At 45.3% G+C, this 439456-nt stretch overlaps 2 protein-coding genes and 2 non-coding genes across 9 annotated transcripts; 1 reads left to right on the top strand and 3 right to left on the bottom strand.

Annotated features, from left to right (window-relative positions):
• Nucleotides 1–8172: 8172 nt before the first annotated feature.
• Nucleotides 8173–18000, bottom strand: Zar1l (zygote arrest 1 like). The gene is made up of 4 exons (XM_041677763.1): nt 17398–18000; nt 16993–17109; nt 14318–14392; nt 8173–8316 (listed from the first exon to the last, which is right to left on the bottom strand). Exons 1-4 carry the CDS (start codon nt 17998–18000, stop codon nt 8173–8175), a joined length of 939 nt encoding a protein of 312 aa, XP_041533697.1.
• A 6136-nt stretch (nt 18001–24136) lies between these two features.
• Fry (FRY microtubule binding protein) lies at nt 24137–413010 on the bottom strand. 6 transcript variants are annotated; one of them, XM_041677848.1, is made up of 64 exons: nt 412897–413010; nt 322285–322457; nt 221551–221750; nt 196544–196597; nt 183437–183576; nt 177871–177961; nt 177579–177658; nt 177383–177463; nt 168100–168268; nt 163463–163555; nt 163269–163367; nt 161297–161398; nt 155612–155715; nt 155029–155137; nt 153135–153221; nt 148082–148253; nt 146438–146570; nt 142872–142979; nt 133746–134004; nt 130662–130844; nt 128968–129054; nt 126056–126315; nt 124721–124910; nt 124035–124159; nt 121765–121822; nt 120700–120791; nt 120284–120456; nt 118687–118847; nt 116580–116690; nt 114976–115130; nt 113676–113775; nt 113295–113466; nt 105874–106130; nt 104461–104607; nt 102080–102248; nt 100480–100570; nt 96379–96461; nt 93391–93541; nt 92592–92695; nt 90856–91041; nt 89264–89462; nt 87535–87656; nt 85531–85718; nt 84468–84562; nt 82124–82731; nt 80813–80910; nt 79863–80033; nt 75948–76088; nt 73706–73885; nt 71010–71171; nt 67454–67528; nt 63269–63439; nt 60397–60405; nt 56928–57128; nt 56410–56571; nt 53290–53456; nt 51829–52018; nt 47975–48124; nt 46844–46942; nt 45708–45791; nt 33670–33687; nt 31997–32107; nt 27103–27305; nt 24137–25593 (listed from the first exon to the last, which is right to left on the bottom strand). In XM_041677848.1, exons 3-64 carry the CDS (start codon nt 221668–221670, stop codon nt 25335–25337), a joined length of 8919 nt encoding a protein of 2972 aa, XP_041533782.1. In that variant the 5' UTR covers nt 221671–221750; nt 322285–322457; nt 412897–413010; the 3' UTR covers nt 24137–25334. The 6 variants fall into 6 exon arrangements, with proteins under 6 accessions (XP_041533782.1, XP_041533777.1, XP_041533778.1 ...); XM_041677843.1 differs by lacking the exons at nt 322285–322457; nt 412897–413010 and adding an exon at nt 267688–268152; XM_041677844.1 differs by lacking the exons at nt 60397–60405; nt 322285–322457; nt 412897–413010 and adding an exon at nt 267688–268152 and having other exon boundaries at nt 56928–57133; nt 63265–63439.
• On the bottom strand, nt 34429–34529 carry LOC121465223. The gene has a single exon (XR_005976647.1). It is a non-coding gene; the product is annotated as a small nucleolar RNA U13 (small nucleolar RNA).
• LOC121465222 lies at nt 42291–42453 on the top strand. Its single transcript, XR_005976646.1, has one exon. It is a non-coding gene; the product is annotated as a U1 spliceosomal RNA (small nuclear RNA).
• Nucleotides 413011–439456: the final 26446 nt, after the last annotated feature.

Genomic DNA, 439456 nt, shown 5'->3' with positions numbered 1-439456 from the left:
TCTATAGTGAGTTCCAGGACAGCCAGAGCTACACAGAGAGACCCTGTCTCAAAAAGCAAAACAAAAAAATATACTTTAAAAAAAAAAAAGGTGCTTTCCTCTCTGGGGAAGTTGGAGGAGAAAGATGTCTCATGAAGATGGAGCAGTTGGGGTAATGAGAACCGGTAACACACTTCACCTGAAAGATGTTTCCTTATCGCACACTCCTGGCCCTCGCCAGCTTGTGACTATGTTTCTTGTTCTCGGCACAAGGAGCCTCACAGCCACCGCACCTCTGCCATACTCTGTATCTTTGAGGTCAGTTGCTCACCTTGTTTACTACCAAGAATTATAGGATTCGTTTCACTAATTGTTTTCCAGTTATCATTTTCTTTTTTTTATATTTATTTATTTATTATGTATACAATATTCTGTCTGCATATATGCCTGCAGGCCAGAAGAGGGCGCAAGATCTCATTACAGATGGTTGTGAGCCACCATGTGGTTGCTGGGAATTGAACTCAGGACCTTAGGAAGAGCAGGCAATGCTCTTAACGGCTGAGCCATCTTGCCAGCCCTCCAGTTATCATTTTCATCCATATATAATGTGCGCCACATCTTGATGTGAATAAGGAATACTGTGAATAATAAACACAAGTCACAGAGTTAGCATAGCACACCCTCACATAGTTGCCTTCTGTGTATAGGTGTGTGAAGAGAATACCAAATCTATTCTCTAAGCTAATCTTGATCTAGTACAGTTTCGTACGAGGGGGAATCCCTAGGAAAAGGGTGCGTCTACAACGGCTGTTGATTTAAACTCAGTGACTGTGGAGTGTTTGGAATAGTGCAGGTCCAGAACCTAATTAAAATTTCATGCTGTCATTAGTTCCCTAAAGATGTATTCTTTGCCCAAATCTGTGGTGTGGGACCCAAGTACTTTAATCTGCCATGCATGCATCTTTTAGTAGCCATTTGGATAGCCGGAAGTAGAATCATAAAGGGAAGATATGAGTTGCCACTTTAAGAATAATGTCATGTTTTCTTTGTAATATATGTGTAAAAGGCCATTCTTCAAGTTTCTCCCTTGAGCGCAGTGCTGCCGAGTGTTCGATGTGGGCATGTGAATCTGTTGCACATCCAAAGCAGAGTCAGAGTTTATCTATGTAACTTATTCACCGTGTAAATACATTTCAAGTTTTTGTGATGTAATCTTGATAATTCTGTTCAGAATTGCCTTTAGACTAAAAAAAAAAAAGGACAAAATACATGTTGATCATGGATTTCATTTCCAGTTAATTAAAATATTTGCCTTTGACACGCCTTTGGAGTTTTGCATGTGGCTCTGAGGTATACTGTATTCTGTGAGGATTCTGTGAGTGACATACACCGCGCCTGTGCAGCGTATGGCCCCTCAATCCAGACATAAGCACAGCCTTTGGAAGTAGACACCAAAATAAGAAAATGACTTTATTATTTTATTATTATTACTTTATTATTTTACATGTGTGTGCGTCTGAGTATATGTATGCAGTTATGTGTGCCATGTACATGCAGTTGCGTGCAGAAGCCAGAAGAAAACATGGGAGTTACAAGTGATGGAGAGCCCTTGTATGTGGGTGCTAGTAATAAAACCCTGGTCTCCTGGAAGAGCAGCTGGTACTCTTAACTTCTGAGCCATCTCTCCAGCCCCTATCTCATAGTTCTTTGTAAATTTTCAATTCTGTGTGCTATGCATGCATTTGCATGGGAATGCGCACTTGAGTATACATACCTGCGGAAACCAGAGGAGTCCGGTCCCCCTGGAGCTGTACTTCAGGCAGTTGTGAGCCACTTGACACAAGTGTTGTGACTTGAACTCAGGTCCTCTACAAGACCAACATGAGGTCTAACCCCTGAACCATCTCTCCAGACCCAAGACTAGACTATCACTTTCAATCATCTTATTGACCAAAGAGAAAACTCAGAGCTGGGAATGGTAGCTCATGCCTGTGATTCCCACACATAGAAATGATTCAAGGAGCATGGTGCTTCCTTACCTCCCAAATGCCCTTATAGCTACCAGCAAAAAGTTTCTGTTTTCTAAAAGCCCAAGTTTCAGAATCAACTGCCTCTAGCCCCAGTCCCCATGCACCATCCCACAGAACCTTTCCAGGGTTCACCGTCAGCTCCACCTTGGCCAGTGCCTTTAATCCCAGCGCTTGAATAGGGAGGCAGAGGCAGGCGGATCTCTGTGAGTTCGAGGCCAGCCTGGTCTACAGAGCTAGTTCCAGGACAGGCTCCAAAGCCACAGAGAAACTCTGTCTCGGAAAACAAAGTCTATATGTATAAAATAAAATTGAAGACTAAAGGCTGGTCCGAAGGTGGTAGTGAGTTATCTCAGTCAGTTACAGACTGAACTCCTGTTCTACACTTTCCCCCCTTCTCACTACTGCACTTGACTAGTCTTAAAACAAAAGAAAAAAATTGAAGGCTAAAAAAAAAAACATAGGTTAGAAAATTGTCCCAGACACTCCTACCTGTTTGGAAACTCACTCTACTGTAGACCAGGAGGGCCTCTAACACAGAGATCAGCAGTATTGCGGACTTACACTTGGAAAAACACTGAACCACACACACACTCACTCTCTCTCACACAAACAAGATGAGTTCTTCAGTAGCATAACAAGCTATTTGAAGCCAGCCACTTTATAAAGTTTACTTAGTTCACAGTCTGGGAAACTAGGAACCCAAACAATATGTCACCAAGTCTGGCAGTGTCATACCTTTTAATGGGACGCCTGGCATCTCTTTATAGACTCTTCTTCTGAAAGACCCCCATGGGGGGAGACTCTAACTGAAGTCAGGGGACAACATGATCCCCCCTCCCTCAATAACTCACGAGAGACCGTTCTTGCTGCGATCACACAAGGTTTATTGACAGGTACCAGTGCACTGGGGCCGATTCATAACCCACGCAGGGGAGGAGTTCGACCAACAAGTAACTGGGAGAAGGGGTTTTTAAGGGAAAAACCACAGCCCAGTAATCCGAAGGACGTAGGCAAGGGCATTGTAGAAAATTCCAAAAATACCAGTGAAGATCAAAGGGGCAACTCCCTGTTTCTCAAGATTGCAATCTAAATTTACTTCAGCTAGTTCCTGAAACAGAGTCACTGAATCAGCTAATCCTAGAATTCTGATTCTTCCCTCCCTGCTTAGATGTTTGGCTCTATTTTTTCCTGCGGGGGGTGGGGGGGGGCGTCTGGATTTATCCAGGTCTATCACTCCCCCACCAAAGTCACAAGAACCAGTCCTTAGGGCTCCACTCTAATGATCTTGGGCACTTCAGAAAGGTCCATTTCTAGACAACACAGTCGGCTAAGGTTCTTCCCTCTTCTGACAGTTAGTGCAGGATTTACAGAAAGCAGGGCTAGCATGAGTTCAAGGAACAAACAAACTGCAGCTCTCAACTCCTGGCTCTCGCCCTTCTCACACATAAAATTCCATTCAGCCTCTTGTAGCCAAGAGCCGGCAGCATCAAATCCAGTTACTTTCTCCTAAATGGGACATGGGGGGAGAGGGAGATGGAACTAACACAGCATAAACAAACCTTCCCTTCCCTAAAGGAAGGAATGATCTAGTGATGGATAATGAGCTCAAGACAGAAGCAAAGCCAATGGGGCAAACATCTAATCCCAATTCTCCAAGTCACCTTCTCTGTAGTCCTGGTGTCTCTGGCCATCGTGTCCCTGTCCTTCGCAGTATGTATTGCCATGGATGAGGCACTGAGAGTCGCTCTGTCTGGACATTTTGGCTCAGCCTTGCCTCTGTGTGGAGGACTCTCTGTGGTGTCTCCACCTCTGGGATAGATCCAGATGCTACCTGAAGTCTAGAAGGGCTTCTCCATGCTCCAGCTTGTTCGACCCTCGTGGCTGCTAGAGGAGGTGGCGAGCTGATTGTCGCGACTTCCAGAGGCTTGCGCGTCATGCTGCTTGCGGCTTTCTGAGGTTGGTGTTTGAAGACACTGGGATTACTGCTCTTTTTCTGTGGTCTCCAATGTGGCTTCACTCCCACAGCTCCATGAGACATCACCCCATCAGACGAATTCCACAGGGACCCCCGCTTGAAGGCAGCCTTCCTGGCCTCCCAGGGTTTCTTCCTCTTTAGCTGTGCTGAGAACCTCTGGAACTTCCAAGTCTTTATTCTTTCTGCCTGCAACATCTCCAGTACAGAAACTCCAAGGGCTGCACATTCTAGGTGCCACAACTGGGCCCTTGGAAATCAGGTCTGAAGTCAGAAGTCTCTTTAATAGAAAACTAATCCCAATTCAGCTTTGGCTCTCTCCTCTAATTCCTTCAAGGTATCCTTATTTCTGAGACTCAAGGCCAGCCACCCCTGTTGGCCTGGGGAAGTTTTAATCTTCCTGCCTGGGGGCTGTTGTGACCAGCCTGTTCTCTTCATACCCCGTCGGCTCCGTCGGCTCCTCTGGCTGAGTAGCTTTCTTTTAACCCTATAAAAAGCTTTCTTAAAGACCTGTCTTCTTTTTCTCATTAGACTGTAAGCCTTTAAGAGTAGCCAGGCAGCTTCCTGGGTGCTTCTCTGTTTTGAGAGCTCCAGTGATAAGCACCAGATGTGGTCACAATGAAGTTCAGCCTTCCAGGGTGCCTCTGGACAAGGACACAGGGAAGCCAAACTTTTTGCCACAAGGTAACAAGGACGGCCTTTTCTCCACTTACCAAGAGAATTCTTACGTTCTCCAGAAGCCTCATCTGCTTGGCCCTCATTGTCAGAAGCCTCATCTGAAAGGCTGTCCTGGTCAGAAACCTCATCTGCATGACTTTCGCTGTCAGAAACTTCATCTGTATAGCTCTCATCGTCGACATAAACGTCACATGTGTGGCCAACCTCACCTGCGTGGCCAATGTGGGCAGAAGCCTCATCTGCATGGCCTTCGTAGGCAGACACCTCATCTGCAAGGCTGTCCTGGTCGGAAACTTCATCTGCATGGCTCTGGTGGTCAGAAACCTCACTTGCACGTCCTTCGTGGTCGGAAACTTCATCTCCACTGCCCTCCTGGTCCAAAACCTCATCTGCATGGCCTTCGCGGTCAGAAACTTCATCTGCATAGCTCTCGTGGTCGGAAACCTCATCTGCGTGGTCATCACGGTCTCCATTCCCAGCCACGTGCTGGTTCTCTGAGCCTTCAAGCAAACTGTCTGCTGTCCAGCAGTCCCAGCTCACAGCAGCCTGCTGCTCCAAACTCTCCCATTCCCTCCTTTTTAACCAGTTCCAAAAGATCATCCACAGGGCCAGGCACAGAAATAGAAAGAGCCACATTCTTCATAAAAGAAAAAACGGTCTACTTAGCTCTTGTTTCTTGGAGGCTGGAAATCCAGAAGATAAGTTGAAGGTACTGGCTGCTTCTGTTTCTGTCTGAGTCTCCCCAGCCCTAAAAAAGCCTCCAGGATTACATAGGCCCCACCTACCCCAGTGTTTAATCTTGTAGAGGCAGACACACCCAGCCTCTTAATACCATTAACAGAAGATTGAAGGTTAGGGTGTAGTAGTACACACCTTTAACCCCCACCAGGCAGAGGCAGGAGGATCTCTGAGTTCAAGGCCAGCTGGCCTACAGAAGGAGTTCAGGAAGGGCTCTAGAGCTACAGGGAAACCCTGTCTCAAAAAACAAACAAGTTGAGGATTTGGGCCAGCACGTGGTATTGCTGCCAAGCCTTAAAACCTGGGTGTTCAATTCCCCCAGGTCCCACAATGGAAGGAAGAGAGCCAGCTCCCAAAAGTTATTCTCTGATTTCTACATATGTACTGTGGCATACACACATTCAAACACATACACACAAAAAAACACATGTAAAACAATGAAAAGACTAAGGATCATGCTCCTGTCTGAGTTCAGTGGGACAGACATTACACACAGTTACCATAGTTGGGTGGAAATGGATAACTTTCATTTAGACCTATTAGTATTGTTACTCTAGTTTTTGTTTGAGTGTTTTTTTTTCTTTCTTTCTTTTTGAATTTTTTTTTTGTTTTGCTTTGTTTTGTTTTTTTGAGACAGGGTTTCTCTGTGGCTTTCGAGGCTGTCCTTGAACTAGCTCTGTAGACCCGGCTGGTCTCGAACTCACAGAGATCCGCCTGCCTCTGCCTCCCTAGTGCTGGGATTAAAGGCGTGCGCCACCATCGCCTGGCTTGAATTTTTTCAAGACAGGATTTCTCTGTAGCTTTGGAGCTGTCCTGGAACTAGTTCACAGAGATTTACCCGCCTCTGCCTCCCAAGTGCTGGGATTAAAGGCGTGGTGCACCACCAGTGCCTATTGTTTGTTTTCTTTGAGCGAAAGTCTACATTATGCACAACTGACTGACCTGGAACTTAGCCAAGTAGACTAGGTTAGGCAACTCAGAGATCTGTATGCTGGGATCATAGATGGTTTCCTCCATACCTAATTTACTAGTTTTTAATTTCTTACTGGATGTTGTTAATTCATTAGACTTTCTCAGAAATGTGTTCTACATAGAAAAGGACAGTTTTGGGCTGTAGTGGCGCACGCCTTTAATCCAAGCACTTGGAAGGTAGGGGCAGGCAGGGATCTCTTTTAGTTTGAGGCCAGCCTGGTCTACAATTGCTAGCTCCAGGGGCTGGAGAGATGGCTCAGCGGTTAAGAGCATTGCCTGCTCTTCCAAAGGTCCTGAGTTCAATTCCCAGCAGCCACATGGTGGCTCACAACTATCTGTAATGAGGTCTGGTGTTCTCTTCTGGCCTACAGGCATACACAGAGATGGAATATTGTATACATAATAAATGAATAAATATTTAAAAAAAATTGCTAGCTCCAGGACAGCTCCAAAGCTACAGAGAAACCTGTCTTGAAAAAACAGAAGAAGAAGAAGAAGAAGAAGAAGAAGAAGAAGAAGAAGAAGAAGAAGAAGCAGCTTTACGACCTAGCGTGTCTTCTACATCCCACGTGGGCCCTGGAACATGTTAAGTACACACCATCCCCTTAGAACCCTTGCTATTGCTGTTCCCTCTCTCAGGTACCCTCATCTCAAGGTCCCTTTTGTCACATCATCTACTCCTAGTCACTCAGTGGGTTTCCTTGTTTTATCCCTATGCATCATGTAGTACCATCCTAGTTAGAAGGAAAACAGAAACACAGTCTTTACAGTCAGGGAGCAAGGCCTGGTCAGCCCAACTTCAAATCCCAGGTCTTCATGACCTGCCTGCCTCCACCTCTCCCCTCACCTACGAGGTGTTCATGATGTCCTGTCTCAAAAGTAGAGAGGAGGAGGAAAAGCAAACTGCAATCCCAGCAGGAGAGTGAGTTGGTGGCCAGTTGGGGCGAAAGCAGGACTTGTTTATTAAAAAGCCACTCCGGAGCCGGGCACGGTGGTGCAGGCCTTTAATCCCAGCACTACGGGAGGCAGCGAGCATTCCTGTTGACTATAGGACCTAGCTCAAAACAATTCGTTACATATTTAATCTCGGCACTAGGCAGGCAGAGACAGGCAGCTCACTGAGTTTGGGGCCAGCTTGTTCTATATAATGAGTTTCAGGCCAGTTAAACTCTCTGTCCCAAGAAAATTGTTAATCACTTAAAAAAAAATTTTTTTTCTTGTATTTGTTTTGTTTTGAGACGGGGTTTGTGTGTATAGGTCTGGCTGCCTTGGAACTTGCTCTTTAGACCAGGCTGGTTTGACTTTAGAGCTCCGTCTGCTTCTGCCTCCCAAGGGCTGGATTTAAAGGTGTGGGCCACCACGCCTGGCTTTTCTCCTCCTCCTCTTTTTTTTTTTTTTTTTTTTGGTTTTTTCGAGACAGGGTTTCTCTGTGGCTTTGGAGCCTGTCCTGGAACTAGCGCTGTAGACCAGGCTGGTCTCGAACTCACAGAGATCCGCCTGCCTCTGCCTCCCTAGTGCTGGGATTAAAGGCGTGCGCCACCATAGCCTGGCTCTCCTCCTCCTCCTTATCAGTAGCTACCATTTCCTGTATGCTATTGTTTTTACCGAGGAATTACCATTAATATGCTTCTCAAGGTCTATCTAGTTCACATGCATTTATTTTATTCTATTCACATCGTACAACTGTTTCCCAACCTACAACAAGCACAAACACTCTGACTGCTCTCCATTGTCTAGGCAGAGCCAACTTGCACAGAGCACCATGCCCCTGCCAAGTCTACAGACCAGAAACTGGCCCTGCTGTCACAGGATGTATTTAAAGCTGTAAACATTGCTACAGGAGAATTTCTTGTCTTTGCAGCGACCGCAGAGCTCCTGGCGATGTGGCCTCCTGATGTCAATGTGTCTTTTCTTTTGAGGACAGGCACAACAGGATTTGGAGCAGGTCTTTGGGAGGCAAAATTAGGACAGTTAAATGATCAATTAGTGTTCCGAGTGTAGCCCGCCAACCGAAAAGACCCCTTCCCCCCACCCTTCATCCTGTAGCCATGGCTTCCTCCAAGTTCCACAAGAAGCCTCTTTCCAACTTTCACGAAACTGCCTGGTTTTTTTTCCCTTCAAACGCCACCTGAATGATCACTGAAGCTTCTCAAGAGAATATCACCGTGCCAACCAAGACAATAGTAAAATAAGGTGAGGTGGGCTTCTTAGAGTGTCTGTGTGTCATTTTACATATCTATAACCAATAGCGTTAGAGGCAGTGTGCAGGGAATCATTAAATCAAACAGGAGGGCCGTGGCCTGAAGACAGAGGAAGAGCATTAGTGTTTCCCAAGCATAAGTCTTCAGTTTTCTCAACACCAGACAACAGTCACATCCTCCCTCCTCTAGTGGAGGAGCATCCTTTCTTACAAATTAATTCCAAAACGGGGTTCTGCTTGACTGGCATCATTCCAAGTACCTCATGTAGATCCATTCACCGAATTAACCCCCTTCTTGTTTATTTTTTTTTAAGATTTATTCATTATGTATAATGTTCTGCCTGCGTGTATGCCTGCATGACAGAAGGGGGCACCAGATCTCATTACAGATGATTGTGAACCACCATGTATTTGCTGGGAATTGAACTCAGGACCTCTGGAAGAGTAACCAATGTTCTTAACTGCTGAACCATCTCTCTAGCCCCTTATTCCCCCTCTTTAAGAAAGAAAAAGCCGTGCCGGGCGATGGTGGCACACGCCTTTAATCCCAGCACTCGGGAGGCAGAGGCAGGTGGATCTCTGTGAGTTCGAGACCAGCCTGGTCTACAAGAGCTAGTTCCAGAACAGGCTCCAAAGCCACAGAGAAACGCTGTCTCGAAAAACCAGAAAAAAAAAAAAAAGAAAGAAAAAGCCAGACCAAATGAAGTTATTCTAAAGCTAGATTTCTACTTCTTTCTATAGTGGATTAGATAATGCTTATCAAGCCTCCTGACAGTTAGAAAAGCTGAACCTAGAACAGTTGCTTAAAGGCTGTGGAGAGAACAGCCAGCGCATTAATAAGGAGAAAACACAGATATGTCAGTGAACCTAACTTAGGGACTGGTATAAAAAGTAAATAAAAGTTTTAAGATGTGTCTCCTACAAATTGGTTTCTATTTCCCACTATAGAAAAAATTTAAAAGACAATAAGATCTAAGGAGAATGGACAGATGGCTAAGCGATTGAGCCTATGTTACCCTTGTAGAGGACCCAGGTTTGAAGCCCAGTATCAACATGGTGGCTCACCACAGACTGTAACTCTAGTTCTAGGGGATTCCCCGACCTTCTCTGGCCTCAGTTGGCACTGTACACACATAGTTCACATTCATATTGTATACATAATAAATAAATAAATAAATAAATATAAAAAAAAACTAACCCTGCCATCTCAGATCTGAAGATCTGTCTCAAAACAGACCAGCCATGGGTAGAAAACATGCACGGTCAGAAATTACTAGTGTCCATCTGCCTGTGAGAAGTGGGCACAAATCCTAAGCCACAAGTTGGCACTACAGATTGTTATATGCAATGCTAGCACACAATCAAAAATACCTAGGCATAGCCAGATGACAGTGGTGCCTATCTTTATTTTTTAATATTTATTTATTATGTATACAATATTCTGTCTGTATGCCTGCAGGCCAGAAGAAGGCACCAAACCCCATTACAGATGGTTGTGAGCCACCATGTGGTTGCTGGGAATTGAACTCAAGACCTTTGGAAGAGCAGGCAATGCTCTTAACCTCTGAGCCATCTCTCCAGCCCTGGTGTGTGTCTTTAATCCCAGCACTTGGGAGGCAGAGGTGGATCTCGGTAAATTCGAGGGCAGCCTGGTCTACAGAGCGAGTTTCAGCACAGCCAGGGCTACACAGAGAAACCCTGTCTCAAAACACAAACAAAATAAATAAATATGCCTATGAGGAGACAAAACAGCAAGCTTGACACACCAAGAGGAGAGCAACAGCCCCAAGGGAGGTCAAGTTAATAGATTTATCTGACACTAAATTTAAAATAACTATGCTTAAAATGGGAGTCGTGCTACACGCCTTTAATCCCAGCATTTCAGGAGACAGAGGCTGGCAGATCGAATTCCAGGCCAACCAAGACATTGTCTCAAAAAACAATTTTTAAAATGACATGAAAATAACTATCCTTTCCAAATGATGATAGCACACACATTGGGGAGACAGAGGCAGGCAGATTTCTGTGAGTTTGAGGCCAGTCTGCTCTAAGAGTGAATTGCAGGTCAGTCAGGGAAACACAGTAAGCTTTATCTCAAAAAAGAAAGAAAGAGAGAGAGAGAAAGGAAGAAAGAAAGAAAGGAAGAAAGAAAGAAAGGAAGAAAGAAAGAAAGAAAGAAAGAAAGAAAGAAAAGAAAGGACTGGAGAGGTGGCTCAGTGGTTAAGAGCACCGCCTGCTCGTCTAAAGGTCCTGAGTTCAATTCCCAGCAACCACATAGTGGCTCACAACCATCTGTAATAAGATCTGGTGCCCTCTTCTGCCCTGCAGGCATGCATGTAGGCAGAATACTGTATACACAATAAATAAATCTTTAAAAAATAAAATAAAGGGCTGGAGAGATGGCTCAGTGGTTAAGAGCATTGCCTGCTCTTCCAAAGGTCCTGAGTTCAATTCCTGGCAACCACATGGTGGCTCACAACCATCTGGAATGAGGTCTGGTGCCCTCTTCTGTCCTGCAGACATATGCACAGATAGAATATCGTATACATAATAAATAAATAAATAAATAAATAAAATAAAATAATTATCCTTGTTGGGCATGAATTTATAGGTCACACCTATAAGTCCGGGATTTGTGAGCCTAATATATTGGAATGGGTGTTGTTAGACCATGCTGTTCAGCCCACAATTTGAAGGCTCTGAGTTAATCTAAAGCTGTCAGTTTTGCTACTTGCTTTAAAATTTCATCTTGAAACCATTAAGAATTTTTTTCCTTTCTTTCTTTTTTCTTCCTCCCCTCCCCCCAGAGGGTTTCTCTGTGTAGCTTTGCCGGCCCTGGAACTCATGCTGTAGACCAGACTGGTTTCAAACTCACAGAGACCCGCAATCCTCTGCCTGAGATTAAAGGTATATTCTTATGCAATCTGGGTGGCCTACTCAGGGAGGCAAAAGGCTGGTGGATCTCTATGAGTTCAAGGCCAGCCTGGTTTACAGAATGAGTTCCAGGACATCCAGAGATAGAGGAACCCCGCCTCAAAAAACAAAAACAAAACAATACAAAACAAACCAACAAAACAAAACAAAAACAGAGGGCCTGGGTTCTGTTGTCAGTACCAACATGGAGGCTCACAACCAGCCGTAAAACCATAACTCCAGGTCTAGGGAAATTCAATGCCCTCTTCTGACTTCCATGAACTTATACATATACATATAAATACATACATATATATTTAATATATATAAGTATATAAATCTTTTGTTGTTGTTTTTCGAAGGTTTCTCTGTAGCTTTGGAGCTTGTCCTGGAGCTAGCTCTTGTAGACCAGGCTGGCCTCGAATTCATAGAGATCCACCCGCGCCTGGCCTAAATAAATCTTTTTTTAAAAAAAAATAAATAACCGGGCAATGGTAGTGCACGCCTTTAATCCCAGCACTCGGGAGGCAGAGGCAGGCAGATCTACATAAATCAGAGGCCAGCCTGGTCTACAGAGCTAGTTCTAGGATAGTGAAGGCTGTTATACAGAGAAACCCTGTTTCAAAAAACGAAAACTAACTAAATAAATAATTACGAATTCTTATGCAGCCTGATTGAGTGCTCATGCCTTTAATCCTAGCACTCGGAGGGAGAAACAAGAGACTCTCAGAAGAGCTGTAAGCCAGCCTGGTCTACATAGTGAGTCCCAGGGTAGCCAGCAACAGAGACAGACCAGTCCCCATCGTGGGGCTTGGGGGGGGGGGGCTCCAAAAGATTAAAAAAAAAGAATTCTGATGCATCTAATATTTAAATTGTTAAAGTATCTGTTTATTTTATGTGTTTGTATGTGCCTGTGTGAGTTTATATGTACCACATGTGTACAGGAGCATGTGGAGGCCAGAGGCATCAGATCCCTGGAAACTGGAGCTACAGATGGCTGCGAGTTGCCCAATTATGATAGCTAGGAATTGAATCTGGGCCCTCTTCAAGAACAGTAAGCACCCTTACCCACAAGTCAACCTCCTGCCCTATTATCTAACCTGTTAAACCTATTGTCTTCTCATAGGTCTTCAATAATGCAAATCTTCTGAACCAATTTGCATTATTACCAGCCACTATCCCATCAAGACAGGCTAAGTTTAAGTCTTTGACTTCTCTATATAATTTTAATTTATATGATAAAATAAAAAAGTCACTTCAATCAAGGTTCTTGGTCCAACACACACCCATCAATACCAGTAACTTTTTTTTTTTTTTTGATTTTCGAGACAGGGTTTCTCTGTGACTTTTTGGAGTCTGTCCTGGAACTAGCTCTTGTAGACCAAGCTGGCCTTGAACTCTCAGAGATCCGCTTGCCTCTGCCTCCAGAGTGCTGGGATTAAAGGCGTGTGCTACCACCGCCTGGCCTTATCAGCAACTTTTATTTGGATCTTCCTACTCTAAGATCCAAAGAGGAGGAATGTTCTTCTTTCAATTTTTTTCAATTACAGATTATTGATGATTATGATTCTCATTTTCATGGATTTCTTGTAACCATTCTGTCCCAGGTCATTTCATTTTCAAAAACTTAATAACCTTTGAGGTGGTAACCTGACCCACACACAACCCTACACATATACAACCCTACACAAACACACACACACACACACACACACACACACACACACACACACAGGTATTACCACAGCCTTGGGCAAGATCTACCCCCCTCCAGCCCCAGGTGTCAACCCAAGAAGAACATATTGTAAGTGCCTGGTCTACAAGAGCTAGTTCCAGGACAGGCTCCAAAAAAACCACAGAGAAACCCTGTCTCAAAAAACCAAAAAAAAAATAAATAAAAAAAAATAAAAATAAATGGCTGTTTGGATAAAGGTGTAGCTCAGGGGCAGAGCGCTTGCCTAGCTTGCAAAGATGCCTTGAATTCAAACCCTAGTATGCTCTCTTCTCCCTGTAACCTTTAGAAGAAAGATTTGCTTAATTTTATTTATGTGTATGTGTGTGAATCTGTGTGGATGTACACGTATGCCTGCGGGTGCACATAGAGGCCAGAAGAGGGCAGAAGATCTCCTTAATCTGGATTTACAGGCAGTTGTAAAGCTCCTAACGTGGGAGCTGGGAATAAAACTCAGGTCCTCTGGAATAGCAGCCACTGGGCCTTTTAACCACTGGACCTTCTTTCTACCCCAAACCTTCCTGACTCCAAAAAAAAAAAAAAAAAAAAAACTCATCTAAACTCAGAGACTTTCCAAACCTTGAAGATGCCATGACATCCAATCAAGATTTAAGCTATAAATCTGACCCCTGGCAACCTACCACATCTTCCTTGAACTTGACATTGTGGCCTGCAGAATGGGAACATCTTCACAAGGGTTAATTCAGGCCATGGAAACAATGCATGCAAAACGGCCTAGCATTTTGATGGTTAACCATCAAAAGGGAGACGTTCCAAAGATACTGTGCATAAGCACATTACAAAAGGCAGCTTTCTGATTTGTTTTGGTTATTGAGGAAGAGCACCAAGAAGCCCAGACTAGCCCTGAACTTCTGAATCTGCTGTGTTATAGTCATAAGGCTCATGCCTGACACAAGGAAACTTAAAAGACTGGATCTTCCCTCTTTCTCTCCAAAAAAAATTAATGAAATTTATGCTTTTATTCCTTTTCCTATAATAATCTAAGCATCCACCATACAGAAGACCGAGTATCCCCATGCCAAGACCCAGGCCTGTAAGATCCAAACACTTTGTGATGGAGTTGAAGCTTTCTGTACACTTACCTGACACTGGATTGCTTCTACTCGGTAAGGATTAAATTTCCTTTGGCACTTGCAACAGAGTTGTTTGAAATAAACCTAAAGAGAAATTGGCTTGTTTAATACAAGCTGATATATGCACACATTTCCTAGGTCCCTAGATGTTGTGTTTAATTTGCTTATTTTTTTTACTTAAAATTTTGTTTATGAAAGTATATGCAGTACACACAGAGGTCAGAAGAGGACTCCGGATCCCTTAGAACCAGAGTTACAAGTGGTTGTTATCTGCCATGTCGGTGTCTATAAGAGCGGTGAGAGCCTCTAAGTGTTGTGCCACCTCTCCAGCCCCGCCCCCAGCTCTTTTGATACAATGTGTTCCATCACTTTATTATGTTGCTTGTCTTGTATGGAACCTCTACCCTTGAGAGATTTTTGTTGTGGTTGTTGTTGTTTGTTTTGTTTGCCAGCCTGTATGTCTGTGCACCATGAACATGGCCAGAAGAGGCCAGGAGAAGGCTTTAGATCCCTTGGGACTGGAGCTACAGCTAGTTAGGAGTCACGATGTGGGTGCTAGGACTCAAACCCTCTTTTTTTTTAAACCCAGACCTCTGAACCAATGAGCCAATCCTCCAGTCACATACATGAGTTCCTATTTTTTTAATTATTCATTTTTATTTTATGTGCATTGGTGGTTTTTTTTTCTTTAGACAAGGTTTCTCTGTAGCTTTGGTACCTGTCCTGGAACTAGTTCTTGTAGACCAGGCTGGCCTTGAACTCACAGAGATCCACCTGCCTCTGCCTCCCCAGTGCTGGGATTAAAGGCGTGCGCCACCACAGCCCAGCTCATTGTTTTTTTTCCTATATGTCTGCATAAGGGTATTTGCTCCCCTGAGACTGGAGTTACAGACTGATGTGAGCTACCATGTGGGTGCTGGGAATTGAACCCCGGGTCCTCTGGAAGAACAGTCAGTGCTCTTAACCACTGAGCCATATCCCCAGCCCTACATACTTTGAGGTTTTAAGCTCTAAGTTTTATCAGTCACTTACAATTTCCTACACTTGTAAAATTGAGCTAGCATTCCTTTTTCTATAATTCTGATGACTACTCAGCAACATAGAGAGACCATAGTAGGTACTCCACAGAGCACAGCAATTACTGGGTTTGGTCAGTGTGTGGGCCAATTCCTCCTTTTGTCCCAGTCATTTTGTCCTGAAATATATAACTTTCCACTTGCATTTAGAGCCTTATGACTACCCATCAGCGTTGTCTACATTCTAGGCTTTGTGCATTGTCTCCTGAACATTTTCTCCCTGGTTTACTTAGCAATATCTCTGGTTTTCTTTCTTTTTTTTTAAATTTATTTATTTATTACATATATTGTATTCTGCACCAGATCTCATTACAGATGGTTGTGAGTCACCATGTGGTTGCTGGGAATTGAACTCAGGATCTTCGGATGAACAGGCAGTGCTCCTAACCTCTGAGCCATCTCTCTAGCCCCTTGTTTTCTTTTTTTATTGAAAATAAAAAAGATAAAATAAAATCTCAACTGTGTAATCCTGGCTGGCCTGAACTTGCTATGTAGGACCAACCCCGCTTCAAACTTGCAGAGTTGGCATTTTCTCTGCCTCCAAATGCCACCATGCCTGTCCCTTCTGTTACATTAAAGCAGTGGTTCTCAACCTTCCTAATGCTATGACCCTTTGCTACAGTTTCTCATGTTGTGGTGACCCCTAACCATAAATTTCATTATTTTCATTGCTACTTCATAAATTTCTGCTACTGTTACAACTCATAATGTTAATATTTGTGTTTTCTGATGGTCTCAGGCAACCCATAAAGGATTCGACAGCCAAAGGGGTCGCGACCCTCAGGTTGAGAACCACTGCTTTAACGTCTTATTTGGACATCAGGATGCGGTCTGTTTAGACAGGCTAGCCCCCCACTTCTGCGTCATTTCTGCACTGCTTCCAAACCACGGGCGTCATTGAACCTATTACCACACTGCACTTTGGTCTGCACAGCTCATATCAGAAGACATTTATTTGTTGTTTTGAGTTGAGAAAGGAGTTATATTATATAACCCCGGTACAGGAGGAGGAGATTGGTCTTGTTTTCTGAGTTAGGACCTAATGTAGCCCAGACTGGCCTTTAACGTGACCTCTGCCTACCTCTACTTCCCAAGCGCAGAGACTGCAGGCCTGTCTATCACACCCAGCTCCAGAGTCCCCATTTCTCCAGCCTGTTCTTTTCCTAGACACTGGAGAGGTTTTTGGCTTATTCTGTTTTGAGACAGAGTCTCACTATGTAGCTCTGGCTGTCCTGGAACTCACTCTGTAGACCAGGCCTCGAACTCACAGATCCACCTGCAGCTGTCTCTCAAGTGCTGGGACTAAAGCTGTGCCAGCTTGTTTGTTTTTGAGATGTGTGTAAAGATCTTTCTATGTGGCCTGCACTGGTCAGGACCTGATCCTTCCCCTCTCAAGGGCTGCACTTATGAGCTTACGTATTACAGCTCCTGGTAGTATACTTAGTTACTTATTTAGACATTGCCGTTCACACTTAATGGGAGTGTCACCATAAGATTCACCATGACTGCCTGTCAGCAAGGATGCCGAGGTGAAGAAGTGGAAACCGTGTTCTCCCACTAACACCCATGCCTTCCAGGCCTCGGCGCCCCGTCCCCAGGTTTGCTTACTTTATTGGTACCAGAGATGCACCACACGTAAGCACTCTCCCATCTGGTGTTACAATCTGTACAGTGAAAATAGCCGTATTTTGGTTCCAAAAACTGAAAATGAAGAGAAACGGGAGTCTATTACCAACGGGGGTGGGGTAGGGTGGGATCTAGCTCCTCACCTCATAACGGATAACCTAAATGTAAAGTTGACTGCCTGGGCTTCGCTTTCAGCTATTCTTTATGCAGCTCCACTAATTCAGTCAGCTGCCACCTACAAAACTCCACTTTCCTCACCAAAGGAAAGGCAGAAAAGAGACAGACAGACTTACTGCTTTGGAAATGGAAGGAGGAAGGACGGTGCTGGTGAGGGCTTGAGGAGGGAGAAGCTACCGTGCAGTTGGAAGCTGAGCTTCCCAAGTGGACTGTGTCTGTGTTTCCACATACCAGCTTGCTTTTCCTGTCCCCAGACCTGGGGGTGTCTTCCTCCCCGACTTCCTTCAGCTGTGGGAAGCTCTCCTGCTTGTTACCATCTGGCCTCGAAGTAGGTGGCAGCAACTGACTGGCCTCTGCAGGTCCTTTAAGCTCTTGGCTTCCTCTGTCTTCCTCGTCCTTAGGTAGCTGGATCAAGGCTCTCTGGTAAATCTCCGCTGGCTTCCTGAGGCTGCTTCTGTCCGAGAGGAAGCTGCTGTGTAGGGTCTGAGGCCCCAGTGAGCACTGCACCCACCTGTCCACCCGAAGGTTTACCTGTACGCCCACCTCCTTAGTGTTGGCCTTGCATAGACGTAGGCTCAAGCTGGGGTTTATCTGGGTGAGAATGGCCTGAAGCTGAGCCCTCTTGTAAGGGTACATGCAGGACTCAGAGGCATTTGCTGGTACCATAGGCACTGGCCTGGCCAGGAAAACAGGAGGACACACGTTACTCCAGTCTTGCTGTTTACAGGGTCCCCAGAGGCTAGGGTGGTTCAGAGGCTGTGTGACCCCATAACTTTGGTGCAAGCCATAGGGAACTCGGAAGACGTGCTCCATTGGGGGAGTTTCCTCCTGGAGTTTGGGTTCTCGGTTTGCTTTCCGCCCTCACCTGTCTCTTCCTCCTTGTAGATCTGGTTCGGGTCACCCAGGTTTCTTCACTTATTCCAGAGTGAGAGCTGACCCCTTCCCCACCGGCGCGGTTCCCTAATTGAAGAGGGAGCTATACCTGTGACTACTGATTGTTTTGCTACTTTTTCAATTTGCAGGTCTCAATTTTTTTTCCCCCGCAAGGCTGATTTTCATTTCTGTCTTCAGCAGGCTTTAATTAACTATTTCACTCACGTATTCTCTTGGTGACTATTTTGTTGATCTGGTATTGGCTGGTGAGAATGTAAATTAGTACAAGTATTAGGGGGAAACAACAGAGCTGCCTCAGGAATTAAAAATAGGGGGGCCACAAGAGAGACGGCTCAGGGGCTGAAACTGTGGAGTATCCTTGCCAACTTCCATTCCCAGCACCCACTCCACACTGAGGGACTCTCAAACACCTGGAACTCTAGCTCCAGACTACCTGACGCCCTTCTTGGCCTGTAACCTGCACTCACATGCATAGACACACATATACATACATAATTTTAAAAATATATACGCAAAGTTTTTTTTTTTTTGGTTTTTTGAAACAGGGTTTCTCTGTAGCTTTGGAGCCTTTCCTGGATCAAGCTCTGGTAGACCAGGTTGACCTTGAAGTCAGAGAACCCCCATCCCACCCCACCCCCTGAGTGTTGGGATTAAAGGCTTGCCACCACCGCCCAGACCATTCTCTTCTTTATAGAGTTTACCTCTGAGAAAGTCTAATGGATTAACAGCATCCAGTAAGAGATTAAAAACTAGTAAATCAGGTGTGGTGGAAACCACCTTTGGGCCGGGCGGTGGTGGCACACGCCTTTAATCCCAGCACTCTGGAGGCAGATCTGCAGGCAGATCTCTGTGAGTTCAAGTCCAGCCTGGTCTACAAAGGGAGTTCCAGGACAGGCTCCAAAGCTACAGAGAAACCCTGTCTCAAATATCCAAGAGAAAAAAAGAAAAGAAACCACCTTTGATTCCAGTATGTGGATCTCTGAGTTGGCTAACCTAGTGTACTTGGTTAACTTCCAGGTCAGTCAGTTATGCATAATGTAGACCTTCTCTTAAAGAAAACAAATGCAGGGCCTTGGAGGTGCACGCCTTTAATCCCAGCATTTGGGAGGCAGAAGCAGGAAAATCTCTGAGTTAAAGTCCAGCATGGTCTACAAAAGCTAGTTCCGGGACAGCTCGAAAGCTGCAGAGAAACCCTGTCTCAAAAATAAAAAACAAACAAAAAAAAACTAGAGTAACAATATTAATAGGTCTAAATGAAAGTTATCCATTTCCACTCAACTATGGGTAACTGTGTGTAATGTCTGTCCCACTGAACTCAGACAGGAGCATGATCCTTAGTCTTTTCATTGTTTTACATGTATTTTTTTTTTTTTGGTTTTTTCGAGACAGGGTTTCTCTGTGGCTTTTGGAGTCTGTCCTGGAACTAGCTCTGTAGACCAGGCTGGCCTTGAACTCACAGAGATCCGCCTGCCTCCGCCTCCAGAGTGCTGGGATTAAAGGCGTGCGCCACCACTGCCCGGCTTTTTACGTGTATTTTTGTGTGTATATGTGTTTGAATGTGTGTATGCCACAGTACATATGTAGAAATCAGAGAATAACTTTTGGGAGCTGGCTCTCTTCCTTCCATTGTGGGACCTGGGGGAATTGAACACCCAGGTTTTAAGGCTTGGCAGCGATACCACGTGCTGGCCCAAATCCTCAACTTGTTTGTTTTTTGAGACAGGGTTTCCCTGTAGCTCTAGAGCCCTTCCTGAACTCCTTCTGTAGGCCAGCTGGCCTTGAACTCAGAGATCCTCCTGCCTCTGCCTGGTGGGGGTTAAAGGTGTGTACTACTACACCCTAACCTTCAATCTTCTGTTAATGGTATTAAGAGGCTGGGTGTGTCTGCCTCTACAAGATTAAACACTGGGGTAGGTGGGGCCTATGTAATCCTGGAGGCTTTTTTAGGGCTGGGGAGACTCAGACAGAAACAGAAGCAGCCAGTACCTTCAACTTATCTTCTGGATTTCCAGCCTCCAAGAAACAAGAGCTAAGTAGACCGTTTTTTCTTTTATGAAGAATGTGGCTCTTTCTATTTCTGTGCCTGGCCCTGTGGATGATCTTTTGGAACTGGTTAAAAAGGAGGGAATGGGAGAGTTTGGAGCAGCAGGCTGCTGTGAGCTGGGACTGCTGGACAGCAGACAGTTTGCTTGAAGGCTCAGAGAACCAGCACGTGGCTGGGAATGGAGACCGTGATGACCACGCAGATGAGGTTTCCGACCACGAGAGCTATGCAGATGAAGTTTCTGACCGCGAAGGCCATGCAGATGAGGTTTTGGACCAGGAGGGCAGTGGAGATGAAGTTTCCGACCACGAAGGACGTGCAAGTGAGGTTTCTGACCACCAGAGCCATGCAGATGAAGTTTCCGACCAGGACAGCCTTGCAGATGAGGTGTCTGCCTACGAAGGCCATGCAGATGAGGCTTCTGCCCACATTGGCCACGCAGGTGAGGTTGGCCACACATGTGACGTTTATGTCGACGATGAGAGCTATACAGATGAAGTTTCTGACAGCGAAAGTCATGCAGATGAGGTTTCTGACCAGGACAGCCTTTCAGATGAGGCTTCTGACAATGAGGGCCAAGCAGATGAGGCTTCTGGAGAACGTAAGAATTCTCTTGGTAAGTGGAGAAAAGGCCGTCCTTGTTACCTTGTGGCAAAAAGTTTGGCTTCCCTGTGTCCTTGTCCAGAGGCACCCTGGAAGGCTGAACTTCATTGTGACCACATCTGGTGCTTATCACTGGAGCTCTCAAAACAGAGAAGCACCCAGGAAGCTGCCTGGCTACTCTTAAAGGCTTACAGTCTAATGAGAAAAAGAAGACAGGTCTTTAAGAAAGCTTTTTATAGGGTTAAAAGAAAGCTACTCAGCCAGAGGAGCCGACGGAGCCGACGGGGTATGAAGAGAACAGGCTGGTCACAACAGCCCCCAGGCAGGAAGATTAAAACTTCCCCAGGCCAACAGGGGTGGCTGGCCTTGAGTCTCAGAAATAAGGATACCTTGAAGGAATTAGAGGAGAGAGCCAAAGCTGAATTGGGATTAGTTTTCTATTAAAGAGACTTCTGACTTCAGACCTGATTTCCAAGGGCCCAGTTGTGGCACCTAGAATGTGCAGCCCTTGGAGTTTCTGTACTGGAGATGTTGCAGGCAGAAAGAATAAAGACTTGGAAGTTCCAGAGGTTCTCAGCACAGCTAAAGAGGAAGAAACCCTGGGAGGCCAGGAAGGCTGCCTTCAAGCGGGGGTCCCTGTGGAATTCGTCTGATGGGGTGATGTCTCATGGAGCTGTGGGAGTGAAGCCACATTGGAGACCACAGAAAAAGAGCAGTAATCCCAGTGTCTTCAAACACCAACCTCAGAAAGCCGCAAGCAGCATGACGCGCAAGCCTCTGGAAGTCGCGACAATCAGCTCGCCACCTCCTCTAGCAGCCACGAGGGTCGAACAAGCTGGAGCATGGAGAAGCCCTTCTAGACTTCAGGTAGCATCTGGATCTATCCCAGAGGTGGAGACACCACAGAGAGTCGTCCACACAGAGGCAAGGCTGAGCCAAAATGTCCAGACAGAGCGACTCTCAGTGCCTCATCCATGGCAATACATACTGCGAAGGACAGGGACACGATGGCCAGAGACACCAGGACTACAGAGAAGGTGACTTGGAGAATTGGGATTAGATGTTTGCCCCATTGGCTTTGCTTCTGTCTTGAGCTCATTATCCATCACTAGATCATTCCTTCCTTTAGGGAAGGGAAGGTTTGTTTATGCTGTGTTAGTTCCATCTCCCTCTCCCCCCATGTCCCATTTAGGAGAAAGTAACTGGATTTGATGCTGCCGGCTCTTGGCTACAAGAGGCTGAATGGAATTTTATGTGTGAGAAGGGCGAGAGCCAGGAGTTGAGAGCTGCAGTTTGTTTGTTCCTTGAACTCATGCTAGCCCTGCTTTCTGTAAATCCTGCACTAACTGTCAGAAGAGGGAAGAACCTTAGCCGACTGTGTTGTCCAGAAATGGACCTTTCTGAAGTGCCCAAGATCATTAGAGTGGAGCCCTAAGGACTGGTTCTTGTGACTTTGGTGGGGGAGTGATAGACCTGGATAAATCCAGACGCCCCCCCCCCACCCCCCGCAGGAAAAAATAGAGCCAAACATCTAAGCAGGGAGGGAAGAATCAGAATTCTAGGATTAGCTGATTCAGTGACTCTGTTTCAGGAACTAGCTGAAGTAAATTTAGATTGCAATCTTGAGAAACAGGGAGTTGCCCCTTTGATCTTCACTGGTATTTTTGGAATTTTCTACAATGCCCTTGCCTACGTCCTTCGGATTACTGGGCTGTGGTTTTTCCCTTAAAAACCCCTTCTCCCAGTTACTTGTTGGTCGAACTCCTCCCCTGCGTGGGTTATGAATTCGGCCCCAGTGCACTGGTACCTGTCAATAAACCTTGTGTGATCGCAGCAAGAACGGTCTCTCCTGAGTTATTGAGGGAGGGGGGGATCATGTTGTCCCGTGACTTCAGTTAGAGTCTCCCCCCATGGGGGTCTTTCAGAAGAAGAGTCTATAAAGAGATGCCAGGCGTCCCATTAAAAGGTATGACACTGCCAGACTTGGTGACATATTGTTTGGATTCCTAGTTTCCCAGACTGTGAACTAAGTAAACTTTATAAAGTGGCTGGCTTCAAATAGCTTGTTATGCTACTGAAGAACTCATCTTGTTTGTGTGAGAGAGAGTAAGTGTGTGTGTGGTTCAGTGTTTTTCCAAGTGTAAGTCCGCAATACTGCTGATCTCTGAGTTAGAGGCCCTCCTGGTCTACAGTAGAGTGAGTTTCCAAACAGGTAGGAGTGTCTGGGACCATTTTCTAACCTATGTTTTTTTTTTAGCCTTCAATTTTTTTCTTTTGTTTTAAGACTAGTCAAGTGCAGTAGTGAGAAGTGGGGAAAGTGTAGAACAGGAGTTCAGTCTGTAACTGACTGAGATAACTCACTACCACCTTCGGACCAGCCTTTAGTCTTCAATTTTATTTTATACATATAGACTTTTTGTTTTCCGAGACAGTTTCTCTGTGGCTTTGGAGCCTGTCCTGGAACTAGCTCTGTAGACCAGGCTGGTCTCGAACTCACAGAGATTCGCCTGCCTCTGCCTCCCTATTCAAGCGCTGGGATTAAAGGCACTGGCCAAGGTGGAGCTGACGATGAACCCTGGAAAGGTTCTGTGGGATGGTGCATGGGGACTGGGGCTAGAGGCAGTTGATTCTGAAACTTGGGCTTTTAGAAAACAGAAACTTTTTGCTGGTAGCTATAAGGGCATTTGGGAGGTAAGGAAGCACCATGCTCCTTGAATCATTTCTATGTGTGGGAATCACAGGCATGAGCTACCATTCCCAGCTCTGAGTTTTCTCTTTGGTCAATAAGATGATTGAAAGTGATAGTCTAGTCTTGGGTCTGGAGAGATGGTTCAGGGGTTAGACCTCATGTTGGTCTTGTAGAGGACCTGAGTTCAAGTCCCAACACTTGTGTCAAGTGGCTCACAACTGCCTGAAGTACAGCTCCAGGGGGACCGGACTCCTCTGGTTTCCGCAGGTATGTATACTCAAGTGCGCATTCCCATGCAAATGCATGCATAGCACACAGAATTGAAAATTTACAAAGAAGAGATAGGGGCTGGAGAGATGGCTCAGAAGTTAAGAGTACCGGCTGCTCTTCCAGGAGACCAGGGTTTTATTACTAGCACCCACATACAAGGGCTCTCCATCACTTGTAACTCCCATGTTTTCTTCTGGCTTCTGCACGCAACTGCATGTACATGGCACACATAACTGCATACATATACTCAGACGCACACACATGTAAAATAATAAAGTAATAATAATAAAATAATAAAGTCATTTTCTTATTTTGGTGTCTACTTCCAAAGGCTGTGCTTATGTCTGGATTGAGGGGCCATACGCTGCACAGGCGCGGTGTATGTCACTCACAGAATCCTCACAGAATACAGTATACCTCAGAGCCACATGCAAAACTCCAAAGGCGTGTCAAAGGCAAATATTTTAATTAACTGGAAATGAAATCCATGATCAACATGTATTTTGTCCTTTTTTTTTTTTAGTCTAAAGGCAATTCTGAACAGAATTATCAAGATTACATCACAAAAACTTGAAATGTATTTACACGGTGAATAAGTTACATAGATAAACTCTGACTCTGCTTTGGATGTGCAACAGATTCACATGCCCACATCGAACACTCGGCAGCACTGCGCTCAAGGGAGAAACTTGAAGAATGGCCTTTTACACATATATTACAAAGAAAACATGACATTATTCTTAAAGTGGCAACTCATATCTTCCCTTTATGATTCTACTTCCGGCTATCCAAATGGCTACTAAAAGATGCATGCATGACAGATGAAAGGACTTGGGGTTTGTGTGAATAATTTTTTTTCCTACAAAATGGCAAAGTTAATTCAAGTGCACACTCATTCTTCTGTAGTATAAATAATGCTGATTAAAGCAATCCTCTTGTAAAAAACAGCAGAGAGCCTCTAAAAGAATCCATCTGGACTGCCCTGGGGCGGAGAGATCCAGGGTTTGCAGCAACAGTAGCCTAGCAACATAAGAAAGGTATTTCATAGCAGCCTCATTTAGATACAGTGTACATTAAGCTGTAGCCCGTTTACAGTTCCCTTTTCAAGCACACAGGCTGTCAGCTTTTGACCGTCCTAACAGGTTTTGAGTGGCCAGCTTCATTCTGCCTGCCCCCCTTTCCAACCCAATAAAAAAAAAAATCCCACAAAAAGAAGGCCGAAAAATAGGAGAAAGGGAACTAACGGATAAGTCTTAGAATATAAATTTTTTTTTTTCACGTGAAGGAAAACATTGCACTTTTGCCAATCTAAAACCCTTTCTAGAAAGGACAGTATCGTTCAGCGTGGTCAGCTTTGGTAATGCAACAGAAGTCATTCCTTCGGGAGCGGGTTGCATTGGCTTAGTGAATGACAGCCACACAGCAAGATGGGTAGAGAGTCTGTCTCGGGAGGTCCTACGCGGCCTCAGTTTGGACGGTATTGCTACACATTGGAAGTTGGGTAATCTTCTTTAGAAAGAGTCCTACAGGTAACAAAAGGGAGAACACTCTGTCCAAGCCTTGCGAAGGCTGAGAAGACACTGAATGGCATTGCCCCAGCATGGCAGCACTGCAAGCTTGGAAACCATGGGGGACGGGAGGCTCCTGTCAGAGACTAGTGCCGGAAACACTGGAGTCTGGGAGAAAGGCAGTGAGGACCCGGTAGCTCTGGGCCCTGCGGATCATGTCTCGGATCTCCATGTTGAGTTCCATCAGCTTGGTACAGATTTCACTCAGGCTCTGGTTAGATCCCACCAAGGCGTAAGTACCGGTCTGTCCCAGAGTCTGATGACGGAAGTAAATATTCAGTAGTGTCTGGACCTCGTCGTCAGAACTGCTTCCAAAGATGTCATTGGGCCACAGGCTTCTGAGGTGAAGAAAGCACAGCAGAGATTAGAATCAGAGTTGGGAGGGATGAGTCCTGGTTAGCATAAAAAGACACTTCAGCCTTTTCCTGAGATGGTACCCACGCATTCCACGGACTCATCTACAGCACAGAACTCCTTGAGCTCTAGTGTGTTGAGAGTTGTCTCAATATGGCTATAATCGGTTTTAGAATGTTGCTTATTAGTGATAAAAATACCAGAATAGGATGCTCTTTTAAAACTTGTTTTCTATGTATGTATTATTGTATGAATTTATGTGCACCACGTGTGTGCAGTGCTCACAGAGACAGAAATAGGACATCAGATCCCCTGGACCTAGAGTTAGAGGAGGTTGTGAGCGCTATGTGGGTGCTGGGAATGAACCTGGGGCCTCTGGAAGAGCAGGCAGTCTCATAACCATTGAGCTATCCCTCCAGCTCTGAATCTTATGATCTTATTTGCTATAGCCATCTTTGTCTTACCTATGTTCACACAAGCCCTGTGGAGGCCCAAAGAGGCCAAAGGTCAGAGAGTTCGGGACTCCGTTTTTAGTTTGAGATTGTTTTGGTTCTAACTCAAACAAAGGTCCTACCTAATTATAAATCAGAGTTCTGCTCTCTCAAGGCTGTTGTCAACAGGTGTAGCTAGTAGCTCCTGAAATGGGGAGGTAGTTGGTTCCTACCTAAAACAAAAGTCTAAGGATCCAACTCAGTTCCAGTTCCCTTTATGGGAATAACTTGGGATTCCACCCAGGGAGTGGTTTGCCTACAGAGTGTTTGGTCTAGGGCGTGAGTCAGGGCGTGAGTGATGAATGGACCCCATGACTTTCAATTTGTGTGTTAATGTAGTCTTTTTGTTCTTTTGAAATCAGGGTATATAAAGCTGTTGGAAATTAAACACAGACGGATTTTCAGTACTCACTGAAATTTTCTTCTTATACTATCCTTTTTTTTTTTTTTTTTTTGGTTTTTCGAGACGGGGTTTCTCTGTGGCTTTGGAGCCTGTCCTGGCACTAGCTCTTGTAGACCAGGCTGGTCTCGAACTCACAGAGATCAGCCTGCCTCTGCCTCCCGAGTGCTGGGATTAAAGACGTGCGCCACCACCGCCTGGCTCTTCTTATACTATCCTATGTGTTTCTGCGTTTTATCATTTTTGTTCACGTCTTTGTACTCTGTACTATATTTCCAGATTCCCACCCCTCCACTCTGGAAAAAAGGTAATCTTGTCGAGGTTGGCCCCCTGACAAACCCCAAAATGTACATCCAGTTTAGCTTGAAATTATATGGGGGTATATTCTGAAGAGCTTCCCTTTCAGAACCAACGCCAATACTTGTAACATGTAAGGTCTGGGGTTGTGGGTAAGCCTCTTGGCATTGGGAGTATGAAACCTAAGAGGAGCCGGGTAAGGTGTCCAGACATTCCAACCTTGGCCAGGGTGCCCCTAACTACCACGGGGCCAGGATTAAGTTTGTGTTTCCTACAGCCATCCCTGGGAGGAACAAGGGAATCACCTGCACTCCTTGATCTGCCTCAGTGCCTTGCCAAGTTCATTGTTCTTCAGACACTCCAGCATGGACTGGATGGCGGCCTCTGTGGATGTGAAGGTCGGCTCTGACCACGCCCCCTCGCTGGAAAGGGGGTCCGTGGCGATGGCCGCAGTAGCCTCTCTTAGGTTCCTCTTCAGGTCACTCAGTTCTCTGGACATGTTCAGCAGCTGTTTAAAACCAATGCAGCATATTTAGGTGCAGGCTGACATAGTCTCATCAAACAAATTTGGTCATGAGGTCTGGCTAAGCAGAAGTTTAATTCATCTCTGTAAATAAGGGGAGCCGGGTGTGGTGGTACAGGTCTTTCATCCCGGTACTTGGAAGAACGAGGCAGGAAGAACACAGGAGTTTGGGGCCAGCCTGGGCTACCCAGTGAGACCTGGCTTCAAAGCGGACAAAACCAAACAACAACCAACCCCCACTGACCTACATGGTGTGTAAAAAGGAGGGGGTTATTAGAAGCATCAAATCACTCTGTGTCCCGGGGTTGCTGGGGTGCTCTCCTTAGAGAAAGGAGACATCGTTTGAAATGTTTCCCGTTTGGGCTGGGGATGCAGCTCAGTGGAGCGGCTTGCTTGCACACGGTCCAAGGTTCGATCTCAGTACTGGCAGTTCCTTGTTTAACTTGAAAGGACATCATAAGTAAAGAGGTAGGGTGCACCGAGAATGGTCTGGACTCGGGTAGATCCTGCTCCAAACGCCAGGTGCCAGCCCGGCATTGTACATAGTACTGTTTTTGTTTGCTTTTTTGAGACAAGGATCTTAACTGTGTAGTCCTAGCTGTCCTGGAACTCACTATGTTGACCAGAGTGCCCTTGAAGTCAGAGGTTCACCTGACTCTGCCTCCTGAGTACTGGCCCTAAAGGTGTATTTTGCCATGCCCAACCTGTTCTTTTCCTTTTTTTGTTTTCTTTTCTTATCTTTTCTTTTCTTTTGAGACAGGGTTTCTCTATAGTTTTGGAGCCCATCCCGGAAATAGCTCTTGTAGACCAGACTGGCCTTGAAGTCAGAGATCCTCCTGCCTCTGCCTCCCCTCAGTGATGGGATAAAGGCATGCCACCACTACCCAGACTGTTCTTTTCTTTATAGAACATAACTCTGAGAAAGTCTAATGGATTAACAGCATCCAGTAAGAGATTAAAAACTAGTAAATCAGGTATGGTGGAAACCACCTAGTCTACTTGGTTAAGTTCCAGGTCAGTCAGTTATGCATAATGTAGACCTTCTCTCAAAGAAAACAAATGTGAGCTGGGCGGTGGTGGCACACGCCTTTAATCCCAGCACTCGGGAGGCAGAGGCAGGCAGATCTCTGTGAGTTCGAGGCCAGCCTGGTCTACAGAGCTAGTTCCAGGACAGGCTCCAAAGCCACAGAGAAACCCTGTCTCAAAAAAACAAAAAACAAAAAAAAAAAAACAAAAAACCCCTTCTCCCAGTGACTTGGGGGTCGAACCCCTCCCCTGCGTGGGTTATGAGTTTTAGCCCCAGTGCACTGGTACCTGTCAATAAACCTCATTCAGCAAGAACAGTCTCGTGTGTTATTGTGGGGATCGTGTTGTCTTGAGACTTGAGTGAGAGTCTCCCCCCATGGGGGTCTTTTGGGAGAAGTGTCTATATGAAGAGATGCCAGGCGCCCCATTAAAAGGTATGACACTGCCAGACTTGGTGACATATTGTTTGGATTCCTAGTTTCCCAGACTGTGAACCAAATAAACTTTATAAAGTGGCTGGCTTCAAATAGCTTGTTATGCTACTGAAGAACTCGTCTTGTGTGTGTGTGTGATAAGAGTGAGTGTGTGTGTGTTTCAGTGTTTTTCCAAGTGTAAGACCACTATACCTGTGGATCTCTGAGTTAGAGGCCAGCCTGGTCTACAGACTTGAGTTCCCAGACAGCAAGGGCTGTACAGAAAAACTCTGTCTCGAACTCCCCTTCCCCACAAAAAGATATATATTTAGTGAAGTTTGGTACATAAGTACTCAAATATAATTGTCAACATGGACCCTGTTTTGTTTTTGAGACGGGTTCTCAGCATAGCCCTGAGTGTCCTGAATATCACTATGTAGACTAGGCTAGCCTCTACCTGCAGTGCAGAGGTTGTCTTTTTAAAAATTATGTGGGGGCTGGGCGGTGGTGGTGCACACTTTTAATCCCAGCAGAGGCAGGCAGATCTCTTGAGTTCGAGGCCAGCCTGGTCTACAAAAGCTAGGACTGTTCCACAGAGAAACTTTGTCTTGAAAAAAAAAAAACCAAAAACAACAACAACAAAAAATTATTTGAGAATTCTATACAATGTGTTTGTCCTACCAGGATGTTCATGGGGGTGGGGTCACTGGATCATGAGTAGCCTCTCAGGGGCTGACTCCTTGAAGAAAACTGGCTGTTCTCCCAGCAGCCATGAATTGCCAGTGGAGCCTGAGCTCAGCTAGGGGTGGGTCCACGACCACCTCCCCCCTCCATGCTGGGATTTTGTGTGGCTTGATCTTGCCCTGGTGTTTCATGCAGTCACAAGTCTCAAGGTAGTGTCTGCCCTTGTGGGTCAAGATCTAATCCCCTATAGAAGACTGGCTTATGTACTGAGGCATCAGAGTTGTTTTGCCAGTTCTGGAGAGGATTTTCTGGTGGCCTGGAATGGCTGGTCTCTGTGAATAAAGTGCCACGCCAGTCTGGGTGCTAGAGTCATGGCTGAGCCTCTGGTCATCAGCTCCGAGACTCTAGGGGCAAGTTATAGTAACAATTTATATGGGGACTTGGTGTGGCTGAATGGGTATATATGGGCAGGTTATAGTAGCACCTTCTATAGGGGGGCAGGGAGCTGTAGGCCCCTCAGCTGAGGAACGGTTTGTTACCATCAGTGAGTATGGTAACAATGATGGCAGAATTTTATTTATTTATTTATTTATTTTGGTTTTTCGAGACAGGGTTTCTCTGTGGTTTTGGAGCCTGTCCTGGAAGTAGCTCTGTAGACCAGGCTGGCCTCGAACTCACAGAGATCCGCCTGCCTCTGCCTCCCAAGTGCTGGGATTAAAGGCGTGCGCCAACACCGCCCGGCGATGGCAGAATTTTAAAGAGACAGAAGTGACTACTGTCTTCTATAGCAGGGTGCTCTGTAGTAGAGGCTGCCTTTCAAGATGGTGCAGTATAGTCCCAGGGGTCCTGGGATGGGTGGAGCTTTCTCTGGAGTATGGCACCTCTGTGAAACTCTAGGCCTGTGAGGACAGTAGGCTCTCCACAACAAAGACCTGCAGATTTTTTTTGTTTTGTTTTGTTTTCTTGTTTTTTGAGACAGTGTTTCTCTGTAGCTTTGGAGCCTGTCCTGGAACTAGTTCTTGTAGACCAGGCTGGCCTTGAACACACAAAGATCTGCTTGCCACTGCACTGCCAGGTGACCGCAGATGTTGTAAGGGCTAAAGTTAGCCTGTAAGCCCCACTTGCCTAAGGAGTGCCACTCTGAGACCCTGGAGGCTGTTGTTCATATAAGATAACCATCCACATGTTTCCACAGTTTGGATGTGCTTGATCAGACATAGATGAGAGATATGTAGGCAGAAAGAGCATCAGGATGTATGCTTGTTCCTGACTCGACAAAGGCAGGAAGAATGTAACCCTGTGGGTTTGCCTTTAAAAGCTCCTGGCCAGTATTAAATAAAGCTTGCTTTAATTGTCTGACTGAGGACTGACTTCTCTCCTCGCAATCCTCATGTGTAACAAGAAAGCCTTCCTGCCTCTGAGTTGTTGACAGCCTGGGGGTAGAGAGGATGAGTGTTTTTGTCTCTCTCACTTAAGGTTTGTACCCTAGCCTATCCTCAAGGCAGCGTGCTTGTTTGTTTGGGTGTTTGTCTGTTGTTTGAGTCCTCTTATGCATTAGGTACTTCAACTTGATCATCTTGCTACAGTTGCTTTAAAAATATGGACAGTGGAGCATTCGCTGCATTTGCTAATCTTTCCTTCTTTTCAGACATTCATTTATTCTCGCTGCCTGCGCTTACTTCTCTCTCCTACTGCCACTTTGCCGTGTTCATGATAAAGATAGTTCTTGGTGGGGTTTTTTTTTTTTTTGGTTGGTTGTTTTTTTGTTTTTTCGAGACAGGATTTATCTGTGTGGCCCTGGCTGTCCTAGAACTCACTCTGTAGAACAGGCTGGCCTCAGACTCACAAGAGATCCGCCTGGCTCTGCCTCCCGAGTGTCCAGCTCCATTGCTTACCCTGGTCCTGTAAGACTGTTCTGTGGTCACGGTAGCCTTCTACAGAACAGCTCTTGGGATCCAACCTTCCTCACCTTTAGTAAATCAGACGTACGTTCTCTGTGCTTCCCCAGGGCACATGGCCACCTTTTCGCTTCCACTCCTAGGGGAACTGGAGCCCTTTTGGAAGCAGTGTGCTCCATTGATTGTAATTTTTACACTTAGACGCATGAAAGCATCCTGATGCTGACGCAGGGAGCAGAAAACCAACAGACACTGATCCATTTCTTTCTTCCCTTATGATTCTGGCAGGTATGAAAGGCTATGTGCCAAGGAGGAGACACAAGGGCTTCTCACAAAGGATGACCCATCGGTGTGTGGGTGTAACTTAGGGCATGGGGGGGGGACTTGCCCCCAAATGCGGGGCTATCTTACTCTTTTCACCTTAGCTGCTGCCCTGATCCAGAAAACCATTCAGCATGGAAAATGGAAATATTTCTTTTTCACTGGTGCTTGAACAAAGTAAGAATTATATGCAAAAAAGGCGAACCAAACAAAAACAACTAACCCAGTTTGTACCATTTTATAAGCGTGGTGGATGATGGAGGATAAAAACCAAACCAAACCAATAACCAGGACAGCCGGCGGCTTTTCTGTGGAGACGAGATGGAGGACTTACCTCTGGCACGGAGCTGACTTCGTGCACCTGGCCGATGAGCTTGCAGTAGGACTGATAGAGCAGGAGCAGTTGGAAGTGCAGCTTGTACAGCCTCTGGCAGAGCTCCAGTTGCTAGAGAGGGAGGGCGCATGGGAACGGACAGCCATTAGAGCTCGTTCTGTAAAACTGGCGAGAAGCGACACACACACCGGTTCTTTAGGAACATGGGGAACCTTAACTCTGTTTACATTCGGAGCAAAGCAAACCCAGATCCACTCCACAACATCAGCGAGACCGTCGTGGTTAATACAGAATATTGTTTCTCTACAATGGAGTATGACTGGTTGGAATCGGCTAGAGAGAGGATGGAGGGAATCGCAGTTCCGCTGAATTTACCAATGAAATACCTATAAATTGCAGCTGAATTAATTTTTATGAGCATCAAACTGCTTTGAAACAGCCAAGAATCCTTTCTATTAATGACTGGCAGAACACTAACTAGTTCTAGGTGCTAAGTTTGCAAGTTGAATTGCTTACTTGGGAGATGACTGTAGAAGTCTGGGCTGCCACCTAGGGGGCAGCCACCCCTGAAGGCAGAAATACAAGACACACTGTGATGAGAAAGGAACCCCGGTCATCCCATTACCAATATTCACAGCACTCTGAGCGGTGTTCTCTACGTAGCCTATTTAGGTCAACCATGGGCTGGCTTCCACAGTCATGGGATAGCAGAGAATGACAGTCACGGATATGACAGAGGGAAGAGGAGAGCCTCCAGCAGACAGGAGTTCATGACTCACTTGTCTCTGGTGAAAGCGATCTACATCTAGTGTAAACCAGACATGCAAGGGCTGCGCTGTTGGGTTTAGATGAGGCTATGGGAAGGCTGGGTAAGTGGGGCCTTGTGCTGTCTAAAGGATGTTCACCAGGAATTCATCTCAGAACTGAGAGAGTTGAGGAAACTTAAACCACGTTTCCCAAATCAGGGGAAGGAGATAAATGACAAGAACTTTAAATTTTCTGGAGAATACTCTGTTGCTATCACAAATGTCTTTTGATCCTGATTTTTAAGTTATTAAAATTGATGCATATACATAATTTCATGCTAAGACTATGCTGAATGAAGTTTCCCCCGCTCCCCAAACTTTCCTCCTTCTAGGAGAAAACCAATTCTGTCTAGACTTTTTCTTTTTTTAAGTATTGGCAAATAGCTTTAGAGTGGAGAAGTAGTTCACTAATTAACTAATCTGGGACTTAGGTTGTTTCGGTAAAATTCCTTATGATAATTTAAACTTTTTTTAAAAATGGGAACCCTACAAAATCTGGTATGAAATGCAACTGCCAGGATCTTGCAAATTAATAAAAAAAGTGTTTAAAAATAATGTTATCTTCCCAATTTAGGGTGAAATCTAGCCATGAAAACTCTTGACTTTCCTAAATGCCAAATGATGGTATTTATTATTTAAAAATTCCCATGGAGAGAATGAGAATTCATAGCATTGTAGGTTTCTGTTTTGGGGGAAAAGCATCCTGGAAAGCTACCAATAAGCTGCTGCATCTCAATCTATCAAAGAAAAGAAAATTAAACAAAAAGGGAAGACATGCTAAAAGATACAATGGTTAACAGTAAAAATAAGGCTCATTATGGGGTCCATGCCTCGGCAGACAAAGAATATGAAAGAAAGTTAACTTACTGCAAGAGATTCCATTTGCTACGCAGCAAGCATGGCGCAGGAAACAAAGGAAAGGAAAGAAAGGATAGGGTCAGTGTGGCATGCGACAGAAAGCACAGCCCTCCTCCGGGAGCAGAGCTGCCATGGTGTTAGCTTTGCTGGCCCAGACCTGGCTAGCAGTTGCCAGTCTTGTACCCGTGAAACATGCACAGCGGTCTGGTTAAAAAACAAGCTTTAGTGGGTAACATCACTGGAAAACATGGCTTTTAGTCCTTGGGATTCTCTGATTAGTTGATGTAGTTTTTCTCTGAGTCAGCCTGGAAGACTAGAAGTAACCACTTTTTATTTTTTTTATTGATTCTTTTTGCTTTTTGATGATTTGAGTGCACTGATGTGAACAGCAAGTGAACATAAGCTAGGAGGGCAGCTGAGCAATCTGAAGAACTGCCCCCTGTGGCAACTACAGCGTCGCTTAGTTTTCTTTAGTTGGGAAATATAACGTCTATGTGGGTTTGTGCACATGAGTGCTGGTGCCCTCGGGGACCAGAGGCACTGAATTCTCCCAAGAGCTGGAGTTACTTGGGTGCTGGGAACTAAATCCAGACCTTCTGCAAGAGCAGGGATGCTCTCAGCCACTGACATCTCTCCTGCCCTTAGATAGAAAACACGTGATAGATAGGCTGCTAGATGGGGCTAGCTCAAAGGAGTAAACATTGTATCCTCTCAAACAAATATGCAACCTGAGTATTGCCAGGTATTTGATTTTCTATGATAATAAATTTTCACAGGTAATTGCCAATATTGTAACAAGGTCTGCAGGAGGTACATGTCCCACAATGGTGTAAACACCCAACTGTCATGCTTAAGAACCTAAAAAAGACCCTTCTAATTATTTTTATCTGCTAAACAATTCCTAAAAAAAGAAAAATCTAAAACTGGTTATTTACATATTGAAAGTTTACAAAGTGGGCCATGTTCAGCTATAGCTACCATTTCTTTTTTTTAAGATTTATTTACTCTGTATACAGTTTTCTGCCTGTACACCAGAAGAGGACACGAGATCTCATTACAGATGGTTGTGAGCCACCATGTGGTTGCTGGGAATTGAACTCAGGACCTCTGGAAGAGCAGCCAGTGTTCTTACCACTGAGCCATCTCTCCGGCCTGAGCTGCCATTTCTTAAATATCACTGATGACACTGCAACTATAGAGCCAGTTTGTGGAAAATGTTGATAGGTGGTACCACAACTTGAGGACAATGTTTAAAAAATTTAAAAATCAGTTTCAACCAGGCCTCGTGGAGCACACCTATAGTTCCACACTTGCTGGAAACTAGTGTTCAACAGGCCAACCTACCCTAATGGGGAGCTCCACTTGGTAAGGCTGTGGGGTCACTGGCTGTAGATAAGTGTTTGTCTCTGACTGTAATTTTTCTCATGTGCCACTAAAGACAGCAATGGTACTATTCCCTCTGCTTGAGTGTTTATCTTGTGAAAATGTTCCGTCTACTGGGCACAGACATAGCTGTGGATGGTCAGGAAGATGATTTCTGCTTAATATGTATAATTTGTTTTTGTTCTTTCTTTCCTATTTTTGACTTTTCAAGACAGGGTTTCTCTCTATAGCTTTGGAGCTTGTCCTGGCACTCACTCTATAAACCACACTGGCCTCAAACTCACAAAGATCTGCCTCCCAAGTGCTAGGATTAAAGGTGTGTGCCACCATCACCTGGCTAATCTACAATTCTGATCAATAGAATTAATACTAGGATATTTTTCATTACTCAGAGTGACATAAGAAAGTAATAGTATGGGCTGGAGAGAAGGTTCAGCAGTCAAAATAAAAGCACTGGCTGCTCTTCCACAGGTCTTGAGTTCAATTCCCAGCAACACATGGTGGCTTAAAAGCACCCATAATGAGATCTGGTTCCATCTTTAGGCCTGCAAGGACACAGGCAGGAAGAATATATATAATAAATAAACAAATTTTTAAAACAGTTATTCCCAGTCACTAAGACAGCTAATTTTAGACATCAGAACAAATTCAAAGCAAACTGGTTGCCCCTGGAGACAAATACCCGAGGTCAATTTTCCAGGGATTTATTGCTGATTCAAGGTCAGAGCATGAAGCAACTTTAGTAGACATAAGTTTCTCAGCAATGGACCTTTTGCACATATTCCCCAACCTCAAGTTTCAGCTAACCAACTGTTTGTTTAAGTCCTGAATTTCAAGGCCACTTTCTGTCTGGGAAACCTTGACCACTCAGAGCTACGTGATTACTTTACTCACTGCCCGGCCAGTGTGACCTTCCCTAGCCTGAGAGAAACCCTGTGATCAGCATGGTTCTGTTTCTTATTGATTGCTCAAGCAGTGCTGTGACCCTGGTGATGTGGTTCGTATTTGTCCAGAGGTTTTGGCTGTGGGAAGAAGCCGGAATGATGCATGGGGAATCAGGAGATGTGAGAGGAGTGTGTGTGCGTGTGCAGGAAGACATAGCTGAATGTGTGGAAAGGAGCAGGAGACACGAGAGAGGCGGCTGTGTAAAGAAGTGTGAAGGTGTCTAGCTGTGTGGAGAATGGAACTGTGAGGAAGTAGACGGAACTGTGTAGAGAGATGTGTGGCTGTGTAGAAGGTAGATGTAGCTGGGAGAGAAATGGAACTGTGTAGAGAAATTAGCTGGGCAGTGGTGGTGCACACTTTTAATCTCAGTGCTCAGGAGGCCGAGGCTGGTGGATCTCTATTCTGTGAGTTCAAGGCCAGCCTGGTCTACAAAGTGAGTTCTAGGATTGACTCCATAGCTACTGGGAAACCTTGTCTCGAAAAAACCCAATAAGTAAATAAATAAATAAATAGAAAAAAAGAAAGAAAGATATTATTTAAGGTGAAGTAAAGGAAAAGGTTCCATTAGGAACCTTTTGTCTTAGGTTTCCTTCTTTTCTCTCATATAGAAAAGTCTAGTCCTTGCTGCATTTGTGGGTTTTTTTTTTTTCATACTATGAAGGCGACCTTGGAGTAGGATCTCTAAGAGGCTGCCAGTACACAAGATTGAGAGTTTGGGGCCAACCTGGGCTTATAGTGAGACCCTGTCTCAGCCCCTACCACAAACACCAGTTTGATTAATTCCAAGTATGAGTCTATATATTTAAGCACCTACCTTACTCCCTTACTAATCCTTGGCAAGGGAAATTCTTAAAAGGAAAGCCCCACCCCCCCCCCAAGAAATAAAAAACAAAAAATATACTTTTGGGCTGTCAGTTTAATATAGTGTATTTAACACATGGTCCAATGAGTAACAAAACTGTCGATCACTGGGATCTACACATGCTACCGAGGGGGCATTTAGACCCCCCAGCTCTGATTCCTGGTTCCGTTCCCTCATCTGCTGTCAGTATCTCAGGAGAGTGATGTGTGTGGCGACTGTAAACATACTGAGGAGTTGTTTGGATCCTGGTCATGAGTGTCTCTTGGGCTTTGAAAGGGGTTTCCTTAAAGCCTAGGTTGTACATTAGTGACCAAGGCCCTTCAAGTCTCTGGATGTCTACAAGCTTCGTTCTTTGGTACGGACACACAGAGTGCTATCAGATTAGGTACACAGGGCCAGGTCTATTTTTTTATTTTTTACTTTTAGGTTTTTGAGACAGGGTTTCTCTGTGTAGCCCTAGCTGTCTTGAAACTGCTCTGTGGACCAGGTTGGCCTTGAACTCAGAGATCCACCTGCCCACCTGCCTGTGACTAAAGACGTACACAACCACCACCAGGCTACAGGGCCAGTTTTTAAAAATTATTTTAAGCACGTGCACATGCACACACATGCGTATGTGCTTGTGGAGGCCAGAGGCACTGACTGGATGGATCCCTTGAAGCTGGGGTTATAGCCACCTGATATGGGTGCTGAGAGCTGGACTTGGGTCCTTTGCAAGAGCAGCCAGTGCTCTTAACAGGTGAGCCAGCCCTTCAGCACCGTACAGGGCGGCACTGCAGACTCCTGGGAGCTCATCAAAAATAACACCATATTCAGTAAGCACAGAAGCAGGTCAGCGCCGCTGGTGTGGGCTTCCCTTTTGGTGTTATGACATAAGTGCTGGGTTAAAGATGACACAGTCCTAAGCGAAGATCACTGTTGTTTACATTTACAAAACAAGGCCCTATCCAAGGAACTCAGCAGGACAGTCAGTAAAGGCAAATGAGCTTTCTTTGCTGGCTCGGGCTCGGTCCTGAGGAATGTCACCGATTCCTCCCACTCAGCTCTTAGGGCACAAAGGTGTGTTTCTTGGGTGATGGCCAACTATGATAAACTCCAGAACTTAGGTGGGCTAGTGGCAGCTTCCTAGTCGGCTAATGGCTTCCTTGGCTTTTGTCAGCTGGAATTCCTTCCCTAGGCCGTATGGGAACTTCATTTGCATTTAGAGCTTTAAAAAGAACATAACTGCCTTTCTAAGGGACCGTCTTACAGAAAATGATAATGCTTGCTTTAGTTTGGGCTTGGATTTTCTTTATATCCAGGTTAAAAAAAATCCCATTAAAAGTTTTTGCACCGACTGGGCGGTGGTGGCGCACGCCTTTAATCCCAGCACTCGGGAGGCAGAGGCAGGCAGATCTCTGGGAGTTCGAGGCCAGCCTGGTCTACAAGAGCTAGTTCCGGGACAGGCTCAAAGCTACAGAGAAACACCGTCTCGAAAAACAAACAAACAAACAAACAAAAAAAAAGTTTTTGCACCTTTAATCCCAGCTCTTGGGAGGCAGGCCAATCTCTGGTCTACACAATGAGATCCAGGACAACAGCTAGGGTTACACAGAGAAACCCTGTCTCGAAAAAAACCAAAACAAAAACCAACCAACCAACCAAACAGAAGTCTTTGTAAATGTATCTGTGTTTGTATTTGGCAATTTAAGGTTCTTTAGACCATGGCTCTGGGAATGTCACTGCTTTTTGCAGTCCCAAGGAGTTTAGACATTTTCCTAGAGCTTTACTTGGAAAAGTGTTAGCTGAACAGACTGGGTGGGGTGGGTTGAGGCCTGGGGGAGGAGCAGGGCCAAGAATGCAGACACTAAGAACAAATCTTAAACAACCTAGGAGCAGGGCATTTAAAAATTGCACAACAGAATCCGGCCTAGTGGCATATGCCTGCAAGCCCGCCACTTTGGGAGGCTGAGGCAGGAAGATTGCTGAAAGTTTAAGAGTCAGCCTCAGACTTGAGATTTTAGTCCTCCTGCCTCTGGACCCGAGTGAAGGAATTAAAGGCGTGGACAACTATGCCTGGCTTACTATCTCATATCCAACGGCTGAAAGTCACACGTGTGAGCTAAATGGTATGAAGTTTAGGTTCTGTGTAGACGGTAACCTGACACAGATGTTCTTAGAGCATGGAGTGCATGAAACTGAAGCTGGTGGGAACGCCACTCACTCACCTCTTAATACTATTTCTTTGCGATTGGCACAGTGACAACCATCACTCTTCCTTCCTCCCTCCCTCCCTCCCTCCCTCCCTCCCTCTCTCCCTCCTTCCTTCCCTCCCTCCTGTTGTTCTTTTCTTTATGCAGTGCTGGGGACTGAGCTCAAGGCCTTGCACAAGCTAGGCAATTTCTCTGCCAAGCTACAACTTCAGGTGACAGCTGTTATATTTTGTCTGTTGAAAAATATTTTTTTTTGGACCATGTTCATGAATATCTTTCAAAGCTAGAAACCTCAAAGCCTGTGTTACCAGTAACACACCTGACGTATTTACTCTTTTAAAGAAAACAGTAAATAGCTAGAGGGGGCACACGCCTTTAATCCCAGCACTCAGGAGGCAGAGGCAGGTGGATCTCTGTGAGGTCAGCTTGGTCTACAGAGTGAGTTTTTCAAACCCAACCACATCTCAAAAAAGGAAAAAAAAAGAAAGAAAGAAAGAAAGAAAAAGCCCAAACTAAGTAAATCCTAGCTGACACATCTTTACCCAGTATGGAGGAGAAGATTGCTTTTGGAAGAGAGACAGACATTGGAGGCTGAAGTTAAATGGGGTTCAACTGTCTGGAGAGCAGCCTGGTTCAACATTTGACTTGTTCAGTTTATATAAGCTCATGGGGGCAGCCCCCCTCATTCCCATGCTGTACAGGGATAGGGAAAACAGTCCACAAGGTATTTTTTTTTTTTTTTGGTTTTTCGAGACAGGGTTTCTCTGTGGTTTTGGAGCCTGTCCTGGAACTAGCTCTTGTAGACCAGGCTGGTCTCGAACTCACAGAGATCCACCTGCCTCTGCCTCCCGAGTGCTGGGATTAAAGGCGTGCGCCACCACCGCCCGGCTCCACAAGGTATTTTTGCAGCGAGATGAAACAAACATACAGGGGCTGAATGTAAGGCACTGTTCTTGAACCTAGAAACAGAAACATATATTAAATGTGAGTATGTCAACTAAAATAAATTCTAACGAATGAGATATCTGCAGCCCTCTGGGGACCACTTCTGCAGAGCTGGAGAGATAGACAGTCTCACTTGCTCTACAGGGGGGAGGATGAAAATAGAGCCCGGACAGACCAGAGCTGGCTGACTTGGCTTCTTGACCTAAGTTATGTGAACTTCAACCACCAGGGGGAGCTATTTGAAAAAAGAGGGGCCGGCGGGAGTTATTCTTCAATGAGAAGTGCTGATTGCAAGCCTTGAAAAGGTTTCTCTGTTTTCACAGGTGAAAACAACTCCCGAATAGTTGATGCATGTGAACAGAAGTGATTTTGCCGGGCAAAACCAAACTGTCCTGTTTTCTGCGCTGTTTAGCATACGCTGTACCTTACCCTAGGGAATGGTTAATACAAGCACATTAACTGACCTAAGACTCCAAAATTATTACATACATGAGATTAAAAGCATCTTCTCCAGAAAACTGGCTCTTGCCCAAGTTCCCTGGTGACCACTGTGCCCATGAACCAGCAGGAAATCTGAAACTCCAAGCTAATGCTACCTGGGGGCAGACCTGGTTGGTTTTACTGGCAGGTTGAAGGCATCAGATGAGATGCTGCTTTTCGCCAATTTTTTTGAATCCCATAATCAATCATGGCTCCTAGGTATTGACTAGGTATCATCATTTCTGCAGATACACCCCTCCAAAACAAAAAAACAAATCAAAACAAACAAAAACCACCTTACAGATTCCAATTTATGCTAGGAGTCTCTCTCTCTCTCTCTCTCTCTCTCTCTCTCTCTCTCTCTCTCTCTCTCAAACAGGGTTTCTCTGTAGCTTTGGAACCTGTCCTGAAACTAGCTCTTGTAGACCAGTCTGGCCTCGAATTCACAGAGATCCTCCTGCCTCTGCCTCCCGAGTGATATGATTAAAGGCATGTGTCACCACTACCTGGCTTATTTTTGTCTTTGTGTGTGTTTTGCCTCTAAGAGCAGGCTAGAGACAATGAAACATGACATTTACAGCTTGCCACTGAGCTTCTCTCAAATGCACAATGGTAAATTCCTTATCGCAGAGGGATCTCACTGTGCTGGTTAGGGTTTTCTTTCTCTTTTTTCTCTTTTTTTTTTTTTTAGATTTTTGAGACAGGGTTTCTCTGTAGCTTTTGGTTCCTGTCCTGGAACTAGCTTTTCTAGACCAGGCTGGCCTTGAACTCACAGAGATCCACCTGCCTCTGCCTCCCGAGTGCTGGGATTAAACGTGTGTGCTACCACCGCCCGGCAGGGTTTTATTTTTCAACTTGACACAAACCAGAGTCACCTGAGAAGGGGAACCTTCAACTGAGGAATTGCCTACAACGGATTGTCCAGTGGAGACATCTGTAGGGTATCGTCTTGATTGATGTGTGAGGGCCCAGCTAACTGTAGGTGGTGCCATCCATAGGCACGTGGTTGATCCTGGCTTGTAGAAGAAGGCAGGAGAAGCAAGCCAATAAGAAGCATTCTGCCATGTCTCACACTTCAGTTCCTGCTTCCAGTTCCTGCCTCCAGTTCCTGCCTCCTTCAGGTTCCTGCCTTCAGCTCCTGCTTTGGCTTTTCTCAGTGATGTACTACAAGATGTAAGGTGAAATAAACCCTCTTCCCCAAGTTGCTTTTAGTCATGGTGTTCATTATAGCAAGAGAAGCAAATTAGGAGCGATGTAAAGGGTCAGATGAGGTCACATCCACACACTATCTGAAAACCTTACCGCCCACTTGTATTCGTCAAGCCTTTACTGTGTGCCTAGAGTTTCCATACTGAACCGGAGTGACTGAAGATGGACTCCATCCTTTAATCTTTGTTTAGTGAAAGACATGCAGAACTTTAAGACAATTCTGAAGTCATTTCTGATCCCTCTCAGTCTCAGCAGTAATGCTCCCTCTTTTCCCGCTGGGAACCAAGGACCTAACAATTGACCACACATATACTGAAATGTTGGGAACTTTCCATCATCTCCCTGAGTCCTTGTGAATGTTCTCCAAATAGAATTCAGTTATTGAATAGGGGCAAGATAACCCTTAGGTGTTGACTCACTGACTGATGTTCTGACTCAGGCCCTGGGAATGCGGCAAAGTGACCCTCAGATGTTCTCCCTTACCTCATCTGATCTGGCAACCACTCTCCAGCCAATTATTGGTAATAGCCCTTTTGAATAAGCCAATCATACTAGTTAAAGAACAACCCCCAGACAAACCTTCCTTCTGTGGTTTTTCCCTTTAAAAATAGCCTGTACCACCTGGCAGGGGAGATACCATGATCACGAAGGTGGTTTTCCCAGGGCGAGGCTTATCCATTGCACTCCGGATGTGCTGACCCCTGCGATTTCCCCAAATGCGGGAAACTTGACTGCATAATTTGTGGTAGTGGGGGACTGCGTTCGCGCTCTCCCCTAAATAAAAAAAATTAAAAAAAAAATAGCCTGTACCAGACATTCGGGGTCTTTTAGCCTCCCGAATGCTGAAGGACCCTGTCATGACAAAATTAATAAAATCCTCATGCTTTTACATCAGCTGTGACGTGAGAGATGGTCTCTTGGGGTGACTCCTCCTCCTCGGTGATTGGACTCTCGGGTCCAACAGACACAAGGAAAGGGTCGAGGAGAAACAAGCACAACATGATGAGACCATGTACCACACAACCAGTGCAGTTAAGGGAGGTCATGTACACAGTGACTGTCCCTGACATCACAGGCCATACAAGAACCTTCTTAGTGTGCGAGAGTAAACTCTATGATGTTTCTACCAAGGAATTCTCAGGGTGGCCTGTGAGCGTGGAAACGAAGAGAGCAAGACGTGATGGGCGAGGAGGAGCACAAAAGATCCATGGAAATCAAGAACCAGAGGTTTGAAAACGAAGCCTTAGGGAAGGCAGGAGAAGCAAAGTGACGAAGTTTGGATGTTTAGAGAGTAGGGAGAGGTAACCACAATCTCCTATCTGTAGGCCTAGCCAGGGAACTCTGCATTAAAGCATTTTCCCAACTGAGTCTTCAGTACAGGATGGGACAGGATTTGATAACAGAGAGTAAATGCTTAGATAACCATCTTTATACACAACGTACAAGCTACAGGACAAACTGGGCGAGGCCTGTGCTAATCCTAAATTCTAGCTATTTTCTTGCCTGACCTTGGCCAGCAGGCTGAAGTAACAGGAAAATTAAGCCGGATCAGGAGTGGGTCCTCTTAGGTGGTCCTAAAAATGTGAAACTTAGATTTTTTTTTTTTCGGTTTTTCGAGACAGGGTTTCTCTGTAGCTTTGGAGTCTGTCCTGGAATTAGCTCTTGTAGACCAGGCTGGCCTTGAACCCATAGAGATCTACCTGCCTCTGCCTCTCTCCTGAGTGCTGGGATTAAAGGCCTATGCCACCACCGTCCAGCTGGATTTTTTTTTTTTAATATCCAAGTTGGTACTGAAGAGATGACACAGCAGTCAGGCACACTGGCTGTCCTCGCAGAAGACCCAGGTTCAATTCCCAGCACCCACATAACAGCTCACAACTGTTTGTAACTCCAGTTTCATAGATATACATGTAGGCAAAACACCAAAGCACATGTAATAAATTTTTCAAAAGTCCAAGATTAGTGGCATATGCCTCTAATCCCAGCACTCAAGAGGCAGGCAGATTTCTGTTAGTTTAAGGCCACTGGTCAACATAGGAAATTTTACAAAACTCAGGGTTACATAGGGAGATCCTATTGTAAGAAGAAAAGAAAAAAAAATGTGCTTCTGTCCATGCTAAGAGCATAGGGTACCCAGTGAAAATCAGGGCATTCTGATTAACTGAGCAGGACATCACAGGCGCACACACACACACACACACACACACACACACACACACACGCGCACACACGCGCGCGCGCACACACGTTGATGGAATGCTGCTAGGGCACTCTGTCATTCTGAACTTCACATCTGAGTAAGCACTGCTTATGAAGAAGCTACCTTGAAGCACCATTATCACCTAAGTTAAAAGTCTCTTAGAAACAGCAGGGCGGTGGTGGCGCACTCCTTTAATCCCAGCACTCAGGAGGCAGAGGCAGGCGGATCTCTGTGAGTTCAAGGCCAGCCTGGTCCAGGACAGCCAGGGCTACACAGAGAAAGCCTATTTGAAAAACAAAAGCCTGGAAACGTGTTTTCAGAAAGAGTAGAAGCTAGAAACTGCCTGTGATCACCCCATGTAGAGATTTCTCAGCCGTACGGTTGCTATTTTTCTGGTCCTTATTCACTTATCTCGGGGCTTATAGAGGACCAGGGTGGTGGGAAGTGCAGTTCTCAACACTCGGAACTTGCTTGGTGACAATGACCAAATTGGTATTGAATTACTGGTGTTGGGTTGAAAAATTTCACCCAAACCTTATTGGGCTCTTCATACATTAATAAAGCATCTCCTCCCCCCCCCCCACCCAGACAGGGTTTCTCTGTGTAACAGTCCTGGTTGTCCTGGAACTCCCTTTGTAGACCAGGCTGGCCTCAAACCCACAGAGATCCTCCTGCCTCTGCTGGGATTAAAGTCATGTGATACTATGCTTGGCTAAAGCCTGTTTTCTTACACAGGAGGGTGTGTGACAGGAAATGCCTACTCTGATGTAACACCAGGGTGACACTTCCTCCACACAGACTGGGTAGTGGCCTCCTAGTTCCTTGTGCCGAACACAAGGGGCGATGCTTGGTCTGCTTACATCCCTGCTGTTTAATTTGCTGGTTGTTTACCATTGCTGTGAGATGGCCAGGCTCTCACAGCCAGACTTCTGCCAACGTCTGCAGACGCATCTCAAGCTTGCCTTTATATCTGCACCTTGGTCCTACAGCCTCTCTTCAGTTCCTAGAATCCCATGCTCCCTTCTGCCTCGGGACTTTCCACAGCCTTCCACCCTTACCCTCTTCCTCAGTTACCTCTAGTTCATACCTGAGATCTCTTTCTGTCTCACACACCAACAGGAAGCCTTCCCAGAGCCACTGGCTGTAGGTACTCACAGCCCACTTTTTTCTGTTCTTATAGCCACTTACCATAGGCTATGCCCCATGACTGATATCCACCTCCCTGATAACAGCAGGGGGCAGAGACTTGGTCGTAACCCTATGAACCAAAGAGGAGGCCCTTCACACCTAACTGCAAGAATGAATAGCCTTATCTCGCTCTTCTCCCTGATTTCCTTCATAATATAACACGTATGTAATCAGCCGCTGGCGTATGGTACACACTTGGACTATTCTAAATGGGAAAATCCGTTTTACAGTGTTTGGTTAAAAAAACAAAACAAAACAACAGACAAATTTCCTTTACATAGTGAACTTGATGGTTCAGTGAAGAACTGAGCAGTCCAGCAAGGAATGATGACATGTGGTTTTATATTCTGGATTAAGAAGAACAGGCTTATTAGGAAGTGATTAGCATGGTTAAACAGCACCTGGCAAAAAGGTTAATTTTATGCCTCTATTTTTCCAGAAAGGAGAAAACAGAAGTCCCCCAGGCCCGGAACACATGACCATGCATGGGATGGATGCACACCTTCCTCTACTGGGTTCATGTGAACGTGGGTGAGGGCCCCCTTCACCTCTTCCTCTCTCAAGTCCCATGCTGCTTGTGAGGATCAAACCCCATACAGGGCCAGACCACAGGAGAGGCATAGTCTTAACAGACGTTCATTACCTTTTCTTCTGAGTCCCCGGGCTGGCAGGTGATCACGCCATCTCTCGATCCGCCTGCAAACGTTGCCTTACAGTTGGCCAGCCACTGTTGTCAGAAAGAGAGAGACGGGACATGGGTAGATCCACAGATGTCCTGAGAACATTTAAATCATGACGTCTGTTGGGAAACCTTGATCATGTTTCTAACAAGACTAAATACGATACTGCTGGAATGACTTTTAGGAAAGGCTCACATTTGGAAGGTTTAGGATGTTCTGAAATTAAAACCTGCATAGGTTCAGTAATGGCCATTCTAAAATAAAATTTCTGCTGGGTGATGGTGGTGCACACCTTTAATCCCAGCACTTGGGAGGCAGACTCAGGTGGATCTCTGTGAGTTCAAGGCCAGCCTGGTTTATAGAGTGAGTTCCAGGACAGCCAGGACTATTTCACAGAAAAACCCTGTCTCAACAAAAAGAACACACAAACAAACATACAAAAAAATAGAAAAATTCTTTTTTTAAATTAAAAATTCTTTTAGATTTACTTATTTTTATTTTCTGTGTGTGTGTGTTTGCCCCTGGGCAAGGCCTGTGTGTTATCAGGATGCAGGCTAAGTGAGCCACAGAATGCAAGCCAATAAGTAGCATTGCACCGCGGCTTCTGCTTCACCTTGCTTCCGGGTTCCCGCCCTGACTTCCCCTCATGATGGACACAGTAACCTCTAACATCTCCAAATCGAAGTTACTTTTGGTCACGGTCTTTTCTTTACCACAGGCTAGAAACCGAAGTAGGACAGGAGATAAATTCAAATCTTGGATAAAAGAAAATTGTTGTAACGCAAGCATATCAAGGAGCATGCCAAGCATATAAAAAGATGTGCGCTGGTTTCTTGGTGGGGACACTAGGAGATTAAGCTGAAAGCTGAACACCGCTCTTTTGTTGGTTCTATTTGAACTTCTGGGCCTTTTGACCAAGGTCAAATGCATTTGCCTATAACCAGTATTATATGCTGTTCAGGTTATTCACGACACCCCCAGGACCTGCCTCGGCTAGCTGCGCTCAGCTGCAGCTGAAGTACCAGCTATTAAATAGGAATTGCAATCCTCGGCTGGCTGTCCTCAGCTTGAGCTGCCGCGTGTGGGAACACGGGCTTACCGAGAGAGTGGCCTCCTTCCTGTTGTTGTATGTGTCCAGGTATTCTTGCAGTTCCAGCACGCTGAACTTCAGCTTGTCCAGGAGCCCACAGGAAAGGAGCTAAAGACAGGGAACAATTTGCTTTAGAAACGGATGGAAACACGAACAGCAAGGCCCAGCTACACAGACAGAAAAGATGTAGAAGTATGGGAGTAGGTAGCTAGTTTGGCTTCACTTTGGCTACAGCTGGAACCAGATGCTAGTTTGGAATCCAAGCCTTCCATTGGAAACCTACATTAAGATACGACATCCATTTTATGCATGGCTCTATTATCATTATCAGCAATATTTCATGGTTTGTGATGGGAGACAGACCTCCAAAGAGATTTGCAAACTGATTTTGTATTTAGTTTGCATTTAAAGCAATTTAAGATGGAATTATTTTTCATATTGTATTGCTTGCTGAGAGGTCAGTCAGGCTGCTGGAAAGACTGACTTTGTAGAAAGGAAGTTTCAAGGGCATTTCAAGGGGCGCAAGTCTGTAAGCCTGAGGACTTGGGAGGCTGTGTCTGAAAAAGAAAGATTCAAAATTCAGTGTTTAGTTACCCAGCTTGTGTGATGGTTCTGGAAGGGGAGAAACGAAGGTCATGGGTAACCCCTGCCCTCTAAGCACTGGCCAGTGTGGCAAAGTTCTCTCCGTAAAACCATAACCTGATAGTAGAGACTTCCAGGTGACCTCTGTGAGGGTTATACAATCGTATGCACAGTTGGCAAAGTCAGAGTCACTCGGGAGAGGGGCCGAGGACATGGAAGGAACAGAGAGCTAAATTGTGGCTAGTTCTCTGAAATTCCTGGCCTGGGATGGCAATGTTCACTAATTACTCTGCAGACCCAGAGGCCTTCAGGGGGCATGTCACAACCCTACCATTGCTCATGGCCTTGGAGGTATTTTTAAAATGGGCCAATCCAATGACCTGAGTTTGATCCCTGGAACCCAAGGTGGAAGGAGAGAATTAAGTTGTTCTCTGACCTCTGCCCATGAGCATGTGTGCAACCTCATGTGCATGTGTGTGCACCCCTCACACACATGCACTATAATGATAAACCCCACACAAGCATGCTACCCCACCAGGGCAGGGCAAGGACACTCACAGTCTCAGCATCCACGAACAGTGTGGGACATTCAGAGCAGGAGGTGAGCATCTGGGAAGAGCTGACAAATTTGGACCCGATTCCCCTAAGGTTATCTCCAAGGTAACTGGCTGCATCACACGTTAGGAAGCAGAACCTCTTTTGAATATTCTGCAAGGCAGGAGAGGGATCATTAGCAAAGGCCAAGGTCAACTTGTATACTGGAAAACAACTACGATTTTTTTTTGTGTGTGTATGGGACAGAACTTTAAAATAATTTGGGGCTTGGTGGTAGAGACCTATAATCAAGTACTTAGGAGGCAGAGGACCAGAAATTTGAGGCCAACCTGTAGTACATGAGAAAATGTCTCAAAAAATAAATAAAAAAGAAAAGAAAAAGAAAAAAAATGGGGTTCGAGAGATGGCTCAGCAGTAGAGAGCACACATGCCACTCTTGCCCAGAACAAAGTTGGATTCCTAGTACACATGCTGGGAAGTTCACAACCTCTTATAATCCCAGATCCAGGGGAACCAGAGGGAACATTCACCAACAGAATAAAAGTATGTGCGATGAACCCACAGGCCACATCATCCTACATGGAGAAAAACTGAAAGCGGCTCCATTAAAATTGGGAAGGAGACAGAGCTGTCACCTATCCCCACGCCTTTTCAATACCCTGCCTGAAGCACTAGCCAGAGCAACATGACAAAAGAAGATTAAAAGGCCACAACAGAAAAAGAAAAAGTCAAACTATTGCTATTGAAGATGATGTGATAAACCAGGTGGCGGTGGCACACACCTTTAATCCCAGCACGCGGGAGGCAGAGGCAAGTGGATCTCAGTGAGTTAGATAAGAAATCCCCAAAATTCTACCAGAGAACTGGAAATGATCAATACTTTTAGCAAAGAAATCCTAAAAAGACCCCAGCTAGCCAAAGCAATCTTGATCAAAAGAACACCACTATAGGGATCGCCAGTCAAGATTTTGAGCTGCAGTAATAGAAACAGGTAGACCAGTGGGACAGAACAGAAAACCCAAACATGAGTGCATGTAACCACAGACATGTGATATTTGACAGAGAGGTCAAAGATACACACCAGGAAAAGACAACATCTTCAACAAATGCTCCCGGGAAAACTAGATATCCACATGCAGAAGAATGGAATTAGATCCATGTCTACCACACTGCACCAAAAATCAATGCCAAATGGGCCAACAACGTTACTGTCAAACCCGACATGCTGAAAGTTCTAGAAGGAGAAACAGGCAGTAAGCTCCAGGACATGGCTGTAGGAAAGGCCTTTCTGGATAGGACGACATCCGCTCAGGGACTAAGGTCAACAACTGACCAAGGGACCCCACGGAACTAAAATATTCTGTACAGCTAAGGAAACAACTGAGTGAAGGGGAGGCTCACAGAGTGGGAGAGAATCCTTGCCAGCTATACATCTGATAGAGGATTAACATTCAGACGATACAAAGAACTACTCCAAACAAACCAGAGTCACGAAAACAAACGACCCAATTCAAAAAGGGTTAAGGATCGGAATGGACAGTGTTTTGGTTTTTTGAGACAGGGTTTCTCTGTGTAGCCCTGGCTGTCCTGGAACGTCTACAGTACAACTCTATACTGAGGTTCACAGTCCATATGTCTACAACCCCTACAGCCGAGGCTCACAGTCCATATGTCTACAGCACAACCTCTACAATGTGGTTCACAGTTGATTTTTCTACAACATAACCTCTACAGCTGAGGCTCAGAGAACATCAAGGAAAAGGGGTGGGGACACTGTCAGAACCAGAACATCAGGACATCTGCCATAAGATAGTGCCTTCTAGGTATATCAGGAACATTTCAACAATATGGTCACCTATACAAGACCTGCACAAAGACAACACTAATTACCTAACATGCCAATTAAATGGGGAAAATCTTAAAAGGCCCTACCCCTAGACGAAGAGCTATGGGCAATCAAAGGCTGCTGAGCAAGGAGAGATGAGTCTTCTCCAGGGATGGGCTCCTAAATAGGTCATCCAGTCCCAGGTGGTCAGCCCTAAACACATGTCCATACGAGCCATACTTAATGAATGCAGCGGGTTGTATTTTTATATATGTGTATACATGTGTGTATAATTACAGAAGAGGTCATGAAGTTGCGAGGGAGTGGGGGGCATGGGTGGAGTTGAAATAAATACAATACTTGTTGTGGTTTGGATAAGAATGGCCTCATAGGCTCATAGATTTGAATGTTTGGCTACCAGGGAGTGGCACTAATAGGAGGTGTAGTCTTGTTGGAGGAAGTGTGTCACTGGGGGTGGGCTTTGAGGTTTCAAATGCTCAAGCCAGGCCCAGTTTCCCACTCTCTTCCTGCTAACCAAAATGTAGAACTCTCGGTTCCTTCTCCAGCACCATGTCTGCCTACATGCTGCCATGCTTCCCACCATGATGATGATGGACTAAACTCCTGAACTATAAGCCCCAATTAAATGTTTTCCTTTATAAGAGTTGCCGGGGGAGCTGGAGAGATGGCTCAGAGGTTAAGAGCACTGCCTGCTCTTCCAAAGGTCCTGAGTTCAGTTCCCAGCAACCACATGATGGCTCACAACCATCTGTAATGGGGACTGGTGCCCTCTTCTGGGCTGCAGGCATACACACAGACAGAATATTGCATACATAATAAATAAATATTTTTAAAAATAAGAGTTGCCGGGTTGCTGTGTCTCTTCACAGCAATAGAAACTCTAACTAAGGCAGTACTTTTGTATGTAGCTCTCAAAAAGTAATAAAATAAATGTTAAAAAGAAAAAAAATTGTCTCATTCTGTAGTCCCAGGGTAGCCTGGAACTCACTATGTAGCCCAGGTTATCCCCAGTCTTGCAACAACCGGCCTGCCTCTGTGTCCCAAGGACTGGGATTACAAGTTGTGTGCCACCTTGCCTGGTATTAAAAAACATTTTCAACCATTATGAAATATTCAGTGTGTTCTAAGGAAAAGGAGAAGGGTTCAGAGACACCAGAGTAGGCAAGCTAAAGATCCCCTTAATGGTCCTGGTGCCATGTGTGTTGGCTAGTGTTTTGTCAACTTGACACAAGCTCCGGTCATTCGGGAAAGAAGGAACCTCCATCGAGAAAATGCCCCCACCAGACTGACCTGTAGATGAGGATATGGGACATGTTCTTGATTAACTACTGATGAGGGGAGGGCCAGAGCTTTGTGGGTGGTGCCAACCCTGGGCAGGTTGTCCTGGCTTCCATTGAAAGAGCAGGCTGAAGCCGGGCGGTGGCGGCGCATGCCTTTAATCCCAGCACTCGGGAGGCAGAGGCAGGCGGGTCTCTGTGAGTTCGAGGCCAACCTGGTCTACAAAGGGAGTTCCAGGACAGGCTCCAAAGCTACAGAGAAACCCTGTCTCGAAAAACCAAAAAGAATGAGCAGGCTGAGCATTGGACAGGGAGCAAGTCGGTCAACAGTGTTCCTCCACGGTCCTGCTTCAGTGCCTGCCTTGGCTTGCCTCAAGATGGGCTGTCAGCTGCAAGCCAAATTAACTGTTTCCTCCCTAAGGTGCTTTTGGTCATGGTGTTTTATCACAGCAATAGAAACCCTAACCAAGACACCGTGGTTTCTTATCGTTGAGAACACCAACAAAGAAAAAGTGTAGCTTATCCCACTGACACAATCCTTTCATGGCAGCCGACCTGAAACCACTTGAGTCCAACCTCCTCACAAGGGCCAGGCAATAAAGGCTGAGCAGCAGCGGTGGGTGGAGGAACCAGTCTCTAGAGGAGGAGATAGCGACATAGCCTTCGAGGGACATTAACCCCTCCTGGAAGCCACAGCCATTCAGCTGTCCTCAGGATGCTCCCTGAGCCCATACCTTAAACAGAGAGGAGAACACGTGAAATGTGTACACGGCGCAGGAGCCGTCTGAGTCACACATGAGTTGGTTAATGTGGCTGCGCCAGGCCTCCTCGGCGTCATCACAGGCGGCGGGCTGAAAGGCAGCGAGGATGGCCGAGAAGAAGGGCGAGGGAGGCGGGGACACACCCCTGTCACCTTCTCCAAAGCTGGAAAACACAGAAACCACCACATCAAAAAGTGCCAGCTTCTTGTACCCAGCTGTACAAATTCACCACCCGAGAGTCAGCCTGCTGAGGTGGCTGAGTGGGTCCTTTATTCCCTTCAAGGGCCCTCTGGGGAACTGGCTTTCTTTAGGTTAGAAGAAAATAGACTTTATACCTCTGGTATTTCTATAATTCCTCTTTTTGCCTTTTTGCTTGGGGTTGATGGTTTAAGACTATATAGCCTTGGTTGGTCTGAAACTCACTATGTAGACTAGGCTAGCCTTAAACTCACAGAGATTTGTCTGCCTCTGACTCCTGAGTGCTGGGATCAAAGGAGTTCGCCTCCAGGCCTATTTCTTTCATTCCTAATTTTTTTTGCACAGGCCTTTTATCTCTTCTACCCCTCAGCAAGCCATTGCTCTCCCAGGGGACAGGCTTCAGACCCAACATCTGTCCCCAGCTCCCTATGACCATTCTTCTACACTTCGCACTCAGAACCAGTTGAACTGGATGCTGCCAATGTGTTCCTGATGCAGACAGGCAATGAACGCATGTGCGTAAATGCTCAGAATACTCAGGGATGGGGAGGGCATGGCAGGAATGAAAGAAAGAGAATACAGAATGAAGAAGGCAGACTGGAGGAAGGCAAGGGATACACGTGCAAAGCCTGCTCTTTTCAGGGTGTTCCCTAGGCTTTTTCTTTTGGTGGATGGAGTTCCCTGTCTAGCCACAGGCTGTTACTTAGGTGTCATTTTCAGCATCCACAAATGCAAATATAAAATTGTAACTTTGTTCTAAAGCTGATCCAAACAGCATTAGAATCTGTGGGCTCACTGCAGACACCGAATTGATGCCCGGTTCAATGTCTTCATCTATCCCACCTTCTCTTTGTGCTTGTGTATGTTAGTGCTCTCAGAGGTATCAGCTCACTTAAGAGGCATTAATTTAGCTTGTAAAGAGCCCCTTGTCCGTGTCTTTCAACTCTAAAGAAAAAGAATTTGTTCTCAAGCTTTTCATATTTTGCTTATCTTCAAAGCTTCATGTCCCCCGGGCCTTTTTTGGTTTTCATTGCTCTCTGGCCCTATAAATTCCTGCACGGCCATTCTTTCTTGGTCCCATGGGAAGCCCCACATGGATGATTGCCAGGTTCCCTGTTAGAAAATCTCTACAGCATGAGGACCCGTGGCTTTAGACTCAAGCTAGTAAGTAGCTTGACTGCCACGCACTGTGGCATGGCACGCTCTTGCCTCCCATCTCGCCAAGGGCTGCCTTGCCTTGCAAGGGTATACTGGTCCAGACCCTGATTGCCTTTCTCTTCTGCCTCAGTCATGTCCAGGCTGAAGCTGTCACTGCATTCAAAAGCTGCTGGGAGCTCATTGATGGAACTCGAAAGGTCATCTTCCTGCACGGTGGTGTCCTCCTCTTCAGGGGCAGCTTCAGCCTGCAGTGACAAATTTTAAACCCCAACGTCTGAGAATGTGTAGTAGAAAGCTGGATCCACTGAAGCAGAAATTAAATCCTTAGAGGGACGGAAGTGGGGACATTTACTTTCTAGAACTGCATCCAGAAACTCTCTCTGAAGTATCATTTCTCTACTGTCTGCCGTCCGGTCTCTTCCATAATCACCCCTAAGGGACTCGGGAGATTATCACATTTGATCTGTGTTCGTACTGTACTAGTGCTAACTTTGACACGGTCAGAGAAACACCTCCCTTCCCTTGTCCACTTTCCATGTTTACAGATTAGCAACCTCCGCTTTACGTGCAAAATATTTGCTCAATGTCAGGTTGGCCATTAGGGTGAGAGCGGCAAGAGAATCTACCGCCTTTGTATTCATAAACACTCAGCACTCCTAGAAGAGTTGACGTGTATGTGTGTGAATGCCTGGACCTGTCCCTGGCAGGGGGCCTCATAGGACCACTGGAGTTTTCAAAACCACAAAGAAGCCAGCCGCAGTTAAACTTTGATTTTACAGCTTCAGCTTTAGAGACAGGCACATCCAGGCCTATTCTCCAGTAGGAAATCCGTTTTCCAGTGAAGGCCAGAATGTAGAAGCATTGGTGCACGGCACAGCCGGTGCTCAGAGAAGAATCTAGTGTTTGTGGTGGGGTGACAGGCTCTCTCTACAGAAGGCGCTCCACCACTCACCCACATGCCTGCCTTCCTCTTGCTACCCGCTAAGGGCAGTGGCTAAGGTTCGGGAGGGTGGCTGTCACCTCACCAGAGTGCGGTCAATAAACAAGAACAACTAACTGCACTAGGGCAAGTTGATCTTGGATCAGTGGGAGGCAGGGAAGAGATTCAGAAAGTCAACTGGAAAAAGAGGCTGGGCTTGAGCTGAGGTCAGGGAGGAAGCCAGCCGGAGAATGGACTGTTCTGTGAGAGGAAGGAACTGGACCATACATCAGAGAAGACGAGGAAGGAAATACGTGTACGCGCTTCTCTGAGTCATCTTAAAACAAAAACAAAGTCAAGGTGAAGTAGAGACCCTTACCAGGGGTTAACATCTGGCTCTTGGTTTATAGTATTCTGATTTTTTTGTTTGTTTGTTTGTTTTTTGTTTTTCGAGACAGGGTTTCTCTGTGGTTTTGGAGCCTGTCCTGGAACTAGCTCTTGTAGACCAGGCTGACCTTGAACTCACAGAGATCTGCCTGCTCTGCCTCCCAAGTGCTGGGATTAAAGGCGTGTGCCACCACCACCCGGCTATATAGTATTCTGAATTTAGGATTAATGAGAAATTAGCCAGAATGTCAGAGCTAGATTAGACAGACGGGACAGGCTGTGTCTGTGGAGGTGCCGAGTTTTTATGGATGAATCTGGGTTTTCTCTAGCATCCTAAGTATATCAAATACTCCAGAAATTTTGGTCATGAGAAAATAGATGTCTTTAGAAACAAGACTTAATGTTTTTTGATAGAATTGGATTATTTTTCTTAAAAGAAATCAATCAATCAATCAATCTACCTACCTACCTACTTACCTACCTACCAACTAGCATTTAAAAGAAAAATGGAAAAAATGTATTCATGCTGAAAAACAGCATGTGTTCAGTATATCACATATGTTTTATGATGCTTTTCCAAGAAATTCAACTTAAAAGGTTTTAACCTTAGGATTCTAGTATTTTTGACCGTAGAACAAGATTTTTTGGGGTGTGTGTGCATATATTATTTTGTCCCCCAAAAGGGCATTTCTATCTCTAAGAATCCCAATTATAGTCCTGATTCTCACTTTTGAATTGGGGCAATCTTAGAAATATTTTATATTTAAGCTCTAATATTTTTAGATAATTGTACCTAAGTAGTTGCTATTACTTTAAAGCATTCAAGGGTTTCTTGATTTCAGATCTGTTTTTAGTATACTGTAAAATGATATAGAAAGTGTTATAGTTTCCTTTAGCAGTAACACACACACACACACACACACACACACACACACCCCACAGTTTTCTCTTCAAAGTTGCAAAACCATAGCCAAAGTGAAGGTCAGGAATAATTAATCCCCCCCCCACACACACACAAAGTTTCTCTTTGTAGCCCTGGCTGTCTTGGAACTTGCTCTGTAGACCAGGCTGGCCTTGAACTCACAGAGTTCCACCTGCCTCTGCCTCCTGGGGCTGGGACTAAAGACTTGGGCCACTTCTGCCTGGCCAGGAAAGACTGATTCTATTCTAACTGTGATACACTATTTTGACATTTCTAATTATGAAGAAAAAAAATTTATACTAAAGGGCATATGTGCTGTTATAGCATGCAAGTCCATGGTTTTATGGCTAGGACATTTTCTGTGAATTTTGATAAAATAAAAATTTAGATAAAACTTTAAATAAAATAGCCACAAATTTTTTTTGTTTTAAAGCCAACCTTTTAAGACAAGGACATGATATGCACTGGGTAATGTTTCTCCTCGGGGAGTCTAGCTAGGAGAACTGTATTCAGACCTGGCATAATTTTGTGTGGCTGACATTATATATTCCTATTATGTGCCAAGAGGCACGCATTGAATCAATGAGAAAATTGTATAATTGGTTCCTACACAAGAAAAAATTCCCCCCCTCACGCGTGTATACTCCTACACCTCCCTTGGCGTATTGTTTGATAATATGCCATGCCCAGCCACAACCATCTCTCTCCACCAATCAGAAGCCAACTATTTCATTCTATAAAGGCCTCAGGCCTGACCTCTCAATCAAAGGGAAGTAAGTCTGCTCAAGTCCTGGAGCAGAAAACAAAGTGCCAGGACAGGAGCACAGGCCTCAACCACTTCACTGAGATCCCAGGAATGAAGCGGCTCCACTCTGAACTCCCTCCGCTAGGAATTCTTACCTAGGATTTTTTTTTCTTTTCCCCCACACACTCCAGGAAACTACCATAAAAATTTCCCAAATCTCTTCACCTTTGACCCCTCTGAAATCTGCAGGTTATTTATATCAGGCAAAGAAGCCTCGAAGCTTGCCATTCTGGTGTTGAAGGAATGGGGGTCGGCGGGGGTGGAGTCACAGGCGGTGGTGAGCAGTTCTATAGGATTGGCCTCCTCGGAGGGGGAGAGATTCATGATCTGTTTAAAAAGCAAAGGAAAGAAATGTAACACGGAGTTCCCCTCAAAGGAACGCAGACCGTCACTCTCCAGGTGTTGGCTGACAGGTATGATTTTCCCAGATTCTATGTCATTGTTACTGGACCATCAACAGAGCGGTGGGCAACCCAGTATGACTGTGGCCTCATGGTGCCATCTGCCACCTACGGCGAAGAGGTCACTAAGCCCGCACCCAAGAGTCCAGATTTCAGCTCAGCAGCCATAGAAAGTGTATTTAGCTGGAAACAAAACTTGATTTAATTACAACCAAACCAAACCAAACCACACCAAACCACAGGCAAGGCCTCCCTTTCTCCAGTGGGAGCGCCCCTACTTACAAGGTCTGAATGTTCCAGGATCTGGCTGGCCGTGAGGTCCTCCTCCTCTGATGACTCATCCGAGTCCTCATGGTTCATTTTACTCAGACTGGGAGTGCTTCTGGAGAGCTGGCGCTCCTCCAGGATCTGCGCGTCACACTTGTCCAGGCTGTCCAGGGAACGCCTGCGCACTCCCCAGTTGAAGTTATCCATGCTCTCTCCCTGAAATCACAGCACAGGCAGCTCTTCATGCCCCAGCCCCTGGCACGCACGCCTTCCCACAGTCAGTCCGTCCCATAGCAGAAAGGAAAGTGGTCAGCATCAACCCTCACGCTCCCATCTGTTTTGGTACCCAGGCTTCAGTTCACCGCGGGAGGAGACAAAAGGGCAGACCTTGTCTGTCAAAGAGTGTTCTCTCATGGGTAGAGTGGGGGGCTCTTCTCTTTGGTGTGTGTGTGTGTGTATACATACGGTTTTTTATTTTTTTTTTGAAACAGGGTCTCATTGTTTAGTCTTGGATGGGCTGAAACTCACCTTTGTAGACCAGACTTGCCTCAAACTCACAGAGATCCACTTATCTCTTTCTCTCTCCCAAGAGCTGGGATTAAAGATGTCCACCGCTACACCCAGCAGATAAGATATATATATATATATATATATATATATATATATATATATATATCTTTAAAAGTTGATTTTGTTTTTTTTGTTGTTGTTGTTGTTGTTTTTCGAGACAGGGTTTCTCTGTGGTTTTTGGAGCCTGTCCTGGAACTAGCTCTTGTAGACCAGGCTGTAAAAGTTGATTTTGGTAAACCCTAGAAAACTATTGTGTTTTCAAAAATCTGTCCCCAAAAGGGGAGACCATTAATATTACAATACTTGAAAATTAATGTGTACTCTCTTCTCCCACCAGCCCATTTGAAGAGTTTTCAGAAGGAGGAACAAATTTGTTTGAAGCACATTCCAGAATTTCTTGGCTATTAAGTATAAGAGCATTATGTAAACACCCCAGACTGTCTGCCACAGCAGATTCTACAGATAAAATGCAGTGTTAAAGGCTTGTGAGAGCCAGACAATGTTTGGCGGGCCATGCGCTACTTAGAAGCTGCATCTTGGCTTTTGCTTAGAGTTCGTCTGGAAATCATCGCAAGCAGTGAAGTAGTTAAATTTCTTGCTGTTTCTGCTGACTTACCTATCCTAACGTACTGAGAACCAGCCTAGCTCTACGATGGAGTGTCAAAGCCGGGAGCTCTACCTCAGAGCACTCCGCAAACACCAGCTATTAAATAAGTCTGTTTGTTTGGCAAACATAACTTTGTTTTCTTGCAGAAATGAATATAGGATTTGCCTTTTGCTTTTCTCTCAGGACTAGAGGAAGGTCTCTACCCTGATGATAAACACATTTTAGTCTAAATGAGGTCACCTGGGTTAGAACTAGCCTCTTCCGCCCCATAGAGTGGCCACCTGAGATGTGGCTTGACGGCTCCTGAAGCAGAACAGAGCTTCTGACTAGAGGTCAGCGAGCAGCAGGACAACCCGAGAGCTGCCAGTGAGCCTACAGTGTGGCGGGTGGGAGGCCGATTTTCCTACTCTGGTTCAAGTCTCTTGTTCCTGACTCCAGGTAAGGCAGATTTGTCGGTGCCAGAGACCTCGGTGTCATACGGGCCTCCCTGGTGTCACATGTCTCTCCCCAGGGTCACAGACCTCAGTGTTACATGCCTTTCCTGTAACAAACATTGGCCTAGCTTGTCCAAATAGCTTTGGCTATCTGTGAGGGAAAGCAATAGTAAGACTCTTAAACACATTGCTCCAGATACAGACACTACTACTGTCATCTCTCCCTGTTATGGTATTTTTAGGATTCATGAATTATTATTATAATTGTTTTTCTGAGACAGGGTTTCTCTGTGTAGCCCTGGCTGTCCTGGGACTCACTTTGTAGACCAGGTTGGCCTCAAACTCAGAGATCCACCTGCTTCTGCCTCCCAAATGCTGAATTAAAGGCGTGCGCCACCATGCCCAGTTGGATTTATTTGTTGTTATTTTATGTGTATGTTTGCCTGCATGCATGCACATGCACCGTGTGCATGCAGTGCCCAGAGAGGCCAGAGGAGGGCATCAGGTCCCTGAAATTGAAGTTATGGATGGCTCTGAGCTGCTTGGGTGCTGGGAACCAAACCTGATTCTGTATTCATGCTTTTACGCTGTATGGGTTGGGCTTCCCTAATATGAAGTATTCCAAAACCCCAAATTTTTGAGCACCATCATGGAGGCCCCCCCAAGTAGAAAATTCCATGGTATAGATCACAGTCAAAACCCAGGACCCTTAAAAATGCTGTATAAAATTAGCTGTAGGCTATCTTTCCAGCCCCCAGCCCAATTTTCTCAGCATGGCACAGAATACCCTCAGTGAGGGTTGCCCATCCTGTCTCTCCACCAGATGTCCAGTTTGTATCTTATGTCACATACAAAGTTAAAAGCCAAAACCCTGTTTGTTTATAATGCCAGATAATGTATGTAAGAATACAGAGCATGGTTAACTATTTCAAATGGATCATTTGCACATACAGTTATCAAACGTAAACATAACACCCAGAGTTTATGCTGGGGCAGCAGAATATTCACAAATACCCAAGAAATGTCAAAAATGATAGTCCTGAAATTATTTTGAATAAAATTCTGTTAGAATGATTGCTGTTGTTATCATTGGAGTGCTGGGGACGGAAGCAGGACTTTGTGCACGATAAGAAAATGCTCTACTATTGAGCTTTACCCCAACCAAGAAAACAACGGTCATCAAACATATTTCTCCAAATGAAGCTACTTAGAGTGAGTCCTAAAGTGACAGGGTCATGGCTCAGCTTCTTTAAGACAGGTGCCAGGGCGTCCTTACTATTGGCACCGCCCTTTTCTTGAAGGACACTTGGCTTGGATGAAAATCTATCTATTGCCAGACAGAGAGCTAGCTTTGGAGTCTTAGAAAAGGAAGTGAATTCCTTTTTCTTTTTGTTTGTTTGTTTTGTTTTTCGGCAGTGCTGGGGATGGAACCCAGTCCTCATTTGTGCTAAGTAGACAGTCTATAACTCAGACATATCCTTAGTCTGATCTCACTTTCTCCAGAATAGCAGAACTCATCCAGTGTGTAACTGCCCCATCAGGAACAATTGGGTGCCTAGCCATAGACCCTATTCGAAGACTTGTCTCCTCTCAAGGGAAACAACCATGCAACTTCCAGAACCAAGGATAATAAAGCATTTTTGTATTTTAGAATATATTTCCATACGAGAGCAGCCACGGGGGGGGGGGGGGGCGCAACAAAACAAGACGAAACAAAAACCACCTACTATCACACACAGCTAACTAGAAGTCTAGACACAAACAGGCATTCGTGTGCTGGAGGGGATGCGGGGGGGGGGATCACTCACGTTGTTATATAACTATGTAATGATACAATCCACCAGTGCACAAATTAGGGATAGTGGGGTCTTACCTGAAGTTCCTGGGAGGCAGTTTGAACGGACAGAAAAACAAACAGAAGGTCTATTTTAAATGATTGTATAAAGTACTCCAGCATATTTTAGCTTGCACACAACAACTAACAGTGTTAATTAACAACATATTCTTTGGTAGACACAACCTAAAATAAATGAAGGAAAATATGCGCTAACCCCAGTGAGAAAGTCAACGTCAGAGTCAACGTCAGAGTTCCCGTGTGTCTTCCAGGAAGATGGCGAGGCTGAAGTGACCTGAGGCCACTTTTAGAAACAGCTTCCTCCTGACTTCAACGACAATGCTGTTGCCTTTAGCACCTCTTTATTTAGAATGCCTGAATACTCCTTCCTGAGAAAACGGTTAAATGTCCCGGGAGAGATAAGAGAGTCAAGAAAGTGGCACCAGCTGACCACACTCATGAGGCTAAAAGTGTTTGCGCTTGTGGTCAGTCTACCTTGGATGTGAAATCCAAGCGTGGACACAGAGCCCGGGAGATCCTGCGAGCTTCAAGGGCAAAAGCCCTTATGAAGATTTTAGTCAAGTTCCAGAAGCTATTTAATGACAAGGGATAAACACAACAAAAACAGCTTGGGTGTTTGTTTGCTCTTTGTTTTCTGTTTAGGCAACCGTGTTTCGATTGGAGAAGCCAGAACATGCCTGCATTGCTGTCTTATCACCGGTTATTTGCCACTGGCGGGACTGTCCGACTGACTGGTGTAGGGGATGCCAGCCGTGGTCTGACTGTGCTGCACACCCCATACCTGCCAACTGAGTCCTCATGTTGGGTCCACAGGTAGGGCTTTACTATACCCATTGACTTAAGGAGCAGACCTTGAGATGATGCTCAAATGCTTCCATGTCCTGTCCACACCTCAGTGTCTTATTTTAGTTCAGACACTGCAAAACAACCTCGAGGGTTTATTCCTTTAGTACGGAGACTAGGATTCTCTGTGCTGACTAAGGTGACTTTGAACTCCTGGGCTCAAGAGTGCCTTCAGGTACCTGGGACTACAGACATACACCCCCTTTGTTCGGATAAATTTTTCTTATTCTCTCAAGCTCCTTATACACATGTTAATCTTTTAAAATATTTATTTCATTTTATGTGTATGGAGGGTTTTGTCTGCAGGTAAATATGTGCACCATGCCCAGGCAGTGTCTGCAGAGGCCTGAAGAGGGCGTAGGATTCCCCCTGGAACTGGAGTTACAGATGGCTGTATACTGCCAGGTAGGTGCTGGGAACTGAACCTGGGTCCTCTAGAAGAGCAGCTTGTACTATTAACTGCTGAACCATCTCTCCAGCCCCCTAACCTTTTTTTCCTTTTTTTTTCCTTTTTTTCTTTTTTTCCGAGACAGGGTTTTTCTGTAGCTTTGGAGCCTGTCCTGGAACTAGCTCTTGTAGACCAGGCTGACCTTGAACTCACAGAGACCTGTCTATCTCTGCCTCCCAGAGTGATGGATTAAAGGTGTGCACTACCCAGCTTCTTTTGTTTATTAAGACAGGGTGTCACTATGCAGCCCTGGCTGTCTGGCCTTAAACTCACTGAGATCCACCTGCCTCTGCCTCTCCAGTGCTGGGATTAAAGGCGTGTGCCACAACTAGCAGTAACAGCCAGCAGTACTTTTTTTTTTTTTTTTACTGCTTTTGTGGGGGGCAGAGATGGAGATACAGCCCAGGGCCTTGAGCATAGTAGGCAAACACTCTACCAATGGTGCCAACCTCAGCCAGTGCTTTTTAGGTCTGGGTTTGCTCAGTGTGTTATCTAGGGAAATAATAATTACTCTGTGTATCTGCATCTTTCCTGCTGGGACATCTAGGGCAAAATGCGGCCCTGGGAGGTCAACCGAAGACAGCACTTTGGCCTCAACTAGACATAAGTGGGGTTAACCCCTCCTGTAGTCATGTTCTTTCAGGCAGCCACTCAGAATCTTGTTTTCCCCTAAGATTACGGTTAAGTTAGGAGACACCCACCTACTGCAGGCTATAATAAACTTTAACTTGGGGCCTCTTTAGCTGCAAAAGCAGGCGAAAGCCCCTTGGAACCGAGAGTGCATTGCATTCAATAGGAACGGGACCAAGGCAGCATTATGAGACAGAATCTCACTCAATCAGTTGAGTTTTCATTCCCTGGAGGCAAAACCCTGCCCTTCCCAGGGAACAAGCCCTGAGTTGTACAAATGAAGATGATTCTCTTCCTCCTCCTAGACCCACAGATAGCAGAAGAGCATCTCATTACCATGATTGCCATTCCAAACAAGCAGATCTGCACACGCCTGCCAGGACCTGAATTCAGCGGCTCTAGAGGTCTGGAATGTTGACCACCAGCTAACCCAAAGCAGGGAAGAGACAGTAGGTCCCCGTCTCATGTTTTAAAGTTTATCCCAAGCATTAATGCTTTCATCAAACACAGCACAAGAATGCAGGAGCCCTCAGGCTCTGACCTCACGGGGTGGCAAGCTGGCTTTGAAGTACCTACATCACAGGGACTTTACATTTGGAATGAAATGTTTAGCATATTTTTTTTTTTTGCCCGGGTCCCAGTGAACTTGCTTAGAAATGATGCATTCCTGTGATTAAATAAAAAAGTCCCCCTCCCTGGACTACACACGCAGTCTTTGTGTAGTTATTACGACTCAGATCTTTGCCATGTAGAAAGAAGCTGGCAGCTTTACTGCGAGCCCAGACAGGAAGGGTGGGGTAACTTTTGCAAAAGTGAAGCTGCTGTGCTTCGGAGAAGTGGATTCAAAACGGAGTTTACTGCTTCCCAACTAGAGACCTTGCTGTAGAGAGTGGCCAGCAGGGAAAGCGACACTGTTTGGTCGGCCCAGGACAAACTGAGAGGGTGACCACGACAGAGACTACACCGTACCTCCCCGTCCTCCAGTTCCACATCCAGGAAATCGAAGTCCCTGAAGACTCGGAACTGTTGCTCACTGTTGGTATCATCCATGTTCTCCTGCTCCCGGGTGCCGTCCTCCGATGACACCAGGCTGGTCTGGTGCTCCGGCAGGTCCAGGTCCCCACACGAGGAAAAAATCACCTAGGAATCAGAGGAATCCTCTCTTGAGAAACTCACCTTCCTTCGCTTGTTTGTGCAACGAGTGATGGCCATTGGCTCCCGGGAGAACTGTGTCTCCAGTACACACCTAATTCCTTACGTGGGTATTTTTAGAAAGTTCTTTTATTATTTATGTTGGACAGGGGCCTTCGGATTAAACACGCTGCAAACACTCAAGTGCTTACACTACAAAAGCATTCAAGAGTTGACTAGCTATTAAAGTGGACAGTGGGATACTGTGTGTGTAAAACAACTAAGCATGTGTTCACAAACAAACTGGAGCAGCTGAAATTTTCCACTCTTTTTAAGCTTACTGAGGTTAGACATTATCTACCTTCACAATCAAATGTCCATAAATAATATTTTAAGGATGACGTCAAGCTATGTTATTGTAAAATGAACCGCGGGAACAAAGGCTTCAACCCTTCGCGAGACTAACCAGAGACTGGGAAGGGTTAGTAAAGAGAAGCCAAATCCCCAGGCTTGGGTTCCTTTCGTTTAGACATTTTTTTCTTAATTAGTTAACTTTTTGAGACAGGGTCTCACCGTGTGTCCTGGTTGGCCTGGAACTCTCTATGTAGACAAGGGTGACCCTAAATTCAGAGGTGTGTCTGCCTCTGCCTCCCAAGTGCTGGGATAAACAGAGGGTTTGGCTCAGTGGCAGAACATCTGCCTCATATAAAGAGTCTCTGGGTTCAAGCTGCAGCAAAACCATGGGGTGGGGTGGAGAGAGAGAGAGAGACATAAAAACCAAGTGCTGGGATTAAAGGAACGAGCCACCATGCCCAGATACTGAGACATTAACAGATCTTTAAAAAAACGGTTTGTTCTGCCTTTGATTTTTGAGATTAAGGTCTCATTCTGTCTCTCAGGCTGCCATAGAACTCTTCATGTAGCCCAGGCTAGCCTCCAATTCAGGATGGTCCTCTTGCCTCAGTCTCTGGGTTACTAGGCTTACGGGTATAAGTCACCATACCTGGCTTAATAGAACTTTTAAGAACTAATAGACAGCAAAGGGTTTGCTGAATACAGCTATGAAATCAAATCGAAAGCTTTCTTTTGTGAACTGAAATCCCCAGGGGAAAAAATGGGTGTGGGGGAGACATACCTGTGTTGAAGATTCTACAAGAATGAATGATCATGGGGTGGTGGTGGCTCATGCCTTTAATCCCAATACTTGGGAGGTGAATGCAGATGGATTTCTGAGAATTTGAGGCCAGCCTAGTCTACAGAGTGATTTCCAGGACAGCCAGAGCTGTTATGCAGAGAAACCCTGTCTTGAAAAACTAAAATAGAAACCAAAACAGACACAAAAGCAACCACTCCCACCAGAAAGAAAGAATGAGCGAGTAGAACTCCATTATTGTAGAGCTGGAACATTGCTGATCTAAGATCATCTTGGGCGATTTCTAGTCCTCTTGATGACAATCCTTTGCTCACCCTTGGGTCTGACCCAACAGCCATTTGATTAGTAAGTAAAACCTTTGAATTATATTCTTTGTAGGCCACTAGCTTCTGCCAATCGAAGCTAAGGATGTCATCAGGTGACGTCTAGCGGCAGGGGTTCCCCTGCCTCATGTCACCTGCCTGCTGTCTGCAACAGTGCATGTGGTAAACGTCACAGTTTATAAGGAAAGTTCCATGGGTCAACCCGAGTCTGTGTTCCCAGGCCACAGTCACTAAACTGTGCCTCAAGTATCTTATTTTTTGGAGAGTTATTTTCTGTGTTGACATTTGATATAAATATTATATTATTTCCTGGTTCCTTTTAAAGTAGGCAAATTATTAGAATAACAGAAATATAACCAATCTCTCTCCAGGGTATAAAGAGAAAACGAGTGTGGCATGTAGTATTTTTTCCTCTCTAGTGTTGTAAACACAGCTCTGTGTTTTGGACTGTATAGATTAAACATCTCAGTCTAAAAATCTAAAATATTAAAATGTTTTAAATCTGCAGCTCTTATTTATTAATTAATTTACCGAGACAATGTTTCTTGTTTCTCTTTATAGTTCTGAATGTCACTCTGTAGACCAGGCTGGCCTTGAACTCACAGAGATCCTCCTGCCTTTGCCTCCTGAGTGCTGAGATTAAAGGCGTGCGTCACCATGTCTGGTTTAAATCTAAAACTTTTTTTTTTTCTGAGACAGGGTTTTGCTGTAGTTTTAGAGCCTATCCTGGAACTAGCTCTTGTAGACCAGGCTGGCCTCGAACTCAGAGATCCGCCTGCCTCTGCCTCCCGATTGCTGGGATTAAAGGTGTGCGCCATCACCGCCTGGCCAAATATAAAACTTTTAAAGTGATGAAATGCTCCAAATTTTCAAATTTTGGAGAAGTCCAGATTTTGAGGAATGATCACTGGATCAAGTGTCACCCAGTTTGCCAGAATCTGAAATACATTGAAGCCGGGAGCAACCTGGTCCCAAGCATTTCGGATAGGGAATATGTCACCCATTTCCCACAAACTGTATGCAACATGACACACTCGTGTGAGCAGGATCACAAACGAGCATGTTAGAGAAATCAAACAGAGGGCCATGGCATTTTCAACGTGAGTCCGATTTCCTCCATGGAGACACCTTTCCTGGTGTGCGCTGTAATAATTGGAACCTAATACAGGCAGACACTGTCACCAGAAAATCCGAGGGTGTTCAGTGTGAAGTTAGGGGAAAAGTGCTGCCCACAGCATCAGTGAGAAGCAGCCCCCACTGACCGTTGTCCACAGCGGAACCCGAGGCTCTGGTTCCACTTTGCCGTGGGCCACCGTGCCCTGAACAATGCCACCGGAGCAGCTGCAAACTCTCTGATCATGAAGACACACTCCAAGGGTAACTTCAACAGAAGCCCTGTTTAGCTGGTGCGTTCCCAGCGACACGAGCGATCAGGTGACATGCTGGCAAGCTTTCTTGGGCGGCTATTATTTTACCCGCTCATGTGGAGCAGACACAGTCTGGGACATTAAAACACAGCTTCACAGAGAAATCTGCACTGATTCTAAATTACTTAGTCCTCTACTCTATTTCTTCTTAAAGTAAGACTAGCTGGGTGGTGGTGGCGCATGCCTTTAATTCCAGCACTCAGGAGGCAGAGGCAGGTGGATCTTTGTGAGTTTGAGACCAGCCTGGTCTACAAGAGCTAGTTCCAGGGCAGGCTCCAAAGTTACAGAGAAACCCTGTTTCGAAAAAATAAATAAGGATAGACTAAAGATACTGTAAGCTACAAAAATATGCATAGAATCCAGGCCCTGAGGTTTTTAGCATTTTTTTCTAAAAATACGCTCAATAGAAATTTGAATTTTCTATTAATTTCAGAAATCGCCTCTGAGCATTGGTCATCTTTTCATCTGAAAACCTGAAGGCATTTTTTTTTCTAACTATAACACCAGTGAAATTTTATATGGCATCGTTTGATGAATAGTTAGGTTGTTTTTGTTTTTAGTTTTTCGAAACAGGGTTCCTCTGTAGCTTTGGAGCCTGTCCTGGAACTAGCTCTTGTAGTCCAGGCTGGCCTTGAACTCACAGAGATCCACCTGCCTCTGCCTCCCTAGTGCTGGGATTAAAGGCGTGCGCCACCACCGCCGGGCTATAATATTTTTAGTGAACTGCCAATACATTCTTACTTTTATGCTATTTTACGTAAGTAAAATGGTGATATAATATAGTGAGCGTGCAGTGAGCAAAACTATTTTCAAGAGGAATCAGAGGAATTTGCCTGTAGCCATGGAGATGCGATGGACACTATCACATGTGTGGTGATGTAGCCTGGGTGTGTTTACACAAATAAACAGAGGTCTGAACACAACTGACATCAGTTAAACCCTTCCTTGTTTCTGAACTGAGATGACAATTCATGGGGTGCAGAGGAATAACGTGGGCTAAATGTCGATGGTGGCTATCAGACTCGTCATTCACATTAGAATCTTCCAGATCAATGTCAGAACAGACGAAAGGCAAAAGCAATACGATAGCAAGATGACCATGGTACACGATAGAACTTACAGATGGGTTTTTGCTTAGTCCGACTTCTTGGCCACACAGAGAAAGGACGTGAACCAATTTCTCTTTTGTTCTTTTCTGGAAAAACAAAACAAAACAACAAAAAAAATAAAAACACAGGTTTTCATTCTGGGGTCCCATGAGCAAATCTGCCTTAATAGGATAGGTCCTAGCTACAAAGAGTGGACGGTCATGCTGAAAATGTAGTTCCAGGTATTTGAGGTATAAGACACACAGACTTGGCACAGTCAAATAGCAGCAGCATATTCAAATATTTTCTATATGCTGAGTTAACTGTCCTCACTAGAATTACCATTTTTGTGATGAACTGATATGACCAAAGCAGGTTGGGGAGGAAAGGGTTTATGTGGCTTACACTTCTACATCACAGTCCATCACTGAAGGAATCAGGACAGGAACTCAAACAGGGCAGGAACCTGGAGGCAGGAACTGATGCAGAGGTCATGGAGGGGTGCTGCTCACTGCCTTGTTTGCCTGTGGCTTACTCAACCTGCTTTCTTATACACTCCAGGACCACCTACCCACAATGTGCTGGGCCCTCCCCCCATCAATCGCTAATTAAGAAAATGGCCTACAGGTTTGCCTGCAGCCTGATCTTTCAGAGGCATTTTCTCAATCAGGTCCCCGTAGTTTTGATGACTCTAGTGCGTGTTAAGTTGACAGAAAACTATTCAGCAGAGTTATACAAATTGCTATCAGGTCTGGGTAGATGGCCCAGCTGGTAAAGATGCTCACTGTCAAGCCTGGCTCCAGGAGTAAGATGCCCTGAGCCCACATGGTGGAAAGAGAATTGACTCTACAAGTTGTCCTGTTGCCTCCACACATATGGTACGGTTGGCATGTGCTATGGCACATGCACAATCCCTCAAAAATACATGAAGTTAAAAATGGAAAATTATTTTTTTGAGGTGCTAAGGAGTAAGTCCAGGGCTGCAATGCATGCTAGGCAAATGTTCCTAACACAGAGATGCATCCCTAGCTCTCTTTTAAAATTTATTTATTTATTTATTTTTTAAAAATATTTATTTATTTGTTATGTATACAATATTCTGTCTGTGCATATGCCTGCAGGCCACAAGAGGGCACCAGACCCCATTACAGATGGTTGTGAGCCACCATGTGGTTGCTGGGAATTGAACTCAGGACCTTTGGAAGAGCAGGCAATGCTCTTAATCTCTGAGCCATCTCTCCAGCCTCTCTTTTAAAATTTATTTTAAAATTAAAACCATTTTTATTTTATGTGTATGGGTGTTTTGCCTGCATGTGTATATGTGCACCACATGTATGCAGTGCACATGGAGGCCAGAAGAGGGCATCAGTCCCCTGTAACTGGAGTTACTGATGCTTGTGAGTTCGCATCTGAACCTAGGTCCTATACAGGAAACAGTGCTCTTAACTGCTGAGCCATCTCTCCAGCCCTATATTATTAATTTTAAAGTGAGTATTAACTAAAACAAGGCTCTCTCTATATTTGAGCCATATAGAGCAACCCTGTTATCCAGGTGGGTGTGTGTCTACATGACAATCAATTCCTAGGCCCTTCCGTGGCCATCCGTGGGCTCCCTGGACATTGCTTCTTGTATGTTATCACTTTGTTTCCGAAAGGCTTGGCTTCCCTTCCATCAGGAAGAAATCTACTTTGTTACAGATAAGCCTTTTATGGCTCCAATGAGAGAATACTTTTACAGTCTGTAGACTGAAAACATTGTTATTCATAAACCATGGTAAAGTCAGAATTAAATCCTTTTGTTTTTCTTCATAAACCTCCTTTTGAAACCTTTTATGTATGAAGATTCTTCTAGAATCAACTACATTTTCCAAAAAGAAAATGAGGGCTTCAGAATGAAAAGAAATATCATGAACCTAGAGATGTTAATGTAGTCATAAAATAATCTTGCAAATCCCCTTTTATCTGATTTTGGTTTGTTAGATGGAAACTTCTAGAAGCTGCTATTCATGATAAGATCCTCTTCCTCCTTTTTTTTCCTCCTCCATTTTTTTTCTTTGAGACGGGGTCCCTGTATGTAGCCCTAGATGTCCTTGAACTACATGGACCAGGCTGACTTCGAACTCACAGAGATCCACCTGCCTCTGCCTCCCGAGTGCTGGGATTAAAGGCATGTGCTACCACTGTCTGGCTAAGATTTTCTTTCTTTATGGAACTTGGTTCACTGCATCTTTCACCCCAAATTATAGGATTTCTCAATATGGGACCATTTCAAAGCCAGACAGGAGGGCTTTGCTGCTGAAGGGCGGAGATCTCTCAGTTATTTCCCCAAGTCTCATTCTCCAAGTCTGAGATGAACTTAATGGAGCAATAAGGCTCAGGAGTGAACTGTTCTCATCTCCCTGACTATCATGATTTCAGCCATCAGCCATTGCAGTGTGCTGCTAGGCTCTGTGCTGGCCTCCAGGTCTGTAGGTGGCAGCTGTGAGGTGTGCAGACACAGTACTGGGCTTGCCCGGTGTCCACCTAGTCTGCTTCCAACAACTCAGGCTTTCTTTCTATCCTGGGAAGGTCTCCTCTCTGTTCCTTCAAGCACTGTGCAAGAGTTCCTTTTCCTGGGCTGGAGAGATGGCTCAATGGTTAAGAGCACTGGTTGCTTTTGCAGAAAACCTGGATTCAGTTCCCAGCACCCACAAGGCAGCTCCCAACCATCTGGAAGGCAGTTCTGGGGAATCTGGTGCCCTCTTCTGGCTCCCACAGGTGCTGCATGCACATGGTGCACAGACATACAGACACAGGGGAAGCACTCATACACATGGACTAAAGATAAATCAATCTCACAAAAGGCTCCTTTTCCAAAACTACTGTGGATGTCAGAAGAGGGCGAGTCTCCATTCTGAAATCGTCAGAACCCAAAACCCTGAAAATTTGGAGCCACTAGAATTTGCTGTTGCTTCCTATAGAAAGGGTCTCTCTGAGAATGGAGCTAATAGTGGGGCCAGCAGGAGACCAAGGACTTGAGAAGGGAAGGTGGGGCAGTGAGAAGGAGAGAGAGTGTAAGATCTGAATCCTAACATTTGGGATGCAGCTGTCAGCAGTTGGGGGTGCAACTGTGCTTAGAGCCAAGATGGATACTGCTGTCATTTTGATCTTCAATTTTTAATCAAAAGTCTACATGCCAAAGGCTTAGTCAGCAGCCTGCAGTGCCTACTGGGAGATGGTGGACCTTTTAGGAGGGGGAGCTTAGTGGGAGGAAGTTAGATCGCTGGAGGTGAGCTCCTGAAGGGGACAGCAGGTACTGGTATTTTGAGGACTCATTTGGTCATGGGTAGGAGGCGAGGGTCAGGACTACCTCACACATAAGGCTACCACATGAAGGGAAGCTCAGGTTTGTTCCCCAAGCTATAGGAACCAGAACCAATAAGCGAAGAGGCAAGAGTCGATCAGCTAAACCCAACGGGCTGTTCCCGACAGAAGGATTGCCCTTTCAACGCTGTGAGACCCCGTTGCTGGAGGCACCGGAGTCTGCATGGCCACACGATTAGGGGTAGTGGTGAATGGCAGACTTTAGTTCCACATAGGGCGCCGTACCTGAGAATACTGGGGTCTCTTCCAGCTCACAGGAACAAGGACATTGGAGTTGGAGCCTGAGGAGGTGGATGACGCACTCCGGGTGACAGCCATTGCTCTAGGCTTCCCATCCCGTCCAGAGGAGTTCTGTAGTTCATCATACCGTCTCCCGATGATTGGCGTCTGGAGGAAGAACAATGCAGAGGTATGATTATTCCACCCGAAAGCTTCTCCAGTATAAGGACCTGTCAGCTTAGAAGTAATTAAAATCCGATCAACGTGGTTAGAGCCAGATCAGACAGTGAAACTTGGTGTCACACCCAGGCTCATTTCCCTGGTGTTCAAGACACGTTCTGAGCCATTTGCACACCATGAGCACCCTGGTGGTCAGCAAGAAACCAGTGCAATGACTTCACTATACTTTAGATCAATGGTTTTCAACCAGTGAGTCACGACCCCCTCACCAAACCTCTATCTCCAAAAATATTTACATTATGATTCATAACAGTAGCAAAATTATAGTTATGAAATAGCAACTAAGTTAATTTTGTGGCCGGGAGTCAGCACAACATGAGGAGCTGTATTAAAGGGTCCCCGCAATGGAGCAGTCTTTGTACACTGTAAATATGTATTTTCAGTCTTTGTACACTGTAAATATGTATTTTTCTCATGGTTACTAAAAAGCTCATTGGCTAATAGCTAGGCAGGATTTTGGGGGCAGAGAGAGTGCTGGGAGAAGAAGGGTGGAGTCAGAGGAGTGGCCAGCCACAGGCAGAGGAAGCAGGACGTGTACAAAATGAGGCAATACGCAACGAGCCATGCAGCAGCACATAATTGACTGAAATGGGTTAATTTAAGTCCTCAGAGCGAGCTAAAAACAAGCTACTGCCCTAAGCTACCGGCCGAGCATTTGTAATTAATTGTAATAGCAATAGTAATAGTAAGTCTCTCTGCGGTTACTTGGGAATAGCTGCTGGGACTCTGCCCACAGGTTGCAGCATGAGGGAGGCTGAGAATCACTGCTTCAGACTCAAGCCATGAAGACTGAAGCGAACAGAGAGACCAGCTAAGTCAATTCCAGATGTTTGAGCTTGAACGAATCCTTCTCTTCCCCGCTCCTCCCTCCTTCTCACCCCCACCCCAGTCTCTTTTCTCTGGAGCCCTGGTCTGCCTGCCTTGAACTCGTTCCGTTGACCAGGCTGGCTTTGGAACTGTAGCCTGTTTCCCGTGTGCTGAGATTATAGGCTTCTTTCATCAGGCCAAACTTGCAAAAATTTCTTGTAATAGAAGATTAAAGTTCATTTTCCTTCTCTCCAATCTCTAGTCATCCATCTTTACGACCTCTCAAATACGACAATTTTTATCTGAATTATTTCTATTATTTCAGTTATCCAAACGGATGAGGTCATGGCCAAAGTGTTGTGCAATACCTCATAAAGTCCACCTTCTGAGAGTCTGACAGTATATGGTCAGGCAGGGGGCACTTTTTAAATTCTGTCTCCCAGGAGGTCTCACCGACACCAGCTCGAGATCCTTGAACTGGCAGAAAGTGAACAGAACCTTCTGAACCTGGCTACAGTTCTGGAGCAGTTCTGAGCCCTTGGGAGCTGAGGGATGCAACTAACTGCAGAATGCTTTCTTTAGATTTATGGATCAAAACAAACTCAAGTCAAAGGCTTAAAAATGCCCCCTCCCCCGAGAAAAAAGTTAAATACGGCTGTTGAATTAATATTTTTATAAGATTTAGTTATTTTTATTTTATGTGCATTGGCGTTTTGCCTGCATGTATGTCTGTGAAGGTGCCAGATCCCCTGGAACCGTAGTCACAGAGAGGTGTGAGCTGCCATGTGGGTGCTGAGACTTGAACCCAGGTCTTCTGGAAGAGCAGCCAGTGAAAAGAGTGCTCTTAATCGCTCAGCCATCTCTCCAGCCCCCAAAATTTGCTTTTTGTTATATATATATTTTTTTTGAGACATGATTTCTCTGTGTAACCCTGGCTATCCTGGAACTTGCTCTGTAGACCAGGATGGCCTTGAACTCACAGAGATCTGCTTGCCTCTGCCTTCCAAATGCTGGGACTAAAGGTGTGTACCACCACCTCCTGGAATTAATATCTTAATATAATTTTAATACTGAGTATAGAGGTAGATGTCACATCTTGAATGTGGAAGAAATGAAAGTCAATGAAGAAATCTCTCTCTTTCTCTCTCTCCTCTGAGTGATCCATGCAGACGCCTGCACCCAGGGCAGGTGGAGGCCAGAGCAGGACACTGAGTGGGAGGCTGGGCTTTCATCATTTTTTACCTCATTTCCCAGAGACAGGGTTTCTCCCTGAAGTGGAAACTCACCATGTTGTGTAGCCTGCCCTATGAGCTCTGAGTGTCTCCCTTTCTCCACCTGCAGTGTTGGGATCATGGACACACATGGCTATCCCAGGCTTTTTACTTGGGTGCTGGGATTTGAACTCTGGTCCTTGTGTCTGGAGATTGGATGCTTTTACCCACTGAGCCATCTCCAGCCTGTGGTTTCCAGTTTTAGTAATTCCCCATTGAGAGCCCCACACTCACGCACTGTTAAAAGAACAGAACCTAATTTAGGCTTCCGATGTCTTCATTTAAAACAAATGTAAACCTTCCTCTCTCTAGGCAACGGCTTTTATCCGTGGCCACCAGATACCCAGGCTACAGTACACTGAAGGAGTCACAGTAGGTCAGGACCTCTGAGATGTCGAAGTGGAAGTCCAGGGTCTTGCCCGGCAGCTCCTTAGAGGCACTGGTCCACACCCGGTGGAGTTCTATCTTGGAGAGGTCGCTGTGTTGGTAGGAAGGCAGCACCAGGCTGGCCGATCGAGAAACAACCAGCTTCAAGATATTCAATGCTTCCCTCCAATGAATGCTCTGTTGGCAACAAACATCCAAGGGTTAAAAGGAAGCCCACCTTTTGAGAGTCCGTGCTCACTACTGAACCATCTCATGACAATAAACATCCAAGGGTTAAAAGGAAGCCCACCTTTTGAGAGTCCGTGCTCACAACTGAACCATCTCATAACAATAAACATTCAAGGGTTAAAAGGAATCCCACTTTTTGAGAGTCGGTGCTCACTACTGAACCCACGAGAGGCTAGAATTCACTGACTTGAAACATAAAATCTACAGTCAAGAAAAGACAAACACTAGACAAAGAGCATTTGTAAGGGAAGTGAACCATACTGTGGAAATCAGTAAATAACACATAATGACCGTTGTGGCCATATTCCAATCACTTAGAGTTAAAATTGCAGGGTATTATTTTTGCTAAGGAGTCATCTTAAGCTGTTAAAAGAGAAAAACTTCACACTCGTGTTAGACTATGGATTGCTCACAGGCAGGTTTCCCCTAGCCCCAGGGCCCTGCCAACTTGGTCCTGTGGTCTCTCTGGGTCTCGCTGCTGCTCTGGTTTTCACTGGACATCCTGATCTCTTTCCTCATCACATCGCATCCTCATCATCAACTGACACAGGGATGGGGGCGCCCGTCCACCTTTCCGGAACCCTTCTCCTCCCTTCCAATAATTAGGTCCCTGTCTACTCCCCCGGCTTGGAACTCAGCTGAATCCTTTCTGCCTGCTTAGACCGTGTCGATGTTCTTCTTTTAAAAGGATTTATTTATAATTTTCATGTACATAGGTGTGTTTGTGCATACACCTGCGTTATTTTATATGTACCATGTGTGAGAGCCTCTGGAGGCCAGAATAGGGCACTAGACTCCTCTGGAAATGGAGTTACAGGCAGTTACGAGCTATCAGGTAGATGATAGGAACTGAATTTTAGTGTTCTGCAAGAGCAGCCAGTACTCTTAACTCCTGAGCCATCTCTCCCGAGGACACAGTTCTCCTGTGTGTACCCGTGACTGAGCACACACTGAGAACACGGTTCTCCTGTGCTCACCCGTGACTGAGCACACACTGAGAACACAGTTCTCCTGTGCTCACCCGTGACTGAACACACACCGAGAACACAGTTCTCCTGTGCTCACCCGTGACTGAGCACACACTGAAATTCTTAGTAAACAGAAAGTGGTAATAAATACCCCCAGTACAGATTGCATAAGGCCTCATGAACTTTACATTTTCTAAATGCTAACGAGAAAGGAATGGCAGCTGCAGAGAGACGCTGGACAACAGAAAAAAAACTACTGAATTAAATCAGTCTGCATACTTTAAAGATGTGTTGTCCTTCGAATGAAAAACAGGACATGTGTTTCATTGGGAAAGTGGTTTCATTTTTGCTTCCATGGGGGGGGGTGCAGACTATGAACACCATCAAAATTAATAAAGATTTAGCCAATGACTTTTAGGGCAGCAATTCCTAGGGTGTGCTCTTGTCTGCACACAAGACCACTTACGTGCTGGGGGAGAGGGGTTGCTCTCTCCTCTCCTCTCCTCTCCTCTCCTCTCCTCTCCTCTCCTCTCCTCTCCTCTCCTCTCTTCTCCTCTCCCTGCCCCCTCTCTTGTCATCAGAGCGAGCTCCAGGAGTGGTTGGCCCCATCTCCCCTGGGCAGAATGGCTGGACACAACAGTATCTAATCTGTCTACATGAGTCAGTGAGTGTTTATCCCCATTTTATAGCTAAACAAATTCTTGAACCCTTTAACGGACTCTGTGGGTTCACGCACCAATCTTTGAAATAAGATAGCAGCACAGGATCTTCCCCCGACTTCCCAGTCAGGTACGTGTCTGGAATACTCAGACTATGTGCCCATAGAACAGTTCCGGCCCTGAAGCAAGGACTGTGTCAAGGTCTTTTTCCGTCTTTCTTCTAAAAATGCCATTCAGGGTGTGATCAACTAGCGTGCATGTCTGTCTTGGATATAGATGAGTAAGTGTGGGGTTGGATGCCAGATGGCCCTACACCCGAGGGCAAGCCACACGCAAGCCTCTTGGGTCTCTCTTGGGTAGCTCTGGATCTATCCAAACACTCACCTGCACATATTTTTCAATGGTCTTCAGGACTTCCACGTTAAACTGCTTGACAGGAACAACCGACAGGTCCATGTAACTGAGCAGACTGTAGATGACCTGAAGGAGTGGCTGTTGCATGCTGGGAAGGCCTTTCTCCAACAACTGCAGGAGGCAAAGGGCAGCCAGTCAGTTCTACCCTCTTCCCTGGAGAAGTACCCAGGCTTCACCACACCCCTATCGTTGCGATGTGCTTGGGGGGCATGGCAAAGAAAACCCTAGCTTCTTTTAAAAAGAGACCTCACTATTCAGCACTGGCTAGCCTCAAACTCACAGCGATTTACCCGCCTCTGCCTCTTAAGTGCTGGGATTAAAGGCGTGCACCACTACTCCCGGTTAAAATCCTAATTATTGAATAAATGACAGGGAGGGCAATTTGGGGAGGTCTGAAATCATAAACATAAAATTCTAATGGTGAAGAAACAGTGAATAAACCTCAAAAGGAAAACTGTGGGCCACTAAGACATAACTTGTTGGTCACAGAGTTGGCAAAGGTTAGAAATTGAGAATGTTAGGTACTGGTTAGTGAGATGAAGACATGCGTATTTCACAAATCATTCGAGATGCCAACTGGATAATTTAGCAATGGAGATCAAGAAAACTAAAGAGGTCTACAACTTCTTTCTTGTCTTAAGTTTTGTTTTTGAGATACTGTTTCGCTATGTAGTCCAGGTTAGCCCCAACCCTCTATTCTGTCTTCGTCTCCCAAGTGCTGAGTATGCAGGGGAGAGCAGTGGCACCCGGTGAACACTGCCTGTCCATTCAAAGTCCATGGCTTTGGAAACTGGAGTCATACTTCTAGGAACATATTTCAAACCAGAAATAAATACTTTGATCACATATGATTTTGCTATGGCTTTTGTTTTATGGTTAAAAATATCATACCTGAAACAAGAGAACAATCTTATGAGATATGATTCAGTTGGCCTAATGACATTTTTTAAGCAATTTATTTAATTTTATTTTATGTGCACTGGTGTGAGGGTGTCAGATCCCCGGGAACTAGAGTTACAGACAATTATGAGTTGCCATGTGGGTGCTGGACATTGAACCCGGGTCCTCCGGAAGAGCAGCAGCCCGTTCTCTTAACCGCTGAGCCATCTCTCCATCCCCATTTGAGACAGGGTCCTCTGACTGATCTGGAACTCAATATGTAGATCAGGCTAACCTCAAACTCACAGAGATCCACCTGCCTTGGATTCCCAAGTCCTGAGATTAAAGGTAGTGATACCACACTTACCTTACAATGGCATTTTCAAACATGGTAGATGATATTATAGAATATATTATGTAAGCAGAAGACAACATACACACAATTATCTATATAATAGATAAATGCTAAAACAATATTAAGAGTGTTTTTCTACAAATAATATAATTTTAAAATCATTTTTTTCTAAAACAATCTTCCTCCAGATTTTGTCTTGTGTTAAACTCTTTTTATAACAGGTACATTAGCACATATCATGATTTATGTTTATCATGTGATAACAGGGCCGTCTGCAGCATAAACAAATTACAAATTAAGCAACAAAACACAGAAGGCTAAGTGGGGTGTCATCCTCACGTACAAGGGGCACACACACGCAGAAAGTAAATAGGAAGCAAGCAGAGCAGGTTTCGAGGGAAGCTGAGCACAGCAACACACATCTGTGTGTGTGCAAGGCCAAGACCTGAATGAGTGAGAGAAACTGAACAGATGTCAATACACTCCCCAGGGCAGGAAGCCGGTGTGCTGTGGGCTATTGTGTCCACACTGCCACAATCCAGATTGTCGACCGGGGACAGAGCCGGTGATGGGCTGACCGGAATTAGTCATAGAGAAGCCAGTTATTTAGATAGAGAAGATACACAGGCAGGGACTAGAGTCTGGGCTTCCTTTTGGTTCTGAGATGAGGGAAGAGACGCATCTCTTGTGGTGTCTCTGGTCAAAAAACAAGGTCAGCTGGTCTAGCAGGTTTTCAACCCCACATTTGACTTCCAAGTCTTTGCTGGTAAATAGAACAATAGAGACTTAATTTAAGCCTACATATTGTGGCTGCAGGCTGAGTGGCTGGTGGAGCCTTGATTGCGGGGCCACGGGGCACCAGACGATAATTAAAATATCAGCAGATTCATGTGCAGTCGGTAAGTCGACAGAAAAACATCACCAGTGAGTTCATCAGAGCATGCTTTGCTTTGCGGGCAATTTTGAGATAAGGGCTGAATAGAATAAATTATGCATCTATTAAATTGGTTCTTTAAGACTTTTTTTTTTTCTGAGAAAGGGTTTCTCTGTTTAGTTTTGGTGCCTATCCTGGGACTAGCTCTTGTAGACCAGACCGGCCTTGAACTCACAGAGATCCGCCTGCCTCTACCTTCTAAGTGCTGGGATTAAAGGTGTGCACAACCACTGCCTGGCTTTGACTTATTTTCTTATGTCTGAATGTTTTGCATGTATATATGTTTGAATGTATGTATTGCACCATTACATGCCTGGTGCATGTGAGGCCAGGAAAGGGCACCAGATCCCCTGGAACTGGAGTTATAGTTATGGTTATGAGCTGCCATGTGGGTGCTGGGAATTGAACCTGGGTCTTCTGCAAGAGAAGCCAGGGCTCTTAACCACTGAGGCATTTTTCCAGCTCCAGAATCTTTTGCCTTTGGAAGACAGAATACTATTCCATTGTATGTACATACCACATCCAATTTGTACTTTTAAAACTTGTATGATGAATGTTCTAGACAAAATCCCCTGTGAGGTCATCTTACTCATTGCCTTAGAACTGGCGTTGTCTATCCCCTGCTTTTGTAGTGGGGTGTTAGTATTGGTTCTTCTCATACTTCCTGGGTGCTGAGGGAAGGGTACTTTTGCTTGCTGGGAAAGCTAGGACCATGGGATTAGTGGAGGTAACAGGGTGCTATGCATGAGGGCTCTTGAGTGAGCGATGAGTTAGCCAGTGAATACTTGGCCGTTGACAGTCTGGCATGGTTCATACACGGCTGATCCATACTGTAAGTCAAAACCCTGTAGGATCAGTGGTGAGTGTTGGATGGGTAGGACTTCTGTTAGCTTGACATTACAGAGAATCTGAAAAAGGTGATGTTGCAAGCACAACCCGGAACTAGATAATTACATCAAGAAGAATTAGGGCAGCTTGCTCTCTTTTCTTTGGGGAAGACCCTAATGAGAGTTGGGAAGGCATATCCCAGAAGGAAAAGAAACATTGAAAACGCTGAACCAAGTTCACTGTTGTCGGTTGTTTGTTCAGAGAACGACCTGTGCATCAAACACTGGAGGTGCTGCCCAAGCCACCTGTTGCCCCGTGACACGCTATGAATGTCTTACACCCATGGTCTGGAAGTCAGAGTACAGGAGTCAGGTTTGCAAGGAATGTGCTAGAAACACATTCGAATGGCCTGTTTCTAGTTCCACAGACAAAAGGCAATGATAAAGATTTTATTTCAAGATTGTACTTTGTTAATTAGTTTAAAACAATCCACCATGAACATATCTAACCACGCAGTAACTTCTTGATAAGATCTGAGCCCCACCCCCACCTCCTCCACCTCTCAAGTGCTGGGATTACAGGGGTGCACTGCCATGCCAGACTAGGATCAAGCTTCGTATCTCAGCCATGCTCGGATGGGTATAGGTATAGTAAGTAGGGGGGTAAACTTTGGAGGCAGCTGGATCTAGGGTTGAGCCAGAGCTCAACAGTTAACTGAACCAAGCCTCAGCTTCTTTAGAGAATACCCATTCCCTGGTGTGTTGTGAGGATTTCAGATGAATCCGTTAGCATTTGGGATAACACATAATAGACATTCAATGTCAAAGCTTTATAAACATGTGAACCACGGATGCTGAAAGTCAAAGTTATCTTTAGCGTCAGTGCTTACCTCTGCTAGGTAGGTGACCATGTTCAAGGTGATGTCAGTATAGGCCTCATGAAGGTAGCGACAAACCACATTGACCCACGTGGGACAGTCTCTTGTGTAGCTGTGCGTCTTGTAAAGCGTCATAACGTGAGCCAGATTTGAAAGTTTGGGGTTTTTTTCTTCCAGGCAAACCTTTAAAGATAAGCAGACCAATTAGAGCATTCCAACAGACACGAAGGAACATTAGCCAATATTCTAAGTCCTAACAGACCGAAAGTAGACCCATATCAGCTTTGGTAGCCGCAGAAGTGCTTCGCTTAGTAATTAGCCAATACACTTTTCTTCTTGTTTTGCTTTTTAAATTGACTTATTTTGTGTACCTGTATGTGTGTGAGCATGTGAGTGCCAGGGAGGGCCTGTGGAGGTCAGAGATCAGCCTGAGGAAGTCGGCTCTCTCCTTCCACCATGCAGGTTCTGGAGATGGAAGGTGGGCAGGCTTGGCAGCAAGCACCTTTACCTGCTGAGTCATTTCTCCAGCTCCCGTTGGTCACTTTGTCTGTCTTTTTTTCTTTCCTTTCTGTCTCTGTCTCTCTCTTGTCATATCTATCTATCTGTCTGTCTGTCTGTCTGTCTGTCTATCTGTCTGTCTATCTATCTATTTGTTGGAGACAGGGTTTCTGTGTGTAGCCCTGTCTAACCTGGAACTCACTCTCAGAGATCCGCCTGCCCCTGCCTCCCAAGATTAAAGGTGTGCGCCACCACACCCAGCCTGCTTGCTTTTCTTAATAACGAAGCAGGGCAGCAGGGCGAGATGGGGTGGGGGAGGAGCCAGTTTGTAACAGCCACTTAGAGATGTCTGTTATGCAAGGCATCAACTTTTGAGATAACCATTTCCTTCTCCAGTCTGGCCATTCCTGCCTGGCACTGAGTCTTCCTCGCGGACCTGCTGCATGTGGAGTCCTGACGCATACCTGAGCAATTCTTTCCGCTACATCCTTACAGAACTGATTGGGGTTCTCAAAATGCTGGATCAGCTGGGGCAGGAGACACAGGACATTCAGAGGAAATCCTGCATGAGAGAAGATACAATGGCCATGGCTGAGTGTGGTCTGCGGTGACTGGGACAGTTGGAAGGCGTACATAGATTTTATTTTGTCCTAAGGTGATTCAAAACGGGCCCGTTTGTCATTTTTTGAGACAGGGTCTCTCACAGAAACAAGAATGATCTTTAGCTCCAGCGAGGATGACCTTGAAACTTGTGACCCGCCCACCTTCATTTCTTGAGGGCTGGGACTATTGGTGTGTACCACACAGTGCCTGGTTGTGTGAGGGCCTGAATTACACTTGTGATTTCAACATACAGTAATCACCTGTTTGTGAGCAATGGTAACTCAGATTTTACTGACATACAATGAACTGAACTGAAACACTAGTTTAAGACTTTTTAACATATAAAAATATAAGCTGGACGTGGTGGCACACACCTTTAATCCCAGCACTTAAGAGGCAGACACAGGCAGATTTCTGTGAGTTCAAGGCCAGCCTGGTCTATATAGTGAGTTCTAGGCCACCTAGGGCTACAAAGAGACCTTATTTCAAAAAACAAAACAAGACAAAACAAAACGAAAAACCCAACATATTTTACAGCTGGTCATTGTGGAATAACCTATAATCCCAGCACTCAGGAGACAGAGGCAGGCAGATCCCTGAGGTTCAGCCTGGTCTATGTAGAGTTCCAGATCAACCTAGTTAAAGTCTGTCTCAAAAAATAAAAACAACATATTTGAGCCTTAGTCATATAACTGGAAATATTCTTCAAGATAATAAGAATTTCTCATTATGGCTAAGTTAAAATTCAGTTAATGAAATAAATTCTTAATTACTTATGATATTAAAAAGCTGGTGTATTGATTTTACTTAATTCAGAACAATAGAGAACCAATGCATTTTTCAAGAGGACAAAGAAAGGCAAAAGGAAAAAAGAAAACAAACAAAATACCCAAAACAAAATCCAGAAGATTTGGGATTAGGAAAAAAATGTACATGAGCAGGGGACTAAGTTGACAATACTTGCAATTTGACCCAGAAATCACTTACACCATACAAATATGAATATACGTATACACACATAACTATATCTATATAAATTGCTACCCCTTTTGTTTTATATACTATAGAATACTTTTATCTAACACTATAGATACAGACATATAGTAGTATCTTATTTCTCTAAGGCTGAATGCAACCATTAGGGCTACAAGGATGTGCGATACTGGCCTTACCGATGGCTTGCGATGAGTCCACCATGGGTACTTTGGAAACCGGCGTCAGCAAACTGAAGAGCTGCAGGGTCAGATCTGTGGTGGTGAGGGAGGTGAAACCCTTCAGGAGGAGCTGCTGTAACCCCGAGAAGTCTGCCCACTGGAGCTGCCCTTGGAGTTTCTCGAGCTTTTCCCGGGTCTCGGCTTTATCCAGCGGCATGTGTGCCAGCAGCCGGTTCAAGAGCCTTAATGCCATGAGGTATTCAAACTCAAAGTCGGACTCCATCAGGGCCACCGTGACCCAGAAGATGGTGGCCAGCAGGTTGGAGGGATGGTTTACGTGGGATGGGTCTGTGAGACTGTCCTTCAGCGAGGAATTGCTTCTGGTCTTTGAGGAAAGGCCTTGTTGGGTACAAGCTTGGATTCTGTCCAGCGTGGCACTTCGAGGTGGGTCGGAGGACCGGTCAACCACACCAAACTTCTTGGGCACCGAGAAGCTCCTTTGGTGCCGGCTCCGCTCTGCAGTTGTGGTGTTGCCGCTGGGAGTCCCGGGGTTGACGTTCAGCTGGCCAGTGCTCTTCCTGCTTGCCGCCAGTTTAGTGCTGGAGCTCAGATCTGGTGATGAAGAACTAGGTATAAACAGAGGTGAAGTCAGCAGAATGCCAGTAAGTGCCACTGAACAGCTCCTGCTTTTATCTTCCGAAGGACAGCCAAGGAGGAGAGCCATTCCTCAGAGAACAGTGCCTTGGTCTATGACCATATCACCCCAAACTTGGCTTGGTAGCTCAAGAACAATCTCCAAAAACCAACACTAACTTTCATTTATTGAAAGTCTAAAATCCCAGCAATTTAGTGACCTTTCATTTGCGTTCTATCTGAATGTGGGTGGGAAAAATTATAAAATAAGATATACCAACAAGTGCAAAGTTTATCTCCTTTTACTTTAGACAGAAAGTTATCAAGAAGGAAAGTGGTAAGTACACAGGACAGGGGAAAGGTTTCAGCACTTATAAAATTTGACTGCTCCCTCATCCCCCGCTCTGAGACAGGGTCTCACTTTGCAGCCCTGGCTGACTCAGAACTCACTGAGTTGACCAGGCTGGCCTTGAACTTAGAGAGATTTGTCTTTTAACTCTATTCATACTGAAAAAGTCAAACTCTTCAACTGCATTTTGTCGGCCTGCCTGCCTTCCTCCCTCCTCCACACCCTCTCTCTCATAGAGTCTGGCTATTCCTCCTGGGCGGGCCAAAGACACACAATTCTCCTGAGGCTTCATCATCAGTGCTAGGATGACAAGTAGGGGCCTTGGCACTCACCTTTACCTAGTATACTCTTGCAGGTTAGAGATACAGGTTCATACAGACTGATGATTCTAGGGTTAGTAATCACACCAAAGGTATAAAAATGCTCAAGTTAAAAATAATAAAATATTAGCTGGGTGATGATGATGCACACCTTTAATCCCAGCACTCGGGAGGCAGAGGCAGGCTGATCTCTGTGAGTTCGAGGCCAGCCTGGTCTACAAGAGCTAGTTCTAGGACAGGCACCAAAGCTACAGAGAAACCCTGTCTCAAATAACAAAACAAAACAAAACAAAACAGTGAGTTCCACGCTAGTCCAGACTTTCTTCTTTTAAAAATTATGTTTATTTTATACATATGACAGTTTTGCTTGCATGTATGTATGCATACTGCATGCATTCCTGGTGCCTGCAGAGGCTAAAATTATGTGTTATGATCTCCTGGAACTAGAGTTACAGGTGATTAAGAGCTCCCATGTGGGTGTTGGGAACATGTTTTAAAATATGTACATATAATGAAAACATGTATGTTGCAACTACCCTTTTCCTTTTTAATTTATTTTTATTTTTTTAAAAGATTTATTTATTATGTATACAACATTCCTTCCATGTATGCTTGCATGCCAGAAGAGGGTGCCAGATCTCATTATAGATGGCTGTGAGCCACCATGTGGTTGCTGGGAATTGAACTCAGGACCTCTGGAAGAGCAGGCAATGCTCTTAACCGCTGAGCCATCTCTCCAGCCCCATTTCCTTTTTTAAAATCTAAGGAAATTATACAGGGCTGGAAAGATGGCTTGGTGGTTAAGAGTACTTATTGCTCTTGCAGAGACAGGGGTTCTGTTCCCAGGACCTACATAGTGGCTCACAACCACATGTAACTCCCAGGCACTCAGGAAATACATATTTACACACAAAAATAAAAAAAATTCCTAATAAAAGAAGATACTAAATATACTTTTTAGGTTCTAAGTAGATTTCAAAACCTACATCTGTTCTTTGTACTCTGGCCAACATTCAGCACAGTGAGTTTGATAGCCAGATCTCAGTAATCCGAATCTCACCGAGACAACACCGTGAAGAGGTCACTGTTCTTCAGGCAGTCAGACAAGTTCTCCACAGCGGCTTCCAGGGTCAAGAGCGCTTCCATCACATAGCCCTGTGGAGCACACAGAGAGCAGTCAGGGCTGCTAACCGCCTGAGGGGGTGCTCATCTAGCACAAACTCTCTTCCAACCACAACACGATTTCTTAACACTAGACAGTTGTGATGATGTTCATTTACAAAGTCCAAGATCAAACTATAAAGCTTGCTAGGAAAAACAGCATAGAGGTTAGCAGATAACCATAAGGATTTATTTCCTCAAGTCTGACAGACTTAACGAGGGATAAAAACACAACAGGGCAGCATGTGTGTGTGTGTGGGGGGGGGGGCTGAGTCCCCTGCTGAGGGGAAGGGCAGGTCACTAAAATATAGGGGTGACAATATGTGGAAACCTTGGGCAAGGTGAGGTGTAGAGAGAGCGGAGCTTCTGTGAAATTTTACTCAAACTTCCGATGGCTAGAAGGAAGACAGAGAGTATGTCTCATGGGGAAAGGGGTTGGCCTTGGCCTCACAGTTACTCAGTGCTCCTAAGGCTCTGAACTTTACCTACAGAGTACCTCCAGCAGCGAGTCTCTCTCCATCCTGTCTCCAGAGCTCTGCACAGTCCTGGAAGTCATCCATGCAGGGATGGACAGAGCTTGGCCCACATACAATGGGGAGTCCTGCTTGGCTCTGGTAGATTGTATAACTGAGTCCCCAGCAGAGGGCAGAAAGGCCCCAAATAAACAAAGTTATCCTAAACAATATAAACCAACTCATCGCCACCTGCCATGAAGACCACCACTACCACTACCAAACAGACAAATGCGATGAACCACTGAGAGCTTTTCAGATGTTCATATCACAAAATATGATTGCATCTGTTGAATTTGTACAATGTCCCTGGGGTAACTTGGAAACAATAAAGGTTAACTTCTAAAATCAATTTTTGGGTGTGGTTCTGCGGGTTGAAGCCAGCTCCTAGGGACTCCAGCAGAATGCTGTGTCACGGAGGGGTACTTAGGGGGTCACTCCTTTCCATACCTGAATCTCATCACCGTGCTCTCCGATCACCTCTACCAATCTCGACAGGAGGTCAGACAGAGCATGTGCTGACAGGGGCTGCTTGAGGGCCCGGAAGATCTGAAAGGATCGGCCTGCGTAGTGCCTGGAAGAGCTGGCAAGGGCTGTCTGCAATGCAACCTCACTCAAATGCTGCTCCAGATGGAAACCTGCGGCCAGAAGAACAGGGGACAGACAGGTCAGTCTTGGTGATTCGCACCGGCATGCTCAAGTAATGAGGAGAGTTAGAACCAGCTGACCGCAGCCCCCACCCCATACTGATGTTTATTTAAAAAATCAACCATTTTGAGCTGGCAACAGTGCCATGGACCAGATGACCCTGCCTCAGAAACAAACAGGGTGCATTTCTACTCAGGAACAGAGGGTTCACCTAGCATACGCAAGGCCTTGGGCATTGTGAAACTTAAATATAAAGGCCTCATCAGTTAAGAGGACCTGGGTTCGGTTCCCAGCACCTATATAGTGACTCCCAACCATCCAGTTCTGGGGATCTGACGCCCTCTTCTGGCCTCCATGAGCACTGCATGCACATGGTGCACATAAACCTTTCAGGCAGAACAGTCAGACACATAGAATTTAAAAATAAAGGAAACAATATATAAGCAAACAGACAAGTGAACAATAGAACTTCAAGCCATTTCAAAGTAAAAAACAAACTTTGTATGAATCATGGAACTTTCAGGGAGAGGCAGAGGGCTTGAGGCCAGATAGTCCCGGTTTTAAGTCAGAGGATGTGTCTCTGGGAAAGACAGGGTTTTTCTTAGGAGCCCACAACCTTCTCTTTGACTTGTCACCAACAGGCTGTATCTCACTGGGATGTTACAAGAATTAAACAACACAATGTCTGATATACAACCCACATGCACAAATGTATTATTTAACACTCTTTCTTCCTTATCTTTTTTTATTCTATAGTTCTTTTTCTCCCCCCCCCCCCATGTGTATGTTGATGTATACATGTGAACAGGTACACAAGCACCCATGTGGAGGGGGCATGTTGATGCCAGGTGTTCTCCTCAACAGCTCTCTCCTCACTTTTGGAGACAGTGTCTCTCAATGGACCTAGAGTTTGCTTCTTTCAGATATACTGGCTGGCCAGGGAGCTCTGGAGATCTACCTGCCCCGTTCCCCCAGTGCAGGGGTTACAGGTGTGTGCCTGCTGGGCATCCAAGCTCAGATCTTCATGTATTTCAGCAAGTATGCTAACTGAGCTATCTTCAATCCCTGGACTTTTTTAAAAGCTTTCCTTCCTTCCTTCCTTCCTTCCTTCCTTCCTTCCTTCCCTCCCTCTCTCCCTTTCTCCTTCCTCCCTTCCCTCTTGTTGACAAAGGACCTTACACTGTAGCTTAGGTTGGCCTGGAACTCACTGTGTAGTAGGCTGGCCTTGAACTTGAAACAGTTCTCCTGCCTCAGATGCCAGGATTATAGGATAAGCTACTACGCCTGGATTACTTCTTTTTTAAAAAAGAGGTTTTGTTGGAGATACATTTTTTTTAAAGATTTATTTATTAATTATGTATATAGTGTTCTGTCTGTCTGTATGCTTGCTGACCAGAAGAGGGCACTGATCTCATTACAGATGGCTGTGAGCCACCATGTGGTTGCTGGGAATTGAACTCAGGACCTCTGGAAGGGCAGTCAGTGCTCTTTAACCTCTGAGCCATCTCTCCAGCCCCTGGAGATACATTTTTTAAAGTAGAGGAAAGATAGGGATGCATCTAACTAGACTCCGCCTCCTTTCTCCCAGCATTCAGTTTAATTTTCCCCACCTACCTAAGTTCTGCCCTGCTATAGGACCAAAGCAGTTTCTTTATGCATTAATGGTAGTCACAGCATATAGAGGGAAATCCCACATCAGTTGGCTGCAGCTTGGAAATGTATGATGGGTCATGCATGATACTTGTGTAGTGTGCGCCACGAGAGAAGAATGCTGTGAGAGAGATTTGGAGAAACAGGAAGAAGTACCTGATTTGGAATCTTTAAATACAGATACAACATGGCGTAGGAAATTAGAAAGCTGCTCGGCACTCTTTGAGTTCTGATTTTTGGGTGTGATGTCTTCGTGACACCAAAGTGGACCAAATGCCCTAAAACAGAACATATCAATGTTAAACACATGGCTGTCATTTTGTGTTAAAAGACACACTAGAAGGTTCTAACTCCAAAGATAAAATGTAATTCTAAAAAAGACTTTATTATTTTTAATTATGGTTATGTGCCATAACTGCAGTACTCATAGAAGCCAGAAGAGGGCGTTAGATCCTCCGGAGATGGAGTGACAGACCTGATGTTGGTGATGGGATCTAAACCTAATATCCTCTGGAAGAGCAGCGAGTGTTTTAACTGCTGAGCCATCTCTCCAGCCCCATATATATATTTTAAATTTTACTAAATTAACTAGAGGAAGCATATCAAAACTTCTGCACATACTCAAAAATAACTGTTTGTGGGGATTTGCTTTTGATGTTTTTTAAAAGACTAATGATTGTGCTCTAGTATAATATGAGTATGTGGGTGCACATGCCATGGCGCAAATGGGGAGGTCAGAGCACAGTTCTGTGGAGTCTCTTCTTTCTTTTGCCTTCACAGGGGGTCCCAGGGATTGAACTTGTATTGCCAGCCTTTCTGAAAAAGTGCTTTTCCTACTGAGGCATCTTACCAGCATTATTTTAAACTCATTTACAACAGTTAAAATCTCCTATTTTAAGCCAGCAAGATGCTCAGCAGGTAAGGCATGGGCCACCAGGCCAGAGGATCTGCGTTTGATCCCTGGGACCCACACGGTGGGAGGAAAGAACTGATTCTGGCTAATGTCCTCGGACATCATGGCAGGCACCCTCCTGCACCAAGAAGTAAATAAGTGTAAAATGTTCGATTTCAAAAGGCCAGTGCTTGGCATACTGTAGGCCTTATATTTTGTTTGAGGAGTGATGTAAAATGTTAGGAGTTCGCCCAGATGAACGTTTGCTGCTGCTCAGAATCACATCATCAAGGTGTGGGACACTGTGGAGCCAACAGAAAATGGCTTCTATTACCTAAACTTGTGTCTGAATGGTAAGGATGGGATGGGGGAGCTGGAGAGATGCTCAGTGGTTAGAGCACTCGCTGGCTACTCTTCCAGAGGACCTGGATTTCAATTCCCAGCCCCCACAAGGTGGCTCACAACCATCTGTAACTCCAGTTCCGGGGCCTCCAAAGCTCTCCTGTCTCCACAGGCACTGTACATACATTGCGCACATATGTACATATGTAAGTAACACACACACAAACATATAAAGCTACACAATTATCTTTTTTAAAGAATGGGGAGGAGTAGATGAGGTGACTGCTAGCGGACTCTAAGCGGCAGCAGTAACTGTTGACAGCTGGGGGCTGAGCGTGCACGACTTAAGCCCCTAGGGAGGACAGCAGACTCCAGATCACCTGTATGCAGGTTTTCACACACCACTGGCCCTCAGGGCACCTGCAATTCTGAAGCCTTACTGATGAACATGGAGAATCGGAAGACCTGAGAAAACAGGACCATTTCCAGTTTCCCTAGATTCTGACGCCTGACTAAATGGATTCTTCCCCTCTGTGTTTCATGTTCCTTTTGGCTTCCGACTCCGGAGCGGAGGAGCGAATGGTCTCCGAGCGCGTGCCCCGGGGTGGACTGTGGTGAACATCCTCGGGCCTGACTGCCGTCCCCGCTTACCTGGTTGTCAGAAACTCAATGAGCTTGTTGGCTTTCTCGTCTGTTTCAGCGGCTGTGTCCACGTCTTCTACCTCCTGGGTCATCTGTGGGAGGTTCCCACTGCTGCCGCCAAGACTGATGCTGGAGGACGTGGAGCTGGAGCTCAGGCCGGAGTCTGGCACTGGGGACGACTGGTCCTCCCTCAGGAAGTCAAAGCCGCCTGGTGGGAAGAGAAGACAGCAGGAGGATGGGCTAGGGTGCCAGCAAGTCTGAAGTGCGACATTGAAGGGCCTTTGATTTGGGCTGTGGTTATGAGTCCCCAACACCAGTCATGCTTCTTTCCTTCTGGCCTGAGATGCATGGCTGTGCCTGCCGGTGTGTAACGGGGATCATGGGGAGGACATGCTGTCTTCCACACGGGGGTTTGGCTAGATGCTGTGGTAAAGGGGAGGTGCATGTGTGTTGGCATATCCTAGCTAGATCAGCTAACTACAAAAGGCCAAGTAATGGACAATTTAAACATTTAAAATGATTCCTTTGAAAAACACTAGTTACTCAATGGCTGATGGGTAAGTTAGATTTAATGTTTTTGAGTAAATGTGACTATGAGCTTGACTAAGTTAAATGTGTATTTAATATGTGTGTGGGGACATATGTTCATATGAACATATAATATGCACACACATATATTCATTTGGTGTTTGGGATTAGAGCAAGGACCTCATGCATGCTAAGGATATATTTTATCACTGATCTGTACTCTAACCATGTATCAGAATATTTAAATGAGCTATATAGCATGATATCCAAAGAACTATAGCATAAGAAAATACTTTTTTTTTTTTAAGCTGGGCAGTGGTGTTGCACGCCTTTAATTCCAGCACTCAGGAGGCAGAGGCAGGTGGATCTCTGTGAGTTTGAGGCCAGCCTGCTCTACAAGAGCTAGTTCCAGGACAGGGTTCAAAGCTACAGAGAAACCCTGTCTTGAACTGCCCCCCCCAAAAAAAACCAAAGAAAAATAAAAGAAAATACTGGTTTTTTAAAAATAATGTTATTTTTCACTTTATATTTGTTTAACAATGTACATTTCTAGTTATACTGTAATTTGGAAATGTATATATGCAATTATCTTCCTTTTCTCTAGTTTTGAATTTTTGTGTTCCCCTAGATTCTAACAAAGCATAGACAGTCACTCAGTAAAGAGCAAACCCCTTCAGGGGACAAGGAGGGACACCTAGCACACTCGCCATGTCCTGCTCAGGCAGGGGGCAGAGTCACCTTGTGGTTCCAGATTCTCATCCTTCTGTGTTCCAGGCCAGTGCTCTTGAGCGCTGAGCATCGTAAGGTCAGCATATCAAGAGGGACATACTCCCTGGGGGCAGCAGTCAAAGAATTATGAAAAATGCACTTTAAAATGCTCAACCATAAAAAGGCTTTTCAGAGCCATGTTCACACGAAACGGTGTCATTTTATCACTGCGAAAAGCCGGAGGCCAGCACAAGGGAAGTGAGCGGGGCTCCCTGGCCTCCCCCATCCACTTCCCCACTGGTGCTGCAGAAGCTAGCACCATCTCCCTCCCCACGGGTGCTGTGCTCACACCCACTCCTTCTCACCTGTATAGAGATATTCTGGCTGGTAGGCTGGCTGCATGGTTAGCGTCTTGGCTTCCCCCAGCTCTCGGGTCTGCAGGAGGACGGAGGCAATGGTGTGAAAGTTGCTGTTGCAGGAAAGGGCAATGAGGAGGTGAAGGAGCAGCTTTTTGCTGTGCTCAAAGACTTCAGGCCGATAATGGTCCAAACCTGGAACCAAGGGCACAATCTCTTAATGTCAACCAATGCTAACCGCTAAACCCCATGAGATTCAGGGATAGCAAGGACTCTAGAATGCCTGCAGGAATGCCTGTCGGGAGGGAGAACCACCATTAGCGGTCTTTGTTAGTCTTTGGGTTACCAACATAATAAAGTTGGGCTTAGGGAAAATAAGATGCTTTGTGACTTAAATGAAGTGTTTGCTGGAGTAGGAGGGCCTTCTGTGTTATTTTCATTGGTCAAACAAAGAAACTGCTTTGGCCTTTTGATAGGACAGCATCTTAGATAGACGGAGTAGACTGAACAAAATTCTGGGAGAAAGAAAACAGAGTCAGGCAGACGCCATGAAGCTCTGGCCTGAGATGGACGTAGGTTAGACTCTTCCTGGTAAGCCATCACTTCGTGGTGCTACACAGATTATTAGAAATGGTTTAATCAAGATGTGAGAATTAGCCAATAAGAGGCTGGAACTAACGAGACAGGCAGTGTTTAAATGAATACAGTTTCCGTGTAATTATTTTGGGTGTAAAGCTAGCCGGGATGAACTGCAGCAGTTTTCATAATATGTTGACAGTATGCCTTTTCTGACCTCTCCATAGCATTTAATGTGGTTCATAGTCTTTTTGCTTGATGTATTCTCTTTCCTGGATCTGCTATTAAAGTGTCTTTTTTTTTTAAAAAAAAATAAAAACATATATTTGTTAGCTATATTTTGTTTGGAAGTACATGCTGGCTTTGAGCTTGAGATCTTCCATTAGACACAGTGCTGAGATCACAGGTATGTGCCACCACGCCAGGCTTAAAGGATCTACATTCTGTTTCTCTCTTTCCAACATTTAACTGATGTTCTAGATGGTTCTTCTTATACTTTTTGCCCATCGCTTGAACACCTAAAGCTAGGTACTTAGCCTGCTACATTCCCTCTAATTTTTTTTTCCTCTCTCTCTGATTTTTTCGAGACAGGGTTTCTCTGTAGCTTTGGAGCCTGTCCTGGAACTAGCTCTTGTAGACCAGACCGGCCTCGAACTCACAGACATCCACCTGCCTCTGCCTCCCAAGTGTTGGGTTTAAAGGCGTGCACCACCACCGTCTGGTTCTCTCTTTGTTTTGATCAGATTTCATGACTTTCTATTTGTTTCCTCAGCTGAGGATTCCCTAAATAAATTCATACTATGTTGGGTGTCTTTATTTATGTAATGCATTTTTAAGGTATGAACCACCATGTGGTTGCTGGGAATTGAACTCAGAAACTTTGGAAGGACAGCCAGTGCTCTTAACCGCTGAGTCATCTCTCCAGCTCTATTTTGGGTATCTTGAAAGATGCATCATTAACAACACATTTAGATTACAGAAATGTCAGTGTTAAGCTATGACTGATCACTAGGAACAAGGCATATTACAGAGCATAAAGGTACAATGAGAAAGGAGAGGATTGATTTTATAACTGAAGCTAACCTACGTGCCATGAAGAACAGGTCTATGAAAGCCCTCTACGTGTTTATCATCCTGTTGGTGAGAATTCCCTTTAGATCCAGTCTTACCTAAGAAGACAGCGTGAAGTAGCAATGGAAGGTGAAGTGCCCAGTCTTCTCTCACACTGTGATCCACCACCATCTCGGTCATAAAAATCACGGCGATATTGCACCTGACCAACAACATGGAGAAACGAACGCCACTTTTATAAAGGATGTAAGGACTTCAGCAGGCCAAGTCACAGCTAAATGCAACTAAGATTCACTGAAAAGCTACGTAAAGGTACTTATTCAAGAGAGACAGAATTTTAAAAGTTTGTTTATTTTTACTGGATGTTTATAAGTGCCTCATTGTGTGCCATCTGCATGCAGTACCCACAGAGGCCAGAAGAGGGCACTAGGTCCCCCTGAAACCTATGTGATGCTGGGAATGAAACCCAGGCCCTCTGCAAGAGCAGCCAGTGCTGTTATCTCCTGAGCCATTTCTCGGGCTCCCCAGGAACAGCACAGAGCCCACTACAAGAAAAACCAGTTAGGCTTATCACAGAATGGTGAGTCTTCTAGCAACCAGAGCTGAAGAAAAAGGGAGAGATCGAAGAGGATTCCATCCCTTGAAGTGGTGTGCAATCTAACAGGCATCACCGAATTAGTTTCAAGATTACATCAAGGAGAGCTTCAAAGGGTCACAGGCTGATAGTTAACTAAACTCTGCTAATATTCTAGGATCTGGGGATAGTCAGTAAACCCCCCCCCCCGATTTAAAAAGGGCCCTCCTGTAGTGAGGCCAGGCCAAAGTCCCTCATTTCACCGGTAGAGAAATCCTTCCAAAGCCAAGTGCTCATTTCCCTCCATCCCTGCATGCGCTCACCTGTGCAGCGGTCCCCGCGGAGTGATGGTCTCTGGGAGGTAGTCGACCAAGGGGGCCCAGCATCCTCCAGTACATGGCATGGGTAAAGGCTGTGGCTGCTTGGCCTCCGTGATCGTTAGCAACCAGCCCGTGTAGGGAGAGATCGGATCATCTGGAGGACGAGAAAGACACGGTGGCTTTATTTGCAGGGGAAAAAGACTTGTGCTGACCACAGTTGGTGTTTACAGAAAGCATCTTATACATGTATGCTTGCTGGGACAGCAACTCACTAAGCGTGCTGTTATATGAGTTAAACCAGTTGATTCTGTAATTATTTGATTAACTATTACTTGATGATTTATAGTTATTCATAAAAGAGCAAATAAAAATACAGATTAAAAAATGTTCAATCATAATTCCCACGATAGGGAAATGTTCCCAGCCTTCCCCATTACAGAGAAATGCAGTTCTTTAAAAAAAATAATCTAGCTATCTATAATTTTTCTTATTTTGTGTGTATTGGTGTTTCATCTGCATCTATGGCTGTGTGAGGGTGTCAGATTTTGGAGTTATAGACAGGTGTGAGCTGCCATGTGGGTGTTGGGAATTGAACCCGGGTCCTCTGGAAGAGCAGTCAGTGCTCTTGACCACTGAGCCATCTCTCCAGTCCCTGAGATGCAGTTCTTATTTCTACTTAGCTCAGAGCAAGTGCCTGTCCTCTCATCCCACATCCAACTGCCAGGCCCAACAACAACAGTGCTAACATCTCAGGGGACCGACAGGGGCAGGTACATGTCAAGCTCTGTCCTATGTACTTCCATCTTAAGAGTCTAATGGCGGGTATTCTCATACGAGAATATTGACCTCTCAACACAGTCAGAGAGATCTGCCTTCCGAGCACATACCTTGCATCTGGACACTTGTGTCTAGCCTTGTCTCTGTCTGTGCCTAACTTACCCTCCTCTGTCACCATGGCTCCTTATTGTCATCTTGCCTCTGTTCTCACTCTGTGTACACCCCGTGTTCCACAGAGAAGCCAGAGCCATCCCTTGGAAACTTTGCCCATGTGTCTTTCCTTGTTTAACACTCTCCAGAGGTCCCCTTTACACCCAGAAGGAAGCCCACAACCCATACAGTGACCTTAGAAGTCTTTACAAGGCTACCACGTTCCTCTCCTGGCTAACAGCCTCCTCTTTCCTCACTGTTCACTCTGCCTCAGTCATGATGACTTCCTTGCTGGTCTGAGCATCGATAGACAAGACTTGGTCCAGACTCAAGAACTTTGGCTCTACTGTCTCCCCTGATCGGCTCTAGGCTCTCTTCTCAGTGAGGACTCAGTGCTCTGTCACACAAGAGCATAGTCGAAAGCACCACGTGCTTTTATTTTTTAAATTTTGGTTGTTCTGAGAAATCAGAAGAAATGATGTGAGGGTGTTTTTCTGAAACCCACCTGACCACGAGGAGCTGTCACGCTTTGACAGGGGTCACTAGGACGCCTTGAAGATGACAGCAATCAAGTCAGTACCATGCTCACTCTGCCAATCCCTGCAAGGCAGGGCAATGCTCTATCCAAGTGTACAGTCTGCACCCTGAAGGCGGGCAGGGGCAGCCGTCTGAGGAATAGCCTGGCTGAGGTACAGGAGACGGGTCTCACAAGGAGACCGGTGCTGTCACCCCATGTCTGTCACACTCCGGGCCAGGTGTCAGCATACTGCTTAACCTCTGAACCCAAATTTTATTTATTTAAGATTTTTGCATTTATTTTTATTTCATTTTATGTATATTGATGTTTTTCTTGGAACCAGAGTTACAGAGAGTGTGAGCTGTCATGTGGGTGCTGGGAATTGAACCTGGGTCCTCTGTAAAAAGCAGCCAGTGCTCTTAACCACTGAGCCACCTGTCCAGCCCCTATTTATTTTTATTTATATGCATGTGCATGCCTTCCTGAACATAGGTCTTGGCACCACGTGTGTGCAGTTGCCCACAGAGGCCAGAAGAAGACATCAGATCCCCTGGAAGAGGAGTTACAGAGGATTATTAGCTGCTAACACGATGCTGGGAATTGAACCCACTGCTTCTTCTCCAGAGGACCCAGGTTCAATTCCCAGCACCCACATGGCAGTTCACAACAATCTGCAACTCCAGTTCTGGGGAACAGATACCCTCTTCTGCTGGCAATGCCTATAATGTAAACAATTAGACCAACTCTTTAAGAAAGTTCCACAACACAGACTCATGCTACTGGAGTGTCCTTTGTTTCTAGAATTTCTTTGATTCCTAGACAATTTATATTTATATCGACTGTATCTACAGAGGCTGCCGAGGCCTCAAACAGAAGCTATGAGAGCATTAACCTTTCTGGTTTATTCAACTGCCCACGGCTTTAAGAAATTCCTACACAAAACCACCCCTCAGCTTAACAAGGGTTTCTGAGACTATGCCATGGGGCGCTTCAGTTGGCGATCATATCCTAGCCTGGGATTGTAGATGCACAAGACTGTAAATTCACTTCCAACACATTTCCAAAATTCAACGTTTCTTTTCCTTTTTTTTTTTTTTTCGAGAAAGGGTTTCTCTGTAGCTTTGGTTCCTGTCCTGGAACTAGCTCTTGTAGACCAGGCTGGCCTCGAACTCCCAGAGATCCGCCTGCCTCTGCCTCCTGAGTGCTGGGATTAAAGGTGTGCGCCACCACCGCCCGGCTCTTTAAAAAAAAAAGTATTTATTTATTTTTATTAAGTTTGTGTGTGCCCAAGGTGGCCAGAAGAGGGGTTGGATACCCGGGAGCTGGAGTTACAGGCAGTTGTGAGTCACCACGTGGTGCTGGGAACGGAGCACAGGTGCTCTGTGAGAGCAACCTGTGCTCACTGCTGAGCTACCTTTCCAGCCACAGCAATATTTTCGAAGAGCTAACTTCTTACTAGGCTTTCTCCAACTTGGCGCCACCACAGGAAGCGCACAGGACTGGGTAAAGACCTTTCCAGACCTAACCACGAGGCCCCGGGTACTCACTTTTATCCTCATCGTAGGACCCTCCAGAGCTGTTGCTGTATCTTGACTCCAGGCGAGTGTGGGCTCGGATCACATTGCTAAACCTTCAAAAACGAAACACAGCTGTGATATGGCGACATGTCGGAATGTGCTGTTGCCCAAAAGCAGATTCTACAATGTAGTGGCCGGCTTTTTCCTGTGTGTGTGTGTGTGTGTATGTGGCAGGTAGTGGGAGGGAGGGCTTAGTTATAATGTTGCTGCTTTTCTTTTATCTTCCTTCTTCCTCTTCCTCTTTCTTTAGATGGGGTCTCACTGGCCTGGCCTGGAATTCCCCATGTAGACCAGGTTGGCTTTGAACTCACAGGGATCCACCTGCTTCTGCCTCCTGAGTGCTAGGATTGTAGGCCAATGCCACCTGAGTTGGTACGTGTTTCTTACAGGACTATTACAGCCTTTATACCTGAAACATTTCCTTTTTCAGTTGGGAGGGCCAGAGGTCCCCTTCTGCATATCAGCAAAAGCCCAAACCTTGGGAGAATGAGGAAACTTTAGGATAACGTTGTAGTCGGCTGCAAAAGCTAACATCTGTTGTGGAATGAAGGTGAGCATGTGGTTAAATGTCCCTGACAGGAGAGGCTCATCAGGCCGCCAAACCTGCTGAGAGGCTGAGCAAGTAAAGACGTGAAGAATCAGAAACGCACATAGCAGCTACATGAGCAATCTGGGCCTGGGGACCAATTAAAGCTTCCTGCAAAATATTCAGAGAATTTTCAGGAAAGTGATAGTTTGGAGAAAATGTAATCCTATGATTGGAAGGACTTTTCCATCTGCCCCTCTCGCAGATTGTTCAGCTAAGGGAAAAGAGATGGGCTACACTAACGTCCCATGTACTAACGTCACATACACTAATGTCCCATACACTAACGTCCCATGCACTAACGTCACATACACTGACGTCACATACACTAGCATCCCATGCACTAACGTCCCATACACTAATGTCACATACACTGACGTCACATGCACTGACGTCACATGCACCGACGTCACATACACTGACGTCACATACACTGACGTCACATACATTAATGCCACATGCACCGTCTCATTTAATTTGCCTCTCATTTTTGACAGAAGTGTTACTCACTTTACAAATGGGGAAACTGAGACTAAACTACTTGTCTGGTGTCAACCTTAGGGAGGTGACAGTGCAGGGGCACTGTCCATGCCATGATACTTCTGAGTGGGCACCATTTAAGACTGAGTGGTGATGGAGGAGGGTCATCTTTCTATCTGTTGATTTCATTGGTTAAGCAATAAAGAAACTGCTTGGCCCTCATAGGTTAAAACATAGGTGGGTGGAGTAAACAGAACAGAAGGCTGGGAGAAAGAAGCTGAGTCAGGGAGTCGCCATGATTCTCCCACTCCAGGCAGACGCAGGTTAAGATCATTCCTGGTAAGCCAGCTCGTGGCTACAGCAGATTATTAGAAATGGGCTAGTCCAGGTGTGAGAGCTAGCCTAGAAGAGGCTAGATAGAAATGGGCCAAGCGGTGTTTAAAAGAATACAGTTTCCGTGTAATTATTTCTGGTAAAGCTAGCTGTGGGGGTGCCCGGGTGCCCGGGATGCAGCCCACCACTCGTGGTAGCACACACCTTTAATCCCAGCACTTGGGAGGCAGAGGAAGGTGAATCCTTGTGAGTTCGAGGCCAACCTGGTCTACAAGAGCTAGTGCCAGGACAGCTAGGACTGTTATGCAGGGAAACCCTGTCTTGGGAAATCCTGTCTCAACAAAAACCAAAGGGGGAAATGATATAGGTATGAGTAATTTGCATTGGTATGGATTTTAAGGTCAATTTTGTTATATATATATATATATATATATATGTATTTCTGATCTTGATTAAGGTATTGTGATTGTGTAGTTCATTTTTAAAATGTAATGTATAATTAGGAAATATAGGTTGTTGATGGATAATCATAAATAATATTCAAGTTTGTAGTCATGTCACTTAGATTTTCTAGATATATAGAGATATATTTCAGATAGGCATTCTTCATATCTCTCAAAGGCTACAGAATATGGCATTTAAAATATTTTAATAACTTAGGACTTTTCATGACAATGAGACATATCTGCTCCTGGCGGCACCAGTCTACTTCGAGAGGAAGATGGGCATTGAAGAGGATCCTTATGGAGTTTGATAGCCATTTGGGCAAGAAACTGTTCTTGCCTGGACTGTTGCATAAACTGGACAAAGAGAACCCGCAGAGAGAGGACTGCTGAACTTGCCTAAAGGTGAGATGATCTTTCGGGGTTCCTGACTCATGAAAGAGTCTGGGAGACATTCTGCAGGACACAGCAGAAAATGACTGAACTGTCTTTGGAATTTCCTGCTTGATGAAAATGTCTGCTGGATACTATGGGCCTGAAGGCTGAAGATGGATGCCCCAACGGTACAAAAGAACTTTGGGTGATTGTCCAGGCAGCAAGATGTCTTTGTCATTTCTAGAGTTTGAAGTTTCTTATTTCTTGTTTACTTAGGTAGTATTATATCCTTCTGGAGTCTTTGATGGAGTCGAAGAATGAACAGATAGTTATAGTTTTCCTTAGTTATGATAAAAGATAAAATAGATATAAATATTGTAACTGTGATTCTTGCTTAATAACTGTTTTGCTATATGTAATTTTACTATGTTAAGGTTAAAGCCTTTCTTTTTTGTTTAAACAGAAAAAGGGGAAATGATGGAGGAGGGTCATCTTTCTATCTGTTGATTTCATTGGTTAAGCAATAAAGAAACTGCTTGGCCCTCATAGGTTAAAACATAGGTGGGTGGAGTAAACAGAACAGAAGGCTGGGAGAAAGAAGCTGAGTCAGGGAGTCGCCATGATTTTCCCACTCCAGGCAGATGCAGGTTAAGATCATTCCTGGTAAGCCAGCTCGTGGGCTACACAGATTATAAGAAATGGGCTAGTCCAGGTGCGAGAGTTAGCCGAGAAAAGGCTAGATATAATGGGCCAAGTGGTGTTTAAAAGAATACAGTTTTCCGTGTAATTATTTCGGGTAAAGATAGCCGTGCGGGCGGCCGGGTGCTGGGGACGCAGCACGCTGCTCGTATTACTTACAGAGTGGGTGTCTGAGGTGACAAACACCCAAGGGCTCTGACCTGACTGACTATCAGGATATTGCAATGTGCTATTCTCTCTACTCTGAGGCAAGCTAGCCCATAAATATACAGTTATGTGTATGAAAAGAAGTGAGGACCTGAGGACAATAACTCGATTATGTAAGATAATTAGGATGGAGCCTCTATAATTCTGGTGGTTTTATATGAGGAGAGAGAGAAGGAAGGAAAGAGTAAGTAAATGTTCACACATGTTCCTGTTATGATACGATGTAGCCAGTTGGCGCCTATGCCAAAGCCCACACTGTGCTGTTCAGAACACCAGCCCCTACAACTAACCAAACTTCTTTCCTTAGGAGTCAGCCTGCCTCAGGCATTTGCTACAGTAACAAAAGCTGATTGATGCAATGTTCTTGCAGAGAACTTACCTCAAGGCATTTAAGAAACCATGCAGTAATTAGGTTTGAGAGTTCCACATGCCAAATGTCCCCTAATTCCAAATGGTTTGTGCCCACTAGCAGTACAATGCTTAAAAAAAATTCCACAAGGATTCATTTGTTTATTTTATGCAGATGAGTGCTTGTATGTATGCATGTGCATGCAGTACCCGTGAAGGCCAGAAGAGGGCGCTGGATTCCCCGAGACCCAGAGTTACAGATGGTTTGCACTATGATGTGTGTGCTGATGGCAGAATCTGGGTTCTTGAAGAGCAGCTGGTGATTTTAACCACTGAGCCATCTCTCCCGCCTCCAACCAGGGGTTTTTATGATGTCCAAGTGTAAGTGGGACTCAGCCACCAGAACAGTGTCCTCGCTGACTTTGTGAAGGATGTATCTTTAGGGATACATCATACAGGGCTGGAAAGTCAGTCTGTGTTCCTGAGTGTAAAGATGGATTTCAGTTGGTATGCACTTAGGAAACTCCACTAACGTGTGACGCCTTTGCACAGACTCCTGCTGAATGTTAGAACTGACAGTAAGCCAAATACTGCACCGACCTGTCATCAGACTCTTTGAGAATCTTGCTCTCCTCGGGGTCCGGGAAGCTGTCCTGGCCCGCAACTACGGTGTTACTGCTTGAGGTGGTTCCTGCAGAAGGAAAGGAGGCGTCAGAGATGGAGCATTCAGGGGGCAGGTAGTTCAGGAAAGGATTCTCCGTACAACCCCATTCCTGACCGTCTTCTTGTCTTCCATAATCTCAGACATTCTTAGAGACATAAACAACTGTCTCTAAGTCCACAGCACTGAGTTCCAGACATCTGGTTTTCAAACCCAATTCCATCTTCCTCATAAAAACGAGGCTATAACATTCTTAGCAGTCTCTAGCCTCAGGTCATGACCTGAGATAGAGGTGGGTCTCCTGCAGCCACACCAGAATTTCTTCTATCCCTGCCGCTTTAGACAGGGTCTTGCTACACAGCCGAGGCCGACTGTCAATTTATGGCCCACCTTCTTCTGCTTCCCCAACACTGGGGTTACAGGCAGGCACCTCCCTAGCTTGCTCTCTTAGTGTTGCTGGGTCCAGGAATTTTTATAAAAGGAAAACTAAGTAGGATTCTGATTCCTAGGCTAGTGTCTTTCTGAAAAAAAAAAAACAAACCCAAACACCTCCCTATGAAGTAGGAGAAAGAGAGCACAAGAGAGTAGGAGCTGACTGGGCTGAAGACGGGTTCAGGGTGAAGTAAAGGGAAGGGAAGCTTCAGGACAGTGAAGGAAGTAGTATGTGTTTCATGAAACGAACAGATACTAACTGACTGAAGGCTATAAAACACTGTGAGAATCTGTTATTCAGAATTCACAGGATCAGGGACGTTTCTGATTTCAGATATTTTGGATTGTGGGATTTTGGGGTATGTATGATGAAACTGACTTAGTGCCCAGATGCAAATCTAAGCATGAAAGTCAATTCTGTTTTATGTATCCATTGTTACACAGTGGCTAAAGGTAATTTCATATAATGTTTTTAACAATGAGAAAGTTGGGGCAGGAGAAATGACTCAGTAATTAAGAACACCTTCTGATTTTGCAGAGGACCTGGGTTTGGCTCCCAGCACCCACATGGCAGCTCACAACCATCTGCAATTTCAGTCCAGGATCTGATGCCCTCTTCTGGCCTCCAAGGGCACTGCATGCACATGGTGCACATACACATATGCAGACAATATGAGCAAAATAAAAATAAATAAATCTTTAAAAACGAGTAAAGTGTGTACACATTGAGCTTTTATATTGGGTTGTCATGCCAGTACTCAAAAAGTTTCAGAGTTTTGAGCACTTTGGGTTTCGTGGACTATTCTAGGCAACCCTGGGAGAAGCCTAGCAAAGGGAATCCATTAAGGTATGTAGAAAGTTCAGACCTGAGATTCCTCAGTGACTGCAGCATCCTGGTTGGGCTCTATCTAAAATGAAATAAGTTCTGTGGTAGGAATGCCACTGGTTCATGATTATTCTTACCCAGTCAAGTGTTAATCCAATTACAATGTGCTGAGGGTCCACCTCTTAAAGGAATACATTCCCAGGAAAAAGGACAGTGAGACCTGCTCAAACCTGTTGAGTGCACTGCATGACAAGGTGAGTGCCCAGGAGGCCTGCCCTTACCTGAAGCAGCTGCTGAGGCTTTGCTGCTGGCCGTGAAGCGATAGAAAGGAGGATTGTCGCAGTGCTGGACGATGGGGTTCACTGGCTCTGTCTGCTGCAGCTCAAAGAGCAGCTCTTCCATAGTCTGGATGGTGTTGTTCCGGCACAGGTAGATCGCCACCTTCTTAATCTTAGAAGAAGAAGACAAAAGGAAGATGTAGTTCCTGTCAGAGCTTTGGGCTGGAAACTCACTCACCTTGGAACACACTGTCATTGGGCACTGTCAGTCAGACAGCGAACCTTTGCCATCTTTGGATGATCTCAGTGCTGGGGACAAAACCGTACCACACAGGTATGGTGGCATTTCAAATGTATTTAATAAATAAAGACCGCCTGAAGATCTGAGAGGAAAACAGTCCCACTGGTTAGCCCTACAGACCAGATCATGGTAGCACAGACCTTTAATCCCAGGAGCTACAATGACACACACCTTTAATCCTAGTAGCTATCCTAGAAATGGGGTTGTGCATGCCTTTGATCCCAGCCTTAGAGAGGAATATAAGATGGGGTGAGAGCTCTCAGATGCAGTCTCTTTCTGAGATTCCAGGAGGCAGGATGGCCATTTTCAGACTGAGGTTGAGAAAAGAGCCAGTGGCTGACTGTTTTGCTTTTTGGATCTTCAGGCTGAACCCCAATTTTCGACCCTGAGATTTTATTAATTGTGCTTTACACAGGTACCTTCTTCAGTGGCTCAATTAAAAAAATTACTCTTAGGGTAAATTGAGTCAATTAAAGCTAAAAACATTGCAAGATTTTTACTGGAAGCTACTGTATAAGTTACTTATATGTCAAAAATGATTTTCCTGTATCCACTCTGGGAAAATGACAGCTATTTTTTTAAACTGAAAAAATAAAATAATAAAAAAAATAAAACAGTCTCCTTCTATGGTGGTTTGGATGAGAACCATAGTCTCGTATGTTTGAATATTTGATCCCCAGTTGGCAGAACTGTTTAAGAGGGATTAGGAGGTGTGGTCTTGTTGGAGAAGGTGTGTCACAAGGGGTGGGCTTTCAAAAGCCCAAGCCAGGCCCAGCATCTCTTTCCTTTTCTTCCTGCTGCCTATGGATCAGGTTGTAAAGCTCTCAGCTGCTGCTCCAGCGCCATGCCTGCCTGCTTTCTGCCACCACGATCATGGACTAACCTTCTGATACTGTAAGCAAACCCCCAATTAAATGCTTTCTATTGTAAGAGTTGCCCTGGTCATGCTGTCTCTTCACAGTCATAGAACAGTAACCAGGATACCTCCTATCTCCTTTGTCACTAGAAACGGGTTTTCACTGTCTGCGAAGTCTTGGGTTTCCCCTACCCTACCCCCCATTGGATAGGGTTTCTCTGTGTAGTCCTGGCTGTCCTGAAACTATGTAGATCAGGCTGGCCTCAAACTCACAGAGATCTATCTGCCTCTGCCTCCCGAGTGCTGGGATTAAAGGTGTGTGCCACCACCACCCAGCAAAGTCTTAGGGTTTAAAAACAACATATTAATGTGTCATATAAGTGCAAGCCCCAGTGTCTAACCCTGCAATCATATACTGAGGCATACGGCATATGCTCACAAGAACATACAGAGAAGCCAAGTGAGTCTGTGTTAGAAACTGCTGCCATCCTCAAGTAAAAACAGAATATGCCGTAAAGATAGCCTGCTTTGTTTTCTTTCCTATCTATCACCTACTTTTGGAAAGAAAAATCTAGTTGGGGCTGGAGAGATGGCTCATTGTTTAAGACCACTGGCTGCTCCACGAAAGACCAGAGTTCAATTCCCAGCACTGACCTAGTGGCGCACAACCATCTGTGACTCCAGTTCTAGGGGATTGAGTGCCCTCTTCTGGCCTCCATGGGTACTGCATGCATACTGTGCGTGTACACACATGTAGGTAAATTATCATCCATGTAAAATAAAAATAAATAAATCATAAAAAAGAAGAAGAAAAGAAACCCCCAGGTCTGTTGTCTTTTTATTTCATTCCAGTAATGTCAAGATGCAAACCAGAAACATTTTTTTTTGTGTGTTAGTAATGATGTGATCTTTTGCATTCTGCCTCATTCATATTGGTGTTGTTTGTAGAGGAAGCTTTGGTAACTTCAGAAAAATAATCCTCAATTCACCGGTGTCAGTGTCCTGTAATGTAATCCAAGGGGTGACAGGTGCCTCTGACAGTAGCACATGAAGGCTGTGCTATGGAAAGGTAGCAATGCTTTTGTTCATCACCTGGATGAGATCTCAGGGAATGTGCAGGATTTGAAAACCAGACCTCTGTTGTAGTGGGAGCCAAGAGTCTGGGCTACAAATGGCAGGGGGACCCCAGCAGGAAATAGCACTCCTGGATGCTTGGATGTCACTTACATAAGGCAGGAGGACGGTGTCGCTGCTGACCCCACACAGACTGATAAGGAACTGCAGTGTGATCCTCAGGTTGTTGCTCCATTTCTCGTTGTTGGCCAGCGCATTCCAAGCGTTTTCCATTTCTGGTCCTGGGACTTCATCGCCGTACTAACACAAACAAGAGAAAAGGCAGCCCGCGTGAGCGTGGGCAGAACGGAAGTTGGTTTGAAGGTTATGACTGGTTAAAGTCATGAGGAGGGGAAAACGAACATTTGATAGAAAAATGCCATTAATGAGTGGAGAGCAATTCACAATATAGAGATCAGTTATACGAAGTACCTATAGAAGCACTTTTAAAAAAATTATAGGCCAACATGTGATCCCTCTCTCTCTCTCTCTCTCTCTCTCTCTCTCTCTCTCTTTTGCCTCACAATCCTCACATTGTTTAGTTACGGTGCTTGGCATCTGAATCCTGGGCTCTTTGCATAAAATACAAGAGGTCTACACCCCTAGTTCTCATCATAACCATTTTTTTAATTAAAAATTTTTTTGAGACAGCTTTGTGTGTGTGTGTGTGTGTGTGTGTGTGTGTGTGTGTGTGTGTGTGTGTAAAACAGCTCTGGCTGTCCTGTTGACCAGACTAGCCTCGAACCTACAGAGATCTACCTGCCTCTACCTCCCAAGTGCTGGGATAAAAAGTGTGCACCACTACTCCGCTCCCTTTTGTGCTTTTGTCTTTTGTTTTTCAAGACAGGGTTTCTCTGGGCAGTCTTGGCTATCCTAGAACTTGCTCTGCAGATCAGACTGGCCTCGAACTCCTAGAGATTCTCCTACCTCTGCCTCCCGAGTGCTGCGATTAAAGGTGTGCGCCACTGCTTGGCTTCCATAGCCATTTTTCAAATGCACCAAACACATTATTTTCATTTTCTTATTTTTTAAAGTAAATTATGAAGGCTGGGTTTCCCAGCTCCTCTGAGCCCACACCTACCTACTTACATAACCATTACTAACTCAGAAAATTATCAGACCACATGCACACCTAGAAAATAGGAAGAGAATCCAGGTCTTCTGTGAGAGCAGCTGAATCAGAAATGTGTCACAGTGAATACAGTATTATCTTTCTTTATTAAATACTGGGGGAGGGGGGGAAGGAAGTTTATTCTGGCAATATCATGAACATCTTTTTCTTTTTTTTTAAACAGGGTCTCGGTAGCCCAGGCTGGCCTCATCTCACTATGTAGCTGAGGATGGCCTTGACTTCTAGACTCTCCATATCTGGCCCTGTAAATATTTTTAAGTAGAGAGTTTGGTGGCATTCAGTGCACTAGTGCACCCATCTCCTCCACTCAGCTCCCCTGTCCCTTTGTCGGGTTTGAGGCAAAGGTTCTGTGAGGCCCGGGCTTCGCTACTGTGAAACCACACTATTAGCGTTACCTTGGCTGTCATGTACATGAGGTTGTTCAGGACCAGTGAAGTGGCTTCTGGAGAGCCCCAGCCGTTCCCTTTCAGTCCGTGAGAGGCGGTCACTTCTCCTTCCCGGTCCTTGACCTCCTCCTCAGGGCTGCTGGGACTTGACCCTGGGAGGAGGAGTCTGCTGTCCACCAGTTCAATATTGTGTAGCCATGGCAACAGGTAGGTGAGCATGATCTGCCGCCCGTTTGGGTGCGTTGTGGGGAATCGCTGGCTCACCTCTGAAGAGATAGGGCGAAGGAGAGCTACAGGTTAATCTCCAAATCAAGCTCAACAGGGACACCAATTTATTGATTCAACAGCAGTTTGCATTTACTAAAAGGACCACCATATAGCATAGCTATGCAGGACTGCAAAATCACAAAAGTAAGGGCCATCCTTGATGCCCTGTGTACCGGAAAGTGTCTTAGGGGCGGGGTGGGCTCTTGAGCATGGGCAGAGCTGAAGGCCTTGCAAATTCAAACACAGTTCATAGAAAAGAGTGTACAGAATAAGGACCTGGGGGTCAGCGGGCCATGTGGCAAATCTTACTCCTGCCACATAATAGCCGCATGGGCAACTATGTGACTCAGACACTTCAGTGACCTCTTGGTTTGTCCATCTGTTGGTCAGGAAAATAAGAGCAATCCCCTATGCTTGGGTCTCACACTGCACAGCTGTTAGGGATGGAGACACCAGCAGCCTGCAGGGCAGACTCAGCACCCAGCACCAGTCTCCTAGCAGCACCAGCAGCCTGCAGGGCAGACTCAGCACCCAGCACCAGTCTCTCTTAGCAGCATCAGCATCCTGCAGGGCAGACTCAGCGATAAATCCCTTGGCTGTTCCCAATAGAAACTTTAACTGCGTTCCCCCTTTCCCTAAACTCAAAGTCCCAATCAGATGGTGCTAAGCTGTTGGGCTTTTACGTAGGTCAATGCAAATTAAGTAATTTGCAAATAATGCAAATTTAACTAATTTTTCTTTTTAAAACAACGACATTTCTTTTTATTACATTTGTTTCTTTGCTTGATTTATTTTTACGAATATGAATTGTTAGCTTGCACGTATGTATGTGTGTGCATCACATGCATTACTGGTGTCCACACAGCTTACCATAGAGGTTAGAAGAGGGCATTGGATTTGGTCCTCTGCAAGAACAGTCAGTGCTTTTAACCATCTCTCCAGCCCCTCTAATTTCTGCTTACTGTGTGTGTGTAGGGGGTGTCTATGCCATGGTACACAGGTGGGCTGGCTGAAACTGATTCTCTCCCTCTATCACACGGGGCTCAGGAATCAAACTGGCCAGCAGACTCGGGACCTGCACCAGCAGTGCCATCTGGCTGGCCCCCAGAGTATTTAACTTAGAGATCACATATTACAACTCATACGCTCTGGCTAGGATGATAGACACTTGCATCTTACTGCGTCAGAACATCCACTAATCCCACTGGCTGAGTATTCGTTAGAGCAAGCCGCTGAATCTGACAGGATGAAAACGGGCAAGACTTCTCAGGAGTGTGGTGAGCTCTAAATACACGTTTATATGAGCAACAAAAGGGACCCGTGTGTGTGGTCAATATTATATGTATGTATATATTAATATATATGTAATAAGAGGTCATACTAATGTATAAAATTCTCAAAAAAATTTTTTGAAACAAATAAAAAAAAGAGTAAGGTTCCTGAGCTTGGGGAAGGTGCTCTGTGACAAATTATACTGACGAATAACCCAGGGGCAAGAGAGAAAATGACAGGTCACAGAAGGTGACGAGGTGAGGATCTGGTTACAAAAATACAGTTTTATTATAGAAGAGCTGTTTATGCTCCATAGGAAAGACCTGTACGAGACAGAGACAGAGAGAGAGAGAGAGAGAGAGAGAGAGAGAGAGAGAGAGAGAGAGAAGGAGAGAGAAAGGGAGAGAGAGGGAGGTGGGAAAGAGAGGGAGAGAGAAGTAGGTGGGAGAGAGAGGAAGAGAGGGTGGTGGGAGAGAGGTAGGTGGGAGAGAGAGAGGATGAGAGGGAGAGAGAGGAAGGGAGGGAGAGGGAGGTGGGAGGGAGAGAGGGGAAGAGAGAGTGAGAGGGAGAAAGAGGGAGGGAGAGAGAGGGAAGGGGAGAGAGGCGGGACATTAAACAAGCCTATTTTTAAACAATGGCATGAAAACAAATGGACTTTGTAGCAATGACCAGCTTCTAACACGTGACACGAACTCATTTATTGTGTTCATTGCATTCTGTGTGCCGGACATGAGGGCCAAGAAGTGGGGATTCGGCCAGAGGCGTCAGACAGATAGACACCTCGGGTTGTGGAGGTGTTTCTGAAGAGAAAGAACGATGCCACAGATATTGAGTCAACTCTCTGGGAAATACAGAAGTCAAACAAAACGTGAGAGGGTGTTGGGGTGTGTGTGCACATTTTCAGATTCTTCGGGCAGGACCCAAACAACTTGTCCAGCTGCTTCTAAGAGATTAGGTCCCCCGAAGTCTCACCACAGGGTCTGTAACAGCGTGGGCAGTTCAGGAATCCACTAGGTCCTGTTAATGTTTCACTGTCTTTTCCAAACATCATAAATCAAGAGTGGGGATGGCTTAGAGGAATGTGAATTTCATTCTCGGGGCTTTGCTGCCTGTCAGGCAAGATCTATCCCCCTCCCCAGCTGTCAGTTGTCCCCACTTTATCAGCTCCCCTTCTCAGCTAATAAATTGGCTTTAGTCTTGCTCTTCCAAACAAGCTTGGGACTGCGGCTGCTCTCATCCCAGCCAGGCCACCTCCCTCTGGAACCCACAGAGCTGCTCTCCTTGGAGGCTGGGCATCGCCCTCCCCTCGGAACCCTAGGTTTCCATGAAGAAATCTGTCCCCCAGGGAATGGCCTCCATATCCCCGGAACACTGCTCCATTGTCCCTTCCCCGCGTTCAGACTGTGTGGTGCGTGTGGAGGGCTTTTCTTCCCGTCCACGCTCCGACCTTCCATGCCCTGCCTCAACCGTTCTCTTCCTCTCCGTGTGAGGTGGCCTTCTGCGTCCAGGACTATTTCTTCTGTGGAGGCCTGCTCCAGCATCCCAGGCCAGCTCTCCAAGGACGCTTTGCCCTACACTCCTGCTCTCCCTGGGGTGGCCTGTTTGTCCCCTCCATCAGTCTCCCAGGCAGCAAGCACCAGACACTTCACGTGTCTGTGAACCTCTGGCTTCAGCCTCCATATTTCTGCTTTCCCTGGGCTATTAGGTCAGACCCTTACAACACAACCATTTCCTCCTTGAGTTACAGCCACCCTTCCCAGCCAGTCCCTCTCTAGACTGACGTGCTCAAGCACCTTCCACTCTTTCCACAGGCATGATGGCCGTCCCTCTTCCTCTTTAAACACGGCAGGCTTTCTCTCTTCTCTCTCTCTCTTCTCCCTCTCTCCTTTCTATCTTCCTTTCCTTTTTTCTTTCTTTTGTATTTCAAGTTTCTTATTTAATAACACCATGCAACAGAAACTTGACCATCCTGGCTTATTTTCTCATACTGAAACTTAAGAGGACCTCTGACCCTGGAAATAGCTACAGCGCTATGTCAGCTACTACAGCCTCCATTCTGTTGCTCTTAGCTTTTTTTTTTCTTTAAAAGTTTTTAAATTTAAATATATTTTATCATACTCTTCCCCACACCCAAGTCCTTCCAGATCCTCTCCCCCTCCCTATCCACTTTTAAATTCTTTCTCAAAAAACAAACAAACCAAAAAAAAAAAAAAATCCAATACAACAATCCCCCAAACCAAGAAAACAAAATAAAAGCACACCCTCTTCAGCCCCCCAAAACAAAACACCAAACCATAACTAACTAATAAAAGCACACAAATAACCCTGTGGAGTCCACTAGATGTTGCTCAACTACCCCTGAGCATGTATCTGACCTGGAGCGATAGATGTACCCAGTGTATTGGAGAAAACTGATTTCCTCTCTCAGCAGGTACAAGTGACATTCAGTGTTAACCTTTACCCTAGTGGCTAGTTTATATTCATTCATTCATTCATTCATTCATTCATTTTTTTTTAAAAAAAGTAACAAAATAAAATATAATAGTATAAAACAAAATCTGTTACACTGAAGTTGGACAAGACAAACCAACAGAAGGAAAAGAAGCCAAGAGAAGGCACAAGAATCAGAAACCCACTTTGTTGGCACACTCAGGAGTCTCATAACAATAAGGGAATCTAATAGAGGAGAAATTTCCTAAGATATATACATATCTGAAGGCAATATGAAAAATAGCCAAATAATCGGGGGGACAGAGTCCCAGTTGGCCATCTCTTTCACCAAATAAAACTTTCAGTATTGGGATCAGGTTACATCTAATTGAGTTGCTGGCCAAAGGGATTCTATGGTCAACAACCCAGGCTGTTGCCAAGACTACAGGTTGCTCTCCACAAACTGACAGCAGGGTCCCACTGCTGAAGCCAACAGCTGCACAACTCATTGAAGACGGAGATGTAGAGCCAGCACCTACACAGAGCTGCCGCCCCTGCGTTCCAGCATCTTTGGTACAGAGACATACTCTGCACACCAATAAAAGGAAAACAAACACCAAGCAAGCCACAACCCTTTATCCACAACGGTGTCCTGGCTGTAAGATAGGCTAGGACAATGGTGGTACAAAATGTGTAGGAGGGGAGTAACCAACCAATATCCGATTTGCTCTAGGTCCACACTCCATGAGACGGACCCCATCCCCAACACTCTTGGGTTACCAAGAACCTGATACTAGAGAATCCAGAGACCGAGAGTAAAATCAAATAATACTGATCTAAAGAAAGAAAGGGAAAAATCGTACTGATAAAGTAACTCTTAACGATATTCTGATAGCTCATTAATGACATACTCATAGATCAGTGGCTTACTGAACCATCTCGGAGAAGCATTCTCCTTTGGCAAATAGGAACACAGACACACACAGCCAGACATATGCAGAGAGTGAGAGACCTTGGAAGACTCAGCCCTAAATGGGAGGGGTGTCTCCATCAAATACCTCCCCTCAGAGCTCAGGGAACCCTGTAGAGAATGAGGCAGAAAGAGTTAGGAGCCACAGTGGATGGAAGACGCCAGGAAAACAAGGCCCTAGGTGCTTATCTCTTACAAACAAAGCTTGCCTGAAGATCAGAGGGTGGAGCTAGCTACTAGCTAAACATAGAGGTCTGGAGGTATGTACAGAAAGACAGGAAGTGATACGGCTGGGCGGAGAGATGAAGTGATAGGCGGGAGGAAACAGGAACTCTCTCTTTTGGGCTGGGGAGTTGAGTAGGTAAGGTTGCAGAGTTTGACTCCTTCGTCTCTCCGATCTCTCAGCATTTCCCCCTCTATCTGACTCTGGGCTTTTACTATTGAGACCTGTTAGAACTCCGCTACAGCTCTCAACACGAGCAAAGCTCCCATGAACTCACAGAGGCTGAAGCGGCATGTACAGGGCCCGCGCAGTTCTGCATCAGGTCCCCGACTATAGATTGTGGCTTCCAGTGTAGTGATTCTGTGGGATTCGTCAGTGGGTTGCAAAGCCCTAGCAGCTTTCTGAGATGCCAAGTTCCTCACAGGCTTTGAAATGGGTCGTGAGCACATGGCCGTCTCAGTTGTCACTCACACTGCCCTCTGGATAACTTCCCAGTACACAGTGCTGGTCTATTCCTTTACAGCAGAGGTTTTCCACCCTCCTAATACTGTGACCCTTTAATCTCTAAATATTACTTACTTAATTGGTGATGATGTTAGCTATCAAATAGACTTATTATCCTCACGTTGTGGCGATTCCCCAACCATAAAATTACTTCCATTGCTACTTCACAACCTAAACTTTGCTACCGTTATGAATCATAATATAAATATCTGTGTTTTCTGATGATCTTAGGCAACCCATGAAAAGGTCATTCAACCTCCAAAGGGGTCACAACCCCCAGGCTGAGAACCACTGCTCTAAACCAAGTCATGTGCTATCCCCTTCTCTGCGGTTTCCATCACCTGTCTGTCTGCCTGGTAACTTTCTTCACTCCAGCTGCAGCTCAGACATCAGCCTGTCAGGTCAGGCTTTCCCCGTTCTTCTGGTTCAATGAACCAGATACAAGCAATGCACGCGAATGTCCAACAGAGAGCTCAGCACACCTTAGGCACCCGAGAAATGCGAGCCGTTGTGATCACCAATTAATTTTAGGGCAGTTGCGCAGAGACATGTGAGTGGGAGGCGCCACCCAGCTGTGGCTGAAGAACTGCAGGGCAGAGGACAGATCAGGGAAGGGTGGGCAGAGGCAGGGGTGGCTGAGGAGAGATGGGGCTAAGGCACTGGGGGTGCTGTGGAAGGTGAGGTTCATTCTTTTTTTTTTAAATTTTATTTATTTATTATGTATACAACATTCTGCCTCCTTGTAAGCCCACACGCCAGAGGAGGGCACCAGATCTCATCACAGATGGTCGTGAGCCACCATGTGGTTGCTGGGAAACGAGCTCAGGACCTCTGGAAGAGCAGCCAGTGCTCCCACCCTCTGAGCCATCTCTCCAGCCCGGTGAGGTGCATTCTGGGACAGTCTCCCTCCTGGCAAGGTGCCCCATGAACTTTGGTGGGCAGAGCACTTTTTGAGACCCACTTCTCATAAAAGTTATTTGTGACGATGGCTGAGGAGACAAGTTATATATGTGACATCACTATGATAAATATAATAAGTCTATGTGATATCTAACATCATCACCAATTAAGTAAGTAATTTAGAGAGATTTTAAGTGTATTGTCCATATAATAGGATTTCTTTGGGATATACATACATACTATACACATAGACACACACACACATATATATACATACATACACACTATACACACATACACATGGAAAAATGATTATTGACCTAAGAACCTTGAATTTGTCAGGTACATGTTCATACTATACACATAGACACACACACACATATATATACATACATACACACTATACACACATACACATGGAAATATGATTATTGACCTAAGAACCTTGAATTTGTCAGGTACATGTTTATACTTTTGCTTTACCTAATCACTTATTTTTAAACATTTAAAAATATTCTTGAGGGGGTGGAGAGAAGGCTCAGTGTTTACGCACACTGGCTGCTCTTCCAAAGGACTTGGGTTTATGTCCCAGCACCCACAGGGCAGCTCATAACTATTTGTAACTCCAGTCCCAGAGGATCCGATGCCCTCTTCTGGCCTCCATCAGCATGACATTCACATGGTGCACAATCAGGCAAAATACCCACACACAAAATAAAAAGCTTAAAAATATTTCTCAAGTTTGCTTTCTTATGTAACTAGACTTAGTCCTTAGCACTGCTGTCTGCCACTAAAACTGCCACAGACTCCAAAAAAGGAATAGAGACTTGGTGACATACGTCACTGCTGACGGCTGCAGGGTACCTGAGAAAAGGGGAAGAGTGAGCTCAGGGTACATCCGGGCCAGTTCACAGGACAGGAGGGCTAGCGACACACTGTAGAGAGGTGGCAACGGCCCATGCGTTCCATACAGAATACTGCCAGGTCTTTGCTCGGCAACTTTCTTGGAGTGCACAAAAAGCTTTGCTTCAAGGATCTGTGAGGAGGTAAGAGACAAGCTTATTTCAGGAGCATTTGCATTTGACCAGAATTGTTGCCGCCATGACAAGGACAGAGTCAGCTAACTGCTGTGCCAGGAGAGCACCGGGTGGGTGCTTCCTTGCTCTTCACACAGCACACAGAAACAAATGAACACATTCTGAGCTAAGGACGGAACTGTGGCTCAGGGGTGAACATGATACATGCCTGCATGAGCTGCATGGAGACTTCGTAAATCTCTCTGTTGGTGTCAGAGGCCTTGAAGAGAACAAGGTTCAGCAGGGTCACTATGTCGAAGGGATAGTTCCTGGGGAAATAGTAAAACACACGGCATAGCTATAAGACAGCTTGGCTGGTAAGCTGGATAGACCATCTCCTCTCAAAAGTCTAGAGTGGCGCATGCCTTTCATCCCAGAACTTGGGAAGCAGAGGCAGGTGGATCTCTGTGAGTTCGAGGCCAGCCTAGTCTGCAGAGTGAGTTCCAGGACAGCCAGAGCTGTTACACAGAGAAACTCTATCTCAGAAAACAAAACAAAACAAAACAACAACAACAACAAAGTCTAGGGTGGTGCACTGACCTGAGTGTCAGTTGACTGACACTGCCTGTCTTTTTTGGAAAGAATCATGTATTTATGTATTATTCCGTGTATCTGAGTGTTCGTATGTGCATCATATTCACGCAGGTGCCCGAGGAGCTCGGAAGCATGGATCACTTGGAGCCGGAGATGCAGAAGGTTGTGACCTCCATGATGTGGGTGCTGTGTGCTGAACTCTATTGTCTGCAACAGCAGTTCCTGCTCTTAACTCTGGAGGCATCGCTCCAGTCCTTATGTGAAGATTTTTGTGTTCTATAGTCTCTCCACTTTCCTAAATCATAAGCTTTCTCTTAGTAGAGTTTGTATATAAGCCGGGGAGTTTAATCTAGCTATGACATTGTTACACCTATCGTAGGGCCAAACAGCTTCATGAATTCACCTGTTATATAATAAGGACGGTGGTTTTAGAAGCATAATCTTTGGGTTGGGGTGTGCCTCAGTGGTGAAGGGCAGTTTTAGCATGAGACCCGGGGTGCAAATCAGGACATTTTCAAATAAATGTAATATTCAGACCCTTAGGACCCACTCCTCCTTCCCGTGTTCTTTCTGAAGTTTTGAGTAGAGGGGATTTAAACGGTTCTCTTTCCTGACTCTCGGGCTCACAGTTAACACGATCAGGATACTTGTATACGTGCCTTTAATTCCTTCGTGGTATCATCTTTATTCTTTTCAAATTCTAATCTCACGCTTCACTGTGAGACACTGTGAGAACTGTCTCCGGGTCAAACAGAATTAGCAATAGCGTGGAAACTTAGAGCAGGTGGCTTGTCTGTGAAGGACCCAGAAGCCATTCTGGGCTCTCCTAGGATTCACTCTAAAGACTGAATCACCCAACAGGCCGCTGTTCCTCACATCCTGGTGAGCAAGCATCACCACGACTGCCACTAACCACTAATCAGGAGAACTCATACCTGTTTCCACACACAGTTGCTATGGCTTTGAAGCAGCCGGACGCAAGCTGGTAGGAGCCTGTGTAACACCGGTCGATGGCCCAATTAAAAAGGTTTATTTGGTCAGGATTAAGTTCCAGAAGCAAGATGACAACTTCACAGCCAAGCTGATGAACCTGGGGACACGGAACAAATCAGTTCTTCCTAGTTCATAAGAAAATATTCTAGCGAAATACATGTGATGGAATGTAGTTCATATAAGTGGACAGAAAGCAAAGGGAGAGCACTGGCTTGGGTTGAACTTGATACCACATACTCTTCCTTAAGGGGGGTCAATGGAGTGATGCCTACAGGGACACAGATTCCCCCGGACTCTGAGGAGGTAACACAGCCTGCCACGACGGAGGCTCCGTTCCCCTCAGAAAGTAATGCTGCCTGCCTCTTTCTGAAGTCATCCACTCTTGGCAGTTGCGATGAGGTCAAAATGGAAGGGCCTGGCTTCTGTATTTGTTATATCAATAGTGCGAGTATGAAATGCCCCACAGGCTCATGTCTTGAATGCCTGATGCCCAGCTGAGGTCTGTCTTGGCTATGGAGCTTTTAGGAGGTGGGCCTGGCAGGCAGAAGTGTCTCCAGGGGTGGGTCTCTGTCTAGCTCTCTCTGCCTGCTTCCAGGCCAACATCGCATGGACAGTCTTAGTGCTCTACCCCCGCAGGGTCACTCTGATGGCCATGCCCTCCACACTAGGATGGACTATGATCAGTTTTTCCTCCTTTCAATTGTTTCTGTTAGGTATTTTGTCAATGGAACGGAAGTTACTAATGCAATGTTCATTATTATCAAAAATTTCCCCTAGTTAATGTTTTTTCTATTCTTTTTCTGACTTGGTTATTTCTTTTACTATCTTCTTATGATAAACGGGTCACAGTGTATATTTTCCCTCCAATATACACTTATATTTTTAATGCATTTCCTTTTAAGCAAGGCTTTCTGTGCAAATCATATTAACTTAATATTTCCATTATGCTTCACTTAATGATGATTTCCAGTTAGCATTGTTATTTGCTCTACTGGCTATCTGGAAGCATATATATATATTTCTAAAAGATTAACTTTTAATTATACGCATGCACACGTGTGTTTGTGTGTGCATATGTGTATGCATGTGTGTGTCTGTCTGTCTGTATGTTTGTGTGCGTGCATCTGAGGGATGGAGGAGGCCGGAAGAGGGCACTGGAAACCCTGGAGCAGGTGTCCCAGGTGCTGGTGAACTGTCCAGCGTGGGTGGTGGGAACTTGGTTCAGGTCCTCTGCAGGAGCAGCCAGCATGCTCCATTGTCGAGCCTTATCTCTCCAGCTTCCAGGGAAGAATATTTTAATTATATTTAAATACTCATTACTAGTTTAATGATACTGAGAATAAAGGACGTAGTTTGTATTAAAATATGCGGGCTGTTACGAGACTCCACGTTATGATTCAGTTTGTGGTCAGTTTGGGTAAATGACGCTGTCCTTTGGGGCCTGGCACATCACAGCACAGTGCACCTAAGTACATATCTGAACAGGAGTAGCCGTGGGGGAAAGGTAGGGCGGAGAAAAGCAAGGGATTTCTGACTCAATACTTACTCGTAAATCTTGACAAGCCAGGATATTGTCAAGCCACTTATACAGGTAGCCATCCGGGGAGAGGCCGACATTGTCAAAAACAGGGCCGCAGCACAGCACGGCCGACATTGCCTGGAATTAGAAATGGTGGAACCTGGAGCAGCAGTAAAGCTAGGATCCCTCTGACCTTAAAAAACACGATGGGCAAATCTGGGTGCGGCTTTTATTCTATTTTTTTTTTTTTTTTTTTTTTTTGGTTTTTCGAGACAGGGTTTCTCTGTGGCTTTGGAGCCTAACCTGGAACTAGCTTTGTAGACCAGGCTGGTCTCAAACTCACAGAGATCCACCTGCCTCTGCCTCCCGAGTGCTTGGATTAAAGGTGTGCGCCACCATCGCCCAGCTTTATTCTATCTTAGAAACAGTCTCACTAGATAGCTCGGGTTAGGCTTGAACTTGCAACCCTCTTGCCTCAACTGCCTGAACGCTGGGACCACAGGCATGCACCATCATTGCTCGGCTTCGTGGCGGTTCTTTAGTGACAGTTATTCCTCCGGGATTTTGAAAGCATGCTTTAGTAGAGTCAATAAAAATCTCCCCACCAGATTTCAGTTTTAAAAATAAAAGTTAAAAATCTATAGTTTCATGGACATCTACATCGGTGATTATAACGTGTGTTTATAAAGAAAGAATAAAACAAAACGATTATTTTATAATAATTAAAATTAAATTCTTTCAGTTGTTCCAAGTGAGCAAATTCTGCTTATAAGGTAAATCTAGCTGTCTGCATTTTCCATAGCACAAAAATATTTGTGACCCTTGATCAAAAGTTAAATGCAATTAAGAATGTAAACTTTAGGTCTTTCGTGTGTGGAGGGGTGGTAGGGGATGGGGAGAGAGTAAGAAAAGGAGATTTTGACTAACCTGTGCTTGGCAGGTGTAAGTGACCATCAGGGCAACCATTTGAAGGCACCCATGAGTTGCACATAGCATCAACTTATGGTGTAGATGACACCTGACACAGTTACAATGACACCTGGCACAGTTACAATGACACCTGGCACAGTTACAATGACACCTGACACAGTTACAACGACACCTGACAGTTAAACGACACCTGACACAGTTACAACGACACCTGACACAGTTACAATGACACCTGACACAGTTACAACGACACCTGACACAGTTACAATGACACCTGACACAGTTACAACGACACCTGACACAGTTACAATGACACCTGACACAGTTACAACGACACCTGACACAGTTACAATGACACCTGACACAGTTACAAGGATAACTCAGTTACTTCTCTAAAGGCCTTTAGGCTGCTCGACTACAGCGGTTTGAATGAGCAACAACCCTCCGTAGGCTAACAAAATCTAACACTTGATGGAGGGAGGACATCATTCCTCCTAGGTAGGCTTTGACAGTTTACAACCACACTCTGCTTCCTGCTTTCTCTGTGTCCTGTGTGTGTGGGAAAGATTAGCTAGCTCCCTGGAAATAGCAGAAATAAACTCCTTCTCTACGCTGCTTTTGGTCATGGCATTTCATGGCAGTGACGGAAGAGTAACCAGTACAAAGACCACAGTGCTTCAGATGGGAAGTTCTTCACAGTGTGGATGTCTGAGGACAGGTTTAGGTGAAAATGGGATGATGCTATTGGTTGATTATGTCCCCCCTGCCTCGGGGCTAAGTAGGTAAAACTATTCTCACACAGAACAAACACTGGATAAAAGCCATAACTTGACAACATTTTACATTTTGCATTTGTGAGCACACATCTTCAATTATGCAGTTGGAATTACTGAATTTATATTGACACATGTGTCCATATATCCATTTGAATTTTTATATCTATACATATGTCTTGTTGTTTTATATGACTTATTTTAACTTTTTGTTTTGTTTTTCTAGACAGGGTTTCTCTGTGTAACAGTCCTGGCTGTCCTGGAACTGGCTTTGTAGACCAGGATGGCCTCGAACTCACAGAGATCCATCTATCTCTGCCTCCCAAGTGCTGGGACTAAAGGAATGTGCCACCACTGCCTGGCTTATTTTAACTATCGTTAAGGCATGATCGATAGCTTAAAAGAGGAGACCACCGATGGCACAAACCAACCTTTAGGGCGCAATACTGGTATCTCGTTATCTGGTGGTTTCTGTCGCTGTACCGATCCAGAGGCGTGAACATGATGCTGAAGGGGCCGGCCCACTGGCTGAAGAGGATGAAGAGGTGGTGCCTCAGGCTTTGCTGGGGGAAGAGAAATCTTCTATGATGAACTAGAGAGAACAACACAGAACCAGTGTCTATTAGACTGAACAGAATCATAGCACTAGTGAATATTATTCTCCAGTTGTGGGGGAAGGAAAAAATTTCCACTTTCCCTAAGGTTTTTTTTTTTTAAATCTTTCTATTATGTGTATACATGTGTTTCCATGGGCAGGCAGGTGCATGAGTGCAGGTGCCCACAGAGGCCAGAAGAAGGTGCTGGGTCACCTGGAACTGGAGTTACAGGTGGCTGGGAGCTGCCTGATATAGGCACTGGGAGCCAACCTTGGGTCCTCTGCATGAGCAGTACCTGATGCAATCTCTTCATCCCCAAGAACTAGAGTATTCCCGTGAACCCCTTTCTCTGCTTGCGGCTCAGGCTAGAACGTCGCTCACACTCTCCCAGTGAGCTACACCACCAGCCCGTTAGCTCCTGTTTTCTTTATCTACAGAAGCTTGACTTTTTAAATATATTGCAGCACAAGTTTCCTTTCTGTGTATACCCTTCACACCCAGAGTCGGAGGAGAGATAGACACTGTGGCCTGCAGACACTCTGCTTTAGTGGCTCTCAACCTTCCTAATGCTGTGACCCTTTAATATAGTTCCTCAAGTTGTGCTGACCCCAACCACAACATTATTTTCGTTGCTACTTCATGACTGTAATTTTGTTATTATTATGAATTGTAATGTAAATGTCAAATATGCAGGATATCTGATATTTGACACCAAAGGGTCGCGACGCACAGGTTGAGAACCATTGCTCTAACTGATCGTTCCACTTAACTTTTGGGTATATAGAATGAATTTTTGTGACCACTGTTCCCTACTGTTAGGGAGAACATAGTGGAATATAATATATATTATTTCAAAAATATGTACTTCACATTACTGGAGAAGTCAAACTTAAATTGTAGTTTAAGGTCCTTAAATATGAGATGGACCACTACAGTTAATAACAACTTTGATACCAAGCCAATCATCTACTTTGATCCATATGCCTCTATTCGAATAAAAATGTTCCACATAGTCTTTATAAGATGCCCAGTTAAACCAAAAGATTAAAAGGAATTCCATGCTACGGAATTCTAGTTAGTGTGCTGACTGACAGAACGAACTGAAATCAGGTTAGGACAGAGGTCACAGGAGAAAATGAAGCTTGTGGGAAGGTTTCCTCTGAATTCCTTCCTTCGATATGGCATCAGTTCATTTTCAGACCAGGACCAAAACCAAGATCGAAGTGACGCGTACAATACCAAATGTGATTCCGAGGGTTGCTCCCTTGGAGACTCCGCTATGCTGAGGTGACCTGGTCTTGTGTATTTTCAGTGTCAGGATAAATAAAGCCAACTACCTAGCTCTACATGCAGGCCGTCAGGAATCAGGAAGGAGCAGTCATGAAGAACGTGAGTGCATCACCCAGCCCAAAGGCTACACATGGCGGATTACCTGGAACACACTGAATCAAGTTGGCAACCATGGCGCTAAAATGTGCTCGGATGTCTTTAAGAATTTCAACTTCTTTGTCATTTTCAGCTTCTAAGAGCATGCGGGTCAAGTCCACGTACTCCAGGAACAGTGCTCCAAGGGCCAAGGTATCTCGCTCTAAGGCTCCGTTTGTGCTGGAAGGAAGGGGGAGGGAGCCTTTAAACCAGCTGCAACAAAGTAGCAAATGCTTCCTGAAGACAGAACAAATGGTTGGAACTCAAACAGCAGATCTGGTCTCTATGTGCACCGCCAGGGGAGTACGAGAAAAGATAAGGGCACCTTAACAAAATCTTTGTCGAAGTAATATATTTGAAAGGATGAAAAGAAACGGAAAAGGAGGCTTTGGCAAGAGGCGGTCAGTTCAGTCTTACTCTCACCTGTCACTTATTACCCCCGCATCTGCCAGGAGTTCAAATATCCGAAGCAGCTGTAGCCTCAACAAGTCTCTCCGTTCCCGACGTTTCTTGTTCTGCACAGAAAGAGGTAATGCTACTACATTTATTGTCAAGGACAATACAATGCTAACTTTCTAAGTAAGAGGGGTGCATTGTCCCCTCTTCCTAGTCAGTAGAGATAATGCCAGTTATTCCAGGCTATAAGGAAAAGATGGTAAGGAAGGCAGTAAGAATATATGAGGTGGAATTGTTGAGTAGTGTGCCTTGTGTCCAGAGGTGTCCCTGTCTGGAGTGGCTGGAGAGCGCAGGAGACATTGGCAATCTCCACTGAGTCTGCTCAGTGAGTGCATGCTATTTTTCAGGCTGCTAAATTTCTGCTACTTTTTTTTTTTTTTTAAAAAATACTTACTTTTATTTGTTTGAGTGTTTTGCCTATATGTATATGTACCCGGTGTGTGTAGTGCCCATTGAAGCCAGAAGAGGGCACCAGAGACCCTGGACCTGAAGTTATAGATGGTTGTGAGCAACTTAGGTCCTCTGAAAGAGCAGCCAGTGCTCTCAAGGGCCACAATGTGTCTTTAGCCCCAGATTTCTGCTCTTTCTTGTATCATATATTACTATTTTTCAATCTTGGTGCATTGTAAGTTATTTCAGAGATGGATTCATTTGGGGGAAAATAATATTGAGGGATATACCATAAGCTAAATGAGACATAGTATCTTTAGTCATTGATTTCTGGTTTTTGTTGTTATTTTATTTGCTTGTTTTTCGAGACAGGGTTTCTCTGTGTAACAGCCCTGGCTGTCCTGGAACTCACTCTGTAGACCTCAGACTTATAGAGATCCACCTGCTTCTGCCTCCTGAGTACCGGGTTTAAACTCTGAATTACTTAACTATTGAAAATTAGTGAAAATGACAAAATCTAACGTATTAAGGTTCACTGTTAGAGGCAGTGTTTGTATTCTTTAGGGGACACCAAAGGGGACGGATGGTTCACACCACAGTCCCAATGAATCAGGCCTTTGTGACGGGGCTTCTGAACCTTACCTCCGGCCTTCTCTCTAGAGCCTCCTTCATTAATGGATGGAGTTCTTCGACCAGTTCTCTACAGAGGGAAAAGTTTATCGTTGATATAAAACTTGTCGCCAGCATGTCCATTCCAATGTAAGTAGCATCATTATTTCCCTTGACTACCAGCCAGAGCCTCCGGTGATCTCCCTGCCTGATACTCTATGCAGTATCTGCCTGCATTCCAGTGCTGTGCACATGGCTCAGGCAGAACACCCTCTCTGAACAATGAAACAGTACTCCCCAAGTGCTTACTAAATCCAGGCACTTCAGAACAGGCTAGGGGATTGAAAATAAGTAAGATCGAGTCTCTGTCCTTAAAAAAACCTTTCCGTCCAACCAGAAAGAAAGAGAGTCAATATTGAATCACTTTGGGGACACATAATAGATTTAAAACACAAAACCTGTATTTCAGAGCTGATCTTACACTTATGCTATTTGACAGATGCAAATTATAGCAAGAGATAAAGTAGTGCAGTTTTCATTAAAACCTTTCATGTGTAGTGAAAAATGTGTGATTAGTATATATCTTATTACATTTCTCTGTTTGTGTTGTATATGTATTATATGCATACATCTATATACATTGTATGTATTTTATATGTGTATTATATGTATACATATATACGCATTATTCACAAACACAAACATGCATATGTATTTATTTCACCTGCCTTTCCAAATCTCCAATTATTGTTTATACTTGTTATGAATCGTCTTTTTTTGTGCAATTATTTCTGAATTGCTATGTTAAAACAGACATGAGATCTAGTTTGCAGCTAGACAAGTTTGGAAGCTGCATACTCATGGTTACTAAGCACCACCCTCCAGGGAACCAGGAAGGCTGATGAGAATCTACAGCACTCTGTGCTGAGAGGAAAACCTGAGGGTTAGTCTCTGTCACTCAAATCAAGACAGAATTCCAACATCAAAGAGTCCCATTTAATATGTATGATGTTAATAACATTGACACACAACATTAGAGGACGTTATTTCAGTATAGTGATACAGCAACACTAATAGCATGTAATATTAACAATTGTTGATAACATTAACAATCCTTTTCTACTTATCATCTATTTACCAACTGTTTTTCTATATGAATACACACATTTAATATATCCCCTTAGCAAATTATGGGGTAGATTCCACTACATAAAATTGGTTTAAAATTTAAAAAAAAGATTAATTTTGCTCCTTGTATGATTGTTTTGTCTTCAAGTATAGCTGCACAGCAATGCATGAAGTACCCATGGAGGCCAGAAGAGGGTGCTGCGAAGTGACCACAGGTCTCCTGCAAGGGCAGCCAGGGCTCTCAACTAACGCTGAGCTATTGGTCCAGGTGCTCAACTTGCTTTACTAGAGACATACTTCACTTCAGTTGCTGTACTCAGCATGCAGCTGTGCAAACTGAGGCTCACGGAGCTTTCGCAGATGCCCGTGGCTGGCTAGCTGAATGGCAGCAGCTACCTCCAGGAATACTGAGAGAGCGCAAGCTGTGCTCTGGGACTTGGCAGGTCTTTGGGAAAGATCATTGGCTGATTTCAGGAATTGTGAGTTATGCTTTGAAAGCTAACCTGGCTAATTCATAACTGGCTAAGTGCTGGCTACTTGGTAAAATAGTAGTCAGGACTTGCAATGTTTACTTATTGCTCAGGGCGAGATGTTTGGAGAGTCTTCTCTCCTAACTGCTCGGAAGCTTTTGTTTAATGCGTATTCTCTTCATCCTCATCTGTCTTGGCTAAGCACCGGAACTAGTGTGCACTCTCACTTCAGGACGTCTCTCTCAGAAGGTTTGGACACTGCCTCAGATCTCTGACTATAAGATCACAAAGCCAGCTTGATTGAGGTACAAATATGTTTTCTAGAAAGATGGATCATGTGACTCGAGCCTGCCCGGTGAGTCCCACTCATGAGTCACCACTGAGTCTGTTGGAGGAATGGCAGGGATCACACACTACCCTTCTGGTACTGCAGCTTCGCAAAGTCTGGCTAACTGGGGATGGACAAGGAATTAGTTCCACTTATAGTTACCTAAGACACAGCTTTCAACTGAAAGACAATTGGAGAGATAAAATCAAAGCTGCAAGGAAGGCTGCTTCCCTTTAAACCATGGCATGAAGGACACCATGCGCAGCCCATCAGCCCCCAGACACCAGCTTGCATCTGTTACCCCTAAGCTGTGTTAAGAGATAACCATAATCACAGCGACATGTATTATTTAGAAGAACGTACTACGACAGCCATACCTGAAAACAAGGGAATTTGTCCTTCCAAATCCTAAAACAAGGGACTCTGTGATCTCGATGCTCTCCAGCCTCATCAGAGGCACCAGCTGCTTCAGCAGGACACCCACCGACGGCGTGCCGATGGCCTGAAACAAGGCGACTTGAAGTGACAAAGAGAACACGGTAACTGAGTGGTAAGAGTTTCACGTGGCTGAGTCACATCCCAAGGCACTGCCATCATTCCAGGAAAGGCCATTAAAAACCCCATATATTTAATACAGTACAATTGAAATATTTCCTACCTGGGATTCAAGTCCTAAAGAAAAACCTGCCTTTTTCTTTTAAACCATTGAAGTCAACAAAACTATCTTTAACACCATCACTGGATAAAGTTGTGGTTTTGAGGCGTTCAATTAGTGAAGGGGGAAAAAGGGCGCGGGGGATACAAGCCCAACCTTGAGACTCTGATTTATGCAGGGTTCCCTAATGTAAGGTTCCTAATCTTTAATCTTCCATTCTGCACCCACGGGAGAGGAGCAATAAATTATTCACAGAGATGCTTTAATGGAATCTGGAAATGTGTTGGGAGTGAATCCGATTCCATGCTATTCCAGATGGCAGGCACAGTGCGGTTCGCACTGGGAACGCTAGACAAATGAGCTAAAAAAACCCTTACAGAATAATTCCTCTGAAGCCTGTCATGTCACCTTGTTATCGTAGCTCACTGTACCATCGGGGGTCGTTGCCATGATCTCTGGAGTGGACGCTCGTAAGTGACCTGGGCTCATAATACTGGGTTTGGCAACTCCAAAGCAGAGAATGAGGTAATTTCTCCACAAGGTGACATAGTTGTCTCCACTGCCCGCAGTACTGGTTTTCTTGGCATTGATCGGGCTGCTAGAGATACAGAGACAAAAACAAAGGTCAAACTAAATCCCTGTTGGATTTTCATTTATTTTATTTTTAATTTTGTGTGTGTGTATGTACACAAATGTAGGTGCCTATGGAGACCAGAAGAGGGCATTGGATACCTTAGAGATGGAGTTACAGAGGGTTGTGGGCCATTCAATCCCCTTTGTTGGAGAATATTATTTTTCAGGCGTGTGACTTTTGTTTATGTTGCATTTGTTTAGCTCTGTGAAGCTCTGTTACGGTGCCTGCCTAAAACAACTGATGGTCCTAATAAAGTGAAGGACAGCCAATAGCGAGGCGGGAACAAGGATAGGCGGGGCTGGCAGGCAGACAGTATACACAGAAGGAGAAAGGAGAACCAGGAGGAGCAAGAGAACAAGGAGAGGAAAACATCAGGAGCCACCCAACCAGCCATGGAGTAAGAAGGAAAGTAAGATACACAGAAGTAAGAAAGATAAAAGCCCAGAGAGAAAAGGTAGACAGGTTAATTTAAGATAAGAAAAGCTGGCTAGAAACAAGCCAAGCTACAGCCAGGCATTCATAACTAAGAATAAGCCTCTATGTGTCATTTATTGGGAACTGGGTGCAGGCCCCTCAAAAAGCCAAAAGAGTAAAACATCACACGATACCCCTTAATGTGGGTGCTGGAACTGAACTTGGGTTTTCTTCAAGATCAGTGTGTGTAGCTTAACTGCTGAGCCATCTCTCCAGCCCAAATTCTTCATTTCGAAGATGAATTTTTTGGGGGCTCTGTTTGAGATAGGATCTATATAGGCCTATAAGCCTGCCTGTATATAGCCTGGCAGGCCTTGAGCTATGGCAACCCCACGTTAGCCTCTTGAGTGCTAGGATTGTAGGAATATGCTACCAAGCCAGTCCGTCAATATCACTCATTAAATAAAGATCGTTAGGAGGGCGCAACCATCAAGGATGGGCAGGATTATTAAAGGAAAAGAAAAACCAACCCTTGTTCTAGAAAGGGTATGTTGTTTAAATCTCTACTATACTTTAAGGATTCTAGAGTAGGAAATTAAAACAATTGGAGAAGATTATGATAGCCCAACCCCTTACATGAAGTGAAAATAGGAGAGAACCAAGGAGGAAGCAAAGAGAACACACGGCCACCTTACTTTGGGTCTACCAGCGGCATCACGGACTGCAGCCGGGTGAAGGCGTAGGGCCAGGCGTAGCTGAGGGCCGTGGGGCAGTGCTTTGGCAGGTTTTCCTGCCGGAGGAAGCTGAAGAGGCAGAGGACCCAGGGGTCTTTGACGGACTGCGCGAAGATCCAGACGTGGGAGGGGCTCTTCACATCGTAATGGCTGTTAACCAGGACAGCGTTCCATTCCACCAGCCACTGGAGGTCCACATTGTGGGTCAGCGGCAGGGTGGCCTGCGGGCAAAGAGGCAGGTGGTCAAAGATAGACAGACATGACTGTCCTCACCAGGGCTCAGCCTGCCGCTCCTGTTCTTTCCACACACGGTCTTTCCTGACCTCTGATTCCATGGGACACCTCTGGATCTGCAGCACCCATCCTGCACCCATCACGTACGACGCCTGTGTGAATCAACTCTCTGCCAGTCCACGGGCAACAGTAAGTATAAAGTTCAATGATTAGAGTCATTCATTTTTTATTGTTGGTTTTTGAGATGTGGTCTCATGAGGTAGGTCTTGTTGGCCCATAACTTGCTATGTAAATCAGGCTGGCCTCGAGTTCAGAGATAACTGCCTGCCTCTGACTCCCAAGTGCTGGGATTAAAGGCAAATACCACCACACCCAGACCACAGATTTATAATGGTAAGTTTTATTTTTATTTGATGTAATGAATGCTATTCCTGCATGCATGTGTGCACACCACATCTGTGGCTGGTGCCCGTGGAGGCCAGAAGAAGGCAGTGGAGTTCTAGGCCCTGGAGTTACAGACAGTTGTGAGCCAACACACGGGTGCTGAGAATCCAAACTCTGGTCTTCCTGAAGAACAAGTGTTCTCAGCCACTCAGCCACCTCTCTAGTCCCAGATTCACAATTTTAAACTCCTGAAGAACTATTCAAGTGTGGACTCATAAATGTGTTTCGCTCCTGTGATCTGTGTGTGTGGATGTGTTCGTGGTGGTCTTCCTCTGTATTAGAATGAAGCCTTTTGCCTGTGGTTTGGAGAAACAGTGGACACTGTCCCTTTGATGAAAGGTGCTCTCCGGATGGTTTTTGAGATGACATCTGCACTTTTAATCTTTTAACCTATGATATTTTAACCAAGATATTTCAAAAATTTCTTTAAAGGTAAATATATGTATGAATTGATAAGTTCTTACATTTTATTCTCTTAAGTATTCTTATCAATATTTAAGCAATATCAATTTTTAATTTACTTATTTTTATTTTCTCTACATTGTTGTTTTTCCATGGGTGTCAGGTCCCCTGGAACTGAAATTACAGACGGTTGTGAGCTGCCATGTGGGTGCTGGGAATTGAACCCGGTCCTCTGGAAGAGCAGTCAGTGCTCTTAACTACTGAGCCATCTCCGAAGCCATGGCAATAGCGATTTTTTAAATAACACATCTATTGTTCCAAGATAGTGTTTGTTATGCCTTTATAAAGTGGTACATTTCCTCCGTTGGGACCATGAACTCCCCTGGGTAAATGTTATAGATCTGGCCTTCATGACTGGGCTGGTGGAACTGGACCTTTAGAGTCAGAGGGATGAGACCCTGTGAAGTGCCCTGCCTAGGACCCGAGTGCATACTTTCTCCTCCTTCACCTGTGACTAAGCGATTACAACTGATCTCTCCTAACACTGTTTTGGGAATCCCATGAGATAACGGATGTGGAAACACATTGCTGGCGTTCCCTTCTCTTCTGAAGTGCAGGGTGCTGGCCTGGTGACTCCTGCTTAAGATGTGATTCCAGCAAACACAGGAGGAAATCATGGGAATACATGGAATGGTTATCCACAGAAAAGGAGATGTGCATGTGTAAGAACTGCAATGACCATTCCATCTCATGTTCAAATAACTGTCACGTAAGAGGACGTATGCTTCTTTACTCTGCTTGTTCCGGCCTGCAGAGCCTGGCCGGTGGTTTTAGCCATTATCATGATTATTATTGCCAAAAGCTAGCACTTTATGTTCCGAGTCAGGGAAAGCTATGCGAAGCTAACAGAGTCCCTCTGTTATGTGGCAGGCCTCTGTGCTAGGCACGAGCTAGAGCTATGTGCGTTCTCCCGTCACCCCCAGATCCCCCTGCCTTTCGGTGGAGCTGAAATGGATCCAGGTTTGGTTCACTCACTGGAATTTTCTGTTTTGAAATATGGATATCTAAAGCCAGCTTTGATTTTCCTTCTACTCGTTCAGGGTTGAAATGGCCACTATGCATTTCCGATGACGACAGTGCATGTACAGCTGGTGGAGTTCTGCCGGAGCCTGAGCCAGCACGGGGCACAGCGGACCCTTCGTGTGACTCCGGGTGTCCGTGCCTCCCAGCGGTTGTGTTCTGTTTGTGTGGCAATGGGAGGGTGACACTCGATGCCTGTGTGCAATGAACAGGTGTTGTGTCCCTGAGCTAACCCCCTCCCCCCGTCCTTCCTTTCCCTCTTAATATTTTTGAGTTTTAATAACTGTGTAGGTCAAAGCTAGTGAAAATGAAACCATCGTGTAAGCTACCAAGTAATACAGAAGTAGAGTTTGCATACTGAGACTACTGTAGTATAAAACGTTAAACACAAAATTAAACAAAGATTAAATATTAAAGGCAGTAATTGAAGTAAGTTAATTTTCTTTAAGAACCCAAAGTAATTTTTGTTGAAATTGAAGTTTCCAAAAAATATTAACTTGTATTTCTAAGGCTCAAATTTTGTCTGAATTTTATTTTATTTTTATCTTTTTCAGACATGTCCAGTGTAATTATCCGAGAAGCTAATCTTGTCTTCCTAGCTCTCTGTACCTCAGGCTACTGGCTTACACACATGGTTTCTGGCTCTGCTTTAGAGATAGGCTCAGAACTTACATCTGACAACAGATAGCATTTGGGACCACATGTTTACTTACCGAATCTGAAACTGCTACATGAATGAAGCTTTCAAGAATGGAAGAACTTAGCTGGTCCATGACATCAATCATCGGCCTGTCATCATCCTGTGTGAAGGAGGAGTCAGTTACACCCATGGGAAATGCGTCCCTCCCTCCCACCCCACAGCCCAGGACACGGAGCAGAGCAGCCTGCCAGAGAGTGATAAAGGTTTTCCCAGAGAGATGTGAGTGTCAGGAGAGAGAAGGCAGGGACTACAGCCCTGTGGTCCTCAGAATACACAGGCTTTTGGTTTCCAGGGCAAGATAATGAGAGCTCCAGTTTCAAAGACCCGCACATACTTGAGAATCTAAATACCCGTGTTGTATACTAGTCACAGAGACTGGCATTCATGTCTCTGCGATAAGCTTCAGGAACAGAAACCTGCAGGAACATGCCTTGCTGGGACACTAGAATGCTCCTTATTTGGGGTCCCTGGCTCACCAGGATAACTGATAATGGGGGCTGTGACTATAGACAGACCCCCACATCCTGTGCTACCCACAGATTGCGCAGCTCCGCCTCTTATCTTGGGAGGACATGTTTTTCTCATCGTCACCGAAATGAAGCTGTTTGGTTTGGCACCGTGACTTTTTAAAGAAGGTGTATTACTTCTCCTAGTCTATTCTCTAGTGAATACATAGCATCGTCTTAATTAGATGTATGTAGAACACTGAGAAAAATGACCCATAACTTAATTAATCGTAAACTTCTTAGTCCAGTAGGATCATTTAGTAAATTAGAAATGGTCGCTTCAGTCACTGTCAGAATACACAGTTTGCCTCTAGTAGATGAAGGGCATTGTCATGCCCATGAAACCACAACAGTACCAATACAATCGGTACTCCTGTGAGGATGAGGGAAGTCTCACAAGGCCCCACCCCCAGACGCAGAGCTACAGGCAGTTTATGGCTGCTGAGAAGGAATTGGTCTTCTCCATGGACGAGCCTCCAACAGGTTATCTGATCCTAAGTGGTCAGCACTAACACGTGTCTGTATGAGCTACACTAGTAGACTCAGCAGGCTGTATTGATACATAATATATACACAACAATAATAGTCAAGGAAGAGAATGAAATTGACAGGGACATAGAGAATTTGAAGTGGGGAGAGTGCTGTGTGGATATGATGTAAATGCAGTATGAAATGCTCAAAAGAAGCAAAAAAAAAGGAAGGCTTAGTATAGAGGGCTGCAGAGATGGATCAGTAGAGAGGACCAGGGTTCGGTTCCCAGCACCCACAGGGCAACTCACAACTGTCTGCAACCCCTGTTCTAGCAGGCTTAATGACTTCTGGCTTGCAGGGACCCTGCATGCCCATGGCACACACAGATGCAGGGAAAACACTCATACACATAAAATAACAATAAACAAAACCTTAAAAGCAGTTAACAGGATTTTTAAAAAAAATTCAAATTATAGCCTGGGAATGGTGTTGCACGCCTTTCATCCCAGAATTTAGGAGGCTGAGGCAGGTAGGACTCCGTGAGTTCAAGGCCTGCTGGGTTCACAGAGTTCCAGATCCTGTCTCAAAACAAAATAAAGAAAAAAAGCCACTACCCAATTAAAAACCCAACAGTGCAGTCTTGATGTCACGCATGTTGCATAAGGCAGCAGTAATGTGTTATTTCTAGCTGTTGGAAGGAATGGCTAGACTTCCTGAGAACATGCCATACCTCAGGCTGACCCAGGGCAAGGAAGAGGGCTCGGATTTCCTTGAGTATCAACACAGACAGTTTGCGTGTGGCCACCTGGAAGCTGCAGAGCAAGACGAGAGCAAAGCCTTCGACAGCGTGGAGGACACTGCAGTGGGGGCCTCGTTCCGACTGCATCCTGTGGCTGGAGCCATTGGGAATGAGCTGTCGTGCGAGAACACATTCCGAGTTTAGCAGAGTAACAAGGGAGGGAGCACAGCTTTTCTGCAGATTTGGCTTTGCCATATTAGAATACATTTTAACAGCTCAGAGACAGAGCGTGTGAATTGATTATTATTCATGAAATATCCTAATTCCCTTTTTGGTTTTCAGATCAATGGGCGCTTTGCGATAACGCCAGCCATCTGTTGGCTCTGATGAGAAAAGACGGCTCAAAGGCTGTTCAGAGAGAAGAAACGAGTCCTGTTTCTGGCCGCACCATTTGGGATTATGCGATACCTATGTCAAAGGGGTATAATTTGTTTCCACTGAAGTTTGCTATAGACCAAAGACATGACTGAGTTGAACTTTCAAAGATTTTTAGTTTTTACTGACACACACACACACACACACACACACACACACACACGGGAGGTACGGTATATATGTGCACTGGGAAGGCTGAACTTAGAGCATCCTATGTACTAGGCAAGTTCTCTACTCCCAGGCACAGCTCAAACCCAAAGCCGGAGACTTTTCAGAAGGGAATTTAGGTTCTCTTGGGGTGGGGGCGAGTAGTCATTATTGCTTATTTGCATTTATTTTTAAAAACTTTAAAAATATTTTTATTTGATTTTTTTGTTTTGTTTGTTTGTTTGTTTTTGTTTTTCTCGAGACAGGATTTCTCTGTAGCTTTGGAGCCTGTCCTGGAACTAGCTCTTTAGACCAGGCTCGTCTCGAACTCACAGAGATCTGCCTGTCTCTGCCTCCCGAGTGCTGGGATTAAAGGCATATGCCGCCACCTCCCGGCTTTATTAGTTTTTAATTGCACGCATGTGCCTGTGGGATGTATGTGCACCTGAGTGCAGGTTGAGTCCAGAAGAGGGCGTTAGATCCCCTGGAACTGGAATTAGTAGACAATTGTGATCTCCTTGATAGGGTACTGTTCTTGGGTCCTTTGGGAAAACAGCATGTACACTTAACTGCTGAGCTACCTCTCGCTCCCTTTTACCTGCTTTTTGGAACCGGGGTCTCATTATGCAGCTCAGGTTAGCCTAGAATTTACGATCCTCCTACCCCTGCCTCCTGAGTGTTGGGATTAGAGGTGTGAACCATCACATTCATTTCCATTTTCCCTGGGAGAGATCTCACCCAAGCTTTGCGCGTTTACATGACATGTTCAGGAAGTCCCCAAACTGCAGTCACTTAAGCAAAGACCACTAACACCCTGGGGCCCATGCCATTCAGGATTACTGCTCTTCTGGCAGCTGTCTTTTGTGTGCATTGTCACACAGGGACCTGAACGCCACCCTCACTCTTTCTTGGGTGCTGCTGTGCCACCTCGAGTCCACACAGGACTCAGAGTCACTGAGGACGCTGTCCATCCTGAACCAGAGTCATCTGCATGGCCACTGTCAGCTTGCTGTGTGACGCTGAGAATCTGGTCCTCTTCAAGGCCCTTCCCAGACTGCTGAATTCATTTTTACCCTTCATTCTCAAGAAACCCTAAGATGGCATTTTCATCTCTGTGGGTACAGGATGGAGTGACAAGTACGTTGCTAAGGAGGAAAAAAACCCAGCTTGGTAGACAGCCAACTGTGAGATCTACCCTTATCTATCTCGATGCCCACAGCCTGGTAGACAGCTAACCATGGTATCTACCTTCACCTGTCTCGATGCTCATATCTTGGTAGACAGCTAACTGTGAGATCTACCTTCATCTGTCTCGATGCTCATAGCTTGGTAGACAGCTAACTGTGGGATCTACCTTTGTCTGTCTCAATGCCCACAGCCTGGTACACAGCCAACTGTGAGATATATCATCATCTGTCTCGATGCCCCCAGCCTGGCAGACAGCTAACCGTGGGATCTACCCTCGTCTGTCTCGATGCCCACAGCCTGGTAGACAGCTAACCATGGTATCTACCATCATCTGTCTCGATGCCCACAGCCTGGCACACAGCTAACCATGGGATCTACCCTCATCTGTTTCTATGCCCACAGCCTGGTAGACAGCTAACTGTGGTATCTACCATCATGTCTTGACGCCCACAGCCCTGTCCAGTTCTAGCTCTCAATCCTTCAGTCATTTGTCCTTATTTTTAAGGATTTATTACAATTTTCAGTTATGTGTACATATGTGTCCACAAGATTATGGGTGCTCATTTAGGCCAGAGGTGTCAAATTCCCCTGGAGTTGGAATTATAGGAAGTTTCAAGACATCAGACATGGGTACTGGAAATTGAACTTGGCTGCACTGAAAGAGCAGTGTGCACCTCATTCATTCATTCATTCATTCATTCTGTAAACAGTGTTCGGTCTGCACTTAGGCCTGCAGGCCAGAAGAGGGCACCTCCAACCCTGCAGTATGCACTCTTAAACTCTGAGCCATCTCGCCGGTACACTGGCCATTTGTTTTTATAAACAAATGTGTAATCAAAATTCTTTCAGGGGAAAAAAAAACCCACAATTTCTACTCTTTACATACTCCTTGTTGGAGTTAACAAGTCCAACCTAATGACAGATCGTATCCTGAGTTCTTGGTCACAATGTGGCTGGCGGAAGAACTAAGGGTTAGCATCAAAGGCAGGTCAGGTAATACGTAATAGGAAAGAAGAACTCTGAAGGTTCTCTAAACTTACTGTCGTGTGTGTGTGTGTGTGTGTGTGTGTATGTGTATGATAGGGTTTCTTTGTAGCTTTGGAGCCAGCCTGTCCTGGAACTAGCTCTTATAGACCAGGCTGGCCTCGAACTCAGAGATCTGCCTGCCTCTGCCTCCCGAGTGCTGGGATTAAAGGCGTGCGCCACCACCGCACGGCTAAACTTACTGTCTTTGTGTGTGTGTGTGTGTGTGTGTGTGTGTGTTACATAAAAGTGTGCAGTGAGTGGGCTGGCTGGGGGAATCACCTCGGAGTTTCTGATTTTGTTGGCTTGTTCGTAGGTTCTTCCCTGGGTTTGTATGACCAGCTTCCACTGGGTGAGCAACTGCAGAAGCAACTTTAGGGAGGAATCGAGGAGGGTGTGATGCATGTCGTTTACTTCCCGGAGCAGGAAGTTTGTAAAACCGAAGAGGACGTCTTCCCGCCAGTCGCAGAAATCAACCAGCAGCCCCTGAAGAGAGTTCTGCGCGATGTGCCGCAGTTCATCGTCCATGTGGATGGAGAGCCTGGGAAAAGAGAGGGGGGTGAGGGCCGGCTTCTGTTTGCTTCGCGGTGGAAGAAAGAATACACAATTCTCTACTTCCACTTGTGGTTGAAAATGAGTCTCACTTAATTCTTAATAAATGACATAAATGGATACTTTTTTTAAAGTTTAATTTTATATTTACTTAAGAGTTTCAAAACTATCAGTTCCCCTGGAGCCTCCATGAGCAACTCCCAATATTGCCATCTTTAAAAGGCTTTTATTGTTATTATTAGCAGTATTATTTGGGACTGGGTTTCACTGTATAGCACAGGCTAGCTTGGAACTCACCATGAAGACCAGGCAGGCCTAGACTCATAGAGATCTTCCTGTCTCTGCCTCCCGAATGCTGAGATTAAAGGCATGCACCACCATGCCTGGCTTTATTTATTTATTTATTTTTACATTATAATGCACAACTTTAATGAACTAAGAGCAATAATACATCTACTTGGATGGAAATATGCCTGGCTACAGAAAACACTGCACTTGACAGCAGTGACGTGGCTCTGACCTCGCCTCCTCTATCTGTCTTCCAGCACGGCTGACTTAGAGAAAGGCCTTCACCCTGGGTGATCTGCTTCGGCGGTCAGTTGGACATACTGTGTTACTTTTGCGAGGTGCCTTGGTAAAGCCACATGTGTAAAGTTCTCAAGCACCACATCCTTGTACACGGCCTTCTGATCAAGTGTCAAGCTGGCCAGTTCCTGCTCTGTGAAGTACACAGCCATGTCTTCAAAAATCTTAGGCTCTAGTTGTACAGAGATATTTTCCATCATAAATTCTTTTAGTCCTGTAGTTAATATAGGCTCAAAAATTTCAGAACCAAGGTTCAGGCTGCCACCCCCGAGCACGTGGATGACACCACACCAGCTCCTGGATTTATTTTTATTTTGTGTGTATGAGTGTTTTGTCTGCATGTAGCATGTGTGTGTGTGCCTGACACATACAGAGACCGGAGGAGTTACAGATGGTTGTGAGCTGCCTTTGGGTGTCAGGAATTGACTCCAAGTCTTCTGCAAGAGCAACAGGTGTTTCTTAACCACTGAGCCATCTCTCTACAGCCTTTCTCTAAATAGTTTCAAGTTATCTTTGTTGTTTACGGTTTGAACTCACTAGCTCCTTGTTGTTGTTTCAGTTTTTTGAGACAAGGTTTCTCTATGTAGCCCTGGCTGTCCTAGAACTCACTCCACAGTCTAGACTGGCCTCGAACTCACAGAGATCCACCTGCCTCTGTCTCCTGAGTGCCGGGATTAAAGGCATGTGCCACCACCATCTGGCCTTTTTCTCATTTTAGGTTTATGATTTTTATTTATTATATTTATATCTGTTTATTTCTTAAGACATTCAGGATCAGAATCTTCCAAAGATATCAAACCATATTTTAAGGAAGTATAATACTGTAACAATTGGGAATTAGCATTAAATGAAAAAATGTTAATTAATCAGTGGTAAAGATACTGAATTGAATTGTGTCACACATAAAACTCACGTGTTGACATCTGACACCATCCCCCCTTTATAAAGCAAATCTTATTTGAAATTAGGGCCACTGCAGAAATAATTACATAAGGATCGGGTCATATGGGGAGTAGGCTGGGACTCTAATCCAGTAGGACTGGCAATCTCTGCAAGAGGACTTGTGGAGATACACAAATGGCAGGAGAGTACCATGTGAAGGTAGAATAATGGTCATGGTGATGCTTCCACAAGCCAGGCAATGCCAAAGATCACCAGGAAGCCACCAGAGGTGAGGCTGAGAGGCCCCAAGCAAACACGCTTTCCCAGCATTCCCAGGGAAGCAACATTGCCTTCACTTTGGGTTTGAACTTGCAGTCTCCAGACCCGAGAGACTATCAGCTGCTCTTATTTAAACCCCCCAGCTTGTGGCACATCCTTGCAGCGGCTCCAGCAAAGCAACACAGTTCTGGAACCAGGCAGGACCGAGAGCGAGAGCTGTGCCACACTGAGCCCAGAGGAAGCCATGAGTTGTTAATACCTTGAGTTTTCTCAGTGACATTAGTTTAGTCCTCGTCTACCACATGGATGTAAACAACCTGCAATCTGGAATCTGTCTTGACTCCAAGCCCACAGTGCAAGATCACTTTTAAAGTCCCCAGGAGCCCCATGGTGAGGCAGTCTTTGCTATTCTGGGTGACCATGCCTCTTGAAGTGATGTTATTTCCGTATTCCACCCCAAGAGCAGGTCTCGGATACTATGAGTTCAATTGACCCCACCCTCATTTTCCAAGAGCCTCCGGTGCAGTAGCTAAAAGATAACAGAGAGATAAAAAGAAGCAATCTGTGAAGACGTCTGATTTGCCTTGAGGACTTACAGAAAAATTTTTAAGAAACATATCTGTTTGGGGGTTTTAAAAACAGATTCGGGTACATTTAAGACAATAATTAAGACACCAAATAAATTCACCGAGGATAGGCTTAGCCCTGAAACAGACAAAAGGGAACTACCACCACAACATCAGTGGGGCCACCCTCCAGGCGACTGGCACCAGGAGCCGGCAGGGCCTGGCGCTAGTCCAGTGGCTCAGGCAAGCTAGCAAACAAGAGGACGTTTCCCACAGGTATGTGCCAATGCGAGATGCCCCAGGGCTCTCTCTGCAGTGATCTAGAGCAAGTAATTGGCGTGAGTCAGTTACATGGACCCCCAGGGCACATGCTTCTTGCACAAGGATGTAGCTGAACCAATGAAGATGCCTTGAGGGGTGGGTACAGCCCGGACAATGCTGACCTTTGCTTATCAGGTCAGACAAATGACGCCTAGCACCAACCTCCTCACCGGGCAAGTTCCAGATTTTCATCAATTAGCTAAGGGCTTGTAATAATACGTCGGTTATCTGGGTGTGTTTCAAATCGATGAAACATAAGCTGAAGGGAAAAGATCAGTTGGCAGAGACATCCCTGTCTAAATTACACAGGGTTAAGAACAATATTACCAGGCAGAGGCCATAAAGCAGTGGTCTGGCGATACTATCACAGGCTGCAAAGGGAACCCAGCAGGCTGAGGAGCAGGCTGCTGGTCAGCTCCAGTTTACCAGAAGTCATGGCAGTTTTGTCTGGGGGAGCATTGTAGAGACGACCTCTATCTATTTGCTGTGTGCTGAACTACATTTTGGGTCAAGCAGTTAGTGAGGCAACACACAGCCGGAAGCTATTCTTCGCCTGTTGCGCTTTTCACAACCCAGCGTGCTCACAAAGGGAAGTGGAGGAAGTGGTTCATGCACTTCAGATATCACAGGTTACTGCAGTACACAGCCGCACCTCAGATGCATCCACAAATTAATAATAAACACTAGATAGAAGACAGCGGAGCTCAGTCTCAGGAATCTCTGTGAATGTAAGAAGCCAGAAAAGTATGTGTAGGTGCTTTGACTGCATGTATATCTGTGGATATACTATTGTGGCCAGAAGAGGGCGCTGGATCCCCCGGAACTGGAGGTACAGACAGTGGTGAGCTGCCATGTGAACTAGGAACTGAACCCAGGGGACCCAGGTTGCTCTTCCAGGGGACCTGGGTTGCTCAATCGCTGAGCCATCTCTCCAGCCCCAGTTTTAATTTCCTAACATACAGTCTCCTTGTCTAAAATCAGGAATGGGTCTGTACCCAGCTTACCTAGAAACTTACAAAAACTGTATAACATGGAATATATTGTGCAAGAGTGAAGATTCGCTGAAAAGAACTACTGCTGCCGTGAGCTGTGTGTACGCGCTATGCTAAGCCATCTTCATGAACTACCGCTGTCGTGAGCTGTGTGTACGCGCTATGCTAAGCCGTCTTCATGAACTACCGCTGTTGTGAGCTGTGTGTACGCGCTATGCTAAGCCGTCTTCATGAACTACCGCTGCCGTGAGCTGTGTGTACGCGCTATGCTAAACCATCTCCATGAACTACCGCTGTCGTAAGCTGTGTGTATGCGCTATGCTAAGCCGTCTCCATGAACTACCGCTGTCGTGAGCTGTGTACGCCCTATGCTAAGCCGTCTCCATGAACTACCGCTGTCGTGAGCTGTGTGTACGCGCTATGCTAAGCCATCTCCATGAACTACCGCTGTTGTGAGCTGTGTACGCCCTATGCTAAGCCGTCTCCATGAACTACCGCTGTCGTGAGCTGTGTGTATGCGCTATGCTAAGCCGTCTCCATGAACTACCGCTGTCGTGAGCTGTGTGTATGCGCTATGCTAAGCCGTCTCCATGAACTACCGCTGTTGTGAGCTGTGTAAGCGCTATGCTAAGCCGTCTCCATGCGTTATTGAATTCTCACAGCCCTATGAGTTGGTTGTCATATTAATGAAGTCAAATTTTTGAAGGGGGAGCAAATAATGACTATCAAATCTCTAAAACACACATGGAACTGAGAACACGACAGGACATTGGACAGTTAGGGACATTGACTGTATTTTTTGTGGTCTACGGAAGAAGAAGGACACATCTGGGAAGGTGAGTGAGAGAAAAAATTGGGGAGAAGTAAATTCCCACCTTGTATGTGGAGATTCCTTGGGGGCACCCCTCCAGCCAATCCACACAGGGTCTACCCTTGGGGGCACCCTTCCAGCCAATCCACACAGGGTCTACCCTTGGGGGCACCCTTCCAGCCAATCCACGCAGGGTCTACCCTTGGGGGTACCCCTCCAGCCAATCCACCCAAGCTCTACCCTTGGGGGTACCCCTCCAGTCAATCATACAAGCTCCATGAAAGAACAGGAATGTAAGGCAACTTGGGGTTTGACCACGAAGTCAGGACAATCTCCACAGCCTCCAGGAAACCCACTGGGTAAGATTTCTCAGGCCAGCCATTATTCATTGGCTGAACAATACATATGATGTCAGAAATTTGGTAGCTTGGAGAAGGAGGCTAGCCAGCCTCATCCCACACACTACTGTCTGTGGTTTGTGTGTCTGTAGGATTTAGCTGGACCCAGAAGTGCTGGCATGGCGGGTCTGCAGCAATTCACGTGGGACACATCCTTGAAACCCCTTACTGGGAGTTGAACCGGTAAGGGATGGGAGCCTGAATGAACACTGGTCTGGCTTTTCCAATTATGAAGAAACCCTAATTTTCTGGTAAAAATGCACTATTGAGTAAGCGTGAAGAGTCTAGCGCCCTCCTCTGGCCAGACTGTGTATACTGCATCAAGTCAATTCAGCACAACCTTGATAGGACTTCGCGGGGCAGAGTGGTGGAAATCTTTCTGTGTCTACAGAAACACACATTTCTCGTGAGTAGATCACGACACCTTCATCTCTGGACCTCTGGGTGGGGGGCATGTGAAGCACCTCATTTTCCCAGGACACAGAGGACCTGGTGTATAGGTCACAGGCTCTTTATTGCTCTCCGAGAACACCCTCTGACTATTTTATTTTTATAAACTTCCTTTGAAGTTTATATATTTTTTTTTAAAAAAGCCCTTTTAACAAGCTTCCAATAGTCTGGCTATTTTTCTTGAACTTTCAAGAATATTTATTTGTTCTTTTCTCCTCTAAAAAACAGGACTCATGGCTTTGGGCTTTATAAGAATGTACACAATAATAAACAGGACGCTATAAATAGCCCAGACATTCCAACGATGTCTAACAATCCCCTCCCCGCGTGTCTGGCACCACGGTCCACAGATTCCAGCATCACCGGATTAGGCTGTCAAGGTGATTTCAGAGGTTAAGAGCCTTCTTCTACCAGACCCACAGCAAAGCAGAGCCAGGCGCTTTCCCAGAATGCTCCACATTATCTAAAAAGCCTGGCATTTCAAAGGCTTTCATGTAGGCCATTACCAGCCACATCTCTGAAGAAAGCCAACGTCCCTCCCACCCCACACTGATAACTGGCGCTTTCCCACAGACTTCCCTCTGACTAAGCAGCCTGTAGATGTCTCAGCGTTATTTAGCCCTCTCAAAGGTCCTCAGAGGCAAGTAGCATCCTTCTAAAATTACCAGATTTTTACCCACGGAGAAAGGGTATGCTGGGGGTTTAAATAATTTGTCTAGGTCGCACAGGCAGTAAAACAGCAAGCAGGGATACCAAGCTCAAACTTTCGAGAAAATTCTGCCATTTTCCCATTCTTCCCTCCTGTTTCCTTCGTCAGCACCTTGTTCTCTGTTGGTCCACATGGCTAGTGGTAGGGGCCTTGGCTACAGATTTCTTAGAGTCCTTTCCTCACTCTTCTCCTCCCCAAAATCATGGCTTGTTCCTTGTGGATCTCCTCAGAACCAAGAGCTCACCTCAATTCAGGTCCATTTCCCCCCCTTTGCCTCAGCCTCCCTGCTTGCTGGGCTTTAGTAAAGCCGACAGACAGCATTAATTGTCTAAACCTTATACAGTTTTGCAGGGGCTGGGGATTAAACTCAGCCTCGCATGTGTGAGGCAAACTCTTTCTATTGTATTTTCTCCCCAGTCCATGCCATTCTTAAAGTAACTCCTAAGCTTGGGATAGAGAGGAGGAGAATCCATGGCTTGAAGCTTGATCATGCTTGAAGCAACAGGCAGGCTCCGGTGAGTGATGGGAGGTAACACACACACACACACACACACTCACACACACACATACACACACATACTCACACACACACACACACACACATACACACACACACACACACACACGAGCTCGAAGGGAAGTCTTAGGAGAGTAGTTTTAAAAGTCGTGGATCTCCAGTAGCCTTCGCACTCAGCATCGGCCTATGCTAGAGGCACGGAGGAGGGTGTGGAGAGTAGCAGGCAATAAAAGCTCCTGTCTGAAAGCTCGGGGGTCCTCTCTGTCACAGACTGCTAGCTGGAGCCCATTTGTTGATGTCCTCTGGCTCTCATGCAGTAGGTGGCCCGGAAAAAGATGAGTTGTGTGTACCCAAGGTGGCTTCCTTCTCTAACCTGAGAACCCCATCCCATCAGAATCTAAATAAACAAACCGAGGCTCCCATCCCAGGGGATAGAGCATCCTCAGGTTTTTAGGTTCCCCTAGGGGGTTAGGCACTAATATTTTTTCTCTTTCCTAGGCTTTCCTTTTTGCCGCCATTATCAGATTAATGTACCTCAAGTGGCATTTAAATATTCACATTTATGGGGGACTGGAGAGATGGCTTGATGGATTAGAGCCCTGGCTGCTCTTCCAGAGGGCCTGAGTTCAATTCTGAGCAGCACCGTGATTGTGAGGGTATGGAAGTTTGGCCTACATAGGTGATTGTGCACCGCATGGGTGCCTGGTGAGTTCGGATAAGGGCAGCAGAGCCCCTAGAACAGGAGCTATAGACGACTGCGAGATGCCAGGTGGGTGCTGGGAGCTGAGCCGGAGGCCTCTGCTAGGGTACAGTCAGTGCTCTTAACCACAGAGCTGACCTTCCCAATCCAAATGAAACAATTTTCAAGATTACATTTATTGTATATGCATGCATATCATTGTATATGCACGCGTGCACACACACACACACACGTGCATGCTTGCATGGGTACATATATGATCCAGTATATGCCTGGAGGTCAGAGGACAACGGTCAGGGGTCAGTTCTCTCCTTCCACCTGTAGACCCTGAGGACTGAACCCAGGCTGTCTAGCCCCTTCACCTTCTGCACCGTCTTGCTAGTCCCTAAAATGGCTTGTCAATGGTGTTGCCTGATGCTGAAATTCTCTCTCTAGGCGGGCATCTATGTCCTTTCATTATTGGCTTTCCTAGTTCTTTTTTTTCCCTTCATTTTCCCAATCCGGTGATGAATCTTAAATCTCCCTCCCATCCCCCACATCCCAGTGACATGGTTTTGCCTTCTATGTTGGTTTTTTTGATTTTAAATGAAAGACATATGTTGTCAACAGGAGTCTCAGATTATAGAGACGATGACTACAAACTACAATGAGATACTTTCACTCAAAGCAAACAGTTTTTAGGTTTGAGTTGGGCTGTGTAGTAATGTGGAAGATGGGAAGAAAGACAAGCATGATTTTTGGTAGCTTTCAGGATAACTACTGTTAGATTTAAGATTACTGTCTCAGCCGGGCGGTGGTGGCGCACGCCTTTAATCCCAGCACTTGGGAGGCAGAGGCAGGCAGATCTCTGTGAGTTCGAGGCCAACCTGGTGTACAAGAGCTAGTGCCAGGACAGGCTCCAAAGCTACAGAGAAACTCTGTCTCGAAAAACCAAAAAAAAAAAAAAAAAAAAGGCTTACTGTCTCTTTTGACCTTTTGACCTCATCAGAGAGTCTAGGTACCTCAAAATGAAGGCCAGACCCCAGATGAGCTCTCATAGGAGGACACGCCCTTCCCTTTACTTTTCTGAACTCAATCTTTCCGTGAAGTCCTTTTATTCTCTGGCTTCCTTGGTCCACAGTTGGCTCCTCTACCCACTGAACTCAAGGGTCTACTTTATGCTATTCATTTGTGTAGGCCCACGCTCGGGATGCTAGTGACTGTGCAGACGTCCGTATTTATTTTAAACCCCTTGGGCATGGAAATAAAAACAAAACAGACGTCTTAAAGGGTTACAAGTCAAGTCCAGGCCTATAGTCCCAGTTACTCTGGAGGTTGAGGCAGGAAGACTGTAATTCATGACCAGCCTGGTGATTAGTGAGACCGTGTCTCAAATAGAGTAAAAGAGGGAACTGGGGATATGTCTCAGTAACAGAGAGCATACTTAGCACAAGTGGGTCCCTAGGTTCAAGCCCCATTATTAAAACTAAAACAAAACCGAAAACAACTAAGTTCTCTATTCCTGTTCACACATAAGACCTAGGACAACACCTTATTAAGTAAACCTCCACCAGTTGAAAGCAGACTCTTTACTCTGTTTCTTCAGGCAATGACAAAAGAGTAAAATCAATTTTGATTGGCTAAGAGCCGAGATTGTTTTCACCCACCTGGCCAGCAAGTCAATAAGTTCAAGTTTGGACATGCCATCAGGCAGCAGTCGAGGGACGGCAGCGACACAGGTCCTGAAGAGATCGATTTTTGGTTTTCTTTCACCCCTAGAGTTTGAAGACAAAATTGAAGCAAGTCAAAAGATTATGAAAATAAAAAAAATACAAAAAATGGTTAAGAGTGTGAACAAAAAGTAGCATATACTACTGACCTTCTAAGTATAGCCTGGTGCTGGCCCCACGTCTTTATCAAATGTTTATCCCCTCAAAGCTTCATTCAGGTCAATGAATGAGCTTGTAAAAGTCTAGACATGGGGCTGGAGAGATGGCTCAGTTGTTTAGAGCACTGGCTGTCCTTGCAGAGGACCCAGGTTTGATCCCCGGCACCCACGTGGTGGCTCACAACCCTCAGTTCCAGGGGATCTAATGCCCTCTTCTGATCTCAGCAGATACTAAACATGCATGAGGTGCACACATGTACATGCAGGCGAAACATTCACACATGAAATAAAATGAATAAATCTAATTAAAAAACAAAACGAAAACAACAAAATAGTTGAGATGTGATTCCAAGTCACAGATCTTTGGATGTACCGACACCAAGAGCACCTGATCACAAGCTGGCTGCTCAGTAGGATTTCATGGAGATTGGTCCCCATGGATGACTTTCCAACACTTGAATCACAAAAAAGCCCCAGTGGATCAGCAAAGCAATGACTATCACGGCTATATCTAGTATTTGAGTGGGATTTGAATGTGTACCAGTGTGGTAGTTTGAATGTATTTGGTCCCCATAAGCTCATAGGGAGTGGCACCATAAGGAGGTGTGGCCTTGTTGGAAGGAGAGTATCATTGCCGTGGTAGGCTTTGAGGTCTCATATGTGCTCAAGTTATACCCAACGTCCCAGATCACTTCCTGTGGCCTCCAGATCAAGATGTAGAATTCTCAGCTCCTTCTCCAGTGTCCCACTATGATGCTATCGGACTGAACCTCTGAGCTGTAAGTCAGCCTCAATTAAATATTTTCCTTTATAAGAGTTGCTGTGGTCATGGTGTCTCTTCACAGCAAAAGAAACCCTAACTAAGACAAGCAGCAAGACATCTGGAAATTTCTCCCCCTGATGAATTATGCTTCAATTAAGTGTTTTCAAATAAGTCTTTTTCATAATGATACATGCTACAGTTTGCTTTCTGTTCTATGTTAAATATCATGACCAAGAGTGACTTAGAGAGAAAAGTGTTTATTTCATCTTACACTTCAGGCAATAACCCAATACTGAGGGAAGTCAGGGCAAGACCTCAAGGCAGGAACTGAAGCAAAGAGCACAGAGGAATGCCGCTTATTGGCTTGCTCCCTAGGGCCTGCTCAGCTTCCTTTCCTATACAGCACAGGCCCACCTGCCTAGGGGTGGCCCCGCCCACAGTGGGCTGGGCCCTCTTACATCAATTAGCCGGCCAGAAAATGCCCCACAAACATGGTCACAGGACAATCTGATGGAGGCAATGCTTCAAGGGACCGCCCTCATTCCAGGTGACTCTAGTTACTTTCAAGTTGACAAATACTACTCTCGGAGTCTCCCAAGGAACCGGAGCAACAATCTACAGCAACATAGAAAAATTCTGACAATTTGGTCTTCAGAGATAAATATAAACGTGGTGCCAGATTCATGCAACTGTAGAACACAGACTCAGTAATGAAAACACAAAAGGGCACAGACAGATGCAATCACTCTGGAACAGTACCCCAACTGACCTCAGAACAAAAATGCAACAAGCAGAATCAGTTCTCTATGTTTGAATCATCAATGTCAAGTAGCAGACTTACTCCTTGGCATTATCTGCAACGATGCTTCTGTGATAAGAATGCCAATATCTTAAGTATGTTAAGAATGAATACAGGGTAGTGGCAGGAGAGGCTGGAGAGGTGGTCCAGAGCTTAAGAGTGTGTGTTGCTTTTGCAGAGGACCCGAGTTCAATTCCCAGTACCCATATTGGGTGATTACAACTATCTGAAACTTCAGCTCTAGGGGGTTATGATCCCCCTCTTCTGGTCTCAAAAGGCAATGCACTTATATACTCACTGTGTGCACGCACACATGTGTACACACACACACACACACAAAAGATAAAAATAAATGTTAAAAAATGAATACAGGACTGGGATACATCCCAGTAATCAGCATCCTTTCCAAGCATGTGCAAGGTCTGAGGTCCTGCCCTAGCACTGCAAAGAATATACTAAAGAACACAGTAAAGCCAAGCCTTTAAATATTCCCCTCCCAGAAGGAAAATTAAACACGAGTGTGGACAGCCATGGGTTGTTTCCTCTCCTTTCCCAAGGACTTTCTGCATGATCTGCAGGAAGCCTGCAGAGAGGAGGAGCGTCCACTCTGGCTTCCCACCTAGACAGAGATGCCATCACCCGACACCATCAGTAGCTGCTGACACCCTAAGGATAGCTCCACGTTCGTCATCTGCAGCGGACGGGTGTCTATCCAGTATCCCTACCTTGATCACCAGATGTTTTCAACAGCTGGGATCTTTTTCTTACCTATCAGAAGACAGATGACCCCATGCAGCCTAAAGTGTACGGGGAACTCTGCCATCTGTTTTCAACCGGCAAAGCAAGCCTACATTAGAAACCAAATGGACACATGGTTTCTTTTTATTAACATAGGCTTTGGTCTACAGGATTTTATGGGAGCATGTGAATGTCCCCCAAAGGGACATACTTTTGAAAAAGGAAATTTATTAGCAGATGTTAAAAAATTTTATTAGTTATTTTATTTATTTATTTATTTAGGTTTTTTGAGACAGGTTTTCTCTCTGTAGCTCCTACAACTCGTTCTGTAGACCAGGCTGACCTCAGTCTCCCAGAGATCCACCTGCTTCTGCCTCCCAAGTGCTGGGATTAAAGGTGTGAACCACCACTGCCAAACTTTTTCCTTTCCTTTTCTTTTTCTTTTTTTTTTTTAATGTGGCACAAAAGAAATAAGGAATGGGGATTATGTAAAACACTGTGTGCCATGATCAAGTGAATTCCTTGCCTGGGGCAGGGAGAGTGGTGGATCTGCCTCAAACACTACCTCAGACCAGCCGGCTCTTCCCATTACCCTCTTCTAAATGTTTGTGTGGTTCCCTGAAATTCCCCCTTAAACAAAGAAAGAAAAGAAACAAGCTATTTTCCACTCAAAATCTGTCTTAAATTTTTAGTTGAAAAGAAAATTCTTAGCCTTATTTGGGGTTTTCAAGCTGGTTGATTATAAAGAAAGGACTTTACAAAAAGCTGAAGCACCGGTTAAAATAGTTGGCATGGGTTGGAGGGGCACATGTTTTTAGTCCCAGCACTCAGGAGACAGAGGCAGAAGACTATCCAGCCTGGTCTACATAGTGAATTCCAAGTCAGCCAGGGCTACATGGTGAGACTCCGGCTCAAAGAAAGGTACAAGATGCCCTTTTATGGATCAGTAATGAGCTGCAAGCCCCATTTTCTAACTTGCCGGCTTAATGGTACTCAAGATATAACCAAAAGAGGCCAACCTCAGCTTTGAACTGGCGGTACTCACGTGATCATGTCTTCCGGCTCTTTGTTTAGCATCTGGACGTTGGTCAGCATCATGCAACGTCCCACTTCTTTATCAAGGTGTCTCAGGATGTTGCCTACGGCCTTGCGGACTTGAGAGTAATACAAGGACATTCCTGAAACACACGTGTTAATCACACTTTTAACTGCATGTAACAAAGAATCGTATCCTGCTCTACCCAAGTGCCGTAAAATTGCCTCTTCAAGGAGGGTCCTCTGCATCTGGAATTTCCTTAAACCGAAGGGCTGAGGGTGGTTCCATTTCTGCCTGCCTAGCTCGAGTGCACTGCCCAGCACTTTGCCAGTGTTCGCCAAATAACTGTTTCAACTTACTTAACAAGAGTTGTAATGCTTTTTAAATGTTTGCTTACTTTTTATTTTATTTATGTGAGTGCTTTTGTCTGTATGTATATGTCTGCACCACATGACTACATGTGTGTAGTACCTGTGGAGGCCAGAAGAGTACATTGGGTCCTATGGACTATAGTTACAGGCAGTTGTGAGCTGCCATGTGGGTGCTGGGAACCCACCGTGGGTCCCTGGCAAGAGCAGCCAGTGCTCTTAACCAATGAGGCAACTCTCCAGCCCTCCTAATTCTAATACTTCAATGAGAAATGTTCTCCATAAAAGTTAAAGTAACTAATTTTGCTTTTGAATTTTGATTTGCTTCTGATATAACAAGAAAACCCACTAGCATTAGCAATGACATGAATAAATGATAATTCTCATTTGGGGTTAAGAGTTTAACAATTGTATATTGTTGCCCGAAATGCGTGGGCAGATTCATTAGTAAAATAAACAAATTGACTCCACTTACAAACTTTAAGATGAGGGAAATGTAATGCTCCCACTGAGTGTGATATGAGTGTTCCTATAGTTAGACGACAACACGCACACACACACACACACACGCACGCACACACACACACGCACGCACACACACGCACACACACACGCATACACACGCACACACACACGCACGCACGCACACACGCACACACACACACACGCACACGCACACACACGCACACGCACACACACACCACATATCAAACAAAACTGACATCACACTTTAACAAAGTAAGTAGCCTTTCTCATGCATAAAGTCTTTTGAACTCATTGACTATAACAAAACTAATGTTAAAGTGAAAACTTCTGCACATGTTTCTTTTATATCTTTGGAATTTAGGATTCAGGAAGATATACCAGAGAAAAAAAGTTCTCCTGAAGTGTTTGTGGGAATTGGCATCTTACAATACAAATTAGACTGGTGTTACTCAAAAAAAAGGGAGAAATCTTCTTTGAAAAATAATTTAATGAACAAATCATAAATAAGATTGTTGGAAACTTACTGTACAATGTAGTTAAGCAATAACCAATATTAGATGTTTACAAGGACCCAGATGAAAGGCCAACACAAAATGGCAAAATATTTACCAGGAAGTCCTAAGGAGTTTAAAGAGCTCCAGGGTCAGACCCCAGCAGGAATCCGTCACCACAACTGTGTAGGAATGTCTCACCGCTACTTGGCAAAGATTTTGTGTTTTTTTTTTTTTTTTTTTTTTTTCTGAGTTCCTCTCACTTCCAGCAAGGAGCTGAGAGTGTTTTTTCAGGGATCCATACCCACCTATCATTTTGGCTTCCTCTTCTGTGAGCGTCTTACTTAAATATGTTTTCTTTACTCTCAGGGTGTTTCCCGATGGGAGCACAGCTCCTGTGACCGGCATAGGCGGCTCACCGTCCTTCTGTTGTAAACTATCGGCGATCACCAAGAATGCGCGCAAACCGATGTTCATTCTCTGTAAGAGACGCAAGCAAAGACCCCGTCAACTAGAGCAATCCAATAGGATTAGTCATGGGGAAACAGCCAGGAAGATGCTCACCAAATTCCTAGTGCGTCTGTGTGTGGAGGGAGAGCAGCAAAGAGATAGGTCCTCATCCTGGAAGCGGCTGCACTAAGTTAAACTGAGTCCCACAGCTGACTCAATGCTTCACAGAATGGGACACCATAGGTTTTAATCCAAAGACAGTGTGAAGGTACTGAGTTCCAAATATGAACCACAAACTATAATCTCTGATTATTTTACTTATTTTGAGGTGAACCAGTCACTACGTGGCCCTGGATGGCCTGGAATTCATTATGTAGGCCAGGCGGGCCTCAGCTCTCAGAGATCCACCTGCCTCTGCCTCCCACAGCCAGCCACTATCTGTTATTGATCTCTGATTACAAAGGCCAGCAAGTTTGAGAATAAATTTTAGAAACGGAAAGTCATCAAACCTACGGAAACACATGGGGACGTGAACTTGTAAAGTTCAGCTGAACTAACGAGCTTGTTCAAGGCAGTTCGCAGCATCTGCTCTCTGCATCACTGTCAATCAAACAGGATCAAGGCCTTGCTGCTCGAGCTCCCGCCCCAGTACATCTCATCATCATCTTTATCTGAAATTCCCCTGGGGATCCCCTTCATTGACCATCTCCTCACAGGCCTACTGGCCGCTTCTGCCTCTTCTCGGATGAAGAAGCTATTGATTTTGCTCACTTTAGAAGCGCGATGCTTATTTTCAAATTATTGATTACAAGAGTTCTTTGTATAATCTGGAAAGGAGAACCTTGTGGGGAATGTGAAAATATTTTCTCCCTTGCTATGACTCCTACCAGATGCCTTATCAACATGCAAACTTGAAAGCATATACTCAATTTATTGGCTTTCTGTGATTTTTGATTTTTGTGTTCTAGAAAGTTTTGCTCATTAGAGGGTCACAAAAGTTTGCACTTTTTTTTTCCTGGAAGATTTTCAGTGTTGGGTTTATATTTAGGTTGCGCAATCCATTTCGAGCTTTTTTTTTTTTTTCTGCTTACAGTGAAAACTGTGGACTGGAATTCGTCGTTTTGCAAGGCGCACATCCAATTGCCCAGCACCACTTAGTGGAAAGACTTTTACTCAGTGATTGTATTCCCATAATTGGAAATCAGCCAACCATTCATGTGTGGCTCTATCTCTAATCTCCCATCCTCATCGGTCCTTTTTTAAAAATCCACCCCCAGTTTTATACTGATTTTATACTAGGCCTTAAAATCAGGCGATGCTAGTCTTCCGTTTCTGAATTATGTTATTTTAGTAGTTTGATGTCCCATATCAAATTTAATTTTAAGAGAAGCTATAGGGAATATAAGCCAGATTATTATTAAGATGATAACTTAAAACATTTAAGTCAGTTAAGGGTAAGAGAACTCAACAATGGCCAGTCTTTCGTTTTGCTATAGACAGTACTTATCTCTACCTATTTGGATCTTTGCCTTTGTTGAATATTTTTTAGTTTTTGAAATAAAAAAAAATAAGTAGTTTACACATTTTGTCCATTTTATTTCTGGCTACTTTCTTTTCATCAATATTGTAAATTATTTAATTTGTTTATTCATTACTAGGATATATAAACATGTTACTTATTTATCTTGTATCCTGAAATCTTCCTAAAGTCATGCATCAACTCCAAATCATTGGATATTTTCTTTCTTTTTTAAAACAAGTGACATCTTTATTTGTGCTAACATTGTTCTCTTGTTACAGGGTCTCATGTTGCCCAGGCTGGCCTTGAACTCCCTATGTAACTGACTCCTGATCTTCATGCTTCCATCTCTCAGCTGCTGTGGGATCACAGGTGTGTCCAGCCATGCACGGCTTCTTTGCACTGTGTTTGCTCATCAATGAAAAAACTTCTTGTATTTTCATCCCCAGCCTATCAGTACTTTATTTCTTCTTTTCTTGCCTCCAGCATTGAGTAAATCTCCAGTTCCATGTTTTTTTAGATCAGGGCAAAAATGAGAGAAAATGACCGCTCAAAAGTGCATCTCACAGATACATCATGAGCATTTCTCCTGATGATGGACATGTATACAGTACATAGACAGGCCCAAACCAAGTATGGCCATTACCTAGAAACTACCTAATTGTTAAGTTATGTTTGACACACTTGGTTGTAAGATATCCCTGTAGGTCTCTGAGCCTTGCTACACAAGCTGATTTCAAAAACATGGAGCCAGGGATGATGGTGTTTGCCTGTAGTCCCTATACTTCAGAGGCTGGGGCAGGATGATCAAGCGCTTACAGTCTAGCACAGCAATACAGCAAGTTCAAGGCCAGTGTGAGACCCTGCATGATAAAACAACACACCAGTAAGCAGCTCCCGAAGAGCCAATCTGGCTGCTCTCTGAGAAACTATCCCCAGCAGCAGCGTTTTCACCGGCTCTGCAGCTTCTCTTTCACTGACCACCGAGTGCCTGCTTCTCAAGGGGACCGTGTGTACGGAACGGAGGAAGCTTGCGCGTGTGAAATCCTGTGGGAATGGGTGTGTTGACCTGAGTGGGCCATGTCAAAGACCTCAGAGCCTCAGACCCACAGAGGAATGCTAAAACCTTTCCCCTGGGGTGAGGAGCATAGAAAAATGGTAAAGACTGCCTCAGCTGGCTGAGTGTGAGTACTGACAGAGTGGGCAGAACACATCTACTAGAGTTTTCTCCCTGTGAGATGTTTACGGCCTGAAGACTGCTCCCTTACAGAGCAAGAGCAGCTAAACCTCGCCTCTTGATCCAAGGTTCTCCTTGTTTATCTAGAAGCAATAACCCTGTTTCCTTTGTCCAGCTGTATGCTACTGTTGCCTTGCTGTTCAACTCTATATAATAAACACTCTGAACTTCCAGAGTGCTGCAGCCAAGGGCCTGGACCACAGAAATCCCAGCTTTCTGTCCTGTTTTCCTCTGTGTTTATCTTTGCTTCATTCCCTTGCTGCTCCAGTCATGTCCTTCCCTGGAGACATGCAGGATGTGCCGGTCACATGTAACCTTTTGGGCTTATAGCTGTCAGTTAGTAATAGGCAGGTTCTTCTATGCTCCTACAAGAGGAAGAGACATAGAAAAGAGCGGGCAAGATGATCCAGTGGGCAAAGGCACTGTGGTGTTGTGAAAGAAAATAGCTCTCAAAGGGAGTGGCAATATTAGGAGGTGTGGCCTTGTTGAAGTAGGTGTGACCTTGTTGGAGGAAGTGTGTCACTGTGTGGCCAGGCTTTGAGGTCTCTTTTGCTCAAGCTTCCCTCAGTGTGACACACAGTCCACTTCCTGTTACGTTCTGATCAAGATCTACCCAGCACCATGTGTGCCTGAATGCCGCCAGGCGTCCCACCATGATGATAATGGACGAAACCTCTGACACTATAAGCCACCATCTCAATTAAATGTTTTCCTTTATAGAGTTGCCATGGTCATGGTGTCTCTTCACAGCAATAGAAACCCTAACTAAGACGCGTTTACTGCCAAACCTGGCAATTTAAATTTTAGCTTTGTGATCCTTAAGGTTCCTGCCCTACTTGAGCTCCTGATTCCTTCCATGATAAAGTACAATATGGATGCATAAGCCAAAGAAACCCTTTCCTCCCCAGCTTGCTTTTGGTCATGGTGTTTCATTGCAGCAATAGAAACCCTGACTAGTACAAGTAAGCCAGTAATTCTGAGAATTGTTAAAATAGTAAATTTGTAACTACTGAACTAGGAAGAAGATGTCAGGCATGTTGCCCACGTGAGAATTCTGTTATTGCCCAGCTCTGGACCTCCATGGGGCCCCTGGTTTTGACTTTCTCCTGACCTGCTGACTGTGACGGCAGCCATTCCAGAGGCCCGTGAGGTCATCAGCCACAACAAGAAACTCCCATATTTTAGTTTCTTATTCTGTTAGCAGAAATGTGGCAACCAGGAGGGTTCAGGGTACGGTGGGAAGGGGAAGGGGATGTAGGGGCAGCTCAGGAGCTGTGCGGAGCCTCTAATCCCCTTCCCGTAATGACCGGAAGAAGGAGCAGGCTGTCACAGTGAGGGCAGAGAGAAGCAGTCGGTAATCTCTACGGTATGGGATTTCTTTCCCTGGCCTCGCTTTCTTTCTCCTCCATGCCCTTTCAGTTTGCAATGAGTTAGTTCCAGTATCAAGCTTCTGTGCAGGGACCTAGAAAAGTACTTGCCCATTTTAACAGAGGACAAGCTGAGGGTCAGAAGTAGAGGTCACATGGCTAGATAAAGAAGCTGAGCCCACGACAAGTGGCAAAACTAGCTTCTGGCTTTTGGTCCAGTGTGCTTTTCATAATCTCATAGAGAAAGGGCTGCACAGAGGCCGCTTGGCTGGCGTGTTTCTAGGGGCTGCTGGTGTGGAAAAGATTAAGACCGAATTGCTGTTCATTTGCTGAGCCTAGAGCCCCACAGGGATGCAACACCCAGCAGGGACTCATCTCCGCAAGGTGCCGGGACCTCGAGCTGGCATGCTGTCATGGAAGCACGTTTGTCCACTTGGTTATTTAATTCGACTGTGTTGGAGGAATCTCACCACTCCCTGTGTTTATTCATCTGCCTCATCACGTCCCCACACTAGCCAATCTTTGTCACCGCACTCTGTGGGGCAAGAATGATTCCCTTGACAAGAGCAGAAGACTACAGCGCCCGGGCATTGGGTCATCTTGAAGCAGTTGACCTCAAAATTTACTCCTGAAAAAAAACTGCCATCCAAAACAGGACACAGAGAAAACAGTTTCTGTGTCTCAAGACCCTTGAGAGGCACCGCTCCTTCCCCACCCAAGCCCCCCAGACTTCCAGAGCAAAGGTATAGGCTCTGTGAATAAGGTTTGCACAGACGAATCGTTCATACCTCTGGGTTGAGGCTAAAAGCCTTGGCTGGCTTTCCCACGCAAAGAAAGTCGAAAATGATTTCCTTCATTGCGAAGTCCAGACGCTCCTGGAGGGGGGGAGAGTGGGGTGGGAGGAAACAAACAAAACAAAAATGCGGAATGCCGAGTTTAGCACAATATGCAAGTTTCCCCATATGCAGCTGGGGTGTTTCCTAATTTTTATGGGTCACGGGGAGCCCCCGAAGGAAGATCGGGTGTATCGGAACTGCCTGAGGAGGTGCAATTCCTTGAGTAGTGCATAGAATCAGCTCTGTGAGCACAGGGAGGCTGGAGCCACAGAACCAAATACCAAAAACATACAACCACTGGGCATCTGGACCCAAATCAGCCTAGATTCTTCCCCCTTGTCCTATACATGTTGATAACTTTTTGAAACTCAGCTGAGAAATATATTTTTAATGATATTACTACCAAATGACCATTTTCCTCTGTTCTTTAACTTCGAAAACATCCTCTGGCTCATACATAAAAATTAATCTGGGGGTGGGGGAAGAAGATTTAAAACATAAGACATACCATTTAAGGTGGGGCCTGGCCATACAAGCCAGTAACTATTATGATAGGATATGTTCATTTTCTATACAGTATTCCAGAACAGCCAAAACACATATACCTCGTGACCACATTTAGAAAAGGCCTACGAGATTTTTCGTGTGCAGAGTAAGCAATGCACTTTCTCTAAGGATCCATATTAAAGAAGTCTCTCAGGGCCCCAAGAGAGAGAGCTGCTAGGTATCAAACAGCCTGTGCACCGAATCTTACATCTTTATATGAATAGCAGCAGCCCTTCAGCAACAGTTGCAGACCGATAGTCTCCTTTGAGCATATAATATTCTGTGGCGTACCGGGCAAGAGTCTCTACCCTAGCTTTTGAGATAAAGAAACCAAGACGGAAGATGTTCTTTGGTTTGAGGTAAACCGTTTGCTAGTGACAAAGGCCAGGCTAGGACAGGAAACTCGCAGAGGTCAAAGGGGGGGGGGGTCAAAGATTGTATCCACTAAATATTTTTAAGAGAAAAAGGCAGCCAGGTACGTGTGCTTAATTCTAGCACGTGGGAGGCAGACACAGGAGGATTGTGAGTTGGAGGTAACCCTGGTCTACAGAGCTAGTTAGAGGCCAGTCAAGGTTAAAAAATGAGACACTGTTTCAAAAATAAATAAAACAGTGGACTTGGGGCGCCCTTCCACAGTGGAGGGTACACCTGGCACGAGAGGGGTCTCGGGTTCAGTTCACCAACCCCTCCCCCCAAGTAAAAATTTTAGTAAATAATAAATTATAGCCACACTAGCTTTAATATCACTGAAATCTCTTTTCAAAGTAAATTAATTCATGTGCAAAGTGCCCAGAATAGTTTTGAGCGAAGGATAAAACTGGTAAATGCTAATTTCCCCATGGAATTATTTTCTCCTCAAAGAGGAAAATTAGAGAAATGACATTGATTCTTCAATTTCACTAGACTGCCTTTTTAAAAAAAAACTAAATTTCTGTCTGATCCCAAACCTTTTGATTCCTCTTGACTTACAGAGTACAGAGCAGAGATCTGGGGAAAGTGGGACCAAAAGTCCTTGCCACTAAAGTCTTCTCTTTTCTGTCAGTGCCGGTACCAACCCAGGATCTCATCGGTGCTACAGGCGGCTTTCCTGATGCGCTCTGACCTAGGTGAATTGCTTAAACTCCATCTCTCATCTCTCTTAGCTGCTGAAGGCACTTGATGTGCTCATCTGATTGAAGCAAGGCAGTAAGCTGTGTGGGCACACGAGCCCTTCCGGAGAAGTCCGGACACGTTAGGATTACTATGGCCTGTTTCGTTTCTCACTTCCCCTGAAGGAGACGGGCAGCGATGTGTGCGTTACCTGGGCGATGAACTGGATAATCTTCACGAAGATGTTCAGAGGCATATCCCTGGGCACCACGCCGCGGGACCCTTTGGGGAAAAGCGTGGTGGTGATGGTTATGAGTCGGCTGGAAGATAAGGGCAGGAAAAAGAGAAAACAAGCGAGATTGGCTGAGATCTAGCTGTCAGGGAGATGTTTGCATTTCATCCTATCTTAGTATCAGAAGGGGGAAAAAAAAAGAACCAAACCCTTCCTATTAGCATAATTACTCTATGAAGACATTCTTTTTTTTTTTTCTTCAGGAAAAAAAAAATCCAGGGCAGTTGGAAAACGACAGACAACTGCTTCCTTCCTCAGCACACCAAATGCCGCCCAGCCGCAGACCCTATCAGTCCTGGTGGAGGACAATGCTTTGGCAGAGGCTGTGAAGGCAGCGGTGAAGCTCCGAGGCCTGAGGCCTTGCAGGAACCATCAGCTCTGAGCATGTTTTCACTGGCATAGGGTAGGCAACAAGGAAGGCGAGCAGCCCGCGCCATGGCTGAGCAGTGCGGTTCCAAGGCCGACCCCAGGACCAGGCTCGCGGGAGCGCACCTGTCCTTACCTCTGAGTCGCTGTGTTGCTTTCACATTTGATTCGGATCATGTAAACCCAGAGTAACCTGTAGAGAGACTCCAGGGCCACTCGAGCCATCTTGGGGTCTTTGTTCTGTAACAGAATCCAAAATGTAGGATTACTTGTGGGGTGGTGGTACAGGCAGGAGAGTGTTCCTTAAGCAGCTTGGGAAAGGCGGGTGTGGTTGGGGGGACAGGCAACCCGGGGCCATCTGCCTTCCAGTGTCATTGGATAAGTCATCCACGAGGGCTATGAACGTGACGGCAAGACAGGAATGTCATGGGAAGTGCTCATTCTGTCTTTGCCAAAATGGAAACTCAAGAGACGGCCAAGCAACCAACAGAATCGCATAGCATTTACAGAAGAATCGGATGTGGTTCCCATGACTGACGATGTCCTTGTAAATACTGTTATAGTTTTAGCTTTTCTACCCCCTATACCATATGATTATTCTCTAATGCCTACTGAGAGTAATACGTACCACACACCATGGTATAAACTAGACACAGAGAAAACAGCTCCTGTGTCTTAAGGCGGGGGTGGGAGAGATTTTTGTGTTTGTGCCTGCTTAGTTTATTGTATTATTAATATTATTAACAAAAACAACACATCATATTATATCATAATAAAATAAATATTATATAAAATGGATTATTATATATTAGTTTATTAGTATGTATTTATATCTGCTCCTAGTTTATTAATTTACTTATTGTTCTATTTGTCTACTGAAATGTGAATAATGTTTAATTAGTAAAGTCTTATAATACATTTTAATATCTGGTATATCTACCTTCCACTGTCTACTGCTTTTTAAGTAAATCTACCATCAGACCCAGCGCTGCTACTCCTGTGTATTTGCCCAGAGAACTCTAGGTCCTGTTTGACTGAGGCCCTAGGACTAGACCTGGTCCCATCACAGAAACACCTCCACATCAGTGTTCCATGCAGCATCCAGCAACAGTGAAATGGATAAGGAAAATGTGATACATAATCACAGTAGAATTCCCTTCCAGCCACAAAGAGGGATGAAGTTATGTGTTTGCAGGTAAATGGGTGCAGCTGGAGATAATCAAACTGAGTGGATTAAGCCGGTCTCAGAAGGACAAATGTTTTACGATCTCACTCACTTGTGATCTGAAATTTAACATAGTCATGCAAAGTCAATATGTGTATATTAAATGAAAGTAGAGGGAAATTGTCTGGGGACAGCTAGAATTGACAGGAGGTGCAGGGGAAGGGAAGGGAGAGTAGGAGACATGGGGTGTGCATAGGAATACAACTCAAAATACAACATATACCTGTGAAACAATGTAAAGAACAAAAGAAATTGCACAATACCGGCTGAGGGTGTGGCTTAGTGATAAAATGGCTGCCTAGTGTGCTTGAATTCAGTACCCAGCACGAGACTAAGAAAAACAATAAAATAACAGATATATTAATACTTAAAAGCCAAAAGACTTAAGAATTTTTCATATTCTTAGTTGCTTACCCTTCTACATAAATGCTATATGTACTAGTCTAGCTCAGGGAAGGGCAGGGAATCCAACTTTTGAGATGTGCCTTCTTACATACAAAGCTTAAAAGAGATTTTTGCCTGTTAATGATCTGACTTGTACAATGCTTTGATTCATTAAATGAATTGAAACTAATAATGCTACATTAAAAAATATCTAGGCCTCACTGGTATATTCTCATATTGTTATTGTGTAAGACAAGGGAATTTAAAATGATCCCTACTACACAATTTGGAGGACAAGAAATTAGTACACAGCCATCCTCATAAATGAAAGAAGACAAGATAAAGGTGGTGTGTGTGTGTGTGTGTGTGTGTGTGTGTGTAAAAATGGCTGGGACCACAGGTGCCCATTTTCACATCTGGATTTCCTGACATTTATTTATTTTAAAGACCCTTATCTTTAGTGTGCATGTATGTGCGCATGTGTGCAGGTGCCCGTAGAGGCTGGAGGAGGGCAACAGATCCCCTTGAGCTTGAGTTACAAGTAGTTAGGAGCCACCTGATGTGGGCTCTGGAAGCAGCAAGGGCTCTTAACCACTGAGCTGTTGCCCCAGGCCCCTCCTTGCCTTTGTCTTAGCTATTCAGTGGCTTTTCCATGTTTCCTGGAGTATAAGGCACCTACAGAATACAACACAAAGCTCTTCACAGACGGAATCTGTTTAGTGCCCATGTGTGACACGGGGCTTTTGCCGCATCAGGTCTCTCCTAGCTTTTCATGCTGATAGTGGGCGTGGGGCTAACCCTGATGTTGGAGCTGGAGTTTGGAATGCGGTTCAGTCTCTGTAGCATCAGTCCCATGGACTCCTCTCAGTGTTAGCAATTTCTTGTTTTAGACCCTTCTATTGATGCACAATTAATAAAAGCCCAGAGAGAGAAATTGAAGTTCAGCCTGGAGATCCGAAAAGCAAAGCAGTCAGACATTGACTCTTAGCTCAGCCTCAGTCTGAAATGGCGATCTTGCCTCCAGGAATCTCAGAATGAGACTGTGTCTGAGAGCTGTTTTTTTTTCTCTAGGGCTTGGATTAAAGGTGTGTACCACCGTGATTAAAGGCATGCACCACCTGGTTCCTAAGGCAACTACTGTGACTATTGGGATTAAAGGTGTGTGTTACCATTACCTGGTCTGTAAGGCTGACCAGTGCGGCTGTTTTACTCTCAGATCTTCAGGCAAGCTTTATTTATTAAAATACATTTGAAATGCCACTGAATCCTATGGGTGAAATGCCTGTGTAGGGGAGCACGGACCGAGTCTGCACCCACTGAATCCTATGGGTGAAATGCCTGTGTAGGGGAGCACAGACCGAGTCTGCACCCACTGAATCCTATGGGTGAAATGCCTGTGTAGGGGAGCACGGACTGAGTCTGCACCCAGGTCCTTCTGGGGCCGTTAATAACCCTTTATTCAGCTTCCCCTTAAGGTTTTGACAGGAACTCTAAAGAATATTATAATTTTGAAATCATTCATTTTCAAAGCAAGCTGCCCTACTGTTTCAAACACAACTTGGCTCTTTCGGCCACAGCAATAAATTACTATACAAAATATTTTAATTTTAACCCCAGATACATTAAATATATTCAGAAAGCATTCTTCATCATTAAAAAAATCTGTTATAGTTCCTTTCTATTTCTCTGATAAAACATGGACTGAAAACAACTTGGGGAAGGAACATGATTTTTGGCCTCTAACTTATAGTCTATGATGAGACCAAGGCAGGGACGGGGAGGCAGAGACCGATGCAGAGGCCATGGAGAAACACTGCTTTGCAGTGGATATTTGTGTGCTGTGTGAAGATGGATTGCTGTGATTGGTGAATTAAAAAGCTGACTGGCCAATAGCTAGGCAGGAGGTATAGGTGGGACTTCCAGGGAGAGAAAGGAAGAGGAGGGGAGGGTGCACAGGAGACACCAGGAGACAGGGAGAGGAAACAGGATGGACAGTGCAGAACAAAGGTAACGGAGCCGTGTAAAGGAACGTAAATGAAATATATATGAGTTAAGTTATAAGAACTACTTAGGGCTGGGTGGCAGTGGCATGGGCCTTTAATCCCAGAACTCCGGAAGAAGAGGCAGGTGGGTCCATATGCATTTGAGGCCAGCCTGATCTACAGAGTGAGTTCCAAGACAGCCAAGGCCACACAGAGAAACCCTGTCTTGAAAACAAACAAATAACTTAAGAATAAGCCTAAACTAAACCTGAACTTTCATAATTAATAATAAGTCTCCATGTCATTTTTTGTAAGCTGGTGGCCCAAAGAAATATCTGTTTACACTGCTTACTAGCTTGGTCCTCAGGACTTGCTCAGTCTGCTTTCTTATAGAATCTAGGACCACCAGCCCAGGGATGACACTGCCAACATCAGTCACTAATCAAGACAATGCCCTACACATTTGTCTGTTGGCCAATCTGATAGCGCCAGTTCCGTTGAGGTTCCCTTTTCCCAGGTAACTCTGATTTGAATCATGTTGACAAAAAACTAGTGCCGTTTTGAACAAAATGGCCACTTTCTATCTGTAAAAGACACATTTAAAATACTAGCATTAGTAACTGCAAAAGTGGACCAACTAAGGAAAGTGGCAACAGCAGCTTTTGGGCGGTGCGACCGAATGCTAAGTGCTCAGACAAATGTCTGAGAGAGCCCACAGTGTAACTGCTGATGACCCTGAAAGGCATTTCGGTTCGTGCAGAACTTGAAAACCTCATTTTCTGCCCACTGCTATTAGATTTCACTGCCAACTTGAAGGAAACGAACGATTGCAATCTTGGATTTCACAATTAGCTCCTAGAGCCAGGACATCGTCAGTGCTGAAATCAGGTCCATGCAGATTATTATATAATTATAGTAAATGACAAAATAACATAATTAATCTTAAGTACTTCCCCAAATTAAAATGTCTTGGGGGAAGAAAACAACACAAAACAAGGCAGCATGTATAAGCACATGCAAGAATTTTTAGGTTTTTTTTTTTTTTTATGATGGTAGCAAACATTGCACCAGAGAAGGAAGTGGAGCCATGGCTTTGGACACAGGTGAGAGCGATTCTGAAGAATTCATTTGATTTGCATTTTGTTTTTTAAATAATTCATAAAGACTCTTTATTTTAGTTTATGCACATTGTATCTTGCCTGCTTGTACATAGGTGTTCTCCTTGTGTTTCTGGTATCCATTGAGGCCCAGAACAAGGTGTCAGATCCCTTGGAACTGGAGTTACAGGTGGTTGTTGAGGCCACCTTGTGGGTGCTGGGAACTGAACCTGGGTCCTCTGCAAGAGCAGCCAGTGCTCTTCACTGCTGAGCCATCTCTCCAGCCCCTCGTTTTCTTCTTTTTGAAAAATGGTCTTGCTATACATAGTTCAGGCTAGCCTTAACTTTGTGATCCTCCTGCCTTAGCTTCTCCAGTGCTTGGATTACTGGCACGCATCACTGCACCAGGAGTGCCTGTTCTTACTTTACAGAGGGTTCTCCTCTACTTGTCCTGTGTCAATGGGTCACTAAAATTGAAAGCATGTTTCTATTTGATGCAAAGCCAATGTTAACGCCATCATAGGCTCCTTAGTCCCAGGGACTGGGGCTTTACTCATTTTGCCTAGCACCTGTGCGGGCCACCCGGAGAGCAGTAAGTGCTTAGGACAGAATCACAGACAAGACTGGCAGAAGGCAATGCTCTCTGCTAGACCAATCTTTCCACAGAATGGAGCTTTTGTTTCCAAAATATCTACCTAGACCTAAGGGTCAGATGTCCCAGGATATCTGAAGTAATTTCACCTGTTGGGGTCAGCTAAGTACCTCTGTCATTTCATTTTCCTCTCACTTGGATACACATGACAACAGTTATATATCTAGACAGATCTCTAGGGTTGTTTTAATTCTGTCTCCAAAGGGATATTTCTAGAGCAGATATACCTTCCCCAGATCTGCAGATTTGTTTCTAGGCAGATGAATGCATTCCATTAAGCAGGCGCTTATTGTAATGTGGTGTGGTGGCTCGCACCTGTAATCCCAGCACGTGGGAGGCTGAGGGAGGGGGACTGTGAATTTGAGGTCAGCCTGAGCAACAATGTTAAGTCCTTGTTTCAAACACACCAAAATAAACAGCAGTTCATGGAGCCGTCTTTCTTATATAAAAGATTTCTGTTGTTGCGTTAGTAAATACTAACCTTAAGGTTGGACAAGCAGTTGTTGAGGAAAACATGCCACCTGTTCAGGAATAGCTGCTTCTGACTGACACAGAGAAGACAGGTCACCAGGGGGTACAAGGCCTGAGAAGAAAGGAACAGGGGTCACGGGATGACTGACAGCTCAACAAACCAGGAAATATACACTTCCTGCACACAAAACTTCGTCACCTCCTCTGTGGCCATGTGGCCTCAAATAAACGAAATGCCGTACAACCACGGAGCTCATAGGTGCTTTCTGAGAATGGCCGGATAGAATCATCTAGAACTCTGACTAGTAATAAACATACGGCAATATGTTTGTGTAATTATTATTATACAATAATACAGAAAGCCAATTCACAAACTTGGTTTTTACTTACGAACTTCTAAAACAAATCTCAGATTATACTCTCAACCACCACAGAAATAAACAACCAGCATTGCTTGTTCTTTTTGTCAACTTGACACAAACTAGACTCAACTGGGAAGAGGACCCTCGAAGGAGGAACTGCCTCGACCAGATGGGCCTGTGGCCACATTTATGGGACATAGTCTTAATTGCTAATTAATACAGGAGGCCACAGCCCACTGTGGGTGGAGCCATCCCTAGGCCGGTGGGTCCTGGGTGAGCAAGTCACGGGGAGCAAGCCAGGAAGCAGCATTCCTCCATGGCCTCTGCCTCAGTCACTACCTCCAGTTCTGCCCTGGCTTCCCACCATGATGATGGATTATAACTTCTAAGGCAAATACACGCTTCTTTCCCCTAAGCTACGCTTTGTCCGCGTTTTATCCCAGCAACAGAGCACCAAACCAGGATGGCCATGAAGGCCCACTCAGTCTGAAGATGCCATTGGCTTTTGCACTCATAAATATCTAGTAGTTTGTCTTAGCAGCAGACACACATATTTACTTTCTCCTGCAATCTTCCTGTAATTCAGGGAGCTTCCTGAAAGAGCTGTTATGGTCCTGGTAAACACCACCAAGACAAATGTAACCGCAGCAGGAATCTGCTCATGATGGAATAAACAGAGGTGCTACTGTGCTTTTCCTGCCTAACTGGGCCCCTTTCCCACAGCAACAGGAGAAGACAGCAAAGCTAACGGGCAGCCGCCCAAAGAATGTGCGCACACAGTTCATCCTTCGCTTAACTAGGTAGCACACACCTTGAAGGCTGGGGGAGATTTAAAGAGAAACACACCTATTTACTTGGACTGGCTGCTGCTCTGCACTTCACCTCGGCATTTTCCTTCTCCACAGAAACTTAGTCTGAGAGGACTCTGGACTACTGTGCCCACTAAATGCATCTCAATAGATGCCAGCAGTTAGTCACTGTGACCAAAGGGTATCGGCAAATGAACAAAGTTGTCACAAGTACCAGCTGAACAACTGGGGACCGGCTCAGCCCCTGACAAGGATGCTTGTGTTTTGGAAACCATCATAGGCTGGTACTGTGGCCAGCTATTAACTATGGACACACCCCGGGCAGTTTACCAGAGTTTAAATCACCGGACAGCGACTTGAAAAACCGTATACTGCCTTCAGGAACTTTTGCCTGCAGGCAACTGCCTATTGCCCACTTCTCACTCCTTCTGTGTTCAGTTTTGATTCTGAGTGTCAAGAGAGGAATAGTTAGTGCAGGCTTGCTCCTGGGAGGGAGAAGGGAACCTGTCGCTATAAACTTTAGCCTTTAAATTTGAAAAACTTCTCAGAAATTCAAACAGAAACTCAGTTTAGCCAATCTCTAAAGCAAACAGTGAATCCATCAGACTAGAAGGTTCACGTGAGGTGATGTGGTGTGATCTCCTTATATTGCAGTGGTTCGTGGGTTTGTGCTAAATGTAAGCTCTGAAGTCTGAGGTGCCGGGGCCACGCTCCCATGTGTGGGCTCCTTCCTGCTTTCAAGGCGATTTCTTTCCAGGAGCTGCAGGCTCTCCACTTGGGACAGCGCTTGGCTCCTCTCGCAGTTACTAACCAAGGAATGCTTTTTCCGGGAGGACAGTTCCAATGTGGTGTCATACAGGCTCTCCACGAAGTTCCTTAGGCAGGGGACGTTAACTTCATTTTTGACAGCCTACAACAGAGACGCGTGTGAATATTCCACTCAAGAAACAGTTGGGTGTGCCATCCAAGTTGAAGAACTTGTAAGAAATGGAGACCAGAACTCACAGCAGCCACGGGGACAAGGATTTCTACAAAGAGCCCGGCCAAGGCATGCTTGATGTCCTTGTCTTTAACCTCCAGGAAATAATGTGCGCACTCCTAGGGAATAAAAGCAGAACACGGGAAGGAACAGGGATTGGAGTAGGCACGAGAAATGCATTTGAGTAAATCCAATTATCCTGTGCGCAGACACAGCAGATTCGGAGATCTATTAAATTCACCCTATCCAAGGACTCGTAGGGGATCTAATGTTTGTGGGGACCCCAGGGGACTTTTCCAAGACTTGTTTTCTCTTTGTCTTCCTGCTTCTACTTCAAAACCAGGCAAACAGCTGGTTTTGAAAGGACTACAGCTACACTTGTAGGCACAAGTGATTGGTTGGTTGATTCATTCATTCATTCATTCATTCATTCTCAACAGATTTCTATGGCTTCCTTAACCCTCTGTGGGATCCTGGGCCCTGATCAGCCTCTAAACAGAGATCCCAGGAGAGAGGCAGCCGACAGTAAACTCCAGTCAGGTCCATCTTCGGGCAGCCTCCCTCCTGCACAGCTGTTTACTTGCGGGTCTGACATTTATAGTGTGTTTATTCATCTCATCATTTCTCAAGCAAGTCTGGCCGGCTTCCCTTCATGCAAGGAAGCCTCTGGAACACTTCCCCACTTTCTTTGCCTACAAAGCTACTGCCTAGTAGGAGTGTATTTTGGTTGCCTGGGGACTCATTCTGGAGGAAGGCTGCCTGCCAGCCGCTCCCTTATACTAGTGACTTCCTGTGGCTTCACTCATTACATGTTTGTGTATTGATACCCACTCTCACCCTTCATGTCGAGTGAAACTAGCAAAAATAAACTAGCAAAGAGAATTCCTAAGGTCTTCAGTATAGCCCTGTACCAAATCTCATCCCAGGTTGAATGATCTATGCCTATGCAGTCCCTGAGACAGACTGATGTGGACTGGAGCCTCTGGGGCATAGGACCCTGCATTATTCTATACAGGTACATAAGAGATCTCCCAATTGGGCATTCAGGTATGTAGATATGTGTATTGTTTGTTTGTCTGTTATTTTGTTTTGTGAGTATGTTTTTTGTTGTTGTTGTTGCTGTTTGTTTGTCTGTTGTTTTGTTTGTTGAGTATGTTTTTTGTTGTTGTTGTTGCTGTTTGTTTGTTTCCAGACAGGGTTTTTCTGTGTAGCCCTGCTGTCCTGAAACTCGCTCTGTAGACCAAGCTGGCTTCAAACTCATCCTTCTGCCTCTGCCTCTACCTCTGAGTGCTGGGACTCTAGGCAGATATGCGCCTTGTTAACTGAGATGGAACAAGGTAATAACCGACAGCCACTGAGTTCTGGAAAGCACCTCAGAGCTGCTCCTTAGGGTTAGAGACACCATAACTTGCCAATAAGGTAGCTGAGACTGGAGTGCGGGAGGTGCTAAGAGAGCCTGGCCCTGAACCCAAACTCAGAAAGGTTGATGCAGAAGAAGTGGACACCCCTCCTTCGCCCATCCTGTGGGGTAGCTTTCTAGAGATATGGTTCTCACACCAAGGCAACTCACGGCTTTACAGTGTTTAAGTCATAGTCTTGTTCCCTATTTATAGCTGTCTTCGCATTCTACAATCAAACCTACAAGTGACAACCCCCACCCCGCAGGAAACCAGACTGCTTGGTGTTCTCTCTCAATCTCAGCATCCACTCTGGTCCTCTACCTCGGCAACCTAGCTACTCTAGGATACATTCTGTTGTGGTCGTGCTTACTGGGAACACTGCAGGGACATGGGCTCACGTAGTACATGGCCTTTCATGCCTAATGAAGAACTGGCCTCCATCCTAGGCTTGAAAGTCATCTTACAGTAAAGACAAACTAGACTCACCCTGATTATGACTAAATCTATTTCTCAAGGATTGGGCTCTGCCCCACCTGTAACCTTAACTACAAATGGTTCTGTACTGCCTGACCCAGGAAAGGCAACGGTGCCTTTGTTTCGAAAAGTTATCTAATTATTTTGTAACCCTACCTTTGTTTTAAAAGGTTGTTATGACTACCTCTTGTTATGACTACCTTGTTACAACTACCTTGCAATCGTGTCTTTGTTTCAGGAGGTCATTATGACTAACTTGTTATACTTATGTTCTGCTCCTATAACCCCACTTATTTTGCCCACCAAATCCCCCTTTGGGAGCCCCCTACCCCTGAGCTATAAATATCTTGTCTTCCTCACATCCAATGCTGACCCTAGAGGCAGCCTGTGTACACAAATAAAAAAGCTTGCTGTAATGAATTTGGCCATGGTAATCTGGGTCAGCCATCTTTCTCCTCCCATCTCTGGGATTAGCATTAGCTTCTTTCACTCAGCATGATGTTTCTGAGGGTTATACCTATGTTGCAGCAGACATGTGACATTCATTAGGCTAAACAATGACCATGTTGCATGGAAATACTATGTTCTTTCAGCTATTTACCAGTTCAGAAATATTTAAACTGCTTCCAAATTTTAATTACTATTTAAAAAAATACTGCTATGAACACTTGTGTCCAAGCCTGTGTGGACTGTATTTTTACGTCTCTTGGGCATGAGCAGAGGAATGGACCTGCTCGACCAACTGCTTATTTCTAGTTTGAACCACTAGAATGTGATAAATGTTGAGTCTTTTCTATCAAATGCTACAAAATTTGTGTGTACAACAAATTAATTATCTTTTTTGTATCACCCTGGCTTGTATGCAAATGTTTTGATCTCTACTTCCCTCATAAAACCTTTGTTTACCCAAAGATGCTGCTTTTATTTTCAGAATTTAAAGGGTTAAAGTGGCTGCCCCCCCCCCCATTTCCTTTGCTGATTCTTTTAAAACTGGCTCACAGTGAAAGACTGTGATATAGGACTCCAGCCAGTGGGGAAGACACAGCCACCAACTGTGTAAGAATGAAGACCAGATGCACTTGCTCCTCAGACCGCACCCTCTTGATCAAGCTTTGCCGTATCTGGACATTTCTGTTGGCGTGGCGGTGTCTTGTCACCCTGGACTTACTTCTAACAGGAAGGCTAGCCGTACTGCATTCCGACGCGGCTATGCTGTTCGCTATTCACGCTGGCTGTGCAGGAGGATTCCAGCTTCCCCATGTCCTCACCCATAGCTCTTGTCTCTTTTTGACTGTGGCCTTTGGAACTACAAAGCCAAAGCCATACAGTCTGTACTCTTGATTCAAACATCTCAACTCTCTAGGAAGATCAACACCAGACAACATGACAGAAGCAGCAGAGAAATCCCTTCAGATATGGCGGTTTCCCTTCATCTCTTAGTGGGGACTTGCATTCTGCTAAAGTCTCATACGTAACACCATTATCAACTGGGGTGGGGGCCATATCCAAAGTAAAGGCTCCCATGCATAGTACAGAGAAGAGGGAGCTCTTCCTCCATCAAGATCCTTACCCTTTAATGCCACTATGGCCAACATAGTCATAGAATTGCTGACTAGACAGTCAAAGGATCAACTATGGTTTAATCACAGAGTCAGTGGGTGAAGGAGAAAGAGAAAAGCCAACCGAAAAGAAATTCTGCGGTGCAGCCTACTCTCAAGGTGATCTGCAAGTTTTAAAATGAAATTTTAAATTTGGGAACTTGATTATTTGGTATCAAGGTATTTTGTGACTTACCTAGAAGGTAGAATTTTTTTTTTTTTTGCTTTTTCGAGACAGGGTTTCTCTGTGGTTTTGGAGCCTGTCCTGGAACTAGCTCTTGTAGACCAGACTGGTCTCGAACTCACAGAGATCCGCCTGCCTCTGCCTCCCAAGTGCTGGGATTAAAGGCGTGCGCCACCACCGCCCGGCTAGAAGGTAGAATTATATATGTGTGTGTGTGTGTGTGTGTGTGTATTGTCAACTGCAGATACTCTTTGATTTAATAATGGTGTCTGTACCAATACATTCAATGTAAGTGGAATGCATCATAAAGGACCCTTCACTTAAATCTCCTAATTTTCCACAACAGCAGAGTCCACGGCACAGTGCTTGGTCTCTTTGGTGGCTGTGTGGCTGACCTGGAAAATGCCATTACTGTTATGGCTGAGCATCACAAGAAGCTTAGCGCCAACAAGCAAAAGACTCAAGTACAAAATATGAGCTGGGAGTCCAAGGCAGGAGGATTGCTAGTTTGAGGCCAGCCTCGTTAACCAAGAGAGAGACCCAGCTACACAATAAAATTTTAAAAAGTGTTGGGGTTAAACCGGGCAGTGGTGGCGCACGCCTTTAATCCCAGCACCTGGGAGGCAGAGGCAGGCAGATCTCTGGGAGTTCGAGGCCAGCCTGGTCTACAAGAGCTAGTTCCGGGACAGGCACCAAAGCTACAGAGAAACCCTGTCTCGAAAATACAAAAAAAAAAAAAAAAAAAAAAAGTGTTGGGGTTGTAGTTCAGTGGTAGAGAGGTCGCTTAGCATGAGTGAGGCCCTTCAACCTTCAATACTGAAAATACTCTCTATAATGAGAAATGAGGTTTCTATTGAGCGTGTATCAGGCTGTAACTTCGAGAAGTTTGAGTGTGTGTTGACACCTCCGGTGGTGGGTGCTGCCTGTGTAGGTTTTTCACATTCCAGCTGCAGTATTTCGATGGAGGAAACTTCGCGAGGTAACCAGTAGTGGCTCAGGGACCTTACCTGCATAAACTGGAGGGATGCCTCAAAGTCCTCCACCGGGTACATCTTAATACGGAAGAATTTCATCCCCATTATCAGGCTGATGATGCTCTGGACCACATAGGGACTCTGCTCTTTGTACCGCAGCTCTTTCAGCTCTGCCATGAATTTCTTCTTGACAGCCGGGAACCTAAGAAAACACAAGAGATTACTAAGTAACAGTCAAGAAAGTCACTATTATGACGGCCTCCAGCATCCAAGAGTGACTGGATGCAGTGACGGGGCCCTTCAACTCGTGTGAAGTGCAATGGCCATCAGATCATACGGATTTGACAGAGTCCAACAGGCTCCTTTTCCCTTTGTTCAATAAGATGTCCCACACATATTTCCCTTTATTCAATAAGACGTTCCACACGTCTTTCAGACTGAGCTACGTTGCTGTTTAACCCTCTCATGATGGCTTAGCTCTTAACTTGAGCATCCTGAACAGACAAACACCACTCCATTTTCTCAGGCTTAGGTACCACCAAAATTACTCGCAGGTCCCTAGGGCCTGAAGTGTCTGACAATGAGTAAACATCTGAGTGCAGCTTACAGGATCAGCTATTTCTGACAGTGACCACAAATACTTTTTGGATCTGTATCCCAAATAATGCCTAAAATAACTCAATTTCCATCGCTGACGTTTTTCTGTTGTTCTTGTATAATTTTAGGTTAATGATTATGGAAAAATATATTTTTAAGTTGAGGGGAAAGTCTAGCAGTGGGAAAATTGAAATTGTATCTGAGAGGAAGGGTGAAGGTTATGACTCTTGTGCTCCAGAGTCAGAGGAGCACGATGAGCTTGAGTCTAGCCTGGGCTATATGGCAAGACTGTTTCAAAGAACCAACTACTGGGGATGCAAAGTCCTGGCTCCCTGGTACCATAGCAACAACAACAACAAAATAGGAATGAGCTGTCTACTACATGCATGGGCTTGTAGGGTCTGAGCTGGTGAATGGGACAGATATAAAAGATACAGTCTCCATTCTCTACTTAAATTATCAGCATTGTTGAAAAGGAAAATTAACACTAATTACAGCTGTAATATCATTTGGGTTTTTTAAATGAATCTGGGATATAAAGTTGATTGTTTGACCCAAGTATGGTGGTGGACAATTTTAAATTCCAGCACTCGGGAGGCAGAGGCAAGAGGCTATCATGAGTTTGAGACCAGCCTGGTCTACATATCTAGTTCCAGGACAGCCAGGGTTACATAGTGAGAACCTGTCTCAACCAAACATACCAAAACCAAACCAAAACAAAACAAAAAACAAAAACAAACAAAAAACCCAAAGCTAGTTCCTTTTGTAGTCCTGACCGTGTCACCTATTTTTCAGACTTTGGTGGTAGATACGTACATAAAAAACATGCTTGAAAGTGTGATAGCCAGTGGGATGCTCCACAGCTTCCCAGTGGCTGTTCCAAATGTATAGACCTTCACTGGGACATGTAGATGTTGGTCACGTTGGTACTTGGTGTTTTTTATTTGGGAGTTCTTTATAACAAAGTTTTAATCAATAATAATAATTGTGATGAGATTTTGTTTGTGCTGTAACAAATAAAGCTTGCCTGAAGATCAGAATGCAGGGCTAAGCCTCTAGTTAGCCATAGAGGTCAGGCAGTGATGGAACACACCTTTAACCCTAGCATTCTGGGAGACAGAGGCAGATGGATCTCTGTGAGTTCAAGGCCACTCTAGGCTATGTGAGATTGAATCCATCTAAAAGAGAGCTCATATAAAGGTGATCCCAGCACTTGGGATCACAACCCTTTAATCCCAGCACTAGGGAAGTGGAGACAGTGATATGGCTGGGTGGAGAAAGGAATATAAGCAGGGAGGAGACAGGAGCTCAGAGCATTCGGTCTGAGGATGTGTAGAGACAGGACACTCCCTGCAGTCTGACGACTTGTAGAGACAGGATGCCCCATTCAGTCTGAGGATTGTAGAGACAGGATGCCCCATTCAGTCTGAGGATTTTGTAGCGATAAGAACTAGTGCCTGGCTGCTCTGCTTCTCTGATCATTCAGCTTTCACCTCCTAATATTTGACTCCAGGCTTTTATTATTAAGACCAACTAGAATTCACACTACATTTAGTAATAATAATAAAAATAAAAGAAGCAATCTTAAGGCTAGGAGGACAGAAAGTGCAGCAGCTCTCACTTAGGAAGGACCACCATGACCGTGAAAACTGAACTGTAACAGGATCTACTGGTTCAGAACAACTGTTGTCTCGAAGTAGAAATTACAGGACACAAGAGGCACAGGGACACGGGCGCTGGCCGCACAGTGTTCTTTCTGTTGTGGCTTAACAAAGCTTACAGTTTGTAGGCTTTCTGTATGTCTGCTACACAAAGGCAGTGGCGCAGAAGCGTTCAAGGCTACGTGAGGATGTGAACGCATTCCTGAGTGAGATATTCTTTAGCAGGCTGGTGCCATAGCTACGGGCTCATTCCTGACCTGTGGTGGCATTTTATGGACTTCTATGAACCATCTACTTTCAAGACAACATTCCAAACTGGCCATTCTTGGCATTGGTGACATTTCTTGAATACTGTGGAAATCAGGGAGGAAACATTAGTCGTGTTATGCTCTACAAGGAAAAATATCACAGGGCTTGTAAAAAAATTTTTTTTTTGTCTTTCGGATGAGGGTACCGGCAAAGAATAAAATGTAAATTTTATTAAATTTAGAAAGCTTGATTTGGTGTCAGGTAACCCCCAGTAGAGTGGAAACTTAAAACTGTATTCTTAAACATTTTCAATATAAATTCCAAACTCCAATAACATCATTCTTTTCTATGTCACATACATGTGACATGTATGTTGACTAAGATGGCAATGGTGATCCTAGAGGCAGAAGGACATCTTAAGGGACTCTACAGCACTCCAATTGCTCTTTAATCCTCAGGGTAGCCTTGTGAAGGGGACAGTTGTAACCTTTCCAAATATCAAGACTTTAAAACCTCATAAAGCCACACTGCTGATGGACAGATAATGGAGCCGGTGTCTGAGGCTGTGGCTGACTTCAGGCTCTTCCTCTTAATCCCCGTGCTACGCAGTAAGGCTAAATCTAGGATTTTTAAAGTGTTTCTTATGTGGCATGGTCTAAAAACTTACTAAAAATATATTTTCTGACCCTTGCCTAGATTTAATATTATGGGCTGTTCTTGCTGTCCCCCTACACCCCCCTCCCTCAAATCATACACAGAATAGGTGTGACTGTAGTAGGAGACAGGCCCTTTGAAGAGGGAAGGTTAGATTAATTGTCTGGGGTGGGTCCTCACTCAGTATGCCTGGGATGTTTTAAAGACAGGATAATTGGACTGTAGCACAGGCAGAGAAGATCACAATGAAGGGACCTTCTCACCGGGTAGTGGCTTACACCTTTAACCCCAGCTCTGGGGAAGCAGAGGCAGGTGAATTTCTATGAGCTCAAGGCCAGCCTGGTCTACACGAGCAAGGTCCAGGACAGCCATGGTGGTTACACAGAGAAACTCTGTCTTGAGACAGAAAACAACAACAACAACAACAACAACAACAACAACAACAACCCATGACTTCTCTACAGGAAAACCACCCCTGCCAAGCCCTTGAACTTGCCGCGGGCAGCTCTTAGGAAACGTCTATCAGCAAAGCTCTCTTGTGTGTTGTCTTTGTTACGGCACCCCTAGCATACTGATATACAACTGCCTAGCCTGCTGTGTGTAACAGCTTGGCAGTGGGCTGACCTGACAGCCTGAGACACTCTTCTCGACTGCTCAAACAATGACTGTCTGAATAAACACAGAGAGACATCTGAAAATGGCATGCTGGCCTGTGGCACAGGTCTACAACCCCAGCTACCCAGGAGGCTGAAGCAGGACGATGGGGAGACAGAGTGAGTTCCAGGCCAGCCTGGGCAACATAGAGAGACCCTGTTTCAAAAGAAACAGCCAGCCAGCCAGCCAGCATCATCAACAAAATGAGGGCTGGGACAGAGATCAGGGCAGAGTGTTTACCTAGCATGCTTAAGGACCTAGGTTCAATGTCAGTTGTTTGCTTAATATGCGAGGTCCTGGGTTCAATTCCCACTACCACAGGAAGAAAGGAAAGGGAAAGAAGAAAGGAAGGAAGAAAGGAAAGAGAAATGGAGATGGGGATGTAGGGGAGAAAGGCCCCCAACTTGAATGTGTTACAGTTCTTTGCTTGAGCGTTTTATTGTCTGACACATCTGGCTGGACCCACGCTCCACAAGGTCAGGCACACAGTAGGTACAAACTAACTCTGCTGAGTGCGCTGGTTTCCTAAGAGTGGCGAGTTTGTTGACGGGGAGGTGGGCAAGTGCAAACTGTGCCCAGCCTTGTACGCGCACCCCAAGATGTCATTGGGAAGGGTCTTCTAGACTGAACATGGTTAGAACACTTTTCAAAATTGAAATGGTATTAATATCAATTCACTTCTGATGAACACAGGCCTTTCTCATAGAAAAGGCGCACAGTTAAATATTTAGTCTTTTAATCCTAATCTACAGCTAAAACAAGGAGACTTAGGAAAAGGCAGGTTGATTATGTAACTCAGTACGTCAATACTATAATGAGATGGTGGCTAAAATTCTATTTTTCATTTAAAAATAGATACGACTATTTTTACTGTGAAAAGTTCCACATGGCATAAACATGTTATTTTAGGGTAAAAGTAACCTGCAAATATATTTCCACTTAAAATCTATTTTTCTATAAAATGATTTTATTTTTAGAGATACAGTTTGTTTATGCTATAGTCTTTCCTTTAATACTTCATTTAGTGCTGTATTTAGCATATAAAATAATTAAACAATGACCCCATTTGTGGTATTCCATGAAACTGACATAGAGGGGCCTGCAGGAATGACTCGGTGGTTAATAGCACTGGTTGTTCTTACAGAGAACCTGGGTTTAATTCCCAGCACACACATGGAAGATTACAACCACTCATAACTTCAGTTCCGGAGGATCCAATGCCATCTTCTGGCCTCTATATGTACTGCATGCACATAGTACATACACACACATGCAGGCAGGACACCCACATACATTAGAAAAAGGAAAAAAAAACACAAATAAAGATAAGCCTTTGCTTTAAAATGTATAGCTCATAGGTACAGAAGAAAAGAAAACCCACTGTTTAAATCTATGAATCTTTGAAGCAATCATGTGATGTGGGATTCCCTTCTGATTGCTAAGATTATGTTTTATTACCATAGGTTAAAAGAGAAGCTGCTTTGGCCTATAGCAGAACAGAATATAGCCAGGCTGAAGGAGATAGAGAGAGAGAGTAGGTGGAGTCAGAGAGACGCCATGTAGCTGCTGAAGGAGGAAGATGCTAGAACTTGTACCAGTAGGCCACAGCCTTGTGGTGATATACAGAATAATAGAAATGGGTTAATTTGATATGTAAGAGCCTGCTAGGAATATGCTATAGTGATCTTTGTTTAGAGTGTTGGTTCAAGTTGTTATGGATAATGGTCTGAAAAAAAACTAAACAAAGGAGATTAGATTCAGTGCTCTTATTTTGGAAAAAAAGTGGGGGGAAGTGCTGTGGGACAATGGTCTTGTACCCTGTCATTTATATGGTAACAAAACACTGATTGGCCAGTAGTCAGGCAGGAAGTAGAGGCAGGGTGACGAGAACAGGTGCATTCTGGGAAGATAAAAGGGTCAGTCTGCAGTCATCACAGAGGAAGCTAGACACAGAGGAAGCAAGATGAGAATGCCTCACTGATAAAAGGTAACAAGCCACGTGGCTAACACAGACAAAAATTATTGGCTAATTTAAGATGTAAGAATTAGTTAATAAGAAGCCTGGGCTAATAGGCCAACCAGTTTATAACTAATGTAAGCCTCTGTGTGTTTCTTTGGAATTGAATGACTGGGACTGGGCGGGAAAGAAATCTCTGTCAATAATACCTCTAAGCTGGCATTGGGATTGCTGTGATTTTTGGATGTTGCCTGCTGATTAGAAGGAGGTTTTGTTCTCTTTCCTACCCTCTTCTTCTTTCATTCCCCTGCCCCTTTCTTCCCCTCAGTTTTTGAGAAAGGAATCACTCTATAGCCCAAGCTGGTCTGAAACCTATGTAGTCCAGGCTAGCCTCCTATGTAGTCCAGGCTAGCCTCCATCTTGCAGTGACCCTTCTGCTCTAGTCACCTGAGTTTTGGGTTGGAGCCATCATACTTGGCATGGGCACCACTTTTCACCTTGTCCTGAGTCCACATAACTAAGGCTGGTCATTGACAATATCCAGTATTATGTATTATTCATTAAAACTAAGAGAAGTATAAAATTGTATTTTTATGTTATTTCAGCATATTAAAGTTCCTGGATTATAGTATGAGAGAATTATGTTAGGATATCGCAAGGAAAAATATTGAGGTGATCAGAGTCGGATGAATGAGTGAATACACATAGTAATGCCTTCTTTGAAAAACCATTTCTAGGTACACAGAGATTAATTACCAGATAATTGTAGCTCTGTTCATTCTAATGGCAGTTAATTCACTACTCAACTAAAGGGAAATCTTTCTAAGATGTATCATTTCTTTTTTCCTTAGTGATTCATGAACCACAATTATCATAATAGACCTTTTAAAAAAGTATACTCCAGACTCAGGCAAGATGGCTGTCGGTGCCTATGGACCTGAGGAGGGCAGAAGACAGTGTTATATTCCCCTGAATTGTAGTTAAATGTGGTTGTGAGCCAGCCATGTGGATGTCCCAGCATCCCAGCTCTTCAGTCCTTGCCATTTTATTCTTATGTATACTTTGTCTAGTTCTGTCTGGTTCTATATTGTCGCTACCTGCCTTTGACCTTGATACATCTCTTTGTGTCAGCGGCTTGCCCTCTGGGAGTTCCCCCTCCATTTTCTAACATGGATGTTTTCTTGTGTTAGAAAACAAACAAGTCATTTGGGTGGGCAGGAAAAACGGACCAGAGTGAAAAGAATCATACAATGCATGCTGTGGGCAGTGCTATTTTCTGTGATCTTATCTCTTTTACCTGGCGAAGTTTCTGTGTAAGTATTTGAAAATGTTTTGGATGGCTTAGGGAGTAAAGGTGCTTGCAGCCAAGCCTGAAGACCTGAGTTCAATTCTCAGGACCCACTAATGGAGAGAATCGACTCCTGCCAATTGTCTGTATCCTCTGGTAAAATAATAGTAAAGACTATGTAAAAAGTTTGCTTTGATAAATTATGTATTTCTATACTAAGTGAGGGAACAATTTCTCTGGGGTGGGGTGGGGGGTAAATTTTTTTACCGTTCCCTAAACAATGCAGTGTGTTAACTGTTTCCTCAGCATTCACGTGGTATTGGGGTTACAAGTTACCCAGATGTGACTTAACCAAATGGAGGAAGAACAGCGTTTATATGATATCTTGTTCACAGGAGACTTGAACATTGCAGATTTTGATACCATGGGGAAAAAGTATTGGGGACCAAACTGAAGTGCACACACCAAGGACAACTATACTAAGAAAATGCTAAGTATTTTCCTTTTTAGATGAGTATATAATGTTTTAAAGATATTTTTTATTTTTTTGACCTTTTTTACTATTTGAGCATTTCATACATGTATATAATGTGTTTTGATACAACCCCACCCCACCCCTCCAACTCTCTATCCCCTATTCCGCCTTCTCCCCACTTTTCCTTTCCAACTTAATGTGCTCTTTTAAAAAACCCATTGAGCTCACTTAGCCCTGCCTGCATGTGAGTGGGCGTTGGACCATCTACTAGGACATGGACAGATCCTTCAGTCCCATATCCCTGAAGAAAACAGAATCTCTCTCCTCCAGCAGCCATCAGTTGCCAATAACACCTCGGACAGGGGAGGGAGTTCATGGCAGGGGAGTTCTCCCCATTCTGGGCTTGGACTTGGACTTGATTGGTCTTCCACTGGTCTTATGCATGGGCATACAGCTGCTGTAAGCTCACTGTGCAACAGTCCTGTTATGTCCAGGAAACACTGTTTCACCACAGGCAACTGTCACCTCCTATTCTTAACCATCTTTCTTCCTTTCTTCTTGGATGCTGCCTGACCCTTAGAGATGTCTCATCTGGAGTTAAGCTCTCCTAGGTCTACATCGGATTGGCTGTGGGTCCCTGTATTCATTGTCATCTACTACAAGGAGAAGGCTCCTGGATGAGGGTTGAGTGGTAAACAATTCCATCTTGCCTGGTGGTGGCACACACCTTTAATACCAGCACTCAGAAGACAGAAGCAGGCCGGATCTCTGAGTCAAGGCCAGATTTGTCTACAGAGCAAGTTCCAGGACAGACAGGACTGTTACACAGAGAAAACCTGTCTTGGGGGGGGGGGGGGGCGGGAAGAATTCTATCTCTTGAAGCTATGGCTTCACAAGGACAGAGGCATCACTTGCCATGAGCTGTTTGCATGGCCTGAATTTGTACCATGTCCTTGGCTCATTTTACCTAATCTAGACATTCAGAATCTTGGCTGACTTGCCTCTGGGCTGTATAAAAAGAAGGCTGGTGAGAAGGGTGTGACGTCACTTCTGGAATACGTTCATCATTGCTCACAGTCTAACACAGCTCTGTTCTAGCCCGCTAAGTAGCATCCTGGGGCCAGATAAATTTAGCAATGAGAATTTCCCCCCTGACTTGTTTCCATGACAATGTCTGGGGCATTTTTAGCTCAGTTGAATTAAGCAAAGTCTGTAGTAAAAGGGACATCGCAGAATGCAATTTTCCCACTTACAGAAGATAGATTGCAACTATCTGGTCCTGGAAGAAAAAAAAATAAAACTTGAATAGACAATAAACATCTTTGTAATATCCAAGCAAATAGAAAAGCAATTTGGTTAGGTCCATTTTTTATCTTGGAAGCAGTGGCCTGAGATGTGCTGGGAATTGGCCCAACTGCCAGCATGAAACAGCTCACATGAACTTACTCTGAAGGAGTCCAGTGGTCCTCAACCTTTCTGATGGGACCCTTTAATACAACTCCTCATTTTGTGGTGACCCCCCAACTGTAAAATTATTTTCCTTGCTACTTCATAACTGTAATTTTGCTACTGTTAGAAATCATAATGTAAATGTCTGATATGCAGGATATCTGAGATAGGACGCCATGAAAGGTTGTATGACCCCAAAGGGTGGCTACGCACAGGTTAAGAACCACACCGCTCTAGCTGGCTTCAGGATGGGCACATCACTGCTCTAGCTAGCTTCAGGATGGGCGCATATGCTCAAACCAATGCCAATTCCTATGCAAATGATCCCTTACTTGGCTTGCGCCAGAACTCCGATGACCTCTGCGTACAGATCTGCTACAATGTGCATGTTGCCAGTGTTGGGACCCAGGTACCTGAGTGAAACAGAATTAGACAAGTCAGAGGTCTGGCGCCCAGAAAAGATCACACAGCTAACTTAGTTTTAAGCACTCAACTTTGTCAATACCCCAGGGAGAGAAACCATCTTACCCTTCTTTGTATTTAAAATGCTTGAAAGCCAGGTTAATAATGTCATGTATTAAGCTGTCTATTACAGGATGAAGGGGGATCTGAAAAAAAGAAGAAGATGACATTGAATTTGGAAGGGATTATTAAATGTCCTATCAATAACGGTGATTCCACTAATTACACATGATCTATTGCAATCAATAAACACTATTCACATTGCCCAGTACTGGAATTCATAGACCATAAACTCAGACCTTTAGCACTTAGTGTTACAAAGAGTTAACAAAAAGATTATAATAAATGAATTGCTCACCTGTTTCAAAACTTCTATTAGCACTAACGAAAAAATAAAATCAATGGCGAGGTCCCGTCTCTCCATCAAATAGTCTCGCTGCTGTTCATCACTGCAAAGTTTAAAACGGCACAGTAAATGGCACTGAAGGCACTTTTAGGGCGAAATACTTCTCCAAAGACTGCTCTCAGCCCCTCTAGAGCACAGACCTTTCTGTTAGGATGGGGTCACGTGTTACCTGCCTAGGATGGCTCACTGGGAAAATTAAAGCCAGAATAGCTGATTTTAAAAGTTCCAGCTGCATAAACTGAAGTAGCTGTGTGTGCGTCTCTAACCTCATTCTCTGGACTTTTCTATAGTTCTCTTACAGCCCAGGAATGTTACTGTCCATAAAATACAGTTCACACAGCAGACGGTTTCCACAGTGGAGGCATGTATCTAAGGATCTGGGGACAAAATGTAGTGATGTAATTGACGGAACGAGTTCATGAAGGATCCTAAGAGGTAAGAAGCTAGTCTGTCATCAATGGAAACGAGACCGAGGGGATGGAGGGAACTCAGCAGCGCTTTCCTGTTCTTTCCTGCTGACCCTTCATCACTTGAGATTTAATGCCAAGGGGAAGGAATTGAAGCCAGACCAAAAGGGAGCTGGAAGAAGAAGGGGAAAGGAGAGGTGGGGTCATTTATGACCGTTCAGAAGTTAGGACGCAGAAAAGGAAGGCCAAGTGTCGCAAAGCGGCATCTCTGTCCCAGTTCCTGGCTTCCTGGAACTGGCTGAGGACTCTTTGAAACTGAATGATATCCCTGGCTCTCAGTGGCAGCGGCTACAGTGACTGTGGGGTGAAAGGTCCAGACTGAAAATTAGGACTGCTAGCCTTGTCTCCATCTATGACTCTGCCACTTGCTAGCCATGTCTCCATCTATGACTCTGCCACTTGCTAGCCATGTCTCCATCTATGACTCTGCCACTTGCTAGCCATGTCTCCATCTATGACTCTGCCACTTGCTAGCCATGTCTCCATCTATGACTCTGCCACTTGCTAGCCATGTCTTCACCTCTGTAGAGATGCTTATAATACAGGTGTAGTGTCCCCTTTCTCAAAATGCTGGGGACCAGACAGTCAGATGTTTTCTGAATTTGGAGTATTTGTACCCATAAAATCTTGGGAACAAGACCCAAATCTAAACATGAAATCCACTATGTCTCCCAAGCACCTTCTCTGGAGCCTGACAGCAGTTAGAATGTGCTGAGCATGCTCTCTGTGTTGTCCATGAGACCAGCTGTGGGGCCATTTTACCTTTGATTTCCTGTCGGCATCAAACATTTTTTTTTTTTTGAGCATTTCAGTTTTTGGATTTTTTTCCGATTAGGGGTGGTCAACATTAGGTACATGAAGATTTGAGGTGGTCAGGCATGTCCAGTATTTAATGTAATCTAAACACATAAAGGGGGTCCATACTTGCTGAGGATGGCAGGGTATGCATTCCTTTGGAGGGTATTTCCAAATAAGCTGAAGGAATTTTAAGAATGGAATGCTTTTATCTTTAGGCATGAGGGAGTAAAAAGAGAAGGTGGGTGTGTATGTATATGTATGTATGTATATACACACATGCACACACACGCGTGCGCACACACAGACTTCTGGAAGTGCCCGTGACCGTGGGAAGTCACATTCGAGCAGTTTGGTGAGGTTAAGAAGGAAGCCATGAAGAAAAGCTATGGTTTCGCTTGTTGAAGGGAAATCATTTCAGATCGGTTATGAGCAGCCGGCCAGGAGGGCGAATGCAGACAAATCCATCTGAACGTCCTTCGAGAGCCACTTGAGCTAGAGCCTGGGAAGTGCAGCTGTAGCCGGGAGCGGACATTGTACAGAGCTACATTCAAAAAGAGAGGATTCCCCAAGGGAGGCTTTCTCCCTCCCTCCCTCTCCCTCCCTCCCTCCCTCCCTCCCTCTCTCTCTCTCTCTCTCTCTCTCTCTCTCTCTCTGTCTCTCTCTCTCTCTCTTTCTGTGCGCACAAGAAGGGAATGGGAAGTCTGAAATCAAGAGCAAGAAAGCGCTCAAGACAGCAGCAGTGAGAGCGCTCTCTTGTCACACGGATGTGAGGATTTGAGTGTCCTTTAAGAGTGCCTGGAGAGGGCGAGTATGGTGGCTCCACACTGCCTGCTTCAAGTGAAAGTTTGACAAGCCAGGCTTGACTCCCAGGCCCCGCAGTGGAGCTGTCTCCCCAAAGCTGTCCTCACGCTTCCACACGAGGGTATACAGTATATATACTCATACCCCTACCCCCACCCTCCCCACCCACCCTCCCCCCTCCCCCACCCTTTCCCCCTACCCGCACACCCCACTCCTACCCCTCACAACCCCACCCAGTAATAATAATGCTAATAATAAAGCTTAGAGTTGTTTCAAAAGAGGGTCCGGAGAACCCCAAGAAAGGGGTAATTCCTGGCTATGGGAAACCCAAAAAACAAAAAACTCAATCCTTTTTAAATCTCTGATTTTATTTAATAAGAGAGATTATGCTTTCAGGTAAAAGATATACACTTTTATAATAATTAATTTCAATTTTATTACCTAGTTGAGGTTCCACTGACAGGCACCAGAGACTTCTGATAAACACTTGGCAGTAAAAATGTCGCTATTCCACTAATCTCAGAAGCCATGACCCAGCATCAATCCCGCCCACTCTCTCCCTAAAATTCCCCTTTAAGTCCTGGTCTTGCCAGGTCATGCACACGCTCGCCCTCGAGACTCTTGCTCGCTTAGCTTCTTCCCAGGCAGAAGTTCCTATTTTAAATGTTGAAGCCTAGCTAAAGCACTGCTAAGGTGAGCTTTACTGTTCCAATTCTGTGGGCACCTGACCTCAAAACCCATCCTGGTTTCCTGCAAAGAATCAGTGGCATTTAAAAAACAAACAAAATCACCACCACCAAAACCAGCAAAATCAACGGCAAAGCCCTGGATTTTCAATTCATCAAGAAATTAACTCACACAAAAGCTAGTTTTGAATTCTGACAGGGCAGAGGAAAAAGATCAAACTCAGTTCAGTTCTTACAAATGGCCGGGATGGTCCCTGTGGAGAGTCACCAGGCAGGGGGGTCTCCCATTCACAAGCCAAATGTCTGACAGAGGCCATCCCATGCAGTTAGTGCAGACCAGTTTCAGACTCACAGTGGAAATTCTGCCATCAAATTTTAATACATTAAAAGGTTTTCCTTGAAGAGAGACAGCTAAGGGGGCTGGAGAGATGGCTTAGCGGATAAGGTCACTGGCTGCTATTACAAGGGACTTGGGTTCCCTAGCAATCAGATTGTGGCTCACAACCATCTGTAAGTCCAGTTCCAGGGGATTTAACGCCTCCTTCTGGCCTCCATGGGCACTGCACCCTTGTGGTTCACATACATACATGCAGGTAAATACTTAGGTACATAAAATTCAAAACTAAACAAAGGAAAGGATTAAAGGGAGGCTGCTAATAGGAACAGGCATTTGCTTTGGAGTCAGAGCTGAGAATCTCCTGAGAACACTGAACACACACTCGAGAGCAGCGCCTGCTATAGGATATAGATGGTACCATAGGCGGCTCTTCCCTGTAATCCCAGTACTTGGGGGTATAGATGGTACCATAGGCGGCTCCTCCCTGTAATCCCAGTACTTGGGGGCATAGATGGTACCAGGGGCAGCTCCTACCTGCAATCCCAGTACTTGGGGGTATAGATGGTACAAGGGGCGGCTCCTACCTGTAATACCAGTACTTGGGGATACAGATGGTACCATAGGCGGCTCCTCCCTGTAATCCCAGTACATGTGGGTATAGATAGTACCATAGGCAGTTCATCCCTGTAATCCCAGTACTTGGGGATACAGATGGTACCATAGGTGGCTCCTCCCTATAACCCCAGTACTTGGGGGTATAGATGGTACAAGGGGCGGCTCCTACCTGTAATCCCAGTACTTGAGGATACAGATGGTACCATGGGCAACTCCTACCTGAAATCCCCTGGAAACCTGGAAAAGGAGGTTGGCTGTGTGTGCCAGCTATTTCCAGCTAGAGAGTAAGGCTCTGATTTTGTTTGCTTTGTTTTTTTTTTTTAAAACTTACTCAGCATAAAAAACTTACCTATCGCTTCTTCCAATAAAATGGTAAACATAATTGAATCTTGCAGAAACGCAAGCGTTTTCTAAAACTAAGCTACAAGTTCGGATGCAATGTATTTGGTAAAATTACAGATCTTACGTTAAAAAAATTGAAATAGACTTATCAGGTTCATGGAGAAAAACAAAGACAGCTGGGTGGTGGTGGTGTACACCTTCAATCCCAGCACTTGGGAGGCAGAGACAGGTGGATCTCTGTGAGTTCAAGGCCAGCCTGAGTCTGCAGAATGAGTTCCAGGACAGCCAGGGCTGTTACAGAGAAACCCTGTCTTAAAAATAAAAACAGAACAAAACAAAACAACTCCCCCCAAAAAACAAAAAAGAAGCCACTTGAAAGTGATGGGGGTCTGGTATGCAGTGGTGAATTTCAAGCTACAGTGGATAAAGGCATTTCTAAAATGTACAATCGATTCCTGTGGAGAAACAGATCCCATTTTAAGATAGTCCCTGCCCCCCCTTTTTTTAAAGATTTCTTTTTTTCAAAAGATTAATTTTATTTTAAATTATGTGTATGTGAGTGGGTGAGGGCAGAAGTGCAGAAGACAAAGGGACATCTGATCCCTAAAGAGCTGGGACCTAGGTGACTGTGAGCGGCCTGATGTGGGTCTGGGAACCCTCCGCAGGTCCTCTGAAGCAGCAGGATGTAACCTCAAACTGAGGCTCAGCCATCCCTCTGGCCCAGCATCTTATTATTATTGTTTTTGAAGCTGTATTAATCCTTTTTCATATATGTAATTCTTTTCTTTCCTTGCCTAGCTATAATACTTACATTTCAAACTTAGGATATTAAACGCTTGCCTAATATTTGGTAGTCACGCATTAACTTGAACATAAGAATGCTGTCAGCTACTGAATGACCCAGGCAGCAGCAAATTCCAGTTCTCAAACCACAGAGGGAAGAGGGACCACAGAGAACACAGACGTGGCTCTCAGCTGGCAGGGGAGGTCACAGACATGAATTTTACTTCCCCATGCGTACCCTCATGCTGAGGTACAGAGAGATGGCCAGCCTCAAGACTATTGCAGCCCTGGGCCCTTCTGCCATGGTTCACGAAGCATCCCAGGTTACCTGGCTAACTGATAAGATGACTGATGGGGATACTGAGCCTTCAGTGGCCTGATTTTGGGTACAGCTCAGGGAGGGGGATTGGAGAGGATGGAAGGAAGCAAGTGGTGACCTGGGGCCCATTTTCGCCTGTCCCAACACATCTAAACAAAGCCCTGTGTGCTTCCAACCATTGGCAGCTGGCCGTGACAGGATGTTCCACATGCCTGACCTACTACGGACCAGAGGGCACACAGCATTTACTGAGTCTCCTCCTGGGTAGTCAGAGAGGCCTGGGTGCCACATAATTCTCACTTTGATGTATAAAGAGGGCACGAGCAAGGCAGGAATGAGAAACAAGAATCCCGACACCAAAAGCAAGTACCTTTTTGACTTATTGCTCGTTCTTGGTCTGTATTCGTGCGATTCATCCTCAATGCCATTTTGCCTTTTGTACCAATCAAACAGTGTTCGCAGAATGGAAGGCAGGCAGTACTCAGAGAGGGAGCTCATGGAGCTGATGACCTTCAGGGAAAGAGAGACACAGGCCATCAGGAGGCTTGTTGGCGAGGACAGCTTCCGAGACACTGACGTTGCATAAATAATCAACAGTGGGAATACACACTGCTAAGTTTCCCTACACATACCTAATCATTTCTGTCATAAATCAGTATATTCTGGGGAGCCCAAGTCTTCCAGAGTGGCAGACATTTCTCACATAATAATTCTGTGGCTCAGAACAGTTCATTACTCTGAGTGCCTTACTGGAGGGACCAGATGTTCATTGCCTTTGAGTTCTTCAGGACACCACTGCCACCATTTCACATTGTCATCTACCACAATAACTGTACGGCTTAGGTCTTCAAAAGTTCATACAGTGTAAATCAATATAAATTAATTATGAACTGTTCAGGTGAAATAAGTAAACCAAGCTCTCAAACAAATAACCTTCGTGACAACAATAATTATTGTTTTCTTCCAATAAGAGATCATTTGAGTTATGGCTCCAATTAGGCTCCAGATACCAAAGAGCAGGAATAATTTAATTTTATTAATTCTTTAAAGGAACATGTTTAAATATATATACCTGCAGGAACCTACTTCTTCAGCTGAGCAAGCTAGGTCTAACTTCCTTTTAAAGTAAAGCAATCTTGTGAGCAGGGTTTCCCACCTTTAGACCGAGCAAACCTGACTTTCCTCAGATTCCATTAATTCATTAACCTTAACCTCTTTCTCAAACAATAGTTGTAAGCACACACACAGAGCTATGGGTTAACAGAAGTTAAACATGACTAGGATATTGTATTTAGATCATTCTGTGAATCTGGTTGTCAGGCTTTCCAAATCGAAACCAATCTATTCATTTGGAAAAAACAAACAAATGTGAACTTTATCCACCCCGGTTATGCCCACAGTCAAAATACATTTTGCTGATGTGACTGTCCATATAACAGTAACTGTTTGGAAGAAAGCAAGTCATAGTGGGTTATGGGCACGATTCCCTAGTTTTTGCCAAAGTTACTCCAACATAAGACAGAATATTTTGACCAGTTGGTGATGGCGCATGCCTTTAATCTCAGCAAGGCAGATCTTGGTGAGTTTGAGGCCAACCTGGTCTACAGAGTGAGTTCCAGGACATTCAGAGCAGTTACACAGAGAAACCCTGTCTTTACCACCCTCTGCCCCCAAGGAGAAAGAATATTTGGGGTCTGGAGAAATGGCTCAGCAGTTAAGAGCACTTGCTACTCTTGTAGAGGACTAGGTTTGGTTCCCAGTACCCACATAGCAGGTCAAAACAACCTGTAACGCCAGTTCATGGGATCTTGTATCCTCTCCTAGCCTCCAAGGGAACTGCACACATATGGTTTCACACACATATATGCAGGTAAACACTCATACACAAAAAAATTAAAAAAATCTTTAAAAAAATAATGAAAGGATATTTCTCCAAATTGCCACTGACTAAAATGTTTTATATTGGGGTTGTACTTTAGCTTAGTGGTATAGTGCCCTGGGTCCAAACCCTAATCCAGTAAAATAGAAATAAAGTAAAGATTTAAAAAACAAAATACTTTGATTTGGGAGATAAAGTGGATTTCCCCACAGAGATAAAATGGACCAGAATTCATAGTCCCTAAGATAGGGTAATGCTCTCAACCATCCCATATATAACAAAGTTTAAAATGCACCTGATAGTCAGTATTTAAAACTTATCTGGGGAAGACCAAGGAGACATAGACACTGGCTGAGGCATGGTTTTTATTCTAGATGGTATCCAGGAACAGTAAAAAGAGGGATCAGGAAAATCAACGAACTGTAAACAAGGTATATAGGTTGGTTGGTAATAATACATCCATGCTGGTTCTTTCCAACAAATGTACCACGGGACTATGAGACGTTAGCAGCAGAGGAAGGTGGCCATGTTGGACTCTTTATTGAACTTTTCTATAGGTCACAGATCATTCTAAAATAAAACTTATTAAAAACACTCTTGGGGCTGGAGAGATGATTTGGTGGTTAAGAGCACTGACGGCTCTTGCAGAGGACCTGGGTTTAGTTCCCAGTACTTGCCTCGCGGCTCACAGCTATCTGTATGCAACTCTGGTTCCAGGGGATCTGACACACTCTTCTAGACTCCATGGGCACTGGGCACATGTGGCGCACATACACACATGTAAGTAAACACTCACATACAACATTTTAACTGTCAGTAAAATTTAAGTGGGTATGGTGGTGCATGCTTTAAACCCCCAGCAGTTGGGAGGCAGAGGCAGATGGATCTCTGAGTTTGAGGCCAGCATGGTCTTTGGAGTGAGTTCCAAGACAGCTAGGGCTATAGATAGATAGATAGATAGATAGATAGATAGATAGATAGATAGATGGATGGATAGATAGATGGATATATAGATAGATGATAGATAGATAGACAGACAGATAGATAGAGAACAAAAGATAAATTAAAATCAGTCCTGTATGGGCTATTACAGTCTCTTATTGCCACAAACCTATAAAACAGGCAGACTTACACTTCCTTCCCAAACATCTCTGGGTGGAGCTCACTGTACTCAGTTGCTTCACTTAGGTATAACCTGTGCTAGTTAGGTTTTTCTTTTAATTTTGATTTTATTTATTAATTATTATTATTGTTAACTGTTTTACTAACTTGACACAAGCAATGATTATTTGGGAATACGGAACTTCAGTTGAGAAATTTCCTCCACTAGATAGCCTGTGGGCCAGTTTGTGGGGCATTTTCTTGATTGGTGATTGATGTTGGAGGGTCCAGCCCTTGGGGCAGAGTCACTCCTGGGCTGGTGGTCCTGGACTCTATATGAAAGCAGGCTGAGCAAGCCACAAGAAGCCAGCCAGTGAGCAGCATTCCCCCCCCCCCATGGCCTCTGTGTCAATGCCTGTCTCCAGGTTCCTGCCTTTGCTTCCCTCAACAATGAGCTATGATCCAGATGTGTCAGTCAAATAACTCTTTCTTCCTCATGTTCCTTTAATCCAGGCCTTTATCACAGAAATAAGGAAGCAAGCTAAGACCCCCACAGTCTTAGGAGAGAGCATCCAGAGATCCCACAAACCCCAGGCACAAAAAACAAAACAAGAAAAACTTTTCAAGTCATTGAAACATCAGCACAGAGCCTGTCTCAGCTTCTGCAGGGGCTCTCTCCCATAGCACAGGGCTGATGGCATCTCAGAGGGAATGACAGGTGAGCAGAAGGACAGATGTGCCCTTCTCATCTCCGCCACTGCCCTTGGAGCCAGGTTTTCAAGGAGCAAGGGAGGGATCTGCAGAGGCCTGGCCCTTGAATCCCAGGAAGGGAGGAAGGTCTTGCTGGCTGCTTGGTTACTTGACTCCTCCTTTTATGGGAAGTGGAGCCAATGGCCCCATGAATTCCAGCTCTGTACTGCTGCTGAAAGCGGGCAGGCCGGGCACAAGGATGTCCTTGTTGCCTTTAAATAGTCATGCTCTTCCACCATCGATGGGCCAGAGACTGGGCAGCAGGTGGAGACGGAGGATACGGAATCCCAGGCTCATTTCAAAGGGTGTTTTCTTTTGGGGAGTGCATAGAAGAGTACTAAATGTACTTTGCAAATGTTCTAATATTTGCTTTGGCTTTTTATGGGTAAACAGGCGAAAAGAGACTGTCCCTTATGCGGCAGTGAAGAGGGTGGCTTTTCTGAAACATTTCTTTATTCCCGCCGAAGGCAAAGAGAGCAGCCTCACACAGAAACGCTTGAATGCGTCCTTCATGAGGTCACTCCGTATTTTACAGTAATAAGACAGATTTGTCACTGAGTGGTGCACTTAATGCACAATTTAAAGTCACTTCAGTGATGGGTCAGTTTTGCAAATGAGTTCAAGTGCCAAGTAGCACCGGGGGTCAGGGTCCCTACTGTGTAAGTTCTGCAAAATACTGACATTGTGAAATAACTGCATATGCAGACTGCTTTTATCCAATCAGATATCGTACTGCTGTTTAATTAGAGTCCCTTGCAGTGGTGACAGGCTTAAAAACTTAATTCAGTACCCTTTTTTGGGAAGATTAGTCATCATTTTTTTTTTGTTTTAACATCTTGATTTTATGGCATATAACATTCTATAAGAGTAATTTCAGAAATACTGAATGACACTAATAGTATATAAATCCAACATTGATTTTTTTTCATTGCTTATTAATTTTGTTTCTTTGGTTTTTCAAGACAAGGTTTCTCTGTAGCTTTGGAGCCTGTCCTGGAACTAGCTCTTGTAGACCAGGCTGGCCTCCAACTCACAGAGATCCACCTACCTCTGCCTCCCAAGTGCTGGGATTAAAGGCGTGCGCCACCACTGCCTGGCTTCGTTATTAATTTTCACTTACACATTTTTGTTTTTGTTTTTTGAGACAGGGTTTCTCTGTGTATCAGTCCTAATTGTCCTGCAACTTGCTCTTGTAGACCAGGCTGGCCTCGAACACACAGAGATCTACCTGTCTCTGCCTCCCCAGTTCTGGAATTGAAGGTGTACGCCACCACTGCCTGACTTCACTTATACGTTTTTTAAGACTTAGTAATTTTTCATATTTTATGTGTGTTTGCCTCCATGTTTGTATGTATATCACGTGCACGCAGTACTCACAGAGGCCAGAAGAGGGTATCAGATCTCCTGGAACTGTAGTTACAGGCACTTGTGAGCCACCATGTGGATACTGGGAACTGAACTCAGGTCCTCTAGGAAGAGCAGCCAGTGCTCTTAATCACTGAGCCATCTCTCCAGCCTCTCCAGGACTTGCACATTTTAAATAGATGTTCACTGCATTGTAGAACTACAACGAATGTGGAAACACCGCAATTTCACATTTCCTTCTAAGGAAAACCACAAGTGCCCATGATGCTGTCTCAGCTCTAGCCTACAAATGCATCTTACAATGGGTTTCTTGTTACTAAGTGATATTTTTTTCACATATTAACAACCTAAGGAGACAGTACTGCTCAACAGTACAGGAGACAGACACCACCTGTAAGAAGACCTAAAAAGAAGTTACTCAGAACCTTTGAGTAAGTTATCTGGAAATTACCGCATTGAGTAGCACAAGCAAAGAATGTAAACTGTGCTGCACAGCGAACACTCGCAACCGGCATCCTCAGAAGTCAGCATGAGGAGCGATGACTAATTCTTCACTTGGCAGGTTTTCCTAATTTCCCAAGGGCACTGAGAAGCTCAGAAGGTCTTGGCTTCACGTTACAGCTCTACGGGCCCAGCCTCACCATTTCTCTGAAGCACCGAGTCGTAAACCTAGACTGGGAATCCTCAATCTCACTGGGTTTTAACGAGGGCAAAAATGAGACGCTATAAAATGCAAGGCGCATAATAAACCTCCCAGAAGGTCAGTTTCATTCTTCCATTTCCAAACAGTGAAACGCGAGTCCGGACGTAGAGCACATCAATTTCCGACAACAGAAGAAACCTTAGAGAAGGTGAGCATTAACTACCCCTCAGACGAGGGGCTACTTTCTAGATCATAGAAAGAGCTTCAGAAAATTCAACACCCAGCCTACCAGTAAAATAAGCAATGAACTCAGTTGACAGTTCACATGAGAAGAAGAACAAATGGCCAGTAAATATTTTAAAGGTGTCCACCTCACAGCTGGAGTGGTCATCTGCTCTTGCTGTAGGGCCATCGACATTCTATCATGGGTGGGGGAGGGGAATCATAGAGCCCAACATTTCCCCAAGAGCTGGAGGCGGTTAGTGGTTGCTGGAGGGGGGTCCTGTTCCTTGGTAGTGCAGTTGTCTTTGTTGGAGTAAATGACATTCCAATCAAATTCATGCAGGCAACAGACAGACAGACACACACAGTCAGACATGAATCCAGGAAGGTGAGTTGTTGGGAGAGAAGGGAGGCTCAATGGGATGGGATGGGAGGAAGAAAGGACAACAGGGGGGCTGTAATTAAAATAAGTGATATATACGTATGAACTTGTGGAAGAAAAAGTATTCAGCATCCTCAGGTCTTGAGGAAATGCGAACTGAATCTCCTCAGAGCTGCCAGGGCAGTCAGGTGACTGTCGTCATGATGAAGATGAGGATGTGGGGAGAGAAGAACGCTTACAGGTGGTAGAAACGTAACCTGGTGCATCCCTATGGAAATCAGTGTGGAAGATTCTCCAAAACTAACAGCCGCCCACTGGGGAAGGGGGCGCTCCCTGAGGCAGAGCGAGAAACACTCTTCTCCAGTGGTGTAGCCTCCGGTAAGGTGTCCATACACGACTGTTGGCCCAGGTAGTCACTAGGGCAAGCTGTCTGTGAAAACTACGCAGGCCCCACCCCACTCCTCTTCTCACCCAGCCCCACATGTCCTTTCTCCAGGATTCTCCATCAGAGATGCCTCCTGTTTCCCCATCGCTGTCAGCTTTCTCCTTAGTCCTTGAAATCTGATGTCTCTTCTGGCCATTCCAGTGAGACCTCTTATCTGGCATCTCAGCAGGGACCAAACCCAGAGGCTCAGCGATGGCCTTTTCTGTGGTCGTATCTGCCAACGTCTCCAGAGCAAGGAACGCTATTTACTATTTATCATGGCTTCCCTTGGAGGTCTTTCTTCGTCAGGGTCCTGTGGTGCTGCTCTGTCCCAGTCAGGTTCCAGCATTCTCATTTCCTGTGGGCATCTCTATGCCACGGCCAAAGCACAGTGAGACAATTTACCTATGACAATGATGGTCTGGTTCTGATGTTTGGACTTTCATCCGATGCTCTGGGCAAAGCTTCTTTGGGAAACAACAAGAGATAAAGAGGAAATGACATCTACTCTCCAACAGAGGCTGTGCCAAGCCCTAAGCTGGGAGGGGGTGGTCCAGCTATGAAACCGCAGGGAGGATACACTATCTGAATTATAAATTGAACATTTCTGAAGCCCCCAAATCTGAAAAGTTTAGAATGCTGGCATTTGATACCTCAGGTGGAAAAATTCTATAAATTTGAATCACTAATGCATAAAATCATTTAAGGTTTTTGGATAAAATTACCCAGAGTCTATGTGTAGAAAGTGTATATGCTATATACACCAATTTCATACTTTGACTTAGGTCCCGTCCCTCTATGGGTATGTAATGATCAGAAATGCGAACTCACTCTGATTTTATTCTGTGTAAGGGTCGTTCAGTGGGCATTTCAGTTTTGTTTTCTTGGTCCATTATCAGACAACACAAAGGCAACAGTCTAAAAGCTAAGGTCAGAGAAAACAGATGTGCACAGCTGGAAGGTGCATGCAAGAACATGAAGTGATTCTGCAGCAGCCACCTCTTTTGCGCACATGTCTGGTGCTTCTCAGGAATCCACCTGCTGCAGGGAAAGCGCTGCGACCTCCCCCAGAGAAGGGGCGTTTCTGAAGACGGCATTCATTTCTCTTTTAACTGTGTTTGATTGCCACTCACCCAGGTCCATCCTGATCAGCTGCTGTTTGATTGCAGGAACAAATGCCTGGGGCGCTAAACTTTCAAAGAGGATGTCCGTAGGGGCTGGAGTGGTGTCTCAGCAGTTAAGGTCAGCTGCTGCCTTCCAGAGGACTGGAGTTTAGCTCCCAACCCTCACATTTTGCAGCCCACAACCACATGCAAAGTCAGTTTTCTCTCTTCTAGAATTCCTGGGTTCTAGCACATGCATGACACCCATATATACACTCAGGCACACATTGCTCCTGAACACATATGGTATCCGTATACACACTCAGGCACACATTGCTCCTGAACACATATGGTATCCGTATACACACTCAGGCACACATTGCTCCTGAACACATATGGTATCCGTATACACACTCAGGCACACATTGCTCCTGAATACATATGGTATCCGTATACACACTCAGGCACACATTGCTCTTGAACACATATGGTATCCGTATACACACTCAGGCACACATTGCTCCTGAACACATATGGTATCCGTATACACACTCAGGCACACATTGCTCCTGAACACATATGGTATCCGTACACACACTCAGGCACACATGCATACACATAAAATGATACTTTCGAAAAAAGTCACATCTTTTAAAACAGACAGAAGGATGCCTGTGAAATCTGGTAACAGCAGAAAGGTGCTTGAAGGCAAAGCAGCTCGCCCAGGCCACAGCACGTTCTCCACACCGCACAAACCAGACCCCGAGAGGTGCGGCTCTGACCCTGCACTGCCATGCTGCTCTAAGTATTGCCCATTCCGACGAGCGACAAAAGTCTAGGCGTGCAAGCAAGGCCCTCAGACCACTTAACATGGATTTATCAGCCATGCCAAGTGTCCAATAACTGTGCACAGAGGAGCACGGCTGGACCCCCAGCATCTGGGAAAGTGGTAGGAGTCAGAGCGGGAATTAGAGGTGAGCCGAGGCTCCCTAGGAAGACCTGTCTCAAGAAGATACGTTCAACGCACCATGAGCTGCCCCTGCTGCTGAGGCTTCCTTCGCACCAACGTCCCTTGAGCTGTGAAATCCAATCTACCCCTCCACTTTTTCTGTACCCCAACACCCCTTTATTAAGATCAATGTCCTCAATGTCTCCAGTTGTGCCCTGGACAGCCACATCTCCTTAGGATCCCCCCCCCCCTCGCCCAACAGTGTCTGTAGATCTGTTTGTTGAGTGAGCAGATGAACGAACAGTCCTATTATTTCTCTTAGAAAGGGTCTCCTGTTCCCAATCGAAAATTATTATATTTATATTTATAGTCTTTCCCCGCTGCTTGCCCCGCAAACACAGTTTTCCTCTGCTTGATAATCCTAACCTACAGAACACAGTCCAGGCTCCTCTGACCCACTGCAGTGGAACATCCTCCTAACTTCCCACTGGCCTGCTTCCCAATTGTTCTACCCTCCCTTCAACACCTTCATTTGTGGGAAAGACCTTGGCCCATCTTGTTCATCTGGATGATGACGTCATTGCGCCTTGATGACTCACTGTGACATTCATCGTCTACTCTCATCTCTGAACTTCTGGATAATCTGACATGTCTTCTAGCTTTCCCATAGTGGGATTCTAAGCATAAGGCACCGTCTTCCTTCTGGGACTGAGGATTTCTTGAGGCTAGGACCTCTATCATATCTGTACACATGCGCAGTGTCCTAGGTAGGTTTCTGTTGCTGTGATAAAACTCTCACGGAAACCAGTCTACTGAGGGAAAGATTTCTTTGGCTTGCAGCTTACAGTTCGTCATTAAGGAAAACAAAGGCACGAACTCACGGCACAAACCAGAAAGCATGAACAGACTAAGAGGCCATAGGGAAAGTTACGTGCTGGCTTGCTTTCACAGGCTTGCTCAGCAATTTTTCTTCTACAGTCTACCTGCCCAGGGTGGTACCACCCAAAGTAGGGTGGGCTATTATATCAGAAACTCCCCTCAGACTTGCCCACATGGCGTTCTGACAAAGGTGATTCTTCAGTTCAGGTTGCCTCGTCCCAAGTGTGTGAGGCTGACAGCCAAGATTAGCCGTCACACAGCGGCCATAGTCAGGTGCTCTTCGTTGAACTAAGCGGAAAGTACTTCAAAAGGTGGTTTGCATTGGGTTATCCTGTCTCTCATTCTTTCACCAACATTGATGATTCTTAAACAGTATTAGTAGTGATCATCCTTTATGGGTCTCCTTCCCTCTGCTTCAGTTCATGTCAAACCCTCATCAATTCCAAGCTCCCCCAAGACCTCTGTTCTTCAGAGGTCTTCCACTGCTCCTCCACTGTCAACAGCCAACACGAGACTGTCACTTAGGCCATTTTGATACTGACAAGTGAAGGATGAAGCTCCATCCCACTGGCACGGGACCCCCTTTCCACATCTTATCCCTCCTCACCGGTACAGGCTGACCTCTCTTCCTGCACCTTTTAGGTATCTCAAGACCATTTCAACAGTAGACCACTGACGGCAGTGCCGAGGAAGCCTGGTCATAGATGTGAAGAAACTGACCAGAAGAGGTTCAGACAATGACTCTCCCAAGGGGAAGAGGCCAGTGTTGCTCTGAGATGCGGCTAGACCGGGGGCAATGCTCTGTGTCATGGCGCTGGGTGACCATCTCACCATCGGTTCACACAGCATCTTTAAAGATACCACTGGTACAGAATGGGCCTTCTCAAGCTTCAGTGCATACCCGTATAGGGAACAGCAGGCCTAAGAGCGAGTTTACGTTCGACAATATGGCGCTGGTAAGAATGGGCAGAATGAGTTAGCTGACACTGGACATGGGGTAGCTCTGAGTTAGCACAAAATGCCTGACACCAGATGCCTGGGGACCCAGATGAACAATGATGTAATTTGCTACATAACTATTTTTGGCAGACTGCCACTTTTGTGTAGGTTCTGTATGAACAAGGCATCATGGATATAGAGTCATAGCCTCAGGCAGCCTGGGTGTGTTTTTCAGGGGCCCATGTGGGCCAGCCTTGTGCCTGGGTGCTTGCTGCTGGTGGCCTGGTCAGCAGCTTTCCTGCTGGAGTGAAAAAATATATCTTATTCGTCTATAGTTCCTCAAACATCTCTTTAACCTCCCACCCTTTCCCTGACCCTCATCAGAACACAGACCTGACAACATGGGCCCCCTGGGCTTCTTGTGGAGCTGCTGAATCTGTAGCTCTGGGGGCTGCCAGGTGATGTTCACAACACAGGTCCCTGGGCTACACTTTGTGTTGTAAGGTTAAAAATAATCTAATGAATTAAGTGTAAGCCTAGGTCTAACTCCAAATGGCATTGTGCTTCTACAATGTTGAATGGAATACTTGAATGAAAGAAACCAAACTGCAGTTAAGCCAGAAGATTTGGGATAACTGCTCACCGCTGTGTTAACAGTTACAACAACAACTTGGGCTAAGTTCGCACTGCAGTGTTAATTTAGAAGAATTTAGGGAATAAGGAAGGAGAAACATTTAGCTAGAGAAAAACGTATTTTTTCCCCCAAGAAAAGGTAGTGATGGCAGGATAAAGAGACTACAAATACGGAATGAAATAAAACAAAACCATGCAAAGTCAGATGGAAAAGGGAGCAGAAAGATCTACCGCTTCCAAAACGGCAGCACCGAACACCATGAACATCTTCACTAAGGGTCTCTGACCAATCGAGCAATGGTGACAACCGAAGTGACAGGGCAGGGGTGGGGTCTCCCCAGCATCTTTTCAGAGTCCAGATAGACAGCCAAGTCTGCCAGCCCTGTAGCAAAGCCAGGGTCGCAGAAGCTCAGGAATTTGGACCTAAGCGTCAGCCTGTGACCGTCCCTGGGCAACACGGGCCACAGAGGGTTATCTCTGTAGTGCCTGTCACTGCAATGCTCCAGACTCGTGAAGCCTGAGGCGTCTCCTCTGTGCTGCAAACAAGAAGCTCTAGACAAAGTGGGTTCTTTTCCACATGGTTCCCAGAGTATCCAGAAACCCCTGAGTTTATCAGGCTGTGGGGCACTAAGCACTATTTGGCCTCAGATACAGGCACCCACTAAAGGGTCTGAAGCCTTTGTCCTGTATGTCATCTCTGCTGAAGCCTGGGCGGCACCAGGACACCTGTCCATCTTCCTTCATTGTCTTGCTATGCGTCATTCCAGACGCCCTTAAAACCGCTGTGAAGTGACAGGACCAGGATCATTCCCTTCTGCTCAGTACACGCTGATGGATGCAGGCTCTCTCCCTGTGGCTGTCACGTGGTCAGTACACGCTGATGGATGCAGGCTCTCTCCCTGTGGCTGTCACGTGGTCAGTACACGCTGATGGATGCAGGCTCTCTCCCTGCGGCTTTCACGTGGTCAGTACACGCTGATGGATGCAGGCTCTCTCCCTGCGGCTTTCACGTGGTCAGTACACGCTGTTGGATGCAGGCTCTCTCCCTGCAGTTGTCACGTGCTCAGTACATGCTCTTGGATGCAGGCTCTCTCCCTACGGCTGTCACATGCTCAGTACATGCTGTTGGATGTCAATGTCCTTTCCTAGTCTTGACTTTCTTTGCTTTTTTTAATTATAATCTTTTAAATTTACCATTTCTCCATTGGAAGCTAAGGTTCCACATTTTTATAATTGATCATTGAGGCAATTTTTCTCATTCAGTGTTGTCAATTCATTCTCCACCACCACCCTTTACCCCTCGCAATCTCTCTCCAGTGCTGAGGATTAGTCTAGGACGCACCAGACCAGCACTCTCCTGATTTATTCACGCCTCTCTTTTTATTCAATGGCTGGATTGCACTCTGCAGCTCAGGCTAGCCTCCGGCTTACATCCTCTTGCCTCTGCCTTCCAGGGGCTGGGGCTACAGGTGTGTGCCATGCAGCCTGGCAGGACTGGAAACAACCGGATGAAACCATGAACAAGCTCCAGTTCAGAGATGCGGCCATCACGGACCACACTGATTTAGAGGAAGCTGACTTTACAGTGGAATGCCCTGGAAGTCATCTTTTCTTGGCCTCTCACTTTTGGCATACAAAAAATTTAAGTAAAAAACAAAACGAAACAAAACACCGAGGGCCTACTTATAGTCTTCTCGAACTTAATTTAAACCACAGGGCATCTCCCGAACATCTCTAATGCCCGGCTGTAGATGCTGAGGGCACAAGACCCTTTGAGAGATTCATTAGACTTTTATTGGATGTGCTTAAGAGTTTTGTTTGATGCGTGTATGCCCACCCTGTGCAGGCAGTGACTTTGGAGGCCAGAAAACATTGTTGGATCCCCAGGAACTGGTTGTGAGCTGTTGTGTGGGTGCTGGCAACCAACCCTGGGTTCTCTTAACCTCTGAACCATCTCTCCAGACCCCGAGGGGATTACGACCACACATCCATGGCTTCAAGGAGGTTTTTGAGCATAGCAGTGAATATCTCTTTCTCCCTGCTTCCATCCTCGTGGCTCCTCTTCACCGCCCTAAGCTATGTCAGGTACTGACTGGGGCCTTGTTCACACTGGGCAAGCCCTCTACCACTGAATCAATCTCCAGTCACCACTTTGTGCATTTGAAATAAAGAGAAAACACAGAACTTGGGTAGCAACATGCCACATACCTGATCAAACTGGGGGTCTTCTCCACGCTGTAGAGATTTTGTCAAAGGTTTTTCCTACAACAAAAATGGCATATACAAAAGTAACTATCTAGGATTTTCAACACTGTAAGAGAAATATCATTGCTGTTATATTTTTCTCATTCACTTTTTCCTTTATGGAACAAGGGATGTTTGTATTTTAAATAAGTTAAAAAAGTATTCCTTTGCTAGTCTGACCTTCACCTCTGTTGCTAAATGACAGGGGAGGGCCCAGCCCCGTGTGGGCAGTGCTATTCCCTGGCAGGCGGGTCCGGGTTACATAAGAAAGGTAGCTGAGCAAGCTGTGGGAAACAAGCCAGTAAGCAGTGTTCCTTCATGCTCTCTGCTTCAGTTCCTACCATGGCTTCTCTTGATGTTGAACCTGTTCCTTTCCCAAGTTGGTTTCGGTCAGTGCTTTATCACAACAATAGAAAGCAAACTAATTCAGGAGTTAAAAACCGTTTAAAAGTTATGTGTGTGTGTGTGTGTGTGTATACACCTGCGCACACATATGTAAATGCACGTATGTATATACAATTTGTGTTTAGCCTATCACACAGGCCTAAGGTTCCCTCACTTTTCCAATGTTCTCCAGTCACAAAGCCGACATATACCCCAGGCTGGCCTTGAACTCGTGGCTGCCATCTTGCCACAGGCTCTTGAGCACTGGCATGGCAGCAGCCATTTTAGAGTCTCAGTCCACACCCCTGAGAATTCCCCAAGAGACTTAGGAATCAACTATCCTCTCTCATTTGGGGACTCTACAGTGTCAACTGTATGCATCGAAACTAAAGAGAATGCTGTGTTCTTACAGGTGAGTAAGCCTTCCTCTTCAACCTATACTGTCTAGAACATACAAACTGGGGCGTGGATATAGACATGTAGGTGAGAAGAAAGAAGAACAATGAAAGAAACGACAGATTTGGCTCAGGTTATAGAAAGGGCACAGTCTCTGATCAAACTGGAAAGCTGTAAAGCTCAGTGAGGTTTTCTTTGTAAAGCCAGCTAAATGCCAAAGTCAGCAGTAATGATGTGAAAACAGGTGCAATCGGGTCTCACAGACATCCTTGGAACAATTACGGGGTGCAAATTTCTGCTCGGAATTTTCTCTATTCATCCAGGACTGAGGGAGTCACTTGGTGCCAACCTACAGGCTCGGAGGAAGGCTGGGCTGCAGCATGTGGTTCCTGCCATGGGGAAAGAGCGCCTGGGGAGAAATGTGGGCAGTGACTCTTTGCGTTATCGATGCCTGCTTATCTTTCAAACATCGGCTCCACCATCACTCCCTTGAGGAAGTCTTTGTGAGGCAGCTTCCAGTACCAGTCCCGCGTCCCATGCCCCACCTTTCGAGCCTGCAAAACCCTGCCATTCTTCCTTTCACAGCTCTTTCCACGGCCACATAACAGAGGGATGTGTGCATGAGTAAGGTCCACGGCCACATTACAGAGGGATGTGTGCATGAGTAAGGTCCACGGCCACATTACAGAGGGATGTGTGTGTGCATGAGTGAGGTCCACGGCCACATTACAGAGGGATGTGTGTGTGCATGAGTGAGGTCCACGGCCACATTACAGAGGGATGTGTGTGTGCATGAGTGAGGTCCACGGCCACATTACAGAGGGATGTGTGTGTGCATGAGTGAGGTCCACGGCCACATTACAGAGGGATGTGTGTGTGCATGAGTGAGGTCCACGGCCACATTACAGAGGGATGTGTGTGTGCATGAGTGAGGTCCACGGCCACATTACAGAGGGATGTGTGCATGAGTGAGGTCCACGGCCACATTACAGAGGGATGTGTGCATGAGTGAGGTCCACGGCCACATTACAGAGGGATGTGTGCATGAGTGAGGTCCACAGCCACATTACAGGGGATGTGTGCATGAGTGAGGTCCACGGCCACATTACAGGGGATGTGTGCACGAGTGAGGTCCACGGCCACATTACAGAGGGATGTGTGTGTGCATGAGTGAGGTCCACGGCCACATTACAGAGGGATGTGTGTGTGCATGAGTGAGGTCCACGGCCACATTACAGGGGATGTGTGCACGAGTGAGGTCCACGGCCACATTACAGAGGGATGTGTGTGTGCATGAGTGAGGTCCACGGCCACATTACAGAGGGATGTGTGTGTGCATGAGTGAGGTCCACGGCCACATTACAGAGGGATGTGTGTGTGCATGAGTGAGGTCCACGGCCACATTACAGAGGGATGTGTGCATGAGTGAGGTCCACGGCCACATTACAGAGGGATGTGTGCATGAGTGAGGTCCACAGCCACATTACAGGGGATGTGTGCATGAGTGAGGTCCACGGCCACATTACAGAGGGATGTGTGCATGAGTGAGGTCCACAGCCACATTACAGGGGATGTGTGCATGAGTGAGGTCCACGGCCACATTACAGAGGGATGTGTGCATGAGTGAGGTCCACAGCCACATTACAGAGGGATGTGTGTGTGCATGAGTGATGTCCACGGCCACGTTACAAAGGGATGTAAGAAACGCATGAGTGATATCCTCAAAAGACTCTCCTTCTTGCCAGGAAGTTCCAGACTGGTAGAAACCTCTATCAGTTTCTCTCAGCATTTAAAAGTTCTGGGAAGGAGCAGGGCTTGGTGCTGGGCTAGGGATCTATACTCTCTTCAGATATGAAGTCCTCCATTTTGTGTATGCATGTATGAGCTAAAAATTAAATATATGTGTATATGTATATCTATGATTGTGGTGGTGCACACCTTTAATCCCAGAGCTTGGGAGGCAGAGGCAGGCAGATCTCTGTGAGTTCATAGCCAGTCTGGTCTACATATAAATTCCAGGCCAGCCAGGGCTACATAGTGGGAGTCTGTCTCAATAAATAAATAGTAAAATTTTATTGTGGAAAACATTGATAAGGTTTACTATTTTAAATGAGTAATTCTGCACCGTTAAGTAGATTTATTGTCAGTTACCTCCACTGTCAATCTTATGAGCTCTTTTCACACTGGAAGCTTTTATTTCAAATGTGGCACACACTGAGACCCCCACATACATAAGAGAGTCATTCTTAGTATCTATCGCTTAAAGCCATACACAACGATGGGGGGGGCATGGCTTCTATGATAGTTTTCTGTGGCTCTGAACTAGAGCTACATAAATACTTATTCGATATGAGTTCAAAAATTGGCAATGCATCAACACATGAGACCCGAGATCGACCTGAAGCGAATGATATCACTTGTCAGCGGCTTACATCCCCAGGGCGATTCCCTTCTCAGTTTTTCTCAGGAGAGGCTTCTGTTGCTGGGAGTGGGTGTGTGTGACCAGGCCAGCCGTACTCAGAAGCTTCCCACACCCTAAAGCAATGCTTTCTTACTACAAATGGTGGGGAGCTCGTAGACACGGTGCTTCCTGAGCACACATCTGTACACGCACAGGAAGGAAGCGACATTCTGCAAACAGGCCCAGCCGACGGGTATTACCCCACACGATACTCAGACCCATTAGCTAAGACCGTGGGCTTGATGTCTCAGTAAAATAACATACGGAGCTTCCTTCCTCATCGACATGTACTTAAATATGCTGTCTTAATCATTTTCTTTGAAGACTTGGATTAAATTCACTTTCAAAATTGTAGCTCTCTATTTCCCCCTTTCCCTGTCTATTACTGTGAGGGCTAAAGTTATAGTTTAAGTTTAAATTACTGTGCTCGAGAGAGCTATAAAACAGAAAAGTCTCTAACCTGTAAGCCCCATTTGCCTGAAGACAGATGACTTCCTGGGCCATTGCTCGTGTCTTCCCTTCTGTAAACAGGCTTGGCTGCCCCACCAGAACGGGATGTGCTTGATCACACAAAGGCGGGGGGTGGGGGGGCATGGGCAGAAAGTGCGTCAGGACCTATGCTTGCCCCTAATCGGGTGAAGGTGGGAAGCATGGAGCCTGGTGGGTTTTGCCTTTAGAAGCCCCTGCCTAATGGAATTTGGAGCCATATCCTGGGAATCCCGAGTATGGACCTGGCCAGTGACCACCATCCTGGTCAGTATTTAATAAAGCTTGCTTCAAATTTGTCTCCAAAATTGTGGTAGCGGTCTTATTCTTGTCCAGTGGGATTAGCATTAACCTATTATTTCACACACAGCATTTTCTGTGCAGCTGCTCTGGTCAGTAGTCCCACTCTCTCGGCCCTTGTCCGACTTCTCTGCACCCCTGACATATGGAATTCACTACTGGGGGATGACACACAAGTGACTGTGTCTCTCTGCATCTGGAAGATGGCGTTGGGCAGAGAGTCTAGTTGGCACTTAAATCTCACAAACATCCTCTTTGTACCAGTATGGATTTATCAGTATCAGAGGGTTTAAGAGCACACCTGGGAGAAAGAACATTACACTATCTAAAAGATAAAGAGAAAGGAGGGATGGAGGAAGGCAGGGGAGGGAAGGAGGGAAGGAGGAAAGGAAGCAGAGCTAATTAGATTTGGTGGGTTATTAAAAAGAAAGAAGAGGACATGAAGATGGGAAGGGGGTGTGTTAGAAGGTCTGGGAGAATGAGAGGAGATTTGTTGGGGGGGTCTGGGGAATGGGAGGGGATTGTTGGGGGTCTAGGGAAGTAGAAAGGAGTGTTGAGGGTCTGGGGAATAAAACGGAATGTATTGGGTGGTTTGGGGGAAGTGAGAAGCTCAGATAGGTATGATTAAGATACACTTTACACAAGTATAAAATGTCAAAGAAAAAATAAAAATATTCTAAAAAAGAGAAAGAGCCCAAAGCCAACCTGGGTTACCCAGTCAGAACCTGTCTCCAAACAAAAGAATAAAAAGGATATGGAAGTCCGCACCCTCTGTGCCAACACCACACCGCTTACACGGGTATGTGAATATCTGTGGAGTTGGTATTTGCAGTGAGGAGGCTCCTGGAGCCAAAATGACAGTTGTGAGCCCTGAAGTTGTCAATCCTGAAGGATAGCTGCATTCACCCCATATCATGCTGGAGGTAAGCAACTTCAGAAAGTCACAACAAATCTGCCACGAGTGTTTGAAAATGACCACGTGGCTTGTCATGCTGCTCTAGTCTCATAGCTCATGCTTGAATTCTTCATAATTAAACAGACAACGAAAATACAGCCTTGACAAATCTACTTCCTTTCCCTTTTTGTCTCTTAAATTTAAATCATACAATGCTTTTCACTTTTAAAGACACTTATCGGTCATTCTCTAAACCCACTCCAACAGCCTGTATCTCAGGACTGCTGGTGGAGGTAACTCAGAGGCTTCTCCTCTGACTCTTCCACATACAGACCGTGTGGGGACACGCCTTGCCTGCCACGCAAACCAAAAAAACCAAAAACCAAAGCTGGCTTTTCTCCCCTTGAATCAAAGAGGAAGGTTCTCCCAGGCCCCTAGGGCAATTATCTATGGTCAGAAGGCTTCTGCGAAGGGAAAGGACAGCCCAGGCTTGTGCAACTTACAGGCTAAGATATGGAGTTTGCATCTCCATCCCTACCCCTCCTCCCCTCACTTCCTCGCCCTCTTAAGAAAACATGCCTCTAGTGCCTTTTGTCTCCATATCTTCCTAAATAGGGCAGGGTGAAGCCACAGACGTCCACCCTATTTTCAAATAATTTCAGGGTGTTCCAGCTACGCGATCACCTCACAGACTTTTTACACCAAGCACTCTGTAACTCCTAAGAAGATTTCAGACGGATAGAAGCCTCAAGGGGCCCAGGACTCAAAGGCAAGTTTATCTTGGGAATTCAAGGAGCCCATTCAACTAATCATTTCTGCCTTCTGACTTTTCAGTGGGTTCCCCAAATTCCAAATGGCACCTATACAGGCTAAATGTCAGGAAGCTAGCAGACCCAAATGATACTGTCTTTGGAGTCATACGCATCAGTGTTTAAACCGGCAGGGACATGGGGCACACGAGATACTCAGAGTGTTGAGTGTGTCACCTGTGTATATCCTAGTTGGCTTTAGCCGTGACGGTGGCTGGAAGGACATGTGAGGATCTCTGGTACCCTGGAAGGCTCTTCGCTAAGCTCCAGTTAAAGGTAAAATGGAGAGAAAAGCAGACAGACAGACAGACAGGCCTCTTAGAACGCTGCCACACTCACAAGGACACTTCTTCTGGTGCCATGACTGCCTGGACTGTGTTGACATGAACATGCGCCCTCCTGTAGAAGGCGCAGGAGCAAACACCGAGTCCCACGTTTTCTTGGGATGATGCTTAACACCCCTGCTGACACTAAGATTTTTAACTTGAACTTCCTCAAATGTTTCTACGACCAGAAAGTTCTACTGTGAAAAATGGTGTGGGGGTGCATGACAGAGTGTGAACATCCTGCTCGCTTTAGAGAAGCAAAAAAAAGAAGCCCACGTTACTAGAAATACTTTAATACTTTTAATAAATATTTATTCATTTTTGTTTTATGAGTGTTCGCATGCCTGTGTGTCTGCGCACCAGGTGTGCACCGTGGAACTGGAGTTAGACAGTTGGGAGCACACTGCTAAGAGCTGAGTCCTCTGAGGGGTGGCCGTGCTCCTGACTGGGAGCCATCTCCAGCCCCCACATACTAATGGAATGGTGGGGTGATTATTAAAATGACCAAAATCACACTTCAGTCAAGCACGAGATTTTGCAAGTCTTAAGACTTGCATTTTTTTTTACTTATACAAACATTGTTTGGTGCAGCATTAGTTGAAAGGGTTTGAATATTATGAGCATGGAAAATTCACATTCTATAAATTTATATCACACATTATATATGACTTGTAAAAAATTTCAAAACTAATTTCAGATAGCTTCCCCCTTCTTCACCAGGCAGAGGAGGATGCTGAGGCATGTGGCATCCCATCACCATGGTAATAGTATCTTTCAGGGTGGAGAGCTGGGGACCCAATTGTTGCGAATCCACCAAAGCATTTAGCAGAGAACTATCAGCTCCTGGCAGTGGGGAATGCTGTTTCAACCTGAACCAAAGAAGAGCAGGGCACAAAACATTTTCCTGGCTATCATATTTTCCTCTATATCTTATTAGTGACAGTTCTGACTTGACTTTAAAAACATAGTCTGAATAATAATTAACCTTTCACCCCAAGCCACCCCCTCGTGATGGGGGGGTGGGAGTGGGTTGGGGCAGCCAGACACTTAGGGGTCTGAATTGTGTGGACTGTCTGCTGCACAGATCGTCGCATGCCTCTCTGTCCACAGGTAACAGTGAGTACCACTCTGACACCCTGACAACTTCTAGTATTAACTCCCCAGCACAGGTTAAAATCCTCGGATGTAGAGGGGCATGTGCTTGCGGAGGTAGACACATCTGCTTCAGCTAATAAACACGAGTTTCTGTACGTGAAATAATGTAATGTAACGATTTTCACCCAAAGCCCTGGAGGAAATATTTCAAGGTCAAGAGAATGTTACCAACTACCCCAAAGAAGTTAAAGATACAGTCAGACAATTCAGGGGATGGGGTGAGGCTACGCCATGAAGCATCATGGTAGACCCAAAGCCAGGAAGACTATTTGGGTACTTATTTTTTTTTTTAAAACGAAACCTCTCGAGACGATCTGTCCTATTTGCAGCTGGCTCTGCTCCTATCAGCGGAGCCTATGTGTCTGTCGCATTTAACAGTCCCAAGACCAAATCCATCATCTGAACAGTGGAGGGGAAACTTCAATTAAACTCGGCTACAAAGTTAATTTTCATTTTAATTGGAGAATGGCTCCCGGCCATCTTCACTTTCTACAATAGCTACCGTGAATCACGGGCTGCGGCCTTTCCTTATTTCTTTCTGTACTACAGTCTCCTTTGCTGGTGATTTTGACTTTATGGGTCCTAGCTTATTTCTTTACAGTCTCGCTGTGTTTACTAAACAGACTTCAGCTCATCTGTCTGGATGTTTGCCCATTTCTTCAGGCCTTCCTGCACACAGAAGCTCCTTACAGCCTTTGTCTTCCATCTCTCCCACTTGCCCCTCTTCCAGCCATCACCACGCCTATGCTCTGGTCACCTCAGTGTCCTTCTCATCATACCTCCCTCCCGGCCCTCCTCAGCGGCTGTTCCTTTTCTGTCGCTCTTCTACTTGGTTTTCCAGGGACGGTCCGCACGACCGTCTTCTCTTTTCCCCTCTGCTCTTTCTTCAATCATTGCGAGCTGGCGTTCCTCTCACCACTAAAGCCCGCATCCCCATGGACCCTAAGGAACTCCCCAAATGGTGGCCTTTTCAGTTCTCAGCCACCTTGACCCCAGTTGCAGAGACATTCCCTGATCGCTCCTTTCTGTCCACTTGAATTACCACCCCCAGCCAGCTCTCGCTTTTCCCTGTGGCCTTCACGGGCTAGTCTTGCCTCTAAAATATTTACATTGCTGAACCATCTTGAGAAAACCTCCTGGAACATTCCGAGTTTACTGCCCTTCAACCTAGGAAATGAGCAGAAAGAAATCCCCGGAGGTATCAGGAGCATCACATGGACTATTGTGTGACTAGAAACGCACGGCTACCGATACAAATGCCTAATGAATATGAGTCAGATAATTGGTGACGATGACCAGTCGACGTCAGATTTGCACGGGTTAAAACTGCTCCCATGCCTCAGCAAACGTCCCTGCTGCCGAAATTATATTGTTGACTTGTAGAAATGTCAAAACTTAAAACGCCTTATGGAAGCATAACCACATTACACCAAAAGAGGAACATTCAAGACTTAACTAGTACTGTGCATTTCTTTGTTTGTCTGTTTATTTGTTTTGCTGCTAAGACTAAAAACCAGGGTCTTGTGCATGCGAGGCAAATGGTTTGCCGCTGCCTGACACCGTTAGTCCCTAAAACAGAACACATTATAAATAGTTCTAGATCACAGCCCCTTTCTGCCAAGTCTAGGGATAGTCCTAGAAGAGCAGAGGGGAAGATGTAAGAGCCAGAGGGAGTGGATTGCTGTACTGAAGCGGTATTTCTAGATGTGACAGGCCATTGAACACAGGAACTCACAGTGACTGTGACTGTATCTACAAAACGTGTACTAGACAGTTGGGTGGTGGTGGTGTGTGACTTTAATCACAGCAGTCAGGAGGCAGAGCAGGTGGATCTCTGAGTTTAAGGCCAGCCTGGTCTACAGAGTGAGTTCCGGGACAGCCAGAGCTACACAGAGAAACCCTGTCTCTAAAAACCAAAAAAAAAAAAAAAAAAAAAACTGAAACAAAAAAACCCCCCAAAACCAAAAACCCATGTACAAGATCAAGTCAATCAAAATTTCAGCTCGGATGTGGGGGAGGAGCCCATAAGCCCCACCCCCATCTGAGAAGCTATGGGCTGTAGATGGCCAATGGAGGAGGGACAATCAGTTTTCTTCAGGGAAGCGAGCCCGAGAGGCAGCCCATGTTTCCGTAGTTGGTCCCCCCCTACAGGCAGATAGAGAGCTCTAAGCGGACACAGAAAGTATTCGATTGATTAAAAACACCCTTGGAGTTGGGAGGAAAGTGAGGTGGGGGGAATAGGGAAAGAATTGAAGGAGAGGAAGGGGAGAATTGAAGGGAGGGAATAGGGAATGGATACAATCCAAACACATTATATGCATGTGCGAATATTAAACAAAACGTTTAATAAAATACTTTTTACACTTTTGGGTGTGTGTGAGGGTGTGTGTGTCAAGGCATATGAAGGTCAGAGGACAGTCCAAGGGAGTTGTTTTTGTCCTACCATATAGGATTTGGAGACCAGATTCAGGTTGCCAGTATTGGTGACAATCACCTTTACCTGCTGAGCTGTTTTGCAGGCCCCTGAATGAATTTTTACTACTAATTTTTATCACTATAAAACACACAATGCGATTGGGCACAGAGATCTGATCTCGGCACCAGGAGAGCCAACATTGGGGTGAGTTTGGGACCCGCAGCAGCAACCAGGGACAGGGAACTCAGACTTTCCTCATCCTCCCTATACTTCCTGGGCTTCCTGCTGGGCCTATACTTCCAGCATACTGCCTCTCTCTTCCTACCCCACCCAGCTTGCATCCAGAACCCCCCCCCTTTCTGCCTCCCTTCCCTCTTGGGGCTCTGGGGCCGAATCCCGAGGGCAGGAGCTCCTTTGTTTCAATAGCCTGTCTGCAGCAAGCAAGGTAGGCGCTTTGTTTACGAGCTACCCAACCAGCACAGAGATCTGATCTAGGCACCAGGAGAGCCATCATTGGGGAGAGACATCACTTGAGCACCAGTAGAGCCACCACTGGGGAGTGCCATCACTAGGAAGGTACATAAGTAGGCAAGGAGACCTGATCCTGTAAAAGAAGATACATAGGGAAGCATTCGAAGGAAGAGATGGGCAGGCACCAATGCAAGAATTCATCCAACAATCTGAAGAACAACATGAAACCACCAGAACCCAGCGACCTCACAACAGGAGGACAGGAACACCTTAATCAAGAAGAAGTAGAAAAAATTGACTTTATGAAAGTGATTGACGCCCTTAAACAGCATGTAAAAAATGCCCTTATAGAAATGGATGAGAAGTATAACAGAAAGTTTGAAGAATTGAATAAATCAGTGAATGATATCCTAGGAAACCAAGGAAAAACAATCAAACAGATAATGGAAACAGTTCAAGACTTGAAAACTGAAATGGAGGCAAAGAAGAAAATACAAACAGAGGGACGGCTGGACATGGAAAATCTAGGTAAACGAATAGAGGCTACAGAAACAAGCATAACCAGCAGAATACAAGAGATAAATGAAAGAATCTTAGATTCTGAAGATAACATAGAGAAAATAAACGCACTGATCAAAGAAAACAGCAAGTCCAACAAACTCTCATCACAAAACATTCAGGAAATATGGGACACAATAAAAAGACCAAACCTAAGAATAATTGGAGTAGAAGAAGGAGAAGAAGTGCAGCTCAACGGTCCAGAAAATATATTTAATAAAATTGTAGAAGAAAACTTTCCCAACCTAAAGAAAGATGTACCTATGAAGGTTCAAGGAGCATACAGAACACCGAATAGGCTGGATCAAAAAAAAAAAAATCCCCTCGCCATATGATAATCAAAACACAAAGCATGCAGAATAAAGAAAGAATATTAAGAGCCGCAAAGGAAAAAGGCCAAGTTACTTATAAAGGTAAACCTATCAGACACCTGACTTTTCTATGGACACCATGAAAGCCAGAAGGTCCTGGATAGATGTACTTCAAAAACTAAGAGACCATGGATGCAAGCCCAGACTACTATACCCAGCCAAGCTTTCATTCACTATAAATGGAGAAAACAAAAATTTCCAGGATAAAAACAAATTTAAACAATACGTAGCCACAAATCCAGCCTTACAGAAAGTAATAGAAGAAAATTACTAACCAAGGAGTCCAACAATGACCACAATAACTCAGAAATCTAGAGACCCTCCACCAGCGCAACTCAAAGAAGGGAAAGAAACAAACCCTACTACTAAAAAAGTGACCAGAGTTAACAACCATTGGTCATTAATATCACTTATTGTCAATGGACTCAACTCACCTATAAAAAGGCACAGGCAAAGAAATTGGATACGAAAACAGGATCCAACATTCTGCTGTTTACAAGAAACACACCTCAACCGCAAAGACAGGCACCTACTCAGAGTAAAGGGCTGGGAAAAGGCTTATCAAGCAAATGGACCTAAGAAACAAGCAGGTGTGGCCATACTAATTTCTAACAAAGTTGACTTCAAACTTAAATCAATCAGAAGAGATGACGAGGGACATTTGATACTCATAAAAGGAACAATTCATCAGGATGAAGTCTCAATCCTGAATATCTATGCCCCTAATATAAAAGCACCCACGTACGTAAAAGAAACATTACTAAAACTCAAGGCAGCCATCAAACCGCACACACTAATAGTAGGAGACTTCAACACTCCACTCTCACCAATGGACAGGTCAATCAGACAGAAACCTAACAGAGAAATTAGAGAATTAATGGAGGTAATGAATCAATTGGACTTAACAGACATCTATAGAATATTCCACCCAAATAGGAAAGAATATACCTTCTTCTCTGCAGCTCATGGAACCTTCTCGAAAATTGACCACATACTCAGTAACAAAGCAAACTTCCACAGTTACAAAAAAAATATTAGTAACCACCTGTGTCTTATCAGATCACCATGGATTAAAGTTAGAATTCAACAACAATGCTACCCCCAGAAAGCCTACAAACTCATGGAAACTGAACAGTCAACTACTGAACCATACCTGGATCAAGGAAGAAATAAAGAAAGAAATTAAAGTCTTCCTTGAATTCAATGAAAATAAAGAAACAACATACTCAAACTTATGGGACACTATGAAAGCAGTCCTAAGAGGAAATTTCATAGCACTAAGTGCCCACTTAAAGAAAACAGAGAAAGCACATATTGGACACTTAACAGCCCACCTGAAAGCTCTAGAAAAAAAAAGAAGCAAACTCACCTAAGAGGAGTAGAAGACTGGAAATAATCAAACTGAGGGCTGAAATCAACAAAATAGAAACACAGAAAACAATCCAAAGAATCAATGAAACAAAAAGCTGGTTCCTGGAGAAAATCAACAAGATTGATAAACCCCTATCCAAACTAATCAAACAGCAGAGAGAGAATATGCAAATTAATAAGATCAGAAATGAAAAGGGGGACATAACCACAGACACAGAGGAAATCCAGAGAATCATTAGATCTTACTACAAAAGCCTGTATGCCACAAAACTGGAAAATGTAAAAGAAATGGACACTTTTTTTTAGATAAATTCCATATACCAAAGTTAAACCAGGACCAGGTGAACAATCTAAATAGTCGCGAAGAATTAGAAGCTGTTATCAAAAACCTCCCTACCAAAAAAAGCCCAGGACCAGATGGTTTCAATGCAGAATTCTACCAGAACTTCCAAGAAGAGCTAATACCTATACTCCTTAATGTATTTTACAATATAGAAACAGAAGAGTCATTGCCAAATTCCTTTTATAAAGCTACAGTTACTCTGATACCAAAACCACACAAAGACTCAACCAAGAAAGAGAATTACAGGTCAATCTCACTCATGAACATCGATACAAAAATCCTCAACAAAATATTGGCAAACTGAATTCAAGAACACATTAGAAAAATTATCCATTATGATCAAGTAGGCTTCATCCCAGAGATGCAGGGCTGGTTCAACATATGAAAATCTATCAATGTAATCCATCATATAAATAAACTGAAAGAAAAAAAAACATATGATCGTTTCATTAGATGCTGAAAAAGCATTTGACAAAATTCAACATCCCTTGATGATAAAAGTCTTGGAGAGATTAGGGATACAAGGGTCATACCTAAATATAATAAAAGCTATTTACAGCAAGCTGACAGCTAACATTAAATTAAACGGAGAGAAACTCAAAGCCATCCCACTAAAATCAGGAACACGACAAGGCTGTCCACTCTCGCCATACCTCTTCAATATAGTGCTTGAAGTTCTAGCAATAGCAATAAGACAACATAAGGGGATCAAGGGAATTCGAATTGGAAAGGAAGAAGTTAAACTTTCGTTATTTGCAGATGATATGATAGTGTACATAAGCGACCCCCAAAACTCCACCAAAGAACTTTTACAGCTGATAAACACCTTTAGTAATGTGGCAGGATACAAGATCAACTCCAAAAAATCAGTCGCCCTCTTATACACAAAGGATATGGAAGCAGAGAGGGAAATCAGAGAAGCTTCACCTTTCACGATAGCCACAAACAGCATAAAATATCTTGGGGTAACTCTAACCAAGGAAGTGAAAGATCTATTTGACAAGAACTTTAAGGCATTGAAGAAAGAAATTGAAGAGGATACCAGAAAGTGGAAGGACCTCCATTGCTCTTGGATTGGGAGGATCAACATAGTAAAAATGGCAATTCTACCAAAGGCAATTTATAGATTCAATGCAATCCCCATCAAGATCCCATCAAAATTCTCCACAGATCTTGAGAGGACAATAATCAACTTTATATGGAAAAACAAAAAACCCAGGATAGCCAAAACAATCTTATACAATAAAGGATCTTCTGGAGGCATTACCATCCCTGACTTCAAACTCTATTACAGAGCTACAGTGATGAAAACAGTGTGGTACTGGCATAAAAACAGAGAAGTCCACCAATGGAATCGTATAGAAGACCCGAATTTTAACCCACAAACCTATGATCACCTCATTTTCGATAAAGGAGCTAAAAGTATACAATGGAAGAAAGAAAGCATCTTCAACAAATGGTGCTGGCACAACTGGATGTCAACCTGTAGAAGAATGAAAATAGACCCATATCTATCACCATGCACAAAACTCAAGTCCAAATGGGTCAAAGACTTCAATATCAGTCCGAACACACTGAACCTAATAGAAGAGAAAGTGGGAAGTACCCTACAAGAGATGGGCAGAGGAGATTGCTTCCTATGTATAACCCCAGCAGCACAGACATTAAGGGCAACATTGAATAAATGGGACCTACTAAAACTGAGAAGCTTCTGTAAAGCAAAGGACACTGTCACTAAGACAAAAAGGCAACCTACTGACTGGGAGAAGATCTTCTCCAACCCTGCAACAGACAAAGGTCTGATCTCCAAAATATATAGAGAACTCAGGAAACTAGACTTTAAAATGCTAATTAACCCAATTAAAAAATGGGGCACTGAACTGAACAGAGAATTCTCAACAGAAGAAGTTCAAATGGCCAAAAGACACTTAAGGTCATGCTCAACCTCCTTAGCGATCAGGGAAATGCAAATCAAAACAACTTTGAGATATCATCTTACACCTGTCAGAATGGCTAAAATCAAAAACACCAATGATAGCCTTTGCTGGAGAGGCTGTGGAGGAAGGGGTACCCTCATACATTTCTGGTGGGAATGCAATCTTGTGCAACCGGAAATCAGTGTTTCGGTTTCTCAGGAAATTCGGGATCAACCTAACCCTAGACCCAGCAATACCACTCTTGGGAATATACCCAAGAGATGTCCTATCATATGACAAAAGCATTTGTTCAACTATGTTCATAGCAGTATTATTTGTAATAGCCAGAACCTGGAAAAAACCTAGATGCCCTTCAATGGAAGAATGGATGAAGAAAGTGTGGAATATATACACATTAGAGTACTATGCTGCAGTAAAAAACAATGACTTCTCGAATTTTGCATGCAACTGGATGGAAATAGAAAACACTACCCCGAGTGAGGTAACACAGACCCAAAAAGATGAACATGGGATGTACTCACTCATAATTGGTTTCTCGCCATAAATAAAGGTCACGGAGTCTATAATTGGTGAACCTAAAGAAGCTCAATAAGAAGGTGAACCCAAGGAAAAACATATAGTTATCCTCTTGGCTATGGGAAGTAGACAAAATTGCGATCTTGGGGGTGGGGTGGGATGGGGGTAAGGGGAGATGGGAAGAGAAAAGTGAGAAGAGGAGGATGGGGGGAACTTGGGGAAACAGGATGATTGGGATAAAGGAAGGTTGGATAGGGGAGCACGGAAATACAATTCTTAGTTAAGGGAGCCACCTCAGGGTTGGCAAGAGACTTGAACCTAGAGTGGCTCCCAGGAGCCCAAGGCGATGTCCCCAGTTAGTTCCTTGGGCAGCTGAGGATAGGGAACCTGAAATGACCCTATCCTATAGCAATACTGACGAATATCTTGCATATCACCATAGAACCTTTATCTGGTGATGGATGGAGATAGAGACAGAGACCCACACTGGAGCACTGGACTGAGCTCCCAAGGTCCCAATGAGGAGCGGAAGGAGGGAGAACATGAGCAAGAAAGTCGGGACCACCAGGGGTGCACCCACCCACTGAGACAGAGGGGCTGATCTATTGGGAGCTCACCAAGGCCAGCTGGACTGTGACTGAAAAAGCATGGGATAAAACCGGACTCTCTGAACATGGCGAACAATGAGGGCTGCTGAGAAGCCAAGGACAATGGCACGGGGTTTTGATCCTACTTCATGTTCTGGCTTTGTGGGAGCCTAGCCAGTTTGGAGGTTCACCTTCCTAGACATGGACGGAGGGGGGCGGACCTTGGACTTTCCATCGGGCAGGGAACCCTGACTGCTCTTTAGACTGGAGAGGGAGGGGGAGAGGAGTGGGAGGAGGGGGAGGGAAATGGGAGTCTGGGAGGAGGCGGAAACGTTTTTTTTTCCTTTTCTCAATAAAAAATTTTTTTAAAAATGTGCAAAAAATGATTTTAAAGACTTAATGATCTCAATAAAATGTGTAATTAAGAAATGAAAAAAACACACAATGCTTTCATATGATCTCTTACTTATATTAAAAAACCATGCCGCTATTAGTTCTCAAAAGAAGTATGAACCACAAAGGCACAGTTGAAAAGGGGAAATCAAAATGTTTTGAACACCGACATTCCGTCTCATCCCAGGCAGCATGGTTGTCATCAAGAAGAGAAACAACTGCCGGCAAGGACGCTTCTGGGAATAGGAACCCCATCCACTGGAAAGTAGAGTATCTGCAGTGGAAAAACAGTGCAGGGATTCTTCAAAAGGCTAAAAATAGAATTAGCATGGAATTTATGTATCTCCCAGGTAGACACTTGGAGAAATCTAGGTCAACGTACAGCAGAGACACCCACACATGAGCTGATTGTGGCACTATTTACAGGAGCCAAGGAACGGACCCCAATTAGGCATAGTGATAGATGAAGGTGAAGAGAACCAGGTAGATACACACAGTGGAGTCTCAGTGTTTACATCAGTTTGAAAGATGCACGGAGGCGTGTTACACGTACAAAGGCAGATGGAGCTGGAGAGCACCATTGCATATGCCTGCTCCCGTATGCAGAATCCAGATCACACACACACACACACACACACACACACACACACACACACACATGCGCGCGGTATGAAACAGAGGGGGAACATTTTGAGAAGAGGAAGAGGACCAGTGGGAGGTGGGCAAAGGCAGGGGAGGGGGGTATAGGGAATATGATCCAAGCATCTTATCTTATGCATATGGAAGCATTATGATAAAGTTCATTTGTTCCAGGAAGAGAAAGGGATCACTGTGGATGGTTAAGTGAGGCATGTGAGCAAGAAGAACTAGGAAATAACTTGAGGAACAATGTCTACCACATTTTATATACTCAAACAGAGGAAACTTTGATAATCTCTCATGGCATCTCTAGGTACAATGACTCAGTGAGGGAAGGAGCCTGCCACCAAGCCTGCTGCCCTGAGTGAGTTTGATCTCCAAGACCCACGAGGCGGGAAGAGAAAATTGACCCCCATTAGTTCTTTCTGACCTCTACATGTGTCCTATCAAACACACACACACACACACACACACATGCACACACACGTACACACATGCATGCACACACGCACGCAGAGAGAGAGAGAGAGAGAGAGAGAGAGAGAGAGAGAGAGAGGATACCTTTTGAGGGTCAGAATCACTTTTCTTTGGGAGGAATGCCCACTGGTAATTGCCTATCCCCCAGCGTATGACTCCTGCACCCCTGCATATACGGGCAACACTAATTCAACCTAGCAAGTTATTTAAAAAAGGACATGAAGTTGAGAGGGAGATGTGTTGGGAGGGGTCATGGTAGAAGGTGAAGAGAGGGAGTGGGGTGGACACAATAAACATACACGACACACGCGTCTGAAAATATCAAAGAATAAATAAAATATTAAAATAAGTAGAGTATAGCCTTACTCATGGAGGAATGAATACTACTAAATTGGAGTACAAAGCCCTTTGATTTTTCCCTATTTCAAGATACTTCTCACATGGTTTTTCTGCTATATGTTTCAAATGGACTATGGTGGGGCATTATTTTTTTTCCTCTGGTGAAAAGTCCTCCTTAGGAGCCACAAAAGAAATGCTTATTCACCTGCGTGATTCCAGGCATACTCACAAGCAGGAAACCAAACTTGGGGTTTATCCACTCACAGAGAAAAGGGAGCCTGCAGCTTATCTGTGAGAACATCTCAGTCAGCTGGGAGTGGAGCCCAGGGAATCCTTCCTCAGTTATTACCTCACCTTTCATGACCGGCAAAGCTCCGGTTCTGAGCTACGGTGAGTCTACAGATGTCCCGGGACAACTTGAGAGACGATAAGGAAAAAAGGGACAAGCCTGCGGTGCGTCACTACCAGCAGCTGGCTCAAAAGTTACTGGTTTAACTATACTTGGAAAAATAAGCCGCTTCCTTGTCAAGCATGGCATGAATATTCCCCATATGAGCGGCCATCCTCCGGTCTCTGCTTTGAGCAGTGTGACTCTGACTTTTATCACTATACTCGACAGGGAGCTCAATCTAGATTGTCCTCGGTGCATTTTCATCAGGTATGCTGAAGCTACGGTGGCCTCAGATTACAGAGGGCTTTGGCTACAAAGAAGGGACGCAGATTTGCTGAAGGTCGTGTCCTGCAGTTTACACAGCCCCTGCCAACAAACACACGCTGTTTGCTTAGCTGGGCAAGATTGGCAGGAATCATGGTGCAGGAAGATTCCCCTCTTTCAGGCTTGGCCATCCTGACACGTACCAGGGTGAGGTTCATAAGTCTTTAAATATCACCGAATACAACAGGCTGCATGAGGAGCTGGCATGGAAAGAGCCGAACTTAGTTAGAGGTAGTAATTCTGCCTCTTGGGGCAGAAGGGTTTCCTAACTCACAAACTCCTTGGATATTTAAGAAGGGCTCCAGGTGAAAGGATATGATCTTTATGATGTTTCTGATATCTGGAAGTTTGAGGGTAACACAGGCCACTTAAAGGTGGAATGTAAAACAATGTCTAACTGCACCATCTCTGAACTATATGTCCTCAAGAAAGTTAAACTGATCTACAGAACTATTGTTTGGCCAATTGACTGATACTTTTTTGATTGATTGATTTTTAAAGATTTGTTTTTATTTTACATGTATAGATTTTTGTCTGCATGTATGTATGTGCACCACGTGCATGCAGTGCCTGTGAAGGCCAGAAGAGGGTGTCGTATTCCCTGGGACTGGAGTTAAGACTGGGAATGGAAGCTAGGTCTTCTACAAGGTTAGCCAGTGCTTTTATCTGCTGAGTCATCTCTCCAGACCTGATTAGTTGATTTATTTTGGGGGCGAGGATGCTGGGATTGAACCTAGGGCCCTGTACACATTAGGCAAGTAGTCTACCATTGAGCTAGATCCCTAGCCAAAATTGAAAAAGATCTATCATGAGTATAAACAGCAAACATCCTAACATAGGTGCCAGTTCTTTGAAGGTCTCTGAAAATCATCACTGTTGGGACCACTTCATAGCCTGGTTACACTGCTGTGGTCTCACAGTTCACATACGAGGTGGTTTGAATGAGAAATGCCCTGCACAGGTTCATGTGCTTGAGCACTTGGTCCCCGGTAGGTGGCGCTGTTTTAGGAGGTTATGGAAACTTTAGGAGGTGGAGCCTTGCTGGAGGAAGTGCATCACTGTGGGCGGGCTCCAGCAGTTTATGGCCCCACCCCATTTCCAGTTCCCTCTCTCAGCTTCATGTCTGTGGTTGAAGATATGATCTGTCAGGCCCCTCTGCCTGCTGCCACACTTTCTCCGTCATTGTGGAATCTCTCACGCATGACTAAACTCTTTCTTAAGTTGCTTCTCTTTAAAGATGTGCACTCACAAATAAAAATCATCTAAGATAACATCTGTGCGAACCTTAAGTACTGTGTTGGAAACGCAGTGAGAAGGTGGTGTTGTTGCCTTCTGTGGAGAACTTTCATTTGTTGGTCTCCATCACCTCCCCAAATGTAAGTACTCAGAGGGCCCTAAATGAGTTGATTGGAAAAAGTTCTGGCTGCACCATGTAGCATGGCCAAGTTCAGGGGGAAGAATCGGGCCCGAAGTGGGCAGCCAACTGCTTGCTCAAGCCTCCATTCTGCTTGAGTACAAACCAAGAAAGACTGGTGTCCAAGAAGATGGAGTTGTTTGACCCTAGTGCCCCGATTTCAGCTATGGAGAGGGGGACAGGCTGAGCACCGCGTGTGTGCACAAGTACCCCAGGCTTTCCACATATCACTGTGACCCCTCTGTCACCCGGGGAATCAGGCACTGACACTCCTCCTGCAAAGAGGGGAAGGAAGAGACTGACCGATGTGGGAGTCCCCTCTGTATGCCGTGAATGTGTTTTATTACCTTTGGTTAATAAAGAAGCTGCTTTGGTTTATGGCAGGGCAGAATATAGCAAGGCAGGAAATCCAAGCAGAGACAAAGAAGGAAAGAAGGTGGAGTCAGGCAGACGCCATGTAGCTGCCCAAGAAGCAAGAGGTAACAAACCACGAGCCTTTTGGTAAAATATAAACTGATAGAAATGGGTTAATTTAAGATGTAAGAGTTAGTTAATAAGAATCCTGAGCTAATAGGTCAAATGGTGTTGTAATTAATCCAGTTTTTGTGTGATTATTCGGGTCAGGGTGGCCGGGAAATGCAAGCGCAGTCACTGCTAACACCTGGCATTGCCCAGGACCACACACCTAGAGAGGTGGAATCAGGATTCAAATCATAATCAGTTTGCCTAAAATAACTATATCTTTATATCCACACATATCATTTATAGCTTTGTCTCCTGAATTTGGAAAAGCTGAAGAGACCCATTTTTAAATGGAGTTTATTGAGAAAGTCATAGCCCATGACTTCAGTGACAGAGACTTGTAAATTGTGCGAGTAGACACTCTGTGGCTGAGATCATCTACTGACGAAGTGGGCAGGACAGTGTCTTTATCAATGAATAATGAGGCATCCTCAGATGCCCCAAGGCAGTAGACTAAGAGTCAATGTTTTTTCTGTTCAACTTATTGTAGAACACTTGTCTATGAAGTAAGAAGGATAGAGAAAGGCCGCTAATTATCAGTGTGGAGGTGAGCAAATGGCCTTCAAAATACATAGTTCCCACAAAGGTACTCTTCTTTTGATACTCTGTTAAATCTTTAGTCACTTATTTCTTAGCATAGTCATTCACTCATAAAACATTTACTAGGGATGAAGGGGTGGTTCCGTGGTTAAGAGCACTGGTTGCTCTTCCAGAGGACCTGGGTTCAGTTCCCAGTGTCTACAAAGCGGTTCACAACCACCTGTAACTCCAGCTCCAGTGGATCTGATGCCTTCCTCTGGCCTCTGAAGGCACCAAGCACATGCATGTGGTACGCAAGCGTGCATGCAGGTGAAATAGTCATACACACAAAATAAAAATAAATAAATCTTTAAAAACAAAACATTAACGATCTACTCTATGCACAGCATTAAAAACTGGGGATGTTGGGAGAGAGGGGAGGGCAGAGAGAAGATGGAGAAGACACAGGGACACAGGTGTTGTCTCTCTGTAGGTTCCTGGGGCTTTTGTGCCTGTGAAAATAGTGTATGCTACGGTCTGATCTGTACACACATAAACAAAAGCTCCACAAAGCAGCGCACACTCTTAAAGCTATAACATTCTCTATTCTACTCCACGGGATTACTCTAATTCAGTGAAGACAATACCTGACCCAAGAGGATAATAAGGTGGTTCTAATGAAGCATGCATGTGCCTGCATGTGAAGCTGAGAGTTCCAGGGCATTCAGTATTCACAGATGCATGGTGGCAGGCAAGAAATGGGCTTATACAGGTGCACGGCAGAAGTAAGGATAGGGCAAAATCAAGGGACAGAAAAATAAAAAAGATGAGAGAGGCAAAGGTATGCTTTGCAGAAAGGATCGGAGAGGAGAGTCAGTGACATTGCTGTCACTTTCCTGTTCACTACCCTGCTCTGGGCACTCATGCTTGGACACACAGAGGTCTATTCCTACTTTCATAAGCATGGGAAACAAAGCAGGAATTCCACAGATCATCAAAGCAGAAATGTGGACAAAGAGGACCACAGCTCTCCTGTGCAATATCTGGAAACATTGAGTGGAATACACGCATTTTTAAAATGTAGAAATGAGTTGACAAGACAGACCAAGGACAAGGAAGGAGATGGCATCATGGCTGCCCATGGGAGGGCTCTTTGTCTCATTACCCCAGAATCATTTCGGCTGTCTACATGAAGATAAAGAGAACTTTGGGTCTCCAGTGGGGGGATATTGGGAAAATAAGACCTTACAGAAACTCTGCTCTGCAATGAAGACACTCTGTCTTTTGCAAACATTGTCAGGTACAACCACAGACACAGGCCTTTGAGAGCTGGTGTCACAGCACAGTCACTTATGGGAGGACAGAAAACACATGCTTCAGATGACAGAGTGCATAAAAGACACTTGTGAATGTAAGGGAGGAACAAAATACAGTAAAACCCCAGAAACCGTTAAATAGACACTAAAAGGGAAATAAACAGAACTTCTGGGGATTAAGAATATAATTGCTAAAATTAAAATTCTGCATAGGAGGCTTAAGTAACATATCAGACAAAGCCCAAGAGAACACAAATAAATTGAAATATAGGTCTGAGGAAATTACTCAGGATGCATTAGAGATGAAGTGTGAGCAATGATAGAAGAACAGTAAAAAGATACATAATATAATATAATGCATGGAGAAATATTGGCCAGGAAGTGATGATACACACCTTTAATCCCAGTACTTGGGAGCAGAGGTAGTTTGAAGCCAGTCTGGTCTACAGAGTGAGTTCCTGGACAGCCAGGGCTACACAGGGAAACCCTGACTTGTGGGGGGAACATCAGATAATGTGTATTAGGATTGGGTAAAGAGGATAAAAGGCTATACTCATATAAAGAGTGGTCAAGAATTCCCCAGACTTGATGAATGAATGAGTGATACAAGTCTGAATTCAAAAAGCAGAATCTTGAGCACAAAAATAAATTCACATGCAAACACAGAGTAGTTAAAGTTCAGAGTTCCAAGGGCAAAGAGAATAAAAAGTAAACAATCTACAAAGAAAAAAATAAAAAAGACTTTTTAACAGGAACCAGAGGCAACTGAGTAAAATAGAGCTTCAAAGTTCACATCTAAAGGTCCAGAGGACAAAGGAGTCCACCCAGAATTCTATACCCAGCTGAACTATCACCCATGACTGAGTGGGGACGATGACACTGAGCTGACTAAGAGTGAGTGCTTCCTCTGACTTTTGTGTTTTGAGATAAAAATATAAAAATGACATAGATGACCTCACTTAGCTTGCTTAGGACACAAGAAAGACAAAGCAAGGATAACAGTAAATGAGAATGAAGATGATTAAATGTCCCCACGAAGTATTAAAAAATAGAATAAAATTATTGACATTTTTTATAAATATTAATGACTCTGACTTGAGCATCTTTTGGGTACAAATAGAAACATTGCTGAGCAAGTGAGAGATGCTTATACAGATAACAATGAAGAAGAAAACAAATTTGATTTCTGTGGGACATTTTTTTCTTCCATCTTGCTTCCTCCACTTACAATAGCTCTTTGGGTACCGAAAAGTCATATATGAACTTTCATGTGCCGCGGCAAAGGCTTTATTGCCCACCATCTATTTAACTGTTATGGTGATAGCAGCTCGCTCTCTCGTGAGTCATCAGAATTAGCTTTCTTCCTGCTCTTTGTCCTGCAAGTTTCTCTCCTCTCCCTAAGTCTTTAGATAGACTTCTATGCCCTGCCTTTTGTCCATTAGTCTGCATTTGAAATAGAAGTGACACCAGATTGTTTAAAGTATTAGATACAGCTGGGCATGATGGTGCAAGCCCGTAATCCCAGTACTTGAGGGGAGATGGAGGCATGAGTTCAAGACAGGCTTGCCACAAACCCAGTCTGAGACCCTGTCTCAAAATGACAATGAAATCCCAAAGAGTGTAAAAGAGCAAACACACAAACAAAGCACAAACCAAAACAAAACCCATGTTAACTGGTAACTAATCTTCCTTCGGATTTACAGAACTAAGATATCTCCTGATCTTTAAATGTGCTGAGGGCTTAGCTTAGTCTGTAGCTCTATGTATCATCAAGCATGGATGCTCCTGTGAGGTTTAGCCTGAAGAAAAAGAATACTTCTGTTTGGAAAAAAATAGGAAATAGCTCCCAGGAGATCAAGTATCTACGCACAGCATAGAGTAAAAACAAAATGTGTGCTCTAGAAGACCCTGCCCAGTATGTAGACACATTACCCATAGTGCTTTGCTTTCCCTAGTCACCAGCTCTTGACTCTTCTGAGTTCTTCCAGACATAGTTTTGAGGATGCTAACTCCTTTGTCACCTCAAGATGCTTGTTTTTGAGCAAACATGAGTCCTTCCCCCAGCTCTCTTCTGGGTTTAACGCATGCTTGGGCAGGGGTCTCATAGAAGTATGTAGTTTTGAGAGTCTTATCTTCAATGATAAGACCCAGAAATAGAGGTTCACAGTGTCCCCAAAATGAATATCTCTATCTATCTATTATCTATGTATGTATGTATGTATGTATGTATCTATCTATCTATCTATCTATCTATCTATCTATCTATCTATCATCTATCTATCTAATGAGCTGTCTTTCTAAAGACATGTCTAAAACATGCAAATATTTTCGGCTATATAGAAATCAGGCAGGACAAGTCATGGAGAGTGAGCCAGTAAAAACAGCAATCCTTCATGGCCTCTGCATCAGTTCCTGTCTCCAGGTTCCTGCCTTTAGCTCCTGCTATGACTTCTGCTGCTGCTGGACTGTGAGCTGTCAGATGACATAAATCCTTGCCTTCCCAAGTTGCTTTCGGTCACGGCGCCTGTCACAGCATCAGGAAACCAAACCAAGACACCAGTGTTTGCTTGTCATGTATGTGTATCCTCCCGAGTTCTTTAAACTCACCTTTGGGTGACTATAACACCCCTACAGTGTAAATACTCATGGGCAGTTGGTATGATTCTGTATTGTTTAGGGACCTGCTATCTGTTCACTGTATGCAGTTACAGCTTCCTGGTGTTTTTTGTTTTTTGTTTTTTTTTTATCTGAGCTTGATTGGGTGAACAGACCTGGGACCTATGGATCTAAAGAGTACCACTCATGTCCAGAGCAGAGAAAAATTTAAAAGAGGTCCTCTAACGGTCCATGCTCACCAGAGGCTCGGCCATGATGATCCGAATCTTGCGCTCTGCCTGAGAGGTGAAGTTGACAAACAAGCTCTTGAGGACGTACTCTCCTGGCTTGCTGTCTGGGTCCACGTTGATGGGCAACATGGTCGGGGGTCCTTTTTCTCTGTGTGTCCCGGAAGCAGGTGGAACTGGAGGCTTGATGTAACCGTTGCCGACCGGAGAAGCTGAAAAACAGGTTGACTTTTAATGGATGAAAAGAAAGTCATAAATATTCATATGGTGTATGTTAATAAACCATAAATGTAAGACTATGAATCATAAAAAGGTCAGGCTTCAAAGTATAGCCTGGCCTTACTCTCTAGAAATGGTGCTGGAATTTAAGTACTCTGGTTATATATGTTTTTTTATTACAATCAAATACATCATCTCAAAAGTCCTGTTAACCACATGGACATAGCTGATAAATTCTACAACATTTAGGATGTTTGGGGCTTCTTTCTGAATGACCTAAGCAAGTGGTTTAAAGAGAATTGAAACAGTGATTTCTTCTCTAGGTTTTTTTAATGGTAAACTCCCTGTCTTCTACATTTCATAGTCAAAGAAATTCTTGGGTCATTGCTTCCACAAGTTTCTATGAACCAATTATCAAACAGTTAGCTGGCTGCTGCTCTCCAAAGGGATGCACATCTACAAAGAAAAGGTTTTAGAAGCTCAAGCCTGCAATCCTAGCGCTTGGGAGGCTGAGGTGGGAGGGTTTCTGGGAGTTCAAGGACAGCTTGGTCTACATTAAGCGCTTGTCTCATGAAAGGGGAAGGGAGCTCCCACCTGCCTTTCTGCATACATCTCTCAAGCCTCATCTGAGAAACTTCTACTTGCAGAAGATGATGATTAGCACGGAGACCCAAAACTGAGTCCCAAGCCCCGCCCCACCCCCAAGACTCAAGGATCATGGCAGAAGAGAAGGCAGAAGGGGTGTAGGAGCCAGAGGCGGCAGGTGACGACAAGGAAACGGTGTCTTCAGGATGCAGCTGGGCAGTAGTAGCACATGTAATTCCCATGGGTTGTAACAGCATGGACGAGTAGTGTGCAAGCCCAAACCAGACCAAACCCCCGTGCCGAGAGGGAGCTGCCAAGGGTCCATTGTCTTTAAGAGTACGGTCTACCGTGCTCCAGCGAAGACCATCTATCTGAGAAGATTTGGGGCAGCACAAACTGGTCTTGAGGGTTTTTTTGCTTTGGGGGGATATGGAGTTGGGTGGACAGGGAAGTGGGGTCTGGGAAGAGTTAGAGGAGCAAATATGATCTAAATACACGGTAAAAACTTGGAGTTCTCAAAGTTCTATTATCCAAGGGGGAGAGGTTCTACCAGTGACGCCCAAGGCGTAAACTGGGTTTTCATTCTCACCACCACTTGACCAAATTGCAACGCCTGTTCTGAGTTCTACAAGACGTGCAGAATGCTATTTGCACTTATCCCAAAGCAGGGGCAGGCATCAGGGCTCCTGGGAGGGGGTGGGGGGCTGGGAGGGTGGTCAGTGATCTTCATTCAAAACACAATTTAATGGAAAAGAGTTTTAACCAGATAGTTGCTGAAAATTATTTTAGTTATAAATGCAAATGTCCCCTCCCCCCAAGACAGGGTTTCTCTGTGTAGCCCAGCTGTCCTGAAACTCGCTCTGTAGCCCAGGTTGGCCTCGAACTCAGAGATCCTCCTGCTTTGTTTCCTGAGTGCGGGGATTAAGCGCCACCACGGCCTAGCAAACAAAGTTTCTAATTCTCCCCCACTCCCCGCAATTTCTTTTGTTTGTTTTTACTTTGCTTTCCTTTTTTTTTTTTTTTTGAAAGAGTCTCACTCTATAGTCCAGACTGGCCTCAAACTCAAGGCACTCCTCCTGCCTCAGACTCTCAAATGCTAGGATTACATCTATCTGTAATCATGACTGTCTAGGAGATCTGTGAGTTTCTAAGAGAGGGGGAAAATTTCTTGCATCTGCCTACTGATCAGGTGTCAACTTCCCCATGAAAAGCATCAAGAGAGGTGAAATAGAGATATTAGGAATGAAGAAGGTGAGACAGAGGTGAAACATGGCCTTTAAAGGGTACAAATAGTTTTGGGTGCAGGCATTAGGGAAAGGAGAAATCTCAGCTCGCCAAGGATGCTTATTCTACAGATGACCATTCCAAGGCAGCTGACAGAGGTCAGTATTGTTCACGCCTGCCTGGTCTCTGATGCTCTTGGCAAATGGGCGCCTTGTGGAAGTAGGGCACTGCCCAACTGCAGCTCAGAGGGACATCCTATCTGCACTATCTTCCTACTGTATCAAGGTCACCATGCTTCAGAGACCAGAGACCTGAACGCCAATCAAAAACCTTCATTTGGAAACAATGCTGTATTCTCTCTGGTGTCCCACAGGGCTGAATGCATTTAGAGAAGCCAGCAGTAACTGAGTTGATGTAAAAGACAATCACAAGATCCTGGGACCAAACGCATAATGATAGGGAGGGGACGATCAGGACAGTGACACTGGCACACCTCTGGCCAAGTCACAGATGACCTGGGCACCAGAACACCTCTCATACAGTCCTTCTGCTTACAAGTCCGATGTACCCATTTACGGTTGTTTTTAAAAGGGTATCCACCTGTGCATCTAATCTGATGTCTATGAAGTACAGACTCCATTGCATGATCAAGCCAACCACCCCAGAGTCAACACACAGAGAGAATGCAAGGAGAGTCCTCTCTTGGGCTGTGTGAGTTCACACACCTCGTCTTGAGAGGTGAGGGCACGGGAAAGGTCATACACAGGTGAGGAACCTTGAGCCAAATTCATTCCAATGTTTCAGAAAGCCCTCTTTATGCTAACATCATGAATTTCCAACAAGCACTAGCCTCTGTTGATACTATTTTCTGGACGAAGCTTGACAGGGCAGTTTTTAGTTAAAATGCTCCCGTGGGTGACTGTGTATTTGAGAATCAGGAAATTATCACACCCTGGTCATCAAAACTGATGCCAACTCCCAGTATAAGCCTGGTGGTACAGGAGTGTAATCCCAACCCTTAGGAAGTAGAAGCATGAAGAACAGACGTTTGAGGCTAGCCTGGTCTGCAGAATACCCCATTTCAAACAACAAACAAACAAACCAAACCAAAATACCCCCAATAATAACAACATAAAGACCACCTCTATTTAATCATTACCATAGATAAAATCATTAGACCCTCCCATTTGCTTGTTCTTTATCTCTATATTACTAATTTCATTTGTCCAAAAAGGAAGAGGAAAAGTGACAAAAAAAATGATGTTGATTTTCTAAGTTTACTACAGACTTCTTTCTTTCATCTCCTCTCTCTTTGACTTTTTTAGACGCCATCTCTAGCCAGGGTAGCCACAAGTCCTTCATATAGCTGAACTCCTAATCATCCTGCCTACATCAGCAACATTTCCAGGACCAATGCAAACACCCCTTACAATCAGAAACTCAGCTACTGTCTTACAATGATGCCGGGAAGAAGGTAAAGGCAGCCTTGGTGATCCCCGTGAGACCCCCGAAGCTGAGAGCACCCTGGCATGGCAGGAAAACAGCTGTGTCCTCAGTTGAACTTTTCCTTACGTGAAGTCTGCTTCTCATTTGAGACAGCCTCTCCTCACCCCTGGCTCACTCACTTTCCGCCAGTGTGTACTCAGTGGGCACCTAGGTTCCTGCTCTAGAGACTGGAAACATGTTGGCAAGGAGGACCGATGGATCTTCCTTGTTGTACCTCCTATTCTGGGGCAAAACACGTTCATGCACACACAGAGAGACACATACAGGCACACAGGCCCAGACAGACAGGCCCAGACACACAGTGTCAGATGGTGAGTTCGAAGCGGAAAGGGTACTGAAGCTAAGCCCCGGCTGCCAGAAGCTTCTTCCCAGGTTTGGCGAGAGACAGTCTGAGACAGCTGGCTGGCACTCAGACCTGTCGGACAAGGATGGAAGCCATGCGTGTTTGTATGTGTGTCTAAGAAAGTCCAGACACTCTTGGCCACCAGGACGCTCTTCCAGTCCATCCCTTTGGTCTACCCCCTATCTGGGCATCTGTTTGGGTGGATACTGGGTCTCTAGCAGTCGGTGACAGGCAGGAGTCACATGGTCAACAAGTTTATGGTCCTCAGTTCATGAAGCATGCACCTCTGAAGAGAGCCGTTCTCCTGGTTTGCCCTCCAGCGCAGACAGAGCACACAGCCATGTTTTCGGAGAACTGGGTGCTATTTGTAAATGCTCCCCTTCCAGAAGAAATACTGAGGGTCTGAAATAAACTTCCTGTCCTCCCCCCTACCCCAGACCCCATATCCCCAACATGATAGGTAGCAACCAACCCTCTGAAGTAGGTCCACTTCTTAGAAAAGGTGGGCTAATTAAGCCAACTACTTTCTAGAGACCAGTGGCCTTATTTCTCAACTAAGGAGTCAATATGTTAGGAGTTTGGAAGGAAAGTCTTCCTTCTGTTGGTTCTCAGTACTTTGTTCAACTTCATGTGCCAGGGATAAACTGTTGTAACAAGTCGGCATCGTTCTTTAGAAATAGACAGTTCTCAATCCCAGGTCCCTCGGTTCCCTGAGATTCACTTTGTTTACCAGTGCAGGAGCATCACGTAACATATAAGGATGGTGCAGCTGCCGTGAGAACTTGCCATACCAAGTAAGAGCGGTAATAAATTGTCTACTAATGTATTTACAATGCTGCTTAGGACACGGAAAGCTGAAAGGTACTGCGGCTTCTCAGAACAACCAGAAACTCTGGGAGTCAGAGAAAGTAAACGGGTGAGAAGGAAAAAAATACCCGTCTATACACAACAGCGAAGAGTTGTGTTTAGAGTAGCTCTCACCACCTGTGGTGGTGGCGCACATCTTTAATCCCAGCACTTAGGAGGCAGAGGCAAGCTGATCTCTGTGAGTTTGAAGCTAGCTTTTGCTTTTCTGTTTTGAAAAAAAAAAGCCAACCAAACAAACAAAGAACAATTCTGAAGAATATTACTAAGAAAAAGACAGTGTTGGGAACAAGAAAATCAACTTGTTGAGCATCAGCAAAAGGTCGCTGTACAAATATCAGGATATTGGGGGTTGGCTAGCAAGATGGCTTAGAGACTGAGAACACTGACTGTCCCAGCAGAGGTCCCAGCTTTGATTCCCGACACTTACAGAATGAATACATTCCTCTACTCTCTGAGTTTTCCGGCCATTTTCAAATTGTGTTCCTTCATGCTTAAATGCTTAGGGATCCACAAACATCCCTTGAATAACAGGAATTATTCGTCTTTCTTCTTCTTCTTCTTCTTCTTCTTCTTCTTCTTCTTCTTCTTCTTCTTCCTTCTTCTTCTTCTCCTTCTTTTGGTTTTTCAATATAGGGTTTATTTGTGTAGCCCTAGCTGTCCTGGAACGTACTCTGTAGACCAGGCTAGCCTTGATCTCAGAGATCTGCATGCCTCTGCCTTCCAAAGCTTCCCACATCACTTAGCCTTTTATTTTCTTAGAGATTTAAAACAATTTTTATTTTAGTGTGGTATAATTAAATGTAATTATATTATATTTAATATAACCTTTTTCTTTCTTCTCTTTTCAAAACAATTTTAAATTTATTTTTATGTATGGATGTGCGTGTGTGTGTGTGTGTGTGTGTGTGTGTGTGTGTTTGCAGGTACATCAGGAGGCTGGAAGAGGGTGTTGGATTCCCTAGAACTGGTGTTATAGACAGTTGTGAGTCACCATGTAGGGGCTGGGAACTTAATCCAGGTCCTCTGCGAGAGCAGCCAATGCTCTTATCTTCTGAGCCATCTTTCCAGCCCACAGTTTCTTTATCTAGTTGCAGTCTCTACCATTCTATTCATGATTAACAGTCATGGTTCTCACCCTGTCTTTTAAAGTCAGCCAGTATCATCAGGCCAAACCCTAAAGTTCCAGATAGTCTGTTGTGTTGTCAGCTATGGCAATTGCTTGCAGAAGTTAAGGTCCGAAGTGGGGTGTGGTGCTGCATGCTGATACCTCCAGTGCTTGGGAGACCCAGGCGAGAGGATCACAGGCTTGCTACTACTTCTCTATACACACGCGTGTGCACACACACGCATATACACACATGTGCGCACATGCACACGTATGCACACATATGTTCACACATACACACACATACATACACACATCCCTAACACAGACAGAGGTATTAACATCTAGATTTTGATAATAACTGTACACAACCACCTGCTGATCATCGAATTACCATATATCTCCAGTCCCCAAGGGGCAGTGTGGGGGGGAACCATGTTGACACTCCAGAGGACCTTGAACTCATCACACTCACAGGCCATGCTTAGCCACACCCACAGACACCAGAGTCAATCATTGGAGGACAAATAAGAGGTGGCCCTGGTAAGACCCCAACCCCCAGACCAGCTGAATCCTGAAAAGCCTCAGTAATGCCTGCTGCTTATGCTGGAGGTGGATAAAGCGAATCTGCTTATGTGGCCTTCATCGGATAACACAATTAAAAACTGAGGGCTTCGGAGGATGAGGTTTCTTACCGACCTACACAGTCAGGCAAGGCCTATACAGCCTCATACGTCTGCAGGCCTGGAGACCCTTCTGCCAGGCTTGTATAACCGTCTGAAGCACAGCACGCTGAGAACTGGGAGCATCCGATACCTGACTAATGACATACCTCCGAAATGTGACTACTGACCGTAGGCTCCCTAGATACACTGATGACACACGCTGCTCCGCTTCCTTCCATCTGCCGCCTTACAAAACCATTTCTGTCTCCGGTGACTCCGTGAGCAGGGGAGAGAGAGAAGCAGTTCAGCCAAAGAAAGTCTGTGTCAAGTCAGGGCCCCGTCCTCTTTTCTCTGTCGTCTGGTATCTTATCTTAGAAAAAATGACCGCCGCAGCCCAGTGGGTTCTCGTTCTAACTGCCTGTCATCCGCTAAGATGTAATTACACAGACTTCCCCCTGATTTTCAAAGTAGGCACTGTCACCAGAGCCTGAAAGAATGTCTGCCAAGACCTGCCAGCAAAGGAAGATGAGGTTACAGTGACATTTCAAGGTCCCTTCCAGCTCTAAGGAGATCAAATAATGAACAAGAGGCGGATAATCCTGATTTTCAACTTTCTCTCCAAGACAGCTGACAAAAGACTCATTCACGTGTCCTCTCCTCATTCCTTCTCTTTGCCCCTACCCCAGGGTCTCATAGCCTTGGCTAGTCTCAGAGCTCAGGCTGGCCTTGAACTCCTGATTCTCTCGCCTCCACTTCAAGTGCTAGGGCTGCAGGTGCATGTCACGACACTTGGCTTTTACCTGCGATTCTTCAGGAGGCTGGATAAGATTCTGCTGGAGAGGTAGGGACTGGGGAAGTGGCTCAGTCATAAGAGCACCGACTGCTCTGGCTGAGGACCTGGGTTCAATTCCCAGTACCCACATGGAAGCTCACAATCACCTGTAACTCCATTTCCTAGGGGTCCAATGACCCCATCTGGTCCCCATGGACACTGCAAACATATGGTGCACAGACCCACATGCAGGCAAAGCACTCCCCCATGTGTGTGTGTGTGTTAGCATACATGTGTGTGTTAGCATACGTGTGTGTGTGTGTGTGTGCTAAAAGGGTTACTTTTTTAAAACTTGCATCATCAAGCCTTGGTAATTAGCCCTTACTTTCTCATGAATTAACATGAGCTAATGAAGATCTATACCGTATTCTCTCTACAGACAAAAGCTTTGCAAACATCCCAGCCTTCCCAGGTACACCTTCATTCCTATTTTGCTGCCAGCCACCTTTCAGTAAAGACGAGAAACTCCTCACGGTGTGGACAGCCACAGCAGGAAGCCTGGTATGCCTGGCTGTAACCTCAAGACTCATTTTTAATATTTAACACTTAAAACACACGCACACACACGTACACACACACACATACATCATGGGTTGAGTGTCTGTGGTCCACACACCCTGTGCTGTCTCTGCCCTGGGCTACCAGGAGGAAGACAGTATGGAATAGTGGGTGCCTGGCCCAGGTCGGAGGGGACGGGTAAGGTTCTGATACATTTGCATGGAGAATGACTCCTTAGGCAGAGGGAGGAACAGCCTTAAAGCATGTACAGAATCTGCTGAGCATCTTCCTTCCCTGAATCTCCATATCCTCTTCCCACAGAGCATCCCTGTATATGCTTGGGCTTTGTTGTCAACCAGTGGCTGGAGCATCCTTAAGAACAGGGATGCCTTGTCTTTATCATAAGCACTGAGCGAGGTGCCTGGCAGCATCAGCTGAAAAATCGCAGTTCTTTTGTATTTGTTGATTTGACTTCATCCTATCCCACAATATGGAATTTGTGTGGACAAGATCAACAGAGTATATGGACTAATTTAAACCTTTAACTTGTAGAAAATGGAGGTATTTTTCCCATTAGAATTAGATCTTGAGTGGCAAGCCAATGAACGTGGACTTGATTTAGAGGGCAAACAGGAACCAATAGATCCCAGGGCAAATGGTGCTGCATAGGGCCAGGTAAAAATAAAAAATAAATAAATAAATAAATAAATAAATAAATAAATAAACAAGCAAAGAAAGAAAGAGAAAAAGAAAGAAAGAACGAACGAACAATTTGGAGCAACAACACACATGAAAAGACGAAGCTACAGTGAGGAAAAATAATTAAGGTAGGAACGAGGTGGTACCTGCCAGAATCTATATCTTATATCAATGGATTTAAATCCTGCCATGTTGCCTTTGCTTCAGAAAGAGAATATACAAGCTATTCTTCTGGCACAATGGCACAGTGATCGAGGTGCTTAAGAAGTGTGTTTAAATGACTGCCTCACAGCCCTTTCTTAACACTCACTGCCTCGGCAGGATATCCGTCAGAATTCTTGAAAACTGTTGGCTATGTAGCCCAGAAAGGATGGTGTGGTCTTCAGTCTCCGAGTCACAGGACAGGGAGGATGACATTATAGGAGAGAGGGAATTATGGATCTTATCCTGCCTCTGCTTTCATCAAGACAGAGAAGCATTATAGAGAACAGCCATCCACCAGGATGCGGGCCTGAGTCTGGAGACATCAATGAAGAAGTGGAGATCCTACAGACTTAGCTCATTCTATGTGTGCACCAGGCTCTCGGAGTTAACAAATCACGAAACTCAGGAGGCTCACAGGACCCTCACGGTTATGTAACAACCAAGTGGGTGTGGAGTTTGTCTAAATCTTGGTTCAACCAAACTAAGTGTTCAAAACACACTTTGATGATGCGGAAATATGGACTGTAGAACGTGTGTTGAGGGTAATCTTGTTCGATATAATCACAGCATTATGGGTAGCTAAGAGGAGAGCTCTGTTTTCTAGGATGGACACTTAGTATAGGGCTTTAGAGAAATGATGCTTACATTCGATTCGAAATACCTCAGTAAAGAAAACCAAAGCCCTAGGTAAACCTACGTGACTAAATCGTTTGTTTGTTTGTTTGTTTGAGACAGGTTATTGCTATGCAGCTCAGGGGACTGTGGAACTCTCTGTGTAGCCCAGGCTATCTCAGAACTGACTGTAGTTCAGGCTCATACTAAATTTATAATCCCCCTGCCTCACTAAGCCTGCTAAATGCTGATATTACATGTACACACCTTATGTCCCGCTCCTGTGGTTTCCCTTTGTTTATTCTGTTTCAGTTTGTTTTACTTGTAAACTGTCTTATTATGTTTAAACAAATCTAAAAGGAGAGATAATTATATAATATGCCATATGACTTATTTTTTTAAAAAGTGTCTGATGTTTTATAATAGCAATAACTGAGGGGTTCTACATGAGAACTTTAGTCTGAACAAACTGCTAAGTAAAAAACTGGACCCCAGAATCTTGATCAGTGTACACAGGCTCACTAAAGGTTCAGCTCCTCTGCCACGCTGTATGACCCATGCTGCCCTGAGCAGTGCGGTCTCAGAGCAGTCACACAGACATGACACACACTCAGGTATTCTTTGCCACACTCATGGTCCAATTTGATTTCCTTACAGAATTTTTTTTTGTATATGAATACTAGCAAGGTGATTAACAAATTCATTCAATGGCAGGTTGTCATTAAGGCCCCGGTGTGCACAAGGCACTCCGAGAAGCTCTGCAGAGCTAACAAAGGTAGATTTTAAAAGACAGGTTCAAAGATGTAAACGTTTCTACACGTTTACAAAGATGCTTGCTACAGGACCACACAGTAAGGCTGAACCTCCAACGCAAGAGCACATGAATTCAGGAGGTCATTCATCCACTCAAGTGTTCATTTAGTCAGTCAACCAACGTTTGTTTCCTGAGGGCCACTAGGCTTCACATCGTGCCCTATCCACTGGGGAGCAAGCCAGGCATGGCCCTTGCTCTCACATCACCCACAGGCATCCCACATAAGGACACAGAGATATACGGCTACCCAAAGCCAAGTGACTGAGACAAGGGGGACATGCCTCTGGCACTGGGGGTTGCTATAGCTGGCTTCCCTGAGCTAGTGATGCAGATACTGAGAACCAGGAATAACTGGTGATAGACACCATGAGGGGGCTTCTGGGTGAGAAGAGGGGAGCCTGGAGGCTACAGGAATTACCCAGTGGGGGAAGGAGAAGCCTGGCTTCTCCAAGCTCTCGTCTATTTTCACAAGAAGCCATTCTCGACAGCCACCTTGACGCTCCCTCCTGCTACCTCTGCATCACCCTTCCCACTGCCTCCTGATGCACGAAGTATATTTTTTTTCTGTCTTCCTAACTATGCATCAAGTGCCACAGGGGTGAGGATTTCATTCTATTCCCTTTGTAGTCCCACTGTGTGGCAAAGTCTGAGGCTTAATACTCAGAACTAGATGGATATTCGGTGCGGTAACTGCTAAGGAAGCACGAAGAAGTACAAGGTCATGAATTATCTCCAGCTTGGACAGCCTCCATTCAACCCTGCAAGGTTCCCTTCAAGACCATTAGGGGAGCTATTTCTGCAGCCACACAATATTTTTCCATAGCAAACACCAGCATTCCCGGGAGGAGAATGTTGCATGCATACAACATACAGCTTGTAATTGTAACCGAGAATACAATTTGTGCTGTATTAGGGATATTAGGGATGTCTGAGAATACAATTTGTGCTGTATTAGGGATGTCTGACCTATTTGCTCTTTAAAGTCACGTTTGTCAGAGTGCAGAAGTGGCCCATTACAAGATACAGCGCCACTGTCATGTATAGATCATTTTAAATTTGATGAAACAGAATAGAGAATTTAAGAGAGTACTAGGTAGTGTTAGGCATGCTTTCAGTCGCTGGCTGGGGCACACAGGTGTTCTGGGTCTGCGTGGAATGTGTTTCTTGCTGTGGGGGATGGTCTAAAAGACTCCAGCTACTGAGGGATCAGAGCCATTTACAGACAGTTATCTGAGGTCTACCAGGATGACAAAAGACAGAAGGTATTTTTGGAAATATCTACTGGACACATAAATCAAGCTTCAAGGACAAGAGAAGAATAATTGGTGGTATATTATACAGACAATATATCAGCAGCTGCTGCTCTTTGACAAAGGCTGCAGTTGAAAGTCATGGTAGTGGCTGTATTAATATAATGTGTGCTATTGAAGTATATATACCTGCACACAGGTACAACACACAACGTGCATGGGCAGTTTATATTATGTAATACACCTATGCAAGCAATAGTATGTACATGCAAGTGTCTAAGAGAAATGTGCATGTACATTACACTATGCATATAACAAAAACTACACTCCAAACATCGATAGCTTGTGATGGGTTTCCAGTGTGTTCGATGTAGTGGCAGCTCAACAAACTGGACTGCGGAGATGCCTAAGGGTTAGAGCATTGGCTGTTCTTGCAGAAAACTAAGGTTTGGTTCCAGGCACCCACATGGCAGCTCACAACTGTCTGTAACTCCAGTTCCAGGGGATTCATTGCCCCTCATTATGGGCTGGTTAGTGTTTTATTTTTATCAACATTGAAATATTTAAAAGAAATTTGATTCAGATGACCTTTTTTCCTCTTTGGGTGCTGAACACATGTGGTATACATTTATACATGTAGGCAAAACATTCATATACATAAAATAAAAATAAACAAATCCTTTCAAATATTTTAGGCTCCATTATTTTTTTAATGTGCCTGATTATAAGATTCAATGTAGCCTACTAGACATATATAATATAAGATGGTGCTAAATCTATCAAGCCACTGAATTGAATTTGTTGACACTGAGCCCTTCTAAAAGTAGATTTTATATATTATAATCAAGAAAGACAACTGAGCTGGGCCTGGTGACACACACACATATAAAACCAACAATACAAAGGCTGAGGGAGGAAGCTAGAGAGTTGGAGGCCAAAATGGGCTACATAGTGAGATTCTGCCCTAAAACAAAACAAAATGTTGAGCATGTTTGGAATCTTAGAACTGGGGGCATTGAGGCAGGAGGATTGCTATGAGTTTGAGGTCAGTCTGGGCTACACAGTATTAGGCTAGCATGGGCTATAGTGTGAAACCTTAATCTCAAAAAACCAGAACTAAAAACAAAACCAAACAAAAAACAAGAAAGCAGAAAAAGAGAGAAAGAAAAGAAAGAAAGAAAGAAAGAAAGAAAGGAAGGAAGGAAGGAGGGAGGGAGCAAGGGAGGGAGAGAGAGAGGAAAGAAGAGGAGAGAGAGAGAGAGAGAGAGAGAGAGAGAGAGAGAAGCAAGGCAAGGAAGGGGTGGATGAGCAAAGAAGAGAGAAGCCAGGGAGACTGTGGGGAAAACTACACAGCTAAAACAAGAGGGTCCACAGCACCTCTGCACCAACCCAGGAAACCACAAGCACTTCCCATGAGCCTTGTCATGAAGTAGTGTTTTTGTGTTTTTATTAAATACCCGAAACTGTAGGGGTTCTCCCTTAACCTATGTGCTTATCACACATTGACAAAACTTTCAGAGGGAAAACTTCCCGGACCCATACTATGTAGACCACAAGATGAAGAGGTCAAATAACGACGAAGGGGGACTTTATTCCAAGATATGGGAAAGCTATCGTATCCAGGTATCTGACAGCGCCATCATAGATGGGACTGCAGCATAATTATCAAGTCACTCCATCTCCCGAATCTTTAACAAATGATCTTTAATAAACAAACCACGCCCCCTCTGTTAGTGCCGTGTGCTAGGATTTCCCATGTATAAATTGGTGTTTCCTATCATCATGAGAAAGTCAGACAACATCCACTATGCATGTAATTAACTCTGCCACGCAACTTTTGTCTCAGTAATCTTCTGGAGCCATTATGTGGTATTTAAAAGTACAGTCTAGGGAGCCTAGAAGATGGCTCATCAACTCAAAGTGCCTGACGCTTAGCCTCATGAGCCAAGTTCAATATTTGGAATCCACATGGTAGAAAGAAAGAATTAGTCCAAGTATTACCCCGTGACTTCTACACCCTGAGAAGCTTACGTGCATGTGTACATATACACATATACACAAAACAAAACAAAATAATAAATGTACTTTTTAAAGAAAGGCAACCGGCGTTGGAGGGATGGCTCAGTGGTTAAAAACACTGGCTGTTCTTTCGAGGACCCAGGTTCGGTTCCCAGCACACACGGTGGCTTACACCCATCTATCTGTAACCCCAGGGATCTGATGTCCTCTTTTGACCTCCTCTGGCACCAAGCATGCGTGTGGTGCACACACATGCAAACCAAACATTCATACACATAAAATAAAAATAAATAGATTTCCCTTTAAATCCAAGATTGGGAGAACATGCCTGATCAATGAAAGGCAGTGGCATGCGGTCTAGACCTATTCAGTGCTGACCAGCACAAACCTGATTTTAAATTCAGCAACAAAGAAAGAGAAGCATTGTCTTAAGTGTCAGAGAAGCTAAGTCAGGAGCACAGAAAAAGCACTAAATTTAGGACTCTTTCTGTATGTAGAGCAAAACTAGGGGATTTACACAAATATTTAGAATATAGCAAGATAAAACCCCACTTCTCTTGAAATAATCAAATTCTGTAGCATCGACAATTTTCCAAATCCTTACAAGTTGCTTCTCTGGCTCAGCCATTTTCCAGCACAGACACCAGAACCCTCTGGTGAAGTTCGTGTGCATAGAAACACTCCATCACATCCATGAAGGTAGATGAAAGTAGAGCTCCAACCCCTGAGATGTTCCAGTCCCAAGCAGAAGGCCGACCGGGCCTTGTTCCCGTCCAGACATTCGCAGTACAAGTCAGACCCTGTGCCTAGAGGCTGCCCTCCCCGCTCCCCTGACACAAAGAGGACATTCCTCCGTCTCTCAGTCTGAAAACTGCTTACCAGTCCACAAGACAACCCCTTCAAACCTACCCAGGCCTTTGATGAGGCTGATCACACAGGATCTTCTCCAACAAGCCGTTGTAATCTCCATGGGCCTGAAGGGGAACCCACACAGTCCAGACACCGGCAACGCAGTCTAGGTTTCAAAGGCAAAAAGCCTAAGGATGGCTTCCATGGTCCCACCGCTACCAGCTAGCATAAGGTCCAAGGTGTATTTTTAGTCAGGTGAGAAAAACCTACAGTAGAAGACAAACTAAAACAGGCCTTCCATCCAGGGCGGGCTGTTCATGCCAGCTGCACAGGGCGACAGTGACTATAACTCACAGACTGCCCGTCTGTCTATATTTATCCACGAGAACATACTATACTGACAGATTAGGGAAGCCGCTCCGGGCACTCCAGGAACATGAGCCTGGCCCATGGTGTGTCATAACAGTCTACGCAAACCAAATACGCGTGCCACCCCGCAGAGTCCACTGGCAGAGCCTGTGTCTCCGAGCTGGAGAAATCTAAGGGCAAAGATAAGACGCGGTGGGTGATAAACGGTTGCTTTGGGAACCAGGGCTTCCAGACTCCAAGCACAAACAGCTTTAAACAGCTTCTATTCGGCCAGACAAAACTCAAAGTGGAGAATTCCTACTGGAAGCCAAGAGTCTGAAGAGAAACCACACGCCCCAAAGAAAAAACAGAACACTGGACACCTGTTGATTATAACTCATAAATCTGAAAAGCGATTGGGTAAAAATTTGATGATAATAATAAAAAGAAGCTAGTAATTGCGGATATTAAGTGTGCTGCCTCCTTAGCACAGGCTAAGGAGGGAAGGAGATGATTGATCCTTCTCTTTTGCTTTTGAGACAGGGACCCCCCAATGTAGCCTTGGCTGTTGTGGAACTCACTATGTAGACCAGACTGAATTTGAACCCACAGAGATCGGCAGGCCTGAGCCTCTTGAGTGCTGGGATTAAAGGCGTGTGCCACCACCTCCCGGCTGTACGAGTGGATCTTGCAATAGCATTATTCTCTCAGAAGAATTCTGTGAGGTCAATGAACATCTTCTCCAGCACAGACACAGCTGTGAAGAGCCGGAAACCCAAGTCATTTTCTATTCTTGACTGGGACTAATTGAATGTTTTTCTTCAGTAATGGAGGCTGGAATTACAAAGCAGCATGGGAGGAGAGGTGCTGGAGGAACCGACACATTCCCCTGGGAGGGGAAGAATGTCCAATTACCAAAATGAACACTTACAGTGATCCCGGAGAGGCCAACGGCAGCAAAGATGCCCCCATGCGCCCCCCCCCCCCCCAGCCTGCACATTTGGGACTTAGAGTATATTTTTACAGGGTTTGCTGTGATAACAATGTGGCAGCCATGACACTTGAATAAAGAATCCAAAACCAATGCTAAGACAACAATGTAACCACTTTCACTAACTTGACTTGCGTTCAACTCCTCTGCTTACCACAGCTCTCCCAGCCTATTGTATTATGGGAAGCAACAAAATCAGCTAGACACCAACGCAAGTAATGCTGGAAGAAAAATCGGGACTGAGATAATCATATTTAAGAAATACTGAATAGATGGGGGGGGGGGGGGGTCCACTCCTCCCTGTGGAGCTGGGTAGGAGTTAGGCATTGTAGAAGTGTGGTCAAACATGGTTGATACCAATAATGGGATAATAATAAGCTTTTATTGCTTACTGCTAGCGCTCCTGACGTTTATTAGCCCATAAATACGCAAAACGCCGACTTCCTAATTGACAGCTGTTAAACTCTTTCCTGGTGCATGGGCCTTCTTAAGTAGAGGACTGCCACTCAAACAGCCAGCCAGGCTGCCCCCATGCTGGCACCTGCTGCTTTACGGTCCCGAGGAAGTCACAGGGCAATGACAGCTTCAGTACAAACCCCACTCTCAGAGGCGCAGCCCCAGCCAGGACCGTTCAAATAACCTGCAGTTCTGTACCAGCCTTTTTGCTAAGGAGCGATCTCAATGAACTCTGGGCGACCCTACAGCCTCATCTACCCGGACCCAAGGGGGTGGGGCACTTTCCCTAGTGGCTCAGAGACTATAGTGACTGGGGCAAAAGGGACAATGCCCTGATTGGTGGAAACCAGCACTTCATTTGCATGCAGGTCGCAGTGATGGGTACAAAGCCCCCTTCCAGGCTATTTTAGCTCTCTGGTTTGGTCACTTCAACTGCCCTGGTGTTGCAAAATTATGCCCAATAAAAAACGGTTCATAAACCCAGCACTCAGGGAACTCCTAGGTAGGAGGCTAGCCTCATCTACATAGTGAAGTCCAGGCCAACCATTATGTAGTGAAACCTTGTCTCCAAAAAAACCAAAACTAAAAGGGTCTTCCCCCAGCGGCCTCCCCCACCTTCCTGCTTGGTTCTCTTTCCTTCTCCCTCTCCCTCTCTCCTCTTTCCTTTTTTCTGCCTTCCTCCTCTCTCCTTCCTTTTTTTTTTAACCAAGCTCTCCTCTGTAGTTTGTTTGTCTTGAATCCACTTTGTAGGCCAGGCTAGCCTCTTGAGTGTCAGAATAGCAGGCATGCGTAGCCACACCGGATTTCCCCATGGTCTTTTCTCGATTTTTAGTACAATTGGCCAAGCTAGTTAAACAATGAAAGGAATAGTGCCCCCCCCCCCCAAGATAGCAGAGGAGGCGGAGCCAGGACAGCAGAAGCAGAGGAAAGGTAGTGGTGATCTTATGGGAGTGACAGCAGCAAGTGACCACAGGCATCCTAGAGCTGACCGCCACTGCTAACTTCCACCAAAGGTGGAGGAATCCCGACTTCCCACTGGAAGCATGGAAAGGAAGCTAAGGTCCTCAGCATTGGAGATGGGGATGGGTGGGTCAGCTTGAGAGCTATACTAGCAGAGGGCACCACCCGCCACTGTTCCCGCACACCATGACCATCTTGTTGCTATGAAATGCAGGGAGATACAAGCTGCCAAGGGTCTGGGGAGGCAGCTCAGCAGCTGGAGGTGCTGCCCTACAAGCCAGATCTCCTGAGCTCGATCCCAGTGTAAGGGGAAAGGCAGCAGCAAGAGGACGTTCCACAAAATTGTCTTTTGATTGTCACATGCAGGTCATCCAATCAGAACTGCTCAGTCTGAAACAGCTGTACTTAGGAGCAACACTAGATGCACTTAGTAGGTTATATTAATTAAAAATCAAGACAAGATATTTTAAAAGTAATGTCTTAGTACTAATATCAACCATTAAGTGGTTACATTTAATTTGTCCAATGACAAATACGTTAGTCTTTCTAAAAATGTTAGGTACACATATTAAGATACAGACATGAGGGGCTGGAGGGATGGATTAGTGGTTAAGGGCACCAACTGCTCTTCCAGAAGATCCAAGTTCAATTCCCAGCACCCACCTGGCAGCTAACAACTGCCTGTAATTTCAAGATCTGACACCCTCACACAGACACACTTGCAGGCAAAACACCAATGCACATGAAATAAAAATAAATAAACACATTTTTATAAAGATACCAATGTGAACACAATGTCAAGAGGATTGTATTTTCCCATCACGCTCCCATGACACGGCTTAGTAGAGAATGCATTCGTTCAGTGGAGCTAAGAAAGCTTTCAGGGCCAAGAGATCTCTGAGGTTGCTGAAAGGAACCATACGGGTCACATGAGCAAACATGGCCTGCAGCCCTGCCTGTGCCCCGTGGAAACCACAGCAAGGGCAGACAACCATGGCAAGACAATGCACCATTGTGCCCTGGAAGACCAGCCTCGCAACAGACTGAAGACACACACCGAGAACATGGGCCACCAAGAGCCGTCGCCACTGGAGCCTCCAGGCAAACACTGGCTTGTGTTGTCACAAGGTGTGTGCCTCTGGACCCATGCTACTGGCAAGACAGTGTCTTTCAACGAGGGGTGCCGCTCTCACGAACTCAGAGGATCACTGATCTCCTAAGAATCAGCTTTTCTCTGGGAAATTACCAGGTCTGCCAGCCCCAGCCTCGGTGACAAAACTCAGGAGAGGGTCTATGTGAGCAAGAAGGAAAAATGAAGCAAGAGCATTTTTTCATTTTTTTTTAAATTTTTAAAATTAATTTATACATATGGGTATTTTTGAGGGCATGTTTGTGCACCACAGGCATGCAGTGCCCCTTGGAGGCCAGAAGAGGGCGTTGGAGTCCCTGGAATTAGAGCTACAAATGGTTGTGAGGTACCTAATGAGCTCTGGGGACTGAACCCAGGTCCTCTGCAAGAGCAGCCAGTGCTCTTAAGCGCTGAGCCATCCCCCAGCCCCTAGAAACTGCTCCTCAGGCCCACAAACTGACTAAAAGCACTGTGAAAAATCGGCATTTCGGTTTGTGCGGTGTGCTGGGTCTCTGCCTGAAGATGCAAACATAACACAGTGTCCTGAAAAGGTTGAAAGGCGCCTCTTGTATCATCTTGAAGCCCAGGAATAGCAAACCTTCATGGGCAAAGCAACCTTCTCTCAACTCCCGATAAGGACAATTGTCCTCGAGGGCAAGACACAGCCTGGAGCAGAAACATCATTCCCTTGTCCCCTTTGTCCCCTCAAGCAATGAGGACCTCTTTGGACCACCTCACAGGATTCCAGCAGAAACAGTACTGCTCAGAGAACTACACCTTCATTTCTGCAGGCCCTTGCCCCTTGCTACAATACTTTCTTTCTTCTTTCTTTCTTTCTTTCTTTCTTTCTTTCTTTCTTTCTTTCTTTCTTTCTTGTCTATAGCTCAATCCTAAAGACAGTCTTGATGCTCAAGCATCACACAGATGAGGGGGCAAGAAGACTGTAAGAGTCTGCAGGAGGGGACGTCTTTAGCCGTACAGTATCTGCCATGCATGTTAGGGCGGTTGCATACATGAACTCAGAGTGGCTTGCATTGCATACAAAAGACCTACACATAAGATCCCATTGTGGATGGATGGGGGAGGGGCTCGTGGTGTCCCACACCTATCTGAGGAGATTCTAGACGTAGATGGCTGGCTGCTGGGGGAGGAAAAATAAGCCTTCTTCAGAGATGTGGCCCCTGAGCTACACTGCCCATGCTCCCGTACATGGTTGTCCCATACCCGTGCGCACATGGCCGTACTAAATGGACTTATTGGTTGGGGGCAGAAGGGGAGAATACAAAGCTGCGAGGGACAGTGAAAATGAAGAGGAGGGAATGGGGGGGGGGTGGGCTAGTTAATCCAAATCCGTTCTACATGAGCATGAATATTAAACATTTTTAAAAGGAGCCATTCGGGTCCTTTAGCTCATGTGGCCACACTGAACAAACCTCCTCCCTCTGTCTTTTTCCATCATCTCTCAGTGTGATTCGCACATCGGGATGGGTGGCCAAGCCCGGTTGGTTGGGATTGCTGGAGTCTAGGTTTTTACCCTAAAAACTTCTGCTACAAAATCACACAGAGAGCTTTTTCTCCCAAGCATTTTCTCTGGTGGTTTTCATCCATGAGCTCACAGGCCTCCCCCAGTTCCAGAGTTTGTGTGCCTCTGAACGCGACCTTTCCCATGCTCCTGTCTTAAGGTCACTGTTTTGGCAGGACTGTAGCCCTGCTCTGTGGTTGCAGAGCTGTCTCCCTCCGGTCTCAGACGCACCGGTTTTAAAGGGTCTGTAAGGGATTAGGAGGGGAGCTAGGTTTGGGAGCTGCCGGGAGCCTGTGGGGGATAGTCACCAATAATTGATAATTGAGTCACTGTTGTCTCCCCTTGCCGAGGAATGCTTACGGGGAGTTAAAACAGTTCCCGTTGGAGCAGAGCGGGCTAGCTGCCAAGTTAAAAATGTAATAAAGAGAAGTAAACTAAAACAAAACAAAACAAAACAAAAAAACCCTGTGAGGTTTGTTCCAGCTTTCCCTGTTTGATTCTTACCACTGAGCCTTCCAGAGTTTGTACCTCAAACACTGTCACAAAACCCAGGCAGCACACAAAATCTATGTACTATACATGTGTGTAATACCCAGACAAATGTGAATTGTTGCATCAAACCTAACTCCTCCACCAAAGCCAAATAAGCCGCTTAGCTTTTAAACCCCCCACCCCCCAAACTGGATACAGCAAGTCCGAAGACTAGGTAAGCAAGATCACATGACAAATGTGTATTCCAGAAGGCACCCACCCAGCGAACAACAACCAAGGCAGGCCGTGCTGCTGAGTGTTCTTCTTAGTACCCCTCAACAGCTAAGGGCAGCTCTCAAATAGAAACCCCCAGCAATGTCCCAAAAGGTGTGTTGAAAAGACATCCTGCCAATGGGAAAGGGCAAAACCATCTGTAGGATTTTTATTTGCAAGATCTACCTACCTCCTTAAACACGTGACAATGGGCAGCCGGCTCTGAATGGCCCCTTCCCTGGAGCCCAGGTTGGCACAGAACAAAGCACCCTTTGAACCAGGGTTTGCAAACCTGCAATTATGGCTGGTCCTTACAATAGCGGCTCTTTCTTAAAGTGCAGATCCTGACGACATGGTTGTGTGGGTCTCTTACTGTCAGCTGAACACAACCTAGGATGACCTGGGAAGAGCGTCTTCATCAGGGATTTTCTAGATCAGGGTGACCTGTGAGCGCGTCTGTGGGAGGTTTGTCTTGATCGCTAATGGATGAGGGAAGACTTGACTGTCTCAGTAGAGACAACAGACACTGGTAGGGAAGCAAGCAGGCAGGCAAGGGTCCAAACGCTTATGCTCTCTGTTCTTGGCTGTGGGGGTGATGCTCAAGTCCCTGCCTTGACCCCCAAAAAATGACCAGCAACCTGGAATTGTAGTTCAACAAATTCCTTTTCCCTAAGCCGCTTTTTGACAGGGTATTTTATTACAGCAACAGAAATAAACTAAGACACAGTTGAGCATCACCTTGAACCTCTTTGTATAGTTACTAAGACAGCATCTAGGAAAAAAAATGTTTCAGAACTGGATACACCAAATCTTGGGAACTGCGGTGCTTTGAATAGAATGGTCCCCATAGGCTTATATATACATTTGAATGCTTGGGTCCCCAGCTGCTGGAACTTTCTGGGAAGGATCAGGAGGTGTGGCTGTGTCACTGAGTCTGAGCTCTGAGGTTTCAAGAGTTCAGACCAGGACAAGTTCACTCCCTAGAGTCTACTCCTCACCCCTCCATGCATCTTTCTGCTTCTGGGCTGTTGTCTTAAAGATGTAAGCTCCCCTATTGCTTCAGTGCCTTGCTGCCTGCCTGCTGCCATGCTCCCCTCGTGACGGTCATGGACTCATCCTCTGAAGCTGTAAGCCCCTAATAAACTCTTTTTTCCCCTATAAGTTGCCTTAGTCCCTGTGTCTCTTCACAGCAATAGAAAAGCAACTAGGAATCATTAATCCACATACTGGAACACCCTATGGGGAGCTGTGTTCAAAGAGGATGCATGCAAGCCTAGGATACTGGGGAATCTCATATGTACCGCATTTTTTCCCCAAACGTTAACATATATTAGTCTCGTTATCAAGCCCACAACAGCTTTGAATAATGACATAGAATTGAAGTTCCTGAATGTGGGCTTGATCTCAGTCGCCGCGTATATAGTAGGCCTCTCCTGGACAGAGTGAGTCACTGGGATGGGGCAGTGTAGACTTGCAAAGGATTTCATCATACTGATCTGAGCAGCAGCTTACAATTTATGAATCGTTCCTGGCAAGTTCTTTTTATATTCCCAAACAGCGGTTAGCTATGGTAACTGAAACTGCAAAGAGGGACACCTCGTGTGTCTCACCCTCATCTCTGCTGCTTTTACTTAGAAGTCGGTCGAAGGGAGGAACTCACAATGGGCTGAGTAAAAACGTCAATACTGTTTTCCTGCTAAGTTACAGTTTATCTCTTTGTTTTTTAAGACAGGGTCTCCTGCAGTTCAGGCTGGCCTTGGGTTCCCATGAAGCCATGGGTGATTCTGAATCTCCTTTTCTCTCCCTATCCAAGCGATCGGATTAGAGATGTGTCCCAAAGCCATGGGCGACCCTGAACTTGTGATCTCCTCCTTTCTCCCTTCCAAGTGGGTGCCACTATACCTAGCTTTTAAGTCTGTTATTTTTTAATTACTTTTCATTATGTATAAGCGTGTGTGCGTGTTTGCATGTGAGTATGTTTATGTGTGTGCGGCTGTCTTTGGAGCCATAGGCATATAATACCTTAGAATGGAGTTACAGACTGTTAGGAGCCACCCGACATGGATGCTTTGACGTAAACGTGGGTCTTTCGGCGTGGCAGCAAGCGCTGTTAACCACGTAGCCATCTCTGTGCAATCCCTTACTCACCACCCCCGTGGCAGTTGGGCATGACGGTCCATTAACAGGATTTAGGATCCCCAGAAAGGCCCACCTCTGGGCATGCTGGTGAGGGACTCTCTAGATTAAATACTATCTGGAAAGGGAAGACCCAGCCCAACTCTGTTCCCATGGGATCCTGGGCTGAATTAAAAGGAGGAAGGGAGGTGAGGATCAACGTTCCCCTCTCTCTTCTTCCTGACTACCTGCCGCAGGCTCCTGTAGCTCCTTCCCTGCCTGTGAGCTAACATAGGCCCTTCGTTCCTTACATTTCTTTCAACAGGGATTCTATCATAGCAACGACACGAGTACCTAATGATCCCCAGTCCCGCTGTATCAGTTACGGTCCTGTTGCCGCGACGAAACACGGCGACCAAGGCGACTTGCGGAAGGGAGTTTGTTGGGGCTTACAGTTCCAGAGGATTAGAGTCCATCGCGGCAGGAAGGCACTGCAGCAAGCAGCAGGCAGGACGGCAAGAAGCTGTGAGCTCTCATGAGAGAGTGAAATAAAAGTAGGTGGGGCTTTTTCCTCTCAGAGACCATCTAAAGCTTCATACAGCAAGGACAGCCTGCAGCTGGAGACCAATAATTCCAGTATCTGAGCCTGTGGGGCACACGCCTCACTCAGACCTGTCCTGCTCTCAAAGGAGTCTATGACAAATCTGCCTTATTTTTCTCCCAACTCCGCTGTCACCGCCAGCTTTTGTCAACTTGACACATCCTAGACACACACGTGGGAAGAGAGAATCTCAGCTGAGGAACTGCCCCATCACACTGGCATGTGGGCATGACCATGGGGGCATTCCTTGGCTGCAGATGGATGAAAGAGGGCTCGGCCCACTGTGGGCACCGCCATCCCTATGCAGAAGCAGGCTAACCAGCATTCCGCCACGGGCTCTGCTTTCAATTCCTGCCCTAGCTTCCCTCAGTGACGGACGGCACCAATAAGCCACATAAGCCCTTCCCTTCTCAAGCTTCTTTGCTCTGAGTTCTAATACAACAATAGAAAGGCATTAGGGTATCGCCTTGTAGTTTGGGGTTACTAATGATTTTTAGAACTGGAAAAAAAAAAACCAGCCTGAGAAAGGGAGTCCTTCTTCCTCCGGTAAGGCTCTGGCTGTCTAAAGCAGGGTATCAGTGATTCAACTGCACCCCACAAGGAAATGGTGGACCCCACGTTGGCATGGTCCTGTAGATCCACGGTCAAAGGCGGTCTCTGTCATTAAGGCATTATGGGACTGGGAAAACACAACACAGTCTAGGATCCATACTCCTTTACAAAGATGATGAACTCAGAGGCAAACCGTGGGAAATGGAAACTGTTCAGCCTGATTTAGAAGTAAATAGCTATTCCTTCAGCTAATCTAGAGAGCTTTACTCAAAGGAGATCTTATCGGGGCTGGAGGGATGGCTCAGCAGTTAAGAGCCCTGTCTGCTCTTGCAGAAGACCTGGGTTTCCTTCCCAGCACCCACACAACAGCTCACAACCGGCTATAATTCCAGTTCCATGGGATCTGACGCCCTCTTCTGGCCCCCAAGGGCACCACATGCATATGGAGCACATACACACATGCAGGCAAATAATCATACAGTCTTTGAGATGAGTAAAAAAGGAGGCCTTGTAAGAGTCTGGCCGGCAGAATGACAGCATCAGTGTCAGTCAGGAAAAGACAATTCCCAAACGGAATCCAGATCATGGGTATCATCAGCTTACATCAGGAAATGACTTTCATTCTGAAAAGTCTAGACGCTACTTAGGAAAACAATTAACAGAAAACCCCATCTGCCCTGTCCGGTCCATGTGCTGCTGGTCACGTAGCACTTGAAGTGTGGCCAGTGAGACGAAGGAATGGGCTCTGCTGTAATTCATATAAATCCTAATTTAAGCTTCATATTTGGCTCAGTTACGTAAGAGGATCTGTAAGTAGATTCAGGACGATCTGCATGTATGTTTCAACTCAAATTTTGTGAACGCTAATATGGATCAGATAGATGTTTTGGATCAAATTATTTAGGTTCAGGTGTGTTGATGGGCCAAAATAAGTCTGAAATTCTTACACCCAGGAAAGGAATGTAAAATACATATTCTGATTATATGTTAAAATGATAATATTTTAGATATTGAAGGCCTGTTGGATAGGACTATTCAAAAGCTTAGAATTACATATGTGCTTTGTATTAACAAGTACACTGGATATACACTCCCGTACATCAACTACACTGGGGAATTTAGACAAGTGGGGGAGGATTTCTGTGGCTGCACCCAGGAGAGTTTTGTGGAAGAGGTGTCAGCCTATGTGCTTATGAATCAGCAAGGCATGTGGTCATATTTATCACAAGTAAGTGATTAAAACACTTTTGTAGCTTTCTGTTTACGTATAAAGTACACATATAAAATGTATATAAAACCAGCTCATATGTTCTGCCACTTCACCATGTTGTCCTCCACAGTGTTTTATACCATGTGTCTTCAATGAGGGTTTGTTGATTTATTTGGAGACTTTAAAAATTATTTTGATTATGTATAGATGTGTGCGTATCTACACATGGGCGTGTGGATATGACTGCAGGTGCACTTGGAGACCAGAGGAACTGGCTCCCCGAAAGTGGTGAGCTACTTGATTGGGTACTGGGAATTGAACCCAGGTCCCCTGTAAGAGCAGCTCTTACTGAGTGCTCTTAACCACTGAGCCGTCTCTCCAGGTCCTTGTTGATTGGTTTAACTCTGTGGATTTACCTTCTCTGCTTTTGCGGTTGTAGATCAAGCGGTGGCCTTGCATTCTCTAAGCACACGCTCTGTGACTCAACCATTTTTAAAGATCGCATTTTTAAAGATGCCATTTTTAAAGATCGCATCTATGTAGGAAGAAGAGGAAGATTGTACCTACTTCGATCAGTAAAACAGGTAGTCACCATTTTGAGCATGGTGATGGCAGGATGACTGACTAGCCCTGGAGTTTATTGGTGTCACCATGTGAATGTTCATCTGTAAATTCACGAGCGATGTGAACTCTGAGGAAAAAGCCAAGCTGGCACGCCCTCGTGTGGTTTCCCGTCGGGTCCATCCCTTCTCCTTCTGACAGATACTCCTCTAATTCCCTTCCATGGGTTCTTGCCAGCCACTTTCCCCCTCCCTCGGCTTCTTCCACTCTTAACTAAGCAGAGTTTTCTTGACAGAACTTTCCCCTCTACCTTGCCAACCATCTTCTTCTTCAAAGGCCGCTTAAAACTTTCACAGTGCCATGAGCCCTCCTCCCCTCGCCAAACAAAAGGCTGGCAGTAATCTTGCCCATCTGGCCATATCTTGGGATGAAATGGCTTGGGGTTCTTGAGTGAGAGGGGCGTATGAATCATTAAATATGCGTTTACAGGAGACTTGATCTGCCTGACTTCCCCATTCTTGCCTCCGTCCTCACCTGGACGGCTCTAAGTCTATCTGCTTCAATGATCCTAATTAGGTAGTGTTCTCAGAGTAGATTGGAGGCTGGACTGTCACACGGACACATTGTCCTGGGACGCTACTATTGGTGAACACATCCATAACAATTGAGCCTCTCCATTTTGCAACATTCACTAGGCGGACTGAGAATAGTCATCATGGCAGAGATACAAAGTTTCCTCACTCAGAGGACTGAGAATAGTCATCATGGCAGAGATACAAAGTTTCCAATCCGGCGTTTATTACACGGATTAGTTGCATCTGTGCCTCCCGCCCTCTTGTAGCAACTAATCAAGGGCCATTATTTGGTAGCTATGACCAGAGAACTCTATGGCAAGCTGACATTGTCGTGGTCAGGCCTTGGCTGATCAAGTTACTACAGCCTCTAGAAGCTTCCTCACATAAAGGTGGGGAGGTGGTACTGGAGACCCAGCCCAACAGGATGGCATGTGACCTGCACAAAAAGACAAACGTAGGCTTTGGGCCATTTCCCAGGAGAGACTTCTGCAAGTCCACCTGGCTCCCTAAAGGAGAAAGCAAGAAGAATGTGCCCGGCTGGAGTACCAAACCATGTTACCATGGATATAATAAAAGCCATTGGCAAGATCATCTCAAGCTTGTTTTTTAAGACTGCTGGCTTTAGGATCCTTCCTGATGCTGTGTGTGTGTGTGTGTGTGTGTGTGTGTGTGCGCGCGCGCGCTCTCGCACATGTGCATGCACGCACATATGTGTGTATAAACCATACTTCATTTTCCTGGAACACTGTCCTATATAAAAAGTTGTTAGACAGCCTGGAAATACCCACGTAGAGTTTGCATGTGAAATGTACCCCACAGGCTCATGCGTTTGAGCATTTGGTCCATAGAACCTTTTACAGAGGAGCCCTGGGTGGCAGAAGCAGGCCCCTGGGGGCAAGCCTTGAAGGTCCAGGTCTGAGCACTCTGCTTCTGGGTTGGAGTCATGTCTGTATCTGTCAATGGAAGCTTCCACAGCCATGGGCTGACCCTCTCTGACCACCCCAGCCATCCTGTCTCCTTCTCGGCTGTAGGCTCTCCCGTCTCGACAGCAGGTGCTCTTAAGTCGCTTCTATCAGGTATCGGGTATAAAGCATGAGGTGAATAAGTTGAGGCTGCTCACAGTTGCTACAAGGTGCCTGCTGTTTTAGTTCAATACGTCAACGACTTGTTACTAGGAAATACCACCACCAGTGCATTTTGTTCCATCACGTCTTAAAGTATCATTTCAGAATACTACAAGAGATTGTTTCTGCCTTAATTAATTAATTTTTAGGTAGGGTCTCTATGTAACTCAGGCCGACCCCAGATTTACCACTCTCCTGCCTCTGCCTCCTCTGCACTGAGATTATAGGCATGTCCCATCACACCTGGCTGTTCAGGGCTTCTTAAAGAATATTGAGCTACATGGTTTTTTAGTTATACTTTTTAATGTGTGTGGTATGTAAGCATGCTCACACATTGGGTGGTACATGCACATTTCTCTCTCTGTGTGTGTGTGTGTGTGAAGAGCTAAGGCTGATGTAGAATGTCTTCCTTGCTCTTAGTTCACCTTACATATTGAGCCATTCTCTCTCAGTGAACCTGGGGTTCAACATTTTATCTCATGTGTGAGTGAGCATTGCCCCACTCTGTCTTCTGCCCACTGGGATTATGGGGGACCACCACATTCATAAAACAGTGGCTTCTTATATGGGTTCTGGTGACCCAAACTCAGGTTTCCTACTTGTGCCACAGCATTTCGTTTGCTGAGTCATCTCCCCAGACCACAATCATACATTAAAAAAAAAAATTATATGTTAATGGTGTGGGAAGCTTTTCTGTATGTGTTGCTTTTATTGGTTAATGAATAAAGCTGTTTCAGCCAGTGGCTTAGCAGAATAGAGCTAGGCAGGAAAACTAAACTGAATGCTGGGAGAAAGAAGGCAGAGTCAGGGAGAAGTCATTGTAGCTGCTAGAGGAGAAAGCTGGGAGCTGCCAGTCAGAACATTGCAGGTAAACCACAAGCCTCATAGTAAAATATAAAATAATAGAAATGGGTTAATTTAAGATGTAAGTGCTAGTTAGAAATATGCTTAAGCTATTGGCCAAACAGTATTACAAATAATATAGTTTCCATGTGATTATTTTGGGTCCAGACAGTTGAGAAACAAATGTCTACATCTTAAGATAAAACATAGGCTGGACCCATGGAAGACACTCAGAGTTCTGCCTCAAATAAGAGGCTTGAATCTGCTTTCTTCCTTCCTCTCCCACCGTTATCCTGTCCTAAGTCCCTGTCATCATTCCCTGGGCTGCCCTGGCCAGGATTCTCCCCCTCTATTCTTAGCCAAGACTTGGAAACTGAGTAGGAAAGAGGCCAAGCTGATCAGTGTTTAGCAGCCACCTGGACCTCCCAGTGACTTCAGGGTGGATTGGATAAAGCAAGACCCTTTGGCGGGGCCCTCAGTGTTCCTGTCGCCAAACCCAGAGTCACTCTCCCTCAGGGACTCCTTGGACCAGGCACGCTCCTGCCTCCAGTGCTTCGTCATCCTCTGCCTTCTGCCCTTCTGTGCAGTCTTCTTCAGGTTCAAATGTCACAGCTTATATTAAATATTCCTCAGCCCATTCCCTCCCGCCTGAGATGTGTGGCTTCCTCCTTGGAACACCCTTTAGGCCAGCGTCCCTGGGTCCCAGCACAAGGCCCAGTGCGGGCAGAACATTTATTAAACCAGAATTTTTGTTCTCTCTACGACATACCCATAATGCCTCTTTCATCCTGTGAAGCCCACAGAAGGTAGGAGCTGGGCCTGCCCACTCATTGCAGGCCACACACGTAAGTGTTTAATGAAGGGAAAGAAACGATCATTTGGGCACGTCCAACTTGCACTGATGCCTAGGATACGCACACCTTGATTACTGATAAAAATCTTTGGGTTCAGAATTTATCTAGTTTTCTAGGTAGGCAATTAGTTTCTCCACGTAAATAGCAACCAGCATCCTCCACTGGGGGAAGAGACTTTGATTAGTCCAGACAGAATTAGATTAGTTCAAAGAAAACTCTCTCCAAGCCTGGTTTTCTTCCAATTTGGCCAAAGTGGCTGAAAGGTTTGAAAGTAAATTAAATCCATGGATTATAAATGGCATGTAGGAAAAGCTAATATTTTTCCAGAGAACAGTCCTCGATGGTGCTGACTCACTGGGAAACAAACAGAAAGACTATCTCAGAAATCGTCTTTCAAGGTGGCCGATCACGACACGCGTGAAAGATTCACCCTGAGTTCCCTGTGAGCTTCACAGATGTGTGTCCCACGGTTCTGTGAGCGCAGCCAGGAAGCTTAGCTTGGTGAATCTGTGCATAAGAATCAGGTGAGATCCCCAAATTCAGAGATGCTGACTTCCTGCAGAGAGTGTGAGGTAGAAAGAACCCCAGAGACAAGGCAGTGATGTCCGTCACACACCGACGACAAACACGCTAGCAAAGTTTCTGGCTCCAGCACTCATCCACAGGATTACCTTCAGAATTATTTAAAGAATTCTTGTAGCAGAATACTAGCAAGGACCACTACAGGCTGAGATGTACCCAGGAGGGTCAACATGGTGGTTGAGTTTCAGTGTGGATGAACTTGGGCAAAACACGATTGGCTAGCCAACAACGTCATTGCTGCTATAATAGAGGTATGTAGAAAGGGTAGGGAAGGCACCCTGCAGGTGACCTTTGAATTTACATGTATAAGAACACGGCCCAGGTCCCAGAAGCTCATGTTTTAAGTCTATTGTGTAAAGCTTACAGAAAATGCTAGAACCACAGGCCATACTGATGCCTTGCTGTAGTAGGAGCTGCGGGGCTGCATTCCGCCACCCAGCTACCGCCACCGGCTAGCTTTACCCGAAATAATAACACACAGACTGTATTCTTTTAAACACTGCTTGGCCCACTAGCTCTAGCCTCTTATGGGCTAATTCTCATATTTTGCCTAACCCATTTTTAGTAATCTGTGTAGCATCAGTCTTACCAGGAAAGATTCAGCATGTCTGATATGGCGGCTTGTTTCATTGCGTCTGCCCAGGAGAGGGAAGCATGGCCTCTGAGCTCACTTCCTCTTCCTCCCAGCATTCTGTTCTGTTTACTCCTCCCACCTATGTTTTAACCTATGAGGGCCAGCCAAGCACATGGCTCCTCCTTCTAGAGAAATATACATGATTCAGAAGTAGAATTGGGTCTTGGGACACACTTCAGGTGTGTAGATTGAGAGATCCGCATGCACAAGGCCCTGGGTTGGTCCCCGGTGCGGAAAGGAAGGAGAACCAGGTCATCTGAGCACTTCCCAGTGTGTTCGATCTCTGCTCACACCAGAATACAATGCAGAACCCCACTTGTGCAATGGGCTTTTTTTGTTCTTGCCCCGTGACCCCTGTTGCATCATTTCCCTCTGCGGCAGGGCTCAGTGAAGACCAGGATTCACCTCTGCTTTCTTTCAGAAAGAGAGAACAAAAGCGAATCCCCCAGACAGAATGGCACTCCTGGCCAACTGCTCGAGAACTCAATTCCCTACTTAAAGTGGGGGAGATGGAGGCTCAGCCTCAAGCTTGGCCCTCTCAGCAGATCTAGACACGAGTAGATCTTTGGCATCAATTTAAGATTGTTCGTAGAGGATGCTCTTAGCGTCTCTCTCTTGTCTGGGCCCATAGCAGAAACACCAGGAAACCATGAGGCTCACTAGATCAGCTGTGCGGTTGTCATTCCCTGGAAAACACAGTCCCGTTATGGACTCCAGTGGGAACGGCTGCCCAAGGAACGGCATCAGCTGTCTATCAGTTTCAGGCTGGGAGAACATTTTCATTCTTCTGGCCCAAGGACTGACAGTCTCTTAGTCACTCCCTGAAGCAAAAAGCCTGTCCTGGCAGGACAATATGATTAATGAGCTCAGTAGGCCAATTCAATGGCTGCTATTCTGTGACTGAGGGACACTTGAGTATTGTTGATTGTGTCTTCTGACATTAGAGAACACATACTTCATAAGCTGTTCTATCTTCTGACTGAGCTCATTTATTACTCAATCAGATGATTACATCTAGCTTTGCACTTTAATTGTTCTATCTATCTATCTATCTATCTATCTATCATCTATCTATCCATCCATCTACCTACATACGTACCTACCTATCATTTATTTATTTATTATTTATTTGCATGCCCACCTTCACATGTGCATGTCATGACTCATGTACAGACGTCCCAGGACAACTTGTAGAAGTTGGCTTATTTTCCCCCCATAGTGGAGGTCCTTGGAATTGAACTCAGGTCATCTGGCAGGATGGCTCATGGCTTGACCCATGTTATGACTTTTCTTGTGGGTGTGAAGATAATCTCATCAAAGAAAACAAGCCAGTCACAGAAAATATGCTCCCTCTCATCTCTGCAGTCTAGAATTAACACATGTTGACATACATCATAGAAATGATAAGACATGCTATAACATGCTAGGAAGGAGGAGGAGGACTACTTGGGAAATGGAGGGGCCAGTGGGAGAGAACAGGAAAAGGCAATGGGGGTGGTTCTAGTTTCCTTTTCTTCATTGTGACGAAAACCTCACCAAAGCCAACTCGGAGAGAAAAGGGTTTATTTCAACTTCCGCTTCCAAGCTACACTCCATGACTGAGGGGGCTAAGGCAGGAAACTGGAGGTCAGAGTTGAAGCAGAGACCATGGAGGATGCTGCTTCCTGGCTTGCTCCATTGATTGCCTAACCTGCTTTCTCACAGAACCCAGGACCACTTACCTGTCCAGGGTGGCACCACCCACAGTAGGCTGGGCCCTCCTACATCAGTCATCAGTCAAGACAATGCCCACAAGCCAATCCAATGGAGGCAATTCTTCCACTGAGGGTCTCTCTTAGATATATCTAGAACGGAGCAAAGTGGACCACAACTAACGAGTACCGGGGATAAATACGGCTCAAGGACGTAATCAAAAATGTTTTTATGAAACCCATCATTCTGCACAATGAGTATGATCTACCTAAAATTAATAAACAAGGAGAGAAGTTTTCACTCTCAACCAAATGGGTGGTGTGAGTGTGCAGACGTAGGGGTGTTCACACTGAGGACAGTCCCAGTGACGCGGAAAGAAAACTCAAGCTCTCAGTGTGTGGCTACTAAAGATCCAGGAATCCCATTAGAAAAGCAGCAGATTCATTTTAGGGGTGTTAAAATAGAAAGGGGACTCCGGGTAAGACCATGTTGACATCTGGTTTCTAGGCTTCATTTTTAGAGGAGATTTGTTAAAAATCTGATTATAAGAAAGTACAATTTGAAAAGTAAACTTACTACAACACACACCCACACCACACCCACACACACCACAGGACACACACACACCACGCCACAAACACTCATACATACACATCATACCAATACACCACACCACACACACACACCATACACACCACACCACACACACACACCATACATACATATACCACACCACATACACACAATGCAAACACACCACATCACATATACACACACATACACACACACCATCACACCATACACACATACACCATACCACACCACACTACACCACACACACACCACAGCACAAACACACAGCACACACGACATACACACACACCATACACACACCATAGCACACACAGCACGCACAGTACAACACACACACACACACACACACACACACACACACACACACACACAGTAATTGGCCTCCTAATAGGGGCTCATACTCACTCACTTCCAATCAGGTTCATAGGTAATCTATTCGCCCAGAACAACTTTTCCTCAGCTTTAGTCCTTTTTAATACTTGAAGTTGGTGTGAAGCAAAGGTGCTGGCGTTAACAAATCAATGTTTCACACTTTCAATCGTTAACTGCAACCCTTGTGGTCTTTTGGATATTCAACATGGTTTATGAAATTGAATGGCGACTAAATGCTAGGTGAGTATCCATTAACTACATGGCTGTATATTTCAAAGGCTCTAGAATGCCAGCAATTGTCATAATTGTCATATTTCAGGTTGTAGGAAGAAAAGAAAAAAGTGCATCTTCAAACCAAGAAGCCAGGACTGCTGCCACCTCACACCAGAGACAACTCTGTACAGATTTACTGAGTTAGACACAGAATTACTTGTGTGTGTGTGCATCTGTGTGTGTCTCTGTGTGTGCATGTATGTGTCTGTGTGTGTGCATGTGTGTGTGTCTGTATGTGTGTCTCTGTGTGTGCATGTGTGTGTGTCTGTGTGTGTGTCTCTCTGTGTGCATGTGTGTGTGTCTGTGTGTATCTGTGTGTGCATGTGTGTGTGTCTGTGTGTGCATGTATATGTCTGTGTGTGTGCATGTGTGTGTGTCTCTGTGTGTGCATGTATATGTCTGTGTGTGTGCATGTGTGTGTGTCTGTGTGTGTGTCTCTGTGTGTGCATGTATATGTCTGTGTGTGTGCATGTGTGTGTCTGTGTCTCTGTGTGTGCATGTGTGTGTGTCTCTGTGTGTGCATGTGTGTCCGTCTGTGTGTGTCTCTGTGTGTGCATGTATGTGTCTGTGTGTGCATGTGTGTGTGTCTGTGTGTGTGTCTCTGTGTGTGCATGTGTGGTGTGTCTCTGTGTGTGTGTCTCTCTGTGTGCATGTGTGTGTGTCTCTGTGTGTGTCTCTCTCTGTGTGCATGTGTGTGTGTCTCTGTATGTGTATGTGTGTGTCTCTGTGTGTGCTTGTGTGTGTGTGCGTGTGTGTGTGAACAATAGAATCTGGTAGGCTGCACAGGGTGACAGTTTTTCTCTTATTCAGGGTACAGAAAAGCAAGTCAGGTTAGGAAGCTGTGCAGGTCTGAGAGTCCATCTCCTTTTGATCAGTAAACTTTAACATCCCCCACCAAAGCTCTTGTAGCCTAGCATTCATGGAGTAGCAGAAATAGTTGATAAATACAATGTTTACACAAGACTCAGTTTTCAGTGGGAGTATTAAAACCACCTCGTATTCATAAGCAAGAGACAAAGAGCCAGGTTGTTCTGTCTACATAAGGAAGTAAGAGGGAAGAGCCAAGGTCTCACACAAACACACACACCACACATACACCACACACAAACCATATTTCCCACACATACCAAGTACCACACATCACACATACACACACCACATACACTACACACAAACCACACTTCTCACACATACGGCGACACATATTCCCCACACATACCACGGACCACACATCACACATACACACACCACATACACACCACACACATACCACACACACACTCCCCACACATCACACATCCACACATCACACACATACCACACACACCCCACACTACACTCACACTGCACACATACCACATGTATACCACACCATACCACATGCACACACATATACACATATCTCACACATCCTACACCACACACACATACACATACACACAACACAGATTTAAAAACCCAAGAATTTACCCCGAAGTGGAAACATTTTGACTGGCCGCCTAACTAGCAAACCATTTTATGGATGACCAAGCCCCACCTACATAAATACAAGGTTCGGATGGAATTTTACTAAAGTGCCTCCCTACTTAATCTAATACCCTATCCTTTCCCTGGGCTGCCAAAATACATATTTACTCATTTAAAGCTATATTCAAAGAGATCAGGCTAGTGTTTCTGATGTCATGAAGTGCTGGATGGGGATTCAATTACACATTTCCATAGTCTTGATCGTGTACCATTGGCTTAGAAATCCAGTGCCAAACTACTATGTGCTTTGTCATTGATTAAGAATGGCAGAACCACAAGGGGTGCACCCACACACTAAGACAATGGGGATGTTCTATTGGGATCTCACCAAGGCCAGCTGGCCTAGGTCTGAAAAAGCATGGGATAAATCCGGACTAGCTGAGCATAGCGGACAATGAGGAATACTGAGAATTCAAGAACAATTGCAGTGGGTTTTTGATCCTACTGCACGTACTGGCTTTGTGGGAGCCTAGGCAGTTTGAATGCTCACCTTACGAGACCTGGATAGAGGTGGGCAGTCCTTGGGCTTCCCACAGGTCAGGGAACCCTGATTGCTCTTCGAGCAGATGAGGGAGGGGGACTTGATCGGGGGGAGGGGGAGGGAAATGGGAAGCGGTTGTGGGGACGAGGCAGAAATCCTTAATAAATAAATAAATTTAAAAATGAAAAAAAAAAGAATGGCAGAAACGGTGTGGGTTGTATATCAAATTAAGGCTGATAAACAGCACTCCATGTAGCTCTGAATGCCTTCCTGAAAAGGATTTCAATTCCCTTAAATTGACACGACAACAAACTCTTAGAGCAGCGTGCAAAGCTTTCGCCAAACGGTGTGGCTTTGGCTTCAACTTCCATCTGCGGCTCATCAAATGACTGCACAGTAGACAGGAATTAAGCAAAATCAGACTCATTACAGAGTCGATGTGCTGGGAGAATATAAACTTAGCATCTGGAGCTTTGGGCGACTAACATTTTAAACGCTTGTGCTTGTGTGTTCAGTGAGAGACTGACTGTAAGATTATAGGTAAGTGGTGGGATCGTGGAAGTTAACTTATAGAAATATGTAATTTATTCTGCCTCTTGGAGGCATGCGCGTGCGCACACATACACCTCTTTAATCCCCGAGACACACTGAAGAGGAATGAAGCCTCTCGGAAATGAAGCGTAACTGCCATTAAATTTGGCTCAGGTGCAAACATTTTCCTAAGGCTGGCAGCTTGCTGTGTGTACCCCATGATCCCAGTTGCTCTGGAGAGTCCGGTGGAAGGAACTACAGGACCCAAGAGTGTAATTATCAGCTTGGTGGTACAGCAAGCATCAACCAACCTGACTCAAAATGCCACCACCCACACAAACCAAGAAGCAAAACATAGAAGTGGAACTTGGTGATTTCAGGAATCAGAAGGCAGCGGCAGGAGGATTGTCACTACACACTTTGTGTCGTGAGTTTTAAGTCAATCAGAGAGGGTTACATAGCAAGATGCTGCCAAAACAAAGGAAGAAAAAAAGGGGGGGGGACCACAAATAAATACACAAATAAAACAAAGGTGATTTCTTTCCCCAATGTTTTAGTGTTAGAAACGCCTATCTAAAATGCTTCCACATCTAATAAAATCTAGGCAAGTGTTCCTTTTGGGTCCATTATAAAGAACTTCTGGCCTGCAGGCATACACACAGACAGAATATTGTATATATACATAATAAATAAATAAGTATTTAAAAAAATAAAGAACTTCTATATCTTCTTCTTTAGCCATCCTGCTAGGAAAAATATTTCAGAATGTTCTTATAAAACCAGCCCTGTAAACACCAGGCTTCCTTCCAAATGTCCTCTGCAGCAGAGGATGTAAAAATATACAAAGCTAGCATCACTGGACTTATCAGACAAGTCCTCCAAAATGACGCTCTCCAAGGCCTGCTCTGCACACGGTCTCTGAATGGGGGGACAATTCCCCCGTTTCTGAAAGCCAAGGGGACTTCGGCATGAACACCCCTAAATCCCGGTGCAGTGCATCTGTGATGCTGCAGAACAGTGCACGCCTCCTACATGTGATGATTAATAAAGAGGTATCGAATAGTGCTTGCCCTGTATGTCTCGCACTGTGAAACAGCAGGACACATCAGTGTGACACCCAAGAACTCAAGCTTGAATAGAAAGTTTGGTGGTGCAATCAAGTAAACAGATGTTCCCATATAAAAGACCAGAAAGGAATACCAGAAAAGGCCATTCCCATTGCTTTTCCAAGCCTTCGAGCGGCAACCTTCCAGCCTAAGTAACTCGGGCAGACAGATGGCTCAGTGACGAAGGGCGGTGGACTCAGGTTTGATTCTTGGCATCCTCAAAGCAGCTCGCAATCATCTGTAACTCTAGCTCCAGCGGATCTGGCGCCACCTCTGACTGCCTCAGGTACTGTGTGCATATGGTGTTTATACATACATGCAGGCAAACACTCACACACACAAAATAAAAGTAGGTAATTCTGAGGTGTGGAGGCAAGACACTCTTCTTATCCATATACCCTACCACTCCCGGATGAAGTAATATGCTTAAATAAATGGAAATAAATAAATTGTTGGATGGGATCTATGAAGTAAGAGAGAGTAGGAAGCAAAATGAGATTGGCCTAAGTACTTGCTCCACCAATGCCACCACATTTCCAGGAAATGGTTGCTTGATATTTTGTGCTGGGGTAGTGTACTCGTATTGGTTAGTTACACCACAGCAATGATTATGGAAAATTATAGAAGTTTCAGAGTTCAGAAAAGAAAATTATCCCAGAAGAAATAAATAAATTAGTGCCTTACAGAAATAAAAAAAGAAAGTTAATAAATCCAGAAAATCTTAACACATTTATTAAAAGTCAGATTTACATCTGAGCTACCTTTTTGTTTTTGTTTTTCGAGACAGGGTTTCACTGTGTAGTCCTGGCTGTCAAGGTACTTGCTCTGTAGACCAGGCTAGCCTTGAACTCACAAAGATCCACCTGCCTCTGCCTCCAGAGTTCTGGGATTAAAGGCGTGCGCCACCAGGGCCTGGCTCCTCTGAACTAATTAAGTGACAGATACCAACTTACATTGCATTAAAAAAATTTTAATTCATTTTTTATGTGTATGGATGCTTTACTTACATATATGCCTATGCATCTTTTGCATGCCTGGAGCTCAGGGAAGCCAGAGAAGAGAATGTGAAATCTCATGTAACTGGAGCTACATGGTTATGAGTCATCAAGTGGTGCTGGGAATGGAACCCTGGTCCTCTGAAAGAGTAGCCAGTTCCTCTAATCACTGAGCCATCTCTCCAGCCCTACACTGCATTTTTAAAGTCTTAATCAAAGGTAAGTACTTAACTAAGGACATTATTTATTCATGTAAATCTGACCTGAAAAAAGTTACAACATATATCTTCATGATCCATATGAATATCTCCTAAGACAGAAATAACTGAGGAAGGACTAAACATCATCATCCAGTCACTGGAAAGAGGCTGGTTTGCTCATAATGAGTTCATTGAAACAGGCGAGGTATCTGTAGATGACACTGGGGGTCTCACAAACACAGAGCTTTGAACCAGCAAGGTCTGCACAGAGGGGTTCACGAATGGACCAGAGCACAGCCCCCTCCAAAGCCAAGGCCCCTCCTCACCGGCTCCAGCCCACATCTGAGTCCACCTCACACTGAATATTACAGAAGGCCAAAAAATGTAGAACGCCACTAATACAACGACCAGGACGTTTGCAATCTTTCAGTTCCTTAAACCGTATCCCAAAGTAAGTAACAAGTCACGGGTATTCAAACGACTGGAAACGGCGTCCTTCAGAGGGTACTTCTCGTAATTTGGAGCATCCTAACCCCGGCAATTTTCTCAAATATTCTGGGCTGATTCCCAACCTATAAAATTATTCAGGTCACGTTTCTCTACTGCCTCTCAGACCAGCATTTTAATTCCTTTTGTTTCCTTAAGATTTCTTTATTTTATTTGTATGAGTATTTTTCCTGAATGTATATCTATGTGGGCCTAGTGCCCCAGAGGTCAAAAGAAAATGGGAACATTCTTCCTCACCTCAATACTAATGCCAACTAGCAGTCTACTATGGTTTCTAAAAAGAAATAAACCCCGCCAAAAAAACCTCAGTAATAGAAGCAAAAAAACCACTCTAAAAGAAGCTAAAAGTATACACATGTTTTTATTTAATTCATTTAACTGGAGCTCTATTTTTCATCTATCTATCTATCATCTATTTATCTATCCATTTATCTATATTACCTATCATCTATCTAGCTCATCTATTTATCTATCAATCTATTATTTATCTATATAACTATGTATCTACCTTATCTATCAATCTATCATCTATCTATATATCTATGCATCTATCTATCTATCATCTATCTATCTATCTATCTATCTATCTATCTATCTATCTTCTATCTTATCTATTACCTATCATCTATTATCTATCTATCTATCTATCTATCTATCTATCTATCTATCTATCATATCTATCTATCCTATCTATCTATCTATCTATCTATCTATCTATCATCTATCTACCTACTATCTGTTTGAGCAGGAGCTCAAATCCAGGGTCTCACAAAAGCCAGCTAGACACTATACTACTAAGTTACAGTCCCAGCTGTGGAGCCACCTAAGTATTGGCATACACTTTTCAGAATAGGAACAAGTCAACAAAAAAGAAGTAATCTGTCTGGCAGTGGTGGCACACACCTTTAATTCCAACACTCCGGAGACAGAAGCAGGGAGATCTCTAATTTCAAGGTCAGCATGGTCTACAGAGAAAGTTTCGGGACAATCAAGGCTACACAGAGAAACCCTCTCTTGAAACACCAAAATAAATAAATAAGCAAATAAAATAATCTTATTATATGTGCATGTTTTTGATGGGGGCGGGGGTAGACTGCCCTAAAGTGCTTGAAAACCAAATGGAGAACACTCGTAGAACTTAGGGCTTTCAAGAGGCTTCTCCTAGAGAAGGTTCTTCATAGCAAGAAGAGAAAAAAGGTGTGTGTGTGTGTGTGTGTGTGTGTGTGAGAGAGAGAGAGAGAGAGAGAGAGAGAGAGAGAGAGAGAGATCAATCCATTGCAAACATTTAAGCACCCAGGAAGGGAGGAGAATGGGTATGCCTGAGGCTAAGAACTGGCAGAAGTATTAACCGATAAAAATTTAAATAGCTATAAAACACCATGTTCCCAACAGTGCTCTTGCTCCTTTGATCCTACAGGCAAGTAGAAAAACAATAGAGGACAATAGAGGGGCTGAAGAGACTCCTATCAGTTCAGAGCACTGGCGGCTCTTCCAGAGGACCAGGGTCAGAGTCCCAGCACCCACAAGGCGATTCCTGTCTTTCTGAACGCCAGTTCCAGGGGATTCAATACCCTCTTTGGGCTTCCACAGGCACCAGGTACACAAGTGATGTGCACACATATTTGCAGGCAAAACACTCATATAAAAATAAAAATACTCTGGGAGCTCACCAAGGCCAGCAGGACTGTGACTGAAAAAGCATGGGATAAATCCGGACTCTCTGAATATGGCGGACAATGAGGGCTGCTGAGAAGCCAAGGACAATGGCACTGGATTTTGATCCTACTTCATGTTCTGGCTTTGTGGGAGCCTAGCCAGTTTGGATGTTCACCTTCCTAGACCAGGATGGAGGGGGGAGGACCTTGGACTTTCCACCGGGCAGGGAACCCTGACTGCTCTTCAGACTGGAGAGGGAGGGGGAGAGGAGTGGGAGGAGGGGGAGGGAAATGGGAGGGGGAGGGAAATGGGAGGCTGGGAGGAGGCGGAAATTTTTTTTTCAATAAAAAAAAATAAAAAATAAAAATATTCTAAAATAAACAAACAAAACAATGTAATCAATGTTTCAGTGTTGGGGAAGGGGTGGATGGCCCTTACGGATCTCCTGGTTTTGAACCAACAAATCACATTCTCAAGTTTCAATCCTCCCTGCCCCCGTTTATAAAATGTAGATAATATTTAGCCCATAGGGTTATTAGAAAGAACAACAACAACAACAGCAAAACAATCATCTGGGCCCTTTTGCCAAAAAGAGTCTCAGATGACAGTATTCCTGCGTCATTATTAAATTCCAGTTTCCAAAGTGTCCCCGTTTTGGCTGAATAATGATGTGACTGTCCTATATATAAGTCATTGAGCAGAGTATTCAACACAGAATGGCAGAGTCTATTATTCTGGGACTGGGACTGCCCAGGCAGAGTCTGCCTTGATGTTACTGGGTCGTGCATTTAAATTTAAAACAAACAAATACCAATAACTACCGTAGAAACTGAGGGTTTGGGCACCAGATGTATAAGGTGAGGATATGACCTCTCCAGGGTGTGACTGAGGGGAACCTTTTTACTGTAGATATGAGGAAGAACTGCCACGGGCATCTGGAAGAGTCCAGAGCTGAGAGAGTGACCTGAACGTGGTGGGCAGACGGGACTTGGTCAAGAGAAGTGGGGGGTGGGGGTGGACAAGAAAGACAAAGAAAGTTGACAAAGGAGAGGGCCAGAGAGGGGGCCAAGGGAGCAGACAGCTGAAAAAGCAGGGGTCTAGGGGAAGGAGAAGCTGGGGGAGGGGAGCCGTGAGCTGGAGAAGTTTAGGGAGGGGCTGAGTTAGAAGAGCTGAGAGGAGCCAGGGTGCCAACATGAACTCTGTAACAGCACCTGTGATGCTGAGGAGCCTGGAGGCCAGCATGCACTTTGGCATGCTAGCAGGCCTCACAGATAGCCCCAAGTTTCCTTTGGACCTGCCAACTACCACCTCCAATTTGTCTCAACAACAAACCCAGCAACAGACTCCTTTCTGCCTGGAAAACATGGATGCCGGGGTGAGCTATTGTTTCTCATGAAGTGACCGGTGGTGGCCTCTGTGAGTATGCCATCATCATACAGCTATGAGCTACAGGGACAGGGATGCAGCAACCTCTCCCCCGCTAAATGAAGACAACAGTGCTTGGTCATTGGGGTGCAGCTCAGTGGTGGAGCACATGCTCAGCTTGAATGAAACCCTGAGTTCTAATCCCAGCGACAGCACACACAAATCACATACACACCACACATCATACACACACAGCACCAAACACACAGCACCATGCACACCACACACACCATACACACACACCACACACATACCACACACACCCCACACATACCATACACACCATATACATACATATAACGCCACACACACACATCACACATACCCCATACACACATCCACACACACCACATACATACACACCATATATACACCACACACATACAACACCACACACACACACACACACCCCATACACATACTCACAAACCACACACACCACACACATACACATACACACACCACTCACATCCCAAAATCTGTCTATATTTGAACTGTACATATTGATAGGTTTGGGTAACTTAATTTTCCACATCTTTAAACCAATTTTATTAAAGGTCTTTCCCATAGTGCCCTTGAGGTTCACCAGCCATATACCTAACCATCATCAGTAAGCAGAGCTTCACAACCAATTCATAGTTGCCTGGGATTTATTGGCCCAACAACCAGCATCATCAAGCCAGCATTTCTGGCTGAATATTCTCTCTCTCTCTCTCTCTCTCTCTCTCTCTCCCTCTCTCTCCATTCTCTCTTTCAGAATAGGTCTCACACAGATGAGGACAACCTTGAACTCTGCCTCTGCAGTGATGGGATTACAACCACGAGTCACCACACTTACCAAGTGACTTAGTTCACCACAACTTGTCAGAACCTGGACTCTGGTTCTGTTGGTGCACACGAGCTTCATTAGAACAACATTAGCCATTTTCTGGTGCACACCAATCCCTATGCAATGAGGTCATTCAGTTTTTCCAGAGCAGGTCATTGTGTGGGGAAGTCTAAGGGGTTTATGAACATAAAGACGCCGTCCTCAGTGGGTAGCGGGACTGGCCAGAGACCACAGGAAGGGTGTACGCTCTGGAAAGGGCACGGTGATTCTGAACGCGCTTCCCTGTCTCACTGGGCCAGTGTTCGCTGGGAGTCCTGGGGTGATGAGCAGCACAAGGAAGCCATTTAGACTTTCCAGACGGACGGTGAGGTCCACACACTCACTCTCTCTGTGTAAACTCTCCTACCCTGCGATGCAGCTTGAAGCTAACCATTTCAGACTTCTGGAGCTGTCCTAAAGGCTAAAGCAACTTCCTGCCACCGGGACACTCCCAGGCAGTCACCTCCACATGGCTGAAAGGCACACATTTAAGGAAAGCAGGAGCAGCTGACAGTTGTTGAGATAGAAAAAAAAGGGGTAAAGTTTAAAAGTCAATCCTAGCTGTCATCTCTGCATAGTGTTTCCTTGCCCAGGGGTGAAGTAGGTGTTGACTAGACTATTCATAAACTAACCCACTGAGGATGCCAAGGGAGGGAAATGATCTAAAAGCCACATTTTACGTAGGTTCAGAAGGCAGATAAGCATCAGAATACATTTGTATTATTTTAGCATTTAGCAAACATTTACAGTATGTTAGATGTCACCCCAGCACTCCGCCTCTGAACACCCCATGCCTATGAGGTACCCATTACTTTTGCTTCCTTTTTGCCGATGAGAAAACACAGTCAGTGGCTGATCCAAGGCCACACAAGCACAGGGCTTGGAAGACTGGCAGCAAGCCCCTCTGGCTCTGGGACTTGTGGTGGGAGCCTGCCAGAAGATGGGGTGGAGATGTGAACAGCCAGGGATGTGGGAACAAGTTACTGGACTGCAGGAGACAGGAAGACAAGGAGAGAGAAGTCAGATGATGGGCGCAGAGGCCTTAGGGGAGGCCAGGGAAGATACTGCCCAGGGGGAGATGGGGAGCAGAGTTTGATATTAGAAGACCAGTGGATAATCCCGGTGAGGCCGAGAAGCCCATGGGTGGCCAGGGTCACGGACACCCGGGGACACAGATGATCAGGTAGGGAAGGCCTGGATACATCAGGACACTTGTACAAGCAGGTTAAGGAAAAGCTACCAGTGAGGTCTGTATAAGGACAGCGGGACGGCAGGGCCACTCCAAGTCCCAGCCTCATTCAAACCAAAGGGCAGCTGGACAGGGTGGGTGTGGTGCGTTGTGCCCAGTAAGAAGAACGTGTCAAGGCCACCAGGTGGAAACTAATTCATCTCGCCAGGCAGCAACAAGTGAACAAGTGCGCTTCATTGAAATTCTGAATCCCTCTGATGAAACAAAGATATATATATATGATGACATTTCGTCCCACAACGCGCCCTTTCGCTACCAAACCTTAACCTGTGAGTGTTTATGATGTCATCGTTCCCTTTCCTACTGCCCAGTAAAGCAGTCAGCTGTAGCTACAGAATCGTTTCATTGCTTTTTAATTGCTGCACTTGTGTAAATAAGCACCACCATCTCATTAGGGGACTGGCTCTCCACTCAGGTATGTGGGCGGGCATCCTCGCCTTTCCAACCTGGGAAGCCGGGCGTGCGCAAGCACGCGGCTAGCTGCTTGCCCTGGATGCAGCCTTTCAGGTTACACTCACAGACGAAGCCCCGAGGCTTCTGTTTTCCACTTTGTCTTTTGTACAGGCAAATTCCTCTCTCTCTTTGCTCCTGGAAACATGTAAAACTTAGAGAGGAGAGCCATACCTGGCTGTGTGCAGCTAAGTGTTGCAACCAGCACTAACGTAGTTCCTGTTCCTCTCTTAAGACCGGAGTCTAAACCATCCAGACCCGCCCGACCCCCAAGAACTTCATCGTCCTGAAATAAAGGAATTAGGACACACAGACAGACAGAGCAGTGTTGTGTCCATTGCCTCCGCACACCCCGCAGCCTGGCATGCAGTGGGGAACTCAGCACATCTTGGCTGAATGCACTGGGAGGAACCGGAATGTGACACAGATACTCTCAAAGTTGAGATGAACCATCATTTCAAACCATTTCCTGGTGTGGGGATGTAAGGATAAACAAGGAGTTTAAGGAAATGAAGCAGTTATCTACTTTGTCTGGAGGCATCTGAAGATGGACAAGGGGCTGTAAAGAAATCCCATCAGCCATTGGCCCAGCATAATTTCCCCTCAAAAGGCTTGACAAAATCTGGTAGAAGGAAACAGGGTTTGGGATAACCAAACAGAGCTTAAAATCCACATATAGATATCAAACTTGTTAGGTATTTTTGTTTGTTTGTTTTTTGTTTTGTTTTTTTTTTCTATCGAGACAAACTCCTCTCTTTAGTGCCCAGGATGTCAAATTCTTTTCACCAATCAAAGGGTAGACAGACAAAGGAAGATTCCTCTCTGAGCATGGAGTATATAAAAAATGAACCCAAATTAAATGATTTATGGCTTCAACAAAGCAGCAGTATCGCTCCCAAACGTCCCCCCTCCTTGTAAAGAAACAGTCCAGACAAGCCCCGAGTGCACAGTGGGGCTCAGTGACCCGGGAAATATGGCTTCTGTGGATATCATCCCGAGATGCACCCCCAAATATCTCCAAGCAGGCACTCCACGCTTCTCCAAACAATCCAGCCCAATTCCCCTGCCTAGTTTGTTTACATAAAAACAATTTTTAGCTACAGGTCATGAGTGGTGGAGACATGTGCCACCCTTCCCGAGTCCAGGCGGGTTAATGAATATATACCTAAGAAAATACAGAAAATAATTTTTAGAAACAAATTTTTATTCTGAAACAGCCAAGCACCTGATAAGACTCAGCAGTCTCTTTTGTACAAAATAAGCCCAAATCTGATACTGGGGCACACTGGGCTTTGAAACTGCGCAGAAAAACACAAAGTACTCCTGAGCACCCGAAGGCCTCATCCTGATTTCAACCCAGACCCAGTAGGGCTTGGAGGTTGTCCTTTTGAAAGAGTGGATCGTTTTTGTTTTTTTTTTTTTTTAAGTATATAGGTCAGAAACGCCACTTCGGAACCCTGGCATTCTCATAGCCTAAGAAGCCATTTGGGTCAGAATGGCACTTGTTTACTTTCAGAGATGCATGCTTGGACCAGAGCAACTGAGATCTCTAGAAATGCAAACGGTAAATAGCATCCTGAACATCATCCACCGGGACTGGAGGAAGAGCAAATGGACCTGCAAATGAGGCTGAGCCTAGCAAAGATCAGTCTTAGGTTTTGGACTCGGAAGCAGTTGCCTCTCTTCAGACAATACCCCAATAAAACAATTCCAAAGTACTTGCCACCCTGCCACACCCCTCCGATTAAACTGCACTTCACAGATATCTAGATAAAGCCTGACCAAACCGAATAAACACCAGGCAGGCAGTGCAGCCTGGAATGCCCAGCCTGCCCTCCCCAGAGTCTGACCTGCCCTATCTCTAGAAATTTTAAGCAAACAAAATCTACTGTAATTCTATTGCAGCCTTCGAAGTTGAAGAAGGTTAGCTCAGACTCTGACGTTCTGACTTTAACAGCAGATGGAAGGAGAGAGAGAGAGGGAGAGAGAGAGAGAGAGAGAGAGAGAGAGAGAGAGAGAGAAAGAGAAACTTCCTCAGCTTACAAACATGTGTCCAGTTCGGATCTGAGTTCTCTAACCTCAGCAGCATCCAGAAAACAAAATAACAAAAAGCTTATGTTCTATTACTCACTGTTACTCCAGGATTTCAGTAAATATTTGATACTGATTTCAAAGAAGCCGGAATCCTGCTGGCTGGCCATGTCTGCCGCATACAAAGAGGACTGGAAGCTGCTGTTGGAGGAGCAGGTACCGGGCGTGGAGATGTGCCTGTCACAGGTTAGTGATGTAAGCGAGGGTCAGAAGCAAAGCGGCAGGCTCCTCATTTAAAGGACACCGGGAGTGGGATGCACAGCCTCTCCTCCTCTTCCTCCTCCTCCGGGGACCAGGGCTGGCTTCTTATTTGTTGGGTGCTGATCTCCCTTGCAAGCCTTCCGAGGCAGAGGCCTCAGCGGCTTCATTTCAGAGCTAACATGAGCAGCAATACCTGCTGCCTGCCTCCGGCCGCCCACATGCTCAGCCACAGCCAGGTACGGTAGCAAGGAGGCCCCACCTGCACGGAGATCTGCTATACCTACCGAGCGACGGCTTCTGGGCTTCCTGGCTGTCCAGCCGGCAGCCCCCTGATGAGGGATGGGCTGAAGCCCCGCCCCCAGCCCCTGCCTTTCTCAACCTGAGCTCCCACCCAGCCTCCACCTCGCAGCCCCAGGGACGGGGACAAGAAATTTGCCAGCTGCCTGGCGCGGGGCTCCTCAGTGCAGAAAGGTTGGCAGGCAGCGGCCCGGGTGTGCTCGGGCTGCGATTTCCCCTTGTGTCTGTCCCTGAAAATACTCAACTGCGGCACTCTGCGGTAAGACAGCTGCACCCTTGCATTTGGATGCAGTAGTGTTTGGGGAGGGGTGTGTGTGCGTGGGGGGGGGGGGAGTCCGTCAGCCTTGCTGCAACCGAGAAGCCAGACGTCTGCTGGCCTTTCCTTCCTCCTCTATGATGAGCAGACGGGCATCTGCATTTTGTGCAATGCAGGCTTTTCTGAGGGGTACCTGAGCCCCAACGCATGCGCCAGAAGGGAAAGTACACAAGTTTAATCGGCTTGTCTGTGGAACGCCCGGATTCCACCATGGACCGGGTTCTTCGTGTTGTCATTTCTAAGAGTCATACAGCCCAATACACTTTATTTCACAAGCATGAAGAAGCTAGGACTCAAAGGCAATAGGCTCCTGCCTTCTCCTTTATGAATTCTTGATATCATGTGCCCTGGTTCCAGTCGGCTTTGTTTCGCGTTATTATTACACTAGATGGGAGGATTAAATAAGAGTATTGTATTTTAATAATGACTGGCTATGCTCTATCAGGGTGACGTTTGACAAGTCATCTTGCAAACCACTGTGCCCTCCTCTCCCCAGTACATTTATGATTGAGAGGTTCCAATTATAAATTATGGATATGTAATAATGATTTAACCCCCACCACAAATGTGCAGACTCCACCCCCCCGCCCAACGCAACAAGGCTTCCTAGTTTACTAACTCATTTGGGAAATGAAAGATGATAATATAATTTCTATGTTTTAAGCAAAGAACTTTCCAAATCAAACTAAGTAACACTTCTAGGAATGATCTAGTTTATCAGCACATTTGCAAACTCTGTGGGAAGGTGGGCACTGAATCACTCAATCCTAGCTCAACTTGCTGGGAGGGCTTTGGCCTCCTGAAGTCAGTCCTCGGGCTGGGGTCTTTCTGATTCAGATGCATACTTTGGGGATGAGCTCATTTTCCTTTATCAGAGTCCCTGAGAACGTAGGGGTTCTATGTAAAATAGGATCAGAAGGTTTTCTATGAGTAACTGGGTTGGTACTTTTGCCATTGTAGGAGGCCGCTAATGAACTGGCCTCAGGGGTACTGAGTAAATGCTACCATGAATCTTGGGCCCCGTTCCCACCTGGCACCCACTCCCTTGCTTGGCCTTTGTTCTTCATCTATATGGTGAGCATAACCAATGCATCCACTTCCTGTGCTTTTTGGAGAGAGTAAATGGCCTTATGAGAAAAGTTCAACCCAGTAGCTTGCACCTAGTACCTCCTCCCATGTTTTACTTACTGAACTAATTTATTATTTTATTCATTGCGTTTACTATGCTGAACTCACTTTTTTTCTGAGGTAAAACCATTTCTGTGAACTAGAAGGTATATTATTTTTGAATACCAACAATAATTATTGGGGGACAGTAGGTTGGAGTTGTAATAAGCAAGCACACTCTTCTTTATTGCCACTCTAGATATTTGTTTGCTTGTTTGTTTTTGAGACAGGGTCTCTCTCTGTCTCCCTGGCTGTCCTGGAACTCACTCTGTAGACCTGGCTGGCCTCGAACTCACAGAGATCCACCTGCCTCTCCCTCCTGAGTGCTGAGATTATAGGCATGTGCGACCACATCCAGCCTTAAACATATACACTTTTAAAATCTTAGTTTGGGACTTGAGAGATGGCCAAGTTATTCTTCCGGAGGACCCAGGTACAGTCCCCAGTCCTCACATGGCAATTCACAACCATCTGTTACTTGGGTTTCTGGGGAGCAGTGCCCTCTTCTGATTTCCACGGGTACTGCATGCGTGGTGTGCAGATAAGCATGCAGGCAAAACACTGAGTGCGCATAAAGTAAGAATGAATAAATTCTTTAGAAAAATCCCAACTGATTTTTGAAAAAGCTTTCAGGGATTCTATGAACATACTACCTCGTCAAGAATTCCACTCATCTACATTTCAAAGGGAACCATGATAAAAAAAAACCTTAAAGCTATTTAGAAAAAGAAAAATAATAGCATTTAGTTTTCCCTGTGAAAAGTGAATTGGCTGTCTTGTATCAGGCTCCAATCATTTATCTTACTACCTTTAAAGAGGATATATATATCAGCCTGGAGGGAGGGCTCAGCGGTTAAGAGCTCTGACTGCTTGCTCTTCCAGAGGACCCAGGTTTCATTGCCAGCACCCACATGGCTGCTCACAACTCTGTAACTCTAGTTCCAGGGACCCGACACCTTCACACAGACAAATATGCAGGCAAAACACCAGCACACATAAAATAAAAATAAATACATTTTTAAAATAATAAGCTAATAAGCTAAATGAACAGAAGAGGCCTTTTGATCCAGTCAAAGGCTGGCAAATCAAAGGGAATGACACCTGCAACATGCTGGGACAGAACTGCATCCCTTTGTCACCTTTCTCTCAGGGGAATGGCTTATGAAAAAAAAAACTGTAGACGCCTAAACAAAGGCACTTTGAAGTAAAACAATAAAATCGGATCGAGTCCCTGGCTTGCTTCCTAACTTCAATTGTCATTTAAGATAACCTCCAGCCGGCTCGGCTTGCACACCCCTGAAAGTGAAGGCTCGCTCGGTGCTTAAAAGTCTCAGAGACTAGACAGTGAGCAGACACTGGTGGCTGAGAGAAAGATAAGAGGAAAAGTGGAGGGGGCCAGGAATGGTATCAAAGGCTGCTGTGGGTGGGAGAGTATGTGTGTGGGCGGGGGGGTGGAGCCCAGGAAGTAGCCTGAGACACAGGCTACATTGAAGAGACTATCTACGTTTACGGCACATAAATGCTGATCTAAAGTACACGTTTCAAAATCAGATTTAATCCTCACTTCAAACCTGCAGGACAGGGACTACGAGTAGCCCATTTTCCAGACGAGAAAATTGAGGCTTAAAGAAACATAAGGTGAAAGCCACACATCTGACACAATTTACACCTAGTTCACATTGTCATTGTTGTTACTAGCATCATCCCATCACTTTTAATTGTAAAGTGAGATGAGAATCAACTTCCTTAAAGAAAGTTCGGGAAGAGATGTCCAGAACTTCTGATAGCTGTTGGCCTCGCTGCTGCCCACGTCCCAGGCTTTTTCCTGGATGAGGAATTGCTCCCCAGGGCCGAGAGAATGATGCCGCTATTTTTCACAGTCATCTGATACACTGTACAGGTTGTGTCTCTGCAGGGACTCATGAACCCGAGTGGAGGTCGGATGCCTGCAGAGAAAATCCAGCCCGACTCAGCTCACCGTGTCGAGGGTAGAAAGGGCTCTGCCCGTTCTGCTGCAGGACGGTGTCAGCCGAGGACAAGACACAGGTGCAGGCAGGTGGGAGTGCTGGGTGGCACAGAAGGGACCAGTAGTCCGTTTTATGAGAAGGGAGTGATCAACGTGTCCCCAGGGTCCCCACTTACTGACTGACAGTGCAGGATGGGGGAGGTAGAGGGCACTTGGACTAAATCTCAGACTCGATGCCACTTGCCTTTCTTCCGCCATTGTCCCTGTTACAGCCGCCATCTGTTCTCTCTCCCCTCTGCAAAATCTGTGTCTCCCAGCACACAGTCCTCACGCAGCAAACACACTAGAGGCTAAGTGAGCACACTCCTCGTACCTAATGCAGGTTACCTGCTACCTCTAGAGGAAGATGTGTTAACAGAAGCATAGTCAGGGGCCAGCGAGACAGTTCTGCTGGTCAAGGTGACTGCCACCAAGACTGATGGCCTGAGTTTATCCCTGGGACCCACAAGGTGGAAGGAGAGACCCAAGTCTCACAAGTTGTTTGCTGATTTACACACACACACACACACACACACACACACAAATAAATAAATAAATGTAACAAAAGTATAGTGAGTTTATATTTTAATTCATATTTTATTTATGCGTTCCTAGCATTTTGAACAATGCTGTAGTCCCATTTCTTAAGGCTAAAATGTGTGGTCTTAAAAAAAAAAAGTAGACCAGGGGCTGAAGAGATGGTTCAGTGGTTAAGAGCACTGACTGCTCTTCCAGAGGACTTGAGTTCAATTCCCAGCAACCACATGGTAGCTCACAACCATCTGTAATGAGATCTGACACCTTCTTCTGGTGTGCAGGCATACATGGAGGCAGAATGTTATATGCATAATAAATAAATCTTAAAAAAAATAATGAAACATGACATTTAAAAAAAAAAGTAGACCAGTAGAACAAAGTGAGGCCATCTGGATGCTTGCCTTCCTTGGAAACCATTCCCAGTGGGTAGAATGTGTCACCTTTCCCTGTGGACAGGTGAGTACCACGTGCTGTCACCGTCACAGAGTCAGGCAGAGAAGCGATGCTTTGCAAGCAACAAATACACAAAAGCGGCTTTATCAAAAGTTGTTCAGCGGTGTCAAATCCCAAGGAGTCTGATGCATGCTGTAGTCCCATGACCATACATCATGTAATAACTGCTCTGAGGGGCCAGCACCACGGCTCAGTAAGAATGCTTGCCACTAAGCCTGGTAACCCGAGATCCAACCCAGAACCCACATGGTGGAAGGAAAGACTCAACTCCTGTAAGCTGATGCCTGACCTCCAAACATGTCCACATAGGTCAATAAGTAAATGTATTTTAAAAAAAGAAAAAAGAAAAAAAAAAGATCTGTTCTCATGAGGGCAGTGGTGGGGACACACACCTTTAATCCCAGCACTCAGGAGGCAGAAGCAGATCTCCACGTTCAAGGCCAGCGTGGCCTACAGAGTGAGTTCCATAATTCCAGGTAGGGATATACATAGAAACCCTATCTTGAAGAATAAACAAACAAACAACAATGACAACAACAAAATCTGTTTTGAGGAAAATTAAGCATCACCTAGATTGAGTTAAAATAGCATGAGCTGATCTCGGTGATGACAGGACCGATTTCCTTGCCCAGCCCCCCATCATTTTGCAGTGCTGGGGATCAAACTCAGGGCCTTGGACTTCTCGGGCACTGGTTCCACAACTGAGCCTTATGCCTACACTGTCATTTTTCTTTACGTGGGGGAAAGAAAAAGAAGCCTCACAAAGAGAAAGCCTGAGAATCAAGTGTTAGAATAACTGATAAACTTTGCTCTGACCCATTTTAAATGAAGTGTTGCTGATCTCTTCGAGTTAAGAGACTTTAACTAGGGGAGGCTTGAGCACAAACATCTCAGGACACTACAGGGTCTGTGTCAGGAGTGGGGACCCGCTCCTTAACACCCCCACTGTCAGACACAAAGCCACTCAGAACGCGCTCTGTGAGTGCTGGAAACACTACGAATAATTTTCCCCCAACGGATTGAAATACATTTAACTTTTCTGAATGCAAGGGAATTTCATTAAGGCAGAGTTTGCTGTTGAGTAGATTCCGACACAAACAAGGAAAATCATGTTTCCTAAAATGGTTTTCATTTTTAAAATAGCAGCAGAGCCCAGTTTTAAATCCCTCTTTACCCAGCTCCTCTGCAAAGGAGTTTTATAAGGAAACAGGCACCAGGACAAGTGAGCTCACATGGGGCACAGGGAAGTCTCTCTACGCATAAGGCAATAAAAGACCCTGAGAAATGACAGCAGGAAGTGAGGGAAACCGTGATCCATCTCACTTCCTGTGGGCACAGGGACCAGCCCTCCATATTCCCCGTGTTACCCAAGGTGACAAGTGATGATTATTGAGCACCTAACAGCCTCAGGCTACATTGTATCACAAAGACAAAGCTGAACCAGAGACAGCCTGCTGGGCACCTCTTGGACTGGCCTAGGAATAGCAAGAAAGTAAACAGGACCTCTGGTACTAGGTTGCCTCAGGCTTCCATCCTGAGAAAGGAGAACTGGGCCTCTCCGCAGACTCTGCTACAGATACTGAACTGTGACTTTAAAAATATCCAAAATGTATGCATTAGAAAGAGGGGGCGAGGCCCCATACGTCAAAGCGGAGTCTGCGCTGGGTACCCATCGGTGTGCTGTCGGCAAAGCCGCCGAGCGTTTCCTCACCTCGGTGATCTTGTCTGTCAACTACAGCGGCTCACATGGTCCTGCTGGTCGGTGAGCACAAGTGTCAGGTGCAGAACGTCCCTGGAAGCCTACAGTCAGAGGAGGAGAAGCTGGAGAAAGGGGTGCTGCCTGCAACAGAGGGAGGGACCCCTGCCCCCTGCCATCCCTGATTGCTACTAAAGTAACTGTGTATACCAACCTACACCTATGTATATGAAGCCGTTAATTTTAAAAGATTTTAATATATATATGCATGTATGTATTTTGTCTGCATATATGTGTATACATGAGCACTACGTGCATCTGGTATCCAAGGAGGCCAGGAAAGGGCATTGATTCCTCTGGAACTATAGTTACAGATGGTTGTGAGCCACCATGTGGATGCTGGGAAGCAAACTTTTGCCAAAGCAGCCAGTCTCTGCAGTCCCTAGATTGGTCTACAAACTTACTACTTCTGGCGGTTTAAATGAAAACATGTCCCCCATGGACTCGGGTATTTGAGCACTGGGTTCCCAGCCGGTGCTCTTTAGGGAGGCTATGGAGCCTTTGGGAGGTGCAGCATTGCTGGCGGAAGTACAACACTGGTGGGGTCTTTGAGCGCGGCAAGGCCCCACTTCCGGCCATTCTCTGTTACCTGCTGTGGCCTCAAATGTAATCAGCCAGCTTTCTGCTCCAGCCACCTGCTGCTGCGCAGTCTTCACCAGCGTGGTCTCTAACCCTTTGGAACCATAAGCCTAAATAAACTGTTTCCTAAGATGTTTCTGGCCATGGTGCTTTATTACAGCAGCAGCAGAAGAGCTGATAGGAAACTTACACTTCGCTAGCCGGGTGGTGGCGGCACACGCCTTTAATCCCAGCACCCGGGAGGCAGACACAGGCAGATCTCTGTGTGTTCAAGGCCAGCCTGGTCTACAAGATCTTGCTCCAGGACAGGCTCCAAAGCTACAGAGGAAACCCTGTCTCGAAAAACTAAAAAAACAAAACAACAACAACAAAACCCTTACACTTCGCTATATTGTAAAGCTACATGTAATTGCACGTTTACAGTGCTATCAAGAAAGGCTAGAAAACCAGGGATTCACAAGGCTTACTCTGCTTCTGATTCGGACCTGGAGCTATGATCCTGGGCAGATTATTTCTCTAAAATCATCCCATTGTTTCTGTGCACAGGCCGACATTTGAGTTTTCCATATTTGGGGGTGGGGGTGGGAACAGAACAAGAGGAAAACCGCGCTTTGGCTGATAAATTTCACGACTTAATTTCTGGCAACAAGTCCACATTCTTGATCCGTTTTGGATAAGGCAGGCGTTCAAGGTATCCGTGAAGACACACACTGGTTGGTTGACAGGAGAAGCCGGCCCTAGCACTGCAAAATTGGGGGTGGTAGTAAGAAAGATAAATAAATATTGAAGCAAGCGAGTGGGTACCATGAAATGAACGAGGTGAGAAATGAGAGCACTCTCTTCGGCTTAGAGGACGCGATAGAACCAGATATCAAGGAATCCCAATAAACCCAGGGTAGGTAGAAACAGCTAAGGCCAGGTTATCCTCGTGGAGCTTAAGGACAGTGGGGCTAACGGAACTGAGGGTACAGACAGTAGCATGTCCCCTGGGACTAACCCTTTGAAGAGCTGCATCAACTTCTCTGCGCATGCTGACGTTATCTTCAGAGTCTTTTAGAACGCCACCTGTACATGAAGCTTCCTGGTGCTGAACTCCAGACCCTGCCTTTTAGAACAGGGGTGTGGATCTGGAGGAGAACAGGTCTCAGAAGCTCACACGTCAGTGTCTCCACTGGAGACAGGGTTCAGATGTTGGAGAGTGTATGCTGCTGAGAAGCAGCTCTGTAGGACCGAGAGTCTCCAAAGGCCTGTTTTCAGAAAGGGTGGGACATCGCCAACCTCTGTGAGTAACAGTCCGGGCTTTGTGTAGGAGGGTGGGGCCACCAGAAACTGGACCAGGGAAGGCTGCTAAGCTCAGAGGCTGGTGGGGAGAGACGTGGCAACTGCCAAGCTTAGCGACACAGTCAGGGGAGCGGTGAGAGTAATGGGGTTTGCAGACAGACAGGCAGGCTGGGTGAGGTCACCCAGAGAAGCCCGAGGAAATGCGGGGGTGGGGGCGAGCATGATTCTAGCCCTTCAGTGGCGTTAACCAGAAGAAAACCCAAGTTCAGGGACAGATCCTACCCCACAAGCCACAATTATCTACCTACATATTTAACCTCCTCCTTCTCTTCTATGAAATGCACAGAATGCTCCCCTATCTGTCCTTTACATGAAGTTGTCCCATCATCTCAAAGGAGAGTATATGGCGGGGAAGGTTCGAACTCCCAGGATGCTTAGTATGCAGATGTGGTAGAGAGGGAGCAGAGGGGCCGTTCTCTGTGACATCCTCATGAACTCCCAGGATGCAGTTTAGGGACAGGCGAGGGGTGTCCTGCTCTGTAAAAGGCCATCCACCAACTCCAGGAATGTACTGGTGGTTTGTCTGAATTTCATCCAAATGTCGTTCCCGCCTCTGGATAAATACAGGATGGGTGGCAACTGCAGCTGGAGAAATACTCCACCCTGTCTCCAGATTTATTTTCCAGCTCCTTTTCTCCCCAATTAGCTCTTTGTTTCCCCTTCTGAAATTCTGTTTCGACACCAACCTTGCCTATCAGCCCTTTGCTCTGCATATCTCTCTTTAGACGATCCGTACTGTGTTCATTAAACCACCCAGGAACGAAAGACTAATGGCCAGGGTCCTGGATGTGGCCTGTGCCTGGACCTCCAGGAGGAAGATCCCACCGTGAGTCTTCTCATAATGAGAGATTTATTAAGCACAAGGTGAGTCTGCGCCAAACACAGCAAATCCTCTCTCCATTGCCTGTGAATCTGCTGTGACTAGCGAGGAGACAGGAGTTGCGGAGCCACCGCGATCTTCTTCGATCTTCTTCGTGAGGATACGCCAAAGAAATGGCGGCAACTTTAACGGCAATGACTGTCAGTTATGGGGGGGTACCCCTCAAACCGGCCCTGAGCCCTGGCGTGAGACCAGTGATGCCCAGTGTAGCGGCAGATGCCGCCCAGAAATCCGAGCAACTACATTCAAATAGCTAAACGCAAGTGGGAAATTTCAACACGATATTTTCTTTAACTCAATATGCCACAAAATTAGCATTTCAGTATGCAGCAGGTATAAAAATTATTAGCCTGACATTTTATATTCTTCCTTAGCCTTAAATATTTGAAATACGCTGTGTATTTTACAGTACGTGTAAACCACAGTCCATAAGCACACCATTCATAAGTAGCTAGTGGATCCTTTCTCTGACAGACCAAGTCTAGGTTCCTACTGCTTATGTACTATAAACCCTTATGTGTGTGTGTGGGGGTGGAGTTTGGGGTCTATGGATGTGTTTCTGTGCATGCATGTGTGTGTGCATGTATGGAGGCCAGAAGTTGACAACAGAAGCTCTCCTCCACAGCCTTCCACTTAATTTTCTGAGATAGGGTCTCTCATAGAACCTGGAGTTCACTGTCTGAGCCTGCTGGCTCCACGAGCTCCAGGGATCTGTCAGTCTCTTCCCCTAGAATGTTGGAGAACCCAGATTTAGGAACTGAAGCAGAGACCATGGAAGAACACTGGTTTGAGCCCCTGGCTTGCTCAGCTACCTTTCTTATGTAGCCCAGGTCCACCCACCCAGAGATATAGTGCCTACAGCAGGCTGGGCCTCCCACACCAATCAGCAATTAAGGAAATGGCTCACAGACATGCCCCCAGGCCAGTGTGAGGGAGGTGAGCATCTTTCTTCCCAAGTATGTCTGGGTTTGTGCCAGGTTGACAAAAACTAACAAGCATAGTCACCAATTTTTATGAACTCATGTGTAAGAGACACACAGAATAGGGATGGCCCCAGAGAGAGGACAGACTGGCGGTTGCCAGGGGTACTAGCCGGGTGGGGGGAATCTGGTTCATCGGTAGGTGGCGTCCTCCCGGAAGGATGGCAAAGTGTGAGAGCAGAACCAAGTGGCAGCTGTGTGGCCTTGTGAACACACGAGCTGTTGACGTGCCATGGACGCGAACATGTGTGTTACTTCACCTCACTAAAGTACTTATTTCTGGGGAAAGCTGGGCTCCCCATGGGCCTGGTGCCCTTGGAGACGCTGCTCCATCTCCACCTAGTGGCAAAAACACCTTGTGTCAGGCTCCAAGACAAAGATGACTGCCTGCCACACCGCAGGGGAGATCTAAAGCCAGGCCACGGCCCACGCCTCCAATGGGATGTCTGTGGCATCTTCAGAGGGATGTCTGTCTCACGAGGGTTGAGATATTGAACAATGGCAGCTGTCGGCTGCTCTGGCAGGAGGGCAAGGTGATTTACAGTGCTGGTCCCAGCATGGACTCAAACTCTCTCAAGCTTTCTGGGGTTGGTTTATCTGTCTGCCCAATGGGAACAAGCTTCCCCGACCACTGTATTCCTAGGCTAATAAAATACAGCCCAAGAAACACAGTCAATGCGTGTGCCTGCTTTCCTTTTCTCCTCGACGGTTAAGGACCATGAGGGCTTACGAACTCCTCATAAGACGCTTTGGTCTTCCAAGAACAAGATGACGGGTGCTGGGGCAAAAGGACAGGGGTTGGTGTTATCTAGGGACCAAGTGGAGGAAAGAAATATCAGGCACAGGGCAGAACTCAGTTTCTTGTCTCCCCAGGAGAAATAGGAAGGTTGTGCCCCCCCCCATTTCTGAATTACCATCATCTAGGGTGATACCAGACACATGTTGGAGTCTAGAACATGCTGGCTGAGAAAATAATTACTGATATGTAATTATAAGGTGTAGTCTGTGGGGGAACCCTGAAAGAGTGGTTGTAGCGGCTTCTTTCTCAACACCCTAAATGCATGTTATACTTGTCTGGGGGTGCGACTTTCAAGTGGATTTTCCATAGATCTCCAGAAACAATAGAATGGTAAACTGCCCCATATAAACCAAATGCTTAAAACAATTGCTCATCAGAAAGGGATACGCTACTATTACAATATTGGCCCAACAGATAGAGATTGCCGAAGCTAACTTTGAAATCTATAAACTTGGCTTAAATGCCACATAGTCAAGCCTTGGAAATAAGGAATATGGCACTGTGACCCCCCAGAATGTTCTCCTAGTACTGATAAGTGGGAAGGCTCAACCTGTTGGCACAAACCATCTCAAACCATCTACCTGGGCATTTGTAAAGAAACATCCCAAACAGATGCTTTTCTTGCCAGCTAATTAATACACATTTTTTTAATTTCATAGATGGAGAATCTGAGGTAGTCAAATGGCATATCTCTGCAGCATATGTGCCGAGTGCCCTTGGAGGCCAGAAGAGGGGGCCCGGGCCCCCAGAACTGGTCGTGAGCTGCTGTGTGAATACTGAGAAAAAACTGGGTCACTTGCAAGAGGAGCCAGTTAGTGAGCCAGCTCCCCAGCCCCTGGGTGGTTACTATTCAACTACAAGTCTGTGCCATCCTCTGTGGTTCCTAGTAGGATGGTGGACAACCAGGGCCATGGTGGGATGGCACCAGCCAAACCTTACCCCCTTTGTACTCACTGTTCCTACCCAGGTGGCCTTATCGCCCCTGGCACACATACACACCGGGAAAACAGTGAACTGCTTGCGTTGTAACTGGGGGCAAAACAGCCAACCAAACAACTAACCAACAAACAAACAGCTGTCATTTCTGAGGACATGCAATGCATGCGCCATGAGGGAGGCAAGCTAAAACGCTGAAAACAAGCCTGGCCCCTGGAGGGAAGCCCACCTACTTCTTGCTTTATCCCATCACCTACTCCCTAGGGAGAGCTCCTGAGTAAAGAAATACAGGTGGAGCGAAGCCCACAAGGGCACGAGCTCTTTGGATCGATACTGGCCCTTACCCAGGCCTGCGCTCCACTGGGGGCATGCAAACACCAGCACCTGCAGGGGATCTCAGAACAGGCTCCCAGATAGACCCAGAGGAGGGGACCTACCAGGGCGGTCCCAAGCTCTTCCATGAAATTTTTTGAATTTCATAAAAGAAGCCTGTATCCACAAGCACCAATGTGTACACATATGCACGTTTGTGTGCGCACGCATGGACACACACACAAGCACGCACGCACGCACGCAGAGGAGAGACAGACTCAACTAACAGACTGCTTTCTCATGTACTTTTAGTTGACAGCAATTTGTTGTCTAGCACAGAACAACCAGTTCCAAGGGCGGCTTCCTGAGCCGCCAGTGCTAAGGTGAGCACTGGCTCTGTATGGGCACTGCAGTCCCCTAGCTTTCCTTAAAGTAGCTGAGCCCAGGAGCTAGAGTTACAGGCAGTTGTGCCCCACCTGATGTGGGTTAAGAACATGGTTTCTCTTCCAGAGGACCACCTCATTAGCATGGGAATTTGCTATATTCTTTAAAACTGGTCAAACCACATGTTTATCAATGCTCTACTTTGAATCCCTTTATGGTCTCTTGTCAGCCAGTGTTTGGTTTCCGCAGCTGGTTTACATACCTATACGCCTGAAGTTGTTTCAGAGTTTCTCAGGTGGAAACCCACAGGTCAGGGAACCCTGATTGCTCTTCGAGCAGATGAGGGAGGGGGACTTGATCGGGGGAGGGGGAGGGAAATGGGAAGCGGTTGTGGGGACGAGGCAGAAATCCTTAATAAATAAATAAATTAAAAGAAAAAAAAGAAAGGAGTTTTGAGAGTGCAAAATTTAAGCAACCCAGGCCTAGTAAAGAGAACTGGCTGCTCTTCCAGAGGACCCAGGTTCAATTCCCAGCACCCACTTGGCAATTCACAACTGTCTGTAACTCCTGTTCCAGGGGTTCTGACTCCCTCACATAGACATACCTACAGGCAAAACACCAATGTACATAAAACACAAATAAATAAATTGTGTGTGTGTGTGTGTGTGTGTGTGTGTGTGTGTGTGAGAGAGAGAGAGAGAGAGAGAGAGAGAGAGAGAGAGATCCAAGCCCATGCTACAGGAAAGGTCAGATCTGCCTCTCTTCAAGCATCTTCATGTCTGTCCTGGTGCGGCGCCTACCTGGGTAACCCTGTGACGGCCAAGGGTCATGTGACTGACAGTTGATCTGCTTATGTCCTAGGTTTCTGAGTTCGATGACAGCCCCTTCTCTACGTTAGAAAAGCCATTCTGTGTGCGCACAGCCAGAGATCTGAGGTCCCTTTCATAAAATCTTAGGTGCACTAGCACGCGGACCTGGGTCTACGGGTGGGGGCAGACTGAGGACGGGTGGCGAATTCAGATTGCTCACTAAACAAAGAAGCCAGGGCAGAGGTGGGCAGCTAGGGCCGAGAGTGGGACCACAAAGCTAGCATGGGCGATTGGCCGAGGCCTCCACTGCAGCTTTGGACCACACAGAAGGAGCTGCTGGGCCTGTCTGGGAACGCTGGCCGCGTTAAGATGCATGTGTTCTGCAAATGGACTTCTATCTGGTTAAGCCCGAAAACAACTTTCTTTCTCCAACCTGATGAAAGAGACACTTGAAAAAAAAGTTGACCTTTTAAGATTCAAGCAGATGACTGGAGAGGCCTTTGCAGTAAATGAGACAGCCTGAGGGCTGTCGATTCAAAGTCCAGGGAGACACGGGAAACAGGCGTGGGCTGCTTTCCTCTGATAATATTCCTAACGAGGGTCCCTTTTCACAGGGTGGCTCACCCTTTGGCTGTGTGCATGGCGGGGATATAAATATTAGCTCTGCAGCAACAGTAGCGCTATTGAGATCTGTCAGACGCTCCCACCCATAAGTTGGATGAAGGCAGAGGTTTCACACCGATTGCAGCTGAGGGTGAGGCCAGGGTGGAGGGCACTCAAAATAGCAAAGGGCCTTCAGTCTCTCTAGTAGATGGCTGAGGTCTAGAGAGACACTCAAGGGCAAATACAAGACAGTATTTTATTTCAGAAGAAAGGGCAGACTGTATTTTGGCCACATCTCCTTGCAAAAACAATAACAAAGAACAACAACAACAGCACCCCAAAGCCATGCTACCCAAGGTGTGGAGGCCCAAAAATGTGAACCTATGGCCACCTTGTCCGTTAGTCAGAGAGTTTGGAAGTGGCTCAAAGTGGTTGACAAGGGTGGTTGCACATCCTAATTCAGGCAAGAGGGATTTCTGTCGAGGCTGGTCCCTGACACCAAGGTCAAGTACCTCTCAGATTTCTGCTGTGCCATTCACTGCCCAGCACAGGGAACTGTGTATCTGTTGTTCACTTGCTTACTGGCAGCTATTGCCCACTTATTTGCTAAGTCATTGCAGAGGACTTTAAAATGAAAAATATTACGCAACAACATTAGTCAGACTTCAAGGTCTATACATCTCAATGGACGTCTTCACAGCTGGAACAGCCGTTCCCGAGCTGTGGGCGGCACACTGGATTTTAGACTCTTACCATCAATTCCACTTTTAAGTACTACACACACACACACACACACACGCACACACACACATACACACACGCACACACACACACACAATGAAAAAAATCAATGACGGTGTTAAAGCTAGAAAATCAATTAGCTTTTTATCATCTTTCACAACTTGTGTTTGCAGTCTCAGGGAGAAAGAAAACCGCACACTCTCCCTGGCATGCAAATCAAAGCCTGTAATATGCACATTTGTACACATGTAAAGAAATGTGCATGCGTGTGCAGCGTGACATGTACAAAGGCGAGCAAGAGAGGGTCAGTGGGAGGTGGTGATGAGGGATGACCTCCAGGCACAAGACGCCGATTTTAAGCTATAATGGAGGTTGGACTGGTTTGTCCCCTTGCTGAGCCTCCGAGCTGTGCCTGGCAGAAGGGGGTGCTTGGGAGGCTTAGTGAGTGAATGAGTGAAGGAGTGAATGAATGAAACGTGTAAAGGTGAGGGGAGATAGCACTAGGAACAAGTGTTCTTAGAGACTCGGGTTTCTCTCTGACCGCAGACTCACTGTCAGTCAACAGTGCTGAGCTTTGAGAAGGTGATTTATGTCCACAACACAGGCTGGGACAGACCCTGGCTGGCTCCTCCCACAATTCTATGTCAATCCTAAGCTTAAGTTTAGGAGCCTGTGCTGTTTCCCTACATTCTTATTCTGAGGTCATAAACTCCAGCCTCAGAGATGGCTCAGTGGGTAAGAGCACTGGCTGCTCTTGCAGAGGACCCAGGTTCTGTTCCCATCACCCACATAGTGGTTCCTAGACATCCCTTATTCTAGTTCCATGGAATCTGATGCCCTATTTTGGACCCATGGGTATTGGGCATGTGTGTGTGGTGCATACACACACATGCGGGGAAAACACTGGAGCACATAAAATAAAATAATTTAAAAGAAATAAACTCCATCCCCAGAATGTGACTGGAACTGACTGGGTCTTTAAAGAGCTGTTTAAATGAAAGTGGAAGCAAAGCCTTCTTACCGAGACACCTGAAAGCAGGCGAGCTTAGTCTATGAATTTGCTGTCTGTTGTCTAGCGCCTCTGGCTAGACGGAAATGCCATGGACTCAGGCACACAATGGGCACCTAGAAACTATGCTGAGCAGGTCAGTTTCCTTGGGACGGTGAATGAATGTCTCTCTCTCATCATAGAGGTTTTTAAGTCAATTACAATGCCATTGAAGAATGTCTTCATTCTCAATGGAGAGACATTTAACTTACTTTAAGGGCCCTTTTCCGGCTCTCTTTTTTTTTATGACAGGGTTTCTCTGTGTAACAGTTCTATCTGTCCTGGACTCACTCTGTAGACCAGGCTAGTCCCAAACTCACAGAGATCCACCCGCCAGTGCTGGGATTAAAGGTGTGCACCACCACCACCCGATTCAAGAACACTTTTCAAAGTTGAAATGTTATCAATCTGATTTTACTTTGATGATTAAATGACACAGCTATTCCTCATAGGAAAGATTTGTATTAAAATATTTCTCTCAAAACAATTTTGTTCTCGTTGAGGATCTATTTTGCATTTCTTTAATTTGAATGTATTAGCCACGCATTGCATTGCCTAATACTTGAGCAAACACAAATTTTAAGCTTATCCAATGTTGTTTTCTTTTTAATTTTTTTTATTTGTGTGTGTGTGTGTGTGTGTGTGTGTGTGTGTGTGTGTGTGCCTGTGGAGACCAGAAAAGGTCCTGGAACTGGAGATACAGGCTGCAATAAACTGCCTTGTGAGTGTTGGGTGTGGGAATTGAACCCGGGTCCTCCAGAAGAACAGCCAGCACTTTTAACTGCAGAGCTATCTCTCTATCCCTGTAAATTGTTTACTTAAAAAAACCTGTCCTCTTTATTCTTTTTCTTTGGGGAGGTGGGGAGGGTTGTACATCTGACTTTAGCGCAGTCTCTGATGTCTGCGCAGTTCCCAGCATGAGCTCCAAGGGCAGAAGACTGTGCAGTCTTAATAAATGCCTGATGATGAATAATGAATGATATTAAAAACCATCAGCAGCCCCTTCTCCTCACTCCCATGAGCAGTGGCAGATGGTGAATCTTGGCTGTGCCTGCGGCTGCCCGTAGATCTTAAGAAGAGCCAGCGTTCACAGAACAGCACCTCACGGGAGTCTTATGCAATTTATGGCTATTATTCCAAAGGTTCTTCTTGGCACAAATGTCACTGGCAGATGAGCTTGTCTCCTTTCTCAGAGGAATTCAGCTTAATACAGCAACGACAAAATTCCAAACAAACCAGACAAACTTCCAGGCCTTTCCTTGAATGCAAAGGAAAGAAGGACAGGGCAGGGCCCCCTCTCCCAAACGTGAGCTCCAATGCAAATGTCACAACTATAACCTCAGGCTGGAGAGATGGCTCAGTGGTTAAGGGTATCGGGGGCTCCTCCAGAGGACCTGGGTTCAATTCCCAGCACCCACATGCCACTCACTGTCATCTGTAACTCCAGTTCCACGGGATCCTACACCCTCTTTTGGCCTCTGCAGGCATAGCCACACAAGCAGAAAAAAATACCCATATACATAAAATAATAAACAAAAACTTAATAAGATTTTAGTTAAAATTGCAACGTTCAAAGTGTAGTGATGGGTAGGCAATTAAACAACACAAACATTCGCTACAAATACTTTTTTTTCCCCTTCATCGTTCACTTTGGCAGATGTTGATCATTTACCTACTCCCATAAACTTTACTTTCTACTTGCTAAATGAAATTCAGCCACTACGTACAGATTGGAGACAGCAGCTTTGGCAACCCAACATATGCCAAGGTTTGTATGCAATCCTTTTGCTTTTCTTCTAGCCGCTACAGAATACGTATCTTCAGAAAGGGCTATGGCCACTCGGGGTGGAACCAAAGAGACTACCCCAGCATTGGGTGGCAACCCGCTTCAAAAGCTTGCCCAGAAAAACAGGTGATGGTAATCAAACACATTTGTCATCCCAGGAAGCCATGAGCAGTACTCATGGGTAGTGTGGGCACAAAGGGACCAGGAGAAATGTTCCCTTGAAAAGAAAGAACCAGCAGACAATGGGTCTGCCTTGCATGTTCAGTTCATCAGCAAACAGGATGCTCTCAGAGGATGGATGCTGTGAGAGCCATGCCAGGCAGTGCTCATTATTCTGCTCACAGATTTCAAAACTGTTGCTTGACACATTTCATAAAGCAGCATTTGAAGGAAAGGAGTGCTCCAGCCCGCTGCAAAGGCCTGCGTCCGTGCGGTGGAAACCGTAACCAGATTGGGATCCCAGAGTAACCTCGTGGACTCACCAGATGGAAAGCGTGTACTCCAGGGCATCAGAGCTGCCGTCCCTGGGTGGCAGCTCCTGCCTGTGTGAAAACAGAGTGTGAACAATGTATACCAGTGCAGCTCACAGCTGAGATAGAGGGAGAAAGTGTGGACATTTCATGCCCTCTTCACACGGTCTTGGCCCATTATTCTTATTATATAGATGGAGAGGCTGCGATTTTGTGAATTCCAAGTCACTCATAATAAATGCTTGCCTGATGAGATGCATTTTTTAAAATTTATTTATTTATTAAAGATTTCTGTCTCCTCCCCGCCACCGCCTCGGTGCAATGGTTCCATGACTGAATGTCTTATTTGAACCTAATAAAAGAAAGTACCTTTCTGTTTTTCTCCATGGTTTCCAGCATGCTGCCTCTTGCCTTTGCAACGGGCCAGGATAGCTCCTGCCTTTGAATGTCCATTGAATAATGATTTGCACACGGGTTGGAAGCTAGTGGGTAGCAGAAAACAAAACCAACCAACCAAACAAACAAACAAAAAACAAGAAACCCAAACAAAACTATCAAAAAAAAAATCACATGAGAACCACAGCCTCAATATTCTGCTGTCTGATCAATAGAGTAGATATGTAATTTAAAGACATTTAGTGTGCACTACGATGGGCATTTACACCTGTGACATAGCTCAAGACACACACTGTGTGTCTGTGTTTATGAATGAGGCACTGTGCCCATTTTAAAGATGGGAAAATTGAAGTTTATCAGTCAGCTTACTGTTAAAGGTAGCATGACTATGGGTGATTTTTTATTCCAGTTCAGGTTTGGCTCAGGACCTGGTCTCCCTTTCTGCAATCTTGTCAGTTCTAGCAGACGGATGGAGGCAACAAAAATCACGGTCAGAAACACACATAAACATCGAAAACCGCCTTTAGTCTCAGAACTCAGGAGGCACATGCATGCGGATCTCTGTGAGTTCGAGACCAGCCTGGTCTACAGATTAAGTTCCAGAGTAGCCAGGGATATACAAAGAAACCCTGTCTCGAAAAACAAAACAAAACAAAACAAAGAAATTAAAAATAATTTAAAGGAACATCTTAATAAAAAAATTAAATAATAAAAACAGCGGAATGATAGAATAAACATCAAAAGATAACGTACTCTCTCAGCCAGTTCTTGCCTTTGAACCCTTACTTAGAATGACGACTTACTGACAAAAACATATTTAAAATAAACAACCTCTGAGTAGAACATTTCTTTTAAATGTAGCAAACAGTCAGCATCACATCTTTTAAAGTAATTCTGACCAATTTTTCTCCTCTGTGTTCATTAAAATGCTACCCCCCAAGTGCTAAAATCCCACAGGCCTCTGGCTCCCCGGTGACTTATCAACCCCTCCAGAGTCTCACACCATGTTCAATGACGTCATTGCTTCCCACGGTACTTGGTGATTCGCTATAATTGTTCTAGATACATACTCCATTTCTCCAAATGGGTAGTACATTCTAGGAAATACAGGCCCTCTTTACTGATTTTTCTGCATAACTTAACCCAAGATCTCGATAGTGTTATAATATTGGAGAAACAAATTTTAAGATTGATTTTGGTTTATGCTCATGTGTGCATCTGTGTGTGTGTGTACCAAGAGTGGGTGCCCACAGGCACCAGATGAGAGGGTAGGATTCCTGCAGCTGGAGTTACAGGATGTCATCAGCTGCCTGATATGAGTTCCGGGAGCTGAACTCAGGTCCTCTGGAGCCACTAAACCCAGGTGCTCCTAGCTCCCGAACCATCTCTCCAGTCCCTGAAGGTGAATCTTTTAAAATGGGGGAAAATGTCACCGAGTGTAAAACTGTGGCTGGCACCCTCTTCCTTACGTTGTATTTTGAATGTCAGTAACAAAAATGTCAACAAAGAATTGGCTCCAAGTAGGCACAGATCATCAGGGTGTTAGGCTTCTTTGGTTTAGTTTGGTTTGGGTTTGTACAATTCAGTAATAAAGAGTCGGTTATCAACATCTTACCAGTGAGGTCTAATAGACAACGGAGAATATTATTAATGAAAATATTATCGGTCCTTTTGAAATTAGAGCAGATGTCTAGAAGGCTTTCTTCAGTTCACATATCAGTTAACTACTGGACACCGCCTTGAACCTTATGGGTCCTGGAAGATGTGGTCTTGGCTTCGGAAGGCTTGCTACAGGCTAGTAGCAAGACGTTGTGGTCACTACCAGCATGCTGTGCCTGCCATGCTTAGTTTCTATAAGAACCACACTCTTTGATAAAATAGAATCAGGTATATTGGCATTCTCAATAGCCTGTGCCCGTGCTTCTCACTGGGTGAGCTTTTTCAGATTTGGGTTTGGCCATTCAGTGATGGACGACGGCCATATCGGCATTTCATAGGCAGCTGGCGGAATTACTTGAGACTCCATGGGTGTGGAGTTTCCCTGAACAATAAGAACTGTCCTAGGTCCCACCTGATTGTCAACTGATAAAAACAAACTTAAGTCGAAAGTTGTGGGTGTGGAATCTGCAGAGAGATGAAGCTGATTTTGCACAGAACTAATATTCTCTACATTTCCTCAGAAGCCCGGGACTTCTTTTATTTGGGTGTGAACAGGAATCGGTCGATGATTTGGAAAATTGAAGGTGATGCCACATCTGCCTGACATGGTCTGTAACCGCGTCACTGTGCACAGGTAGGGCAGCCTTACAAAAGAGGACATGTCAACTCATCAGATTGTCTTTCCAGTAACTGGTGGAAGAGCAGGAAGACGCTGGCAAGTACTCACCAGGGACAGTTGTCCTTACCTACCAGGGGCTGGAGCCATGGCTCTGCAGTTACAAACACATGGCTGCTCTTACAGAGCTGGCTCCAGTTCCCAGCACCCACTGGGCCACTCACAACCATCTGTCATTCCAGTTACAGGGGCTCTGATGCCCTCTTGTGGCTTCTGCTGGTACTAATGTATGTGGTGCACAGACACACACTCAGAAACACACACCTATATCTTAAACAAACATTTTTAAAGATCCTGAGATTACTAGAGGGGAAACTTATCTTAGGTGAATATTCTATACACTGATTATTTTGTGGTGTATAATTTTAGACTTTAGGGTATACACTGGGAGGTTTCAGTGGGAACTCAGTCACAGGGACATTCATGGGATTTTAAGAAGCTCAGGTGACAACATGAAAGCTGGATGTACAGTTAGACAAATTATTTGAACAAAAGCTACAGATAAAAACATTCTATTATGAAGAAAAGGATGATGCGAGACCACAAACATATCGGCTAAAATCATTGTAATGCTGCTTTTACAGTCTTAGCAACCCTGATTATTTCTGAAGTAGGAACCGTGCTGCTTTTGGAGGCAAATGTAACTTTAATTTTTTTCCTTTAACGGAAAACAAAGGATTGCACCGAGTTCAAGAAAGACAACCCCTTCTCATGGCTGGTCATGTGAAAGGCTCCTTGCGTGTGTGTTGGCTGCGCTGACGATGGACAGCATCCTGGTCCACTGTCTGTTTCTGAAGTGAAATTTGACTGTCCCTGTGACTCCCAGGTGGGGCCACGTGGCAGGTTCCATATAACTGGGCCATTCTGTCACTCTGTCACAGACTTTCACGATGTCCAGGTGACCAGCTTTGATTTACTGTGGTTTCAAACTCAACTGTGTAACCCACATTCTCAGAGCAAAACGGGGGTCTACAAGGGAATTTTGGCATACAGGAAAAAAAAAACCCAGAATGTTTTAATGTTGGAAAGCATATTCCCCCCTGGCCTCTGATCTGAAAATAATTTATTTTATAAGATTTAGAATGTATCTTGCTGGGCAGTGGAGGCACACATCTTTAATCCCAGAACTCAGGAGGCAGAGGCAGCTGGATCTCTGAGTTTGAGGCCAGCCAGATATATAGAGTTCCAGGACAGCCAGGGTTACAAAGAAAAAACATGTTTTAAAAAACTATACACACACACACACACACACACACACACACACACACGTATCTCAAGGGCTTGGAGTGATGCCTCAGCAGTTAAAGGCACCGGCTGCTCTTACAGAGGACCAAGATTCAATTCCCAGCACCTACATCGCAGCTCACAGCCATCTGTAACTCTGGTTCTAGAGGATCTGACACCTTCTTCTAGTCTCTGAGGGCATCAGGCACCTATATGGTACACAGACATATATGCAGGCAAAACACCCATTAAGAGAAGGTATGTCGGAATGCTCCCAGCCACCAGGCTGAGGAGGGATGATCGCACATGCCTGGGAGAAAAGCTTGCCAACTCTATGCCATCTCTAAGAGGAGCCAGCAAGCGCCTGAGGAACGGCAGTGATGATGTACAACCCTTCCTTCTCCACAGGAAGCAGAACACAGAGAACTGCCAGATAGCAAAACACAACATTTCAGTTCTTAAAACTAAAAGGAATTAATTCTTTGCCAGAATGTACCTTAGAAACTTCAAGGATAAAACAGGATTCAGGCTTTGGCAACACAGTAAGGAGCAAGCATAAGCTATGGTTATATTAACAACGGTATCTGCTAGCAGATAGTTTGGGATGGTTATGACTACTACACTTCCCATGCATTTACCAGTGATGAACACGCCTTGAAAAGCCCAGACACCTTTGAAACAGGCTGTTGAAAAAAGACACAAGGGTAACCTCAGTTATGGGCGTGAAGGGTCTGTGATTTGGCTGAAAAACACCACGCATCACCACGGTTTCTTCGCAAGACCTGGCTAGCGTGCTCATCCAATTCACATTGCCACTATAAAAATATTCTGAGTCTGATGTGGTCTAGACGAGCCCAACACACAACTGTCCGGGCATTATCTGACTATAAACTACATTAGAGGCGGGACCGTTGGCATCCTTCCACTACTTCAGGAATTTACCCTCTGGACAGAAAGGAAACTCACTAGCAAAGAAACAGGTCCCTGTCAGCAGGGGGCCAGGACAGGGCTGAGCACCATCACCCGCCCACTCACCCACCCGCCCACGTGCCCTCTCCCCGTCACAGACCCTCTGCAAGGCCAGCTCACTGCTAACTCTCATCATCCATCTCCATTGGGTTTCTTTACTGCAGCAGCTGCTTGGGCAGATTTAAAACAAACAGCATGCAAGTTGCTTTCCTGTTACTTCCTCATGTTTGGATTCCCTTTCTGAGAAAGGAAGAACCGTTGGAGGGTGGCATTGAGTGTGTCTTGGTGACAGAGAGGCACAGGGTTTGATCCCCAGCACCACGAACCACAAAACAAAGACTCCAGTAAGTTGCGGACTCCAGCTCCCAGGAGCAGTTCTAGTTTTTGTGGTTTGTTTTCCTTTTTCTTAGTTTGGCTATGCTGGGGATTAAACCCAGGGCTGTGAAGATTCTCGGTACAAATTACCTCCATGTGACAAACCCAGGAACAATTTCTAAGTCCAATACTGTCATTAACCAAAGAAAGAAAAATGCCATTTTACTTACACTGTATTTTTGGTTTCTTAAAATATGGAAACATCCCATATTCACTTATTAAAGCATGAATAAATTATTAATAAGTTAATAAATCGAATTGTAGGGGCGAGGGTGGTGACTCACTCAGAAAGCTCTGGGCCACTCATCTCAGGTACCTGAGTTTATACCCTGGGACTGACCGGGTGGAAAAATTAAGGACTCCTCCAGGTTGTCTCCTGACTGCCACCCTCAAGCTGTGACAGGTACCTTCATCGACAAATAAAAGAAGCAGAGTCTATACACCTCAGTGGCGCTGGGCTGGAGAGCCATACAGAGTTACTTTAAAGCCTTTGGTACTAAGGTTTCTTTCTAAAGAACCATATAAAAACGTGCGTTCCTTCCTACACCAGCTCACTTTCCTGCTACAGAAAACAAGCAGACATTTAGAGATTTGTCTCTAAGTCCACATCCTTCACCCTTCAGAAGAGAGCTCTTGACAAGGGTTGTCTGTTGCAAGGCATCTGTATTCATTCTCTTAAGCCACTCTTTAATCCCGCACCTCAGTGTCCCGAAGTCCTCTGCCATGAGGCAACAGGCTCCCAGCTGTATCTGTGGTCTGTTTGTTTCTCAGAGTGAAAACTGGTCATAAACACAGGCCAGGATCTGAGAGCCACCTTTCAGTGCAGACTGTGCAAGGAACCACCCCCTAGATACCCTGAAAACCACAGGATGTCAATGCCAGCAGCATTTGGGATTTGGCCTTGGATCCTGTGACCCTCCCAGACTGGAGGGAGCCAAAGTCCACTGCTAAACCTGGAAGGGCAAGAATGTGCTTGGCTGTCCTAGCAGAAAATCCAGGCTCTGGGACGCAGGGGTGGGTGGTGGGGTGGGGAGGGTGGGATGAAGAGGGTACTGCAAGCCCATCTGCCCGGCTCCAAGGCAGTGAAGTCAGCAGGTTTCTGCGATGGCAGTCTCTACCTGTGGAGGAGGGCTGCCTTCCTCAAGCTCACCTCAAGTTGCCGAGTCTCTCGGGGAATAAGGGGAGAATCTTCTGGAATGAACAAACCAGGAGCCTCTCACCTCTTCATCAAGGCAGAGGGAGTGCATCCTCTCCACAGCTGTATATAGTGACACCTAGTGGTGGCAATTAGTACACTCAGAGAGGGATGCTTGATGCCAAAGACCCACCTAAAACCATCCAGCCTAAGGGAGGTGAATTCCAGAACGTCCAGGCTCCCTCTCAGTCCGTCCACCTTCTCTAAGATAGACATCATCCTTAAAGGGCTGACTGTCCACTGTGAGGCTTTTCACTTCCTCTTACATGTGATAACCACACTGTGATATGCCTGCACGATAAAATGAGAGGGTCAGAAAACTCTCTTGGATTCTCTCATTTTTCATCTCGAGGGATGAGGAAGTAAGCAAACTTCACAGAAATGTCCTCCAAAGATGCTCCACCACGCACCCTCCAACCCCTGTGACATACCACCCCTGGGTGATGTTAGTCCTCAGAGATGAACTTCAACCTGGGACTGTCCAGGTGGGCAGAATCTAATCACGTGAGCCTCCAAACACAGATGACATCCTCCCCCACCCGGGAGAGACATGCAAAGTCCCAGGGGAGATCTGACATGCCTCTGTGATCTCACGGTGGATGGTCCATGAGAGAAGGATGGAAATGCCTGTTAGGGACCAAACAGTACTTACCCAAATAGTTTATATTGTAGGTGCAACCCTGGAGTGGTGAAGGCTTGAGATAGGACTCATGAAAGGTTAACAGAATTAGCTGATGTCATGGGGGCGGGGCCCTGGTCTCAAAGAATTAGTTCCCGGATAGAGAAGAGCTACCAGCAATCTTCTCTGTGTTATGTGATTAGACAATGACAAAGTTACCATTCACCTTGATACTATACTGGCACACTTCACAAAGGTGGGAAAGTAAATTTCTACTGTTTAAGCCACCTAGCCTGGGGTACTTTGTTACCGCATCCAAAGTAAAGGCCAAGAATAGGAATTACCACTTTGAAGTACTGCCAGTACTCAGAATGAGCCAGGAAACAGATTCTTCTCATAGCCTCTGGGTAAAAAGACCTTGGTTCTGACCTTAAGCAAAGGGTCACACTTCCTCTGTCATAGAGAGATAAGTACACGGTGCTGCCAAGCAGGAGAAAAGCAGCAGGCAATTACCAAATGGGAGAGGAGGTTGGATTAGGGGACACACACACACACACACACACACACACACCATCTTTTCCTGTTGCTAAACTCAATTCTGCCTTTCCTAGTTATTCCGGGACCCACCCACTCACCCACCTTTTACCCTCCCTAGCTATTCATCGGGACTTCATTCAGTCTCCTCAATAGAGACCTGCCTTTTCCTCCAACACAGTCAATTTCACCATGCTATTTCTTCACACCATAGAATACAGAATTCTTCACTCTAGAAAATGTTCCTAGCAAGGACATGCTCATTAGTCCAGGGTATTAGGGCATTTTTTTTTGTTTACTTTTGTTTCCTAGTTTTTCTTCTTCATACTATCTATTTTATATTTGGGGAATTTTATTCTAGCGTTTTGGGGTAAGATGCTCTTTTCTCTGTGAAATGGCATTCAAGTCTAGAGCAGATGGCAGCACAAATGTCGCAAACCGCTTGCATATCTGTTGCCATGTGATTTTGTGATTTATACTCTTCTAATATCAGGATGGGGAATGTACTTATCTGTTAGCATCTGAGCTTGCCTGAGTGACTTGATGTGACCACAGGACACAAGCAAAGGCCAGGTAAGGACATAAAGGCACTCTCTCTTGCTTCTGGGAACCTTGGCCACTACATGCACAAGTCAGTTCGGTACCTTGAGAGTAGAGACCATGGAAACAGGCCTGCTGTCTTCAGCGCATATTGAGATCTAGGGATGTGAGGAACAGCTTACTATTCAAGGTAAGGTCACGCACACGCACTAGCATGATAGTCTGGGATGTGCTACCGAGGAGAGATGGAGGATTACCAGTGAAAACTTGGACTCACAAGTCCATCTGTATTTTAGCTTAGGGCTCTGTTTCTCACCACTTAGTTCAAAATTCACCAGGCCCCAAATCTGATTTTGAGTGGATCTTAACTGAGAAGGTCTTCAGGTAGTGTTCCTAGTAGACAGACAAGCAAAACATCTCCATGGTAACATGACTTTGTCCCTTGAGAAATTTCCAAGGAAAATAAGGAGTTGATGAAAGAAAAACAGTAGTTATCAAGTTAAACATGCAAGGAAATGGGAAATTATAAAGAGTAGCTTTTAGAGGCACTGGAGCAGTAAAGAGAACTCCCTGAGTTCAGTTCCCAGCATTCATACAACAGCTCACAACCATCTGTAATTCCTGTTCAAGATCTGATGCCCTCTTCTGGCTTCTACAGGTACTGCATACAGGTGGTGCACATACATACATGCAGGCAATTTGTTTTGCTTTGTTTTGTTTTTTTGAGACAGGGTTTCTCTGTATAGCCTTAGCTGTCCTGAAATTCACTCTGTAGACCAGATTGGCCTTGGGCTCACAGAGATCTGCCTATCTCTGATTTCTGAGTGGCAGAATTAGAGGCATGTACTACCTTTGCAAATAATTTGTAAAAATATAATATGCAGAAACAATAGAGAACAGAAAAGACTCACCCCTCCCCCAAGGGTATTCAATAATAGAATTATGAAATAGAGACTACAAAATAACCATATATAAAAGACATGTTTTGAAATATATGACCCAAGCCAAAAATATTATAAATATACAAATACATTAGAAAAAAAGGAGACAAATTTTAGATGTAAAAGTCTACTTTTTGAAATTAGAAGTAAACAGATGGGCTAAAAGACATATTTAAGCGAACACAAGGAAAGACTGGATGAGCTGAAAGATATTATCTGAAGAAATGATCCAGAATCCAGCCTAGAGAGACGAGGGAGATAGGCTTGCAATTAAGAGCCACAGCAGCTGGAGTGGAAAATTCTGACACATCATTTAATTACAGTTCTGGGAGAGCAGGGATGGCATTTGACTTACTACTTGTGAATTCTCCCAACTGTGCCTATCAATTAAATTGAATTATAAGCAGAGGAAATCCATGCTGAGAAAGGAATGGAAAAAGAGACAGACAGATTCTCAGCATGTAAAAGGATAAAGGCTTGCTGCTAAGAGAAGGACCAAAGAGACACAGTGTGTTGGAGGGGGGGGTTGGGAGACTTTTTGTTATCGTTTTCTTTTTGAATAAAGAATATTAATGACAGGAAGAGCTAAGAGCGAAGAGTTGGGCGAGGCAGATGACCTGAAGCCTACTGATGACCACAGAAATCACAAAGATTTTAGACGTGTTTCGGGAATAGCCAGGAGCAGCGAGATGCTCAGGTGTGGTCCTGTGAGGTCCAGAGCTCTCGCAGAGCAGCTGACACACAAACATGCTCCCAAGGTTCGTGTTTCTGTCCGGCTTGTAAACCCCTTCTCACCCTGACGTAGAACCTACAGCTCTGGAGACGGTCCACTCAAAGTCCAGGGGAGCCCATGAGCAGAAAGCCATCTGTCACTGGGTGAAGAAAGCATCCAAGTGCCACAGCATGCTGGCCTATGCCTGCTGGAGCAGAGCTCACATTTCCTTACATCCCTCAAACAGAAGAAGGCTGTGGCCTGGGCATCCTCGTCCTCCCCCGCAGTGTGGGGACAGTCTGGAGCTGAAGCGAAAACAGACCCCCTGCTGTGCTCTGTTTTCCCCTCCAAATACTGCAACTCTGAGACGGTCCCAGTTACAGCAAGGGCTCAACAGGAGGGTGGAAACCTGCCTTTCGCCCAGGTTCACAGTGCGATGCTCCTTACAGCTTCGAGAACCATGCACCGGGACCAGGGCCTTCCTTTTCCAATGGAATCAGCTTTCCTAAGCTTGTGTTTGTCCTCTGCAAAGCAACTTTTAATGGGGAAATAATAGTCGCCAGTAGGATCTTAAAAATAAAATGTCTCAGGGGCTCAGTACTTTTGCAGAGGACCTAGGTTTGGTTCCCAGCACCCACATGGTGGCTCACAACTGTCTTTAACTTCAGCTGACAAGATCCTTTGACCTCCGTGGATACTACACATACAAGGCATGCAGATATAAATGTGGGAAAAACACTCATATTTATAAATAAACAAATCTTTAAAAGCAAATAAATTAATTGACAAAATAGAATTAAAGAACCTCAGTCATCACTTGAAATAGCCCAGAATGAAGTTGACCGAGGCTTGGCTCTGCCAGGGGTGTAGGAAACCCTCCCTGCCATTCCCAGAGTAGCAGATGGCAGCCATCTGGCTACTCCATCTCTGTGTGATGATGACGTCAGAGCTTCAAGATCACCAACCTCACAATGTATACCTAACCGGAAATCATCTCATTCAGATTTATGCTTGAAGCAAACATTAGGTTGCTGCAAACAAGAGAGACACCAGAGAACACAGGTTTGTAACTTAGCACAGGGGACAGAGTCTTACCGCAGATTTTTCTAGAAGGCAAAAATGACTATGATTTTTGTCTATGGGGCTAGAGCGCTTTGTTTGAACTGAACCAGGATTTCCTGTCTCAGCCTTCCCGGAGTCAGTGGCTCCAGTTCCCCCAGCTATAGTCAGTTACTTACAGTGGACGACTTAGGAGTTCATTGTGAGGGAGAACCAGATAAAAGTGAAGGCTTTGGTAGGTACACAAACTACCCACCTTGAAGGGAAAGAACATAAATTTGCTAAAATCAACACATTCGTATGTCACATACTTTTACCTTGGGAACATGCATGTCTTTACTTCTTTAAGAAAGCGTGTAAGTTCAATAAAACCTCAGTGCTCAAAACTAATTGTTTTTGGAAGTAAAAGAAGCAAGGAAAGGCGTTTTCATTCCAAAATTACTCTAAAATATCTTATGTAAGTTATATGCTTTCATTTAGTTAGTAGTGTGACAAAAATCTGCAGTGTCCTAAATACCTGTCATCTTAGGTTGTAGAGATTTTTTTTCCCCCATTGGCTTGGTTTTGGAGCCATGGTCTCACTATGCAGACCAGGTTGGCCAGGAACTCACAGAGATTCACCTGCCTCTGCTGTGGTTAAAGGCATGCGCCACCACACCACAAGCTCGAGTGGCCATACCTGTGTCTAGTTTTAGGTTTCTGAAGAGTCACCAGCATTTTCGGCATCCGGCAGTGCTGTGTTGAAGTACATCACACACACACACACACACACACACACACACACACACACACACACACACCCTTCCACTAGTCTAGAACAAAGCACGAATCAGGTTCAAGGATTCCTCTCCAAACGGCATTCTCTATTTTATATCAGATTAATCTCCTAAAAAAAAATTTCCAGAAGATGCCTTGAGGTAATAAGGGGATTTCAAACCAAATTTCAGGATCTAGAGGACCCCGCTTCAGCACTGAGCTTTCTCACGCCATTCATTCACCTGCAAAGGCCATGATTTCAGTGTTCTGTACAGCTGAATAAATTGTTTTCATTATCCCTTCATCAGTTGGTGGACATCTAGGCTGTTTCCATGTCCTAGCCATTTGTGAATGGAGCAGCCACGGCATAGGTCTCTTTGGTAGAAAACAGAATCCTTTGGGTAAGTGGTCAAGGGTAGTATAGTAAGGAACCGCCATACCAGACCACATCTGTAAAACTCTAGCATGGCCCAGGAAGGGACTCCTGGGTCCCCACTCCCTATGTGAGTGCTGTGGACAGACAGTTGATGGTTTCTAGGGAAGGAAGAGCCAGTTTTCTCTAGGGTTGTAGTTCCTGGTAGGTCTGCCACACTCTGCTAGGTCTTCCCACACTCAGCAGTATATGGACTGCACAAATCAGAAGGATGGGTTGTTAAATTAAAAGGCATGAATAAATAAGAAGACATGGAGTTAAGGTGGCAGGAAGGTGGGGATGGATCTGGAAGGAGTCAGGGGGGAGTGAGGGAAGAACATGATCAAAATGCACTGTGTGAAATATTCCAAGATCTAATCAAGATACTTAGAAAAGGAATGAGAGCGTGCTATGTGGTATACTGGCCAGTTTTTATGGCGACTTGACACTAGCTAGGGCCACCTGGGAAGAAGGACTCTTAATCAAGGAAATGCTTCCACTGGATTGGCCTGTCAACAAATCTGTGGGGTATTTTCTTGATGTAATTAAGTGAGAAGGCCTAGCCTACCGTGGGTGGCGCCATCCCCGCGTAGGTAGCCCTGAGGTGTATAAGAAAGCAGGCTGAGCAAGCCATGTGCAGCAAGGCGGAAAGCAGCACCCCTCCATGGCCTCTGCATCAGCTCCTGCATCCAGGTTCCCGACCTGATTTCCCTCAGTGATGGATTATGATATAGCCTATGACCTGGAAGTGTAAATTGAAATAAACCCTTTCCTCCTCAAGTTGTGGATGGTCATTCTGTTTCATAACAGAAATAGAAACCACAAGACACTCAGAAAACTCACAAGCTATTATAATAATGATGATGATGATGACAGGATTTGCTAAAAAACAAAACTTCAGGGGGCTGGAGAGATGGCTCAGTGGTTAAGAGATGGCCTGCTCTTCCAAAGGTCCTGAGTTCAATTCCCAGCAACCACATGGTGGCTCACAACCATCTGTAAAGAGGTCTGGCGCCCTCTTCTGGCCTTCAGGCATACAGACAGAATATTGTATACATAATAAATAAATAAATTATGCATAATAAATAAATATTTAAAAAAAAACAAAAAAACCCAAAACTTCAAAATCTTGATGTCTAAATTCTTCTTATTCATTGAAAAACAAATTAGAAACCCGTCAAAACGACAAGAAATTTAAAAAATGTCAGGCATCCCAGACAGGAGCGCAGACTTGGTCTTTCTGTGTCCATGGCGGCTCTGGTGTCCCCTCCGGCCGTGCTTCCTGCTATTCCCTTTCTTCTGGGTAAGGTTACCTTTCCAGTACATTCTCTGATTGTCTGATCTGCTTTATTTCTAACCCAAAATGCCGTTCTGCCCCAGGCAATCCTGCTTTTCCCTCACACCACCAGCCCCCATTGATCTCCACACATCTGAGCAATGTGGAGGTCACCAAGTAAAAGAACGCATCTTGTCCTCATTCATCTAGGGACTCTGTGTGGAGCTGGGACTTGGCTGAGGCCAGCCAGTCGGCCCATGCTAGATCTAAGTTTCAAAGTTACATCTTCTTGTTTCTAATGCACATGCTCTGTATCCACCATGCATCTAACAAGGTGAAGTGCCTACCACACGGTGCACCCTGGGCTACGCTTCTTTGTCTCCTGTCTGCTGGGTTTTAAGAAACCAAGTCCAATGGTCTTGAAGCCATGGATGAAAGAGGCAGAAACCGGTGACTTTTGCTGGGGATTTCCAGCGTAAAGTCCCCTGGACTAGGGCCGTACAAACTTGGCCGAACACATGATCCTCGTCCATCAGCTTCCTCCTGACTTCTGTTTGTGGCCACGACGGATGTTTGCTTTCACATGATTCTCCTGTGCGTTGTGGTGTGGGTCTGGGTGGGTGAACTGGTGGTTCAGAGCATTTTCCCTAAGAAGCCCAACTTAGCTAATAAGGGTCAACTAAAGGACTCCATCATCAGTAGTCTTTTTTCCTGCACACAGTGAGTATCTCTGGAAATGAGACATAGTGCTGAGTGTCCTGGCGCCTGAGCCTTTTATTATTAAACCATTCACATGGATGTTATTCAGCTGTCCTTCTGAGAAGCTAAGAAATAGTCACTTGCCCAAATTCCCAGTCAGGACTGGAGAGATGACTCAGTGTGCAGAGGGTCTGGGTTTGACTCCCAGACCCCATGGGGCAACTCACAACCATCTGTAACTCCAGTGTGGGGATTCTCCACCCTCTTCTGGATTCCACGGGCATTGCACACACTCAGTGCCGAGACATGCCTGTACACGAACACTCATATGCACGAAACCCCACACAAATGCATTCATGAGAGGATCATCAGAGAACCCTAAATGTCACAGAGGTACAGGTAATCGGCTGAATCTATCATTTCACAGGGGGTAGCCATGGACTATCATGGCTATCATGCTACAGTGTCTTTTCTTTTTTAGTGTAGATATAGCAAGAGGTAGACGCATAACTACCCTTTCAACATTAAAGATGCTGACTTCCTTAGAGATCAGTAGCCATTTGACTTCCAGTACAGCTGGGATATAAAGGTCTAGACAAGTCTAAGGTGGAAACTAGGTCGAATGGCAGGATCCTAGCCACATCTGCCTTGCCGGGCTGTTAGCAGGGTTAGCACACCTGGTGCACAGGAGGAGGCTGATAAGAGTTGTAATTCTGGCACAGATATGTCAATGCCCCATTTACAGGACAAGATTCGATCATTTGTTTGCATCTTACCTTCTTATTAATATGTTTAATAGATTCTGTCTGGAAGCCAGGCAGTATCTTAAGTGGTTTATTTTTTTTGGGGGGGGGGGATGCGGTGGTGGTGATGAGACAGGGCCTCTCTGCATAGCCCTTGACTGTCTTGAAACTCACAATGTAGACCAGGCTGAGCTCGAACTCAGAAATCTACCTACCTCTGGCTCCAGAGTTCTGGGATTAAAGATGTGGGCCACTGAGCCTGGCTTATGTGTTGCTGAGAGCAAGCAAATTAGATATTTCTTCTCCTCGAAGCACTCACTACCCAGCAAGGCAGCTGGGGAAGGAGATAGCAGGTTTAAATCAAGGTCTGCATAGCTGCTGGGATGTGTTGTGAAAGGGACCCAGTGCAGCCAGGATGGCAGCATACCTTTCCCGAAGGCCTCACCCCCATGCAGAGCCCTGGAGGAGACTTGACATTAGTTCAGGCAAGGAGGGCGGTGGAGCAGCAAGGGAGCAGGTCTGTTCAAGCCAGATGGCCCAGCCCAGAGGTGAGGGAAGGCACCTGAATGGCTCAGATGGTTAAAACAAAAACAACAACAAAAAGAACCCTTTGTGTGTTGCTTTGGGCACCTGCTGAGAGTTCAGAATGCCCGGATTGCTGGGCTGAGTCTGGGCCCAGAGAGACAGGAATTCCCCAGGCAATGTGATGACCTGTGTCCACACATCCATGCATCGGCTCTCACAGACGCAGCTCTCTGCTGCTCCTGAGTCAGGACTTTGGGATACCATGTCACACAGGGACCAGACCAAGTCACAGCTGTGTCTCTCCGGCTGTTAGCACTCCCTTCCCCCAGATATTTCTCTCTACCTAAGACTGCATCGTAAGAAGGATTCCACCTGTGTTTCATCGGGCTCTGTGACCAAAAAAATGTGGATGCTGGTTCTGTGTGGGAGGTGACATTTTGTTGACATGTGAAGCAACTTGGTGAGATAAAGCAGGCAATACGGGACAAATCACAGCATTGGGGAGGGAGGGGTTCCAGGCTGCTACTCGATGCTTCCATAGCTTTTGTTCCTCTCAAAAGGAGTTACAAACCTAACATGATCCATGAAATGCCAAACTGTGAAAAAGTCCTGTTACTGGTGGCACAGATTGTGGGGTGTAGTTAGACGCCTGTTAAGATTTTACATTTATAAACCAACGCCTCTCAGATAGGAGCTCTCGACATACCACCTTCTGAAGACTGGCGCATATATCCTGATGGCTAGCTGTCGGGGGTGAAGCAAAGTATCCTGATCATTTCTGAAACACTATGAGACGAGATTGTAAAATGATTTCTCATTCACTGCAAAACTAGACCCATCTTCCACAGAAAACAGCGGTCGCGTGGACGCACGCATCCATCCTGTCATCCAGGTGGCACCATTGGAATCTCAGCCTGTGGAAAAATAATTGCATGCGCCGGGCGGTGGTGGCGCACGCCTTTAATCCCAGCACTCGGGAGGCAGAGGCAGGCGGATCTCTGGGAGTTCGAGACCAGCCTGATCTACAAGAGCTAGTTCCAGGACAGGCTCCAAAACCACAGAGAAACCCTGTCTCGAAAAACCAAAAAAAAAAAAAAAAAATAATTGCATGCAAAGGGCAGGGCCTTAAGTGGAGAGGAGAGGGGGTGCTGAAGTCCCCCTTTCAATTTTCCTTTCAAAATCTCCGCACTTAATGTTTAAAATATCGCCACGAATGCACACGCCCTGATAACGTGGCTGGAATCTGTCAAATGGGAGCTGTTTGGAGATTCTCACAGAATGTTTAAAAGGACTCAGGGTTGCTAATGAGCATCAATCAGCTCAAGAGGCCGAAATCACACTTATCATTCTGCTGCAGATTTACTGAGCGACTGGAGTCCACCAGTGTGCTGAAAGTGGACTGCTACCTGGCTCAATTTAACAAGGATGCTATGGGAACCTGACAGTGACTTTAGATACCTGAAACAGTTTGTTTTAGAAAGACACGCATAAACGCCAACAGCTCCTGAGACAGAATCTGCCCAATGTCTATTATTTCCATATACAAAGAACAGAAGGTGAAGGCCTCCCAGACAGCCTTGCGGTCCCCCCCCCCCCCCAGTCTATTTCAGCAGCGCCCCCATCCCTGTCTGCTGCAGAGCTGCAGTCTAGACAGCCTAGCATGAGGTGGGGAACTGAAGAAAAGGCAGTGCAGGTTAGCTCCCACATAAGTCTGAAGGCTGCTGCAGTTACAGGCAGGCGCTGAGAGTTGTGAGGGTCGCAGAGAGGCTGCCCCTGTGAGCACTGAGAGCAGAAGTCATGGGGAGAGGAATACAGTTGATCTGTGGCCCTGAGGAGAGGAGGTAAGACGCAGAGGGAAATGAATGCATTTAAAATCCCCTCCACACACCGGGCATTGAGGAAAAACTCTACACACAGTCCCATAGGAGATACACTCAAAGAAAATGTCTGAGAGCACCCAACAGCTTCACGAAGGGGCGGCTTTGGATGGCCTTTGCCCTGCACACAGTCAGCCAGCAGAGACTGGGAAAGGAGGCCTGTCTTCCATCCCTCCTTCCCGTGTATTTTTTTGTTTGTTCGTTTACTGTGGTACTGGGTGTTGTACCCAGGAGGTCACACACTGTAGGCAAATATTTTCCCACTGAGCTGAACTTTCTCCATAGTGTGTTCCTCTATAGAGTCTCTCTAAGATGCCCCAGCTGGCCTTGAATCTGTAATCTTCCTGCCTCAGCCTCCTCAGTAGCTGAGAGTACAGGCAAGCATTACCAGGCCCTAGCACCCACAAATGAACCCAAGACAAACCAATAAAAATGGTGAGCCCATTCCCCGAGGCAGAGCGGTTGTCTAGAGACCAACCTCAAATACTGGGCTTAGATTTGGCAAAGGCTTTAAAACACTGTCTTAAATATATTCAACAGGGCTCTCAAGATGGCCAAGAAGGTGAAGGCATTTGCCACCAAGCCTGACAACCTGAATTCAGTCCTGGAACCCACATGTAGAAGAAGAGAACCAACTCCCACAAGTTGTCCTCTGACCCTTTATGTGTATCTCGACACATGTGCCTTGCCACGCCCGAAACAAAATAAACATTAAAAAAGGCAATTTAATAAGCTCAGCAGGCTAAAAAAGAACAAAGACAAATAAGTAAGTAAAAACAAGAAAATGGTTATATCAACAAAGAGAAATAGATAATTAAAATGAAACCAGTCAGAAATTACGGAACACAATAGCCGAATTTAAAATTTTTACTACAGGGTTCAACAGCACATTGACACATAGGACAGACTCAGACGGAGTCATTTGGTATATATTGAGTCTACTGCACCAGAACAAAAAACACTATAAAAGAAAAGCGAATTGAATCTAAGAGGTTTATAGAGTCTTATTAAGGGGACTAACATATGTCACAAGAAAAACTTCCTAACATTGAGGAGAAACACAGAGAGGCAAATAAAAGGAATCTAAACAACCCCAGTCCACAAAACACAAAGAATGATGTGTGTGTGTGTGTGTGTATGTGTGCAAGCATGTGCGCGCATGTACACACACACACACACACACACACACACACCACTAGAAAGTTAACGTTGACCAGAGAAGAAGCTTAAAGTGGATAAGTAGCTGTCGAGTGCTCAGTCCTAAATGAGACATTTATCTCATCCCTCCAGGATGCAGAGAACATCACAGAAGAGGCAATGGAAAAAATGGAAAAGGAAGAGTCAGGGCTCTCAGACATGACGCGGCTGTTACGCTCATAAACTGGAGCTGTTCTGGTAACTTGCATCAGACCCAAGCAGGACTAGATCCATCCCCATCCCTTCATGGACAGAAGAGGGAGACCAAGGCTCCACCCCTGGCTGGGGATTTATAGGCAGTTAATGACTGCTGGGCGTGGGGTGCATTTTCTTCAGTGGTGCAGCCACTGGGAAGCTGCACATGTTCCCGGAAATAACCTCTCACCCATGTGCATGTAAGCAACCCTACTCAAACTCAGTGGATCACCAAAAGAAAAAATTAATCAATTATTAAATAAAATAAAGACATGACAGTAGAAAGGGGACTGGCTGGGAAGAGGAAGATAATCATACGGGGTGAGGGAGATGAGAGCAATGGGGGTTATGATCAAAATATATCATGCCCTTGTATGAGACTGTCAAAACATCAGAAAATAAAAAAAGTATGAGTTATTCCAAGATAAACAAAAACCAAGGAACATATCCCAAAGCATGTTATAGGAAAGGATAAACAAGATGATGCCAGAGGATAAGTCAAACCCATATGAAAATGGAAATATCTTTGATAAAGATAAATGTATGGGCTGGGCGGTGGTGGCACATACCTTTAATCCTAACACTCGGGAGACAGAGACAGACGGATCTCTGTGAGTTCGAGGCCAGCCTGGTCTACAAGAGCTAGTTCCAGGACAGGCTCCAAAGCTACAGAGAAACCTTGTCTCGAAAATACAAGAGGGGGGGATATGGACAAACTCAATTCTGTATTACCATTTTGCTTATAATTTCACTATTCTATGATTTAAAAATAGAGGCATTATTATTACTATAGACCTGTGTTAATTGGTATACTAAATATTTAAGGGTATAATAATTTTAAGATCTTTTTAAAAGTGTATTTTATGTGTATGTATACCACATGCATGCCCACTGCCCACAAAGACAAGAAGAGGGCATTGGGGCCCAGCAGCTGGAGTCACAGAGGGTTGTGAGCTGCCATGTGGGTTCTAAAAGTCAAACCCAGGTCCTCTGCAAGAGCAGGGAGTGCTCTTAATTGCTGAGCCAGCTCTCTAGCCTCATCGATATCACAATCTGAGCAGGGCAGGGATGAGAAGACCACACCTTTTCATGTGAATGCACAGGCAGTTTTAAGTAGGTGATTATAACCTGCAGTGTATGATGTAATCCCCATGGTAACCACAAGGAAACAGTGCATATACAAAAAGGAGCAAGGAGGGAGCCCCCAACTTGTCACTGTAAGAAAGCAACTAAGCAGGTAGGAAAGGAGGTGGGGGAAACCATAAGGCTTATAAAAAATAATAAGATGGCAATAGAAAGCCTTTCCCACCGGCAATTGCTTTACATGTAAATGGCTAAAGTTCCCCATTCAAGAGACACAGACTGAGCTATTCGATTTTAAAAACTGACAGACTGCACCTGTATCCTAGAATAAAGGAACTCATTGTAGATGGAAGAACACCCAGGTTGAAAGTGAAGGAATGGACAAAGATATTTTGTGCAAATAGTTCCTAAGAGAGGAGGGGGAAACTACACAAAAACAGGCTTTAATTTGAAAAAAAAAAAACCAATATGGCAGAATGGTAAAAGGTCCATTTCACCTAGAAAATGTAACCATGATAAATACATATGCTCCAGTCATTCATAGGAAGCATACTATTGAGGGAGAAACAGAAGGTTCTAGATATAGTAACAGGAGATGTCAGTACTTCTGGGCAAGGTCTAGGCTACGGCTCGACACATAGTAGACACTCATAAAGCATTTGCAGGATGAATACACGAAGGATCTAGTGTGCATTTATGAATCCTGATCACGGGAAAAGTACAAGCCAACCCTAACCAGAAACGTTACAAATATTATTAAGAGGAAACAAAGACTGAGCTAGGTAAGGTGATCCCTGTCAATGACAGTCAGGAGAAACAGATGTTTTAAACGGTGTCCAATGGGATGACCAAGGCACACTTCACTTTAAAAGTGCAATGTGTGATTCACAGGCTCCTTGTAGATCCATGCACTGCTCTACAGCATCAATGACTTAAACGTGAGGCTAACCCAGGTACCAACCACCGCACTGGGAAATACGGTGCTGGGGGAATGCAGATGACTGAGCTGAAGGTGGAGTGCAAGTCACGCTTTCAGTGTTCCTGGGGGAAAATGAACTGAGGTTCGCTTTGCCGCATGAAAGACAAAGTGGCTACGAGGAGAAATGATGCTAATGCTGGCCTGTGCCATTGGATCTTTCCAGTTCACCTGAGTCACCCTTGGAAACCTCAGCATGCACAAACAAATGTTCATAACACTGGGATGCTAAGCTAGAGAAGACAGGCTAGTAAGGTGAGATTCCGACAGTCTTTGCAAGGGGCCTTGGTGAGGTCACTTTTGGCAGATAAACCTGGGTGCCTGGAAGAGGCTGCTGACATGGGGGAGGGGGATGGCAGATTAAATCCTCTGTGGACTCATCAGCATCAGCAACAAGCATCATATTGCAAAAGATGGCAAAAGCGGCAGGCTCCAAACATGATCAGACACCAAGAATATGAAAAAAAAACAAAAAACAAAAAACAAACAAACAAACAAAAACCAAGAGAGAGCGTGGGAGTGGGATTGAGAGCGGATGGGTGAAGGATTTCCCACCGGGAAAATCCAAAGCGCCAGCCTGAAGCAGTGTCTTTACACGAGGAACCTCTCAAACCCCGGACTCAGCACCACAGCAGACCACAGCAAACTTTTATGCTTTGATGTATTTAGCTCCTTTCTTGTTCTTCGGCAAACAGAAAGATACGATTTCATTTTGCTGATAACAAAACCAAAGGACAGAGTTCACGTGATTAGGAAATCTTGTCTCCCAGATGTGAGAGATTTTATTTTTTTCTGTTAATTTAAAGCCTAGTTGATTTTTTCATACTGTCACATATTTTGTTACATTTATTTTAAATTTCATATATATATGCTTTATTTATTCCTGCCCTTCCACTCCTCCCACTTTCCCCCTCTCTTTCAAAATCATAACCTTTTTCTTTAATTGTTATTGTTAAACACACCTATATGAATAAATGCATAAATATAACTGGTTTGGTCCGTTTGGTGTTGCTCATATGTATATGTTTTTAGAGCTGACCACTTGGGATTGGATAAGCAATTGGGGGCTCATCCCAGGACAAATTCTGCGGTTCTCAGCAGTCATTAACTGCCCATAGCTCACAATCTAGGACTGGGGACTCCATTGATGGTGTCATGTTAACCAGTAGCATCAACACTCAGGTTTTGTTTAGGCTCTTGTTGATGGAAAATGCACATAATTAAATAATTAAGTTACTCTATATATACTTTGGAATTTCCATAGACCGCCACAACTGTTTTCTTCCATATGATGACTACTGGTAAATTCCCCTTAAAGACCTGAGTCAGATAGCAAATTAATCAGTAGGAGCACAGTTTGCATTCATCCGAAAAGTTTATTATAAATGAACCTACTCTTTCATTCTGAATCCAGAAATACAGATATTACATCTGGGGATGGGCAATAAGCTAGGGAGCTGTGGTGAGTCCAGAGGGTTGGTTCAAAGATGAGCTTACTGATTTTTCAGAGCGCTACAGGGAACTACTCCCAGTCACACCGTTAACTATGGAACTCGGATGACAAAGCTCAGGCCCTAGAGTCACTTCCGAAAATGTGCCTCACTTTGTAGGCACATCTCTGAAGAGGAACAGGTTTAAAAAATATTTTTTAGATATTTTTATGTCTATGTGTGTTTTGCCTACATGCATGCCTGTGAAGCATGTGGAGAGAGGGTAAAGTCACGAGAGGGTGTGTGATCCCTTGGAACTGGAATTATGGATGGTTGTGGGCTACCATGCAGGTGCTGGGAATCGAACTTGGGCCTTCTGGGTACCTAGGTAAAGAATCTGTCACATACCCGTTGCAGTGTTCTTAGGCACTTAGGCATCTCTCCAACTCAAGATTTTTTTTTTAAAGACAGAAAAAAAGACCACTGTTTAATATTGCTAATTACATATATTCTCATCACCCAGAGAGGATCCCAGACATACAGAAAATGGTGTCACCTCACTTGGACTTAAAAATGGCACCACACCTCAAATGATTAATATACAAATACAGATCTGACTATGGACATGAGAAGTCAGGAAGGCTAGCTTTGCCAAGAATAGGTGTGGGAGGAAGTGTTATTAAATATTTAACAGCACTGATGTACAATAGGTGTGCTTGTGCCAAACGCATAAAGTCCTTGCCCCAAGGAGTTGTGTCAGCTACAAGGCTGGTTCATCTGGAAATGCTCGCTATGGTCCTTCATTAGGTAAACAGTCCATCCCAGACCTCAACAGGCTATCATTTCCCTAAATTTTCTTAGCACTAAGAAGTTACACCGAAACATCTGTATAAGCATTTTGTATACTTGTGTCCACATTAATCATTTCCAAAGTTTCCCTTTTTCCTGTCTCGCCCATTGTTGAGCATCCTTCTTTCTGAGCTCTTCTATGACTGAGTACGCAGCACAATCCCGCAGCGATGGCATCCCTGATGAAACCAGGGAAGAGGAAGTACGTGGAAAAGGTTTGAGTTTGTAATTCTGCATAAGAAACTGCCAGATGATTTGGGGCAGCGTTGTATGTGGGAGCCAGATAAAGCAGGAAGGAACATGCGCCCAAAAACATTAGGTAATTGGATTTGACATGTGATAAGCTGATACCAGCTATATCCAGGGTGTAGCAGGAGCAGACATGGAAAACATGATGCTGCCTTTGACAGAAAAATATTTTACATTTATCACATAAATCTGCACAGGGCTTGAAGAGCCAATAAAAGCTGTTCTTAAGCAAGCAGCGGGTGACAACAGCCCAGATGACAAGGGGTTTGGAGAAGGGAAATTATTATAAGAAAAACAAATGCAAAATTAGTCACTAACAGCTCTGTGAACATTATCAATAAATGGATCATTATAGAAAGCCATAGCTGGTCAAATGCAGAGGACTATTGATTGTGGGGTAGCCAGCCCCAGCTGATACTTTCATAACACAACCTCTACACCTCAGTTATAACGGAAGAGGGGGCAGAGCGACTGTAAGAGCCGGAGGACTGGGCAGCCTGCTGGGAGATAATGTCTTCTAGTTATGACAGAGAAGCCACACTCACGAGATCGCAACAATATGGCCACATAATCCGTATAAGGGCAACACTGGTAGACATGAAATCTGGCAAGGCCCTCCTCCTAGATGGAGAATTACAGGTACATAATGGCTACTGATATGTGAGAGTTATTCTTCTTCAGGGAAAAGTCCTGATAGGCTATAGTCCCCAAAGGTCAGTCTTAAGCCTATGTATATACCAGGGATATTAAGTAAGCTGAATAGGTGTGTGTGTGTGTATGTATATATAATTGTATAACAATAATAATTATAGAAGAAGTCATTGATTCAAGAAAGAATGAGGGGGTGCATCATGGAAGGAGTTGGAGGAGAGGGAAGGATGAACGAAAATGATATAAACATAGTATCTTTATAAAATTCTCAAAAAAACTAAAAATTAAATTTAAAAAGGAAAAACATTCATACATTCATCCACTCATTAATTGATATTCATTCATTCATTCATTCATTCATTCATTCATGTGATGTGTGGATTCTGTCTTCAAAGGCTTAGAGTACCCGTCGAAAATGGTGATACCAACTGAATGTCTTTAGAGCCTGATGTCTAGAGACAGCAGGGGTCATGAACTATCTGGGGCAGGGGGAGAGAGTAAAGGACGGTTTGAGCAAAACATGATGCTTGAGACTGGCCTTGAACACGGATCAGAGGAGAACAAGGACCAGTGAAGAAGGATGCCTTTGTGAAGACGACAGAAAGGACATCAGGGAAGGGAGCAGCTGGACCAACACTGAGAGAAGGGGTTAGGATAGAAACCCTTCCTCTGGGGCTGGAGAGATGGCTCAGAGGTTAAGGACACTGACTGTTCTTCCAGGGGTCCTGAGTTCAATTCCCAGAAACCACATGGTGGCTCACAACCATCTAAAATGAGATCTGGTGCCCTCTTCTGGCATGCAGGCATACATGGAGGCAGAACACTGTATTGTATTTTTTTTTTAAACCCTTCCTCTGAGCATGGGCCCACCTGGCAAGGTCAGAGGGACTTAAAAGCCAGGGGACTTAAGCGTGAGAGAGGCACAATCAAAAAAAAAATCAAAAAACAAAAAACAAACAAGCAACAACAACAACAACAAAAAGTCCCGACAGCTCACCCTTCCAGAATATCATCTATCAGAGGCAGAGAACTGCTTGACCCCGGAGGCAGGGGGCGAGGGAGGAGCCTCTTAGAAAAGTTCAGACTTGTGATTGGGTCTTGTTTCCATCATACTTTAGAGGGAAGAACTTAAGGCAGTGCTTCTCAACCTGTGGGTCTTGACCACTTTGGGGGATGCAATGACCCTATCACAGGGGTCATCTAAGACCATCGGAAAACACAGGTATTTACATTATGATTCATAACATGTGGGTGGTCACCACAACATGAGGAACTGTTTGAAAGGGTCACAGCATTAGGAAGATTGAAAACCCCGAGCTCTAAAGCATGGGGACAAACTGCTGGCTTCTAGTAACACCTGGGTAGAAAGAGGATAGAGTTTGATACAGCTGTTGGGGGGAAGGTGGCATCTGCATTTCCTGAGCACACTGTGAGAAACCTGCACAGATATCTGGTGATTGAATAGTAACTCAGTTCTACTCAAAACAGCTAAAGGATGGAGAAATGGCCCAGTCCCAAGGGGTTAGTCCTAAGCACACGCACATGTGAGCCATACTAAATGGGCTCCATGGGTTGTTTATGTGTGTAGTAATAATTACAGAAAAATGTCATGCACGTGAGAGGGTGAGGAGGGGCATGGGAGGAGCTGAAGGGGAGAAGGAAGGATGAAAAGCATGTATTGATACACAGTACCTATCTATGAGACTCTCAAAATATAAATTTAAATTAAAAAATAATGTCTCTTGAAGAGGTGTTACCAGTCTTATTGACTTTGAAAAACGACCATGACAAATGGCTAAAACAGCTGTTGGTGTCCAGACTTGGCAAGAGCCCAGGTTAAAGATCCCAAGGAACTTTAAATAAAAAAAAGGGAAAAAAAGTGTACCATTTTCCCAAAATCAAATTATAAAAATTTAGAATACAATTTAATTCAGAATATATTATATATTATCTTACATATGTTATATTATAATATTATATATCATTTTGTTTTAATATATAATTTAGAATATAATAATATGAATTATAATAATTTAGAGGAGTAGTTCTATAGTCTTATGCCTCTTCCAAAACCCATGTTGAACCTTAACTTTGAGGGGCGTGGTAATAAGAGGTGGGGCCTTAGCTAACTCGGGTGGATGTGTCTGTCTTGCCAGCCTGTGGGGCTGAGGCTGAGGCCACATGGCAGATCCTGTCTCAATGATAAAGCAAAATACACAAAGAGAAGTGGGCAGAAGCAGTGGCCCTGAGACCGGATCAATGGTCTCACTCCGGGAATGGTCCATAGAAGAGGCTGCTATTGAAGGAGTAAGTCTCCTTCCTCTCTGCCCCCACCATGCTAAGACAACTGCTACTTAGAAACATTGCTTAAACACTAACAAGATAAAATTCATGGCCTTTCATGCTTTATAATTTTATTTCAAACCCCAAGCTACTCCGCAGTCCTATTACACAGCATTTAAACAGATCTTATGAATCAGCCCCATGCAGCAATGTGGTCCATTGAGATAATGATTATAGTGTGGCGGAGACTAAGGGTTTACAGACACTGCGGTTCAGGGAAGGGGCAGGATTCCAGTTGACTGACTAATGTGGATTTTGTGTAGCCCTTTTACACATTAATGCATTTCATGATGTTTTAAATCGTAAACTTCCACACTGAAGAGACGTTCGGCTCATCACCATGTAACCCAGTTTGGGCTCCAGCTAGAGCAAAGCACTCGCGAACATTTTCCATCTCCCTCTGCACACTCTGTTTGCAAAGACAAGGCCAGCAGCCTGCACTGCTCCGGTGTGGGGGACTAAGATGCTTATGTTAGGACTGCTTATCTCTGTTGCCCAGTGATAGGGAGAAGCAGTCACTGTGCTAAGCCCTTCAGATCACACGGGGCAAAAGACCACACAGAGGCACCAGCCTCTGGCACTGTTTAGATGTCCCAGCAACCCCCTCATCTCTCCCACTTTCCTGTGAGACCCCCATAAGCTCAGGTGTTTGCAATCCATATCGTGGCTGTTTTGCAGGGCTGATGACCCAACCATACCCATTCTTCCTCTCCCTTGCTTGGGTCTCTTGTTAAGGTATTCTGTAGTGCTTGAAATGTTCAGAAGAACCTTCTAAAGAGACGTAGTCACAAAAAGCATCAGTTCCACACACTGATCCTTTCCTTTCTATCTGGGTGATGTCTAGGAAGCTTTCCATTTGCTCTGGGCAAGCGCAGACACAGGTCCATAGCTGCAGATTATCTTACCCTGCTTTGCCAACAAACCTTTCACAATAAAACACTTCATCTATTCCCTCCTGGGGGAGGCAACCACGAATGCGGGTGGGACAGCTACATTATCTTATTTCTATGTCTTTTTTTTTTTTTAAATGGTTCCCTGGCTGCCTGTGACAGAATTTGATCATTTGAAAAGTAAAGACAAAACTGAAAGTTCAGCATTTAAGAGCATGGGCTGTTCTTGTACAGGATCTGGGTTCAGTTCCAAATCACACAAGGTGGCTCACAACCATCTCTGACGCCCTCTTGTGGCCTTCATGGGCACTGCATGCATGTGGTGCACAGACATGTACAAGCACCCCCCCCCCCCAAACACACACATAAAATAAAATAACTAAATCTTGAGGGGAAAAAGAATGGAAATATGTGCAGGAGAGCTTAGATCACATTATCCATGATGCAACAAATGGAATGAGCAGCGTTTGGTCAGACCCAATTAAGGCATTGATTTCAGAACCATAACAATAGTTCTATACCTACATATTTCCAGAGAGCTACATTATGTGATATACATAAACACACATCCCTGCACCACGAGGAAAGCAGCTTAAAAGTGAGCCATGAACTAGAAGCTTTCTGCTTGTACTTGCTCCCAGTCAATCTCTTCAGAAGTGTAAAAACATTTCTCCTTGTTTCTATGCAAATAAGTGATAAATAAAAAAAAAGCACCCTAGTATCAGCGTTTTGTTCTTCTTCAAAGTACCAGGTAGAAGGGCATCATTCAGTTTGGTTTCTTAAATAAATGAAAATAGAAAACAAAGTCAAAACTTTATTCCCTTAATACATTTGACAATGAGTAAATTTTGCTGACTAAGCAAAGCGGCTTCCTACTGAAGCCACTGGACCAGATAGGCAGGGTGTGGCGGGTGGCGTGGTGGTGACATGAGTTATGACACACGCCACGTGGTTTTCCCCTGGTCTGACAACTTCTACTCGTCAGCGTGGGAAGCACTGTGGTGGGCGTTGTGGGGGCAGCTCGGAGAAGGAGGCACAGTGGCTGCCATTAGAGCACGTGACCACAGCCTGAAATGACTGGACACAATCCCAGGAAACACCCTTGTAACAGTGAGTGTTTGTAAAGGGCCTGACCAAACTCTCCATTGTCCCCGGAGATGATACGGACATGCCGCCTGGCGCACCCCTCTGTGGGGCGCTGAGATGACAAGGAGAACATAGCTCAGGTGAATACCCCGGGCCAGAACCGACTCAGATGGCAGAATATTTGGGTGAACACACGCCAGGACCCAACTCATCTTAGGTTGCACTTATGGACCCAAATTCTACACAAAGCCTAGAGGTAAATTTACCCGATATTTTAGCCCAGGTTTTGATTTAGGTCATGGTCATTGCATGAGGCCAAGTATAGAAATCCATGTATGAGGCTAGCCTCAAAATGTCTCGTAGTCAGGGACATTCTGGATCTGGTTTTGAATTGGGGATGTTCAACTTAGAGCTGGGTATGGTGGTGCACACCTTTAATCCATGCACTCGGGAGGCAAAGGAAGGTGGACCGCTGTTAGTTTAAGGCCAGCCTGGTCTGCACGGTGAGATCAGGTAAGCCAGGGCCACATAGTGAGACCCTGTCTCGAAACAAAACAAAACAAACAGCAACAACAACGACAATAACACAAACATTCAGCTTGCCCATCCCCACAGTCCCCTGAGCAGAGAGGCCACCCATCGTAAGAGCATCCAGAAAATAGCTTATTGCTATGATTCTCATACCTACCCTGTTTCTTAAAACAAACCTCACACAGCAAGAGATGGGATAAAGCAGTTTATATAAGAAATGCCAAATTCTTATATTGTGTGTATGTGTATGTGTGTGTGTGTATGCATGTGTGTGTGTGTTGAATTGTAGATTTAAAAGAAAATAATAACTCACCTTGGAACCTTTTTTTTTTTGAGACATGGTCTTGTTATACAGTCAGCTAGTCTCAAACTTGCCATCCTTCTGCCTCTGCACCTCAAGAACCAGGATTAGAGACAGGAATTACCACATCTGGCTAGGAACTGGATTTTAACTTAAAAATGACAAGTGGTGTCAGCCAGCATGCTGGCACACGTGTCTAGTGTAATCCAGGCTCCCCGCCCCGAAGTCCTCATCAGAAACAACCAAGAGATACTGGGGCTGTTTCCCCCAACCAGATGGCTCCTTGCTTTTAGAGCATATGAGTGTAAAATCATTGCGGTATTTTAAAATCAAGACATAACTCTTTTGCTTAAAGTTTCTGAGTGAGCAGCCCGTTACACCTGGCATGGGACCCACCCTGTCTCCCAGGTGGAGGCTGCCAGGCTCATTTTCAGCCAAAGCCCCATGGGCATGAGTGTCCAGCTCAGCCCACTCCCTATGTTTTCTCTTATTGAGCACGGTCCATGGCTGGGGGCTCTGCTGCACAAGCTCTTTCAGATTTGGGGAGCAAATGGCCTTTCTGTCTTTTATGGAGGCAGAGACTCTTGATACCTTGCATACTATGACCCAAACGCCTCATCAAACACCCGAAGGGGCAGTCTCTTTTGGCTCCTGTTTCAGGGAGTTCAGTCCATGGTTTTAAATGACCAAATGTTGAATGGATGCCACAGAAGATGCAATCCCTGTTTCAGTATAATCTCCATTTCCAAAGCGTTTACACACAGACACCAAGTTAAAAGCCTCTCAGCCAAAGAGGTAACTGGCATAGAGGGGATGAAAGATAGCAGAGGAAGAATTCAAGGTGATTACAGAAGATGGATGGGTAGAGCTGGACCTTGTAGCCCACAAAGAGGACAGAGAAGTGGGCAGAAAGACTGTGTGTGTGTGTGTGTGCATCTGTGTGCACTTGCATCTCTATGTGTGTGTGTGCACGTGCCTGCATCTATATCTGCATCTGTGTGTCTGCATCTGTATGTGTCTGCATCTGTATGTGTCTGCATCTGTATGTGCCTGCATCTGTGTGTGTCCACATCTGTGTGTGTGACTGCATCTGTGTGTGTGCCTACATCTGTGTGTGCCTGTATATGTGTGTGTGTGTGTGCCTGCATCCCCGTGTGTATCTATATCTATGTATGTGCCTGCATCTGTGTGTATGTCTATAGCTGTGTGTGTGACTGCCTCGGTGTGTGTCTGCATTTGTTTGTGTCTGCATCCCCATGTGTGTCTGCATCTGTGTATCTGCCTGCATCTGTGTGTGTCTATAGTTATGTGTGTGTGCCTGCATCTGTGTGTGTCTACAGTTATGTGTGTGACCGCATCTGTGTGTGTGCCTGTATATGTGTATGTGCCTGCATCAGGATGTGTGTCTCTGGTTCTCTGTGTGTGTGTCTACACCCCTGTGTGTATCTGCATCCCTGTGTGTGTGTCTCTGCATCTGTGTGTATGTGTGTGTCTGCACCCCTGTGTGTGCCTGCATCTCTGTGTGTGTGTGCATCAGAGTGTGTGTGAGTGTGTATGTGTGTGAGTAGCAATGAGGAGAGGCATTATAAGAACCAGGCTTCTGGATAGAGGCAGAGCACAGGGAGGAGGTCAGGAGCATTCAGTACAATCTGAGCCGCATGCATGTTTGCTGGAGGCAAACTGTATGCCAGCTATTGTAATAGGCAACAGGCACACAACAGTTAACAAGACCCATACAATCCCTGAATCACCAGCTAGTGGGGGATTGACAGGTAAGACCCATTATTACAATACAGTGAGACAGATGCCATGAGATGGAGCAGCCCAAAGACTGGACCCCCAGCAGAGGGGTCAGGAAGAGGCAGAGCTGCTCAGGTAGCAACTGGGTAGGTGGGGCCTATGCATGTGCCTAACCCTGGTAAAGCGAGCATGGGGAGCTGGCATCGAACCCTGGTGAAGCCTGTGTGGACACAAGGAGGCATGTGGGGAAGGGGCTGAGGTTAGTAGACAGATTTGACATTTTAGATACTGACCAGTTTCCCCTCTTTCCTCTCCTCCCATTCCCTCCCCCCCACCTCCCATCTACCTCCCACCCATTCCTCCTCTGTTTCCGTTCAGAAAGGGTCAGGCCTCTCATGGGAGTCAACACAGCCTGGCATATCAAGTTGAGGCAGGACTAACTCCCTCTTCATCAAGATTGGGCGAGGCAACCCAGCATGGAGAATAGGTTCTCAAAAGCCAGCTCAAGTGCCAGGGAAAGGTCCTGGTCCCACTACCGTGAGCCTCACAAACAGACCAAATTACATGACTGTCACACACATGCAGAGGGCCTAGGTTGGTTCCACGCAGGCTCCCTAACTATTGGTCCAGAGACCTTGAGCTCACATGAGTTCAGGTCAGTTCTCTATGGGCTCCCCCATTATGACCTCAACTCTCTCTCTCTCTCTCTCTCTCTCTCTCTCTCTTCTTTCTCTCTTTTTGGTTTTTTGAGACAGGTTTCTCTGTGTAGCTTCGGAGCCTGTCCTGGAACTTGCTCTGTAGACCCGGCTGGCCTCGAACACACAGAGATCCGCCTGCCTCTGCCTCCCGAGTGCTGGGATTAAAGGCGTGCGCCACCACTGCCTGACCTCCTCCCTCTCTTTGACAGGACTCCCAGAGTTCCATCCGGTGCTCGAGTGTGGATCTTAGCAGCCGCCTCCATCAGTTACTGGATGAATGCTCTCTGATGACAATTAGGGCAGTCAGTTCAGGCCCCTTCTCCACTATTGCTAGGAGTCTCAGCTGGGGTCATCCTTGTGGGTTTTTGAGAGTTTCCCTGACACCAGATTTCTCGGAGAAAACAGATATTTCTTATACTTCTTGTTGGATTTGAACTTTATCTAATAGAGTTAACATCCTAAGATCCCCCAAAGAATCATTAAGAAATAAAGCAGACTTGTTTTTAGATAGGTAACTACTTGCAGGTAAGATGGTCCCAGAGGCAAAATAGCTAAAAACAGAAAGTAACGCAGGAGCTAGGCCCTTGAAGGCTTCTTTCCCGTTATGATGTAAGGGCTAAACCGGAAGTTTCTGAATGAACAAGCAAATGAATGAAGGGAGAATGAACGAAGTGAAGCACTCCACCGTGAAGCACAGGAAGGGAGATGCGAGGAGGCTTTAGGGGGAGACGCAAGCTAGCTCCGGGAACAAGGGAGTGGCTAGGAGCGCTGGTGGAACACGCGTGTTCTCAGATCACACGTCTCATTAGACAAAGTCTCAGCATCCGACAACAGAGGCCAGGGGAACACAGTGGAAAAGGCTGCGACGCTGCAGTCCGGAGTCCCACCCTAGACCCAGTTTTGCCATTTACCAACTGTAGAAGACACCTTCACCCTCCCACCCTCATGCCCCACCCCTTTATTATGTCTGTCGTTTCCATGTAAGTGCATAGCAACACACACTAGGAAGAGGTGCCCCAAGTGGTGTGTGTTTCTGTTTGCGGGTGACCTATAGGTACTGTGCTAGGATGGACAGTCAAAAATACTCCTACATCACCCACCGTGGGGGAGGAGCTGGTGCCAGGCACAGGGCAGCGGAGCCATAGTTGAACTGAGAAGAATGTAGAAACCAGATAGACTATGTGCTCAGACTTTGGCCAGGTGACTCTAACTTGTCTTGGTACCAAGGAGGCAGGGGTGGGCAGAGTCTGTCTCCTACTGCTGTACCCATAGGAGGAACTCTATGCAGAAATAGGCAGGAGCGAGCTGGGTCTAGTGGCACAGACCTGTCAGCCCAGCTGCTTGGAAGACTGAGACAAGGATTACAGATTCAAGGCAGGCCTGGCCTACAGTGATGTCAAGGGCAGACTGATCAACTTAGTGGATCTTGTCTCAAAATACAAAGCAAAATGAGGCGGGGTGAAAAGGTCTTCCAGATCTTTCAGAGGACCCCAGCTCAGTTCCCTGCACCTATATCAGGGGCTTACAACCTCCTGTAACCCCAGCTCCAGAGGAGCTGACACCCTCTCTGGCCTTCATTGTCATCTGCCTGCATGCACACACACACACACACTCACGTACACATATGCATGCACACACATGCACGCATGCACGCACACACACAGGCACACACATATGCATGCACACATGCCCACACAATACAAATAAACAATAAAAATCTTTTTAAAAAGTTATAAAGAGGGCTGGAGATACAGCTCAGTGGTAGGGTACTTGCCCAGAGCATGCATGAGGCGCTATGTTCAAATCTTAGAACTGCAAACACCGATTACCAAAACAACAACAACAAACCCACCAACCAAACAGCACACGGCCAGAGAGAAGCCCTAGCAGCCTATGAGGCAACTGGAAGCGCACGCTGGCAGCCGAGGACACTGTAAGAACCACAGCCCGGCTCCTCAGGCTTCAGTGACCATTTCACACTTTACCTTGCCAAAGCAGCTTTGTCAACTAAATGTCACATAAATGCCAAAAAGGGAAATATCCATAAAGTCCAGGGGAAGAGGCTGTGCCCATCCATTAGGGCCAGGTGACCGCACGGCAGGGCGAGGACCACGGCTGCAGGACCAGGGTTCTCTAAGCCTCTGTGGAGTGGAGCCTGTGCCGGGGACACTGGGAGAAAGCGGAACAATGGCACCAACCAACCAACGAAAGCAGAGACGAGGAAGAACAGGTGACAGTAGAAGAAATAACTGAGAACACCCCCCCCCAAAAAAAACTGACCTGATTGCTGTGGGTTTCAGGAAAACAAAGCCATTCTGAGCACTTGGTTCCTGGCCCAGTGTTCCATTGCTGTGAAGAGACACTCGGACCAAAGAAACGTGGATAAAGGAAGTTATTTAATGGGGGCTGGCTTTCCGTGTCAAAGGTTTACTCCACTGTCACGGTGGGGAGCATGGCGGGCAGACACGGTGTTGGAGGAGTAACCTGTGACTTCTACATCTACATCTGCAGGCGGCGGGAAGAGAGAAGAGCCTGGCTTGGGTTCTTGAAACCTCAAAGCCCAACTCCCACTTTCTCCAACAAGGTCAAAGCTTCTAATCCTTTCGAATAGGGCCACTCCCTAACTATTCAAACACGTGAGCCTACAGGGATCGTTCCTATTCAAACCACCATGGTCACCACTGGGAAATCATGGTGAGTCTGGGTCCAGAGATGAGTTTACCTTAGACATCCAAATGCTGCCCCTTCCAGCGGTTTTTCATGTTGTGCCTTCCTTCTTTCGCCAACACATCCAATGGCTCATACCTTCTGGACCCTGCTAACCTTAGTCTTCTCATCTCCCACCAAAAGAGCAAATACCAGAGAAACATCAAGAAGAAACATCAAAGTAACAGCTCCACAAAAAGTATCTCTTTGGTGGTGGTGGTGGTGGTGGAGTGTGTGTGTGTGGTGTGTGCTGTGTATATGTGTGTGTATGTGGTGGTATGTGTAGGTGGTATGTATGTATGTATGTGTGTATGGTGGTATGGGTGTGTATGTGTGTGTGTGTGGTGTTGTGTGTCTGTGTGTGTAGGTAGTGTGTGTATATGTGTGCATGTGTGATGGTGTATGTATGTGTATCTAGGTGGTTTGTGTGTATATGTGTGTGTGGTGGTGTGTATCTGTGTGTGTAGGTGGTGTGTGTATGTGTCTAGGTGGTATGTGTGTATATGTGTGTGTATGTGAGTGTAGGTGGTGTGTGTGTATGGTGGTATATATGTATATGTGTATTGTGGTGGTGTGTGTCTGTGTGTGTGGTGTGTGCTGTGTATATGTGTGTGTGTATGTGATGGTATGTGTAGGTGGTGTGTATGTATGTGTGTGTATGGTGGTATAGGTGTGTATGTGTGTGTGTGGTGTTGTGTGTCTGTGTGTGTAGGTGGTGTGTGTATATGTGTGCATGTGTTATGGTGTATGTATGTGTACCTAGGTGGTTTGTGTGTATATGTGTGTGTGGTGGTGTGTATCTGTGTGTGTAGGTGGTGTGTGTGTATATGTGTGTGTGGTGGTGTGTGTGTAGGTGGTATGTGTAATGTTTATGTATTGTGGTGGTGTGTGTCTGTGTGTGTAGGTGGTATGTGTATGGTGGTATGTGTGTGTATGTGTGTGTGGTGTGTGTGTCTGTGTATGTGTGCATGTATGGGGGGGTTGTTGTAAGAACTCGGACTTGGATTTGATTCCCAGCACTACGCTGTGTCTCACAACTACTCATAAGTCCGTCCCAGGGGATCTGGAGCAGCCCCCTTCTGTTCTCCACAGTCACCAGGCACAAGAGCGATGCAGACATACATGAAGGCAAAACACTCATACACAAAAAGTAAAAACCAAAGAAATGTAACTTTATTGTGTGACCTAGTGCCCCGAGCTCCCCAAATCATTTTCCAGTTCATTGCCTAAATCAGTATGAAGCGTCAACTACTAGGGAAGTCGGTATAATCTTTATGAAATAACATTGGGCTGAATTATTCTCTCATTTTCTAACATAACACAGCTAGCCCTCGGCATTGCCACTAATTTTTTAAACATGCGAAGTAAATAAAACAATGAACGAGAACAAAGATGGCAGCTCCAGTTTCCCTAGAAATTCCAATGCAAATACTAAAATCAAGTCATGCAAATAATTCAAACTGCAGAGTTCACTTAGCTCGGGTGGGTGAGCAGTTAGGCTTCCCCGTGGCAGGTGGCTTCCGCTCTCTACACATCCGTAACAAACTCACTGCAGAACATCAAAGGCCAACTTCAGGATCCCTCATCAAGACCAAGATTCACGTTTCTCCGGTCACCTACTACATTTTCTCCACTCCATTGGTGAATTGAGCCCGTGACTACAAGCAGTCGCAGGCTCTGCTGCAGGGTTGGAATTTGAAGCATGCACTGAGAACGCGCTGCTGTTGATTTCTGGTGCACACCAAACGTTAGCTCCACTCAACAATCCAATCTTGGGCATGAAACGCTACACAGAATTCTCAGGGTTGCAAGCGGAGCAGTGCCACAAACCCGTGGGTGCTAACAAGTCCAAACGGCACAGCTGTCTGTCCCCAATAGATCCTGGAAGGACTCACAACCAATCAGATCAAAGGAAAAAGACACGGCGCTCTGAAAAGCAAAGACAATTTGAACTCCTCTAGAACAGAGGTGAAAGGTGGTTCTTCTGACTCCTTAAGGCCCTGCTTCTTTGGTACTCTCCGCCCTCAAAAGTGCTCCAGATTAGTTTCAATTTGATTGTCTACATTACGTAATTTTTGTCTATTTCATTGTTTAACAGGAAAGCATGAATTCAAACAATTCCTACCTGGGAATATGGATGGTCTCTTTCTGGGGCGCCTCAGGTGAACAGGTTCCAAGTTTTTGATGTTTCTTTGAAGTTTTCCTTTATTGTGACTGCCGATGGGGAGCTCAGGTGGCAGGCTGCTCCGTCTTAACGATTTAAGCTCATTTGGAGATGAATTTAACTTGTTCTTCGTTCTGGAATATAAATTGCTGTCATCAACGGCCATTGTAGTAGATTCATTGGAGAGTCAGAACAAAACTCCCCGAAGCCAAGCCCAGCGGCAGCCAGAGCCACCTCCAGCCCTGGCTCCCCAGTTTGCAGATTCTCATAGTTGGCCCTACACTTGTTTGGGAAGCTTAGCAAGTTGGTGGGCGTGGGCTTGACCAGGTGTAGAATTACTAAGTAGCTCCTCCCTCTACAGTTAAGAGCACAGGGGTGGGGCTGGAGGGGCAGGGGTGTCTCCAGAATAAATCATTAGGTGCTGGAGACTAGGGAATCAGAGCAGATGTGACACACGGGCTGTGCTCTGGCGAAGGACAGTAAAAGTGCTATCGAATGTGAGGTTTCTGTTTCATTGGTGTCCTTCTGTAACAGCCAACACGAGCCCGAGTATGAATAAATGCCGATGCAAGCTGCAAGTCTATTATAATCTCCCAGGATTTCCACAACACACTTTTTTTTTTCACTAGTTTGGTGAAGTATTTTTACACTTCTATCTTTACGATTCAAACTACACACTCCAACACATCCTCCTTGATTCATATTTGGCCAGCAGCCAACTTGAAGCTGGCTTAGAAGAGGGAGATGAGAGATTGTCAGCCGTGACCAGGAAGGAACCGGTTGTGGGCGTGTGCGGTCAGCCTGCAGTGCCGGGAAGCCTGGATTGTCCTGACCCACCCTTCCATCCTGTGTTCCACCTGGCAGATGGCTTCTCCAGAAGTCCAGGAAGCCCGGCTGGAGAGCCAGAGGTCTAGAAAACAGGCTTCAACCCCAGCACTGATGGCAGCCTCCATTCAGCAGACCACAGGCACATGCTGATTTTGCTGGGTGCTGCCCGACTTCCCACTAAAATGCTCCTAGGGGTTGGGAGTCTGAGAAAATCCAGCTTCTTAGCCAGGCCCTAGAGATGTGTCCATCAGCAAAATCTACGTGCATGCATACCTGTTTGTGCACACACAGATACACAGCTAAACCACACGAACACACACACACACACACACACACACACACACACACACACACACACCTCTACCTCACACGCTGTTCTGGCTGCATGCAGTGTGAGTCAAAAGATGAAGTAATTGATCAACTGATCTCTCTGTCTCTCTCTCTCCCCATCTGAGCTGTGTGTGTCAGGGATCAGTAGACATAAGGATCACAAAGGATCTGATGATTCAGAAATTCCTGCTCACACTGGTTTCTCGAATTCCAAGTAGGTGTATCACTAGTTAGAAGCTGGCGGTTGGATTTCTTTACCTCACCCAGAACACACCACCACTCTGATGGAGGCTTTATTCATTCTCCTCGGTTCTCCTCCTGCCCCTTTTGGAAACAGGTCTTCAAACTGTGACAGGTTTTGTGAAGGGAAATGTATATTCCCCAAGTTCATCCAGCTTAGAGTTGCCGTTTTGACCTAGCGACTGGATTTGTGAGATCATTATTTTGTTAACCAATGCTGACAGTTGCCTGCGTGGCATCCCACCTAGGACTTAGAACTCTTTTGGCAAACTGAAACGTAGCCTGAGCCTCAAGGGCTGGGGTTATGACTTGGTGGCAGAGTACTTGCCTGGCATGCCTGAAGTCCTGGCTGCATATCAGTACTGCTGGCGCGGAGGGGCAGGAAAGGAGCAAGCATCTTCAGATCTTAACATGGTGGTTTGGTAAGAAAAAACACAGATCCCACACCCCGAACACCAAGAAGAATGTTTCATTTCTAAGTGTGTAGTGAAGTCTTGGCGCACAAAGTCTTGAAAATTAACACGGAAACAAGGTAACGCACAGGCTCAGGATGTTCTGACAGATTTTCTGCAACTCGGTATTTCTTTGAGGCTGAAGTGAAGGGATGTGGGGATGAAATCAGAGTCTAAGGAAAGCGGAGTCCATCACACGTGCATCAAGGGCTGCTTGTGTGTGCACATCACTTGCCTTCATCCTTCAGATGCAGATGCTCAGTATACAGGCATCTGGACCACATTCCAAGGGTCCCTGTGTCCTTACTGACTGAGTGTTTAACACTAGCTATGCCCTGGACTAAGCCTTTGGCGTGTACTGGCTTTTCACTGTTTCCTCCCAATGACATGTTTTACAGATGGGTACTCCGAGACACAGAGTCTAACATCTCAGAGTTGCAGGAGAAGATCTGGAGTTCTTCAAAATCACATGACTAAGCGGGGCGGTAGTGGTGCAGACCTTTAATCCCAGCACAGGGCAGACAGAGGCAGGTGGATCTCTATGAGTTCGAGGCCAACCTGATCTACAAGTGCTAAGTCCAGAACAGGCTCCAAAGCTACAGAAAAACCCTGTCTCGAAAAACCAAAAACCAAACCAAACTAAACCAAACAAACACCCCCCCCCCCCCCACGACTAAGCTCACATGCTGCGCTGTTAGTGCACCTGACACCAATGCTCTCTACGGTTCCCTAGGACAGTTCTTGGTTCAAAGCAGAGTCTCACAACTGCAGGCCTGAGGCAGGACTTGATCAGCTGAATAAGCTGCTCTCAGAGCCAAAGAAGTCAAGTGAAGAAAGTCAAAGTAGACTTGAGACTGTTACTGGTGTTTGTCGGAAAATATTTGCCATGCCAGCAATAGTTCTGTGAAAAAAAAAAGTGTTCACATTAAAATAAAATTATGTTTTCCCAAGACTGAAATTATCAGACACAATAATAATTAAAGCAAAAGAGGCAAGATGGAGAGACGGCCCTGCGGCTAAGGTGCTTGTTGCTCTTGCAGGGCACCCAGGTTTGGGTCTCAGCACTAGCATGGAGGCTTCCAACCCTGGTTGCACAGGATCTGATGCCTGATTCTGACCTTCATAGGCCCCAGGCGTGCATATGGTGCACACAGAGACAAGCAGGTAAGGCGCTCATATATAAAATAAAACAAAGATATCTAATAAAAGAAAAAAAAAGCCATGTTTTGGGGTGGGGGCATGAGGAAGGTTGGAGGGGAGGGAGAAAGAGGAAAATGATGTAAATATAGCACAGATATGAGATTTAAAAATGGATTTAATTTTAAAAGAAATTATTAAAGTCCTAACAAAAGTGCTATTCTATTCCTGCGATATCCCAGATGTCCCAATTCTTAGAAAATTTAAAGAATGGGGGAGAGGGATATAAGGATTCATAGTACACCACACACAACTTCCTTCCTGCCCGTCACTTCCCCTGAAAGTGATACAGACAGACAAGAATCTTAATTAAGACGATTTCTTAAGGGGGAAGTGGCTACATCTTGAAATTGCTATCATTAAAGTTTTAGAGCATTGCAAATGAAAATACTTTTATTTATTCAAAACTGAAATTAAATCTGTGAACATACACACACACAGAGTAATCCTTTTGAAATATTTAAATTGTATGCTATGAATGGCACTCAGCCAAAGAAAATTTAGTTTGTTTTATTTAAATGCAAATATTCCCCCAGTTAGGATACTAAATCTGACTTTTCCTTTTATACAAGAGGCAAAAGTGAAATTTTACCTTTCTTTTTCTTTGTTTTCTAGTGTTGGAAGCAGGACCAGTACCTTATGCTTTCTAGACAAGCTGTCTACCCGTGTGCCCAGATGAAACCACCGATTTGTTTATTTTCGCAGGCGGCTAACAGAATGAAGGTGTTAGGCACCAGGCTGAAGGAAACCCAAGTAATTATAAATTACTAATTGTAATTATAAGTAATTATAGATAAATACTTATCTATAAAGTATAAAATTGGATATTTTCATTATAACGACCATTGTATTTTAAGTGGCTCCATAATTCTATAAATCAAACGGACAGATCTTTTTTGAATGACCCTAATTCCTAGGCATTAAGATGCTGTGTATTTTATGTATTAAATGTCTCGGCCGTTCCTACAAACAGTTTGCTCTTTCCTCCCGGCTTTTGTTCCTCTGAGAAAGTTCAGAGGGCTGGCACATAGTCACTTCCTCAGCTTGCGGTCATGAACTCTGGTGAGTTCTGGCAGCCTTGAAACAGCATTCCTGGATGATTTTGCCCCGCGTGAGAAGGCTGTAACTACTGAACGTGGCCCTTGACAATGTCACCTCCCTTCTCGGAGACCTCCTAGAATCGGTCCCCACAGGTGCCCTAGGCCTTTTCCAGCGAGTCTCGGAGTCTTGCTGGCCCAGTGCTCACGCACATCTGCAAATATTTCCTATTGCTTAGCTCTTCATTGAACTTTTTAAACAGAGGTAACAATGAACATGAGAATAATGAAAATCGCCTGGTCACGTGGCCTCTCTCAGTCCTTCCTCCAAAAGTCACCAGCCACCTCTTGGGACCAGGACAAAGACAATTGGGCCCAATGTATTATCTATGTTGTGATTATGGCCAAAGATGTCTTTTCTCAGTTCTTAAAAACATAATGATGATGGGGTTGGAGAGATGGCTTAGCAGTTCCGAGGTTTGGGTGCTTGCTGCTCCTGCAGAGAACCTGGGGTTGCTTCCCAGTGCCCATGTCAGGCAACTTATAGCCGCCATAACTCCAAGAGCCCAGTTCCTGTGGCCTTCATAAGTACCTGCACTAATATGCACATAACCCCACACGCCCACACATGTTGTGGGATACTTGTACACTGTGTAAAGGCGTGTTCACTGTGATTGGTATAATAAAAGCTGAATGGCCAATAGCTAAGCAGGAGGTATAGGTGGGACTTCCGGGAAGAGAAAGGAAGTAGGAGGAGCCCAGGAAGGGAGATGCAGGGAGACAGGAGGGAGTTAGACATACAGAATGATAAAAAGGTAAAAAGGTAAAAACATAGATTAGTAAAAACAGGTTACTTTAAGTTATAAGGACTAGTTGAGACAAGCTTTCATAATTAATAAGTCTCTAGGTCGTTATTCAGGTACAGAGAAAGACTTGCTTCACACACACACACAGTTAAAAATAAACCAAGCCCCAAACTGTAATGAAGATGTTTGGGAGACCTCTCACAACAATTAGAAAAAACGCTAGAAGCTTAATGCTAAAATCCTCTTCTCTTCTGGGCTTCTCTCATGCCACTATCCAGTCATTCCTAATTCGGTTCTCCAGGGGGTCTTAACCGTCTGTCTCCCAGGGACAGGGATGTGCAGCTGCATCCCAGGGCATGGGCTTAGCATGCGGGAGGCTCTGGGTTCAATCCTAATACTGTTATAACAAAAATACATGCTCGTTTTCCCTCTTAGGCATGCCCGTTTATTAAACACCTACCGTCTGGTGCCATGCAAAGTCCAAGCTCCCTACACCGATGCCTAAGTAACAATTAGGAGGGAACAGATCTGAGACAAGGGACAGAGAGAGGGGGAATCTCTGGGCTTGCAAGCTGCCATCTAGCTTCAGGCTCAGTATGAAACCCTGCCTCAAAGGAATAGGTGGATAGTGACAGAGTGGGACACCTGATGTCCTCCTCTGGTCTCTGAACTCACGCGTGGATGTGCACACCTACGCACACATGTCCACATACCACACAGACACATGTGCATACACCACATGCCTACACACAGAATGGTTCGTGATTGTGTCAGCACAGAGTATATATGAATACATAATATACATATGAATAATGCATATATATGAACAACATGTTGTTCCTAAACACAGACTGTTATTCACACGGCACTCAGGCTGGACGAGACCGCCAGTACAGAGTAGCTGGATATGGTTTAAAGCCTATGGGAGGGTGTGTGTAGCCTAATCTAAACACTATGCTATTTTTTACAAGGGACCGAGCATCTTTGGATTTGGGAGCTAATTTCCCGAGTGATAACCATATAGGTAATCTCACAAACATGGTGGGGCCTTTCATTAAGCAAAATACAGACATTGGCAAAATGAGGTATTGAGAGAGTCCAGAGAACAGGGGCTGGCAGAAAAATAACCATGTGACTCCATGCTTAATATATATGTGTATACATAGAATATATATCGAACACTTTATTTGTATGCCTGCATAAAATTACACACACACACATATATGTATATATATTAAATACTTTATTTAGATGTTTCTCTGTGTGTATGTTATGTGTATGGGTACCCACAGAAGCCAATAGAGGGTATCCACAGAAGCCAAAAGAGGGTTCCGGATCCCCTGAAGCTGCCATGATGGGTAGGTGTGAGTCCCTCTGTAAGTGCTGGGAACCCAATTTGTGTCCTCTGGAAGAGCAGCAAGTGCTCTCAACCATCGTGACACCTCTGCAGTCCCTATAATATATGTTTCAAACAGCAGCAGCATTTGGACATGTAGAAAATAACAACTTTTAAAAGTATTCCATACTAAACAGCTGGCACTGACCTCTTAAAACAAACTGGTAATTCTTAACGAAATATAAAAGACATTTAAAGAAATTTTTAGTTCTCGTCCGTAACCCCACTCTTGAGCCATCTCTGTTTATCTGCGAAGCTGACGGGAATGACAAGGTACCCTCTTACAGGGGTTTAAATGCCATGCATGTGTTTATGGTGCCACCCACGCACAGAGAACAAATGTTCCCAGACCAGCTCTTCCTGGCATGCAACCCAACTTATTGTACCTGCATTTTTTCCCCTCATTCAATTTTGCAAGTTTCAGCAAAATGGCAGGAACTGCCTGGCCTTTTCTCAAGCTAAGGAAAGGACTAAAGGGACAGTTTTGGGGGGGTGGAGATCCCTTTAAAAATCTGGTGTAACATAAACAAACCGTAGTCTACCCCAATCCACTCACATGGGCCTGGCCAGGAAAAGACCAATAGTTTATGTTTTAATTTTCTGCTGAGCAGTTGGAGCTGAGATTTGCACTCCTAAAGCAACTAAATATTTTGAGATATCTTTGCCCTAGTAAAATTTTTAGTCCTGGGAAAGGTGTTTTCCAAAACTAGAGTGGTGAGTGACTGCTGTCACCGAGCTGGCGGGAACATCAGTGGCCTGTCATCATAGTTACTGTCACTGACGATTTCAGTTTCCCCTGCGTGCCCATGGCAGCTTAACCTGAGCCCTCCCTGACAGTCTGCACAGGACTCAAGTTCTCTGCATTCAAGTGCATCCGACCCATTTCTGGGTCAAAGGTCAGCTTTTTCTGAAGTGTCGCCTTTTTTTAGGCAGCAGTGGCTGAGTTTCTGGATCTCTGACTTGACAGAAGCACACCACTGTTGCTAGGTGACAAAAACCAGAGAGCTTGGACTACTCTCACCAGATGAGGCACCCTCTTGTGACTGGTGTCCCCACCCTTGTGGCTCTCCACAGGCCTCACCTCTCTGACTTGAATTCCTCACACATTCCTGGGGCCTGTCGTGGAACTAGCTCTTGTAGACCAGGCTGGTCTCGAACTCACAGAGATCCGCCTGCCTCTGCCTACCGAGTGCTGGGATTAAAGGCGTGCGCCACCACTGCCGGGCACACATTCCATTTTTGACATGGCTTCTTTGATCCATCATACCTTGGTAAACCACCCCTGCTAGCTTCCTTCCTGCTTTAAAACACATCTCATCATTGGGCAGGACACCTCTGACATGCCGACGAAGATGCTGGCCAGGCCAGAGAGTCGACGGCTGACGTAAGCACCACATTTATCTTCATAGGACATGGCCACAGTTCTGCTAAAGCTTTCCGCTCCTTCAACACCTACCGTGGTACACGGGGACCTTGCCAATCCTGGGCTTTAGCAAACAGCTCAGCAATGCTTTTATATTATCCCCACTTGGGTTAATCTGTATATTTCCATCGTTTTTATTCAGACTTAAAAACCGAAATTTACACATTTGGCTCTGGATGGACACACGGATCCTTGTTTACTAGGCCCAAGTCATTATGGATCTGGAGTCTTGATTTTACGATCCCAAGCATGGAAGCCAGCTCGCTTCCCCATCAATGCCTCGCTGGAGTCTAGTAAGTGATGGTTGGAACGTTCAGATGACAGATGTCATTGGCACATAAAACATAATAACAACATGGACACACACAAGTGCTAGGTGGCTGTGTCTGGCAACTTAAATGGTACCCTTTCTCATTACTTTATACATGTTATCTGATTGGAGAGTCGATGTTCCTAATCAGGATACTCACCAAAGGAACCTCCCCAGCCTGATGCGAGGCCGGGCATGGAAAACCTGCAGGTGCAGCCCAGCTGGAGGAGGCTCGTGAGACCATGAACCCACACGAGAAATTGTCAGTAATGGCAGGCAAGCCTAGTTTCCCTTGAACTTCAGAGTCCAAAAAAGATCATTTCCCCCCCTTTTACACTTGGCTTTCCAATGACGTCTGTACTCTCTGTGTCTGTCTCCTCTAGCCCTGGTTCCTAATCACTGCACACAGAGCATCGCTATGTCCCCTACTGTTCGACTAGAGGAAGCTGCAGAAGCATGTGAGAAACTTCAAGAGATGTCCTGCAGAACACAGAATTCCATGCTCCTTGTCAAGTGTTGAAAAGAATACCATCTAGATGGTCACAACTTTAATCCCAGCACTTGGTTAGGGGTGGGGTAGAGGCAGGAGGATCTCTGTGAGTCTGAGACCAGCCTGGTCTACAGAGTGAGTTCAGGACAGCCACGGCTACATAGAAAGACCATGTCTGGAAAAAACAAACAAACAAACAGACAAAACAAAAAAGAAAAAAGCACCATCATTGTATTTTTTGTCTCTGCCTAGAATGTCCATGTCAGAATCTGAACACACCACGTATTGCGTCAAGATGGTGGCGTGTGGTCCGTTTCTCTGCCCATTCCTGAATCCCAGCATCAAGCAGCTTGTTCAGAGCTGGGAACCCCCCCTTCTAAGAAGAAGGGCCTTAGTAAATGCTCACCTTCGATTCTCTCAGAACGTTTATCTCAGGTGAGTCCACCTATCCATCTTCTCTTTTCCCCTTTTCTAGACAAAATGAGGATTTAGTTTACATCATATCCTAGAAGCCAGGGAAGGGTCATAGCAAACCATGTAAACCAAACCAGTCTTTTCCACTCTTGTAAAACACAACTCTAAATGCATATTATAAATTACAGTGACTAATTGAGATAAGAACCTACAGTGACTCTAGAAGTATGGCTGGTGCTGGCGTTTGTACCCTTGTCATGATACCTGCTCGCCATTAATATCCTGTCCTATTAGTCACACTGGACCACAGTGTAGGAGATGAGTGATACTTTATGGTAGTTAGACCGAAAACATCCAGAGGTAAGATAATTTAGCTGTCTCTTCTAATTTTAAAAGAAACGCATGTTTTGGTTTTTTATCAGCATGTTTGAAAAGCATGATGAAGTCAAGAAATGAAAAAGAAGCAGAAAAAGAAATCTCACAGTCTTAGCAACAAAGGCAAGCACCGTCGACGTTTTGACATCTCCGCTTTCCCACTGCACTTTGCCTGGCCATCTGTTACCCACCCAAGTCCAACCCCAGAGCCATCCTCGGCCCAGGAGGAGCTGCTGCCTCCCTGTGAAGTGTTTCCCGTGGCCGCGAGGAGCCAACAGAGCTGCTATCAGCCACTAAGTGAGGTAAGGGAGAGAGGATGTGCCTGGGTCAAAAGCCAGGAAAGAAACGGGTGAGGCAAATCTCAGCGGTAGAGTGTTCTCCTGGCATACGTGAGGCCCTGGACTTGACCTCATCAGCACTGCAAAATGAATAAAATATTAATACAAACTAAATTGGATGTTAATTATTCCAATTTATGAGGAGGCAGAGGCAAACGGACAGTGGAAGACACTATGAAAATTGGGGTAGATATCCTTCCCCCAAAGGATCTCAAGACCTGGGACTCATGATTCGGAAGGAACGGTGGTCTATACATTTATCTTGTCTTTACCTCATCGCTCTCTGTTTATTATTAACATGCTTATTTAAAGATAGGGGTTCACTGTGTAGCCTAGGCAGACCTGGAACTGACTATGTGGTCCAGCGTCTCTTCCACCTGAGCACAGGGAATACAGGGCCACACCCAGCTAACCTATCCTCCCATTTATAAGAGAAACTTGTTGCCCGGATTCTTATGATAAAATTGACTCATTTGTAAATATTATCATGAAGATTTTTAAAAAAATTGTATGGAGCAAACCCTCCAAATGGTATATTTATTCAGATTCTGTCTTTGTCCTGTAGTCACATAGAAAGGTTTCCACCAAAGGTCTCGAGTCAGAGTAACAGAGCACCAGGCAAAACGCCAGTCTAAAGCTTCATTTTTCATTATTTTTGCTGTTTGTATATGTGTTTTGTTTTGTTTGGGACAGGATCTTGCTATATAGTCTCAGTTGGTGATCTGGAGCTTGCTCTATAGTCCTGGCTATTTCGTAACTGTAATTTTGCTACTGTTATGACTCGTTATGTAAAAATCTGATATGTGACTCCAATGGGGTCACGACCCACAGGTTGAGAACTACCGCTTTAGCTCTTCTGCAAATCCAACATTTGCAGACAGCTTCATTTTCCTAGTAGCCACTTGAACCTTGCTGGGGGAGCTAGCAATAGGCTTTGAGGTGTGCCTTCAATTCTCGTATTCTGTTCTTGGGGTTCCTAGTTCCCTACAGGTCACTTAACACATAACCAATAACCCTACCCTGTGAGCAGGTAGACTTAGGGAAATAGCCTCACACAATTTAGATGAGGCTCAAAAGTCCCCACCTAACCCAAAGAGCTGGCCTTGTAATTTATACCGCTGGGTAAAGAAATACTTTCCTTCTCCCTACCCTGAATTCATTGTTGCAAGCAGGCCCATGAAGTCAAGATACAATGTATACTTTTTGACCAATCGTCCTCAGAGCTGGCAGACGCCTAGAAATCAACAAGGATCTCATTAAGTCAGTAATCGCTGGGCTCTACACAAACCTGTATTTTTCTTGTTGTTGAACAAGTTTGTCCACAAAGGATCAACTCTTACGCCACCCCTAGGAAATATTATCCCATTAGGGAGGCCCCGGCGAGTGCTTGTGGCTCTATTCGAGCCTCTGCAAGGACACGGAGGTGACACGTCATTTCCTAAAAACTGTCTTGCGGTTTCCCAGTTTTCCATCATGATTCCTCTCAAAACACCTGGGCTCAAGCTTTTACATGTTTTTGTCAGGCTTTTGTTTACCATTAGGATTAGCTGGCCTCTCTAAATTGAGAGATAATTCTTCAAAAGTTTATGGTACTGGGATAAATAGAAACCCTTAAAAATTGAAGAACTTTGAAAAAATCCAGTGTGCTGGAAAGACGGCTCAGTGGTTAAGAGCACATACTGCTTGTCCAGAGGACCTGGGTTCAATTCCCAGGACCCTGTCACTCCGTCTCTAGGAGAGCTGAAACCCTGCTCTGTCCTCTGGAGACACGTGCACACACACACACACACACACACACACGCACACATCCCTACATACACAAACACATCACAAAGACACACACACGTCCCCACACATATACCACGTAGACACACACACATCCCCACACAATACATACATACCACATACATACACACACACACATCCTCATATACACACACACACACACACATTCTCACATACACACACATACCACATGGACACACACACACATACCACATAGAAATATACACACATACCACATACACACACACATACCATACAGACACACACACATCCTCACATACACACACATACCACACAGAAATATATACACATACCAGATACACACATACACATACTTAAAAATAAATCTTTATAAACACCTTAAAAATAATCAAATTGAGTTTCAAAATGCATGTTTTAAACAAAACTGAATATCATATTTGTCAAATATTCAAAATGTTTATTCTTCAGGAACTGGAGATGTGACCCAATGGGACAGCACTTGCCTAGCACGTACGAGGCCCTCACTTCACTTCTCAGCCAGGCAATTAATAAATAAGCTAGCCAACTGATTAGGAGGAAGAGTTTCCAAGTATTTTAACAGACTCACAGAAATATTTATCCATTACTGATTTCAGGAGAAGCAGATGAGAAATATAATTCACTAAATAGTTTTAAAAGTTCTCTGTATATATCAACCATACTTAATACAAAAGTTTCTTGCAATGTTTGGAAAGTACCACACCCCAGAATATACAGAAGGGCACAGGACGCTTGTCTTCCCTAGAAGATATCTGTGATGTAATTTTTTTTTTTTTTTTTTTTTTTAGTTTTTTCGAGACAGGGTTTCTCTGTAGCTTTGGAGCCTGTCCTGGAACTAGCTCTTGTAGACCAGGCTGGCCTCGAACTCACCGAGATCTGCCTGCCTCTGCCTCCCGAGTGCTGGGATTAAAGGCGTGCACCACCACCGCCCAGTTCTGTGATGTAATTTCTACTTTAAAACTTTAAAATAGCCCGGTGGTCATGGCGCACGCCTTTAATCCCATCACAGAAGGTGGAGGCAGGTGGCCAGCTTGGTCTACAAATCAAACTCCAGGACAGCCAGAACTGTTGCACAGAGAAACCCTGTCTCGAAAAAACAACAACCACAACCACAGGAACAACAAAACAAAACAACAAAACCAACAAAACACACACCCCCCCAAAAAACAAAAACTTTAATCCTACTAGATGTGAGTATTTAAAAGGAAAAGGATGCTGCCACGTCAATTTTCGTAGATGCAAATCAGCAGGATGCGGCGAGCACGGTAGACACATGTCAGAGCCTCTGGTGGGCTAATGCGACTTTTTTCAATACCAGAAGACGCAGGGGGCTCCGGTACTTACAAACTGTTGCTTGTCTTCCCTTCATATCTTGCCATTGTCAAGAGTTTTCCTTGGCTAGAGAGATAGCTCAGCAAGAAAGAGCACTGACTGCTCTTGGAGAGAACCCCGTTCCAGTTTCCATCTCCCACACAGCAGCTCATGATCGTCTATAACCCCAGTTTCAGGGAACTCAAGCCTTCTTCTGGCCTCTGTGGGCACTGCACACACATGATGCACATATGTACAGGCAGGCAAAACAGCCACACAACAGAAATAAAGACAAGGACCGGAGGGTGTAATTTTCTCTATAATTTTAAAGAGCAAGCGATGTATGATTTTTTGCTTCACGTTGGTTTTGCCCACATTATTTGCAATTACTCTCCACCTCAGCTTGGTCTCACTCTGTAGCCTAGGCTGTGCTAGACTCATTATTTAGACCCATGCTGGTCTCAAACTCATAGTAATCCCCCTGTCTCTCACATCCTGGGATTATAGGCATGGGTCAGCATGACTCATACAGACACTTCATCTTCTTTTTAAAAAAATTGTTTTTCTTCTTGTAAATTACACATTGGGTGTGTGTCTGTGTAGGCACACACGCATATGAATGCAGTACCTACAGAGGTCAGCAGAGGGCATCAAATGCCCTGGGTCTGGAGTTATAGGTGATTGTGAGCTGCTCAACATGAGGGCTGGGAACTGAACTCAGGACCTCTGGAAGAACGGTCAGTGCTGTTAACCTCTGAGCCATCTCTCCAGCCCCACAAATACATCTCCTGATGCAAGTTTTCATACAATATTTCATATTACTCATTAGCAAGGGTGAGGTCAGTGCACACGCACATACCATAGCTACATGTGTATTTCTGTCTCTGTTGATAGAACCTTGGATTTTTAAGTAGGTGTTATTAGTTAATGGCCAAAGTTAATAGGCCTCTATATTATCAGTCTCAAATTTTAAATACACATAATTCTCAAGTCCATGTTAGTGCCTAAAACACATGCTCTTACATGCAGCTACTGAGCAGAGGACCTAGGCACACAGGAACCCCAGGTTTAACCTTCTGGAACTGGAATCTTCATGACCTCGGGATTGCTGGCACTTTCTTGGTCCCCTGCATTTTTTATTTGGGAAATCACTTGACACTTCCTCCTATATCCCACTACATATATCCACGGCCAGACGTCAGCAATTACTACTCTCAGAATTCATGGCGTCCTCCTCCCAACACAAGGCTCCTTTAGCCTCTGCCTGGATTTGTCAACAGTTTTTGCAGCTCCTCTGCCTCTCAGGCTAGCCCATCCTTAGTGCTGGTGTCAAGTGACAATCTCTGAAAGGCAAGTGAAAGCCCATTCATTCTGTGCAGGTAGAGATGAATGGCTCCTCACAGCCTACTGCTGGGCCAGCTCCATCCTCACCCCGGTGGAGCCAGACTTCCTCTGGGACCCCTTGGCTCCTCACCCTCCTTTCTTCCCTTCTTCCCTGCCTTCAGTGAACTGGACTGCAGCTGTTGACCCTTGAGTGCTCCCCACTCCACCTCTTCCTGGAGCCCAGCTCACTCTCTCATTCCCAGCCCCCTGCCTTGTCGGGCCCCACCCCACCACTTCCCAGTTCCAAAGAGGCATTTCTGGCTCTCTCCAGCCCCTCTATGGCCCTACCTCATGCTTTACAGCCAGGTGTCCTGATGCTGTTTTCCTGGGCCATTTTATAGTCCTTTGCTTGTCACTGTCCCTTGCTGGGCTATCTTACTGGTTCTTGTGTCCCTAGAGTCTAGCATAGCTCCCTTATTCAGTACATGTTTGCTGAAGGCACACCCTTCTGACCAGTGTGTTCATGCACAGGGAATCAAGGTAGACAGACACAAGAGAACAGTGTCTTAAGAGTCCTGGAAAGTTCTAGGAACAGGATGAGACTTTAAGAGTCGTCTTCATATACGTAAACGAATATTAAGCACCTAGCTAGTTGACATCATCAGCAGACAGGCCGCTCGTCAAAAGAGAGTTCAAGGCCAGCTGAAATATTTAGGTCAAAGGCTGAGGGGCAGGGAGAAGCCCAGACACTTCCCTCCGACCTCCAGAGGCTGGTCTCTAGTCACAAAAGGCTCTAAGGTGAATTCCGACAGCAGCTTTGGTCATGTTTCAAAACATGAGTTCAAAGTGCTTCTTCTTTTTTTTAAATTCCTACTTCAGAGGAAAAATAAAAGAGGAAAAACAACAGGAAGTGGAGTCAGTGCGGTTCTATTTCATGGACATTTCTAGGCCCTGGATAATGACAATAGCTTCGGACAAGGACAACAGCCCATGCCAAGGGGAAAGCGAAGGATAAGACCTTCAGCAGCAGGAGGAAGGGGCAGGAGGTGGGAAGGGACACCTGTGGTCAAGCTTGCTGACTGCCACTGAGTGCTGCCCCCCCTCCACAAGCCATCTGGAAGCCTGTCTGCTGCGGGAGTCTGGTCACCCATAAATGACAATGCTGTCCTTCAATCTTTCTCCATGCAGTACTTGCTGGGTCCTCCTTGTGTCTCCCTCAGGGTTGAGAAGCAGGGCAAAGGAGAGAGGCAGCATTCCCCAATGTGGAGAGCCTCCCAAGACCAGGTGAGCTGCCTGGTTACATAAAGGGAGCTGTAAAGAACCCTGAATAAGAAAAACAGTGGGAAGGAAGAGATCAAATGTCCATCATACACGTGCAGTGGCGAATTCGGTGAGGAAGGGAACACTAGAGTAAAAGTGATAAGCGTAACCTGTACCCAGATGGCTGAGGCTTGGCCCCGAAGGAGGTCAGTGAAGCAGATGCAGGCCACAGGCTGCTCTCAGGTTCACAGGGTTATCTCGGGGTCACTGCTTACCCACAAACAGCTCAGGGCACTGACTTAGCGTTACAGACAACTCAGGTAGCTCCTAAACGGCACTAAAACTTAAAATTTAAAAATTAGAAAACGTTCAGAGCACATGGTAAGAAGTACTGAGATTTCGGGAGAAAAACAGCACAATTTCTTTGAAAAATTTTCTGGGTATGGGTCATTTCTGCTGCAACATTTTCTAATTTGTTGTTTGTCTGTTTGGTTTGGTTTTTCGAGACTGAGTTTCTCTGTAGCCCTGGCTATTCGGGGCTAGCTCTGTAGACCAGGGTGGCCTTGAACTCACAGAGACCCACCTGCCTCAGCCTCCCGAGTACTGGGGTTAGGGGTGCCTCATCAATACCTGGCGAGTTTCCTAATTTGTAACCAACCAATTCATGATATAATGAGAAGAAAGAACCAAAAAGTCCAGGCTTTCCTTTGCTACAGAAGCCATCCTGTTAACAATGTTGCCACGGGGTCTCGCTCCCTGAGCCCTGGAAATCAGTCTAGTGAGGTGAACTCCGCCCAGGGCTGCCAATCCCACAGTAGGCTAGTTGCAAGCCTCAGAGACAGATTAAATGAGATAACCTCCAGCAAGTTCAGCTAGCTGACCTGGGGCATTGATAAGATAAGGCCATTTTATATTTCCTCTTCTTTCAAATTTGCTATCAGACAGAAGAGAATAATCCCAGAACAGAAGCCCAGAACGCAGAGTGGGTCGCAAAATGGTTGCTTTATCTGACCTTTCCGAGAAGGTGTAGGCAACACTGATTTTTAAAAAAATTGCCAACTTATAAACAGTAATATATAGATTCTCCCAGGAGACCAGTGTCAACAGGCATACAATACAAAGACTAACATGGCAGTGCCCAAACCTTAAAGACTCCACCATCCAACAGGAGGCTGCATTAGACCGGCAGACTGACGAGGACTAGGGAACTTGAAACCAGAAGATCAGTTTGGAGCTGTTAGCCGTGTGATGGGGAGCCAGCACTCAGCCTCTCCAAAATTCGGTCTTCATTACTCAAGGGGAAGTGATAGCATCAATACACAGGAAGGGGGTGGGTGGGTAAACAGAAGGAGTCTGGTGAAAGTCCCTGGATCCAGGGCTTGGCACAGAGGCCTTGCGAAAAACAGACTCATGGGGAACTTCACAGATAACTCTTGGAGAGCAAGGTGGGGGAGAGGAGAGAGGGAGAGGCAGGGAAGAAGGGAGAAGGGGGAGAGAGAGAGAGTGGAGGAGGGGAGAGGAGAGAGAGATGGAGGGAGGGCTGGGGAGATGTCAGGGTGTTTCCGACTGTCTGCTGACTTCCATCCTGGGAGCCCACGCGGGAAGGCAAGAACTAACCTCCACCCGTGCACTGTGCTCTGCCCGCCTCATACACACAGAGAAATGAGCATAAGAAAGGTTAAGGAAAACCCAGAATTAGTGTCATTCTTTCTGTCTTATATGAGATGCAGAAAGCCTAGATAAGAAAGACGTGTGTGGTCATTCTAAGGAAATGGCCCCCAATAGGGCTGGCACTGTTCAGAGGTGTGGCCTCAGTGGAGGAAGTGTGTTACTGTAGGGCGGGCTTTGAGTTCTCTTTTCTTCACTCAGTGTGACAGTCAGTCAACTTCCTGTGCCTTCTGGTCATGATGTAGTCAGTTCAGGTCTGCCTGCACACTGCCATGCTCCCCGTCATGATGATAATGGACTGAACCTCTGAACTGTAAGCCGTCACCTCAATTAAATGTTTTCTTGGTAAGAGTTGCCACGGTCATGGTGTCTCTTTACAGATAAAAAATCCCTAACTAAGACAACATGTAAAGAAGAGAATAAAAACAATTCTCACAGAGCTGGAGAAATGGTTTAGTGGTTAAGAGCACTGGCTGCTCTTCCCTAGGACCTGAGTTCAATTCCCAATGCCCACACAGCAGCCCAAAACTGCCTGTAACTCCAGTTTCAGGGCATCTGACACCTTTACACAGACAACATACAGGCAAAACACAAATGCACACGAAGTAAAAATAAATAAATTATTTTAAAAATAAAACATTCCGGGACTGGAGAGATGGCTTAGTGGTTAAGAGCACTGACGGTTCTTTCAGTGGACACGGGGTTCAATTCCCAGTACCCACATGATAGTTCACAACTGTCTGTGACTCCAGAATCAGACACCCTCACACAGACATACATGCAGGCGAAACATTAAAGCACATTAAAAAAGAAAAAAAAAAAGAAGAAGAAGAGTAAAACATTCTTCACTTAACATGAAGGGGTTCTCTAGGGTTCCTTTGAATTTCAGGCTTTCTTACTGTGGGGAGTGTGTGTGTATGTACACATATGTGTGTGTGTGTATATATATGTGTGTGTATGTGTGTACATGCATGCATATGTACAGGCATACATGCATGTTTATCTATGTGCCCCCATGCATGTTTATGCATAGATGGGTACACGCCCATCTTAGTATAATTCCAGATTTGAAAGATTACCAACTTCCCTGAGTATCGAATGTTAACCTCACTTGCATGTCCTTGTCTGCTCAAGACCTCTGTTTGCTGCTGGCCCCACTGCATCCTTTCCCAGGACGGGAAAGAGGGGGCTACCGTGGGCTGTTTGCTGAGAGTGCCACCCTGGGCACTCTCATTTGCTCCCAGCTCTTGGGCTCTACTCTGAAAACAGAAGAAAAAAGTGACAGTCTTTCCCATTGGGGTTAGTCCCGGGGAAAAGCGTAGCGAGAATTGATGGAACCATGATGCCCAGTGAGGAGTGTGGTCGGTCACCTGTGACTCCCCACGAGACAAGTGATGACACTGGACCTCCACTTCACCAGGATTCCTTAGAGCCCAAGGAATGTGCTGCGGCTCCTTTAAGCGGTGCCCTGAACCCTGCCTGACTCACACACTTTGCACAGCCTCTGCGTGGAGGAAGAAAGGGAAGAGTTGCATGTGCAAGTGTCTCGGCGGCCACTTTATGTCTTGGCCCTGAGAGAGGGTCTCCCGGCCAGAATGGCAGAGATGGGCCACCTCTCACTAGAACCAATCATCTTAACTTCACGTTCCCGTGTGTTTCGGTTAAGAAGGCAGTGGAGTGGGAAAGAGGAGATTGGAAAATTACTTGAAACGCGTTTTGATTCTACAAAGAGCAAGATGTGAAACTTTGAATCTTTCTGCCTCCTGATTCTGCACAGCAAGATGCCTGAAATATGGATCCTAAACAATGACCATGCAAAAATAGATAAGGAGAAATCTTAGACTTTAGATATTAAACGGGAACAAAGTAAAAAAGTGAACTAAATACGGGATTTAGGATTGTAAAGAGATAGGAAATTCAAAGACCACAGGGGAAGAATTAAAGGGCAAAATAAAGTCAGAAGCAAATGACTCAGAGACACAAGGAGAAGATCAATTTAGGAGCTTGTTTTTTAATTATGTGTGTATGTGTATGTGTGTTTCCTACAGAGTCCAGAACGAGGGGCCAAATCCCCTGGAACTGGATTTACAGACAGTTATAAACCACCCAGTGAGGGCGCTGGGAACAGGACTCAGGTCCTCTGCAAGAACAACGTCTTCTTTTTTTTTTTTTAAGTTTTTATTTATTCATATCTTATGTATGAGTGCTCTTCATTGTACACCTGCAGGCCAGAAGAGGGCACCCAATCGCATTATAGATGGTTGTGAGTCACCATGCAGATTCTGGGAATTGAACTCTGGAAGAGCAGTCATTGCTCTTAACCTCTTAACCTCTGAGCCATCTCTCCAGCCCCAATACATGTTCTTAACTGCTGAGTTATTTCTCCAGCCCCAGAGCTGGCTCTTTAAAACAACAGTAAAAGATCAAAACTGCCAAATGTTAAGGTTAAATTGAGGAAAAATGTGAAATTAGGGATAAAGGAGACAGCCCACACTGGTGGCCAGAGATGACCAAGTGTGGACTGCAGTTAACACACCTGGAACCAAGCCAACAATTGCATAAGAAGCTGGTATCCAAGCAAATGAAGGGATTCTGTCCTAGCTTGGGCTACTATTGCTGTGATTAAACACCATTACCAAAGCAACTTGGGGAGGAAGGGGCTTGTTTGACTTACATTCCCTGATAACACCCCATCATTGAATGATGTCAGAGCAGGAACTCAAGCAGGAGGAACCTGGAGACAGGAGCTGATGCAAAGGCCATGGAGGAATGCTACTTACTGGTTTGCTTCCCGCGGCTTGCTCAACCTGTTTTCTTATAGAACTCAGGACCCCAGCCCAAGGAAGGTCCCACCCACATGGGCTGGGCCCTTCTCCACCAATCACTAATTAAGAGAACGCCCTACATCCTTGCCTACTGCCTGATCTTAAAGAGAGGCATTTTCTTTTGTGGGGTGGGGGTGGTGGGGAAGTGAGGTGGGGATGGGGGGATGTTTTTTTGTTTTTGTTTTTGTGACAAGGTTTCTCTGTGTAATAGCCCTAGTGTCCTAGAACTAGCTTAGACTGAACTGACCTTGAACTCATGGAGATCCATCTGAAGGAGGCAGTTTTTCTTTTTCCTTCCTTCCTTCCTTCCTTCCTTTCTTTCTTTTTTGGTTTTTTGAAACAGTGTTTCTCTGTAGCTTTGGACCCTGTCCTGGAACTAGCTCTTGTAGACCAGGCTGCCCTCGAACTCACAGAGATCCTCCTGCCTCTGCCTCCCGAGTTCTGGGATTAAAGGTGTGCACCACCACCGCCCAACAGGAGGCAGTTTCTAAATTGAGGCTCCCTCCTCTCAGATGACTTCAGCCTGTGTCAAGTTGACATAAAACCGGCTAGCATAAAATCCATGTCCCAACATGCCAGTCACTAGAGAACTGAATCAATCAGCACTCAGCAAGACAATTTCACACTAATCCCTAGTAACAAATCATTGTGTGAACTGTGCTCTCCCTCAAAAAGAGAAAAGGATATTGTTGCATTCTGTATTCTCCAAGTTGTTCTGAAGAAGTGAAAAAAGCAGAAAGATTCTCAATTCATTCCCTAAAACAAGCAAAGGGTGTGTGTGGGTGGGGGGGGGATAATGTGTGTGTGTGTGTGTGAGAGAGAGGGGGAGGGATAATGTGTGTGTGTATCTAACAGGGAGGGAGGGCTCTAACAGCCTGATTCAGGTTGGAAGTGCAGATCCTGGTAACCTGGTTTGTTATTTAACTGCTGTTTCCAGGCAGTCTCCTGTTCCTCAGGTGTCAGCTATTTCTTGTCACATCTTTGGGTAGCAGCTCTCCCCTCTCCATGTGCCATACTATGACCCTACCTGCTGTTTACTCCAGGCTACATAGGGAGGCAGGAGAGTCTGCAGTATAAAACTTGGCAGCAAATGAAACCTCCAGAAAAGTCAGGGAACAGACACGATGCACTGCTCAAAGATAGCTCTCAGAGTCTAGCTTTTTCTTTTGCCATCTTCCAAAAATTCAATTCTGCAGACAGCTTCAGCTCCTCCCACTTAGAAGTTTGGCAGTAGGAGTCAGTCGGCCCAATAATGCATGGAATGGTTTGCTGAATTATTAAAAACAAACCAACTAGTAACACAACTAATTTTTTCTTTCTTGAAAGAGAAAAAGACAGAACAGAAGGGTACAGTGTACGAACAGGCCCTTCTTGGAAAGAAGAACGCACAGGAGATGCAACTTTTGATTTCCCTCTAGTGTGTCTCCTGGTCATTTGCTAGTACCTGCTCACTGTATCTTCTTGGATAAACTGCACATAAACAAAGGGATGAAATTTTCGTGTACTGAGCCATCCCATGTCACTGGCACCAGCATCGCTTCCCATTGTCACACTTGTCTACAGGAGGACAAGACAAACAGCCTTTGGTTTCACACTTTCTCACTGTGGGACAAGGCTCCCTACACTTGAGTTACACTCTTCTTTCATGTATTTAGGGACGGCATTATCTGGGGACACCACACAGGATACTAGTGGCATTCTCTCTGAACTCTAGATTCCCTTCTGCTTGCTTTTGGATGGTGATGGCCACTTACCTTGCTTGATTTTCTGTGCTGAATATGATCCGGTTTCAAGGCTGAACCTACCATCTCAAGCTCTCATCCAAAAGCCATAGGGGACATCTGTGTGATGTCAGCCATAAATTTTATAATTTAGAGACTAGATTCTCCCTTGGGACAAGACTTTCTAGACTCAACAAGTATTTACCGAATGGCCATCTTGTAGAAGGCAATGTACTTTATATAGATATTTGGATACTTAAAACGCTTCCTAGCCCTAGAAATCTAAAACAACAGTGAAAGATATAACACAAATATCTGAACACACACACACACACACACACACACACACGAAGCTGGAGAGATGGTTCAGTGGTTAGCATCTACTGTGCTTTCAGCAGGATACAGGTGATTCCCAGCACACATGTGGCAGCTCAAAACCATCTATAACTCCAGTTCCAGGATATCTGATGCCCTCTTCTGGTTACCACAGGCACTGCACACACATGGTGTACATTCATGCATGCAGACAAACATACTCACAATCTAAATGTTAGAAAAGGTCTTGACTCATTCAAAGTTAACCACAAAGACTGCAGGTGCTATGCAACATTAAAAGACATTACTTCATTTCTGAAATAGTAATGGAGAAGTATAAAACCTGGGCTTCAAAGAATGGACAGGATTGATATTGAGAAACATGAAGAGAACAGTTTGAAAGTGTCAATAATGGGACAGGAGGAATAGAGGTCAGAAAGCATCTCAAGCAGCTTCAACTGCCCATTATCTGCTTTTGCTACTTAGTACTTGCTCTTTCCTTTTTAACTAAAATAATTGCATGTATGAGTGTCTGACTCTTTGTGGATATATGTGCATCATGTGGGTGTAGTGCCTGCAGAGGCCAAAAGAGGGCATTAGATCCCCTGGGACTGGAGTTACAGATGATTGTGAGCTGCCATGTCCTGGAATCAACCCCAGGTCCTCTGCAAAAGCAGCCAGTACTCAACTCTGAGCCATCTTTCCAACACCCCACCCCACCTGCCTCTTTTTTAAGAGCAATAAAGAAAACAATGTCTTTAGTTTTCAAAGGACTAGAATTTTTTTTTTTTTGAGACAGGGTCTCTCTGTGTAGCCCTGATTGTCCTGGGATGCACTATGCAGAAAGGGCTGGCTTCAAACTCACAAAGATTCTCTTGCCTTTGCCTCCTGAGTGCCGTGATTAAAGGTATGTGCCACCATACCTAGCTAGGATTTGATCTTTTTTTTTGTTGTTGTTGTTGTTATAACCAGATATAGAAGAACTAAAATGAACAGTTCCTGGACAGCTATGTGTGTAAAAAAAAAATCACAAAACCTCTGACTGCTATTAAAGTCACCATAATTGCAGCCACTGGTTGCTTAGTATAAGAAAGAGGCAAATCTAGGGCAAGGGATGACTTGGCAAATGCTTCTTTGTAAGAGCTGCTCAGAAGTTCCTTTTCTAGCACCACCTCCACGAAATGTCATAAGCAGCATAGGTCTGGTCTGGCTTTGGAATGAAGCCAGGTCAACTGCAGCCAACTAGACGGAGCTTTGCATATGCAAAGGCCAAGGATTTCTAGAGTCACCTGCCACTCAAGTGTCCATGCACAAACAAAGCAATGGAGAGACATTTGAAGACGCAGAGGCTTTGGACTCTAGCATCACTGGGCGGGAGCTGGAGTAAATAAGATGCATGTTACTTGAATTATTTACAAACTTTACGGGGCATGGGTGATGCAGGAAGATGGGGATCTTTGTCTGTGTGATGTACTGGCATATCTCAAGCATCTAGAACAGACAACAAGGGGCACTCAGTCACTGGGTTGATTAAGCAAATGGCAGCATCTTCAAATTCTCACAGTCAGTGGGGTGAGGATGCCAATCGTGACACTCAGAGGTTCTCTTAAAACCGAGAAAGGGCTGCAGCATGGACACCCGTGGTCCAGGGCTCATGCTGGGTCACTTCAGGGTCGCCACCTTCCCTGTGGCCTCTGCCTGCCTTGGGACCAAGGCTTTATTAGCACCGAAGAGGCACAGGCTACAGAACACCTGACTCCAGAACCCTGGATTCCTAAGATTTCCTCCAGTCTGCCAGGTGGGGTGCTCTTGGGTTGTTCACTGGTCGGACCTCCCTGAACCACTGAGCTTCATTCACATTCTGCTTCCTCCACAACTGCGTGTGATTTGTCTGAAGAACTGAATTCCATATTACCCTGGTGGATGATGTTTTTCTACAGTTAGCAAAGCTGAGTTAAGCATTTGTGTTCTCGCTCCCTTTAAATATACATGTACATATTACATATCCCTCCTATAGTCTTCAGTATAGAAAACCAAAAGCCCCTGTACCATAACTGAACATCGGTCATTTCCTGTCTTCATCTGTGACACTGATAACAAGTGCCAGGCACGGGCATACACTTCATAAACTTATCCTGTGTAGTCTTTGTTTCTATGCCTGCATTAAAAAAAGTAGATTTTAAGTATATTTGATAGAGCTGGAGGGATGGCTGAGCAGCTCAGCTAGGAGCACTGGATTTTCCTGCAGAGGACCAGAGTTCAGTTCCCAGCACCCTCATGGCAGCTCACAACCGTCTGTAACTCCAGTCCCAGGGCATCTGACACCCTCTCTGGATTCCTTAGGTCCACACCCGTGAACGAAAGTGAAACACTCACGTACATAAAAATAAATGACCTTTAAAAAATACATTGTGATAGCCAATGGAGTAATATTTTCCATACAGGTTTTTGAATATGCTCTATATAAATTTTTGATTGATGTTTTGTTCTGTGTATTTGGTGCTTTTTGTAAGAATTTTTGGAGCAGCTAATAAAACTCTATGCTCACACACCAGCATGGAACCTCTGTAGACTCTGGCTGGAGCTCTATGGAGTTTTAAAACCATTGTAGTAAGACTTGACTCTGATCTTCAACCTCCTCATCCAAGAAAACAGCATCAATCTCCTCATCCAAGAATACAGCATCAACCTCCCTATCCAAGAATACAGCATCAACCTCCCCATCCAAGAATACAGCATCAACCTCCCCTTCCAAGAATACAGCATCAACCTCCCTATCCAAGAATACAGCATCAACCTCCCTATCCAAGAATACAGCATCAACCTCCCCTTCCAAGAATACAGCATTAACCTCCTTTTATGAGCACCTTGGTTCAGAAATTTGTTTCTTTTTCTTTTTCAAGACAGGGTTTCTCTGTGTAGCTCTGGCTGTCCTAGAATTAGCTCTGTAGACCAGGCTGGCCTTGAACTCACAGAAATCTGCCTACCTCTGCCTCCTGAGTGCTGGGATTATAAGGCATACACCACCACTGCCGGGCTTCAGCAAGACTTTGTTGTTCTTCACAGATCTTGAATATTTTTTTTAAAAAATGATTCACCCTCATTATTTGTGGACGATCTTTGAGTTCCCCACTAGCCAACAATGTTTTGCTGTTGCCAGGGGTCTTATTTGTTTGTGTTGGCCAGGGATCTGGCGGTGGGATTGTTTGGCATGCCTAGCACTCAGCTGCTTTTCCTCAGTGTCTTTGGGGCACACACAGGAACTGGGTATCTGGTGAGATCATCGGGCCTGGTCCTTCAGGCAGTTTGTACCGCTCACACTTCAGACTTGAGAGAGGGGCTCCCAGGAGTGAAGGACACCTGTACTGTAAGAAGCATCCATCTGCCCCGTTTTCAGACAGGAAATGAAAGCAGCAAAGTATTTTTTTTTTCCTTAAGTTTAGTAGTCGATGCTGCGTCCATTCCAAGCCCTTCAGACTTGGAAGCCAATGCTCAAATGTTTTCCTACGTATTTCCTGTTGGGCCTCCCTGAAGAGAAATGGAACCTAGGCCTTAAGGTGTAAACACAGTTAGGCCACCAGGGCAGTACCAGCCAGCGTTCCTCTGGAAAAGCAAAGCGTTGGGCAGGGTTTCCCCTCCAGAGCCAGTAAAGCAGCTAGCCTGGGGAACCCCTGTAGGCAGTTCATGTCACAACATCCTCTAACCCGGCCACTGCAGGTGGCCTCTTGTCTTCCCTGCCCCTCCCGCCCCCAGCATACCTTGATCTGATCTTATGGCTGCTGTGCTTTAAAAACTGTCACCTCCCATTGCAATGGAAGTCAAATCACCTTCTTTCTGTGGCCTGTCTGGCTCTGCACCCAATTCTTGCCTCACTCGTGACATCGCCTACACCTGTTCTACACGTATCCTATGGTAAATATTCTTATTGTTTAGTTCTGAGGCAGGGCACTGTTGTTTAGCTTGTGCTGGCCTCAAACTCATGATCCTCCTGCCTCAGCTTTTTTATTTTTTAAGTACTCGGGTTAAAAGTATATGCCAAAATACCTGGCTCATAAAATTTACCACAGTCTATTAAATTTTTTCCTTACCAAAAAAAAAAAAAAAAATCTGCCGGGAATAGTTATCTGTCCTCTTTTTTCTTGCCTTTATTTACCTCACAGTTTTGGATAAGAGGAGAAATGAGACTCTTTTTTTTTCATTTGTTTATTTTTAAATTTAAAATACATAGCAGATCTTACCACCTAACACACTCTGTTCTTAAAGAGTTAGTTTATTATTGTGTGTGTGTGTGTGTGTATGAGTGTGTGTGTGCACGTGTGAATGCAATGTCCATGGAGAGAGGGAGAGAGAGAGAGAGAGAGAGAGAGAGCACATGTGTGAATGCACTACCCATGGAGGCCAGAAGAGGGAAGAGGGAGAGAGAGAGAGAGAGAGAGAGAGCGAGCGCATGTGTGAATGCACTACCCATGGAGGCCAGAAGAGGGAAGAGGGCATCGGGTCCTGGACCTGGAGTTAGAGGAGATGGTAAGAGACCCACACAGGCTCTGGGAACTGAACTCGGGTCCTTGGAGATGTAGTACTCTCCTAGCGTGCTTACACCGCAGAGCCACCTCCCCAGCCCCCAGGTTGGCGAAAATAAGTCCACTCATATTCTTTTACAGCCACCACCACCCACCTCCAGATGTCTTTCTTTCGTTTCGTTTGTTTGATTTTCAAGGCAGGGCTTCTCTGTGTAGCCCTGGCTGTCCTGGAACCTGCTCTGTAGATCAGGCTGATCTCAAACTCATAGAGATCCACCTGTCTCTGCCTCCCCGTCCTGGGATCAAAGGCATGCGCCACCACTACTGGACTTCCAAATCTTCCTACCTTTCCAGACTGAAACTCTGTATACACTGGACAGTGAGAAACATTCTGAGATGTTCTAAATGTGATCATAAGAGCCAAAGGAAGGAGGAGGAGAAGAGGACATTAATTTATATGTGACAGGTTGAACAGAGGAAAAGACCACTCTGTGAAAATGTTTTATTACCATTGGTTAATGAATAAGCTTCTTTGGCCTATGGCAGGACAGAATATAGGCAGAATATATATATATGGAGAGAGAGAGAGAGAGAGAAAGAGAGAGAGAGAGAGAGAGAGAGAGAGAGAGAGAGAGAGACTAGGCAGAGTCAGGGAAATGCCACATAGCTGCAGAAGGAAAAAGACGCCGGAACCTTACCGGTAGGCCACAGCCTCATGGTGATACACAGACTAAAAGAAATGGGTTAATTTAAGGTATAAGAGTTAGCCAGGAATATTTCTAAACTATTGGCCAGGCAGTGTTGTAATTAACATAGTTTCCGTGTGGTTAAATGCCCAGAGTAGACTGGTATCTTAATGGCTATTGGCAGAAGGAGTGCCCACAGCACTTTCCCCCATCAGGTGCCCCAAGAGGCATGGATTCTCTGGTCCAGCATTCATGTTCAGCTCCAGCCCTGATCAGCTCTGTGCTCTAGGCACAGCGAGTGTCCCTTTCCATGACTTCCTTGTGTACAGTAGATCCTGAGTCTGTATAAATGCTGCTCTTGTTGTCTTCCACATCCCTGGTCCTCTTTGACCTATTCCTTTCTGGGCACCACTCACAGGACACAATGCCCCAAACACTCTCCGCCTGATTCCTGTCTCTTCCTATATGTTCTCCTCTCGTGTTTATAGGAATTACCAAGACCTGTGATCTTGACAGCCACAAGGCAGGTGACATCTCCTTTTTCCTCAATGATGTCCCTGCCACGGAACATGGTGTCTATTCCCCTCTCAATAACTGTGCATGAATGGAGGTATAATGCCACCTTTTGCTGTGGACCAACTCCAGTAACAGCACATGAAGAAAGCAGAAATACCAACCTACTGGCACCTGAGTGTCATGCATAACCTCTTAACAATGGTGGCCCACCTGAGATTTTTGCAAGCCACTCTTTTTAACCTACTACTTGAATCCTATAAACAGTGGGTCCAACGGAGCTTCCTCTTTTTTTTCATAGAACTGGATAACTCACTGTCAGCTGGTGCCACCCATGCAGGTGGGGACCAGTTAGTACTTATGGTCAATGTTTTTTGTATTTAGTTACTTAATTGCTACAAGATCAATTCATCATGAAACTGGGGGAACCATGAAAATGATTTAAAAAGAGGAAGAAATACAGGAACAAACAAACAAACGCCTCTTGTTGTGGGCTCTTTCATGAGAGTGTCTAACAGTTGAAGATTTGGGCCAATTCCAATACACACTGGGATCACTGCACACGTTGGGCAGAGTTATCTGATTATAATTAAATCAGTAGTGTTAATAGACTCTGTCAGCTTTGTTCAAAGATTTGGGGGTAAAATGAGTCAATGGGTCCATAGAAGCCAGAAGAGGGACCCGAGTCATGGAATCTTGTGGCCACCCCACATTCAGAGTGATTCTCTGTGTTGTGTCACTACAGAGGGCTGGGGGAGGAACCAGGATGTGGGAGAAGGTGGGGAGCTATACACATAAGTTTAGTTCAGTTCATTTTCTTTCTATTCTTTAGATTTATGTATTTTATGCTTATGATTTTTGTCACGTGTGTCCATAGACCATGTGTGTGCAGAGCCTAGAGATTTCAGAAGAGGGTGTTGGGTCCCCTGGAACTGCAGTTACAGATGGTTGTGAGCTGCCATGTGAGTGTTGGGAACTGAACCTGGGTCCTTTGGAAGAGCAGCCAGTGCTCTTAACTGCTGACTTCTCTCTGGTCTCAGTTCATTTATGAAGATCTTAAGGTTTTAAGATCACATTGTTTGCAATAAGAAAGCTCCCTCTGTCCGCACTGAGCCCATAAAAAGAATCCGTGTTGCTATTTACATGGATTTATAGCTTCAGTTTAGGATGTAATCACCTGGTAATATTTATTTACATGAATCATAATGAGAAATTAAATGTTCAAGACTAGCTAAATTTGAGGTTTATCTAATCTCTTTGATTGCAATTTGCTATTGCAAACCTATAAAATGCTTAAGATCCAAGCTTGAGCTGGGAGGTGGTGGTGCACGCCTCTAATCTCAGCACTCGGGAGGCAGAGGCTAGCAGATCTCTGTGAGTTCGAGGCCAGCCTGGTCTACAAGAGTTAGTTCCAGGACAGGCTCCCTATCTCAAAAAAAAATCAACCAACCAACCAACCAAACAAAAATCCAAGTTTGAGTCATTCACATTCAAATCTTTGTTAAAACCCAAATCCCAGAGGCTGGAGCAGATCGGCCAGGTTATAAAGTTGTATCATAGAACTGCACACAAACCTGTTCAAGACAAGGTGGTACACAGTTAAAGAGATACTGCTTTAAAGTATTCCTTTTAATTTTTGAGATTATATGATTACATCATTTTCCCTCTTCCTCCTTCCAAATCTTCCCTTATACCACTCCTTGCTCCTTTTCAAATTCATGACCTATCTTTTTTGTTAATTGTTGCTACATACGTGTGTGTGTGTGTGTGTGTGTGTGTGTGTGTGTATACATAAACACTTTTTAAAGTTCAGGATAGCGTGAATACAGACGACGGCATTCCTCTAGCGCCCTCTGGTGTTCTGTTCATATATATCTGGTCATTACCAGCTGCATCTACAGGCCTTTAGAAACGTGTATTGTGGGGAACCACTAATGTGTCTAAGGAGGAATACATGAAAGAAAGCAAACCAGTGACTTCCACAGCTCACAAGCAGCCTAGATGCTGATTGTGCCCATACATAGAACTGGATCTGGGGTCTGTAAATACCGGGGCTCAAAAAAACGGTCTCTGGAATTCGGCTTTTTTTAAATTGATTTTTATTGAGCTCTACATTTTCCTCTGCTCCCCTCCCTGCCTCTCCCCTCCCTCTTCAGCCCTCCCCCAGATCTCTGGAATTCTATGCACTGCTTATTTCGTTAGAAATTTCCATGAGAAACCACAGGTGATTGATAACAGCTGAATGTTCAAGGAAAACACACTACTATTAAACTTAATTTATCATTAAAAAGTTGAATATCTGGATGTGGTAGTACATACACACACACACACACACACACACACACACCCCACCCACGCCTGTAATTCGCATGGGAGGCTAAGGTATGAGGTTCCAGGCTGGTTTGATCTGTGCAACAAGACCCTATCTCTAAGTAAAGAAGTTAAACAGACAAAATGAGTGAAAATTAGCTACCCAACGTGCGGCTAGCCCTGATTCGCGCCTCAGGAGGGCAACATGGCTCCTTTGGTGGACACAGGTTTAGAACTGACTGGAGACTTCCTACGCAGGAGTCCAACAAACCTGGAAGTATTGAAGAGCCAATAGAAATCCATCAAATATTCTAAAACACAGGATAAAAGTATTTAAATTATAACCACCCCCACATTCCTCACAGAAGCAGCAGCAGACAAAAAAACCTACCAAAATACAATGAGTACAAATGCATCAAGAAAATAAGACTCAAATGAGTTGGGTGAGAAGGGAAGGGAGAACAGATCCGGGCAGAGTTCAGGGAGACGGAGTGAATACACTTAAAATGCATCGTAGGCGGGACTGGAGAGGTGGCTCAAAGGTTGAGAGGACTGGCTGCTCTTCCAGAAGTCCAGGGTTCGATTCCCAGCACCCGCATGGCAGCTCACAACCATCTGTATCTCCAGTTCCAGGATCTGATGCCCTCTTCTGACTGCTATGGGCACATATTATATGCAGACAAAACACCTATACACATGAAATAAAATTGAGTCCTTTTAAAAACATACATTATATGAAATCCTCAAAGAGCTAACACAAATGTTAATCTGCCTCCACATAAAGCAGAATTACATGTGATTTATCGCTTATGATTTTTTTTTAACTTTTTTCTTTCTTTTGGTCTTTGTAATGATGAAAATCTTTAAGAAATAAACATCCACTGGGTGTCACTGGCGCACGTCTTTAGTTCTAGCACTTGGGCGGCAGAGGCAGGCAGATCTCAGTGAGTTTGGGGCCAGCCTGGGCTACAGAATGAGTGCCAGGACAGCCAGGACTGTTAACAGAGAAATCCTGTCTCAAACAAAACAAAACAAAGCAAACAAACAAACAAAAACAAAACAAAAAAAAGAAAGAAAATAAAAGAAAAAGAAAGAAATATCCATGAAGAAGAATGGGTTTGCTTGCTCATGGGTTTAGGGCAAGAGGAGTTTGGTTTTGTTTTCAACCGTCTATAAGGCCGTATCTTCATCCCTGGAACCCTCATCCCACTGCCTCTTGACTCCCAGCCCCCAGGCCCAGACCCAGAGGCAGAAGGAGCCCCTGCAGTTCCCTCCTTTACATTGTCACTTATGAAGTCCACAATTTATGTAATCTGGTCCTGCTGCCTAGCAACAGGAAAAGTGTTTCCAAACCAGGAAAACCACACTGAGGATCCTGGCAGTGTAAGGAGGAGGGGTGGGGACTGGTCACCAGTTAAGGCTGAGGGGCCTACAGAGATAAGACTGTTCTCAATGCAAATTCTCAAACGGAGAAATCAAAACAGGGAACATTCTAAATTTTTTCCCAAACAAAACTCTGTAACAGTCTCAAGAGTGTCACATGGTTAAGATGCCATAAATAGATCTTCAAGGACAAATAAACAAGAAATTCTGTATCCCTGAATTTCTACTTAGGTCAATGGGTTTGGTTCAACCACACCCGTAGGGGAAGGGTGTAGACTGACTAAGTCAGAGGGGCTGTGGTCGCACAGGTGAGGGCTTAGGACAGTTTAACCCAGACTGGACCCCGCCACTCCACCTGTTGTACCCCCTGCTTACAGATATCAGCCAAAAGCAAAGAGGAACGGGGTAAGCAGGACAGCCACCAGAGAGACAGGGAGCTTTCTGTTTCTGTTAAAGCTTGGAGTTTCTGGCTATCCCATGAGCAAAGAGGACCCAGCAGAGAGAAGGGCAGGGAGGCCTGTCCTATCACCAGGCACAGCCAAGGTCTCTTTATGGAGGCCCAGACCACAAATGCAGACTTTAGAAAAACGGGATCAGCCAAGGAGAATAAGTCTAGATTTCACGTTCTTCCTCAGTCCTTAGGACTGTAGCTAGTCTAACTAGAGAACGCACTGGGTGAAAGAGGAAAGGCCATCACTTCTATTGACGGGTCGTCTTGTTGCTTAAAATGGTTCATTCATTGTACAAAGTGCATTGAACAGGAGCATCAACTCTGAACCCTGGCTCCAAGCCCTGAGGTTACCGTGGTGAGAAAGGCGGATGAGGTCCTGCCAGTCCACAGCAAAAAGTAAAAATTAATGGATACGAAAATGTCAAAGAAACAAAAGCCGAATGACAAGCTAGCAAGCAACTACTTTAAGGTGGGCACTGGAGAGGCACCTCTGAGGAGTGGATTCTACACAGAGAAGGGGTAAAAATATCAGGAAGGTCAGGTTAAGACGGCAGACAGAGAACAAGATGAGAGGGAAGAGCTACCACTGAGCCGCTCCTGAGGTCTTTTGGAGCTATGAGGGAAGGGGAACGAGGCACTGACAGAACAAAAGAGCGAATCTGCCACAACACTCTAACCAGCAAGATGCTGCGGCCTCCTGGAAGCATAGCACTTGACTGCCATAGGCTCCACAGCAAGTTTTGTGGCTAGCCTGCGCTACATGTCTCAAAGCAACAACAAAATAAAACCAGCCTAGAACACCTAGAGTCTAGCCACGCCCTGCCGAATACTTTACAGTACTTTGTTTTACCTTCCTAAGACGTCAGAGGTTTAGTTCTGGTCTGGTCTGCTGTCTGTTGCTGAGAGAAAACACTGACAAAAACCAACTTGGTCAGAAAAGGGTTTACTTGGCTTTCAGGTTACAATTTATCATTGAGGGATGCCAGGGCAGGAACTCAAGCAGGGACGGAAGAGGAGGAACACTCCTTGGCTTGATTCCTCAGGTTTGCTCAGCTGCCTAGGACAACCTGCCTAGGGACAGCACCGCCCACAGAGGGCTGGGCTCTCCCACAGCGATCATAAATCAAGAAAACGCACACACACCCATACCCAAGACACGCACACAGGCCAATCTGATGGAGGCAATTCCTCAGCTGAGGTTCCCTCTTCCAAGTATGATAAATGGATAGCCAAGATCAGCCAACACCACTCTAATATTTCTAACTTTACAAGCACGCATTGCAACACCCACATTGGAAGCTGCTTTATCAATACTCCCGGCCTTTCATCTTCTTCTCTGCTACTCATTCAATGTCAAGCGTGTTCGACACCCAAAAGAGAGGTCAAATTAGTATCAACCACTGACTGTCCTTTCTGCTGAACACAGTGTTCCCTGAGAAAACTTGAAGCCATTTGCTAAAATAAAAGTTTGGTGTTTTCCCTGAATCTCAATGATCCCGATGACACCCATTTTCCTATGGTAACAAGAGTCAGTCTGGTGTTTGATTGGCATTCATTCTTACTGGTAAATCGTTGAGGATGGTGCTTGTGCCCAAGCCAAGAATGCCTGTACTTTCTGCTTTTATTCACACAATTATCTCCTGAGGCTGCGTGACCCTCACAGAGAAGGCCCTGGAGCCTTACATCTTGTGGAGCCATGAGCAGAGTTGCTGGAGGTGACACCTTTCTTGTCTCTGAATTCATGAAGACGCTCCTTCTGAGCTGGCCCAGTCCTGAGGCATTTCTGTTCCCCGCCCCCTCCCCATCATCAGGACCGTTTGACCTCCCCCGCCCCCAACTGAAGCCACCTTCCCAATGGGCAGTTGATATATCTGCCCCTGCGCTCAGAGGAGAGGGGAATGTTCTCATTTGCTTTAGTTGGCAGTCACATTCAGTGTCAAGTCTGAGCAGGGACATGGCGAAGAGTTCACAATCCATCTCATTTTGAGATGGGATGAGAAATGTTACCTGAGAAACCTGTTCTTAGAAGAGAAAAACAAGAAGGAGAAAAGGGAGCACTTGCCTAGGTCGTTAGTCAGATTTCCTACTGTGTGTCTAGTTGGAGAGCCTCTCTGTAAAAGTGTGTGCACTGGCTTCCTCACAAAGCTTCCTTTGGAAACAGTCTTTGTGCCTGGCGATGGTGGCATGTGCCTTTAATCCCAGCGCTTGGTAGGCAGAGGCAGGAGGACCTTGGTGAGATCGAGGCCAGCCTGGTCTACATAGCCAGTTTCAGGACAAGCTCCAAAGCTACACAGAGAAACTCTGTCTCGAAAAACCAAAACAAACAAACAGACAAAAAAACCCACAAAAAACAAAACAAAAAACCAGCCATTGAAGGGCACGGGATGGAGAGATAGCTCAGTGGTTGGAAGCATGACTGCTCTTCCAAAGGACTAGGGTTCAATTCCCACAACCCACATGACTGTTTATAGCTGTCTGTGACTTTAGTACCTGGGATCTGACCCCCTCATACAGAGATACATGCAGGCAAAACCCCAAAGTACATTAAATAAATACATACATCTTTAAAAAAAAAAACAGCCTTTGGGTAGTGCACGACTTTAATCCCAGCACTCAGGAGGTAGAGGCAGGTGGATCTCTGAGTTCGAGGCCAGCCTCATCTACAAAGTGAGTTTCAGGCCAGTCAGGACTGGTACACAAACAAAACAAAACAAAACAAAAACCCACAACAACAACGAAAAGCAGCCTTTAGGGACGAGAGAGATGTCTCAGCACTTAGGACGATGCTTTGCTCCTCAGTGGAAATTGGAGAGCCAAAATTCCAAATAATATGAAAGGACCAACGAAGAGCCTGAGGCCGCAGGGCCCAACAACAAAATTACTAATGACTCCTCATAGTCTCGTGGGTTTTGGGACTTGTGACGTCTGTGCACACACTGTTAGATCCAGGGGGCCACACCGTGAGGTGACTGCCCTTTCAGCCTATTCTTGCGATCCTGAGGCTCAGAGCCCAGTGCCACGTCAGAAGCTGCACAGCTATGGAGAGAATGCTGGGATTCAAAACCACTCTTTGTGACTCCCAGCTCTGTGCTCTCAAGAAGATAAATGACACACACAAAAGTCTGCTTGTTTTACTTCTGCCATCCACACTGTTGGGGAAACTGAGGGGTTAAAGCAGCAGTCTCAACCTGTGGGTCATGACCTCTTTGGCAAACCTTTATCTCCAGAAATGTTTACATTACAGTTAAAAACAGAAGCAAAAACAGAGTTATGAAGTAGAATAATGTTACGGCTGGGGGTCAGCACAACATGAGGAAGGGTATTGGAGGGTCACAGTATTAGGAAGGTTACGAACCACTGCTGTAAAGGGGCGCTCTGCCGGCTAAGCGTGACCCCGAGATCAGTGAGCCTGGGAGTTCTCATCTCCGAACAAAGAGCCTTAAACACTGCCACTGCCACACTCAAAAGATGTACGGACCAAACTCATCCCGGTCACTGGCGGGATCTGTCAGTTCTCCGAGGGGTTCTGTGTACGAGTCATTTGGGTCACCCCGAGTGATGCGATCTACTGTAGCTTTAGATTCACGGGATTACCAGCCTGCTACAAAGACACAACCAGAGCTTGATTCGTGAGGAGTTCACATATAAAAGTATTCCTTTAATACAGTCTAACAACCAACGCCAAACGACTAAACGGTGCAACAGGCTAAGCAATGTATGGGTGGTTAGCTGACAGGCAAACTGAAGAGCGAATGTTTGCTCTACCTGCGGTCAGCTCTGGGAGGAGAAAACGGAAAGGCTCTCCTGGGAGTGCCTGTGAAGTTGTCCTTTCTAACCGTTTCACAAGGGTAGAAGTCTAAATAATTCAGAGAACTTCTCGAGGGCAAGGGTGTGAGTGTGTGCATGCATGCATGCATATGTTTGTGTGCACGTGTACATATACATTAAATACACATACTTTATGTATGTGTGTATGCATACATATGTGCCTGTATGTGTGTGGGAGTGTGTGTGCATATATATGTGTAGAGGTTTGAGTTTGTGTCTCTGTATGTGTGTCCCTGCATGTGTGTCTTCATACACGCATACATGCATGTGTGAATGTGTGTGTATTCAGGTGTATGTGTGTATATGTATTTATATGCATGCGTACATGCACATGCATGTATATGTGGGCGCATGTGTCTGTAGGTATGTGGGTACATGCACGTGTGACTATGCACACACAGTAGGTTGAAATCACAGATCCAATTTTTCTACATCACTGATGGGGAATTTCTGTTTATTTTTGAAGTAGAGTCCATTATGTCTCCTGTTATGTGTCTGAGGCTGGCCTGGAACTCACTATGGAGCCAAGACAGCCTTGAATGGTTTGTCTGTCTCATGAGAGCTGTCATACCAGCTAAGAATAGCGTCTTTGGCGTAGAAAGGCAAGTGCTTTCATGCAGAAAGAGGTTAGTCTGGGAGGGGTGACATCTGGGGACAGACGCAATGGTGTGATATTGGAGTTCCCTCTTTGGGGCTCTGGTCAGTCGAATTACCATTAGTAGAAGATGAACTCTGGTGAGGCACTGGAGCGGCAGGGATGAAGATAACGGGGTTAGACCACATTGAACCCACAATGCTTGGGGTCTCCACTTGATTGGTGCACTTGCTTGGGAGATTTCTATGGCCACAGAGGACCCTGTGAGTGGGGATGGCGGGATTATTTCAATTTGCAGAGCCAATTTGCTTGAAAACAAACAGCTTCAAAACAAACAGAACACAAAAACTGTGGTTTTGTTTGTTCTGTGTGTTTTGTACTAAATTTTACTGGTCATTCAATAAAGTCTATTTTAGGGACTAAATCTTGTCTACTTATGCCTCTGCAAGAAACAAATATTTCCAATATATCATCATCAGTAAATAGTCATAGCTCAGTTATCATTTAACACAACACAGTTATCAGAAAAGCCTTTCGAAGCAACCTGGGTTCTAAGAGTGCCTTGCATTGGGAAAATGAAAAGAATGTGAAGAGTGGATCAATGCTGTAACTAAGAGACAGACTATAGACACCAAACGTCTTAGGAATAATACTTACAACGTGGGTCAGGACTTTGAGTCTGGCGCTTGTCTAGAGTGAATGAAACTGGAAATGGGAAGCCTACAGTGGGTACTTGGGGTGGGGGTAGAGGACGCTGCAGAATGGATCCTAGGAAAGATGGCCAAAATAAATCGCAGGAAAGAGGCCCAGTGAGGAGAGGGTTTCGCCTGCCCCAGGTGCCTCATTTCTGGAAGCTAGGCTGTCAGATAATATTTCTTGACTTCATGCAGAGAACCCACATGTGGCTCTGTGGTCACATGCTAACAGAAATCAAAGGTTTCTCATTCCCCAGCTACGTTCACACATTATCCCAGAGGGGAGACTCAGGTGTTCTGAAAGAAGCCAGAACTTTAACTCTGAGTGGATGGTGGGCTCCAGAGGAGTGCAATGTGATTGGCTTAGCTTGGGCTAGCCCTCTTCCCGTTGTAGCCCAGGACCTAAACACTATGTCATGAGAGGAAGCTGAACATGGAGAGTGTGAAGTAAAAATATAAATGACCACCGCATCTCTCACTAGGGAAGGTCTCCAAGGGCCCGTGTGATTCATGTGCTATTGTTCTGATGAATTAGTCTAACCATCATTCCATATAGGTAGGTCTTGTTGACCCCATTTCATAAAGCATTGAAGAGCTAACCACCTCCCGCAGTTATACATCTAGATAGATCCTGCTGTCATACTATGTAGATGCATGGATGGAATCAGATTCCAGAGGCCAAGTGTTTTCATTCCACTAAGATACCTATTAAAATGTGGCTGTGGAGGTGTGGGGGTGTGTAGACTTATTAAGGATAGAAAATATGCACCACGTAAATTTCCAGTTCCAAATCCATCACCCATGCAGACATTACTAATCGATCACAGGGCCCTGGATTCCAGTCCAGTACTTCAGTCAGTTGAAACTTGGCTGTAGCATACACAGTCAAGATGTACCTTCTTTAACTCTCCATCAAACCGGTCACTCCCCTATGACTTGGGGGCTGTATGTTTGGTGACTGAGGTGGAAAGCAAAGAACTATTAACGCTCTGCTCTAGGCAGGGCATGAGTCGAACTTTCACTAGCACTTTGTGAGCTTTTGTTTTTTGAGGCAGAGTTTCTCTGTGTATCCCTGGCTGTCCTGGAACTTGCTTTGGAGACCAGACTTGCCTTGAAGTCACAGAGATCCTCCTGCCTCCACCTCCTGAGTGCTGGGATGAAAGGAGTGTGCCGCCACCACTCCCTGGGCACTTTGTAAAGTTTTACTAGCATGCTTGACTTGAAAAGTTACAGAATTCTCCAGGAGCCCTGGTACATAACTAGGCCAACAATTTATTCTGCAAGTGACGCTTCCCTAGCTTTCTCTTATCCACCGAGCAGAAGGAATCATTGGTGAGCTAAGGTATGAATGAGACTACGTACGGCTAAGGCAGAAAAACAAGGGCAGAACTGGAGGTTGGTGAAGAGCTTCCTCTAAGAACACGTGCACCGTCAAACTTCAGTGGGGAGAACAAGGCAAAATTGACTAAGGCTGCTAAGTCAATCCAGAACACAGCGATTTCAAAGTTCCTCTTGTTCAGGGTTGGCAGTAGTTTCCTTAAATGAACATATATATTATTTATTTAACTATAAACATGAATTCTAGTGCCACATGATAAATCATTTAAATAAATCATTAAAACAAAATACAAGAAATTAGAAAAATGTAATAAAATCTGTTCTGTTGAATCTATTTTTTAAGAAAAAAGTTTGTTTTCCTGCCAGAATACTTGAGGTTAGAAGTAAATATAATGTTTATGAAGTCAATAGAATCCAGAATTTCAGCTGAGTATAATGGTAGATATCTATAATCCTGGAACCCAGGAGGTTGAGGCCGGAAGACCACAAGTCTGAGGTTAGCTTGAGCTACACAGTGAGAGACTGTCTCAGAAAGCATCAGCCCTCATTGGATACGAGAACACAGGACTTGAATCCCAGCGCTCAGAAGGCAGAGGCAGCCAGCCTCTGCGCCCTTGCGGTCTGTCTGGTCTACACAGTGAAGGTCAGTCAAAGGCCATTTAAAGGCCTCACACTTTCTACATAGCTGAGGCCGGCCTTGAACACCTACTCTTGTCTCTCCCTCCCAAGGGCAGGGTTGCAGGTGAGTCTCGGTTACCACATTGGGCTCTCTAGAAATCTTTAAACTCCATTTCTCTGACAGGCACAATTTGGACACAAGCCATTCTTTTACTGCAAAATTCACACCCACCAGATAGACTTTGTGACGTCCCGTCTTCTCTCTGCCTCTTGAGCTGTCACACTTCCTGTGCGACCCAGTCTTGACACTGCTCGCCACCTATCCCTACCCATCATCATGACTCCTGCCCTTCGTGGTGACACAGTTTCGGAGATAAATGACACAATTCCAAGCCTCGGATACAGATGTCCACAGAGAAAGGGATGAGCAGTGATGATGAAGACAGGGCCAGAGAGAGGCCAGCATAAGAAACACTTGCTTGGCTTTGAAGATAGAGGGAAGGGCACAAGCCAAGGACCATGGGCAGCTCCTGGAAGGCCTAAGGAGCTGAAATGTACCTCTCATCCCCGCTCAGTAGATATTGAACTTCTTATATATGGAGCTGTAAGATAATTTCTCTCTTTTGAGATTTATCTCATTTTTAATTATGTGTCTTTTTGTGCATGTCTTTATGTAGTTATGTGTACATGTGAGTGCAGATGCCCGAGAAGTCCAGAAGAGGGCGCTGGATCTGGATCTGGAGTCACAGGCCGTTGTGAGCTGTCCAGTGTGAGTACTGGGAACCAAACTCAGGTCCCCTGGAAAAACAGACTCACTCTTAACTGCTGAGCTCTCCCTTCTGGCCTGGATAATTTCTATCCATAAGCCACCGCACTGTGGCTCTTCACTGCTAGCACTGGGAAAGAAATACATCACCTTTCTTCAGTAAACACCATTCTGGTCCACAGATCACATCTTCCATCATGATAAATAGCTTAAAAAACCCAACAGAACATCAGCAAAGCTGATTCTTTATAAAGTGGAACTGAAGATGGGCCATTCCTAAGTGAAATTGTTGACTGTGGAGTCTCCCAGAGACACTGGTTCTAACCCTTCCCTAGTCAATAACTTTTTACTCTCTTTGAGAAAAGCTTTGGACTGATTTATTACTGTTGCTCGTTTCACATGGGTCTCACACTCTGCATTTCATTGCCCCTCTTGTATCCCAGAAGTCCTGATGTGGTCCTTTCTGTCTCTCAGGTCACTGTTCCAGATCTCTGTACCCAGGTGACCGCCTTCCTCATGCCCAGCACCCTCATTACCTCCCATGCATCCTTGGACTTTTATTTGGCACAGATTGACAAGGAACTTCTTGGGAAAGAGGCTGCAGGTAGGGGGCATTCTCTTGTGTCTTTAGAAGACATACCCGAAGTGACCAGAGCCCTTGTCTTCTTACCGTGGCATCTCCTGAGTCTGGAAGCTTATCTGTGCTTACAGTGGGTCATGTCGAAGCCAGGCATCTTGGCTGCTAACTCACTGAGGACTGGGGAGAGACTTTATCTTTCTTGGACTAACATCTAAATTCCATCATGCTAGCGTGTAACGTGGTGCTATTTCTGCCTTCTCTCGGATCTCAGTCTTCATGTGCTTTTGTTTCGGTGTGAAGCCAGGTTTCTAGTTCTTTGGTTAACTGCCCAGTGAGTCGCAGTTACAAACTTGTGATCATCTAGGTGTGTTTATATTTCAGATTTATTTATTTATTATATATGCAGTAGTCTGCCTGCATGTATGCCTGCAGGCCAGAAGAGGGCACCAGATCTCATTACAGATGGTTGTGAGCCACCAAGTGGTTGCTGGGAATTGAACTCTGGAAGAACACCCAGTGTTCTTAATCACTGAGCCATCTCTCCAGCCCCAGAAGAATTTTCCTAAAAACAAAAACAAACAAACATAAAAACCCCAAAAACAAAACTTTGCACATGAGCATTCATGCCCTTTGGTAGACCAATGGCTGGCAACGTGTGGGCTTCAGTCTCAAGCTGTTTGGTTTTTGGGACAATTTTAATCAGCTCTGTTGCCCTGGGCATGCTGCTTCATCACCTGGTCTCCATTTCTCCTCCTCCTCCTCCTTTTCCTCTTCTTCCTCCTCTTCCTCCTCTTCCTCCTCCTCCTCCTCCTTCTTCTTTTTCTTTCTTTGGTTTTTTGAGACAGGGTTGCCCAGTAGCTAAGGAGCCAGTTCTGGAACTTGCTCTGTAGACCAGGCTGGTCTTGAACTCACAGAAATCTACTTGCCTCTGCCTCCGGAGTGCAGGGATTAAAGGTGTGTGCCGCCACCGCCTGCCTCCATTCATTCTTTAAAATAATGATCAGTCTAACATAGTCCTGAGCATTAAAATGCTCTAACTTATGTAAAGAGCTAATATCTATGCCTATCACATTAGTAAATGCTTAATTAATATTAGTTTTCATTAGGCCCCAACAAATCTCCACTACATGGGGGTGGTTTTCCCACCACCCATTGAGAGAAGCCCTGAGAAGCTAAAGGGCAGTGCTTACCCAGGTACAAGCCCCTTCAGAGAGAAGTGTGACTCCGGTGGCATCCACAGATGCCCACCATCATTCAGCCAATCCCAATTCCCAGTCTCCAAGGCCTGCAGGTGCCTGTTCTAAAATTCCTGGCTTTATACCCAGGAGTGCCAAACTTTTATATCTGTCTCAACATAGGGAGTTCACACACAAAGTCCCTCAGGCACTGCCAGTGTGTGTCAGTTACCCAGCAACAGGGACAGGACCCTCTTTGTGGCAACGGTGGTACCCTCAGCCCCCGACTGCAGCTATCTACTGAAACCATTCTTCCTGGGACCTTCCACGCTGTGTTGTTCAGGGTGCCATGCATTATTGCCTGTAGGAACCAACTATGATAAGCTCAATAGGAAGAGACCACCCAAAGGAAGTTCTTAACTTCCAACCATCATCACCTGCCAGTGTAGGACCCAGCCATGAGAAGCCTAATGGAGGCCTGAGTCTCCATAGTTTACCCTGAGGCAATACCTGGTTGTAGGAAGGACCACAGACTGAGATTACCCAAGAACAGACCGTCCAAAAAAAATTCCCAATGTTTCAACCATTATAGACAGGATCAACCTGCCAGCACACATTAACCAGGACACCCCTAGACAAATGTCAGCCAATCAGGGGTCCTGAACCTTAGAAACCCCTCACGCCCACCTTTACTACTATAGAAACCCAACTCTATCTGAGCTCGGGGCTCTCTGATTATTCCAATACGTTGGACATGCGGAGAGACCGAGTTTGCAAACTTGTATAGAATAAACACTCTTTACTTTTACATATAGGACTCGGTCTCCTTGTTGGTTTTGGGGGGACTTCGTGGATCTGGGCATAACATTGCCCTTCCTAGGAAATGTTGTGTGAAGCTGCAAGTTCTGTCGTTGCTCTGAGTCAGGGCTGACAGCCAAGTATACGCTACATATAAGGAAAAGACGCAGCATAGCCAGAGAAAAGGAGCTGGAGCAATTGTAGTTTGCATGGTGCCTGTGGAGGCCCCCAGTGGGTAGTGGCCCTCAGAAACAGTGGCTTATGTGTCAAACCAGCAGAATAATGAAGAGGGACCAGGAGATGGCTCAGCAAGCAAAGGTCCTTGCCAGTAAGCCTGGTGACTTGATTTGGATCCCCAGGACCCTTATAATACTCTCTGTTACATAAACATGTGCTAAAATACGGAATTCTGTGCAAGGATTCATGGACCTTACAGAACCCCCGACTTCTGGACTTCACCTTTTCTTCCCTGACTGATTTCAACCGAGGCTGCTGGTTTAATGTCCTTTAAAGAAGCCACCAGCGCCCTGATCCCAAGAACAAGGGGCTATATTCCCTTGTGTGGCAGAAAACATTCTTCAGAGATTAAGGGGATTGCAATGGGGGAGACTGCTCAGGATTATGTTGAGTGGATCCTAACTGAAATCACAAAGACCCTGACCTTGTAACACGAAGGATGGAAGATCAGAGGCAGAGGGGCCATTGCAGCTGGGGATGCAGGGGCCATCGCGGAAGCCACTAGGAGTCCAGAAACACAGGCTGTTCTCTGGACCCCGAGAAAGTCAAGGGAAGGGCTTTTGCTTAAGGCTTTTAGAGGGAACCCAATCAGGCATATCTGGTTTGACCTCCCAAACTTAAAAGGAACGACTGTGTTGTTTTACACCATTCATCACAGTGGTCACTGTAAATTAATGCCCCAGGGTCGCTATGCAAGGCACCGAGTACTAGCTGTACAAAGCCAAATGTAATTATAGTGGATTTCAAAACTGCACCAAATATTTAGCAGTTCTTAACCCACCGAGCGTCACAAAGCATCCTGAAACCTAAGAGACAACCTCTCCGCTATCAATTACTAAGGAATTTGAAAAAAACGATCCGACTCACAGACAGAACAAGTGGTTTAAATCCCATCATTTCCCCCTTTGTTCTGAGAGTTCCTTCCTCTTCATTTTCTTTATTTACATCATTCTTCTATTTACTAGGTCAAAGTTTGAGGTCTAAAATTATCCCTCCATAGAGCCATGCCAGGTCGGGAGAAAGTTCGCCTACGGCCTTCAGCTCTCAGAATTCTCTGGGGACCACTAAGTTGAGTAGGTCTGAAGGCTGCTGGATTCCAGGGTGGAGTCTGAATCCCATGATGAGAAATGTTCTTGCTCCCAAAGCTAGGGACTGGGCTGTCAGCCTGGCTTCCTCCCAGGCCAGAGTCAGCCGGATTTGTCAGTCAGGGCAGTACATTCGCTGCCCCTCCAGGGGCGCAAACAAGGACAGTCTGCTTGGCTCAAAAGACAGTGCCACTTCACTCCTCGGAGGAGAGAGAGCTTCAGAATCAAGAGGCTTGGTGGGCCAGCTGTCATCATGACTCTCCTCACAACAGGGCCTCTTTTCTAAAAAAAAAATTCTTTTATTTTCAAATATCATATGGAGAGTGTTTATCTTGCGTGTATGCACATGCACCATGTGCAAGCCCTGGAACTGGAGTTACAGACAATTGTGAGCTGCCACGTGGGTGCCGGAACTGAACCCAAGTCCTTCGCAAGAGCATCAAGTGCTCTTCCACTGAGCCATCTCTCCGCCCCCAGTGTTGCTCTCCTTGTGAAAAATCATCTAAGATTTGATCTTCATGCAGATGCTAACCCTGAGCTTGGGAGGCTGAGGCAGGAGGACTATGGCTCAGCTTCAGGTCATGAATGGCTACACAGCAGACCTTTTCTTATAAATAAATAAATACATACATAAAGTGGAGTCACTCAATAGGCACCGAAGGTTGAGTATGAATCCAGAGTCTTGTCTCAGCCCCCAAACTGAGTGTGCGTGTACGTGTACACACACACACACACACACACACACACACACACACTATGAATATCACAACTGCAGTCTCCTCTCCGTTGCTTTTCTGAGCTGGCTCACATCTGTCTAGGAATCATCCAACCGCTTCTCTGAGACCTTGGAGAACACTGCCAGGAGAGAGCCATTAACACCGTGTGGTGCCTGCCTCAGGGGCTGCCTCCTTTTCCTATGTCCATGATTTTTTTTTTCTTAAAGAAGGAAAACTAACAAGCATGTTGCATTTCTTCATGTCCTCATTCTGTTTTCCCGACAACGTGGACTTCCTGTCAATCCGTCTTCACATAGGACACCTTCAGATGCCAGATACGCCACATCATTCTCTCCTTATACCGTGTAACAGAATAACATGTTTACATCAAATTTGCTTAGATTAATGGATACCTTTTATTTCCTCCCATCCATCCCTGCAGCAGCATGGTGTTAAATGGAAATGTGGGCACGGGTCATTTAGAAGCCCTACTCTTTTCCTCTCAAGCATTAAATGGCCAGTATATCAGAAGTGCGATCTAATCACCGGCATTGAAGAGTGGGAGAAAAAGCCTGCCATGAGAGTCTTAACCATCACATGAAGTCTCAGAAGTGAAGCTTGGAAAGAAGAGAAAAAATATTTTTAGATTAGGCTGACAGTCAGAAGAAAGCGAAGCCACAGAAACCAATAGTAACGTATTTATTTCAAGCCAAGCTTGAGAAACACAGCATGGCACACGGCATCTCTAGGAGGACAAGAGGAGCTGGGCTGGGGAATAAGTGACAGGGGTGTAAGACTGGCAAAGATAATTTACAGGTTGTCCCTGTGCTGTTGGGAGGAGAAAGTCTCAACAAGCAGAGGGGCCTAGCAAAAACGTATCTTGCAGTTTTATGCTGTTAACTGGGGAGAGCTGGGTGGCACCGATTGAGACAGTCCCATCTGTCAGCCTGTGTGGGTGGCATGATGTTCACCAGTCCACAAAGAGACAGTGGAGCTCAGGGTCCTGGAAGTGCCCCGAAGGATCTCACTGTCTCCTCTGAGCTGCTCTGCATCACTGATGCTGAGATTGGGTCTCAGACAGGACAGTGGCTGGGATAGAGGTCACCACAACCTCCCCTGTGAGACAATCCCCAATACCCTCTGATGGCACCCGGCTTTGAAAACATTTTTATGTCAATTCTTACTTTTAGATGAATCATTATTTAAATCTTTAAAAATTTACTTTATTTTCTTTTTTTGTTTGTTGAGTAGAGTTTCTCTGTGTAACAGCCCTGGCTGTCCTAACTAGTTCTTGTAGACCAGGCTGGCCTCGAACTCACAGAGATCCACCTGCTTCTGCCTCCCGAGTGCTGGGATCAAAGGTGTGCGCCACTTCATTTCTAAATGATGTGTGTGTGTGTGTGTGTGTGTGTGTGTGTGTGTGTGTGTGTTTATCTGTGAGTGGGTATGTGTTTGTGTCTATCCATGAGTGGGTATGTGTGTGTTTCTGTGTGTTTATCTGTGAGTGCTTATGTGTTTATTCATCTGTGAGTGTGTATGTGTGAGTGTGTGTGTGTATGTGCATATGACTGTTGGTGCCTGCTGATGCCACAACAAGGCACCAGATCCCCTGATACCAGAGCTAGAGCTCTAGGCGTTATGAGTTGCCTTTTAATTCTATAAGTGATGGTATGCAACACACCTTTTAAAATGTGTTCTCTTACTTCTATACTTCTGTAGATGAGGAGACTTGGCAAGAAATCCAGGTCCGGGCAGAGTCCCCCCCATCAGCTGACACCTTGTGGTGCCACACTGTCATCAGGACCTGGAAACATGATGATCAACCAAGTACAAGCAAATGGAGATTTAGCAACGTATATCCAGCCTGAAGCCTGCCCCCACCATGAAGGCTCAGGGATGGAGATACACTGCCTTATGCCAAGTCTCTATTAATATTTAAGTATGATAAGAGCTGGAACTGGCTCTGCATCATCCCATTTCACCTCCTTTCAACTCTGAGTTCTGTCTTAAGGAAATGAGTTCCCCACCCTGGCTGATGGCAGACATTAAGATAGGACTGGCATCGAAGCGGAGGTGCTTAGCCTTTCCTTTGCACATGCCACCTCCAGCGCAGTGTGCGCAGGCTTCGGAGCCTGGCACTTAGTAGGCTTTTAGCTGTAAGGCAGTTTGACAAGCATTCAGATGTTTGTTCGTGGACACTACTGAACTGCACGCTCCCAGTGAGTTCCTTTTCTGTTGCTTTGATAGAACACCACGACCAAAGCAACTGAAGGAAGAAAGGGTGGATACTGGCTTACAGTTCCATCATGGTGGGGACAGCATGGCAAGGCATCAAAGACAGGAAGCCGGCTGATCACAATTCTTTCCATGCACATGAAGCAGAGAGAGGGAATTGGAGGTGGGGAGAGACTATAAACCCCCAAAGCCCACCCCCAGTGATTTACTTCCTCTGACAAGGCTGCACCCCCTAAAGGTTCCAAAACCATCCCAAACAGCGCCACCTACTAAGGGACCGAGTGTTTACAAACCCAAGTCTGGGGGGAGGGTGGTATTTCTCATCAAACCAGAATAGCTCCCACAGAGAAATTCAGGAGGGAAGACTGCTATTCTGCCGCATTCCCCAGCGTTGCCGTGGCCCCTCCATATTGATCTGTCTCAAGTAACACGAAGGCAGACAGATACCTGCAAATCTTTGTCAGGCCTCCACAGAACGGCACTAGCCCGCCTCACACATGGCTATAGCACGCACATGGACAGCAGAGACACCACATTAGATTGAACAACATTTAAAAATAGCAGCAGGCACCATATGTAATGTGATACGCAAGTGAAAGCCGTGAATGCCGTTTATCTAGTGTTTGCCTTTCGCTACTTCTGAAATTCCCCCCGTCCGTCATCGTGAAAGAATGAAAAAACAAGGGCCCAAAGATGGCACAACCAGTCAGGAATGCATGGCTTGGCTCTGAGGAGAGAAAAATCCATTTGAAAGTTCACTTGGAGAAGGGGAAGTGGCATCCATAGTGGCCAGAGGAAGTAGTGATAGAGGTGGCGGGGTGGAGGCTGAGGGGCCCCTGAGAGGCAGCTCATAGCCTTTGCTTGACGGAGACCCATGATAACATATGCTGTAGGCACAGAGTCCCAGTACCTATGGGACACACACAAATGAGCATGCGTGTGTGAACACACACATACACACACACACACACACGCACACAGAGACATATGCAAACATACAGCTGAACTAAAAGCTTCACGATGCTACACTTAGCCTCAGAAGCATAAAATACTATTATTTTTCTTCATTTCTGCTTCACTCTATCTCTGTCTCATTAGAAGTGATGATGAGACCCCTAACTGTAGGTCACCATCTGTGTGGAAGACACTGTGTTCAGAGACATCGGATTTCTCTTTATGAGATTAGCTCTGCCAGCCAAATTACAGATTGTACCTCTGTACCTTCTTCTAAAAAGATGGTTTTATACTCTGCAAGCTATTTATTTTTGGAAAATTAGAACACATTTTTCTTCCAGTGCTTGCTTATGAACAATTTATATCAGTGCAGACCATTTTCCAAACAAAAGGAGACGAGTTGATGTACTAAAAAGTTAAGCGGCTTAGGAGAAACTTGTGGGGCTTTGAGTGAGATCCACCCCCTTGCTTATAAGTCTGTATAATTAGATTGACCCAAGCTTGGGCTCAGGCCACATAGGGTCGGGGAGGAATACCATCTCATACCCATCATGTGCTGACATTTGGAGCATAATGTCCCAAGCTGAGTGTGGTGGGGTCAAGTTACACCTAGTAGTTTATTTGAGAGCAGGACGTTCTTTTGGGAGTGGACAAAAGTTGACCAAGACCAGATGGAAGAAGGACAGAGGTGTCTATAAGTGGGTGGCCCTGACACTGGGAGGAGACAGAACCAGAGGAATTTCACCTACTGCCAGGGCCTAGGCAATTAGGGGATGTTGCTTTCAAAATTGAAAGTGACCTCTAAAATCTTTTCCATAGCAGGTGGTGGCAGTGGTGGGAACCGACTCACAGACCACATGGGTGACATCAGATATCACGTCACTGAAGCTGGAGCAGCAGAGTATGATGCTGAGGGCAGGGGCAGCTACTTGGACCCCTTGAGGAGCCAATGCATCCTGGGAGAGCCAGCAAGGCTTTGATTGGCAGTAGGCTGCACTGGGACACACAGGGTCACTTTTCTGTAGCCTTCCTGAATCGCAGCAAGAGACACGAACCCACGTGTCCTTGGCAATGGTCACAGAGTCCCAGGCCCAGCAGGATGTGCCAGGACAGTATCAGGATCTCCTCCCCATGGGAGTCCAGGGAATTTACCCCCTTAGGCTGCAGCAGCTAGAGGAGAAACATAACCACACAAGTGGGACAGACAATCAAACTTGGGTATTTTTTTTCCTAACAAGAATCTCATAGGGGCTGGAGAGATGGCTCAGTGGTTAAGAGCATTGCCTGCTCTTCCAAAGGTCCTGAGTTCAATTCCCAGCAACCACATGGTGGCTCACAACCATCTGTAAAGAGGTCTGGCGCCCTCTTCTGGCCTTCAGGCATACAGACAGAATATTGTATAATAAATAAATAAATAAATAAATAAATAAATAAATAAATAAATATTTTTTTTAAAAAAGAATCTCATAGAAAACCTACACTTTTCCTTTTGGGAAGCAGCAGTTGGTGGCTTTCTGAAACAAGATTCAAGTGCAGATTTCCAGACTTCCTAAGGTGTTTGCTGGGCTGTGGGGAGGAGCAGCAACATCAAAGGGATGCCCGGGTCTTCCTCCTTAACAGGTAGCGGGTACATCTAGGCTGACCTCAAGGCAAGCTTAGTCCACTTTATGACTGCTGAGCATCAGGGCTGGGGAGCACGGGCACTATGATTAGATGCCCCGTGTTGGGCTGTATGTTGAACAGGGGTGATAATTATACCTGCATCTCTCTGGACCCCACCCATTACTAACTTATTGACAATTACTTTGGTAGAGTTATGTACAAAATAATGTACCAATAATGTGCCAATAATGTGCCAATTAGGCTCAGATCCTGTGGTTAGGAAATGATTAAAGAGAAAAATATAAAAATCTTGAGCAATACACCCAGAAATGTGTTTAAGGATGGCAAGTAAGAGGAGTTACCAGAATGGGTTTGTTTTCAAGGCAAAACTTTTTCTGCCCCAAACTGGATGAGGAAGTGAACTTAAACTGCTTATCATCGTTATGTACAAAGAGGCAAGATCAGAGGGAAGCAACCTCCCAGAGGGAGGAGGAGACAGGATGAGGGGAGTGGGCATTCCTGGCAGAAAGAACAGCCGCAGCAGGCATTTCGCACAGTGTTGGGAAATCCATGTGCCGTGTCAATCTGTGTCGTACAAGAACAGCCAACACCAATGAGATCCTTTGTTGTAACTGTGAAGGAAAAGGAGGTGGAGGTGTCTCTGAAATCTGCCTTCAAGGATCTAAAGAAGTTTCAACTCTGCTGCAGAAGACAGGTGCAGAGAGGGAGCCGTAAGTCTGCACTGTGAACAAGAATTCTGAGAAAAGTGGGCCATTCACAACTTCAGAGAGAGTAGCATTCTCCGGGAGGATGACGCTCCGTGCACGCAGGGACTGTGCAGTGTTATCAGCCTGACTTTGACAAATGCACAATCCCATCTTTCTCATATCTGCCCGTTAACAAATCTACACCCCCAGAACATCCCCAGCTCCCGCAAGCTCTCATCAGAGGCATCTCCTGCTTCCTGTCTGCAGATGGCAAGATGGCATACCTCACAAGTGGAAGCCACACCAAGGAGCAAAAAATGGTCTCTGTCTGGATGTTCCATGTTGCATAAATGACAGCAAGAAGCTGTTAAAATGGGCAATTCTCATAAAAGACAGTCAGCTCAGACACTGTGGGAATTTGGGAGAATTTGGCAGGAAGACAAAGCGGGGAGAATGTAGAGGCCAGAGCTCAGCAGCCAAGAAAGCTGAGTGCAAAGGCAAAAAGTCTGGGCTCGGGGGTTAAGAAACTTGGAGCTGATCCTTGGCTCCTCTGGTGGAACTGTGAGCTCAGGCCATTCATGCTTCCCTGAGCCTTATCCTCTACAAGTACCAAAGCAGACAGGGGTGGCACATTGCTCAAGGGAGACATGCGCTCACCTCCCAAGAACACAGAACAGAATAACACAACTAATGTCAACACTTACAAGCAATGAAAGAGTCTGTTTCTCTGAGACCAGTCTCCAGAGCGGACATTTATGGGGTGGGGAAAGTGTTATGACAGAAAGAGCCATAACGCCTTGATAGGATGAGCAGTTTGTGTGTGCCCATCCCCCCTCCTCCATTCCATTCTCATACACTCTTTAAACAAATGCCATGCTATGGTAGGAATGAGAAGGGCTGAGTGTCCTTACATGACCTCCTGGCACCTCCCACAAATGTGAGCGAGGTTGAGGGGGCGAGTGATGGAGAGAGAAGGCTTAAACTGTCACTCCGCACAGACATGCAAGCCTTCCACGGCATCTCGATCCTGGCTTGCAGCTTGCCCTCCGGTTCCCGTCATAAACAATTTTGCACGCTCACTGACAAAGCAAGTGTTCAGTTGTCTGGCACCCCCTTCAAACGTGTGCATTGTGACTCTGTTTTATTGGAATCCAACCACTCACTCCTCCCCCAAAGCTTCCGGCTTAGAAGAAGTGATATTTTAAAGAAGATTGAGTTTCTCACGTTTAAGAATGTTCTCTTGGAGCCTTTCAGGCAAGTCACAGTTTTAAAGGGGTGGGAGGTTCAACAAGGCAACTGCCATGGGGGCTTCCTACTTGGGGACATCCCGAGTCTGCGAGGTAGGGACTATGTGTGTGAATTTGGCTTAAGGACACCCCGAGTCTGCGAGGTAGGGACTATGTGTGTGAATTCAGGCAGCACAGATCTGTTATGCGTTGGAAGGGCCCAGGATGATATGATGTGTGCAATTTTCTTTCTCTCCATGTTCTCCCAAGCACAGGTCTGGACAATTATCCAAACAAGCAGGAGTATTTCATCAGACCCCGGGAAGCCTCTGGTTCACGCCACTTCATGCATCCATTCCCTGCATGTATCATGTGTGTTTTTAGGTTAATGGAGCCTATGATGGGCTCTGACTTTTCACACATGACAACATGTAGGAACAAGACAGTTACGTACATGAATTGATGACACACAGTATGAGGGCGTTTAGCCTCGAGGCTGACAACTGCGATGGGAATTGGGAAAATCACTGAATTAATATTTCTGGAGGGGTCTCCCCTTCCTGTGCTGTAAAAAGATAGAGCTGTTTTCCCAGGAGGTTGTGCCAGGACCAACTACATGAGGGTGTGGAGGGAACTAGAACATTAGTTATTAACTACTGTTATTCTAGCTCGGGAGAGGATGCGGCTTTAGCACGTCAGCAGGACACACACAGCAGCCATGCGGCTTCGCCTCCTGCCCTCCCTCACCAGCCAGCTACATTCCCACCTTGTCAGTCGACCACACACGCTCTTCCATCCTCGCCCCAAAGCAACATGGCTCTGCTCTGGAGGCCAACACAGCTGGGTCAGTCCTATAACCAGTGATTTATCACTTATGAAAAGATCTTTGCCTCCTTTAAATAATTGGGTTGTAATGGAACCAGATTGAAGACCCAGATATTAATCCATAATCCATACACCTACAAATGCCCGACTTTTGACAAAGAAGCAAATATATATATATACACACACACACACACATATATATATATGTGTGTATATATATATATGAATGAAAAAAAGAAAGCATATCCAATAAATGGTACTGGCATGACTGGATAGCAACATGTAGAAGAATGAAAATAGATCCATATCTATTGCCATGCACAAAACTCAAGTCCAAATGGGTCAAAGACCTCAACATAAAACCAACCACATTGAACCTTATAGAAGAGAAAATGGGAAGTATGCTAGAACGCCCTGGCACAGGGAACCACTTCCTAAATATAACCTTAGCAGTACAGACACTGAGAGCAATAATTAATAAATGGGACCTCCTGAAACTGAGAAGCTTCTGTAAAGCAAAGGACACGGTCAACAAGACAAAATGGCAGCCTACAGAATGGGAAAAGATCTTCACCAACCCCACATCAGACAGAAGGCTGATTGATCTCCAAAACATACAAATAACTCAAGAACTTGGTCATCAAAAGAACAAATAATCCAATAAAAGAAAATGGGTACAGACCTAAACAGAGAACTCTCAACAGATGAATAAAAAATGGCTGAAAGACACTTAAGGAAATGCTCAACATCCTTAGTCATTAGAGAAATGCAAATCAAAACAACTCTGAGATTTCATCTTACATCTGTCAGATGCCAAGATCAAAAACACTGATGACAGCTTATGCTGGAGAGGATGTGGAATAAGGGAACACTTCTGCATTGCTGGTGGGAGTGCAAACTGGTACAGCTGCTTTGGAAAACAGTATGATGAATTCTCAGAAAATTAGGAAATAACCTAACCCCAAGACCCAGGAAAACCACTTTTGGGTATATACCTAAAGGATGCTCACTCGTACTACAAGGACATGTGCTCAACTATGTTCATAGCAACATTATTTGTCATGGTCAGAACCTGGAAACAACCTAAATGGCTCTCGATCAAAGAATGGATACAGAAGATGTGGTACTTTTGCACAACAGAATACTACACAGTGGAAAAAAATAAAACATCTTAAAATCTGTGGGCAAATGGATGGACCTAGAAAACATCATATTGAGTGAGGTAACCCAGACCCAGAAAGACAAATATAATATGTATTCACTCATGAGTGGCTTTTAGACATAAAGCAAAGAAAAACCAGCCTACAATTCACAATCCCAGAGAACCTAGACAACAAAGAGGACCCTAAGAGAGACATTCATGGATCTAATCTACAAGGGAAGTAGAAAAAGACAAGATCTCCTGAGTAAACTAGGAGTGTGGGGATCATGGGAGAGAGTAGAAAGGGAGGGGAAGGAAGGAAGAGGAGCAGAAAAAAATATAGTTCAATAAAAACAATTAAAAATAATTTGGGTCATTTTAGAAAGTTAGCTTTCCTGGAGGTGCTATCTGGAAATGGTGGAACCTTTAAGAAGTGGGGACCATAGTAGGTCTTCAGGTATTGGGAGCATGGGAACTCTGTTTCTCTTCTTAGCTGCTCTTTGGCTTCCTGGATCCAAGACTAACAGCTCCTTTCCCAAAACTCTAAGTATTAGGCCAACTAACCACATCTCCCTACTTGAGTCAAAGCAAACCTTTTCTTTGTAAACTGAATGCCTCAAGATATTTGTTCTGACAGAAGAGTCATTAACATAACTAATGTAACTACTAACAGAAGTTCACAGCAAACCACTCCCCGCCTCCAAGAGACAGTGATAATAATTCGTCTCTATGTCTTGGGGTGCCTGATACAGGGATTTGTTTAGTTAATGTCTGAGGAGTAGAAAGAGGAACAATGGAGGTTGCCCACAGAATGAACATCTCAGAGAAGTGAGAACACAGTTCAGTTTGGCTAGTGTCTGACAGAAACTGAGGGAATTAAGAAGCATGAATTGAGCAAGGCAGACACCCAATTGGGAGAGGGGACTTACAAGAAGTCATAGAAAGTCTCTGACCTGGCAAAAACAATGAAGCCAGGAGGTGGTAGTACACACCTTTAATCCCAGCACTTGGGATACAGAGGCAGGAGGATCTCTGTGGGTTCGAGGCCAGTCTGGTCTACAGAGCTAGTTCCAGGACAGTCAGGGTTATTACACAGAAAAAAACAAAACCAACCAACCAACAAACAAAACCAGTGAGAGCCTAAATCATCCCACTGGGCTAACTGGAGGGGGACAGAGGGCCAGCTCAAAGAGGCCACTGCGGAGGGAGAGGGCAGAGGCTGGTAATATGACAGAGACAGGAAGTCACCCTGGGGGACAATGGCGCCCAGAGAGAGCCTGTGAACAAAGACTACAAGCCTTCACAAAAGCTCGGTTCTGCTCATGGTTTAGTTCTCTAAATGTCCATTTCCCATTTGTAAAAGGAGCACTGTACCTGTGCATTCTAGAAAATTTAGAACGCGTAGGAACCCACAAAGGAGGCTCAGCTTCCTCCTCCTCTGGCCATCCTGGGAGAAATGTTACACACTGCTGACTTATAGGCAGCTTTTTCCTCCACCGGCTCCACCTATATCTAATAACATTGGCGTACCACTGTGGCGGCAGTGTAGCCCAAACGCCGAAACAGTCACACATCATGGAGCCACTCACGACTGACACGGAACGTGTTTAAATGAGTATTAAAAGCTCCAGTAAACGGCGAACACGTTTAATAAGTGCTGTTCTTCCACATGCTGCTAACTAGTTTTCCCTTTATAGAGATTTATTTTAAAATAAATACACGTCTGTGTCCACGTGTGGCGATATTCATATGGCCCACAAGAGGCCAGAAGAGATGGCCAGAGGCCCTGGAGTACCAGGCGATGGTGAGCTACTCAGGGTGGGTGCTGGGGACCAAACTTGAGTCCTCTGCAGAGCTGTATGAGCTCTTACCAAGGAGCCACCTCTTCAGCCCTGGAACTACTAACTGTGAATGACAGTGTGAGCATCATCACGATGATTTACATTTGTTGCTCTGCTTGCTCTTCAGCTTTTTGCCTGTGCAGATACCTGCTGTGAAAAGCCTCACACACAAAGTTCTCTGGCACTGCCGCCGAGGTCAGACAGAGGTCAGATGCCCCCAAGTGCATCCTTCTGCACTTACAGCCCCACCCCCCTTTTTTTGGCTTTTGCTTTTTGTGTGTAACAGTCCGGGCTGACCTGGAACTCTGTAAACCAGGCTGGCCTCGAACTCACAGAGATCCACCTGCTCTGCCTCCTGAGTACCAGGATTACAGGTGTGCCTGTGCCACTGCCGCCACCACCACCACCAGACTTCATTTACAGCTCATATAGCCAGTTTCTCAATAACTGAGCACCTCACCCTCCCCACCCCCAACAGTGCAGGAATTCTGGCCCCTGAAACTGGGCTAGAATCAAGACTGGTCATTAAAGAAAAAAAAAGCCAATTTGATAAGACTCTTCCTTCATCTTATTTTAGTTTTTGTTCCTTCAACTGCTAGCCATCAGGTCCTTGATCTTATCTCTTGACCACTGTTTTGCTGGGATCGTGTGGTGGTTTGAAGATGGCCCCATCATCTCTGGCATTTGGATGCTTGGTCCCCAGGTGTTGGGAGTGCTTGGAGACAGTTGAGGAGGTGTGGCCTTCCTGGAGGAAGTATGTCACCAGATTAGGCTTTGAGAGTTTAGAGCTTCACCCTGCTCTGCTCTCTGCTTTCTGCTTGTTTAAGACGTGAGTCTTCAGCTTCCCGCACCTGCTTCCTGCCTTTGTCCAGCCATCATGGACGCTAGCCCTTTGGAGCCATGTGCCCAAACAAACTCTTTTATATGTTCCCTTGGTCATGGGGCTTTGTCACAGCAATAGAAAAGTGGCTAGGATCGAAGTTAAGGGGTTTTAATCCCTGTGAAAGACTTATGTATAAACCAACCCAAAAGGAACTCTATCTTTGCTACGGATGTATCCTTATTATTATTAATTTTATATTTTACTGAATTTCTCATCCTAAGAAACTATACACATTTGCCTTTGTCATTTTCTTTTGTAATATCCGTTGATTTGTGCCTTGGTGTCCTTCCCACAGACCCAGCTTTGCTTTTCATCTGTATTATCTTATTGATCTCCATGGGCTTTGTGCTCTACTTCAACCCTCGCTATCCAATCGAATCGCTGACTGATCTGACAAAGCTATCAGACCGTGGAAGACGCTACCCGCACGGGAGCTTGCAATCATCCATGTCCACTTTGGACAGCTGGAGAGTGGATAAATTGGGGCATGTATTTAGAGCCGGTACGGAGGCTTGTTTGCATTCTGTCACGAGATAATGCATTCCTGGGCAATTATAACTCGTGACAGCACGTGACAGAAACTGCGGGTTTTGCTTTCCTACTAAAGCAGTTCTCCCAGGAATTAAAAAAAAAAAAATCGCCATGTCTTTTTTCTCTAATTGTTGAAATCTGGTTACTTTGAATAACAGACATCCTCGGAGCCAAGAGTCAGGGAAAGCGACTGCGGACACCCTGGGGCCAGTGCTGCCCCAGGAGAAGAGACAGACAGCTGTTGCCTGTGGGACTGTCTTTCCACCCGCCTCTGCTCTGACAGCAAGAGACTTCAGGACCAGGGCCTTTTCAGCACCCAGGGAAGATGATTAAATAAAGTCATTGTTAATATAAAGACAAGAAGGGGAAATGGGGACTAGTGGGGAAAGAAGTTTAAGTGGGGGGAGGAGTGTGAAGGTGGGGGAGGGTAGAGGTATGTGAGTGGAGGAGGGGAGGGTGTGAGGGCGGGATAGGGGAGAGGGTGGGGCAGAGGAAAGGGTGGGTCAAGCGGAAACTAACCCCAAAGATGTTTGATAAAGTCATATTGGAACCTACTGTTTTATAAGCTTCCATATATATACAGGCATATGTATATGTACTTATTATATTATATCATATATGAATTTTATTGGAGTTACCTTAGACAGGGGGTAGGGCTCTTCCCAGAAGCCACAGGTTTGCCAAACAAAAACCCCAGTCTAGGTGTGTGATAGCTCCCTGTGCTGGCTAGTTTGTATGCTGACTTAATACAAGCTAGGGTCATCTAGAAAGAGGAACCTCAATTGAGAAAGTGCCGCCATGGGTGAGTCTGTAGGGCATTTTCTTGCTTGATGATTGATATGAAAGGGTCCATGTCACTGTGGTTGGTGTCACCTCTGGGTGGGTAGTCCTAGGTGCTATCAGAAGGCAAGCTCAAGAAGCCACGGGAAGCGAACCACTAGGTGGCATTCCTCCACGGCCTCTGCATCAGTTCCTGCCTCCGGGTTCCTGCCTTGGCTTCCCTGGAGGTGTAAAGCGAAACAAACCCTTGCCTCCCTAAGTTGTTTCTGGTCACGGTATTTTATCACAGCAATAGAAACACCTCATTAAGACACCACCGTTGGGTTGTTGATCAGGGGTTTTCTAGAGAGCTGCTAAAAAATACAGGTGATTATCATTGCTCTTGGTTGCTGTGCAGGGTTTGTTGTTGTTGTTGTTGTTATTGTTGTTGATGTTTTCTTTCTTTTTTCCATTGGTTTGACACAAGCTAGGGCCATCATTTGGGAAAAGGGAACCTTAACTGAGAAAAACTCTTCCATCAGATTGGCCCATAAGCAAGGCTGTGGGAGTGTTTCCCTGACTAATGGTTGAAATGGAAGGGTCCAGCCCACTGTGGGTGGGGCTGTCCCTGGGTGGGCACCCTGGTCCTGGGTGCTATAAGAAGGCAAGCTGAGTAAGCCGTGAGGAGCATGTTTGTAGTTAGCATTCCTCCCTGGCCTCTGCAACAGCTCCCGCTTCTAGGTCCCTGCCTGGAGTTCCTTTCCTGACTTCCCTGACCGTTACTTGGACGCATAAGACGGCATGCAGCCTTTCTTCCCAAGCTGACTTTGGTCATAGTGATTATCACAGCAATAGAAACCAAACAAACACAACTGCCCACCAGAAGACTGTCACACACTGGAGACAGGACATGGAGAAAGCAAGCTGATATTGACCCGGACGCTTTCTCCCTGCGGACTGGCTTTTGTAGTACCAGGAAGTTCTTGGAGAGGAGTCTTCAACAGTACTACACAGCCGCGAGCCTTGTGAGTTACAATAGTGACTGTCATGACAGATGAGACCATGTGTTTAATCGTGGTACAGATGTCAAAACCACGTTCTGACTGGACTGAAGGCCCACTCCACAGGGAAAAACACAACAGGCCTGCCACTTTAAATTTGGACACGAACCCATAGGTGTGGGGTTCACAGGTCCCAGGAGCAAACCACTAGTATTCTTTTGCTAAATGGATGTAGTACCAAACTCCCTCTCAAGTCATAGCCCTCTATCCAACGATTAGTGCAGATCTCAAGCCTCATCAGCCAGGTTTCTCCGTGCAGAAGTTCACAACAGATCAAAGTGCAGGGAATAAGTAACACTCGGTCGCAAATGTGACATCTCCGTCACACACCCTCCCCGTGGGCCCATCAAGGACAGATTGCAGGAGCTGGAGGCTGGAAGGAATCAAAGTGAAAGCATCTCCGGGCACAACAGGGTCACGGCGTCCACCAACTCACAACACTTGGGGCCTGTACGAGACCATAAAATCAAACCAGTCAATAACCAGAGGAGAGGGGCTCAGGAGCCCCCCGAGCCCTCGTGGAGGAGCTGTTGACAGTTGATGGCTTCTGGGACAAAGATTGTTCTAAGGATGCTGACCCTTGGGAGGTCCCACCAGCACGGGCAGCACACGGAACTGGGAAGGGGGAGGAGTGGATCCTGGAGGAGTTCTTGGAGGCATCTGTGGCTACGATCAAAATGTATTATTATATGCATGGAGGAAAGTTTCACGGAATGAATAAAAATATCATATTTAAATTATGTGCACATGAAAGACAACAAGAGCCAGAAGCTCCTGCTCCATGACACACCAGCTTCCTTATCTGTCACTCTCCCTGAACAAAGCTTCCGTTCAATAAAGTTCTTGCACATCTGCTGCCCTATCAGTGTTTTTAAATCACAATTAACACGCTGTTTTCCTACTGCACAGTAAATCAATCCGGCTAATCTAGTATATGTACTTTCACCAAGCCTGCTACACGTCATCCTCCTAGCCTCACGGGACAGCTAGTGCCGGGGAAACCACAACACAGGACGGCAGCGTGGCCACCGATTCATCCACAGCGGGGCCATTCTGTGTTCTGGACTCTTGTTTTTCTTCTCGTCTGACACGAATTCAAATAATACTAGGAAGAGCCTGGCATCAGTTTAAAAAGCTACAGATGGCAATATTGTAACCTTAAGTAAGGTCACTCTAGGTACTCCAGTTTTTTAAGAGCCTCCATTGTTAAGAATGGGCTCAGTGAGAGAGAATGTAGTCACACGGTGACACAACCATTGCGGCCGTCCATCCACAGAACATATCTTTCAAGCCTGAAGGTCTGTGTCCACTGACTGAGCCCCGCTACCTTATCCCCATGCCTGGTGCCTGCCGCTCTATGACTCCTCCTGCCCTCAGCATCTCTGTGAAGAGGAATCACAAGTACTTGTTCTTGGACGTGGCCTATTTCACTTCCATAGCATTTTATAGAAAGATTGCTCAGTGGTTAGAGCATGTACTACTCTTCCGGAGGACCTGAGTTCAGTTTCCAGCACCCACATCTGTTGGCTCACAGCCTGTAGCACCAGCTCCAGGTGATGTGGGTACATGAATTCATGTGTACATCCCCACACAGAGACATGTATCCATACACATAATTTAAAATAAAGTTTTAAACTCCACATGCTATGGCATGCGTCAACTGATTCCACTTTCTTTAAGGTGAAGTTAGACTCCATTGTAAGCTTGTACTATACTTCATTTATTCCGGGACAAACGTGTGTTGTTTCCACCTTCAGGGTGTGAACAGCTTACGGAGAATGTGGACTCCTAACTATCTCTCCACATCCTTGCTTCTGGTTTCTTTCAGTTCAGTTATAGAACCAGGAATAGAATTGCTGGATCCTAATGTAGCTCTATTTTTAATTTTTTTGAGGAACTGTCAGACAGGTTTCCATAGCATTTGAAATCCCCAAGAGCAGCACACAGGATTCTAATTTTCCTCTTCCTTACCACACCTCCTCCTTGGATTCTAAGCTATTTGGTTCATTAGCCCTCTATTGGATAAGTACGATAGGTGCTGGGACACCAGGTGTCAGGAGCCGTTTCCCCCAAAAATTATTACAGGAACCATTGCCCTGAGGGGTCTACAAAGAGTTCCACACCCTAACAATTGTTCTATTGGCAGAGCCTACCCCACACCCAATTATCTGTTAATAGAGAGCTATCTGTTAGCGGAACCCACCCCACACTCCAATTATCTAGAGAACTAGGTGTGTCAACTTGTGACTTCCTGGCTGAGGAATCGTGACCTGACCTTTCGTAACCTCCTGGCCTATGTGACCAACGTGAACAACGGGGCAAGAGCCCAGGCCCCTGTGCCCCCTCCCCCAAATTCCTTATCCTATATAAGCTGTAACCCTGTCTCTAATAAACGGAGGCCCTGACAAACCTAGCATGGCCTTTTTCCTCTCTCTCGCCCATATCTTCCAGATAGCGCCTCTCCGGGACCCTGGAATTACTGAGCTGCCAGGCGGGTTACAACCCCTAGACTGAGTAACCCGCCGAGGCGGTCTACAACCAGGGACAGCAAGACAGACCGTGCCTGCCCTCCAGAAACCTGCGGTCCACAGGGAACAGGGGCAGAGAATGACCAGTCAAGGGAGGAGGAGTGGTCACAGGGAGTGGAGAGCTGAATGCCAGAGCGGTCAGTGCTGTGTCTCAGAGTCCTCCCTATGGTCTGTGGCCACATAGAGGCAGTAAGGGAAACCACTGGGGTGGACTCTAATGTATAACAGAGTTCACAGACTTAAAAACACATTAGGAGAGGCGGCTCAGTGGTTAAAAGCACTGGCTACTCCTGGAGGGGACCCGGGTTTGGTTCCCATCACTGACATGGTAGCTCACAATCATCTGTAACTCCATATTCAGAGGATCCTATACCTTCTTCTGGCCTCTGCAGGAACTGTATGCATGTATGCATGTACGCATGTGGTGCTCATGTAGTCTAAACACACATAAATAAATGTGTATTTGTGAGAAATGGATTCTCTGCTCTCCTTGGCCAAACCTAATATAACATGTTGGATTATGTTATACACGTGGATTAAAATGTGAATGGCTGGGAACCAGGGACACTAACTGCAACCTGTAGGGCAGCCCAGTGTGATGTTTTGAAGATTTTTAATTCGTTGAGCTGAGAATAGTTTGTCTTGATTGCTGAGCTCCAAGCACTTGCTTTGAGAGCTAAGTAGTCCAGTACAACAGCGACCAGGTACATATGACTAATATACAAAAAGCCTGGCTGGTCTGAACAGAGACGCATTTTACATGCAGAATATATACCAAGCTTCAAAGATGGGGCTAGGGGGAGAAAGCCCCACTTACTAATTTTTATATTTACATATTGAAATTATATTTTGAACAAGCTTTTATTTTATTTGTTTTAGTTTGTTTTGAGACAGGTGCTCTCACTATGTAGCCTTGGCTGTCCTGGAACTCACTATGTGGACCAGGTTGGTCTCACATTCTTCGAGGTCACCTGTCTCTGCCTCCTGGGTTCAGGGATTAAAGACATGTGCCACCACACCCAGCTCAGACATTCTTTTTAATGTACTGCCGTAAGTAATTTCTATCCAGGCTTGTGGCACCGGCCTGTAATCCCAGCACGAGGTAGACCGAGACAAGAGAATCGAGAGTTCCAGCCTGGCCTTTGCTGTGTAGCATGGTGAGGCTGTTAGAAATGAAGCGATTTCAGTTGTTTGATTTGCCCTGTAATATGCCTACGGTAGAACGTAAAAGGATGCACGCTCTACTCGACTGGACAATTCTTCTCTACAGCTCCCGCCAGCATATCACAGCTGGTGCTCTCCTCCTAAGAAATTTATCATTTGAATTGTGCCCTATTTTTTCATAACATACCACTAAATGGTCTATTAGTTAAGTAAGAAATCAGTTCCAAGATTGACACTGGCCATATCGTTGTATAAATTACGGCGCACGTAGAAAAATATCTGATGTCCTAGTCTTACTTCATTTTAAGTCACCTTTATTTCTCACTTGGCTGATTCTTAGCTGTCACTCAACACGTAAGGGATGGATTAAGCTGTTCATGTTTGGTTCATGCATTTTAAAATGAAATCTAATCTGCTCATGTGACCCCTTTTCTCTAAACACGAAAGCCTGCTGTCGTAGCCTGTACCACTTCAGAGAGCTTATTACTTAATGATTCCACTACTCTTTCGAACTTTTTAAACTTAAGTAGGGGATTGTGAGGCAAAACTAGTTTCCAGCAGGAATTGGTTCCAAACCAAGAGCAAAGGAATAGCTCTGTGTCTGTCTGTCTGACTGACTAATCTTTGTGAACAAAGACAATCACCCATATCACTGCAGCTTTCTTAGCAAATGAGATATATTATTATTAAATGGGATTCTAATTTTATTTTAGGAACTTATTTTTTAATTTAATTTACATGTATACATGTGTATCTGTGTGTTGGTATGTGCACACACATGCAGGTGCCGTTGGAGTCCTGAAGGGGGCGCCATATTCCTGAGGACTGGAGTTGCAGGCGGTTGTGACTCACCTGGTCCCTGAACTTAGGTCCTGGCAAGTGAACTCAGGTCACACACAAGGTCAGCACACACTCAGGGCTGCTGAGCTACCTCTCCAGCACTTACCTTTTAATATCGGATAGTGAATTCTTAAATTCTTTTTAAGACCCTGATTTCCCATGACCAGAATGGGACTCTCCAAAGTTTCCAACAGAAACATAAATGAGAAAAGAGATGTATTCAGAAATGTTAGAAATCTGGCCAAGTTAAAAAGCAAATCCGAGAACTGCATTTTGGTCCTGGGTCCTACGATATCAACTCAAGATGGGCTAGGAACAATATCACATAAAAAAAAAAAAAGCAACCCAGAGTCACCCAAAATTCTCCCTATTGTGTGGTGGGACACACCAATAATTGCAGTACTTGGGACATGGTGGCAGAAGAGGTTCAAGGTCATCATTGCCTACCCAGTGAGACTGGGCCCAGCTTGGGCTATATGAGACCTTGTCTCACACACAAAACAACAAAACAAAACCCACACCACATACACAAAATTCTAGTAAATATACACGTCTATTTCTCATCTAGCCAGATCTCATCTAGCCAGATTCTTTCAGCCAGTCATATTCTCACCTGGACTTGCCTTCCTTCTGCAGGCTGTGTGCTGTTTATAAATGTTTCTGGGCTGTGCAGGAGTGTACTTGAAAAAAGAGCAAGCGGGCAGGGTGTGGTGGCACATATCTGTGACCCCAGCACTCAGGAGAGGGATTGGCAAGTCTAGATCATTCTCAGTTATAGAGAAGTTTAAGGCAGGCCTGGGCTTCATAAGACCTTGTGTCAAAAATAAGTTAAATCAATCAATCAAATCAATCAATCAATCAGGCACAGATAAATGATTTGAAACTAATTTTAAGTCATCGGAGACTTATTTTCTATGTTTTAAAAATCTAAATATACACTCCTATATCTATAAGTACACATCTACCTATAAATTAAACTCATGGACAGACCGGTGCATGCACCACCCTATGTAAATATTTATGAGCGTGTAAATACTCATGATCTGTGATCTATTTAGCCCTCAGGTAGTCAGGAAGAATCCTGCCAGCACAGAGATGTTTATACACTATGCAGCCATGCCCATAGCGAGGCCTTCTCAGAGGTGGGGGTGAGGGCATGGGGAGGGGGGCATTAAGTTTCAGGGCTCACTATCACATGGAGATCCCTGGTTCCTCTCCCACCGTGCTGCAGAGTAAGGCTAGTTCTTATCTTCTAACTTAGCTTCAGGTTTCTACTGCATCTCAATTCCATTTGTTACTTAATCTGCAGTCAATTAAACCACACTTAAGCTGAAGGCCCGGGATATATTGGTAGATATACGCAGCTGGCCATGATTAGAGACATTGTTCTCTGCAAACCGCATCTTCCCCGTAGCTACACTTAATGTAGCACAGATAAAACTCCAGCGTAAGTCAGCACAGGGATTCTAGACGCCTCTCAAACATATGAAAGGCAATGGAGAGCATTTACCGCCATACTTCAGACAAATGGCTGGTGGCAGAGCAATGTGTCTGGGCCACTGTAAAGCGTCACAGGATTTTAAACGCGGGACGTGAGGGGCTTTTGTTGACGTTTCATTTAATGCTCAGAGGTCTGCTTATTCCTCCAAGCAGTAGCTCAAGATCCACGCCCCTGATTCAGAAATGACCGAAAACTATTTACAAATAGTCAGGCCGCTTCCCAAAATAGATTTTCCCAATCTGAATGGCCACAGAGGGTCCCTGTCGGTTTGTCTGTATTAGCAGGGGAATTTGAGTTTATCTCCAAGAGTTAGAATTTCAAATGAGCTTCCATTTTGCTAGCACGCTGAATTTCTTAATATGCAATTAACAGAAGAAAATGTTAAACTCACTCAGCAATGTATTTGCAGAGGAAGAGAGAGAGAGTATTGTTATAATCTCATTTAAAATCCAAGGACTAGGGGGACTGGAGAAATGGCTCAGTGGTTAAGAGTACCGGTTATTCTTCCAGAGGACCCAAGTTCAATTCCCAGCACCCCCATAGTGACTCACAACTGTCTGTAACTTCAGTTCCAGGAGACCCAGCACCCTTCCACAGGCCAAACAAAACACCAATGTTCATTAAAGATAAGTAGATGAATTTTAAAAACTCAAAGGATTAGGACTGGCATTTAATATATTTTTCAGATATTGAGATCCAACCTAGCGCATACTATCGCTGAGCCACAAACCAAGACCTTTTAGCACATCTTAAATCCTATTAATGAGAGCCACTCAGGCTAAGAATCTCACAAGGGAGGGGTCCTAGGAGGCGCAAGTTCACCCTTGTTCTATTATGGAATGCAAGCCCCCCAGCTATGATGTAATACAAGCCCCGCCCCCATGCTTATGCTATTAATTGGAGAAAGAGACTGATGTTGCAAAATCTTTAATGCCCTGACATAACTCCGAGGGTCACACGTAGTTAAATAAAAAAAAATTAGAGCATAGACAATTTTTTTTAAGCTTCTGAAGCATCAATTAAGAATGCCAGTTTCTCAAACGAATTGTCATAAAAATCTCCTCTGACTCCCGTGGCTGTTTCTGCTAATACCCTCGCCCCACTTCCCTAACGGAGGCCTGAGATGTTTTCGGAGCTAACTGCCATTTTCTTCCCTGTGTTTTACTGAGTTTTCAAGTGAGAGCGTTTCCCGGCTCTCTGTTTTGTTAGCATTCGGCTCCTGGCACACAGTGCTAACTGTTTCCATTCGGCTTTGATCCTCACTGAACAGAGGTGTTTTTTAAAGACCGTCAATTATCTGTGCTGGCACTGTTTTCTACGGCACGGCCCACCCCGGGCTTTCCCAGACGTCGACAGCTGCGTGCTAAAGGCAAGCCGATTACATACCAGTGCCATCAGAGGGCTCGTGTTTCAGATCCCAACGGAACCCAGCTGCCCTTTGGTGGGTTATCCCACAAAAGCATGGCCAGGCTCTCCTACCTGGAATGCAGACGGAGCATGCGCTTCAAAAATTTCTTGGGTAACTCCAGGTCGCAGAATTTCTGTGAGCGCCAAAAGATGTTCCGGACCCTCTGACTTCACTTGGAAGTTTGGGGTAGACATAGCCTTCAAGACTGCTTGTCTTGCTGATATTAATTTTTGAAAAATACTGGGTTTCACTGTTGGTCTCCAATCCGCCTTCTTAGTGTTCAACTCTCCTGAAGTTTTAGCGTCACCCGATGTGTGCTGGTCCCCAAACCCGCTGACCGTCCAGGTCTCTTCATCCTGTGGAATCTCTCGCTGTGATCTCTGAGTTCTCTTCTCTGAGTAGCTCATCAGCAATTCAGATGTAACCTGACCAAGATTGTTGTCTAAGACTCGGCAGGACTTTCCTGCGAGGCTGCTCCACCCTGTCACCCGACGCCCGTCCACTCTCACAGTTTTGCCCTTCGGGCCACTGATCCTAGGTCTCGCTGACGGAACTTTTATCGAGGCTTCCAGAACACTCTTAAATAACTCGCTATTCTTCTAGAAGCCATGAAAGAAGAGCAGCTCCAGTTTTCTGCTTTCTTAGCTCTGCCCTATCACTCTGGGGGACAAAAAAATCAGCACAGTTCCAAAGTTAAGAGAGTTAAGAGGCAGGATCGACACTCCCACCCTGCACTTTCCAGCCCATGCTGCTACGCGAAAACCTGCAAAGAGTAACATTTGATCCTGCTTTACTTTTGATAACGAATAAAGGTAACTAGGACTGGGCTTTGTGGCTTGTGCCAGTTATCCCAGCTTGGGAGGCTGAGGCAGGAGGATGACTATGAGTCTGAGGCTAGCCTGAGCTACATTGGCACATTCTAAGCCACAATGGACTATGGATCATCAACAGGCAAATAGATACACTGCACAATATTTAAACGTTGGGTGGCACCCACAGCAGCTCCCAGCTCCCTGCAGGACTGCTCTGGCAGACTGAGAGTGAGCACCGTTGGCAGAGAATCTGCACACAGTGAGCTGCGCACCCGAGTGAGCCTCTTGCTTTTTAAACCAGAAGAGAAGGCTCATGCAGATGAGGGGATTCTGCAGGAAGGCCTAGAAGAGGGAGACCTGTCCTTTGTGGACCTAGATCAGAGGTGACATGACGTGGCTAACCCCAAACGATAGGCAATGGTTCCTTATTTCTTGTGGGCAAGTCCACTTTGAACTCACCCATAGAAACGAGTTCACTTTGTATGCTTCCATTTTTTATGTCCTTCCAAGAATTTTCTAATTATAGGAAGAATCCTAGGCTCCATTGACACCAATCCCTTGTTTCACAGGTAAGAATGCAGACAGACATCACCTGGCATCAAGAGCAGGGTCAGCCAGGTAGGAACTATAAGGTCACAGTCCAGAGGTCAGCCTTGACATCCAAACGTTCTATTATCAAAAAAGTTGCCATGTGCTGTAAACTTCCTCATCTCAATGGGCATTTTCACCCTCTCTAGCCCTAGTTCAAACTGGCAAGGCCCTCATCTTTGAATGCTTTTTTTTTAATTTTTCATTTATTTTTCTTTTGTGTGTGGGTGTTTTGCCTGCATGTGGGTATGTGCACCATGTGTGTGCAGTCTCCACAGAGGCCAGAAGAGGGCATCAGATCCTCTAGAACTGGAGTTACAGACGGTTGTGAGCTGCTGTGTGGGTGCTGGAAACTGGGCCTGGGTCCTCTGCAAGTCCAGTAGCAAGTTCTTAACTACGGAGCCATCTCTCCAGCCCTGCTGTCATTAGTTTTTTGTTTCCTGTCACCTCCTTGAGCCATGTACACATTTCTGTACTCTTTGCATATTTACCACTGGCAGCAAGGACTTCTAGCCAGGATGGAATTTGAGAATATAGACTATCCATTTCTTTATCATATTTTATTTTTTCTTATTTCCTGACCCAAAGTAGCCAGATTCACACTGCTAATAAGAACCTGGAAGTCTCGACACAGCAACTTTTCTTTATCGTACTTTATACGCAGTATTCTGGGTTGGCTCAGTCACCTAGGTTTCTTGGGTCCAACCTGGAACCATCACTCCCGTGCATAATTAAATGGCTTTGCCTTTCTCAGCGAGGCTGGCCCTCTTTCCCTCCAACAGATCTTGCTGCTCTGGCCCTGTGTCCCAGAGGGTGCAGTCCAGCTTCCTGTGGTGTCTCCATCACCTGATAAACACAACTCTGCTCCAATCCCTCGCTCAACTCTGTGTTACGGTGCTTTCCTGTCTGACTCCTCGCTTTGTATTTCTCCCTGAGATAGTGTTTCTCTGTGTAGCCCTCGCTGTCCTGGAACTCACTCTGTAGACCAGGCTGGCTTTAAACTCACAGAGATCACCTGCCTCTGCCTCCTGAGTACTCGGGTTAAAGGTGAGTGCCACTACTAACCAGAATCCTCCTTGCTTTTATTTTCAAAATTTTATACTTGTATTTCCCTCTGGATTCACTTGTCTTTTGACTCATAGCTATTCCCAAAGTTTCTCTCTCTTATCCTCCCATTCTGTGGCCCATAGGTTTTTTTTTTTTCTTCACAGGCCATTTGGGTAGTGGTCCATCCAGCACTTCCTTGTTTTGGAGGGAGGGGGCAAATTTTAGGTAAGAAAAACATAACTTAATCTCAGTTGGACATGGTAGCATACTCCTATAATCCCAGTACTAAGAATTCAGAAGCAAGAGGATCACAGCCCAAGGCTATCCTGGGCTACATGGTAAGGTCCTCTGAGAATGTGAAGAGCTGACAATGCAGGGCAATGATAGATCGCTTGCAGGGCATGCATGCTCAAGACCCTGGGTTCAGTCTCTAACTCTGAAGAGAGAAAGAAAATATGAGAACTATACGCTGGGAAACATTCTCAAGCTCAGGGCACATAGTCAGAAATCTAAGATCTGCGTCTCCCCACAGAGCAGTGACAATGTCACTCTAGGTCTGCCATCTGCCGAGCATGGCCTCAGTTCAGCTGGGTTCCAAAAGACGGAGCTAGCTGTCAGCCTCCTGGTGGAGTCACCCGGCATCCATCTCAGTGGGTAAGACAGCCCAGGATGCTGCACCCCACTTCACAGCAGGTCCTCCCATCTAACAGGGAGTCTCCAGCCACATCTCCCCCAAGTGCAAGTGACTGTTTAGATTCTACATGTGTGTGCCTGACATTGGAACCAACATATTTCCATAGCTCCCGGAGTGGCTCACACTTACATCCCCATAGCTTGGATTTTCCAAGTCATGAAGAAATGAGGTTTGTACCACTCCTCTGAAAGGGCTCCTGGAATCCCAGCTATTGGCTTCAGTGAACAGTCTCCATATTTAAATACTACCTTTGTTAGCAAATACGCAGTGTGACAAATGATTGGGAAATCACAGTGGCCCAGGACTTTCGCGTTCATGGGTAAGACATATTTCAGAGGATTTGGGCTATGTATCCAATAGGATTTGAGACTCTCTGAAGCATGGCCTAAGTGCTGAAGTAAAGGAATAAAAAGGATGCTTGCAGACTAAAGTAGAAACCACTCCCCCCTTCTATTTCCAGGCTTTACTAACTGTAGGCATAGGACTGCCAGGCACATAGGTCAGTACTGAGTTCTGGCTGCCACTAGAGTCTTGTGTGAGCAGCTACATCTCAGTCATACTAGTTTTCCATAACTCCATTGAGGTCACCATGCAGAATGAATGTCACCACCCGGACTGGAGTTTGCTTGGACTGCTTAAACAGTAAGGTACCAGACAAGCTCATGTCACCAGCACAGCCCATCCCAGGACCCCCTCCTCCGTCACCAAATTGCTGCTTAGCTTTCCCTCATCACTGTTTTCCAACTGCCTGTCAAGGAATTTAAGGTGTACTTGTATTTTTAATTATGTGTCTGTCTGTCTGTGTAGGGTATGTGCATGTGAGTGCAGTTGCATGAGGAGGCCATAAGAGGGTGCCAGATCCTCTGGAACTGGAGTTATGGGGGGTTTGGAAGGTTCCCTACATGGGTGCTGGGAACTCAACTCAGGACCTCTTTAAGAGCAGCTAGTGCTCTTACCCAGAGAGCCATCTCTCCAGCTTTGTTTATTTTTGTTTATTAAGACTATTAAAACTAACAAATATTATTTGAAAATGCTTAAATATCTAAAAATATTTTTGTGATCATGATAGACTTTCATATACTCTAACAGTGCCAACAAAAATATAGTTATAGACATAGTTTAAAAATATTTCAGGATACTTGTAACAGTATAAGTATCTAACACTTTATGCTGGTAACATGTCTTTTTAAGGATGATGTAAGCACATTAGTTAATTTTTTCTGAATATAGTCATCATACGTTCACTCCTTATTCCCTTAGGGGAATTTCCTTATAAGGCATTTTCAATAAAGAAATAAGCTATGCCATGCATTGCTTCTATCTAAAACGTACTTGGAGAAGTGCTATTAATATCTTTAACAGACTTTACAAAATATACCAAAGTAACAGTGCCAAAATTTCTATTTCATGAGTGAATGGAGATGTGTAAGAATGTTAGTGTACGTGTGTGTGTGTGTGTGTGTGTGTGTGTGTGTGTGAGAGAGAGAGAGAGAGAGAGAGAGAGAGAGAGAGAGAGAGAGAGAGAGCGCGCACCGGGGCCACGACACAAGCTCCCATGCCGACCTAGCTACTTCATGTGAGCTCTAGAGATTGAACCCACAACCTCATGCTTGTGGGGGCGAGCGCTTCCTTTCCCTGGCCTAAACTTCTTTGAACAAGATCCACAGTAGATAACAACTGTTAACTATTACTACCCACACAGGCATTATATGTGCATATGAAAAGATACTTTTAAAACTGATTGTGCTATGTTGGTATACAAAATAGTGGGCTTTCTCTGTATATGAAAATTTGTTTTTGCAAGCTGATTGACACACTAAACACTTCACAGTTCTCATCTAGTCTACTTAATTGTTTTAACTGACCTTGACTCACAAAACTAATTTTCTGATCCATTGGTGAGTTAACGCTGTAGAGTCTCAAGAATAAGATGCGGAGGCCGGAGATTCAACGCAGGGGATAAGAGCACTGCCTGCTCTTCCGGAGGACCTGGGCTCTATTCAGTACCTACACCGTAGCTGGCAACCATCTGTAAATCCAGTTCCAGAGGGTCTGACGCTCTCTTCTGGCCACTGTGGTCACAGGACACACGTGGTGCACAGACACGCATGCAGGCAAAAACGCCCACATAAATAAATAAAGAAAAAAAAGAAGTGCATAAATAATAACAATTTTTAAAGAACGGAAATGAGGACTTTTGGAGCTCCCAGATTTCCAGATTTTGGAAGTGGCGATTTACCCAGGAACATTTTACCAGGCTGGTAGAGCATTAATCCTGAGAAGCTGGGGTCTCTGGGGGCCAAGAGAAGCATCAAAGCAGTGTGGGGTGCACTTACCCCATTTTCTAGGAACAATGGCTTTCTGATTAATGACTTTGCAAGCTGCTCATTAAAAGCTGGCTTTGTGAAGTGTGTTCTTGGTCCGGTTACTGCTGTCAGATTTCCTGCTTACAGTGGACTCGGCGTGTTAGGTTACTGTCTCCACTGAAAAGTACTTTAGAAAAGAAAAACTGAACTAAGCAAAAACCCAGATTCCCGGCACCAGACAGGTATACTCTGTCAAAGACAGAGAGCACAAGCAACAGCAAGTGAGCTAAGAGAGCCTCCTACATTTTATGACCATTTACTGATAATAAGTCATGAAGAAATTGATTTTAAAATAATCCTTTGGTACACATGCACTTTATCATTTTATTTAAAAAGTGAAAGCCAATTTGCCCATGAATGAGATGGATTTGCTTGTGCATCTGGCATAACATAATACAGAGAGCTATTGATCTGATTTTTACATTCTGATTGGCAGGAAGAAAATTCCTCACCTGTAGTAAGGAAACCACTGCTTCTGTAAGAGCAGAAATCTTTGCACATGCAGGAAAAGCACAGGATTCGTAGCACACAACGGCTTCAGATCCAAGCTGGGGCATTTCAGGCAGTGTTTACTGACACCGCAGCCAGTGCACAGTGCTCAGACAGTGCTGAGAACCATGGCGACAGTGAAGTCACCCAGTGCCACGCAAGCCAGCACTGCCCAAAATATCAGGCTCATTCTGCATTTGCTCTTGAATTGAATTTTGGTCATTGTTATTTGGAAACCTTTACTGTTGGCAGAATCTTTGCCACCTGCCCTGGGACCCCCGTAGGGGGTTGTGACCCTCAGTGTGTCAGTGGAGGAGTGAGTGGTCCTGTGATCAGCATGTATTCTAAGAGTGCAGGCCTCGAGGTCCAAAGAAACTCACATTCTTGAGTTACCAATCAGCACAAAGGTTATCTTGGAAGCTAGTCGTCCCCGATATTGGAATAGTCCCACAAAACCAGAGTCGGCTTGTGGGAGCATACCAAATAAATATTTTCTGGAAAAGGGGTCCTCAAATGGCCCAGGGGTGAAGAATGCTGGCTGTTCTTCCACAATCACCTGGAGAGGTTTACAATCACCTATAATTCCATTTTCAGGGTGTCTGATGGCCTCCATAGGTGCCACCCCCCCCCCCCCAAGAAATCTTTAAAACAACAAACAAGCAGGTTATTTGGACATGGAGTCAGTAAGTGTTAGTGAACAGCAGCTGCTTGTCAGCAGTCAGATTTGTGTCCCTTTGGACACAAGCTGGCCACACCAGAACGGAGCTAACAGCACCGCACAGTGTCCTGGAACTGCACACAGCAAATCCACTGTCAACCCTAGAGCCACTCGCAGGAGAAACATTGGCTGGCCCCGTGGGCTCAACCCCAACTCACTGCTGTGGGCTGAAACACCATTATGGAAATACCACGGGAAAAGTCTGCATCTTCTTTCCCCAAACACGATTAAATAGGCTAGAAGTCTAATATATCCCCAAATGATAAATTCTCAGGATCAGTCAGGGTTTTTTTCCCCCCCTAACATGCATACTTAATACATTTTCTTCATTGAGCAAGAAGATAACAAACCAAATAAATATAGTGCATGTGTTGGGGGGGGGGGGATGAGCCTGACATTTTCCCGAGCTTCTGGATTCAAATATTCTATTTCTAATTATAGAGCCACAGTGGGGCTGTCTGAGGTTGAAATGTAAAATGAGTGAGAAGAAATTGCTTCCTGCGGGAAGTCGTGTTGGATCACCTCCTGAAGGGAAATATCATTGGTCTTTTGTTCCCTATCAAGATACAAAACATGATACCTTTAGCCTTAATGATTTGGGTTTCCAGGTAGTCACATTAGAGATGCAGAAACACAATACGTGGCCTGGTGCCCATAAGTCAGCATAGCACAGCCTCGCTGATTAGAGAGTCTTCCTGGGTTAACTGCCAGAGTCATTAAGATGCCACTTACACACATGAGCACCCCGGACATCATTCTCTGACGTGCTTCTCCGTGCAGACCTCATTAAGACATCATAGCTAACTCACTTGTGATGATACGGGATGCAGACAGCAGACACAGTGGCATCGTCTAAGTAGATACATTTTCTTGACTGTCAAGAGTGGTACCCAGGGATGCACACAACTCTCACTCTGGTTTGCTGCCTCTAAATGGCTCACCTGCGCAGGGCTCCAGTCACACCCTCTCATTTGCCCTTTACAAAAACCCTGTGAAGCAGGCATAGTCATTTCTGTTTTGTCAATGACCAAACAAAGGCACCAACATGTGCCAGGTTTAAAACCTGATGCTGGGGGTGAGGTTGGTGACCAAGCATAGGAACTGTCTCTTCAGGTTCTACTATTGGCAATGCAATTCCTCTGTCCCCATTGCTGCCCTCTTCACCCCACACTTGTCCTGCTTAGGTTTTTTTTTCTTTTGGTCACTTTGACACAAGCTGGAGTCATCTGGGTTAAAACATGCCTTCATCAGATAAGCTTGCAGGCAAGTCTGGGGGGGGGGGCATTTTCTTGAATAATGATTGATGTGGGATGACCCAGCTCACCTAAACTAGGGGGCCTGGGATGTTGCTTTTGGCCATGGTGTTTCCCCATAGTAGCAGGAACTGAACTGACACAGAAGTCTGGAGAAGAATGGGTGCCCAGGAACTAATCTCAATTTGTCTGCAATACCACGCACTGACTAATTTGCTGCATTGAAATCTGCCTCCAAACAAACACTTGCTCTGGTGACCATGACACAGAGGGACTCCCTCCTTTTACCACTCTCAAAGTTGGGAAGATTTTTTTTTTCCCCTAAGACATGGTCTGTCTCTGTGTAATAGCCCTGGTTGTCCTGGGCTGGCCTCGAACTCACAGAGATCTGCCTGCCTCTGCCTCCTGAGTGCTGCCAGCCTGGGAAGGGATTTTACACTGTAAATCCCAGGGCAGCTTCACCGAGTGGTGGGGGATGTGGAGAAGACGCCTGGTATGATGATCACATACGCTCCTGAAGGGATAAAATAGATTGAGCTTAATAGGAACGCTGAACTGTAAACTGGTGTGGGAGAATTGTCTGTATTCTGTCAACTATATTTTACATAAATGCTGATTGGCCAGTAGCCAGGCAGGAAGTATAGGCGGGACAACCAGACAGGAAGTAGAGGTGGGTCAATGAGAACAGGAGATTCTGGGAAGGAGGAAGCCCATTCCTCTGCAGTTGTGAACCCGCCACAGAAGAAGCAAGATGTGATTGCCTCGCTGAAAAAGGTACCCAGCCATGTGGCTAGCATAGACAAGAATAATGGGCTAATATAAGTTATAAGAGTTAATAAGAAGCCTGAGCTAATGGGCCAATCAGTTTATAGTTAATGTAGACCTCTGTGTGATTACTTTGGGACTTAATAACTGTGGGATCTGAGCAGGCCCTCACGTTACAGTAAACAGATCTAAAATGGGAAGGAGTGGCTTCTAATTACCCCGAGAGCATTTGTGAGCCTTAAAGGAAGGCAACTGCATCTCCCCAGTCCAGTTCAGGGACCTAAATGACCCGGTTTAAATCCAATGAGCAATCAGCTTTACTCAGCTGTCCTGTCTCCCGGTGACACGCAGGGTGGAAAAAAGACAAGCGAAGCCTGAGCACCTCTAGTCCAGCACTGGCAAATGGGGCACAAATTTAGTGCCACACAAGGACTAACGTGAAAGCTGCCATGGCAGGCACAGCTCACGCAGTTGAAATGCTTGAGGGAAACAGCATGCCGTCATGCTGCCTGAGTCAACGCTGCACCGTCGCGCTAAAATTTCAACTGAGCAAGCCACAGATGTTGAAATTCTCGCATGCTAAAGTGTGTCTGCTTGTCACACTGAGAAAGCAAGAGACGGGCTGTGTCATAAAATATGGACAGACTGTTCCTGTTCCATCAAAGAACGAATCAATTGAAAAGAGATAAAAATGACACGTAACACTGTTAGTATATGAGGAAAGATGACTTCCTCAGGGGTTTATACGCACGCCAAACCTCAGATGGCTTAATTCGTGGCCAGTACTTTCCAGCTGACACACACATGACTCTACATATGTTCAAACTCTCTCTGTGTGCATGAGAACTGCATAATTATCTGAGTAGGGATGTGAGTGCTTCGACACTCTTGATTGCCTGCTCCAAGGCCTTGGTTTCCTGCCTTGGATTTCCTGGGTGGTGGACTATAACCTGGAAAAAATAAACCTCCCCCACCTGTGGCAGTTAGAATAGGAATGACCCCCATAGACTTCTATGTGTGAAAGTGTGGTCCATAGGAAGTGGCACTATTAGGAGGTGTGGCCTTGTTGGAATAGGTGTGGCCTTGTTGGAGGAAGTGTGTCACTGTGGAGGCAGGCTTTGAGGTCTTATATGCTCAAGCTACACCCAGTGTGACACACAGTCTCTCCCAGCTGCTTGTAAACCAAAATACAGAACTCTCAGCTCCTTCTCCAGCACCATGTCTGCCTGCACACCACCATGTCCTGCATGATGATAATGGACCAAACTTCTGAAACTGTAAGCCAGCCCCAGTTAAATGCTTTTCTCTGTAAGAGTTGCTGTGGTCATGGCATCTTCACAGCAACAGAAACCCTAAATAAGACACTACCTCCGTGCCCCCCCCCACACTCCATTTTCTTTTGGTCACCATCTTCTCACAGCAACAGAATCAAATCAGTGCAATGTGTATTCAAGTAAAATAGAGCTCCCTTTGTAGAGAGCCTCAAACAAGCAAATGCATTTGTAAAAGTCCAGAAATGTCACTCAAGTTCACATATAAGACTCATGAGGAGATCCAAGAATCCAAAAGCTCAGCAGAATTTAGTCAATGAACACCAAAGGGAAACTAAGTCACCAAGGACCTCCTCTTAAGACAGAGTCCTCTCTCTGCAGCACTGACGTGAAAATGAATAAAATAATCTCCAGCCTGAATACTGGTTGCTTTTATTCCCCTTTCCTGGAACACAATATTGGCTCATTTCTTCACTGACGGTGTGTGGTCCAATAAAGATCTAATTGGATGGGAAATGGGCTTGCTCATGTCTCTATTTGATTTTGATATATACTATTTCAGACAAGTCCATTAAAAAGATCCATTATTTCTCTGTGAGTTCGAGGTCAGCATGGTCTATAGAGTGCACTCCAGAACAGGCTCCAAAGCTACAGAGAAACCCTGTCCTGAAAAATATATATACCGATTATTTTGTTTTTATATAGATGTATGTGTATTTATATCTGTGTCAGTGAGCATTATGTGTGTGTGCAGACGGCCCTGGAGGTCAGAAGAGGGCATCAGATCCCCCTGGAGCTAGAGGTACAGATGGTTGTGAGCCTCCTGATGTGGGTGCTGGGAACCCAAGTCCTATCCTACATAAGAGCAGGAAGCTCTCTTGACCTCTGAACCATCTCTCCAGTCCCTAGACTCATCTTTTTTTTTAAATGGAGGGTTGTCATATTTATGAATATCATTCAACCCACCCAATGTTAATATTCATAAGGAATACACAGCCTCAATAAAAGTGAAACAAATTCTCACCCAGGATCCAGAGGAACAGGAGTTTAAATTTTTGCCCCTGTAAGGTGTGCTTAGAATCTTAGAACTCTGAGGTGTACCTGAACTAACTCTCCGTAGTTGTAGTTGATGTGGGAATGTGTATCCTCTTGAGCCACAGCAATAAGGAGCTTCACAAAGGTGAGTGTGGTCACTCATAAGCAACTTAGTGCCTTCCCCCAATGTAGTAGGAGGGGGAGCAGGCTGTGTTCCACTGCCTGGCTAGCTTAACCCCCTGAAATAACCACACCAAAATTGTATTAATTAAAACACTGCCTGGCCCATTAGCTCTAGCCTCTTACTGGCTAACTCTCACATCTTAATTAACCCATCTCCATTAATGTGTATCACCACTTGACTGTGGCTTACCAGCATGAGTCTAACCAGTGTCCGTCTTGGGCAGGAGAATCATGGCATCTGCCACACTTCCCTTCTTCCCAGCATTCTGTTCTGTCTACTCCGCCCACCTAAGGGCTGCCCTATCAAAAGGCCAAGGCAGTTTTCTTTATTCAACCAAAGAAAGCAACGCATAGAAAGAAAAACCTCCTACACTGCCCCAACCTTAAACCCATGCTGGGCGTGGACAGCCTAAGCCTTCTTCAAATCCATGATACGTTGGATTCACTGTATGCTGAGAAGATAGAGGATTTGGGTTTAGATGCCTTCCACCTGTCCCTTCCCCATTGTGGGGCTGAGGGGCATAAGAGACCATGCAAACATCTCTCTTAAAATTGAGTAAAATTTGATCAGAGTCAAAAAAAAGAGGCCGAAGAAGAGGAAAAAGAGCTAGGGTCACGCTTCTTCTGTCTTGGAGTCATTCGAGATATTGATCAAGATGCTGGTCAGGGAGGGTGTCCAGGTGATAGTGGCCATCAGTCTAGACAGTAGGGCTGAGGCGCTGTGTGTGCGTGAGACGGGTGTGGGCTACAGGTAGGGCTCCTGTTCCAGCTGGCTCCTGATCTACAGATTTCATTGCACAGACCCAGTTGGGAGTTCAGAAGGCTGTACCAGCCTGGACTGTCTTCTGCTAACTAGGGATGAAACACATATATACATTTTCCTCAACATAACTAGTTCCACTTTGTGGACTGAAGGGCATAATGCAACAAAGAATGAGGTTTTCATTTCAGTTAGAAAGTCCAAGGAAAAGCACATAGTATAGCACGCGTGTGTGTCGTTGGCATTTCTGACAAATACCCGACTGTTTAACAAACACTCTAAATGAACTAAAACACAAGGCAGGTGCTCATCCAGTCTGCACTAGCCGCTAAGTGGTGATGAGCATCAGCATTAGAAGCTTTTATGGTTATTGATGGCTTATTTAAATAGGCTGCTGCAGTCTCCTGGGCCCATCACCACGTCTGCAGAGGAACCAGGCACTTATAAAGCCAAGATGGGGAAGTCACGTCAGGAGATAAGTGCTTTGTGGTACTTAAACCATAATGGCCTTGATCAGCATCCATGATGTAAGAGGGCAGTGACCCTTCCTGATGGCTTCCACCCAATCAGCCACCAAGTATCTTGCCGTGTGAACTGCTAACACCATCCTGGAAGAGGAATGATCTTTTATATTAGTTATGCAGCTATGGGGAAACTTAACCGTTGTAACAGCCACAGGAAATACAGTAAACTTTGTTCTTTCAGATGCAGCCATGCCTTTGCTGAGAGGGAAAAAATGCAGAATAAATAAAAGTTTCAGAGCCAAAAGGCTGGCAGAGTAGAACTGGTGGCCTTGGCTTCACTTTGGGGGAGGGGGGGAAGGACAGAGAGACGGTGGAAGTGCCGTCATGCTGGCCAGGAGAAAGGGATGTCGGAAAGCGAGGGAATTCGGTGGCTGGTGAGTTCAAGGTGTTCAGCCATGGGGTAACTGAAAGAGTAAAACTATTTGTGACTGGAGAAGGATGACTCTCTCTCATTTGAAAATGTGTCCGGTTATGTATTATATTGATGTGCACAGACACACATCATACATTTCTATCCTTTGTTTTGATTCGTTTGTGGTTTTGGCAGGCGTTTGGGGCAAGGTGGAGACAGATTCAGATAAAACAAAGTCAAGTAGGATGTGGTGGTGCACGCCTTTAATCCCAGCACTCGGGAGGCAGAGGGTGGGTAGATCTCTGTGAGTTCGAGGCCGGCCTGGTCCACAAAGCAAATTCTAGGATAGTCAGAGCTGTTAGCAACAAGAAATCCTGTTTTGAATAACAAATGAACAAAACCAAAACCCAAACCACCAACAACAAAGTCTTGCCCCCCTGAAAACAAGAGAATACCAATTAGTGAAAATATAGTTGAAGAGCTATAATCTGCTTTTGGAGAAACTGAGTCCCAAAGGGGATATTTGTATTTAGTTGTTCATGGGCACAATATCTAGCTAGAAGAACCAAGCCGGAATAAGTCTCACTAGGAAGGCACTGAGCCAGCTCCAAGGGGTGGCAGTGAGGGCAGGCTGCCTCTGAATGTCTCCTTGGCAAGCAAAGTTTGGCTACCTAGAGGCTTATTAGACTTTGAATTCAGGGAAAGTCCATAGAGGAGAAGCCGGATCTAGTCCGTTTCTGAGCAGCTCCCAAGACGGATGGGGGATTTAAATGGCCATGCAGTTTGGGTATCATCCACGGATTTCAATGTCCCTCGTCAGCTTTGCTCTTCAAGAGCCAGCTGTAGAAGTGTTCATTATAAGAGGGGGGTGGGGACACTGGCTGGCTTTCTTTGGGGCACATGGCAGATGGGCTTGGTTTTAAGAGGCAGTGGATGGGGCTGTGTGTCTCATGACATTCATCCATCACTGGATGCTAAGCAGGAAAAGCCCATTTGTACTTCCCTGTCAGCGCCATCAGGAACTCTGGAACCCCGTGCAGTTCAAACAAACAGTGGGAGACTTAAAATCTGGGCAGAGGGAAGACCTCAGTGCAGAGGTCTCACTCAGGCAGAAGCTAAGCTTGGGCTACCAGAAAACTCATGAGGTACACGGAACTTTTGGTGTTAAGACGGATATAGGCCTATGCCTTGTTACTGAGAAGTGACTAATTTTATATTTACTTATTTTTATACTCTTCATTATTATTTTAGTTTATGTGTATGTGTGAGGGTGTGCCTGAGTGTACGTATGTGTACCCCATGTACGGGAGCCCAGAGAGCTCAGAAGAAGTAGCATCGCCTGGAACTGGAGGAACAAAGGATTATGAATCACCATATGGGTGCTGGGAAATGAACCCAGGTAGTCTGGAAGATCAGTAAGCATGTTTAACCAGTGAGCCATCTCGGCAGTCCCAAGAAATGACCTTTATAGCGTCTCAAACACAGGAATGGCAGCCTGGTGACAATCTGCTGATAATAATCTATGTAATAACTTGCTATCATGGATAAGGTATCTGATATACATTTTGCTGGGGGAAAAAGCAGCTTGTAAAGTAACATATTGAATGGATCTGTTCTTGTAAATATTACATCAAAATTTGGAAAATAGTCTAGGAAGAAATAAAACTCAAATATCAATTAATGTGTAGAAGGTAGGTTGGTAGAGATGGTTTCTACTTTCTCCTATTCCATTACCTGAATTTTCAGATGTTTCTTTATTGAACATGCTATATTTCTTACAGAAGAGAACATTCTAGAAACATTTTAGCACTAAAAGCTGAAGAGACTGCCCTTTGTATAAAAAGCATTTGCTAGGCAAAAACAAAGCCCAGAGTTTGGATCCTTGAGCCCATGTAAGAACTGGGTGGGTATGGTGGCTAGCCTGTAGTTCTAGCCCTCGGAGCGCAGAGCTGGGATCCTAGGGCAAGCTGGGAAGCTAGGTTAACCATATCAGCAAGCTCTGGGCTCAACTGTAAGGTCCTGTCTCAATGAATAAATAAGAGAGAGAGAGAAACTGAGGAGTGATCCTGACTCCATACACTCTATATACACTTGTGCGTGCACACCCACACATACACACACACACACACACACACACACAGCCATAACCCATACATTCATGAACACAAATATACACGTACACACACACATATAAACCTGCAAAAATGCATTAAATTTCATTTTTTAAAAAATCCAAGTTGTACTGATTAGAAGTCAATTGGGGACTTTTGAGAATTAAAGAGCAATGTGAAAACTGATTTCTGAAAATTCCTAAGTACCTCAAGGTTTCTTTAAGGAAAGGTTAGGGGGGCACAGACTTCACTGGCTCAGGTATATTTGCAAGAATGTTTAAGATCTGCTGGATACTTGGGGCTGTGGACTCTGTTATTAAATACACTGTTTAGTTACTGATTTTATAGATGCTGGAAGCTGCATATGGTCTTCTTGCTACAGAAGAAAACAAATCTAGAATTCAAAGGCTGGCAAATAAAGATGACAGCTCCTCGTCTTGACACATGCGTCTTGAATGGAAGCGTTCCTCTTGTTCTACTTTCGGGGGAATTTAATTCTATTGCTGCATTGAGTGGGTGCAGCCTCCTGCAGGGAATAGAGAGCGTTCTGATCCCCTTCATTTAAAAGTGCCTCGTTTTCCTTCTGCCTCCCACACTCATGTGAGAAGAGATGGGTTTTTGGGGAAAAGAATTCTAAGTTGGACTTGAAGAGGTAGGCAAGGGTGTGGTGTATGTGTGTGACGGTGAAAGACGACAGGAGGCTTGCCTTGACCGTGGACATGGCTGGGCTGGATCAGAGAGAGAAAACATCTCCAGCATTCACTAGACCGTCACAAGAGTGATTCCCAAGTCAGCAGTAGCAGGGGAAGCACCTGTGCATTGGATACCTGATGCAAATGACTGTACAGATGTACAGCCAACCTGCCAGGAAGAAACCAATAACCCACACAATAGACAAGGACGCCCCGTGTCCCTGAGCCCCTACGCCCTTGCACCCATGTGCAGCTCCTAGTGCTGAAATGACAGCTCTTAGGATATGCTGGGTTCTTTCTCCAACTTCCTCATTGGCTGTCAGGGTGACTTTGGGAAAAGACCTAACCTGTTTGTTCTTCAGTTCCCTGATCTGTAACTGACTGTATCACACAGAGGAATTAAACAATCTAAACAGGAAAAGCAAAGCCTTGGGGCAACGCCAACCACACAGCCTTCCACAGACATTGATTCCCTCTCATACTGGGCACAGGGGGCAGCTAATTCAGATCCGCTTGAGCCACAGACCCTTTATTCCCCAGACACCCAACATCTTACCCTCCGTATCCAAGGGGAACTGGGCCTTCAGGGATTCCAACATTCGTGGATGGTTAAGTCTCAAGATACAATGGTGAAGACTTGCATAGTCTTACATGCATTTTGCCGTACACACATCTAGAGATTTACCGTACCCAGTATGGTGCAAACACTAATAATAAATAACAGTAGCAGCATCACTGCTCAGAGCCCAGTTGCTTAAACTGTGAATCACAGAAAAGTCAGCCGCAGTAAAAAGGCTTCTGAACGCACAGCAAGCAAAAGTGAATCCAAAAGCAAACCGGTACAAGCCTGAGGTGTTCCTGCCAGCATTCGCCTGCCTTGTATCATGCACCTTCATTGTGATGTTGGTAGTGAACATACAACATGCTCCGCATGGCACGAGCCATCACCACCGGTCAAGGGACAAAGCCTGAAACATCTCCGCTCCCATTCGAGACCGCAGCACACTGTCAATTGTGGCGTTCCTACTGAGCATGGAAAGCCTTTTGTTTCTATAGAAATAAAATGGCTTTAATTATGGAAAACAAAGACTTTTCACTACCTCCCTACCATCACCCCCCACGCAGCTATCCCATTAGTGTGTCTCTGGACTACTTTCTTAGAAAGACAGGTTTTAAAAGTTGCTGCTCATGTTGCTGGCTTGAGCTTCATACAAAAACAAAACACCAACAACAACAAAAAGGAAATCATTAAGGAATTTCAGCCTAAGATTAAAGCAGCACTTCCAACCATTTCTGAAACGGTCCTAACACACTTCTCCATCTTATACTATGTCTTTATGAGGAGCCGCATTGTCAGTATTGATGATCCGTCAAAATATCGACCGACTCTGGGAAACACTGAGGCTGCGGGCGATACCCTGTAGTACCTACTATTTAGTCACAATTTAATCCTTTATGTCAAAACAAACAAGCAGATCCACCTCATTAGTATGCAAATTTGCTGTCACCTTTAATAAATAATAAAGTTAGGTGTGACTCAAAGAATTGTTTAAAATAAATTTATCTACTGTTAGTAAGTGCTTCATTTTTGTACCTATTTAACATACCTACTGGGGTGGTTTGAATGAGAATGGCCCCACTAGGCTCATGTATTTGAATGCTTAGGCCCCCAGGAGTGCCCTATTTCAAAGGATTAGAAGGATTAGGAGGTGTGGCCTTGCTTAAGTGTGGCCTTGTTGGAGGAAGTATGTTACTAGGGGCAGGCTTTGAGGTTTCAAAAGTCCTGCTAAGTCCAGTCTCTCTCTCTCTCTCTCTCTCTCTCTCTCTCTCATCTCTCTCTTTTTTTCTCTCTCTCTCCTTCTCTCTCTCTCCTTCTCTCTCTCCTTCTCTCTCTCCTTCTCTCTCTCTCCTTCTCTCTCTCCTTCTCTCCCCCTCTCTCTCTCCTTCTCTTTCTCTCTCTCCTCTTCTCTCTCTCTCCTTCTCTCTCTCTCCTTCTCTCTCCCTCCTTCTCTCTCTCCTTCTCTCTCTCCTTCTCTCTCTCCTTCTCTCTCTCTCCCTCTCTCTCTCCTTCTCTCTCTCTCCTTCTCTCTCTCTCCTCTTCTCTCTCTCCTTCTCTCTCTCCTTCTCTCTCTCTCCTTCTCTCTCTCCTTCTCTCTCTCCTTCTCTCTCTCCTTCTCTCTCTCCTTCTCTCTCTCTTTCTCTCTCTCTTTCTCCTTCTTTCTCTCTCTCTCCTCTCTCTCCTTCTCTCTCTCTCCTTCTCTCTCTCTCTCTCTTTTTCTCTCTCTCTCTCCTTCTCTCTCTCTCCTTCTCTCTCTTAGTCTGTGTATCAGGCTGTAGCTCTCAGGTCCAGTGCCATGCCTGCTATCGTGTTTCCTCCCATGATGATAATGGACTAAACCACTGAAACCATAAGCAAGACCCCAATTAAATGCATTCTTTGGTAAGAGTTGCCTTGGTCACAGTGTCTTTCCACAGCGGTAGAAGAGTAACGAGGACACCTACATACCTAGGGTCAAGTAAAAGTTCCTTGGCTGACAAGAGATTGCAAGTACAAAATACTTAAGAAACTTGCCTGCGCACAGGGGTGGGGTCATCCACTAGAACACAAACAACCTGCCCAGTGACCACAACTGCAGAGAAAAAGGATTCTCTGCCCCTCAGAACCAATCAGCTGCAAATATCCCCACACTGGAGTTTCGAGTGTCTTGATCTTCCACAGGTCTTGTGTCGGCAACCATGACAGCGGTGAGGTCAAGGCCTGTTAGCGTCTAACAGACTTATGTGTCATGCCTCCTTTCCCTTCTGATGGTTTACCCACGGGGATCTTTATCATACAGTACACACTCTCTCGCTTTCTCAGGATAAACACTGTATACCCGACTACCATCGCCATTAAGGACCAAGAGTAGCATGGCTGGACCATCTGGCAGGATGACTCAGATATAATTAATGTTTACTGAATGAGTACAGCCATCAGACCCCAAGGTAGGTGTTTCTGCTTTTTTTTATAGAACATTTTATGAATCTATGGGACTAACTGATTAGCTAACCATTAAAATAAAACCCCCGTATGTTAACTGTGAGTTTTAGTTTCTGTGTCCTGATATTCTGATCTCTCAAGGCCTGGATAACTAAGCAGAACCCACCCCATTTCCTTCAGTAGCACCCAGACTGAGGGACACTGTAACCCCAGGGCCAGGTACTAAACCACCAGGGCCAGTCGTTCTTCAGACTGCCTGCTGAAATGGTTCAGACTAGCCAGTTCCCACCCTCCGACCCTGCCTCTCCTGTTCCTGCCCACACTACCCCTTCCTCCTTCTGCCTCCAGGCCTGGTGTTTCTGTGTGTGGAAACCCTGGTAGCTGTGCCAAGCTAACCTTCCAAGAGAGTGTAATACAGACATCTTGCTCAATGGCTGTCATTTTTATGTTTCCTATTGCACCAGATTAAAACAGATCTGAGCTGATCAGAACAGCCCCCAAAATTGTGGAATTAGTTTTCTGTCCTTCCAGTCTCTATATTCAGTAAGCAAGCTTTTGTAATTTGTAAATTTTCTTTGTAATTTTCACTACTTTGCCTCATGTTCATGTTAACAATACTTAACAAAGCAGTTTTGTTTAAGTTTTATTGGTATACATCTAAAAAGATTCAATTAAAATGACTTCCTGCTAGATAAAAGATCCAGTCCTTGTCTATCTTCACAGTACTACCTGTGGCTGGGGCTACTCCGGTGACCTTCCACCCACACCAATTACTCTCTCCTCAGTGGGCAGCTTGGATGTATCCAAGAAGCCCACAAGTGAACTATGTGTCCAGGCCCCCCGTTACTGGGATGGAAGCAGGTGTAGCTACAGCAGATGTAAACTGGGGTTCTCTGGGCAATGTGTATTCAGTGCAGGTCCCTGGGACTGCTTCTGAGCTGGCATGGTCATCACACTCTCTGTTGACATAATTGTCCATCTGCCTGCAATTGTTCTAGAAGTGCTTTCTGCTTGAGCAGGCAGCGGTGAGGAGATTGAGTCACCAGCGGATGGAGGTCTTCACTGTGCAACAAGACTGGCCTTCCTTCCTTCGTTCCTTCCCTTTTCTTCCTCTCCTTCCATCCCTCCCTTTCTTTCCTACCCTCCTTATCTATCTTTTTTTCATTCCTCCTTTTCTCTGAAACACGTCAAACTCTCTCTATAGCCCATTCCGGCATTGAAACTCAAGGTTTCAACAACACTGACTCCTGCTTCAGTGGTCCAACTGGAGAGAAGGGACAGTCTTTCTCTACTCATTACACAATATGTTGGCGGCCCAAAGGAAAACACATGAAATTATTACAGAGTTCAAATACGCAGTGAGTTCAGGTCATATAAAAGGGCCCAGATAGAAATCATAAATTCCTTCCATGGAAAATAATAAAAGTACTGAGATTTAACCTACCATGAGCTGTTTTGTAATGCCACCAAACACTTTGAGCAGGGACTCTGTAGATCCAGCGCAGGACTTATTGCGGCTGGCCTGTGTTTGGCGTTCTTACAGACGTCAGAATTTGAAGACAACTTGCTGTGTTTCCACGCCTCCCACGAGGGGCTCACACTCACTCATCCTACACATGATTACTGTGCATCACCGTTCCACGTGGTTACTATCCATACAGCACAGGACACAGACAGCCTCTGCCTTCCCAGAGCCGACAGTCCAACAAGCAGGTCCACGTAAGTCACCCATGTTTTATCCGCATTTAAGAATACATGGAAACTGTGTGTGTTTTATAACTGATGATCTAGTAACACAGATGACAATTTGACAACAGCGGTAGCACACACACGTCCATTAGCTCAGCCATACACGTCCATCTTATTTTCACTGTTACCTGGATATGTGCCATGGGATCCTATCCTCTAGGCATAACATGGTAGCGCTGTCTTGAAATGAGAGCAATTGTGATTGCTTACAGTAGAGGGGGCACAAGATCCAGCCCACAAACTTTCCCTTGTAGAGGGTGGGGGCTGCATGAGGTAGCATGAGATTCACCCCCCCCAGGACGTATAAACAGGTAGTTGCTGAGGGGGTGGGTGGGTATTCTTCTCCAGTGAAGTAGGAATCCGTACATGGTTCCACTCTTGCAAGTAACCCCAATTAAACTCATTGGTGCACCCAAGTTAGATCTACTTGGGTGGAATCATTTCTTTGGTTTGTCACTGGTGCCCTATCTGGGGTGAGCAGACATTTGGTCGCATTTCCCCACCCCTGGGGAAAGTTAATGCAGCAATGTATCATTTAAGTTCTTTAAACAAAGATTATGTATGACTTGGCACACTGCAAGATGTAACTATATACGCACCACGGCAGGTAAGAGAGCAGCGGGACAGAACCAGCAGATCACTAAAGAAAAGATTTCTCTTTGATTGGCATTTCCACCGTGCTTTGCAAAGCTAGATATAAATGCTTCACCAGCCTTAAGAACGATGCTGATGAAGTTGTTACCGTCTGTTACTGGGTTCATGCATATACATCTTCTGTCCATCACTGGCCAAGCAGAGAAGAGGGAGCCTCACCACGCTTCAGGAATAGCCTCAATCAGACCGGCCTGTGGGCATGTCTGCGGGGGACATTTTCTTGATTGTTAATTGATATAGGAGGCCATCCACCATGGGAAGTACCAACCCTGGGCTTGTGGTACTGGGTTTTGTGAGAAACACTGGTGGAGCAGGAGCCAAAGGCAGCAAGCCAGTAAGCGGTATTCTTAGGCAGTCTCTGCTTCAATTCCTGCCTCCAGACTCACATCTAGGCTTCGTCCAATATTGGACCATAACCTGTGTCCTAGTTTGGTTTCTGTTGCTGAGATATAAACATCACGACCAAAAGCAACTCGGGGAGACTAGGGTTTGGTTCCAGACCATCATCAAGAGAAGTCAGGAGTGCAGGGCTGGAACCTGGAGGTGGGAACTCATACGCATAAGCAGAGAGCCACAGAAGAGAGAAGAACGCTGCTTATTGGCTGCTTTCCGACACCACCCAGGACCTGCCTGGGTATGGCACCACAGACAATGAGCTGGGCCCCTCCCACATCAACTGTTAATCAAGGAAATGTCCCACAGATGTACCCATGGGCCAATCTGATGGAGGCAGTTCCTCACTGACATTCCCTCTTTCCAGATGACTCACGCTTGTGTCCAGTTGACAAAAACCAACCAGCACAATCTGTAAGCCAGATGAACCCTTTCCTCCCCAAGGTGCTATCAGTAAGTATCTCATCACAGCCATGGGAGACAGACTAGGACACAATGGCAGAAGATTGCGAACCGCAGGTGTGTGCTGTGGTCCACACACACAGTGTCAGGAGTGGCACGCATAAAACTGCCCAGCGTTTGGCTTTCTCAGATGGAATAAAAATGATGTCCAGCCTCCCAGCTGAGGATACTTTAGAGTTGGTGAAATATGATTTTCTTTAAGAAAAGCGAGATAGATTGCTTTTTACTGAGAAGCTTTAGGAACCGAGTGAAAGGCTGTGGGTTTTGGACGGTTGTAAGTCCTTGACACCTTTGCACGGGACACTTTTAAGGAAACTGGAAAATGTTGCTAATTCTACATAGTTTCACAGATCAATAGTCATTTAAAGAAGCCTAGTGACTCTCAATCCAAACATGTTTTTGGCGCATCTTCACTCTGGGGCAAGGGACAAACTGCTCTTTCTGCTTTCTCTGGTATTTGGTGCTCCAGTCTAGAAGCAGGAGATGGGGAATGCTGGGGCTGTGCTAGGCACCCAAACCTTACCGCTGCTGGAGAGGATGGGGTGAAATCATTGCATGGGAGGCTTGATCTGAAACCTCAAAGTATACACACAGACTCTGAGATTCTAAATACTTAGGGTAAAAGCAGCCCAGTGCCAAAAACAGGGATGTGTTTCCAGGTAGCATGGGCACAGCTCAAAAATGCATTTGTTTCCTTTGCACCGTAGTGCTGTGAAATCATTCTGAACCAAAGAGAGTTGAGAGCCATACCAAGAACACACACACACGCACGCACACACAGAAACACACCCTTAGGAAGAGAAATTCCATAATAATGGCTATAAATTATAACAGACCTCACTTTTTTGGGCACAGTTTCAAAACTTACTGAGTCACAGTTGGGACCTCCGTTTTAATGCAGTTTAGTCAAATGACAAGTGCCTTGGTATAAAAGCAAATATCAAATTAGAAATAGGTGTGTCACCACATTCGTCACCGAGGCAACAGGTAAAGGGGTGTCTACATGGCAGACATATGTCAGCAGTGTTGACAACAGGCCCCAACATCGATGAGACATTTCCCACTGTGGAGAGGAGGCCTGTTTCCCCTCCCTAAAGCATCACATTATCCTTTCTGGTCAGTAATAGGGAGTTCAGGGATTCCCTGAATTAAAATTCTTTTCCCCACCAAGTTCACAGCAGTCTTTCCTTTTAAGTAGGCCGTCCTCTGTTAGGAATTCTCTGACAGGTGGGACAGCAGGACTCGTGCGTCACTGTAAACACTGCAGGGGATGTGTGGCTGCCAATCAACAAGGTGTGCTGAACAGAAATAGCCTCAGATGACAGAGACAGTAGAGATTGCTCCTTCAGAGCCAAGCCAGTGGGGAGAGGTGCTTCAAAAGGCAAGGGCTTCACCTATCCAGACACCCCAAATCACACCTATGGGGTGGAGCACAGGGGAGACCTGGGGTTGCCCTTCCACACCCGGGGCACACAGTCGCTCAGGGAGAAGAATATAGTCTATAAAGACGTCTGACATGTCAGGCCAGGAGATGACACACACTTCAATTCCCTACTGTATTATAACAAGCAAACTCACTCTCAAAAACTGGGAGACATCACAGAACAGTGGCAGGGAGTCAACCGGAACCCAGGTTCAAACCTTACCTGGATCACTCACTTGCCATGTGATTTTTTAAAGAAATTATCTAAAATAAAATCAAGTCAGCAGGATATGCTGACACATGCCTGTAGTCTCACCCCTTGAGAGAAGGCAGGGAGACCACAGGGAGTTCAAGAGGTGGCCTGAGCTATGTAGGAAGACAACTCAGGAAAGGTAAGGATGCTCCGTTAGAGTGATAATGAAAACAGCACGCACCTCGAGGGGATGCCTGGCGCAGAGTCAGAGCTGCGCAGGACTAAGGCAGTTTCCTTAAAGGAACTCTTGTAAGACAGAATGCGTTGGGATGCAGGGGTAAATTATAAGGATCTGAACAGGACGCCCCCGACTAAGCAGATGTAAAGTTGTCTTACAGCATGAAAGTGTCATGATAAGAAGAGCATACATGTGAAAATCTATGTGTGATCAGGAAAGTATTGGAATCAGATCGAATTTGACATATGTGTTAAAACCTGTTAACCGCAAGGCCAAGCAGTAGCTAAATGTTACTAATGCTGCCCAGTCGTCTTATCATAGGCCTCTTCCTAAAGTCTTGGTTAGCCAGGGTTTTTTAAAGTGGTTTTTTTTTTTAAGGTCTAGTTGTTTATTTGATGTGAACGGATGTTTTGCCTATACCATGTCATGCAGTACTTTCTGCAGATAAGAAGGGGTCATGGGATCCCCTAGAACTGGAGTTATAGATGGTTGTGAGCTGCCATGTGGGTACTGGGAATCAAACCAAGGTCCTCTGCAAGAGCAGACAGTGATCTTTAACCACAGAGCCATCTCTTCATTTCTCGTAACCAGCACGGGTTAAGTAGAGTCTAGCTCCAGTAATTATTCTATGTTACAGAAAGCCTTGTAAATAATGTTTAATCTAGCTATCTTACTTTGACAGTTAAAACTTTTGGCTATGTTCAAATGGACACACTTATTCTATATTCTTTGTTTTCCTTTCTCACTCTGAGAAGTGGTTCACAGCACCTATCCCAATATTAAAAAACAAGCCAATACGAACCAATGAGCAATAAAATATTAAACGCAACACACGTAGCTGGCCGGCTTTGCTCAATGACTCTGGGATCTTTGGTTAGAAAGTAAAATGGGTTTAAAATTTGAAGCCTTTAAAGCATAGACCTCGATGAAGACTATTTTTACAGGCCACTGGTTAAACCCGGTTTATCCTGGGGCACTGTGGACAAGCAAAAGCCACCAGGTTGAACTGGAGATGCGCCTGCAGAATGCCTCCTTCCCCAGGGAGAGTCCCACAGAGCAATTTCCTTTTGCAACGTTCCAAGTTAGAAGGGCTGCTCCGGTGGGAAAGTGCACAGGACCGCTGCGCTCCAGTTTAGCGCATGGTGTAGGTACACAGGGCAGTGTGCCATGGGTCCCTCTAGGGCATCGGGGACCAGGAATCCATCAAACTCTCGGTACCTAACTTTGTCCGGGAACAAACCCTCCTTGAAAACACAACCAGGCAGGAAGAGTACGTAGCGTGGGGATACGATCAGCTGCTGGCGAGACGGCCCTCCTCCCCCACCTCTTCCCCGGAGGGAAGCGACCCGACGGTGCGGGCCCGCCCAGCCCCACCCACCGGCTCCACAAAGCCACTGCCCAGGCGCACGGGTCTCCTGGGGCGATGTGGGGGGTAGAGGTTGAGCAGAGCTGGTACCTTAGGAAGAGGCCGCGATGCCAGAGCCCGGGGACACCCGCAGCATCGCACTGCCGCCGCCAGCTGCTCCACCCGGGGCCGCCGAATTGCGCCCTCCCCGCTGCCCGCGCCGCGCTCCGCCGCTGCGCCCGCTTGGCTGCCGGGAGACCGCCACTGTCAAGTGCAGCCCCGCCCCCGGCGCCGGCCCAGTCGCCGGTTCATTGGCTGCGAGGGTGGCTGGCTCCGCCCCTCGGGGGGCAGGTCCTCTCCAGGGGCGCGCTGGAGGGTGGGGACCCAAGCTGGGCGAGGCTTCCTGCGGGCACCAGGAGCTTCTGCTTTGCCAACCCAGAAATAGACAGCTCCAAAGAAAGGCGAGAGAGGAAGCGTCTTCTCCAGGGCGAGGGCCGTGGCTCCGCGGGACGGGTTCCCTAGGGTGGAATATTGAAATCATAGCAAGAGGACTGGGGGCTGGGTGGTTTTGTTGGCTAGCCTTTTAAACAAACTTGAAATTGCTCTCACACCCCTCAACTCGTCCATTCTATGTAGGAGCTAAAACAACTTAAAACAAGCTGCCCGGCCAAGGTCATTGAGCTGGTGGTTTTGTTTTAGACTTAGTCACACGGAGATTGTTCTAACTATGTACTGTCTAGCAAGCGGTTAATTGAAACTCTGTAGGGATCGAAGAAGATCAGAGGCTGCGGATGTCGGGGGCACGGAATTGGAAGCGCTTGCTCGTGAAAGGTATGAGCACACTGCATACTTTTTTCCCAGTGGCCCTGGACACCTGACTCTTGACTGCGTTATATGCCCCTAAATTATACATTTTATGTAGTGAATTTTAATGATGGGGGAGTTATCTATCAATAAAACAGTTATAAAATGTATTGAGTTGATAATGTTCAGTAAAACCCACATGGATCCGTAGAGTATGCCACAACTTTGACCATTGTGGGCAGAAATTATGCTGTGTGAACTGGCATCCACCCAAGCACCAGTAGTTTCCTTCTATCTCAATCAACCTACTCCAACAGGGCAAAGATTCAAATCTGTCTCAATCTTGAGAGAGTGTACCGCCCGGGGGTGGAGTGGGGGTGTCATTAATGAAAGAAGGTGACAATTACCATAAGGAAGGAAGCTGGGGGCTAGACCCAGAGAACCAAGATCAAAGGAAGGCTATGGGCCCAGTGATGGCCGGCCTGGGATAAACCCAGTGTTGAGCAGTGGTGGTATCTGAGCATGAGGGGCATGGCAGGTAGCCCAGCTGAACAGCCACTACACAGAACAGAGGTGGCCCCTGGGCTCAGATGAGGCAGGTAGCTTATTAAGGAGTAAAGTTAGGGCTTCTTCTAGGTTTCCCTAACCCTGTGCAGAATGCGATGTTGATAATAGGCCTAATTTAAACCCATTTCATCACCTGGATCGGATCAAGGAAAGCACCCACTGTAAGGATTCAAACCTTACAGAATACAAGCAATTTTCTGAATTTTCTGCCCCGAACTGGAGTGGTGTTGGCAGAGCTCAAGGCCTTGACTTCTGAGTGCTAGAGTTAGAGGGCCGTGTCTCCTGACCATGCACCCCCTGTTCTTCATTTTGTCAGTCTATGGCATTGGGGAGCTTCTTCAGCTATGCAAAGTTCTCAGAAGCATTCAAATTGGCCAGTGGCCTGTTTATTTATTGATTGGGAAGTAGAAATATGACAGGAAAAAACAAACCTAGCTACTCATCTAACTCCATAGCAAAACCCCAGGACCTGGTCTCTGCAAGTGTTACTGCTGGACTGGAGAGGTGGCTCACTGGTTAAGAACATAGGCTGTTTTTGCAGAGGACCAGGGGTTCAGTTTCTAGCACCTACACTGGGGTGGGGTGGGGTGGCTCACAACCATCTGTGACTCCAGGCCCTGGAGCTCTAATGCCCTCTTTGTCCTCTGCAGGCATTGCATGCATGAGGTTCACAGACATACACTCAGGCAAACGCTCATACATGAAATAAGGTGTGTATTTCTACTGCCTGGTGCAATTGGCAGCATGCCCACATCAGCTCCCTTTGCTTTCATATCCCCTTTCAGCCCACGTAAGATCTGAAATCCCCTTCAAAGAAGGCCTTGTACTGTGTTTTGATAAACGCATTTTTCTAGCTTCACCTGTCACCTTGTCCTGTTCTCCATCCTCTGGGGATAGGAGGAACATCCAATATAGTTTTATCATAGACAGGAAATACATTTCTCCACACCACCAGATTACAGTGCTGACATGCATTAAGAAATTTATAAACTAATTGGCCCATATTGCATGCCTGCTCCTGAGCTTTGGGACAACTGCACAAACACTAGAGAATTACGTCAACACTTTCCGTGCTTTTAGCAAGCTGTGACTGAATACTGGATCTAAATGCTGGAGCTCTAACTTAGTCCTGGCCTAAGAAACCACAGTATTAACATGTTAGCAGTGAATAGTCTAAATATTTGGGAGAGAAAAAAAAATTGCTAGTTAACGTGGGATCTTTAATCTCTGAGATTAAACCCTCAGTCGGTAATTTTTTTCTTGTTTACTTTCTCTTTCAGGGAACATAGATATTAGGGAAACAATCTACAGTGAGCCACATTCCCAGACTCTCCCGTCCCTTTTCAATACCTCTTCTTAGGCCCGTGCTTTTTTTAAAGATTCTTTCACAAGAATCATACATATAACAAACAGTATTACAATTGTCAGTTGCTAAGTTTCTTGGTGGAAATCTGGGGCCTCCAAAGGAATGAAGGTGTATTAATCTCCCCGGAGTCAAAAGCCCAGAGAAAAAAAAAACAAGGAGAAGGCTGCAGCTATTTCTCTTGCAGGAGCAGATGCTGTCTCACCCCAGGGAGTTATGGGTTGGAAGAAATGAGATAATAAAACTACACAGAGATAATAAAACTACACAAGCTACTTGGTGAATGCTCTCAAAATGGGACCAGCGCCAGCCATAGAGATCTGTAAATAAATACATACATCGCACTCTTAGAACCAAATACAAACACACTAGCTACAGTTTTCTCACTCTGTCCAGAGGAAACTAATTGGAAAAAAAAAATGACCTAATTGAGTCTCACATGGTAGCCTGTGGGAACCAGAAAGGGTGCTGCTGGCTTGGCTCAGCTGGCTGTCAGCTGTCAACTCTGCCCCACAGCCATGCTGTGCAGCCTTCTCCCGCAGTCCTTCTCTCCAAGGTCACTGGCCAGAGTTATGGGCCCAAGCATCTGTTGTCCCTTGCTATGCTTATGGGATTTGCATCTGTAGAAAAAAAAGCGAAGTGAAGACAGGACCTATGAGGTAACCAAAGTGCCTCCCTGACAAGCTGATCGCCTCCTGCTGGTATCAGTCCACAAGCTGGGGTTCCCCATTATTCTAGGAAAACCAATTCACCTTACATACAGGAATCACACCAGCATGTAAGGGTGATCTGACGGGGGGGGGGGGGAATGCACCCGGATGTGTAAATGTGAAACCAGGATGTTTTAAAATGAAAAATACGCAACAGCACACACTTACTTTAAGCAAGTAATGGAAGACAACATTCTTCTAGCTGAAATAAGCCCCCATGGTTCTGTCTGGGACGACTTGGAGAGTATACTGACAGAGAGGGATGCAGAGATGATGGGGAAATGCAGATGAGGCTGAAAGGCTGTTTGCGAAGCAGAGGAGGGAACATTCCGTGGTGAATAGATGGCACCAGAAAGATCACAGCATGGAACGGTGTGGATCGATATCAGGGAAGAGAAGACTGAGTTGATGAGGAGATGCTCAAAGATGAAGCCTGAAACACACGCAGCTGTTAACTTCACCCACTTATCCCAGCTTTTATATATTTCCAGATTTACGCCATGGGAAGCCAGACACAGACTTTAGAGAGAACAGACACAGGCTCGAAGTATTCCAGCAATCACCACAGAGAACGTGAAAATTACCCACTTTGATATTATGCGAAGGAAAGGGAAGCATAATATGCAATTATTCAGAATCTCCAATAAGGCGACTCTTCTGTGAACAAAAGGATGGCTATCAAGGGCAGCTACTGTTGTGACATGGAACTGGGAACACAGCCAAGCCCTTAGCTAGGATGACAGCCCTTGTTCTGTGGGAACTCCTTCAGCCCTTAAGATACCAGCCCCCTCTGGGTGTGCTCTCATGTACTCTACATGCAGAAGAAAAGCGTGCACGGGCCTCTTGGCAACCGTCTTTCCATCACATGACTTTAGCCAACTGTCAAGCAGATGAGGTAGAGAACCTATTTCCAAGACTCTTTCGAGGCTGGGTATGTCTGCTATGTTCAGATCCTAGGTTGCTTCCTTCCCCCTCCCAACACCCATTTCCTCCTTCTACTTTCTTCTCTGTTCTATAGGATGCTGAAGGTGAAGAAACTTGAACCAAGTGATGGGAACGACACCAATTGGAAGTGGAGCAGCATGGCAGAGGGACCCAAGTCCCTGGGTGATGTCACAAAGGACTGTGTCTTTGAAAGCAATAATCACCAATTTTCTTCTGAGTCACTGGGTCTTTAAGTCTCCATGTTATACCACGTTAGGTTAAACCTACTTTGTACAACATCTGAACTTTAATCAAGCTTGTGCTTAGGTCACTTAAACTTCGAATTTGTAGCCTGGAAAGTAATCTGAAATTACTCCAATTAAGCAAAGGCTGCAAGCTAGATATATTTTGTTTGTAAAATATCATAAGTTTAGCTTTACATTTTAAAAAAAAATGATTTATTAATTTTTATTTTGTGTGCATTTTTTTTTTTTTTGCCTGTGTGTATGTCTGAGGGTGTCAGATCTCCTGGGACTAGAGCTGCCATGGGTGAGCTGCCATGTGGTTGCTGGGAATTGAACCTGGATCCTCTGGAAGAGCAGACAGTGCTCTTAACTGTCTTATTGTTCTTTTTCTCTATCCCCTTTATTGGTCTTTTTCCATTTGTTTTTTTGTTTGTTTTTATTTAAATAATCTTAGTAAAGATAGTGCCCAGTTACAGAGATGAGTCTCCTGCCTACTTATGTATTTATGCTGCCCACTTAGCACCTGCAAGCCTGTGAGCCAAGAACGTCTGTGTGACTAAGGCAGAAAACCAACTAGGGCGATAGCCTATGCCCCCATTTCCTATAACCAACAGTCATGGGCTAGGTAAGCCTGGAAAGAAGCCTGTCTCCTTCTTAAGAAGTTACAGGTGCACAGCCTGTGCTTGTCTATTTTCCGTGACTATCACAGAAAACTAAAGGTAATTTAGGAAGAACCCAGATATGTTTTGCTAATGGTTCTGGATGCTGGAAGTCTCAGAATATGACTCTATGGTCTTCTTGCTTCTGGGAGGTCTTGTCATTGCTTCCTAACTTGGTGGAAGGACAGAAAAGGCAGGAGAGAGATCCGAGGAAGCCTCACTGTGCTTCGTAGAAACCCACTTTGGTGAATATGAATTTACTCCTCTGAGGACAGGAATGACCCATCCTTGGGACCATTTAAGCTTCACGTCTCAATTCCGTGACACTAGGAACTGTCATTGTTTCAGCACACAATGCTCTCAACCACCACCACTACCCCACTGTAGTTGGAAGTCTTTTCTCTGTGCCATCAGATCCTGCTGGACTGGTTTCTTTCCTGTCTGCCAGTCCCTGCAGCCGCTTATAAAATAATCATTTGGAGGCTTAATATTAAAAAAATTGTTTGGCTGATGGCTCAGGCATCTTACCTGTTAGCTCTACATAAAAATTAATCCATTTCTAGTGATCTGTGTATGGCCATGTGTCCCATAGCTTACCAGTGATGCTTTCGCATCTTACTCCTCCAGCGGCTGCTGGTATTTACCCGACTCTCCTTCTTTCTCCCTGTCTCTCTGTTTGGATTTTCCATCTAGCTATATTCTGACCTGCCACCAGCCAAAGTAGCTTCTTTATTAATCAATAAAAATAAATCATATTCACAGCATACAGAGGGGGATCCCATGTCACTCCACCCAACAGTCTCCCAATTGGAATGGTTAGTCCCTAGCTAGTGATCTTATTTTGGGGAAATTGTGGGTACCTTAGGAAGCAAGACTGAGCTCGTGGAGGAGGACCGCAGTGGGCAGGTCCTATGGGGAATACTGTCCCTGTCCCCTGCCTGTCTGTCCCCTCTGGTAGGCAATAAAGTGACAAGCTCTTCTCCACCCTACACTTCCACTGCCTTAGCGTCCTGATCAAACATGGAAAACAGATAACCATGGCTGGGTTCTCTGAAGCCAGGAGCCCAAATAGGCTTTTCTTTTAGTCAGTTGTTTCTCTCTGGTACTCTGATCACAGCGATAATTGTAATTCATATGAGAACGGAGGCTCTAAATGAACATCGTGGTGGATGCAGTCAAAACACGGTGCATTCCCAGTTAGCAGGCCTCCCTCCCTAAAGCAGTCATACAGAGACTCCTGTTCCTTCCAACCGGTTGGTTCTTCCTTTTCAGGGGCTTATGGATGTGAGACTAAACCACAACAACTCTTAGCTGTTTTCCTGGCAGAGAAGGAAACACAAGAAAACGAAGAGAACCGTGAACTGTTTCAGCGAGGGCACAGTGCTCTGTTACTTCCTGGGCATTGGCAGCTGACTTCAGATACTTGTCTAGCCTCAGGTTTGGTTTCTAGGAAAAGTGCTGCTCATATTCCTTCATTGGGAAAAGCTTCCTGCTCCTCTTTATGTAGTTCAGGCACTGTAGGTTTGCCGTATCCAGGTCTAGCAAGTCCTGAAGGCTTGCAAGGTGGCGAAGTCCTTCTGCCGCTGAGGCTTTGCTTTCTTACTTGAATTACTTGTAAAATGGTACACTTCTTCTAACCCAGTATCTGATCTCCTGGCCATACGGTTTATATGATTAAGGCAAAATAAATACTTTTATTTCCCTTTATTTACTAGTTTCAAAGATAGTTATTGTCCTAATTGTCCCGAGAAGCCTACTGGTTACCACTTTCATTAACAGTATCATGTAGCCACGAGTTTAAAGTCATTGAAGAGTCCGGGTCGGGGGGGGGGGGGGGGGTGGATCCTTCATTTCCAACACAGAGCACAGAATGCTTCCACACCACCCTAATTTCTGCTTCCAAGTTCAAGTCTGAAGATCATCCAAACCACCCTGAGTTTTGATAACCCATTTAAAGGATTCACACAACTGCCCGGAACCCGTTACGTTTATGGACACAGTGTAAGACAGCACAGCATGGTTGGGAGCGGTGCAGAGAAGCGGTGGGTCCAGCTGGGTCCCTGTGCACGGCTTCTGTTGGTCTTCCCCCAGGTAGTGGTGCACATTCGAACTTCTCATGAGAGCTCTCCCTTCCAACCACCCCCTCTTCCTTTACCCCCTCCCATTTTTTTTCACATAAGACCAAGGACCCAGCCTTATGATTGAAGCTATCCCTTAATTACTTCCCAGAAGCCCCATCTTCGGATACGGCTGTTTCTGTGTTAGATTATGAATTTTAATAGAACACGAACATCTCATTCGCTAACGGGCTTCAAAGCCAGGAAACAGGTATCAACTCCCCAAGAATTTATATTTGAAAATTTGTATGTATGTATTCAGTATCCCAGGATGAGCTTTCACTCTCATTAAAATTCAAGAGAGATCAGTGACCCAAATTTTTAGACTCAGTGTCACAAACTATGAGCTCCTTCAGAAAGAGCATGCGTCTTGTTTCCTTCCCCTTCTGATACGTAAAAAGACATGGGTCGGGGTAGGGAGGTGGGAGTGGGAAGAAGGTTTTTTTTTTCTTCTTAGGAAATATGAGAACAAGGATGATTTTTAAAGATACAAGATTTCTTTCCTTTTTTTTCTCTCTTGTTTTTTTATTTGCTTTTTCATGGGAACTTGAACTTGAGAAACAACTACAAGTGTACTTGTTGTGTGAAGATTGGGCCAGCTATAGACACAGGAGTCTGACAGGTGCAGGGTATATCTGATAGAAATGGCACTTGGTGCTAAATACAAGACTTGAATCAAGAGAGGATAAGGATTTTCACCATTTTCCACTTTTAAAGACTCTAGTGGGTGCTGGAGATGGCTCAGTGGTTAAGGGCACTTGTTGCCCTTCTAGAGGACCTGAGTTTGGTTCTCAACACCGGCTACAGGGTGCTAACAACTGCTTCTAACTCTAGCTCCAAGGGATCTGATGCCCTCCTTTGAATTTTATGGGAATTTACACACACACACACAGAGAGAGAGAGAGAGAGAGAGAGAGAGAGAGAGAGAGAGAGAGAGAGAGAGAAATTTAAAATAATCTCTAATGGCCACATAATCTTTGACTACTTAGTATATTAACAATTTCTTTTAAAGGATGTCATTCCAGGGATATAAATAATAGGGTAGATGCCTCAATATTGACAGTTGGTAGACAGTCCCAGGGCAGGCTTACAATTGGTGCAGTGTTCTTTGCTGCCTTTCATCATGTTCACTAGCCTTGAAAGCTCAGTTTTCATTGCTATCTTGCATTTCCCAGTGCTCACTGGGGTCGCAGACACATGATTGCTGGCAGGGCCCACCCATGCAGCTGCAGTGTTTTCAGGTCTAGGATGTGAAACACTCTGCACTCATGACTCTTGTCATGATGCAGAACTTGGCTTCACTGAGTGACAAGCCCTGGAGGGACTTAATCCCCACAAACATTAGCAGACCAACCCCTGGAACTCTATTGATAGCAAAAGTTCAAGTTGTATTTATTGCCTAGCATACATATTGACAATATGTATATTGCTGTATGTCTTTTTGCCTAGCATGTATATTGACTGTATGTATATTGACTACAGGTATTATTGATGAGCATGTAGAGACAAACCAAAGGTAACATCCTGCACAGATAAAAATGGGAGCAGCAGGCTGCCCTTCCCACCCATGGCCGCATACTGTGGAGGGCTCTAGTACCTGGATTCCTCACTTTATGAATGCACAATCTTGTTAGGCTAAACTCTGTCTCTTTGAAGATGGATCATGCAACATTCCTTTTTTGCTCAGAGCAAAAATTCCCAACCTGGTTGGGCTGTAGAGTTGGGAATATATACAGTCCAGGTCTTTATAAGCACTGTTGGGCAGGATAGTCTCTGGCTTTTCTCTTGCATGTAGCCCTTCTTTGCCATCCAGCAGACCAGGTTGGTTGGCTTTATGATGCATCAGAAGTTGCTCTAAGGGGAGAAGCAAACTGCATGTGATTGGGTCTGCATCTATTGGATCTTGTGCGTTTTTTGAAATATACTTAAGAGTTTTATTAATTTCTTCCCTTTGAATTATGTTGTTCCATTTGGTCTATTTCTGTGGTTATATTCTCAAACCAACACCTTCTAATTTACGTAGTAAAAAGCACATGGACACAGTGTGGTGGTTTGAATGAAAATGGCCCCATGGGATCATAGATTCAAATGTGTGGTTCCCAGTTGGTGGAACTGTTTGGGAAGGATTAGGAGGTGTGGCCTTGCTTGGGGAGGTGTGTCACTGGGGGCCTGATTTGAGGTTTCAAAAAACTCTCACTATTTCCAGTGTCTCTTTCTTTCTGCTTCCTATTTGCAGATAGAGATGTGAACTCCCAGCTACTGCTTCAACACCATGCCTGCTTGCCTGCCGCCATGCTTCCCATTGCGATGGTCTTGGATTCTAACCCTCTGGAACCAAGAGTCCCCATTAAATGTTTTGTTTCATACATTCCCTTGGTCATAGTGTTTTGACAGCACATTAGAAAACTAAGACATACAATTTCTAATTTGAGGTCATGACTTACAAACTCCCATAGCTCCACAAAAATTGTAAAGATGGAATTTATAGGAATATGCTGAAAACACACCCAAATTACAAGTTTTCAGTGTGTCACAAAATCAACCAATGAATTTTGATGAATTTGAAAATGTTGCTTAATGAGTTGTTAGAAATAAATAAAGGAGTAAAGGGCCAGGGATATGGCTCCATGGTAAAGCACTGGCCCAGCATGCATGAGGACCTGGGATCAACTGCCAGCACTACAATAAAGAAATAAATAGAGAATTCTCAGTATCTCTTCCTGGGGGGAGTCAGTTTTAAATTCAATCATAGTTCAGAACAAAGGTGGTGTAGTAATAGAAGACAAGTCAACAGCAGCCTGATTGTCATGAATTAGATTAACATATTAACAGGGTCAATTATAGTCTATTTATACATCAGAGCATAAATTTAAAATCTCAGAGCAACATATAATTTTCAAAAAGTGTATCTTAATTCCTCTAAAATTTAAAGAAAAGAGAATTGAAAAGTTGCACACGTCCTCTAAAGCAGTGGGCTCTCAACCTGAGGGCTGTGATTCTCTGGGGTTGCACGACCCTTTCACAGATGTCACTTATCAAACATCCTGCACATCAGATATGTGCATTATGAGTCATAACAGCAGCAAAATTACAGTATGAAGTAGTATCAAAATAATTTAATGGGGGGGGTCACCATGACATAAGGAATTGTACTGAAGGGTCTCAGCACTAGGAAGGTTAAGCACCACTGATATAAGGCCTATGAATGTGCTCCTTCAGTGTTCTAAGATGCTAAGGGATAACGGGGTGAGGCAGTGCCTGCCTTTAATCCTATTATTCAGGAGACAGAGTAATCAGATATTTGTGAGTTCAATGCCAGCCTAGTTTACACAGTAAGACTTTGTCTCAAAAATTGCTTTTCAAGGGACCTTGAAACTATATTTATATTTTTATTTATGACTTTTTCATTATTTATCATGTTATTCATAGATATTTTATATTTTTGTTTTTTAAATAATTTTTATTTTATATTCATATATGTATTGGGTCAAATCTACCTCATATTCTTTCCTCTCCAATTCTTCCTCTATGCCTCCACTATTTTTACCTCCCAATTCCATGTGCTCCTTTTTTGATACTCACTGAATCCACTTCATGTTCCTTGTATGTACACAAGTGAAGTACTATCTACTGGAGCATGGGCAGACCCTCAGCTTGCAGCCCTTCAAAATGCTGACTCCCTCCCAGGCGGCCTTCTGTTGCCATCAACTCCTCAGACTGATGTAGTCTTCAGCAGCTCCTCCGCCATTGATGCTGTGATTTTGGCTGGACTGATCTTGTACAGGTCCTGTGCATGCAGACAGAGCCACTGTGAGTTCATCAGCAACTGCACTGTTGTGCCTGGCAGCAAGCTGTTTCTCTACAGACAGCTTCCTCTGACTCTTACAGCCTTCCTTCCTCCCTTCCTTCCTCCCTCCTTCCCTCCCTCCCTTCCTTCCTTCCTTCCCTCCTTCCTTCCCTCCCTTCCTCCTTCCCTTCCTTCCTTCCCTCCCTCCCTTCCTCCTTCCCTCCCTCCCTCCCTCCCTTCCTTCCTTCCCTCCCTCCCTTCCTCCTTCCCTCCCTTCCTTCCTTCTTTCCTTCCTTCCTTCCTTCCTTCCTTCCTTCCCTCCCTCCCTTCCTTCCCTCCCTCCCTTCCTCCTTCCCTCCCTTCCTTCTTTCCTTCCTTCCTTCCTTCCTTCCCTCCCTCCCTTCCTCCTTCCCTCCCTTCCTCCCTTCCTTCCTTCCTTCCTTCCCTCCCTCCCTCCTTCCCTCCCTCCCTCCCTCCCTCCCTTCCTTCCTTCCCTCCCTCTTTCCTCCCTCCCTCCCTCTCTCCCTCCCTTCTTCCCTCCCTTCCTATCTTCCTTCTTCCATTTCTTATCCTAAGAAAGAGTCTCTCTACATGACTCTGACTTGGAACCTACTGTGTAGACCAGACTGGCCTCAAATTCATAGAGATCTTCCTGCCTCTGCCTCCTGAGTTCTGGGACTAAAGGCCAGCGTGATCTACAGAGAAAGTTTTAGGACAGGTAGGACTATGCAGCAGGCTATCCGAGAGGAATTTCGGTGAGGGTTCAGTATTGTACCAAGAGCTAGAGGCCGGAAACTGACCAACAACTCATCACAATTAACACTTGCAAGCAAAACTGTTTGGACGAAAGGGTACACTGCATGACACGCCACAGCTCCCCGTGCTTCTGAGACAATTGAAGAGGTGATGGACAGGCATGAAAGACAGGGGAGCCAAGTGGCTTTACTGATTTTTTATTTAATTTTTATTTTCTTTTGATGGGGGTGGGACACTCAAGGGTGAGGGTCAGATATGGAAGGACTGGGAAATAAGTGGGACTGTGGTACATGATGCGAAATTCTCAAAGAATCAGTAAAAAGTATTAGAAAACCATTGTGGAAATGTACGTGCGGTGGTTATATGAACATGAGTGCAGGGACCCACAAGGTTCAGAGATTTTGGATCCCATGAAGCTGGAGTTACAAAGAGTTGTGCATTTCCCTGTGTGGGCGCTGGGAACAGCACTTGGGCTTGCTGCAAGAGCAGCGCATGATAGAAACCACTGAGCCATTTCTCAAACTCCACCATCATCTTGTAGCAAGGAGGGTTTCTTTGTTTTGTTTTGGTAATCCCCCCCCCCCCACTTTCTCAGAAGACTTAAATTTAATAAGGACTAATAAAAATGAAAGGCATAAAGATCAAAATGAAAATGAAACTCCATGGAAATGGTAAAATATGTAGGAATGTGCAGAGATGGTACACTACAACATTCAGGTCACGTGACTGACGGGAAGAGGAAATCCATCTGGAAGAGAACTGAACAGCCGTTCTCATGAACCTAATCAAAAATGTAAAGTTTATCATAAGGGCCGAGGCACTAATCCAATGCATCATGATTTGTTAGAGTTTAAACACAGCACAGATAACACTGTCTGGGATCTAATTATAAATTGTTTTTACCGTGAATCGAGTTTCCCTTCTCTCATGGGTCCGATTCTCTTCTCCTGGCATCTATTCTCCCACAGCTCTTCATAGTTTCACATGTTAAAGAGTTAGAAGACAAGATCCTCTCAGGAGAGAGGATGTGTGGGCTTTGTCTGAGTCCAGAATATCAACTTGTTTCTCCAAAAATATCTAGAAAATGAATTTACTATATAATCATAGGACAATGATGATCCTCCCTCTCTCCCTCTCTCTCTCCCTCTCTTTCTTTTAAAGACAGGGTTACTCTGTGTATCCCTGACTGTCCTGGAACTCACTCTGTTGGCCTCAAACTCAGAGCTCTGCCTGTCCCTAGCTCCTGAGTGCTGGGATTAAGGGCGTACACCACCACTGCCCAGCTCATAAGCTCACTTCTAATAGGAAAGCTCCTCCTGGTTTTTCCAGAAACATTAAGTAAAGGAAATACCATTAACTTCTGTTTAATTTTGGTACCAGTCAGTATTTCCAGTAGCTATCTGCTGAGACACAGACTTGTAGCTATGCAAAATCCACAGGTAAGCCACTCGAGTTTCTATTATTTTTAAAAGGATTTTTTAATTTTTATTTTTTGTGTATGAGTGATTGCCTGCACCTGCATGCATGTACTTATGTTCATGGAACTGGATGGCATATCTTGGTAGCCACTGCAGAGGATGAAGAAGAGGTGGGATTTTGGAAGTGGGGGGAGCAGAGACATAGAGATCAAGACAGAGAAACTGAGACAGACGGAGAATGACAGGAAGTGCTTATGAAGCCTCAGAAAAGATAAAAAGATATCTACACTTAACACAAGTCCACCATTAGGACCGCGATCCCCGATTCTATCTCCCATGTCTCAGAGCTCTGGGGTGGGGCCTAGCATCCTGATTTTCATCACAGTTAGTACTGCTACAGCTGACTCCTCCGACCAGCATTTGAAGAGCGAGGCGTCCCAGATTCCTCACCCCAACTCGGTCTTCTCTGACCAGTATCTTAATTGTGCATCCCTCTTCCCTACCCAGGGGGAGAAATAAACTCTCCCAAAGTGGAGGGAGCTACAGGACTGAAATCTTGGTGCTGGTGGTCAATGTCCCTTCTTGAAAGCTGGTAGAGAAGGTTCCTTCTGGTTTCTAGCAGCTTTGAACATTCATGGGCTTGTAGCAGGATCCAGGCAGTCTCTGCCACTGGCTTTTCATGGCCAAGTTCCCCATATTGTCATGTCTGTCCATGTTCCTTCTCCTTGTGTCCAAGAGCCATAGTGCTCAACCTAACGGTCTTATTTCTCTTTGATTACTCATGCAAGGGCTTCATTCGTTAATAAGATTACAATTACAGGTGCCAGGGGTTAAGGTTCAAACAGATATCTTTTGGAGAAAGACAACAAGGCCTAACATTATATGTTCATGGTTTGGAAAGATGAAACACACCATTAAAATAATTAGGAAACAGGAGGCTGGAGAGATGGCTCAGTAGTTAAGAGCATTGGCATCTCTTGCAGAGGACCAGGGTTTGGTGCTCAGCACCCACAGTGGCTGTTCCCAAACCTCTGTAACTCCAATTCTAGGGATCTGACACCCTCTTTTGGCCTTTACAAAACCAGGCATGCATGAGGTTCACAGGCATATGTGTGGGCAAGCCACACACACACACACACACACACACACACACACAATTAAATTAAATTTAAAAATATTAGTATAGTATGGTAAAAATACTATAAAGTAGCTTAAATCTATTTTTTCTAGTTTCATCCTTCTACATGAGGATTCCAGTTTTCCCAGCACCATTTGTTGAAGAGATTGTTTTTATTTTCCTCTGATGAATTTTTAAAAGCACTTTTGTCAACAAACAAACAAACAAACAAACAAACCAGAAGTAGGAAACCAGCATGCTATCTATTTTAGTTATAGAATGCCCATGGGCAATCTCTGGCTTGCAAAAAGGGACAGATGTCGCTAAGTCACCTGCAAGGCAGAGGTATGAGGGGGAGGATTCTGCATTTCCTACCGGCTGCAATAATCCTTCCAAGGATGCTCAGTGTGCTTCCACAGGAAGCTTCTAAACTGCTGTCAAATATATATAGTAACTATGTTTAATGCTGTATTCACAGGATGTAATTTGACAGTTACGCTTTTGGGAATGGAACATAGCTTTCTGGAAATTCTTTGGTCACTGACTGGTTGGGTTTAGTAGTTCTATCCTGAACCATCTTATCCCAGCACATTGCAGGGTCCCACCAGGGTCACTCTGGAGCCAACTACGGTGCCTGCTCTCTCGTTTTTGGATGACATAATTATTATTGCACAAACTAAATTACAGCACTTTTGAAAGAAATTTAAACAAAGAAATGAAAACATCCATAAGAAATAAAAACACCTATATTTATTTATTTATTTGTTTATTTATTTATTTATGATTTCTGCCTCCTCCCCTCCACCGCCTCCCATATTCCTCCCCCTCCCCCAATCAAGTCCCCCCCCCTCATTAGCCGGAAGAGCAGTCTGGGTTCCCTGCCTTGTGGGAAGTCCAAGGACCTCCCACCTCCTTCCAGGTCTAGTAAGGTGAGCATCCAAACTGCCTAGGCTCCTACAAAGCCAGTACGTGCAGTAGGATCAAAATCCAGTGCCATTGTTCTTGACTTCTCAGCAGTCCTCATTGTCAGCTATGTTCAGCGAGTCCGGTTTTATCTCATGCTTTTTCAGACCCAGTCCAGCTGGCCTTGTTGAGTTCCTGATAGATCATCCCCAATGTCTCAGTATGTGAGTGTACCCCTCGCGGTCCTGAGTTCCTAGCTCGTGCTCTCTCTCCTTCTGCTCCTGTTTTGGACCTTGGGATTTCAGTCCGGTGTTCCAATTTGGGTCTCTGTCTCTGTCTGCTTTCATAGCCCATTGAAAATTAATCTCCAGGAGGATGACTATATGTCTTTCTTTGGGTTCACCTTCTTATTTAGCTTCTCTAGGATCACGAATTATAGGCTCTATGTCCTTTATTTATGGCTAGAAACCACATATGAGTGAGTACATCCCATGTTCCTCTTTTTGGGTCTGGCTTACCTCACTCAAGATAGTGTTTTCTATTTCCATCCATTTGCATGCAAAATTCAAGAAGTCATTGTTTTTTACTGCTGAGTAGTACTCTAATATGTATATATTCCATACTTTCTTCATCCATTCTTCCGTTGAAGGGCATCTAGGTTGTTTCCAGGTTCTAAGCCCACCATTTTAATATAGCTGTTGTCACTGATGTAATTTTTTGGACCTTAATATGTACACACACACACACACACACACACACACACACACACAGACCCTTCATCATGATGTTCTTAACATATATACAATTATATTATGCAAAAATGACCATTTATATATTTATGTATTTTTTGCAAGAATGACCATTTTTATGGCATTGCACAATTTCCTCAGTTTTCTAGACACAGAAATATAATTTCCGTTTGGATATTAGTTTTAATTGACTTAACCACCATTATGAGCCAAAGCCTTCTTCCCTTTTGGAGATCATGGATGGAAGTGTTCTGTCTGCGCTAGGCATGATGAATCTAACAGAAGGAAGAAACGGTCCCGGCTTTCAGAAAATTCAGGGGAAAGGAAACCCTTACTCCAGGAATCAAAGCACAGCTCAGGGGGTGCGGAGAGAGGCTCAGCAGTTGCACAGTTGAGGGCCACTTTCAGGAGGTTTACTTAGCACGCTCCAAATGTTGAGGAAAGGGAGGTGAATAGGTGCCACGAGGAAAGACGCTTGAGTTTAGGCAGAATTCACAAGAAATTGAATGAAAGAAAGTTAAACATGGAGAGAACATCTTGTACCTTCTTAATTCATAACCCCCCTAGCGGTCATACTAGGTATGGGTGGCAAGCGCCTACTCTGATCTGATCTGGCTTGTCTCTCTAGGGACACTCCCCATTGCTTCCCTGGTAGCCTCTCTGCCGAGTTATTGTCTTGTCATAGGTCTGGCCGAGTACGTGTGAGCGACCTGTAGACCACATGGCCCTCTGCAGACAGAGTGCACAAGAGCTGTGCACGCACACAGACAACTGTTGTCTGACATGGGGTTTTGCTGGAAGTCCATGACTCCAGCCTAAACTGCCCAAATTCTGGGATTATAGCTATGGGTTATCATATCCAGTTATAAGTACCGAGCTTTAATTCCCGAGTCTTTAAAACTACACCACCAAGTATGGATCCCTGGAGGTGGGGTTACAGCCGGTTGCGGTCTTCCCTTTGTGGGTGCTGGGAACCAAACCCAGGTCCTTCGGGAGAGCAGTCGGTGCTCCTAACTGCAGCTGAGCATCTCCCCAGCCCCAACAGAGCAATCTGCCTTCTTAAAAACATTATTATTTTAGAGTCAAGCCTTACGTCCAAGTTTTTTCTTGTTGTCTGTTGTAGGAGGAGCTGTAGAAATGGCTCACCCTTCAAGAGCACTTCCTGCTCTCCCCAAGGAACCAAGTTCAGTTCCCAGCACCAACACTGGCTATAACCCCATCCAGGGGACCTGACTCCCTTTCCGTGGGCACCTGCACACATGTGCCAGGCCCTCCCATAGATGCTCATACCTAAGCATTTAAAAATCCTTTGAAAATTCATAAGCTATGAAGAGCCACACACTTTAAAGAGGACTCCAGGCTGCAGAAGGAGAGGTGCGTGGGAAGATTCCTGACTCAGGGGCAACAGAATATTTATCTCTGAGGCTTGTAACAAAAACACAAAATAGAATGAGCCCATCAGTGCCCATGTTTCAGTCTGTGAGCCCCACTCAGTGGGATTCGCTCACCTCCTGTGAACCTCATGCTCTTTGTATGGCCCGTTTGCTTCTTTCATTTAGGAATTTTTAATTTTTTAGAATTTTCAGACAAGACCTTGCTGTAGAGCACAGGCTGACCTTGTAGCTAACCTTCAGTACGTAGTTCAGATGGTACAAACCCATCAGCTAAAGGAAGGGCGCGTGTGGTTTGCTGGTTCATGCTAGGGATGGCATCCAGGGCTTCACACATGCTAGTAAAAAACTACACCACAGAGCCACATCTTCAGACAGGGCCTCACACCTTTGTTGTGTTCCAGACAGGCTTTCAGTCTGGAATCCAGGCTGCCAGGAAGAGTCAGGGTCATCCATATTGGAATCAAACCCACAGCAATCCCCCTGCATCTGTTCTAGAAATACAAGCAGGAACCACCCTTGACAAGGGCTCATGCTTTAAATGGTCATGTTTGAGTGATCTGATCAGTACCGCATAAAATAGAGACAAAGCAAGCCCCCCCCCTTTTTTTTAATTTTATTTTGAGACAGGGTTTCTCCGTAGCTTTTTGGTTCCTGTCCTGGAACTAGCTCTTCTGGACCAGGCTGGCCTCGAACTCACAGAGATCCGCCTGCCTCTGCCTCCCGAGTGCTGGGATTAAAGGCGTGCGCCACCACCACCCGGCACAAAGCAAGCCCTTTACTCGTGGTGTCGTCTTGAGACTCAAATAAGGGCATTGAGAAGAAACTGTTTTCTTTACAAAGTAAAGGACTCGATCTTGGCATTTTACACACGTGTCAACACACCGCGTTCTAACCTGTTCCTCTCCCCATTATCTGTCTGGGGCTCTCTCGCTGGCTGCCCCCAGTAGCCCTCCATTGCTATGATGCCATTTGTGCTTCATCCTCCTCTCCTTCTCTCTTCTCCCTTAAGAGCTCACTCTGCCTGTCACTGTCCTTTTTAGAGTTTCATGGCTTACACACACAAGGACACATGTATGTATATATATATGTGTGTGTGTGTGTTCCCTACACATATAAACAGAATAAATATTTTTAATAATAAAACTGGTTTTAAAATTTAAAAGAATGTAAGAAGGGGAATTAAAAGTAATAGCCAGTGAGGTAATGCTAAAATACCAGAACATGTAAAGAAATGGAATAAAAAAGAAACAGAAGAAAGAGCATTAGCCAATAATGAATAAAATGAGTAAATAGAATTAGAAGAGAGTAAGTAGGGGAATAAGAAAAACATTAACAATGGAAAGCGTGATATAGAATAAATCCTGCTGAAATTGCAGTAGAAAGAGGGACGGTGGTCACGCAGAGTAGAAAAAAGAAGTTAAGCCAGCTACGCTATGGACGATCAGAGCCTCGATAGCACGGGGGAGAGTCAGCTGAACTTGTGACTCTTGTCTTTCTATGATTTTTCTTTCTATGGTTATTCTATGGTTGTTGAGTCTCTAATGGATAGGTGCCTGATGTCTGAGTGCGCTGGCTTTTCCTTGGCCCACTAGAGGCCTCTGCTGGCCGCACTTAGCTTTGCAGTCTCTGTGTTAGGCTGGCTCGCACTGAGACCTCCACAATCCTCTGAGGTGGTTGGTTTAGCCTGGGGATGACTGTCCCCCAAGTGCAGTGTAAATATGGGGGTGACAACATGCTGGGAGCTAGAGGCTGTCTTTGTACTTTCAGGACCCTCTGATAAACCAGTGTTATCACCCTGTTGGAAAGAGACACTGCTGGAGCGACAGAATTTTCCAGACTCACGGCTAAACGGCTGCTAAGGCTGACCCATCTGAGGGCTCTGTCTCAGAGATAGCCGACTCCACGGTTATCGGTTCAGCCGCTGCAGGCTTCGGCTCCCAGCGACTTGCTCTTCTGTTCACTGCTGACTCCTGGGGCTATGACTGACCCTCCCTGACTTGGGGTTCTTTGAGAGGGACTTTATAGCTATCTGCATCTTCATCGCTGGTCTCCAGACTGGATCTTCTATTTTTAAATTAAGAATTTTCACCAGGTGGTGGTGGCTAATGCCTTTAATCTCAGCACTTCTAAGGCAGAAGCAGGCATATCTTTGAGTTTGAGGACAGCCAGTGATATACAGAGAACCCTGTTTCAAAAAAACCAAACAAACAAAAAATATAGGCAAAAGGTAATGGCATGAAACATTTATTTAATTATTCTTTATCAATAAAAACTTGGAGTTCAGATACGGGGTAATAACCTGAATGATCAGAGAAGTGGTGGAGAACCTACCAGCGACTCTCTCTCTCTCTCTCTCTCTTTTCTTCCCTCCCTCCCTCCCTCCCTAGAAAGACAGATTCTCTAAACCCTGGCGTACTACTTCCTGTGTCTATCTGTCCTTGGTTCTCCAAAACCTCTATGGCTAATTTTGGTCAAATAGCTAGCTCCACCCTCTGATTCAAAACAAACTTTATTGTCAGTGTCATGAGCATCAGAATGTGACCAAAATATCCCCAAACAGTGGTGCACACTGTTTTAATCCCAGCACTCTGGAGGCACAGGCAGGCAGATCCCTGAGAGTTCAAGGCCAGCCTGGTCTTCAGAGTGGTTTTCAGGACAGCCTCCAAAGCTACACAGAGAAATCCTGTCTCACAAAATCAAACAAACAAGCAAAACACTACCCCAAACCCCAAAATTAAAATAAAGATTTCTAGCCTATTAAAAATATACATAGGTCTTACATCAGTTGATTAAATATGTAACAGTATATCTCAATTTTTTTGAGACAGAATGTTTTTATTCACCCCAGACTGGACTCAAACCCATAGCAATCCTCCTGCCTCAGCTTCCCAAGTGTTGGGATTATACAAGTGAACCATCACAGACAGCCATAAGTATAGCTGACTCTCAGTGGGGAGGATAGAAAAGTAGACAAAGCAATGGTGTAATTTGTTAATGAAACTCACAAACTATCACCAAGGTCTGTTCCTACAGTGCTATCCTACTGTAGTGGTTTGAATGAAAATGCCCCCAGGGGCTCATCGGTTTGGATGGTCAGTCCCTAGTTGGTGGAACTGCTTGGGAAAGATTAGGAGGTGTGGCCTTGTTGGAGGAGGTTTGCCACTGAGGGAGAGCTGTGAGGTTTCCAAAGCCCCCACGATCCCCAGAGTCTCTCCCTCTCGACATCCTACTTGCAGAACAAGATATGAGCTCTCAGCTGTTCCTGCCACTGTGCCTCTCCTCCAGGGACGGGCCCTAACCCTTCAGAACTGTAAGCCCAATTAAACGCTTTCTTTGGTAAGTGGTCTTGGTCATGGAGTTTTATCACAGCAATAGAACATTAACTAAGACAACCAAGCATGCTCAAGGCGCTGAGTTTGATACCCAGTACCAAGAAGAAACAAAAGATGGCCAGGATCTTACAAATTGCCAGGCTGGCCTGGAACTCATGATCTGCCTGCCGCTGCTTCTCAGGTAGCTGTGATGACAGGTTGTGCCACACATGGCTTTAATTTTCCCCAAAGAGTGTGTGATAGCTCAAGGAAGTTAATAGTTGAGTGATCCTTGTACTTGATGTCAATGTTTACACGTTTAACACTTGGAAGGTCTGTGTGGGTTTGTTTAAGATTTATTTTTTATTTTATGTGTATGAATGTTTTTCTGAATGTAGATACATTCTGCCACGTGCATGTCTGGTACCCACAGAGGTCAGAAGAGGACACCAGATCCCTCGGAACTTTAGTTATAGATGGTTATGAACCACCACAGGGGTTCTAGGAACCGAACTCTGGTGGTCTAGATGTAACTTCTTCTTTTTCTCCAAGACAGGGTTTCTCTGTGTAACTTTGGTTTTCCTGGCACTCACTGTGTAGACCAGGCTGACCTTGAACTCACAGAGATTCACCTGCCTCGGGCGTGAGCCACCACGCCCAGCTTAGATGTAACTTCTGTCGTGACTGGTCTGGGACTTAGGTAGTGTCATTTTGGATTGGAATGAGCTGCGGAGGTTTTAGAGGACTTCAGTTCCAGGCTCCTCACTTTCATATATCCCTCCTGTATGGGCTTTATGGGGAAACATCTCAGAGACCCTGCCAATGGTGTGTCGTGAGTAGACAGGTTTTATCCTGTTTATAAAATTTAGGGAGCATTTCTTTAGAACCTGGGTGTCTTTCTCCCCAAATTTCTGAAAAGAATAGCCTCATTTTGGCGATGAAAGAGAGGTCAGTGGGCCTTCTAGTCGCTGTCACAGGGCTTGAGGCCCGGATGAGGAGAAAGGAGCCATTTCCAATCTCACCCCACAGAGGCCAGGTTTGGCCAGCCAGATGACAGCCAGATGAGAGAATTCCTGAGAGCACAAAGACTATGAGAATTGCCATCAATATTTCCAGGTTTTCAAAATGTTCTTTATGTTGGTAAGTAACCATTGAACTAAAATAACAAAGCCAAACAGCACTCCCTAAACCTGACAAAGGCACACACTTGAACCTCTATTTCTGTTCCTACAAATTTGTTGCTCTCTGTGGACAGACTGGGCCTAGAAGACCGGGGTTCAGGGCACAGTAACCTAAGCCTTGACTTCGAGGCTGTTTTCTCTTTATCTCCTCTTCCAACCCAAACCAACACATATGGCTCACTCTTCTACAGGATTCCCTGACCACGAGGAAGGAAATTGATGGCGCTATCGCGTTTAGGACCAAGTATTCCGAGTTCTCTCACTCTCTGCACATTGTCTAGCTGTGGGTCATTGCATTTATTCCCATTTTCTGCAGGAGGAAGCTTCTCTAAAGATGGCTGAGCAACACTGATCTATGAGTATAGCCAATATCTTTAGGAGTCATCAAGCTGCTATATTCCTTTAGCGGAACTGTAGCATTTGGTTTTCCCTTTGGTACCTGGTCCATTTAGTCTCAGGTTCTTGACCATCCAGGCCACGTTGGAGATGGGTTCCATCTCATTGCGTGGGCCCTGAATCCAACCCGATTTTGGTTGGTTATTCCCACAACCTTTGTGCCACTATTGTGCTAGCTCATCTTGCAGCAGGTCACCATTGTGGGTGACAGGGTTTGTAGGTGGCTTGGTGTTTAGCTTTCTTCTCTGGTAGAGTGCAGAGTACTTTCCAGCACCCTGAACACTAGGCAGTGGGGGTGAAGGCTCTAGGTACCAGCTCGACATCTCCATGTTCAGTGAGAGGAGACAGAAAAAGTGTAAGAGCCAGAGGAGGACACCAAGGAAACAAGGCCGTCTACACACAGCAGGACCAGTGCTCACAGGCTCTGCATAGGTCTAAACCAGATGAGGTCCCGGTGCGCAGAGTAAAGGTGAACACAGGCCCCATCCCTAACCAAGAGACTATCTCCGATGGATAACCAGTCACAAAGGAAAAAATTAGGTTGCTTTTTCGACAGAGTGTCACTGGGTATATGAGTCACTCTGAAGACTAGGCCCTATTCCCAGCAGCAGGTGGCCAACACAAAATGAACTCGAGGGTATTTTTGGAGGGTTTTGTTTGTTTGTTTGTTGTCTGGGCATTTTTTTTTCTTATCTTACAGGTCTTTTGCTTAGATGTTATGGTTTCCAGTTTTGTGTTTTCATGGGATTTCTGTGTGATGTATGAGTCTTTGCATCAATATGTGTTTCTTGTGTTTTTCTTCAGCTCTTTGTTTTTTATATTATTTTATTAGTTTTTTCTTTCTTCTTTAGATGCCTATTTATTTTCTAATGAGAGAGAACAAGAAAGGTGTGGATTTGGGTGGGTGAGGAGGTAGGAAGGACCTGGGATGAGCTAGGACCTGGAACTATAATCAGAATATATTGTATGGAAAAAAAAAACCCTATTTTCAATTAAGAGATAAAATAAAACCAGATTCAAAGTTAAAATAAATAAATTTAATATAAAAGGATAGCCTCATTTTGTGGCTCAGAAATAAACATTATTGCTGAGTGGTTGTGGCGCACACCTTTAATCCCAGCACTTGGGAGGCAGAGGCAGGAGGATCTCTGTGACTTCGAGGGCAGCCTGGTCTACAGAGCTAGTTCCAGGACAGGCTCCAAAGCTACATAGAAAACCCCTGTCTTGAAAAACAAAACGAAAACTAAACAGAAAAAGAACTAAACATTATCAGCATTAAATATACTATTTGTATGAACGGGATGTCTGATGAAAAACATATGTTAGCAAGAAATATGCAAACAGATAGATACAAATGGAAGGCTTAGTGGTAATTTTCTTACTCACTAGTGAGAGGATAGGAAAGCAGAAACTGTTTCAATATTTTGTCTTCCCCTCTTCTTTACTCCTCTGTCTCTCCCTCCCTCCAACTCTCTCTCTCCCTTCTCTCCTTCCCTCCCTCCATTCCTTTTTTCTTTCTTCCTCCTCTCCCACAACCAATAGCTCAGGCTAGTAAGTATGCGGTCTCCCTGCCTCAGTCTCCAAAATACTGAGACCCGTCTTAATTACTTTTATATTACCATGATAAAACACCAAAGCAACCTACAAAACCAAGAGTTTAACTTGGAGGCTCACAGCTCCACAGGGTTAGCATCCGTGCTCATGATGACAGGCAGCAGGAAAGCGGGCAGGCAGACATGAGGCTGGAGCAGTAGCCAAGAGCTCCTCAGAAGCAGGGGGCAGAGAAAGAGGACTAACTGGGAATATCATGAGCTTTTGAAATGAGAGTCTATCCCCAGTAACACAGTCCCCAATCCTTCCCAAATCCTTCCCCCAACTGGGAACCAAGCATCTGGGGCTATGGGGGCCATTCTCACCCAAACCACTTTAGGTCACACCTGTCATATGTCTATTTATGCTGTGCTGAAAGCCTGTAACACATATGTCTGCACACCTCGCATGTATTCCTGGATGGTGCTAGAAGCTGAGATTCCACTTGTGTGTAACTGATAAAAGCCTCTCAGTTCTCATGTCTGCTGTGTGAATCCCGTAGCTCTCCACACTGGTCACTAGTGTGTGCGCTCTGTGCCTCTCCACACTGCTCACTAGTGTGTGTGCTCTGTGCCTCTCCACACTGCTCACTAGTGTGTGTGCTCTGTGCCTCTCCACACTGCTCACTGGTGTGTACGCTCTGTGCCTCTCCACACTGCTCACTGGTGTGTGCGCTCTGTGCCTCTCCACACTGCTCACTAGTGTGTGCACTCTGGAGCTCTCCACACTGGTCACTAGTGTGTGTGCTCTGTGCCTCTCCACACTGCTCACTAGTCTGTGTGCTCTGGAGCTCTCCACACTGGTCACTAGTGTGTGTGCTCTGTGCCTCTCCACACTGCTCACTAGTGTGTGCGCTCTGTGCCTCTCCACACTGCTCACTAGTGTGCACTCTGTGCCTCTCCACACTGCTCACTAGTGTGTGCACTCTGTGTCTCTCCACACTGCTCACTGGTGTGTGTGCTCTGTGCCTCTCCACACTGCTCACTAGTGTGTGTGCTCTGTGCCTCTCCACACTGCTCACTGGTGTGTACGCTCTGTGCCTCTCCACACTGCTCACTGGTGTGTGCGCTCTGTGCCTCTCCACACTGCTCACTAGTCTGTGTGCTCTGGAGCTCTCCACACTGGTCACTAGTCTGTGTGCTCTGTGCCTCTCCACACTGCTCACTAGTGTGTGTGCTCTGTGCCTCTCCACACTGCTCACTAGTGTGCACTCTGTGCCTCTCCACACTGCTCACTAGTGTGTGCACTCTGTGTCTCTCCACACTGCTCACTGGTGTGTGTGCTCTGTGCCTCTACACACTGCTCACTAGTGTGTGTGCTCTGTGCCTCTCCACACTGCTCACTGGTGTGTACGCTCTGTGCCTCTCCACACTGCTCACTGGTGTGTGCGCTCTGTGCCTCTCCACACTGCTCACTAGTGTGTGCGCTCTGGAGCTCTCCACACTGGTCACTAGTGTGTGCGCTCTGTGCCTCTCCACACTGGTCACTAGTGTGTGCGCTCTGTGCCTCTCCACACTGCTCACTAGTGTGTGTGCTCTGTGTCTCTCCACACTGGTCACTAGTGTGTGCGCTCTGTGCCTCTCCACACTGCTCACTAGTGTGTGTGCTCTGTGCCTCTCCACACTGCTCACTGGTGTGTACGCTCTGCGCCTCTCCACACTGGTCACTGGTGTGTGCGCTCTGTGCCTCTCCACACTGCTCACTAGTGTGTGTGCTCTGGAGCTCTCCACACTGCTCACTAGTGTGTGTGCTCTGGAGCTCTCCACACTGCTCACTAGTGTGTGTGCTCTGGAGCTCTCCACACTGCTCACTAGTGTGTGCGCTCTGGAGCTCTCCACACTGCTCACTAGTGTGTGCGCTCTGTGCCTCTCCACACTGCTCACTAGTGTGCACTCTGTGCCTCTCCACACTGCTCACTAGTGTGTGCACTCTGTGTCTCTCCACACTGCTCACTGGCGTGTGTGCTCTGTGTCTCTCCACACTGCTCACTAGTGTGTGTGCTCTGTGTCTCTCCACACTGCTCACTAGTGTGTGTGCTCTGTGTCTCTCCACACTGCTCACTAGTGTGTGCACTCTGTGCCTCTCCACACTGCTCACTAGTGTGTGCACTCTGTGTCTCTCCACACTGCTCACTGGCGTGTGTGCTCTGTGTCTCTCCACACTGCTCACTAGTGTGTGTGCTCTGTGTCTCTCCACACTGCTCACTAGTGTGTGCGCTCTGTGTCTCTCCACACTGCTCACTAGTGTGTGAGCTCTGTGTCTCTCCACACTGCTCACTAGTGTGTGCGCTCTGTGTCTCTCCACACTGCTCACTAGTGTGTGCGCTCTGTTTCTCTCCACACTGCTCACTAGTGTGTGTGCTCTGTGCCTCTCCACACTGGTCACTAGTGTGTGCGCTCTGTGCCTCTCCACACTGCTCACTAGTGTGTGTGCTCTGTGTCTCTCCACACTGCTCACTAGTGTGTGCGCTCTGGAGCTCTCCACACTGCTCACTAGTGTGTGCGCTCTGTGCCTCTCCACACTGCTCACTAGTGTGTGCGCTCTGTGTCTCTCCACACTGCTCACTAGTGTGTGCGCTCTGTGCCTCTCCACACTGCTCACTAGTGTGTGCGCTCTGTGCCTCTCCACACTGCTCACTAGTGTGTGCGCTCTGTGCCTCTCCACACTGCTCACTAGTGTG

This window comes from Microtus oregoni, unplaced genomic scaffold (assembly GCF_018167655.1).
Source record: "Microtus oregoni isolate MIOR12 unplaced genomic scaffold, Mior012 000029F_ref0000214, whole genome shotgun sequence".
Classification (NCBI taxonomy): domain Eukaryota; kingdom Metazoa; phylum Chordata; class Mammalia; order Rodentia; family Cricetidae; genus Microtus; species Microtus oregoni.
The sequence above is the reverse complement of the archived record's forward strand: the minus strand, read 5'-3'. Positions and strand labels throughout refer to the sequence as shown.

Coding starts and splice junctions, on each gene's coding strand:
- Zar1l (XM_041677763.1), bottom strand. CDS start 18,000: ATGGAGCACGTCTTCCGAGTTCCCTATGGCTTGCACCAAAGTTATGGG. Junction 17,110..17,397: donor TATGTGGAAACACAGACACA/GTCCACTTGGGA, acceptor CGTTGGTAATAG/ACTCCCGTTTCTCTTCATTT. Junction 8,317..14,317: donor TAGAAGCAATCCAGTGTCAG/GTAAGTGTACAG, acceptor TGCCTCCCAAAG/ACCTGCTCCAAATCCTGTTG.
- Fry (XM_041677844.1), bottom strand. CDS start 267,757: ATGGCCAGCCAGCAGGATTCCGGCTTCTTTGAAATCAGTATCAAATAT. Junction 85,719..87,534: donor ATTTAAAGATTCCAAATCAG/GTACTTCTTCCT, acceptor TTCTGGCCGCAG/GTTTCCATCTGGAGCAGCAT. Junction 56,572..56,927: donor TCCTGGAACATTCAGACCTT/GTAAGTAGGGGC, acceptor CTTTTTAAACAG/ATCATGAATCTCTCCCCCTC.